The sequence below is a fragment of the Calliphora vicina genome, chromosome 3, assembly GCF_958450345.1.
Source record: "Calliphora vicina chromosome 3, idCalVici1.1, whole genome shotgun sequence".
Taxonomy (NCBI): Eukaryota; Metazoa; Arthropoda; class Insecta; order Diptera; family Calliphoridae; genus Calliphora; species Calliphora vicina.
Window position 1 is genome coordinate 9,761,670 of NC_088782.1, and position 576,716 is coordinate 10,338,385.

The window sequence follows — 576,716 nt, forward strand, 5'->3', positions numbered from 1 at the left end:
GGGCACATGAAATTTTTGATTTTTGCAGCCTTACTTGTTCTACGAGCGCCACTGTGCGACATAAATGAAAATCAATAACAAATTTATTTTTAACAAAAACAAAAATTTGTCGGGCATTTTCGTATGTTTTTGTTCAGGTACTTCGGCTAATTTTTCATTTAACCTTCGCTTTACCAAAGGTTTTTTATGTACATGGTTTACCAATACCCACCCGGGTGACACTACACTTCTATAAATATATGCGACGAACGAAATTTTAAAAAATTTAAAAAACCTTATAAAAAGTTTAAAATGGTTCTATTAAATTCTATAGAACTCTAGAATTTGTTCAGTGAGTACATATTTCATTTAAATCGAAACAAAATTAAAAAAAATATTAAACCAATAAAATCGATGTGGTCACCCGGGTGGGTATTGGTAAAGCGAAGGTTAACTTGTATCTTCATTCACAAAATAATTATCTTTTATTTGTATTTAATTCCTTGTATCTAGTATTATTTTTATTTTTTTAAAACATTAATGTGTTTAATATTTTCACCACGACTGTTAAAGCCAACAGCGCGCTGCAGCGCCTTTTTATCACACAGTGTTAAGTTTTGACACTAAATATAGAATAAAAGCTTTCCTACACAAAAGCTTTTATATACACAAACTTATTAAAACGTTACTTTTTTATTCATTCAAAACTCTACAAGTACATACTATTAATTTTTAAATTCATTTCAACTAAATTTTTTGTATAATTATTAAAATTTATTACTTTATTTTAAATAAATTACTCTTTACAAAATAATTAAATGAATGAATGAATGACACAGAAATTTACAATTAATTATCAATAAAATTTACTATTTAAATAACAAAAGAATTAACATTAATTTATAAATACAAAAACAATTTAAATTAAGAAAAAAAAACAAATCAAAACATAAATCAATCCATCAATCAATCTTTAGGCAAATTACTATCACTTTTCCCCCGACTGTAGGGTCTTGAACTGCCCAACATTCTCTCCAACAAACTCTGTTTCGATTTACGTTTCGAGGCTATAACTTCCTTGCACAAATCATTAAATACTTCGGCCACCTGGTCCACATGATCTGCCGCCGAGACCTCACTAAATTTACAATCAAAATCTTTGGATAAGATTTCTCCCTCATCTCGACTGACTTGACGTAAATGCACCATATCCACTTTATTGGCCACCAGTTGCACGGGTGTATCAGACTGCAGATCTGATTTGGCACGACGTATATAATTAAAGCTACCGCGGTCTGTTATGGAATAGACGAGTAACAGGCCATCAGCCCATTGTATCAGTTCACCGGCATTGGGAAATTCATCTTCTGCCTGTGTGTGTGAGTTATGACATCATCATCCATCCACGTTAAAGAGAGAGAGAGGAAGACATGAAAATAAAATAGAAAAATTAAAGAAATTATTAAAGTGAATGAAGGTTGCACTAATTTAAATGTTTTGTTAGTATAATGTTTTTTGTTGTTTTCTACATATTCCCCATTTGTTGTTAGTGATTTTTTGGTTTTGTTAGCAGGAGTAAGCTGGCATTAGAAATGAAAGTAAAATCTTGTGCAAACATGCGATGACACCATGTAGTTTATTTGTTTGTCCTTTTTATTCTACTTGTTTAATTTTGCAGGCGCGTCATTGTTGTTTTTATATGGTTTTCGAGGACTTTTCCTCTGCTCTGTGTGTTTTTTTCTCGCTGCCATTTACTGTGACCCAGTTTTGAAAACAAAAAACCATAAATGATGATGCGCGTTGCCACACCATTAAAACCATCTTTAGTAAAATGACATTTTGACACATGATAGAATAAGTATTTAGTTAGAAAATGGGCAGACTAATTAAAACAAAGAGATGGTTGGAGTTTTAGTACAATACGAATGATAGAAAATACATTTGGTGTGAAGAAGAAGGAGATTGTAATTAATCCAGAAAGATGATTAGACTGAAATAAATAGTAACAACTTGTAAGTACATAGATAGTAAGTAGTAAGAGTCATTTCAAACAAGCGAAATTCTTAATAAAATTCAGCTAAGGAATTAATAATTTAAATGGAAACATTACTATTGCAAATTAAATTACTTTTAAGAAAATGCTTTTATAAATTTTAGTTTTCTATTAAATTCAACTTTCCGAAACCGACAGATAATTGGCAGACATACATGCATATATAATTGAATAATACATCGGGCGTGCTTTTTTAAATGTTGCTATTGTTTATATATCTGTCAGCAGATTGAATGCATAAATAAATGGCTGAGATATATTGAAACCAGATGAAAAAAAATTTCCAAATTGTTTCACGAAAATATCGCTTTTCACCCAAAAAATCGATGTTTCACAAAACTAAAACAATGATTTATCAAAATATTTGATGATTTCGAAAGCTCTTAATTCTGTAGACAATTTTAGTTCTCATCTGAACTGAATAAAATAACAGGTCCAGAGAGTTATAGAAAAAAATCAAATAATCTAGAAGAGTTATATATATAAAGAGTCTTCCAAAAGGAACTCCCGAACTTTGAAAGTTTTTAGCGGTCATATTGTTGAAGCTAAATCTGTCTAATTGGCAGTCATTTCTTCAGTTTGTTTTGCCAAATGATAAAATTGTTTAATAATTTATCGTTAATTTCTGTCAAATTTATATCCATACCAATCCACATGAGCTCCATGAGTTTCCAATGCATCCCGTAAAAGTCACAGTTTGGTGTGATGTCATCGGTCCATATTTGTTTAAGAACGGCGGGCCCTATAGGTAGATGATTACCAACTTCTTTTGGTCCGAATAGGATGATATGGAAACCAAAGACGCGTCGTCACCACGTACCACACAGCTCATGCCACTTTGGGCACGTGAATGTGATGTGAACTGGCCATCGAGATCATGCGGTTTGTCTCCGTTAGACTTTTTCTTAAGTCACAGGTCTATATGAATAAACCACAAAACCATAGCGGCCCTGAAAGCCAACATAACAGCCTGATTTATGCGCACAGTGGGGCTGAATCAAAATTTTTTGGAAATAAATCTGGCATTTCAAAACGGCTCATCCGATCGGGATAAAATTTGACACTAACGTAGCCAAGGAGTATTCGAGTTTAAATTATTAAAATGGGCCCTAAAAATGGTCCAGGGGCGGTGCTATGGGGGCTCAAATTAGGATACCTTTGACATGTAAAATTTTTAAACACGTGAACATTTTTTACCCCTCCGATTTCAAAGTCTTTTATATTTTTGGAAAGCGCTCGTCCAGGTCTTGAAAAAACATGATGCATATGCTATTTATCTCTTTTAATTTCCGAGTTATATGCATTTCAAAATTGCAATTTTAAAATTTTGCCATACCTTAGTCTGCTTTTTTAAAAATATATACTTTTGGACCGAATGGACTTGAATTTTTTTTTGTTGGTTAGACAACTAAATTACAAATAACATACAATATCAATTAAAATAAACAATTTTCAATTTAAATATTCAAAAAATTTTTGATTTTTGCTGTTTTTTGGACGAAAAGGTGACTTAAATATTTTTTTTTTAATAAACTTTCTGTAGGAACATATAACAATTTTTCTATAAGCTATATTTACGAAGAACATTTTGGTATAAAAAACATGTCCTATTTTTCGAGTATGTCGCCTCTACGCCCTTCGGAATATGACCTATATTTTTATCAAAATTTCAACTTTGGGAAAGCAGTTTTAGAAACCTTGATGTGTTCCTTATTTATTCCCAAAGTTATTTCCCAGCCCAGAAGGAAATGTGGACCCCATGGGCAAAATTGTAAAAAAATACCATTTTTGGGATTTTCGATCCAATTTTTAGGAATTCCTTTGACCTTTTGACAAGTTTTTTTTCATTTTGTTAATTTGAATGACAATTTTAAAAACCGTTGAAAATTACATTTATTCCGAATTATACTTTTTTTGTTTAGAGAAGTTAATTTTTGGTCTTACAAAAATAATTTCAAGTCAATATCTCAAATAGATTCAAAAATATGCCACTTTAAAACTCCGTCCATCAAAAATATTGCACTTTTTCATACTAAAAAATTTGTGACTGAGTCAGAACCAATGACTTGTGTTAAATAAAATATTAAGAAAATTTATACAAATGGCTGAGAACGATTCAAGCCAATATCGCATTCTCTGTTCCAAAGTGAAGCTTATCCGTGCGAGAGTGTTTTGCATCGATCGAAACAAAAAGTAGTTGGACCTGACAAGGTCTGGACTATAAAGCGAGTGAGGAAAAGCTTCCCAACCACTTTATTCTAAATACTTTTTAAAAGGTATTGCGTTGTCGTGATGGAATATTAAGGTTTCATGCCTGGCCACATATTCTGCGAATTTATCGGCCAATTCTAGCTTCAAACTAATCAATTGCATTCGGTACAAGTGCAATGTGATGGTCTGGCCAGATTTCAGCAGCCCTTTTGCTCCCACCAAATACAGAGCATTACCTAAGCGCTATGGATATTTGGCTTTGGTGTCGATGGTTGACAGGGCTTCTCTCTTCGGGTTAAAATTCAGTGAAAAAATTATTTAGCATTCAAGCACTATTTCGGACATGCAAAATCGTGTTTCAAGATCTCTCAGCTCAACTCGTGTAATATTGATAATCCCTGCTTCTGGATGAATCCTGCTCCATGCAAATGTTTTGAAATTGCAGCTTGAGAAAAGCTCTACAACATATAAGAATCCTAATTAATTTCAACAACTTCCTGCACTTAACAACCACCTGTTTAATATTGTTTAAGCACTACCAATAAGTTTATGCATTTTAAGTCTATAATTAAAATGTAATTTAGTAATAATTCTTTTATTGCCGCCATTTGCTTAAACCTTCAACGCTGATGACCCTAATAATACAAAATAAATTCCCACTACTTCATTTATTTGTAGCTCTCTTCAGTTATCCCCATTTTCCTATAAAATTAATAGTTTTGTATGCTTTGAATTAAATAAATAGTTATTGTAGTTGCCAACGTTACCAAAACTAATAATGTTGGAATATGTAGTATTTAAGTTAAAACATAGAAAGAGTTTTGTACTCGTTCGTTAACTTACCTTGGGACATGTGTCTAGTATTTCAAATAACACTGGCTCCCCATCGACCAAGGCTTCATGTTTATATCGATTTTCTGGAATGGTTTTTAGTTATTATATTAAAATAATATTGAAATGGATAATGAATGGAAAAAATGTGGAAAACAAAAACTTTTGCATACATACACGCAGTAAAAAAACACAATTTAATAAAGCAAACTAATGCAATCATGCGAACTAAAAATAAGCGCAAAATGTAGGAGTTTTGCCTTTTTTTATTACATACTTACATATATTTTACAAACAAAAAACAACATTTTATGGTTAAGGCAGAAAAAATTAATACAGTGGCACACAAAATTTATGGCACCAATTAAATTTGTTTAGAGTGCTAATATTGAGTCAGATTTTTGAATAAGTACCGAACTAGTGATTTTACCCATCATTTAGGGTGGGAGCTAGTTACTTCAATAGCCACGTGACTAATCATTTTAACACGGGCATGTCCTAGACAGGGGGTCTATTGTCTCTTTTTGATTACAATGGGACTGTCTAATAGCTGGTCCAAAGTAGGCAACGCATTGGATTCACATACTGTACGCAGAGAAAAAAACATGGTTGTGGTAACCATAAACTAAGAGCAACATATTATGATCAGATTTATGCTTGTAGTCCAAAACATATTATGATCATTACTGGTATCATTAAATATCATAATATGTTCTGAAATAATCATATTATGATACAAATCAATCATAATATGACCCAAAGTAATGATATTTATGACCCAATTAAATCATATTATGATCCAAAGTAATCATATTATTATTAAAATTTATTTTTATAAATACAAAATTTAAAATATTATTGATAAATTCACTGAAATATATATTGATAAATTCACTGAAATTTATTGTTATTCGCTCTAGAAAAGTTAAAGATAATATACAAATAAAACTATAGAGCGAATGGGAATTATAGACACTCAAAATTTACTTGTAAAAATAACACAGCTTAGACAAACACCAGCACTCACAAATGGTGGGAAAAAAGACTGTTAAAAGTAAACATATTTTGTTTGCATCTTAAACATATTATGACTACATAATATAATTGGGGTATTCACACGGTCTACTATTTGGTCATATTGTCATAATGTCCTAAATTTGTGTTTCAAACAAAAAAGTTCTAAACTAATATGACTATTTGAACTATGTTTATTGTTTTGTCATAAAATAATACTTTTTTTGTTTAAAACACAACAAAAACTATTATAATATATTAGGACATTATGACAATATGACTAATAGCAGACCGTGTGAATACCCCAAATATGTTTACCTATTTATCATTATTTAGTTGTTGTAAATATATTATGTTTACATCTTAAACATATTATGACTACGCGTATAGAAACTTAACATTTAATGGTTGTACATAACATAATATGTTTACCTATTTATCATTACTTAGTTGTCCAAACCATTCGGTGAATCATATTCATATTTATAACATTTAATGGTTACATCAACTAAAATATTGTTTAAAAATTAAAACAACAATTATATGTTTACGACAACAATATATTGTTACAACGAACATAGTATATTTGTCGTAACCATGTCGAACCATGTTTTTTCTCTGCGTGTGGTTACATAGCGTCAGTTACCTTGCTAGCTTTGTAATTGGTTACTTGCTCAGCTACTTGACTAGTTATTTTAACACATGCATGTCCTATGCAGGGGATCAATTGACCCTTTTGATTACATTGTGACTATCTGATAGCTGATCGAAAGTAGTCAACGCTTCTGGTGGGTAAAATAAAGTGCAGTACAAAAAAAGTTACCAGATACTTAAGCAAAAACAAAAATAAACTGTATGAGAATTATACCAACACAATTCGTATAAAACCAGTTTGTACGAATTACTCACAAAACGTTTAAAATGACTACACTCCAGATTACTTAGAGACACTTAAGTGTCAATTGTCTTCACGCTAGATTACTTGGGATGTATAAAGTACCCAATTGTCTTCTCTCTGAACTAAAAAGTGCACACAAGTGTCAAATGACCAAAATATATAAATTGGAGTCCGCCAAGTGATAAGACATTTGTGACAATTACTGTCTTTAAGGGATACATTGACTAATTGCTTAACTGCTGGGTTATGTTAACGGCAACATACCTGGGTATGTTTTGCATTTTCAAAATGCTGTATCTCTGAATTGGATATTCGGATCGACTTGAAATTTCTTGATATCCTAGCTTAGGATAGGATCACCCGTTTGGAAGATAAAGCACATTTACAAAGTTGCACCCTTACGTCAACAGCATACATACCTGGGTATCCATAGTAAAACGCATGCAAATATAATGATAAAATTGAAAAGTATAGTATTTTTTTCAACGTTTTTGCCCACTTTACTCCTCATTTTTGATAACAGCGGGACCAAATATATCCCGATTTTCTCCATTTTTCTTTTGTTGGACTAACAACAAACGTATATGTCAAACCAAAAAAGAGTTATTTAAAAATCGTGACTGATTTCTAACCGGCCAATTTTATTTTGAGGTAAAAAAATATACCAGGTTATTGTTTGAATAAAAAAAAATACGTTGGAATAAAAAAAAACAAAAGACAAGTAAGTGCACATTCATATTTATCACAATAAGTAAATTGTTTGTCTCTTTACACATAATTACCATTATATACATACATTTAATATACCCCGCCTAAAGGCAGCCTTGCCGGTTAGAGGGTTAAAAAAACTTAAAAAGGCGATTTTTCGCTTTTTTTTTGGGAAAAAAGTACTTTTTTTATTTTTAAGTTATCTAAAAAATTTCAAAAAAGATGTATTAAGAATTTATACTTTTTGAAAAGCTAACTTTACATTAAATATTTGAAATTAAAATAAATTTAAAAATTGTTGATACGGAGGGGACCAGGTCCATTCAAATAACGCCTATTTCTTATGTAAAATTTAACTTTAGGGCAAAAATTCTCAAATCCCGTAGTCGATATCAAAATAAAGTAACCTATTTTAGATGGCCAAATATGTTCTTAATTGTTTTGTAAAAGCTTCCAATAACCCCGCTCCTCGTGTGGATATTATAGCAAAAAACTAAAAAATTCCATTTTTGGAATTTTTCAAAACTTTTTTGGGAATTACGGAATTCCTGATTATGAATTTCAAAATTTGTTTTTATTTTTCTATATCTAATAGAAAAGTCTATAGAACTGTAAAATTTCATTAGAAACTATTAATAAATAAAAAATTAATTTTAATTTAAAAAATGTGTATCTTTGCAAAAACTCAATAAAAAGCATTTTTTGACATACGTACACAACCACTTTTTTTTCAAAAAACAATGACTAAATGAAAGGAGTAAAACTGGTTATCATAAAATTGTTGAACCTTTTGTCTATTTCTAAGAAATTAAAAAAAAATAATACAGATATTCCAACAAACGAGTTAGATATAAGCATTTTTATGCTAACGGCATTTCATTCACCATACAAAACGTATGAACATACCCAGGTATGTTGCTGTTGACGTGCGTAAAGCTGTTCTGCTGTTGACATAAAGGTTAATAATTTTGAAATCTTTACATTATTTTCTCATCCACTGTACACAAGCAAGGACATTTTTCATGTTTCAAACCCCCTAATTTAAGCCAATTCATGTTTTAGTTCAAAAAAAAACAAAAAAGCGTGAAGCAAACATATTCAAAATCCCACATTCACAGTGATTAGGCTTTTTATATAAAAAATAAAAAAAATCATAAATAAAAAACCAGCAAATTAATTATTCATAAAAGGATAAAAGGACATCCATCCTTAAGTAAACAGTAAACTAAATATATTTTATTCATAAAATATAAATAACAATTTAGTAATTCTGAACTCACCTGTTTGATGATCATATTCACCTATATAACGTTTGGTTAAAAAACGTACAATAAGGGCTGAAAGTAAAAGAAATACGTAATTGTTAAATTCGTTTTAAAATGTAAAAGTTAAAAGCAGAAGTTTTAGTTAAAACCTTTAATATGTATTCGTTAAAAAAGTTTTATTTTTTCAAACGCAAAGAAACAATAACAGTTAAGTTATTTTCTTGTATGTTATGTTAGTTTTCTATTAGAAAAAAAAATGAGGTCAAATTGTTGGGTTTAAAAGTGTAACTAACTAGTTTATATTTACAATATAGACATTTTGCTATACAGTTTCAAATGCTAGCAATAGAGGTCGACATATGAGCACCCTTGTCTTTGAGAAGAAATACTTTTACAGAAATTAAATTATTGTCCCTTATTTTATGATGATAATTATGAATAAATATTGTTACATTTATAATCATGAGCACAAATACTCCATTCCATGGTCATGTTAAAAATAATTATTGTATGATTGAGCTGCAATCATAATATGTTTGGGTCATAATATGGTCTCATCAGATATCAAAGTTTCACATAACAATATTATGGTTGAAGTGGAATTATAATATGGTTGCATACAATAAAAATTATGGTTATGTTCATTTTTTTGAGGCCAAGAACGAATCAAGCCAATTTCAGATACCCTGTTGCAAAGGGAAGCGTATTCCAGAGAGAGCGTTCTGCATTGATCGAAACAAACAGCAGTCGGACGGAGCAAGGTCTGGACTCTAAAGCGGGTGAGGCAAAACTTCCCAACCACTTTATTCTAAATAGTTTTTAACAGGGATTGCAACATGTGTCGGAGTGTTGTCATGATAGAATATTATGGTTTCATGTCTGGCTGCATATTCTCGGTATTTTTCAGCCAATTCCAACTTCAGAGGAATCAGTTGCTTTCGGTACAGGTTCGCTGCTCCCACCAAATACACAGAATTACCTTACCGCTGTGGATATTTGGCTTCGGTGTCGATTCGGCTGGTTGGCCGGGCTTCACATACGATCTCTTACGCTACTGGTTATCGCAATTATTCGGTGCAAAAATGATTTTCTTTTATAGCGTTCAAACATCATTTCGGACATGAAAAATCGTCTTTCGAAGTCACTCGTCTTCGATTCGTATGGTATCTTATTTCCCTGCTTTTGGATGAATCCTGCTGCTCGCAAACAGTTTGAAATTGCTCTTTGGATAGTTTCCAATGATTTGGCAAATCTCTTGTTCAGTTTGCAAACAATCTATATGGAGTAAAGCTGGCTTAGGCGATCTTTGTCAAAATCACCACTTTTGAACCTTTGAAAGCTTTTTTAAAGCAAATGGGTTCAGGGGTCAAAATGTTTTTGATTTGGTTAACACTTGCAGTAAATAATATTTGATAAGTATTAACCAATAAACACATGAATAATGACTGACATTTCATCATAGATCCCATTGTCAGCCTATCATTTGACGTTCGCCAAACCAATCAGATACACAAATCATGGCGTTGGATCTTCAGACGCCCATTTCCGGCATTAAGTAACGTTATGTTAAAAGAAGTCGGTAAGCCGACAATTATTGACTCCGCAATACACTTTCCGGAAACACCTTACAGCCCTGGTACCAAATAGAGCCCAATGGTAGAATATCTTGCCATATCGTTTAGAGATGCCCGGTATTTTAGGACCAAATTGATCAAACAGCAAGTTTGCAGATATTTTCAACGTTGAAATCACAGGCTGAAGAACACATTATTAATCGAGTCCTTAGTATCGACTTGGGATCATCAGTGAAGATCAGAAATGTAAATATTGTTCCCTAAAGCTTGCTACATTCGCGATGGATATCTTAATCCCCTGCTGGAGACAGGTTCGGCTGTGTAGTAGGCAATGTTGTTCGGGAGTTTACGAGTAACGAGTCTAACTCATAGCCATAGCATCGTCATAACGAGGTCAATGTGGCAAAAAGGGATGTATTTAACCCTCTAACCGGCCAATTTTATTTCGAGGTAAAATAATATACCAGGTTATTTGTTTGAAAAAAAAAAAATACGTTGGAATAAAAACAAACAAAAGACAAGTGCACGTTCTTGTTTATCACAATAAGTAAATTGTTTGTCTCTTTACACATATTTACCGTTATAACGGGAAAAATAACCAAATAAAGCAGCATTACACACATTTAACATACCCGCCTAAAGGCAGCCTTGCCGGTTAGAGGGTTAAATAAACCCGTCAAGTACAACGTATGATTAATTGAAGAGCGCGCTTTTTTCTGGACTTTTTTGGGAAAAACATACAAAATATGGCCATTTTTTCATGTTCCAACTTTGGATGCGTGTTATTTTTATTGTTTTCGAAATTTTATAGCAAATTAGATAATATTTTAAAAAATAATTTCGAACCTTCGTATTCCCGCCATATCTAAAAAACCAAAAAATGATCGAGCAGAATTAAAAAAAATAAATTAATAAACCTAAATATCTCTTGAACTGAAAGAGATAACTTACATATATTTACATATGTTTTGTAGATCTCCTTATGGACTATTTACATTTTAAATTTCAGCTCATTCGGATCATACTTGGATTTTTGGAGATATTTATAAAAAATGTGAGATCCGATATGGCGTGTAATTTTGCTAATTAAGCGTAAAGGGCTCTATTTACATCTTTTGTGTCTTTTGTGACCCCCAATGAAATTTTACGGCAAAAAATTTCGTAGAATATTTTAATGTCCTTTAATGTCCTTTTTGAAAGGACTTTTTTCGATTTTCTCAAAAAACGGGTCAAATTGACCCCTAAAGAGAGGAGATAGGGGGTTAAGATATTCCACAAAATTGATCCCCATAAAATTCCACAATATAACTCTGACCATAAGAATTCTCTTAGATATTAACTTACAACATTTTTTGCAGTTAGTATAAAGCTATCTTCGATGAAAAAATTAAAAATTTTACACACTGTAAAAAAAATTCAGACCAGCTGTACTATAAGTTTATTCTACAAAAATGATAGGAATTATAGGGTCGCTAGTCTGATAGACAAGTTACCGGTTGGTTACTTCGTAAGGCAACATACCGTAAGGTAGTTCCGTGCGTTGACTACTTTGGACCTGCTATCAGACTGTCTCTTTGTAATGTATATACATAGTTTCAATTGATTCCTTCTACAACATGCACATGAATTACTAGTTGGGGACTGGGCCTTAGAATTTCATAAGGAGCATTAATATAGACAATTAGTTTATGGTGCCTTTGATAAATATGTCTAAGTGTTACAAACGAAAGAACTAATTTATATATAACCCCATAAACTACAACAGGTAGGTACTGGTGCATGGCATAACAAAATAATGCACATTTCAATTAACTAACCAAAGCTGTTTATGTAGCTGCACGTTTGTTACCAGGCAAGGAGGCTATTAAACTCTCAACAACAAAGTATGTGTAACACAATGTGGCTTTCCACCACCCCCACCTTCATTTGAGCCATATAAATACATTTTGAAGTTGGTCCTTTACACCCGGCATCTATGTAGCCACACCGGCCGATTCATTTAATGCACAGGCACACAATGTCCTGTAACACCATGTCATGCACCTTAATGTTGCGTGTTTTTAATAAAGTAAGGCTGACTGAAGGACTGAATGTGTTCGTTGTCTATAAAAGTTTTTTATTTAAAAAAAAAAGTGGTCAAATCAGCATGTTAAGGGTTGAAATGAACCGTTAATAAAACACGAAATGGCTTAGAAAATTGTAGTTATTGGTATGCAGTTTATTAACATTATTTGTGTTTGTGTCAGATTGTAAAATAAAGTTTGTTTAACAGCCCTAAATTCTCGTACAAAGTATTAAACAAATGTGGTAATAAGAAAAAGGAAATGGCTCAAAAAAAGAAACTACAATATTTCACCTGATTTTGAAGTTTCTATTACAATAGCAAAAGAGAAATCTTTATCAGAAAGTACATATTAAGATACTTGTAATATTTTGCTATTAAGGAAAGATATTTAAAGAAAATCATTTTTAATTTTTGTCTATTAAAACTTTTAGTTAAGTGATACTAGCTATCGGCAGATTTACTACAGGGTATTTGAAATTCGTCTAAAATTTAAGTGACATTAATTCGTTACTTTTTGTTTCTTCTAAAAATTCATTACATTGTATTTAATTTCTTTAAATTGTTTGCAAATTTAAAACAAGACCGTGCTACTTGCAACCACATGCAACTATTTATGTCATTGTTGATTTTTAATTCCTTTGGCTGTGAATTTATTTTTTATTTTTGTAAAACCGACACTTAACATAACATTGTATGTAATTCCTTTATAATTGTGATTTTAATTTGTTGGCGCTTTAGTGGGGACTTAAAGGGTGCCCGAAAGAATTAACGAAAGTGTTAACTGTCAAACAAACTGTCATACTGCGCTCACTTTTTGACATTTATAATCAGTATAGTCTGGCAAATCATCATGAATAGATTGACGCTTGAACAACTCTACCAAATTTACTTTGAAAATCACTCGTCGATTCGCGGGTTTATTAATGAACAAAATTGCCGCATATAATGTGAGACTCCATTACATCCAGATAAATGGTGGCATCTTCGGACCTTTTTTCTTCAAAAATGAAGCCGAAACTCGCGATACTGTCAATCATGATCAATGATTTGTTTTCCTATAAAGAGAGAGGCTAACAATCCTATATGGTTAACTACTATCTTGTGAAATATTCAGAGTCCAGCGACCGGCAGTATGGCTTTCGTGGAGTACGCTCTATGGCAGACTTGCTAGCCTTCCTATCGGAAAAATGGTGTCCTTCCATTCACCGTTTTGGCGAAAGTAATGTTGATACGTTGTATCAAAATGTATTGTCGATAATAAGTAACTTCTCTCGATTTATATCTAGCTATACCATTTGATTTGAGATTGAATCTCATTAAATGACTCCAAGATCAATTCGGGATACCGCACGGCTGCTTTCTTTCTCCTTCTCTATTTCTTATCTTTCTAAACGACCTTCTACGTTAAACTTCCAATCTCATCTATTCTTTTGCAGATGACAGCAACATTTGCCATTCATATTCATTTAAGTATAGACCAAGCCTGCCGGAAATTGGGGTATGAATGTTACGCTTTACCAATTTCATGCAACAATCTCTGAAAGGGGTTGTGCGAATGGAGTCGACATTAATACACGTAAGACTCAATGTTGTATTTTAACACACAAACGCACAACATATCATGATTCATCTTTTTTTATGGGTGAGTATTCAGTGCGATGTCCCATGGCCAAACCACATTTTTCAAGCATCGAAGGAAGCATTTAAGAGCCTTGGTTTTCTAAAACGATGTAGGAAATACTTCACTCCATCTCTCATGTATGGGCCGGTACTTCGAAGTCTATTTTGCAGTTACTCGACCGCGTACAGGAGAGGGCTCTATTGACTCACTGGTACATAGTCGCAATTTGGATTGTGTTTCACAATTCTACCGATACTATTGTACAATGGAAAGTGCTCTGTAGAAATTAGGCAATGGCTCATCAATTCGAGGTAGATCGCATAACACACTACAGGGAAAATTCGTTCTTTAGCCGTACAGTTCGTATGTGGAATAAGCTGCAGTCTTTCCTATCACTTTCAATATAGGACAATTCAAATGAAATGTCCACAAATACTACATTATGGTGTAAACAAGTAAGAGAGCTATATTCGGCTGTGCCGAATCTTATATACCCTTCACCAAATTATACTTTAAAATACATTTTTATACCCTTCACCTTCGTGAGAAGGGTATATATAAGTTTGTCATTCCGTTTGTAATTTCTACATTTTTCATTTCCGACCCTATAAAGTATATATATTCTGGATCCTTATAGATAGCGGAGTCGATTAAGCCATGTCCGTCTGTCTGTCTGTCTGTCTGTCTGTCTGTCCGTCTGTCTGTCTGTCTGTCTGTCTGTCTGTCTGTCTGTCTGTCTGTTGAAATCAGTTTTCTGAAGACCCCAGATATCTTCGGGATCCAAATCTTCAATAATTCTGTCAGACATGCTTTCGAGAATTTTGCTATTTAAAATCAGCAAAATCGGTCCACAAATGGCTGAAATATGAGGAAAAAACCAAGACAACCTCTATTTTTGACCTATTTTTTACCTATATCTGGATTACTAAGACATTAATAGACAATATGGATATCTAATGATAGATATTTCAAAAACATTTGCAACGACGTATATAAGACCATAGTAAGTTGGACCTACAATGGGTCAAAATCGGGAAAAAAATTTTGAACCCGAATTTTTTAAAAAAAAAAAAAAATTTTAAAAACAAAAAAAAAATTTAAAAAAAAAAATTTTAAAATTTTAAAAAAAAAAATTTTTTAAAATTTAAAAAAAAAATTTTTTAAAATTTAAAAAAAAAATTTTTTTTTAAAATTTAAAAAAAAAATTTTTTTAAATTTAAAAAAAAAAATTTAAAATAACAATCGAAAAAATTTTTTTTCCAAAAAATTCAAAAAACAACTGGAAAAAAAATTTAATTTTGTTTACCTAAAAATATTTAAAATTTTCAAGTATAATTTGGTGAAGGGTATATAAGATTCGGCACAGCCGAATATAGCACTCTCACTTGTTTTAAATATTTTTAGGTAAACAAAATTTAATTTTTTTAATTGATTTTCAAATTTTTTTTTTTGAAATTGTTTTTTAAAAAAGGTTTTTTCCAAATTTTTTTAAAACTTTTTTTTAAATTTTTTTTTTTAGTTTTTAAATTTTTTTTTGGGAAAAAAATGTATGACAAAAAAAATTTTTGATGAAAAAAAATTCGGGTTAAAAAATATTTTTCCCGATTTTGACACATTGTAGGTCCAACTATAGCCTTATCTACATCGTTGCAATGGACTTTGAAATATCTATCATTAGATATCAATATTGTCTATATTAATGACTTAGTAATCCAGATATAGATCAAAAATTGAGGTTGTCCTGGTTTTTTGCTCATATCTCCGTTATTTATGGACCGATTTTGGTGATTTTAAATAGCAAACTTCTCGAAAGCATGTCTGACAGAATTATTGAAGATTTGGATCCCGAAGATATCTGGGGTCTTCAGAAAATTGATTTCAACAGACGGACAGACAGACGGACATGGCTTAATCGACTCCGCTATCTATAAGGATCCAGAATATATATACTTTATAGGGTCGGAAATGAAAAATGTAGAAATTACAAATGGAATGACAAACTTATATATACCCTTCTCACGAAGGTGAAGGGTATAACAACAAAGCTTTGTTTACTTGGAAAATGTCGAATTTTGTACCAACAAAGCGTCATATGCGGGAAGATCTTTTTTGCACTTCTTTGAAAAAAAGTGCCGCTGAAACATACCGAATGCTCACCGAAGCTTATGGTGAATGTGTTCCACCAGTTTTAACGTGCGAGAGTTAGTTTGTTCGGTTCAGAAGTGGTGATTTTTGACACGACAGACAAAGGTCGCCCAGGTCAGCCAAAAATGTTTGAAGACCAAGAATTGGAGGCATTACTCTATGATGATTGTTTTCATACTCAACAAGATCTTGCAAGATCATTGGTAGCTACATAAGCAGCAATTTTTTGCGAGCAGATTCATCCAAAAGCAGGGAAATTGGGTACCATACGAATTGATGCTGAACGACCTTGAAAGACGATTTTGCATGTCCGAAATTATGCTAAAACGCTATCATTACTTGTGATGAATAATGGATCCTTTATAAATAAACCGAAGCGTAAAAGGTACATACTACTTTTTACGCTTCGGGTTACAGAGCATTACCTTCCGTATGTGAAGCACGGCCAACCAGCCGAATCGACACCAAAGCCAAATATCCATGGCGCTAAGGTAATGCTCTGTATTTGATGGGAGAAAAAGGGTTATATCTATTATTAACTACTGAAACCAGACCATCACAAGGAACCTGTACCGAACGTGACTGTTTAGTAAACTGTAAAGAAATTTGAAAATTTTACATTTTTACTTAGAATTTTGTTTAAAAATAATCACTATTTTCCAAGATTGCCTGAAGTAGGGTTTAAGTTTATATCGATTTAACTGTTTGCGGTTTAGTGGTCACTTTACTAACCACCTTTTCTATGGTCTTTAAAACATAGTTTGTTGGCATCTATTTGCATTTGGCAAAACTTTGCCGTCAGGGTGCTCAGGTTAGATAAATATATTAATTTGAAAATATTGTAAACCTCAGTTTTTTCTAAGAAACTTTCATATATTCAATAAAAAATGCATAGAGTGTTTATTGTTCATCGAATTCAGTGTTATTATGCCATTTCATATTTTCAAACAAATTTATATGCTACGAAAATTTGTATTATAATTGGTGGTGGTTTATAAACTAACCACCTCATTCCACAAAAGCCTTGGAATGGGGTTTTTTTTAAGTTTTGATTTATTTTTTTAAATAACCTAACCTTGTTTAAAGTAAAAATGTAACCTATTCTGTTTCATCCGAAAACTTTATCCCCTACATTTTACACAAACTTAAGGACAAATTTTGCTTAGCCTTCCCCTGTACTGGCCAAGTGTATCCAAACAAATAAATGTATTGTATGTAAATAAAAATTGTGCAAAGAAAAACACACGGACAGCAAAATACATATTTTGGTCTGGTTTAAAAACAAAAAACAAAATTTCATGTATTAAACAATTTTCTCGTTGGCTTTTCTGTAAACATTGAATTGAAATATAAATTAAGAAAAACAACTAAAAACAACAATACTAACAAACTACAGCGGCGCTGGTGTTATTTTATGACGTTGCTGTTGCTGCTGATGATGACTTTAATTATCAACATGAACATTATCTCCATCAACATCATTTCGATCGCCATTCCTTGAGATCGCAAAATATGTATGTATATGAATATTTGATTTGCCGGATTTAAACGACTGTTTTTAATTGAATAAGAAATATTTTTTAAATCGATTTAAATATTTAAAAATTATGAGCTGTTAGAGATTTAAACAGGAATGTTGTGTATGGCGCTTTTTTAAAACTGAATTAATAATGTTGATCACCAAGGTATTTGTTTATAAGGGGTATTCTGAGCTTTATATGAGAATATGTTAAAACTAATTGAATTATAAAGGTGCCATACGAATCATATTTAAACTGTAAGTTTTAATTATCCAATTTACTCTTGTCTTAACAACGAAACCTGTTTTTATTTAACAGTGTAAAAATAAATGTTTTTTGCTGGTTGTCTTGGGTCCATAACTTTTCTTCTACTGAACCGATTTAATTGGTTTTCAATACCACAGTACTTAGCACAATCATAAATATCATAGAAGAATCTAAAGAATTTTGGTTATGTATTTTAAGCCAGAGCGTGATTTACACCAATCACAGACACTTATTTAATATATAGAATATTGAGGTATTTAATGTTTTTAATGTTAATTTATACAGTGTGTAATTTGTTGAGTAATTTTGATTTACTCTCTGAAGCAAAGTTGTAGCTGTTGTCATAAAGAATAAAAATTGTGAACATATAAAATCAAAAAAACTTAATCTTCAAGATCAAAATCGCAAAAAACTTTAAAAAATTCGATTTTTTATTCGTTTTCCCCTGTTCAGGTTCATAGTTAGCAAACCGTTCAAAATTCAAGGAAACAATCAACTACAAAAATGTATCTAAGATCTCAATAAAGAACTTTCTAGAACATATCAACTTGCTAGGAATGATTCTTAACACCGTTTAGGTGGGTCAATATAAGTTAGTAAGAAAATACTAATGGAATTAAGTGTTTTGGGCCATAAACTATTAAATTATTATAAACTAAAGCATACTTTTAGGCAGTTTTTAAATTATTTCGAATTTATTTTGAATTCCTTTAGTTTTCCTTACCTACCTAAACGGTGTTTAGAATCATATGCATATGTTCTAGAAAGTTGTTTATTGAGATCTTAGGTACATATTTGTAGATGATTGTTTCCTTGAAATTTGAACGGTTTGCTACCTATGGACCTGAACAGGGGAAAAAAGATAAAAAAAAATCTATTTTTTTTAAAGTTTTTTTTTGCGATTTTGATCTTGAAGATAAGGTTTTTTTGATTTTACATGTTCACAATTTTTGTTCTTTATGAAAAGGGCTACATCTTTGCCGCAGAGAGTAAATCCAAATTTCAAACTATTTGCAAGATATGAGCCTGAGAAAATGATCACTTTTTTGCAAACATGACACCGAGGCCCCAAATCTTTGGGGGCCCATAAAAAAGTGCATGACTTTGGACAAAACTGGGAGTCTTTTTTTTGGTCTTTTTTTTCAAAATACCTAACGTACATATATGGTTATTTTGTTTGGATTTTTATTGAATTTCACCCGGCAGTGATTACCCTTTATTAAACAAATTCCATCTAAAGGTGGGTGGTTGCTTTTAATATTTTCAACAAAGATTTGTCAAGAAATTCAAATCACTATAAATATTAATAAATGAATTTTTCTTGTGTAAGAATTTTGATAAAATAAACATTAAGAAAAGAAAGAGCCCAAGAATGAAATAATAAAACAGCAAAAAATATTAATTTTATGAGATCATTAAAAACACATGCTTTTCACCAGCAAAATAATGCCAATCAAAAAGTAATAAATAGAGGTGGAGGAGGAGAGGATTAGAAGATAAAAATACCTACCACTTTTGCCAACACTAGGAGCCCCAACTACCGCAATTTTTAATTCGGTTAAAGTGGATTTTTTACGTCGTATACCGCGGGTAGTCATGGTGAGTCAAAATAGACACAAATATTTTATTTATTTATTTTAGTTCTAGTTGTTATTGTGTATTTGGAACGTTGAAGAAAAAAATATATGCAAAATATTTTAGTTAAAAATCTATTTATTTATTTTTATGGGTTTTTCTTGTTTTCCCAATGATTAACTGCTCAGAAACACGCACTTTCTGGAGGTAAAAATCCAATAATACAAAGCAAATAAAACACACGTTTTAGAAATCAAGCAAAACTATTTTCAAATTCTTTTTCTTTGTTTAATTATTAAGAATGTAAAGGTTTTTTGGCAATTTATCTATAATTTAGCAAATTTTTTCAATATTTTTTTTTTTTTTTTTAAATTCAAAATTCACTGTTTTTTTATAAAAAATAAATCAAATTTCTTAGATTTTTAAGCACTTTCCTGATGATTGAGTAAAAATAACACTTTTAAAAATAAATGCTCAAATGTAAAACAACTTGAGAAAAATTTCACAATTTATTTTTTTATATATGTTTTTGTTTTAAATTGTTTTGTTTTTTTTTGGTTTCAGACAAAAAATTTCAATGTCAAAATATTGTCTAAAAAATCATTCTGAAACAAGAAACAATTTTCTCATTACTTCTATATATAATTTCACTTAAAATTACTTTTTTTTTTGAAAATCAATTTTTCAAACAAAATTTTTTTTTCAAAATATTTTTAATATTCCAAATATTTAAATATTTTTTAATGAGTTTATTGTGCTTTGAGTTTTGAAAAATATTTACACTAAATTCCATGTATTTTTTATATTTTCTTTTTTTTTATTTGTTCTTTAGCAAAACAGTGTTTTGCCTGCTTTAACGCTAAATTTTGTACTAAATGTGATCGGGTGGAATTGTTTTTTTTTAGTTCAATTTCAAACAAAACTCAAATTCTTTATCTTCTAGATACAACGAAATTTTTGAAAAATAACATTTTCTTTCGTGTGTTGTTTTCTTTTTCTTGTTTTCTGTTTGAATAAATAAAATGTCTTAAAAATAGATTTTAATTTAAGAGAATTTTAAATATTCTTTTGCTACTAGACTTGATTAAAAGAAAATTTTAATCTTTTTGAAAAATGAAAAAAAAAGTTTCGAAATATTTTTATAATTAATTAATGATAGCCATAATTTGCATAATAAATTAAAAAACTAATGGCCAGAAATAAAAATATACAAATTTTGACTATTTCTCTTAATAAATATTTATGGTAAAATGTTTTGTTTTTTTAGCTAAAACACTTGTTTATATTTTTATGTAGACAAAAAAAATACTGCCAGATTTTAGAAATTAAAGAATCTCGTGCATTTTAAGTTGGTGGCCAAATAAGTATAAATCAACAAAACTACTGCTGCGATCGCTACAAAACTTCCAATATTAATAGATCATATCGTCACCTTACGTGCAAACTGACATAACTACACAAAAATTCCAAATCCATTTTTTTATTGATTATTGTTCGTTTTATCGAACTAAATGTTCATGTAAAATATTTATTAGTGTTCATAAAAAACAGACTTTTTAAAAAAACAGAGAATATAAAATATCCAATAGCTTTAAAATTTGTAGTTTTTAGTTAATAGTTAATAACTATAACAAAAATAGCCAAGTCCATTTCATTTTGTAAAAATTTCAAAATTTCAAAAAATGGAATTGATTATATACTAAATATATACTTGTTATACCCTACACCACCATAGTGGGGAGGGTTTGTGCAGATGTTTTTAACGCCCAAATTTATTAGTCTAACACCCACCTTAAAGTATACCGATCGACTTTCTGAGTCGATTAAACGATGTCCGTCCGTCCGTCTGGTCGGCTGGCTGTCCATGTAAACCTTGTGCGCAGAGTACAGGTCGCAATTTTGAAGATATTTCGATGAAATTTAGTACATATTATTTTTTCGGCTCAAGGACCAAGCCCATTGAAACTGGCTGAAATCGCTCCACTATTTCACATAGCCCCCATACAAATGTCCTGCCGAAATTGGACTTTATCGGTCATAAATGTTTAATTTATATATGTATCTCCACAAATTCCGCTCCAAATAAGTTTTATATACACAAAATTCGTGTCACCAAATTTTGTTACGATCGGTCCATAATTAGTCATAGCTCCCATATAGACCCGCTTCCGAAAATCACTTTAACGTGCATAAATCGCTTAAAAATGTTGGTAAATACACAAAATTCAACATAGTTAACTTTAATATAGACATAAATCACACGACATAATTTCATGGTGATCGGTCCGTAATTGGTCATAGCCCCCATATAAGGCCCACTTCCGAAAATCACTCAAAAATATAAATTATGTTTTTGCTGTTTTACTTAGTATATGGTCGAGCTTGACCGATCATACTTTCTTATTTGTTTTTATTATTGCTTTATTCATAAAATTTCAACCAAAAAGTGTAAATCATAAATGTTTTAATTAATTTAATTAGCTCTTATTAGTGATTTTTGAGTGGTTTTCAAAAATGAATATTTGGTGGGATATATGAGTGATTATAGAATATTGTTCTTTTTCCTATAGGAGCTCTTCTTAGTGATTAGTGATTTTAGATTTTTCATATAAAAATCGATATTTGGTGGGAAATATGAGTGATCACAGATTATTGGCCTTTTTCTTCTAGGAGCTCTTATTAACGATATATGAGTGATTTTAGATTTTTCATATAAAAATCGATATTTGGTGGGAAATATGAGTGATCACAGATTATTGTCTTTTTTCATCTAGGAGCTCTTATTAGTGATTTATAAGCAATTTTAGATTTTTATATAAAAATCGATATTTGGTGGGAATATGAGTGATCACAGATTATTGTCCTTTTTCATCTAGGATCTCTTATTAGTGATTTATGAGTGATTTTAGATTTTTCATATAAAAATCGATATTTGGTGGGAAATATGAGTGATCACAGATTATTGTCTTTTTTCATCTAGGAGCTCTTATTAGTGATTTATGAGTGATTTTACATTTTTCATATAAAAATCGATATTTGGTGGGAAATATGAGTGATCACAGATTATTGTACTTTTTTGCCTAGAAGCTCTTATTAGTGATTTATGAGTGATTTTAGATTTTTCATATAAAAATCGATATTTGGTGGGAAATATGAGTGATCACAGATTATTGTCCTTTTTCTTCTAGGGCCTCTTATTAACAATATATGAGTGATTTTAGATTTTTCATATAAAAATCGATATTTGGAGTGATCACAGATTATTTTCCTTTTTTGTCTAGGAGCTGTTATTAGTGATTTATAAGCAATTTTAGATTTTTCATATAAAAATCGATATATGGTGGGAAATATGAGTGATCACTGATCACTGTACTTTTTCGTCTATGACCTCTTATTAGTGATTTATGAGTGATTTTAGATTTTTCATATAAAAATCGATATTTGGTGGAACATATGAGTGATCACGGATTATAGTCCTTTTTCATCTAGGAGCTCTTATCAGTGATTTTAGATTTTTCATATAAAAATCGATATTTGGTGTAAAATATGAGTGATCACAGATTATTGTCCTTTTTCTTCTAGGACCTCTTATTAACGATATATGAGTGATTTTAGATTTTTCATATAAAAATCGATATTTGGTGGGAAAAAGTGAGTGATCACAGATTATTGTCCTTTTTGTTCTAGGAGCTCTTATTAGTGATTTTAGATTTTTATATAAAAATCGATATTTGGTGGGAAATATGAGTGATCACAGATTATTGTCCTTTTTTGTCTGAATCCGCTATAAGAAAAAAACCAGACTAAATTTGTTCATACTTATGTGGCTAACAAAATTAATAAAAAAAAACCCAAAAATTCAGTTTTTATCGTAATGTCAAGAAATTTTGTATCAGATAGAGGTGAGAATTTTTACATTTCAAAAAAGCCATATTCAGCTTTCTCATGGAATGAGGAATTCAAAATTGCCATGTGAGAGTTGTATCTCTCGCACTTTCAATCTCCGAACGGGCAACACCATATCGTGATTTTTTTTCAATTGATTTGGGTGTATTGACCTCACGAACGTGCGCCATCTGACAGATGGCTGTAGGGAGTAGCAAAATGCCCCTTGCAGTCAAGAGGCGGGAAATTAAAAAAGTCATGGACTTATTGACCTGCCTCGTATATCAGATTATAAGCCACCCATTACAAAACTGTTTCTAAGTTATATAGATGGTATAACTCATCAGTTTTAGAGAAATAACAGGTTAACAAAATTAAAAAAGAAATCAGATTTGTTACACAATCCTTTATTTCAGAAATTTCTCTGGTGAATTAAATAGATGCCAACTCCGAAAATGCTTTCCATTCTGCTATTATAGCTTGTTTAAAACATTTGGCATCTTCTTCAAACTAGTGAGATTAATTTAAAAATTCCGCAAAACATTTGCCAATTTGCAGGGCAAGAAATTATTTCGTTTATTCTTTTATATCCAGTGTATTTGAAAATATTTGCTAAGTATTTATAGAGAAAATTTGAAAATAGTGTTTCACGTGTTGTTTGATTTAAAAGAAAATTTCTCTTAAATTTCAAAACTAATTCTCTTAATTATAAGTGGATTGTAGTAATATTTATTTATGAATTTCATTTCATGTTTTTATTACCTGATTTTTTTAATAGGTTTTCTTAAGAGTGTAATAAATTTTAATTTGATTTTTATTTTTTCTTCTGGTGGCTAAATATTATTGTTGAGGTTGTAGTACAACATTTTTTCTAAAAGTACCTTGTACCCCCTATAAACATACCAACATAAATTTAGGTGTTTATTTCCGAATATTAACAAAATATGTACTTTAAGGTAATTTTACAGTGTTTTACAACCGCTATTTAAAAAATGAGTGGTATATTGATTTTGTCATTCCGTGTGTAACATATCCAAATATTGGTCGTAGAATCAAAAAGTATATAGATTCTAAGACGATCTGGCTATGTCCGTCCGTCTGTCTTTCTTTTGAAAACACGATAGGTGCCAAACGAAAGAAGCTAGCTAGAATAGCTGAAATGAATTAACAAATTTTCCAATCTTTAATAATTTCCTTACTATTAATCACTATGAATTAATGAAAATAGTTTAAAACTAAGTACATACATCGATCTTCCCAACCATATGTAACACTTTTACTTATTTTACGATCATTTTTATCTTTCATAAATAATTTATAAACAAATTGTTCTAGTTCTATGATGAAATCGTGTGAATGATATAAAACTGATTGTTTATTTTCCTACTCTTTGATTTTTGTTTCAATATTTTTTTTTATTTTTGGTGTTTTCGAAATAATAAAAAACACTTAAGGTAGGTTGGAATTTAAATAAAGGCAGATGGCAATGAAAATTGATTTGAGTTCAACCAAAAATTTGTGTATTTGTGTACAAGTAATTGGATTGGCTCGTGTTTAGATACGTTTTACGTCGGAACGGACAAATATATATTTTGAATGTTTAAATAGAAACAAATGCTGTTATTTATATTTAAGTTTTATACAAGAATCGGATACAGTGAGTGACAAAATAATGAAAATTTTGGAAAATTTATGAACTCTTCAAATAAAAGATTGGCTACCGTTACCCCTAAAGTAATTTAACCGAAATAACTGCAATTATCTTAACGCTAATATCATTACCTCAAAATAACGTTATTCTGTAAATAATTGCCCAATTCACAATTGTTGTCGTAGCGTTGTATGTCATAAATATTTTTCAAACAAATTTTTCGAAACAAAAACATAACATTAATATAAAAATTACGACATACAACGATACAACGCTACGACACCAATTGTGAATTGGGCAAATATAAATTTTGAAATTACAAATTTTCATTTCAATAATTAAATTTATTCAAATCTACAGAATTTAAAATATAACACTGCACAGAGAATACAGATTCGTGATAGCAACCGAATTTGTTGCCAATCGAATGATTCGGTTGTACACATAGAATTTTTCGGTTATATCAACAGAAAAACAGTTGACAAAGAAGAATTTCGATTAAAGCAACCAAACTTTTGTTACCCCTTTTAAAATTCTATAGACACAACTGTAAAATTCGGTCACTAAGGTAGAATCATTCGATTGGCAACAAATTCGGTTGCTATCACGAATCTGTTTTCTCTGTGTGTGTGTATTTTTTTGAGTCGTGGAAATATAACCTTATACGGACATCACTACGTCATAAAAGACCAAAACAAAAAAGACCCATGTCTCCCAGCTTTGCCTAAAGTCATGCACTTTTTTTATGGGCCACCAAATATTTGGGGCCTCGGTGTCATTTTTGCAAAAAAGTTATTATTTTCTCCGGCTCATATCTTGCAAACAGTTGGGAATTTTGATTTACTCTCTGAGGCAAAGTTATAGCACAGAACAAAAATTGTGAACATATAAAATCAAAAAACTATCAATTTGAATTTAACGATTTGAACACTGGTTTCCACATTCAGCAGCTTTTGTATACATTGTCATAAGTAAATATTAAACTGACAAAGCTGTTATCATGAACATTAAGGCTGCCGAAAATCTGCAAGGGAAACCTTCTAGTTTTGTCCGTTAGATAATTCATGTAGCTTCTAGAATGTGGCACTGTGAGTATAAATAGGTGTAGCAAGTTGAAGTTAGTTCTGTTAGAGTAAACATCAACTGCATTACCAGAATATTTCTTGTATATTATAAAGTGTGTAATTTAAATTGTTGTATAAGTTTGCATAAGTAAAGAGTTGTTACAAATTTTAAACTACAACTTAAACTGCTTCCATTTACAATAAAAAAAGAATACGGTTTATTTAAAGGAAGTAAACCACCGTTTTGAAAAGGTAAAAACTTATTAATATATTAAGATTATTTCATTTAAAAAATTACATCACAAAAAACCCATATATTACAGAAATTTAATGCTATATTGTTGCTAATATCTAAAATAAATACACTCTAATATTATTTATAGTTTCAGCAATGTGCCAATTTATTTATATACGTTTACCAATAATAAATCCCAGCTAATGAGTGTATTTGCGCCATAATTATGGATTTATTGTAAAAGAAAAATAATTTTCACACAAAACGAAAAATACAACCCAGACATCCCGCCAGCCAGCCAAACACTCCACCCTCCCCAAATCTGTTTAATTTAAAGAAATTTTTAAATATTTATGGTTAAACCATATTGGCTAAACATCACATTTATCAATATGATCAATGTAACGAAAATATTTAGTTAAATAAACAGTGCTGTTGCAGCAGCACAACAAAATATTATCAATGAATTCAATAATAAACCGGATATGAAAAATTACTACATATTTACAAAATTACACTACTACACTTAAAGTATGCAAAAAATCAAGGGGAAAATTTCAAGCAGTCTGTAAGAAATAAACACAAATTTTTTGAAATATTAAATTTAACACTTTCATTAGTAATACGACCGACGATGAGTATTGAATAATTTTCAAGATTTCGTTTAAATTCAGTAATGTAAACAAACGATTTGTTAAACAAATCGTTTCAAAACGAAACAAACAAAAATGATATTGAAATTTCTTAAAAAAAAACAAACAAACGAACATGAATATTAATTGTAGTTTGTTTATAATTTATTGCTGTTGAATGTGTTTAAAGCAGGGGTAGGCATCTATAGCTACTAGTGTCGAAGGCTATTTGCTAAATTCGAGGTATTCAGAAATAATCATTTAATTCAAACTATTGGTCGGTACGAAGGCAGAATTCACTGTGTTCATATTGAACTCTTTTTTGAAAGTATTTTTTATCGTTCGTGTTGTATAAAACGCAAATTAATGTCCGTGTTCCTTGGCTATGTCTGATTGGTTTCTACACCTTATCTTATATTTAGACAAGCCAAAAAGTATGCAACAGAAATTCTAAATGTAAAAAAGCATAACAAATTTTTAAATTTATCATAGTACCTTTATGAAATAAAGTACCTTTATGGAATAAAGTACCTTTATGGAATAAAGTACCTTTAAGAAATAAAGTACCTTTATGGAATAAAGTACCTTTATGGAATAAAGTACCTTTATGAAATAAAGTACCTTTATGAAATGAAGTACCTTTATGGAATAAAGTACCTTTATGGAATAAAGTACCTTTATGGAATAAAGTACCTTTATGGAATAAAGTACCTTTATGGAATAAAGTACCTTTATGGAATAAAGTACCTTTATGAAATAAAGTACCTTTATGGAATAAAGTACCTTTATGGAATAAAGTACCTTTATGAAATAAAGTACCTTTATGAAATGAAGTACCTTTATGGAATAAAGTACCTTTATGGAATAAAGTACCTTTATGGAATAAAGTACCTTTATGGAATAAAGTACCTTTATGGAATAAAGTACCTTCATGGAATAAAGTACCTTTATGGAATAAAGTACCTTTATGGAATAAAGTACCTTTATGGAATAAAGTACCTTTATGGAATAAAGTACCTTTATGGAATAAAGTACCTTTATGGAATAAAGTACCTTTATGGAATAAAGTACCTTTATGGAATAAAGTACCTTTATGGAATAAAGTACCTTTATGGAATAAAGTACCTTTATGGAATAAAGTACCTTTATGGAATAAAGTACTTTTATGGTATAAAGTACCTTCATGGAATAAAGTACCTTTATGGAATAAAGTACCTTTATGGAATAAAGTACCTTTATGGAATAAAGTACCTTTATGGAATAAAGTACCTTTATGGAATAAAGTACTTTTATGGTATAAAGTACCTTCATGGAATAAAGTACCTTTATGGAATAAAGTACCTTTATGGAATAAAGTACCTTTATGGAATAAAGTACCTTTATGGAATAAAGTACTTTTATGGTATAAAGTACCTTCATGGAATAAAGTACCTTTATGGAATAAAGTACCTTTATGGAATAAAGTACCTTTATGGAATAAAGTACCTTTATGGAATAAAGTACTTTTATGGTATAAAGTACCTTCATGGAATAAAGTACCTTTATGGAATAAAGTACCTTTATGGAATAAAGTACCTTTATGAAATAAAGTACCTTTATGGAATAAAGTACCTTTATGGAATAAAGTACCTTTATGAAATAAAGTACCTTTATGAAATAAAGTACCTTTATGGAATAAAGTACCTTTATGGAATAAAGTACCTTTATGGAATAAAGTACCTTTATGGAATAAAGAACCTTTATGGAATAAAGTACCTTTATGAAATAAAGTACTTTTATGAAATAAAGTACCTTTATGAAATAAAGTACCTTTATGAAATAAAGTACCTTTATGAAATAAAGTACCTTTATGGAATAAAGTACCTTTATGAAATAAAGTACTTTTATGAAATAAAGTACCTTTATGAAATAAAGTACCTTTATGGAATAAAGTACCTTTATGAAATAAAGTACTTTTATGAAATAAAGTACCTTTATGAAATAAAGTACCTTTATGAAATAAAGTACCTTTATGGAATAAAGTACCATTATGGAATAAAATACCTTTATGGAATAAAGTACCTTTATGAAAACTGTTTATGAATAAGGGGGTAAATATGTAATATTGGACTCTGAGTTTAGCTTAAAGTTACATATTTTAAATTTGTCTGCATTTAAAGCCAAAACCACCACATAACTAATAAGAAATATTTGGATATTAATTAAAGTTTGTCGATGTTTTAAACAAAAAGAACTTTATAACTCGTATCTATATGTTTGCAGCTGTAAAATCCCTCTGCCACATAATTTCCATGTGTTTGATTGTTTAAAATAAAAGACAGACAACAAACGGCCAAAACAAAGCAATGCACAGTGGCGCCATTTGAGATTTATCGTTGCAAAAATCATAACTTTGAAACCAAATAAGATAATTATAAAATGTAAAAGGCATATGATAGCTAATTGATCAAACTATGAAATTAAAGCTTGGAAAGGGTTTTACGCTTTTTAGGTGCCTACTTATGGGTTAGCAAAGTTGAAATTTGTGGAAAAATTAATTTTGGGGGTAGTAAAATTTTATGATTTAAAATTATTCCAGAAATATTTAAAAATTTGTGTGTTTTATTTATTATTAAATTTTTTCTAAAATATTCCAGAAAAGATTTAAAAAAAAATAATTTATTGTGAAATATTGCGGTTATTACTATGTCATAAATTGCCCAAAAGTGCATGCAACACATTTTTGGGACCATGTCTTTTTTCAAAATTTTACCTCTTGAAAATATGGAATATATAGAAATTTATGGTTTTTATTTTCCATATTTTCTTAATAAATAATTCTATCAACAGAATCAAAAAGAGTGACGATCCGTTACTTAGTTTTTGAGATACTGTATTTGAGAGCGGACCAAATTACCTAAAAATTATATATTTTTGAACACTGAAAATCAGTCATCTTTGAAGGACTATATCTTCTTAACCAAAAATCATATCATATTCCTGTAAAATAGGTTTAATCAATATTTTTTAGAGCCACATGCAATTTTTGATTTTTGACACCTCACTTGTTCTACAGGCGCCACTGTGCAACGCAGACATTTATTTAAAATAAACGGACAAAACTGCAGACAGATAGAGAGAGAGAAAAAGAACAAGCTGCAAAAGTTTATATGTACAAAATAAATACTCGCATATAATTTGAATGTAAATGAAAACAATTGTCTACATTCAGGCGTATGTATATTTACATACAGTTTATGTAGAGTGGTGTGTGAAAGGGTCTTGCAGATGTAAATAAACATTGTTGTTTTTGTTTACAGATGATGAAGTTGTTATTGTTTTCAATGATGCACAAACTTACACAGAAGCAAGTAAATAATACAGTAGTACTGCGAAATAAAAGTAAGTAAATAAATAAATATAACTTCTAAGCTAAATAACAACTTCCAAAGAAGAGAAAAAGAAGTAGATGCATAAATTTAAGAAGATTTGAGTCTTTCCAAAGAAGAGCTAGCTACCTTTTTAATGGATTTTTAACAGCAATTCCAATTGAAATATCAATAGAAGAGTAAAAGTTTATATTGAAGATATACAATTTGAAACAGTATGGCAAATTTGGAATTACAATGTTACCACAAAGATAGAAACTAAACATACATATTTTGAAACATTACTTCAAGTTTTGCTCTGATCAATTAACCACTTTTTATGGATTTCATGTTTATAATTTCCTCCCACCGTACATCGGTCATAGACATGATAAACTTTTGTTCAAAATTTTGTTGCATAGAAAATTTCACACTCTCCTTTATTTTTGTTTGGGTTAAAAATGTCCAACTTCCGCTTTTGTTCGGTATTACATATGTATGTACATATAAATACAATGCAAATGCGTTAACGGTGAAAGTTTGAGTGAAAGTCTATAAAAATATAAAAACATAAGAGAATGAGGGCTTAAAATATTCCCCCAATGGGGGGGTTGAATTCTATAGAAACATTATAAATCAGGTGCAAGTTGGGTGCACATAAAATATCATCAACCATTTCCCTTTTCCTTAAGGTCTTACATCAAATGTGCTTGTATTAAACGTATTCAAATTGAGGGTTGAAATACGAAATTATGCGTGAGTTGTACAATTAATAGGATTTCAAAGAACGTATATGTATGTAGTTTTTTCTACAATTACAACTGCGTAGACATTTTATTATGGAAATGAAAGAAAATAAGCCTAGCATGATTTATAAATATGTAGGGAAAAAGAATTGTTAGACATGTTTAACAAGAACTCTTATCTATGAATTTGCGTACGCCTGGCTGGTAACAATGTAATTTGAATTTTTGGCGTGTTTTTTGATTGTAGACATTTTTTTAATTAAGCCAGTACTGAAATAAAGCAACTGATGTTGGATTATAAGGAAAGTGGTAAGAGGAGAAGTTAAGCGGTCATACAATTGTAAACAATAGATCAAATATTATTTAAAACAAGTCAAGCTGTTTAAAGCCAGCAGGATGTATTTAAAATTGTCTGCTGTTTGTTAGCTAATATTTTAATGAGGTAAGAGATTTATTTGATTGGTAATGTGGTAGTAGTAATGATTCGATGGAAAAATTATATTATTTTATAGCGTTCAAGCAGCATTTCGGACACGCAAAATCGTGTTTCAGGGTCTCTCGGCTTCAATTAGTATTGTTACGAAATTGTACTTGAATTCAAATATAACGATTTTAAGGGCTGATTTAAAAGTAGCATAATGCTTATAAATAACAGTGCTGTAATAGCAAACTGTAACATATCTGTGGGCATTATTAAATAAAAGCTTTCAGTTGATTTGATCGTAAGTTGGCAACGCTGTATTCGAATATTCAGTTAAAGAATATTGTAGAAAGTACACCACAGATGGCGTATGTATTAGTAAGATCTAGAATATTCGAATTTTGACAGTTAAAGAACATTCTGGAGTGCAGATGGCAGTGTTATAAATAGTGGCAGAGGTTGCAGTCGTGAGTTTTATCAGAGAAGCTATTTGAATAAACATCAACTGAGTGCCTTAAAGTGTGCTATATTTTTCAAGTGAATTCGTATACATTATAAAGTGTCTGAATTTCTGAGAATTTATAAACGTGTATAAAAAAAACATTGAGTGACTATTTAATTCTGTTGTTGTACATTTTAAATAAAGCACCTTTATGAAATAAAGTACCTTTATGAAATAAAGTACCTTTATGAAATAAAGTACCTTTATGAAATAAAGTACCTTTATGAAATAAAGTACCTTTATGAAATAAAGTACCTTTATGAAATAAAGTACCTTTATGAAATAAAGTACCTTTATGAAATAAAGTACCTTTATGAAATAAAGTACCTTTATGAAATAAAGTACCTTTATGAAATAATGTACCTTTTTTAAATAAAGTGCCTTTTTTAAATAAAGTTCCTTTTTCAAATAAAGTGCCTTTTTTAAATAAAGTACCTTTATATACATATTAATGGACTATGAAAATTTATTGACAGATAGAAGAACTAATTGTGATTAATAGAGTAAGAAATTGTTCTAAAAATGTGAAATCGTTTTGACAATTTATAAAAATATATGAATAAATCTTGTTCAATATAACAAATTTTACAGTTAAAAATCCGTTATACCGAGGTGTGTACATATTTAAAAATCATTTAAAATTTGTTGAATTCTTTTAAAAATATTTAAATAATAAACTTAACCCCTAAATGCTGCAATACATATTGTTTATTGCAATTGTCATCATCAAGAATTTCTGTAGTTCAATACAAACAAATTCACCAAAATGTCTGTTCAACAAATTCAAGTGTCTTAACAAAGTTGGCGCGTTTTTCTTAATATGCGTGTGTTAAGCTTTAAACAGTATGGTGAAGAGAGCTACCGACAGTGGTGAGTTTTATGTTACAGTTATAAAGTTAAACCAAAGATGGCGCCGCGGAAACAGAAAATAGAGGTAAACTTAAACACACACACTCTTGCACCTTCACACTAATTCACCCAAAAGAAACAAAAACACAGCCATACAGTGTTTGAAGCCAATCGTTTAGAAATGAATTCAGTTGAATTTTGAATGTGGCGTATGACGGACGTACGAATTTGAATAATAAAACAAAAACAAACGATTAAAATTAATATTTAAATTTAAAAAAAAAGTAGAAAATAAAACGCGTGTTGGTTCTAACAAAATCAGAATCTAAAGCAAAAAGGTGAATAGTGTTGAAAATCTATGAAACAAATTATAAAAAAATCAAATCATAAAAAACAAAAATTTATTGTTATGAATTTTGAAAAGAAACGAAATCATATTAATGTGCTAGTAAATATTTTGTAAATTTTGCCATTTAAAATTATGATTTATGTATTTAAAAGAAATTCGGTAAAGAGTTAAAAGAAAAATGTGTACCAACGTTTTCTAAATGAAATAGTTTTGCAATTGTACTATTTTTGTCGTTTTAAAATTTAAACAAGAAACGCAGAATAAACTTACACACACAAGTGGGCAATTTAGTTTTATTTTTTTGTGTTTTTCATGAAAACCGAAAGTGAAATAAAGAAAATTTATTGTGGTGGCCTTCAAATTTTTAGAGTGAAGCAAATAAAAATAAAGATTTCAAAACATCCACCACCAACGACAAAATACAAACCAATAAAACTACAAACTTAAATTACAAAATTCCCAAGAAAAGAAGAATTTAAAAAGCCAAACAACAACATTTAACAGGAAAAAAGAATTTGAAATATGATATTAAGAGGCAAGCAAAAGCAACACATGTTGCATGCAAAAATAAAAGGATATTTTTAAAATGACTTTATAAAGAAATAAAAAAACTAAGTCATTCATAAATTTTAAAAATAACAATAATAAAAAAGGGTTAAGTATACTTAAGTCATTATTAGGTTGAATAAAATAAAACCGTTAATTTGAAATCTATTTACAAATTATCAAATATTGTTTTTTTATTTTTATTACTGTACAATTTACAAAACTGTGCCAAATTTTCTTTAATAAAATAATGACTCATTCCATTTGTAAACACCAAAACACAAAAATAAAGAAACAAACAAACATTTTAAGGCACTAGTTTTTTCTTAAAATGCGTGTGTAGTTGCTGCATTTCTCACTCTTTTACTTGCAGCATGTTGTCATCACAATTTTAATTTAAAAATAAGTTTTTTTTAAGTGTTTCTCTCAAAACGAAATATATTTGTGGCAGCGACTCTTTGTCTTCGCCAAAAGGACCCTGTATTCAGGCGAAACAATATGAAGTCATGCATTTTATTTGCACATTCATTCTCTTACTTTAAAAATCTGTTGCTTTATTTTTATTACATCATTTTTTGAAAACTGCATTATTCTTCTTTTTTTGTACTTTTGACAGCTACAAGAACAACTTCCTTTAAACTAAAATAAAAACATTGATTTTTTTCTGCCGTTTTTTTCACTCTTTCTCGAAAAACATATTAATAAAGGGTGAGATCATAAAAAAGAATTGATGAAATCATAACTGGGTTAGACTATATATAAAAACAAATGGAGAAAGAGAAATAAATATAAAACCAAGTAATTAAATTGGCCACTAACATTATTTAATTGATAACAAGGTCATAAATGAGTTGACTTCATTTTAATAATGAAACAAATTTTTAAAAATAATTTTTAACATCTAAAGTAATAAAAACCTGTATTTAAATAATTAAAGTACAATACTTTCGGAATAAAGTACCTTTTGAAATAAAGTACCTTTTTAAATAAAGTACCTTTTTAAATAAAGTACCTTTTTAAATAAAGTACCTTTTTAAATAAAGTACCTTTTTAAATAAAGTAACTTTTGAAATAAAGTACCTTTTGAAATAAAGTACCTTTTGAAATAAAGTACCTTTTGAAATAAAGTACCTTTTAAAATAAAGTACCTTTTGAAATAAAGTACCTTTTGAAATAAAGTACCTTTTGAAATAAAGTACCTTTTGAAATAAAGTACCTTTTGAAATAAAGTACCTTTTGAAATAAAGTACCTTTTGAAATAAAGTACCTTTTGAAATAAAGTACCTTTTTAAATAAGGTACCTTTTTAAATAAAGTACCCTTTTAAATAAAGTACCTTTTTAAATAAAGTACCTTTTGAAATAAAGTACCTTTAGAAATAAAGTACCTATATGTAATAAAGTACCTTTTTAAATAAAGTACCTTTTGAAATAAAGTAACTTTTGATATAAAGTACCTTTTGAAATAAAGTACCTTTTTAAATAAAGTAACTATTGAAATAAAGTACCTTTTGAAATAAAGTACCTTTTGAAATAAAGTACCTTTTGAAATAAAGTACCTTTTGAAATAAAGTACCTTTTGAAATAAAGTACCTTTTGAAATAAAGTACCTTTTGAAATAAAGTACCTTTTGAAATAAAGTACCTTTTGAAATAAAGTACCTTTTGAAATAAAGTACCTTTTGAAATAAAGTACCTTTTGAAATAAAGTACCTTTTGAAATAAAGTACCTTTTGAAATAAAGTACCTTTTGAAATAAAGTACCTTTTGAAATAAAGTACCTTTTGAAATAAAGTACCTTTTGAAATAAAGTACCTTTTGAAATAAAGTACCTTTTGAAATAAAGTACCTTTTGAAATAAAGTACCTTTTGAAATAAAGTACCTTTTGAAATAAAGTACCTTTTGAAATAAAGTACCTTTTGAAATAAAGTACCTTTTGAAATAAAGTACCTTTTGAAATAAAGTACCTTTTGAAATAAAGTACCTTTTGAAATAAAGTACCTTTTGAAATAAAACCTTTTGAAATAAAGTACCTTTTGAAATAAAGTACCTTTTGAAATAAAACCTTTTGAAATAAAGTACCTTTTTAAATAAAGTACCTTTTTAAATAAAGTACCCTTTTAAATAAAGTACCTTTTTAAATAAAGTACCTTTTGAAATAAAGTACCTTTAGAAATAAAGTACCTTTTGAAATAAAGTACCTTTAGAAATAAAGTTCCTTTTGAAATAAAGTACTTTTTGAAATAAAGTACCTTTTGAAATAAAGTACCTTTTGAAATAAAGTACCTTTTGAAATAAAGTACCTTTTGAAATAAAGTACCTTTTGAAATAAAGTACCTTTTGAAATAAAGTACCTTTTGAAATAAAGTACCTTTTGAAATAAAGTACCTTTTGAAATAAAGTACCTTTTGAAATAAAGTACCTTTTGAAATAAAGTACCTTTTGAAATAAAGTACCTTTAGAAATAAAGTACCTTTTGAAATAAAGTACTTTTTGAAATAAAGTACCTTTTGAAATAAAGTACCTTTTGAAATAAAGTACCTTTTGAAATAAAGTACCTTTTGAAATAAAGTACCTTTTGAAATAAAGTACCTTTTGAAATAAAGTACCTTTTGAAATAAAGTACCTTTTGAAATAAAGTACCTTTTGAAATAAAGTACCTTTTGAAATAAAGTACCTTTTGAAATAAAGTTCCTTTTGAAATAAAACCTTTTGAAATAAAGTACCTTTTGAAATAAAGTACCTTTTGAAATAAAGTACCTTTTGAAATAAAGTACCTTTTGAAATAAAGTACCTTTTGAAATAAAGTACCTTTTGAAATAAAGTACCTTTTGAAATAAAGTACCTTTTGAAATAAAGTACCTTTTGAAATAAAGTACCTTTTGAAATAAAGTACCTTTTGAAATAAAGTACCTTTTGAAATAAAGTACCTTTTGAAATAAAGTACCTTTTGAAATAAAGTACCTTTTGAAATAAAGTACCTTTTGAAATAAAGTACCTTTTGAAATAAAGTACCTTTTGAAATAAAGTACCTTTTGAAATAAAGTACCTTTTGAAATAAAGTACCTTTTGAAATAAAGTACCTTTTGAAATAAAGTACCTTTTGAAATAAAGTACCTTTTGAAATAAAGTACTTTTTGAAATAAAGTACCTTTTGAAATAAAGTACCTTTTGAAATAAAGTACCTTTTGAAATAAAGTACCTTTTTAAATAAAGTACCTTTTGAAATAAAGTACCTTTTGAAATAAAGTACCTTTTGAAATAAAGTACCTTTTGAAATAAAGTACCTTTTGAAATAAAGTACCTTTTGAAATAAAGTACCTTTTGAAATAAAGTACCTTTTGAAATAAAGTACCTTTTGAAATAAAGTACCTTTTGAAATAAAGTACCTTTTGAAATAAAGTACCTTTTGAAATAAAGTACCTTTTGAAATAAAGTACCTTTTGAAATAAAGTACCTTTTGAAATAAAGTACCTTTTGAAATAAAGTACCTTTTGAAATAAAGTACCTTTTGAAATAAAGTACCTTTTGAAATAAAGTACCTTTTGAAATAAAGTACCTTTTGAAATAAAGTACCTTTTGAAATAAAGTACCTTTTGAAATAAAGTACCTTTTGAAATAAAGTACCTTTTTAAATAAAGTACCTTTTTAAATAAAGTACCCTTTTAAATAAAGTACCTTTTTAAATAAAGTACCTTTTGAAATAAAGTACCTTTAGAAATAAAGTACCTATATGTAATAAAGTACCTTTTGAAATAAAGTTCCTTTTGAAATAAAGTACCTTTTGAAATAAAGTACCTTTTGAAATAAAGTACCTTTTGAAATAAAGTACCTTTTGAAATAAAGTACCTTTTGAAATAGAGTACCTTTTGAAATAAAGTACCTTTTTAAATAAAGTACCTTTTGAAATAAAGTACCTTTTGAAATAAAGTACCTTTTGAAATAAAGTACCTTTTGAAATAAAGTACCTTTTGAAATAAAGTACCTTTTGAAATAGAGTACCTTTTGAAATAAAGTACCTTTTTAAATAAAGTTCCTTTTGAAATAAAACCTTTTGAAATAAAGTACCTTTTGAAATAAAGTACCTTTTGAAATAAAGTACCTTTTGAAATAAAGTACCTTTTGAAATAAAGTACCTTTTGAAATAAAGTACCTTTTTAAATAAAGTACCTTTTGAAATAAAGTAACTTTTGATATAAAGTACCTTTTGAAATAAAGTACCTTTTGAAATAAAGTACCTTTTGAAATAAAGTACCTTTTTAAATAAAGTACCCTTTGAAGAGCTCATTATAAAAAATTACATTTTGAAAAAGTACATTTAGTACCTTTTCAATTGTATGCCGACCCTCTATAATAATTGCTATTTTCTTTTAAAACTCATAAACCTAAATTTCGAAATATATAATCCCCCACTGTAAAAAACGAAATCCATTTAAAATGGGTTAAATGTTCGACAAGATATAAATCGTTCAACAAAATTAACCAAACCATTAAAATTAAAAAAAAACACACACTTTCATTCAAATTACCAGAGTTCAAATGTAAAAGAATTTTATAGAAATCAGCAGGAACACATGAATTTGAACTCATCAAACATTTTATCTAAATTATGATGTTGTAATACTAAGAGTGTGCGGTAAATTTATTAAAAAAACACACCTCTTAATATAAAAAACCATACAAAAACTCAAACACAAAAGTATGTAAAAATACTCGTACACCAGAAGCACTTCAAAACCATGTGTGTGCTGTAAGAAAAATTATAGTAATTTCCCCCCTGCCCTTTTAAGACTTGAAAATTTAAAGAAAATTTTCAATTCCAAAAAAAGTGAGAAACCCAAGTATTGAAAAGTTTTAAAAATAAATCAACATGTACGAAATCTAAACATTCTAATTAAATTTTTTGAAATAGATACAAAGTTTTTTTTTTTAAAAAGTGTTTTTTTTTTGTTTATTTTTGACTTGAATGAGTGTTTGTGTTAAGCATGCAGTCAGTCAATTTGTCTGACACACATACAAATGGGTTGGAATGAAGTATGGGGAAATACAAGATTTTGGAAAATGAAAATAATGCAAATGCAATTTGATAAATTTTAATGTAGAATTTAGAAAATTTTTTAGAAAAATTCCTCCCAGTATTACTTAGTATTGAAAATATTTAATTTATTCCAACTTAATATTTTTTTAACAGCAATACTTCTGTGAGTCTTAGACAGTGAGTGCTCACAGATGCACCTTTTGGGGCACCACAACTGGGTGCTCACCAACCACTCTATAAAACTGTCTTTGATTTACGTGCGTAAATTTTTAAATTTTCAATTTGTTTTTCTTTAAAATTCTTTATAGTTTATGTGTCTTTTTGTTAATTTGCATCTTCTGTAAACAAACAACAACTTTGTCTAATAAATTGTTTATTTGTTTGTTTTTTGGTTTTTATAGTTGTAAGTTTGTTTTATGTTGGCCATTTAAAAATGGCAATAGCAATTTAAATATTCGCAATAAAACGAACACACCCGCATGACCTAATCAGTGATTAAATAAACGCACATAATAAAAAAAATAGTTTTCTAATTCGTACATTTTACTTTTGCAAAATATAACCTTTTGTCTAGATGATTTAATGCAAACTGTATTGTCTTCATATTAAAAAATAAAACTGTATTTTGCAAATTAATTAAATTAAAAACGAATTGAATTGAACTACATTATTTTTTGTTAAAATTTGTACTGTAAATTTGCATAATGGAGTTTTTTTAATATTTCCACAATTAAATTAAAATTTTCATTAGTTTTGGTACTAAAATAAAAGTACATTTTTGTTTAAAAATCTATATTTTTTATTTAGATTCAAAATAGATTAAATTTAATTTTGTTTAAATAATCAATCTTTATAACTTTTGGTACTAAAATAAAAGTACTCATAAAAGTACCTTTTGTACAAACATAAATACAAACGAAAGTTAGTTTTTAGGTACTAAATTTTTAATACTAATGTATAATTTTTTTTTTATAGAATTATAAATAAACTTGAGTACTAAAATATGTCTTATTTTTGGAATGTTTATTTGTGACATTCTTTCGACCTTTTCGATAATTGAGGAGTCGCAGAACAAAAGGTACTTTTTCGATTTTTTTTTTACAAATTGATTTTTTGGTATTTTTATAATATTTGGGTTGAATTCTTCTAGAAAAAATCAATTTCACAAAATTTTAAAATTTTCAAAAAAGTACCTTTTGTTCTGCGGCTCCTCAATTGGTATTATATATCTCAAATATTATTTCGTACTAATTTTAAGTTTCTTAGCATTTTGCCTTTAGTGTTTGCTATTGTGTCCAATTTAACTGAAATTATGTTAATTTAACTACTTTTTCTTTTAAATTTTTACCATTGAATATTTAAAAAAAATATTACATATTCTTTAATAAAGCTTTTTGGTAACATTTTTAGAAAAGTACTTTTTTGAGTAAAAGTACCTTTTGAAATAAAGTACCTTTTGAAATAAAGTACCTTTTTAAATAAAGTACCTTTTGAAATAAACTACCTTTTGAAATAAAGTACCTTTTGAAATAAAGTACCTTTTGAAATAAAGTACATTTTTAAATAAAGTACCTTTTGAAATAAAGTACCTTTTGAAATAAAGTACCTTTTGAAATAAAGTACCTTTTGAAATAAAGTACCTTTTGAAATAAAGTACCTTCTGAAATAAAGTACCTTTTGGAATAAAGTACCTTTTGAAATAAACTACCTTTTGAAATAAAGTACCTTTTGAAATAAAGTACCTTTTGAAATAAAGTACCTTTTTAAATAAAGTACCTTTTGAAATAAACTACCTTTTGAAATAAAGTACCTTTTGAAATAAAGTACCTTTTGAAATAAAGTACCTTTTGAAATAAAGTACCTTTTTAAATAAAGTACCTTTTGAAATAAAGTACCTTTTGAAATAAAGTACCTTTTGAAATAAAGTACCTTTTGAAATAAAGTACATTTTTAAATAAAGTACCTTTTTAAATAAAGTACCTTTTTAAATAAAGTACCTTTTGAAATAAAGTACCTTTTGAAATAAAGTACCTTTTGAAATAAAGTACCTTTTGAAATAAAGTACCTTTTGAAATAAAGTACCTTTTGAAATAAAGTACCTTTTGAAATAAAGTACCTTTTGAAATAAAGTACCTTTTGGAATAAAGTACCTTTTGAAATAAAGTACCTTTTGAAATAAAGTACCTTCTGAAATAAAGTACCTTTTGAAATAAAGTACCTTTTTAAATAAAGTACCTTTTTAAATAAAGTACCTTTTTAAATAAAGTACCTTTTTAAATAAAGTACCTTTTTAAATAAAGTACCTTTTGAAATAAAATACTTTTGAATCGTTTGATCTTAAATATTCTATAAAATATAAAAGTACCAATTTTAAAATGTATGATTAAGTACGATTTTTTTAAAAAAGTAATTATTTCTGAAAATTTTTACTATTTGGAATTATTGCTTATTTGATTCAAATATTTTAATAATAAAATTTTTCCTACATATTTTTAAAAAGGTACTTTTTTGAGGAAAATTGGAATTTTTTTGTTTGCAAGCAGATTTAAGTACATTTTCGGAATTTTTGGTACTTGAAAAAGTACTTTTTCGTCATTTAGTACTTTTCATAAAAAAGTACTATTTTTACTAACATTTGATCTTAAATATTCTATAAAAATATCATGTTTTTTATTATTTTTGTATAAAAGTACTCTTTCTCTATAGTTTTCAAATCTAAAATTTATTCCTAAAATAAGGTCTTGCTTTTAAGAATTTTAGTACTTTTAAAAAAAAATACTTTTTGACAAAAATAAAAATCGATTTTAAATAATTAATTTTTTTATAATTTCAAATTGGTACTAAGCTTTAAGTACATATATTTAGTACCATATTTTTAAATTAATTTAAAAAAAGTACTTTTTTCTGAAAATTCTTACTTCAAATATTTTAAAATTTTTTTGAGGAAAAGTGTTTTTTTTTTGTGTGCAAATTTTTTCCGAATTTTTGCTACTAAAAAAGTACTTTTTCGTCATTTGGTACTTTTCCTAAAAAGTACTTTTTTTTACAAAAATATCACTTTTCTTACAAGTTTAACTTTTGAAACATTTGATCTTAAAAATTCTATAAAAATAGCATGTTCTTTATTATTTTAGTATAAAAGTACTAATTTCTAAAAAGAGTACTTTTTTCAAAAATTCTTTCTTTATAGGCTTGTTAATATTTTAACTTATTTATTTTTCAAATCTAAAACATATTCCTAAAATAAGCTCTTGATATTTGGTATTATTTAAAAAAAATACTTTTTGACTAAAATGAAAACCGATTTTTAATAATTAATTTCTATAACTTCAAATTAGTACTACAATTTTTTAAATTCATTTAAAAAAGTACTTTTTTCTCCCAATTCTTAATATTTGGAATTACTAGTTTTTTGGTTCAAATATTGTAAAAATAAAATTTTTCCTAAAATTTAGATTTCATGTTAAGACCTTTTTAAAAGTGGTAGTACAAAATTACCACTTTTAAAAAGGTACTTTTTTGTTACGTATCTGTAATAATAAATTTTCAGAATTTTTGCTACTAAAAAAAGTACTTTTCGTCATATACTACTTTTCCTAAAAAAGTAAAATTTTTTACTTTTCCTAAAAAAGTCTATTTTTTGGGTAAAAGTACTAATTTCCAAAAAAATACCTTTTTCAAAAATTTACAGATTTTTCCTAAAAATTTGGATTTCATATTTATTAAGTCATTTTGTACTACTAAAAAGGTACTTTTTGTACTTTTAAGTCTATGTAAATTTATGTTTTATTTTTAAATAATTAATTTTCATAATTTCTGATACTAAAATATTAGTACGTTTTTCTTATTTAGTACTATTTAACAGGATTTTACTGTGTCTTAAATTTTTAAAAAATTTCATATTGAATATTTCAAAAGTAAAACATTTTCTTCAGCTAGCAAATAGATTTTAAGTTTATTTAACCTTTTTGGTACCATTTTGAAAAAGTACTTTTTTGTGAACATTTAGTGATTTTTCTTTTCTTGCTATAAATACATACCACTTTGCTATTTTATACTATTGTATTCAAATGAAAAAATTTATTTTACTTTATAAACATTAGTTAGAGTCCTTAAATAATTATAGCCAGTATTAATACTTGTAAGAAAAATTTAAATTTTCTGTTTAAATATCTTTCGTATGAATTTTAAAAAAGTACTTTTTTGAAAAACTTTTTTTTTGATCTCATATGTATCAAATATGCAAAATGTTATTTCATTATATTTTTATTGCCATTTTTAAGTAAAAGTACTTTTATAAAAAAGTACCTTTTAAGAAAAAATCATTGTTAAACAATATTATCTTATGCTCTTGAAACAGTTATAATTAATAGCTAAAAATTGCACTAAAAAGTACTACTTTCCTGTTTTAATTATGTACTTAGTACTATTTTACCCCGAAAATTACTTTTATAAAAAAGTACCTTTTTCGAAAAATTCACAAGTTTTCATTGTTAAACTATGTATCTTATGTTTTATTTTTAATATTAAATTTTCATTACATTTAGTACTAAAAAAAATAGTACTATTTCACTAGTTTTATTTCAATAATATACATATTCTACTGACAAATGTGTCCGGTTTTGAGAGGTGTCCGCTATTGAGAGAAGAAAATAATTCCGAAGAATTTTTTTGGGACTGAAAAAAGTGTCCGTTTATGAGACGTGTCCGCTTTAGAGAGATGTCCGCAAAGAGAGAGTACACTGTATCAAGTTTCTGTACACGTTTTAAAAAAAGTACTTTTTGTGAAAACTAGGAATTTTGAGCTTAAAAAAAATTAATGATTTTCTAACAAATTGTATATTTCTTGAATTTTTTTTTCTAAAAAATTGTATAAAATCGTTTGATAGATTTCACTTTTTGAAAACATTTGCTCCATCCTATAAATTATGCATACAATGCATGTCCTTATTCATATAAACTAATTTACATTCATTAAAAATTGCATTTCAACTTTAACTTTTCCAACAAATGACTTTAAGGGAATTTCCTTAAGGGCACTTAAAGAAATTCCCTGGGTGGATAACATAAAAAAATGATTTTAAGAGGTAAACATTAAATACCGGAAGTTTACCGGGTGTATTTTTTCATTATTTTCTTAAGGGTATCATCCCACCACCACTTAACAATATGACAAAAAACACCCTTAGCTGGATGAAGTTAAATAAAACTTAAGCGTAATAATTTATGGGATAAAGGAGCGTCAAATACTAAACAACAAAAGCCGGTAAAGGGACAAACAAACCAACCCCTGTAAAGAACAAATAATAGAAATTAAAGCTAGTTTTGTGTTGAAGTATTTGAAAAATAGCTTTAAGTTGAAAACATTCCTATAAACTTTACTGATGTTAATATAAATTTGTTTTTTTTTCTACCTTCTAATTTATGAACCTAAAAAAACTAATTTAGTTTTTTTTAAGCAAAAAGAATAAGATTAATAAAAAAAAGCTAAAACCAAAATTTAGCCAACACTCAACGAACCATAATTATGAGTGAGTGTAGCATGTCAGTAGCGGCAAAACTACATGGTTGGTTGATTGTTTGGATTGGATTGTATGGTGGCAGGGTATGACATCATTCGCGTCATCAACCATCCATTCTATAGACGACTGACACCTCCAACATTATTACGACAAAAACGCCAAATTCAAAACAACCAGCAAGCGACCAACCAACCAACAACATTTATTATTATTTATATTTTTGTTGTCTTTAACAATAACAAATTTATAAAAAAAAACCAAACCAAACAACAAAACATCTACTATGAGACATTAATAATAAAATATACCTACATATAGAAGAAAACAAATCACAACCAAAAACACATTAAATAAAAATATATACATACATACATTTGTATAAAAAAATTTAAAAAAGAAAAAACTGGCAAAACTGCCAACACATAAACGTACAAAAAAACCATCTTATAAGAACCGTCATTGTGTCTTTATGCCAGTAGTACGCTCGCTACCAACACTCTGTCAGACATCCATTCGTACACACTTTAACAAAGTCATTTCTAATCGCTTGTATTTGAAAGCCAAAAAAAAATACAACTAAAAACTATTTTTATTTAACAAAAATATAAAAGAACAGACAGAATATTTATAAGAAATTAAATTAAATTAGGAAAAAGACGAGACAAGAATGTACCAAAAAAACACAGAAAAATAAAGCAGACTACAAAAAACACAAATAGTGTAGCATACTTATTTACAAACTAAGCCAGGTTTTCAAGGTCTAGGCAGAAAACACAAAAAATTAATTTTGTTTTGAAATTTATTTCCCTATTTATCTCAATAATTTAACTGTAAAAGACTCGTTTGATAACACAGTGTTTAAATATGTTTAAATTCTTGGTTCTATGTCCATGATACAAAACTGAAAAGAAACTATTAGAAGAAAGAAATTATCATATAAACAATTTTATTTAAGCTTCATTATTACAATATTTCCTTGTGGATTCTCACTCAAATTAAAAAAGTACCATTCGAAAATTAAATAAAAAGAGCCACAAATTCCTCTTTGAGGTTTCTCATTAACTCAGGACCTTATGTATCTAATTTAGGTTCACTAATACAGAATACAAATTGGTCCCATCTACTATTCTTCACTCTTGTGTTTAAAATTAAAAACTGTTGGTCAGGTTTGTGAGACTGGGACAAACAAAGTTTAAAATTTATTAAAAATGTACTCAATACAATGCATATTTCCATGTTTATATTTTTTTGGAACTGAACTCCCCCAAAATGTACTTAAATAAAGAACCTTTTGAAAAAGTACTATTTAAATAAAGTACCTTTTAAAAAGTACTATTTAAATAAAGTATCTTTTGAAAAAGTAATATTTAAATAAAGTACCTTTAGAAAAAGTACTATTTAAATAAAGAACCTTTTGAAAAAGTATGTTTTGAAAAAGTACTGTTTAAATAAAGTACCTTTTGAAAAAATACTATTTAAATAATGTACCTTTTGAAAAAGTGCTATTTAAATAAAGTACCTTAAGAAAAAGTACTATTTAAATAAAGTACCTTTTGAAAAAGTACTATTTAAATAAAGTACCTTTTGAAAAAGTACTATTTAAATAAAGTACCTTTTGAAAAAGTACTATTTTAATAAAGTACCTTTTGAAAAAGTACTATTTAAATAAAGTACCTTTTGAAAAAGTACTATTTAAATAAAGTACCTTTTGAAAAAGTACTATTTAAATAAAGTACCTTTTGAAAAAGTACTATTTAAATAAAGTACCTTTTGAAAAAGTACTATTTAAATAAAGTACCTTTTGAAAAAGTACTATTTAAATAAAGTACCTTCTGAAAAAGTACTATTTAAATAAAGTACTTTTTGAAAAAGTACTATTTAAATAAAGTACTTTTTGAAAAAGTACTGTTTAAATAAAGTACCTTTTGAAAAAGTACTATTTAAATAAAGTACCTTTTGAAATAGTACTATTTAAATAAAGTACCTTTTGAAAAGGTACTATTTAAATAAAGTATCTTTTGAAAATGTACTATTTAAATAAAGTATCTTTTGAAAATGTACTATTTAAATAAAGTACCTTTTGAAAAAGTACTATGTATTTAAATAAAGTACCTTTAAATAGTACCTGTATTTAAAGTACTGTTTAAATAAAGTACCTTTTGAAAAAGTACTACTTAAATAAAGTACCTTTTGAAAAAGTACTATTTAAATAAAGTACCTTTTGAAAAGGTACTATTTAAATAAAGTACCTTCTGAAAAAGTACTATTTAAATAAAGTACGTTTTGAAAAAGTACTATGTATTTAAATTAAGAACCTTTTGAAAAAGTACTATTTAAATAAAGTACCTTTTGAAAAAGTACTATTTAAATAAAGTACCTTTTGAAAAAGTACTATTTAAATAAAGTACCTTTTGAAAAAGTACTATTTAAATAAAGTACCTTTTGAAAAAGTACTATTTAAATAAAGTACCTTTTGAAAAAGTACTATTTAAATAAAGTACCTTCTGAAAAAGTACTATTTAAATAAAGTACTTTTTGAAAAAGTACTATTTAAATAAAGTACTTTTTGAAAAAGTACTGTTTAAATAAAGTACCTTTTGAAAAAGTACTATTTAAATAAAGTACCTTTTGAAATAGTACTATTTAAATAAAGTACCTTTTGAAAAGGTACTATTTAAATAAAGTATCTTTTGAAAATGTACTATTTAAATAAAGTATCTTTTGAAAATGTACTATTTAAATAAAGTACCTTTTGAAAAAGTACTATGTATTTAAATAAAGTACCTTTAAATAGTACCTGTATTTAAAGTACTGTTTAAATAAAGTACCTTTTGAAAAAGTACTACTTAAATAAAGTACCTTTTGAAAAAGTACTATTTAAATAAAGTACCTTTTGAAAAGGTACTATTTAAATAAAGTACCTTCTGAAAAAGTACTATTTAAATAAAGTACCTTTTGAAAAAGTACTATGTATTTAAATTAAGAACCTTTTGAAAAATACTATTTAAATAAAGTACCTTTTGAAAAAGTTCTGTTTAAATAAAGTACCCTTTGAAAGAGTACTACTGAAATAAAATCCCTTTTGAAAAAGTACTATTTAAATAAAGTACATTTTAAAAAAATAAATTTTAAATAAAGTACATACCTTTCAAAAAAGCACTATTTAAATAAAGTACTTTTTAAAACTGAAGTACTGTATTGAAATAAAATTTATTTTGAAAAAGTACTTTTTAAATAAAGTACTTTTTCAAAAAGTACTTTTTAAATAAAGTTCATTTTGAAAAAGTTCTGTTTAAATAAAGTACCTTTTGAAAAAGTACTATTTAAATAAAGTAGAATTTAAATAAAGTATATTTTGAAAAAGTACCTTTTGAAAAAGTACTATTTAAATAAAGTACCTTTTGAACAAACAATATTTAAATGAAATACCTATTAAACCGTTTTTTTTAAATAAGATACATTTGAAATAAAGTACCTTTTGAAAAAGTACTTTTTAAATAATTGAAAAGAAAGTCCTAAAAAACCTTTAAACAACTTTAATCTTCCCTAAAATGATTTCCCTTAAGAACTTCATTAACATTTCATTTCAAACCCAATCTATTATCCCATTCATTCTCCTCGTAGTTCAGTCAAATTTATTACAAACTTCACATACAAAACACTTTCCCTAAACTACTTTATCTTCTTTGTTAAGCCATTTACTACAAAGTTTCTTAAAATCTTTTGTTGAATAAATATTGAATTATTTCTGTTTATTGTTGAAAACACATCTTTATGACAAATCCTTGCCAACTTTATATTTTATTAAGACTTTGTAGAAATCTCCAGACACTCTTTAGATTCATAAGATTGTGTATGTTTTGAATAAGTAACTAATAAACTTTATCCTTCAACTATATATTCATACTTTCTCAGTTTCTCCTCACCCAGAAAACTGCGTCAGATTGTCTCAATTTTATTTAGAAGAATTGGTTTCCCCATAAAATTTGTTTTTATTTTTAGTGTGTCAGCAATGTTAGAATTATCTATTATTGTATTGAAAACTAGGACAAATGTGTTTATATATTTAGCAAGGAGAAAAAAACAAATTGTGGTAAAATTTTCTGAGTCACTCACTCACTGCGAGTGAACTTTAACCGACAATAAACAGTAGTTTTTTGTCTTGATAGAAGGCAATAAAACAGCGAATATATGTAGGTCACTGGGAAGACAGTGTACAATTAAGACGCAATAAATTTTATTTGTATGAGATCAATAAATTTTGCATTGGTATACGATTTAATAGTGGATGTGTTGTGGAAATGGTGAGGGGTTTTATTTAAACATATAGATTTTTTAAAGAAATAGAGTTTTTTTTATATATTATATTAAAATTATCGGAAAATTAAGAACTGATTAGACAGTTCTGTAACATGGGGTCTCTAATCAAAAATATTATTAAAACTTACAGCAAAGTGTTTAAAATCTTTAAAGTATTTTATTATTCCTTCATTTCCTGTGGCTTTTATACGGTAGATAATTTATTACGACGCAGTATTTTAAAATCTGTTGCGGATTTTCTTTAGCAAAATAAATAGCCATTAATTAACTTTAAGCTCCAGTTATTATTATTTGTTAAACATTTGTTGACCACCCTAAACAGCATTTATTAAAGCAAACAAAATCTGTATAAATAATCGCCCTACCTGAAACCCTATATCTCTCATTCTCCCCAAATTTAAATAATATAAAACAAAACAAACAACAATAATCTCACAACATCAACAACAAAAGGTTCTTAAACAATGATGTCATACTTGAGAGGCCAATATCTTTTGGTTTTCACAAACTTAAATACAATCCTTCAAATACAAATATTGTGTGTGAATGTATTTGTCTGTATTATAATGAATGACACTACAACAATCCGGTTCAGCTTCAATTTTGTTGTTTTTCCCCATTTTGGCAGCCATCGACGGACGACCACAACAACTCCTTACAACCAGTCATGGTTCACAATACCAAAGACCGATATCTATTTAATGCCTTAAACAGCCTTTGGCCTTAATAATTCCTTATTTGTGGCCTGTTTAGAAACTATTTGTTTGTTTTTCTCTGCTTCTCTTTGGAGCTGTAGTTTTCAAGTTTAAGTTCAAAATCACTAAAGAACAATGAAGACTAACAACAACAAAAAAACAAGAAATGTATTTGGTTGTACATTTCTGGTCTCATAATCTTTGAAAGACAAAATAAAACAGATATATAGACAGCGGGACGGACAAACAGATAGACAGCCAAATCCATGTTTGTTGAGTGTGGAGAAAAAGAGCCTCCAATTCCGCTTGTTTGGCAAATAATACCAGTAACAGCCACAACAATAAAAAAAACAGCATCATTTCAAATACACAACAACACTAACAAAAACTGGTTAAATCCATATTAGACATTTAAGGAAATACTTGTCTTGTATTCTCGTGCCAGATATGCGTAATGAAAATACTTTTGAAATAAAGTACCTTTTGAAAAACGTACGTTTTAAAAAAGTGCCTTTTGAAACAAAGTTCCGTTTGAAATAAAGTACCCTTTGAAAAAATACTTTTGAAATAAAGTACATTTTGAAAAAGTACTTTTGAAATAAAGTACCTTTTGGAAAACTACTTCTGAAATAATGTACCTTTTGAAAATTACTTTAAATAAAGACCTTTTGAAAAGTACTTTAAATAAAGTACCTTTTGAAAAGTACTTTAAATAAAGTACCTTTTGAAAAGTACTTTAAATAAAGTACCTTTTGAAAAGTACTTTAAATAAAGTACCTTTTGAAAAAGTACTTTTTTAAATGAAGTGCCTTTTGAAAAAGTACTTTTTAAATAAAATAACTTTTGAAAAAGTACTTCTGAAATAAAGTACCTTTTGAAAAGTACTTTAAATAAAGTACCTTTTGAAAAGTACTTTAAATAAAGTACCTTTTGAAAAGTACTTTAAATAAAGTACCTTTTGAAAAGTACTTTAAATAAAGTACCTTTTGAAAAGTACTTTAAATAAAGTACCTTTTGAAAAGTACTTTAAATAAAGTACCTTTTGAAAAGTACTTTAAATAAAGTACCATTTGAAAAGTACTTTAAATAAAGTACCTTTTGAAAAAGTACTTTTTTCAATGAAGTACCTTTTGAAAAAGTACTTTTTAAATAAAATAACTTTTGAAAAAGTACTTCTGAAATAAAGTACCTTTTGAAAAGTACTTTAAATAAAGTACCTTTTGAAAAGTACTTTAAATAAAGTACCTTTTGAAAAAGTACTTTTTAAATGAAGTACCTTTTGAAAAAGTACTTTTTAAATAAAATAACTTTTGAAAAAGTATTTTTTAAATAAAATAACTTTTGAAAAAGTACTTTTTAAATAAAGTACATTTTGAAGAAGTACATTTTGAAAAAGTACCTTTTTAAATAAAGTACCTTTTTAAATAAAGTACCTTTTTAAATAAAGTACCTTTTTAAATAAAGTACCTTTTTAAATAAAGTACCTTTTTAAATAAAGTACCTTTTTAAATAAAGTACCTTTTTAAATAAAGTACCTTTTTAAATAAAATACCTTTTTAAATAAAGTACCTTTTTAAATAAAGTACCTTTTTAAATAAAGTACCTTTTTAAATAAAGTACCTTTTTAAATAAAGTACCTTTTTAAATAAAGTACCTTTTTAAATAAAGTACCTTTTTAAATAAAGTACCTTTTTAAATAAAGTACCTTTTTAAATAAAGTACCTTTTTAAATAAAGTACCTTTTTAAATAAAGTACCTTTTTAAATAAAGTACCTTTTTAAATAAAGTACCTTTTTAAATAAAGTACCTTTTTAAATAAAGTACCTTTTTAAATAAAGTACCTTTTTAAATAAAGTACCTTTTTAAATAAAGTACCTTTTTAAATAAAGTACATTTTTAAATAAATTACCTTTTGAAATAAATAAAGTGCCTTTTTAAATATAGTGCGTTTTGAAAATGTATTTTTTAAATAAAGTAGTTTTTAAATGAGATACTTTCTGTACTTTCCTAAAAAAGTACCATTTCAGAAAGTACTTTTTGTAACTAAAGTACTTTGTCACAAACTAAAGTACATTTTCAAAAAGTATTTTGTACCATTTCAAAAAGTACTTTTTGTATAAATTATATTTTCAGGTATTTTAGCTCTTTCAATTGTACCCAACAAAAAAGTACCAACATTGTCGTACTCGCAATCGTGCATACATCTTAAGAGGAAAAAGAACACGATGACAACTGTTTTTGTTATTTTGTTTTCAATAATAATGATGATCATCATCATGATCACAATGCTGACGATGACGACAAAAGTTAATAATGTTGAGGTTTTTGATGTGTGATTTGAGCAAAAAAAAAATAAGTTACAATAAAATAACTATGTATGTAATGAAATAAAAACAATTGTAATGTTTTTTCCAAACATTTAATTATTTCTATAGCTCTTGGCATTCATGTTGACTATGACAATGAAGTTTTAGATTTATTAATGAGCTGTCTGCCATCCAGATCTTTCAAAAAAAAAACATTAACGTTTTTCTTTATTTATTTCCTATTTTTCAGGAAACCAGTTTATTTTGCAGTCATTTAATTGAGGCAAATAATTATTTACAAGAAATTAATAGAGAGAGATTGTTTTTTAAAGAATTTTTATTGTAGGCTGGAAAATTATGTAAATACTAATACATGGAACTCTGGTTTTAGAATGTTAAATTAAAGTTGGTTTAAATTTGCTTCAGGTTTTATTTAGAGCTTAGAAATATTAACTATTTCATGTTAAAATAGAGTCTTTAGAGACTTTTAATTTGAGGTTAGGTGCAATTTTAAGAAATATGTTTAAGTCTCCCAAAACATAGCTGGCAATTTAAGTTTGTTTTCTATTTGTTTATTTGAAATTAATTCAATATTATTGTATTTCAAACCTAATGGGTTTTATCTACCACTCAAAATCTCTATTATTTATGGCATCTAAATACTTAAAATTAAACGATTTTTTAATTATTTTCTATACAAAAAATATGAATCAAGTTGTTTATTATTTAAAAAATAACAAAATAAATAAATAAATTTTGTTTTGTTGTGTATTGTTAATTTAATTAAATTTTATACATTTCATTGTTATAGTTTTGGTTTTGCTTTAATGTTTAAATAGTTTTTTAATTTAATTAACGTTTTTCTCATTTTAATCTCAAGGGGGTTTGAGGTTTTTTTCTCTTAAATTTTATAATAGAAACAAATTTAACAGATGTTTAAGCAAAAATAAAATAAAACAGATACGAATATTTGAAATTATCTGTTTCGAAATTGATAAGAGTTCACAAAAACAAAGTTCTAACTTTTGTTTTGGCAATGCATGAATTTTTTTTGAAATGTTAATGAATTTGAAAATCGTTTTTTTAAAAATTCTCTAAATTTCTGTTCTCATAGCAACAATTCAGATACTCAGTCAGACTAAGCTGTCATTTTGGTAATAATGCAGACCCTATTCAAGAAAACTCGTATCTCGTATTTTAAATAGTAAATAACTTAACTAACCCAATAAGCCCCGAAAATTCAAGCACTTGAATATTTTGTTGGAATTTGACTTGAATGCAAATGTAATTATGTTTTAAACTTCAAAAATATTTGAAAAATTAAATATTTTATGGCTTGAATTTATTTTTCCTTTTTACTGGAGAATGCTACTGAAATAAAGTGTAATAGAACTGAAATTCAATTGCTTGACTATAATTCAAGGCTTGAATTCCTTTCTTTGCTTTCAACTTGAATTCCAGTAAAAATGCTCATTCAAAATTCTTAAATTCATCTTTCTAATAATCCTCAAATATTTAAACTTTTATTAACCAAAATCTTTAAATGCTAATTTTCATTTACATTTAAATGAAACCTGTAAAATCTCAGAAATTTAATATTTCATTTGTTGTTTTTCCATAAAAATTCTTTATTTTTATAGTTTTAAATATAAAAATACTGGACAAACAAGTTTTAACTAATTTTAGAAAGATTTCATTATAAGTATTAGCAAAAAAGCTCGTTACTAAACTCAAAATAGCTATAATTATGATGTCATTAACAAAAGCCGGCTTTTGTAAAATAAATATATAAAAATTATACAATATGAAACAATAATAATGACAACAACAAATAACTAACCTGTCCCATTGATATTTCATAAACAATTTATGTTAATTTTACATTAAAAAAATAAAACAAAAACTATTAAATAAATGAAAATCATTGGAAACAAGTGGAAAACAAGCCAGTAGTAGACAACACAATAACAACAGCAATTATATCATGTAAATATTCACTGTTAAGTGCAATTGCAACTGCCACAGCAGCAACAAAACGAATCGAACCAACTGTTGGCATGTGGTAGAATTATGACTGTTTGTAGTTTTATTGAATTAAGGTTTGGTTGAACTGCAAGAGCTCTACTGCTTAGAATTGAGATGATATCCGCATTACGAACTAGTTCGGGGTATTAGTTCAGGACACCTGTTTTTCTTCCTAAACATCTGTAGTATAGATCCTGTCTCATGATCTATAGTACTGATCATGAGACTTGATCAGTGATATGGATCATATCTCAATTGCTATTACTTAAATTAAAGCTACATGTTATCTCAATTATATAAAATTTAATAAGACGATGAATTGAAATTTACATGGTTCCTTTCAAAGTCTATCGCTTTTTAATAGATTTTAAGAAATTATGGTCCTTCATTCATCTAAACAATTTTTATAATTTTCCTCTAATACAAATTTCTTTACATTCAAAATGTCATTGCGACAATTAGCTTAGGTTATTGTGTAGGGTATAAAAACAAATTGAGTTAAAAATATATATTTTTTTTATTATAAATTAAACAAATTGTTTTAGATAGACAGAGGGAAAATGTGCAAAAAATAAACATAAAATATTAAAATGCTTATGACCTTCAATATCAGACATAAGTCCACCAATATTGTCGATTTAGTTATAAAAAAGAAAATTCACATAAATTATGGGAAAAAATATGCCAAAAGTAAACACAAATTTAATAAAATAATGTAATTGTGTCGCAAAACAGACTTCTGCAATAGCAAAACACGGTAAAATCGGATGAGGGTTTATCATGTTTTATAGAATTTTCAAAATTTCCCTTACATAAAAAATATCCCTCAAAGTAAAATTTTATTTAAAATTAAATTTTTACATCTTTTATTATATTTAAAGCTAGATTTATTTGCTTAATGAAAATTTTAGAGAATTTTCGAAATTTCCCTTTCCGCAGATATTTTTATTGAAGGGAAATTTTTCCTATCAAGAAATATTGTAAATTTTTATTATGCTTAAGCTAGTTTTATTTTCAAAAGAAAAATTTTATAGAATTTTCAAAATTTCCCTTACCTAAAAAAATATCCCTCAAAGGGAAATTTTATTTAAAATTAAATTTTTACAGCTTTTATTATATTTATAGCTGGATTTATTTGCTTAATGGAAATTTTAGAGAATTTTCAAAATTTCCCTTACATAAAAAAATATCCCTCAAAGGGAAATTTTATTTAAAATTAAATTTTTACAGCTTTTAATATATTTATAGCTGGATTTATTTGCTTAATGGAAATTTTAAAGAATTTTAAAAATTTCCCTTACCTAAAAAAATATCCCTCCAAGGGAAATTTTATTTAAAACTAAAATTGTATAGCTTTTATTATATTTAAAGCTAGATTTATTTCTTTAATGGAAATTTTAGAGAATTTTCAAAATTTCCCTTACATAAAAAAATATCCCTCAAAGGGAAATTTTAATTAAAACTAAATTTGTATAGCTTTTATTATATTTAAAGCTAGATTTATTTCTTTAATGGAAATTTTAGAGAATTTTCAAAATTTCCCTTACATAAAAAAATATCCCTCAAGGGAAATTTTATTTAAAATTAAATTTTTACAACTTTTATTATATTTAATGATGGATTTATTTGCTTAATGGAATTTTTAGAGAATTTTCCAAATTTCCCTTACACGCAGTCATTTCCTTTTAAGGGAAATTTTTTTCTAACAAGAAATTTTGTAAATTTTTGTTATGTTTAAGCTAATTTTAGTTGTTAAAGGAAAATTTTAGTGAATTTTAAAAATTTTCCTTACTTCAAAAAAATCCCTCAAAGGGAAATTTTATTTAAAATTAAATTTTTACAGGTTTTATTATATTTAAAGCTCATTTATTTGCTTAATAGAAATTTTAGGAAATTTTCAAATTTTCCTTAAAGGAAATTATTTCTGACGAGAAATTTAATATATTTAAAGCTAATTTTAATTGTTAAAGAAAAGTTTCATCGAATTTTCAAAAATCCCCTTACATTTTCCAAATTTTTCTTATATAAAAAAATATTCCTCAAATTTTATTAACAAATTTAATTTTTACAGTTTTTATTACATTTAAAGCAAAATTTATTTGCTTAATGGAAATTTTTGAGAATTTTCAAAATTTCCCTATATGCACACACTTATTTTAGGGAAATTTTATTTGAAATTAAATTTCTTTAGCTTTTATTATATTTAAAGGTTTTATTTTCTTAACGAAAATTTCAAAATTTCCTTTAAATGAAAAAATTTCCCTATGAGAAAATGGTAAATTTTATTTTAAAGTTTTAATTGCTTAATTCAAATTTTAAAGAACTTACAAAATCTTCCTTAAAGAGGAACATTATTTTAAAAGGAAAATTTTGCATTATTTTTATTAAAGTTTTGATTTTAAAATATGAAATTTTGATAATAATTTTAATATTTTTTTATTGATTTAATTTAATATTTTTATATAAAGTTTTGTTTCATTTATAAACAAATTTATTTAAAATTTTGTATAAAAATTCTTTGAATTTTTAATAAATATTGAAATAATGCTTTAAATAAATGAAGGACAAATTTGTTCAATTTATAATAAGAAATGTGTGTGTCGAAATATTTCCCATTTGTTATTTTGTATTAAAGAAATATTTATCTGTTCATTCATTTAAACTCTTAATTAAAGCAAATTTCACACAGCCAATTGGAAAAACTTAATTAATACAAAGATTAGATCTTACTGACGGAATAATGATGATCATGATGATCATTATTATTATCTAACTCAGCACATCTTAATAATTAAAACAATTTGAGTTTTTTTTTAAAGCAGCAATTGTTTAGTTATTTGTAAAACTAAATATTTCTAAACATATTTTAGCAATTTACAAGCATGTGGACAGAAATTGAGCAATTAATTAAAATGCAATTAACAATAAATTGTTAATTCCAAAAGCATTTTGTTAATGCTTAGTTTTAATTGTTTTTTCTCTACTCGTTAAAAGTTATTTACAGTTTCCAAAAATGGTTAAACTATTGAATGAATTGAATGAATCGTACTAGTAGTGTTGTGTTTAAGTGTTTGAGGAATGTGCTAAAATATTTGTTTTAATTTTGTTTGTTTTTATTATTAATTTTAAATGCTTTTTTTTTGGTGGTTACGAATAATAATTATTTTCTAGCTTTATGGCAAACAAAGTAATTAAATTAGACCTTTTTTGTTTGCAGCACGTAATGAAAGTACCAAAACCAAAAGAAGTAATCAAAACATATAAAATAACAATTGAGGGCGGCTTAAAACTTTTGATTTTCATTAAAATTTAATTAAAATTTTGAGCATAATCAAAAATATTGTATTATTCAGGGTATATATAAGGTGAAGTCAATAACGTTTTTATTATTTTTAAAATGATTTATAGTCTTTCCCAAAGGTTGGTCTAAACAAGCAGCTACAAGATTTGTTATGTCCAAATTATGTATAAATGTGTTTAAGACACATTTATAAAGGATTTAAATGAAAGTGCAGATTTCTAATTTTTCCAAATATTTACATAATTAATCATTTGCCAAATTTGCGAAATTGTCTTTGAATTAGAAAGTTTCAAAAATATGCAAACAAAAATGATTAAATAAAAAATGGTCCTCCCAATTTTTTAAAAAAAAACTTACATTTTAGCAATATGAAAGGAAAAGTCAGAGGTCTAAAATAATTTTTTTTATGGACCCACAGTAATGTCAAATTATTTATTATTTGCTTTATTTTTCATAATAAATCTACAGCCTCATCATTTATATTTTTGAACACACATTTCGTTTCTTTTTCTCTCAATTAAATTGCCAAATAAAAATCTAGTTGCGTTGTTAATTTTCTCTTAGATTTTGTGTATTTATTTTGGATATTTTCTTTAGTTTCCATTCAAAACGTCAAATGGCTAATTATGTTTCTTTTTAAAAAGACTCGTTTATGTCAAGAATAAAAAAGAATTTTAAGTTTATTTTAAGCAAAAATATTTTGAAAATAAAGACTTTCAAAAGAAATGATGACGACGACGAGTGCTAGTGGCGACCCACAGGCGAAATCACCAGTGGGTGCTGCTGAAAATAAATCTAAAGTCATAAATTTTATTATTTTTGTTTTTGGAACATTTTTTAATTTAAAAATAAAATAGTTTCGAATTAGTTTTTTTTTATACAAAATTGTGCAAAATATAACATTGTTTATGTTGAGTTTAATTGTATGAAATACGTTTAGAAAAATATGTTTGGTATATAAAAACAAATTAACAATAATTAATAAGTCATATTTTAATTGGTCAATTCACAAGGTCTCTTATCATGTCATATTGTTATAATGTTCTAATATTTCACAATGGTTTAAAATTGTTATTGTTGCTATTCAAGCAAAAAATGTCCTAAACTATTACTACTCTGTAAGCTATGTTTATTGTGCTGTCGTATCCAACCAGCAGAGACCTGTGCCGAACCCCTACTAGTCGCATACGCCGAGCCGTCAAGTCGCTGATAATATTCGGGAGCCGACACCAAGAATTGCAGTCAAAAAGTTCTAGTCTCGAAAAATTAAGCAAAACCGCCATACCATTTTTCACAAGCCTCCGCCGCCGATAAAAGTGCTCGACACAGGTCTCTGATAATCAGCTGTTTTTGTTTACAATTATTTTTTGAACAAAATTTTTATTTGTTTTCGTAAAAGTGGTTGCAGAATAATATTTAATGGACGCTATAGAAAATAATTATTATTTTAGTTTTCTCACTTGGCATTGTAACAGAAAATGTTTGTAATTGTTTTATTTTGTATCGGTCTTTTATATCAGCTGATTTAGATTTGAAATAGCACACTTAGTTATGAGGGGTTGTTCACAACAATCGTATTTTTTCATGTTATTATTTTAGTACTTCTGAAATTAGGACACCTTGTGAATTAGCTTAATAATAAAGTAATTTAGTAGTTTTTTTTTGGGAAGATTTTCAGTGACTTGGACTAAGTAGAAATTGAAGACAAAGGGATTTCAAATAAAATATATTTTCTTTAAACCAGATTTAATAGTTTATTTACAAAGTTCTGATTATTGTTGAACATATTAGTAATTTATTAAAATTTGTTTAAGACTCTGCTATTCTCTCATTTAAATATACACATTCTCTCTGAGTTTTCCATATCTTAAAACAACATATTGTTACGAAATTGTACTTGAATTCAAATGTAACGATTTTAACAGCTGATTTAAAAGTAGCTTAATGCTTTCAAATAGCAAACTGTAACATATCTATGGGCATTATTAACATTGAATAAAAGCTTTCAGTTGACCATTGATCGTAAGTTGGCAACGCTGTTTGCTGCGACCGTATATTCGAATTCGAATATTCAGTTAAAGAACATTGTAGGAAGTACACCACAGATGGCGTATGTATTAAAAACCTCTAGACAGTTAAAGAGAAATCTAGAGTGCAGATGGCAGTGTTATAAATAGTGGCAGAGGTTGCAGTCGTTAGTGAGTTTATCAGAGACGCTATTCGATTAAACATCAACTGAGTGCCTTAAAGTGTGCTGTATTTATACCCTACACCACCATAGTGGGGAGGGTATTATGTTTGTAACGCCCAAAAATATTAGTCTAACACCCACCTTAAAGTATACCGATCGACTTAGAATCACTTTCTGAGTCGATTAAACGATGTCCATCCGTCCGTCTGGTTGGCTGTCCATGTAAACCTTGTGCGCAGAGTACAGGTTGCAATTTTGATGATATTTCGATGAAATTTGGTACATATTATTTTTTCGGCTCAAGGACCAAGCCTATTGAAACTGGCTGAAATCGGTCCATTATTTCACCTAGCCGCCATACAAAGTCCCCTCGAAATTGGACTTTATCGGTCATAAATGTTTAATTTATATAAGAATCTACACAAATTTCGCTCCAAATAAGTTTTATATATACAAAATTCATGTCACCAAATTTTGTTACGATCGGTACATAATTATTCATAGCTCCCATATAGACCCGCTTCCGAAAATCACTTTAACGTGCATAAATTGCTTAAAAATGTTGATATACACACAAAATTCAACATAGTTAACTTTAATATAGACATAAATCACACGACCTAATTTCATGGTGATCGGTCCGTAATTGGTCATAGCCCCCATATAAGGCCCACTTCCGAAAATCACTCACGAATATAAATTATTGAAATTTTAAAAGAAAAATATTTTTACTCATTTACTTGGTGTAGGGTATTATATGGTCGGGCTTGACCGACCATACTTTCTTACTTGTTTTCAAGTGAATTCGTGTACATTATAAAGTGTCTGTATTTCTAAGAATTTATAAACGTGTATAAAACAAACATTGAGTTACTATTTAATTCTGTTGTTGTACATTTTTAAATAAATAAAGAGTTGTTACAATTTTTAAACTACTAAAAGGCTTTTATTTGCAATCAAAAGTAACCGGTATATTTAAAGGAAATAAACCAGCGTTTTGAAAAGGTTAAAACGTAACAATATCTTAAATACATAGTTCTAACAAATTCATGAAATGTCTTTAAGTTTGACCAAAGTTCTCATTAAAAATTAATATTTCATCAGTTATACTGACAAATTCATTAAATGAATCGTTTATTTCAAAAACCAGTCAAGCAACAGAAAATCTAAAATTTAGTTATTGGGCGATTACTGTTTTGTAAAGGTAAACGCATCGTTTAATGCAAGAAAAATATATATTGCCCCTCTATTATGATGAAGCAAGCAGTGTTTAGTGCAAAAATATGACAAGTGACAGCGGTTGACTGGTTTCAGCCTATGTAATATAAAGTCCTAATCTATTTCTTTGTAGGTCTCCATAAATGTGAAAAAATAAAAGACTTACAAGCTGTAAAACCCTACTTGGTTGGATATGAAGAGTTTTATGTTAATATTTTTCAATAGCCTACAACTGAAGCAAAATGCTCTGCAGAACGAGTGTATGATGACGATCTTAAACTCTTTATGAAACTCTTCGTGATGGTTGTTTCTCTCAGAAACCAGACAAGTGCCAAAAAAAATATTTTATTTTCACATATTTTTTAACCCGAATTTGTTTTTTCACCAAAAGACTTTTTTCGCTAAATATTAAAAAAAAATTTAAAAAAAGCAATTCGAAAAATTTTTTTAAAAAAAATAAAAAAAAACAACTTTGGAAAAAAATTTTTGTTTACCTAAAAATATTTCAAATTTATTTTTTTTAAGTATAATTTGGATAGGAAAAGAAAAAATTTTGTAAAAGTAATTTTGAGGTTGCTGAGAAGTTTTCTTTGATTTACCCAATATCAATAATTTGTTGCTTGACTGGTTTTTGAAATAAACAAAATGAAAAAAAATATTATTATTCAAAGTTTTAATAAATTAATTCTGAATTTCGTAAACGTGTACTAATATATCAGATTTTATGTCAGTTATTACCAAACAACTTCTAAGTAATGCATATAACATGAGGCAACCATTGAAAAGTTAGTTGTTCAGTTTTTGCTAGGTATTATTCAATGATTTAATAATGTATTTTAAATCACTCTAATAACAAGTCGTTAATCTATCTCCTCTCCCTCAAAAGGCCTTCAATAGCTTAAATTTAATTTATTAAATTATATTTTTTCTAATCTCAAATATGACTTCATATAATTAATCATCTGGCTATAATTAAATTATTTTAACTGTAAAAATGTCATGTATACAATAACAACAAATATTGTATTATTACTAATCAAGACATGAATTTATTTGTTATTTGTATTTTTTTGTCACAACCATGATGCCGTTTTATTATTAAAAACTATGTGCAATGTTTCATTTACAAACAATCTGTAATAACAATAAAACAAATTATTAATAAAAAAAAAGTAACAAATAATCACGTACAATTCGACAATCTGCAATTGGAAGTAGTCATCGGTGCAGGCAGCCAGGCATCCAACCAGCCAGCCGTTGAAATGGAAACAAATGAAATGTTTTGGGAAATTTGTTTTAATAAAAAAGCAAAATTTCAAAGAATGTAATATCGTAATAAATTAATAGAATAAAAATACTTCAAACTTGAGCAACTTTAATTTCAGAACCTTATTCGTCTGCTATAAGTTTTAATTTTAAATTTTGATAATTTTGTGGCTTTTTCTCTTTTGCCAGATCATAAATGTCAAAAAATAAGCTTAGTATGACAGTTCATTTGACAGTTAAAACTTTCATTAGTTCTTTATTTACCCTTTATTTACTTTGTTTTTGATATTAACTGAAATTGCTTTTTTTACAGACTTTATCCTTTCAAATTACTGTATTCAGATGAGGCATCTATGAATATTGTTTAAATGCATAATAAACAAAGTGAGAACAAATATTTATTAAATACATTTTTTTGGGTAAACAAATGTTTATATTTGTTAAACATATTCACACGTTATGTGTCAAGGAATTGGGGAAAATCATAAACATTTGTTTGTTTAAGAAAAAATCTATACAAAAAATACTTTTAAAAATATTTATTTAATTTCAAATTAAAAGAAAACAATTAATAATTGTTTAATTTAGAAAGCAACATTTAAAAATCAGGCAATAAATTATGATATGATTATGACATCATATTGGATGGGAAATAATAGGTGAGTTCCCCAATAAATGCCACTCAAGGCATTTTGTTGTGGTATATATATTCTGGATCGTTATAGATGTATGTTGAAATCAACTTTCCGTAGCCCCCAAATAACATACAAACATGATTGAAACATCAATATATCGGGAATTCTCCCAGCTCTGTTGCTATTTAAAATCGAGAAAATCGGAACACAAATGACTGAGATATAAGGAAAAACCGGGACAACCACGATTTTTGGCTTATTATAGCCTTCACCTTCGTGAGAAGAGTATATATAAGTTTGTCATTCCGTTTGTAATTTCTACATTTTTCATTTCCGACCCTATAAAGTATATATATTCTGGATCCTTATAGATAGCGTAGTCGATTAAGCCATGCCCGTCTGTCTGTCTGTCCGTCTGTCTGTTGAAATCAATTTTCTGAAGACCCCAGATATCTTCGGGATCCAAATCTTCAATAATTCTGTCAGACATGCTTTCGAGAATTTTGCTATTTAAAATCAGCAAAATCGGTCCACAAATGGCTGAGATATGAGGAAAAAACCAAGACAACCTCGATTTTTGACCTATATCTGGATTACTAAGGCATTAATATAGACAATATGGATATCTAATGATAGATATTTCAAAGACATTTGCAACGTATATAAGACCATAGTAAGTTGGACCTACAATGGGTCAAAATCGGAAAAAAAAATTTTAACCCGAATTTTTTTTTAAAAAAACAAAAAAAAAAATTTTTTAAAAAAAAAATATTTAAAATTTTAAGGTATAATTTGGTGAAGGGTATATAAGATTCGGCACAGCCGAATATAGCACTCTTACTTGTTTTTTATCTATATCTCGATTACTAAGTCATTAATATAGACAAATCGGGAAAAATATTTTTAAACCCGAATTTTTTTTTCACCAACAAATTTTCTTTGTCATAAATTTCTTTTTCACTAATAAATTTAAAAAAAAACAAGTAAGGAAGTATGATCGGTCAAGCCCGACCATATAATACCCTACACTAAGTAAAAGAGCAAAAACATTTTTCTTTTAAAATTTCAATAATTTATATTTTTGAGTGATTTTCGGAAGTGGGCCTTATATGGGGGCTATGACCAATTATGTACCGATCACCATGAAATTAGGTCGTGTGATTTATGTCTATATTAAAGTTAAGTATGTTGAATTTTGTGTGTATACCAACATTTTTAAGCGATTTATGCGCGTTAAAGTGATTTTCGGAAGCGGGTCTATATGGGAGCTATGACTAATTATGGACCGATCGTAACAAAATTTGGTGGCATGAATTTTGTGTATATAAAATTTATTTGGAGCGAAATTTGTGGAGATACATGTATAAATTAAACATTTATGACCGATAAAGTCCAATTTCGGGAGGACATTTGTATGGGGGCTAGGTGAAATAGTGGACCGATTTCAGCCAGTTTCAATAGGCTTGGTCCTTGAGCCGAAAAAATAATATGTACCAAATTTCATCGAAATATCTTCAAAATTGCGACCTGTACTCTGCGCACAAGGTTTACATGGACAGCCAGCCAGCCGACCAGACGGACGGACGGACATCGTTTAATCGATTCAGAAAGTGATTCTAAGTCGATCGGTATACTTTTAGGTGGGTGTTAGACTAATATTTTTGGGCGTTACAAACATCTGCACAAACGCATTATACCCTCCCCACTATGGTGGTGTAGGGTATAATTAGATAACAATTTTGAAATTTTGTTTACCTAAAAATATTTAAAATTTGTATATTAAAGTATAATTTGGTAAAGGGCATATAAGATTCGGCACAGCCAAATATAGCTCTCTTACTTGTTTTTAAAACACTTCAGCTCACTGTGAAAATATTTCTATACACATTTTTGAAAAACAAAGACAATTTATAGGTAAAATTCCTCATATTCAGGTGAAGTGATTAACAAAATAACACTCTTAAACAACACTTGTTTGAAACATCAATCATTAATACAAGGTAATGCAAAGGGTAATGACTAAAGGCACTAGGTAATGAAGTCAAAATGTATTCTATTTATTATTTTTTATTTTTCTAAAAAAAGTTTAGCCTCTAAACTTAAAAAAACATTAAACTGTTCAATACTTTTATTAAACAAAATTTAAATATTTTCAGTGCCAACTTGTAAATATAAAATTTATGTATTTTTTTTTTCTGGAGCCGATCGCTATAACATTTGCTACAATGTGTGTGTGGGTATCTATCTGATTATAATTAATGTTGAGTTAAATTTTAATCTAAATGAAACAAAAACAACAAAAACAGAAATACGTATAAAAAAGTAGAACAAAAATTAGAACAAAGTGCAATTTAAAGGCGCTCTCTACAGTTTAATGAGTTGTCATTTTTCAAAAAATTAAAAAAAAAAAAACAACAACAACAACAAATAACAATAATTTGAATTCATTGCTATTTGAAAAAAGTGTGGCCAGATTTATTTACAATGGAAATAAATAAATTTGGAAATGTGAGTGAATAACTTTAATAAATCAATAAAATATTTTTAAAAATATTCTTAAACTAGTTATGAATAAGGTTACTTAATGATCGTTTATTTCAAAAACCAGTCAAGCAACAAAATATCCGAAATTGAGTTATTGGGCGATAACGATTTTATAAATGTAATAGCATCGTTTAATGCAAACAAATTAAATACTGTCCCTCTATTATGATGAAGCAAAGCCGAGAAATCCGTGTTTATTGCAAAAAGAAGTCAAGTGACAGCTCTTAAATGGCCCTAATGATGTTAAACTTTTTAAAAAATTCATTTGTCATTTTAGTTTTTAAGTGTTTTATAAAATTAGAATATTTCGTATGAAATTTACAAAAGTGATGGTTGTTTTTGTTAGAAACCAGTTAAGTGCAAAAAAAAGTTTTATGTTTATCAAACAGTTACGCAAATAAATAACTTTCATAGGGAAAAATATGAATTTTGTAAAAGTAGGAAGTTTTATTTGGTTTATTCAAAATCAATAATTTGTTGTTTGACTGGTTTTTGCAATAAACGATTGAATTGTGATCAAGTGAAAAATTTTTTCTTGCAATATAAGATTTTTATGTACATTTATTAAGATATTTTTAAATCTGATTATGAATAAGCCATAAATCTTTCATTACTAAAACATTTAACAGTTTCAAATCAAACAAAAATATAATACAATTTGATTATAAAGCAAACAAATTTACTAATTACACAGGTCAACAGCAAAAAAGGCTTGACTAACCATTATATAGATTTAATGCATCATTTTGAAAATTTTTAAGTAAAATTATAAATTTTGTTAGACATTTCTCCATATAATTAATGATAACTCAAAAAGGGTTAGTCCAATGTCATTAAAATAAACTTAGAAAAGTTGAGATTTTTATAACGTTTAACCCTCTAATGCTTAAGCATGTCTCAAGGCACTCATCGCAAAATGCCAATAAATGCAAATATAACTGATATTTCATTTCAAAAACTTTGAAAGCTTATTCAAAGTTCTGAAATGCAAAATCAGGTATATTTGCTTTTATTGGCATTTTTGCGAATGAGTGCCTTGGGTATGCTTGGGCATTAACCCTCTAATTCGTTTATATATTGCGTGTAAATTTTACATGTGTTTTGTTATTGTAACAAAAACAAAACACATGTAAAATTTACACTCAAAGTAAACGCTTGTAATTCACTTAACTACGAATAAATTCGAAAGTAATCCATAGATTTTTATGATCTATATCTCATTTTGTTGCTATTACATGTGGCTTTGCAATAAAGCAATAAATCCAAACAATTTCTGCCGTTTTCTAATTTTCATGATTTTTTTGAAATAAAAAAATTTGCTATTTTCATGTAAAAAAAAGTTTAGCTTCAATTTTTTATTATAACTCTGAAACTACTGAGCCGATTAAATCGCAATATATATGTGAAAATTTGTACATAGCATGGGGAAAATGTTTCCAAACTTAAATCAATCGAATGAAGAACATTAACTACTCAATTTTATGTATATCAAAAAAAAAAAACTAAAATTTTATGAAAATGAGCGAATTCACTTAATTGTGAATAAATTCGAAAAGAATCCATAGATTTTTATGATCTATATCTCATTTTGTTGCTATTACATGTGACTTCGCAATAAAGTAATAAATCTAAACAATTTCTGGCGTTTTCGATTTTTCATGATTTTTTTAAAATAAAAAAATTTGCTATTTTCATGTAAAAAAAAAAGTTTTGCTTCAATTTGTTATTATAACTCCGAAACTAATGAGCCGATTAAATCACAATATATATGTGAAAAATTGTACATAGCATGGGGAAAATGTTTCCAATCGAATGAAGAACATTAACTACTCAATTTTCTGTATGTCAAACAAAAAACTAAAATTTTGTGAAAATGAACGAATTCACTTAATTGTGAATAAATTCGAAAAGAATCAATAGATTTTTATGATCGATATTTCATTTTGTTGCTATTATATGTGGCCTTTCTAAAAATAATAAATTTTAACAATCTCTGCCGTTTTTGATTTTTTTTAAATAAAAAAATTTGCTATTTTCATGTAAAAAAAAAGTTTTGCTTCAATTTGTTATTATAACTCCGAAACTACTGAGCCGATTAAAATGTAATATATTAACGGATTAAAGGCTATATAATTTTCAATTATTTAAAGTTTACTTTAATAATATCAGACTTGAAATTTTTTTTTTAAAAAATCTCTCATTATAGTTTAAAATTTGACCATATTTGTTACACTGGAACCCCAATACTTAAAAATTGTGTAGTGGTTTAAAAATTCTCTAAAATTTGTTCGATTTTGTTGCCATGTGTTATTAAATAAAATCCAAAATCATTAAAATTTTCTAAACATTTGAATTATTTGTACATGATTTTTAACACCTGTTTGGTGATTTTGCAAACATTTCGCACATATTTAATTAATTTGGTTGCTATATTTAGAATGCAAAAAGAAGCCGCAGCAAAATGTTTTCAAAAATTATTTATTAAAATTAATATTTGATGTTCTCAAAATTATTTCACGAGTTTCTTAAATTAATTATTATTAGATTTAGTAATATAAAACCTCTCTAAAGTATGCAGTACAAATTTAGATATTTTATTTGCAAATAAATAAGAACAGGCAGGGATATGTGGGTTGGAGAAACTTGAAGAACTAACATTAGTAAATGCTACCGGGCGAAGCCGGGGCGATCAACTAGTTTATAATAATTGAAAGAGTTCATTGAGTAAGTAATTAAGCAACTTGGCAGAATTAAATGCCTTTTCTGCCACGCTATAGGCTTTATCAGCAATATTCAGTTGTTCAAATTAAAGAAGTAAAGCAAAACTTCCCGCATATGACGCTTTGTTCGCACACAATTCGACATGTACAGAGAACCTCAAAAGTGAGTAAACACCAGTGAATTTTTTGATTTTTTTAAGATCATGAAAATCATTATAGTACGACTTTAATAAATTTTTTTTTCAGAACCGAATCTATTATTCTGCCCGATCTCCAACAAACCTAAACTTTTAAATTTTAATCGATTGATAGATTTTAGGATTTTCATTATCTTAAAAAAAATCAAATATTTTGTGGTGTTTACTCATTTTTGAGTCTTTCTCTACATCTTGATTAAGTATATTCCCTTTAATTACCATTAGGGGGACTATTTCCCCCTTTTTTAAACCTCGATCTGGCAGTTCCATTAATCATTAAGTTTGTTTTACAGTAATTAGATTTAAATTTATTTGCTCTGCCCAAGCTGGGGTTCCATGTCTATATGTCTCTGTGGTTGTTATTGTTTAAAATTAATGTGATTTAATTATAGTGATGATAATAAATATTTCTATTTTACTTATACTTGTCATAAAAAAAGACATTTATTACAAAAATGTGTGTGTTTTCTTGACTCTATGAATCGGCAGTTGACTACAAATTATAAGTATTTCTAATGTAATTGTAGAAGATTTTAAGATTACAACACCTTTGCAGAGGCATAAGAAAATTTGCTAGAAAAAACAATTTGTTTTTCTTTGACCTAAGCTTAGCAGCGATATTCTTTTTCTCAAGTTAAATATCTACTACAAAGTAATTGTTTTTCAACACTTTGTATTGTTAATCATTTGACATACATTAGAGCAAGTCAATATTGGCAACACAAGAAGTCACACCATTTCGTTAAGTAAAACGTTTGTAATTAGTGGGGATTTGTTGGCGGTAAAGCGGTTCCCAAACTTTCGAAATTTTCCAAAAATAATGATCGTAAAATACAGATTTTGTTAACTTCAACTTAAAAAACTTGATATTAAGAGCGAACATATTTTCAAAAGTATTCAAATATATTTTGAGTAGTATTTTGGGAATCCCTGGCCAGTTTTCCGCTATTCTGTATACATATTAATATTTATGCTTAAATTACATGTAACAAACTACTTTAGTTCATTGTCTCATGCGTTAATTAAATGACACGCACACCCGGGCAAAACATAAATTATTTCCCTTTTAGAAGTGGGAGGCGAGTAGGATGAGACTCTCCCCCCTTCGACTTTGATCTAAAGCGTTACTAAAGAAAACAATACAACACATTTATGCCATAAATTAATTGAATACTAGAAAAAAAGTATGTATCAAAACAACGAAGGGGGATCTAGAGGCTAGTGCAACTTGCATAATGTTTTATAAAAAAGAAATAAAATAATACGCATACTAGGATCTAATGAACTTTATTAATTAATCGGTGCAAGGAAATCGGGTCAATGTTGTTTGTTGCTGTTATTCAATATTCATTCATTCAATCATTTTCAATTCTAGTACATACTAAGTAGTTTTCAATGTAATAAACAACTAAAGTTTAAATTTCACAGACAACCAAAGGCGTTGTAATTGAGTAATTTCAAGACATTGCAATTGTGATGCGGCCGGCATTATACCAATCAAGGGAATTGATTACAGAAGGTGATTTTTTTCACAGCTGATTTAGAATTTTAGTTCGCTTAGAAAAATATAGGGGACATTTTTGTGTACATATTGCTGTATTTAGGTGCTAGTCAGATTTATACTAACTAAACAAATACATAATTTAAGGCAGCCAAAATAAAACAAAGTTATTAGTATAAAATGAAGTTTTTAGTACAAAACCACGTTTTTAGTACAAAACCACGTTTTTAGTATAAAACCACGTTTTTAGTATAAAACGACGTTTTTAGTATGAAACTACGTTTTTAGTATGAAACTACGTTTTTAGTATAAAACAACGTTTTTAGTATAAAACTACGTTTTTAGTATAAAACTAAGTTTTTAGTATAAAATTACGTTTTTAGTATAAAACGACTTTTTAGTTTAAAACAACGTTTTTAGTTTAAAACGACGTTTTTAGTATAAAACGACGTTTTTAGTATAAAACTACGTTTTTATTATAAACTACGTTTTTATTATAAAACTACGTTTTTATTATAAAACTACGTTTTTAGTACAAAACGACGTTTTTGGTATAAAATTACGTTTTTAGTATAAAACGACGTTTTTGGAATAAAATTACGTTTTTAGTATAAAACTACGTTTTTAGTATAAAATTAAGTTTTTGGTATAAAACGATGTTTTTGGTATAAAACGACGTTTTCAGTATAAAACTACGTTTCCAGCATAACAATATGTTTTTAGTATAAAAATACGTTTTTAGTATAAAAATACGTTTTTAGTATAAACATACGTTTTTAGTATAAAAATACGTTTTTAGTATAAAAATACGTTTTAGTATAAAAATACGTTTTTAGTATAAAAATACGTTTTTAGTATAAAAATACGTTTTTAGTATAAAAATACGTTTTTAGTATAAAAATACGTTTTTAGTATAAAAATACGTTTTTAGTATAAAAATACGTTTTTAGTAAAAAACGACGTTTCTAATACAAAACGACGTTTTTAGTATAAAAATACGTTTTTAGTATAAAACCAAGTTTTTAGTATAAAACTACGTTTTTAGTATAAAACCAAGTTTTTAGTATAAAACTACGTTTTTAGTATAAAACTACGTTTTTAGTATAAAACTACGTTTTTAGTATAAAACTACGTTTTTAGTATAAAACTACGTTTTTAGTATAAAACTACGTTTTTAGTATAAAACTACGTTTTTAGTATAAAACTACGTTTTTAGTATAAAACGTTTTTAGTATAAAACGACGTTTTTAGTATAAAACGACGTTTTTAGTATAAAACGACGTTTTTAGTATAAAACGACGTTTTTAGTATAAAACGACGTTTTTAGTATAAAACGACGTTTTTAGTATAAAACGACGTTTTTAGTATAAAACGACGTGTTTAGTATAAAACGACGTGTTTAGTATAAAATTACGTTTTTAGTATAAAACGACGTGTTTAGTATAAAACCACGTTTTTAGTATAAAACCACGTTTTTAGTATAAAAATTTGTATTTAAATTTCGTTTTGTAAATTAAAAAATATTTTACTGGGGCTTAAAATATAATTGGATGACGGAATTCTTATTATGACCCGAAAAAACAATCTCTGACATTTACTTTTTCAAGAAAATCCAGTTTTCAATCACTTTTTCATTGTTACCAGTAACGCGCGAGTAATGTTGGTTTCCAAGTCTTGAATCGTAGCTGTCTTATTAACGAAGACTTTTGACTTGACATTGCCCCAAACAAATCCATAGGTGTAATATCATACGATCTAGGTGGCCAGTTGACAGGTCCAGAAAGCGAAATTAGCGATGCTCGAAGTGCACAAAAAACATTTCTTACCGAATGCCGATTTTGGAATTGTGTTTTTCCATGAAGAATTGTCAAACAATTAATAAAAATAAGATGACAGTATGATACCACTTACGCGTGATCTGTGACCTTTGACCTTCAATAACTCGGGTAGCTATCAAGGCGATTTAGAGTATGCTTATTTACATTCCACTATATTCAATTCCACAAAAAACCCTATTTTAACAGGACTATATATGTTTGTGTGTGTAAATCAATGTCACTTTCAAAATACGAAACCGAAATAAATGATTTTTACCCAAAATATTTTTTATTGTCCTAAGTATTGTGGGATTGAAAGTCTTCAAAATTAGTTAAGTAGAAAAAAAGTAATGAAGCAAAAAATAAGACTACCACGAACATTTTTTTTTATTATTTTTCTTATTATTTGTTTTCAACATTTTTTAATAATCAACTTATTATTTAGCTTTTTTTACAAGTATTCTAAGCATCTTCAAAGTGGGCCGAGATCTAGTTTCTGAGATATAATATGATATTGAAAATTTAATTTATATTTATTCTTTCGAATCATTGTGACTCCATTGTCTAAACAGTACTTTTAAATTTTATCAGAATAACCTAATATTTTCTGCCAACTTCAACATAATGATATTCCTCAAACTAAATGATCTCAATCTCTCAACTACATACTAGAAACTAATAACAATAATCTATGTAAATAAATAATAAATTTATGAAAAATACTTGAACAAATATTTGCTAAGCTCTATTTAAAAAAAAAAAAACTATGAACTTTGAAAACTAAATTAACTTAATAATAAATATATTCTCACAGCAAATGTTGGCAACGAACGAACAACTTGATTAAAATACGAATAAAAATAAATTGATAACTATAGTACTAGAAGAAGCATAAACAAATTAACCGGTTTTAAATATTCGTAAACAAATCAATGAGGAGATAAATGACATCACTAATGATGTCATTTACCATCAAACAACAATTATAATGTATTCATAACTACAACAACAACAACGAACAAGCCATTACAATAACCATATACAACAAAGAGTACAAAAAGTATAAAGTTTTTGTTGTTGAAATTAAACAGAGCAGATCATCGCAAAAGAGCACAACAAATAAAAAACCAATTACGCATTAAAAACGCGTTTTTTATTAAAAGAAGAATAAAATAAAAACAAGAAACAGATTTTAAATAGCAAAAACGCCCATTTAACAAATCTTGAAACATTTTTATACTCTAAAGTTGTAAAAGATGATTGTGGAGTTTTTTTTTTTGTTCCTAGATACAAAGATAGCAAGATCACATCTTGTTTGTATTAAATAAATTCAATAGTTCTTTTTTAGTTTTTAATGGAAAAGAATAGCGTTAAAGCTGTATAAAGCTAGAATAGTGTTTTTCTGTTTAAAATTGAAAGTGATACTTACGTTCAATAGTATTTATTCTCTTTTACACATGAAATGCTTAAGGAAAAATAATATCACAACAGTTTAATAGTGTGAAGCTGTTTTGTTGAGATGATAAATTTGATCATGTCGTACAATGTCAGTGGCTTAAGAAGTGTTATTGTAAACGCTACCTTAAGGTTGAGGGTAATATTAGTTGATGCAGGAATGTGATCTTCAAGTAGACTTAATCATCATAGATCACATGACAGATCACCATAGATCACATGACAGATCATCATAGTGACATATATTGCTGAACTTGAACTGAAATAGAACTGAACTAGAACTGAACTAGAACAGAACTAGAACTGAACTAGAACTGAACTAGAACTAGAACTGAACTAGAACTGAACTAGAACTGAACTAGAACTGAACTAGAACTGAACTAGAACTGAACTAGAACTGAACTAGAACTGAACTAGAACTGAACTAGAACTGAACTAGAACTGAACTAGAACTGAACTAGAACTGAACTAGAACTGAACTAGAACTGAACTAGAACTGAACTAGAACTGAACTAGAACTGAACTAGAACTGAACTAGAACTAGGACTGAACTAGAACTGAACTAGAACTGAACTAGAACTGAACTAGAACTGAACTAGAACTGAACTAGAACTGAACTAGAACTGAACTAGAACTGAACTAGAACTGAACTAGAACTGAACTAGAACTGAACTAGAACTGAACTAGAACTGAACTAGAACTGAACTAGAACTGAACTAGAACTGAACTAGAACTGAACTAGAACTGAACTAGAACTGAACTAGAACTGAACTGAACTAGAACTGAACTAGAACTGAACTAGAACTGAACTAGAACTGAACTAGAACTGAACTAGAACTGAACTAGAACTGAACTAGAACTGAACTAGAACTGAACTAGAACTGAACTAGAACTGAACTAGAACTGAACTAGAACTGAACTAGAACTGAACTAGAACTGAACTAGAACTGAACTAGAACTGAACTAGAACTGAACTAGAACTGAACTAGAACTGAACTAGAACTGAACTAGAACTGAACTAGAACTGAACTAGAACTGAACTAGAACTGAACTAGAACTGAACTAGAACTGAACTAGAACTGAACTAGAACTGAACTAGAACTGAACTAGAACTGAACTAGAACTGAACTAGAACTGAACTAGAACTGAACTAGAACTGAACTAGAACTGAACTAGAACTGAACTAGAACTGAACTAGAACTGAACTAGAACTGAACTAGAACTGAACTAGAACTGAACTAGAACTGAACTAGAACTGAACTAGAACTGAACTAGAACTGAACTAGAACTGAACTAGAACTGAACTAGAACTGAACTAGAACTGAACTAGAACTGAACTAGAACTGAACTAGAACTGAACTAGAACTGAACTAGAACTGAACTAGAACTGAACTAGAACTGAACTAGAACTGAACTAGAACTGAACTAGAACTGAACTAGAACTGAACTAGAACTGAACTAGAACTGAACTAGAACTGAACTAGAACTGAACTAGAACTGAACTAGAACTGAACTAGAACTGAACTAGAACTGAACTAGAACTGAACTAGAACTGAACTAGAACTGAACTAGAACTGAACTAGAACTGAACTAGAACTGAACTAGAACTGAACTAGAACTGAACTAGAACTGAACTAGAACTGAACTAGAACGGAACTGAGTGCACAAAAGTGAGATCTATTAAAAATTTAGCTTTAAAAATGTTGTTACTTTTAATATAGCAAGACGGATTTTATTGAGAAGTAAAATTAATTTTTGAATAAACAATTATGTTTCATAAAAGAGTATTTTGTACTCAATTATCAGAGACAAGTGATGTCCTTGCTAAAAGTAAGATCAACTGAAGCAGGGCATTTTTTCCAGTATCCCTTAATTCTGAATCTTATTTCTACTGAATATTGTAAATGTTCATTTAAAAAATTGAGTAATTAAAATTTTAATTTTAAAAGTCGAAATTTATTTGAAATTCAACATAATTTTTGCATAAACAATTTATTTTCAATAAAAAATTATCTTTTAGTTTATTTTAATATCCAAAATAGCGCATCAGTTTGCCATTATCCCTCAAACTCTAACTCTCGTATCTGTGATTTTATTAAGGCCTCCATTTACAATTGCATTCAACATTGTAGAAACTGAAGTGTGTGGGTTGCAATTTATTGCAACAATAAAAGCCACAATAATTGTATTAAAGTACATTAAAATTTGTATTCGTGCAATTGTTGATGTTTCGCTTTTTGATAGGGGAGTAAAAGAGAGTAAGAGTAGGTGTCAATTTAGTTGTCTGGATTTTTAAATGATGATTAAATTGTCAACTAGTGATGTTATAAAATTGTCTCCTAGAGCTAGAGTATTAGAAAAGTAATGGTGTTTATAATTTAAAATTAAGAAAAAATTGGAAATATGAGATTTATGAACAAATCATTTAAAGTTTTTAGAATTCAAAATTATTAGAAAATGTAGTTATTTTAAACCTATTAAAAATTGTAAAAAAAAGTTTTCAAAATATTTTATATATGAGTAATTGAATCGATTATTTCAAAAACCAGTCAAGCAACAAAAAATACAAAATGGAGTTAATGGGTGATTACTGTTTTGTAAAGGGAAATTCATGGTGTAATACAAACAAATTAAATATTGCCACCCTATTATGTGGCAAACCCGATAAATCCGTGTTTAGTGCAGAAATAAGTCAAGTGACATCGCTTGCCTAGTTTATATTTATGTAATACTAGGCCCTAATCAATTTTGTTTCATAAATTTTGTAGGTCTCAATAAATGTGAAAAAAATTAAATGATTTACAAGCTCTAAAACCCTACTTGGTTGGATATGAAGAGTTTTATTGGAATATTTTATAATGGCCTACAACGAAAGCTGAATGTACTTTAGAACGAGTGTATGCTGATGAATAGTTACTTCGGAACTAAAATGTGTATTTAAATATGACATTAAACTCTTTAAAGAGATTATTTGTCTTTTTACATTTGAAGTTCCTAATTAAATTTGAATATGTCGTATGAAATTTACAATATTGATGGTTGTTTTTTTTCAGAAACCAGTCAAGAGACAACTTTAAATTATAAGTTTTATGTTTATTAAACTGTCTAGCTTACATAGAAAAAATTATGATTTTTTTAAAAGTAATTTTTAGGTTTCTAGGATGTTTTCTTTGATTTACTCAAAATTAATAATATGTTGCTTAACTGGTTTTTGAAATAAACGATTCAATTTAAAACAATATTAATTTGTCCGATCATAGTCAAATATTAACAAGTTTCTTAAGATTTCATGTACTTGCAGATTTTCTCTATTGTAATTTATTTTACAGTTTTTTTTTATAGCAAACCTCAGTATGAATACCCTTAATATTTCACCCAAAGTTAATCCGCTAATTTCGCCTTTTTCTACTTTTTAGAAAAGGCGTATTTTGAATATTGAAGTTGTATCAATTATTAGGTGCCGATCGACAATTTCAAAACAAAAATCTGATATAAAAAAAAAGTTGAAAACAAATCGTAATTTAAATACGTTTAACATTTGTATTCAAGGTGAGCAAGTTTTGTTTATTTTACAAAACAGCACAAAGGTAAATTCAAACAGAGAGAGGCTACCCATAGTCGAGCATGTTGAACACGTTGGTGTAACGTTTCTAATAATGAATTGTGATGTTGTTGGGCATGATTTGGATTCGGTTAGATTTTGCATTTGGAAAAAGTTTTTTGTTTTGGAATAAAATAAAAACAAATTGTATGAATGAAATTGTTTGCCAACCATATGTTTGTTGTATGTATATATGTATGTATTTTTTTTTTCTCTAATTTCAAATTATTAAGCATGCGTAACGTATTTCAATACCTTTAGGTTTTTTTAATTAACGTTTTAAATACTCATCAAACTGACAAACTGACTGAAACAAACTTTTTTTTATAATCTCAAAAACAAACCCATAGAATTAATATTTTTCTGTTTAATCACTACGCCAACAACAACAACAAAATGATCGCAGACAGTGTGAGTCTGCGATCATTTTGTTGTTGTTGTTGGCGTAGTGATTAAACAGAAAAATATTAATTCTATGGGTTTGTTTTTGAGATTATAAAAAAAAGTTTGTTTAATTGAAAATCATAAAGTGGAACTTTTTTTTTAGGAAATTTCTTAATTAAATGAAAACATGAAGAAATTTATTTATAAAATCTATAAAATATTTAAACTATGATCATAGATTAATACAAATAGATCGGAAACTCTCTTTTTAAACACCTAACTCAATTGTCAAAAACCTAAGGGGATGAGAATGTATTTAAAAAAAACATGTGAAAACAAAAACAACTCTCATACATGTGATAATTTTAAGAAATTTTTTGTTTGATTATTTTTTCAAGTTTCCGATCTATTATTAAAATTTTCTATTCAAATTTTTAACGATATTATTCAGATCTTAATCAGTGGTCGGCATAAGAAGAATATGGAACTCTAATTATACCCTACACCACCATAGTGGGGAGGGTATTATGCGTTTGTGCAGATGTTTGTAACGCCCAAAAATATTAGTCTAACACCCACCTTAAAATATACCGATCAACTTAGAATCACTTTCTGAGTCGATTAAACGATGTCCGCCCGTCCGTCCGTCCGTCTGGTCGGCTGGCTGGCTGGCTGTCCATGTAAACCTTGTGCACAGAGTACAGGTCGCAATTTTGAAGATATTTCGATGAAATTTGGTACATATCATTTTTTCGGCTCAAGGACCAAGCCTATTGAAACTGGCTGAAATCGGTTCTTTATTTCACCTAGCCCCCATACAAATGTCCTCCCGAAATTGGACTTTATCTGTCAAAAATGTTTAATTTATATATGTATCTCCACAAATTCCGCTCCAAATAAGTTTTGTATACACAAAATTCATGTCACCAAATTTTGTTACGATCGGTCCATAATTAGTCATAGCTCCCATATAGACCCGCTTCCGAAAATCACTTTAACCTTTATAAATCGCTTAAAAATGTTGGTATACACACAAAATTCGACATAGTTAACTTTAATATAGACATAAATCACACGACCTAATTTCATGGTGATCGGTCCATAATTGGTCATAGCTCCTATATAAGGCCCACTTGCGAAAATCACTCAAAACTATAAATTATTGAAATTTTAAAAGAAAAATGTTTTTGCTCTTTTAGTTAGTGTAGGGTATTATATGGTCGGGCTTGACCGACCATACTTCCTACTTGTTTTAATTGTATTCTGACCAGTTATTTACTGTGATTTTCTTTTGATGTTTCTTATGAACTTTGTTGTCATTTGTATTGTTTAAAGATAAACTAACTGATCATGTTCATTCCCCGGTGCCATGAATGCCGATCATTGACTTAAATACATTTTGATTTATAACATTATTTAGCTAGAAAAATAATTTGTAAACAATATAACAATATTAATTATTTTTGGCCTTTTTTGCCAATAAAAATTTATTTAAACAATAAAAGTTCAAGAAAATGTAATTGTAATATTTAAAATAAAACATGAGTAATGTGTGTGTTTAAAAACGAGAAATAAACAATAAATAATTTGTTACAATTTAACCCTGAATTTATTTAAAATAGAAAAACATATTTAAATGAACTTTGAGTATAACAACAATTTAATTTTAATAAAGTTTTATTAAATAATAAAACTCTAAAATGACATCATACAAAAACCTTTGAAAACTTTATTATAAAATTTAATATTTATTGTTTTCTCCCCTTTTTTTATTTCCAGATTCAAATCAACACCTTTAATTTCTTTTATTGAGCACGAAAACTAACCTGAATTCTAATCCTCACGATTGTATTGTACCACCCACCCGGAGCTTTAAAAGCTCTTACGAATTGTTGTTGTTGTTGTACCAGAAACTCCACCTATTTTAAGTAGTTTATTTTAAATTAGTTGTTTAAGGAGAATCCTAAAATCACAACATCTAAACTGACTCCAAATCTACTGCAAAATGGGAGCCTTTTCCAGAAAGCCTAGAGTCAATAAGACTCTAATATCACTGAAAGTGGTAGCCTTCTTTGTACTGAGTGGTAAGTATTTTAACTAAAATTATTAAAATTTAATAAAAATTAAGCATTAGCTACTTTTCGAACCCAAAGTAATGCAAGTGGTGGTTAGTTTTTCATAACATAAACAGATATGAGCAATCTGCAGTTAAGTGGTTAGTGTCAAAATCATTACATGTAAACAGATGGGTAACTAGTTCCTAGTATGAAACGAATCTGTCAATTCGGAACTAGTTCTTTGTTAGTATAGAAATTCCAGTTCCTATTGCAGCTATTTTTTTTTTAAATTTCCAATTGTTACATATTCTTAATTTATTCGACAACACGGTTTAAAATTCAAGCACTTGAACATTTTGTTGGAATTTTACTTGATTGCAAATGTAATTATGTTTTAAATTATTTGAAGAAATTCAATATTTTCAAATAATAAACATAAGAATGAATGAAAGCAGTTGTATTAGTCTTTAATTCAATTACCTGACTATATTTCAAGGCTTGAATTACACATGCTTTCAACTTGAATTCCAGTAAAAATGCTTATTGGGAACAGAGCTCTGAATTGATAATACGAGTCTCATTGTATTACTGCAATTTGTTAGAAAAGGGTCAACGCTACAGTCAGATTAAAAGCTTATTTTTAGTATCTGAAAATTAATAATAGTTTGAGGCAGAACTCCACCATAACTTGTTTAAAATAAGTTCAGATTAGAGGGCTATACAAGGGCTGTAAAGTATTACAAATTGGCCTGCTGTTTTATTTCAATTCATCGAGTTTTTAATCTGTTACTTGGAAAAGAATTGTATCCTTGTAGAGATCAAAATTTTAAGTTTAATATATGGTAAACTATTCTTTTTTCAAGCTTAAAATTCAATGATATTCAGATAATCTCATTAGAGTTGTATTTCAGAAGTATTTTAAGAATCGAAATATGGAGTAAACAAGGTACTCCGTTTCTTTTTGTTGTACATTCATTTACAGTTGGACGTCTGCAATCTTTGGATAGTATATTGTTCAAAAGATCACTGAAATGTTTGCTTCTATATGTTATTTTCCTTTATAACAATGCATCAGCGATCGTGCCCCAATTTGTTTTAAAATGCAATGATATTCGGTTGATCTCAGTAGAGTTGTTTTTCAATATTCTTTAAAGAATCGAAATATGGAGTAAACAAGGTACTGCGTTTCTTTCTGTTGTACATTAATTTACAGTTGGATGTCTACGATCTTTGGATAGTATATTTTCCTTTACAGCAATGCATCAGCGATCCTGCCTCAATTTGTTTTAAAATGCAATGATATTCGGTTGATCGCAGTAGAGTTTTTTTTCAATATTTTTGAAGAATAGAAATATGGAGTAAACAAAGTAGTCCGTTTCTTTTTGCTCTATATTACAGTGGAATATCAACGGTGTTGAGATTTAATATTGATCGGCAGATCACTGAGAGGTTTGCCTCTATATGTTATTTTCCTTTACAACAATGCATCAGCGATCGTGCCTTTTTTTAAATTCAATAATATTCGGTTGATCTCAATAGAGTTGTTTTTCAATATTCTTTGATGAATTGAAATATGGAGTAAACAAGGTACTCCGTTTCTTTCTGCTTTACATTAATTTACAGTTGGCAGATCACTAAGAGGATTGCCTATTTTCCTTTATATCAATGTATCAGCGATCGTGCCTTGATTTTTTTTTTTAAATTCATTGATATTTGGTTGATCGCAGTAGAGTTGTTTTTCAACAAGGTACTCCGTTTCTTTTTGCGGTACATTAGATTGCAGTGGAATGTCAGCGAACTTTGAATTGAACATTTATCGGCAGATCGCCGAGAGGTTTGCCTCTATATGTTATTTTCCTTTACAACAATGAATCAGCGATCGTGCCTCAATTTGTTTTGAAATTCAATGATACTCGGTTGATCTAGAGTTGTTTTTCAATATTCTTTGAAGAATCGAAATATGGAGTAAACAAAGTAGTCCGTTTCATAAATTTACAGTGGAATGTCAGCGATCTTTGGATTGAACATTGATTGGCAGATCACTGAGAGATTTGCCTCTATATGTTATTTTCCTTTAAATCATCGTGCGATCGTGCCTCTATTTTTTAAAAATTCAATGATATTCGGTTGATCTCAGTAGTGTTGTTTTTCAATATTCTTCGAAGAATTGAAATATGGAGTAAACAAGGTACTCCGTTTCTCTTTGCTGTATATTAATTTACAGTGGAATGTCAGCGATCTTTGGATTGAATAAAAAAAAAAAAAAAATCGTGCCCCTATTTGTTTTCAAATTAAATGATATTCGGTTGATCTCAGTAGAGTTGTTTTTCAATATTCTTTGAAGAATTGAAATAACGAGTAAAACAAATGGCTCAGTCTCATTTTCCCGTTGGATATCGACGATCTTTGAAATACATAATACTCGCATGATCACTGAAGTGGTTTGCCTGTATTTGCTTTCTCCTTTACAACAATATATCAGACATCGGCGATCGCTGGATAAAATGAGATTGATCACTGCTAGATCATGCTTCTATTTCTTTTAAAAGGACACTTTCAGTAGAGAATTGTTTCTTTAAATAATCGAAAAATTAAGTAAAACAATCTACGATCTCTAGATTGAATGATAATAGAATGGTCATTGTTAGATCGTGTTGAATGGAAAGTGGAGCATATATTTTCTCTTCGACCTTGATTAACTTAGAAAATTGGTACCAAAAATGTAGATGGTTGTGAGATCAAAGTCAACTATTTTAAAATTTAGTGAAACTGGATTATTTTCTTTTTAAAATGATTTAATTTGTCTAGAATCTGTTTTCATCGAGGCTTTCTAAATGGATTTGGAATTTTTATATCCCTGATAGTTGGAGCGTTCGGCGATCATAGTGAACTATTAGCAAGTTGCTTAAGTTTTCATTTACTTAGAGATTTTCACTTTCTACCATTTTTTAATTCATCCAGAGTAGCTTATTCTCGAGAATTTCAATATCGATTAGGAATTATTGTAATGGTTAGTTTTGATTTGTTTGTTTTATACAGAAATGAATTTCTTCTTTTATAATTCTCAGTACTTATAGTTTTCTCTTTAATTCACATTTCCTTTCAGGTATCTCCGCCTTGCATATACTCAACAATCGCATGCCCTCAGTGTTGGGTTTAAATTTCGATGAATATCGCAACATAACCATTATTGCCTCGTTCGTATCCATTTTGGGTCCCCTCATAGCCGGTCCTTTGGCAGATCGTTTTGCCGCCAAAAATCCAAACAACTTCGGCAAGACACTCAGAATATTAACCGCTATATTCCTGCTAATAACCGCTATTATTTATGCCTGTTTGTTTGCGGTGCCCGAGGTGAAACGCGGAGAAGCACATCAGCCGTTAGTTAGTTTCGGTTGTGATGCCAAAGGAGCCGTTATATTCCAGCAACGTTGCTCGGAAGACAATCAATGTCATCACTGGAAGTCCAAGGTAGGCAGTGTTAATCTAACCAGATGTACATACACCTGTCAAGATCCCACACAATATGAAAATATGTATACACCTTGGTTGGAGAGTATACCCACACCCTCACCCTCCACCGAACATAGCTCCGAATTTGATTATGAAGATGAATCGGTGGCTGCGGTAACAGAGAGTTTAAGAACACGCAGAAATGCCCAACATGTTGAGCAGTCATCTGAATTGGGTGCCGCAGAAGTAATGAGTTCTGAAGTGTTGTCCAGACAGAAGAGAGCTTTCAAATCGGCCCCCAATAAGGTATATGTAGAGCCGCCACACTTGTGTATGACCGAACTTAATGAGGAGGGTGAAAGTGTGGTGAAACACTGTCATGTTTATACCGATGATACCAGCAGTATTTTGGTGCACACCGTCATGAAGGCCGCTACCAATGTAGAGAATGATACACATTCTGCCGAATGGTGTAATTATCCTTTGGGTAAGTTGAGTCTTTGTTTTTGTGAAAGAAGATTTTATTTATTTTGCTTTGATTTTTAGATGGTTTCCAATGTCAGATACCATTGCAACAGGCTAACTACATGATCCAACTGAAGAATAACAGCGACTGCAAGCCCATGATTGAATGCCAGGTTATTGATCCTTATGGCAGCAAAGGCAGCGTTTTGGCCGATAGTGAATGCGTGAAGATCGAAGGTGATTTGGACGCCACTTTGGCTGGTTACACTGCCATACGCATATTGGGCGACATCTTCGCTTTAGCCTGTTTGACATTGCTGAATACCGCCATTGTGATTGCCGTCCGTGAGACTTCCGAGGGTAGAGGAGAAGTTTGCCGTCAATATGCCTGGGGTGCTGTGGGTTATGTGATCCTCTTCAGTTCCTTGGACTTGTTCTTCTTCAAAGAAGCTGCTGGCATGACTGTAGCTTTAGTTTTAGTTATAGTCTGCTTTGTAGTGGGTGCTTTAGTGCTGTTGTTTTCTTCCCAAATGCCTTTGAGTCCACCCGAATGGTGGTGGCATACCAAGACCGGCATGTTGGTCTTTCCCATGTCCGCCATTAGGAAATATAGTCCAGAGATTTTTGTTTTAACATTGGTGGCCATTTTGTTTGGCACTTTCTGGGGCAGTATACACAGCTATTTGTACTGGAGCTTTTTGGGAGAATATGTTGCCTATTTCGAGGGCTTGCTTTTGATTTTGGTGTTGTTCTTTAATGTCGATAAGTTTATAGAATATTGCGGTCATTCGAATATTTTCATTGGCGGCTTTGCCATGTTCATCATACGTTTCACTGCTTTGGCCAGCAAGGACACCAATTGGTTGACCAATATTATGGAGATTTTTGAGCCTGTGATTTTGGGCATTGTCTGGATTACCATTATTTTGTATATGCGTCATGCCATGCCACGTAAATTCACCGCCACTGGCCAGGCTTTGGCTGTTATTGCCTTCTTTGCTTTGGGCAAAGGTTTTGGTGCTTTAATTGGTTTGGTGCACGACGACAAAAAGGGCATACACACCGATGATGATCTCATTAAGTACGAATGGCTATCGGTGACTGCCTGCATTATTGCCTTGATCTATTTCGTGATCTATAATCTAATATTGGCTCCACGTTGTGCCGCCAAACCTGTCCATCTAGATGATTTAATGTCCGGCTCAGCCTCCCAAACATTTGCCAGTGGTGCTGGCGGTACCGGGGGTAATGGCAGCGCAGGCGCCGCCCTTAATGGTAACGGTGCTGGACCCACTAACGGCAATGCCAACAGTTATTCACCCTTAAGAGTGTATCACAACGAAAGAGGAAAGAAGGGTCAATTTAGGTATTAAATTTTGTTTTTAGTTACATACATAAATATTTTTTTTATTTACACTAACTAAAGGATGATGTTTTTTTTTCTAACTATTATTTTGTTTAATTTAATAAATACAATAATAAAAAAAGATTATATTAAGCTTAATAAAATGACAAAATTAAATAAAATAAAAATAAAAATAAAAACAGAGAACAAATTTATCTATTATATAAAAGAAAGAAAAAAAACAAAGCTAAATTATTGATTTGAAAAGGAATTTTAAATATTCGAAGAAAACTAAAATTATGAATTTAGTAAAGAAAATTTAAAGAAATTTGTATTCAAATTTAAATTTTTAAGACGGGATTTTCAACTTTAGGTCAACAGTGAATGAAAATACTTGAAAATATTGTTTAAAACTGAGAAAAAGTTTATGTCTGTTAATTAAATATTGATGAAAGTGCTGCAGTTTAAAAGAGCAAGAGATATCAGATGAAATAAAATCTTCAAAAAGGTACAAGGATCGAGGCGGTTAAAAGGAATGCTGATCTAACGATTTAGTTTACAGACAGAGATTTGCATTAAAGTTAAGATTGAAGTAAATGTTCATAGTCTCTCATATTTCGCATTTTTAGAGTCTGCCATTAAAGAAACGAAAATCGATCTAGAGATCACCTTGGATAAATGATCATTTGGAAAAAAAAATTGGTATATATTTTTACAGGCAAAACTAATTTTTAATTTTGACCCCTACACTGGAAATTGGAGTAAACTCAGCAATAACGATCGATAATAAAGGAATTTCAAAATATGTTTGGTTTTTAATAAAATATGACCATAAATACAATTTTTATAACGATTTAAGTCCGTCATACTTTAATTTCCGCTACCTATACTTGGTGTTAATATGGTCTCCAATAATTTGACTAGAGAAAGAAAATTCCTTTCCTTTAGAAAGGAAATTTGATCTAGTTTCCAAAATTATTTAATAATTTACCACCGTATTAAAAAAAAAATTTAAATTTAAACAATTGGGGTATTCACACGGTCTACTATTTGGTCATATTGTCATAATGTCCTAATCAGAGTATGAAAACAAACAAAACATTTCGAAAACGTTTGCAAAATGTACAAAACAAATCAAAATTTGTATATTGTATTGTACATGAACAAAAACAAAACAAAAACTTTTCAAGTGACAAAGAGAGAAAACGAAACGATTAGCTTTTCACTCATCTACATTATTTAATTTACCGTTACGATCGTACATTTGAGTACAAAACAGATAGAGAAACGTATTTTTTATTCGTTTTGTTTTTTTTGTACTGTGTTCTCTGTTATAATGAGTAAATCAATTACCAAATGTTTGTTAAACGTTTTTTATCAGAATATTTCAATATTGTTCTTACTCTTTTCTTTTCTAGCTGCGTACGTTTATATTAATGTACAGTTTGCGCTCATGAGCAAAAACAATACAAAACAAAATGGGACAATCATTCGCATTGTTTATGTTTGGTTTTTGTTTTACTCACTGCAAAGAACAAAACAAAACGATAGCAAACGTTTCGATTTGTTTATTTCCGTACTCTGGTCCTAATATATTACGATAGTTTAATCAAATTTTTGTTGTTTAAAACTCACCAACAACTATTATAATATATTAGGACATTATGACAATATGACTAATAGCAGACCGTGTGAATACCCGAAATGTTTTAAAGCTAAATTTCCATACAAAATTTGATTTTAAAACGTTGTTTAAATTTAAAATTTGTTTATGAATACGACCTTTAATATTTACATATGTAAATTTAAAAAGTTATTATAAATTTTTCTTCAAAAAGTTTTTTTTTTGAAAATTTTACTTGAATTTCACTTCAAATATTTTCTTGTCAATTAAAGATTTTGTCCGAAATTGTATATATGGGAGATTTCATGTCAAGTGAAATCGATGTCTTACGATCGGGATGAAATTTGCAGCAACGTAGTTATATTGGATAGTAATTTTCAACAAAATCGTTCGAGAACTCTCTGAGTTAGAGGCGTAAAAATTTGACATTTTGGCCAAGCAGGTGTTTATTCTCATCCATGTAACTTATTACCTATTGTTCTTAGCAAAATGTATCCCAAATAGTTTAGATAGTCTGCTTTTACACACAGCAAGTTTACTTGAAGCAAGTCTCTTCGATTCCCTTTTAAACTTGCTCGACTGTTTACACACAGCAAGTCTGTGTTGAATTTTGTATGTCAAAACCTATTAGACGCCATAGTGAAAATGAGAAAACAAAAGAGAATTGAAGAGACTTGCCAGCAAGGTTGCCAACTCTTTAGCTCTGAAAATGGCTATATTTTGAATTAAAAATGGCTAGAAATGGCTAAAACCCAAAAATAACTGAATACAAATTCATAAATATTACATTTCTTGCCTCAATTACCACGAAGTCTGGTTATGTATTACTGACAGTTTTCAAAAATAATTTTTGCCGACTTCGTGTTAATGGGATTTAGCAGATTAACCCCCATTTTCTCAATTAATAGAATTTTTGTATGAGAACTGTCAGGATGTCGTCACGATAAAAAATAATCAGAGATTGAGAAAATGGGGATAAATATTGTAATATCAATAATTTTTTATTCCTTTTTGATAAATTAAACAAATTTCTGGGCACTTACATTCAAAATTGGATCCATTGAGGAAATGCAAAATTGATTTTTGAATATGCCTGATGTGTTTGCTTTGGAAACAATTTCGAAGCCTGTTTTCAAAAAACCAATAATATTCTCATCAAATCTTTGTCATTTGATAAAAAATACTGTTTTATTTTTAAAAAATTCCAAAAATGTTCAAGAAAAGTATAAAATAAAAAAGGCTAAGACAAAATAAAATGGCTAGATCTTCCGGCTAGATAAAATCTAGCCATTTTTTTATGGCTAAATGAAAATAAAATCGCTAGATCTAGCCGGAAAATGGCTAAATTGGCAACCTTGCTTGCCAGTACAAGCAAGTGTGTACCGCTCTTCTTTCTTCTTGCCTCTCTCTCCTATAAACTCTAGACTTGCGCAAGAAAACTTGCCCTGTGTAAAAGCAGACATAGCTATTTCTTTAATATTTGAAGAAAAAAAATTTTTGAATTTTTTTCCCGAAATCAAAAACTTTTTTTATTTTTTCTTCTCAAAAGAAAGTTTAGATATTTTTCTTGAAGACCTTTTTGGTCGCTTAGTGGGATGCGAGATGAATTTCTATCAAAATAAATGTTTTGTAACTCAAAATATGCAATTTTTTTACTATTTTTTTGCCAAATCAAAAACTTGACTTTTTTTTCAAAATTTTTTTTTTTGCCGAAAAGAAAACTTAGGTCCATTCCTTTAAGAAGATTTTGGTCGCTTAGTGGGATGCGAGTTGAATATCTATCAAAATAAATGTTTTGTAACTCAAGACATTTGAATTTTTCCTTTATAGCAGCCAATATTGTACTTAAATCCATGCTGCTTGCTGTTGCACTGGTATAAACTTCAACTTCTTCTTTATTTTCAAATTAGTAAGTTCCTGCTATCCGCAACTCCAACTTATACAATTCTCTCTTGAGTTGTTCTACTTTAAGCTCTTCAAACTTCATGCTTATTATTTTGCAATTCTACTTCTGATACCAATTGTTAAGTTTTTACCTTTTAAAAACTTTGCAAAAAAAAGCAGTTTAAATTAAAATTGTACCAACTCTTTGTTCATTTAAATTTATACAACAAAAGTTTAAATATTCTCTCTGTGTTTAACAATGGCAATGCAGTTGATGTTAATTCTAACCAGCACTTATGATCAACTAACTACTGGCTGGAACCGCTGCCACTATTTTTACACACCGCCATCTTCCAGCAGTTTCATGAACTATCTTAACGGACAAAAGTAGAATGTTCTATTTCTAGAGCTTTTAGCAAGCAAGCAGTCGTTACAGACCGTTAAATTCAAATCCTAAATAAAAGCTAATGTAAGTCGGGCCTACAATGGGTCAAAATCGGGAAAAATATTTTTAAACCAAATTTTTTTCACCTAAAAAAATTTTTTGTTATAAAATATTTTTCAATAAAAAATTAAAAAAATACTTTTTTTTTAACAATTTAAAAGTTGATTTAAAGATTTGAATACTGTTTTTAATAATTTTCATTATTTTCTCTAAAAAAACGTCTGTTTTACTAAATTGTTTACTAAATTCATCATTTGGGTTTTTATTTAAAAGAAAACTTAACCTCACTCACTTTAAAAGTTTAATATTATTTTCGAATAGGAAATTTCATGTTCCTGCTGACTTTAATACCAGCTTTAATATAAAATATCTAAACAAGAGCCTCTTCTTCATACAATTTGTTAAATTTCAGCAGCTCAACAACTCCTGGATGTCTATAGTACTGTAGAAACTAAGAAAGTTTCGTATCATTTGAACAGAATAAAGTACTGTTGAAAATATTATAGTTTTCTTTCACATTATTTCAGTACTATTGACTTGGTACTGCTGACATTTATTCTAATAAGGAAGGGGGTTTCATAACCCCTCGTCCTTACAAGCCATCAATTTGTTTACTCATTGGACAATTTTTTTGTTCACACATGAATTTGTCTAGTGTGGACAGGAACATAATACTGACAAGAAGTGTCCAAACGCGACAAGAAATCATTTATATAAAATCAGTAGAAAAAGTCAGTAGGGAGATAAAATTTCACATTTCTTTTGAATTTTTTATAAAAAACTGCCATTTTTTAAAATATTTTTTTTGGAACATTTGAATAAAAACTGAAAATATTAATAATATTTTATAATTTGCTTTAAAACTTAAAATATATATCATTATTTATATATATTTTGTATTGTTATTTTTTAAACACAAATGAAATATTTTTTAAAACAATAATAAGTATTTAAAAAAATTAAACACTTTAAATACATAGTAAGATAAAGAAAACTTAATTCTTTTTTATTTAATTTATGTATATCAATTGTAATTAATTTGCTTTTGATTTATTATCTGAAAAAAATCCCCTCCCCAATTTTAATAAATAAGCTAAGAAAACAGAAACCGAAAAAGTAATCATCTATTTGTGTTCAAATAGTCTGCCATTTTTTTTTATTATTTTTTCAGTTTCAATTCTTTTTTTTTCAAATATTTTTGTAATTTTTAATTAAATCTTAAGCTAAACAAAATAACTACTTTTTTAAGAATAAAACATTTTAAGATAAAACTAAATCTGGAAACTATTTTTGTATACAAAATTATTTTAAACAAAATATATAAAAACTATAAAAGCAGTATAATTTAAAAGAAAAACCAAATCAAATTTGAAAATTTGCCACTAAAACTCAAAAACAATCTGCTATATGTGTGTTTCATAAACTTAAAAGTAAATATACTATATACAAAATACAAGAAATATAATAATTGTTAAGCTCATTTTAAAATGAAATAAATTCAAAATAAATCTACACAAAAAATTGTAAACAAATTAGAGTTTCTTTAAAAATAAATTTCAATATATACAATTATATTCATAAAAAAGTGTCACTATTACAAGGTTGGAATTAGAGCTTCGAATGAATTAATTAAATTTTGAGCCATTTCCAGCCATCATTCAGTTTTGCTTTTAATCATTTACAAAATGTATTGCAACAAAATTGACTCAAACTTTATTGGAATAGATTTAAATTGAAGAAATATTTAATAATTCAGTGCATTTTTAAAGCAATTTGTAATGGAATTGAATTTATGAAAATTTCAATGATTCAATAAGGAATTAATTCAATTAAGAATGACTTCTCAAAGGAATATGTTCAATAAATTTGAATTACAAAAGAATTAAGCCTACGAATTAATTCATAATCACCCCTATCGACAATAACATGTGAAATTTTGTTCCCATGAAATATTCATTTCCCTCGAAGGGAAAATTGCTATCGGGAATATCACGATGAACTTTACATTCACAATAGTTGATTTTGTTTGTAACAGCTGTTTGTTTACAAAATTCCATCTAAAAATTTCACAACAAGGGGAATTTTTTCACGTGAATAAAGTTGATGAACGAAAAAAGGAAAAGGGAAAATATTTCATGTGAAATATTTATTCGAGATAGGGGTGAATGAATTCATTAACGGAATGGTTAAAATTAAATTTATTTCGATTTCGAATAAATTCTTTCAAACCTTTAAACAATAAATTTTAAAAAATCTAACAGGTAAGTCCAATTTTATTTATAAAAGCAAACCAAATATCACTGTTACAAGGTTGTTTTCTTAAACTTTTTAATAATTTATACATTATTTCATAAATCGTAACAATTTGCTGCTAATTAAGTTTGTTTGTATTTGATGTCATACAGGTTCATTGAAATTTTGGCCAGAGATCAATTGATTTCAATTAAAGCAACCAAACAACTGTCAACTTCAACTGTTTATAAATTGAAATCTTTTTCTCTATGATAAACAATTCAACTATTTTCAATTTCCATTGACATTTTATGTAGCCAGTTGAAGTGTTTGATTTTTGACACTTGGGGAATTAATCAAAACAAGTCATTTAAATAATCATTAATCAATTGCAATTCGTATGACTTTGTTACTGTTAGGAAAGTAAATGAAACACGTAGCAAGTGTTTGAATATTTACAATATCCGATTTGCATGTATTCATTAAAAAAAAATTCATTTAATTCAATACTTTTTTAATTCTATCTACAATATTTACATGTTATTTGTGCAGTAGGTACATAAATATTTAGTGAAGAAGAAAAGTTTCATTGCCATAATAAATTATTATTTACACGTTTTCTTTAGCTTCTTTTTCGTTATTATCATTTCATCGACATTTGTTTTTAAACTAAAATGGTCATGGTTTTAATGTTAGGAAGTTGAAATGTTAATTTGTTAATAAATGTATGTAGCTTTAATTTAGTTGTGTGGTTTTGAACAACTTCATAATTGTTGTAAAGGTCAATCAATGTTGTAAAAGAATGAAGAACTATTTAAACTTCCGTAAGTTTTCTTTAAATAGTGTTACAAGGTGTATAAAGAATTTTATAAAAGAAAAATAATAATAATTGAATTCCTATTATGCCGCTACCTGACAATTCCAGTATATAATGGGAATTTCAAATCTAAGAATTTGTTGTCTTTGGACTATACTAGGTGCTATACAAAACGAGTGTAATGCTTGCTGTCTTTTATATAAAAAACTAGTTGATCGCCCCGGCTTCGCCCGGTAGCATTTACTAATGTTAGTTTTTCAAGTTTTTCCAACCTACGCGCACTACCCGTTCTTATTTACTTGCAAATAAAATATCTAAATTTGTACTGCATACTTTAGGGAGCTTTTTTTATTACAGTTGACTGCACTCACAAAAAAAGAATTTCCGAGTTTTACCCGGAATTTTTAAATTTTTTTTCTTTCAAACCATCTCCTGAAAATTTCGAATCGAATAAAAAAAAATCAGCCAAATCGCTCCAGCCGTTCTCACGTGATGACATTACATACATGAACCATTTCATGTTTATATATATAGATTAGTTGAATAAGAAAACGACAGTTATTACTGTAGATTTATTTCAAAATCAATTCAAATCAAATGAGTTGGAAATGAATTGCTAATTCTTTTTTCTAATTCATTTGAATTAATTCAAAATCAATTGAATTCAAATGAACTGGAAATGAATTGCAATTCACAAACCCATATGAATTAGAAACCTGCAATTCATTCTACAAATTCATTTGATTTAACTAACTCAAATTTCATTCAATTATTTTTTTTTTGTGTGAAAAGAATTAATGAAAACTTTGCTAATTTAGCGCATGAATAATTCGCGAATTAATTCAAAAACAAGTAAGAAAGCTATATTCGGCTATGCCAAATCTTATATACCCTTTACCAAATTATACTTCAAAATAAAAATTTCAAATATTTTTAGGTAAACAAAATTTATTTTTTTTCCAAAGTTTTTTTTTAATTTTTTTGAAAAAAAAATGTTGTTTTTTAATATTTAGCGAAAAAAATATTTGGTGAAAAAAAATTCGGGTTAAAAAATATTTCCGATTTTCACCCATTGTAGGTCCAACTTACTATGGTCTTATATACGTCGTTGCAAAGGTCTTTGAAATATCTATCATTAGATATCCATATTGTCTTTATTAATGACTTAGTAATCCAGATATAGGTCAAAATCCAGTAATCCAGATATAGGTTTTTCCTCATATCTCAGCGATTTGTGGACCGATTTTCTCGATTTTAAATAGCAACCGAGCCGGAAGAGTTCCGGAGATATTGATGTATGAATCGTCATTATAAGTTATTTGGAGGCTTCGGAAAGTTGATTTAAAGAGAAAGACATACGGACATGGCTTAATCGACTCCGCTATCTATAAGGATCCAGAATATATATACTTTATAGGGTCGAAAAATTATATTGTGGAAATTACATCGCAGAAATTATTGGTTTTGAAATTAAAATTGTTAAATTAAAATCAAATAGTTAAACTGTAAAAAAGAATTTTTTTGCATTAAACATATTTTTCCATAAATTTCTTTTTCAACAAAAATCTTTTCCCAACAGAAATAATCTTAAAATATACTTTGATGAGGGTTTTGTTCTACTTAAATTCTGTAAATTTGGTTAATACTGGAACAGTGAAGGTATTAACATTAATTCAAATGTAGTTTCGCTATTCTCGAGACTTATTTTCTTCAGAAAAAACTTTCGGTTGATACAGAAGTTGAGGATCTCAGACTCGGGACGTTCAGGATCGTAAATACAATTATTAGTGGGAAACGGAATTAAATTGTCCCTGGTATTACCTACAGAGCACTTTTTTGACTTCTTATTAGTCTGTAGAAAAATCATGACATTTTGTTAATAGTTCATCATATGATTTAATTATTTGAGACGGGTGAATGAAAAATTTGTATACCAAATAAAGGAAATTAGGTCTACTTTTCAAACATGTATAAATAATTGCAACATTCTAATTTATTAAAGGAATTTAAAATCTAGAGTAGAACTAGAGGCACAACTGAATGTAAAATATATTAAAAATATTTACTGTCTCACAAATTTTACCCCCTGTCTATACTTGACAAATATTTATTATAACAATTAATGACGTTTGTTGTCAAGACAAAGTTGTCTGAGCAAAAGCACTAACAATTTTGTCATAACCCCCTGTCTATACTTGACAAATATTCATCATAACAATAAATGACATTTGTTGTCAAGACAAAATTGTCTAAGCAAAAACACTAACAATTTTATCATAACGAAGCAATAATACTAATAAATGGAGACTATACCGATAATTCTTTATCTAGACAACCACTTTGAAGTTTATCATGATAAAAATTTGTCAGGTATAGACAGGGGATAGCGAATCAATATTACTAATAAATGGAGACTATATGTGTGTTCGCGTACTTTCCAGTAAAAACTATCCAGTAACTTTATTTTAGAGAGTAAAAATATATTACTCTCAATCTGAAAAATAACCAAAAAAAGTACGTGAGCAACAATTTGTAAAAATAAGTTGTATTTTATTATAAATCAATTTAAAACGTTTGTTTTGTGTTATTTTACTTCTTTTCTTTGCAAAACTTGTAAATTGTATTAATTTTCAACTTTTTAGTTTTGTTTGCATTTTTTTGTTTTGTAACAATTTTGTCATGGCGAAGCAATGATACAAATAATTGATAATATTTTATCTTGACAACCATTTTGACGTTTATCATGATACAAATGTATCAGATATAGACAGGGGATAACGAAGCAATAATACTAATAAATGGAGACTATACCTACCTGACTCCCTCCCTATACCTGATAAATTTTTATAATGAGACGAGAAAAAATTATCACCCCCTGTCTATACTTGACAAATATTTATCATAACAATTAATGACATTTGTTGTCAAGACAAAGTTGTCTGAGCAAAAGCACTAATAATTATGTCACAACTAAGCAATAATACTAATAAATGCAGACTACAATGAACCTTTCAAGACTGGTATCTATTTTGAAATCGAAACGGTTTGATACCCAAAATGGTTGAAATCAATTTATTACTTGTTTTTCGTGTATTGTTCAATTTCCTTAATTTTCAATAAATTTGTATACCTATACATATTTGCTGTCTAAATTATTTTAAATTACTTGTTGGAAACATATTTGAAATCGATTTAAATCAGTGATGTTCATCCCATACAACAATTGTTTAAAAAATTTAAACACATTTTTTACGCTCTTTTAAAGAGCGTAATAAATGTCTCATTTTTTCAGAAATTCAATAAGCATTGTTGTTGGTTGGTTTTTGGATGAAGCATAGCAAACACACGCGTTTCAAATACAATTGAACACAAAAAAACAAAGTTAAAAATAAATAAAAAATTTGAGAGTATTTCGGCCGTATAATGTATATTCTTTCATTTCCTTAAAATTTAAATTATATTCATTTAATAAATTGGTTTTATTTGACAAAAATTCTAAATTTAAACTTTGTTCATTTTGTTATTATTTTAAGTGTTTGACATTATGTTTGCTGGGTAGCTCTCTCACCAAATATCTTCATTTTTATTTTTGAACATCACTGATTTAAATGCATTACACCATTCACATAACTAAACTATTGACTTTAAGTATTTTATAAAAGGAAATTTATTTTTTATTTATTTTATTCATTCAAGTAATACAAAGCCTTCAAGGCCAAAATTACATATTACTTAGCAATAATACCTAAGTTCAGTTAAATTCAGTTATTTATTAGATAATTGTTTGATTCGGAATTGTTTGATTCGTACATAAACATACATATTTATAAACGATAGCTATGTTCATTTAAAAACAATTTATATTTCAACATAAATCAAATGTGTATATTAGGGTGGGTAAATTTTTTTCACTGAAAATTCTTTGAAACTTACCCCAAGAAACCATAGGTCTAAAATCAAATACTATCTTGCGCATTTCGTCTTTTTTCCAATGATTTTTATTGAATACATACTTTTTTATGTATTTAAAACCAAATAAAATGTTTGTTAATGGGTGACTAACTATTAAAGGAGCATTCAAAGAGTTTAACGTTCTCATTTCTTAGTAAACCAAACTCTTATTTAATAGTAATCACCCTTTAATAAACATTTTACATATTTGGTTTTAAATACATAAAAAATTATGTATTCAAAAAAACAGAAAAATCATTGGAAAAAAGACGAAATGCGCAAGATAGTATTCGATTTTAGGCCTATGGTTTCTTGGGGAAAGTTTCATACAATTTGACCCAGCCTAAAGGGTTTTCTCTAATATACAGGTTTTGTTATTAGCATTTTAAAAGATATTCCAAAAAATAATTTTCCATTCAAACTTCCTTAGATTCTATTGGAAACATGAAAAATCGAAATAACTCCTTTCTACATTAAACCCTACTATCTGACCTCTAAATTAAAGAATACATAAAAAATCAATTGCTTGTTTTTTGCAGTTAGTACACACATATATATATTTATAAACTTAAATTAACAAAAAGTACTACGAGTATAAATAAAACTAATTACTCGCATTAAACATGTACGTTCATGTTCATAAAGCGAGCTGAACACAATCTAAACTTCGTCTTCATTTAACAGCATATTGGGAATGCCATCAGTAATGGGGAATAGGCGTCCAGTTTCGGGACATTCCAAATGGCCTTCCAAAACATCTACCTCCAACAAGAGATGATGCAGCTTTTGCAAGAGTTCCTCAGTGACAGCAATATTGGTAGGATGTTCAGAAGGTATGTCATCGGCCAAATCCACCTTAAAAAAAACAAAGATACACATTAAATTACAAATAAATTCTTATTAAAGTTGTTACAAACTAACCATTTGAGCAGCTGAATACAGGGTAGGCCAATCCAATTTGGGTATGAGTCTTTCAATGAATGTAGCATTATATTCAGCCTCTATGCATTCCGTTTTGGAAATCTGGGAAAAAATTATTATTTTAATTTTCTTATAAATGTAAAATATTTATAATACTTACAGTTAATTTTAAGGGAAATCCAACTTTAACACCTTTAATGGCTTTAGAGGTAAGGAAATTATAGGTACTTAGTTTCATTTTTATTGAATAAAATGTAAAATTCAAAAAATTGGAAAATTTTATGCGTATTTTCTGTCAAGCACGTTGTAGCGCAAAGTATACTATGCGATTGTAGTGTAGAGAAAATTGTAAACAATTATGTGAACAGTTGCTTAAAAATAGTAGTAAACAATGATTGATAGTGTAGCAACGCCTTTAAAGTGTAAATAAAAAAGTACTGTAGAAATAAAATAGCAAATTGTTAATTAAATGTTATTAGTTATAAATTTAACAATTTATCATATTAAGGTAGATTATGACGTAATTTGGAGGATACTAGTTTAATTATTTAAAGCATTAAGGATTTTTAAGAGAAATTTATAAAAATAATTTATCCTATCATCCAGCTGATAATGCAGTACAATTCCTGTAGAGAGATAAAAAATACCAGTATTTTATGGCATTTAACAAAATTGCAGCTACTAATGATTTCTATCAAGGCGTATTTAACAAGGTGACAGCAGTGGCGAATTGAAATAAATACAGGCGAATTCACTTATTTTTATATATAGAGCAAGGTGCATTTAATAAGGTGCCATCGGCAGCACAGCTGATTATAGAAATAGCACGCACAAATGTCAAACTACATATATAAAAAATATCCGCCCGTACGCCCGTATGTCAAACTCTATATATAAAAAATAAGTGAATTCGCCTGTATTTATTTCAATTCGCCACTGCTGTCACCTTGTTAAATACGCCTTGATATAGAGTTTGACATACGGGCGAATATTTTTTATATATGAAGTTTGACATTTGTGCGTGCTATTTCTATAATCAGCTGTGCTGCCGGTGGCACCTTATTAAATGCACCTTGATTTCTATTGTATTTCTTCAAGGCGAATTCATATATGAATTCGCCTTGTATTTCTTTATTCAATTTATTATAATTTTTCATTCATTTCAAGGCGAAGGTGGTGGTAGTTCTACAAAAACAACAAATGGTCTTAACAATGTCAAAAAACAAAAATTAAAAAATATGTATTAAAACTAAATATAGTGTAGATAATTGAATAGTGAGGGTTTTACTTATTTATGCAAAATATAAATATTTTGTTAATTAGCTTTGAATATATAGATATTGAAGTATAAAAACAAGCTTTGACAGATGTTAGAACCAAACAAGCGAAAAAAGAGTAAACAGCTGATTGAATATTCGCCTTGATTCATTTCTTATTTAGCAATAGTTTATTTTTTTATTTTAGCGCTTTTCCATAATGTAGACAACTCTGCGCACTGACAGCCTTTTGACGTTTTTAGTTAATTTTGTTGTTGTTGTACAATTTGGGAGTATTAATAAAAAATTTCTTATTTTGTTAAGCAATCTGTTTTTAATTTAAAGAAAATACTTGCAAATACTACATAACTATAAATAGATTTTAGTGTTTTTATTAAATTATAATATAATAACATAATTATTTATCAAAATAAAGTTTTTTATCCTTAAAAATATAAAGAAAAATGGAGGATATTTTCCATTGGTGTCGCGAAGGCAATTCCATACAAGTCCGTTTATGGCTTGATGAAGTGGAGCATGATATGAATTTGGGGTAAATTAGTGAAACAACAGCTTTAATAAATTATTAAAATCGTTAGAAATTAAAAATATTTGTTATTAAAAGTGATTTGAAACAGTAATAAAATCTTTGGTGTTAAATGACGTCATTGTCTGTATATTTATGAAAATTTGATTAGTAAATGAATTTTTTAATAGAAATTTTATATGTATTTGAATACAAAAACAACAAGAACACCTACTTTTTTTTCTGCTAATAAGATGAATATGATGTTATGTTTTTTTGAGCAACAGCCATCAAGAGAGCATGAAGTGATTCAATGTGAAAGAGAGTAATGTAAACAAACGGAAAGAGTTGCCGAGTGTTTTGAAAAATTTCGAATAAAAATTAAAATTTACAAAATATTCAAATTTCAAAAATTTGATATTAATAAAGAAATGATTTACTTTCTATTTGCAGTGATGATCATGGTTTCAGTCCTTTACATTGGTGTGCCAAAGAGGGTCACAGCAAATTGGTGGAAACCTTATTACAAAGAGGAGCTCGTGTCAATGCCACCAATATGGGTGATGATATACCTCTACACTTGGCAGCAGCCCATGGTCATCGTGATGTAGTACAAATGGTAATTTGATATTAAATTCAAATAATTTGCTCAAATTAAAACAAATTTCCATATTTTTTTCTTGCCTCCAGCTGCTCAAAGAACGTTCTGATGTTAATGCCGTCAATGAGCATGGTAATACTCCCCTGCATTATGCCTGTTTCTGGGGTTACGATATGATCTGTGAGGATTTGGTAAATGCCGGAGCCTCTGTAACCATAGCCAACAAAGACGATGACACACCCTTGGACAAGGCTAAGCCGGGTTTGGCCAAACGTTTGCAAGACTTGGCGGAACGTAATGGCCAGGAAATGAAAAAGATTAGTTTCAAAGAACAAAGTTGGCTGGGCTTTAAGACCCGTTCGCGTGATGCTACTTTATCCCGATTCAAGGGCATCAGTATGGGTGATTTGGATTTGCATACGAAATTGTCGGTAACACCATCGGGCGAGACATGGCGTGGCAGATGGCAAAAGAATGATGTTATTGCGAAGATTTTATTGGTTAGACAATGTACTTCGCGGATATCAAGAGATTTTAATGAAGAGTTTCCCAAATTGCGTATCTTTTCACACCCCAATATATTGCCGATTATAGGAGCGAGTAATTCACCGCCAAATTTGGTGGTGATAAGTCAGGTGAGTGGGAAATTGAAAAAGGCAACATTTTATTGAAAATTTTAAGGAATTTCTTTTGAAAAAAAAGGATTTCAAATGATTGTTTACATCAAAATTAGTGTGAATTTAAATTAAGGCAGTTTTCACTAAAAATTTAAGTTTTCTTAAAAAAAAAAAAAAATTTCAAAAGTTCAAGTTCAAAAATTCAAAAATTTTACAATATTTTAAAGGGAAACTAAAAATAACAATTTCCTTTAATTTCGAAAGTTTGAATTTATGTTCGGAAATTTCAAATACTCCCAAAATAATATTTTTTAATGAAATGTAAGTAATCAAAACTTGTTGACCAATTTTTAATGCTATTTTTATCTCAAAAATTCGAATTTTCAAAAATTCTGGTTTGGAAAATTCGAAATTAGTCAAAATAAACAATATTTTAAATAAAACCAAAATACTGAATTTTTGATTAAAATTCAAAATACTGAATTTTTGATTAAAATTCAAAATACTGAATTTTTGATTAAAATTCAAAATACTGAATTTTTGATTAAAATTCAAAATATGTACTGAATTTATTCAAAATTCGAAATATTGATTTTTTTTCAAAATTCAAAAAACTGAATTTTTAGTCAAAATTCAACACACTGAAAATTTGATTAAAATTCAAATTAGTGAATTTTTAGTAAATTTATGGAAAAAATTCAAAATACATACTGAATTTTTGTTGAGAAATTAAAAAAACTGAATTTTTGTTGAAAAATACTGAGTTTTGGCGAAAATTCAGGAAACTAAGTTTTTGGTGAAAATTCGAGTTTTTAGTGAAAAACGGAATTTTTAGTGAAAAATAAAAACTGAATTAATTTTTGGTTAAAATTCAAAATACTGAATTTTTAATTAAAATTCAAAATACTGAATTTTTGTGAAAATTCAGAAAAATGAATTTTTAGTCCAAATTCAACACACTGAACTTTGGTCAAAATTCAAAATACTGAATTTTTGAAAAAATTCAAAATACTGAATTTTTGTTGAGAAATTAAAAAAACTGGATTTTTGTTGAAAAATACTGAGTTTTGGTGAAAATTGCAGTTTTTAGTGGAAAATTTAATTTTAGGTGAAAAATAAATAAAACTGAATTTTGTTGAAAATTTAAAATACTGATTTTTTGGTCAAAATTCAAAATACTCAAATAAATGAGTATTTGGCATAAAGTAAAAAAAAATAGATTTATAATAAGATTTCTATAAAAATTGTTTGAAACAAGTTAAGACGGCCTCCTTTCCAAATAATCATTAAATGAATTTATTTATTTATTATCTTCAAATTAAAGTTCATGCCCCGAGGATCTTTATTCAATTTACTGCATGGAGCCACCGGCGTAGTGGTGGACACTTCACAGGCAGTACGTTTTGCTTTGGATATAGCTAGAGGTATGGCTTATTTGCATTCTTTGGAAAGAATTATACCCACTTATCATCTTAACAGTCATCATGTCATGGTAATTTATTGAATTAAAAACAATTTACAGTATTTATTAATTAACTATTCTATTTCCAAAAGATCGATGAAGACTTAACCGCCCGCATTAATATGGGCGATGCGAAATTCTCCTTCCAAGAAAAGGGACGCATTTATCAACCCGCCTGGATGTCACCCGAGGCTTTACAACGTAAACCCACCGATCGCAATTGGGAGGCCAGCGATATGTGGAGTTTTGCTGTCTTACTGTGGGAGTTAACCACCCGTGAAATACCATTTGCCGAATGGTCACCCATGGAGTGTGGCATGAAAATAGCTTTAGAGGGTTTAAGGGTAAAGATACCACCGGGTACCTCACCCCATATGGTGAAATTAATCAATATTTGCATGAATGAAGATCCCGGTAAAAGACCCAAATTCGATATGGTCGTGCCTATATTAGAAAAAATGAAGCGTTAATTTTGTATTTGTTTTCTTTAATACTCGAAACTAATTTAAACACTTTTCTTCCTCCTCTTAATCCACTTTGTTGTCAAAAATCTGCCAAAATATTGTTAAAGTGCCTTAAAGGATTTTTTTTTTATTTTAAAAAAGTTAATTAAATGTTTGTAAATGTAGAAATTTCAAAGAAAAATAAACTAACTTTAGTTTTAGTTTAGGTGCTCGATTTATGAGTTTTTTGTTTGTGTACTAATGCCAGCGAGTTTTTTAAAACTATAAATTAAGAATTTTTTGTGGTGAAATCCTTTAATTACAAAATGTATTTTTTATATATTATTTATACTTTTACTACTACTACTACTTCAACTATACAATTTTTAAAATGTTTATTAAACCGTATTTAATAAATAAAACAAAACGAATTTTATATTTATATACATACATACATACATACATACATACATATTTTGTATAACAAAATAATTATTAAAAATAATAATAACCAAAGCCTTAAACAAATGTTGCTGTTTAAATATGCCGGTCACGTGAGTATAGGCCAACAATCCATTATTCTTTCATTTAAACATTAAATTAATTCCCTAGGAGCTTAGAAAAAACACTTCCTGTTAGTATTGTTTGCTATTTCCCAGTCTCTTTTTGTTTTCCTTTTCACCCTACTTTTTCTCTTTCTTTTTTCTGTCTCTATTATTATTTAATGTTGTGTGAATTAAGCTTTCTTTCGTATGTTTTGTTGTCAAAAAGTGTGTGTTTGTAGGTGAATTTGTGTTAAGGGTTTGTTTGTTAGTTGGTGTTTTAGCGCTTTGTTGGAAAATGAGCACAATGTCCCTGACCTACTTTGTCCCAGTGAGAGTTGGGGTAGTAAAAGAAACTCAACAACAACAATATTAATACAAAATAGTTGTTATAAGAGTATTGTAGTGCTGGGAAAAAGGGTGTGCGAATATTTAAAGAGTTGTTTAATGATACAGAGAGTGCGAGATTTTGAGTAGCAAGGATTTTGTAGAGAAAGGAGAAATGAATGCAAAGGACAATAAAAATATAAGAAAATAAACAAAATATTTCATATACTAACTGATATTCATGGAGAGATGCTTAATTTCCAAATCAGTAGAAAGGAAATCTTACAGTTTATGACTTTTTTTAGCAGATTGTAGATTTTACAGTAACATAATGTTGTCGTTATATCCTGATTTTATTTTATCAAAACGAAATCGTATACGATTTTAATTGCTTGCTTATGCGGTTAAAAATTTCAAAAGAAGAAATGGTTTGTGAGTCTTTTGAAGGGCTGATTATAAGCTGTTTGAACAAGTATTTGGTATTATTTATTCTGGATCCTTATAGATAGTTAAATAAGCCATGTCCGTCTGTCTGTCGGTTGAAATCAAATTTCTGAAGACCCCAGATATCGTCGGGATCCAAATTTTCAATAATTCTGTCAGATATGCTTTCGAGAAGTTTTCTATTTAAAATCAGCAAAATCGGTCCATAAATGGCTGAGATATGAGGAATAAACCAGGACAACCTCGACTTTTGACCTATATCTGGATTACTAAGTCATTAATATAGACAATATGGGTATCTAATGATAGATATTTCAAAGACTTTTGCAACAACGTATATAAGACCATAGTAAGTTGGACCTACAATGGGTCAAAATCGAAAAAAATATTTTTAAACCCGATTTTTTTTTTCAAAAATTTAAAAAACTAAAATTTTTGTTTAAAATTTAAAAAATTTTAAAATTAAAAAAAAAATATTTAAAAAAAAAATTTTTCCAAAAAATGAAAAAACAACTTTGGAAAAAAAAATAAATTTTGTTTACCTAAAAATATTTAAAATTTATATTTTGAAGTATAATTTGGTGAAGGGTATATAAGATTCGGCACAGCCGAATAAAGCTCTCTTACTTGTTTACTTACTGAATTTGAATAGATAAAATGGGAAAAGGGATTAAACTCCCGCGGATTTTTTATTGATGATCCAGGACAACCTAGATTTTTTACGTATTTTTTATCTATATCTACCAAGTCATTAATATAGACAATATGGGATATCTAACTGCAACAGCGTATATAAGGCCATACATAGTAAGTTGGAGCTAAAATGGGTCAAAATCGGGAAACAAATTTTTAACCCGATTTTTTTTCACCAAAAAATTTTTTTTAAAAAATTTTTAAAAATAAATTAATTACTATCGCTTTATTTCCAAAATAAAATGTTTCTAAACCACCACAGTCAAGCATTTACAAACAGAGCCTATATCAACGGAAAGATTTTAACCAGAGCAGACAGTTTGACAGCTCTAACTTAGGTTTGATGCTCAGTTAAACCTAGATTATAAATTAAATCAGCAATCACCCGTATTATGTATGTCGTTGTCGACGTCGGCATCACTTTGTAGTCGTTGTCACTTCGAGTCGACATCGACATCAACTCGACGCTAAATTGGTATTTACTAACAATGTTGTGTTCAAGGCGAATCTATAGAAGGTGACGACAGAAGAACAGCTGATTATTTTTTTTATTCAGTTGTTTAGACAAGTGAACTGTCAATTCACTTGTGTTTGTTGTGGCGAAAAATACAACAAACCCAAAAGCAAAAACAACCACAGGCAACTTTGACAGTTCACTTATCTTTTTACAAAAACAAAGTACCTGTTGTTTTTGTATATGTTGTATTTGTTGTAGTTCTGTCGTCACCTTCTATAAATTCGCCTTGGTTGTGTTGATGTCGAATCGTTATCGATAATCTAAAAGAAATGAGTATCATCCCTATGCATTTCGTGACAGCTGTTGAATTTTATTTATTATTCTTATAAAAAATGCCTTTTTCTATTGGATTCCAGTGAAACAAAGAAATCCTTAAGCTTCAATGTAATGAAAATAAGCTATGATTTGAATATTTCGAACACCGGCTTCGCTAGTAAATATTTCATATGCAGCCGGCACTCGGCCGGGCGAAATAATTTTTTACACTATGGTAGTACGTGGCAGGACAAACTTATTTTATTTTGTTTACAATAGATAATTCCGCTAATAGCAACATTTTTAAGTGATTTGAAAAGTGTCAATAGAATTGATTTAAGCCGGAGTTCATCCCTACCATGTTTAAAATTAATTGAAATAAAAAAATAAATAAAAAAAATAATTAAAAGAATAATAAAAATAAATTGCAGCTCTAAGTTCTGCCATTACGGTTTCAAATTGCTTCCCATTGTTGATTTTATATTTTTAATTTTAATTTTTGTATCAGTTTTTTTGTATTTGACAACGTCAAATTTCGTGTCGACAGAAAATACTCGTTTTCAGTCAATGTCGACTTTAACGCGCCTTAGAAAATTGCAAATTGCTGTCAATTGTTATCGATATTGACTTCGCAAATACAATTTTAGTGCCGTCGACGTGACTTAATGTCGACAACGACATACATAATAGGGGTGAATAAGTGAAAAATTTTAATTTTTATTTAAGCTAGGTTTAAACGAAGAAAGTAGATAAAGATTGTCTTAATATTTTGTAATATTAGTGGCCGGTTAATTTACCTAAAGATCAGAGATTTAAAGGGGTACTTGAAACATATTTATAATACAATGAGTGTAAATATAAATTTCATTGGAATTAGGTGAAATTTATTAATTTAATTAGAAGCTATTCTTCAATATTATAATAAATCATTGTTGGATGAAAGAAACAGGTTGCATTTTATCTTTAATCTAGTACGAAACTGTTAATATTAACTTACCTTAATTATATTTAGACTCCATATTGTTTTCTCGTATATATTATCGAACTTTTAGTTATAAAGAAATTATTTCAATATTTTAGAACAGCACTTTTTTTTATACAAAACAGGCCATAGTGTAATAAATACACTTTTTACAATTGATTTTTTAAAATTTTTTTCACTTAATTTTTAATATTTTTTTTTTTTATTAATTTAAGCATATTTTCTTTATTTGACATTAAGAAAACAAACAAACACACACTAGGATACTCGGACACAGCTAGGAATGGACCAACGAACGACCGACTTATGAGGATACTAACGAACGGCGATAAAACTCTATTTTCTTAATATTTTATACCTAATCATATTATACTCAATACAAATTTAGAAATTCAAAACTTTATTAAACATTTTTACAATTTTCAACATTATTTATACAATTATTGTCATTTCATTAAAATTTTAACACAATTTACTAAAAATTTCCTTTAACCACTCGCGCACACGATTCAATATAAAGAGAAACTAAAGAAAAACACCAATAAATGCAATAACTAAATCCGAGAGAAAAAGAGACAACACTATATAATTATAATAAGTGCATAAAAAAGCTTTTTTATACAATAACAAGACAAATAAAAAGCTGAAAATAGCTAACTACTCTAAGCTTTTAAACTAAAACGGAGGGAAACGGATAACGACACAAAAGGAAATGAACAAATAACTTTCGTTAAGTGAAAAACTTTATATAGATTTAGATTTTGGCAAATTTAACAATAATTTTTGTTAAATAAATGTTAGAATTGAATTAATTAATGGTTTTTCTTCACATTTAATTTATTTATACATTTCTTCACAACCGTTTAACCGTTTTTATAAAACACCGAAATGACCAGTCACTTGCGCACGTCTGACTGCATCAAATTTTCTTTAAAGACTAATGAGAAAATATAACGAAGAGATTTAAAAGAAGCTTTTTTAAGAAACCAAGAGTTACCATGACTGTATTGTAAGGAATGTATTAAAAGGAATTCTCGCTTTTAGCTAAGTGATTATTGTATTAAAATTTATTTTATAAATATAATTGAAGTGAAAAAACATGTTCTATAAAATATTAGCATGACTTAATAACACTAAATCGAGCTGCATCGGCTCTGAAATTTTGATGATGCATTTACAAGAAAAAAAAAACCGGATGTTTTTCAGTTTTTGCAAAATATGGAGTCTTAAATATTTGCTTTCACATGTTTGTTATTATAAAAATACCCAGAAAAATATGTATTTTCTACAACTAGTTCTAGAATGCATATAGCCAGTTCTCGTTTTAGAATCGTTCTTTAATTATTTGTGTTTGAAATTGTCAGCCTCGGAACAGTTCTAGAACTAGTTCTTTTATCAGTGATTTTCGTGTGTTAGTTGCGCTTGGAACTGGGTTCAACAAGCTAATGAGGAATTTTTATTTTTCCATTGATTTATCTTTGAATTGGTACCAGAAGACTTAAATTTACCGAAAATATGCTTTATAGATTTCTTAACATGAAAAAAAGTGGAAATAAATCAGTAATTTAGCCCGATTTTAATAAAATTTCTCATGGCTTTAGAGGAGGTGTTGCTTAGTTTATGTTTTGAATTTGGACTTTAAACACTATGGGGTGGTCCTCAAGACTCCAAAATGGGTATCTCGGGTATCTGAAAAATTATACTAAAGTTTTGTTCTCGATCCGATTTGAAAGAGTTTTATATATGTAGAATATACCTGAAGAGACCTACAAATTTAACTTTGTTATTGAGAATTCCAAAATTCCCCAAAAAAATTTCTAAAATCCCAAAAATAGGATTATTTACATTTTTGTTTCTATTGACGGTAACAAGGTCCGGTCTATAAATTCCCTTTGCAAAATATTGGGGGATACAAAACTGTTGTCAGTTTTTTAAAGAAAGCTATCCTATTAGAAAATATTTGGCCTAAAGTTGAAATTTACATAAAAAATAGGTCTAATCGGAAGGCCCTGCACCACGCAGTGATAACAATTTTTCAAAATTTTTTTTTAAGTATATTTTTCTGTTCCTGGGTATTTATATTAAAAGAAAATAATAAATAAAAAGTTTCCGAGTCTCTGAAAAAATATTTTTTTTTATAAAAGCTATTTCTACTACTATTTTATAAAAATAGTAGTATTTCTACTACTATTTCACAAAAAATTAGTATTTATACTACTACTATTTTATAAAAAAAGTAATTTTCCAACTACTATTTTTAAAAAAGTAGTATTTCTATAACTATTTTATAAAAAGCCATATTTCTATTACTATTTCATAAAAAATTAATATATCTACTACTATTTTAAAAAAGTAGTATGTATTTATAAAAAAAAGTAGAATTTCAACTACAATTTTATATAAAAAAGTAGTATTTCTACTATTATTTTATAAAAAAAGTAGTACATATTTCTACTAGGTACTATTTTATAAAAAAAAGTATTATTTCTAATACTTTATTAAAAATGTAGTATTTCCTACTTTTTTAAAAAGTAGTATTTGGAATACTATTTTATAAAAAAGTAGTATTTCTACTACTATTTTATAAAAAAGTAGTATTTCTACTACTATTTTATAAAAAAAGTAGTATTTCTACTACTATTTTATAAAAAAGTAGTATTTCTAATACTATTTTGTAAAAAAGTAGTATTTTTACTACTATTTTATAAAAAAAAGTATTTCTACTACTATTTTAAAAATGTAGTATTTCTACTACTTTTTTAAAAAGTAGTATTTGTACTGCTATTTAATAAAAAATGTATTTCTACTACTATTTTCTAAAAAAAGTTGTATTTCTACTACTATTTTATAAAGCAAGTATTTTTTCTTCTACTATTTGAAAAAAAGTGGTATTTCTACTACTTTTTTATAAAAAAGTAGTATTTTTTTTATAAAAAAAATAGTATTTCTACTTTTATTTTAAAAAGTAGTATTTATACTATGTATTTTTTTAAACTAATTTTAAAAATGTAAGGTTAAATCTTGTACTTTTTTTTAAATATATCTGAGAGAACTTAAAAAGAATTAGATCAATACCATTTACAATTTAGCTGTACCTAGAGTCTAGTTCCTAGACCAAATAATTTCCAAAAAATATATATATTTAATGACCCACATCGAATGAAATTATTAATGAACATTTGATCACAGTCCTATAAGTCTAATCCTATCACCTCCTGGTTATCAAAGTTCAAAATTTGTAAACTGCTTATAAACTGTGGTCTAAAACTATTTTTTTATTTATTCAAAATTAACACTTTAAAGTCTTAACTAAAATAAATCCGTATAAAAACTTTTACTTTTTTATGTTTTGTAATGTATTTTATACATTATATTTTACATACATCTTTTTTATGTGTTATTTAATTAATTGTATTTGCTTTCGCATTGAAATAATATTTATTATTCTCATTTACTTAATTAATTATAATCACTATTTCAGTTACCATTAAATAACCATGGCAATCCTATTGTCCTTTTAACTCAACTTTTATTCGTTCATTATGTTTTCTCTTTAGTGTCTTTAGAAAATTTGTGACAGTGAGAAGTGCGCGAGTGGCTGGCCACTTCGGTGCCTTATAAAATCGGTTAAACGGTTGCGAAGAAATATAAAAATGTCATTAACTTGAAGAATAAGTGTTAATTAATTAAATTCGTACATTTGTTTATTAGGAAATATTGTGTAAATGTGTTAAATTAGCAAACAACTAAATTAATATGTAGTTTTCAACTTAACGAAAGTTAGTTGTTCATTTCCTTTTGTTTCGTCCATTGTTTCCCACCAGTTTTTAATAATAAAAGTTTTCGTTAAGTTAATAAGAGCTTTAAGTTATTAAAACAGCTTAAGCGTATTAGAAAACTAGGTATGTATAAAACATATAATAAAAGTTTGGAGTTTAAAATCAAAGCTTTTGATATTTAAATTTATCTAAACCAAGATAAGTTGTACATATTGCTCAAGTAGTTTAAGGATTTAATATACTATCTATTAGTAGTACAAACAATTATGTTATTAAATAGTGAATAATTATTTGTAAATTATTCATGATAAATTTTTAAATTTATAATTATTTAGAGAGCTTTGATTTAATTAATTTAAATTGAGCTTAATTCAGTAAATTCTTAATTCGGGCTTAATAAGTGTAATCCATAAATCCCAGCAAATAGAATTTATTCATCGTTGAATTAATTAATAATAGAATTCATTCATCCTTTATTTGATTAAATTTTTGTTATAATTCAACTCAAATACAAATTGAATTAAAATATTTTTTATCATTCAGTTTTCTTTTGCTTCAATCACTTACAAAATGAATTGAAAAATTTGAGTTAAGCAATTGATTTGAATTGAAGACAAATTTAATCATTCCATACACTTTTTAAAGCTATTTTGTAATGGATTTGAATTCAAGAAAATTTTAATGATTCATTAAGGAATTAATTCTATAAATAATGAATTCTCAAAAAAATTAATTTAATATGTTTGAAGTACTAAAGAATTAAGCCAATGAATTTATTAACGGAATGTTAAGAGATAAAATTTAATTTAAAAATGGAACTAAAATGAAATCTTTCTAACCTTTGACTATTAATAAGTGTTTAACATTGTAATAGTTTCTTTTCAGTTAAATGGTTCGCTTTGGTTTTGATTTTTTCTTTAAATTAAAATGCATTTATTTAGTTTTAAAACTGAACGAAAGTTTGTTTGTCATTTCCTTTTGTTATGGTATCCGTTTCCAGCTACTTTATTGTTTTTATAAAAGCTAAAGCTTTTGCTCTTACTTTTGTAAGTAAAAGAAAAACTTGTTGACTCTTTTCACAATCTGTCTCTCTTAGTAGTAGTTCTCTTTGTTGTGTTAAATACTCCTTAAAATGCGCAATGGATTTAGTTTTTATTTTTAATATGTTTTAAAAAAAATATTTCATAAATTAATTGAAAAGACGAAAGAAATTTAAATTATTTAATAATAATGTTTGTTACATTTAATGATTTTGTAAGAAATAATTTAGGTATATAAATAACTGTTTTAACAATTAAGAATCAAAGAAATATTAAATAAATTATTAAAAAAAATATATATTTTGTTCCCATGATACAATAATTGTAGAAGGTAGAATCACTAGGGAGAGTTTTCAATATTTAGCACTATAACGTCAAATTTTGATTTTGATTTTTTTCAAATTTTTTTATATTTTCTTTTGTTTGACGTTACAAGAATTTATTTTCTATTGAGTGTACCTTATATTGTTGTGTCATGTTTTGTTCCTAAACAATTTAAAAATTTCATTGAAATGTAAAATATTAATGATAAACCTTTTTAGTTATTGGGAGTATGACTTAAAAATGCGGATATTTTTAAAATTTTTAGCTTTTATAAATTTATTTAAAGTATTGGCCATTGTTAGCTATAAACTTTTCCCATCTTTCTGGCAACATATGTATTCCGCGCCAAAACAACTGCTCATCTTTTGAGGCCAAGAACGAATCTAGCCAATTTCCCAGGGAGAGCGTTCTACTTCGATCGAAACAAATACTAGTCGCTCGGGGACTATAAGGCGGCTTTCTAAATAGTTTTTAACAGGTATTACATGGCCTAGCGTTGTGATGATGGAATATTGCGGTTTCATGTCTTTCCGCATATTCTGGGCGTTTTTCTTCCAATGCTCGTTTCATACGAATCAGTTGCGTTCAGATTTCATCAGCTCATAATAGATAGGACCATTTTGGTGCCACCAATTACAGAGCATTACCTTAGCGCCATGGATATTTTAATTTGGTTTCGATTCGGCTGGTTGTCCGGGCTTCACATACGATCTCTTACGCTTCGAGTTATCGCAAGTAATGATTAGGTGCTAAAATGATTTTAATTTATACCGTTCAACCATCATTTCGGACATGCAAAATCATATTTCAAGATCTCTCGGCTTCAATTTGTATGGTATACAATTTCCCTGCTTTTGCATAAATCCTGCTGCTCGCAAACGTTTTAAAATTACAAAATTTTTTGGCTGGTCTGGTCGCTTTTTGTCTTCCGTGTTAAAATCACCACTTCTGAATTGCACAAACCGAAGGAACACATTCATCATAAGCTTTGGTGAGCAATCCTTGTGTTTCAGCGGCACTTTTTTCGAATTAAAGAAGCCAAGCAAAACTTGAAGCTTTGTTGGCACAAAATTTTACATTTTCGAAGCAAAAAAAACTTTGTTGTTTACACTATAATTTTCAATAACTTAGGGAGAATAAATGACAGATATAAGGTTGTTTTTTTCATTTTTTGTAAAATAAAATTTTTCGAATTGTTTTTTTCATTTTTTTTTTAAATTTTAAAAAAAAAATTTTTTAATTAAAATTTTTTTTTTCAATTGAAAAAAAATTCGGGTTAAAATTCCGATTTTGACCCATTGTAGGTCCAATATGGTCTTATATACGTCGTTGCAAAGATCTTTCAAATATCTATCATTAGATATCCATATTGTCTATATTATTGACTTAGTAATCCAGATATAGGTAAAAAATCGAGGTTGTCCTGGTTTTTTCCCTATATCTCAGCCATTTGTGGACCGATTTTCTCAATTTTAAATAGCAACCGAGCCGGAATAATTCCGCAGACATTGATGCATGAATCGTGTATGTAAGTTATTTGGCGCTTCGGATAGTTGATTTCAAAAGACAGACGGACCCTATAAAGTATATATATTCTGGATCCTTATAGATAGCGGAGTCGATTAAGCCATGTCCGTCTGTCTGTCCGTCCGTCGTGTTGAAATCAATTTTCTGAAGACCCCAGATATCTTCGGGATCCAAATCTTCAATAATTCTGTCAGACATGCTTTCGAGAAGTTTGCTATTTAAAATCAGCAAAATCGGTCCATAAATAACGGAGATATGAGCAAAAAACCGGGACAACCTCGATTTTTGACCTATTTTTATCTATATCTAGATTACTAAGTCATTAATATAGACAATATGGATATCTAATGATAGATATTTCAAAGTCCATTGCAACGATGTAGATAAGGCTATAGTAAGTTGGACCTACAATCGGGAAAAATATTTTTGGACCGAATTTTTTTTTCATCAAAAATTTTTTTTTGTCATAAATTTTTTTTCCAAAAAAAAAAAAATTTTAAAAAATTTTAAGAAAAATTAAAAAACAAAAAAAAAATTTTGAAAAACAATTTAAAAAAAAATTAAATTTTGTTTACCTAAAAATATTTAAAAAAATTTATTTTAAAGTATAATTTGGTGAAGGGTATATAAGATTCGACACAGCCGAATTAGCTCTCTTACTTGTTTTTTCTTTCATTTTTTAAAAAAAATCAATCAAATAAATTTCCTTCTAAACTTTGTAATAACATTTCTTAATACATAATTCCAAAATAAGTACATTTATTTTACATAGTTTATTTTTTTAACCAGGATTTATTTAAAAAATCCATCAAATAAACAAATATCCTTTTAACATCAAAATATATTTCAAAATAACGTTTCTTAAACATTTCACTAGCTTTAATATGAGTAAAACTATCTCAATTTCTACTCTCTTACTATTTAAATTCTCATATAAACATAAATAAAAGTTCTCTGTTTACAATTTGTCCTGCATTTCCTGCCGACACATGTTTGTTTGAGTGTTAAAAAAAGTGTTTGTTTATTTTGCCACACGCATTTGCACTTACACTCATAGAAAATATTGTGTACCGTTATTTATAACTGTTATGAATGTTTGAATTCTCCTACTCTCCAACTCTCTTAGAATTTGTTGTTGGTAAAACTTGCAGTAGTGCAGCAGTAGTGTTAGCTTTTTCGTATTGTAGTGTTATTTTTTGTTGTTGCTGTTGTTGTTGTTAAATAACGGTTTGGGGATGATGTTTTTCTACTTTTTGTTTTGTTTGGATATTAGTGGCCCAATAAAAAATTAAAGAAAGACAGCAAACTAAAAAAAAAAACACAACAAAGTTACATACTCACACAAATCAAATTGTACTTAGTTGTCAAAAATTTTATAAAAATGCACATTTTCATAAACTAAAGCGGATGGTCAGAATAAAGTTTTTTAAAAAAAAACTAAATAAAAGTGAAACAAAAATAAACTAAATATATATAAATACATATGTATTACTAAACTATAAATAAAACATTATAAAAAGTATTAAATTTAAAAATTACTTTTAAATAATTCATAAACGTAAAAAGTGCATTTATTTAACTAAAAAAGAAAACCATACCCGTATGTGTTAATTGTGAAATGTTTAAGGATTTGTTTTATAAAATATAAATTGTGTTGTTGTTTTATTTAGCATTTTATAACAAAAGTTCCGGTTTTGTTAAATTATTGTGGAAATATCAATATTTCCTTTAGTTTTTGTTGAAAAAAATTTATGAAAAATCCTTTAAATGTTAATTTCTACCATGTTTTGGTGTCTTCTTCTCATTTTAACCCAATAAAAAAAGCTGCATTTCGATGCTTTTTCTACACTCACACACACACTTTTTTTTATTATTTTACTCTTCCCTTTTGAAATTTGCCTCCTCTATCTCTTCGTTGGTAGAAAATAAACAGAAATTAAGGAAGACCCGGCTACACAGAAGCAAACATCAACAACAAATTTATGCACTCACAAACAGAAACACACGCACATGCACTCATACACACCCAAATGTGCAAATAATAAACCTAGTTGAGTGTTGAAGGATACTGCCAGATTATTAATGTGATTTGTTGGAGGAAATGGGAATTTGGAAAGGATATTTAAACATTTTTAGACCACTACAATTATTGGATCTAAAGATTGTCCACCCAGCTGTATCAAACGAAAGTTTGATGCAGCTGGGTGAATTTTAAATATCTCAAACTCTTTGGTATTATGAGAAACAAATATTTCTATGTGGATTGAGACGAGATACAAAGTATTTATGATGTCCAAGTAAACCTTTGGAATCAATTTCGATATCTTTTAATATTGAGTTGATCTCTCATTTTGAGCATAGTATTTGATATGAAATTGAATAGAGTACTAATATTCTATGCATAGACTTCGAGCACCAGAGATTCTCAGACACACTATTATATTTACCTGTTCCCCTAATGGAACCATATAATTTATCCTTGAGAAGCTCAGTAAGAATGCACTTTTTCATTTTAAAATAAGAACACGTATTTTTTGAGATAGTTGTGATTTTTGTATTGGATTTGACGGATAAAAGATCCGTTAAATGGCTCCCACGGCACCTTAATAATTCCCTTAAGAATTAAAACTTTCAATTTAATTCATTCGTAAGACCGAAATTTTCTGCTGTGGCTTGAGTTGTGTTAAAAAAAAATCGTTATTTCTGACGTAATGCTTCTTTGCAAACCGAAAAATCTATAGAATCATTCAATTACAATCAATTTGGCCATCGAAACGATTCTTAATATTCTAACTTTGCCGACAAACATTTCCCGAAAATTTCCAAAAAATATACCAGGAAATTCCAGGACTTTTTCACGGAGATGTGGCTGTATCTTACGGATGACGCGTTGGATTTTGGATTTGAGCTCAGGAATTGTTTCTGGTTTATTCGGGGTTTCACAAAAACCCAAAGAAAAAATCGAACGGCGTTAAATCGAAAGATTTTGGCGGCCAGTTGGCATCAGCATTTCTTGACATAATTTGTTCTGGAAATCGTTGCTGCAATAAACCGATTGTTGCATGCGCGGTGTGGCAGGCGGCGCCATCTTGCTGGAACCAGATTCTTGCCGTACAGTTGATTCCACAATAACTCCGTTATCATGTTCCTGTAATGAATGACGTTCACATTCACTGCAATTTCGTCCTCATATTCAAAAAAGAAAGGCTCAATCACAGCTCCTGAACAAAATCAGCACCAGACAGTTTCTCGTTGTGGGTGCATTTGTATCTGAAGGATTGCATGACGATTTTCTGAGTCTCAAATTCGAACATTTTGTGTATTCACGAAACCATTCAAATGAAAATGCGAAAATTTCGAAAAATTGGCATTGACTTCACTTTGCTCCATTACCCATTGAACGAATTGCAGGCACTTTCCATAGTCTGCTGGTTTGAGCTCCTGGGTAAGCTGAATTTTGTACACATGAAGGTGTCAAAATTCGCTGCATAGTGCTTCGTGAAATTTGAAGTTGTTGAGAACGATGCCGAATATATGTTTTTGGGTTTTCGGCGACACTCTCGTTTACAGCAGTAATGGTTTCAAGAGAACTACCGGTACGTTGACGTACAGGAGTAAGACTCCATAACCGATTCAGGTTCTTCTATTTTTTTGACCACAATTCCAATGGTTGACCTATTTTACAATATTTAATCTGGGAGTTCTGCAAGATCACGTCCAAGAAATTGTGCTACTTCTACTGGGTGGGTCCATAAATCCATTGGACATAGTGAAGTTGGGTTGGATGGAGAGTTAAATATATGGAGGGTGTCATGGGGACCCTGACCACATGCTGGGCATAAGATGAGCACTGCACGGTCTATGCGGGACCAGAAGGTATTAAGCCTGATGTTCCATCCTGATCTTAGTTGTGCCAGAATGAATATTTTTTTACGCGGCAGAATCTTCTCGGCGTCTGTTATCGGTGGTCGGGGAATCCAAGTACGCGGAATGGATGGCGTCTCTATGAATGTCGTTCAAAGCTGTCACATACGAGCTGCGATCAAATGGATTCCGCACATACCTCTCCACTTTTTTTCTAAGGTCCTGTATGAAATGACTCGTGGGAGATTCCAACCGTGTGATGTTAAAGTTTGAATGACTCCTCCGGTGACATCCCAGAAGGAACTGTTGCATCAGTATGACGTTATATTCCCTAGTAGAACTTTAGTTTCCTGGTGAATGTGGTGTTCGGAGCTAAGTTGAAGGCAGCCTGTGATGGTTCTTAAAGCTGCATTTTGACAGCTTTGAATATTTCTCCACTGAATATCACCTAACGAAGGCGACCACACTAGAGCATCATAGTTTACCACTGACCGGCCAAACGTCTTGTAGATTGCTAGCAAGGTTTCTTTGTACATAACCCAAGTGCCGGCTAGTGTCTTGAGAACCTTGTTCCTATTTCGCAATTTATGCGTGATTGCAGTGGCGTGTGCTGAGGAGGTTAAAAGGCTATCAAAAGTGACACCCAAGATTTTTGTATCGTCCATGATGCCTAAGTTGAGTTTTACCTCCCTTTTCTAGGTGGTGAAGAGTGTTGCCGATGACTTCGTTGACGATAACTGCAGGTTATGCGCAGTGAAGAAATTGTGGATATTGTTGAGATAACCATTTACCACCATACCGCAATGCTCATCACATAGTTACCTAACTCCAAGATAGTGCTGTCGTTCGCATAGGTGCTTACCTCCACATTCTGTGTGGGCTGTGGGTGTTTAGAGAGGTAGAAATTAAACAGGAGCTGCAACAGGACCCCAAGGGACTCCTTGTTTAACTCTACGGGGTTTTAACGACTTCCAGCTACTCAGATAGTTTACTATCCATATATTCGTATTGCTGGGCAATGTGGATACAATAAATTCTATTGTTTAGTTTAAAAATTTAAGAAATTTTACTGCATATGTTCAATATGTAAAGCAATATTACAATAGTTAGTTTCGAAAGATACATTTTTCAAATCAGATTGTATACAAACAAATTTAAACCACTATTATTGTTATTTGTAGCTCTTAATATGAATATCCTTAAAAATTTAAGTATTAGGCAACTTAATAATTCCCTTAAGACTTAAAACTTTCAATTTAATTCATTAGTAAGACCGAAATTCGTTATTTCTGACGTAATGCTTCTTTGCCAACTGACTGTCTGTTGCTAGAACCGAAAAATCGATAGAATCATTCAATTACAATCAATTTGGCCATCAAAACGATTCTGAATGAATAATTTAACGACAAACATTTCCCGAAAATTTCTAAAAAATATTCCAGGGAATTCCAGGATAAATTTTCCCGAGTAGGAATCCTACTCTCCACTCTATACGTTATCGATTTAACGTATAGTTTTACTGAGTAAATAAAGGTTAAACAATTTTTGAGTTTTCGAAAACCCAATTTTTGGATGTAAATATTAGGGTGGCCCTTAATAAACGAAAGTTGGATTTTGGCCATTCTCACCCCCCAGTTTGGTGAACATTAGTAAAAAAATCATCCTGAAAAAATTTTAGGTAAATCGGTTGGGGTTAAGACGTGCCGCAAGCCCTCTGAAGTTTTGAGATGCATTTACAAGGGGAAAAAATTCATTTTTTTTTCAGTTTTTGTAAAAATTTTGCCATTAAAAAATTACTTTTGTAATTCAATTTAAAAGAATCGAAATGTGTACGTAATTGTCGTTCTAATGAGACATAAAAAACAGAAATCGGTTAAAAAATTTTAAAGTTATTAAAAATTCGCCAGGCCATTAACGTGTCTCAGGCCACTAGAACAAGAAATGTTGGAACAAAATTAACATATTTTGAGAAATATTAAAATAAAAGCTCATTTTTACTTAAAATATGTCCATATTTACTTGTATATGAGTTTTTGTCTTCGTAGGATACCGTTAACCTATTCTTAGGTATGAACAAAAAAAATTAATTTTTTTAACGGCAGTTTCAAAACTCCATTTTCAAATTTTTAAAAATTTTGTTAAACAAATTTCAGAATTTTTTGATCATCTCATTGGGATTTATTAAGAGTATAATAGGGAATTAAATCGTGAAAAAATTATGAAAATATCTCTTATAGTTTTTCCGTACCTGCGATTTAAATTTTGAAATTTTCGAGAAAAACCAATTATTTGGCAATTTTTAGGCCAATGAGCTCTATTTTCTTACTCTTATGAATTTTAAGCAAAACCCTTAAATCGTGAAGGTCAAAGGTCAAATTTTTCAATATTTGGAATTTCTCTTGGAAAGATTTTGAAATGTTCGAAATGTTGTATATTTTTGGGCCGATTTTGATGAAATTTAACAAAAATATAACACAAAGCCTAGTATTTACAAAAGCAGCAGACAAATTAAAATTAACCCTATATAGCACTTGGTGTTAAAATGACCCCAAACTTCTAAAACCATAAAAAATTATGATTTTAAAAGTTTGGTGTCATTTTAACCCCAAGTGCCATTAAGCGTTAATTTCCATTCTTGTGCTGTTATTATAAACCCTAGAGTTTATGTTATATTTTTGTTAAATTTCATCAAAATCGGCCCAAAAATATACAACATTTCGATCATTTCGAAATCTTTCCAAGAGAAATTCCAAATATTGAAAAATTTTACCTTTGACCTTCACGATTTAAGGGTTAACGTCTTCCGATTTTAGTAGAAGTTTCAGAGTATATTTTGAATTATCTGGACTATAATATTCTGAATAGGTTTTACTTAAAATTCATAAGAGTAAGGAAATAGAGCTCATTGGCCTAAAAATTGCCAAATAATTGGTTTTTCTCGAAAATTTCAAAATTTAAATCGCAGGTACGGAAAAACTATAAGAGATATTTTCATAATTTTTTCACATTTTTATTCCCTATTATACTCTTGATAAATCCCAATGAGATGATCAAAAAATTCTGAAATTTGTTTAACAAAATTTTTAAAAATTTGAAAATGGAGTTTTGAAACTGCCGTTAAAAAAATTAAATTTTTTTGTTCATACCTAAGAATAGGTTAACGGTATCCTACGAAGACAAAAACTCATATACAAGTAAATATGGACATATTTTAAGTAAAAATGAGCTTTTATTTTAATATTTCTCAAAATATGTTAATTTTGTTCCTACATTTCATGTTCTAGTGGCCTGAGACACGTTAATGGCCTGGCGAATTTTTAATAACTTTAACATTTTTTGACCGATTTCTGTTTTTTATGTCTCATTAGAACGACAATTACGTACACATTTCGATTCTTTTAAATTAAATTACAAAAGTAATTTTTTAATGGCAAAATTTTTACAAAAACTGAAAAAAATGCATTTTTTCCCCTTGTAAATGCATCTCAAAACTTCAGAGGGCTTGCGGCACGTCTTAACCCCAACCGATTTACCTAAAATTTTTTCAGGATGATTTTTTTGCTAATGTTCACCAAACTGGAGGGTGAGAATGGCCAAAATCCAACTTTCGTTTATTAAGGGCCACCCTAGTAAATATCAATGATCGCATATTGAGCATCGTTTCTAATTTGACACGTATTTACTGATTTAAAGACAATTAAAGATTTTATGTGTTATTCATATAAAAAATAGATTTTTGAATCATAGATTGATCTCCTTTTCTTGATCTGACGAATATTTTCCGAGATATTGAGGATTAAATTTTTGGAAGGACATATGAGTCTCAAAGATTGGTTTCCTCGGATAAATTTGACGCATATTTACTGACTAGATGACTATTGACCATTTTTCCAGTTTTTATGCTGGAGTTCGCTGGTGAAAAAAGTCACCATGCATAAGAAATTTCTAACTAGGTTGTTGATAACTATTAAACTTCTGTACATATTTAAGTAAAATCCTGCACTTAAAATTAATCTGGCCACTTGACATTTTAAGTTGCAGCAGGCATTTTAACACACGACGACGACGACAGCCGGCCAACGAAAAATAGAGTAGAGTAGGCCAAACGCAATTCAAACTTAAAACGAAAAAAATACAAGAGGATGAACACCAACAAAAACATGAAAACAAACAGTAACGCAAAAAAATAAACACAGCTTTGTACTCGCACTCACACTCACACTAGTGCAGACAAAGAGTAAAAATATATTTTGCAAATAATCCAACGAAAAACTGAGTAAAAGAATCGAAAAAAGGAAAACAAAAAAAAAAAATAAAAAAAACAATAACAAAAAAGAAAAAGTGGTGCATTTAGTAGGGAAAAAAGCTTTTCGGTATGCAATTCATCCATGTACATGGTAAAACACCAACAAAATGCGGTCATATTAAAGTTTTAACACAAAAAGTGTAAAAAAAAGTAATAAGAAATGAAAGAAAATTAAACCGGGTGGACATATAAAGAAACCATTTTATTCTCAATAAAAACTTTCCAAAATAAAAAAGGATTTCTAAAGAAATCATTAATGCATTACTTTTGATAAAAAATAAATAAATAACACCGGAAACGGAATATAAATAGTTACTTTTTGTGCAAAAAAATTTAATAAAAATAAAAGTGCTGAAAAGTGTGTCGTGAAATTTCTTTGAAAAGAAATCTGCGTTTATTGTTTAAGTGTTTTTAGGCGTTCTTGTTAAACAAAATTGTTTAAATGTATTTAAGACGTTTTAATGTGTTACGGCCAGCCCCAATGAGGGCCGGCGCTCCATGGAGTATCCAACTACATCTGTACTAAGCGATACATATGAAAACTGTCAAAGGTGAGAAAATAGATTTTACTTAAGTTAACACCCTTTAATCGTTCCAAAATGTATTTCCGGTTGCTTTAAGTCAATTAAGGAAATGCTCATTTATACCATTTTATGATTTACTGAGTAATAATTCCATCGATTTCTGGATGGAATAAAAGTGATCCGTTTCTTGATTTGAGGCATATTTGCTGAGAAAATTACGATTTTTGGGGATGTTCATATAAAAAAGTAGATCCTTGTTAGAAAATAGTGATCAGAGATTGAGCTTATATTATTGATTTGTCGTATATTAATGATTACAGATTTTTTTTAATTTGTAATATTGGGTATGACTTAAAAATGCGCCATTTACAATAGATGTCGTATCTTTTGAACTCAGTTTACTTACACTGTGTGTAATTTTTTGGGTCATGGAAATATAAGCATATACGGACACCACTACGTGATAAAAGGCCAAAGAAAAGGAACCATGTCTCCATTTTTGCAAAAAAAAAGTGATAGACTAGTCTATAGTGTGCTGGACTATTAATCTAAGGGTTGCGGGTTCGATTCCCGTCAGAGACTCTGGGTGTATCTGCATACAAGCAAAACGCTTCGCAGTTTGTTTTTTTTTTAAAAAGCTTATATTTTGCAAACAGTTCCGAATTTTGAATTACTCGCTGAGGCAAAGTTGTAGCCCTTGTCATAAAGAACAAAAATAAAATCAAAAACTTCATCTTCAAGATCAAAATCGCAAAAAACTTTAAAAACTTCGAAATAATTTTTTTTAAGCTGCCTAAAAGTATGCTTTAGTTTATAATAATTTAATAGTTTATGGCCTAAAACACTTAAATCTTTAGTTTTTACTTACATTGACCTACCTAAACGGTATTAAGAATCATTCCTAGGATGTTCATATCTTCTAGAAAGTTGTTTATTGAGATCATAGGTATATTTTTGTACTTGATTGTTTCCTTGAATTTTGAACGGTTTGCTACCTATGGACCTGAACAGGGAAAAAAAGGTAAAAAATCAAATTTTTTAAAGTTTTTTGCGATGTTGATCTTGAAGACGAAGTTTTTTGGATTTTATATGTTTACAATTTTTGTTCTTTATGACAAGGGCTACAAGTTTGCCTCAGAGAGTAAATCAAAATTCCGAACTGTTTGCAAGATATGAGCCTGAAAAAATTACACCGAGGTCCCAAATCTATGGGGACCCATAAAAAAAAGTGCATGACTTTGGGCAAAAATGGGAGACACTGGCCTTTTTTGTTTTGGTCTTTTCATATGTCAGGGTACATATCTGTTATTTATTCTCACTTAGTTATTGAAAATTATAGTGTAAACAACAAGGTTTTTTTGCTTCGAAAATATCGAACCAACAAAACGTCACATGCGGGAAGTTTTGCTTTACATCTTTAATTTGAAAAAATGACACCGATTCCTCACCGAAGCTTATGGTGAATTGGTTTTCAAATATCGGTTTCAAAGTGCGGGAGAAATCGGTTTCAAAGTGCCGTTCAGAAATGGTTATTTAACACGGAACACAAAGATCGCTCAGACCAGCCCAAAATGTTTGAAGACCAAGAATTCAAGGCATATCTCCATGAAGATTGTTGTCAACAAGAGCTAGCAATATCATAGGGAGCTTCTCAAAGCAGCAATTTTTAAACCGTTTGCCATTCAAATGGAAATGTGCTTCACCGGAGAAGATGTATTTTTTTCGAAAAATTTACATTGACTTCACTTTGCTCCATTACCCATTGAACGAATTGCCGGCGCTTTACATGTTCTGTTGGTTTAAGCTCCTGAGTGAGCTGAATTTTGTAGCATTAAGGTGTCTAAATTCCCTTCGTGAAATTTGAAGTTGTTGCGAACGATGCCGAATTGATGTTTTCGGGTTTTTGGTGACAGCAGCAATGTTATCAAGAGACCGACCTGTACGTTGATGCACAGGAGTAAAACTCCATAATCGACCCAGTTTCCTCTAATCTATTGACCACTATTCCAATGTATGACACAATCCAATTACTGGGAAGTACTCAAGCAACAATTTCAAAACGTTTGAGAGCAGAAGGTTTCTGGGAAATTGGGTACCATACGAATTGAATCCGAGAGACCTTGAATGACCGAAATTATGCTTAAACGCTATAAAAATTATCATGTTTGAACTTGCGATGAAAAATGGATCCATTACAATAACCCGAAGCGTAAGAGATCGTATGTAAAGGCCGGTCAACCAACCGAATCGACATTAAAGCCAAATATCCATGGCGCTAAGGTAATGCTCTGTATTTGGTGGGAGCAAAAGGGTCCTATATTTTATATGGAACCTGTCTCTAACGCAATTGATTTGTTTGAAGCCCAGACATGAAACCGTAATATACCATCATAACAACACTCGGCCACATGTTGCAATATCTGTTAAAACAATTTAGAAAGAAGTGGTTGGAAAGTTTTGCCTTACTCGCTTTATAGTACAGACCCTACCCTGTCCGACTTATATTTGTTTCGATCGATGCAGAACACTCACTCTGCGATACGCTTCACTTTGGAACAAAGTATCATATATTGGCTTGATTCGTTCTTGTCCTCAAAAGATGAGCTGTCCTTTTGGCTCGGAATCCACATGATGCCAGAAAGATGGGAAAATGTCATAGCTAACAATAGCCAATACTTTGAATAAATTTATATTGTCCAAAATGTTTTAGAATAAAAGCTAAAAATTTAAAAAATCCCGCATTTTTAAGTAATAGTTATTCATATGTTTGGAATCTGTAAACATCTGACAACTTGATATTAAAAAAATCAAAATTTTCAAAATTTAAATTTACGTGAAATTCGTATAACCAATAGTTTTCTCTACAGCCAAGGCTGTTTTTCATTCCTAGCAATGAAATACCAATAAATATGTTTTCATTTTTAAAATACTCGTATTCCAACAATGTTTTTTTCCTAATCCTTAATCCTAATTAAAATTCTTTTGTTATTTACACTATTTTATATTCCAAACAATTCTTTCTCTGGTTCTTTATCATTTTCAGAGCACATTTGAATACAACAAGTAGAGGAGCAGCGGCTTGTTATTCGAAGGCAACATATTTCAATTTTGATTTAAAGCCACAACAACAGCAACAACAATATAAAGAATTGTGTGATTTTACAACATTGTCAGCATCAGCATCTTTGGCAACAACACCTACGCCTGCCACTACAACAATTTTAACAACAATAGCAGCTGCAGCAGCTTCAAGTGCCGCTGCCGCTACAGCAAACAGAATATCATCACCATCATTGTCGTCACCATCATCATCATCTTCGACATCATCGTCATCATCATCAACAACATCATCATCAGCGTCAGCAGCATCGCTGCCATCATTAACACCACCCACACCCATAAGTCCTTCCTCCGAAACATCACACAGTCCAGATGGGCATGCCTCATCAGTAAGTTCAACAGCATCATCCAGTGATAATACAACATCAGGTAAGTGTAAGGAAGTGAAGGAAAGTAAAGCAAGCAATGAGAAATGTATTTATTCCCCAAAGCTTGAAGGTAGAAAAATCCAAAAATAAAAAAAACTTGCAATAAATTTTCGTATTCGTCGTTCTTCTATGTAGATCATGACCCAGGAAATTGTTGAATTATATGAATTGTACATTATTGGACAAGACAGGCATGTTGTATGTCATTGTCTTGTGCGAAATGCGTCTTAACAGCCATTTTATTGTGTTGGTTGGTTGGTCTTTTGGGAGCAGTGTGATGCTGATTAAATGGTAGGAGATGGAAATATTTGAAATGTTTCTAGTAGGTATTAAATGCCAATATTAGGTACTTGAATTTATTTAATGTTTAAGTATAGTTAAGGAAAGCAAAGAAGTGAATCTTCTTGTTGTTTTAGTACTTAACTTTCTTTAGCTATGAAATGGTTTTATTATAGATAGGGCACTAAGGTTTAAGTTTTAAATATAAGAATTAAGTAAACTAAAGATTAATTGAATAATATCATAGTTTGTCGACAGAATAATTTTAGGGTCTATGAACGCCTCACTTAAATAAACACACAAAATAAGCAGACTAGAAAATCTTCGTCTTCTGTGATCTTTTGGACTCTCCGATATCTATCGCTCTTCCCCTCTCAGGAAGCGGGAATTGCAGACCAAGTGAGCATAGGATATCTTAAGCAGAAAATCACCAATTTTACAAATATGGATAAGTGACATGGCTTGAAAACTTTGTAATTTATAGATTGGCAACGATGAACGATGCAAATTATGTTAAACTCCTAGTCGCTAGCATTACCAAAATTATGTTCCTTTTCAATTGCAAATGTAATTCAGGGCTTTGTAGTACTCACCGTTAGGTCGTTATTCTGGCCTTCAATTGATCGAATCCTGCTGGTAGGTGTTTCAGGCGCTTCGGGAAAATATCCTACAAATATTTCCGTCCGTGGTACCTCATCTTCCGATACAACCTTTAGCACAACTTCCTTCCAAGGTTCCAGTGTGGCAACATGTTCCTTGATCTATTATGCTGCATCGTTGTCCTTGCAGTTAAAAATAAGCCAGCCAGTGCAGCCAGAAAATTGTGTTTAGAGCCCTTTTTCAGCTCCACAATTTTGTCCTGGACTGCTAGTTGTATATCAGCCCATATTGTCCTCGGATAGTCTGATGGGAATACCTCCAGCCTTACAATTTTAGCCGCATCCCTGTACGAAGATAGAGGAGTTTTAAACGTGTCTATGCTTTTGGTACGAGGTATACCAGTAGCAGTTGGACTAGCTACTCCTTTTGGGGGATTCAGTTTTTCAGGAGTTGATCCGTTTGAGCTACTTCTTTCCTGGCGATTTAAAAGGTCATGGAATTCATTTCGAACTTCTTTCATTAGTTTTAGGCATATTTTTCTTGCCTCACTCTATAAAGAGGTTTAAAAGTGCTGTGGTTTTATAGAACCCTTTGTCAGCTCCACAATTATGTCTAGGTCTGCTGCTTGTAATGCTTTAGCTTGTCATCAGACTATATTTTCCTATTTAAGTCTGATGGAATTACCCCCAGACGAACAGGTTGAGCCACATCCCTGTACGAGGGTAGAGGAGATTTAAACGTGTCTATGCTTTTCATAGAAGGTATAATGTCTGCAGTTGTACCAGCTACTCATTTTGGGGGATTCGGTTTTTCAGGAGTTGTTTCGTCTGACCTACTTCTTTTATTTGGATTTAAAAGGTCACGCTCGCTTCGAACTTCTTCCACTGAATTGCCCCATTTAGCTTTAGACGTTTTCGTGCTGCCCCACATAATTTTGGTCTATCGTTCACAAGTTTTGTCTGTTGCACCGTGACACCAGACAGATGTAGAGGTTTGCATGTTAGGCGTTGATTCCAGTAACGCTGGAATCATCCGTTGAGATGGATACCCCAGTTGATTCTTGAAAAGAGTCCCCCAATACCATATCATCGATTATCGAGTTAGGATCATGATATCCTTCACAAGTCTTGTCTGGTGCATCGTGACACTAGACGGATATAGAGGTTTGCATGTTAGGCGTTGATTCCAGTAACGCTTCTTCTTTTTCAGTTGGGATGGATACCCCAGTTGATTCGGGACAAGAGTCCCCCAATACCAAGGTATCATCCATTTCTTTGATTATACAGTTAGGATCATGAGATCCTTCAACAAGTTCAGTTAGGTCTATAGCGACAATACCCTTGTCCGGAGGCCACCGTTAGGAAACACATTAACGTAGTGCCATTCATTCCGGAATTACGGGCTTTTAATGAGCGTCCGCTATAGATCCGCCATATTCTGCTTTAAAAAGACACCTCGTGTAGGGTGTGGCTCTACACCGCGCATGGACAGTCATTGTATACCAAAGAGGATTGCGCATTATCAACAGATTAGATATGTTGCGCTTTCCGGAACCTACAGTGAAAACTGCTTGACACTCTAAGTAAATAACTATTAACTGTTGAGGATACTGCACCAGTTCTAATCTTTACAAGAATGGATCCTGCACGCTTTGAAAGTTGCCTCTCAATATTTGAGAGTGCAAGGGTTGTTGCATATGTAGCCATTAATGGGTTCAGTAGCTGCTAAATATTAGATGGAAAAATGTCTACGCATTCGCTAAAGACAATCGACGGTTGGTGGTATAACGTTCTGTATATTTTTGCGATGGCGATGAAGGTCCATGTGAATGTGTCGTGGAAGGGGATCCAGCATCAGAATCTGATAGTAGTCCTGAAATGCATCGGGACCGACCTGACCGATAACTTCTAGTTCTTCTCATGTAAGTGATCCAAGTTCCTTATCTTGACACAATCGGTTGCGATACAGAGTGCTTTGTTTAAGACCATCTATAGACCTTGCCATTAGGCGTTTCGCTGATGAATAAGTTCCACATTTTTAAGAGCGACCAATTGTCTTGTATGGTTCCGTATGATAGCGAGACGTCTGTCTTTAACCAATATTACGAGAACAGTTTTTACTTCCGTAAGATATTTACACCTGATGAGAATATACTGCAAAATCTGCATGCGATACTATAGAAATTTCTTGGGAAGGTGCAGGAACTTGGCAGCATAAATATTGAAGAGTACTGATAAAAGTAGTCCTCTTTAGTAGTACACTTTTTATCTTCTAATACTGAATTCAACAAACCTTTATCAGCTATAGAGGAACTTCTTGGAGAGGTTGAGGAGCTTGGAGACCTAAATATTGAACAGCAATTGTTGCACTACAATTTTTACTGAGTAATAATGAATTCAATAAACCTTTGTCAGCTATAGTGCATTAACAATATAGAGTTTGACATTTTTGGAAAGAATGGAGTTCTGTTTCAAATGTGTTTGGTACGGTCTATGCAATCTATGAAATTTTCTCTAGATCTGGTTTTGAAAAGAGTGGGTACAGGGCTTTGGCAAACTTGTTAAAATGTACTTTTCCATTGTATCGAAAGGTAAGAGGAAATTCTGTTGCATAAGTGATAAAACAATGTACAAGGTGGCGCAAAAGTAATCCTCCTATCAGAAAATGCTATAAATTTTGCGATTGACCCCTAATGTCAGTTCTGTTTTGACATTTGTGTAGAAAACACATGCGAAATACACGTTAATAAACAATGTTACGCTACACTGCTCCAGAACGCGGAATATTGCTGACTATTTATTTGACCAATAATCGGTCGGTGACTTTGGCACAACGTGAATTTCGTCGCAGATTTCCTGGCCGTCCAACGCGTATGTAAATAAGCAAAATTTACGCTTCTGGGGCACTGAAAATCCGCGTGTAACCCACGAAGAGCCATTACACCCGCTCAAAGTCACTATATGGTGTGCTGTTTTCGCTGGAGGAGTCATCGGACCTTTTTTCTTCGAAGACGTCGCGGGCCAAACGGTTACTGTAAATGGTGAGCGCTACAGAGCAATGATCAACGAGTTCTTTTTGCCGCAGCTTGATGAATTGGGATTGGAAAACATGTGGTTCCAACAGGACGGTGCAACGGCACACACTGCACGTGCCACAACCGATATGCATTTCCTGGGCGCCTAATCTCCCGTTTTGGCGATTTGCACTGGCTAGCAAGATCGCCTGATTTGACCGCTCCAGACTTCTTTTTGTGGGGCTTTTTGAAGTCGCGGGTTTATGTCTACAAGCCTCAGACTCTTGCAGCTCTTAAAGACAATATCCGTCAAGAATGTGAGGACCTATCGCCGGAAGTTTTGGCCAAAGTGATCAAAAATGCCATAAAATGGGCTCAAATGACAATCAACTGTGGCGGCGGCCATTTACATGACATCATATTCTCGACTTGATGTAAAAAATACTAAAATACCAAATAAAAATAATCCACAAGAAGAATCAAAGTTTTTAATTTTTTTTTTAATTACAGCCAAAAGACATCGGAAAATTACTTTTGCGCCACCTTGTATAGCTTTGTTGTTTGTATGTATGCCGATTACTATTAAACGTGGCACCACATATAACCAGAATTGCTGGCAATTATAAAGTTGACTTTTACGCCTACTTCATTAAATGGGAGTGGTTAATACATAATAAATTAATATTTATGACATTATGACCCATTTTCTCAATCACTGGTTATTTTTTATCGTGACGATATACTGACAGTTCTCATATAAAAATAATATTAATTGGAAGTACATATATCGTTACGAAAAACGATAACCAGAGAAAATGGGACTAAATGTTGCGTACTTTCATGTCAAGTTAACCATAAGTTTCTATTCCTTAATTATCTACAAATAAATAACATATTTTAAGGCATTTACTATTCAAATAATCAAAAGTATGCTAATAATATTTCATTATTTAACAATTCAATGCATTCCTAAATGTATGCTAAGCATTACAACATTTCCCATTAAGCATATTTGCATAACATAGCAAATATTTGCATTAAAATCTCTTATGATAAAAGCCCATATTTCTTAATTTAATCACATGACTACTTATTAAATTATTTTGTGCATTTCAGCAAATTAAATTCAATTAAAAGGAAAAACTATTTGCTTAATTTTCAAAACAAAATGAAACGAAACGAAAAAAAGAAAACAATTTGTTGTAATTTCCTAAGATTTGTTGTGTGTGATTATGAAAGTGCTTTGTTTGACTAATAAATAGACAATTTTCTATAATTTTCATTTATTCTATTACAAACAACATTGTTGTCGTTAATATTGTTATGGCAGCCTTAAATGTTGCTGCTGTTGTTGTTGTAGTTCTTGTTGTTGTTGCTGTTGATATTAAATATAATTGTTTACAACACATTTCACTATCAACACTATGTCTATGTCAAGTAATATTTTTTACTTTTTATTTTATTTTTTTTTCTCAAATACACTCAGGCTAAAGTATAAGAAGGCATTTATTTGTATTTGTATTTGCATTAGTATTTGTTTAAAAGTGTTTCTATGTATAAGTGTGTGTGTGTATGCAATACAAACGCATTTAAGTTGTTTGCCCATGACGTTGCTGAAACGAGTCATTGAACTTAAAAAAAATATTGCAGTTTTTTTTCATTCTTTTTTTCAAGAAACTAGGCGAGAATCTTTAAAGAGACGAGTACGTTCATTGGCACTTATTGTAACGGTGTTGGGCTTTTTTTTTCTTCTGGCAGTCGAAGAGGAGAAGAGATGATTGCATTGATCTTTTGAAAGTGTTTTGTTGGATTAGGCTGTGTATAGGAAAAAGGGACTTTTTTCTGGGGAAGCAGAAAGTGTACTTTTTTCAATATTTCAATAGTTTGATGTTTTTTGTGTATAGTACTTAAATGTCAGGAAAAATATTCCAAATCAGTTGTGATTTTTACATCTGCGCTCATATGAAAACATACTGATACTCTCTGATAATTGTCAGGAAGACAAAATCAACAGATTCGCCTCTTAAGCTCTTAAAAATGTTGTTCGTCATAGCTGCCATATAAGACAATCTTCCACAAAATCATTCACGAAAAAAAGAAATGATTGAAATTGTCGGGCTTGACCGACTATACTTTCTTACTTGTTTTGATTTAGCTTAGTTAGTTAGCCGTTCAACGATAATAAATTGTTTCTCTAGGCACTCAGATGCTCTATTCTCCTAATGATGATATTCTTTGGCCTGTAACCACCAATATCTTCTAAATCATCGTAGAATTGACGACCCGACTTAGTTCTGTGACGTTGCAGCTCCAGCAATGACAGACAATATGATCTTCCCCTTCTAAATCCTCTTTGTGCCCACACGTCCTATAATAATCCAGAGTGTTGTCCCTTCTGCCTGCCATATTTCTAACAGGTCAATGACCCCTAATAATACCTTAATACTACTTCTATCTAGGTTCATATATCAGTCTGGTGCCTGCTATATTTAGTTTAGGTCTTAGGGCTCTTAAGACTCTACTGTCTTATCTATTTATCCAGGATTGGTTAGTCCTCAGAAGGATTTTCTCCACAATCTTACCTCGTAGTTTTCTTACTGCCATATATCAACTTGTAGTTGACTATGTGAACCTCCAGACCCTTTCAAGCCGCCTGATTATTAACACAGAAAGTGATCTTATTAGCCCAAATGACATATTCCAATACTCCACAGCTTTCATACCTAAAGGATATCCGCTTGAAAGACACTACATTTATTCGGAAGTCTAAAAGATCTCCTAGTATCTGTCTCTACTATATATACATCAGATCCTTTACCAACTTCGATCGTCAGTAAATACCGCATAACCATCGTACAGTCTCTCGTATCTCTTCCATACATCTGTAGCGAGTGTCTTACCGTAGTTGATTTAGTTATTATGTAGTTCGAATCATTATTATGTCCTGTGGTTCCTATAAGGAACAAATGGTCACCACAAACTGATTCCATTCAATTCTGTTAGACGATTTATGCTTGATTACTCTCCAGCTTACAACCACTCTGAGTCATCGCGCATTCAAGTTGATGGGTGCAATGGACGGCCTCTTCTTCGCGTGTTACCATCGCCATTTTAGATTGAGTATTTCAATCTAGATTGGCCGCTGATTTGTTTGATATTGTTGCAGGCCAGAATATCCGAAGATTTCTTCGCAAGCATCGGTTGGCAAATACCTGTACAGCATTTATGTCACGTGGCAGCGCATTCCACGTCTCGCTGACATATAGGAGCACGGATTCGACACAGTTGTTGATCAACTTTATTTTGGTGTTGAAAGAGATGACGATTGATTTCCATATTGGATGCCGAATGCTTAATTGGATTTTGATATTCGGTATTCCACATCATTACTAGAGCCGCCAGTGTTTGTAATGATGCTACCAAGGTAACAAAAAGATGTTGCATCATCCAGGTCGACGTTGCGTATTTTGAAGCTTGGCGGTGTTTATTTTTTGACCAGCTTTTGCTGCTTTGATCTCTAGAGTCTTGAGTTTTGATACCATATCTCTGTGGATATGTACAGAAAGCAGATGTCGTCCGCATAATCAAGGCATTTAAGGCGTTCATTCCTTTGCACAATGCTGAACGCATCCTTGCCTGACTCCTGTTAGTACTTCGAATCATCGAGGATCCCAAATTCGTAAAAGAATTTTTGTATGGCCCGTTTCTCTTAGAATCAACAGAGTCGACTTGTAAGTTCTAATTAAAACTAGTGTTGCCATTCCCATTACATGCCCCTCAATGGATAGTAAGTGTTTGGCTCCGGCAATGCCAAGTTAGATACATCCTTGAAGGTGTCAGTTCTGATTGCCGCCTATCGTTCAGTTTCAATTCAGTACGTTCGACTATAACCCCTAATTACTCCTTTCATTGGGACTAATTATATCTAAACCAGTCAATTTTTTTTCATAGTGGATGACCCCTACTTATGCAAATTATTGTGTTGGAACTAGGAAAATAGGTAATGGGAAGTAGGAAAGAGGAGTAGTATTTGTGGACATTCGATTTGAACTTACCTACATTGAAAGAGAACTTCAAAGGGATGTGTTCTTGATGAAAAGCGTGTATTACGTAAAAATCTGCTGGTATCAGGAAGAAGTTTCCATTATAGTACCGATAGAACAGTGAAACGCAACCCACATTGCGTCAGTGCTCCAGCGAATCAATATAGTTGGATACCCTACTGTCACCAATAACCACCTTCGCTCACTCCTGTACGCGGTCGAGAAGCTCCAAAATACACTTTGAAGCTCCTGCCCATACATGGGAGTTGTAGTCCATTTTCGGTCGGATATAGATGGTGTAAATAGTGAGGAGATCAGATGGAGTGAAGTAATTCAGAAAATCGAGACACTGGAATGCTTCTTTCGACACTTGCAAAATGTGTTTAGAACAGCGGACATCACATTGTAGTCTCATGTCCAGAACATCAAGGGCGTCTGATTCTACAATATTTACAGTACCCATAAATACAGATGACGCGATATGTTCTGTCGTTCGTTTATGGGTCAACATGCAACACTGAGTCTTGTGAGCGTTGAAAGCGACCCTATTCGCACGACCCCATTCAGCGATTGTCAAAAGGTCCCGATTCAGGGAATGATTCATTTGCCAGTCTGTATAATACTACATCCGTTTGGGATTGTGAAGGACATCCGTATCTTAAATTCCACAATGTAGTTATAATCTTTTTGATATTATATACTTCTTCCTTATATTTCGATAGCTTTACAAAACTACGAAAAGTCCTACAGCCCAATTATGAATAAAAAATTCCGCGGGAGTTTTTTCCCATTGAATTTGAATAGGAAAAATGAGAAAAGGGAAAAAACTCCCGGGGAATTTTTATTCATAATTGGGCTGATAATCTTTTAATTATATCTTAGTTTCCCATATGAATTTATTATTCACGGTCATTATATTAATTTGGTAGAGATATAGTAAACGCTGTAAGCCGGATCTAAAGAACTCCAAAAAAGGGAATGTAAGAAATCTTTTGAAATTTTAGCGATTTGCGATCATCATTACGCTCATTATTTCAATTTGAGAGAGACTTCGAAGAATTAGAATTTAAGCAATCTTATGGAATTTTAGCGATTTGCGATCCCGTTCTAATAATATTCATAGATTTGTTAAGATCACTATATATAGTCGTTTATAAATTCCCAAGTATTATCTTAAATGACATAAAACAAATTTTCTTTTTACCAACAAGTGACAGTTGTTCCCAAGTAACCACAACAAAATTCCCTTAAAGCGTAAATGCGACAGCTACGAAAAATCCCCCTTGATCGTTTGTTGATTTAGCAACAACTCTATTTACTCACTACTCTACAACAACTATAACAACAGCCAACAAAACTATACACGATTACTATTACACAATCTTAAATACTCCGGCCTCCACAAAATAAATACAAGGAAAATATCACAACAAACACAATATCAGCAGCAACAGCAAAAGAAAATCAACAACAATAATAACAAAAAAGAAAGAAAAATTAACAACAACAACAACAGCAGCAGAAAAAAACTACAAATAAACCAATGCACTCTACTTGAACAGTTTTCTTCCTGGTTCAAAGATAGTTGTAGATGTTGTTATTGTTTGTTTTCATACCACATTAAAAAACGAATCAACTGATAGATGCCACACGTTGCTAGCTGTTATTGTTGTTGTTGTTGCAACTATTTGTTATTGTAGCTGTGTTGTTGTTGTTGTTTTTATTGTTGTTGTACAATGTTACTCATAGACAGACATGCATTTGAAAATTTATCATTGCAGCAAAGACATTCTGCCAGGCGGGCAGGCAGTCAGGCCGACAGGCAGCCTGGCAAGAAATAAAGAAAGAAAAGACACTGAAGCTAAGGCAGGCAGGCAATCAGTTATAGATTGTAAGTAGTTTCTTCTGTATGAAGACGACGTCGACAATACTGCTGATGATGATGTTGGAACATTAAGTAGGTGGAGGAGAGGTTGGGTGTAATGAGCAGTACATATTTTGTGGTGGTAGTAGTTGATAGTTTTATAATAGTAGTAGGCGAATTGTGGTTTGGCATTTCTTGGTTTTGGTTTTTTTTCTTCTTTTCTGTTTTTCATAACATAAATAAGTACTTCTTTCGCTTTCGTACTTAGTATAATTGTCAGAGTTTTGAAAAATTTAATTGATTTAGAAAGAAATTTCGAATAGATCCAAGTAATTACTTCCAATCGGTGCTCTCTACAATAATTAACATCTCCTGACAAAACTATTCAATTAAGTAACATTTGATTTGAGCTTAGGAACTGCACGGACTTGAACCGAAATGAACAAAGGAGTGAGAACTTCGTCACACTATATTGTCCACATATACGATGTCGATTACTTTCTTTGCCCATATTTCCCAAAAGCAGAACCAAAAACAATGGTTCCAGTCATAGCAACTGTTATGGATTGTTATCTAGAATCCGTTCTATCGACCTCAGACTTCTTTTAATGATGATACAACAGTCAAATCTTAACAAAACTACAATACTTTGCATTGCCATCTGTCATTCCAAATCATGCAGTTGAAGTGCAATGTTCTGAGAAATAAGATTGTGGAGATCTGATATTGTATGCATTTTATTATATGTATTGTTACGAAATTGTACTTGAATTCAAATATAACGATTTTAACGGCTGATTTAAAAGTAGCCTAATGCTTTCAAATAACAGTGCTGTAATAGCAAACTGTAACATATCTGTTGGCATTATTAACATTGAATAAAAGCTTTCAGTTGACCATTGATCGTAAGTTGGCAACGCTGTTTGCTGCGACCGTATATTCGAATTCGAATATTCAGTTAAAGAACATTGTAGAAAGTACACCACAGATGGCGTATGTATTAGAAACCTCTAGAAAGTTAAAGAGAAATCTAGAGTGCAGATGGCAGTGTTATAAATAGTGGCAGAGTTTGCAGTCGTTAGTGAGTTTATCAGAGACGCTATTCGAATAAACATGAAATGAGTGCCTTAAAGTGTGCTGTATTTTCAAGTGAATTCGTGTACATTATAAAGTGTGTCTGTATTTTTGCGAATTTATTAACGTGTATAAAAAAAAACACTAAGTGACTATTTAATTCTGTTGTTGTACATTTAAAATAAATAAAGAGTTGTTACAATTTTTAAACTACTAAACTCAAAAGTATCCGGTTTATTTAAAGGAAATAAACCAACGTTTTGAAAAGGTTAAAACGTAACAGTATTTCAATTTTCCTACATTTGAAGTGAAAAGAAAGACTTCTGCTGGTAGATTATTTCACATACGGACGGTACGGCTAAAGAACAAACTTAACTGCAGTGTGTTGTGCGATCCACTGTCCAATCGACTACTCCTTTTGCCAACTTTCCTTCTCCAATTTATCCCCTTTCCAAAGAAAGTAACATAAGCATTAATTTCCTGAGGTCAGATGGAGTGATGTATTTCATACGCCGCTTTAAAAAACCAATGTTCTTGAATGCTTCTTTCAACACTTGAAAAATGTGTTTAGTCCAGTGGACATCATATGCAGAACAACAAAATGATTCCTTCTGATTCCTTACACCATCCATGGAAACAGATGAAGTAACAAGATCTGTGGTGCGTTTGTGTGTTATTACAAAATGACACATACTCTTAGTCCTATTAAAGAAACTCGGTCCAGTAAGACTGGAATTTATCACACATCTCCTTGAACTCTTGATTCGTTAAATAGTTATTCCTGATATTTTTAAAAGTTTGAAAATTTTTTTTTGCTTCGAAAATATTGAATTTTGTACCAAAACAGCGTAATATGCGAAAAACGCCTAGAATATGCGGCCAGACATGAAACCCTAATATTCCATCGTGTCAATGTTCGGCATTAGGTTGCAATACCTGTTAAAAACTATTTAGAAAAAGTGGTTTATAATCCGAACCATGCCCCGTCAGACTACTATTTATTTCGCTCTCTCTGGTATAAAAATTAAGAAATATTGCCGAATGCAATTTTTTTTTAAATTTTTGTAAAAATTTTGCGATTAAAAAATTACTTTTGAAATTTAATTTGGAAGAATAGAAATGTGTACGTAATTCTCGTTCTAATCTATATATATAAAAGATAAACGTGACTGACTGATTCATCATCGCACAGCCCAAATGGCTAAAGCTAGAAACTTGAAATTCGGGAAATGGGTTCCTTTTATAACATGCAGATCCACTAAGATCTGTCGGTCGTTAAGGGGGACAAATGGGGCAAAAACGGGTAAAACCTGTACCTCTATATCTCCAAAACAAATAAACATAGAAGTAATATTTTAAATGCGTCCGCCTTTTATCAAAAAAAGAGCCGACAGGTGTCTGATACTTTTTTGAAATTCGAAATTCAAGTGGCCATATGGGGTAAAAAAAGTCCCCGTAGAACCCTCTGTTAACATGTATATCTCCTACATAAATAAACATAGAAATACTATATTAAATACATCTGGCTCAGATCAATAAAGACTAGAAATATTTTTGGTACTTTCTTGAAATTCGAATTCCTAAGGCCTAAAAATTGTATTCTTTTTTGGTACTTTTTTATCAAAATGTATTTTCTCAATAAAGAATCCATGAACTATTATTTTTAAATAGTACGTATTACTGAAATTAATAAGTACTTTTTTAAAATTATTTCTTCACGGGGGACAAAAAAGGGCCCAAAAAAATAGGTAAAACAGGATATTCCAATAAGCGTTTAATCAAGATAAGGAGCTCGATCTGTGGTCACTCATATTTCGATTTGTTATATAAAAACTCAAAATATCTAAATTCGCTAATAGTTTGGCCAATAAGCGTTGAATCAAGAAAAGGAGCTGTGATCACTCATACTTCTGACAAAAAATCGATTTTTTATATAAAAACTCACAATATCTAAAATCGCTAATAACTTGGCCAATAAGCGATTAATCAAGAAAAAGAGTTCGATCTGTGATCACTCATTTTTCAGACCAAAATGCGATTTTTTCGATTGGTTTTTGACAACAAACTTAGGTTCTTTGTCTCTCAGTAGCGCTTCTATATATATTTTATTCTATGTCCATAAGCGTAGCTAGGCTATTCTTCTGGGGTGGGCAAGTGCCCTTCCAAATAGTAAAAATAAACAATTTTTTTTATAAAAAAAAAATAATTTTTTATTAAAACAAAACTAAAATATCACAAAAATTCAGTTTGCTAACATAACTACTTCATTTTTAATATTTAAAACTGCTAATTTATTTTATAAAATATTTTTATATATTTAACTTCCAATAATCAACTGAAGGAATAGAATCCGGCAAATCCAGATTTTAACTTTTACCTAATGTTGATTATATATAAAAATCTTCAAGAAAACTTTTAATTACAGCGTAATTTTTAATTACTGACTTACAATTTTCATATCTACAACTCCATCTAGTTGTGCAAAGGCTGTTTATTTTATACTGTTTAATTTGAAGAGCTTGGCTTAGGCTTTTTAAATCATTATTATTTTCTGGTTTCGAAAAGTGAATGAATAAAGTCTCTATGCTAAGAATGTTTGCGCTGAGCCTGTCGGATAAACAATGAACCAAAATGGCTTGCGGATTTGACTCCTTTATTTTAGCTTGTAAAAAACAAACATTACATGTGCTCCGTTGTACGATTGGCATTGGAATATTTTTTAACTTTTTGGGTTCCAAAAACCCCATGATTAATGTTCTAGGGCACAGGAATCTCATAACGGAACAATCTACAAATCCAAAAAAATCTTTCTGCGACTTTCCAAATTTTTATCTGGGGTGGACAGATGCGAGTCTGGGGTGGTTTTGCCCACCCCAGCAACCCCCTATCTACGCCAATGTCTATGTCCTATGTATATGAATAAAAATAATCATTCAATAATACGTTTTTTTTTCTTTTTAACTATTTTTACCCTTTTCAAACCGCTTCTCACAAATTCAGTAATAGAACACAAGCATTTTTTTAACTTGGACAGGACAACGTCTGTCGGGTCAGCTAGTGAGATATAAAAGACAAAAATTGGTTAAAAAATGTTAAAATTGTTAAAAATTCCCAAGGCCATTAATGTGTCTAAAAGAAAAAATATAGGTACAAAATTAACATATTTCAATAAATACTAAAATAAACCGTTAACCTATTCGCAGGTATGACCAAAAAAATTAAATTTTTTTCCGGCAGTTTCAAAACTCCATTTTTTAAAAATTTTGTTACCCAAATTTCAGAATTCTTTGATGTTCACATTGGGATTTATTGAGAATATAATAGGGAATAAAATTGTTCAATATTTGGAATTTCTAATGGAATGCTAGGGAAATGTTATATATTTTTGGGTCGATTTTATCAGTATTTATAATAATAAGCACTAAAGCACTAAATAAAAGCACTTGGGGTTAAAATTACACTCAACTTTTAATATCAATAGTGCTTATCAAAATACATCCCAAAACTTCAGAGGGCATGCGGCACGGCACGTCTTAACCCCAACCGATTTACCTAAAATTTTTTCAGGATGATTTTTTTTTACCAAAATTCATCATAAATACTCAGTTCATTATAAAGAGATTTGTTATTCAAATATGTTTACAAACTTACTAAACCGAGTCTAAAACAACCTAAAATTATGAACTCAGCAACAGGTGTATCAACCTAAACTGTCTTCCCCAGTTACCAAACATCTACAAACTTTTGGTTAATGTAATGTGTTGTGTGGATGTTGGCGATCTCGTTGCAAAACTGGAATATTCTCTACTAATAATAATTTGTTTGGGGTTCACTCTTTGTTTTAGTTCTACTTATAACGAATTAACTCCTTTACATCACTTAATGATAATAAATATCGTTTGTAGTATTTCGTTATTATGTCTATCTATTTATCTATTACGCTGTTTTTTCCAACTTTCAAGATTTATAGAGTGTGTACTGTTTATTTGTACAATTTCCTTCTTTCGAAAGCAAATAAGTAAAAAAAAAAACAGAAAAGAAAAATTGCGTGGCTTTTCTTTTCATTTGCCATGATCATTGACTTTTGCTAAATTGCATTTCTTGCAATATTTACAACATGCACTCAGAGATATTGAACATATTATGTAGATATGTATTAAATAATAAATTTTAAAATTAAATTTAAAAAATAACGGTTTCTTTTATTTTTGTTATAAACAATGTTTCGAAATATGTATAAAAATTCTTTTCCCCAACCTTCATTCGATCTTGATCTTTAAAGTATTTTAGCAAAAATGTTTGTATTTTGAGTTTTTTTGCTTTTATTATTATTGTTGTGACATTATCTAGCAAATGTCAAAGTACTTTTTATTTTCATTTCGCAAAGGAAACTCTTCCTGTTATTTTTTGTCTCACTCTCAGTTTGTTTCAGTTTCAGTTCAATTTATTATTGTTGTTATCTAATTTGTGTATGTGTTTGTGTGTGTGTGTGGATTCTCAAGAATTTGTTTACTCAAGTTGTGTTTTATTACTGTACGAGTCGTATGCCTCCTCATTGTAACCCACTGCTAGTAACGGTTCTCACACACACTAAGAAGATATTTATTTTGCGAAAAAGAGTACTTTAGCTTTATACTATTAAATAATATATATGGGGTGTTCCATAAATAGAATGATTAAATTATTTACATGGTTGAAAAGTAAGTCTGTAATGGTATCAAAATGCTATAAACTAGTGAAATACCATTGAAACTTGATGTACCAATTGATGGGTTAATATTGCTTCGACAAGCCTTCTTTGGAATTTGAAGACATTGTCATGTTTGGCTTAAGATTGCCAGCTCTTTGACATTTCAATATCATGCATACTTGCCGTTTTATTGAGAATGATTCTCAGCTGATTAAACTTTCTCATGGAAACACCCATATGATTGTTATTTAGTTCTGTGCCGTTGATCTTGTAACTTGAAGATAGATAGTTTGTTTTGTTTTCTTTTTTATGTTGTTGTTTTTGCAAAAAAAAAGTTGTGCTTTTTGTTGTTGTAGTTTCTCTTACTTGAAAAGAAATTGAAAATAGTTACAACAACATTAAGTAAACTGTAAGTACAAATACATACCAACAAACACACATACGAGTAACAATGACACATGAGCTCTATTCGATTCTTTTAATAATGAAAAAATAACTAAAATAAAATAAAAATTCTTGCCAGAAAAGAACAGCAGATTTTCAGAATCGTACAAACACACGCACACCTTCAATGAAAACTTCTCCAAACGAGAGTCTTGTCTAGTATTGCTCTTTTTTGCTCCACGGTGTGTGTGTGCCTGTATGTTTTTCCTGCTTCGAAATAATTTTCACAACAATATTTTCTTTTCCACACAAATAAAACATTAGAAGTGAGTTTTCTTTTCAACAAATTTTGTCATGGCTGTTGTTGCAGTTGCAGTTGTTGTTTTCCGTATTTTCTTTTTCTATCGTTTGAAATTTTTTTAGTTGCAGCTATTGCTACATGCAGCTAATGTTGTTGTTATTGTTGTTTTTGATTTTTAGTTGCAACATTCTCGACTTGAGTTTTTACTTTCGTGCTAAAAAGTAAGAAGAATTGCAAATGGATTAGAAAAATATTATATGGGAACGGCATATAGACAACAGCAAAAACAACAGCGTCAAAAAGAATTGCAACTACAATTGTGATAGAATAGAGTGTAGAGTATAGAATCTGATGCCCATGACCACAACTTGCAATTGCACCATTTCCTTTAAAATAATTTTAACAGATTATAAAATAATGTGACTGTGAATTGAAAAGCAAGAGAAAACTGATTAGGAATACTTCCATGGGTATTCGATTCGACATAGATCAACAGAAAATCAATTGATAAACATGAATTACGATATATGTAGCTCCATCTAAGAATATCTGTAATTAGGACAATAATTTCGGTTGTCACAAAGAATCTAATCGATACAATATTCCAAGAGAAGATTATAGCAATTTTGAATGATGGAAGAAACATTATCCCAATTCACCAAAATTTAGTTTCAGTGAACATCATGTTAACATTCAATCGTTTAACTGGCGAGATTCGAAAATCTTTTAATTACTAGACCCTTATCTGTCGAATCTATTATTCAGATTACAATATAAAGGCAGGTGTTCCACAGGGAAGTTTTCTTGGATATATGGCGTATCTTTTGAAGGGTACATATTTGTCCTTTATTTTCACTTAGCTATTGAACATTATAATGTAAACAACAAAGTTTTTTTTTCTTCGAAAATGTCGAATTTTGTAGCAACAAAGCTGACCCTGGAAGTTTTGCTTTATTTCTTTAATATGAAAAAAGTGGCGCTGAAGCATACCGATTGCTCACCAAAGCTTATGGTAAATGTGTTCCATCAGTTTCAACGTACGAGATATGGTTTATGGGGTTCAGAAGTGGTGATTTTGACATGGAAGAGCAGATCGCCAGCCAAAAAAGTTTGAAGGCCAAGAATTGTAGGCAAAACTCCATGAAGATTGTTGTCAAACTCAACAAGAGCTTATAAAATCATTGGGAACTACTCAAACAGCAATTTCAAAAAGTTTGTGAGCAGCTGGATTCATCCAAAAGCAGGGAAATTGGGTACCATAACAATTGAAGCTGAGAGACCTTGAAAGCAATTTAGCATGACCGAGCTGATGCTTGAACGCTATAAAAGAAAATCTATTACGATAACCCGAAGCGTAAGAGACCATATGTGAAGCCTTTCCAACCAGCCGAATCGACACCAAAACCAAATATCCATGGAGCTAAGGTAATTCTCTGTATCTGGTGGGAGCACAAGAGTCCTGTCTATTATGAGCAGCTGAAATCTGACAAGACCATCGCAGGGAACATGTACCGAACGCAACTGATTCATTTGAAGTGAGCATTGAACGAAAAACGCCCAGAATATGCGGCCAGACATGAAACCGTAATATTCCATCATGACAACGCTAGGCCACATGTTGTGGCCCACTTCATTCTAAATACTTTTTTTTTGATTTTTAGTTCATTCTAAAAAGTATTTAGAATGAAGTGGTTGAGAAGTTTTGCCTCTCCCGCTTTATAAACCTGACCTTGCCCGTCCTATACTATTTATTTCGATCGATCAGCACGCTCTCTCTGGGATACGCTTCACTTTGGAAAAGAGTATCCGATATTGGCTTGATTCGTTCTTGGCCTCAAAAGATAAGTAGTTCTATCGGTTAGGAACCCATATGTTGCATTTGGTCACGAGCGATAAATGAATTATTTCTACATTTTCTGATGGTCACCGAAAACCCTCTCGTAGCTTCTAGGATACTGGAAAATTACCTCATACGTGGTTAATCAGCGATCAAAATATTAGAGATTATTTGGAGTCATCCTGTATAAAACCGATTGAAAACCAATTTGGATGTGTGGAATTCAATTATGGAGAATAGCCAATTTAAAATTTCTTGGAAGTGCCATTGGTTAAGGAAGAGTTCAAGAAAGTAGGTGTTTTACGATTGATGGAGGATAAATTGTACTTGAATGTATGATATAGAATGTAAAAAGTTTCCCATAAGTAAAATTAGAAAGTGTACTGTAAATATCTATTCAGAAACTTTATCTATTATTATGCTTGATCATTGAAAAATGGCAACTTGATTTAACTCTCGCGTTGGCAATAATATGCTTTCCGATTGCCTCTCAAAGATGTAGGTTCGATCTTTGAGATTCCGGAAATTTCGATTAATATTTGGCGGGTAAGAAGCAGCAAGTCACTGGACATTAACAGTATGATTGAAGATATTTCTAAAAGTATTTGCAAGGCCATTCCGGATTACGTACAGATAATGTGTTTATGTTGCATTCCAGTACTTGGAAATGTGATAGAGGGAAAGTTCCAACAAAGATTTGAGTGCGAGTTTGGCTTTTCGAAATATAGGGACAATCATTCACGGCTGCGACAGATTGTTGGAGATTGTGGAAGCAGAATGTTTGTACTAAAAGAACATACAGGCAGTACTTGGAATATGAATAAATCATTCTTGTTGGGCATATTGGTACCCAGTGGAGATCTGTTGCACTCACATCCATTACGGGCTGGATGCAGAAGTCCTGAAGTCCAGAAGTCCTGAAAACACCATCTTCATAAGGAAACGATGGGAATCCAATCCCATGATTACACATCAGTTCCTTCCGGAATGTTATCGCAGTTAAACTCTTCCCTAGGCTTATCAGAAAGAACCAGATACAATGAGAGATGAGGCAAACAAAGTGATTGAAGATATTGGTCGATTAGTAGAAACCGAATAAACACTGCCCTGGAAAACAAGGGTAATTCTGACACAACTATGATCTGGAAGGAGCAATGTCTACTGGTCTCCCATAGACCATCGTCTATTCTCAACAGGTACCCCATTACCTTTTTGACTATTCAACAAACTACATCCCCCTTCGTCCTGATGATCTATGGACTCATCCAGTGTAAATGGTTCAACATCTTGACCTTGAACATCAGTTCCTTCTGGAATGTTATCGGAGATTAACTTAGAAGGAACCTGATTCGATAAGGCAAACACTGCGATTACAGGTTACTGCATGGATATTGTACTTGAAGGTCGATTAGCACCTATTGCAGTATCCGAATGAACACGTCCATGGAAAACAAGGGCAGTTCGTCTACAACTAAGCGAGTATCCTTTCCATATTTGGGGAATTTACGAATGCATTTATCTTCCTTTCATGGAGATGTGTGGTTAGAAAGTGATTAGCCGGAAGTTGGTTCATTGGGGGAACTATTTCCACTGAATTTCTTATATACAGCAATTTGTGGTTGTCCACAGAGTTGGAACCTCATTGTGCCCTCTCTTGGGGATGTGTAGTTAGAAGAGATCTGCGAAAAAATATGTATTAAAACAGTGCTGGATACCGCAGCTCACAATAATATTGGAAGTAATCAAACTGTAAATGAAATAGCAAGAACCAAAGCGTTGCCTAGGTATTATTGTAAGACAAACTGATCTAAGATATTTGAAAATTCGGCTACTTTCCTTCATTTATAATCTCAATGCTTATTCGTACCACGAATCAAGGGAACTTATAAAACCTCTCTGAAAGCATCGAAGGAAGGACTTTCATAATCAAGTTTGACTTTCTGTTTCTTATCTAGTTAAAGAAAAAAGTAGGTAATCACTGTTAAGACGGACTAGCAGTTATGAAGGAAAAATAACGTATAAATTTATAAGAGACACAATCAGGAAAGCATTGATTTTGGGAGGGATTTATTAGGAAGGAGAAGGAGACTTAGCTGATGGAGGGAACTTTATCACTCATCGGAGTTAAGGTGCTGATATTTTGTTACAGTTACTACTGCTATTTTGTTTCCTTGTTCCTTTTGTCTGTGATGCCTGTTGTGTTGTTACTATTCTCAGTGATCCGTGAGGTGAGGTTGATTGTGTTGCTAGCTGTCTTCATGGAATTTTGTGAGTCAATTATTTGAAGACATTCTTGTGCTTCAGAGCTTTCGATGTCCGTGACCTTTAGGTAACCTCTGTGGCGCTATGATGTTTTAAATATTCAATAATCCAGTTTCTATAGTAAATTGTATATAAAGTTCGGTCTGTGTCTCTGCTGTGTCTCTGCTGTACCTATATGTTTAATTGAATATAATTTATTAAAAATCAATTAGTAGTAGTAAGTAGTTGTTACTTTCACCAAGCAATGGTGTAATAGATATTGTTGTCTATGTGTTGGCGTCGTTTTTTAGAATTACATTCGAAAGCAGCAGCAGTAAAAGCAAGCAGTAATACTCTAGCAGCAACAACAACAACTACTACAGCAACAATAATAACAACAACAACGACTAGAAAGAATGAAAGAAAGAAAAAAGCCATCCCAGAATAGGCCTCAACTCGCTTTTTAGTTTGCTCTTGTACTTTTAAAAAACATTTGCGAGTTCTAATAGAGTTAGAGCCATTGGTTGGTTGGCAGGGAGTTGGGAGTTCTTCCTCTTCTTTCATATACCATACATTCTGCTAAATGTTCTTCTTATACACGCTTCAAAGGTTCTTTTGCCAAACGATCGGGATATTTACGTGAATATTGACTATGAAGCGCTTTACGTGAAAATGTGTGATTTTTTTTTATTTCATTAAACGCGATCGCAATTGAATAATTTGAAGACAAAAAAAAAAAAATAAAATAAAATACAAACAAACCTAAATAATTAATAAGTGATCATTAAATTATTAGGCAAATTAAATGAAATATGAATAAATAAATTAATATAAAAAAAAAATTAATTAATTTTATAGATGAACGAGTTTGTGTGTTTTGTATTAAAGAAAAAATTATAACAAAAAAAAAAAAAGAAAATGAAAAATATATCAAATCCCTTCTACAATCACACCCTTCAGCGTCCACGTTCTATGTGCGGTTGTGTGTCTTATCTCCATTCAGTGGTGGTGGTGTTGTTGTTTTTGTTGCTTCAAGTTGAAATTTGTTGCACCATTTAACTGAAGAGCAAACAAATATGCAAAAGAAAAAAATATTAATTACGGAAGTGTATTTAATTTAGAAATTAATTATTGCAATAAATATTATTATTAAAATATAATAAATAACAAAAGAGATGTATCATAATAATTGCCTACAAAGTTTGAATAAAACAAGAAACATCCTTATTATCCCCATTTACCTGACACTCCTGCAAAGCTTTATCAAAACCTCTGCCCCAAACACCCTCCCTCCGCTCATTTAACACAACAGGATTAAGGAATTAAAGAATAAAAACCAATGTGATCAACAATATGGATTAACGTGTTGAAAAAGAAAGAGAAAATTTATTAGAAATTAAGAGGAAAAGAAAATTTGAAGTGATTAAACAATTTTGCTATTAAATTGATTGAATAATAGGAAATAACATATTTAACCCTAAAATGCTCTTTTCAATTAAATAATTTTATAAATTTGAGCATTATGAAAATATATGAGCTGATGAAAAGTTTTGAAATCTAAAAAATAATTTTAAAAATTTTAGTTTTGACAAAAAAATTTTAAATTTGAAATTGTTAAAAAATTTTGAAAATTATTTGTATCTAAAATTGATTTGTATTATTACAATTTAAATATTGAATAGAATTTTTAAAGAAAATATTGAAATATATAAAAAAGAAATTTTAAAAAAAATTATTTCAAAACTTTAAAAAATTTTGAATACTTTCAACAAAATACTTTAAATTTTTACACAATATTAATTTTTTTTTCAAATTTCAAAATTGTTTTTTTTTTCAAATTTCAAACAAATTTTATTTAACAAAATATTGTAATATTTTTTTAAATTTTTAAAAATAAAATTTTAGAAAATTTTTAAAAAATAATAAAATTCGAAATTAAAAAAATAATTTTTAAACAATTTTGAAATCTAAATAAAATTGTTCATAAATTCATAAAATAAATATTAACAAAATTAAATTTTAAATATTGAAGTAAATTTTTTAAAAAAATTTCAAAATTGTTTTTTTTGAAAATTAAAAACAAATTTTATTTAACAAATCATTGTAATAATATTTTTAGATTTTTAAAAATAATATTTTTTTAACAAAAAACTCTTGGAATTTTGAAAAATTTTTAAAAAATAATAATTTCGAAATTAAAAAAATAATTTTTAAAAAATTTTGAAATCTAAATAAAATTGTAAAATAAATATCAAAAAAAAAATAAATTTTAAATATTGAAGTAAATATTACAAAAAAAGTTTTGAAAATTCCAAAAAAAATCTATAAATTTCTAAATACATAAAGTAATTTTTTTTTTAAATCTTTGGAATTTTGAAAAAATCAAGTATTTGAGTATTTAAATTTGAACAATATTTTTCAATTAAAAAGTATTTGTTTGAAATAACAAATTTTGAAAAATTTAAAATTTAAAAAAGTTTTGAAAATTCCAAAAAAAAAATTTTTGAAATTTATAATTTTTTTTTAGTTTCAAAATCTTTTAAATGTTAATATAATTTTAAATTTTTTTCAAATATCAATTTTATTTAAATATTAACAACAAAAAATTTTAAATTTTTAAAAATATTTTTTTTCAAAATAATGTATAAAATAATAAACTACAAAGTTGTTTTTAAATTAAAAAAAAAAATTAATTTTAATAAAATTGAATTTTGAAAAAAATATGTATTTGAGTATTTAAATTTGAACAATATTTTTCAATTAAAAAGTATTTGTTTGAAATAACAAATTTTTATAAAAAAAAGTTTCAAAAAAAAAATTTTGAAATTTATAATTTTTTTTCTTGTAGTTTCAAAATCTATTAAATGTTAATATAATTTTAAATTTTTTTCAAATATCAATTTTATTTAAATATTAACAACAAAAAATTTAAAATTTTTAAAAATAATATTTTTTTTAAAATAATGTATAAAATAATAATTTCCAAAGTTTTTTTAAATTAAAAAAAAATTGAATTTTAATAAAATTGTTAAAAAATTCATAAAAATAAATGTTGAACATTTTTATCAAATTATAATTTTATTTATTAAAGTGAATTTTTAAAAAAACAATAATTTTAAAATAAAAATTGAGTATTTTTGTTAATTTTGAAACTAAAAAATTTTGAAAATTATAGAAGTTTTAAAAATTTAAAAAAAATTTTAAAATTTTTGTTAAAATTAATTATTTTGGTATTAAAATTTGAACAATATTTTTCAATTAAAAAGTATTTGTTTGAAATAACAAATTTTTATAAAAAAAAAGTTTCGAAAATTCAAAAAAAAATTTTGAAATTTATAATTTTTTTTCTTGTAGTTTCAAAATCTATTAAATGTTAATATAATTTTAAATTTTTTTCAAATATCAATTTTATTTAAATATTAACACAAAAAATTTAAAATTTTTAAAAATAATATTTTTTTTTAAAATAATGTATAAAATAATAATTTCCAAAGTTTTTTTAAATTAAAAAAAAATTGAATTTTAATAAAATTGTTAAAAAATTAATTTTTAACATTTTTAACAAATTATAATTTTATTTATTAAAGTGAATTTTTAAAAAAACAATAATTTTAAAATAAAAATTGAGTATTTTTGTTAATTTTGAAACTAAAAAATTTTGAAAATTATAGAAGTTTTAAAAATTTAAAAAATTTTAGAAATTTTTGTTAAAATCTTTTAAATTTTAACATATTTCAAAATTCCGTTTAAAATTTCCAAAAATTTTTTTAATAATAATTTTTTTAAATTATTTTGAAAGTAAATTTTAATTAGGCTTAAATTTGTATTTTTTTGTAGTTTTGATAACTTTAAAAAAATAATACTTTCGAATTCTTTTAAGGATTTAAAATAAATTAATTTTTAAAAAATTTCGAAAATTTTAAAATTTAATCAAAATTTTTCCATGAAAAAATAGTTAGTTTTGAAAATCTTTAAGATTGAAATTCTATAAATTTTATCTTTTAAATTTTAACATAATTTTTTTTATAATATTTTAACAAATTATTAAAATTTATACATATTTTTTTATTTCAAAAGAATTTAAATTTTGTTTGAGTTTTGAAAAATTTCCACCAATTCAAAATAATTGTAAATTTGAAAAATACTTAGTCGCATTTTTTTATGCATGAAAAATAATTTATATTTGAATTAAATTTTATAAATATTTGAACTTTTAATTTTACTAATAATTTTGAAAATTTCATTTGAAAAATTTCAACCAAATTTTGAAAAAAAAATTGAAATCAAAATTATTTTAAATTTAAAAAATACTAGTTTCTAATTTTTTCTATGAATGAAAAAAAAATCACGAACTATTAATAAAATTTGTTTTAAAAAAATATTCAAAATTTAATGTTTTTAGATTTATATTTCAATTAAATTTTATAAATATGAAAATTTTATTTTGATTTGTATTTTTTAAATTGAAACAATATTGTTTTCAATATAAAATTTTTAAATTTTTTAATAAAATTATTATTATTTTTTTAATTCTAACTAATTTTAAAACTTTGTTTATAAAAACAGTTTGAAAATTAGTAATAACATTTACTTAAATATTTAAATCGATATTTTGGAATCAATAGTTTGAACACTTTAAGAAGTTGAAGTGAATCATGATTTCATAGAAATTTGCAGACAGTTTTCTTCAGACATAAAATTTTAAGGTATTGACAAATGCTTGAAAACTTTTTTATGGAAGTTATAAATAGGAATTGTCAAAAGTCATCTTTAAAATTCCAATCTGTAGTAGTTTTCAATAAATACTGCTATTTTTTTTGGATTTGTTTACATCTGTTTAAAATTTTATGATTTTTGTGATGAAACTTTTGAATTACACATTCATTTAGTCATTTATAGTCTTCAGAATATAGATTTCAACATACAGACGGACATCGTTAAATCGATCCCGAATATATTTATGTTGGTTTATAAGTTTTGATTTTTTATGTGTGAATAACAACATAAAATTTGAGAGTATTTCTAAAACCTATTGCTGATCACATTTAACTCTTGAATACCAAACAAAACTTGTAAATATTATATTATTTTTATACTCTAACTACACTTAAACATACCCTAAACCGCATTACCCAAATCCTTATCCAAAACTATGCCCCATAAATGGGAGTTACAACCTTAAATGGTTAGGTATATTCTATTACAACAAGTACAGCAATTATACAATAATACATCAAACGAATAAGGAACTAACTAACTAAACAAATATAAAATCATAATCGAATCAACTCAAAACAACTACTAAAAGCCCCCCTCCCAAAAAATAAAAAATAAAATACATTTGAGTTCGACTTGTGTAAAATAGTTTGGCCATAAAATAAACAAAAATGTCTACCCCAAAGACGATGGCTCTGGAGTTGATTGAACCATGGATGTATTCAACTTAGATTTGGATCAAGCTCAAATCGGTTCCAGTCTGGTGGAAAGTAGCAGTGCCAATAATACAATACAACGTAATTTACATACAGCAACCGGCCCGACCGGTAACGGTGCCAACGACAATCATCTACACACAGTCGATGAAGACGACGACGAAGTCTTACCCGAAGTTAGTTTTGATGCAAATAGTGTTTTTAATTTACATTTTTTCGATACGCCCGAAGATTCCTCTACCCAGGGAGGTTTTAGCGATCAGGGTTCGGTAGAGTCTGAAACGGAGGCTTATCTGGAATCACCCATACTTGCTACAACTGGTCTGCAGCAGCAGTTGTCACAGCAGCAAAACCAGCAACAGCATCAGCATCAGCGACAATCACACACTTTGTCCAGCGAGTGTCAAAAGTTTTATCAGTCATCCACGGCGATTAGTTTAAATCAAAGAACTGTTAATCAAAGCAACAATACAAATAATACGTTGAATTCTAGTGTAGCTGCGGCAAGTTTTCCTCAATTTGGCAATGGTGGAGGTTCGCTATACGCCACTAACAATATCCACAACTTTACACAATCGAATTCATCGTCATCCGGCTGTTCTTCAACCTCTTCAATCGCCAGCAATAGTAGCAGCATTTGCGGCAGTAGTTCTAGCCTCAACGCAAACAACAACAACAGCAGCAGCAACAACAACAACAACGGATCAATATCCGGAAATAATCGAATTATTGGATCATCAGCAATATCCTCATCCTCGACTGGCTCAGCAGCAGCTGCAACAGCATCATCTTCCTCAACTACAGCAGCCAATTCAGCCTCAGCCTCAACGTCATCAACATCATTGGGTACTGAGCATTTTATTGGAAACCTCAATCATACAACAACAACACAATCATCAACCGTTTCATCCTCAATAGCTTCATTGGCCAATGTTAAATTACCCTCAGGTAGGATTTACAAATGGTAAAGGGTTGCTATTAAAGGAATTTTAAGTTTAAGAAAAAGAGCTTTAATAGAGCTTTAAAAGTTATAAAAAATAACGTTTGTAAACCCATCTCAAAAATGTCACGGAAACCACTCTTCGTCGCAAACTACCCTGCAAACCTTGCTTTTGTTGCAAATCTAGCATTTCCCCTAATAATTTACATTGGAGCTTTTCCTCTTAAGCTTTATTAAAACTATTTTGAATGAAAAAACCTCCATGTCGTTTTCTATTTATAGAGCAAATCGTATCCAACAATTTCCATTCACATATTTCCATTTGTTTGCTTTTAAATTTTATGTTTTTTTTTTGTTTCTTCTGGTCGAAATTTAATTTATTTCTACGAATCTGTTATTATTATTTTACCACCAAAGAAAGAATTTCTGTATCATTAAAATCCATAAAAACAGCAATTTTTCTTTTTTTGTAGTTGTTTTTTCCGTGATCTTCAAAAAGAATTTGTTTTTTCATTCTGTTTCTACTTTTTACAATCGTTAGTTTAACTTCAAAATGAGATACTTCAACTTATTTATGACTTTCAAACTTAAAACAGCCACATGAAATGAAACGTGCTGCAACGAAAAGACATTAAACAAGTAAGAGTATAGTCGGCAATTATGAATTTTATTTAAGCTACACCAAAGATAATGAAAATTTTACTCTCTTGATGGTCGTACTTTAGATGTCAGATGCTTTTGTGTAAAAAAGCTTTCTGAATTCTAATCTGAGGCGCTCATGATTTGTCTTTTTACTGATTCGTAAATGTGAATCGGAGATTTGTGAATATGAATCGGAGAAATTTCCTTACTATGACTATTCTGTAAGAGTACTGATTTTGTCCTGCTGACATTTGATCAAATATCTGAGAAAATAAATAAGCAGTGGCATTAGGTTTTACATAACAGTTAAAAAATAGAAGAAAATTAAATGTCGATGGCTGTGGAGTTCATTGAACCGTACATCCATGGTTTAATTTTAATTTAGATTACAATAACAGTACAAAAATGGAAATTAACCCTTAAGAGCACTTGGTGTCAAAATGACCCTGAACTTTTAAAATCACGAAAAACTGTATTTTTGACCCCAAGTGCTCTTAAGCGTTAATTTCCATTTTTGTACTGTTATTGTAAATACTAGACTTCTTGTTATATTTTTCTTAAGTTTCATCAAAATCGGCCAAAAAATATATAACATTTCGATATCTTTCCATTAGAATTTCCAAATATTGAACATTATTACCTTTGACCTTCACGGTTTAAGGGTTAACGTTTTTCGATTTTACGAAAATTTTCAGACTATATTAAAAATTACCTGGACTATTATATTCTGAACAGTTTTTACATAAAATTTATAACAGTAAGGAAATTGGGCTCATTCGCCAAAATATGGCTGAATAATTAGATTTTCTCGAAAATTTCCAAATTTAAATCGAAGGTACGGAAAAACTATTAGAGGTATTGACATACTTTTTTCACATTTTTATTCCGTATTATGTTGTCAATAAATCCCCATGTGATGATCAAAAAATTCTGAAATTTGTTTAACAAAATTTTTAAAAATTTGAAATTGGAGATTTGAAACTGCCGTTAAAAAAAATATTTTTTTTTTGCTATACCTGCGAATAGGTTAACTGTATCCTATGAAGACAAAAACTCATATACAAGTAAATATGGATATATTTTAAGTAAGAATAAACTTTTATTTTAATATTTATCAAAATATGTTAATTTTGTTCCTACATTTCTTGTTGTAGTGGCCTGAGACACGTTAATTGCCTGGCGATTGTTTTAATAACTTTAACATTTTTTAACCAATTTTTGTCATTTATATCTTATTAGAACGTCAATTACGTACACATTTCGATTCTTTTAAATTAAATTGCAAAAGTAATTACTTAATAGCAAAATTTTTTAAAAAACTTAAAAAAATGCATTTTTTCCCCTTTTAAATGCACCTCAAAACTAAATCGAAAGTCGGTGGCACGGGTTGCCCTTCATAGAACAAGCTAAAAAAATGTTTGGTGGTATTTTAGGTCATTATGAAAGTTTTCAGCGGGTACCGTTTCAACATTTCAAAAAATTTAATTCTAAGTGACACTCTATTGTACATGTTTACTGCAACCATATCAATATTTTCTACAAGATTTTTAACAATATTATGGTCACTGTAGTTATTATATGATTGCGGTAACCATAATATGTTAAAGTTATGATTGTAGCATTCAAATATGTATATGATTGTAGTAAATAATTATATGTTTGTGACAACCATTTTATGATGAAGATTGTTCCTCTCAGCTTATAATCTGATTAGGTTCTGATCACATGTTAAAATGATTCATCATTAACATGATTGCCATAAACATATATTTATTTACTACAATCACATCGATGAAGACGACGACGAAGTCTTACAAGAATTTAGTTTTGTTACAAATTTTAATTTCAATTTACTCAGAGGAGTTTTAGCGATCAGGGTTCAGTGCAGTCTGATTCTGAGGCATATTTTCTATCACCCAGAAACTTAAAATTTCATAAAACTTAAACTAGATATAGAAGTACTTTTATTTTGAAAATGTTTTTATACCCTTCAACTTCGTGAGAAGGGTATATATAAGTTTGTCATTCCGTTTGTAATTTCTACATTTTTCATTTCCGACCCTATAAAGTATATATATTCTGGATCCTTATAGATAGCGGAGTCGATTAAGCCATGTCCGTCTGTCTGTATGTCTGTCTGTTCGTCTGTCCGTCTGTCTGTTGAAATGAATTTTCTGAAGACCCCAGATATCTTCGGGATCCAAATCTTCATTAATTCTGTCAGACATGCTTTCGAGAAGTTTGCTATTTAAAATCAGCAAAATCGGTCCACAAATGGCTGAGACATGAGGAAAAAACCAGGACAACCTCGATTTTTGACCTATTTTTTACCTGTATCTGGATTACTAAGACATTAACATAGACAATATGGATATCTAATGATAGATATTTCGAAGACATTTGCAACGACGTATATCATAGTAAGTTGGACCTACAATGGGTCAAAATCGGAAAAAAAATTTGAACCCGAATTTTTTTTTTCAAAAAAAAAATTGAAAAAACCCCAAAAAAAAATTAAAATTTAAAATAACAATTAGAAATTTTTTTTTCCAAAAAATTAAAAAAACAACTGGAAAAAAAATAAATTTAGTTTTTTCATAATTCTGTGTGTACACTTAGTGCATTTAGTTTTGCTGTAGCGTGCCCAAACAATAACAGTTGAAGTTGTAAACAAGCTTTTACTTCCTCGTTGTTAATTTTGTTGCATCAACAGCAACGTAGTGAATGAGCGCGCGAGTGGGTGGCTGGTTGGTGGGTTTTTTTTGTCAGTTTTGCAAATTGTTGCTGTTGTTTTTGTTGTGGTTTTTTGTTTATTTTTTTCGTCCATTTGAATCAAATCAAGTTTATTCAACTCGATTTATAGTTTTATTGTAGTTGTTGGTTGCACTGTGTGGCTTTTTTTCTTCATTCTCGTCGTACTCTTGTAAAACACGTTGCCAATTCATTAGATGGTGGGTAATTTTAGTTTGGGGTGGCCAGGTGAATTTTAAAATATGCCACCCTTTACTAAAAAAATTAATGCAGAATTATAGGAACATTTTTTAAAAATAATAAAATAGTTTTAAGAAAAAAAATTTAGATACAATTCTAAAAATTACAATAACTGGGTCAGTCTGTTATAATCTGTTCAGCTCTGATTTGACACCCTTTATTCCATTTTTTGACATCTGAACAAAATTTAAATTTAACTATTTCCAAATGTGGAAAATACACCAGTGCAATACGAAATTTGTGAAATAGACAAGGTTTTCTGAGTTGCACTAGGATTTTGATTGGTTGTTCAAAAGTTAAACTCAAAAAGTTTATTAAAAATTTAGAGACTTAAGATTTTATGTTTGTAAAATATTAAATCTTTATAATTTACAGTTTCTAAATGACAAGTTATCAAAGTCAAAATGGCGTTTTAACTTTTATCTAATTTAAAACAAGTAAGAAAGAATGGTCGGTCAAGCCCGACCATATAATACCCTACACTAAGTAAAAGAGCAAAAACATTTTTCTTTTAAAATTTCAAAAATTTATATTTTTGAGTGATTTTCGGAAGTGGGCCGAATGACCAATTATGGACCGATCACCATGAAATTAGGTCGTGTGATTTATGTCTTAATGAAAGTTATTTCTGTTGAATTTTGAGTATATACCAACATTTTTAGGAGATTTATGCACGTTTAAGTGATTTTCGGAAGCGAATCTATATGGGAGCTATGACTAATTATGGACCGATCGTAACAAAATTTGGTGACATGAATTTTGTATATATAAAACTTATTTGGAGCGGAATTTGTGGAGATACATATATAAATTAAACATTTATGAACGATAAAGTCCAATTTCGGAAGGACATTTGTATGGGGGCTAGGTGAAATAATGGACCGATTTCAGCCAGTTTCAATAGGCTTGGTCCTTGAGCCGAAAAAATAATATGTACCAAATTTCATCGAAATATCTTCAAAATTGCGACCTGTACTCTGCGCACAAGGTTTACGCCAGACCGACGGACGGGCGGACATCGTTTAATCGACTCAGAAAGTGATTCTAAGTCGATTGGTATACTTTGAGGTGGGTGTTAGACCAATATTTTTGGGCGTTACAAACATCTGCACAAACGCATTATACCCTGCCCACTATGGTGGTGTAGGGTATAAAAAACAGCAACCATAAACTTTAATTATAATATGATGCTGTTCGATTATAAATGCTTTATATTATAATACAATTTTATAATTTGTATTTCTTTAAATCTTCAAGATCTGGTCACTCTACAATTTTCATTTGATTGCTTATCGTTACGTCTCCAGCAAATTTCCCATGTGATCTCACCTTTTCAAACTTTTCTTTATCTCTCTCTCTCTGTCTCTCTCCATTTCACTGTCTTCTTTTCACGATTGTTTTATAATATAAACCGTTTTCCTCTATAGTTTTGTCTCCACTAGGTTTTCTTTTCATTTTTCTTTAGGAGTTTTCCATTTCGTTGCAATTGATTACATAACAATTCACAAACAGAGTTGAACATCATCATCGTCGTCATCAACAACAGTTGTCTGTTTGTATGTTGGCTGGTTGCTTGGTTGGTATGTGAAGTAGAAAGGTGCGCATGCGCAATGTTGTTGCTCGTGTTCGTGCTGCAGCAAGCCAGTCGTCAGTCCGCCAACTTTTTGGCAGCACAGCACACGTTTAAACCAATGCTTTTGTTTTTCCATTTTCATACTTTTCCTTATTTATCAGTTTGTGGTTGTTGCTGTTGCTGTTAGTTTTTCGTTTTCTACAATATTTTTTCAGATTTTCTTTTATTTGTTACAACATTTTAATGCAGTTATTTAATGTTTTGTTTGTTGCACACTAACGATTGTCTATGTTGAACATAATATTTCCTCATGCTCCTATCAAATAGACGTGTGGTAAGTAAATATGAGTGTGTGTGTGATTGCAATTGCAATTGCATTTACACCAAAAATATTGTTGTTGCTCTTGCTTGCTGCAAGTTATTCATTCGCCTGCAATTTACTTTTGCTGGTCTATTACTCACTCAGCTCAGCTCAGTTTTTTTTGCTCAGTCACTTTTTGTTTTTGTTGTGTTGCAGTTAGTTACTGTTGTTGTTGTTAGATTTCGTTGCTGGTATTTCGATTATGTAAATTGCTGATATTCGTTGTTGCATTAAATTTTTGTGTACAGCTACATGTTTACATAGATGTACGCGTGTGTGTGTGTATGTTTGTAGTTGTATGTTGCATGCAACGGGTGTTTTTTTTATAGAGGCGTATAACCTTAAATTTAAATAAAACAGAGAAAAACGTTTTTAATAGGAAATCATATTATTTTATTTCAATTTAATGCTCTCCGCCCCTATAAAAAAACACCCTTTATTTTCTAGTCATACACACAGGGTGTTACACATCATGAAAATGTGGAAAATGTTTAATAAATACAAAGAAAAACCAAAACTTAATTACAATTGCTGTTAAATTGAAGGAAGGCGTTATAAATATAATTGAAAAGGCATAAAAACCTTTTGTAAACAATACAAAGCAAAACAAACGTGACTTTTAGGTTAAATGTTAAAATTTGCAAATTATTGTGACACAAAAGGTGTGTGTTTTAGCTGTGAGCCATTATGTTTTATAGGACATTTTATTATTTACAAACAGATGTTGCAACTTCCTTAGGAAAACATTTAAACCCAAGACCACCCTAAAAGTATGAATTTCAATTGAAACATGATAAGACCACCTACAAACAAAAGTTATGAACATTTTCTAACAGCTTTAAATTTCTATTTATTATGATTATTACAAATCTCAGATAGAATCGTTGTTATCTTAATAAATAAAGAGGGTATTAGATAGGGTTATTAGTTATACCCTACACCACCATAGTGGGCAGGGTATAATGCGTTTGTGCAGATGTTTGTAACGCCCAAAAATATTAGTCTAACACCCACCTTAAAGTATACCGATCGACTTAGAATCACTTTCTGAGTCCATTCAACGATGTCCGTCCGTCTGGCTGGCTGGTTGTCTGTCCATGTAAACCTTGTGCGCAAAGTACAGGTCGCAATTTTGAAGATATTTCGATAAAATTTGGTGCATATAATTTTATCGGACCAAGGACGGAGCCTATTGAAATTTATTCACCATTATTTCACCTAGCCCCCATACAATGTCCTCCCGAAATTGGACTTTATCGGTCATAAATGTTTAATTTATATATGTATCTCCACAAATTCCGCTCCAAATAAGTTTTATATATACAAAATTCATGTGACCAAATTTTGTTAAGATCGGTCCATAATTAGTCATAGCTCCCATATAGACCCTCTTCCAAAAATCACTTTCACGAGCATCAATCTCTTAAAACTGTTGGCAAACACACAAAATTCAACATAAATAACTTTCGTATAGACATAAATCACACCTAATTTCATGGTGATCGGTCCATAATTGGTCATAGCTCCCATATAAGACCCACTTCCGAAAATCACTCACGAATATAAATTATTGATATTTTAAAGGAAAAATGTATTTGCTCATTTAATCAGTGTAGGGTATTATATGGTCGGGCTTGACCGAGTATATGAGTTTTTGTCTTCGTAGGATACCATAAACCTATTCGCAGGTATGACCAAAAAAAATTTAATTTTTTTAACGGCATTTTCAAAACTCATTTTCAAATTTTAAAAAATTTTATTAAACAAATTTCATAATTTTTTGATCATCACACAGGGATTTATTAAGAATATAATAGGGAATAAAAATATGCATAAAAGATGTCCATACCTCCTACAGTTTTTCCGTACCTGCGACTTAAATTTTGCGATTTTCGGGAAAAACTAATTTTTTGGCCATATTTTGGCGAATGATACCAATTTCCTTACTGTTACGAATTTTAAGTTGAACCTATACAGAATATTAAAGGTCAGATAATTTTAAATATACTCTGAACGTTTTACTAAAACCGGGCAACTTTAACACTTAAATCGTGAAGGTCAAAGGTAAAATTTTGCAATATTTGGAATTTCTAAATGAATTATAGACAAATATTAAATATTTTTGTGCCGATTTTAATGAAAGTTGCGAAAAAAATATACCTTGAGGTCTTAGATTTCCAATAACAGTGCAAAAATTGAAATTAACCCTTAAGAGAGCTTTGGATGCAAATGACCCTCAACTTATAAAATCACGAAAAACACAGTCAAATCATTAACTTTTGCGATATGTTTTAAATATGTGTAGCGGATAATTGCGGAAATGTCCCAAAAGAGAATCACCCAAAAACACGTTAAAATTTTGCCTAAACTTCCACGTTATGAAAATTAATTTTTGACTCGTGAAATTGGGTCAATATTTTGTCACATTCTGACATTAAAATTTAATAAAAAACAAGTAAGGAAGTATGGTCGATCAAGCCCGACCATATAATACCCTACTCTAAATAAAAGAGCAAAAACATTTTTCTTTTAAAATTTCAATAATTTATATTCGTGAATGATTTTCGGAAGTGGGCCTTATATGGGGGCTATGACCACTTATGGATCACCATGAAATTAGGTCGTGTGATTTATGTCTATATTAAAGTTAACTATGTTGAATTTTGTGTGTTTACCAACATTTTTAAGCGATTTATGCTCGTTAAAGTGATTTTCGGAAGCGGGTCTATATGGGAGCTATGACTAATTATGGACCGATCGTAACAAAATTTGGTGACATGAATTTTGTGTATATAGAACTTATTTGGAGCGGAATTTGTGGAGATACATATATAAATTAAACATTTATGACCGATAAAGTCCTATTTCGGGAGGACATTTGTATGGGGGCTAGGTGAAATAGTGGACCGATTTCAGTCAGTTTCAATAAGCTTGGTCCTTGAGCTGAAAAAATAATATGTACCAAACTTCATCGAAATATCTTCAAAATTGCGACCTGTACTCTGCGCACAAGGTTTACATGGACAGCCAGCCAGCCAGCCGACCAGACGGACGGACTGACGGACATCGTTTAACCGACTCAGAAAGTGATTCTAAGTCGATCGGTAGACTTTAAGGTGGGTATTAGACTAATATTTTTGGGCGTTACACACATCTGCACAAACGCATTATACCCTCCCCACTATGGTGGTGTAGGGTATAATTATGATATGAAGTTAATCTATTTGGTGGATGAGGAATCCAATATAAATAGTAATTTATTTATCTAAAATCGACTAATTAAATAATTAATGTGTGTTTAATTTAGGAAATAAGTTTGTAAAACAACTTATAATTTAATAATATTTGTATATATATGGGGCATTTCATGTCAAGTGAACCAACTTTTGAAATCGATGTCTTCCGATCGGGATGAAATTTGCACCAAGGTTAGATCTATTGGATAGTAACTCAGACACAATTTTTCAACAACATCGGTCGAGAACTCTCTGAGTTATAGGGGGTAAAATTTTGACAATTTGGTCAAACAGGGGTTTTTTCTTATCCATGTAACTTATTACCTATTGTTCTTAGCAAAATGTGTCCCAAATAGTATAGATAGCTATTTCTTCGATCTTTCGAAAAAAAATATTTAAAAAAAAAAATAAAAAATTTTTAATATTTTTTTTCCGAAATCAAAAACTTTTTTGACTTTTTTTTAAAATGGGTCCTTTTTTTTTTTTTTTTTTCTTAAAATAAAGTTTAGATATTTTCCTTGAACACCTACTTGGTCGCTTAGTGGGATGCGAGTGGGATATCTATCAAAATAAATGTTTTAACACAAAAATTGTATGTCTTGAGTTACAAAACATTTATTTTGATATATATCCCACTCGCATCCCACTAAGCGATCAAAACCATCTTAAAGGAATAGGCCTAAGCTTTCTTTATAGCAAAAAAAAAAATTACAAAAAGGGCCCATTTTAAAAAAAAGTCAAAAAAAGTTTTTGATTTTGCCAAAAAATCAAAAATTGTATATCTTGAGTTACAAAATATTTATTTTGATAGATATCCCACTCGTATCCCACTAAGGGACCTAAAATATCTTAAAGGAATGGACCTAAGCTTTCTTTTGACTAAAAAAAAATTTTAAAAAAGGGCCCATTTTGAAAAAAAATTCGAATTTGCAAAAAAAAAGTCAATAATTGAATGTCTTGAGTTACAACATTTTTATTTTAATAGATATCCTACTCACATCTTCCTAAGTGACAAAATAGGTCTTAAAGGAAAAGACCTAAGCTTTCTTTTGAGCAAAAAAAAATTTTTAAAAAAAAGTCCCATATTGGAAAAAAATTTCGATTTTGCAAAAAAAAATTAAAAAATTGTTACAAAATATTTATTTTGATAGATATCCCACTCGCATCCCACTAAGGGACTAAAAATATCTTAAAGGAATGGACCTAGGCTTTCTTTTGAGCAAAAAAAAAAAATAAAAAAGGGCCCATATTGGAAAAAAATTTTGATTTTGCAAAAAAAAATTAAAAAATTGTATGTCTTGCGTTACAAAATATTTATTTTGATAGATATCCCACTCGCATCCCACTAAGGGACTAAAAATATCTTAAAGGAATGGACCTAAGCTTTCTTTTGACTACAAAAAAAATTTTAAAAAAAGGGCCCATTTGGAAAAAAAATCGTATTTGCAAAAAAAAAAGTCAAAAATTGTAAGTCTTGAGTTAAAAAATATTTATTTTGATAGATATCCCACTCGCATCCCACTAAGCGACCAAAAGGGTCTTCAAGGATAATATCTAAGCTTTTGTTTGACCTAAAAAAAAAGATTAAAAAAGGGTCCATTTTGAAAAAAAAGTCAACAAAGTTTTTGATTTTGCAAAAAAAGTCAAAAATTTTATGTTTTGAGTTACAAAATATTTATTTTGATAGATATCCCACTCGCATCCCACTAAGCGACCAAGTAGGTGTTCAAGGAAAATATCTAAACTTTATTTTAAGAAAAAAAAAAAAAAAAAAAAGGACCCATTTTAAAAAAAAGTCAAAAAAGTTTTTGATTTCGGAAAAAAAATATTAAAAATTTTTTATTTTTTTTTTAAATATTTTTTTTCGAAAGATCGAAGAAATAGCTATCTATACTATTTGGGACACATTTTGCTAAGAACAATAGGTAATAAGTTACATGGATAAGAAAAAACCCCTGTTTGACCAAATTGTCAAAATTTTACCCCCTATAACTCAGAGAGTTCTCGACCGATGTTGTTGAAAAATAGTGTCTGAGTTACTATCCAATAGAGCTAACCTTGGTGCAAATTTCATCCCGATCGGAAGACATCGATTTCAAAAGTTGGTTCACTTGACATGAAATGCCCCATATGTATGTATACTTATGAATATTATGTGTCTGTACTTAATTTTTACTAGCTAGTATCCGCTTCCAAATGTCTATACTTTTGATATCCGTATCACAGAAACTAAAAATATTTTACCATAAATTATTCCTCAAAAGAAAAAAGCGAAAGCAACTATATTTTAAATTTTAAAATCTCCTTAGTAGACTATTATCAAACGATCGTATATTTTCGCAGTTATCGATGGAAAATTGATGAAAGTCAATAAATTAAGCGGGGTTTTTTGTTGTTGTTGTTGCGCTGTTTTCCACATCTATTGTAATAAATATGTACTTACATACAACAAAGTATTGTTTGCTATTGTGTTGTTCATTGGTGGTTTTATACGATTTTTATATGGTTGGTGTCTTTTTGTTATTTTTTGCAAAACTACACACATCTATTATTAAAGGTAATATTGTAAGTAAGTACTTTTGTGTTGCCATTAATAGGTGAACGGGGGGTACGGTCGGCTCGGTTGAGTTAAAATAACTTTAGTAACTTCATTTTTAATGCAATGTTTCCTTGTACCAACAATCAAATAAAAGGTTTTTTTTCTTTGTGTTGCTATTGTTGTTGTCGTTGTTGCTATTGGTGCTTGCATAGAGTGCCTTAATAACACTTTGCTACAAAATCGAAAAACATTTTAGATCAATTACACCCAAATCAATTGATTTGATATTTGATGTACATTTAGATCCTTATGTGGGGAGTACCATAGCCTAACGATTTCGTATATAAAAAGGGAAAAATTTGTTAACTTTTGTTCTAAGTATAAAAATCTTTGATTTTAAATCTGGAAAAGAACTCACAAAATAATTACGTATCATCAAAAACCCGGGTTTGGCTAGTTCATAACACTATGCCACAAATGGCAGGGGAAAGTTACCAGGAAAAGTCATCCAATTGTTCAATTAAAAGTACCTGACCCCATACATTTATTTGCGGTCTTTACTTTCTTGCGTGATTATGCGCCTTCGTGTTCGAAGTCTGTGGAAACTGTTCGAAGTCTTAGGAAACTCCCATTCTTCCTCATCCTCATTGTCGGGATCGTACGACTTTTGCGATCACCAACAAATTTCAGCCATCAGCGAGTCCAGCCTTTTACCTTTATATCGTATTTGCAAGGCGTTAGATAGGATGTGGCATGGTGCGCTTTTATCAAAACTTTGTGCTTTTGGTGTTGATAATAACTTCTAGCTTTCTTAGAGATCGCACTATAGATAAGAGTTGTTGTAGATGGGATCTCATCAAACGAGTTCAAGATCAACTCAGGGGTAAAGCAAGACTCCGTTCCTACCGTTAACCTATTTGCAGTTATGACCGAAAAAATAAAATTTTTTAACGTCTGTTTCAAAACTCCATTTTCAAATTTTTAAAAATTTTGTTAAACAAATTTCAGAATTTTCTGATCATCTCATTGGGATTTATTAAGAATATAATAGCGAATAAAAATATGTAAAAATTATGAAAATATCTCCTATAGTTTTTCTGTACCTGCGATTTAAATTTTGCAACTTTCGAGAAAACAAATTTTTTTGTCTAGTATTTATAAAATTTAAAAAATAAAAATAACTATATGCATGGATAGCAATCTTTGTAATCACAATAAATCATTATTTGAATTGTTGGATTTTAACCTATGGTCAATACAAACTAAATTTTACGCAAGAAAAAATATAAATTTTGAATTTTGTTTAGCTTAAACTTAAAATATTTCAGAATTTCCAAAACTGAATAACTGGGCGAGTGTTTATTTATTGTAGCACATTGTATGTATGAATATATTTTTTGTGTAGACTTTTGTATTTAAAATATAGAACAGTATGTAACAAAAGTGTAACTTTATAATTTTATAAAACTCAGTAATAATCAAGCTGTGTTCGTCCTTATGTCTGTTTCAACGCTGTCCAAATTGTCTAAAATTTTCAGTGCTGTAACCTAATATCACAATATTCTAACCAGCTCTTCTCAGGATTCCAAAAACGAATCTGGTCACACAATATTCCTATATGTTTATACTAGCTGACCTGGTGAGCTTCGCCACCCCAATTAGAAGAATGAAATAGTACTATCAAGTCGCACTTTGTGAATCTATTTGTAAATGTCTAATTTCATATTTCTCCATTCTCCATTATTATAGAAAATGCAAAATGTGTTCCTCATTTTAAATTTTTAGGTTTATTATTATAATTCACTATTAAATTCGCATTCACTAAATCATAACCCGTCAAGTTTGAATTTTAGATTTGTATATCATTTCCTATATTATCAACTAATTTTGTTTCTATAATACTTAATATTTAATAAATTATCACAAAACCGAAACCGATCGGTTTTTAATTTTTTAAAACCGAAAACGCGGTTTTGAAATTCTTCGATTTTTTGGAAACTCTAGGTCCATTATTATAGGAAATTCAAAAAAGTACCATTAGAATATATAAAAAGTACCAAAAATCCCCCACTTGTGGTTTCCCACTCACTCGGGTCCATATAAGCTTAATTTGATGGCTTTAGGTTCATTGGTGAAGAAATTACAAAAAGTACCATTCGAATAAAGAAAAAGTACCAAAAAGTCTCCCCCTAGACTTCTCACTCACTTAGGACCATATATGTTGATTGTTGATTCCCACTCACTCTGGTCCATTGCTATAGAAAATTAAAAAAAGTACCATTAGAATAAACAAAAACTTAGGGCCATATTCGCTTAATTTCATATTTCTAGGTCCATTATATTATAGAAAATTCAAAAAGTACCATTAAAATTCAAAAAGAATATAGAAAAAGTACCACAAAGCACCCACTTGTAGTTGCCCACCCACTCGGGTCCATATAACCTTTATTTCATGTTTCTATGTTCATTGGTGAAGAAATTACAAAAAGTACCAAAAAGTCTCCCCCTAGACTTCTCACTCACTTAGGACCATATATGTTTAATTTCGTGTTTCTAAGTCCATTGTTATAGAAAATTCAAAAAAGTACCATTAGAATATAGAAAAAGAACCAAAAAGCAGCCACTTGTGGATTCCCACTCACTCTGGTCCATTGCTATAGGAAATTAAAAAAGTACCATTAGAATAAACAAAAACTTAGGGCCATATTCGCTTAATTTCATATTTCTAGGTCCATTATATTATAGAAAATTCAAAAAGTACCATTAGAATATAGAAAAAGTACCAAAAAGCACCCACTTGTAGTTTCCCACTCACTCGGTTCCATGTAAGCTTTATTTCATGTTTCTAAAGTACCAATTGAATAAAGAAAAAGTACCACAAAGTCTCCCCCTAGAATTCTCACTTAGGACCATATATGCTTAATTTCATGTTCTAAGTTCATTGTTATAGAAAATTCAAAAAAGTATCATTAGAAGAACAAAAAAGTACCTATAGTTCATTTCACACATTAGGGTACCTAAATATTATACCCTATTCCTAACACTAACTTCACTCAGATACATATCAGCTAACTTTAATGTCGATAAGTGAAATAATTTAAAATATTAAAAAAAGTACCATTAGGAGAAAAGTACCAATTACCCTTTTCTGCCTTGAAACAATCAGGTTCGAACTTTAAAAATATTCCATTTTGCCAAAATTGTTTATGCTACAGTCATGTCTGAAAATATTAAAATCTGTGTTAATGTGCCCAAGAATAAATATGTTTTAAAAAAAGTACCAAACTGTTTACCCGGATTTGGCCCAATATACACCTTTGTACTCGAGTTCCAAATAACAACCTGTTAGTTAATTTTTGTATGAATCCAGGAACTAACGTTAAAAAAATTATCAAAATTGGCTTAATAATTTCAAATATAATGTATTTTCCCGATTTTATCACCTTTTTGGTACCTTTTTTATCCCCATTGAGGTGGTACAATTTCATTCAAATAAATTTCTGTAACGTGGTGAGAGCTCATAATAAAATATTCGTATGTCTATGTCAAATTATAGAAAAACATATTTTATGAAAAAGTACCAAAAATAAACACAATTTTTATCCCTTAAGGGTTCGAATTTCCAAAAAGTACCAAACTTATATTTTTTATTTTTTGATAAGTATAGAACACGATTTAAAATTTGATTCTATGTTTATTGGTTTAAAAGATACATAGGGTGCCAAAAAAGTACCAAAATACAGTTTTTACCCGTTTTCTCCCCTAAAAGTTTCGAATTTCGAAAAAGTACGAAACACCTGTCAGCTTATTTTTTGAATGGAGTAACATGCAATTTTAAGTTTTTTTGTATCTTTATTAGTTTTTAAGATATAAGGTTACCGAATTTACCCGTTTTTACCCTTTTTTACCCCCTAAACGTTCGAATTTCCAAAAATCCCTTCTTATCGGATCGTTTTGGGGAGGGAGGAACCCACAGTTAAAATTTCATGATTCTAGCTTCAGTCGTTTGGGCTGTGCGATGATGAATCAGTCAGTCAGTCAGTCAGTCAGTCAGTCAGTAACGTTACTCTTTTATATATATAGATCTGAAGAACACCGATTACTCACCAAAGCTTATGGTAAATATGTTCCAACGGATTCAATGTTCGAGTGATGTTGTGCGCTTCAGAAGTGGTGATTTTGACACGGAAGATCAAGAATTGTAGGAATTAATCCATGAAAATTGTTGTAAAACTCAATAAGAGCTTGCAAAATCATTGGAAGCTACTCATTCACTAATTTCAAAACTTTTGCGAGCATCAAGATTCATCCAAAAACCGAAAAATTGGGTACCATACGAATTGTAGCCGACGATTTTGCATGTCCGAAATGATGCTTGAAAAAACATAATTTTCGAAGCCCGGCCAACCAGCAGAATCATCACCAAAGCCAAATATCCATGGCGCTAAGGTAATGCTGGTATTTGGTGGGAGCAAAAGGGTCCTATCTATTATGAGCTGCTGAAATCTGACCAGACCGTCACAGGGAACCTGTACAGAACACAACTAAAGCGAACATTGGCGAAAAATACCCAGAGTATGCGGACAGACATGAATCAGTAATATTCCACCAAGACAACGCTCAGCTACATGTTGCAATACCTGTTAAAAAGTATTTCGAATGAAGTGGTTGGGAAGTTTAGCCTCACCCGCTTTATAGTCCAGACCGTACATCGTCCCACTACTATTTGTGTCGATCGATGCAAAACGCTCTCTCTGGGATAGAAAGATGGGAAAAGGTCATAGCTAACCATGGCAAATACTTTGAATTTAAGTCATACACCCACTGACTTCAAACCAGTATTCTTCAAAATTTCGCTGTCTTAACCCTTTAATGCATATTATTGCCAATTATCTACATTCCAGTTCCACTTAATTTTAGACGATACTAATTCAGATTACTTGATACTAATTCAGATTCTAATTTTGAAAAATCAAATGGAGTACGAAAAGTTTCTGCTAAAGAAATTCTAAATCAAACTAAAGCTAAAGGAAATATACACAGAAAAAAGAAATTCATAATTCGAATGAATTTTGTAATAAATATTATTAATCGAACTTGACTTTTTTTTCCCAAACTTTTTTCATTCAGAATAAGAATATTATAAATTGTTCATGACGGATATTTTTGCTTTTTTTGCATAAATTTAATAATATTTTATAATAAATTGCATTATAATTGCATTATCTAATGAATTAATTCAAAACTATTTGCATAATAGCCATATATTGCCTAATATTTTAAGATGAATCAACAATATCAGAAAATTAAAAACAACATAATAAAAAACATAATAAAATATAAATAAACATTAAGCATATCATCCCCTTAAAAAAATTTAATCATTTTCGCGCATATTGGCTCATTTTGTAGCTGAAAATCATAAAAATAAATAAAAAAATTTTCAAGGAAAATTTCAAACATTTTTCAACAACATACAAATATAAATGAAATTGAAATTATATTTTTCAAGCTTTCTAGACTTAATTTGAAAACACAAAATATTAACAAAATCTTAATATTTAAGAAATAATTTATAAATGTTATGAATTGAAATCAATGAAATCAAATCATAACATTTATGTTGAAACTTTTTTCTGTGTAATAAATAAAAATCAACTAAATATTTGATACTTTATAGAAAAAAAAAGTAAAATTCACGAATTTAAGGGTTAAGCGCAAGTTTTTCCTTTTTTTCATTATCTACTGCGCTACATGGATTCTACATGGACTCACTTTTAATAGCCAAAGTTTGTTTAAACAGACATTTCCTCTAAATCGTATATTATTTTTAAAAGTTTCAATGTTTCTTAAAATCTGTAATAAAAATATTTTGAAAGCTTAACATTAGCTGTGGATATTGGAAAGTCTGTACAGATCGGTTTACACATGAAAGTGTTACAATTCCTTATCATACTTTTGTCGATCACTGTATTTATTTCTATACATAGGTACTCGTACACTTCTATTTGCACTTTGAATGCATTTTAAAATGTATTGCTAGGTTTTTTTGTTGTCTCTTATATTTCTTTCTAATGTTTCTATTGTAAGTATCTGCATATTAAGTGATGTTGTTGCAGTTGTTGTTGTTAGTATAGCTTTGACGGTTAAGTGTAGATGCCTTGATGAAGATAAAACCCAATAAAGGAAGTTTTTAATAGAGACCGTATGTAAGTACCATGGGCTGCCTCTCTCTAGCACTGGGTATATATTTGTATTAGGAATAAAAAATGACAATAGAAGTAAGCAAAGCAAAAAAATCACAAGTAATAAAATTACAGCGGTGCATTGAACGTTAAAATACACTGAAAGTACATCTTAATAAATAATAAGAGAATTTTGAACAGTGTATTAGTACATTGATTGGATAGTGCTTGTATTTATCGGGGTGGTAAAAAGTTTATAACTTATTTACATAAAATGTTATTTAAAATGTTAATAATTTTTCTCTAAGTGTTTTGTCTATTAAATGCTATGTAAATGTAAGTAAATTTTGTTGCTGTATCTTTTTATTTATTCCATTGTCTATTGACATTATGGACGTATGTATGTTTGCCTGTAGTTGTGTCATTTGCAACAATTGCATTTGTTGTTATTTTTGCTGTTTTTCAATTGATTTTGTTTCATTGTATTGCTGTACTTTTAACGGACTGCCAGGAGTCCTAATAATGAAATCAATAAACCGATTATTGATTTGAATAAATAACAAACATTTGAAATTTTAATTTTATTTTTTTGTTTTCAAAACTAATGTAACCCTGTCTCCTTGTTTTTGGAATATTTAGTTGTTGTTTTGATTTTTTGTTTTAAGATCGTTGAGGGTCTTAAGTGAATTGAGTAACAGTGACAATTTGCATCGAAAATTTGTAAAGGGGGAATTTCATATTTGTATGTTATAGCTAGAAAAGCAAGAACTAAAATAAAAACACAGTAAACTAAATTAATTATATTCCTGGAGGAAAGGGAACTAACACAGAACTAGTTCCGATATTATAACTGATATATCGACCTGTCCTAATTCTAACACTTTTATGTGGAAGCAAACTATCAAATTAATATGGGTTTAACTTATGAGAAGAAATAGACATTTTCTAGACACTGATCACACCAATGCGATCATTTTATTTTATGATATTATTTACCACTTTTGAAAGCACTTTTAAATTGTTTTAATCAATATCGTGGTTATTTTTCCAGTCCATCTTTTAGTGTTTCTTTACTAGTCCAATCGTGTTCTTCTACTATTCGTACTTTTAGTGAAATCGTGGTTCTTTTAATAGTCCAATCGTGGTTCTTCAACTAGTCAAATCGTGGTTCTTTTACTAGTCCAATCGTGGTTCTTTTACTAGTCCAATCATGGTTCTTTTACTAGTCCAATCATGGTTCTTTTACTAGTCCAATCATGGTTCTTTTACTAGTCCAATAGTGGTTCTTTTACTAGTACAATCGTGGTTCTTTTACTAGTCCAATCGTGGTTATTTTACTAGTCGAATCGTGGTTCTTTTACTAGTGCAAACGTGGTTCTTTTACTAGTCTAATCATGGTTCTTTTACTAGTCCAATAGTGGTTCATTTACTAGTCCAAACGTGGTTCTTTTACTAGTTCAATCATGGTTCTTTTACTAGTACAATCGTGGTTCTTTTACTAGTCCAATCGTGGTTCTTTTACTAGTCCAATCGTGGATCTTTTACTAGTCCAATTGTGGTTCTTTTACTAGTCCAATCGTGGTTCTTTTACTAGTCCAATCGTGGTTCTTTTACTAGTCCAATCGTGGTTCTTTTACTAGTCCAATCGTGGTTATTTGACTAGTCCAATCGTGGTTCTTTTACTAGTCCAATCGTGGTTCTTTTACTAGTCCAATCGTGGTTCTTTTACTAGTCCAATTGTGGTTCTTTTACTAGTCCAATCGTGGTTCTTTTACTAGTTCAATCATGGTTCTTTTACTAGTACAATCGTGGTTCTTTTACTAGTCCAATCGTGGATCTTTTACTAGTCCAATTGTGGTTCTTTTACTAGTCCAATCGTGGTTCTTTTACTAGTCCAATCGTGGTTCTTTTACTAGTACAATCGTGGTTCTTTTACTAGTCCAATTGTGGTTCTTTTACTAGTCCAATCGTGGTTCTTTTACTAGTTCAATCATGGTTCTTTTACTAGTCCAATCGTGGATCTTTTACTAGTCCAATTGTGGTTCTTTTACTAGTCCAATCGTGGTTCTTTTACTAGTCCAATCGTGGTTCTTTTACTAGTACAATCGTGGTTCTTTTACTAGTCCAATCGTGGTTCTTTTACTAGTCCAATCGTGGTTCTTTTACTAGTCCAATCGTGGTTCTTTTACTAGTCCAATCGTGGTTCTTTTACTAGTCCAATTGTGGTTCTTTTACTAGTCCAATCGTGGTTCTTTTACTAGTTCAATCATGGTTCTTTTACTAGTACAATCGTGGTTCTTTTACTAGTCCAATCGTGGTTCTTTTACTAGTTCAATCGTTGTTATTTTACTAGTCCAATCGTGGGTCTTTTACTAGTTCAATCGTTGTTATTTTACTAGTCCAATCGTTGGTCTTTTACTAGTCTAATCATGGTTCCTTAACTAGACCAGCTTCTATATTATTCAAGGATATTTTAGTAGTGCAATCGTGGTTCTTTTAGTATTCCAATCATCGTTCCTTATCTAGTCCAGCTTCTACATTATTCAAGGCTCTTTGAGTATTCCAATCGTGGTTTTGTTACTAGTCCATCTTTGACATTATTCAGAGGTATTTTCATAGTTAAATCGTGGTTCCTTTACTTGTCCAACTTTGACATTATTCATAGTTTTTTCATAGCTAAATCATCATTCCTTTACTAGTGCAACTTTTACATTATTCAGAAGTCTTTTCATAGTTAAATCGTATTTTCTTTATTAGTCTAACTTTGACATTAGTCAGAGGTCTTTTCATAGTTAAATCGTGGTTCCTTTACTAGCCCTACTTTGAAATTATTCAGAGGTCTTTTCATAGTTAAATCGTGATTTAACTACATTTATATTTATAGAAAAATATTTGACGAATTCAACAAATTCCCCGATGATCTCTTATTTGATAAAGTAGATAATTTTTTTGTGTTTTTCATCAACTTACAAAATAATTTGAAATCGATGCATATTTTGTCAACTTTGATCCACTATAGATCTCTCTTTTTCTAAATTATCCATCTTATCACTCTATATTAAATATATAACAGCTACCCCTACTGTCTACTGTTCCATAACTGAGCTCTTCTGCTCTTGCCCTACTCTACGTATGATTAATAATAATTTGTTCTATAAAATATTAACTTTCCCTTTTGTTTTCTCTCCTTATTTTCACTTTTTTTCTAGAACATCAACAGACACATCAAACCCATCAACAACAATCATCACAACAGCAGCAACTACAGCAGCAACAACAACAATCTCAGCAGCAGCAGCAACCAACTCCACAACAGCAGCAGCAGCAACAACAGCAACAATCATCGTCACAACAATTTGCCATTGCGGATTCCAATTCGAACAGTGCAGTGGCAAAATCATTTGTTCCATGTAAAGTTTGTGGTGACAAAGCATCCGGTTATCATTACGGTGTAACATCCTGTGAGGGTTGTAAGGTTCGTGGTAAATGAGATTTTCGGACAGATTAACATTTGTCATCTTTACTTTATTTTTTTTTTATACTTTAGACAATATTTTACATATTTATCTGAACATTTTCCTTTTTATGTGCAATTTTCTAGGGTTTCTTTCGCCGCAGCATACAGAAACAAATTGAATATCGTTGCTTGAGAGACGGAAAGTGTCTGGTAATACGTTTGAATCGTAATCGCTGTCAATATTGTCGTTTTAAGAAATGTCTATCAGCTGGTATGAGTCGAGACTGTAAGTACTGAATTAAATAATAAATTACGACTTATTTTGAGTTATTAAAAAATAAATCAATTGAAATAACTACCAATTTATGATTTTAGTTTATGTTTGAGTTCTAAGAACTTGAATGTTTTCAAATCTTCTAAATTTAAACAAATCTGATAAATTGGTGGCTATAAAAGATACCACAATTTATTTTAGAGATTATATGACGATATTTCATCCACATGATAATAATTTCGGTTACAAGTTTTATTTATAAGAAACTTTCATAATGTAAAAAGTATTTGGACCAACTGGTTTCGACTCTATCCGCCGGAGTTTTTACTAATTAAATCAATTCTGAACAGATTTTTCAAACATTTTAAAAGATAAATATGGAAAATAAACTGCAGACATAGTTTATATCAGCAGATAAATATTTATATAAAACTAGTTGATCGCCCTGGCTTCGCCCGGTAGCATTTACTAATGTTAGTTCTTCAAGTTTCTCCAACCCACATACACCTGCCTGTTCTTATTTATTTGCAAATAAAATATCTAAATTTGTTGCATACTTTAGGGAGCTTTTTTATTACAGTTGACTGGACTCACAAAAAAAAAGAATTTCCGAGTTTTACCCGGAATTTTTGAATATTTTTTCTTTACAAACCATCTCCTGGAAATTTCGAATCGAATAAAAGAAAAATCAGCCAAATCGCTCCAGCCGTTCTCACGTGATGACATTACGTACATGGACCATTTAATTTTTACATATATAGAAGAAGATATATTGAGGATTTTTGTAAAAATGTATTCCCAGTTAAAATATTGCGCTAAAAATGCTTATTTTATTAAAAGATATGGTTTACGTGGTAGTTCACTACGTGCGAACAATCAAGTAGAGTCGAAGGGACCCCGTTTTGATGATTAAAAGATATAGTCCCATATATATATATTTGAATATATCTAAATATATTTAGCAAATCAAATCGTTAAAAAATGTCTGCCATGATAAAATGTTAAAAAATTGGGAAAAATGGACGTATTTTAAAATTTTCAATCAGCCCTAGACGTAGGGTGTATATTAGGGTGGCCCTTAATAAACGAAAGTTGGATTTTGGCCAGTTTGGTGAACATTAGTAAAAAAAATCATTCTGAAAAAATTTTAGGTAAATCTGTTGGGGTTAAGACGTGCCGCAAGCCCTCTGAAGTTTTGAGATGCATTTACAAGGGAAACAAATTAAATTTGATCAGTTTTTGTAAAAATGTTGCCATTAAAAAATTACTTTTGCAATTTAATTTAAAAGAATAGAAATGTTTACGTAATTGTCGTTCTAATGAGACATACAAAATATAAATTGTTCAAAAAATGTTAAAGTTATTAAAAATTCCCCAGGCCATTAACGTGTCTCAGACCACTAGAACAAGAAATGTAGGAACAAAATTAACATATTTTGAGAAATATTAAAATAAAAGCTCATTTTTACTTAAATATATCCATATTTACTTGTATATGAGTTTTTGTCTTAGTAGGAAACCGTTAACCTATTCGCAGGTATGACCAAAAAAAAATATTTTTTTAACGGCAGTTTCAAAACTTCATTTTAAAATTTTTAAAAATTTTGTTAAACTAATTTCAGAATTTTTTGATCATCTCATTGGAATTTATTTAGAATATAATAGGAAATAAAAATGTAAAAAAATAATGAAAATATCTCTTATAGTTTTTCCGTACCAGCGATTTAAATTTTGAATTTTTCTAGAAAAACCAATTATTTGGCCACTTATTGGCGAATGAGCTGTATTTCCTTACTGTTATGAATTATAAGTAAAACTTGTTCAGAATATTTGAATTCCTCTATATCAATTATTATTTTCTCAATTTGTGTTTTCTTAATACTGTTACGCTTTTACCTTTTAAAAACGGTAGTTACAATTTTAAGTTAAAATTGAGAAAATCAAAATTTATATTGAGAGAAAACAAATTGAAATTTAATAAGTAAGAGTGTTATATAATACTGACAACGATTTTTTTGTACAAAATTTTATCGATTCCACTATTATATAGACATTTATGTATCATAGAGCCATGTGACACTCAGCCATATGAGATCCACAATCTCTCGCACTTTCAATCTCTGATCGGCCAACATCATATCGTGATTTTTATACCTTACACCACCTTAGTGGGGAGGGTATAATGCATTTGTGCAGATGTTTGTAACGCCCAAAAATATTAGTCTAACACCCACCTTAAATTATACCGATCGACTTAGAATCACTTTCTGGCTGTCCATTTAAACCTTGTTCGCAATTTTGATGATATTTCGATATAATTTGGTACATATAATTCAAGGTCGAAGTCTATTGAAATTGGCTGAAATCGGTCCATTATTTCACCTAGCCCCCATACAAATGTCCTCCCGAAATTGGACTTTATCGGTCATATCTACACATATTTCGCTCCAAATAAGTTTTATATATACGAAATTCATGTCACCAAATTTTATTATGATCGCTTCATAATTAGCCATAGCTCCCATATAAGACCCGCTTCCGAAAATCATTTTAACCTTCGCTTTACCAAAGGTTTTTTATGTACATGGTTTACCAATACCCACCCGGGTGACACTACACTTTTATAAATATATGCGACGAATGAAATTTTAAAAAATTTAAAAAACCTTATAAAAAGTTTAAAATGTTTCTATTAAATTCTATAGAACCTTAAAATTTGTTCAGTGAGTATAAATTTCATTTAAATCGAAACAAAATTAAAAAAAATATTAAACCAATAAAAACGATGTGGTCACCCGGGTGGGTATTGGAAGGTTAAAGTGCATAAATATTTTAAAAATTTTGGTATACACACAAAGTTCATGATAAATAACTTTCATATAGACACGACCTAATTTCATGATGATTGGTCCGAATATAAATTATTGATATTTTAAAAGAAAAATTATTTGGCTAATTTACATAGTGTAGGGTATTATATGGTCAGGCTGGACTGAGAGAACTCAACTTCCGACATCTTCCGTACTTGTACGGCCACAACAAAATTCAGTAAACCCCTTTTTACCATTGAAATGGATGGTGCAAAGTTCTCAAGTCACGATGTAATCTGCTATCGATGGCTGTCAAACACAAACTAAATTCAAATTTTGACAGGAGTCAACTGACAGATGCCTGCTGACAGGAGAAGTATTACCATCTCAGTTAAGAGCGGACTTAATAACCCAATCTCGTATTATCTCTAAAATTGGCAAAACGTTTTGAAAAATATAAGGCCCTAATTTTGTAAATCACGTCACAAAGTGATATTTATATTGAAAGCAAAAACAAAATTTCAATAATTTTAAAAATTTGTTTTTGTTTTATATACAAAATTTTCAAATTATGAAAGGCACATCACGCTTAAATTTTGGTGCGTTTGTTCTGTTAAGAATTTGTATATAAAACAAAAACAAATTTTTAAAATTTTTGAAATTTTGTTTTTGCTTTCAATATAAATATCACTTTGTGACGTGATTTACAAAATTAGGGCCTACAGTTTTTTGGATGTTGTCCTACCATTATAAAACTGTAGTTCTTCTTGATCGATTCTGTACATTTTGAATATCAAATATTTCTGATTAACAACGAAAAATTCATTCACTTATGTCCTTCCCTGTAGGCCCTACAGGAACAGACGGACGGACATTACTAGATAGGACAGACATTGCTTAGAATTTCAAGGACCCAGAATATATATATACTTGTGTGAGTCTGCAATGAATATTTTGATGTGTTACAAACGGGGTGACAAAATCAATATACCTTTTCGGCGTTGGGTAAAAATATTCAAAAAAATATTAGGAATTACAAATCGAATTTAATCTAGAGACAAATCAAATTGTAATTCTTCCAATGAATTTCTTAATTTAAATATGTATTTTCTCAATATTAATTTGCTTTTGTGAATTATTAATTTTGATTTTCCGAAAGCTTAGGTCACCTTCGTGAGAAGGGTATATATAAGTTTGTCATTCCGTTTGTAATGTCCAAAATATAATTTTCCAACCCTATAAAGTATATATATTCTGGATGCTTATAGATAGCGGAGTCGATTAAGCCATGTCCGTCTGTCTGTCTGTTGAAATCAATATTCTGAAGACCCCAGATATCTTCGCGATCCAAATCTTCAATAATTCTGTCAGACATGCTTTCAAGAAGTTTCCTATCTAAAATCAGCAAAATCGGTCCACAAATGGCTGAGAAATGAGGCAAAAAAACCTGGACAACCTCGATTTTTTTACCTATTTTTGACCTATATCTGGATTACTAAATCATTAATATAGACAATATGGATATCTAATGATAGATATTTCAAACACCTTTGCAATGACGTATATAAGACCATATTGGACCTACAATGGGTAAAAATCGGAAAAAATATTTTTTAACCGGAATTTTTTTTTCACCAAAAAATTTTTTTTTTTAAAATTGAATAAATTTAAAATAACAATTCAAAAAATTTTTTTTTTACAAAGAATAAAAAAACAACTTTGGAAAAAAACAAATTTTTGTTTACCTAAAAATATTTAAAATTTGTATTTTGAAGTATAATTTGGTGAAGGGTTTAAGATTCGGCACAGCCGAATATAGCTCCTCTTGTTATATTTAGATTCAATATATTTATGAAAGAAAACTCAATCGTAGCAAAAGTACACGAAGTAATTATTACAAAGATCCTTATTGACACAAAAGGGCAAATAATTACCTCGCGTTTACTGAGTTCCTATTTCAGTGTTTATGATTAAATTTAAATTAAATATATGGGGGATTTCATGTCAAATGAACCAACTTTTAAAATCGATGTCTTCCGATGAAATTTGCATCAAAGTTAGACATATTTTTCAACAAGATCGGTCAAGAACTCTCTGAGTTAGAGGGGGTCAAAATTTGACATTTTGGCCAAACAGGTTTTTTTTCTCATCCATGCAACTTATTACCAATTGTTCCTATCAAAATGTGTCCCAAATAGTTTAGATAGCTATTTCTTCAATCTTTCGAAAAAAAAATTAAAAAAAATAAAAAAAAATTTAGAAATTTTTTCCGAAATCTAAATTTTTTTTTACTTTTTTTTTTTCAAAATGGGCCCTTTTTTAATTTTTTTTTTTGCTCAAAAGAATGCTTAGGTATATAAACAAATATGTATTTGAGCTACATATTTCTCACAGTCAGTCATAGTTTTGTCTAACTAATAACAACCCACAACTGTTGCTAAATTAAAAAAAATTATTTTGAAACACAAAATCCAAATACAAAACTATATCACTTTAAATTAATGCAACAACCAAACAAATATTAAATCATATTCAAATTAAATATTCTCATACCTATGGATGGCCACACATTAATAAGATTAACTAACATTACACGAAGTCCACCTTTAACTTTAATTGATCTGATTGATTTGTCCATCATTTGTGTTGTGATGTGGAAAACCCTGATGACCATGTTTTCTATGGCAATTACAATACTATTTTGCAAAACCCTGGTAAAATTCTTATAAATCTAAACTGTGGCAATTTAATTACAACTACAAAATAAAACGAAACGAAACAATCAAATCAAATGCTTAGATTTACATATAGATTTGCAACAGCAACAACTAAAACTACTTTACTATAAACATTATACTTAAGTTAACATGGCCACAATACAATAGTTAAATAAATGTCTTGCAACATGTAGTAACTTTGATTTAATTTTTTTCTGTAATTTGTTGCTGTTTTCATTCGTCATTCACACTGAATTGGAAACAAAAAAAAAAAAACAAAATTGCAAACGTTCTTGTTTGGCTTTACAAAATTTGTTTTGTTTAGAGTGTTTTTGTTGTTGTTGTTCTTGTTGGTGCAGCTTAGTTTTCGTAATTGCTGCTGTTGTTGTTTTATACATTTGACGCATGGTGACCTACTTATCACAAAAACTTTACAATTTGGTAGTAATTTTACAACAAACAATTTACCAACCAACAACCACCATCCGAGTTAAGCGTTAGGTGATTTAAAAGAATTGAATCGTGTGTTTTTATTACTTCTGTCCAAATAAAATGGGTCGAATTGTTAGTTTTGAGGATAAAAGGCTACCAAATTTCCATAATTTAGCGGAGGACAAATCTACAGTTCAAATTGCGTGTCTCTAAACGTAAAGAAACAATTGGGGTATTCACACGGTCTACTATTTGGTCATATTGTCATAATGTCCTAATATATTATGATAGTTTAATCAAATTTTTGTTGTGTTTCAAACAAAAAAGTTCTAAACTAATAAGACTATTTGAACTATGTTTATGGTTTTGTCATAAAATAATACTTTTTTTTTTGTTTAAAACACAACAACAACTACTATTATATATTAGGACATTATGACAATATGACTAATAGCAGACCGTGTGAATACCCTCAATATATTATTTCTAATGCGTAACATCATATAATAGTATAATATGAATCATATTATATGATTCTACATAAGTATAATTTAAACCTTTGTTATAAATACTAATTTGTTTATGTTTATCAATCACGATTATACAATAATAGTAGCACAACCATACTAAGATTGTGTCCAACCATATTATGATTACACCTCAACCATAATATGGTTATGTAAAAACATGGTATCTTATATTATCATATTACAATATTGTTATTCCAACCATATTATGTTTCCGATCTGTCTTAATATGATTATGTTTAAACCTATTACATATTATTTGTGACATATGAGGAAATCATTTTGGGAAATGGTAATGACTTTTTATACCCTACACCACCATAGTGGGGAGGGTATTATGCGTTTGTGCAGATGTTTGTAACGCCCAAAAATATTAGTCTAACACCCACCTTAAAGTATACCAATCGACTTAGAATCACTTTCTGAGTCGATTAAGCGATGTCCGTCCGTCCGTCTGGTCGGCTGGCTGGCTGTCCATGTAAACCTTGTGCGCAGAGTACAGGTCGCAATTTTGAAGATATTTCGATCAAATTTGGTACATATTATTTTTTCGGCCCAAGGACCAAGCCTATTGAAACTGGCTGAAGTCCATTATTTCACCTATCCCCCATACAAATGTCCTTCCGAAATTGAACTTCATCGGTCATAAATGTTTAATTTATAAATGTATTTCCACAAATTGCGCTCCAAATAAGTTTTATATATACAAAATTCATGTCACCAAATTTTGTTACGATCGGTCCATAATTAGTCATAGCTCCCATATAGACCCGCTTCCGAAAATCACTTTAACGTGCATAAATCGCTAGTTACCTTTAATATAGATATAAATCACACGACCTAATTTCATGGTGATCGGTCCATAATTGGTCATAGCTCCCATATTAGGCCCACTTCCGAAAATCACGCAAAAATATAAACTATTGAAATTTTAAAAGAAAAATGTTTTTGCTCTTTTACTTAGTGTAGGGTATTATATGGTCGTGCTTGACCGACCATACTTTCTTACTTGTTTTTACTTATAATAGATGCATCTAACTACCATAAGTAACCACATTGAATGTTAAGGATGCCTAATATAAAACCACTTTACGTCATCTTTCGTGAACCTTCTACAATGATCTTAACGGAAAACTACTATATTTGAATTCTAAAGCTTTCGAAGTTAATGTTCGCAGCTTAAATATTCAAACAATTCTAACAACCGCATGCTATCAACATTGTTGATAAGTAGAAGCTTGTACTGATGGAAATGTTTAAAAACACTATCGCTAGTGCAAATTCGTAACAGTATGTTCTTTTTTAAACAATAATATTTTGACTAAATATTTTGAATTTAAAATTTTGACATTTTGGCCTAACAGGTGTTTCTTTATAGAAAAATTATACTGCGCTCAAAAGTATGCTAACAAAATTATGTACCGATCCACAGAGGTTTAAAAACTTTTTTTTTGGAAATAATTCGGTATCTCGGGAACTACTGGATATATTATTACGAAATTTCCCAGGTTGGAGCTGATGTGTTTTCGAGTTGACTTACGTTTGTTCAGCTTTCTAGCGCTAATGGGGGCCAGTGCGTGACCCCTCAAAGTTGGTCACCTAGGGTCTCAAATTTTTAAAAATACTTTAATACCTTAAAAAATAATCCATTTATGATCCAAATCAGCTTAAAATATAAATAGTCCTTGAGAAGATCTTCAAAAAATACCTATACTTGTGATGGATATCTAATAGTTGAAGATATATTTAGGTTAATTGATTTATTATACCCTTCACCTTCGTGAGAAGGGTATATATAAGTTTGTCATTCCGTTTGTAATTTCTACATTTTCCATTTCTGACCCAATAAAGTATATATAATCTGGATCCTTATAGATAGCGGAGTCGATTAAACCATGTCCGTCTGTCTGTCTGTTGAAATCAATTTTCTGAAGATCCCAGATATCTTCGGGATCCAAATCTTCAATAATTCTGTCAGATATGCTTTCGAGAAGTTTTCTATTTAAAATCAGCAAAATCGGTCCATAAATAACGGAGATATGAGCAAAAAACCGGGACAACCTCGATTTTTGACCCATTTTTGATCTATATCTGGATTACTAAGTCATTAATATAGACAATATGGATATCTAATGATAGATATTTCAAAGTCCATTGCAACGATGTAGATAAGGCTATAGTAAGTTGGACCTACAATGGGTCAAAATCTGGAATAATATTTTTTTACCCGAATTTTTTTTCATCCAAAAATTTTTTTTGTCATACATTTTTTTTCCAAAAAAAAATTTGAAAACTAAAAAAAAAAATTTTTTTTAAAAAATTTGGAAAAACCTTTGGTTAAAAAAAATTAAAAAACAATTAAAAAAAAAAAAAATTTTAAAAACAATTAAAAAAAAAAAATTTGTTTACCTAAAATATTTAAAACAAATTATTTTAAAGTATAATTTGGTGAAGGGTATATAAGATTCGGCACAGCCGAATTATCTCTTATAACTTAGGAGATAATCGCATTTGAATATTAAATTATCAACATTTTTACCCACCCTACTCCAGTTTTTTGATAACAGCGGGTCCAAATATATCCCGATTTTCTCCATTTTTCTTTTATTGTACTAACAACAAATGTATATGGCAAACAAACAAAAGAATTATTTAAAAATCGTTACTGACTTCAAAGTTATATGCATTTGAATTTAAATATTTAAAAAAATGCGATTTTTCGCTAGTTTTTTGGACAAAAAAATACTTTTTTTCTCTTTAAGTTATCTAAAAAATTTCTAAGAAGTTGTATAAACAATTTATACTTTTTGAAAAGCTAACTTTACATTAAATATTTTAAAAGAAAACAACTTTGAAAATTATTGATATTTAGGGGACTAGGTCAAACCAAAACACCTATTTTTTTATCTGAAATTCAACTTTAGGGCAAAATATAGTAAACGATTTTAGATGGCCCAATATGTTTTTAAATATTTTGTAAAGGATTCCGATAACCCTGACCCTGGTATAGATATTATAGCCAAAAACCAAAAAAAACATTTTTGGGATTTTTAAACACTTCGTTGGGAATCGCGGGATTCCTGACTACAAATTTCAAAATTTGTTTTTAGTTTTCTATTTTCAATGGCAAAATCTATATAACTGTAAAATTTTATTAAAAAATATTCATAAATAAAAATTTAATTTCAATTGAAAATGTTATATTTTTCAAAAAATGGTTTTAAAATCGGAACACAGCCAAAGAAATAAGAGCGCTTTAAAAAATGAACATACCCGAGGTGTCCTACTTTGGGGATCCTTGGCAGCGCATTCAAATTTTTTGTTTTCAAATTTTTCTTTGCGCATTTTAAATTTCATTCAAATCGGACTTAAATTTCATTCATATCGGACTTAGAAGTTACAGATTTATTTCCCTCTTTTTTTCATACCACTGTGTGTCCGTTCGTTCGTCCGTTTGACTGTCCATCAAATTTTGTACACTGACGAAGCCCCCATATAAATGACCTCCCGAAATAGGACTTTATCGGTCATAAATGTTTAATTTACATTCTAATAAGTTCGTTAGTCATAGCTTCCATGTAAGGGTGAGCTTCACAAAATCTCTTTAACAAGCATAAATCTTTTAAAAATTTTGGTATCCACATAAAATTCAACGATAGGTTTCATATATACATAAATCACACGACCTACAATAATTAGTAATCTATAATAACTTCCGAAAATCATTCACGAAAATATATTATTGAAATTTTTTTTTTTAAAAATAGCTTTTTACATTTACCCTACTTTCTAATTTGTTTTTGTTTGTTTTAGTAGATCTGTATGAACATAAGACTGGATAACTATGATCTTTTAGAATCTACATCATAAATTCATCGAAAATTGTCATAGTATAAAGTAATTAAGATTCAAAATGTTCCCAGTCATATTGTCAAGCTCCTGTCAATGTTCAGTTATTGTTATCGGAGAATAAATTCTTTTAGAAAATTCCCAATGAAAAAAAAATCCAAGTAAATCTGCCAAATATTTGTGGTTGTGTTAGTTTATAACAACACCAATACCACTGCAATAACATACAAACACATACAAGAATACATACATACATACGTGAATAAATAAATAAAGCTGCAACATGGTATTTGTAGTTTCTGTTTCTATGTTTCTGAAATTTTCTATTGTTTTCCAGCAACAGAAGAGTACAAAGTACGAATGCGAATTTATTTTTTTGGCTAGATTTTCCATCATGTTTTTTCACAGTGTGAGTGTTTGTTAGTTTGTATTTCTATAATAATATTTTACGAATGTCTTTAAGCTGAATTTTGTGGTAATTTTACGATTTTTTTCGTTTTTGCAGTTGCAGTTGTTTCATTTTGAGGTTAAGTAATAAGAAACTCTGTTTCAAAGATTTTGTAATGTAAGTATTTCAATTTGAAAACTTAAATTTTTTTTTATTAGACAGTCATTCTCTGTTTGTGTGTTTGGTTTTTTTTGCTGTTTGACTCTGGGTAAATTGTTGATTTTTAAAGAAATAAAACTTGCCACTCACTTGCTTGCCACACTTACAATGTTATATTGTTGCTATTATGTTCAGATTTTAGTGTGTTGCCTTACATTGCATTGATGAATTCCTTTTTCCAATTTGATTGACATTTAGCTCAGTTGTTGCAATTTTCTATGGTTCGCAAGTTATTGATTACATGTTTCCAACATTTTTCGAATTGTTGGCTAAAATTTTTTAAAATCATATAATTATGTGTGCTTTTTGTTGTAGTTGTTGCTGCTGTATTCAGATAGATTTGTTTTGTTTTTGTGAGATTATGGAAATATGCAGTTTAAAAAGTTTAAATATTTGAATTTTTGTTGAAGGAAGTGGGTAATTTGTTGGTTTTTGGAGGAGATTGTAAGAGATTTGAATAAAGTGTTTTAAATATTTAATTTTATGAATTTTTTCGAAAGTATTGAAAATATATATTTATGTATTTATAAACAAACATGATCAAATAAGGTATTCTTTAGCAATACATTCAAAAAAAAATTCTACTATTCAATTCAATATGTTATTATAACTCCGAAACTACTGATCCGATTGAAACGCAAATTTGATTTCAAAATTTAAAATTTGTTCATTATATATTAATGCTCATAACGTAAACAATAAATAGAAAAAAATAAAATAAAAAAATAACACATTCTTATGTTAAAAACGATGTCAAATCTAAAAGACTAAATAAAATATGCGACATTCAAATAGAATCAATCAGTCTTAAAATGATTAAAAATAAAAAATCATCATAAGAATTCGTTGTTTTCTTAATATTTTGTTGCATATTATTTCTAATTATTTCTAATAACAGCATCAAATCTTTTGGGGATTGAATTTAACAAACTTTCGCATGTAGATCGGGAAATTGCATACCATATTTCCTGAATTTTCTGCCAAAGTTCTTCCTTGTTTTTAAATTTTTCAGGTCCGAGTTTGTCTTTTACTATTTTCCATAGGATTTATGTCTGTTTATTGAGACGGCCATTCCATAACATGAATTTTGTTATATAAAAACCATTTTTTGGCAAGACCTGACGTGTCCTTTGGGTCATTATCTTGCTGGAAGAGCCATTTTAAGGGCATATTCCATTCTGCATGTGGCTTTATAACATTCTCCAAAATATTTACATACAAGTGCTTATCCATATTTTCTTTAATCCAATAAATTGGACCCACGCAATACCAAGAAAAGCATCCCCATATAATAATATTTCCCCAAACATGTTTAAACGTTTTTGGTTTTTGCCATTTTTTGGACGTCTAACTAGGGTTTTTAATTTCCCGACCTTTTTTTGATTCCCGGGAATCGGGAATTTTTTTCTACATTCCCGGGTACCCGGCAATTCCCGAAATATATAATGATACTGTAAATTAGGAATATTATAGGCAAATTTCATATAAAATCTTAGTGTTTTAATTATTAAATATCAGAGCTTCGAATTAATTAATAAAATTTGAGTTTAATTCACTAATATCTTAATCCGTAATTAAAGAATGTCAGCCATTCATTCCATAAATCCATTTCTAATATTGAATTTTTTAGATTCATTCCAAAGCCTTTGTTTAAACTGAATTATTTTTAAAGTTAATTAATAACAGAATTTATTCAAACTTTGAATGATTAAATTTTTGGTAAATCGAATCATTTACAAAATTAATTGAAAAAATTGTCTTAAGCCTTTCTATTCTAGATTTGAATTGAAGAAAAATTTAATCATTTAATAAATTTTTGAAGCTATTTTGTTATGGATTTGAAAAAGAAATTTAAAGAAATTAGAATGATTCAATAAGAAATAAATTCTATAAATAATGAATTCTCTTTTTAAATTTTCATACGAAGAACCCCAAATAAATAATAATAATAAGCGGTCTATTATTGCCAAGATATAAGCAAAAAACTGAAAAAACTTTTCACTGTTTTTTGGTGAAAAAAATATAGTTCTAACTTGTTTTCTATGTATTTTCGTCAGTTTTTAATTCCCGGGATTCCCGACTAAAAATCCCGGGAATCGGGTAGTGAAAAATTGGCAAAATTCCCGGGAAATTTGTACCGGGAATTCCCGGGATAAAAACCCTACGTCTAACCCATGTCTTATCATCACTATCAATTAAATTAATGGTCGTTTCGTCCGTCCACAACACATTTTGCCACTTTTTTATATTTTCTGTCCCACGCCAATCCTTATGATTGCTGCTGGTTTTAAATGAAATATTGGTAGTGATTCTATTGTAATGTCCGTCACTGTATATCAAACAAAAAACTAAAATTTTGAGAATTCACTTAATTGTGTATAAATTCGAAAAGAATCAATCGATTTTTATGATCGATATTTAATTTTGTTGCTATTGTATGTGGTTTTACAATAAAGAAATAAACCTGAACGATTTCTGCCATTTTCAATTTTTTATGAGTTTTTCAAAACAAAAAATTTATATTTTTTGCTTCAATTTGTTATTATAACTACGAAACTACTGAGCCGTTTAAAACGCAATATATAAACAGATTAAAGGTTATGTAAATCTTAACTTTTCCAAGTTTATTTTAATAATATCGAACTAACCCTTTTTGAGTTATCATAAATTATGTGGAGAAACATCTAAAGAAATTCACAATTTTAGATAGTCCTAGAGATAGTCTACAAAAAAAATGCTTATATTTGTAGGTTATCTCTTTTAGTTCAAAACATATTTAAGCTTAATTATACCCTACACCACCATAGTGGGGAGAGTATTATGCGTTTGTGCAGATGTTTGTAACGCCCAAAAATATTAGTCTAACACCCACCTTAAAGTATACCGATCGACTTAGAATCACTTTCTGAGTCGATTAAACGATGTCCGTCCGTCCGTCTGGTCGGCTGGCTGGCCGTACATGTAAACCTTGTGCGCAGAGTACAGGTCGCAGTTTTGAAGATATTTCGATGAAATTTGATACATATTATTTTTTCGGCTCAAGGACCAAGCCTATTGAAAGTGGCTGAAATCGGTCCATTATTTCACCTAGCCCCCATACAAATGTCCTCCCAAAATTGGACTTTATCGGTCATAAATGTTTAATTTATATATGTATCTCCACAAATTCCGCTCCAAATAATTTTTATACACACAAAATTCATGTTACCAAATTTTGTTACGATCGGTCCATAATTAGTCATAGCTCCTATATAGGCCCGCTTCCGAAAATCACTTTAACGAGCATAAATCGCTTAAAAATGTTGGTAAACACACAAAATTCAACATAGTTAACTTTAATATAGACATAGATCACACGACCTATTTTCATGGTAATCGGTTCATAATTAGTCATAGCTCCCATATAAGGTCCACTTCCGAAAATCACTCAAAAATATAAATTATTGATATTTTAACAGAAATATTGTTTTGCTCTTTTACTTAGTGTAGGGTATTATATGGTCGGGCTTGACCGACCATACTTTCTTACTTGTCTTTTTTTAAATTTTGCTCCATCTATTTGTCGTATTTTATATATGATGAGCCTACGGAAGGTAGCATTTTTTTTTTATATATAAAAAAAAAAATTTTTTGTTTTTTTTTTAAATTTTTTTTGGTGAAAAAAAAATTGGGTTAAAAAATATTTTTTCCGATTTTGACCCATTGTAGGTCCAACTTAATATGGTCTTATATACGTCGTTGCAAAGGTCTTTATTGTTGTCTATATTAATGACTTAGTAATCCAGATATAGGTCAAAAATAGGTCAAAAATCGAGGTTGTGCTGTTTTTTTCCTCACATCTCAGCCATTTGTGGACCGATTTTGCTGATTTTAAATAGGAAACTTTTCGAAAGCATGTCTGACAGAATTATTGAAGATTTGGATCCCGAAGATATCTGGGGTCTTCAGAAAATCGATTTCAACAGACAGACAGTCGGACATGGCTTAATCGACTCCGCTATCTATAAGCATCCATAATATATATACTTTATAGGGTCGAAAAAGTATATTGTGGTAATTACTAACGGAATTACAAACTTCTACATATATACCTTCTCACGAAGGTGAAGGGTATAAAAATATGAAGCATTTAATGAGAGACCCTTTATTATTTACTGTCAAGTTACAGTGGGTAATACATTGGGAAAAGCATTGTAACTATATTTGGTATTTTTTAATGAACTCAGTTCTTTCCTTTTTCCAAAAACCAAAATAATATAGAAAATTATTATATGTATTGCAATTTTTCAAATAATTCCAAAACATTATTCCCTCAAGATCATTTCCAACTGGGACAACATGTCCCTCGTCTTCTAGTCCAGTCTATTCAAGTGACATTTTATGCAAATTGTAGGTATTAAACTACAAACAAAATCACAACATCCACAGCAACAAAGAGCATAAATAGTTTTTGCAAAAAAAAACTTACAGGAGGATCAATGACCGTCTAAGCAATAACAATAATAACAAACAGCAACAATACTACAAATAATAAAAACAGAAAATGAAACTATACTGTGGTTATAAATGAGCAACGTTTCGTTTTAGCGTCTGCTAAGTGAATGCAACAAGTATTTACAGAATAAAACGCTGTGTACTACTATTGCACTGCGGCGATTAATGCAACATGCACAAACTCATACATAAATATGTATCTACTACAGAGGAGATGTTGTACGTATTCACATTCACACACTCAAACATATTCGCATGTCGATGACACTTAATCAATTATTCTTCTAGACAAACAAACTAAGAACGCAGCAACTTACAAAAAATAAATAAAACTTTTACACAAAAAAACTAAAAAAAAAAACAAAAACTAAATATGATTCAATCCAAGTTTACACACAAATGACGATGACAATCAAACACAATTTATTTATAAAGAGACATTCAGCGTCTACAGTGTGCAGCAAAACAGCAGGTTGCTAATAATTGAAGTTTAAATAAGGATTTTGAAGAAATAACTGAAGCAACTAGAACCACAGCGAGAATATTGATATATCCGGATATGCCAAATCTAATGAACCCATTTGTTGGACGATTTTCTCAATTTTAAATAGCAAAAGAACCAGGACTATTAGGGTGGCCCTTTCTCACCCCCACAAGTGTCATTAAGGGTTAATTTCCATTTTTGTTCTATTATTATAAATTTTAGACTTCATGTTATATTTCTCTTAAGTTTCATCAAAATCGACCCAAAAATAAATAACATTCCGCTATCTTTAAATTATAAATTACAAATATTGAAAAATTTTACCTTTGACCTTCACGACTTAAGGTTTAAAGTTTTCCAATTTTAATAAAACTTTCAGAGTCTATTTAGAATTACTTGGGCTATAATATTCTGAATAGCTTTTACTTAAAATTCATAACAGTAATGAAATACAGCACATTCGCAAAAAATGGCCATATAATTGGTTTTTCTCGAAAATTTCAAAATTTAAATCGCAGGTACGGAAAAACTATAAGAGATATTTTCATAATTTTATTATATTTTTATTCCCTATTATACTCTTAATACATCCCAATGAGATGATGAAAAAATTCTGAAATTTGTTTAACAAAATTTTTAAAAATTTGAAAATGGAGTTTTGAAACTGCCGTTAAAAAATTTAATTTTTTTGTTCATACCTAAGAATAGGCTAACGGTATCCTATGAAGACAAAAACTCATATACAAGTAAATACGGACATATTTTAAGTAAAAATGAGCTTTTATTTTAATATTTATCAAAATATGTTAATTTTGTTCCCACATTTCTTGTTGTAGTGGCCTGAGACACGTTAATGGCCTGGCGAATTTTTAATAACTTTAACATTTTTTGACCGATTTCTGTTTTTTATGTCTCATTAGAACGACAATTATGTACACATTTCGATTCTTTTAAATTAAATTACAAAAGTAATTTTTTAATGGCAAAATTTTTACAAAAACTGAAAAAATGCATTTTTTCCCCTTGTAAATGCATCTCAAAACTTCAGAGGGCTTGCGGCACGTCTTAACCCCAACCGATTTAACTAACATTTTTTCAGGATAATTTTTTTACTAAAGTTCACCAAACTGGGGGGTGAGAATGGCCAAAATCCAACTTTCGTTTATTAAGGGCCACCCTAAGGACTATAGCCAAACAATTTTAAAAAATTTTAAGATTTTTTTGGCCCATATTTTGAGAGCATATGGATTTGTTCCTAGTACTTAATGATCTTCCGAACTTACATATATCGAATTGTCTGTTATTTCTTCAGTTTGTTTTGCCAAAGTAGCCTAGATTTAGTGGCGGATCTTATTTCAATATTTTAATCCAACGCATTTTGCTGCCCACTGTATGTGTAGTTTTTTTTTTTGTTAAAGTACATAAATAAAAGTATTCATGTGCATAAAAGTACTTATTCATGTGTCTGTAATTATGTGTACAAATAAATATTATTATTTTATTAAGTAAACCATGGGATCAAATACATAGTTAATGCATATTAATCATTGCAAATAAAATAAACAAAAGATTTTCTTATGAAACACAACAAAAATTAAAAAAATTAAAAAAAAACTACAAAACTAAATATAAACAATTGTGGTAAAAACTACTTATAGTTGTATTTATAAAAAAAAAAACAATATTATATTATTTATATTGAGACATCAAGGCAGCTAGTAGTTGCTGTGTGGGTTTTGCAAACAGTTCAAAAACCTTGATAAAATCTAGCAAATAGAATTCTAGACAAACAAGTCATGGAGTAAGAAAACAAATTTAGGACCTTTTAAAAGCTAATGTAATCTACAATAAATGGCCAATTATTATTAAAAAACAGAGTCTAACAACTCCACCAAAATAATTTTTGTTTCTAAGATGGTTTATCTTAGCTGACACTTATTGACAAGGAATGTTACAAAAATTAGTAAGTCCGTAACTAACCTCTGAAGAATTTAAGGTATTGGATCCAGGGTATTCAATTAATCGAGTTTCTGGTTTAATCGAGCAAATAATTAGTCGGAGTTTCGATTTAATCGGTTAATAATCGGTTAATTTTAAATTATTCGATTAACCGAATAAATTTCGATTTAAATTTTAAACTGAATATAAAACCACGAATTAATAAAACACTTATTTAGGTAATTTATTAATAAAAAGAACAAAAACATAAAAATAAGCAAAACATAACAATTCAACCAAAAAATAAATAATATTTTTCAGTTTTAAAAAAACTCTCTCGCTGATTGTAGATGTTGAAGATACCTAAAGTAAGGCATGATAAAGAATATCCAATATCCCAGTTATTTTTTTTTGTTTTTTCAAGCATATAAAATACTCCATTATACTATTGGAGTCCTTTTTGGATTGTTTTTAGATTTTGAATACTTATAATAAATTCGATAAGTTCTGATAAGAGACTCGTTTCAGTAGTATCCCCAGTTTCGTCTATTATCGTGTTTTCATCCGAGAAATACATGTAAATTAAATATTTCAGTTGTAATACTCACTAAACATGTTTCTTGGATGATCGAAAAATTATGTAATTTTACTTTGATTGATTTAAAACGGAGAAATAAATACAAAAAATATGTTAATGTACAAAAAAAAAAAGAAATTTCGGTTAATCGCCACAAATTAATCGTTTTATTTGTTATTTGAAAATCGGCAATTTTGAATTATTCGAACAGTTAACCTACGAAAATTAATCGGTTAACCGATTAACGGCTAATCGATTGAATAGCCTAATTGTATCTGAACTTTGGAAATGGCTTTATATTTTTCACTGACACTTTTCCATTAAATTTAACTATATTTTACTTTAATTGTAATTTCTTGAATGGGAAATATTTAGAAAGACCAGTTTGAATGAACAATTTTAAAAACTCTATACATATTTGGATTTAGCAAATAAAAATATGTAATTTTTTGCAATTTGCTAATAAAAAAATGTTGCAGCAACATGTTGCTAAGAAAAATGATGTAGCAACATGTTGCTAAGAAAAATTATGTAGCAACATGTTGCTAAGAAAAATTATGTAGCAATATGTTGCTAAGAAAAATGTTGCAAAGAAAATTGTTGCAGAAACAAATGTTTTAGCAACATGTTCATAAAAAAAATTATTTAGCAACATGTTGATAAGAAAAATGTTAGTTCAACATGTTGATAAGAAAAATGTTGCAGCAACATGTTGATAAGAACAATTTTAGTGCAACATGTTGGTAAGAAAAATGTTTCAAAAACATGTTGATAAGAAAAATGTTTCGGCAACATGTTGATAAGAAAAATGTTGCAGCAACATGTTGATAAGAAAAATGTTGCAGCAACATGTTGATAAGAAAAATGTTTCGGCAACATGTTGATAAGAAAAATGTTTCAGCAACATGTTGATAAGAACAATGTTAGAGCAACATGTTGATAAGAAAAATGTTGCAGGAACATGTTGATAAGAAAAATGTTGCAGCAACATGTTGATAAGAATAATGTTTCAGCAACATGTTGATAAGAAAAATGTTGCAGCACCGTTGCACTATTGCCACGAATGTGCTAAATTTTAATAATACACTCAGGTCTCGTTTTATGCGATAGATGCGTTCCAAAAAAATCGCATCAATTGAATTCGCATAAAACGATACTCTTCAGCTTCATATAAAAACTAATGATTCGTTCCAAAATTCTGAAAAACCGCATAAATTAAAATTTATATTAAAAAAAAAGCAAAATCGCATAAAAAAATTCAACAAAACTATATTTATTTCATTTACTTAAACAGTAAAAACAAAAACCCTCTAAAAAAAATAAACAAAAATATAATATTAATTCATTAATCACAGAAAAAACAGAAAATGTTCCAAAAATTAAGCTAAAACATTTTTTAAGGAAATTCTGTAAATATTTATGATCAATCTGAATGACTGAATAATTGTCGGCATCGTTTAGGAATTGGTTCAACATCACTTTCATCACTAGATGATATAATCATATTGTCATCATATTGTAAAATATCATTTTCATAACTAGAATTAAAAAAAACATCTAAAATTTTCAAATCTGTTAAAATTCCAAAAAAATCGTTAATTTAAAAACCGCATAAATTTTAATCCGAATAAAACGAGACCTGAGTGTATGTCGTTCGTTAGCTTAGTGTGCAAACGTGCTAAGTCCCATTTCACAAATTTTACAGGAGACACAAAAAACGATTTAAAATCCTTGGTTTTAAATATTTTTGAAATCTGTCACTACAGTTTTATAGCATTTTTGGCATGATTTATAGTGATAAATAATCACAGTTTAGAAGAAGTCGCTTTTTTATCGCTTAAAGTCTCTATTTTGACTAAAGTTGATCTCAAAAGGCTTGATATCAGGACTTAGAACATTTACATACTAAGCTAACAATATAATGAAGATTTTATTTTAAATATCCTTCATATCAATAAATTTACTAAAGACCTAATGAACAAAAGGCTACATTATCCATGGATTTTTTCCATATTGTGACATAAGAAATCTTCACTTGGCTTTAACCTCTAATATGCCAAACTCAGGCTGAGAAACGTGACATGTTTCTTTGACATTACAAATGTGCAGCTATTTTTAGTTTCACTGAATTTAACATACATATACGAACAATTATATTAAGTACCCAGCAGTTCTAGGAGACCGTACCTAACTAGTGATTTTACATATCATTTAGTTATTATATTTAGTTATTTTTTTAACATGTGTATGTCCCATGAAGGGGTTCAACTGACCTTTTTTGACCCCTCAGTTGCATTACTAGCTACCTAACTGGTTACTTGATCAGCTACAATCTAATTCACCTCAAATAGTCTGTTAAAAAGACATCTCATAGCAGTCCAAAAACCGATTACTTGTAAACAAACCTTCCTCTACAAAGGATACCTGGACTACTTGCTTAACTGCTGGGTAGTATACAACATAAAGATGGTACAAATATTTCTACATTTCTTAATTCCTTGGAAAATAATAACAATAACCTTGAAACCCACATGGTGTCCTTGAAAAAGTCAGCTAGAAAAAAATGTGTTCTTTAAAGAATTAGAATTATATTACACAAACATTTCCTATTGATTTTCATGCTTTTTTGTAGTTGTAGTTGTAGCTCTCCACTCATGTCTTCAATTACAATTGCACGTTTTCCTTGAATTAAAATCCTTGACAACTAAACAATAATAAAGAGACTTTTTAGTGATAGAGGGAGAGGGAGAGAGAGAGAGAGCACGATGCATTACAAGGAAAATCTATGGGAATTTAACAAACAAGGTTTTTACTAATAATTTAACGATTAAATTACAAATTGATTCTTAAAAAAATTAAAAAGGAAATATTGTTAAAGTCCAATTATGTTAGTGATACTTTTTTAGAGTGGTTTTATTTCACTGGTTTTATTTTACTGAAAAAGTTTTTGGAAAAAATAATAATTAGGTATAATTTTTGGTTTTAAAGGGCAGTTGATTATTTTATAAATTTATAATATTTTTTTGTAATTTTTATTCTTTAACTATTGCTAAACTTTTATTTATTTGTTTGATTTTGTTATGGTTTTTATTTTGTTTACTTTTCCCTGAAGTTAGCGTGAAATCATTTTGTTATTTTTTTTTGTCTACGTCACTTTATTTTATTGCGGATTCTTATCGCACGACTTAATAACATTTTAATCTTTATCTCAATATTTATATTGAATACTTAACTCACTCAAAGGTTAATGGACTTAGTGAGGAGGGGGAGTTTTGCTTACTTATGCAGCTGGTGATGATGATGATGATGACTGACGATGAATTATGTTGTTGTATGCAATTCTAGACAACTTACAGTGGCTGTGAGTCATTTGAATTTGATTTATAATTAATTAAATAGAAATTATGCAATACTCTAAATGAATATATAACTTCTAAATTAATAAACTGTTTTTATATAAGTTTGTCATTCCGTTTGTAATTTCTGCATTTTTCATTTGCGACCCCACAAATTATATATATTCAGGATCGTTATAGATAGCGGAGTCGATATACTATGTCCGTCTGTCCGTCTGTGTGTTGAAATCAACTTTCCGAAGCCCCCAAATAACTTACATACACGATTCATACATCAATATGAATATCCAATGACAGATATTTCAAAGACTTTTGCAACGATGTATGTATATAAGACCATTGTAAGTTGGACATACAATGGGTCAAAATCGGAAAAAATATTTTTTAACCCGATTTTTTTTTTCACAAAGAAATTTTTTCTATAAATATTAAAAAAAAAAAATTTTAAATTCTAAATAAAAAATTAAAAAAAAAAATTTTAAAAACAATTTCGAAAAACCACTTCATTCTAAAGAGTTTTTAACAGGTATGTGGCCGAGCGTTGTCATGATGGAATATTCCTGGTTTTCGCTCACTTCAAACGAATTATTTGCTTTCGGTACAGGTTCCCTATGATGGTCTGGTCAGATTTCAGCAGCTCATAATAGATAAGAACAATTTGCTACCACCAAATACAGAGCATTACCTTAGCGCCATTGACATTTGGCTTTGGTGTCGATTCGACTGGTTGGTCAAGCTTCACGTACGATCTCTTACGTTTCAGGTTATCGTAATGGATCCATTTTTCATCGCAAGTAATGTTTCGGTGCTAAAATGATTTTCTTTTATAGCTTTAACGCAGCATTTCAGACATACAAAATCGTTTTTCATGTTTGCGTCCGTCTGGCTGGCCATGTAAACCTTGTGCGCAAAGTACAGGTCGGAATTTTTAAGATATTTGGACAAAATTTGATATATATAAGCCCAAGCATGAAGCCTATTGAAACTGGCTGAAATCGGTCCATTATTTCACATAGCCTCCATACAAAGGTCCTCCCGAATTTGGACTTTATCGGTCATAAATGTTTAATTTATATATGTATCTACACAATTTCTATTCCAAATAAGTATTATATATACGAAATTCATGTCACCAAATTTTATTATGATCGGTCCATAATTGGTCATTGCTTCCATATAAGACCCGCTTCCGAAAATCACTCACAAATATAAATTATTGAAATTTTAAAAGAAAAACAAGTAAGAAAGTATGGTCGGTCAAGCCCGACCATATAATACCCTACACTATGTAAAAGAGCAAAAACATTTTTCTTTAAAATTTCAATAATTTATATTTTGAGTGATTTTCGGAAGTGGACCTTATATGGGGGCTATGACCAATTATGGACCGATCACCATGAAATTAGGTAGTGTGATTTATTTCTATATGAAAGTTTACTATTCTGAATTTTGTGAGTATACCAAAATTTTTAAGCTATTTATGCACGTTAAAGTGATTTTCGGAAGCGGGTCTATATGGGAGTTATAACTAATTATGGACCGATCGTAACAAAATTTGGTGACATGAATTTTGTATATATAAAACTTATTTGGAGCGCAATTTGTGGAGATACATTTATAAATTAAACATTTATGACCGATAAAGTCCATTTTCGGAAGGACATTTGGTTGGGGGCTATGTGAAATAATGGACCGATTTCAGCCAGTTTCAATAGGCTTCGTCCTTGGGAAGAAAAAATAATATGTATCAAATGTGATCGAAATATCTTCAAAATTGCGACCTGTACTCTGCGCCCAAGGTTTACATGGACAGCCAGACAGACTAATATTTTTGGGCGTTACAAACATCTGCACAAACGCATTATACCCTCCCCACTATGGTGGTGTAGGGTATAATGATTTTGCTCATTTACATAGTGTAGGGTATTATATGGTCTGAAGAATTTTTTCGATTTTTGTTTAGTTTGTCAATTCCTTTTGTAATTTCAACAAGTTTCTCTTTTATATCCTGGATTTTTATTTTTTATGAAAAAAATGTTTTCCACCAAAAGTTAAGTGTATATAAAATTCGACAATGCCCAATATATCATCACTCAAATTTGTTTTGTTTTCAATTTATTTAAAATATTAATAAATAAAATAGTATATATTTTTTGCTGCCCCACTGTGTCTCAATATTATGTGTGGTACTTGGAAGAGGCAAAAGATTCCTAATAAGCGGCAAAAGAAAACATTAAACAAAAAGACCAGAAACAATAAGAAGAATTAAAGACTCAATTTGATGCAGGAGATAAGAAAACTGTTAACGAAGCTTTTTCTTTTCAACGCTTTAATTTTTATTATTTTTTTTGTATTTTTTCATAATGTATGTATTTTATTACGAAATATTATCAAGACCCGGAAGATATTTTACATGCTCAAATACTTACACACATAAACAAATTTACTACATAAACACACTGCAGCTTCGAAAACAAATGAAAAATTTAATATCAAGAAGAAACTAAAAGCGAAATCAGCAAAACTTATTAAAGCAAACACCCAGTGCAAAAGAAAGACGGCCGACAGACAGTCAGACAATTAGACAGATATACGGCCTGAAAGAGCAGGAGATAGAGAGAGAGAGACTGACATAAAAGCCCCAAATGCCTTCAAATAACAAGTTTAATCCGTTAACAAAAAAACGGCAGCAACAGCAACAATAATCAAAAAAGTTTTATTCCACTTCCTTCTTTCTCAGGCTAATCAAATAAAGGTGTGTTTGTGGCAGGCACAAACACAAACCCACAGATACATACTTTCACACATGTGCAAGTTGCTGTAAGTGAAGTGTTTTTGGGTACATAGTCTTTTGTACTTCTTGTACAACTGTTGCATGCAACCAGCAACAACAACAACAACACTTTCGCTTTGAACTCAACATTTAACCAGCAGACAGACGACGACTCTTTCACTCATTTTTTTTTTCATTTGTATGCTTTTTGAATTCGTTTGGAAATCCTCTTGCAAAGAGCAAAGAGTTAAACTCCCAACTTGCTTTGAGGCTAAATGCAATTGCAATAAACAATGTTGCTGCTATAGTGGTTGTAAGTGTATGTATGTATTTGGCAAAGGAAGAAAAACCCATAATAACCAAGAGGAATTATGCCGTTAGTAGTTAGCGGCTACAAAACAAAAATTCCTACAAATAACACGAAAAAAAAACTGTTTACAGACACGCAAATCCATCAAAAGAGCAGCCAGCAACACCAGCATTAACCAGTTACAACAAACTGCTGCTGCAGCAGCAGCTGCAACAACAACAACTAAAACATAAACCTGAAAAGATGCAAACATAACAAAAAACACACTGTGAAGAAAGAAAAAGAAATTTTCAAACACGAAACCCAGCCAGTCAACAACATGTTTAGTAGTAAGTAACATTGCAGAGTGGCATGCAACATAATTATGAATAGCATGCAGCACTAGCACCAGCCATTTTTTGCACAAGGAAGAAACAAAATTTATATTTTTTAAATGATTTAATGAAAGCACAGTGGCGTCTCCTAGGAAGAGGCCTTAATTAAGGACTTTTTTATTTTAAAATAAAAAAAATTAAAATAGAGAAATAGGCCAGCAGAAAACGTTTGCTTTGCTGATTTGGTAGCAATTGACAGCATCGTTTTTGCTTCCCACAATATCTAGGTAAAAATTCAGTAAAGGGAAGAACTGCTTACTACTTTCCTGGAAGCACTAAGGCAGAGTCTTTATGCGAGGAAACACAAAGAAAAATCATGTACCATTTCAATACAATATCGGGGTTTTAGTCCATCCCAAAAATGTAAAAGTGCTGTCGATACCACTAAAATTTTACATGATTTTTGTTCATGATTACCCGCAGTGCTTATAGGGAGTTGTTGTAGACAGTTCTTCGATATACTTAACTGCATTTTTCCACCATTTGTGTTAGCTAAATATTGTGAGAAGCTATCAGGAAGCTAAATAAATGCTACAGTTTCCAAATTCAAACAAGTAAGAAAGTAAGGTCGGCCAAGCCCGACCATATAATACCCTACACTAAGTAAAAGAGCAAAAACATTTTTCTTTTAAAATTTCAATAATTTATATTTTTGAGTGATTTTCGGAAGTGGTCCTTATATGGGAGCTATAACCAATTATGAACCGATCACCATGAAAATAGGTCGTGTGATTTATGTCTATATTATTTATATTTATGTTGAATTTTGTGTGTAAACCTACATTTTTAAGCGATTTATGCACGTTAAAGTGATTTTCGGAAGCGGGTCTATATGGGAGCTATGACTAATTATGGACCAATCGTAACAAAATTTGGTGACATGAATTTTGTATATATAAAACTTATATGGAGCGCAATTTGTGGAGAGACATATATAAATTAAACATTTATGACCGATAAAGTCTAATTTCGGAAGGACATTTGTATGGGGGCTAGGTGAAATAATGGATCGATTTCAGCCAGTTTCAATAGGCTTGGTCCTTGGGCCAAATTGATCGAAATATCTTCAAAATTACGACATGTACTCTGCGGACAAGGTTTACATGGACAGTCAGCCAGCCGTCCAGCCAGCCAGACGGACGGAAATCGTTTAATCGACTCAGAAAGTGATTCTAAGTCGATCGGTATACTTTAAGGTGGGTGTTACACTAATATTTTTGGGCGTTACAAACATCTGCACAAACGCATAATACCCTCCCCACTATGGTGGTGTAGGGTCTAATAAAACTCAGAGTCTGACAAATATTCCGGACAAAAAAATAAAAATCAGAAAATAATATAATTGTTATGGTCCCTGGTATTAATTCCTAAATTAATTACTAATTGGCAATTTTGAAAGTTAGAGAACCGACCTATTTATGAGGAACACAATAAATCATTATGTGAAAATGTGAAAATTTTACTTTTTAGAAAACCGGTTTTTAGAAAACCTGATAACCGATATTGAAAGGAATAATTTTTGGAAACGTATCTAAATACATATGTATCATCAGTATAATTTGTATGAATCATTAGAGACCCTTTTTCCATTTCTCTTTTTCCAAACTCTGCCCTTGATCAGCAGCTAATTAACACCATAATGATGAGGTTCAAAGAACAACAAACATAATTCAATTATTTTTTTTCTTTACTTGCCACAGACGATCTTTTACTTTGTGCTTTTCTACACTCGCATTTTTCCAGCTCCCACCACTCTTTGCTACTCCATACAAACAACTACTCACTCTTCTCTGGCAGCACTAACTATTGCAATAAAGTAGATTCCTTATAATTTGTAGTTGTTGTTGCTATTATTGTTATTGTTGTTGTTGCTGGTATTTTATACAAACTAAAGTAGTAATGAACGATAGAAATCGTTGACCTTTTCCTTTATTTTATTATTGGTGTTGTAGTTGTTGTTGTTGTTTTTCTATAAACTTTACATCATTCCTTTTGTATGCATGTGTGTGAGAGAGTATGTGAAATGGGAGCATGTAGGTGTGTGTGTGTGTTTGAAGTAAGAAGAAAAAATAAACCAAAATGCAATGACTTTTAAGTGCATTTAACTGCTAGACCAACAAATTGCGGAGTGTATGTGTGATGATGTACTGCTTGTGTTTGTAAAAGAATTTGTGTGTTTTTTTTGTGTTGTTGCTTATAAAGGGAGTTGAATGCATTCAAATAGAACTTTGGCTCATTCTTCATATTCTTCCTCATAATAATTTCTCATGATTATGAATGATGCACAATGGGCTCGGCTAGTAGAAACCATAACAAATTTGCAACTAAGCAGATATTGTTAGGCTTGTAGACAATACTATAAAAGCTATGTATATGGCCCTATCATTCTGTAATTTGCAACATCTATATTAATTGCAATTCACAATTCACAAACATAGCCACTGTGCTTTGATGAAGTTGTTGGCATATTGATGATGATGATGTAGTCGATTTTTTGAAGAAAAGTTCAAAAAACATTAACATCACCTACCGAGAAGTGATTTTTGTTGTAGTTTTATTTGGTTTATTTTTTAACATCTCATTTATTTTTATTCATAATTTCTGTCTTTTTTTATTTTTATTAATTTACATGTTCACACACATGTGCCCAAGCAACACACATACTCAAACACATAGCCCTTAAATAACCCAGTAGTTTTATAAGTAGTCAATGTATCGCTTATAGCAAAGAATATAAAGTATAAAGAATGTGCATTTTAACATAATTTGGAATATTTTTCAAAAATATTTCATGATGCGGGGGGAAAGATAGAAGGAAAGGATAGAGAAACAATGAGCGTAAGAATTCGTGGCTCTCATCGTTCGTACTTCTGTATATTTGTGAATACTTTAGTATGCGTGTGTGTATATGCATTGATAATTTTCGTTGCTTGATCAAATATTTATTTCTTTTTGTAAACTTAGTCTGTCGTCAGCTTTTAACAAAGAAGGGTGATAGCGGATGTTTTAAACTTTTGTGAACGCAGATGAATTATATACATATGTATATTTTTTTTAATGCATTTTTATGTATGAAATTTTTTGTCTTACTATTAGCTTCATTAATATATTTATTAAATATAAGTATTTATACAATATTTGTATTATTTTGTAATAAAAATTTATACAAAATATTTCGCAATGGATGCGAATAAAAAAAAAAAAAATTCTTTGCCATCAGGCGTAAAATGTTGCATAAAAACATGCCAAAAATCTAAACGACAATTTAAAGGTTTAAAAATGTTTAAATTTCCTTCTTCAGACAGGATGCTAGGACAAATTTGGCGGGAGAAATGTCGAATTCCTGAGAAGGATTTCGATAAAAATCTTTACATATGCGATAATCATTTTTCGAGTACATATGTTGGGAGAAAAAAATTAAAGGCGGATGCCATTCCAACTGAAAACATGGACGCAAATGACGAGGAATCGGAAGATCTTACCTTAGAGTTTCGTTTTTCCCCAAAAAATGTAGAATGTAAAAGTGTTGAAGCCCCCTTTTGCACAAATTGCGAAAAACAAATGCAACTAGTAAATCAGTATAGAAAAAAATATTCCAATCTCCTAAAAAAATACCAAAAAAGTAGAGAAATTTTAAAATCGAAGAGACGCACTAAATGTGTAAGAAAGTTTAGTCGTAAAAATGAAGAAAAGTCTCTTAGAAAATCGATTGATAGTTTAAAAAATATTGGCGTAGAAAGCAAAACCTTTTGTAAGCTTCTGTTGACCTCTCGGCCAAAGGAATATTCTGAAGAAGTTAAATATTTAGCCCAGAATATATTTTACAAATCCCAATCCACATATTTTTTTTTAAGGGATAAATTAAATTTACGTCTGCCACATGTTTCCACCTTAAATCGGTGGGCACCAATTAAATTCCTTCAACCAGGATTAAAAAATAATGCTTTTGAATCCGTTAAGCAAAAATGCGCCCAGTTGGATGACAGAGATGCGAAGCATATGGTCTTAATAATGGATGAGATGAGCATTAGAAAAGAGTTGAGGTATAATGCAAGTCTGGATTTAGTAGATGGGTTCGAAACCCTAGCATTTGAAAGAACCAATAGAATTGGCACCCATGTCTGTGTTTTTATGATTAAGTCCATTTTTTCTAATTTTACGATAATTTTAAATTATTTCATTTCCCAAAACGGTTTATCTGCAGATACATTAAGTGAAATCGTAAAGGAAAATATTAAGATTTTGGAAAGCATTGGTATAAAAATTTGTGTCCTAGTATGCGATCAAGGCTCAACAAACCGAAAATGTTTTTCCAACCTTAATGTATCTGTGGATAAACCGTTTTTTGAAATAAATTGTCAAAAAATTTTTTGTATGTATGATTTCCCCCACCTGGTTAAGTCTTTGCGGAATGGGTGGTTAAAATGTGACTTAAAAACACCGGATGGAACTGTAAGCTTCCAAGTAATTAAAGAACTGTATGAAATGGAAGAAAATGCAAAAACTAAAATGTGCCCAAAGTTGACAAGGCAACACATTTGTCCTAATACTTTTGAAAAAATGCGAGTTAAATTTGCAACACAAATTTTTAGCAAAACTGTTACCGCTGCCATTAAAACTATATGCGAAACTACAAAATTTAAGAAGAGTTCCGCAGAATTGGCATTGTCTACAGCACAGTTTGTGGAAAAAATCGACAAAATTTTCGATTGTCTTAATAGTGGCTCTCTTTACGGTGATAACTGTTATAGATCTGCAATTCAGCTAAACAGTGAAGCACATAAATTTATAATTTTTTTTTTAGAATATTTAGAAAAGGTGGAATTTGTGGACCAAAAGAAGCGTGTTTTCTTTTTAAATGGGATGAAGCTCACCCTTAATTCAGTTCTTATGTTAATTAATGAAATTTTAAAGGAAGGGAGTGATGTATACTTCTTGATGACAAAATCACTGAATCAAGACAAATTGGAAAACACGTTTTCTGTATTGCGCCAAAAAGGGGGAAACAATAACAACCCATCCGTAGCCGAAGTAAATAATATTTTGGCAAAAATTATGGCGATTAAAATAGTTCAGTCAAGCTCTTCTAGCAACTGTGAGCCTGTACAGGACGAGATAATGCAAGTTGATGCTGACTTTGAACCAGATTTATCTATTAAACATAAAGAACCAAGTTGCAATAAAATTGACGATGTTGATGTTGATTTTGACAGCCACATATATGCAAATTGTTTTTTGGAAGATGTTTTCGATAATTCTGCTTCTATAAATTTCGAACTTGTTTCGATGAGATACTTTGTTGGATATGTAGCATTTAAAGTCATTCCAAAATTACAATGTGAAAAATGTAGTGGTGAATTGAGAAAGATGGATGAAGTTGTAACAGCTCCAAGCGAGCTTTTTATATACTTTAAAAATTATCAATCGCTAACGGATTTTGGAAATTTAGTTGCTCCATCAGATAAATTAATGGATGTAAGCAAAAAACACATTTTAATATTTCATAAAATCTTTAAAGCTGAACCCCAAAAAATTGGTATAAAATCCTTTATTATTGAGTCATGTAAACGTTTGACCCCAGAGTGGTTTGCCGACGCTTGTTTTGAACACAAAATAAAAGTATTGGACTTTCTACTATTAGTACTTCTCCGAAAGCATTGCTCTTGGTTTATAGAAAAAGGAAATTCCAAAAAAAGAAAAATACAAATTTTATCAAACGAATAATTATATTTAATTTATTAAAAAATAATAACTATAAAATACTGTTTAATGCTTAAGAATAAAAAGTGAAAAATAACTTAAATTTTTCGTATTTAAAAAATGATTTTATTTATTCTTAATAAAACAGAAACAAAAAAGTTACTTTTTAATTTTAGAATAAATACACAAAAAAAGATGTTCAAGATAAAAAAATTTTCAAAAACAACTTGAAAAAAACTCTAAAACAACCTTTAAAAAAAATTATAAAAACATTTTTTAAAAAAAAAAAAATATATATAAATTGCTCATTAATGAAATATTTTTCTTTTGGGATAATCCATGTCAAAACTATTTTATTACAAAAATACATATATATATATAATTAAAAAATATTAATTTTCATTAAACAAAGAAGTTGTGAATTTTTTGTAAATAATAAAACGCTCTTTTAATTACTAAAATTTTTATTTCTTAAAACACAAATAATAATTAAAAAAAAAAGAAAAAAAACAAACTTAAAAATGAAAACATTTCTAAAATAATTTTTTTTCATTTTTTATAAAAAAAATCTCTATCAAAACTATGTTTTAAAAAAAATGAATTTTTTTTATTTACTTTAATTTTTTTAAAAACTCCATTTTTTTTCTAAAAACACAAATAATAATTAATTAAAAAAAAACAAACTTAAAAATGAATATACAGTACGGGCTCGATTTGCGCAACCGAAAGGAAATCGGGCTGGTTGCAATCTTCAAAATGTTGCAATAACCGACCACCAAATATAGTACTATTTTGATATATTTTTACCAAAAACATGCACTTTTCTTGATGATTAAGTAATCAATTATTTTAATTAAAAAGAAAAAGTTCAAATAATACAATAAAATTAATAAATAACTCAAAAAAATATTTGATATCAAATTTAAGGCAAAATTTCATAAAATAATAAACAAAGTCAAAATTAAAATTTCCCAGTATTCAGTATAAAAATTTTATATTTAAAGAAAAAAGGGAATAAAATGAAAAGAGAACAAAAAATAAGTTCTAAATAATGTTTTATTTGAAATAAAAAAATTAAAGTTGCACTTATCACGACTTTTTTTTTGAAAAAAGTTGCAGTTATAAAGACTGTAATGTTAAAAAATAGGCTGTTGCGCTAATCGGTCAGTTGCAATAATAGGTAGTTGCACAAATCGAGCCCGTACTGTATTTCTAAAATAATTTTTTTTTATTTTTTATAAAAAAAATCTCTATCAAAACTATGTTTAAAAAAAAATGAATTTTTTTATTTACTTTAATTTTTTTAAAAACTCCATTTTTTTACTTTAATAAGCCTTTATGTGTTTTGAACACTTTTTTAAAAAAAGGATTGTTGATAAATAAACAATTTTTCAAAGATTTCCATTGAAGCAGAAAATTTTCTATTAAAATAAAAAAATTATCAAAAATTGTTCTATTAAAGAAGAAAATTTTTCAACAATTTTCTATTAAAATAATGAATTTATCAAAAAAAATATATAAAATAGAACATTTTCTATTAAAATAAAAAATTATCAAAAATTTTCCATTTAAGAAAATAGAAAATTTATCAAAAAGTTTCCATTAAAATGGAAAATTTATCAAAAATGTTCTTTTAAAATAATGAATTATCAAAAAAATTCTTTAAATAGAAAATTTATCAAAAAATTTCCATTTAAATAAAAAATTCATCAAAAAGTTTGCATTAAAATGAACATTTTTTAAAATAAAAAATTTATCAAAAATTTTCTATTAAAATAAAAAATTATTAAAAATTTTTCATTTAAATAGAAAATTCATCAAAAACTTTCCATTAAATGGAAAATTAAAGTAGAAAATTTATCAAAAATTTTGCATCAAAAAGAAAATTTCCATTAAAAAAGAAAATTTTTCAAAAATTTTCTATTAAAATTTATCAAAACTTTTCCATTAAAATATAAAATTTATCAAAAATTGTTAAAATATAAAATTGATCAATAATTTTACATTTAAGTAAATAGAAAATTCATCAATAATTTACCATTAAAATTGAAAATTTATCAAAAAATTTATACCTATTACAATAAAAAAGTATCAAAAAATTTTCAATTAAAAAGGGAAATTTCTCAAAAATTTTCTATTAAAATAGAAAAATTATCAAAAAAGTAAAATAATAAAAAAGAATTTGTCAAAGATTTTTTATTAAAATGGATAATTTATAGATCTTTTTAATTAAAATTGTTTAAAAGTTAAAATAATGAAATTAAAAATTTATCAAAAATTTTCTAATAAAATGTAGAATGTATGTGTCTATAGTTTTTACAGAAAATTTTCGAAAAATTTATTTTTTTATAGAACAGTTTTTTTTATTTAAAGAATATTAATATTTTTAAATTGTTGTTCAAAGTTCTTTTAGACAGAAATACAAATTTTTCAAATACTAAAAGAAGTTATTTTTTTCAGCAACCAAAATGATCAAAGAATATACACATACAAATATACTGACATAAACAAATACGTACGATGAGAGCCACACATTGTTACGCTCATTGTTTTGGCTTCTTTTCCTTCTGTCTTCCCTCCCGCCAGGAGAATTGTTTTTAAAAATATTCATATAACATACATAATCGTACAAACGTACGATGAGGCAACACATTGTTACGCTCTTTGTTTGTGTTTATTTTCCTTCTGTCTTCCCCCCCTAATCAAGAAATGATTTTTAAAAAAGATTTTGGTGAGAGCGTCGTAATGGTCGTAAAGTTAAAACCGGCCATAAGAAATTTTACTTCTACATAATGCGCATTCTTTATATCCATATTCTTTGCTTATAGACAATAACTTTCACTGACTGCAATTTATATATTTTTGATCATTTGCTCTATATAGTGCAGAGAGAAGTCAATTAGTTACTTCTCACATCCCAGGTAATGTAATATGAAGTCTATTGTCACTTAAGTATCTCTATGTAATCTAAAGTGTAGTCACTTCAAATGTTTATTTTGTACAGCACTTTAGAAAGTAGTTATTGTACTCACGAGAAGTATTATATTAGAGAGTTGCCGGAGGAAGGTTTGGAGTGTCTTTTAAACTGACTATTTGAGGTTAATTAACGCGTGTTCAAAAAACATTAACAAGTTTGGTAGCTAACAAGTAATAGAGCTATATTCAGATGTGCCGAATCTTATATACCCTACACCAAATTATACTTTAAAATTAGAGTATCCAAAATCGAAAACTGGTCAACCGGTTTTTTCATCTTTGTAAACTCGATCGGTTTCGGTTTCCTTTAACATTTCGGTTTTTTGAAAAATCGGTTTTTGTAAGGTTTTAATGTAAAACTCGGAAATTTTTATTTTTTGATTCCAGTCAACTGTAATAAAAAAGCTCCCTAAAGTATGCAGTACAAATTTTGATACTTTATTTGCAAATAAATAAGAACAGACAGGTGGTGTAGGTGGGTTGGAGAAACTTGAAGAACTAACATGAAATGGTCCATGTATGTAATGGCATCACGTGAGAGCGATTTGGCTGATTTTTTTATTCAATTCGAAATTTTCAGGAGATGGTTTGTAAAGAAAAAGAATTCCGGGTAAAACTCGGAAATTCTTTTTTGAGTCCAGTCAACTGTAATAAAAAAGCTCCGTAAAGTATGCAGTACAAATTTAGATATTTTATTTGCAAATAAATAAGAACAGGCAGTTGTATGTGGGTTGGAGAAACTTGAAGAGCTAACATTAGTAAATGCTACCGGGCGAAGCCGGGCCGGTCAACTAGTATTGAATACAAATTTAATGTAAAACGGTTAACCGGTTTTTTTAAAGATAAAAACCGTAACCGGATAATCGTTTTTTTTAAAAGATAAAAATCAAAACCGGTTTTTTCAAAAACACACCTTTTCGGTTAAACCGGTAACCGTTTTTTTAATTTTGCCGGTTTTTTGGACACTCTATTTAAAATACAAATTTTAAATATTTTAATTTTTTTTCCAATTTTGTTAGTGAAAAAAAATTATGACAAAAACATTTTTGGTAAAAAAAAATTTGGGTAAAAAAATATTTTTCTCCGATTTTTACCCATTACTATAGCCTTATATACATCGTTGCAAAGGACTTCAATATTGTTTATATTAATGACTTAGTAATCCAGATATAAGTTATTTGGGGGCTACGGAAAGTTGATTACAACACTTACAGACGGACATGGATATATCGACTTCGCTATCTATAACGATCCAGAATATATATACGTTGCGGGGTCGCGAATGAAAAATGTAGAAATTACAAACGGAATATATATCCTTGCGACTCCTTGTGAAGGGTATAATATGTAATCGGTCTTTGAATCCGACTACTGACTACTTCGGACCAGCTATTAGACAGTCTGTTTGTAATCTATATTAGAACAAGCACTTGTTACATAACTATTAATGTAATAAGTTTTTAACCTAAATGATAGGTAAAATCACTAGTTCGGCACAGTCAGCCAGAACTGTTGGGAATTTTAATTTTTGCTCGATTGTATGCATTTCTATATGCGTATTTGTGATTGCATGTGTGATTTTTATTTTCTTTCGTTTTATTCATTATGATTTCATTGACTCCTTAGTTAAAAATGTTTGCCTTTAAACTTTGTTGTAAAAATTGTGTAAAACCAGGGGGAACGCGGAAATTATCTTTAACCGTAATTGCGGTTTTTGTGATAGCCACTCTCTCTGTCTGTCTTTCTCTCTCCCTTTTCTCTTATTGCAAAATATTGTTTTCAACATAAAGTGTATTTTAGCAGAAATTTTGTTTTCCTTAACATTTTGGGAAGAAGTGGCAAAACCAGCAGTTCTGGAAATTAAAAAAAAAAAAAAAAGAAATTATGTTTCATATAAAGAAAAACATACTGTTATATCGGTATATATTTAAGATAGCTCTTCTGAATATAAGCCCTTGATATACCTCTTTTTTAGAAAGTATTGGTATTCTGACAAATTTTCCTAGGATTAAAATGTTTAATATTCATGTCCGGAATTTATAGCACCGATTTTTTAATTAAAATTTATGCAGGAATACTTCCCCCCTAAATATATTGTAATTGCTGCTATAATAAATGCTTTGCAATTGTTTGCTGTAGCAAATGTTACTGCTGCTACTGCAACAATTATTAATAAGAAGTATTTGCAACAATTTCAATTCCAAATGGGCATTGGACTTTTGATTAAGTCTCAGCTTACGTTATTATTGCGCTAACTAATGTTACAGTAATGTTGAAAAAATTACATAATAAAGATTTTTATTTAATTAGAGATTTTTGATAATTATTCGAAATTTATATTTTATAATTTGAAAGTAAATTTAATTTGGCTCAATTGTCTTAATTACTTTACAAAAGTATTCTTAGAATTATCACAGAGTAATGATAATAACAGAAGTTGAGCTAAATTAAATTTAGTTTCAGATTTGTAATTAATAAATTTTATAATGCCTCAAATTATTTAGCCTAAATAATTGTAATGTGAAATATTAATAGACGAGTAGAAAAACCAAATTGTTACATCATTAAATCCGCTATAGTTCTGCTTCGGTTGCTTTTTAAATTCGGAAGAAACGGCCCACAAATGTCTGACTACTACTTGACTACATATTTGGTCAATTCACAAGGTCTCTTATCAGTCATATTGTCATAATGTCCTAATATTTCACAACTCGGCTGCTCGACTTAACCGACTCGTTGGCGTTCGGCGCAGGTTTCTGCTGGTTGGAGTAGTATTATTTTAGGACATTTTTTTCTTGAAAAGCAATAAAAACCATTAAGAAATATTAAGACATTATGACAATATGACTGATAAGAGACCTTGTGAATTGACCAATTATTTATCTATAACTGGATTACTAAGTCCATAATATAGACAATATGGATATCTAATGATAGATATTTCAAATACCATTGCAACGACGTATATAACCTCATTGTAATTTGGACCTACAATGGATCAAAATCGGGAAAAATATTTTTTAACTTGTCCGTCTGTATGTTGACTTACTTAATTCATACATCAATATATTCGCTATAGACCCGGTTGGGTTGCTATTTAAAATCGAGAAAATTGGCCCAAAAATAAGGAAAAAATCAGGACAACCTCGATTTTTGATCTATATCTGGATTACCATGATAGATATTTCAAATACCATATAAACGACTTTATATATAACGCAATAGTAAGTCGGACCTAAAATGGGTCATAATCGGGAAAAATATTTTTTAGCCCGAATTTTTTTTTCAACAAAAATTTTTTTTTCAATAAAAAATTTTTTTGTCATGATATTTTTTTCACAAAAAAATATTTTTCAAAATTAATTTTGAAAAAAATGTCATAAATTTTTTTTTAAAAAATTAAAAAATTTTTATTTAATAGAAATTAAAAAAAAAATAATTTAGTTTACTTAAAAATATTTAATATTTTTATTTTAAACTATAATTTGGTGAAGGGTATATAAGATTCGGCTCAGCCGAAAATGGATGTCTTTTGTTTTTTCGAAAGATGATTTTTGAAAATTATTTCGGTCATATGGCCACCGCTGCTGTTCTTGTCGTAGCGCATTCCGGACTTCCAATTTTGTGCGACTTTTTTGATCAATCGTGGCCTCAAAGGCGTCAAATCGCACGACCCGATCAATGTCATCCATATTTTCAAACACAAAATCATTGATCATGGTGCGGTAACGATCTCCATTGACCCTCACGCGATCGCCGGCTTCATTTTTAAAGAAATAACGAATTTTACAAACAATTTTTATTGAGTATTTCATTTCCTCCACTGCTATAATTCTTAGCACAACTACTCCTTATAAAATTTACATTGCAGACTCGTTACACTTGATTGATTTGTAACGCTTAAACACTTTTTGGTACGAAATTACTCTTATTGGACTCGCGTAATGATAACTTACTACAAAAGTACGAATTAAACTGTATGTATGTACGTATTTGTCTTTCGTTCATTTGCATACTGAATCAAGTTGTTTTTAAATATGTACATTAATACAAATGTAAATATATTTAAAATAAACTCTCAGTCTTTGACTTCTTGATTACTTTCAAATTGGACTTACTCCGTCGTAAGTATTTGTCATGATTACGACGACAATTGTCGGCGAGTCAGTCATTTGAACGTTTTGGGGACATGCAATTGAACAACAAACAAAACAAAAAAAAAAACTTGGGGGAGAGTCAGTGTTTTTGGTCAAATCATTTGCATACAACTTAAGGGGGAGTTACGTTCGTACGTAATCAGGAAGTTATCCAGACAATAATCACTTACTAAGAATTTACATTCGCACTCGCAAAAAACAAACATAATTTGTTGATTTAAGTTGGCGTTTTATTTTTGTCATTCTTAAATAATGCTGCTGTAAACTTGTTGTTACTGTCGTAAAATTTGCTGTTGAAAAACGCTCAAAAATTAAATAAATAAATTTGAGTGCACATTTGCATTCACCTTAACCTTCACAGTCAAATGTTCTTTACAACAAAAACAAACAAAACAAAAAGAAAACAAATTTCTTCCCCAACAACAAAAAAAACAAGATTATTGCATTAATCAAAACAGTCTTGTTAACTTGCATAAAACCATGTAATTTAGCTGCAATCAAAAAAAATAAAAACCAGCATCATCCTCTATTCTTTGGTGTCATTGAACCTCCTGCAGTGACTGACTGTTTACTTGTCAAATTATGTTTAATTTAAAAAAAAAAACATTTTGTTTTCTAAAATTATCCTCAGTTATTTTGTATTGTTTATTGGTTCTATTAAATATTATTATCCAAAAGCGTAAAGATTATTTGTTTTTAATAACAAGTTTAATGAACTCGTTGTAAATTGCGTTGGAAACAAAAAAAACTCACAATGTATTTTTAAAATTAATGACAGTTTTCGACGTGTGAGCCCAAAATTTGCCATTTAAATTTTAATCGCGATTATTCGAATGTTCCCGGCTGCCTTAAAATTTGGTTGAATGTTTTCTATGTGTGTGTTTATTTTATTATTGTTATTTTTAAGACAAATCACTTATACAATTTATAACAATTTCGTATTGTACAATAATCAATTTTTTATTTCTGTGGACATGTACGCAGAGGACCAACTGATTAGATTTTAATCTTAAAAGATGTAGTAATATTTCATGTGTTTTATTGGCTATCTTCCGGAAAGTAAATTTTTTTCTTCAAATTAATGAAAATTTTTAATTTTTTCAAATTTTTTAAGTTTGAAATTGGAAAATGTAACAAAATTGGTCACATATATTTATGCATGATATAGATATTATTTTAACAGCATTAAAATTTTGTACGAACATAAATTCGAATTTTCCATTATTTCAATTAAAATATTTTATGAAAACTTAGCTTTCAGAAAGTACTTAAAAAGAAAAAAATTTCTTTTTTCCCAATAAATTAGCGAAAAATCGGCTTTTTAAATTTTTTTAAATTAAAATGCATATAACTTTGGACTTAGGCATTATTATTAAACACTTCTTTTTCTATTTGACACATACATATGTTGTTAGTCTAATGAAGGAAAACTGGAGAAAATCGGAAAATATTTTAATACGCTGTTATCAAAAAATGGTTAAAACTGTTGAAAATTTAATTTTCAAATGCGAATATCTTCTAAGCTATAAGAGGTAATTGAGGTATTTGAAATCGGAACGCAAACGAAGAAATAGGATCATTTTAAAAATGTAACATATCCGAGGTGTCCTACTTTGAGGACCCTTGGTGGCGCCCCTGGTGGGCCCATGAGGTCCACATTCAGAACTTAAACTCAACAACACTTCTTATTTGCGCATGTGAAATTTCATTCAAACCAAACTAATCATTTAGAAGTTGCAGATTTATTTCCCTCTTTTTTTTCTATACCACTATGTGTCGCTTACGATAAAATTCGTTTACTGTAAAATGAAAACATTGACTTACGATAAAATCTTACCCCCTATAATTTTGAAGTTATTAACAATTTTGATATTCTGAGAACGCTAAAACATCAGTCGGTCCATACAATTTTAATTTCTGCAATAAAACAAAAATTTTAAAAATGTCGCTTACGATAATTTGGCGCTAAGGGCTCGAGCATTGTCAGAGTGCATTATTGTAATGAAATAATATTAATTTCAAATTCATTCGTAGCTGGAAAAGGCCGAAATTTGACATTCATGCATACACATATACATACCTTTTTTATAACATAGTGGAAGAATTACTACTTTATTTTATCAAATAGTAGTAGAAATACTACCTTTTTTAAAATAGTAGTAAAAATACTACTTTTTCTAAATAGTAGTATTTCTACTAATTTTTTTTTTAATATTGTAGTAGAAATAGTACTTTTTAAAATAGTAGTAGAAATATTACTTTTTTATAAAATATAGTAAAAAAAATTATTCCTTTTTTAAAATAGTACTTTTCTAGTAGTAGATATACTACTTTTTTATAAAATAGTAGTAGAAATACTACTTTTTTATCAAGTAGTAGTAGAAATACTACTTTTTTTATTAATTAGTAGTAGAAACACTACTACTTTTTTTAAAAAATAGTGGTAGAAATACTACTTTTCTATAAAATAAAAAATACTACTATTTTAAAATAGTAGTAAAAATACTACTTTTTTAAAATAGTAGTAGAAATACTACTTTCTTTATGAAATAGTAGTAGAAATACTACTTTTTTATGAAATAGTAGTAGATAAACTACTTTTTTATGAAATAGTAGTAGAAATACTACTTTTTTTACAAAATAGTAGTAGAAATACTAATTTTTTTTAAATAGTAGTAGAAATACTACTAATTTTTTTTAAATAGTAGTAGAAATACTACGTTTTTATAAAATAGTAGTAAAAATACTACTTTTTTAAAATAGTAGTAAAAATACTCCTGTTTTAAAATAGTAGTAAAAATACTACTTTTTTAAAATAGTAGTAGAAATACTTCTTTTTTATAAAATAGTAGTAGAAATACTACCTTTTTAAATAGTACTAAAAATAATACTTTTTTATAAAATAGTAGTAGAAATACTACTTTTTTAAAAAATATTAGTAGAAATACTACTTTTTTATAAAATAGTAGTAGAAATACTCCTTTTTTATAAAATAGTAGTAGAAATACTACTTTTTTACAAAATATTAGTAGAAATACTACTTTTTTAAAATAGTAGTAGAAATACTACTTTTTTATAAAATAGTAGTAGAAATACTCCTTTTTTTATAAAATAGTAGTAGAAATACTACTTTTTTATAAGATAGTAATAGAAATACTACCTTTTTTACAAAATAGTAGTAGAAATACTACTTTTTTCTTAAATAGTAGTAGAAATACTACTTTTTTCTTAAATAGTAGTAAAAATACTGCTTTTTTTTAAATAGTAGTAGAAATACTACTTTTGTTACAAAAAAGTAGTTGAAATACTACTTTCTTTATGAAATAGTAGTAGAAATACTACTTTTTTATGAAATAGTAGTAGATAAACTACTTTTTTATGAAATAGTAGCAGAAATACTACTTTTTTATAAAATAGTAGTAGAAATACTACTTTTTTATAAAATAGTAGTAGAAAAACTACTTTTTTATAAAATAGTAGTAGAAATACTACTTTTGTTACAAAATAGTAGTAGAAATACTACTTTCTTTATGAAATAGTAGTAGAAATACTACTTTTTTATGAAATAGTAGTAGATAAACTACTTTTTTATGAAATAGTAGTAGAAATACTACTTTTTTTACAAAATAGTAGTAGAAATACTACGTTTTTACAAAATAGTAGTAAAAACAAGACTTCACATTTCATTATTGGCATGACAGATACATACATACCAATATTATTTAGCAGAGAAATTTATTATTTTCATTTGATACCGAAATATTTAACCTCTACAACGATTTAATCAACCCGCCTCTCCCCTGCAAGACCAACACAAAACCACTTCCTTTTCCCTTGTGATGACCATTACACCTCTGCTCTTGTCATGTTCCAACAATTTGTCACTTTAATCAAAGCCATACATTTGGCAGAAGATTTTCTATGTCACTTTTCTTTTATTGGCCCCAAAAAAGCAAAAAAGAAAAACACACATACACACAAAAGAGGAAACACGGAAATAAGAAATCGAGATAGAGCTTTTTGTTTTAAACATTGGATGTGGACATGCCCAAAAACTAATGTCATGTATTCCAGGCAGCAGCAGCAAAAACAAAGAATTGTAGAAGAGGGAGAGAGATAGAGCGAGTTACCTACTCGTGCATACACTAAAAAGTTATATAATTTCAAATGATACTTGGCCTGCCTGCCTGCCTGCCTCCTCGGTTGACATTTATGGAATAGGCAAACGTTAATACAAATCTATATGAATATGTACAATATAAAACCGATTGTTGTAAAACTCCTTTGGAGCATAAATGCTACATAGCAAACACTTACACTCACTCACAATTGTTATATACAAATGGACAGCCTGCCTGCCTGCCTGCCTGGCTGTTAGTTACTTGTGTTTGTAGTTTGAACATTTATTTGTACAATTGTTTATTGATGTGAGTGTGTGTTTAAATATTTAAACTTTTTAGCATTTTTTTAGTGTTTTTGTTGTTTTTACTAGTAGTATTACAGCGAGTGCTTTCTAAAAAGTTGTTTTAAATCTGGGCTATGAAGTTTTAAAATGGGTTTGAGAGTTTCATAATGCAATGGACTGCTGCTGAAATTTAAGCCATGTTAGGGATTTCATATACTTGATTAACACATTTTGATTATTAACGTTTTTATGAGAGAATAATTTAGAGGATATTGGCTAACTACAGTCGAGATAAAGAATCATTGAAAATATTAAGTTTACCCTGGTGATGGGTGAATTAAATGGATCGGATTTAGCTGGCAATAATGTTACGAACCAAGGAACCAAGAAGCAGTCAGTCTGTCGATGCTCTAAATTATATGGTATTGTTTCAATTCTGCAACTTCTGAAACTTTATCCGAGATAGTGTAACGAAATGATTTATTAGCCTTAACCAGAATACAAATCTCCATAAGTGAGCAAATTCCGACACAATAAACATTCCATTCTCTAGCATACGAAATTCAAATGAAGGTTTCTGGTTCTGGGAAATAACAACAACTTGATCCTCATATTGGTACTGATTGACCTTTTCCTCAAACTCTACCTATCACAAATAAAGATGGGGTATATCTCAGCCTAATAGATTGACGGGTATTTTGTCATGGGGATAAGCCTATTCAAGGCATATTCCAGTAGAGTACATCATTGCAGGAAAAGGTTTACGTTGATTCTAATTTTTATAAGGCGTACATTTTTAATCCCGTTCTTAAATTTTCATTGTTTTGAGAAAATTCATTAAAAACTTCAAAAATAAAAATGACAGACTTCAGTCAGATCTCTAAACATAAGTCGTAATCCTCATAGCAACCTGAAAACCCTTTAATTCACAAATATTATTGCAACTTGTTGGAAAATTCCAATGTCAATTTAAAGAATCCCAAAATGCGATATTTGAATTCTAGAGTATGTACGTATATAAATGCTTTATCAATTGCTCCATCATCCAACATATTTTTCCAATTCGGACCGCTATAGGAGCAGCGGTTTCGAAAACTAAATGAATAGAACATGGAAGATTTCATCTTTATTGGATTTCTTCTTATTGGGTTTTAAAATTATTTATCATACTATTGAATACTCATGGCGAAGTGCATTAAATACCATTATATGAATTGCTTGCACATTATTTTAACATAATTTTCTGAAGATTCTGCGGAATAGTCTTGAATATTAATACTTTTAGAAAAACAAGAGCTCTACATAAATTAGTATTCAGGAATTAGAATCTTAGATAATTAGAATCTTAGATAATCTTTCTGAGAATGTTGGTGAGATTCCAAAAACATCAAATCAGTTCCATGGATTGCCACTCTTCCGAACCAACCAGATTCTCTGATGAATGACTTGATGTAACTAAGATTTATCCTCAACAATTCATCCAAGGACGAGAGATAGGGAGCACCAAATATATGCTCTTTCATAGTGTCCATTTGCCGGACAATGACAGAATACATAACACACTGTATCCTCCTCTTCCTCATTATGATAATTTCTACATTAGTCATTGAATACCTTACGGAACTCATATTACGGTTACCCCAGAATATGTCCCTATCTCCTTCCGAATCACCCAGCATTCTTTTGTTATCCTAGATGTCGAGAAGAAACTCGTTATTCCATCAACGGAATCTTTATTATCAGTAAATACACAAATATTCTTTGGAAGGATATGGTGTTTTATCACATATCCTTCTATGAAGAATTCATTAAACATTGTTCTTGGTATACAGTTGCAGACATTCCTATGTATAGCTTCATAGTATTCCAAGATATTGAAGTACCCAGAGTCTTTACCAGATCATGATCCTTCACGATTCTTTAACCTCACCACAGAATTGAGAGCCACCACCAGCAACCAGTTTAACATGGTAAACATGGTAAAACAGTGCTTTCGCTCCCGCTAATATACACAAACCATTGAAGTAATCTTCTATAAAGAATCCACCATCAATCCTATTCAACCTATTGGATCATCCATCAGTTTACGCCCTCTTGTCAACTCCACGGTTAGAGTCCGCTAATCCACATATCCCTAATCAAGATAAGTGTGGGATTGCATATCAAAGAAAGGTCTCGGTATGCAGAAGTAAACATTACTACTTAGCATTTTCGTAATATTCCAAAATCTTGATGGACCCAGAGTCCTTACCAGCATACAACCGTTAAGCGTTTAGCCTTAACCCAGAGTTGAGAGGCAATTGATTTGCCATCAAGTCCAAACGGAACCAGTTTAATATGGTAAACATTGTTATCGATGGAGTGGATCTTACCACTTCTGGATTCGTATTCGAATATGTAGTTTCCAAACTCAAAACATCGAAGTCGTTGTGAGACTGTTGCTAGAAACGTTACGAATAAATTACATTATCATTCCTACAAACTTCAATTGACTCAAGAATTAAAGGCAACTAAGCATGATCAGCAAATAGAATTCAATGATTATCGAATTCGGATCAGTCGGTGCTGAAAAGTTAACAAAATCATATTCAGCGGTCTTTCTTGCATTGACGAACTCTTAGGATCCCGATAAACTAAGAGTGATTGTTTTCTAACGTTTATTGATTGAATTTAGATCATAGCTCAAATCAAAAATACTTAACATTAAGTTAAAAATTCCGTTTAATGTCATTTGAGTGTCTAAATTTTATCAGATCAGATGCTCTTCAGGACTCTTCTGTAAAGATTTTTTTATATTATTTGATCAAAAAATACACTGCAGAATAAAGCATATCAGCTGTTAACCTAGGTAGTTTAAAGAAATTATTGTAGATTTGCCGACCAATTTACCGTTTTGTTTGGAGCTACTCTCCTAGATCTTGAACTTTTTTCTGTATCAACCGAAATTTATGCAAATCGATTGTCTCAATCTTATTGATCGAATTTTCCAGTTGTGTTTGACACATTTTTGAATGGGGTGAAACCAATTTGACTGTTTCAAAGGTAATTTATCTTTAATAACAGAATTTATCCTTTGATTGGGTGTATCACTTAAAAGTGCGGAATATTTTGAAATTTTTTGCCTTTACTTTGAAACATTTGTAAAATATAAATTTATTCAAAGTATTTGTCGTTGTTAGCTATGACCTTTTCCCATCTTTGTGGCAACATATGGATTCCTAGCCAAAAGAACTGCATATCTTTTGAGGTAACGAACGAATCAAGCCAATTCCAGATACTCTGTTCCAAAGTGGAGCGTATTCCAGAGAGAAAGTACTGCATCGATCGCAACAAATAATGGTGGGAAGGGGCACATTCTGGACTATAAAGCGGATGAGACAAAACTTCCCAACCACATAATTCCAAACACTCTTTAACAGGTATTGTAACATGTTGCCCATCATTGCCATCAAGGCGAATTCATACAACGTGGTGTCAGTTCTACAAAAGCAACGATTGGTCTTAACATATGTCAAAAAACCAAAATGAAAAATTAAACAAATGAGTATTTAATCTTAATATAGTGTAGATAATTGAATAGTGAGGGCTTTACTTATTTATGTAAACAATAAATATTTTGCTAATAAGCTTAGAATATGTAGATATTTATATATAAAAACAAGCTTTGACAGTTGTTAGAACCAAAAAGCGAAAAAAAAAATTATCAGCTGTTTCACTGACTCCACCTTGTATAAATTCGCCTTGATTGCCATGATGGAATATTACGGTTTCATGTCTGGCGCGTAATGCTAGCTTCAAACCAATCAGTTGGGTTCGGTACAGGTTCCCTGTAATGTTCTGGTCAGATTTCAGCAGCTCATAATAGATAAGACCCCTTATACACCAAATACAGAGAATTACCTCAGCGCCATGTATATTTGGCTTTGGTGTCGATTCGGCTGGTTGGTCGGGCTTTACGTATGATATCATGCGCTTCGGGTTATCGTAATGGATCCAATCGGGTTATCGTAATGGCTTCAATTCGTATGGTACCCAATTTCCCTGCTTTTGGATGATCTTGCTTGACAACAATCTTCATGGTCTTCAAACTTTTATGGCTGGCCTGGGCACGTTGAACGATGATAACCTTCATAACCTCAAAATTCCCTAAATTAGGTAATTTTAATTTTATTTGAAATGGATTCTTCTTGAATATAACATTTATTTTGTACAGTGAGGCCTCGATTATCCGTGATTCGATTAACTGGCAAAATAAATTAAACGGGAAAGAAAATTTAAATATTTTTGGATCGATTTAATTTTTTTGCATCTATTTCCCGGGATTATAAGCAGAATTTTTTGGATTATCTTTGAACAATGTGAATAAAACGAAATAGGGGAATTCCCTCTATTGCATACGATGATTCGGAAGCATAAGTAGATTTTGGTGTTTATGAATGGTTCCGGAAGGAAAGGAACTTCAATTTCTGGATTAACAGCGAAGAAAAGGCTAAAATATTTCGCTCAAAATTAAATAAAAAAGCGACAATGTATTCACAAACTTATATAGCTGCTATAATTTTCGTGGAAAAATTAAATGAATTCATATCAATGAAAAAACTCACCAATGAGATAATGGAAATTAAACATACATTTTTTGAAATAGTTTACCTGAGAGCAGATTGCCTTAATGCTGAAAACGAAAGTTTGTCCACCAAATTGGACGATATTGATCCAACTGATGGATCAGGGTGCAATATAAAGCCGTAAATGTCATTATCGAAAAACTATATGTATTAAAAAACTACTTAAAATTGGGAAAATTGATTATCCAGAATATTCCCGGTCCTGACCATTACGGATAATCGAGGTCTCACTGTATTTGAATACGATATTCTACGATACGAAAAGCTTTCGATTAGCAGTTATACGAAAGCACTTCTCAGCCTGCTCTCGTTTACAACATCTTCCTCTTTGTTTTATTTTTTATCTTTCAGGTTTTTCTTTTCCTTTATGCAATTTCTTTTTCTTGTTATTTTTGTCTTCTTCCTGCTTTTTGCATAATTTGCTGTGCTGCTGCTGCTGCTTCTGATGTTGTTGTTGTAATTTGTAGTTTTTGTTGTTGCTGTTACTCTGCACGTGCCATTTTTAGTTGGAGGAAACAAAAAGAAACAACAACTCGTTAAAAAAAATATAAAAAAATATTGCCTCTCTGTTTTTGTTAATTTTCTTAAATTCTATTGTAATTTTCATACTCTTGTGAAGCGTTAGTATAGGTGGGGAGATTTATTATTATATTTACACTCTTTTTTCTTTGCTAGCTAAAAACCAAAGCCCATTTAGGGGGGAGAGCGCTCTCTGGGTTGCTCTCGTAAATGGGAGCATTTTTTGGGGGGGACACACAGTTAGGTGCATTATTTTTTGTTTATGTTATGATTTGTATTCTCTCGTTACATGGCTGTGCCAAAGTGTATGTGTGTTTCACACACATTTTCTTTGATTTTACTTTCGTTGTATCTTCGTAAGAGAGCATTTAGTTGGGTATTTTACAGATTTCTCTATATGTTTGCGATTGTGTGTGAGCTTTAAATATTTGTTTGTTGTGTATCTGCAAACGATTTTGTCGGCTTTCGCAGTTAACGTTTGCCATTCATTGAAAACGGCCGCAACGGTTAAAAAAAAATAAAATATTTATTCAATTTTGAATTGAAAATTACAAAATTTCTTCAACACATTTTTTCTTTAGCAACAATTTTTTTTTTTTGTAATTTTACTAAAACATACGAAAAAGTAATAAATTTATGAAAAATATTATACAAATTTTAGCTTATGCAAAATAAATAAATTGTAAATAACTGATTTTTTAAATTAATTTTATATATTTTTTTTGAAAAGTAACGACGTATTTGAATTAGTGTTTTTTTTTCTCAAATAAAGTGTTTTTTTATATAATTTTTGGCTCTTTTATGGAGTTTAATAAGAATTTTGAATTTTAAATAAAAATACAAAATTGAAAAAAACTGCTAACAAATAAAAGAAACAGCAGAATTACAAAAATAAATTATAAAAAAAAAGTTATACAAAAAAAAGTGAAGTTGAATGGACTCCACTGAATGCTGATTTGCATCCAACTCATCCATTCTCGCATACAATTCTAAAATAAATACAACAGCAGCAGCAACAGCAACAAAAAAGCAAGTGTAAAAGTATTAAAAATATATACAAAAAAGCAAAATAAATAAATAAAATAAAATTTGTATAAATTGAAACAATCGCACACACTCACTCACTGCCAAACAGCGAGTGCGTTTTTTCCCCCAAACCAAAATAAATTGAAAATAAAAAGATATTTAAGCTTAAAAAGTAATAAAAATAATAATAAAATAAAAATAAGGCTGCATAAACCAAAAAAAAATAACAAATTATATTATAAAAAGCAAAAAATAAAGGTTTTTGACGTGTTGTGCATTTTAAAAATACATTATTTTCAAACTTCAATACAATACAAAATTTTCATCGACCTAAAGTGACAAATTCAGCTCCTTTAAAGCCAGCCATCACAATAGTATTACAATTCTCCCCTTGATCCCTGCTAAAACTTTATTCTAAAACGTGGCAAGTAACTAACACCAGCTAGAGGCATCAACATCAACATCACTATCACCATCAACAGGATTTAAATTCCTCTATTTAAGTTTTGGAGTCTTTTTTCAACGTTTTTCTACATCTTCAACATTTTAATGGTAAATTGTAAGCAAATTTTCTTTTATATTGTATTTTGTTCTTGCAATTTTTTTTTTTTTTTTGAGTTTATTTTGCAAATCTAATTTTAAGTCTTTATTATTGTGCAATGAAATCCGCATCTCAGCACTAGTATTAGCAGTAATGCTAATTTAGTGATTTATAGAAATCATTTAAATTTATTTGAGATCCCTTTTTTATTTTTATATTAATTTACAAAAGTTATTCGGTCATAAAGTAAACTTTAATTTAACTTTTTCTTTTTTTCCTTTTTTATATCAAAACTTTTTGGTTTGGTTGAGGTTGATTTCCCACTTATACTAACAGTTTTCATACAAAAATTATTTAATTTTCAAGTTAGTAAATTACTAAACCTCTTAGAAATGGGGCTAAATCCTTTATAACTAATTTTAGGTTTTTTAAAAGTTTAGATTTCCATTTACTTTAAAATAGTTGGCATCACTCCTTTATTATAGCACTAGTTACAACAACAACTGTTGCTTTTTTAGAACAAACATAGGCATGTCATTACATGCCTGTTCTTTTCTTCTTCATACCTCTCAATTTAGTTTTTGTTGCTGCTGCTACTTTTGCTGCTGCTGCTGCTACTTCTTCTTCGTGCTTTGTCAATCTAAATGCTCTACTTAACTAACTAAGCATAACACACAGTGAGCAAAAAAAATAAAAAAAAAAAATTCAGAACAAAAAAACTACAAATAAACATAAAAAGCAACAACAAAATACCTTCATTTATACTCTAGCAGGTTTTTTGTTGTTGTTGTTGTTGCCGTATTCTTTCTAAAAATCTAAACTTTTACATCCTTCTTCTTCGTTGGTCGTTATAGGCTCTGCTGCTCTCACTTCTTACAAACAAACAAAAATTACTTTAACTTCAGGGGAAGGATAACATACTGGATATTCATGTTTTAAATTCTCAAAATAAATCCATTAAATATTGAATGCCAGACTAAGAGAGAGATCGGATCCTTCCAGTTCCTATTCGAGAGTTTTATATGCAGACATGACACATTTTCCTGACAACCGCACAAGTGTCCATTTTGCTCCATCTTTTCTCTGGCTTTCGCAGATAGTGTCTGAATATTTCGGTTTTAATAAATAGTCTCTAGCAGTATTGCGAAACATAAAGCGGATTCCTCTCTAACTGTCGACAAAAATTCCAGTACTCCCACAAATATTCCTTTCACGTAGACCTTTTGCGTGCATCCCAAAACATCAATATCTTCAGCTGAAAGACACTAGTGTCTTAAGATTTCCCTTTAAATAGTACCAAACAGCATTGCGATAGATACTACATCTGAGACATTTAAATAGGATAGTTCTATAACTGTTTTCAGTAGTCCTACGAATTTTCCTTTCGCATAGAACTTTGCATGTCTCCCAGAACATGAATATCTCCACCTGAAAGACACTAGCATTATCTGAAAGACTTGTTGAGTACTTTAATCTTAGTTCAACACCAGATCCCACGTCATAGTTTATATCCATTTATCATTTAACCCCCCCCCCATTTCCGCCTAGAAGGAATAAGAACTTTGAATGTCTTATCAAGAGGCTTTATCTTGACACAGTTTTGATTCAGGAGAGTGGGAAGTCAATGGTTCAATAAATGCCCGAATTTTTTAATTCCCAGGCTCTCAACAGGCATCTGTCAGTTGATTCCTATCCAAATTTGAACAAGATGAAACAAGTTTGAGTTTGACAGCCATTGATAGCAGACTACCTCGTGATTTGAGGAGAAATTGAAAAAAATGTGAATTTCGTAGCTCATTAAGCATTATTTTTTGCCGAAAAAACAATCACTCAAACCAAAGCTATGCTTTATAAACCGTACAAGCACGGAAGAGGCCGAACGTTCTGGAAGCCTAGTTGAGGTCTGTACACCCAAAACAATTGAAACAAATTACGATATGGTGTTGGCCGATCGAAGATTGAAATTGCGAGAGATTGTGGCAGCCATAGGCATCTCAGTGGTTTAAATTTTGAATGATCACTTGGGTAAGAGAAAGCTTTCCGCAAGAAGGCTGCTGTCATCACACACATGTGCAGTATCCATGGTAAAAATACATGAATTAGGCAACGAAGTGCTCCCTGTTCCTCCCTATTCAACGGATTTAGCCCCGAGTGACTATTTATTGTTTCCAAACCTGAAGCAATGTCTCGGCGGAAAGAGATTTGACTCCAACGATGAAATCATCTCACAAAAAATACCTATTTTGATGACATCGAGTTTTTGGAAGGAAATTGGATAGAGCATAGAGCTCGAAGGAGACTATGTTGAAAAAAAAGTTATTTTGTTATCCAAAAACCTGTGTTTCAGAAGATTACATTCTAAATCTACAGTATCCAAATACAAATCATCTTCCCAGACTAAAGGAGTTAGGTGCAATATAGTGTTCTACAGAGCATCTGAAAGACTTGTGTGAAATGCATCTGTGAAGATCTCTGTATTTTGTACATTGAATCCTCAACGTATTTCCATCATGTTGCGGACAACCAGAAGATAGATTCCTAAGTCAATATTGGATATATTTTAGTGAACATCCACTTAAACAGCTGAAGGCTCAAGTCCCTAACTTCTTGCGACAGGTATACATATTAAGTAACTGTAGCGCTCTTAACCCAGTGTTTTATCTTCAAAATGCGAAGCGTTTTGCTTGTCTGCAGATACATCGAAAGTCACTGGCGGGAATCGAACCCGTAACACCCACATTGATAGTCCAGCATACTATCATCTAGTGTACAGGGACATAATAATTTTTAGTCCTGAATAATACCTAGATATTTCGCAGTATCTGATAGGGAAAGTAGCCACAATCCCGTATTCATGGTAGTCTGAAGTTTGGTTTTTATGGGAAACAAACCAGTTCTGTTTGATTAAAGTCCAAGTTCACCTCAATTGCTAAACAGTTTTAAAGCATTGGTCATGATTTTGCTAGTAATACCCAGAAACATTCTTAGAATCATACACAATCAATAGGCTTAATTTTGTTGTTTAAATCAACATGAATTGACTTTACAGCAATCAAGAGAACACCACATTGGGGTGTTCCACATAAAACTTGTTATGATCCCCCGCTTAAAGTGATAACCATCGATTACAACAAGATCAAAACCTATTTTCCATAAATACCTAGATCTTTCAGAGCCCTGGAGGCTTTCTTCTATATCTAGAAATATTTTTTTAATTCAAGTGATCTTTCAATGTTCCTTTCAAAGCTGTCTCCATTAATCGGCCTTTATGTAGTCATGAGAGACAGTTCCGGAGTCGCGAGGAGCTACTCCAAGGTTTTTAACTTATTGCTGCATCAGTGGCAAACAATCCTTAGAAACAGGAAGTATTTGTGGAAAATTTCAGCCAGCTATCTCCATTCGTTTGGGCCATATCGTGTTTTTAACAGACATACAGATGGACGGACATAGCTAGAGCATCTTAGAATCTTATGAGGACCCAGAATATATAAATTAATGTGGGTCTGCGACAAATATTTTGATGTATTACCATCTTTTTTTCGTTGCTCTTATATTGAAAACTCCGTCACTGCCATGATATTATTTTGATATTTTCTTGCAGTCATAACACAACTTCAAGTTTACACCTCAGGAGACATTATGCATTTTTTTTATAGGAACACTCTTTATTGAAAGAAATCCATATTTGGAAAGAAGATTCCAACGTTCTATTTCATCAGAAGCAATTTTTGAAGAACAAATACATAATAAAACGCTAGAGTACAATTATTTAGGGGAATATTGTGTATGAATTTCTGGGTGCAACATCTTAGGTCTGCTTTTTCCATCCAAATAGAGGGAAGATTCGAAAGTGGGTCAATAACTCCGAGACTTTTTGATTTTCCTGGCTCTTAACTGAAAGAGCAACACTGCTCCTGTTAAAAGGCATGTGTCAGTTGATTTATGAACAAGTTGCGTTATTTAGTTTGTGTTTGACAGCCATTGATAGCAGACCAAATCGTGACTTGAGGAGAAATTGGAAAAAAAGTGAATTTCGTGTGCTCACTAAGCTTTTTTTTTGAGGAAAAAAACCATCACTCAAATAAGAAAATAAGCTTGATAAATATTACGGGAACACCATCAATTTCAATGGTAAAAAAAGTGGTTTACTGAATTCCGAACGTTTTGGATGACTAGTGTAGGTCATCTTAACTCAGCCACGCTTTTTTTAAAATAAAAACAATTGCATTTTTACTTTAATCAAGGTTAGCTTATTATAAAAAGTAAGAAAAAATTAATCAAAACATGAAAAAACCCACCCATTCCAAGGTTTTTTGTGGAGTGAAGTGGTTAGTTTACTAACCACCGTGGCGGTTGGCATTAAAAATAAATATGATAAACATTTTTGTTTCGTATAAATTTTTTTGAAATCGAATATTTATACCCTACACCATCTTAGTGGGGAGGGTATAATGCGTTTGTGCAGATGTTTGCAACGCCCAAAAATACTAGTCTAACACCCACCTTAAAGTATACCAATCGACTTAGAATCACTTTCGGAGGCGATTAAACGATGTCCGTCCGTCTGGCTGGCTGGTCGGCTGGCTGTCCATGTAAACCTTGTGCGCAGAGTTCAGGTAGCAATTTTGAAGATATTTCTATCAAATTTGGTACATATTATTGGCCCAAGGATCAAGCCTATTGAAACTGGCTGAAATCGGTCCATTATTTCACCTAGCCCCCATACTAATGTCCTTCCGAAATTGGACTTTATCGATCATAAATGTTTAATTTATATATGTATCCCCACAAATTCCGCTCCAAATAAGTTTTATATATACAAAATCCATGTCACCAAATTTTGTTACGATCGGTCTATAATTAGTCATAGCTCCCATATAGATCCGCTTTCGAAAATCACTTTAACGTGCATAAATCCTATAAAAATGTTGGTATACACATAAAATTCAACATATATAACTTTAATATAGAGGTGAATCACACGACCTAATTTCATGGTGATCGGCTCATAAATGGTCATAGCTCCCATATAATGACCACTTCCGAAAATCACTCAAAAATATAAATTATTGAAATTTTAAAAGAAAAATGTTTTTGCTCTTTTACTTAGTGTAGGGTATTATATGGTCGGGTTTGACCGACCATACTTTCTTACTTGTTTTGACTAAATTTTCTGACAAAACAACCGAAATATCAAAGTAATACTGAATTCGATGACCAATAAACACTCTGTTCTCTTTTTTATTGAATGAGTGAAAGTCTCTTAAAAACAGATTTTTACAATATTTTCAAATTAATATATTTATCTAACTAGAGCACCCTGACTGCAAAGTTTTGCAAAAAATCATAAACGAGGACTTTAAAAAATATAATTGTTTAGCAAAATGGCAATAGATGCCAATAAACTATATTTTAAAGACTATAGAAAATGTGGTTAGTAAACTAACCACCAATCCGCAAAGAGTTAAACAATTAAAAAAAAATCACAATATGGTGTTGTGCGAAAGGAGATTGACTCAGTGGTTTCAATTTTGAATGATCACTTGGGTATGAGAAAGCTTTCCGCTTTCCGCCCTATTTCCGGATTTAGCACCGAGTGACTATTTCTTGTTAACAAACCTGAAGAAATGTTTCGGCGGAAAGAGATTTGACTGCAACGATGAAATCATCTTCTAAAAACTGACTATTTTGATGATCTCGCCAAATCTTAACTAGTCTTTTAGCTAGACAATGATGTGCTTTGAAAAGCAATTGGCCTTTGATACGAATCCATGTAGGAAACTTACAATTTATTTAGAGGAATTTGTTGCAGTTTGAACTAAAAGCATTTTAATAAGCTATAAACAATTAATGCTTTTCTGATGATGTAGCTACATACATATGTATTTAGCACTGGTTGTTATTTTACAAAGTTTAACACTAGTTTTAACTGCCAGTTTACCATCAGTTGGTTGACTTGTGCTTAATACTTGTTACTATAATTTCAAATTGTGCGCTTGCATTGAGGTTACTTTCCCTTTGTTAATTCTTAATATTGCTGATGTAGTTGTTGCTGTCGTTGTTGTTCTTCTTTCTTTGCCAACATACTTCTACTTACTTTATTATTGCTGCTGCTGCTGCTGTTGTTGTGATTATTGTCGGTTTTTACATGTATGAATGTCTGCCTGTAGTATTTGTATGCATGTTTGTAGGTTCGTTGCACCCTACAACAAAATTTCATCGCTATTTACTGCTGCTTTTGCTTCTGCTGTTGATATTATGTTATTGTTGTTTTTGTTACTGTCGCTTGTTGTTTCTTCATGTTTTTTTTTTCGTGTGTTTGTTATTTTTGTGCTTTTTTTTTGTTGCTCTTACTTTATTCAATTTTGTTTTTATATTCATGTAAAAAGGAACCAGTTTTTATTTCTTACAAAAAATTAAAAAAAAAACACGAGAAGTAGAAGCAAAAAAAATTAAAACAACTCTGAAAAAAATTCTCGCTTTCTTTGTAAAAGCAGCATCCTCATCAGCAGCAACAACAAGAATACAATGCAGCAGTAATAACAACCAGAGCATCATCATCATCATTAGAAGCAACAACAGCATCATGATGCTCATCGTCAACCTCCTTGTTGTCGTCAGTTTTAGTTTTAGTTTCAGCATAATCATCTCATATTGAAATCTTGTAGTTCCTGTTACTCGACAATATATTGTAGTTGCTGCTGCTGATGATGATGATGTTGCTTGCTGGCTGGCTGGCTGGCTGTTTGGTTGGCTCGTTTTTAATACATGATGCACTATTCATCTCAGCATTAGGAGTGCATTAGAGAGTTTATAAGGAAGTCATGCAACATTTTTTGCTGCCATCTATGATGCAGTTTCAGTTCTTTTTTTTCTAAATGTATATTTTTGTTTTCGCTGTGTGTTAGAAAAATATTTAACACAAAAAAAGGTTAAAAAACTTTTAAGGTTGTTACCATTTAAGTTGCTGGCTTCTTTTTTTGTTTGTATGTTTTGCAATTGTTGTTATTGTTGTGGTAGTTAGTTATTGCTGCTGCTACTTTTTTTAAAGTTGTTTTTGTATTTCTGTTTGCGCTGAGCACGTAAATGTCTAAAATACGTGTTTAGGTAGTTAAAAATCGAACTTACACTTAAAAATTGGATGTTTTTCAAATAAAATAAAAACTAAATTGTAGGTACGTACTTTAAATTAATTTGAGTAAGAGGTTTAAACAAGTATATTACTGTGGGGTGGTCCTTAAGCCAGCTACATTTACACACTGTTGGAAATATAGTGAAAATAATCTAAGATGTAGGCTGAAGAAAATTCGCAAGAATTGGATTGTTTTTGAACCAGTATACAGTGGAAATGGCTACAGTCATAGTTAATTTTCAGTTTCGGATTTGGATTTCAAACAACAAGGGGGAAAAGGACCCAAAGTGGGTTACCTCGGTTATAAAAAAGTTAAAAATTATGTAAGCTCTTTGTTCTCGAATGGAATCTATTAGAAAATATCTACAAAAATATCAGTACAGCTATGTATTATCTGTTATAGACAGGCGCGGATCCAGGTCAACCATTTGGGGTTGACGAAACGAAAATTTCTTTTGGAATGAAACCACTTTCAATTTTCAAAGTGTAATTAATAGTTCTTTGTAATTATTTATTTTTCTTAGTTTTGCCTAATTTATTTGACACGTAAAAAACATAAGGTAGACATGTTATATATCAATGGATAGAGGATTTTGTCTACTTTTCAAAAATGTATATAACTTTTGACAATTAAAAAATTCATGGAATACTTTTTTGAAAAATATGACAAAAAATGCTTTTTATTGAATTTTACATAGATAAAAATTTTTCAAATTGAAATAAAAATTATATTTATGAATTTTTTTTAATGAAATTTCACAGTTATGTAGATTTTTCTATTTAAAATGGAAAAATAAAAACAAATTTTGAAATGTGTTATCAAGTATCCCGCAATTCCCAAAAAAATCTTGAAAAATCCCAAAAATGGGATTTTTTCGTTTTTTGGCTATAATATCCATAATAGGAGCGGGGTTATTGGAACCCTTTACAAAATAATTAAGAACTTATTGGGCCATCTAAAATAGGTTACTATATTTTGATATCGAGTATGCGATTTGAGAATTTTTGCCCTAAAGTTGAATTTTACATAAAAAATAGGCATTTTTGGAATGGACCTGATCCCGTCGGTATCAAAAATTATAAATGTTATTTTCATTTAAAATATTTGGCGTAATGTTAGCTTTTCAAAAAGTACAAATTCGTTATACATCCTCTTAGAAATTTTTTAGATAACTTAAAAAGAATAAAAGTACTTTTTTTTTATTTTTTTATATTCAAATGCATGTAACTTTGGACTCAGTCATGATTTGATATATAGATCTATTGTTAATCCTATAAATGAAAAATGGATAAAATCGGAGAATATTTGGAACCGCGGTCACCAAAAAACTGGTTTAGGGTGGGTAAAAATGTTGAAAATTAAATTTTCCAATGCGAATATCTCCTAAGCTATACGAGATAATTGATAGGTTTTATGTAGTGCTCGACGAGGAGATTCTGTATGTGTAATTTTTTTTAAATCGGAACACAAACGAAGAATTAGGATCATTTTAAAAATTGAACATACCCGAGGTGTCCTACTTTGGGAACCCCTGGCCCAGGTCCTGGTGAGCTCATGAGGTCCAAATTCGACTTCACTTCCTCTTTGCGAATGTGAAATTTCATTCAAATCGGCGTAAGGGTTTAGAAGTTACAGATTTATTTCCCTCTTTTTTTATTCTCATACCACTGCGCGGTGTCAAATTAAAATCAGAAATACAGAATTATTAAATATTTTTGGAATTAATAAATTACACGGAATTTACAAAAAGTTAAAAAAAATGCATTTTCCCCTTGTAAATGTACCTGGCAGTAATTTAATAACAAAATTCATTCAGACATTTAATGATTACATTTTTGTTAATTCAAATTTATTTAAAATTATTATGATACCTTAAACAGACATATTTTTAAGAGCTTTCAAATCTAAAAAAAAAGTATTTTCTACTACAATATTTAATGAAAATATCAGTTTGTTTATGTAGTACAGGCAAATCCCGGTATAACGAATCTCACTTTAACGAAAATCCGATTTAACGCACGGTCAAATTAGTTACATTGACTACCTTATATAACGAACGTTTCAAAAATTGTATGCTCGATATAACGAATGATGAGAAAAAACAAACAAAATCAAACAAACGACCACATTTTTAAAATTGACAACCTTATATATCGAATATTTCGAAAATTGTACGCTCAATATAACGAACAGAAAGTATAAATAACAAAAGTAGTAAAGAATGTGAAAATAAGAAAATAAGTCGTTACATTACCGTTTTCAATGGTTACTCTCTTTATTAATAGGTGCTGCCATTTTTTCTATAGTTGTTTTAATTGCTTGTTTTCACAATATCGAATGAAAGATTTCGTTCGCATTCTAAGCGAAAGAAAACTGATTCACATAAACATGTAGTTAGGGAATCCAAAATCAGCATTCTTTCGCTTAGAATGGGAACGAAATATTTCATTCGATATTGTGAAACAGGCTATAATTCACGTGAATTAAGTATGGGAAACCGTAGAAGAATTTCATTGAAAGAAAAACTAAAAATTTGGATGAATAAATGAAATATGGAATAACAAAATTATCAACATTTATTTTGAAGAAAATAAAAACAAACATTTTATCGTGACTAAGTGTTTCCTGTAAATTATGTTTACATAAATTAAGTGGAATCTGGAATCTTCAAAATCTGTTATTTTAAATGTTTGTCCCTGAGTTTAATTTTCTGCAGGTTGAATCATTTTCAGAATCGAAATCCCTTACAGTGAAGGCTTTATTAATCATGGATAATGCAACAAGCCATCCTCCAGAAGAAAAATTAGTAAAAACTACTAAAAATATACCAATTTGGACGATATTCATGCCTCCTAATGTGACACCGCTCATCCAACCTAGGGATCAAAACGACATACGTTTTGTTAAATTCCAATATAGAAAAAGTTGTCGAAAATTAATAAAAAAAAACATCTCGATATAACGAATTTTTCAATTTAACGAATGGGCCTGACAACATATCGTTCGTTATACCGAGATTTGCCTGTAGTTTAAATTTACTAATTTATTGAAATTTCTTTACAATAGATGCCTCTATTGCGGGGGCGAGTTGAGACCCCTTTTTAATTTTCTCATGAGTTTACACGAAAATGTTGATATTATCTCTGATTTCTATTGTTCTTTAATTTGATTCATTATCACATGTATGGTTTATTTCTTTTTATACTTAATTCATTAATGATCTCATATCATTAATTTAATGTCGCCACTTTCTTTTCCCACAACTATTTTCTCTGCCTAGAACTAAATCTACAATTTAAGAAATACTACAAAATATTTTGTTTTCCAAAACCACTCAATTAATATTTAAGATTGTTGTTCAAAAAAAATGAAAAAAAAAAATAAATCCATTAGTATGATTAATGTGGAAATTTGAACTAGAAAATCTTGCAAAATTCATTAAATTTAAACATTTTGCAATCACACTCGTACAACAAATAAATAATTATTTTAGTGAATTGCTAAATTTAGTAGTTTTATTCGGTTGCACCCCCTCTCAGGCGCCCACTTCTAAATCGAAAATGTAAACTTAAATCTGACTTCATCTGTAGCTGTGCTTGGTTTTGGCTGATTAGAATCAAAAATTAGTTGTACATTTTCCATGTAGAGTCGTCCGTCAGTCATTGTTGGTTGAGTCACCGAGTATTAGCTAGCCATCATCATCATCATCATCATATACTAACTAACGCAATTTCACGAAATCTAAATTACAATTGTTTAAGAAGTTTTTGTTTCTGTTTTAGCTGCTTCTCTGTTTTTCATTGTCTTCTTTATAGTAATTTTAGATAGATTTTGTTGTTGTTGAGTTTTTTGTTTCTGCTTTATCTTTTTGTGTGTTAAACTATAGTATTTTTTTTATTTTTTTTTTCATAATATTTTCTAAAATTTGTTTTTATTTTTTCTATTTTGGTGTGTGTTTTTTTGATTGTTTTTTTTCGCAAATAAAGCCAAGCGAAGCCTTGAACTCGCTGCTCATAGTTTATTGGCCGTTTTACTACAAATACCGTTGTTTTAATTTTTTTCTCTCTCTCTAGTTTTTAGCGGTTTTTCGACATGGTTTCACCATTTTTTTATTTTCATTATTTATTTAAGCTTTTAGTGATTGTTATTATTATATTTTATTTTTTTTTGGTTTGTTTTTTTCTACTTTATTTTTGTTTTTTTGTTATCAAAACTATAATAAATTATAGGTGAAATATTTGTTATAACTTCACCCCTGTTGTCTGTCTGCTCTTTTGGCCTTGTTTCAACTTTTCAGAAAGAAAGCTTTGTTAGCAGTTTTAGTTATTTGTGTTTTTTCCTATTTAGGTTTTTTTTATAATAAAAAAAGACTAGAACTTTGAAAACAAATTTTAATTAGAGGAGAATGTTTATCTATTTAAATTTATTAGCAAATATTCAAAATATTTATTTAATATTGGGTGTATGACTTTTATTTTGAAGTAATTGTACAATATAAATTTGTTCAAAGTATTGACCATTGTTACCTCTGACCTTTTCCCATTTTTCTGGCAACATATGGGCAATTCCATATCATCGTACGTGACATTTGTACGCCTATAGAGTGGAATAGATTTTGCAAAAATAAGAGTATCTGAAAAATGATTTGGTCTTTATGTTTCATTCATAGGGTACTATATTTTAAAATAATAAAAAGTTCTTTCGAAATATTGTTGTCCAAAATATTGAGCGAAATAAGGGTATCGTACGTGACATAAAACGGAACTCATTTTTAGTTACATGTAGAAATATGCGAAAATATTCGAATCGTGAGAGGCGTTATGTTTTCTTTTAATTTCTTACACAAAACGAAATATTTTTCCTTTACAATCCGTCATATTTAAATAAAAACAATCTTTGGATGATTTTGTAGTAAATAAAATTTAATATCGTACGTGACATACCGTACGTGACAGATTTTTCTCTTATAATAAAACAATATATCTTCTGTAAATATATGTATACAAAAACTAAAAAAATTAATAGAAAATATACATTCTGTTTCAATAAACAATTTGACAATAGCAAATAAACAATTAGAGTCAAATTCATTTCATACTACCAGCTAATCGGCAGCCTAGTTTTCGCCACAATTTTAGCCTAAAAAATACATAAAACATTAAAAAATTAAATATAATCAGTATAAACTATTATTTTTGCCTTTAAAATGTTGTATTATGATCTAAATACTTTCACATAGTAACATTTTATTCCAGTCGTGGTAGCGATTCTCGTGGAATTGCCCATATGGATTCCGAGCCAAAAGAATTGCTCATCTTTTGAGGCAAGGACGAGTCAAGCCAATTTCGGATACTCTGTTCCAAAGTGAAGCGTTTTCCAGAGAGAGCACCACAGCGACCCTCAAAATCAACATCGATCAAATTCAGCCTGACTTATGAGCCAGAGTCATGGAAAATTTCATATTTCGGATGCGCGAAGCCATTGCGATGTTATATTCCATACATAATGGCATCGATAGACCTTTCAAACGATTAAAAAATATTGATGATATCTCACAAACACTTGGTTTTATTTAAATTAAAAGATAGGAAGCGCTTAATGACATACCCTTTAAGTCTTTGATTCTATTACTTATTTACAAAATGGTTACTTTTAAGTTTCATTTAAAGCCTCATTTAAAGCCTCTAGTGGCAAATTAATTAGGGAAAACTTAACAACTCGCTGAGAATTTACCTAACATAGAAATTCATAAAAAAGTATGTTGCCTACATTTTTATGAATGTAAATAACAGTGCTAGGTTAATTCTAAGCGAGTTGTTAAGTTTTCCCTAATTTATTGGACACGTAAAAAACATCAGGTAGACATGTTATATATCAATGAATAGAGGATTTTGTCTACTTTTCAAAAATGTATATAACTTTTAACAATTAAAAAAATCATGGAATACTTTTTTTAAAAATATAACAAAAAATGCTTTTTATTGAGTTTTTGCATAGATACATATTTTTCAAATTGAAATTAAATTTTTATTTATGAAAAATTTTTAATGAAATTACACAGCTATGTAGATTTTTCTATTTAAAATGGAAAAATAAAAACGAATTTTTAAATTTGTTATCAAGTATTCCGCAATTTTCAAAAAAGTCTTGAAAAATCCCAAAAATGGAATTTTTTTGTTTTTTGTCTATAATATCGATACCAGGGGCGGGGTTATCGGAACCCTTTACAAGCTAATTAAGAACATATTGGGCCATCTAAAATAGGTTACTATATTTTGATATCGACTATGCGATTTGAGAATTTTTGCCCTAAAATTGAATTTTACATAAAAAATAGGAGTTTTTTGAATGGTTGTGGTCCCCTCGGTATCAAAAATTATAAATGTTTTTTTCATTTAAAATATTTTATGTAAAGTTAGCTTTTCAAATAGTACAAATTCATTATACATCCTCTTAGATGACTTAAAAAGAATAAAAGTACTTTTTTCCCAAAAAAAAATAGCGAAAAATCCCCTTTTTAAAATTTTTTTAAATTCAAATGCATGTAACTTTGAATTTAGTTATTATTTTTAAACAGTTATTTCTTTATTTGATATATACATCTGTTGTTAATCCTACAAAAGAAAAATGGAGAAAATCGGGAAATATTTGGAACCGCGGTCATCAAAATAATGGAGTAGGGTGGGTAAAAATGTTGAAAATTTAATTTTTAAATGCGAATATCTCCTAAGCTATAAGAGATAATTGATAGCTACTTGTAGTGCTCGGCAAGAAGATTCTATATGTGTAATTTTTTTGAAATCGGAACACAAACGAAGAAATAGGATCATTTATAAAATTGAACATACCCGAGATGTCCTACTTTGGGGACCCCTGGCCCAGCTCCTGGTGGGCTCACTTCCTCTTTGCGAATGTGAAATTTCATTCAAATCGGACTAAGGGTTTAGAAGTTACAGATTTATTTCCATATTTTTTTTTTTATCATACCACTGTGCAGCGTTAGGCTTGAAGGACCATAATATTAGTGTTCTCTCTCTCTCATGCACTTTACTCATAATTTTTATTAATTCTTTAGAATTAGCAGACACAAACGTTAGGCAGAACTGTAATTTCTATAAAAATTTACAGTTCTGTTTGGTTTTTAAATTGCATCTACATATATACTTTAATTATTTCTTCAACCTCTCCTTAAGAATATCAAAATTTTAGTTTCTTTCTTTTCTTTTGAAATTAACATATTTATTTCCATAATTGTAGGTGACCGTTTTAATTTCAAAACAATTCAAAACAAACAATTATATATTCTTTTGAACTTTATTACTTATAAACAAATGAAATGAAAGAAGATATTTAATAAATATTTGTTTTATTGCGGCATATTATTGGCAAATAATACTTTATAGTCTTTATTACACCAAATATTTGTTGATAAGAAAAAATTAATTTAATTTGAACATACAGGCAGACAGTTAGGCAAACAGATAGATGACAACTAAATAAATGACAAATTATGGATTGAATTGTTAAATATAAATAAATATACGTATGAAAATAAAATGTTTTTAAAGTTAAATTTCTTATCTAAGTTGAGTAACTTAAAAGCAAAGGCTCGAAAGAAATAATACTTAGTTCCATTATCGAAATCAAAATAAATTTTATCTCTTCACCTTTCCGTTAATGAATTCATTTTACGGATTAATTCATAGGCTTAATTCCTTTGTACTTCAAATGTATTGAATTCAGTCCTTTGAGAATTCATGCTTTATATAATAAATTCCTTAGATTTTCTTGAATTCAAATCCATTACATCTATTGAATTTTTAATTTTTCTTCAATTCAAATTCATTCCAAAAGAAGGCTTTAAACGATTAATTTTCAAATCATTTAGGTAATGCTTTAAAGCAAAACAAAAACTGTATGAAGAAAAATTATTTTAATTTAATATGTATTACATTTGAGTTAACAAATTTGAGTTAACATTACGTTTTGAATTAATTCCATTATGAAGTAATTCGACGATGAATTATCTTCAAATATAAGCCTTTGAATTTGAAGTTTAGATGTTGGGAATGGGTTTATGGAATGAATATCTGACATTTTTTAATTTCGAATGACCTTTTCCCATCTTTCTAACAAAATATGGATTCCGAGCCGAAAGAACTGCTCATCTTTTGAGGATAAGAACGAATCAAGTCAATTGCGGATACTCTGTTCCAAAGTGAAGCGTATACCAGAAAGAACGTTCTGCATACATCTGGACTATAAAGCGGGTGTAAACGTCCCAACTACTTCATTATAAATAGCAATGAAACATGTGGCCGAGTGTTGTCATGATGGGATAAGTATTACAGTTTAATGTCTTTCCGTATATTCTGGGCGTTTTCGGCAATTCGGGTTATCGTAATGAATATAATTTTCATCACTAGTAATGATTCGGTGCAATGATGATTTTCTTTGAACTTTAGCGTTCAAGCATCACTTCGGACATGATGTCTTTCGGCTTCAATTCGTATGGTACCCAATTTCCCAGCTTTTAGATCAGGGAAGCGCAAAAAGAGAAATTGTAGTTTGTGTGCATGTATGGGTTAAAAATAAAAAATTCGCAACAACATCAAGCAACAGAATGAAATATTTGTATTATTACGCTCTATTGTTTGCAACTAAATGAGTTATTTGTATTTTTTACGCTATTGCTGTGTGTTTTGTTTACTTTTGGGTTGTGTACGTGTAAATTCACGAAAATGTTCGTAATCTCAACAATATGAACGCCTACCAATGTTTTAGATGAATCCTGCTTTTCGCAAATGTGAAATTGTTGCTTGAGTAGCTCCCAATGATTTTGCAAGCTCATATTGAGTTTTGCAACAATCTACATTTAGCAAGGCCTGCAATTCTTGGACTTACAACTTTTTTGGTTGGCCTGGGCGATCTTTGGCTTCCGTTATTGTAATGGATCGATTTTCATCACAAGTAAAAATTCGGTACAAAAATGATTTTCTGTGGTATTTTATGGTCTCTCGTCTTAAATTCGCTTTTAGATGAATCCTGTTGCTCGTAAAAGTTTTGAAATTGTTGCTTGAGAAGCTTCCAATGATTTTGCAAGCTCTTGTTGCGTCTTATAACAATCTTCATGAAGTAATGCTTCCAATTCATGGTTTTCAAACTTTTTTGCCTGACCTGGGCGATCTTTGTCTTCCATGTCAAAATCACCACTGCTGGACCGCCTCAACCATCTCTCGCACATGAAAACCGATGCAGTCATTCACCATAAGCTTTGGTGAGCAATCGTTGTGTTTCAGCGGCAATTTTTTTTTTTCAAATTAAAGACGTAAAGCAAAACTTCCCGGATATGACGCTGTGTTGGTACAAAATTCGAAATGTTTTTAAGCAAAAAAACGTTGTTGTTTAGACTAATGTTCAATAACTAAGTGAGAATAAATTACAGATATGTACCCTTCAAAATGACATATAAGTTATTAAAGATACAAACCGCGTTCAAAAAATACGTCATCTGTTGTAAATCCCATATTTTAAAGTCATACACCCAATAACAAATATTTAATCATTCAATGTTTGAATATATTCTGTTGGACATTCTGTTGAATAAATTTTATTTAAATAAAAACCTTTGAAAACGATTTATGGAATGAATATCTCGCATTTTTTAATCCCGAATTAAGTTAATTAAGCTCGAATTAAATTAATTAATCCGAAGCTCTGCTTTAAAGTAATGAGGCGTTGAGTGTTTTGAATTCATTAACTAATTCAGAAAAACTGCTCAGTTTCAGAGTCAAAAGAAATATATTGTTACGAAATTGTACTTGAATTCAAATATAACGATTTTAACGGCTGATTTAAAAGTAGCCTAATGCTTTCAAATAACAGTGCTGTAATAGCAAACTGTAACATATCTGTGGGCATTATTAACATTGAATAAAAGCTTTCAGTTGACCATTGATCGTAAGTAAGGCAACGCTGTTTGCTGCGACCGTATATTCGAATTCGAATATTCAATATTCAGTTAAAGAACATTGTAGAAAGTACACCACAGATGGCGTATGTATTAGAAAGCTATAGACAGTTAAAGTTGCCATCTGCAATCTAGAGTGCAGATGGCAGTGTTATAAATAGTGGCAGAGGTTGCAGTCGTTAGTGGAGTTTATCAGAGACGCTATTTGAATAAACATCAACTGAGTGCCTTAAAGTGTGCTGTGTTTTTCAAGTGAATTCGTATACATTATAAAGTGTGTCTGTATTTCTGCGAATTTATAAACGTGTATAAAAAACATTGAGTGACTGTTTAATTCTGTTGTTGTACATTTTAAATAAATAAAGAGTTGTTACAATTTTTAAACTACTAAACGGCTTTTATTTGCAATAAAAAGTATCCGGTTTATTTAAAGGAAATAAACCAACGTTTTGAAAAGGTTAAAACGTAACAATATATTAAGTCATAGGAGAAAATTAAGGGTTTAAGAAAGTGGATCACGAAACCAGCCTATTTAAATATAGGATGAGCTAAAGGTTATTAAGTTTGGTCATGAGATCTATGGTATTATTAGCAAAAAACTGAATTTATATTAATGTTATAAATCTAAGTTAAACACCAATTAATTAGTTTAAAAAACTTGTATTTTTAATTCACCGTTAAATCATTAAATTTATATAAAATCTCTTTTAAACAACCGCTATTTAACCTAAAAAAATAACCAAAAATATAAAGCTGTATGCATTTACAAGCCATCTTTTCTACAATTTAAATAATATGTAGTGTAATAATAAGTAAAACTAAACTAAAACCAAAACAATTTTAGCTATATTTTTTTTCTCAAAATAATTTGCGTTTAAAAACACCTTGCGAAATCACATTGTATGTAGTCGTATCTATAGAATACAAAATATTTTCTGAGTAAATAAACGTAAACATTTTGAAATGTTTATGAATGAACCAAGAAAATAAAGTAAATATTTTGGCTAAAATCAAATGCTTATTATACTTCCTTAATAAAGCGTTATACTTTTAGGAATGTAGAAACATAGATACATACATAGATACGTTTGTATTTATTATATATTTAGCTACAAATGTATCTGTGTTTTTGTTCCAATTCTAATCAATTCTAGTTGTATTTTTTTGGCCATTTTATATCTATCACTCGATATTGACTAAAATTTATGGCCAATTTGTTTATTTTTTTTGAAATTTTGCAAATACTTTGGTTTTTGGGGTTTTAGAAACTATTGTGAAACTATTTCATTTGATTAAATATTTTTAAAATTGAGTTCATTAGACCCACAAAAAGAATGAAGGTGGTGGTAAATACAAATACACCAGCAACAACTCCCTTGAATAGATATATACCTATTTACAGTAGCTCCTCCAATCAAATATGTTGTAGTATATTTATCTGTTAGTAGGTATGTCTGTATTTGTATCTGTATCTCTGTAACTGAGTGTGTGTATATTGATTTTGTTTGTTGATTTTATTTAAATTTTTGCGCATAAATTTTGCATTTTATTTCAAAAAATCATTTAGTGATTTACAGTTTTTGTTTTGCGTTTTTTCTCTCTGTTTTTTCTACTATTAACATGCTTTTAAATTGTTGTTGTTGTTACTGCTATTTGTTTTTATAGTTTTTGTTGCTATTTTACTTGTAAACCACCCACGTTTAGATACACCTGCCATGGAACGTGAAGGCAATTATTTTAGTTGTTGTTGATTTAATTCTTTGTTGTAGTAGTTGTTTCAATTATTGTTTTTTATTGTTATTGTAGTGGTTGCTGTTGTTGTTGTCACAATCATCATACACATACATGTACATAGCACGTTAAAAAGTCAAGTATCACGGAATACTGATGAATTTGGTACAGAGTTAGAACAGAATTGGAAATAAATGGTTTCTTTAAAAGGGAAAAAGTGAGAATAATTTATTGGAAAAACTAAATTTTTAAAAAAATATGTATATTGGGTGTATGACTTAAAAATGTGGGATTTTTTTTTAAAATGTTAAGCTTTTAGTTTGAAACATTTGTGCAATATAAATTTATTCAATGTATTGGTCATTGTTAACTATTATCTTTTCCCATATTTCTGGCAACATATGGATATCGAGTCAAAAGAACTGTTCATATTTTGAGGACAAGAACGAATCAAGCCAATATCGGATACTCTGTTGAAAAGTGAAGCATATCCCAGAGAGAGTACTTTTATTAAAATATTCTTAGTCAAAATGTATTTGAAATATGTATTAACTTTATTGAAAATATAAAGGATTTTTCAAATTGAATCGTTTATTTCAAAAACCAGTCAAGCAACAAAATATCCAAAATTTAGTTATCGGAAAGGTAATTGCAGCTTTAATGCAACAAAAAAAATTAATACTGCCCTCAATTATGTTGAAGCAAAGCCCAGAAATTCGAGTTTAGTGCAGAAAGAAGTCAAGTAACAGCTCTTGATTGGTTTCTGCCTATACTACTGCCTAATACTAGACCCTAATCTATTTATTTTCATAAATGTTGTAGGTCTTAATAATTGTGAAAAAAAATAAAAGATTTGCAAGCTCTAAAGCCCTACTTGGTTGAATATGAAGAGTTTTATGGGAATATTTTTCAATAGCATACAACGGCAGCAGAATGCTCTATAGAACGAGTATATGATGAAGAATAGTTACATATTTCAGAACAAATATGTATTTAAGAATATGATGTTAAACTCCATAAAAAGTTCATTTGTCATACTTTTGAAGTTCGTAATAAAATTAGAATATTTCGTATGATGGTGGTTTGTTTCAGAAACCAGTCAAGTGCAAAGTTTATATATTTTTATAAATATATTTTATAATAGATAAAAAATTAATCCACTTTCATAGGAAAAAATATTAAATATTATTTACTCAAAATCAATAATTTGTTGCTTGACTGGTTTTTGAAATAAACGATTCAATTATGTAAAGTTGTACTTTTTTGTAAAGTTGTACTTTTTTGTAAAGTTGTACTTTTTTGTAAAGTTACTTTTACAAAAACAGCATTTATTTTGAAAAATAAGTACTTTTTGATAAGGCACTTTTATGAGAATAAATACTTTTTATGAAATACGTACTTTTTTCAAGGTACTTTATGGAAATAATTACTATTTATGGAAATAAGTACTTTTTTGTAATGTAATTCTTTATAAGGATCTTTTATGAAAATAAGTACTTTTTTGATACTATATTTTTATGAAAATAATTACTTTATTAAAACGTACTTTTTTAAAGGAACTTTTATGGAAATAAGTACTTTATTAAAATGTACTTTTTGATAAGGCGCTTTTAATGAAATACGTACTTTTTAAAAGGTACTTTTGTGGAGATAGGTACTTTATTTATGGAAATAAGTACTTTTTTGTTAAGGTACTTATATTGAAATAAATACATTTTAAAAATTTACTTTAATAAGAACAAATACTTTGTCATAAAGCAAATAAGTACTGAAATAAGTATTTTTTTAAAAGCTACTTTTATGTAAATAAGTACTTTCTTAAAAGGTACTTTTTATGTAAATAAGTACTTTTTTGATAATGTACTTTTATGGAAATAATTAATTTTTTAACATGTACTTTTTGGCAGTTTTATGAAGGTACTTTTATGGAAATAAATACTTCTTTAGAGAGAAACTTTTATGGTAATAAGTACTTTTATGAAAATGAGTACATTTTTAAAATGTACTTTTATAAAAATAAGTACTTTTTGATAGGGCACTATTATGAAAATATTTACTTTTAATGAAATAAGTATTTTAATGAAAAGTACTTTTATGGAAATAAGTACTTTTTAGTAAATAGCTACCGGGTGAAGCTAGTTTTTAATAAAAATGCCAAAAACAAGTGAAACAAGAAAGACAACTATCATATGCACCCTTCATTAAATTATACTTTTAAATATTTTTAGGTAAACAAAATTTAAAAAAAAAATTTTAAATTTCATTTAAAAATTTTTATTTTTTTTTTAAATTTTTTGTGAAAAAATTTTATGGCAAGTTTTTTTTTTAAATTTATTAATGAAAAAAATTTTAGAATTTATTAATGTAAAACTGTATGATAAAAATTGGGTTAAAAAATAATTTTCCCGATTTTCACCCATTGTAGACTTACTATGGCGTTATATACGTCGTTTCAAGGGCTCGATGAAGAGTTTTTCCCTTTCGACTTATGGCGTCTTATTTTCTGACATAAAATTTTGCCTATATATTTTGTACCATTTATTAAAGATTTCCCTTATAATGTGTTGCATTTTTAACGATCACAATGGAACATAAATCATTACCATTTATGCTATTTTCTTTTATGTAGCTTCTAAATATTATAAAACTATACTTTTTGCATTAATTTTAACACTTTTAATCAAAAAATACAAAAACAACATCATTAACACAAACGAACTTCAAAAACAATAACCAGAAAAGCTATTTAAAAAGTGGTTGGTGCATTTGTAACGCTTTGATAAAATTGAGGGTGAAACATGTAGCATATATTCAGGGTTTTAGGGCAATTTTATTTGAAAAGAACATGTTATACGCTTACCAAACTACATTTTTTCAGAAAATAACACAAAGAAGGGTAAAAGGCAGAATAAAAGCATCATGTATGCCAGAAAAGAAAACATCATTAGATTTAAACTGTTTAGTTATGACAAAACAATAAACACAGCATGAAAGTAGAGTTGGGCATAATCGTTCTTTTTACTGATTGGTTGTTTTTGTTCAGAACAAATAAATGAACAAGTTCGTTCTTTTTGTTCAGTTGTTCACTTCTATTCTGTGGTGTTTGACTGAACTAAGTGAATTGAATTGCTATCTTAATATTGCAGTGAACAAAACGAACAAAACGAATTGAACTTGTTCGTTCATGAACAACCCAACTCTACATGAAAGGTCTTATTATTTTAGGACTTTTTTCTTTGAAGCAGAACAACAATTTTTTAAAGCTATTGTAAAACTTTAGTGCTTTATGGTAATATGACTTGATAGCACAGCATGTGAATACCCCAATTGTTTAAAAAAAAAGTATCGTTTACTTTTATATTAAAAATTAAACGATACTTTCATATAAAGGCCAAAAGTACTTTATTATTGAAAATGCAAAGGTACTTAAATTACTTTTTTGTTAAAGATTTAAGTAATTTATATTAAAGTTTAAAAGTTAATTTTTTTGTAAGAAAAGAAATATTTTTATCAAGACAATTAAAAAAGTAGCTTATAAGTTTAAATTAAGTATTATTAACACATTTTTATAGAAAACAATCTTTAAAATATCTCTAGTAATATTATATATACAAAACTCTCACTCTTTAATACACAGACTCTCTCCAATTTACTTTGAGTTTTGTATGCTGCTACTCTTTCTCTCTATATCTCTCTTAATAATTTTGATTCGACAAACTTGGTAAATATTTAGGTTTTTTTTAATTTTATGTTTTTTAATTAATTTTTGTTGGGCTTGTTATTGTTTTAGTCTTCAACTCGATATAGTTTATTTATTTGTTTAACATGCGTGTAAACAAATACAGTTTTGTATGAGTATCGGCATCGGCATCGGTATCTGTAGCTGGGAACGTGCATGTATTTATGATTTTCTCATTTACTATGCGAGAGAGTAGTATGTTTATGTTTATACAACGGTTTTATCATACATTGACCTCAAAACTTTTAGTTTGTTTGTTGTTTTATTGCTAAACAAAAACAAAGCAAGCTTTTTTGTTTTTATAAGGCAAACATAAACTTAGCGAACGACCTTCAACTGCAATATAAAGTTTGTTGTTACTCGTATGAACGAACACATTTTGGCAAAACTTTTATTTATTTAGCTTCTTGTATTTCATAAGTACAAGATACTTGGATACAAACAAATGAACAAACGAACGGTGTTTGTGAGTGAGTGAGTGTCTGTCTGTCTGAGAGTGTGTGTATCCATTAGATACTTGGTGTATGCGTAGCATTTATTGATAAACTGTCGTAGATACGCAATGAAATAAAAGCAAACATACATTTGTATATTTTTTCATATTAGAATAGCAATTCTCTTCATTTATATTTCACGCACTTCCTCATAAACTTACAGAAACACACAAACTCATACTCTTTTTTTTTTGTACAAACTAACATGTGAATGTATGTTTGAGTAGCATTTTACCACATTTTGCCACATGCGTGTACTAGATACATGATTTTTTCTATATTGTATGTATGTCAAACTTAACTACACAGATACACAAATGTTTATATTCAAATGGTTATCATTGGATACATACAACTTGCTGGTAGTAGTGGGTGTGCGTTTATGTGTTTTTTTGATTTATATCAGGTGCGTCAATATCCATCTCCTCCATTCCAAGTGGTATGAGTAACTTGTACGCATAAATTCATATCACTCATACGCCTCGCAACAAACAAACACACGCACTTTGTTACTCAAACAGACTCAAGCACACGAGTACATTTAACTTTTATGCCCTACAAATCATTTCAAATTTATCTGTTTATTTTAAATATGGCTTTTAGCAACGCTACTTTAACTACTTGCCACACTAGCAGACATTTTGGTGTGGCCAACAATTTGTAACATTAGGAAATCAAGTTAAATCAGAGAGTTTTCAAACAATTCTATAATTTATGGATTTAATTCTTTTTGAATCCTAATATTTTAATTTTTAATCCAGAAACAAATTTGAGGAACCAAAACTTCGGTTTATATCAAGGTAAAAAGAAAACTTTAAAATCTAAGATTCAGGCAACTATTTCTTTTTTTTTCATTAGCAGTTTACAAACTAAAATTTTGAAATAATTTTGGAATTAAGTATTCAATTTGTCGCCTATTGCCAATCATAATTCTCTTACATGTGTATGTTTATTTTCTAATTTTTTTTATGTGTTTATTTACAAGGACACTTTAGTTTAAATGCCAATGAACTTTCTTTTCTATCTCTTTCTATCTAAACACAACAAAAGCAATGTTTTCATATAAATACAAACAAACAAAAACCAACATCTATAAAGACAAAATCAAAATATATAGTGCAAAAATATATTTATATTCTAATCCAAAATAAGTGTACATGTCATTCATTATGTAATTGATAGAATAAAATAGATACAAAATTTATATATTGTAGATACAAGTATTTTATACTAAATGTACTAAATATTTATTTAACCCACTCACACTTCTTCCCATCAGAGATGTAGAATAAATAAAAATTAATTTATATATTTTTTACATGGAAAGAATTTTAGTTTAATACTAGTTTTTTTTTTCATTATTTATTTATTTTTTATTATTTAGCTAAATGTGTTAATTGACTTAAACAAATTCAAATGCACACACGTCCAACAAATATAAAAAAATAAATAACTTAGTCTAAATATAAGTATTTTAGCTCGTTAGCTAACTTCTCAATTGGTTATGAAAAAAAGGGTTCAATAAACTTTCTTGAATGTGGAAAAGATAAGGACTGAGTTGGGTGTAATTGATATAATTATAAATAAAGCAGGTGTCTTCATGTTTTTAAAAACCATAATTCCGTAATACGAGTATTTAAAATGGAACCAAGCGGTTATGAAAGGTACTTTTAAAAAATAGTAACTTACTGCTTTTAAAGAACTCTTTTAAAAAGTACCAAATTGGTTTAAAAAGAAAATAACATTTATAATTGAAAAACTACTTTAAACTATTATAAAAAGTACTTTTTTAAAAAAAGTACCAAATTTGTTTAAAAATAAAATAACATTTATAATTGAAAAACTACTATAAAAAAAAACTATTGTAAAAAGTACTTTTATAAAAAGTACTTTTTTGAAAAAAGTACCAAATTGGTTTAGAAATAAAATAACATTTGTAATTAAAAAACTAGTTTAAATATAACATGTACAAAATGGTACCAAACTGTAAAAAGAACTTTTTTGAAAATAGTACCAAATTGGTTTAATAATCAAACAACATTTATAATTGAAAAACTACTTTAAACTATTAGAAAAAGTACTTTTATAAAAAGTACTTTTTTGAAAAATGTACCAAATTGGTTAAAAGTAAAATAACATTTGTAAATGAAAAACTTTTTTTAAATATGAAATGTACAAAATGATACCAAACTGTTATAAAATGTAATTTTTTGAAAAAGGTGCCAAATTTTCATAATAGTTCCTTTTTTGAAATTAGATTTTTAGTAAAAACATTTTCAAATATGTTTTTTAAAAAAAAGTAACAAAAATGTAAAAAAAGTACTTTCAAATCTTATTTAAATTTGATTAAAGATAAAGAACTTTTTTAATTTTGCATTTATAATTAAAGAATTGTACCGAAATGTTATAAAATATATGTGCTTTTAAAAAAGTACCAAATTTGCATAAAACGTAATCAGGCCTGTCACACATTTTGTTCGGAATAATTTCTATTCCGTAGTTTGTATTCCGATCGATTTCATTTTAGGTTCTTCAGATTCCGTGCAATTTATTAATTCCAAAAATATTTAATAATTCTGTATTTCTGATTTTAATTTGTTAGCGTTTTTTTTATATTAAAACAAAACTGAAGTTTTTGATACAGAAATTGATTAAAAATTTTATAAAAACAAATAATTACAATGAAATATCAATTGCACTTTGAAAACTGAAAGTGGTTTCATTCCGAAAGAAATTTTCGTTTTACTTTTTCTGAAGAAGCTAAATACGGAATTAATTCCACTTTCGATCGGAATGGAATTCTGTGACATATTTTAAATAATATTTTAAAATAAAATTTTTAATTGAAACACTATTTAAACGGTAAAAAGTACTTTTTTTAAAAAAGTACGAAATTTGTGTAAAAAGTACTTTATTTTTTTAAATTTACATTTTTTCAGGCTTATTTTTAATTATAAAGTCGTAATGAAAAAAGTACATTATAAATTTTGTACTTTTTTCCAAAAAAAACTACCATTCATAAAAGTTTGGTACTTTTGTAAATTTCATATTTAAAAAAATATTGATTTTAGCAAAAAAAAAAGTACTTTTTACAGAAATTTCGTACTTTTTTAAAAAATTATCCATCTGTTATGAGCTGGTGATTCGTTTGAAGGGAGCGTTGGTCGAAAAACTCCCAGAATATGCAGTCAGACATAAAACCGTAATATTCCAGCCTGACAACGCTCGGGCACACGTTGCAATAGCTGTTAAAAAATATTTCGAATGAAGTGGTTGGGAAGTTTTGCCTCACACGCTTAATAGTCCAGACCATGCACCGTCCCACTATAATTTGTTTCGATCGATGTAGAACGCTCTCTCTGGGATACTCTTCATTTTGGAACAGAGTATCCGAAATTAGCGTGATTCATCGTTGGCCTCAAAAGTAGGCCTGAGTAGTTCTTTTGTCTTGGTAGGCCATAGCTAACAAAGGCCAATACTTTGAATAAATTTATATTGAACAAATGTTTAAAAATAAAAGCTAAAAATTTGAAAACAATCCCCCTCTTTTAAGTCATATACCCAAGATTTACATTGACAAAATATAAAACTTTAGTAAATATAATAATTTTTAGCTACTCTTAATTTAATCTTCACTTCTTCATAATATTTATGTATATAATTTCCTTAATTTAATTGAAATTCCAAGAACATGAATTTAATGTAAAATTATTGTCATCTATCTATGTACATCTAGTCCTTTAACCGTAACAGCAAATCGCATTAATTAATGGCTCAATTATTGTGTCCTCATTTCCGCGCAGGCCATGTTCTATAAATTTTTTTATTATCTAATTTTATTTTATTATTTCTGTTTTTTTTTTCCATAACTATTACGATGGATATTAAATTATCTTGACATCTCTTTTGTAGTTGTTGTTTGTTTAAAATAAGTTGAGATATAATGAAATTATGACAGCACCTTTATATTGTTTTCAAATGCGACCTCCAGTCAAATGTCGTTAACATTACATTACAAAAATGAAACATACAGACAGACATTCATTCATAGATAGATATCTATAAACATATACATACAACCAGTGACATAGCTACTAATATATATAATTTATAGGAGGTTGGCATGAAAAGTGATTTTAGTGGCAAAATATTTAAGTTTTTGAATGGATTTTGGCTAAATTTCTAAAGAACTTTTATGATTTAGCCTGCTACTTTGCAACATTTACAACAGAAATGGAAACCACAAAACCTACTTACCTACAATCCAACATACATAGATTCAACTTCTATTAAACAAAGAAAACATTTACACACACAGATCTTCTATACATACATAGATACAATTATGTACAACTACACTTTCAGACAAACAAACAAACATAGATATGAAATACAAATAGAACAACAAATACAACATACTAAATTCATTTATTACAACAAACAGAACAGAACGAATTGCAAACTTAATAAATAAATAAAGCGAATGAAAAACCAACAAAACACATAAATAATATTTAAGAAAAATAATAAATAAAACAACAACAACAACAATAGTAAAACCGACAGCAATTACAATAAAAAAAGGCCTTTGAAAATAGAAAAACCATGAAAAACCTCTTCTTTAGAGGAGGGCATTTTTTACATTTTAATACTGACAGCCAGGCTGCCAGCCAGAATATCAAAACTTTGAGTATTTTGCTTCAATTGGCCTCTAAGACTATATTGGCCTGTCAATCTGTCAGAATTACTAGCTGCTTGCTTTTCTGTTTGCTATTCTGGCAATTGAAAATGGGTGTGATGGTCTAAATCTCATTTAGATGTAGATAGTTATGGAATGTTTTGTTAGTGATACAAAATGTGAAGTAGTTTTTTTAAGGTTTAAATAATAAAGCCAGGGATTAATGTGTGACTTTTTGACTTCAATATATAAAACCATCTGGTTATTGTATATGATTCGAATTATCAGCACTCACCACAGATTGGATCCTCAAAGTGCTCTAGATAAAACTTTTTTGGAAAGTACCAAATCTTTATATAAAGCCTTTTTTATACTCACCATCAACAAAACTGGGGGGTATACTGACTTTGTCATTCCGTTGGTAACATATCGAAATATTGGTCGTAGAACAAAAAATATTATAAATCCTGGGTCCTTTTAAAACGACTAGCTATGTCCGTCTGTCTGTTGAAAACACGATATGTCCCAAATGAAAGGAGCTAAATACTGTCTGTTGAAAATGGGCAGTATCTAGGATTCTCTCTAGCCCCCCAGAATGCTGTTTGAGCATCCATAAATATGTTGATTATTCTCCAATCCTGATACTATTTTGCACTAATTAATACATACTCCGAAAGTATACTGTAAAAAATTACGAAAATCAGAAAACATTTGTCCCTAGTTACATTACAAGGTCCCCCTTCAAATTTATAAGAAACTAGCTGATCGCCCCAGCTTCGCCCGGTAGCATTTACTAATGTGTGTTCATCAAGTTTCACCAACCCACGCACACCAGCCTGTTCTTATTTATTTGCAAATAAAATATCTAAATTTGTAATGCATACTTTAGGGAGCTTTTTACTACAGTTGACTGGACTAACAAAAAAAAATAATTTCCGATTTTTACCCGGAATTTTTTTCTTTACAAACCATCTCCTGAAAATTTCGAATCAAATAAAACAAAAATCAGCCAAATCGCTTCAGCCGTTCTCACGTGATGACATTACATACATGGACCATATATATATAGAAGTACATTTTTGAAAAAAGTACCAAAAAGTGTAATTATAAAAATGTACCAAATTGTTATGAAATGTGCCATATTTTATATACTTTTATAAATTTAATTTATATTAAAAATTAAATTTAGTACTTTTTTTAAAAAAGTACCAAATTTTCATATTATATTTGTTTTCTAATATTTAATTTAAAAAAGTATCTACATTTTCGGAAAAAGGTACCAAATTTGTAAAGCTAGTTTTTAAAGTTATATTTTTTAATTAGAATACTTCAAAAAATAAGAAAATTCAAATAGTACTCATGCTTTATGATAGGTACTTTTTCAATTAAAGCACAACATTGTTATACATATTTCTTAAATTTATATTTATTATTAAAATCTGTTTTCAAATATGAAATTAAAAAAAGTACCAAATGTTTGGTCCTTTTTTTTCAAAATTCGATTTTTTGAAAAAAAAGTACTAAATAAGATAACAAGTACTTTTTAAAATTTACAAATGTAAAGAAAATAACTTTTTTATATGTGAAATACAAAAAAAGGACCAAACTGTTGAATGGTACTTTTTCGAAAAAAGTACTTTTAAATGTGAGATTTAAGAAAGTGCCAAATTTTTCTAAAGGTACTTTTTTCATATGTGAAATTCAAAAAAAAGTACCAAAAATTGGATACTTTTTTGGAAAATATACAATTCAACAGCTATGTTTTCCAAAAAACTACTCAATTTTAGCAAAAGTACTTTTATAAACTGTTTTGTAAACAGTTTAAGATGAGATTTAAAAAAAGTACTTTTTCGAAAAAAGTACTAAATTTGCATAACATGTACTTTTTAAAATTTGAAAATGTAAATTAAAAAATGTTTTCATATGTGAAATTTAAAAAAGTGCCAAACTGTTAAATGGTACTTTTTCGAAAAAATACCAAATTTTTGCAAAAAGTACTTTTATAATTTACATTTGTAAATAAACAAGACTGTTTAAATATGAGATTAATAAAATTCTGAATTTTTGAAAATTTTACTTTTTCGAAAAAGTACTAAATTTGCAAAGCAAGTACTTTTTAAAATTTACAAATTTAAATTAAAAGCTTTTTCATGTGTGAAATTTAAAAAAGTACCCAACTGTCGAATGGTACATTTTCGAAAAAAGTACCAAATTTTTTTCAAAAAATACTTCTTAAAATTTACATTTATAATTTTAAATATGAAATTTATTGAAATAAAACAAAAATGTTTAAATATGAGATTTTAAAAATTACCGAATTTTTCAAAAAGGAACTTTTTCGAAAAAAGTACCAAATTTGCATAAAAAAATAATTTTTAAATGTAAATAAAAATCACTACTTTTTAGAATTTCCATTGCAATTGAAATACTTTTTAAATATAAAATTAAAAAAATCTACGAAAATGTTGTGAGTTGTACTTTTTTTGAAAAAAGTACTTCTTAAAATTTGCATTTATAATTTTAAATATGAAATTTATTGAAATTTTCGAAAAAATACCAAATTTTGTATATAAAGTTTTATGTTTGCAATTAAACACTTTTATAAATGTGAAATTTAGAAAAACAAAAAAAATAACTCTTTATAGCTGAATAAACTACAAAGGGCAAAGGTCAAATGTTCAAATATTCAAGATTTTTCCAAGTCTTGAGTTTATAGAACAGATTTTATTCTGTTTGAAAAGAAACCTTGTTAGAAATATTAACTGTGGTAATATTTTTTAACAGAAATAGGGTGAAATTCAGCAACCGAGGTCAAAGTTCAAATTTTAAATATTTATATAAAATATACATATTTACATGATAATCGAGGAAATTTTTAAAAATTTGTATGTAATTTGATTCTGAAATGTAATTCAATCTGTTACAATCAATATTGAAAAACAATATAAATTAATAAATAAAAATCTTGTATAAAAAACAGGAAAACACATTTCAACAAAGGTCAAAGTTCAAATTATAAATACTTGAGCTATTTTTCAATATTGAAATGATGTAATAAGAAATGTAATTCAATATTGAGTACATTCTATCACAATCAATTGACAAAACAATTGCAATTACTTAGTAAATATCTGGTTTAAAATCATGAAAAAACCGATTTGTCAAATAAATTTTCTGGAATAATATTTTTATCATAAAATATTAATATTATTTAATGGTTTAAGAATTTCCTTCCAATATACAACCCCCCTCCACCCAAAAGCGGATGGCATCACTTGTCATCTTTAGTTAATGAATTTGAAAATTGTTTAATGGAACTCATTAAAATTCAAATTTTCAATTTGAAATGCAGCACAATATTGGCCAACTCGGGGCCGGTTGATGCATGGGCACATGTTTAATACACATGCACTTTTAAATGCATCCAAAGTACGTATACGTACGAGAGTGCATTTTGCCATTTAGTTGGGCATGAGTATGAGTAAGAGTAGGAGAGCGAGTGCAAATGTGAGTTGGAACACGTATGCGAATGAATGATTGAATGAATGTAAGTTAAACTTAGAACATTGTGCTAAAAATCATGAAGGTAACAGCTAAAAACAACAACAACAAAAACATTACAAGCAACTTAAACAAAAGTAACAACAGCAACTACTACTACAACTAAAATAAGCAGGGCAAAGATTTTCATGCAAATGTATGTTTGTAGCTAGTAACCCAAAAACAATTTCGAACAATTAATTTTCCGAATCAGATAAATTCCAACTAAATTACATCGATTTATTATTGCATATTTTGCTTTTAAGAATATTGTCACGGTTTTACCTTTTAAAAGCGGTAGTTTATTTCTTTAAATTGCAAATAAAAGCTACCACTAATTTAAAATTTTAAACAGCTCTTTATTTAATTTAAATTTACACAACAATTTAAATAGTCACTCTCTTTTAATAGCGTCTAAAATACACTAACTCTCTGCAACTTGCTGTTACTATTTATATACACAGTGCCATCTTCTAGTAGTTTCATGAATTATCTAACGGACAAAACATCAATATGGTATATCTAGAGCTTTTATCAGCATTAATGTTAATGTTAGCTACTTTATTTATTTTAAAAAATACTTTTTTTTTAGTTCTAGCTCATAATTCTTTATTAATGCTTATTTTTGGTAATATTAAACATTTTATAGTGAATTCATTTCTGTTTTTAATGTATATTTCTTCATATTTTTTATCATATTTTTCGATTTATAGTGCATGTTTTACGTATATATCTAGTACATGAAAATCTCAGCCCTGCTAATAAGTAATACTACTTACTCATCATCATTTGCAGTGGCATGTTTGACTGTTATTGATTTAAAGCAGCAATAAAACAAGCAACTGCAACAACTACAACAACGACGCAATTAATTTATTTATGTGATCATTAAATGATGAGTGAGGATGAAGCTGATGAGGGTTTGTTACAAGTAGAGAGAGAGACAGAAGTTGTTTGATAGATTCCATTCAGGGATGGAAAATTAAAATATTTGTCGATATCAAAATAATATTCAAATAGTTATTTTTTGCAACCTTAGAGTACTAAAAATTTCAATTTATTTTCACAAGCATTAGCGTAGTTTTGTGCAGCTTCTATGGAAAATATTGTTGTATTGAAGATTTTCGATAGGAAAGACTGTTATACACAAGATTTTCTATAGAAAATACTCTTATCTATGAAAAATAATATTATGCATAAGATTTTCTATAGAAAATACTGTTATACTGATGATTTTCTATAGCAAATACTGTTATACACAAGATTTTCTATAGAAAATTCTGTTATACACAATATTTTCTAAAGAAAATACGATTATAAACCAGATTTTCTATATAAAATAGTTATGTTATACACAAGATTTTTTGTAGAAAATTGTGTTATACACAAGAATTTTTATAGAAAATACTGCGATTTTCTATAGAAAATTTTGTGTATAACAGTATTTTATATAGAAAATCTTGTGTATAACAGTATTTTATACAGAAAATCTGGTTTATAACCGTATTTTCTTTAGAAAATATTGTGTTTAACAGAATTTTCTTATACAGAATACTCTTATACTGCCGATTTTCTACAGAAAATACTGTTATACATAATATTTTCTATAGAAAATACTGTTTTAAAATCGATTTTCTAAGAAAATATAACAGTAGATTTTCTATAGAAAATACACAAGATATTCTATATAAAGTAGTGTTATACCCCCGATTTTCTATAGAAAATACTGTTACACACAAGAATTTCTATAGAAAATACTGTTATACACAAGATTTTCTAAAGAAAATACTGTTATACACAAGATTTTCTAAAGAAAATACTGTTATACACAAGATTTTCTAAAGAAAATACTGTTATACACAAGATTTTCTAAAGAAAATACTGTTATACACAAGATTTTCTAAAGAAAATACTGTTATACACAAGATTTTCTAAAGAAAATACTGTTATACACAAGATTTTCTAAAGAAAATACTGTTATACACAAGATTTTCTAAAGAAAATACTGTTATACACAAGATTTTCTAAAGAAAATACAGTTATACACAAGATTTTCTAAAGAAAATACAGTTATACACAAGATTTTCTAAAGAAAATACTGTTATACACAAGATTTTCTAAAGAAAATACTGTTATACACAAGATTTTCTATAGAAAATACTGTTATACACTAGATTTTCTATAGAAAATATTGTTATACACTAGATTTTCTATAGAAAATATTGTTATACACAAGATTTTCTAAAGAAAACACTGTTATACACAAGATTTTCTAAAGAAAACACTGTTATACACAAGATTTTCTAAAGAAAATACTGTTATACACCCGATTTTCTATAGAAAATACTGTTATACACACGATTTTCTATAGAAAATACTGTTATACACCCGATTTTCTATAGAAAATACTGTTATACACCCGATTTTCTAAAGAAAATACTGTTATACACGCGATTTTCTATAGAAAATACTGTTATACACTAGATTTTCTATAGAAAATATTGTTATACACTAGATTTTCTATAGAAAATATTGTTATACACTAGATTTTCTATAGAAAATATTGTTATACACTAGATTTTCTATAGAAAATATTGTTATACACTAGATTTTCTATAGAAAATATTGTTATACACTAGATTTTCTATAGAAAATATTGTTATACACAAGATTTTCTAAAGAAAACACTGTTATACACAAGATTTTCTAAAGAAAACACTGTTATACACAAGATTTTCTAAAGAAAATACTGTTATACACCCGATTTTCTATAGAAATAACTGTTATACACATGAGTTTCAACGGATAAGAGTTAGCATTGGCAGAAAATCGTTCTGAGTCCATAAGATATTTTTTTTTAATTTAGTCTTTATGCATAAAATACTAAATGGTTTGAAAGAGTATCAAAAAAAAGTGCCATCTTATCAACTTTGCCATCCCGGATTCCATTGCATTTGCTATGAATGATAATGATGGCTGTGGATGATGATGATGATGACGACGTTTATTTAATTCAATAATAAAGACGCACAAGTAATAGATGACTAATATTGTTGGTTTTGCTGCTTCACTGCTGCTGCTACTGATTGAGTATGAAGATGTGTTTTTTTTTATATTTACGGTTATTAAATTGTTTGAAAATTCTTTTCTATTTTATTTTTTATTATTGTTCTTTCATAATCAAGATTAGTTTTTAAAACAGCAGCAAGATTTATTACAAAGTTGTTGGAAGAGTATTGTAGTTTGTTACCTCGAAACATTTATACTTGAAAGTTTTGAAAAATTCGAAAAAAAAAATTGTACTGTGGTCTTATTTTTTTATATTCTTACTTTATGTTTTTGCATAATTATTTAATATGCAAGAGAAACTAAACCCGATCTGTTGAAAATTGCATGAAGGCATCATAAATAAATAAATTTTGTTGAAATTTGTTTTTATTAAAAAAAAAATGTTAGATTTTTCAAGAAACTTTATTGAAGAGGTCAAAGGTGAATTTTTTTAAAATTTAATATATTTAATAGTATTGGTTAGAAATTCAGACAAAAATTTTATATCTTGAGTTACGAAACATTTATTTTGATATATATCCCACTCGCAATCCAAACTTCTTAAAGGAATTGTCCAAAAACTTCTTAAAGAAATGGACCTAAGCTTTCTTTTGAATAAAAAAAAATTAAAAAAGGCCCATTTTGGAAAAAAAATTTCGATTTTGCAAGATAAAAAGTCTTGAGTTACTAAATATTTATGTTGATATATATCCAACTCGCATCACATTAAGCGAACAAAAAGTTTTTCAAGGAAACGAACTAAACTTTCTTTTGAGCAAAAAAAAAAATGAAAAAAAAACGTCAACAAAGTTTTTGATTTTGCAAAAAATGTCAAAAATTGTATGTTTTGAGCTACAAATCATTTATGTTGATAGATATCCAACTCGCATCCCACTAAGTGACCAAATAGGTCTTCAAGAAAAAGATCTAACCTTTCTTTTGAGGAAAAAATGGCCCATTTAAAAAAAATTAAAAAAAAAATTTTGGAACATAGGTAATAAGTTACATTGATGAGAAAAAACACATGTTTAGCCAAAATGTCTTATTTTGACCCCCTCTAACTCAGAGAGTTCTCCACCGATTTCATTCAGATCGGAAGACACCGATTTCAAAATTTGGTTCACTTGACATGAAACTTGTTAGAAATATAAACTAAACTGATATTTTAATCTATATTAGCCATTTGTGATAGAATTCAGCATTAAAGGTTAAAGGTCAAATATTGAGATTACTTTTAAATAAACAAAATATGGCCTGAAATATTATTTTAATGAGAATTAATAACCTTAAATCCATTTGGGATCAAAATGTACTAATATTTTTTAAACACTTCAGAACACTGTATTAAAGAAATATGTAAGTATTTGCATCTGAGTTTTTCATAAAATTGCAAAAATGTTGTACTTTATAATGTCTTAGGTTTTTTTAATACTTTTCTTCAATATAAGAAAAGTAGCAAGTCAAAAATTCCGCAGGGAGATGATTTTTATAATATCATGCATTCAAATTTCAGTTTCCACATAAAATCCATACAAATGCCATACAATAGTGACGGACAATACAATAGAATCACTACATATGAATTCGATTAAAGCGGTAAAACCAAAGAATAACAAGAAGGGAAGGCTCTCTCTTTTTCTACAACAACAACCTCTCTCTTCTTCTGACATACAAGTAGTATGTGAATTCAACACACTTGAGAGAGAGATTTATCTTCAAAACTTTTTATTGAAAATTGCGATAAAATTGCAATTCTAACACACACTTTCACAAACACACACAAATTTTTAATTTTTTTCTACACATTTAAATCATTAAATTAACCGAAACATGCATATTTTGCACAAACGAAAAATATATTTTTTTATTTTTTTTGACATTAAGTTTTTTGGTGTTGAAATTAAAACTGAAAAAAAAACACATTTGTAAAATTTCGTATTGAAAATTAATAAAAAAATCAAATATGTTTAATTTTTGCATAAATTATTGAATAAAAAGATGAAAAATCTATTTATAAAACCTTTCCAGATCAAATATAAAATAAATAATTTGAGAATTGTTCGAATTTTTAAATTTAATTGTATTAAAATTTTTTTATAATTTTTAAGGTCGCTTTTTTACAACTATGTGTGTTTGAGGAGTGTGGTGAAAGTGGTTTTTTCACCAATACATATAAACAATATATCACTAATACATTCATATAATTACGTTTTTTTTGACAACCGACTTATGTTTTTTTTGACAGCGTTTCACTTCTTGTTATTATTCTTTGCGGTAAAACTACAAAATTTGATTTCAAAATTTAAAATTTGTTCATAACGTAAACAATAATTAGAAAAAAATAAAATAAAAAAATAACACATTCTTATGTTAAAAACGATGTCAAATCTAAAAGACTAAATAAAATATGCGACATTCAAATAGAATCAATCAGTCTTAAAATGATTAAAAATAAAAAATCATCATAAGAATTCGTTGTTTTCTTAATATTTTGTTGCATATCAATTATTTCTAATAACAGCATCTAATCTTTTGGGGATTGAATTTAACAAACTTTCGCATGTAGATCGGGAAATTGCATACAATATTTCCTGAATTTTCTGCCAAAGTTCTGCCTTGTTTTTCAATTTTTCATGTCCGAGTTTGTCTTTTACTATTTTCCATAGGATTTAAGTCTGTTTATGGAGACGGCCAATCCATAACATGAATATTGTTATATAAAAACCATTGTTTGGCAAGACCTGACGTGTCCTTTGGGTCATTATCTTGCTGGAAGAGCCATTTTAAGGGCATATTCCATTCTGCATGTGGCTTTATAACAATCTCCAAAATATTTACATACAAGTGCTTATCCATATTTTCTTTAATCCAATAAATTGGACCAACGCAATACCAAGAAAAGCATCCCCATATAATAATATTTCCCCAACCATGTTTAAACGTTTTTGGTTTTTGCCATTTTTTGGACGTCTAACCCATGTCTTATCATCAATACCAATTAAATTAATGGTCGTTCCGTCCGTCCACAACACATTTTGCCACTTTTTTATATTTTCTGGCCCACGCCAATCCTTATGATTGCTCCTGGTTTTAAATGAAATATTGGTAGTGATTCTATTGTAATGTCCGTTACTGTATGTACAATTATGTATTAAAATGAGTGTGTTAGTGGACCATAACAATAACTTCAAATCAGGCAACATATAAAACCAACAGCAGCAACAATCAAAATAACTTACATAAGTAAAGAATATTAACATTAACACAGCAAACACTTTTTTTTTTAAAAAAAATCATACAAATTTGTAACATACGTTAAATTCATATAAAATACATACATATGTTCGTAAGACTGTATGAATATAAATGTAGGTTTCTCAACTGTTTACATGTACACACCTATACACAAACAAATACCAACAAACAGAAACACACATACACTCACAACACAGCCACCAAAACAAACAAAACCAAAAAAAATATACAAAAATCTAGGTCAATATTGTAATAAAAATTCAACAATGAATGAATGGATTGGATGGAATGGTTGGTTGATGGTACGTTTGTTTGTTGGTTGGTTTCAGTTGCTTAAGTTTCAGAATAGAGTCCAACAACAGCAACATCACCAACATCTGTAGAAGTGGCAGCAGCAGCAGCATTAACACCAACAACATACCCATGAACGAACAGCAACAATTCGATAGTAACTTGGTTTTGTTGTCTTTTTTTGTGTAACAATCATTTACTTAAACTTTAATGTTGTGTTTGTGTGTGTATCTGTGTTAAAGAACCCAAAAAAATACAAACACACGCGTTCTTATTTATTTATAACAACAACTCAACTCAATTCATTTCAACACACACCCAAAAAAGTTTAAGAATTTTGTGGTCTTTTTTTGTTTGTTTGTTTTATTTTTGGGTTCATACCCTACTTTTATTTGCCAAGAAAAATAAATAAGAATTTAAGGATCTTAGAAGAAGTCAGAAATGTTAAATTATTGTTTGTCCTTAAGAAGACGGTTCAAGTGGTGATATCCTGTTTTATAGAAAGTGATTGGTTTGGCAGCAATTATGTAACGTCCTCTATTATCATTGTCTATAATTGCCAGGATTGTAAAGAATCTATAATTATGATTATAATTATATTAAAAAAAGGTTTAACATATCAAATAAAAATGTTTTAAAATAATACAATCATTATTCATACATATCGACCGCTTACAGCCAAAATGTATTAACCAACAATATGTATATTAAAATGTATTATATTTCTTTAATGAAAATCCCGCCCGTATATCTACATTGTATTAAAATATGCAAACAATCACCTAAATTGCTGCTACTGTAATGATATTTGTTATGTAATTCAGATTTTTTCGCTGTTAGGACTCAATATTTACATATGTATACATATTTGGTTGATTCACAGGGTCTCCTATCATGTCATAATGTTCTAATATTTCACAATAGTTTGAAAACGTTGTTATTGCCTTTCAACCTTTAAGAGCACATGGGGTCAAAATATCTGTGTTTTTCGTGATTTTAAAAGTTGAGGGTAGGGTTTTCATCCCGGGAATTCCCGGTACAAATTTCCTGGGAATTTTACCAATTTTTCACTGACAACGCTGCTGAAGTTAAAAATTGACGAAAATACATAGAAAATAATTTAGAACTCTATTTTTTTCACCAAAAAAACAGTGAAAAGTTTTTTACAGTTTTTTGCTTATATCTCGGCAATAATAGACCGCTTATTTTATTTTTTTTGGGGATTTTCGTATGAAAATTTAAAAAGTGAATTCATTATTTATAGAATTTATTTCTTATTTCTTTAAATTTCTTTTTCAAATCCATAACAAAACAGCTTCAAAAATTTATTAAATGATTAAATTTTTCTTCAATTCAAATCTAGTACAAAAAGGCTTAAGAAAATTTTTTCAATTAATTTTGTAAACACTGAAAAAACTATTTCTTAAACCGTTTCAATTCAAATATTTGTCACATATTGAACTGGTTTCAATTATTTCATAATTAAATCAAGTATTCATTTGCTCAAAAATAAAATTTCTTGATATTTTCTATTGAATTTTGAGTTTTGAATTTGATTATTTTGACAATTGAATATACAATTTTCGTTATTGGTTGAATTTCAAATACAAAAATTATTGAATAGATAATTTTCGTAATTGAAAACACATTTTTGTTATTTTTTGTGTTTCAATTACGAAAATTATCTATTCAATAATTTTTGTATTTGAAATTCAACCAATAACGAAAATTGTATATTCAATTGTCAAAATAATCAAATTCAAAACTCAAAATTCAATAGAAAATATCAAGAAATTTTGTTTTTGAGCAAATGAATACTTGATTTAATTATGAAATAATTGAAACCAGTTCAATATGGGATAAATATTTGAATTGAAATATAATTTTTTTGAATTGAATTAACAAAAAAAAAATTAATTGATTTAACAAAAATTTAATCATTCAATGTTTGAATAAATTCTGTTATTAATTAACTTTAAAATTAATTAAATTAAATATTAGGAATGGATATATGGAATGAAAGGCTAACATTCTTTAATTGCGGATTAAGATTTTAGTGAATTAATCTCAAATTTTATTAATTAATTAGAAGCTCTGATATTTAATAATTATAACAAAATTTGTATATGCAATTTGGCTATAATATTCCTAATTTACAGTATCATTATATATTTCGGGAATAGCCGGGTACCCGGGAATGTAGGAAAAAATTTCCCGATTCCCGGGAATTAAAAAAGGTCGGGAAATTAAAAACCCTACTAGTATCTTATATTTTTCAGAAAGTATAAGACGAACATGGCCACTATTTGATTATTTCTTTGGTGTCATAGAGGTTAGTGGGGTCACATTTGTTGTCCCTATTCTCAGCTACAACTAACTTTTGGACATAATTTTTCCATCTTTTATTTAAGCAATTATATGAACCAAGATTTTTTCATTTGTCCTCTTCTAGGACGGGTTTTAGCTTGAAGATTAAATTAAGTTTAATCTATGAATGTGGTTTTCGGGTCGTTGATTATTTTGTTTTATTTGCTAGTTTAAGCGTCCAATACAGGTTGGCTAATTTGTATAGAAATATTGTATAGGATAAAAATGGATCATTCCAGTGTTAAGGAAGATTTAAGAGACTTGAAAATAAATTATTCAAATAGATTTTTTGTTTTAATTTGATTTTTCGGAATTTTGCTGTTTTGATAATATAATTGGATATTTTCTGACTTTGTTTATGGAAATACAACGAAGTTTAAACTAGAAACCAAAACATTAAAATGGATTAACGCTAGCTTAGAGTTATTTCTAGATGAACTAATCTGATTATTAATTCACATTTGATCTTCAAGTCAAAAACCAGGCCTTAGTGTAAAATTTTAAACATCACGAAATAATTTTGATCTTGTTGAAATGAATCCATTATAAAACTTACGGGTCGATTCAGATGCGTTGCCAGAGGGCATCCACAAATTTCTGGTTGCCAATTTGACAAGAGAAATGATAGCTGACAGTTGCCATTTGTAATACCATTTAGACAACTGACAACGCTGCAGAAGTTCGGCTGCCATCCATAATCGACCCATTAATAAACAGTGATCTGAATGAAATTTTTGTAAAATGTATCTTAAAATTTAAAAACTGAAAAAAATTACACTCAAAAAGTATTGGGGTCATTTTGGTACCAATTATTTTAGAGGCTAATTCTACCCTTCCATTATTAAATTTAGCAAATAAAAACACAATATTTTCTAATAATTTAACCTTTTAAAAAATTTTAAATTTTCCCATCTTTATCTTTGACCTGTGTGTTGAATGGGTTAAAGTTCAGCGATTTTTGTGAAATTTTCCATGTGTATTGTTTCTGAAGCATATAATTCTATAAATATATTATTAATTCCAAACAACAGTAAAGATATTTAAGAAAACCAATAATTTCATAACCCAACTTTTAAAATAACAGAAAAGGAACAAAAAAAATTTAAATATTCATAGCTTATTTTCAAGTCGTTGTTATAGCTTTAAATTTATTTTAAGTATTTACATATTTATGTACTAATATATAGAACAAAAATATGTAAAAGTATGTATAACTGCGAATAAGTATATACCAGTACAATGTATGTATGTATAACTATGTAAGTTTGAAGAGTATATAAAATGTTTCCCTATATAAATATAAAAATGCTGGGGTTATTTGGGAAGCTGGAAACAAAAAGGAACAAAAAAAAAACTCAACATTTTTATAAACCAACTGACATAAATTGTACTTTTTTGTACGAGTTATATTTATGTAGAAATGTATGTAAAATGATACATTTGATAATATGTTTAGAAATACATATGTATATATATTTATGCATATCCAGCAGTTCTAGGAGACTGTCCAGAACTAGTGATTTTATCTATCATTTAAGGTGGGAACTAGTTACATAACCAGCTACCTGACTAGTTATTTTATCATGTGCTTGTCCTAAGCAGCGGGTCAATCTTTTTTTGATTACCATGAGACGGTCTGGTAGCTGGTCCAAAGTAGTCAATGCATTGGATTCACATACCGGTTACATAGAGTCAGTTACCTTACTAGCTACCTAATTGGTTACTTGATCAGCTACATAAAGAGTTGCTTTAACATGTACGGATGCTAATTGACACAAACCGATTGATTGTCAACAAACCTTCCTCCGACAACTCTCCAATAATTTATTTCTTGTGGGTAAAATAACTACTTTCTAAACTGCAGTACACAATAAACATTTAAAGTGACTACACTCTAGATTACTTAGAGACACTTAAGTGGCAATTAACTTCACACTAGATTACCTGGAATGTATAAAGTAACCAATTGACTTCTCTCTGTACTACAAACAGCACATACATGTCAAATGATCCAAAATATATAAATTGGAATCAGCCAAGTGGTCAGACATAAGTAACAATTACTGTCTATAAGGGCTACAATGACTTCATGCTTAACTGCTGGGTAAAATCTTTTTTTCTTCTCTACTATGTATTAATAAATATTTTTATTACATTTTGGTGTTGTTGATGTTGTTGCTATTGTTAAGAATTTTAGGTCACAGATTTTTTTTTCTTCCATTTTTGTACATTTTTGGTTTAGTTTAAAACAATCCCATTTCGGTCTAACGTCAGCTTGTTTTGTTATTTTGAATAGATATGTTAAAAAAAAACAATGACATTTTTGGGGAAAGGAATATGAAATGAAATTTAGAGTTGAATGAATTGTTTAAAATTTGAAATGACATAATGTTTAGTTTATTTATATTTTGATTTTAGAATAGAATGGTCAAAACATCATGAAACATCATTGTTAGAAATAGAGATTTTATTGTTTAAAGCTCAAGTTGTAGTAGATGTAAATTTTTTTATATAGAAAGTGTTTGATTGTTTTAACAAAAGTTGCTGGGGTAATAGAGATCATAATATTCTTTTGTAAAAGGGGAATTTTTGTTAAACGTTTTAGGTGTGACAATCGATCAAAATTTTAATTGGGTTAATTGTTTTGAAAGGCAATGATTTATTGGGGTTATAAAAAAAGGGTGTTTGGTGACTTCAAATGTATTACATGAACTTTGTTTAGAAGTTGAAATATTGGAATATTTACAAATTTAAAACTATTCATATTAACCTTCGCTTTACCAAAGGTTTTTTATGTACATGGTTTACCAATACCCACCTGGGTGACACTACACTTCTATAAATATATGCGACGAACGAAATTTTAAAAAATTGAAAAAACTTTATAAAAAGTTTAAAATGGTTCTATTAAATTCTATAGAACTCTAGAATTTGTTCAGTGAGTACAAATTTCATTTAAATCGAAACAAAATTAAAAAAAATATTAAACCAATAAAATCGATGTGGTCACCCGGGTGGGTATTGGTAAAGCGAAGGTTAAACATATTGGCCCATAATCATAGTCAGAAATAAAGTATATTTTAAGAGAAATAAAGTCGTCTTTACTTAAAAGTGGACTTTAGGTCTACCATAGACAAGATAAAATATACTTTTGAAGTTAAAGTCGACTGTAAATATAAAACCAGCTGAAGCTGTTTTTAACTCATTTAACAACAGCATCAGCTGTTCTTCAAAACAGTTCAACAAAAAGTCAAAAATGTTTATATTACAAGATATTGACAGAGATTATGCAATTATTGAATAGTTATCAATAAAATTAGAACCAAAATATCCTAATTATGATATTAATCTTATTTTTTCCATTTTTCCACCACAATTTGCTTTTTTTCTTTAGATTTCGCTGTTACTTTTATTGTTTACCTTTTTTGTTGTTTTTTTTTTTAATTTTCTATGTCAGCTGTTCAGCGGTGCCACTTGCCTATATTTTTTGTATATTGTATGAAAACATTTTCTACATTTGAGGTGGCACCCAGTTAAAGTCGGTTCAATTTAAAACACACTTTAATTTTGACTATAGTTGCAAAATAATTAAAAGCAGGTTTTTATTTTAAAGTTGTTTCTATAAAGAACCGACTTTAGCGTTGACTATGATTATGGGCCATTATTAATACAAAATATAATAAAAATATTTTCAAATTTTGAAAGTTAATATTATTTAAAAAAGTACTTTTCAGATTTTTGGTAATTTCAAACACAATACACAATAGTTTTCTTAGCACTCAACATTTATTAGTTTTACTATTAATTTCTAACAGTAAATGTGAAATTGTGCAGCTTTTTAATTTGATATTAAATGAAAAAAGTACCGAAAATAGTACTTTTGCTAAAATTAATGAAGTTGTTACATATTTGCTTAATTTTAAGTACAACTACTTTTTGGTACTAAAATTTTAACTTTCAAGAAAAGTACCAAAAAATAATACTTTTCAATTTTCTTTTAATACAAAATAAATATTTTAGTTTTATATTACAAATTAACTCGAAAATACATATTTTTTAAAAAGTACTTATCAGGATTTTGGTACTTTTCTTGACTTTCAACATTTATTTACTTTTGTATTAAATTTAAACTTAAATTGTAAAATTGATAAACTTTTTAATTTGGTATCAAAGTTAAACATGAAATAGTACTTTTTAAATTTTAAGCTTTAAAATAATATTTTATACAAATTATGTTTTAAATACAAATTTAATTTCAAATACTAAATTAAACTTTTAAAAAAGTACCAGAAAATAGTACTTTTAATTTGTTTTAATACAAAATCCATCTTAATGACTTATATTACTGCTTATTTGACTTGAAAATGCAATTTTTTTGCAAAAGTACCTTCAAATAGTACTTTTTAGATTTATGGTACTTTTAGTAATTTTTTTAATCCTTCCATATTTTGGTTCTTACAAATAGTACTTTTTAGATTTTTGGTACTTTAAGTGATATTTGTAACACTTACCTTTATTCGTTCGTGAAAATTGTTGGTACTAAAGTTAAAATATTTGAAAAGTACTAAAAAATTGTACTTTTAAATTTGAGGAGCCTCAGAACAAAAGGTACTTTTTTGAAAATTTTGGGAAATTGATTTTTTCCAGAAGATTTCAATCCAAATATTATAAAAATACCAAAAAATATTAAAAAATTTGTAAAAAAAATCGAAAAATTACCTTTTGTTCTGCGGCTCCTCATTTGTTTTAATATTTTGGTTTAATTTAACTTGAAAATAATGCTTATATTTATTTAAAAAGGTAACATATTATAGTACTTGTTAGACTTTGGTACTTTTAGAACTTTGATACCAATAGTTAAAAAAGTTTATTTCCTTAAAAATGAAGGTTGTATATATATTTTTGGTTAATTTAAGGTATAAAAACTTTTTGGTACTAAACTTAAAATTCAAAAAGGTATTAAAAAATAGTACTTTTATATTTTTTTATTTACAAAATTTAAATTTTGTATAGCTTTACTATTTACAGTTGTAAAAAGTATATTTTTAAAAAAAGTACCATCAAATAGTACTTTTCTGTTTTAGCCCCATTTTCGCAATCTCTGGTTATTTTTGGTATCAATTTATTTTAATACAAAATCAATATTTTGGTTTTGTATTATAGTTTGGTTGGAAATGCATATTTAAAAATATTTTCTAACAAACAGTACTTTTCAAATTGTTGGTATTTTTAGTGAATTTCGTGATAATAAACTTTCATTCGGTTCTGACTAAGAAGTAACTTTTTCGTTTGGTACCAAAAGTACTTTTCTAATTTTAAGCTTGAAATATAGATTTTCTTAAAAATGAAAACTTTTTGGTGCTAAAATTCAAATTTTCCAATAAGTACTAAAAAATAGTATTTTTAAATTTTTTAATCTAAAAATCTAAATTTTGTATAGCTTAACTATTTACATTTGAAAAAGTATAATTTTTTTTAAAAAGTACCAACAAATAGTATTTTTCAGATTCTTGGTAATATATTACTTGAGACTCTCAATATTTATCCGCAAATGTTATAATTGTATCTTTTGGTACCAAATTAAAAGTTATCACAAATAGTGCTTTTGAAATTTTAAGCTAAAATCAATACTTTCTTAAAAATTTAACTCTACACATATTTTTGAATAATTTAAGTTACAAAAACTTTTTGGTTATAAAATTTAAATTTTCAAAAAAGTATTAAAAAATAGCTTTATTATTTACATTTAAAAAAGTAGGTATATTTTTAAAAAAAAGTACCATCAAAGAGTACCTTTCAGATACTTTTCTTGAGACTCAATATATATTAGTTTTAGCCACATTTTCTTAATCTCTGAATATTTTTTATCGTGACGAATACTGAAAGTTCTCATACAATAATTAAGGTGACCATATGTTGAGAAAATGAGATTTGGTTGTAGTTTTAGTCGGCAAATGTTAAAATTTTAACTCTTGGTACCAAATTAAAAAGTTCCATAAAATAGTAGCTTTGAACTTTTATGCTAAAATCAAAATTTTTCTTAAAAATTAAATTCTATACATTTGGTTTTTGTTAATTTGAAGTATGTACAAAATTTTTATTTAAAAAAAACGTACCAAAAAATAGTACTTTTCAATATTTTCATTGACACTCAATATTTATTAGTTTTAGTATTAATTTTTGTCTGTAAATGTAAAATTGTAAACTTTTTTATTTGGTACCATAAGTTAAAAAGTACCATTTAATAACACCTTTGAAATTTAAAGCTAAAATTCAGTATTTCCTTAAAAAATAAGTTGTACACATATTTTTGCTTAATTAAAGGTACAGAAACTTTTTGATACTAAAATTAAAATTTTCAAAAAAGTACCAAAAATAGTTGGTATTTTGCTATTTTAACATTTGAACAAAAGTATTTAAAAAAAAGTAGGTACTTTTTCTAAATTTTGTTACACAATATTTTACACTCAATATTTATTAGTTTAAGTAATCATTTTTGCCTGTAAATGTAAAATTATGATACTTTTTTTATTTGGTACCTTAAGTTAAAAAGTACCATTTAATAATATTTTTTTTAATTTTAAGCCAAAAATCTGTATTTCCTTCAAAAATAAGTTGTACATATATTTTTGATTAATTTTAGGTACGGAAATAGTTTGCTACTAAAATCAAAGTTATCAAAAAAAGTACCAAAAAAAAGTACTTTTCAAAAAATATTTTTAAAAAGTATGTACTTAAAAAGGTATTTTTTTTTAAATTTTTGTCAGTTATTTTTTCCTGGCTATTTATAATTATTTCTCTTGAAAGTTAGATTTTATGCAATTTTTCAAGTTGGTAACAAAACTCAAATATTGTTCCTTTAAAATAAATTTAAACATTTTGTATTCACTTAGTATTTCTGGCTGAAGTTAATGATTTATATGAATTAAAAAATACAAATTAACATTCACAAATTCCTTTGTTTTTGTGTGTCTGACTAATAACAGTGATTTTTGGCACTTTTTACAATTTGTTCTCAAAACTTTGTCATGCCTCCTTGCCGATGTCCTTATTACCGTCGCCGCGCCAACATTAAAATAAAGAGTTCATTAGCTCCACACTTGGATTTAAAATTTGTTTGTGTTCTTTTTTATGTCTTGAATTTTGATACGAGCAAGTATTTTTATTTTTATTTGTTTTTTTTTTTTTTCTGCAATTTCGTTGAATCATACTCATACAATTATTATTGTATTGAATAAAAGTTGAGTTGCATGTCTTTATTTATTTGTTTGTAAACGACGACGACGACGAACGACTAAATACAAATAGTCATTCATTCAGTCCGTCACTTAGTCAAACTAACTGACGCTCTGAGTTTTGGATGTTGAAATGTAAGCAAATGACTAAGTACTACCAAGTAAGTAAGTAGATACTACTAAAAGTACTGGCTGTGTATCAGAGAGTCTTTGGTCTAATGGAAAAGTAACCAGCAACTAACTGAAGAAAAAAGTGCATGTTGTAAGTCAAAAAAAATGTTTACAAAACTTTTTTTGTCCATTCGAAGGACAACAGACAAACACAAACACACGCTCCAGCTCACAAAGCAATAGAAGGACAGAGACAATCAATGGTCACTGGAGGAACGTTGCTGAGACTGCTGCAATGAATGTCTCAAGTAGTCAGGCAGACAGACAGACGGTTACTTTTTTTTTTAGATATTTATGTTTGTTTTACCCTCCTCAGCTCATTCGCATTCGAAAACAACTCCTACTGCTTGCTGCTGGTACGTTTTAGTACAATACGTTTTTTAGCTTTTACATCAAACAAAACTGCAAAAAGAAAAATATATGTATGTACGAATGTTTGTCGGTATGGATTTTTATACCCTTCAGCTTCGTGAGAAGGGTATATATAAGTTTGTCATTCCGTTTGTAATTTCTACATTTTCCATTTCCGACCCTATAAAGTATATATATTCTGGATCCTTATAGATAGCGGAGTCGATTAAGCCATGTCCGTCTGTCTGTCTGTCTGTCTGTATGTCTGTTGAAATCAATTTTCTGAAGGCCCCAGATATCTCCGGGATCCAAATCTTCAACAATTCTGTCAGACATACTTTCGGGAATTTTGCTATTTAAAATCAGCAAAATCCGTCCATAAATAACGGAGATATGAGCAAAAATCCGAGACAACCTCTGAAAATTTCATCAAAAAACACAATGTATTGCATGCTTTGACAAAAAAACAACAAATCGTATGTTTGAATGTGCATGCTTTGCGTATTTTGTTTTTTTTTGTGTTTTGTTTCTTTTGGCGTTGTTGTTGTTTTTTATACAACTAAACTTTTGTTTGGTTGTGTGTTGGTTTTTTTGACAAAAAATCAACAAATCGTATGTTTGAATGTGCATGCTTTGCGTATTTTGTTTCTTTTGGCGTTGTTGTTGTTTTTTATACAATTAAACGTATGTTTGGATGTGTGTTGGTTTCATTGCCTTGCGTATTTTGTTTTTGTTTTTTCTTTTGGTGTTTTGTTTCGTTTGGCGTTGTTGTTGTTTTTTGTGTTCTTGATAAATTTAGGATGCTGTACGCTGAAAGTGGGCAATGTACATACATATATACTAATTATAAAAAATAATAATGCATCCACAACAAAGGTGAAGGGTATATAAGATTCGGCATAGCCGAATATAGCACTCTTACTTGTTTGTTTTGCATTTGCCAACAATTTATTGTATTGCAAATTTAGCTGGCGATGTTTTTGTATACATTTTTATGATTTTAAGCGAGTCGTACGAAGAAGGCCCTGCTCTGCAGCTAATTCTGCTGCCGCCTCTATTATTGTTATTGTTGATTTTTTTTTTTTATTTTATTAATTTTTTTTTAATGCTCAGCTTTTGATTTCTGTGTAAATGTTGTTCTTCGAGTTCATTTGAACAGTGTAAAGTATTCATTAAATGATCACTAGCTGTGTGTATGTTGTTGTTGTTTTTTGCTGCTGCTGTTATTGTTATTATTGTTGTTGTTGTTGTTGTATTAGGTCATTGATCGCCAACACAATTTAATGCGATGAGACGACAACGACAATGACGACGTCAATGTGCGTTGAGGAGGTTGACGACAATGTTGCTGGATATATTTATTCATTTATTTATGTATGGTGGATGCAAATTAGTGTTACCAGACTAATAAATTGTAAATGTTGTTGTTGTAATTTTCATTTTTAAAAACTTTTGTTTAACGGACAATTTACAACAATTAAAAATTAAGTTCTGCACATATATTTGCTTAATTTAAGGTACTAAAACTGGTTGGTACTAAAATTAAAATGTACTGCAAAAAAGTACTTTTAACATTTCTTATCATAAAATTCAAATTTGTTGCTGATTTTACTGCTATTTGAAAAATAAAGTACCATGAACAATTTTAGGTACCAAAATTTTATTTTTTTAGAATTACCAGAATTTTTAATTTAGTTAATATAAAATCAAAATTTCGATATTACATTACTATTTAACTTGAAAATGCATATTTTAAAAAAAGTACCCTCAAATAGTACTTTTCAGATTTTTGGTAATTTTAGTAACTTTTGTGACAATCAATATTAATTGATTTTGAGTATTAATTTCCAACTTTAAATGAAAAACTGTGAAACTTCTGAATTTGGTACCAAAAGTTAAAAAGTATCTTAAAATAGTATGTATGTACTTTTAAAATTTTGAGCTTAAAATCAATATTAACATAAAAAAATAGTACCTTTTCAATATTTTTATTGCAAAACCTATTTATATTTGAAAAATCTTTTTTTTTTTAAAAGTACCATACAATTTTAAAATTTTTTATTAGTTTTAGTATTAATTTTGGCCTGTAATTGTACAATTGTTAAACTTTTTTATTTGGTACCTTAAGTTAAAAAAGTACCGTTTAATAATACTTTTGAAATTTTAAGCTAAAAATCAGTATTTCCTTAAAAAATAAGTGGTTACATATTTTTGCTTAATTTTATGTACGAAAATAGTTTTGTACTAAAATTAAAATTTTCAAAAAGGTACTAAAAAATATTACTTTTATTTTGTTTAATTTAAAAATCGAAATTTTGTGTGGCTTTATTATTTAATTTTTACACCTATTTTTAAGTACAGAAAATGTGTGGCACTAACTCGAAAATTTCCTTTAAAATAGTACTTCTATATTTTTTTTATTACAAAAATAACTATTTACTATTTAAATTTCAAAATATTCACTTTTTAAAAAAATACCTAAAATTTAACTTTTAAATATTTTGATACAAAGTTCTTTTTTGAAATTTGGAACATTAATGTGTTTTTTACAAAGTAATTTGTTTACTTAAAATGTAAAATTATGAAAATTTTTAATTTGGTTCCAAAAGCTTAAAAGTACTTTTAGAATTTTTGGGTCAAAACCTACTATTTCAAGTTAATTTGAAGTTTAAATTTTTTTATTTTTGATAATAAAAACACATTTTTTGAAAAATACTGTTACGAAATTGTACTTGAATTCAAATATAACGATTTTAACGGCTGATTTAAAGTTGCATAATGCTTTCAAATAACAGTGCTGAAATAGCAAACTGTAACATATCTGTGGGCATTATTAACATTGAATAAAAGCTTTCAGTGGACCATTGATCGTAAGTTGGCAACGTTGTTTGCTGCGACCGTATATTCGAATTCGAATATTCAGTTAAAGAACATTGTAGAAAGTACACCACAGATGGCGTATGTATTAGAAAGCTCTAGACAGTTAAAGAGCAATCTAGAGTGCAGATGGCAGTGTTATAAATATTGGCAGAGATTGTAATCGTTAGTGAGTTTATCAGAGACGCTTTTCGAACAAACATAAACTGAGTGCTGTGTTTTTCAAGTGAATTCGTGTACATTATAAAGTGTGCCTGTATTTCTGCGAATTTATAAACGTGTATAAAAACCATTGAATGACTATTTAATTCTGTTGTTGAACATTTTTAATAAATAAAGAGTTGTTACAATTTTTAAACTACTAAACGGCTTTTATTTGCAATCAAAAGTATCCGGTATATTGAAAGGAAATAAACAAACGTTTTGAAAAGGTTAAAACGTAACAATACTTTTATATTTTTTGTTTCAAAATCAAAATTTTGTTGTTAATTTAAATCTGAAAATGGAATTTTTTATGATTTTACATGTGAAATTGAGCTCAGTTTTAAGTCGGTACCAAATTTTAAAAGTACCATAAAATAGCACTTTTAGAATTTTTTTCTAAAAAAAAGTACATAGATTTTGAAACGGAAGACAATAATCGCGCAGACCACCCAAAAAAGTTTGAAGACCAAGAATTGGAGGCATTACTCCAATATGAAGATTATTGTAAAACTCAATAAGATCTTACAAACTAATTGGAAGCCACTTAAGCAACAATTTAAAAACGTTTGCAAGCAGCAGCATTCATCCAAAAGCTGGGAAATTGGGTACAATACGAATTGAAGCCGAGAGACCTTGAAAGACGATTATGCATGTCCGTAATGATAAAGATAAAATATAAAAGAAAATCATTTTTGCACCGAATAATTACTTGCAATGAAAAATGGATCCATTAAGATAATCCGAAGCGCAAAAGGATCGTATATGAAGCCTGGCCAACCAGTCGAATCGATACCAACACCAAATATTTATGGCGCTAACGTAATGTATTGGTGGGAGTTTTGCTCCCTATTATGAGTTGCTGAAATCTGGCAAAAAATTGGAAAAAATTCCGCATTTTTAAGTTATACACCCAATAATAAAATTTGTATACCAATTTCAGTTAGTTTGAATTACAAAAATGTTTCGTACTAAAATTCAAATTTTACGAATAAGTAATCTAAATTTACTACTTAAAAGTAATATAAAAATATTACTTTTTCAAAAAATATAGTTTTAAAATTTTGTATGCAATTTAAAATTGTTTGAACATAAAATAATTTAATACAGAGTAATTCTCTTATACATACTAAAATAAAGTTCTTTAAAAATTTATGAAAAAAAACTAAAATTTGTTCCTTAAATTCACTAATTAAATTTGGGAATACATCTCTAATAAAGTACTATAAATTGGTACTTTACGTTTATTACTTTACGCAAAAATGTTTCATTATCAGAGACAACTACCCAAACATAAAGTGACATAGAAAATTCAAGATATGTACTCAACACAATTTTAATAGGAAATAGTAAATCGACTCATTAATATATTCTAGAATTGTATTTGTCTGTTTAGTATTCTACCAAACGTATTAATTTAATTTTGGATATTTTGTATTCAGCACAAAATTTGTATTAATATTATCTTGGGTTATCAGTATAAAAACAAAAAGTACCATAAAATGTAAAGCCCTTTTAAGTTTTATTTTCCATCTGAATAAATCAAAACATACACATTTGATTTTTCCAAAAAAAAAAAACAATAAATTTAGTACCCAACTGATCATTTCAAATATCTCTTGCCTTTTGGCCAATAATATAAAATATATTTTCTCATCAGTTTTTTTTTTTTTTTGGGTTCTGAACCATGAAATCCTGTCCCCCCCCCCTCTTGCTGCAATTTTCTCAACTCCACAGTTTTCGTTCTCAAATTATTAAATACTTTATAATGAACTTTACTTTTCATTTCTTTCTTTTATTTTTGGTTTTCGCTTTTTATTGCGGCTGCATTACCAAGCCATACAATAATAAAAAATTTCAGACAAGAACACAACAACAACAACAACAACAACGACAGCAGCAACAAAACATTACAAATTGATCGTTTATACTCCAACGACCCTTTTCTTTCTTATAATTCACGTTCATATTGTTTTCGGAGGAAGAGAAAAAAACTGGGGAACAAAAAAAAAAGTTCAGCAACATTAAAATCATCACCATTATAAAGATGATGATTATTGCAGCGGTAGCACCACCACTAACGCTGCAGCAGTTTGAAAGAATGCTATCAAGAAATGTGAAAAAAAAACATTTAATCGGAGCAAGCAAAAAAATTCACAAAAACGGTGTTTGTGGTAAAAAATATCAGGAAAAAAGAAAAACATATCAAGAAAACAAGAGTAAAAAATAATTTTTAAATTTTTATTAAAAACTAGTTAGCATTTACTAATGTTAATTCGTCAAGTTTCTCCAACCCTGCCTGTTCTTATTTATTTGCAAATAAAATATCTAAATTTGTACTGCATACTTTAGGGGCTTTTTTATTAGAGTTGTGTGGACTCAAAAAAGCCGGTTTTAGCCGTAATTTTATATTTTTTTTTTTTACAAGTCATCTCCTGAAAATTTCGAATCGAATAAAAAAAAAACAGCCAAATCGCTCCAGCCGTTCTCACGTGATGACATTACATACATGGACCATTTCATTTTTATATATATAGATCCATGGTAAGCGTTCATATTTTTCAGGTTACGATGATTTTCGTCAAACAACCCGAATGTGAACAAAAGAGCGTAATAGAGCGTAAAAATACACACAATTCATTCAGTTTCTTGATGTTGTTGTGGATATTTTATTTTTTACCCAAAAGAGCACACAAATTAAATGCCTCTTTTTGCCTACCAATGATATAGATTAAATTTAAATTCTGATATTACTGTATTAAAAAAAAAAACTTTTTAACTCTTAATTGTATTGGGTGTATGACTTAAAAATGCAAGATTTTTTCAAATGCTTAGCTTTCATTTTGAATCATTTGTACAATATAAATTTATTCAAAGTTTTAGCTATGACCTTTTCCCATGTTTCTGGCAACATATGGATTTCGAGCCAAAAGAACTGCTCATCTTTTGAAAGCAAGAACGAATCAAACCAATTTCGGATACTCTGTTCTGAAGTGAAGAGTATCCCAGAGAGAGCGTTCTACATCGATCGAAACAATTAGTAGTTGGACGGGCCAAGGTCTGGACTATAAAGTGGTTGAGGCAGACAAAACTTTCCAACCACTTCATTCCAAATAGTTTTAACAGGTATTGCAACATGTGGCCGAGCGTTGCCATGATCGAATATTACGCTTTCATATCTGGCCGCATATTCTGGGCGTTTTTCGGCCAATGTTCGATTCAACCGATTCTATTCGATAATGTTCCCAGTGATGGTCTAGTCAGATTTCAGCATGGTCTATTGTTTCCACCAAATACAGAGAATTACTTTAGCGCCATGGATATTTGACTTTGGTGTTGGCTGGGTTCGGCTGGTTGGCCGGGCTTCGTATACTATCTCTTACGCTTCGGGTTATTTCAATGGATCCATTTTTCATCGCAAACTAATGATTCGGTGCAAAAATTAAGGTCTCTCGGCTTCAATTCGTATGGTACCCAATTTCTCTGTTTTGGGCTGAATCCTGTTACTCGCAATCATTTTGAAACGGCTGATAGAGTAATTTTCAATGATTTTCCAATTCTTGATCCTCAAACTTTTTAAGCTGGCATTGGCGATCTTTGTCTTACGTGTCAAAATCACCACTTCTGAACCCTACAAACCATCTCTCGCACTTTGAAACCGATGGAACATATTCCCGCAATTCATATTTAATCAAAACTGAGAAAGCACTCTTTTAATTCACTGATTTCCAATGAATGTGCGAGAGTGTGTATCAGTGCACAAACTTACTTACCCATCGTCGTCGTCGTCGTAGTAGCAATAGCAACATAATAACATTTACACGTTCTTAAATGTCAATGCACTTGTTTTATTTAGCTGCTGGTGCAGCTACAGCAACAGCAACAACAAGAAGTCTCATACACGTTGGTTGAGTACAAATGAGTAGTTTTGCTGCTTCATCAATCCTTTTCTTAATTTCTTTTCAGTCTTCATACACAAAGTTTTTTGTTTGTTTTTATTTTATTTTTTTTTTTAATTGCGAAACAAGAAAAAAAACCAGCAGCAGCAACAACAAAAAACAAAAAAGTTTATTAAGAATGTGAATACAAACAACAACAAATAAAGCTTAAACTCTGGTTACTGCCAGCAACTGATTGTCGTTGTTGCTGCTGATGTTCTTTTTTGAATACAAATTCACGCGTGTAAGTGAATGTGTCTGTTGCAGTAATAAATTGCACCGAATGTGACCCCACCACACTTCTCCCTGGCATCTTCTAAAACACCCTAGCAGTTCTGGGAAACTGTCTCGAACTAGTGATTTTACCTAACGGGTTACAATTAGTTACATAACTAGCTACATGACTAGTTGTCCCAAGCTGGAGGTCAATTCACCCTTTTGATTACAATGATATGGTCTGATAGCTAGTCCAAAGAACGCAATGCACTGGATTTCCATACCGGTTTCATAGAATGAGTTACCTTACTATCTACCTAACTGGTTACTTGAACAGCCACATAACATCCTGGGATGTATAAAGTAAACAATTCAATTCAATCTACTCAAGTGACCCAAAATATATAAATTGGAGTTAAATAACCGATTGCTTGTCAACAAACCTTCCTCCGAAAACTCTCTAATAGATTACATCTGGTGGTTAAAATAACTACTTTCTAAAGTGCAGTACAATAAATAATTGTTTAAAGTGATTACACTGTAGGTTACTTAGAGACACTATAGTGGCAATTGACTTTATGCTAGGTTAAGCAAAAAGAAATTAAACTGTATGAGAATTATATCAACACAAGTTGTATAAAACCAGTTTGTACAAAAAAGTGGAGTACAAAATAAAAATTTTAAGTGGCTACTCTCCAGATTACTTAGAGACACTTGAGTGACAATTGGGGATGTATAAAGTAACGAACTGACTTCACATGTCAAATCATCCAAAATATATAAATTAGAATTAGTCAAGTGGCTATAAGGGATACCATTGACTACTTGTAAAACTACTGGAACTCTTACTGACTTACACAGTAGACTGCGTGTGTGTATATTTTTCATCATTTATGACAAATTAATGATGCACTTTTGCTCCTTGTACTTGTTTGTGTACTCCATGTCTGTGATGGGGAGCAGTTTGTTTTTCGTTTTTTTGTATTTTTTTGTTTTTCCATTTAATCAGTCGTTATCAATTCGTATTCATTGAACAGATGTTCCATGCGTTTGGAACAACTTTTTTTGCTTAATAAGAGAAAGTGTTTAATTGGAAACTGTCAAATGAATTTGGATTTTAAATTCAATTCCAAAATTAATTGAGAGAGTTTATTAAGCTACTTATGTGAAGCAGGATTAAATTGAGGAGTCCAAATTTAATATTTGGTGGTTTTTAGTTTTCCAGAATTTTCTTTGTTATAGGTTTAGTTCCATATAACCTTAATTCGTTGAAAAATGGCATTCTACGTTTATTATTGTTCAAAACCACTCACAGTGGGGGTCATATACAAAACAAATAATAAATTAGTTAATTACTAGTTTGAATTTAAACCAATAAAGCGTCATATGCTCACCGATTGCTCACCAAGACTTATGGTAAATGTGTTTCAGTTTCAAAGTGCGAGAGATGGTTTGTGCGATTCAGAAATGGTGATTTTGACACAGAAGTCAATGATCGCCCCGGCCAGCCAAAAGAGTTTGAAGACAAAGAATTGGAGGCATTACTCCATGAAGATTGTTGTAAAAGTCAACAAGAACTTTCGAAATCATTAGGAGCTACTCAAGCAGCAATTTCAAAACGTTTGCAAGCAGCAGGATTCATCCAAAAGCAGGGAAATTTGGTACCATACGAATTGAAGACGAAACACCTTGAAAAACGATTTTGCATGTCCGAAATTAAGCTTCAACGCTGTAAAAGAAAATTATTTTTGCACCGAATCATTACTTGCGATAGAAAATTGATCCTTTACGACATTGGTAGGCGTTCATATTGTTGAGATTACGAACATTTTCGTGTATTTACACGTACACAACCCGAAAGTAAACAATACACACAGCAAGAACGTAAAAATACAAATAACTCATTTAGTTGCAAACAATAGAGCGTAAAAATACAAATATTTCATTCTGTAGCTTGATGTTGTTGCGAATTTTTTATTTTTAACCCATACATGCACACAAACTACAATTTCTCTTTTTGCGCTTCCCTGCTTTACGATAACCAGAAGCGTTAGAGATTGTATGTGAAGCCCGGCCAACCACCCGAATCGACACCAAAGTCAAATATCCATGGCGCTAAGGTAATTCTATGTATTTGGTGGGAGCAAAAGGGTCCTACCTGTTATGAACTGCTGAAACCTGAGCAGACCATCACAGGCATTTTGTAACGAACGCAACTGATTCGTTTAAGACGACCATTTACCAAAATATTCCATCATGTCTCGACAACAAATTGTAATAACTGTGAAAAAGGATGTAGAATGAAGTGGTTGAGAAGTTTTGCCTCACCCACTTTATAGTCTAAATCGTGTCGCGTCCGACTACTATTTGTTTTGATCCATGAAGATCGCTCTCTCTGGGATACGCTTCACTTTGGAACATAGTGTCCAATATTGGCTTAATTCACGCTTGGCCTCAAAATATGAGCAATTCTTTTGGCTCGGAATCCATATATTGCCAGAATGATGGGAAAAGTTCATAGCAATGGCAAATACTATGAAAAAAAATCACGCATTTGTAAGATTTTTTTTCCAAAAAGTCTTCATATTATTTCTCTTATAGAAACAAAATTTATTTAGTCTTGTATATATTTTGTATATTTTTCTGAAAGAAAACTTAACGTAAATGCATGTAGGGGAACATCCCTATCCAAACATGGCAATTTTTGATCAACATTTTCAGATTTATCTAAAAATTTCTAAAAATGCAAAGCTTACAAAAAAAAGGTATTCCTTTTGGATGATTAATAAGATATCACACTGTAAATAACGGCAGAGCGGCCTCTTTTATGAAAATAATAACTCTTTACAACATTTTTCCCGGTTTTAGGAATTTCGGTATTTAAGTGCAGAAAATAACAAAAGTTATCAATCCACTACTTAATATTTGTTCGAATTTTACACTAATTCGAATTTAAAGTTTTTCTTCACGAACAATTACTAAATCAGGTTATTCCGAAAATTTATCGGAAACATTTTTTCTTTTAATTTAAATATTAAGCTTCTAGTCCTAAGATTTTCAAATGATACCAAGTAGAAGGAACATATTGTGTTCCATTTTTATACCCTACACCACCATAGTGGGGAGGGTATAATGCGTTTGTGCAGACCAAAAATATTGGTCTAACACCCACCTTAAAGTATACCGATCGACTTAGAATCACTTTCTGAGTCGATTAAACGATGTCCGTCCGTCCGTCTGGCTGGTTGGCTGGTTGTCCATGTAAACCTTGTGCGAGAGCACAGGTCGCAATTTTGAAGATATTGCGATCAAATTTGGTACATATGATTTTTTCGGCCCAAGGACCAAGCCTATTGAAACTGGCAGAAATCCGTCCATTATTTCACCTAGCCCCCATACAAATGTCTTCTCGAAATTGGACTTTATCGGCCATAACTGTTTAATTTATATATGTATCTACAGAAATTTCGCTCCAAATAAGTTTCATTTATACAAAATTCATGTCACCAAATTTTGTTACGATCGGTCCATAATTAGTCATAGCTCCCATATAAACCCGCTTCCGAAAATCACTTTAATGTGCATAAATCTCTTAAAAATGTTGGTATGTACACAAAATTCATCATAAATAACTTTCATATAGACATAAATCAAACAACCTAATTTCTAGGCGATCGGTGCATAATTGGTCATAGCTCCCATATAAGGCCCACTTCCGAAAATCACTCGAAAATATAAATTATTAAAATTTTAAAAGAAAAATGTTTTTGCTCATTTACTTGATGTAGGGTATTATATGGTCGGGCTTGACCGACCATACTTTCTTACTTGTTTAAAAATGTATTAGGTTCTTATTATACCCTTCAGCTTCGTGAGAAGGGTATATATAAGTTTGTCATTCCGTTTGGGATCCAAATCTTCAATAATTCTGTCAGACATGCTTTCGAGAATTTTGCTATTTAAAATCAGCAAAATCGGTCCACAAATGGCTGAGATATGAGGAAAAAACCAAGAAAACCTCGATTTTTGACCAATTTTTTACCTATATCTGGATTACTAAGACATTAATATAGACAATATGGATATCTAATGATAGATATTTCAAAGACATTTGCAACGACGTATATAAGACCATATTAAGTTGGACCTACAATGGGTCAAAATCGGGAAAAAAAAATTTTAACCCGAATTTTTTTTTTTAAAAAAAAATTTAAAAAACCAAAAAAAAATTTTTAAAATTTAAAAAAAAAAATTTTAAATTTAAAAAAAAAAAAAAATTTAATTTAAAAAAAAAAATAAATTTAAAATAAATTTTTTTCCAAAAAATTAAAAAAAACAACTAAAAAAAATTTAATTTTGTTTACCTAAAAATATTTAAAATTTTGAAGTATAATTTGGTGAAGGGTATATAAGATTCGGCACAGCCGAATATAGCACTCTTACTTGTTTTTTAATTAGAAATGTTTGTATGCAAAACATTCAAAAAAACTGAGTGATTTTCATACAAAACTTTTAAAATTGTTTTCCTTTCTTGTTTCTGAATCAGGCCCTTAATCATTTTTGTTTACTTCTACTAAAGTCCAACAATTTCTTTAACAAATTAAATAATTTTAATCAATATAAAGCAACATTTAAGCTACAAGTGATTTAGCATCATTTTTAATTAAACCTTATCGGTCTCAAAAACAAACGATTTTCGAGTTAAAGAATATAAAACCCAAAATTATTAAAGACCTGCCTTAATCTCAGCAGTACTGCAAAAATATTCCTTGTTATGCTCATATAGCAAATGAAAATAAAATAAATTCTATAATCAAAGTAAGTAAAGAAAAATTGCCAAAAATAAATTTCCATTTATACAAGTTTTAACAAAAAGCTGCTGTACCAAAGAAGAAAAAGAAGTTTTTTGAGGGCACAAAGTAAAAACTACTTATTATATATTGAGTTCAACCAAAGTTCCCATTATCACCATTATATGAATGAAAATCCCTAAAACTCAAAAAAAAAATATATCAATAATATCTTGTGGTTTTAAATTGAATATTTAATAAATGTACTGGTACTAAAAACTATTTCTCGAACGGTACATTGACCCCACACTATGAACTATACTTAAATTCACATAATCTTTCCTTTATTATTATCATTTTTTTTTTCAGCTTCTACTTCGTCTCTCTCATATAATTAGAACTCAATTACAGAACACTTTGTAGTACCAACTACAAACTACTACTACTATCATACAGATACCACAACTACTTACACATTCATTCATTCACTCACTCATTCTCATAGATACAATGAATGAATATGCTTTAGTTTGGTTTAAGTTTTTTTTATATTTTTTTTTTGTTTTTCTTTATTCATTTTATATATATTTTTTATTTTTTTTTCATTCAGAGGAATTGTGTCAAACAACCACAAATTTAAACCATCACCACCGCACAAGAATGACCTGGTTTTCCGAAAATTAAAATAGACATGTAGAATGTATGTAGACACAGATACTCACACTCAAACAGAGATACATACATGCCAACATACTACTCTGCTCATTGCATTTACGAGTTTGTACCACAAACAAGTTAAAAAAGTTGGTAGTTGGCTGTTTAAAGCTCCAAGACGACTTTAATGCACCCAACAAACATTTGCTGGCATTTTATGACAAACAAAACTTTTTGCAAAAACGAAACATTTTTAAATAAAAACAATAAAACAACGAAAACCGCCCAAAACCGAAAAGTTTTAATATAAACAAGTAAGAGAGATATATTCGGCTGTGCCGAATTTTATATAGCCTTCACCAAATTATACTTCAAAATACAAATTTTAAATATTTTTAGATAAACAAACATTTTTTTTTTCCAAAGTTGTTTTTTTTAATTTTTTGGAAAAATTTTTATTTTGAATTTTTAAAATTTTTGGTTTTCGAAATTTTTCAAATTTTTGGTTTTCGAAGTTTTATAAATTTTTTTTTAAATTTAAAAATTTTTTTTGTTTTTCAAATTTTTTTTTGGTGGAAAAAATTCGAGTTTAAAAATATTTTTTCCGATTTTAACCCATTGTAGGTCCAACTTACTTATGGTCTTATATACGTCGTTGCAAAGGTCTTGAAATATCTATCATTAGATATCCATATTGTCTATATTAATGACTTAGTAATCCAGATATATGTCAAAAATCGAGGTTGTCCTGGTTTTTTCCATATATCAGCCATTTGTGGACCGATTTTGCTGATTTTAAATAGGAAACTTCTCGAAAGCATGTCTGACAGAATTATAAAAGATTTGGATACCGAAGATATCTAAGGGTCTTCAGAAAATTGATTTCAACAAACAGACAGACTCCGCTATCTATAAGGATCCAGAATATATATACTTTAAAGGGTCGGACAATTATATTGTGGAAATTACAAACGGAATGACAAATTTACGAAGGTGAAGGCTATAAAAAGGAAAACAAGAAAAATGTTAATCAAATTTTACTTTAAATTTGAACCTGATTTATTTAAGTGATTTTCAGAAGAGGATTTTATATGGGGTATTTGACAAATATAAACCGATCAAGGAAAAATATAGTCTTATGATTTCGTGATATAATTTAATATGATTTTGAAAACTGAATAAATAATTCATTATTTTGAATTTTTGTTATTGACCTAAATCCAGAGCTTAGAATTAATTAATGCACTTTATGCTTAATTCAAAATTAAAACTTTCAGCAAATACCTTCCATAAATCTATTCAGAACAAAGCAAATTCTTTTGAATAAAATTAATTCATAATGCAATTAATTCATAACAAAATTCATTCAATATTTACATGGTTAAATTTGTATTAATTCAAATCTACATATCGCACTGGTTCCTCTACAGATAGTCAACTGTAGTGGAATATTACGGTTTCATATCTGCAGCATATTCTGCGGCCATAATAGATAAGACCCTTTTTCACCCACCAAATACATAGTATTACCTTAGCGCTATGGATATTTGGCCTTGGTGCCGATTCGGTTAGTTGGCCAGGTTTCACATACGATCTCTTACGCTTTGGGTTATTGAAATGGATCCATTTTTTATTGCAAGTAATGATTCGTTGCAAAAATTATTTTCTTTTATAGCGTTCAATAAACATTTCAGACATACAAAATCGTCTTTCAAGGTCTCTCAGCTTCAATTCCCAGCTTTTAGATGACTCCTGCTGCTTGCAAACGTTTTGAAATTGCTGCTTGAGTAGCTCCCAATAATTTTGCAAGCTCTTGTTGAGTTTCACAACAATCTTCTTCCAATTCTTTGTCTTCAAACTCTTTTGGCTGGCCGGGGCGATCTTTGTCTTCCGTGTCAAAATCACCACTTCTGAACCGCACAAATAACCTCTCTTACGTTGATACCGATGAAACACATTCACCATAGGATATAGTGAACAATCGGTGTGCATCAGCTGCACTTTTTGTAAACCCTTCACCTTCTTGAGAAGGGTATATAAGTTTGTCATTCCGTTCGTAATTTCTACATTTTTCATTTCCGACCCAATAAAGTATATATATTCTGGATCCTTATAGATAGCGAAGTCGATTAAGCCATGTCCGTCTATCAGTCTGTTGAAATCAATTTTCTGAAGACCCCAGATATCTTCGGGATCCAAATCTTCAATAATTCTGTCAGACATGCTTTCGAGAAGTTTGCTATTTAAAATCAGCTAAATCGGTCCACAAATGGCTGAGATATGAGGAAAAAACCAGGACGTCGCGACGTATTTAAGACCGTAGTAGGTTGGGGAAAAAATATTTTTTAACCCGAATTTTTTTTTTCACCAAAAAATTAAAAAACAAAAAAACTTTTTTTAAAATTTAAAAAAAAAATTTAAAAATTAAAAAACTGCAAATAAAATAAATTTTGTTTATGTAAAAATATTTAAAATTTTTATTGTGAAGTATAAATTGGTGAAGGGTATATAAGATTCCGTACCGCCGAATATAGCTTTCTTACTTGTTTCAAATTAAAGAAGTAAAGCAAAACTTTCCGCATGTGACGCTTTGTTGGCACAAAATTCGACATTTTCGAAGCAAACAAACACTACAATATTCTATAATTAAGTGAAAATAATTGACAGATATGTACATATGTACCCTTCAAAATGACATATAAGTTATTAAAAACAAAAACTGCATTGAAAAGTTACACCATCTATTGTAAATCCCTCATTTTGAAGTCGTACACCCAATATTAAATTATTTTTTAATGGATATGAATGAAATAAAAGTTGAATGATTCAATAATGAATTATCTAAGTAATGAATTTAATTCCTTTTTTGAAATCAAATTAAATATTATCTCTTAAACATTCCGTTAATGAATTCATTATGAATTGTTTCATAGACTTAATTCTGTTATGAATAAACGATTATTTAAATAAGTTAAAGAATGAAGTTAAAGAATTAGATGTTGAGATTGCATTTATGAAATCAATGGCTGACAATTTTAAATTATAATTAATTCGAAGCTCTATATGAAATACTTTGAAATTAAGCCAATGAATTTATTCGTAATGAATTTTTTTTAATGAAATTTTTAAAAGTAAAATTTAAATGATTCAATAAGGAATTAGTTCTAAAAAGAATGAAGGAATATGTTCAATACATTTGAAGTGCAAATATATTTGAAATTAATGAATTTTTTTAATGAAATGGTTAAGAGTGAAATTTAATTTGAAAGATTGTTATTGAACTGTAACAAATCATTTGAAAATTCTCAACCGGAAACCTACTTATTAACAAAGATAAAAATCATTTTATATCTTTAACTTATAATCAACCTTATTAATTCAAATTTATATTTGAAAAAAATCTTTTTCCATTTATAGCCTAAAATAAATTTCCGGCTATAAACCATGTTTTTTCAGCCAGATAAAACTAATAAAAGCAAAAAAAAAAGCTTTTAAATTTTATTAAGCTAATTAAAATTTTCAACACTTCCTATTAGATGTATTTAAAGTATTTAATTAAAAATACATTTACATTTTTATTAACGGTAAAAGTTCATTAAATTTCATTAAAACTAACACAAATTTGTCTCAAAATATTTTCATAATCTAGCATGACCATCTTTTCATTTATAGTTTGTTTGGTGTTGTGCTTGCTGTCTTTGCTCTCTGTTTATTTATTTTGTTTGTTTTGCTCTAATACAAAATAGTTATTTCTTAAAAAAAATAGAAAAAATACAAAAATTATCTGATCCACTACATTTGCTATTAAGTAATTTTATTTGCATACATTTTATGAAATACATAAATTCACAAACAGAAAATTACTAAAATAAATTAAAATCACAGTGTAAATAAAACCATAAAGACACCACCTATCTGTGTTATGATTTTCAAACGAAAACAAAAGAGTGGCCATATTAAGGGGAAATAGAAAATAATATTAGGAATAAAACATATTGCTCTCAGGCAGTCTTTATTTAAAAATTTAAAATTGTATATATGTATCTCCTATATATCGAGGGCCTATATTCAAAACCTTCTATCTTTGATTTTACGAAAATGAATTTTTGATGCCAAAATGTTCAGTAAAACAGCCCTCATATATGGTGTAAATTTTATAACAAACATGTTTTTTTTTTGCTGTTTTATTTGCATTTTTGATATTTCTCTATCTTTTCAAAAACAATTATTTTTAAATATTTTTTTGAAATAATTTCTTGAATTACAAAAGCAAAATAAAAACATTTTTTCTATAATTTTTTGTTTAATATTGTATTATTAGACGCTATCTTAAATAAATCACGTTAAAAACTGACATATGGCATAAATGAAATCTAAATAATTTATTATTATTAAAGTGCAAAACCCTCTATCTGATCATTTCGATCCCTGAACCGATTATCTATATCTGGTAGAAACAATAGGCAATTTTTTATTTTGAAATTCCAAGTGGGTGTGGCACCTCTCATACAGAACAATAATTGTGGAAGTCTTCAAACTTTGTTCGAACTCTTATCATTTTACAAAGTTTGGCTGAAAATCATTTCGATTTTGGCTTTCAGTTTGTAGCATATTGGAATTTTTTTCGCAGACCCACAAAAGTGCTTTTAAATTTCTAAGATGATCCGCCTGGGATTGACTAAGGGGGATAACATTTGTCTCAAATATTAGTTTTTGGTCAGAAATATTTGTTATTGAAAATGAGCAAAATCGGTCAAGTTAAACTAGAGTTATGGACAACAATTAAGAGAGCTATATTCGGCTGTGCCGAATATTATACTTCAAAATAAAAATTTTAAATATTTTTAGGTAAACAAAATTTATTTTTTTGCAGTTTTTTAACATTTTTAAAATAAATAATTTCGAATTGTTTTTTTTAAATTTTAAAATTTTTTTTTAATTTTTAGCGAAAAAAAAATCGGGTTAAAATATATTTTTTAATATTTAAAAAAAAATTTCGACGGTTTTTTTTTAAATTTAAAATTTTTTTTGTTTTTTCATTTTTTTAATATTTAGCAAAAAAAAACATTTGGTGAAAAAAAAATCGGGTTAAAAAATTTTTGTTTTTAAATTTAAAAATTTTTTTTTTTAAATTTAAAATTATTTTTTTTAAATTTATAATTTTTTTTTTTGTTTTTTAAATTTTTATTTAATATTTATTTAGCGAAAAAAAACTTTTGGTAAAAAAAAAAATCGGGTTAAAAAATATTTTTAATATTTAGAAAAAAAAAAAAATTTCGAATGGTAGGTCCAACTTACTATGGTTGTATATACGTCATTGCAAAGGTCTTTGAAATATCTATCATTAGATATCCATATTGTCTATATTAATGACTTAGTAATCCAGATATAGGTCAATAATAGGTCAAAAATCGAGGTTGTCCTGGTTTTTTCATCATATCTCAGCCATTTGTGGACCGATTTTGCTGATTAAATAGCAAACTTCTCGAAAACATGTCCTGCGTCATTCAGTTTGACAGCCATTGATAGGAGAAATTGGAAAAAAAGTGAATTTCGTCTGATCATTGAGCATATTTTTTGAGGAAAAAAAAAGCATCACGGAACGGAAGCAGGGAAGATGACGAACGTTCTGGAAGCCCAGTTGATATCGTGTTGGCCGATCGTAGAAATTTCAGTTTTTATACAACCACAAATTATCTATAAATCCCCAAAATCTGGCCATACTCTTGTATAGCTCCATAAGACACTTTAGAGTAGAAAAAAATTTAAAATAAATAAAAGCAGAACACAAACAAACCAACCAACAAAAGTAGTTAGTGATAGTTGTAGTTTAATGTTTGGTAGTGGAATATGAATATGAATAAGCAAATGCTGCCGCTAACCACGGCGACCACCACTTTACTATGAATGTTCGTATTCTCCTCTACTCTAATGGTTTTACAAAAGCTCCACAGTATATTCATACACATACATATTTATTTATGTATCTATGTGTGGTTAGATGTACCTACAAACACAGTTATGTTTGGTATTTGTTTACACTCAAATAAAAATCTAACAGCAGCTAACAGCAACAACAAAAACAACAACATCACCCAAATATTCAGGTCATTCCTCCCGCTTCGATGGTTTGTTCATATTATAAAAAAAATAATAAAAATTTGAAAATAAAAACACCAACCAAAACTGACACCGTCTAAATGTATGACTAACCGTCGGATACTTAATAATTTTTCTCTCTGTTTAGCTTTTGTTGTTCTGATGTAGTTAATCTAAATAAATTTGAACAGAGCTGGAAAAGAATTGTAACCACTCTTTATTTATTTAAATTAAAAAATTTAAATAGTACATACACTTACATATATTAAACACTTTTAAAACACACTGGTAATACAGTTGATCTAACAGCGCCTATGATAAACTGACCAACTGCATCTTGCTGTTACTATTTACATTGCATCTTCTAGTAGATTCATGAATTACCTATCTAACGGACAAAACTAGAATGTTCTATTTCTAGAGTTATCAACATTGTTGATAAGTAGTAGATTCGAGTACTGGAAATGTCTATAAACATGATGAATGTTACAAGTAGCCGTTACAGACGCACAGTAGAACAAATGAGGTTGCAAAAATCAAAAATTCTTTGTGTCCCTAAAAAATATTGAATAAACCAATTTTACAGTAAATTGTTTAACGATTTGAAATATGCTACTCTTACTTATTACAATCAGATTTTTGGTTCAGAAGATACAGCTCTTCAAAGTTGACATATTTTCAGTATTCAAAAAACGGGCCATTTTTAGGTAATTTGGTCCGCTTCAGATACAATATGTCGAAAACTATATAACTATTTTTGATTCTGTCGATAGGTCAATCGATATTTACCAACTATACATTTTTTCAATATTTCTCAACTTTGATGGAAAATAAAAAACTATCAATTTCAATATTTGCCATATTTTCAAAATAAGTTCTTTGATTACTCCTTTACATAATGCAAACATTTCCAGCTGCCCGTCCTTGCCCCATTTTTTGCTAGAGGTAAAATTTTGAAAAAAGACATGGTTCCAAAAGTGACATATAACCGTGAAAAACAAAAAAAAATGTTTCTCTTTTCTGGAATAATTTTAAATCATAAAAGCTTTTAAAAAGAAACATAAAAAATCAAAAATTTAAAATATATTTTATTTTACTTCCCATAAAATTGATTTTTCCACAAATTTCAACTTTGCTAACCAATAAGTAGGCACCTGAAAGGCATAGAACCATTTTCATGCACTCATTTCATAGGCTGATCAATTATCTATAATATGCCTTTTAAATTTTTTGATTATCTCATTTGGTTCAAAATGATTTTTGCAACGAAAAAACTCAAATGGCAGCACTGTGAGACGTAACGATATTTTTGGTGAAACTAAAAAAATTCCTGATAAAAAAAAATTGTTGGGTATCACTTATTTTTTATAACTGCTACACATCGACGATGCATTGAAGTTTTTCCTTTGAAAAACTTTGCCATTCCCTTATAACCGCCTCCGATAAATCTTCCTTCCTGGTGTAATTTTGGGTCCTTATTTTACGATCTACAATTTCCCATAGATTTTCTATGGGATTGAGATCTGGCGATTGGGCCACTTCAAAACACGTACCTCGTTGGATTGTAACCAAATTAGGGGCATATTTTCCCTAGCGTATGGATACATAACATCGTTTAATATGGTTCTGTTACCTATACCTGTCATGGTATCTTTTATAATATGAATTGGACCCATACCTTGCCCTGAAAAACATCCCCATACCATAATATTGCCACCGCCAAACTTTACAGTCTTATTTGTGTACTTTGGATCTAATCTTGTTCCCTTTGGTCGTCTTACATATTTTCTCCCACCACTGCCTCTTAAATTGTATTTGGATTCGTCGGAAAAGAGGACAGTATTCCATTTCTGTATCGACCAGTTTAAATGATCCCTGGCAAATTGTAGACGAGCAGAACGGTTCTTTTTAGAAATTAGTGGTTTTTTCACAGGACGATAGCAACCAAGCCTCATTTGCCCTGCGACTAACTGTTCGGGTACTTATTTCTAATTTTAGGCTATTAACAACCTCTCTAGGAGTTATTTTTGGGAATTTCTTGAACTCTCTCGCTATTAAATTGTCTAGGAGTAGTCTTACGAGGTCTTCCACCTAAATGTTGAGTTTTTACAGAACCGGTCTCCCGAAATTTCTTTATTATTTTTTAAATTGTTGTGTTATTTATTGAATATTTTCACAGATACTTTTTTGTTTTAAACCAGCTTTAAAATCGTTAATTATTTTATTTTTTAAGTCTTCACAAATCTTAACTTTAGCCATTTTCGTTAACTTTGAAAAAAAGCAATTATGCCAAAAACTTAGAAAAAGAAATTGTGAAAAATTACCAGAATTTAAAAATAAAATAAAATAACTGTAAACAGGATGCTTTTTACATCGTACTTTTAAATATTATTTTCGTTTTACACTTCTTTCTTGCAGAAGTTTAAACGTTTCCATTGTTTTGTCAGTAGCGAAATAGTGAATATTTTTTATTTTGTTCCCAGTTAATTTATATAAATAAAACTATAAAAGTAAAATACTAAAAAAAAAAATTTATTTTAAAAAAATATTTTAAATTTTGGGCTACATATGGAATATTTGAAAAAGTTTCCATTTTTTTGACAACCACTGTATATTCGCGTAACTCTAAAACTGTTTAGCTTATTGAATAAACTAAAAAAACGGAAATTGTGCAATACAATTACCTTTAAGTAAGACTGTAATTTTTTTTAAAAAATATAAAAATTTTGAAATTTATGTTTTTTAAAAGGGCATCAAAAATTGGAAAATGCAGCTACGCTATTAATTTTTCCTAGATAAAAATCTATTAACAACCCCCTAATAACATTTTTTCCAATATTTTTTCAAAAAGTCTTCTATAAGTTTTTTAATTCTTAAAAATTGTATACATTTTTGAAAAGAAGACAAAATTTCCTATACAATGATATATAATGTTGTCACAAACATATACATACTTATTTACTGTAACCATATATATGGTTTATACAATCATGTTAATCGTAAATTAATCATATTATGGTTACCACAATCATGTTAATAGTTACTAGGACTATAACATTGTTAAAAAACTTGTAACAATATTGAAATGGTTACAGTAAACATGCACAACAATATTTTTTCTCTTCTTGTACCTATTCAAAACTGCAGGCAAGCAATTTTCAATTTATATAGCTATTTTGTACTTAATATTACAGTGAAACTAGTTACTATTCTAATGAGAAGTATGCACTCTGCTTAAATGCTAATATTATATGAATTCATTACTTTACTTTCCTGGCGCCTATAAAAGTACACAGCTATTCTGTTTTTATTTCATTTTTTTTTTTGTTGTTGTTCATAAGTATTATTTAAAACCTAAATCTATTTAAGCTGCTTTATGAGGAAAATATTATGAGAAGCAAAAAAAAAAAACTAAACAAAAAAATTAGAGGAACAAAAAAAAAAAAAGAACTACAACTAAAGTGAAGAGTAGTTTATTAAACAAATTTAGCACACTTTTTAGCGCCATGTACGTACGTACGATACGAGCTAGAATTACTACGCTAAAATCCAAAATACACATTCACAAAAAGTTTGTTTGTGGACTTGGAACGAAACGAGGAAGAAGATGGAAAATTATTATAAAAAAACTGGGGAGATTAAATTAGAACATTCAGTCAAACACTCGTGTTTTTCATTTACTTACTTAGGTTTTTTTTTTTGTTCACAGTTTTTGTAACTCGGGGCAAAGTTATTTGTTGTTGGTTTATGCAGCATGTTGAACGTATGTACGTTCATACGTACTTGTTGTACTTATGCTAAAAATCATAGTTTGGTATTTGTGTCATACAATCTGTTTTGAAATCTAAGCAGTTTAATTTTTTTTTCAGTTTTTCATTTTTTTCTTTTTTTTTTGGAGATTATACTTTGATTTAAATTAGAAGGGGGAGATTTTGTTTGTGCTGTGTTGTATAAAAGATGACACGTTTTAGCAGATTACTAGTTGATTTATAGCTTAACTTTAGGGGCATAATAGTGGGTCCTTGTAGAAGTAAAAAGTCTAAATCAACAAATCTAACTGGATGTGTTATTAAATATTTATGAATAATTATTTGGAATTTTGTAAGCTCAAGTGAGAAATTTTATTGCTGAAACTTAATCTTATGCTACAATTGGCACTACTTACCCAACAACTTATTTAGAAGGCCTTAAATATGCGATAAAACAACTTTTATAAGCGTGTTATTATTGCAAAGGGTTTAATGGACAGCCTGTGCCTTACCATTAACTGGTGAAATAGGTAGTGAATGGTGAATGCGTGTGTTTGCTACATACATTAACAAACACCTGTTTATTTTCAGTACTGAAATTTAATGTTTTTATGGGGAACCATCAGTGGCAATTTTGTCATTCCGTTTGTAATTTCCACATTTTTCATTTGCGACATCATAAAGTATAAATATTGTGGATCGTTATAAATAGCGGTGTCGATATTCCGAGGACAATATACCGCTATCCATTAACCGTTTTGAATCGGTAATCAAGCTTTATGAGAAGTAAACTATTTATTTGATTTTTAATGTAGATAGCGAACTATCGATTTAGCTGCCGAATGGTAATGTATTGACCGAATTAGCAACGAAGCCTGGGCAAAGTTTTTATCTCTTTAGATCTGCCATGTGTTTACTAAAAATCTTTTTTCTCGTTATAGCTGTAAAATACAAGTTATGATTTTTTTTTAAATATCTTAATTGTATGCTAAATATTTAAATTTATTTTTTTTTTTTTAAAAACACATGTAGCATCTAACTATTTTGTTGTAATCTCAAGCAAAATTTCAAGATTTCTCTTTCTATTCATTCTTAAACTTTGCTCTAATTTGTTTAAATATAATTTACATAAACCTTATTTATTATACTTCCTTAATAGGTTTTCAAAAATGTTTGCATAAATTCCTATTCTTTATTTATATTTAATAATAGATTTTGAAAGACGTACATTGACATCTGCCTTACACTGTTTCCACAAAAAGAAATAGACAACAAATGAAGTCTTATTTAACAGCCATTTATATACAATTTCAAAAGAAACAAGTAAGAGAGCTATATTTGGATGTGCCGAATTTTATACAGTGAGGCCTCGATTATCCGTGATTCGATTATCCGGCAACATCAATTATCCGTGAAAGAAAAAGAAACAAATTTTGGATCGATTTCAACTTGTTTGCATCGATTAACCATAATTACCTCAATTATCCGGGATTATAAGCAACATTTTTTTCGATTATTTTTGAACAACAAACACAATGTGAATAAAACGAAAAAGAGGAATTCCCAAGAGGAAGAACCAAAAGTTCTGGATGAAAACGCTAAAATATTCCACTCAAAAATTAAACAAAAAAGCGACATGGAATTCACAAACTTCAGCTGATTATATAGCTGCCACAATTCATATCAATAGAATAGAAAAACTCAGCAATGAACGATGTATACAATTTTCCAAACCGAATTTGACGTCTTTAATCCAACCGATGGATCAGAGTGCAATATGGAGCTTTAAATGTCATCGGAAAACTATAGTGCAAAAACTATTCACATCAATCAATAGATAAGAATTTACGAAAGCGTTTAACATCAAGAAAGCACTGTTGTCAATTAATAATGCTTGGAATGCTGTTACTTCTGCAGTTTTGAAAAATGCGTAGAATAACTTACTCTGCCCAGAAAATGAAATGCTGTTGGCATATGTCCGAAATTTAATAAAATCCTTATATTATTTAGACATGTACATAAAATCCTTTAAAAAATTACTCAAAATTGGTACTCAATTAACCGTGAAAATTGATTATCCAGAATGCTTCCGGTCCCGACTAATACGGATAATCGAGGTCCCACTGTATACCCTTTACCAAATTATATTTCAAAATAAAATTCTATATATATAAAAATTAAATGGTCCATGTATGTAATGACATCACGTGAGAACGGCTGCAGCGATTTGGCCGATTTTTTTTATTCGATTCGAAATTTTCAGGAGATGGTTTGTAAAGAAAAAAAAATCAAAAATTCCGGGTAAAACTCAGCAATTTTTTTTGAGTTCAGTCAACTGTAATAAAAAAAGAACCCTAAAGTATGCAATACAAATTTGGACATTATATTTGCAAATAAATAAGAACAGGCAGGTGTATGTGGGTTGGAACAGGAAGGTGTATGCTGGGGCGGTCCACTATTTTTAAATATTTTTAGGTAAACAACAATTTTTTTCAAAGTTGTTTTTTCATTTTTTGGAAAAAAATTGTTTTTGTTTTTTTAAATTTTAAAATTTTTTTTTTAAATTTTTTTTTTAATATTTAGCGAAAATAAAACTATTTAGCGAAATAAAAGTTAAAAACTATTTTTTTTCGATTTTGACCCATTGTAGGACCAACTTTGAAATATCTATCATTAGATATCCATATTGTCTATATTAATGACTTAGTAATCCAGATATAGGTCAAAAATATCAGCTATTTGTGGACCGATTTTCTCGATTTTAAATAGCAACCGAGCCGGAAGAATTCCGGAGATATTGCTGTATGAATCGTGTATGTAAGTTATTTGGGGGCTTCGGAAAGTTGATTTCAACAGACAGACAGAAGGACATGGCTTAAACGACTCCGCTATCTATAAGGATCCAGATATATATAAATTATAATGTCGGAAAATTATATTGTGGAAATTACAAACGGAATGACAAACTTATTGTATATACATTTCTCACGAAGGTTGAAAAGTTTAACAAAAACATTTAATTAAGACTAAGCTAACCGATTTTAAAACAATCTAACCTTCAATATTTCCACATAGTGTGGATAATTCTCAAGGCAAAACATTGCGAAACCTAACTAACTAATTTCAGTTAAGATTTATATTCTTAGGCAACATCGGAAACAGTTTACAGCTTAATATTCATATAATAGCAAATGCTATAAGGCATTTTTTGTTCATACTTAATACGCGGCATCAAACGTCCCTCTTTAAAGTTTGAATCAATATTATTGGCAAATAACAATGGGCCAGAAGAACAACATCAGCAGCGATTACTAAATAAATAAATTTATTGTTTTCCACCAACACTTTATAGATGCTGTTCTTTGGTGTTGCTAGAATATGTACTGCTGCTAACAATAGCTAACAATAGTAGTCGTAGTAGTAGGTCAGTTCAAAATTTGCATATTTATGTTTTTTTTCTTGTTTTGGTTTTTTTGTTTAAACCAGCAAAAATAAATAGAATAAAGCTAACAAACTCATAATATTATTTTCTTATATTGAAAGTAGTTTGAACAAATATTTTTTTTTATGTAAATTTCAAAATTTAAGAGAAATAAAAAGAAATAGTATGTATAGTAATATTTGCCTTGATAGTATTTCTAAAGATTGTTATTAAATTTAAACAGCCATTTAATACTACATATTTACTATTATCTATTTAGTCAGTTGCATTTGTGCTTTTTTTATTGCAAATTGTATTTTACACAAGATTGAGTTTTATTGAAATTTAAATTAATTCCGCTGTATGAATTTTTTACATTTATTTTCTAATACTTTCATTTATTCCGTCCCTGTGCTGATTTACATCTTCTGGTGGCATTTTTAATAAAATAAAACTTATAACGAGTTGATTTAATAAGATGTTCTCTATCATATAGCACGTCTATGGTCACGTTTATTTAAAAAAAAATGATTTGTCACGCTTGGAAATAGGCAACAATAACTAATAGAAGTAGTAAGTAATAGAGTAAAAAGATTTTAAAATAAAAATAAATATTGAAAAGAAAACTGGAAATTGTAAATACATATTCCTTTGGTAGTTATTTATAATAATCTTATTTTAATAAAGATGAACAACCTTTATTAAGAGACTTCATTTCAAAATTTAATGGTTTTTATAATGTTACGCGCTTCGCTCATTTTATGGTGAGGCACATTCCGGATGAATGGGTATGTCCAAAAACAAAATTGTAGAATTTGGGACGATACCAATTCAGATCAGATCCAAGAGCGTCCAATGTATCCCAAAACAGAATTTTGAGAGTCACTGATCCATCATTCAGCGTAAATGAGAGCGCTATAGATCGATGATTACGAAACTTTTTGTGACTTGAATTGGTTTGTATGGACACCAACTACATTTGGTTAAATCAGGATGACTTTACTTGCCACATGGAATGTTGGACATTCTGCACGAGCAATTTGAGGGCATGGTCAGCTCACGTGGAGGTGATTTGAATTGGCCGCCGTGATCGTTAGACTTTTTCTTGTGGGTTTTTTAAGTCGCACGTCTAAGTATGTGCATAAGACACAGCGACCGCCCTCAAAGCCACATAACCCATGCCATCGGTCAAATTCAGAAATTTGGAAAATTTGTAAATTTCTGATGCGCGCCACCAGCCAAGCAGTGGAGAATATTTACACGATGTTATATTCCATACATAATGGCATCGATAGGCCTTTCACACGAATTAAACATTTCGATGATATCTCAAACACACTTTGTTTTAATTAAATTTAAAGTTGAAAGACCTTTTATTTCAAAGGTGGAATATATTTTAACTTTAAAAAGAATGTCCCGAAATTTACCCAAGATTATAATTAAACAGAAAACACAATTGACTTTAAATAACCCTATACAAATAAATCCAATTGTGTACAATCACACGATCTAGAGGAAAATGGGAGAGTACAAGATCAGGAAATGTCTCATGCAGTAATTGAATTGTTTCTCGGACTGTCTTGTTGAATTCTCTTGACACCTTGTGGATGCATTTGTTATTCTCTTAACCACGATTGCGGCAATTTTGACGATTAACAAAATATGAATATGCTTTGGCTCGAACTGATGCAGTCAAACTTTGAATATTTTTGAAATGCTCCATTTTTACTAACCCTAAACAGTCATCCGTCAGACTGTTTTTATACCCTTCACCATGAGTGGAAAGACTGTCATTCCGTATGAAATTTCTACATATTTCATTTGCGACCTCAGAAATTATATATATTCTGGATCGTTATAGATATCGGAGTCCGCTATAGAACCGGTTCGCTTGCTATTTAAAATCGAGAAAATCGGCCCACAAATAGCTGAGATATAATGAAAAAAACCACGACAACCTCGGAAGCCCACAAATGACTTACATACACGATTCATACAGTAATATCTCCGGAATTCTTCCGGCTCGGTTGCTATTTAAAATCGAGAAAATCGGTCCACAAATAGCTGAGATATAATGAAAAACCTCGATTTTTGACTTATTTTTGATCTATATCTAGATTACTAAGTCATTAATACATATATACAATATGGATATAAGGCCATAGTAAGTTGGACCAACAATAGGTCAAAATCGGGAAAAATATTTTTTAACCCAATTTTTTTTTTGTTCATTAAAAAAATTTTTTTGTCATAATTTTTTTATATAATAAATTAAAAAAAAATTTTTGAAAAAAAATTCAAAATCAATTTTTTTTAAATTAAAAAAAAACATTTAAAAAAAAAATTGAGAAATTTTTTTTTAAATTTTGTTTGCCTAAAAATATTTAAATTTTTTATTTTAAAATATAATTTTGTGAAGGTTATATAAGATTGCTTGCTCTCTTACTTGTTTTTTTTTATTTATGCTGGCAAATTCAATTCATTACTATTAAAAATACAACAAATTCTTCCTGATTAGAGTTGCATTTTATTGGAATTTAAATAATTTTTAGTTTATTTTAGGATTTATTTCAAATTTATAATTCCCTTGATAGCTATTGCATATAAAGATTATTCTTTGCTTATTTCTCATCAAATGTAGCGCCGGATATTTCTTATGATTCATATCCGCATGAGATCTTTATAAATAAAAACTCTTTGCATAAATTTTGAAGTTTTTACTTTATTACTTTAGTCTAGTTTTTCGGAAAGCAGCTTGATTAAAACAAATGAATTGATAAATTGATTTAAAATTCCATTTATTTACTTTAATTTTTTTGCTCAAGCAGTTCTTATCTTGTTAAGTTTTCATTTAGGCCAAATGAATAGTTTTTTTCTGTTTCAGTTTCATCTCCTTAATAGTAGTACTACAGTTAATAAGAGTTATTATTAGTTACATATAAGGTGGGTAACAAAGCAATAAGAAGCCATGAGCCAAATGTTATTAATACTGTGTTAAAGAATAAATAAAATTCCAAAATATACGATGACGGAACACTTTTAAAGGATTATTACGTCATATTGAATCTGTCACTTAATTATATCACTCATAATCACTAAAACTACACGCAGAGAAAAAATATAATTGGGCATGGTTACTGTAACCATTTATATAGTGTTACAAGATTTTTAACTATATTATAGTCACAGTAACTATTTACATGATTGTAGTAACCATAATATGGTTAATTTATGATTCACATGATTGTATCAACCATATATGTGGTTACAGTAAACAAATATATGTTAGGTCACAGAAGCCGTTATCAGTAAAAACAGAATGTGTCCATGCGAATGACTTGTAAATAAGCAGATAATGAATAAAACCTTATTTGATTACTTCTAAGTAATGCACACGGTATGCACTAGTCACTAAATTGAATGCTATACCGTAATTGCAAGTTCCTATAAGCAACTTTTTTACTTTACCTTACCACAGTAGGGTACTTTTCTATTTGTCATGATGTCTACTCCACATTTTCACATTCTCCACTTTCCTAGTTTACGTTTATTTTTTTTTTTCTCTCTTGCATTTCTTTCAGTTATCAGACATAATGAAAAGTAGGCTATTGAATTTCACTGGATTGTTTCGAATGTTTTTTGCTGCTTTAGTATTTTTTCTTTTTTATTTCTTTCACTACAAACTACTTTACAATTGCAGCGCTTACTGTTTGTCTGTATGAGCGACTGTTGCTGCTGCTGCAGCAGTTGTTTCATGTAATCATCAACAACATGTGTTTGCCGGTTGAACAGTAAAAAAAAAACTCTGTTTTTATTAATTTTTTACACTTGTCGCTGCAGTAACGTCAATCAAATTTAAATAGAGATTTAAAATGATGATTTTGAACAAATGTGTTAAGATGTTGACAGATTAGTTGAGAGTACTTTAATTACTTTTTGAGTTGGCATTCATTAAGAAAGAAAGGTACAACTGATGATACATTTAGTAAAACTTAAAATTTGAATCACACAATCTAGGGCTCCAATTTTAATCACTGAAATAAAAATGTACGCGAACATTCATCATATAAATGGTTGTCACAAACATATACTTGTTTACTGTAACCATATATATGGTTGATACAATCATGTGAATCGTAAATTAATCATATTATGATTAGCACAATCATGTAAATAGTTACTGTGACTATAATATTGTGAAAAAAACTTGTAACACTATTTAAATGGTTACAGTAACCATGAACAACTATATTTTTTCTCTGCGTGTATCGAGCACCAGTAACAGCCATTGCTTAAACCAGCCTAAATTTGCTGAAATATGATCCAAAGAAGCTTCCAGCCTAAAATCCGCACCAAACTGTGATACGTTGTGGATGCATTAGTTTTCGACAATATGTAAATATGTGGGTTTTCTGAACCCCAAACTAGGCTTCGTAAGCATGGAAACCCAGAACTTCAATGAGCATAAGCTGTAGAGATCTTCTTCAAATTTGATGTTCTGACTTCGAAATGATTTTTTTCAACTTTTACAAAAACTCTCAATCACCGCTTCGATATTGATATTTAAACGGCTTGGTTTTTGAACGACCCAGTCCCTGGGTTATTAAATTAATCTCTTCACAGTTGACACAGATAAATCAACCATCAATTCACGACCTTATGTGCTACGATAATTTCGAACTGTGAAATCGCATTGTTCTCTCGTGCAATGCTCCATTATTACTAAAACAAAACTACCATTTCAAATGGATCGAATAACGCGAATAATGTTGAACTACAAGGCTTCAATGAGAGGTGACAATTGGCACGATCTTGACAGGTCCATTTCTCGAAATCAAGTTATCGGCAAATTTTTATTTCAATAAATATATGGTTACGATCGCCGTATGGTAGGTACGTAGAGCCATCCTGTTGAAACCAAATTTCGCCCGGATCAATATTATCCATATTTTCAAACCAAAAATTATTGATTATGGTACGGTAATGATCTCCATTGATCGTAACGCGAGCTCCGGCTTCATTTTTGAAGAAATAAGGTCTGTTTATGCCTCCAAGCGGTGTATTTTTATGGATGTAATGGAGTCTGTTGTGTATTGGTAGCACTCCATATGTGGCCCAAAATGAGCCTTCATCACTGAACACAATTTTGCGATAAAACAATTGTCTATAATTTACGCCAATAGATGACTGATTTTCAAAATAAATTTGGATAATTTGGATAATTGATTTGCAAGAGTATACTGATCATGAATATCAAAAGTGAGCGCAGTATGACAGTTCGTTTGACAGTTAAACCTTTAGTAAGTTCTATCGGGCTTAAAAAATAACAATGGTAATTTCAAGCATAATTATGAAATTAATTAAAATCAAAATTAAAAAAATTTGTACAAACATTTTAACATTTGTATTAAGTATTTATGAGAATATCCCAAAAATATTCGAGTTTTTAAACAAATTTATGTATGTATTATTAAAAGGCTTTAAGTATTTTCTCTTTATGTCTTTTTCAGAATTTAAAATCGATTAAGAAATGAGTGCTTTAGGTATTGTTAAGTTTTTGGAAATGTTAGCCTTTTTTCATTTTCTGAAATCGATCAAACAGTTACAACTTTTAGAATCATAAAGTTTCTGGGAAAAAATGTTGCCCTTTTTCTGTCCCCTTTTTACAAAATTTTACTTTTAGTACTACACTGGTTATCTAATGCAGATATATTAGATGTCAACTTAAAGTAATTTAAAATATATTTCATATCTTTTTCAGAATTTAAAATCTATTAAGAAGTGGCTACTTTTGAATTCGTTATATTTTTAGATAAAATTTTTGCCCTTTTTCTGCCCTTTAATGCTATTGCTATAATGCATATAAATGTGGTGCCAACTTACATTACGAAAAAAATAAATACCAAAAAAAAAAGACCCATGTCTCTCAGTTTTCCCAAAGTAATTTTTGCAAAAAAGTGATCATTTTCTCAGGCTCATATCCTGCAAATAGTTCGGAATTGAAGCAAAGTTAAGCCCCTAAAGATAATGAACAAAATTGTTTTTCTGACCCTTTTTTACAAAATCTTACTTTTAGTACTTTACTGGTTATCTAAAGCAGATAAATTTTATGTCAACTTAAAGTAATTTAAAAAATCTTTCATATCTTTTTCAGAATTTAAAATCGATTAAGAAGTGGCTACTTTAGAATTCGTTATATTTTTATATAAAAATTTTGCCTTTTGTCTGCCCCTTTTTCTACTATAATGCTGATAAATTTGGTGCCAACTTAAAAGTATTTAAGAAATCTGTCCAATAATATGTAAATACTTTTGGAAATACGTCAATATTTTGTGAGATTTGGTGGAATCAATGATCATCTACTTTCAATACCAAACAAACCTAATCAGAGTATTTGTGAAAAATTTCAGCCAGTGTATTCAACAGACTGACGGACATAAATCTTTTTAGAATCTTATGATATGCTACAAACGGAATAACAAACTCAATACACCTCAAATCATTTTTGAATAGAGGGTATACAAAAATTTTAAACTCATTCCATAAAAACATTCCCAACAAAACAAATTATTTAGCATCAATTAAAGACTTTTCTTATATTTGTTGAATTAATTCATAATAAAATTCATTCAACCTTTGAATGATTAAGTTTTAGCTAATTCAAATGCAATCCAAATTTAATGAAAATTATTTTTCTTCCATTAATTTGTTTTTGTTTTGAATCATTTACAAAACGAATGCCAATTTGTATAGATTTGAATTGAAAAAAAATTTAGTCAATCGATAAATAATAATTTTTAAAACAATTTTCTAATGGATTTAAAGAAAATGGATTGGATGTAATGGATTTGTATTAAATAATGATTCAATTTGGAACTAATTCTATGAAGAATGAGTTTTAAATCGAATTAGTTCAGTATATTTGAAGGAATATCAAACAGCAGTGCTCCTCAAACTGTGACATATCCGTGGGCATTATTAACATTGAATAAAAGCTTTGAGTTGATCATTGAATGCTGAATGTTTGCTGCTACTTCGAATATACGAGCTTTGACAGTTAAAGAGAAATCTAGAGTGCAGATGCCAGTGTTATAAATAGTGTCAGAGGTTGCAGTCGTGAGTGAGTTTATCAGAGACGCTATTCGAATAAACATCAACTGAGTGCCTTAAAGTGTGATGTATTTTCCAGTGAATTCGTGTGTCTGTATTTCTGCGAATTTATAAACGTGTATAAAAAAACACTAAGCGACTATTTAATTCTATTGTTGTACATTTTAAATAAATAAATAAAGAGTTGTTACAATTTTTAAACTACTAAACGGTTTTTATTTGCAATCAAAAGTATCCGGTTTATTTAAAGGAAATAAACCAACGTTTTGAAAAGGTTAAAAAGTAGCAATACTAAGGAATTAAGCCTATAAATGAATTCATATGAATTCTTGAATGCGATCGATCTTTAAGAGATAAAATTGAATTTGTTTTTGAAAATTTAATTAAGAACTGAAAAAAATAATTTCCAGTTTCCTCGCGTTTCCTCAAATATAGTGGATTATAGAAAAATATTCGTTTTGAAATTTCAATAAAATCGTTAAACGATTGAGAAGTGTAGTTTTTCTTAAAAACAGCATGTTTCTGCTATAATTTGTCTTACTTTCAAGCTCAGCAGAAGTTGGTCGTCAGTAAGTCCATCCAACCATCCATCCATCCGTCTGCCCGTCCGTCCGCCTGACGGTTGTTTTTATTATTCTCGTCTTTTACTTACACTTTGCGAAAGCGAATGAATGGTGTTTTGATGGCGAAGCGATGTTGGTTGGTGGTGATGATGATGAAGATGACGACGACAACGATGTGAACTGTTGGTTGTTTTGGTTTGATTTAGGCTGCTTCGTTTCGTAAATTTTTGTATGACTGACTGGCTGGCTGGCATCATGATTGGAGATGATGGTGGTGTGGTGTGGTGGTATTGTGGTCTGGTATGTTTGAATACGGCGTTTTTTTTACACAAATCAATTGAGAATACTGGGTCAATGTCCCAAACTGATAACAAACAAAAAATAAAAGACGAAAATAAAAAAAAATGTACAAACGATTTGCAAGTCTGAAAGAAACATTTTTTATTTTTATTAGTTTTCCAAAAATTCAATTTAAATCTTTTTGTATTTCTGTATCTGTAAAATCGTTCACAGAAAATAATAAAACATCATGCATAATTGTTCTTTTTGTTTTCAAATCCTTTATTTAAGAAAAAACAAAATATTAATTATTGGCCATTGCACTTTGCTGGGGGGAAATTAACTTAAATGAAAATTAATTTCTTAAGCTATTAATACTCGAACTCATCATCATACTTGTAGAGAATACATACGTCCAATATTTGTGATGGACGCACGCAAAAATATTTACAAAATATTTTGTCTTTGTTTAAAGTGTAACGGAAAAAATAATTTTGAAATAAATTCATTAAAATTCTATTATTTATAGGATGTATGTAGTATGAAATTGTTTGGTTTGGGGTTTTTTCCCCACCCTTTCTTGCTACCACCGCCCAACGGACTGTCTTTCTTTATATTATACACCTAGACAGTTGAATTTTATGGGGAATGACAGGCGGACAAGTGGATGTATTGACGACAGACAGCTCGATGTTTAAGTTGTTCGTTCTATAGAATAAAACGTCTCATTTTCAGCTAAATTGGCTCGTCGAGCATGAAGATTTCACTTTTTCTTCATTTTTTTTTTTTGCAAAAATAAAGAAATACTGTCAACGTTTGAAATTTTTAACACAATTTTTGTATTTATTGTGGTTTTTTGTAGTTATTTATTTGTCTATATGTATACACAAAAAATTTAAAAAAAAATTTAAAAAAAATGCAAAAATGTCTCATCTTTTGTGTGTGGGAATTTTTGCCTCAAATTTTTTTCCTTCAATGCATTTTAATATTTTTTTTGGTAATTTGACTGTCTATTATACGAGTATTGTAATTGCATTTTAAAATTTTATTAAAATTGAAAGCTTCATTCTGTTGGCAAATTTATAATTTATGTTGAATTTTTTCATTAATTTTTTGTTAATAAATTGAAAATTTTACTCAGAATGAAGGATTAAGTGTAAACAATCGTCTAGAGGATTTGGGTTTAATTTATGGCAGGCAGTATATTCAAACAATAGCAATATTTTATAAATTTATTTTTACAATAATAAAGTACCTAGTAGATATCCATTTATTAATAATTGAGTCCGTCTTGATTTCTGTATTACATTCGGCCTAAGGACGAAGCCTATTAAATCAGTTAAAAATCAGTCAATTGTTTCACATAGCTCCCATGTAAATGTCCTCAATAAATATTATTTCTCGGTCATAAATGTTTGATTTATTGGATGTATGACTTAAAAATGCGGAATTGTTTCAAATGCTTAGCTCTTATTTTGAAACAATATAAATTTATTCAAAGTATTGGCCATTGTTAGCTACGACCTTTTCCTATCGTTCTGGCAACATATGGATTCCGAGCCAAAAGGAATGTTCATCTTTTGAGGCCAAGAACGAATCTAGCCAGTATCGAATACTCTGTTTCAAAGTGAAGCGTATACCAGAGAGAGCGTTCTAGATACATCGAAACAAATAGTAGTAGGAGGACAGAGCACGGTCTGGACTATAAAGCGGGTGAGGCAAAACTTCCCAACCACTTTATTCTAAATAGTTTTTAACATGTATTGCAACATGGGGTCGAGCGTTGAATTCTTACGGATTCTGAGCGTTTTTCAGCCAAACGAATCAGTTGCTCATAATAGATCCCTTTTGCTCCCACCAAATACAGATAATTACTTTTGCGCCATATTTATTTGGGCTTCACATACGATCTCTTACGCTTCCGGTTATCGTAATGGATCCATTTTTCATCGCAAGTAATGATTCGTTGTAAAAAGTATTTTCTTTTATAGCGTTCAAGCAGCATTTCGGACATGCAAAATCGTCTTTAAAGGTCTCTCGGCTTCAATTCGTATGGTACCCAATTTACCTGCCTTTGGATGAATCATGCTGCTCGAAAACGTTTCGAAATTGTTGCTTAGACCCCATCCATACTGTGAAACATTTGAGTTTGTTGATGAAAGGGGAAAGAGGAATGGACAAATGTACTCTGCACAGACAACAACTAGATAGGTAACTGAGAGCCAAAAACCTAAGTCTGCTGTCAAAAACCTAATTCATGAGAATGTATTGCATGTATTTTGTTATTGTATGTGTGAAATGAGAGTAATGTTTCCATATATATTACTCTCTCCTTCCGTTCTATGTGTTTATTCTATGGTACTCTGTTTCATGTACATGAAGTTTTTGTTGAGCATGTCATTCGTACAGAAATGTCAAAAACTTCCCGCATATGACGCTTTGTTGGTACAAAATTCGAAATTTTCGAACAAAAAAAAACTTTGTTGTTTACACTATAATGTTCAATAACTAAGTGAGAACAAATTACAGATATGTACACTTCAAAATTATCAACATTTATATTTCTGGAGAATTCTAATTGTGGACAATATTGTTGACCGCCGGATTAGCAGCAGTTAACATAACTGTGGACATTATTAACATATCTGTAGAACATACAACATTGAATAAAAGCTTTCAGTTGATTATTGTAGAAATAGAACTTTCATGAAGCTGCTGGAAGGAAGCTGTGTTTAAATAGTGGCAGCAGTGGCAGTCCGTGTTTAGTTTATGATAGACGCTGTTAGAAGTAACATCAACTGCATTTCCAGTGTATTCTGGAAATGCTGTATAATATAATTGTGTGTATTTAAATTGTTGTTGTGTACATTTGAATAAATAAAGAGTTGTTACAATTTTAAACTACTTATTTTATTTGCATTCAAAAGTATCCGGTTTATTTAAAGGAAATAAACCACCGTTTTTAAAAGGTACCTAAAAATATTTAATTTTTGTGACCTATGTCTTTCCATATCTCACAATATTTAAACGTCTATCTATTAAAGTAAAACCTTAAAACAATGTTTGGAATTTCTCTCTATAATTTCAATATAAATACATTTATTGATCCCGAACTTAATGAATCATATCACTGTCATTGCTTAAACAATTTCAAATTATTACTTAAAGATATGAAAGCAAAGGTGATTTCAATCGAAAAAATTACTTCTTAATTCAATTATCAAAATAAAAAATACGTAGCTCTTAACCGTTCCATTTAGCAATTAATTCCTAGGCATAATTGCTTAGTAATTTAAACATTTTGAATCAATCATGTTTTTAAATCTCCTTATTTTTGTAAATTTCTTAAATCTAATAAATCTACTTTTACAATTTTTAAAAAAATGTATCTACTCCTTAAAATTGCAACAAACAAATCTAATCCTCTCTTTCTCTATCCTTCTCTTTCCAGCTGTGCGTTATGGTCGCGTACCAAAACGTTCACGTGAGCTGAATGGCGGCACGCCATCATCCACAGAGGATCCAAACGCTGTTGTTGTTGTAAATTCGTGTGATTTACGGCGTGTCAGCACACCGGGAACACCGAACACACCACAAACTCCACAAATGTGTTCCATAGCATCATCACCATCCGAATTGAGCGGCTGCAATGCCACCACCAACAATAACAACTCAAACAGTTCGGGTCTCGTCGGGCCCAACAACGGTGGCGGCGTAGGCGTTGGTGTTGGCATGGTTGTCGGCAATCTGAATGCCCAGCAATTACAAACGGCCCATCATGAGGGTCATCATGCATTGAATGAGGCCATGATGGCGGGCACCGGTACCGAGCTGTCCGTTTACGATGTCATTATGTGCGTTTCTCAGGCCCATCGCATGAATTGCGCCTACACAGAAGAACAGACCAGAGATTTAATGCGTCGTCCCTTAAATGTACCGCCCAATGGTGTAAGTAGTTTTGGGTAGCTTTGGCTTTAAGTAATTAATCAATTTGGTTTGTGTGTGGGTTTGTTTCTTTTTTGCTTTGAATCGAGAGTGATTAATTGAATTGTAATACTTTTTTTTATTCATTTATTTTAATTTTTTACAATACTTTTTTAAAATTTCTCTTAATAATTTTCTATTGTATTTTGTTGTTTAGTTAATTTCATCGGTGGCGGAGAGTATGGAATTTCAAAAAATTTGGCTTTGGCAACAGTATGCAGCACGTGTGACACCCAATGTTCAGCGTATTGTAGAGTTTGCTAAACGTTTACCTGGCTTCTGTGATTTTACCCAAGATGATCAACTGATACTCATTAAAATGGGCTTCTTCGAGACATGGCTAACCCATGTGGCCCGCATGATAACCGATTCAACATTAACCTTCGATGATGGTACATATTTGACTAGACAACATTTAGAGATCATATATGATGTAAGTGTGGTTTTAAAAATAATCATTTGTTTCTTCTAAAAAACAGTTTTTTTCATAAGAAACTCTTTTTCAAAAAAAGCTTTTTTGAATTTTTTTTAAAAAAAAAACCTTTTTACTAACCCTACACACAGAAAACAGATTGGTTGGAAAACAGTTGCAATTATTAAAATTTAATAATAATAACTAAAATTTTATTTCAATTATCAACAATTTAGAAATGCAACTAATAATCTGTATTTTTAATATATAAAACATAATTGGGATGGAATAATAAATTCTACAATAGAAAATTTAGTTATATAAACCAATTCATGTATTTTTGAAATTTATTTGAAAATGTTGAAAATGACTACAGAATTAAATTTTGTATATAAAGACTCAGTACTAAATATTGGTTGTTGAAATAATTAATTTTGTATAACAATTGAACAATTCATTTATAATTATAGTTTTTCTATTAATTCGGGGTTCTCAACCGAAAATTGGGTATAGAAATGTTTGACATTTTCTAGATAAATAAAAAATATTAAATATAATATTCGTAAAATTTTAAATAAATTTAAGAAACAAATATTATATCAGTCTATAATTGAAACTGAGGGTCCCAAAAGTTCGCTGAAAATAGAGTCTTTTGCTCAATTATATTTCCCAAATTAAGTTCAGTTGCTGATAGTTATTAAATATGTATATGGAAATGACCTTCAAAGCCGTTTTTTATATAAAAATAAGTACAAATCTACATATTTCCATTAAGGAGATGCTACGTTCTGAAATGCAATTGTCTAACTTGTTGACGAGCGTCACGACGGTAAGAAAATTGTTACTTAAAGATATTTGCAATAATACTTTTTTACTGTTAAAAATTCTGTGCAGATGAACTGCAGTCAACTTTTCCAATTCTGGACCTCTGAGGTACTTCGCTGGCAGAGTTAAATTATACAATGATATATTGAAATGTAGAAGAATATAAGAAAGTGGTCTATTTTCAAAAAACAAAATAAATTTTTCGCAAAGGTCTGTTGTGTCTTCTGGGCTATAATATGTATTGAAACTGCTGCAAATGGTTCCTCCAACAATCGCCAGAAGAAGGATAACATCCAGTAACTAACATATGTACATATATCACAATACACTAATTATGTTTCGAAACTATTTATTGTATTTTTACTAATTTATCTTTCCTTTGAAATAAATTACATACATATGTATGTATGTAGAAATAACAAAAAATGTCAAATTATTTTAAATGTATGAATTCACAATAGTTACTAAATGCTATCGAATTGTTTTGGAATTCAGTTACGAGTACCATATAAATTCAGTAATTTCAACCAAATTATACGATAGTACATGCAACCGACAAAATTCGATTGGCGACAAATTCGGTTGTGAGTACGAATCTGTTTTTTCTGTGTAGGTCTTCACGTAGCAATTTTTATTGCTACACACAAGCAATAACGTCGGCAGAACAACAGCACAGCGATTGCTTATTGCTTTACCCCCTGTATATACCTGATACATTTTTATCATGATAAACGTCAAAATCGTTGTCATGATAAAAAATTATCCAGTATAGTCTCCATTTATTAGTATTATTGCTTCGTTATGACAAAATTGTTAGTGCTTTTGCACAGACAACTTTGTCAGGGGGTTAGGTGGAGAAAACGTTCGTCACAAATATAAAATTTTCAACGCGAGAAGTTCTATGAAAAACTGATGTGTATTTTGCGTATATTTTGTGTTGAATGATTTTTTTCACTAATTTCTTTGGTTTTTTACTTTTGGTACTTAAATAAATTAAATATGTATGAATAATCGCACTGAATCATAGAAAGAAGAAATTTTACATTAATTGCTAAGCTTATTGCTTAGCAATAATTGCTCAATCAATCAGTAAAGCAATCATTGCGCAATAGATTCCTACATATGGCAATTTGCGGTCTACACTCGCAAATTTTATTGACGAAATCAAATTTGACAATTGCAGCAATAAATATTGCTACGTGGAGACCTAGGGTAAAATGTTTTTTTCGCTTAAAAATGTGATTTTACAAAAACTAATTTTCACTATTTTAATCAGAAAAGCTTTTTCCATAAAATAGCGTTTTCAACAAACCCTGTTTTCATAAAAAAATCAAAAAATTATTTGGGGGATTCAAACGGTCTCCTATTAGGTCGTATTGTCATAATGTCGTAAAATATTTTTTTAGTTTAAACAAATTCTTGTTGTGCTGCAAACAAAATTAAATATTTAATTTTTCCACATAAAAGCTTTTTCACCAACTTTTTATTTTACTAAAAAGTTTTACTAAAAAAGTAAATTTGAAACTTAAATAGTTTAAGTTTTAAGCAACCTTGTTTTAGAATTTATGAAGAGTGAAAAGCTCTTAAGCGTAAAAACGATCCATGTGCTCCTCTTAAACATATGGAGGCTTAAAATTTTAATATTTTTTATTTTAATTTTAATTAATACAAATTTCCCCCTTTTACTCTCATTGCAGACTGACTTTGTGGTTTCATTATTTAATTTTGCAAATACTATCAACGTTTATGGTCTCAGCGATACAGAGATTGGTCTCTTCTCCGCCATGGTCTTGCTGGCCTCCGACAGGCCCGGCATTTCCGAAGCCAAAATGATAGCACGAACAAGAGAACGCATAACCGAAGCCTTAAGAGTACAAATCGTACGTTCGCGTAATGGCACCACACAAGCCCTACAACTAATGCCAGCTCTGGAAGCTAAGATACCAGAACTAAGATCGTTGGGTCTCAAACACAGTGCCCACTGTAATTGGTTGCGTTTGACCAAACCAAGATTGCCACCATTATTTGCCGAACTCTTCGACATTCCCATGGATGATGAAGCGTAAATTTTGGACTAAAATTAAAGTGTTTTTTATGAAACAAAATGGCGGCTTGTTTTTTCCGTTAAAAACAAAACAAAAAAAGATAAGACTACTAAAGCAAATATGCAAAAAACAAACACATAAAATAAAATAAATAAATAAAATACAAAATAATTATAATTAATAGAAAAAACAAAAACAAAACAAAAACTTAGAGCAGAAATATAGAACAATAGAAGAATTTAGGACTCAAGAGTCCTAAAACTTCTAAAGGCAATTTAAGAGATTTTTCCCTTTTTTTCATTTAATAATTAAGTTTACTACTTAAACAAATATATTTTTATTTAAAAAAACCAACAAAAAATTAATGAGAATTAAAAAGGGAACATTAATTTAAACAAAAAAACAGAAATGAACAAAAGTAATTTACATCACATTTTTTTATTTAAATTTATTAATTATTGTTTTTAACCATACAAAAATACAAAACAAACTGCAAAACACAACAACAAAATATATTATATCATCATTGTATAATTTTAAAATAAAATAAACTCTAACAAAAAACAAATCATAAAAATATAAAGTATTTTAGCTTAAATATTAAACAAAATAAAATGCCAACTGGCATTAAAAACACACACTAAGAAAAATTTACAAAATATATTAAAAATATTTAACAAAAAAAACAAAAACACTAAAGAATTATAAAATTTATTAAATAAATCAACAAGTTCTTTAAACATTTCTAAAATGTTATAAAAAAAAACAAAAACAAACAAACTATCATTTAACACATTAAAACAAAACAGAAATATTTGAAACAAAAAATACAAAATTCAATTCATCACATTATTCATTATTAATTATTATTTTTATTGTATTTTAAATTGTATTTTCCTTTATTATTTTCTTTAATTATCTTTCTTTTTTAATAATGTTATTGCAATATATTTTAAATACTTATTTAAACCCTATAAAACAATATATTAAATGTTTTTTATTATTATGATTATGATTATCATTAATTTTAATACTATTATTAAATATTTGTATGTTTTTTTTTATATAAAATAATAATTATTTTATTTGAAAAAATTTTCTTTTTTTCTGCATTCATTATGTTAATTTGAAATTCTTTTTTTTTAAATACTAAGTTTAAGTGAAATTTATAGTTTATTTAGAATTTCTTTTGCAAACAAAAACTAATTTTAATTTTTATCATAATTTTGATTTTGAAATTTGCAACCCACATACATGCATCAACAAGAAAAAGAAAAAACAAAACAAAAAACGAAAATATACACATGTAATTTGTAAATAAAATTTTTAATGTTTAATTTTTTTGAAGAAAATATAAAAAATATGCTTTTTATTTGTTTAGTTTTTGAGTTTTTTTTTTTAAACAGGTCTATATTTTTAAAAAAAAATATTATTTTAAATATTTCGTGTCATTCCATTTGTAATTTCTTTATATTTCAGTAGCGATCCCATAATGTATCCAGAATAACTATATGGATCGTTATAGATAGTCTGTGTGTTGAAATCAACTTTCCGAAGCGAACTAATAACTTAAATACATGATTGTTACATCAATATATCAGCTATAGTTCAGGTTCTGTTGTTATTTAAATTCGGGAAAATCGGCCCACAAATGGCTGAGATATAAACAAAACTCCACGACTACTACGATTATTTACCAATTTTTGTTCTATATTTGGATTACTAAAGGTAGGGTCGGTCACACATGGCTAATATTTGCTCACAAAAGCGTAACCAATTTTTTTAGCACAAATTTGTTTGACGTGTTTACTCTTACAAGTGTTTTGTAAGATCAAACAGCATCAAATAAAATAAAACTAAATGTTTTATTTTGAATCATCCTAATTAAAATAAGTTTTTACAATAAATAAAGGAATTCAAAGGTATTTTATTTAGTGGTTACGTCTTTTTCGTACCTTATGTCAATAACGTATACAATATGGATAGTATGGAAATTATATAAATATCAAAGACCTTTCTAATGACGTGTACCTTGCCATGAAATTTCGTACGGTCAATAAGTAACATTGAGAAAATTAAAAAAATATTTTTTTTTTTAAATTTTTTTGTAACTTTTTATTTTTCTGTAACTCTTGAATATTTCAATAAAATATCACACAGTCACTGCTGAAATTTCAATAGACAGCAAGGTGTGTGAGTCTCCAATATATATTTGTAAATAGGTCAAACAGATATCATTGAATACTTGTCATAATATACTTATAAGACTGTGGAACAATATTAAATAACGAGCTGTTGATTTAGTTTATTAAAAATGTTCAACTTTTTTAAAACAACTTAAATATATTAAAAATAAATACTTAACCTAAAATTAAATTAAAGAATTTGAATTCAGTATTTTGATGGTATCTTCTCATATTGAAATTAATATTTTGTTGCTTCTCATTATTGGCAATAACCTCTGCACAACGTTTTTCCATCGATTTCACCAGATTTTGGCATTTCTTCTTCGAAATTAAGTTCCAGATTTGCTGAATAGCCATACAAAGGTATTTGGGATACTCCCTTATATCTGTCCATAAATTATCGATTGGATTTAGATCTGGGGACTGGGCTGGCCATTAAATCACTTTTTTTTAACATACTTGTCTAGGTAGCATTAATTCTTGGAGGATATTGACATAAACTGTCTTATCCATGATTGTTTTGATCCAATATATGGGTCCTACTCCATAGTACAAAGAACATTTCACCACTATTCAGCTGGCTATTCCAAATGAATCCTAGCAAACTCCAAATTCTTTGCAACATTCTTAATAAATGGATTGCAATTTTTTGCCTTTGTCTGCACTTAAATACCGAAATTCCTAAAACGGAGAAAATATGTTTCAAAAATTTACTTTTTTTATAAAATTCATTCGGGAAAAATCTGAATTTTTGTAAATACAAATCAACTCAAAAATACCTCAGCACTGACTATGTGAAATTTCATTAAAATATTGAATTATTTCCGAAATAAAAAATGAACAACAGTGCAGCTGGCCAAACAATATTGTAGTTGCATGTCAATTGGCCGCCTCGTTCTTATGATTTAACGCCGCTGTACTATTATCTCTAATACCATTGTTTCCAATAGGCCGGGTTTATGTGAACCAACCAAAGATGAAATTGCTCTGAAAGATGGCATTGGCTCAGCATTGAAGAATAAGCAAAGCATCCCATTGAAATCTATTTCAAATATGATTTAGACAATTTTCATAAATTTTTTTTTAGAAAATATTTAGTGAACAAAACTTGTGCAAAAGAAAAATAGGTCAAAAATGAGGTTGGCCGAGCAACCGAACCAGAAATATTGCTGATTTGGAAAGTTGATTTCAGACAGACTGATAAGGGGTTTGGTTTGTACTCGCCTATAGCTGCTGGTTAGAGAGAGAGAGAGAGTGTTCGTGTTTGGTTTTAACTGATAAGTGTGAGGATCGCCAAACGCTTAAAAGGACAGACTTTCAGCACTTTTTCTGTGTTTTATATCTGTACTTGACCCGTCGATATATGTCAGCAGACTGCCAAAGTAATACAATGACGACAGATTTTCCAGGGGCCGAATTATCGCCTTCGATATCGGGTAAAATCGATCGTAATTTTCTTATTTGAGATTACGGCATTCGATATCGAGCATGAAATTTAGTACATTTTCTTATAATTACGATATCGAAATTATTCTTCGATACGATAGTTCATTCGATCACGAGTGCGGTAATTCGGCCCCAGGATCTGGTTATTAATGCAAATAGCAGAGTTATTTGTGGTATTTACCCTCATAACTTTGCTCTGTTTATTTTAAAGCCGACTTTGGTTGCTTCAGCTAGAACGGCGTTGAGTTTGTTATGAGGAGAGAACACAACCTTGTCTAACACCAGCTTTGACACATCCGCCGTAGAGAACTCGGCAACTGACATTTGTACAAAGAGCATTTCAAATTTTTCTCGGTGTCCCTTTGAAAAGATTGAATGAATTTTTGACAATTTAAAATTCTGAATTAAGATTTTAGAATTCAACTTAAATTTAATAAATCAATGTGAAGCTCTGAATTAATTTGAAATGGATTGGTTTATAAATCAAATTTAATTCGAAATATACAATTCATTTGAGAATGTTATAATAGAAGTTATACAATTTGAAGTAAAACCGGAAAAATCGTATGGCGTCTTATATGTCTTGTCTTTTTTTTTGAAGATATAACAGTTTTTTTTCCAAAACGACTTCAACAATTATTTGAAATATTTGAGTATTAGGAACCTGTTTTTGTAAAACAGCAAAAAAGTGAGTATTCTTTCCATTACGTTTTATTATTCTGTTACATTAATTTATTTTCTATATGTAAGACCTGTTTTTTAATATTTATCATTAAATTTTTACTTTACATGACTCTACACAAACATAAAAATTCAGCTTCCATCCATTAAAAAGGGCTTTTCAAAATCATTTTCAAACTTACAGCCTTCCATTATCAATGTACCACAACACAAACATGAAAACAATTCATAAATATTTATGTTTTCTTAGAAACAAAAATATATCTTAGATATTAAAAAATATTTGTTAAATCAATAATTTTTTTTTATATATTTAAATACATAAACATTTAAGTAGAGATATGAAAAAATGCAATCCAAGTTATCTAAGTTTTTAGACGGAAAATTAAAAAAAAATGAAAACTTTGTTAATATACCTAAGTTTATTATGGATTTAAAAAAAAATTAGGAAAACAAATAGATTATAGAAAAAAATTATATAAAAACTGGGGTAAATTTGAAAAAAAACATGAAATTTCAAATAAAAGCACATCAAAAAAAACTTAATAAATATTTCCGCCATTTTTAGACAGAAAAGTGTTAAAATGGCGAGAATGTTTAAAGAAAAGTATCTCGTAAATACAAGTATCGAAGGACCAAATCCAAACTTGGAATACTATTTAGAATTAGTGTATAAAGACTAATTTGAACTGCTTCCAAAATGAGTGAAGTTTTTTTCTAAATTTACCCCAGTTTTTTTATTTAACTTATTGTACAATCAATTGTGTTGCATTCATTGAATTAATTGGTGCTAACATTTATTATGTATATTCGTAAATTGAATTGAAACAAAACACACTAAAATTTATTAAGTTCAAACATTGAATTCAATTCAAAATTAGCAAAAATTAAATTTATTGAAAACAATTAAATTTACATACATACTAAATACAGTTAGGTTTTTAATTGATTTAATTTAAATGTTGTGTATAGTTTTGATTTTAATTTAAAGTTTTATTAAATTTTATGGTTTTTAATAAAATTTAGAAACAAAATTTAGTCTAAAAACATTAACTAAATAAGGAAAATAAAATAATTATAAACAAATTTTGAAGTAATATTTATAATAAAATTAAATAGATGTCTTAGATCAAATTAAAAAAAAAAATACTAACCAACCATTTTTATGAGGAATGGCTTTAAGTTAAATGAAAGTGGACTAAAAGATCAGAGGATATCAATTAATTATATTAAAAGCATTTTAAAGACTTTTTAATTAAGATAGAATTAATTATTTTTAATCACAAGACAAAATTGTTCAGAATCTGATTCGTAATGAATTGCAAATATAGCCAATTTGCAATAGATTTTAATTGAAGACACATTTAATGATTCAATACATTCTTAAAGCTGTTGAATTTGAATTAAAGAAAACTTGAATAATTCAATAAGGAAATTATTCTATAAATACTAAACTCTCAAAGAAATGAGTTAAATACGGTTTAGATACTAATGAATTAAGCCTATGAATTAATTGTTAATAAATTATTTACTGGAGTGGTTAAGGCATACAATTTAATTTTAATTTGAAAATTTAATCTTGAATTAATTCTTTCGAACTGATTGCACACAAAGCTTTGAATTACACTGTGTTTTTAAGTCATGGAAATATAACCATATACGGACACCAGTACGTGATAAAAGACCAAAAAAAAGACCCGTTTAATTTTTGAAAAAAGTAATAATTTTCTGAGGCTCATATCTTGCAAACCGTGGGGAATTTTGATTTACTCTCTGAAGCAAAGTTGTAGCCCTTGTTATAAGGAACAAATCTTGAAGATCAAAATCGCAAAAAACTTAAAAAATCGATTTTTACCTTTTTTCCCTGTTCAGGTCCATAGGTTGCAAACCGTTCAAAACTCAAAGAAACAATCAATTACAAAAATGTACCTAAGATCTCAATAATTAACTTTCTAGAACATATGAACTTCCTAGGAATGATTCTTAACACCGTTTAGGTAGGTCAATATAAGTTAGTAAGAAAAACCTAAAGGAATTAAGTGTTTTGGGCCATAAACTGATTAATTATTATAAACTAAAGCATACTTTTAGGCAGCTTAAAAAAATGTATTTCAAATTTTTTTAAGTTTTTTGCGATTTTGATCTTGAAGATGAAATATTTTTGTTGCACTGTATTAATTAATTCATCAAAAGCAGAATACACTGATATCTTAATTCAGAATTAATAAATTCTGCAATTTATTCTCTAAAACCATACAAACAAAAAATAATTCTTTAGCTTCATTCATAGGCTTTTTAACTATAATTTCTTCAACATTTGAATGTTTAAATTTTTGTTAATTCAAATCTAATCCAAATTGAATGAAAATATTGTTTCTTCATTCAATTTGAGGAATAAATACTCAAAGCAATTATTTCAATACGTTTGAATTGCTTTATGAAATGGTTAATTGATCAAATTTGATTTTGTAAATAGAATTTAGAATTAATTCTTTCAAAACTTTGATTCCATATTTGTTGGCTTTATGAAAACAAACCAAAACAAACGATTGCGCAATTTTCAAAGGATTAATCATTTTCCAAGATGGAGACAAATTTTAAATCTTGTTTTCGTAAACAAGCTTTTAACATTCAAACTGTACGACGGATTAGGTTTTTAAAGTCGAATATAGTGTGTCTTGAAAAATGTATCATCTAAAATTATGTTTTAAACTTTCTAGTTGTTTTAGCCTACTCAAAGTCCACTTTCATTTGCCATTAATATCATTTGTATCCTTTATATAACGACTCAAAATTTTTAATTTCAATATTTTAACCTCAAAGTTTTTGTTACGCACAAATTCATTCAAAATTTATAACTTTCCCAAATGAAGCAATGCGTGGGTGAGTCCTGCTTTTAAAGGGAGTAGAAATGTTTGTATAAGTAGTCATAAAGTTGACTTCCAATATGACCTTTCAACTGCTTCCATTTAAAACAAATTAACATTTCTATACATTTATCTAAGTGTTACCAAACAAAATAAAATTATTTGAAAATATACACCCCTGACATGTCAATGTCAAACTCAAGCAAACTCAGTCAGCCCAATTATGAATAAAAATTCCCCGGGAGTTTTTCCCCTTTTCTCATTTTTCCAATTCAAATTCAATGGGAAAGAACTCCCGGGGAACAAACTTCCGCGAAATTTTTTATTCATAATTGGGCTGGGTAAGTTGTGAGCAGTAGTAATATATTGTAATATCCAAATACCGACATTTCTTTAAATATAGTGGAAATTCAGGGGTGTTCCATACCAGAGAATTTAAAATTTGGTTACAAATTTGGAATTTATACGATACGATTTAAGGACCGCTCACTGCAATCCTTTTACTCATTTAAATCAATATCAAATTATGTGTAATGTCAAATTTGTCATACATTGTACATAAAAAGCTTAAGGGGTTAGGATTTAGTATCACAAACATAAAATTCAAAAATGAATACATCATAAATGATACTGAAATCTAATCCAAAATCCGTGTGTCAAATAATTTCATTATTATTATTAATAATTTTATCAATTTAAATAAATAAAACAAAAACAAAGAAATCAAGGCAAATATTAGTTTGTAGTTTACCCAAAATGATGAAAAAAAAGAAAAATAAAAACCCAATCAACACAAATTTTTTCATATTCAATTTTTTATAAAAATTAAACCTAAAAAAAATATACAATTAATAAAAAAAAATACTATAAAATTAAAGAAAAACCAAAAAAAAAAATCTAACAAAATAAATAAAATTTTTAATAATTATTCTTAAACTAAAACATAGATTTAATTATAATAAAACAAAAAGTAGTATGAAAGTAAAATTTACATTTAAAACAAAAAAATCTATATTAATATTAAAAATAAAATAAAAAAACAAATCAGTTTTCCTATTCAGAAATGTGCTCGCTGTTAATGAAATAAAAAAATATAATAAATATTAAACAATATAATAATAGTTTATAAACAAAATACATAAATTATAAACAAACTTATAACAACTGTGTCTAAATATTTTAATTATTTTTATTGTATCATTTCTTTTCTCTTTTTCAAACACGAAAAAAGAAAACAACTCGCTTTTGTCTCAAAAAATAAAAATAAACTTTCAAATTAGTAACAAATTTATAAAAGAAAATTAAAAAAATAAACCAAAAAAAAAACTATATAAATTTGTTGGTTTTTCATCATCAATATCATAAAATAAAGTAAAAAAAAGAATTACATTTTTAAAACGTGTAAAAGCATTACAAAAAAAAGTGGAATAAATAAAATTATAAATCAAGTGATAATCCTAACATTAAAAAAAATAATGATATTTTTAATGGAATTTCAATTGGAAAGGTAAGAAAAGTATAGTACAACCCTGTAAAATGACAGGAAGATGATAAATAATAGTCTTACCCTTTTTGCTCATTCTGCAGATGTCGTGATAAGGCTTTACCCTATGATGACCAAAAAAGTGTTTAAAAACTAAACGAATTGCTCGATTTTAATTACATTTTCCTTGGCTATAGAAGAAGTGCAGTTGAGTTTAAATTTTGAACTTTAAAGACCATGCGAAAGGAGTCTCAAGGCCCAAAGTGTGGATCCACTGATATATGAAAACGATGGCTAATTTTTGTTATCTATCCGATTTTAGATATTTTAATATACATACAAAATAGGAATTTATATCTCATCGATAACAATACAAGTTTATTTATCATCCTGGTGATACATTTCTATTGGAACATTTAAACTAAATATCAGGATATTTAAAGCCAACGATATATGTATATATTTCTTAAGTTTACTTTACTGTAAGTTCGAATAGTTATTTTTTTAAAGATTCTTATCATTGAAAACAAATTTAACATCAATTATCCTTTATTGAATCATATAAATAGGAATGACATTCTGTATACATTACAAAAAACGTACTACATGTACATACATATATTTTATTATTAATTTTTTGGTTAAATTTCACTGGGTCTGTGTATATAAAAATCTCTGAGTAGTTTAGTCATCTCTGGGCTGTGGATAGAATTGTGTTAAAGTCTCTGCTATAGCTTTAGCCAATTCAGGACTGGCAGCGGCCAAGACACGGCGAGACATCATATCGAATGGACCACCGGCAGGATCAATAACCACACCACCAGCCTCACGCACTATTAAATCGCCGGCACACACATCCCAGGCGTGTATGCTAAATTCATAGTTGGCATCGGCAGCACCCAACGCCACCATAGACATGTTAAGGGCAGCAGAACCAAGAACACGTAAGCTGTAAAACCAAAAGTAAGGAAATTATAAAACATATGGAAATTTGTTTAATATCTACATACCCATGAGCTTTAGCCGCCATTTTAGAAAAGTTTTCCTTTACCACTTCCATTTTCTCCGGATCTCTGGTGGTGCCAAATTCACTGGTTATTAGGGACTTTGACAAATCTTTTTGGCCACTAACTTTAATGGGCTTATCATTGTAAAATGCTCCCTGGCCACGGCGGGCAGTGAAACGTTGTTGCAACAAGGGATTGTAGACTACAGCTAATTCGGTGACTTTGTTTACTACCAAACCCACCGATATACAGGAGTGTGGGAAGGCATGCACAAAGTTCATGGTGCCATCTACTGGATCAATAATCCAGGTGGGTGAATCAGTTAGTTTTTTGGGGGCACCTTCAGCGCTGCTCTCTTCTTCGCCTATGAATCTGAAATATGAAAATATAAAGAAAGAAAAGTTTAACAATTTGGCAAATTGTAATGAATTCTATTATTAATTGAGTTTTTGTAGAGACATAAGAATTTCGAATTTTCGAGGGATTTATTATATTGATATAAATTGATACCTATTACTAAAATTTGTAGTCCAGCAAGTGATTGTCTGAAAAATATTGTATTAGTGCTGAATATTTTTAGAAAATTTTCCATCCGTTGTGGAATCTATAACAAATTTTCCATTTGCAATAGATTTCAGCAGACATTTTTATGTTTACAATTAATTTCTGGAAGTTTTATATAATTTGCATACAATTGCAAACTATTTTATCTCAAAAAAAATTAATTAAAACATTCCACAATCTTGTTAATAATGTAAACAAGTAAAAAAAAATCAAATAGTTAAGTACTATTCTAAACTCATTTGTATGCCCACAATGAAAACGATTGATAATTTTCTTTTCAATAACAAAAAATAAAGAAGAAAAAATTAAATAAATAATGAGCTCATACTTGTGATCTGGAAACTGCTCTCGTATGCCCTTCATTAACAGCTGTTCAACTTCCTTGTCCGTCTCGGTGACCAAATCAATGTCTCCCTGTTTGCAAACGAACTCCTGGCGGGTCTCATTTCTGTGAGCAATTATCTACCAAAGAAAAAATCAATATTTTAATTAATAAAAACATATAATTATGAAACTATTTTGCAACTAGCTCTTACCGCACCGGCTTTGTTTACCAAATCGGTAATCACCTCAAAGCACTTGTCCAAGTTTACGCTGGAGTCAACCATTTTTGCTAAGGTTCTATAAAAAACTAAACTCTTCAAAGAGTTTTTATTAAATAAATGTTCGACAAATATAAACAGTTTGATTATTTTATTAATATTAAGTACTTGATTGTTGTATCGTTTCTTTAACAATTCAACACACACAATTTCTAATCTAATTAAATTAGCGAAATGTATACAAAAATATTCCACTTGTCAAAAGTTAACAACAAAAACAAAACACACTAATGCCATATGTTTAACTAAAATCGCTTAAACCATATGGCAGCTCTAGCAAAATATCTCATTAATACGCAGCAGTCATTCTCAAAGTTTGAAGTTTTATTAAATGAGTTTATTTTAAGAGAGTACAAACAAGTGGTTGTGTGAGAAAATTAGTGCTAATAAAATGATTAAAAAATAAGGTTAAAACTTTACGATATTTAATAAAAAATATAACAATCTATTGTTTAACAAATAGGCTATGGAATTATTAAAAAATATTAAGTGAAAGTATGAAATTAATTGGAAAAATGTATGTATAAACTAGAGTGAAAATCATAATTTTTTCTTGGGTCTGTCAACCAAATTGTGAAAAATGGCGGTACTTTTTTTTAAGCTTAGTTTACCAGTTATTTCCAAACTATTATTTAATGCTGTTATCCTCAAACTGTATATCACAGTTTAATAACGTTTATGTATTTTGAATTCAAATTAAAAAAAACAATTAGTGATAATTAAATACCAATGATTTCAAAACTTTAACTATTTATGTGAGATTTAAACTGTTTTGTCATCCGTTTTCCGGTGTTTAAGGGACATTTGTATTATAATTTAAAAATAACTGTGTGATAATAATGACTGTTAAATTGTAAAATAAAATATAAACAAATTTAAATCAAATATTGAAATTAGTTAAACGCGATAAGGATAAATATTATTTAAATATAAAGAATAAAAAAAATAAAAACTAATTAGAAGGACTGCAGTTACTGTATCCTTGATTTGCGAAAAGATTTAAATGGAACGTAAAAATGTTTAATTGGAAATGTTTGAACATAAATTTAAGAAATTAAAATATAATATCGATAAATGCTAAAATTATAAAGTGATAAAATATGAATACCTACATAAAAAAGTAATTAAATTTATTATTCATTAAATAAAAAAAAATATAAAAAGCAGATCAAAATGTTTTATAATAAATTAATAATATGTAATAAATAAAGCAAAAATTATAAGCCCCATTTTCAGAATCTGTTTATTGTGTCAAGATTTTTTAAATATATACTCTGCTTTTTGTACACTAAGGGCCATTATTACAACTTGCCGTTATAGTTAAAGGTAACTTTAAGCAATAGAAAAAGGTACCCTTAAAGGTAACTTTAACTATAACGGTAATTTGTAATAATAATACAATAGTGTACAAAAAGCAGAGTATATATTTAAAAAATCTTGACACAAATTAAAATTTGTTTGTACCGTATTAATGGCTTAAACTTTTGGTTCTCTACCCTACACGGATGTTGCAGCTCAAAATATTCTCTTGAATTTCTTTAATAAAACAGCTTGGTAAGTGAACAACTCTTTATACTTAAGAAATTTTTCATTTAAAAATTTTCGAAATTCATATCTCGAAAACAAAAGTTCAATGCTAAAATTAGCAAAAACAATTTCATCATTTCCTTTTAATTTTTTATTATTTTATTATATTTATTAACTTTCAATATATTTTATAATTTCAACAATAATACATACATTTATTTATTTATATACTCATATATTTATTTAGCCTTTTTTCATTGTAATTCTTTTTATTCGTACATTAAAACCATAAATTTGTTTAAGCCTTTTAAGTTTTCTATTCTATTAAAAGTGATTCTTTTGGTTTTTCCACATTTATTTTAATTAATTTAATCAAGTAATAATTACTTACATACATTTACGTTAAAATAAAAACTTAAAATTTATATAATCATACAATTAATACGTACTTCAAATATAATAATGATATGTATTCGTTGCTGGAAGTCTTAATTTATTTCAATTTTGCTTTTCTTGAGCCAATACTAAATTGTATAATCAAAATAATACAATACTAAATAAAAGCAAATTTTTTGTTAAATACTTGTATGGTTGAGTACAAAAAAAAAATTAGTTAAGTAATGATATGTTTTGTTATAAATTAGTTTTTAAGCTTTTTTTTAAATATTAATTTGTTTTGTTTTAATATTTATTTAAATCACTTTTTCAGCATTATATAGTTATTATTTTAATATATATTCCTGCACCTACCTGTGGTTGTAACATTTCCCAGCATACTTTAGTTGATTATTTGAGTAACAAAATGAGTTCTCTTTTTTATACACATTTTTTAAACATTAATTTGTTTATAGTTTTTGTTCATAAACAAAAATAATCAGAACGTAATCCTTGAATCCTTATGACCTAGACATCACTTTATAACAAGGTTGGCGACCGTTAACTATAAAAAACTTTTTCAACTCGACTATTGTTACCGAAATAACTGCAATTATCGTTACCGTTAAGCCAAATTGTTGGGTGTATGACTTTTTGTTTATACTAACTTATATGTCATTTTGAAGAGTACAAATAAATCTGCCATTTATTCTAACTCAGTTATTGAACATTATAGTGTAAACAACAACGTGTTTTTTCCTTCAAAAATGTGGAATTTAGTGCCAACAAAGCGTCATATGCGGGAAGTTTTGCTTTACTTCTTTAATTTGAAAAAAGTGCCATTGAAGCACACCCGTGAATGTGTTGCATCGGTTTCAAAGTGGGAGAAATGGTTTGTGCCTTTCAGAAGTGGCGATTTTGACAGATTATACGGCCAGATATGAAACCATAATATTTCATCATGACAACGCACGGTCACATGTTGCAATACCTGTTAAAAAGTATTTAGAATGAAGTAGTTGGTAAGTTCTGCATCACCCGCTTTATAGTCCAGACCTTGCTCTGACCGGCTACTATTTGTTTAGATCGATTCAGAACGCCCTCTCTGGGATACTCTTAACTTTGGAACAGAGTATCCGATATTGGCTTGATTCGTTATTGTCCTCAAAAGATGAGGAGTTCTTTTGGCTCGGAAACCATATGTTGTAGAAAAGATGGGAAATGGTCATAGGTCAACAATGGCCAATACTTTGAGTAAATTTATATTCAAAATTAAAGCTAAAAATTTCAAAAAATCCCGAATTTTTAAGTTATACAACCAATATTTGGTTGAAAAATCTTTTTTTTTGAAAATTAGGATAGATAGACATCGTTACAACAACTCTTCTATTACCAAGTCAAGCAATGGAAACCGAGATTGAGAGCGTCATATTTAAAACTGAGGGTTGGTTTGATGAAACATAATATTAGAGGTCATATAAAAAAAGTTGTTACTCTTTTCAATCAAGAGACTTCATTCCATGAAATTATCGAATATTTGTTATTCTCCTTACTATTTCTGATTACTCAATTAGTTAATTTTGAAGATATGATAATTCCAGTTTATTTCTCCTTCGAGGAAAATAATCTAATAGTTTCATTTTAGTTGAATTTTCAATAATCGGTTCATGTGAGTAAATCACTGAGAAAAATTTCAATTAATTAAATATTAGAACTGTTTTTGTAATTCGTATAATATCTGTTGAGTGAGAGTATATTTACTTTTTGTTAATGTCATAACAATACGGTTTTTGTATTATCTAATTGATCCTGTAAAAATATAGATGATCATAAACATAAACACTGGTCTCAATAAGTTTAGTACCTACTTGGCTTAAAATTATTTTTCATAACGTCTTTAAAATGCCTTGAAAAGTGTAAGATTACCCCACTACAATTCAAAATTGTTTTACTTAAAGTTCGTTCTTAAAAATTGTTGTACTATTTTAAAGATTCCTTAAATCTTACTAAATGTGTTGTTTAGTCCTAATAAAATAAACAAAATCACTTAAACTATAGCACAGCATTTATATGTAAAAAGTATGATGTAAAACTGTGATTATCCTATACTACATTAATGCAAAGTGAAATCAATTTCAAAATAAATGGAAATACTGACCCAAACTATAAAATACTTCACAAAGTGGTAGAGAGGAGCTATAGTATGCAAATATGAAAATTATATACCCTTCACTAAATTATTCTTTAAAATAAACTTGTTTGTTGAAATCAACTTTCCCTAGCCCCCAAATAACTTACATACATGATTCATACATCAATATATCAGGAATTCTTCCAGCTATATTCAAAATCGACAAAATCGGCCGACAAATGGCTGAGATGTAAGGGAAAAAACCGGGACAACCTCGATTTTTGGCCTATTTTTTTATCTATATCTGGATTACTATATATCAACGATGTATGGGTCAAAATCGGGAAAAATATTGTTTAACCCGAATTTCTTTTTCATTAAACAAATTTTTTTGTTATAAATTCTTATTTCAAAAAATTATTTAAAAATAAATTTGAACAAACCTTTTTTCAAAAAAAATTAAAAAACAATTTTGAAAAAATAATTAAATTTTGTTTACCTAAAACTATTTTAAAGTATAATTTGGTGAAGGGTATATAAGATTTGGCACAGCCCAATATATCTCTCTTCTTATACCCTTCACCTACGTGAGAAGGGTATACATATATAAGTTTGTCATTCCGTTTTTAATTTCCACAATATAATTTTCCGACCCTATAAAGTATGTATATTCTGGATCCTTATAGGTAGCGGAGTCGATTAAGCCATGTCCGTCTGTCTGTTTGTCTGTTGAAATCAACTTTCCGAAGCCCCCAAATAACTCACATACACGATTCATACATCAATATCTCCGGAATTCTTCCGGCTCGGTTGCTATTTAAAATCGGGCCACAAATGGCTGAGACATAAGGAAAAAAACAGGACAACCTCGATTTTCGATTAATATAGACAATATGGATATCTAATGATAGATATTTCGAAGATCTTTGCAACGACGTAATAAGAGCATAGTAAGTTGGACCTAAAATCTAAAAATATTTGTTAACCCGAATTTTTTTTCACAAAATTTTTTTTTTTGCTAAATATTTAAAAAGATTTAAAAAAAAACATAAAAAAAATTTTAAAATTAAAAAAAAAACAATTCGAAATTTTTTTTTCCACAAAATTAAAAAAATCTTGTTTACCTAAATATATTTAAAATTTTTATTTTGAAATATAATTTGGTGAAGGGTATATAAGATTCGGCACAGCCGAATATAGCTCTCTTACATGTTTTAATTCACTTTGTATTTAACCAGTAAAATTGTAGATCACAACTTATTACCATTTATTTTACAATTGAGCCCACTAATCAGTATTTTTGCACTATCGAATCGAAATGTCAAAAGTAGTGTAGATTAATTTGTTCAATTTACTAAAAGTACAAAAAACAAGTGCCAGTGCAATAGAAACGAAATAAACAAAACAACAATTTCATAAAAAATACTTTAAAAGTTTTAAAACGGAACTGAATCGCAACACCTACTAATAAATTGCAAACAAATTAACAACAACAAGAACTAATTTATGTTTTGGTATTTTTTTGTATTTTTTTTAATAGAATATAGTTTTAAGATTTTATTAATATTTAAAATCATTTTTATTTTGTGTACTTATGACTTAACATTAAGATAAAAAATATATAAAAAATATTCAAATTTTTATTATATTTTAAATAAAAAAAATTGTAACAAATTACTTGGTAATAAACTAATAAACCAGAACGCAAAATGAAATTTAATCACATTTAACGAAAATGAAAAGAAAAACTAACTAATAAAACAATAACTACTTGGCTAAAAGCAAATTACATGCATCTACAAGATACAAGTTACAAATTACAAATTACATTAAATAATCATTTACAAACATATAAACTATTGGTACACAGACTCGGTCTAAACGAAAAAAATATAAAATTATTTTATTTAATAAATAAAATCACAAAATAATAATATGTAATAAGAATAGTTAAAAAAGATTATTGAGAATGTGCAATGTATATAATTTGTATATGTATAAAGTACTAGAGTTTTTGGATCTGGTTGGGATTTTGGGTATGTGTTTTTTGTGTGTGTGCGGTTCTTAAACATTTAACATAAATTTTTAAGGAAAATTATTTACTTAAATTAAAACTTAAACAACTAAAATGAATCATAGAGATTTACAGAGAACTAATAGAAAAAGAAGAATAATAATAAGAAAAACTCCCATACAGAGTTGCAGTTTTTTATGCTTAAAAGTTTTCAATTATTTTGTTTTTTACTTATTTTGTGGTTGTGGCCTTTAACTGCTGCAGCTTGTTTTGTGTGTGTGTATATATTGTAATATATATATTTTATGATATCCTTAAGCCTCTGGTTGGTTGTTTTCTATATATTGTTGGTTGGTTTTCTGGAATGCATGGAGACTTAAGCAAACTTACTTGGCTTCTTGAGGACGGTTGGCAAACAATTGTTCGACAATACTTTCATCAGCCAAGGTGGACGTATCACCCACATTACGATCATTCACTGCCACTTTACGCAACACACGACGCATTATCTTGCCCGAACGAGTTTTGGGCAAACCGGGAGCATGTTGCACCACATCGGGCATAGCGAAAGGACCAATACGTTCACGCACCAACTTTTTCAACTCCGAAATCAATTTAGCATCAAACTTCTCATTTTCATTGGTGGTAATGAAACAATACAGACATTGTCCCTTCACCGCATGAGGTCTGGCCACTACGGCCGACTCTGAAACACGGGGATGTTCTGTTAGCACTGATTCTACTTCGGCTGTGGACATAAGATGTCCCGATACATTTAACATATCATCAACACGTCCGGTAATCCATAAATAGCCATCAGCATCACGACGAGCACCATCGCCGGTACAATAAAAGCCAGGGAATTTCGAGAAATAGGTTTCTTCATATCGTTCATGATTATTGAACAGGGTGCGCATCATGCCCGGCCAAGGTTGAGAGAATACCAAATAGCCTTCGCCTTCACCTTTAATCTCAATACCACTTTCATCCAGCAATATTGGTTTAACGCCAAAGAAGGGGAATGACTACAATATAAATAACAAATAACATTAATTTATTGCAAAACTATGATTTATTTCCAGTGTACTTACTGCTGATCCAGGTTTCATTGGTGTACAACCCGGTAAGGGGGTTATAACATGGCCACCAGTTTCAGTTTGCCAGAAAGTATCCACAATGGAACATCTTTCTTTGCCAACATAACGGTAATACCATAGCCAGGCCTCGGGATTAATGGGTTCACCAACACTGCCCAAAACTCTGCAATAAAAATAATGAGATATTTAGTAATTGTTTTAAAAATGGTTTTAAATGAGTTTTGTTATACAAACATTCAAAAATTTGTAACAAGTTGACCTTACAAAAGACTTAATCATCATAAGGATGTGATCTAAGAATTATACACGCCACATATCATACCAACTTTTCCTAAGTTAAGCTTCTAGCTATCTGTACGAATTTGTGTGTATTTTTGGGACTGTGACATTGGTCTCACAGAAAGCGCAACTAAACACTATATGTCAATTGTAATGGAGTAGTCTGGTTCCGTCTGCGGGAATAATCTCTCTGATCTAAAGTAAACCTAAATTAAAAACCCATGACTCTAAAAGGTGATATTCAAAAGAGGACCTCGCCAAAATCGGATGTCATGGAATGGAATAGATCCAGCATCCTTAACTTCCAGAGAGAAGTAAACTGAAAATCTCTCTAATCTGGATCAAACCTAAATTAAAAACCCATGACTATAAAAGTGATTTTCAAGAGAGGAGCTTTCCAATATCGGAGATCATTAAATGCACTAGATCCAGCATCCTTAACTTCCACAGAGAAGTAGCAGACAAGTCAGTCAATTAAGTAATGAACAAGACCATAACGTCACTACGTTTAAACCTGGATCTAGCACGATCGCCAGTTCTAGTAGCAATCAAAGTCTAAATACATTAGAATAGGATGGGAATAATTGATGAATGTAGACTGTTGTCAATAGTAAGAAAATGGATTAGTAGAGAAATATAGAAGGCTGTTTCGCAGTGATATTTAATCATTTGTATGCTAAAGCCAAGTTTCAGGAAGAGACCTCAAGTATAAGTACCAAGTCTGAAGCCATTGTGATCACGACATGGAATATGACTCTATTGAAAGTATCTCGTGGAGCAAACATCTGAAACTCATTACTCAAATGCGGAATATTCAAGCAAGACCTTGTCAAAACGGATCATGTCAATCGCAATAGGTTGACGATTTCTTCACTATTTAAGGTCAGTGGATACACGACATCCAGCTTCCTTACTTCCAGAGTGAAGTAAAGTGAGTAGATTAAGATTGGGAATTCAAGTCAACGACCGAACTAGACCTGGACGTTCATGTTCCTACAGTAAACCTAAACAGAACACGATCACCTAGCAAACATCCATTGATGTTTACATTGGCTCCATTGGCACATCATAGGAGTAATAAACAATGTGGTTAAATATACAATTGTTTTGTGTTTTTCACTATTTATGACTAATGCTAACATAAACCTGTAAATCTAAATTGTATATAACTAGATGTTATATTAAAAAAAGTGCCTTATAAAATTGTTATTGCGAACTTACTTCAAATGCTGTAATTTATGCTTCAAAACTGGACCATCGCCGAATTTCATGAGAGCTCTTATAGCCGTAGGGGCAGTATAGAATTGTGTAACCTTATACTTGTCAATAACCGACCAATAACGATCATTATCAGGATAGAATGGAGTGCCTTCGAACTAAAAAAAAATAAACAAATGAAAATTAGAACTTAAATATTATTTGAATATTAAAATATCTCCCCACTTACAATAACTGACGAAGCACCATTGGCCAAAGGACCATACACCACATAGGTGTGACCAGTAATCCAGCCAACATCGGCAGTACACCAGTAAATATCACCAGGCTTGTAATCGAATACAATTTTAAATGTGGTGGCAGCATACAACAAATAACCGCCGGTAGTGTGCAAAACACCCTTGGGTTTACCAGTCGAACCGCTGGTGTATAACATAAACAAGGGATCCTCAGCATCCATCCATTCGGGATAGCAAGCGGGTTCCTTATCTTCCATTTCTTCGTGCCACCAGAAATCACGAATATCGGTCCAGGGTATATCCTCCTCGACGTGATTCTCCTGACAGGCGGTAACTCTCTTCAAATGCGAAACAACTATACATTTCTCTACGGTATGGCCCATTTCTTCGGCCTTCTCTAAAGCTATATCACACAAAGCTTTCAGGTACAAAGGTTTCTCACCACGCCAAGCGCCATCAGCAGTAATCAGGATTTTTGCCTTACAATCGAACATACGTTCGGCCAAGGAGTCGGATGAGAAACCGGCAAAAACAATGGAATGTACAGCACCAATACGGGCACAAGCCAACATGGCAATGGGTAGCTCCAATATCATGGGCATATAAATGGAAACACGATCACCCTTTTTGACGCCATGATCCTTTAAAACATTGGCGAAACGGCAAACTTCCTCCAACAGTTTGCGGTAGGTAAGACCTCTGGAATAGTCATCTGGATGATTGCCTTCCCTGCAAGCAAAAAATTAAGATGAACACAATTTATTTGCTGCCACTAATTAAGTAATAACTAATTAAGCAAATTTAAACAACCTGTATCTGTAGCATTCTGTATCATTGTATTTAAGTAGGTTTCTTTTTTTAAGTAGATACTTAAACTGCTAATTATCATACAACTAGAACACCCAAGTTTACTTGACAACAATTATAAAGTTGTTGCCAGCAAACAAAACACAAAAAAGACAATGAATAGAAAATAATACACCATAAAATAAACTTTTTTCAATTAATTTACATGCATATTTATGCATTTTATAATAGAACAATGGCCCAATGTTTTTAAATGTAAACTAAAACCTCTCATACAAATACTACCAGCAAACACTGCCACTCGCCTTTAACTAGGGATGCCAAACGGGACTGGGTTTTACAAATCCCGGGATTCGGGATTTTAGAAATGCAAATCCCGGGATCCCGGGATTTTTCGGGACCCCGGGATTTTTCGGGATCCCGGGATTTTTCGGGATTTCGGGATTTTTCGGGACTTCGGGATTTTAGTTAAACGTCAAAAACATCAAATTCAACAATAAAAACTATTATTTCATTAATATATTTAAGTAGAAACATAACAAATCAAAAACTAATGCGTTAAATTAAAATAAAATGGTCCATGATTTCCCCTAGCTCCATACAATTGTCCCCCGGAGTACTATTTGAGCAGTCATAAATATCTTGATTATGCGACAATCCTTATAAAATTTTGCACAAAATAAGTTGTAAGTACTCTGAAATTATACTGTAAAGTACTGCGGAAATCGGGCTACATTTGCCCCTAGTCCCCTTTAGAAAATAACTTGAACATAAATTTCGTAAAAGTGTAAATTGTGTAAAAGCCTGTTAATGCAAGGGAGACGTGCTGCTATCCAATTCAAATGAAAAAATCTGGCTGCGTTTGGATTTGAAGCGAGATTAGTATTATAAAAATATGCTGAAATTTAGCTTTCTAAGTATTTTGGGTGCTTCAAAAATCTTCCTAAAATTTCAAAAATCTCATAATATTTCGGGATTTGTTAATCCCGAAAAATCCCGGGATTCTTTTTCACAAATCCCGGGATTCGGGAAATCCCGATCCCGAAAAATCCCGGGATTTTCGGGATCGGGATTTCGGGATTGGCATCCCTACCTTTAACAAATCCATATAATTGTGTAGATTTAAATTCTGTTTTTTTTTGTAAACATTTTAAATTCAGCAAAAAACCCTGTTTGTTCTACCCTACACAGAACTGGAACTATTGCTGTTTATTCAAATAAAAAACGGAAATTATTAGGATACCATTTGAAATCGTACATAAAGTAATAGCCAAACTAAAGACTAATTTGGGATCCTTGAGTACCGCTATCATTAGGTCCCTTTTTAATCCCTTTCTTTATATTAGTTCTAGGGTGTTTGAACACAGTATTGACCGACTTAATATCTTAATTGTTTATTTAGCTGTTACACATTTATTCTAGATCATTAACGTAATTGTAAACTTATAAATATTATAGCAAATAAAATTCGTGACTTGCAGACAGCTGGATTTTGTTAAATAATATTCAATGCAATTCCAAACGTTCCATTTTTAGGGGTTAAACACATTGATTGTTGTGAAATGCAATTTAAATTGTATTTTCTCACTTTTTTAAATAACAAAATCAAGATATTGTTTGTAACAAAAGCGGAAGCTAACTTTAACCTTAGGTTTGTTTGCATTACAATAACTTTTTAAATTTAAACAAAAGAATGAAAGTTAACTCGTGTTCTATTTAGTGAAAGTAATTAATTTGTCTGAGAGCCTAATAATCGAAATTGGAATAATGCAATGTCATTTTTAAATGTGTTTACACTTTTAGCAATTAACATTTCTTTTTTTTGGATTTGGATTTAAAAATACACACCAACCTTTGGAAATGTAAAAAAAGTAATTGCCATCGATTCCAGTGAACCTGCCAAAAAGTTAGCAGTTTGTTCAGTTTTTTTTTTTTTTTTTAATTTCAGACATATTATTTTCTAAAGATAAGAAAGAAACTTTGAGATTTGTTCACGTCATTTTTAAAACGTAGATTTTGTTTACTTATTAAAGTCCATAACAGAATCAGTATATTTCAATGTCAAGGGTTTCTCTTGTAATGTTTAAATATAATCAAATGCATTTTCTAGAAGTCTCTCGAGATTTAAGTGTAAATTGAACATTTTGTAAGCATCGTAATAAAAAGGAAACTGTTACGGAACTAGTTACTTGATTGCTCACTCCGGGATAAGGACTTGTTCTAATTGTAAGGATGAAACTTATAGAAAATAATTTATTTACCATATTAGTTTCCACTTAAACTATATTGTGGTGTCTAATAGACATACTGTAGATCATTGGTAGGCGTTCATATTGTTGAGATTACGAACATTTTCGTGAATTTACACGTACACAACCCGAAAGTAATCAAAACACACAGCAAGAGCGTAAAAAATGCAAATAACTCATTTAGTTGCAAACAATAGAGCGCAATAATACAAATATTTCATTCTGTTGCTTGATGTTGTGCGGATTTTTTATTTTTAACCCATACATGCACACAAACTACAATTTCTCTTTTTGCGCTTCCCTGCTGTAGATTTATTATAACAGAGAAAATGACCAACAAAAGCTCTTTAAATTCGATAAGAAAAGAAATGACTTGTATTTTGATTCCGGTACACAATGAGAAATGCAGTATATAATTCTTGAATAGGAACCGGAAGGAGATTTCGAGGCTAACAGCAGTGTTAACGGGTCATTGAGCGATCGTTAGCATACTTGTTCTTCCCTTCAACAGTTAATGGCGCAGAAAGGAAGAAAGCATTTTCTACCACCTTTTTGAATCTACACAGAATTCTAAACGTGCATATACAAATATCAAAGACAATGTAACATTATTGGATACTTGAATGCCGAAGGTTAGATCCAGTACTCTTTTCACTAGCATCTGGACTTGTTATAGTTCCACCGATCTTATTGTCTTGTCGAAATTGAATTATACTGGGAATTATATTGCAGAGATGGCGTATCTTCTTAACGCGGTTTTTGTTTTCAATAACTTATATGTCATTTTGAAGGGTACATATCAGTCATTTATTCTTACTTATTTATTGAAAATTATAATGTAAACAACGCAGTTTTTATTTTTGCTTCAAAAATGTCGAATTTTATACCAACAAAGCGTGATATGCAGGAAGATTTGTTTTACTTCTTTAATTTAAAAAAAAGTGCATCGATTTCTTACTAAAGCTTATGGTGAATGTGTTTCATCGGTTTCAACGTGCGAGAGATGGTTTGTGCGGTTCAGAAGTGGTGATTTTAACACGAAAGACAAAGGCAAGCCAAAAAAAAGTTAGAAGACCAAGAGTAGGAGGCATTACTCCATGAAGATTGTTGTCAAACTCAACAAGAGTTTGCTAAATCATTGGGAGCTACTCAAGCAGCAGCGAAATTGGGTTCCATACGAATTGAAGCTGAGCGACTTTGAAAGACGATTTTGTATGTCTGATATGCTGTTTGAATGCTATAAAAGAAAATAATTTTTGCACCGAATCATTACTTGCGATGAAAAATGGATCCATTTCGATAACACGAAACGTAAGAGATCGTATGTAAGGCCTGACCAACCAGACGAATCGAAACTAAAGCCAAATATCCATGGAACTAAGGTATTTGGTGGGAACAAAAGCGTCCTATCTGGATCCGCTGATTTTATGAGCTGCACCAAATGCAACTGATTCGTTGGAAGCGAGCAGTGAATGAAAAATGACCAGAATATGCGGCCAGACATGAAACCGTAACTCGAACTCGGCGACATTATGCATTATCTGCTTTATATTCCAGACCGTGCCCGTCCGACTACTATTTGTTTCGATCGATGCAGAACGCTGTCTCTGGGATACGATGCACTTAGGAACAGAGTATTCGACATTGTCTTGATTCGTTCTTGGTCTCAAAAGATTACCAGTTCTTTTGAAGCATCCATATGTTTCCAGAAAAATGGGTAAGGGTTATAGCTAACAATGGCCAATACTTTGAATAAATTTATTTGTACAAATGTTGCAAAATAACAGTTAAAAACTTGAAATAATCCCGCTCTTTTAAGTCATATGCTCAGGATAATTGCACGATTATACATTAGCAGATTTTGAAGGGTTAAGCACCTTAACCTGTTTCCAGATTATCGAAATGTTAGAGGACTGTTTGAAAAAGAGCTTTTCTCTTCTGAAAGACTGTGTTTCTCCTTTAGGGTAACTATAGTAGTGTTCGCGAACTTGATAATTTGTAATAATTTGTACAAATTATCACTGGAAGTTACGGGATTCCCTTCGTGTACTTTTAAAAACTTGTAACGAGAGAGCAAGAGAGTGTAAAAAGTGACAGTTCGTAGGTAGAGAACATGATATTTTTTACTGGACATTTTTTGTCCAGTAAAAAATATAAACATAAAAAAACGTTTAAAACATATGGTTGCTAATGTAAACAAAACTAAAATGTTGAAAATGTATACTATTTACAAGTTTTGTAAAGAAAAGAAATAAAAAAACACAAAACAACTAATTTTTACTAATTGTTGTTCGCGTACTTTTTTTTTTGGTTATTTCTCAGATTGAGAGTAATTTATTTTTACTCTATAAATTAAAGTTACTGGATATTTTTTACTGGAAAATACGCGAACACACCTTATGTCACCAACTTTTATTCTAAATTTCAGATTATGTCAACTGTTCGTTAATATATATGAAATTCATTATTATGACATATAAATTGAATAATACAATTCAATAAATATGGAAAAGATTTTCATTAGACACACTTTTCCCGCATATTTCTGAATATTTATATTGTAATTTACATTCATTATACGTAATTTACAGCAAATACGTCATTAAAAAGTTTTTAGGAATAAAGTGCGTATTTTGTTCTAATTAAAATCAAATCAAAATGTTATTTAATTTGAAAGCTATAATTTCTTACATATGTATGCTCTTGAAACCCTTGGAAATGTATAATAAATAAATATAAATGAAATATTGTTGGATACAGTGCTGCTACATGTTTACAGTGATATTCTCAAATAAGCGGATCCAGTTCACCCATTTGGGAATGAAAAATAGATTTAATTTTTTTTTTAAATTTTGTTTTTGGGAGAGGAATTTCCTTTTTTCACCCCCCGGATCCGTGCCTTAATACTGTCTCAGTAAAATATTTCGTATGATATAATCGGGTATTCTCTTGTATTGTATTTTAAATTTATATAAATATTAATACATTTGTTTCGTAAAGAAAATATTGACAAAGTGCAAAACTTTGACAAACTGTAGGAGACAATAATTAATTTACCAAATCCATTCAAGATCAAGCAATATTAATGACATGAATTTGCTTTTAAAAACGTTAAACAATTCACAACTTACTTAAATCTAATTTTTTTGTCTATCTTTTTAAATCCAACGGGGTTTAGATATTTTTGTCAGTTCTTATCATAGCTTCCCCCATTCAACAATCCTTAGTTATGGGAATCACAATTACGTAGAGAACACACAATGGCCCCATCTACACTCTTAATTGAAAATAATGCGAAAGATAAAGAGCGTGAAATGATGAGTGTTTTTTTTGGCAAAAAAAAATCTATTCTGTCATGCAAATACGAATTCATTCGTAAAGTTATCTACACGTGTCGTTCGTATCTGTGAAATACGCATGTACAGTGATGTTCAAAATGTAAACACAGGTTAAATGTAATGGTAATAATGAAGAGATACCAAGAGGAATATTAATTAGTTAATAAACAAAACTTAGAAAAAAGACAAGCCCACTTTTTGGCAAAGAAGAAGAGCAACACATTTTTATATAAGAAGCTTTAATAGAAACTTTCAATATCAGTTTATTCAGAATAACGGGCGATTTTAATCTATAAATTTTGGAATTAAAAAGTAAAATGCATCATAATTTTCATTTCATGTTTAACCAGAAACATTATACATTTTATTGTTTATTTTTTACAATATATGATGTAGGGTGTCCACGGTCAAATATGCTACTATGTTTTGGTATTTGGAATTCCACAAAGCCTACAAAAATTCCAGACTTTTGATGAATTAATACATTTTGCTAATTCAAACACCAATTCAAACAAAATAAAATTGTTTATTTTTAAAACTGTTTTCTTCTGATTGACCTGCTATTTAAAATAGTGTGCACAAGTATTGTAGCACTTGAAAATAATACATATATTTAAATTTATACATTTCAATTCATACAAAACAAATGTATACAAATCTTCAACTTGTTAAAGAAAAAAAAAATTCCATTCAAGAGTTCTTAAAAACAAAACCAATATGTTTTCCAAATTTTTGTTTAACTAAAACACAATAAAAAGTGGAATAAAAATAAAATATTAAAATTTGAAAGAAATAAACATATGTAAACTGAACTGGAACAGAATGCGCAAAATAAAAATTTTAAAAAGAGACTGATCATACACTTTCATAAAATGCTAATAAAGGTTATCACATCATTTTTGTATAAACAAATCGTAAACCAATTTACTTCACGTGCATGTCTAGGGAGAGATAAAAATTGCACTGAAATGAAAAACAGCAAAATTACAAGTAAAAAGTGGCTGATAAACAACAGCAAATGGATGTTGCATCAACTCAGATGTCGACCATTTTGCCTTAATTGGTAAAATCATTAGATAAAAGTGTGACATTACAAGGAAATTTAGGACTTCAAAGTGAAACGCATCAATTTCCGAAAAGAGCGGACAGAAAAATGTGACTTTTGGATTGAAATAAGGTTATGACATTGTATAGATGACATTTCAAAGTGCTATTCTCATTGGGAAATATACCAAAATTGTTTTTTTACGGAGAAAGTTAAAAGATCACAATGGATCCTATTGTTCTCCGAGTGGAAGTGTATTTCTTATAGTACACACCCCTTCATGTTACATATCTGAATGACTTCAGATTGCTCTGGGATCATACTCCGCCTCATTGATTGAGTTGGAGTATGATCGTCATTTAGACAGATTGGTCTTAACTGGTCTTAGATACCACCATATCGGTTTGAGTATATTTTTTTTACTTGCATTATGAAACCTCGTAACATTGGTCTCGTGAGGGTCTTTTCATTTTAGAGGAGGAATATTTGCTCTGTTAGAATTTTTTTGGAGTTCATTAATGAACTCAACCTGTTATGCTGAACCAAAGGACTGCATAAAAGGCCTTTCGAGTAGCTTTGAGCATCTTCAATGTAATCTAATTTACACGAAAAGTACTCTGTGGATTATTTTTCGGTCATTTGTCCCAACTCTGCCATATAGTAATAATTTTCTCGATTTAAATAGCAATATAGACCAATTCAGGATCATACACGACATTGATGTATTATTTATATTCTTAAGTTATTTGGGGACTTCAGAAAGTTGATTTCATCAGACGATATCTCTGTATCGACTTCGATATCTATAAGGATCATGATGGAGCAGAAGTTAGAAATAAAAAAAGTCCGCCACGTGATTGATGACAGAAACGAGATTTTAAATTGAGAGCTTTAAATATCGAAATGTGAGAAAACTTTAAAAAAAGTTTTGGTTAGTTTTCGATTAGGCAGAAGAATATTGATATTGTGACCGAATGTTCTCACGTAAATTACTAAAAAGTAAGATAATTATTTTGTTATTATTCGACTAGTTCTAAGTAATGCAGACGGTATGAAGTAGTCATTGAAAAGTATTTTATTCAGTAATTGCAAGTCATTGTCAAGGTTTTGCACCCTTTGGTAGGCGTTCATATTGTTCAGGTTACGAAGATTTTATTAAATTTACACATGTAAAACCCGAATGTAAACAATAGAGCGTAATAGAGCTTAAAAATACAAATATTTCATTCAGTTGCTTGATGTTGTTGCGGATATTTTATTCATTCACACAAATGAAATGCCTCTATTTGCCTACCAATGATTTAAACCATTGTTAACCAAACTCTCACAACAATAGATTTGCTTCGTATTCTTGTGTAACGATATGTGTACACTGAACCAAATTTCTTATGAAATATCCTTCACTGGCAACACTTGTAAAATAACTCATGTTCGTTTTTTAATTTCGGTTTCACATGTATAAGAAACTCACACATAAGGTGCCCGCGGGCGTACTGCTGGAGACCAATGATTTAAACAATGGCTCTTAAAATAGAGATCATACAAACATTGACATCCACATTAGTGTGCGTTCTCTATGCGACTCAGAGAACTATTTTAAATAATTTAACAAATCGAATCACTAATACAAATAACTCAAATAACAAGTAGGACTGTTTTATTCGACTGTGACAAATCTTGTATCAATTATGGACTGATCTTCAAAAAAGTTGGTAAAAAGATTTAGGTTCATTTCATCACGATATTTATTATAAGACAATTATGAATGATCAGGTCATTTTCTAATGGGGGACCTTGTATGGAAACTAGGGACAAATGTTGCCCGATTTTCGCCATACTTTACAGTATAATTTTATTTGGGACCTATCATGATTTCAACAGACAGACGGATAGACGGACATAGCTAAAGCTTAATAAAATATCATAAAGACCCACAATATATGTATATTATTTTGTGGGTCTTTGATGAATATTTCGATGGAGGGTATAAAATGTAGTGACTAAGCAGCACCAGTTAGTTTTCTTTGTTTTGTCCAATACTGTCTGCATACTAGAGTGCTCCAAAAAAATAAAATTGCGAATTTTGACCGTCCCCCCCTCTAGAATTGTTCTATGTATTGTAGAAACACATTGTGTAAAATATTACGATGATAGGATAACGTTAACTGGTGGCGCAACGACGCTGAAGTTTTGAGGTGCATTTACAAGGGGAAAATATGCAATTTTTTCAGTTTTTGTAAAAATTTTGCCATTAAGTAATGACTTTTACAATTTAATTTAAAAGAATCAAAATGTACACGTAATTGTCGTTATAATAAGATATAAAAGACAAAAATTGGTGAAAAAATGTTAAAGTTATTAAAAAATCGCCAGGCCATTAACGTGTCTCAGGCCACTAGAACAAGAAATTTATGAACAAAATTAACATATTTTGAGAAATATTAAAATAAAAGCTTATTTTTACTTAAAATATATCCATATTTACTTGTATATGAGTTTTTGTCCTCGTAGGATACCGTTAACCTATTCGCAGGTATGACCAAAAAAATTAAATTTTTTTAACGGCAGTTTCAAAACTCTAATTTCAAATTTTTAAAAATTTTGTTAAACAAATTTCAGAATTTTTTGATCATCACATGGGGATTTATTGACAACATAATAGGGAATAAAAATGTGAAAAAAGTATGTCTATACCTCCTATAGTTTTTCCGTACCTGCGATATAAATTTTGCGATTTTCGAGAAAAACTAATTTTTTGGCCATATTTTGGGGAATGACCAGAATTTCCTTACTGTAACGATTTTTATGTAAAAGCTATTCAGAATAATATAGTCCAGGTAATTTTAAATATAGTCTGAAAGTTTTACTAAAATCGGAAAACTTTAACCCTTAAATCGTGAAGGTCAAAGGTCAATTTTTTCAATATTTGGAATTTCTCATGGAAAGATAGCGAAATATTATATATTTTTGGGCCGATTTTGATGAAACTTAAGAAAAATATAAAATGAAGTCTAGTATTCACAATAACAGTACAAAAATGGAAATTAACCCTTAATAGCACTTGGGGTCCAAATGACCCTCAACTTTTAAAATCACGAAAAACACATTCATTTTGACCCCAAGTACTCTTAAGGGTTAATTTCCATTTTTGTACTGTTATTGTGAATACTAGACTTCATTTTATATTTTTCTTAAGTTTCATCAAAATCGGCCCAAAAATATATAATATTTCGCTATCTTTCCATGAGAAATTCCAAATATTGAAAAAATTGACCTTTGACCTTCACGATTTAAGGGTTAAAGTTTTCCGATTTTAGTAAAACTTTCAGACTATATTTAAAATTACCTGGACTATATTATTCTGAATAGCTTTTACATAAAAATCGTTACAGTAAGGAAATTCTGGTCATTCCCCAAAATATGGCCAAAAAATTTGTTTTTCTCGAAAATCGCAAAATTTATATCGCAGGTACGGAAAAACTATAGGAGGTATAGACATACTTTTTTCACATTTTTATTCCCTATTATGTTGTCAATAAATCCCCATGTGATGATCAAAAAATTCTGAAATTTGTTTAACAAAATTTTTAAAAATTTGAAATTGGAGTTTTGAAACTGCCGTTAAAAAAATTTAATTTTTTTGGTCATACCTGCGAATAGGTTAACGGTATCCTACGAGGACAAAACTCATATACAAGTAAATATGGATATATTTTAAGTAAAAATAAGCTTTTATTTTAATATTTCTCAAAATATGTTAATTTTGTTCATAAATTTCTTGTTCTAGTGGCCTGAGACACGTTAATGGCCTGGCGATTTTTTAATAACTTTAAAATTTTTTCACCAATTTTTGTCTTTTATATCTTATTAGAACGACAATTATATGTACATTTCAATTATTTTAAATTAAATTGTAAAAGTCATTATTTAATGGCAAAATTTTTACAAAAACTGAAAAAATTGCATATTTTCCCCTTGTAAATGCACCTCAAAACTTCAGCGTCGTTGCGCCACCAGTTAACGTTATCCTATCATCCTAATATTTTACACAACGTGTTTCTACAATACATAGAATAATTCTAGAGGGGGGGACGGCCTGTACCTAGAAAGTTTTTTTCGTCCATACAATCTTGGAGCACTCTACTGCATACAGACAATTTCTAATAAATTCTTTCTTTTGCTTTTAGATCATAAAGTTATTTCTAACTATAGCAAACAAAAATAACTAATAACATCATAGGTAAATGTTTACAACTTAAGTAATAAGCACATAAGACGAACATCTATTTACCCATGATAAGATAAATTTAAAAAAGCTCATTATTATACCTATTATTCGAATAATTTTTCCCAAATAAATTAATATAAAACGAAAACAATTTAAATTTTTTTTTTAATGTTTAAACATTTTATTAATTTACCTATATTTAAATTTAATAAACTAGTCATTTAGTAGTAGATAGTGATTTAAAAAATCACATTAAAATAATATTCATATTTAAAATAGAATAAAATTATCAAATTATAAATGATTGGCAAAAAATTTACGTATACTACATTGATATTTATACATATGTACACTCATATACATACATATGAATCTATCTACCTTTAATTTAGTGTTGTTTTTTTTTCCACTATTCGAGAGTCACGCGATCAATTTTGCCAATGGCCTGATAACAACACGACCAATTAGAGAGTAGAGTTGGTCTGCATAAATCTAACATACGATATTAAACAGCTGTTTTTTCTTTCCTGACAATGCTGCTGCTGCTGACAGCTACATAACAACAATATAAATAAACCAAGAGCTACAGCAAAAACAAAAGATTCTCTTCTCAAAACAAAACACTTGAAATATGCAAAATAAAACAACTACAGCAGCAACAAATTAAGATGTTAAACATTAAAACAGTGATATACACAATTATTCGTACTTTTATAATCTTTTAAAATGTCTGAGGTTAATTGTTGGAAAAACACTAACAATTGCTACCGGCTTTTTAGCTATGGTGTGAGTAATCTACATAAGTGCGGCTATAACTAAATTAGAAATAAATAAAATTAGCAAAAAAAAAAATAAACTTTCCTATACTCACTTTTAAAAAAAAAAAATCTACAGATAACATGAATAAATACTCACATGTTATGGCCCCACTTCAGAACCAAGGGTCTCCCTTCTATTGTTGATCGCGCTCTTTTTCTCTTTTAGCAACAATCACCACAAAAACAAATCGAAACATATGATACGATCATGTTTTCTTTTCTACAGATATATTGTAGATTTATACGATGGTTGTTTATGTATATTTGGTTTATTTTTAGCATTTCTTAGGCGCACACGACTTGTTAACTGTTAAATTTTTCCTTAACAGTTTGGAATTTTTCCCTCACGCTATAAACGACAAGTATCTGTTGATAGCGATAAAAATCTTTAATTGATATTTTTGACAAGGCTTTTGAAATTGTGCTGGCTCATAAATATTGGAATTTTATATTGAAAATAATAATAATAATAATTTGCGTTTGTTTTGTATTGAAAATTAATATTGTACTTTCAAGATTCAATTGTATTTTTCAATATCATTCAATTGATTTTTGACAATTAAGGAAATCTTATTTAAGCTACTTAAGTTTTCCAATACTTTATAATGGTTTTAGATTAACGTAATTTCTTGGAAATTTTTAAATAATCATTTCTTTATAATATACAAATAAAAACTCTGCGGAAAAATTGTTTCACGAAATTTAAGTGGAATATTTTTTTGGTAAATATTTGTTTAGGGAATAATTTATAATTTTTTGGAAAATGTTTGATGCCAAGGGCGTCATCAACAATCTTTATTTTCAAGGTCTATTGTAAATATCATCTATTTAACTTGCTATTATTGGGAATTAGAATATGGGAAGCCAAATTCGTATATATTTTCTTTCATACATGTATTAATAGATTTAAACGAAGGATGTATGAAAAAAGAGCAAAATATGCCTTAAGGTATGCAATATATGCCTCAAATTATGCAATAAACAATAGTTTAAAGCAGTGATGTTCATCCCATACAACAATTGTTTAAAAAATGTACACACATTTGTTATGCTCTTTTAAAGAGCGTAACAAGTGTCATTTTTTACAGAAATTCATTAAGCATTGTTGTTGGTTGGTTTTTGGATGAAGCATAGCAAACAGACGCGTTTCAATTACAATTGAACACAAAAACGACAAAGTTAAAAATAAATAAACAATTTGAGAGAATTTAGGCCGTATAACGTATATTCTTTCATTTCCTTAAAATGTACATATATTACATTCATTTAATAAATTGGTTATATCTGGCAAAAATTCTAAATCTAACATTCTTTGTTCTTATTTTAAGTGTTTGACATTATGTTTGCAGGGTAGCTCTCTCACCAATACATCCTCATTTTTATTTTTGAACATCACTGGTTTAAAGTGGTAAAATGGGCTGGGAAGTAAAATATGCCCTACAGAGTAAAATATTCTTGAAGCTCAGCAAAAAGAGCAACATTTTCCTTAAAAAAAGAAAAAAAAAAGCTCTTAAAAAATATGCAATTCGTTTTAAATACGTACATAGATAGTAAAATATCCTTGAAACTATGCAAACAATTTAACACTTCGTTATTATTCAATAATTCTATTATATAGAAACAAAATTGTTTTCAAAATCAATCTATTTATTCAATTCACTTCTTGAGATTTTTCTACTTAGTAATAAAATGTTGATTGAAAAGGTGATTTTTTTGTTTGTTTCTAAGGTTCAAAAATCATTCCATTCACTGAAATCACACGATGAGATTAAATATATTGATAATTTTAAATAATTTTTTATTTAAATTTATACTAACACGTATTAAAAGGTCATTAAAATGATACATATGTATATAGAGGGCAGCACTTGTATACATTTTCTATACTGAGTGTGTGCGTTAGAAAAGTATGATGTAAAGTAAATAATATTAATTCAAATTGCTCTACATAAGAGAAGCTTATCAGCATCAGATGATGAATAGATAGAAGTAAATATTCCCTGAATGCATCTTAGTTGTTCAATAGTCAGAAATAATAATAATAATAATGGATGGTAGCTTTAACAAACTTACCAATAATAATTCGTAAAGTTTTGAATGATAAATTATTTGAAACTGCGTAAAATGTATGACAAATGAAAGAAATTTTAACAACTATCCAGGAAGTTGTTAAAAAGCCCTAGAAAATAGACATTTCTTACTTGATTTAAAGTATGTTTTGGATTTTTAAATCAAATTCGTTGAAATTATTTAAAAAAAAAAAATCAATTGCGAAGCGTTTTTCTTGTCTGCAGAATCACCCAGACTCTTGGACAGGAATCGAACACGCAACCCTTGGATTGATAGTCCAGCACACTATTATCTAGTCTATCGGGGCACCCAAATTTGATCAACAATGCCACATCGAGTACCTTTACGCTTGAACAATGTTAGGAAATATTGCAAACCTTTCCAAAGTGAGTCAGAGTTGCCGAAGCTGTGATATCATCGAAAAGCCATGTTAATGTTAACTGTAACCATTTCAAAATTTTTACAAGTTTTTGAACAATATTATGGTCACTGCAATTATTTATATGATTGTGGTAACCATAATATGGTAAAGTTATGATTAACCATAATATGGTAATGTTACTATTTATTTAGTGGTATATTTAACTTACACCACTTTTGCTACATTACTTTGTTATATTATGCTCTGTACAAAATATAATTTCAGATCCATCTGATTTTGAATACCAATTGTAATGTAAAGACTGTATGTAACACCAGAACAGCAACCAAAGCAAATTGTGGGTTACACCACTTTTGCCCTGATGGCCTCATATATAAATATATGAAGTGCCTTACATTCCGTTTGTGATTTCCACAATATCATTTTCCGACCCTATAAAGTATATATATTCTGGATCCTTATATATAGCGGAGACGATTAAGCCATGTCCGTCTGTCTGTTAAAATCAATTTTCTGAAGACCCCATATATCTTCGGGATCTAAATCGTCAATAATTCTGTCAGACATGCTTTCGAGAAGTTTCCTAAAATCGGTCCACAAATGGCTGAGATATGAGGAAAAAACCAGGACAACCTCGATTGTTTACCTATTTTTGACTTATATCTTACTTACTAGTCATTAATATAGACAATATGGATATATAATGATAGATATTTCAAAGACCTTTGCAACAACTTACATAAGACCATAGTAAGTTGGGCCTACAATGGGTCAAAATCGGAAAAAATAATTTTTAACTCGAATTTTTTTTCACTATTTTTCAAAATTTAAAAAAAAAATTAAAATAATTCGAATTTTTTTTTTTCAAAAAATTAAAAAAAAACAACTTTGGAAACAAATTAATTTTGTTTACCTAAAAATATTTAAAATTTTGTATTTTGAAGTAAAATTTGGTGAAGGGTATATAAGATTCTTACTTGTTTTTTTTTTAAATTTCTGATTTCTTAAACAAAATTTTCTTTCTCCAAATGCTACTGTTTATCTTTTCAAACACTGAGTTCTCATCCAAAACAAAACAGGCGTTTGTCTTAGATAATACTTAATCGCATGACTGGCATAATAATTTTTGTATGATGTATGATTTTAATTATAAACAAACTTTTATTACTCTAAAAAGTATTTAATCTTATAACTTAAACAATAGCAACAGCTAAAAATCATATGTTATTTTCATTTAATAATAGAGTAAAATGATTATTATCATAAATCTTTAATTTTTGCCAATTCAACATTTTTAAAAGATAACAATATTTAAAAAAATAAAAAATTCCTACAACAACCATTAAACAAAATCAGACCATTAAGTTATACAATCTCAAGCAAGAAAAAAATCACTTCAAAGGAATATTATCAGCAAAAATGCTACATAAACATTTTTAACACGCCCTCGTATATTTGCTCAGACGCGCTGAATTGGAAGTCAAGTGTCCAATATTTGTGTTTTTTTTTTTTTTTGAATTTATCATTTTAAGAGATTATGGAGGTAAAACGTACTCGTGTTTTGGAGTGTATCGAAAGAAAAAAACCGCAACAACATAGAAACAATAGTAAATTCATAACAAATCATATTGAATTGAAACCGAGAAGTAGCTAAACGGGCAATAAATTCGTAAATTTTTGGCAGTATGTTTACAAAACAAAAATAGTTAGATACAAAAATTGGTAGCAGCTAAACAGATAACAAAAATTATTCACACTACAGCTAAAATCAAATAATAAAATGATCTATAAACCCAGCTAACTTGTATCAGTAAGTAGAAAGTATGATAAACAATATATTGCTACATTTATCATATCATATGTTGTAGCTGGAAGCTGATATGGTTCGTTCCATTTCAATTTCATTAGCACTTGGCGAAATTTTTAATCAAAACAAACTGAAGTGCGTTTAGCTGCTAATTTGTTACACAATTATTTATTTTTGGTTTTCATCAAAAAACAGGCAGCGCCATAACAAATTGTTATTATGAACAAGTGTGTGAGTTCTCCATAATAATTAATAATTGATATAAAACATTCATTCATTTGTTTATTTTGATTTTATATTTAAACGAGTATATACTTAAAATTATATAAATCAAACAAATATCAATAATATTTTAATTAATTTTACAAATTTATACAATTACAAACGAATTAACAATACAGCTTTAGGCAGATTTTAAAATATTATACAAATTGCGTACCTTGACCATTTTCAATTTTTAATCATATTCTTTGTCCAACTACGTCATTTTTTTAGACTTAAATTCTACTTTTATTGTCCAACTTTCTTTGATAATGATTTTTGTTTTTGGTTTTCTTTTCGAATATCTGTCTATTTATTTATCAAATAATAAAACTAATAAAACACATTGAGTCAGATTTGTTTTGGCTATGGCTGTGAAATTATTAATCATTTAGCAATAGAGTAATTTTTCAATAATTATTAGAAAATATTTTTCCTAAAAAATACACGTATGTTTAAGTAATTGAATCATGACCAAAAATAACAAAGATTTTGTAACTTCTCAGATTTAAAGTGAATTTCTTTTTTATAAGTAATCAAAATGATGCAATTGATTACCTTATGGTTTACTTATAGAGTATTTAGTAGTCTATCTTAGTTTGCATTTGTTAATATTAGATCTTGCAAACATTTTTCCAAATCTTGCAATTTATTTTAAGTATTTGAATTTCAATTTGTAATGATGACTTTTTTGTCATAATTTTGTTTTGCGATAAGCATTATTATTTTAATCTTTTAAGACCTTTCACTTTTATAAATCTCAAAGCTAAAATTTTAAATTTTGAAAATCGATACATATAATTAAAATGTTTACTTTTAATGTTAAAACGCAATATTTTCTTTATCAAATTTATAAATAACGCTATATATTTTTTAATAAGTACTATTTACGAAAAAGTACCTTTTCAAATAAAAGTTTTTTTCTTTCGTTTTAGTACCAACAAAATCGCCATATTTTAAAAATCGCTATTTACAAAGAATATTAAAAAAAAGTATTTTTTTGAAAAAAAGTACCTTTTCAAATAAAAGTGTATTTGTTCAAAATACAAAAATCGCCAGATTTTATAAAAAGTACTATTTAGGAAAAATAATAAAAAAAATTATTTTTCTGAAAAAGTACCTTTTCAAATATTGTTAAAAATATTTCATTAAAATTTATGTATTTATTGGGTGTATGACTTAACAATGCGGGATTTTTGTTTTTAATAACTTATAAATATGTCATTTTGAAGGGCAAATATCTGTCCTTAGTTATTGAATATTATAGTGCAAACAGCAAAGTTTTTTGCTTCGAAAATGTCGAATTTTTTTTGGCCAACAAAGCGTCATATGCAGAAAGTTTTACTTTACTTCTTAAGTTTGAAAAAAAGTGCCGCTGAAGCACACCGATTGCTCAACAAAGCTTATGGTGAATGTATTTCATCGGTTTCAACGTTCGAGGGATGGTTTGTGCGGTTTAAAAAGTGGTGATTTTTGCACGGAAGACAAAGATCACCCAGGCCAGCCAATAAAGTTGGAAGACCAAGAATTGCAGGCATTACTCCATGAAGATTGCTGTAAAACTCAACAAGATTTTTCAAAATCATTGGAAGCTGTTCAAGCAACAATTTCATGCTGCAGCATTGATCCAAAAGCAGGGAAATTGGGTACCATACGAATTGAAGTCGGAAGATGAAGAGAGATAAACGCTTGAACGCTATGAAGGAAAATCAGTTTTGCACTGAATGATAACCCGAAGTGTAAGAGATCGTATGTGAAGCGCGACCAACCAGCCGAATCGACACCAAAGTCAAATATCCATGAAGTTAAGGGAATGCTCCATATTTGGTGGGAGCAAAACGGTCATATCCATTAAAAGCTGCTAAAATCTGATCCATAAGCTAGCGAAATTGGTTACCATACGAATCGAAGCCGAGATATCTTGAATATACCAACTTACTATAGCCTTATCCACATCGTTGCAATGGACTTTGAAATATCTATCACTAGATATCCATATTGTCTATATTAATGACATAGTAATCCAGATATAGATCAAAAATAGGTCAAAAATCGAGGTGTCCCGGTTTTTTGCTCATATCTCCGTTATTTATGGACCGATTTTGCTGATTTTAAATAGCAAACTTCTCGAAAGCATGTCTGACAGAATTATTGAAGATTTGGATCCCGAAGATATCTGGGGTCTTCAGAAAATTGAGACAGACAGACAGACGGACATGGCTTAATCGACTCCGCTATCTATAAGGATCCAGAATATATATACTTTATAGGATCGAAAATGAAAAATGTAGAAATTACAAACGGAATGACAAACTTATATATACCCTTCTCACGAAGGTGAAGGTTATAAAAATATTTAATTAAAGAACTATTTATTAAAAAATTATTTTAAAATAAAAATGACGTATTTATGACGTATTTCGCTACCCCTACCCTAGTAAAATTAAAAAAGTCTGAATGGAAATACGAAAATAACACATACAAAATTTGAGAATCACTCAATTACAGTTCACTTGATACTCGAAAATAACTAATTTTGTATAGGGGATACCACTCCACTGCTCTGATTCCACCCATTTTTAAACCTTTTATGTAAATATCAAGCTTCACTTTAACTTTCCTTTATAAGGGAAAGGTCATTCCTACTAAGCCGATCATGCTTAGCTAAACTTCGAACAGGGATCAGGAATAAATTCGTTTTTAGCTAACCTTCTTAGAATGGTAATAAATTGATTGCTACAGAATTTAAATTCTTTTTAGAATTATAATTCTCCAGATATTCAAAATAAATTATTTACTTTGCGCCATAAGAAATTAATTCGCTAAAAGTTTAAACACTTTTACAATTATAGTTCTACAGTTATTCGAATTAATTATATACTTTGTATAGGGTGTGTCACGCCCACTTTTCCAATCCCGAACAATTTCAGCGAAACTATGCAAATTTATAAAAGAGCCATTTAGACTATGTTTGAAGAATCTTGCAATTATAGTTCACAAAATATTTAGAAATAACTACTTTGTATGGGAGGCGACTTACCAGTTTTTCCAACCCGTACCCAACCAGTTCTGCACATATTATAAAATAACTATTTACTTATCTACAATTACATATTTACCCCCAATATGCATAAACAGTTTTTTAAATTTGTCAAAGGTTTATAAAACTAATTTTGAATGGAAATTTTGTTTTATAAACCTTTGATAAATTTAAAAATTGTTTATGCATGTGGGAGTTAGGAAATAAAAAAAAACTTCAAAATATATTTATTAAAGCGAATTTAAATTACTAAAGTCTTCTTCTTTGTTTTCTATAACAACTCTCACTTAAAACTGAGCGAAATCAATACTGTTTAATTGTTTCTCTTATTTATTTACAACAACAAATTGGACAAACACGCCTTGCTTTGTTTACTTTTTAGCTTAAGGTTCACATGTACACGTTTTTGCATATGTGTTAGTAACATCTTTAAACGCTTATAACTCCTAAAAAACTAAACCGATTTCAATAAAATATATATTCTGCACTTCTGTGAATAAATCCCTTTAAAATGGAATATTTCTTGCCCAAATTCAATGTATAATGTGAGCGTAAAAGGGGTCTAAAGAAATCGACTTGCCTATTAATATTATGATGATCTACCAAATTTAGTATGCAGATATTTAAAAAAAAGTACTTTTCTTAGAATTTATTTCAAACTTGATTTAAAAAATATTTTATTCATCAATACAATATGTAAAGGATTTAAAAAGCTAGTTTTTTATTTAAATACTTAAAAATTTAATGTAAAATTGTACCTGTCTTTTTGGTGCTAATGGTAACAAAGAAAAGTACTTTTTTTAAAGCTTTGTTTCATTAAAAATCGACTGATTTCCTTATAAACAAAGACCTTAAAGAAAGTAAGAAATTTGTTTATTATTTATAAATACTAGCACAAGGTTCAAAATAATACATACGTACATTCCATACAATTATTTAAGTACTAAATATTCCAACGAATAAAGCCAGGCAATGGTTTAACAGAATTGGCGCATTTGTAAATAAATTTATTCTGAATTTGTGGTTATTTGCATAAATATTTGGTTTTGAAAAACCTTTAAAATATTAAATAATATTTTATTTGTTTATTTGTTTAATAGTACACATTCTTTGATTTTTTTCATTATTATTTGTTTAAAAAATATATTTATGTAACAAAATCTTTAAAAAAAAATTATTCCATTTGAACTTTAGACAAACAAAATTATTGCACAATTACAGTCTGTCTAAAATTATTTATTTTATTTAATTCCACAGGCCAATAGCCAAAGCATGTATGCATAAATAAATCAATAAATATAAAAATATACAAATTTGAATTTATTTTTAATTTTTTTGATGCTCTTAATCTTTCAAAAGCCAGTTAGACATAATAGCAAATATGTAGTAGACAGAAAATATTCAAAGTCATGGTCATTATTATTTGGTTTGTTTTCAAGATTTTAAACTTCTAAAATGCACTGAAACTGGTTTGGTTTTGAAATAAATGTCTGAAAACTTATAGTTAGTAGATACAAAACATTGACATCATGACCTGCTATGGTTTTTTAATTTGTATATTAACATAATATAATAATTATATTTTTATTTATTATTTAATACTAATTCATTTAAACACTTCCTTATATTGTTTCATTATTTTCGGTTTCGCTTTTTCCGCTCTTTTAATTAATTATTTGTATGTACTTTCTTTATTATTTCTTTTTTACTTTTTTCTACATTCGAGTACAAATCTATATAAATATTCCATTGGAATCGAGTCAATGTTCTTTTAAATATATATAATTAAAATACATTTATTTGTTTGTCCAAAAAAAAAAAAACACAAAAAATTATAAAAGTAAATCTTTGTTTTTTGGTTCCTGTTTTTTTTTGGATTTTTATCTATTATATTTTTTATATTATGTTTTGTTCTGAAATGTTCAATATTTTGCCAGTGCGCATGACTTAAGAGACCCTTAAAAATATCCTTTACTTTCTAATACACAACCTTGCCCACTATTAAATGTATTTATTTTGGGGGATTTTTGTGTTATTTACTTCAAAATTGAGTAGGGTATTCTAAGCTTGTTGGATGGTTTGTAACTTAGACAAAATGTTTGTTCGCAGTGGAAAATTTTAGGTCATATTTAGGGAATGACAAAATTAGCAGGTTTTCAAACTGTCTATATCCAAAAGTCAGCTATACAAAGTATTTTGAAGTTGCTAATGTGTGATAATTATTATTTAATTCACGTCATTTTGTTATTTTTAGAAGAGTGTTTATATCATTATAATTGAGAATAAATACAAAAAATATCGGGATATTATTGAGGTCCTGGGCATTTTGGCTACTGAATTCTGCAAAATGGCCCCATAGTACTAAATATTATCTGAATCAACAAAATGTACAAATATGGCAATGAATACGTTTTTAGTTACTTCTGGTTGGATTAATAAAAAATGTATTAGAGAATCATAGACTTGAAAAAATAAGTTTGCATCTCCCTATTAGAACAGAAAGCAACTAACAGAATGTCAAAGTGAACCAACTCGAGAATGCAGAAGAATTTTGAAATACAGAAATAAAACAAGTAAGAGAGCTATATTCGGCTGTGCCGAATCACCAAATTATACTTAAAAATAAAAATTTTAAATATTTTTAGGTAAACAAAATTTAAATTTTTTTCCAGTTGTTTTTTCGAAATTGTTTTTTAAAATTTTTTTTTTAATTTTAAAAAAATTTTTTTTTAAATATTTTGTGAAAAAAAATTTTGGTGAAAAAAAAATTCGAGTTAAAAATATTTTTTCCGATTTTGACCCATTGTAGGTCCAACTTACTATGGTCTTATATACGTCGTTGCACAGGTCTTTGAAATATCTATCATTAGATATCCATATTGTCTATATTAATGATTTAGTAATCCAGATATGGGTCAAAAATCGAGGTTGTCCTGGTTTTTTCCTTATATCTCATTTGTGGACCGATTTTCTCGATTTTAAATAGCAACCGAGCCGGAAGAATCGGAGATATTGATGTATTATTCGTGTATGTAAGTTATTTGGGGGCTTCAGAAAGTTGATTTCAACACACACACGGACAGACGGACATGGCTATATCGACTCCGCTATCTATAACGATTCAGAATATATATACTTTGTGGGGTCGCAAATGAAAAATGTAGAAATTACAAACGGAATGACAAACTTATATATACCCTTGCCACTCATGATGAAGGGTGGTATAAAAATACTTTTACAAAATTTTTATTGTTAGAATAAATCTTTTTATGAGTTTTTATAAAAAGTACTTGTTTGAAACTATATTTTTATGTTTTTTTAAATATAAACAAAAATATTTTATTAACTGTAAAAATATTTTCAAATGTCTTTGAATAGTACATAAAAAAGTACTTTTCAGTAATTTCCAAAAATTTAAAGAAAGTACTTTTTATTAATTTATAATTTAGTACTCATTTTATTCTCATAAAATAAGATTAGTTGAGGGAGGAGCCGCAGAACAAAAGGTACGTTTTCGAATTTTTTTTTCAAATTGATTTTTTTGTATTTTGATAATATTTGGGTTGAAATCTTCTAGAAAAAAATCAATTTCCCAGAATTTTTAAATTTTCAAAAAAGTAACTTTTGTTCTGCAGCTCCTCAATTAATAAATTTGTTTAGAATATCGTGTTATATTCTTAGCAAATTAAAAATTTTAACTACATAAAGGTAGATTTGTTTAAAAACTATTTTTTTTTTAAATAGTACCTTTGCATAACATACTTTCAGTTAATTTTTGGTTTCTTAGTACTCAGTACTTTTTTTGTACAATATAACTCTTAAAAAAGGTCTATTAATTTCAGTAAAAACTTGTTCTTAAAATAGATTAATTAATTAAATAATTATATTTTACAATTTAAGAAAATCTTTTAAGAAAAAAAAGTTCTTTTTGGTTTTATCAAAATATTAATATAATTGTTATTATAGAAAAGTTTGTAAATGTCATAAAAAGTACATAGAAATAGCTCATTGTTCTAATAATTTAGATTCTCCAGAAATGTTTATTAAAAAAAAATACAATTTTCTATTTTTGTACAAGTACTGAATTACAAAGTATTGTTAAACAAATTTATGAAAATTAAATTAAAAAGTACTTTTTCAAAATAATACCATAATAGTAAAAATAAATTCATAAACTTTTGGTTCTCAATTAAAAACTCTTTAATAAAAATTATAATTAAAAATAAATATACTTAAAAAATAATAAAAAAGTACTTTTTAAAAAAATATTATCTTTTTTTCTTTAATACAAATGATAATTAAAATAGTACTTTTTAAAAAAAGTAATTTTTAATAAAATATTAGTCGCTTAAAAGTCTGTAAATTTATGTGAAAACTTGTAAATGTTTATTAAAATTACTTTCTCGAAATAGTACCAATTAAAAAAGGTACTTCCACAAAAATATGTGGTATTCCAAAATAATTTGTGAAAAGAAGTTTGAATAAAGAGCCACTTTTCCAAAAAAAAGTACTTTTTTAAAAAAGTCACTTTTGCAAAAAAGTACTTTTTAAAAATGTACTTTCAGAAAGTTGGAGTCTTTAAAAATGTCTCCTTAACAGTAAATGTTTATTAAAAAAGTACTTTTTAAAAGTTCCTGAATAAAGTGACACATTTCCAAAAAGGTACTTATTCATAATTAAAGTACATATTCTTAAAAAGTACTTTTTTAAATATTAAAATTGTTTTCCAATAAATGAATAGTAGTTGCTACTGAATGATTTGTAAATGAGTGACATATTTCCAAAAAGGTACTTTTTCATAATAAAAGTACATATTTATTCCTAAAAAGACTTTTTTATTATTAAATTTGTTTCCAATAAATAAATAGTAGTTGCTATAGAAATATTTGTAAATGTTTGTGAAAAGTATATAAAAAGTACTTTTTCGAAATAGTACCAATTAAAAAAAGGTATTTCCACAAAAATGTGCGATATTCCAAAAGAATTTGTTAAGACAAATTTTAATAAAGTGACACATTTCTAAAAAGGTACTTTTTTCATAATTAAAGTATATATTCTTAAAAAGTACTTTTTTAAAAAGTATTTGATTGTTAGAAATAATTTTGTTTAAGAGTTTTTATAAAAAGTACTTTTATGGAGAAACTATATTTTTTTCAATTAGTACTTTTTAAAAAGGTATTGTACTTTTTTAATATTAATTTTGTTTCTAATAAATGAATAGTAGTTACTACAGAACTACAGAATGAATAGTAGTTACTACAGTAAATGTTTATGAAAAGTACTTTTTCGAAATAGTACCAATTAAAAAACGTGTGACATTTCAAATGAATTTGTTAAGCCATGTTCGAATAAAGTTACACTTTTCCAAAAAAGTACTTTTTTAAATGTGCCACTTTTCCAAAACAGTACTTTTCTAAAATTGTACTTTCACAAAGTTTGTAATAGTCTTTACAAATGTCTACTTAACAATAAATGTTTATTTTCTCTAGTATCATTTGTTATTTTTTTATACAACAAAAAATTATTTGAAACGTGTGGAATTTTTTACGAAATTTCTATACGTTTTATATAATTTTCTTATCTAGTTAAACTAAAGGACCTCGTTTAAACTTTTTATTTGAATAAAAATTACTTTACAATATTGTTTAAAAATAAACTTAAAAAATAAATTTTTTCAGAGCCCAATAAACCAGAAAACGATATGATAGCAAACCCGAATTATTCTTATTATACCCTTCACCTTCGTGAGAAGGGTATATATAAGTTTGTCATTCCGTTTGTAATTTCTACATTTTTCATTTCCGACCCTATAAAGTATATATATTCTGGATCCTTATAGATAGCGGAGTCGATTAAGCCATGTCCGTCTATCTGTCTGTTGAAATCAATTTTCTGAAGCAGATATCTTCGGGATCCAAATCTTCAATAATTCTGTCAGACATGCTTTCGAGAATTTTGCTATTTAAAATCAGCAAAATCGGTCCACAAATGGCTGAGATATGAGGAAAAAACCAAGACAACCTCGATTTTTGACCTATTTTTGAGCTACATATATCTGGATTACTAAGACATTAATATAGACAATATGGATATCTAATGATAGATATTTCAAAGACATTTGCAACGACGTATATAAGACCATAGTAAGATGGACCTACAATGGGTCAAAATCGGAAAAAAAATTTTATCCTGAATTTTTTTTTTTTCACAAAAAAAAAATTTAAAAAACAAAAAAAAAACTTTAAAATTTAAAAAAAAAAAATTTAAAAAAATATTTAAAAAAAATCGAAAAAAAATTTTTTCCAAAAAATTAAAAAAACAACTGGAAAAAAAATTAAATTTTGTTTACCTAAAAATATTTAAAATTTTGAAGTATAATTTGGTGAAGGGTATATAAGATTCGGCATAGCCGAATATAGCACTCTTACTTGTTTTTTTATTAAAAACTCTTTAAAAAAATTCAGTCCCTATCTGAATCAGTAACTTAATTTTTAATTTGTGTCCTGCTCTGATAGTGTTTTTCCAAATTGCTTTTTTACTAATAAAACACCAAATGTTTAGTAATATTTTTTTGAGCCAAAATACCTTTTAAATTTAATTAGGTATTTTTTTAATATTCTTAATCCAGCCAGTTGTAAAAAAAAACTTTAATTAAAATCAACACAAATTTGGAAAATAAATCTTAAAAAATTATACTTAATTCTTTGACATTTATCTGTAAGTTGTTTAGGTAAAACTATACATTTTGCTGTTTTATCAGAATAACTCTAAGACTGATTAATAGCGATATTAAAAATAGACCAACACTCTACATCCAGTATTGGTCTATTCTGAAGCTTTTCTGACAAAATGTAAAGATGTCGTTTTCCAATATTGATAACTTTTATTATTCCCTCCAATTCCAAAGCATGGACGAACAGTAATTGTATTGCCCTAAAAACCAACCAAAATATTTCTAGATTTTATACAAATTGTTCTATAAAGGATATATGTACATAAAAATCATAATATTTGGATATGGTATGAAAACCTTTGGATTTATATTTAACACTAAGACTAAAATGTCTTTTCTAATTGGTAAATTGTTAATTAAAAATAAAAAAAATACATTTTGAGTATAACTAAGAAGGCACCGTTAAGGCAAGCTTTGTTAAACTACATTTATATTATTTTGAGTTTAACTTAGCCGCAGCTTAAGGAAAGTTTAACTATATTTTTAAAAACAAGGATTTAAAGTTTCAAAATATGAATTATTTAATAGATTTCATAATTTTGTTTGAATTTATTGAAATAATTTTTATAGTTTGAAATAAATTTCGATTGTCCTTGAGATTTTGTCTTCCCAATTATGCCTATCAAATAGGGTATTTAAAAGTCGCCTCTAATGGCAATTGCTCTATTTCTGTATTGTCAACTGACAATAAAACATTTCAAGGAACATGTGTTTTTTGTTGTTGTTGTGCTTGTTAAGGGTTTAACCAAAAAACAAACAAAAAAACTGCATACTACGTATTTACACTCTATACTAAACGTAAACTTGTACATTTGATTTCGTAACACAAGTTCTTTTTTGAGTCTTCTTTTTTATACACAAGTTTCTTACAAGCGACAAGAGCAGTAAAAAAATCAATAACACTTAAAGCAGCAAGCATGTCCTTTTCAGCAGAGTACATTAGAAAAACACAGAATAGAACTACATACGTCATTGAAATACAAAATACTATAAAAAGTAAATTAAATCCAAAAAAGAAGAAAGAAAAACTTACCAATAATAGGCTATAGTATCTCCTAAACCATTACGAATATTGCGATCTAATAGATTGTAGCAGATATTTGTGGAGGCTCCTTCCATCCATTTAATGGAAATGGGTCCTTTCGTAATATCAAAGTTGTATTGTAGAAATTTCTTTGGTTCGGCTGGTGTTTCCCAGTGGAATTGTTTGGCCACACGAGACCAGAATTCTTCGGGATTATCCAAAGACTCCTCATAGAACTTTTTATACTCTTCCATGCTGGATATGTAAGCATTTTGGCTAATGGCCGGATGTGGATTGTAAATCGATTTTTCCGAAGGCATTTTTTGTTTTTCTATAACTTGTATTTTTTCAATAATTTGGCTGTTTATTAAAAAGATTCCTTAAATGGATTTTTTTTTTGTATAATAAATTTAAATGTTCATAACAAAACGTTTGCTTTTGTTAATGATTTTTTAAATTGTTTTTTTTCTACTAAATTAAATTTTGGTTTCTAACGTTTTTTAACTGTATTTATTAATTCTTTTTAGCTATGAATTATTTTAGAACGTCTCAACCCACTGAATAACTCTCACATACTAAATGTCTCTGTTTGCACAAAATGTTTATACCTCAACTTTCAACGCAATTCAAAAATCAAATCAATTTCTTATGGTGTGTTATATTATTTCACTGTATTTAATGTTTTTGCTGAGTTACTCAAAACGTATCTACATATTTGTAGAGCTTCGTTTTAATGTAGATACAATGATTTTTGTTTTTTAAAAAAAAAGCTTAAAGATACGTCCACGTAAAATCAGATAAGAATACAGCTCAATTTGCTGCAGAATTATTTATAACCAATATAAGAGTATAATTTTGCAAAAGCATAAAACAAAAAACAAAATAATTCAATGTCAAGAGTAGATACTAAGAGTATGTATTTCATAGAATTAAGAGAAATATGTTCTCTACACCCTACTTATTAATAAATAGTATGTAAAATTTTCCAACTCTTAAGTATTTATGTTGTTATTTGTAATTGTATATTAGACATGTCATTCTAATTTTAAATCCTTTTAACAAAACATTACGAAAATATTTGCCAACAAAAAAGAATTAGCATTAAAAACACATGTAATGTGCAAATATTAAAATGAATCATTTTTAAAATGGGCTTTCTACAGTATAAGAAAAGTTAATCTAGTTTAGCTAAATGTCATTAAATCGCTTAAACGATTAAAAGAGGATATTTTTGAACCTCCGTCCATCTGTCTGTTGAAATAAACTTTTCGAAGCCCCCAAACAACTTACAAACATGATTGGTAACATCAATATATTCTATTTAAAATCGGCCTACAAATGGCTGAGTTATAAACAGAGTATCCAAAACCGAAACCGAAAACCGGTCAACCGGTTTTAATGAAATATATTTTCTAAAGCTCATTCAAACATATTTATGAAAAACTTTGATACCATTTTTAAAAATATTGATTTATTTTATTGAAAATTATGCCTTTGACAATATTTCATAAAATATATAAAATAACTGCATAAATTTAGAGCCTTAAGAATTAAAAAATGCTAAATTTCGGAAGATTTAGTATTCAATTCTTAACACATTTCCTATTAGCGTCCACAAACAGAAATAAATTTAATATAAACCGGTTAACCGTTTTTTTTTTTGAAGACAAAAGCCGAATCCGTTTAACGGTTTTTTTTTTAAAGACAATAATCAAAACCGGTTTTTTCAAAAACACGCTTTTTCGGTTAAACCGGAAACCGAGTTTTCAAATTTGCCGGTTTTTTTGGACACTCTAGTTATAAACAAAACAAGTAAAAGAGCTATATTCGGTTGTGCTGAATATTATATTCCCTTCACCAAATTATACTTTAAAATAACAATTTTAAATATTTATATAAAAACTAAATTTTCCAAAAATTTTTTTAAAAAATTAAAAAAAAAATTTTGTTTTTTTAATTTTTTTAAAAAATGTGTGTTTAATTTATTAGTGAAATTTTTTTTTTAAAATTTATATTTTATTTTTTTAAAATTTTTTTTTTTAATTTTTAGAAATTTTTTGTAATTTTTTTTTTTTGCAATTTATTAGTGAACAATTTTGCAAAGATCTTTGAAATATCTGTCATTAGATATCCATATTGTGTATATTAATGACTTAGTAATCCAGATATAGATCAAAAATAGGTTAAAAATCGATGTTGATGTATGAATCATGTATGTATGTAAGTTGTTAGGGGCCTATGAAAGGTTGATTTCAGATATAGACTGACAGATTGACAGATTAAATTTGTAAAAAGTTTTTTTTTTATATTTGCGAAGTAATTAAGTACCACTTTATTCAGAAAACCAACATTTTTAAGAGATTTATGCTCGTTAAAATGATTTTGGAAGCTGGACTTGAAGTTTGTAGCCCGGTATCTCGCCATCGCAACTATGGAAAGCCTTGATTTAATTAATTCTGAATATTTATCATAAATAATACAAGGAAGAAAAAACTCTTGATTGACTTTTAATTTTTCGGTGGAAATGCCCATATACCCTTGCCACTCATGGTGAAGGGTAAAAAACTACGACTACATCGATTTGTTTAACATATTTTTGTATATATCCCGTTTAATACCTTTCCAACGACGTTTTCGCACCGACAATGGGTCAATTTTGGGGAAAATGCTTTACTGGAAATGCAATCAAATAAAAGACATTTCCGATATATTCAACGGCATAGATATTCGGATCCCCAATGGACCAATTTCATGACTAATAGTTTTTTCATTTAAAAATTTGTTATTTTTTGCCCAAGTTTTTTGTCAAAATTACCGAAAACAAGTGTAATCAAATTTAATACAGTATTTACCATCTTGAATGTTAAGCCAAAATTTGGTTGTTTTCCTAAAACGGGTTAAACGATATAAACAAATGTAGGAAATGCTTCCGAAATTCAGTCAATCCGTAAAATCATGAATTCCTAGTGATTCTTTTTTTTCCCCAAAAATCAAATTCAGACTTTTCAAAACAACTTGATAATACATACATATGTCTAGAATAATCACTCAAATCGGTAAATAAATGACTAAAGGTAGGGTCACACATGACAAATATTTGACGAAAAAGACGTAACCACTAAACAAAATACATTTGAATTCTTATAATTATTTCAAAAACTTATTTTACTTAGGATTATTCAAAACAAACAATTTAGTTTTATTTTATTTGATGCTGTTTGATCTTACAAAACACTTGTAAGAGTAAACACGTCAAACAAATTGGTGCTCAAAAAAGTGGTTACGCTTTTTTGAGCAAATATTTGCCATGTGTGACCCTACCTTTAGATATAAATATACACAAAAAATACAACTACATTTTCCAAGAAATAAAAAAAAATTGTTTTTATAGTTCGAATCGTTTGGTTCTACAACAATTTTTAAATTGTTGCGGTTTGCAGATCTAGAGAAAATATAACATTTTTAATATTCAACGAATGTGATATATGTATGTATGTATATTTGTCCCTCTTTCCAAACCACAATCATTTGACATTTTCTTTTGTTTGTTTTCTATTGCCATATTACTGAAACCAGCTGATTCATATCTATATAATTTGTAGTTTGTTTGTTAGTTAGTTTTGGACCTAAACTTCATGCAAACAACTTTAACTGAATTTTGAACCAGTTTTTGCAGCCCGAATTGGCAGAAATTTGGGGCTCATAGATATCTGATGACAATGTAATATTATGCTCGAAAAATCAAAATAAAATTAAAAAATGTTAAGTTATGTTCAAAAAAAATTTTAAAACTGTTAAAATAATCACTTGATTATGCGTAAACCTGATGACAATGCAGTATTATGTTCGAAAATTCAATTTTTTTTAAGCTGTTAAAATAATGTCGAAATCATGAGGATTCTAAAAAAATACTTTTTGCTTTATATGAGGCCAATTTCTTACATTTTCCAAATTCGAACTTAAAAATTAAAAATAAAAAATTTTTTTCATTAATTTTATTATTATAATTATATGCTTTTCAGAATATGTTCGAAAATTCGAATTTAAATTCAAAATATCCAAGAAGCTCTAAAAACCATTTTTAAAAAAGCTTTAATTTAAATGCTCCAAAAAGAAGGAAATAAACATTCATTTAAATCAAACTATTTATTACTTTATAAAATTTATATGATATAAAAGCTTGTTGCGACAAGTCCAGCATCAGCAAATATCTCGCCAAGCTTTTATATAATATAAATTCTAAAATGTAACAAAAAGTTTATGGGTCGATTATGGATGGCAACCGAACTTCAGTTGCGTTGTCAGTTGCCTAAATGGTATTACGGATGGAAACTGACAGCTATCTTTTCTGTTGCTAAATTGGCAACCAGAAATTTGTAGTTGCCCTCTGGCAACGCAACTGAAGTTCGGTTGCCATCCATAATTTCAAATGAGTCTTAAATCAATAAATTCCGACATCCGCTTCATAAAATACAAATATTTAAAGATACCTAAATCGCTAGCTTTCGCACAGGAAATATAATCGAGAGGATTTAAATCGCACATTGACCTTGGAGGCCAATTGACAGGTGGATTTCTCGAAGTCAAGTCAATCTTGATGGTGATATGAATATTAATCTACATACATACATCGTACAAACATTTTTAAAAATTGATCATTTATTGATGTGTTTATGATAAAATATTATTGTAATATTATAACTGAAAATGTTCAAAAATTTAAATAAATTTCGACACGAATACAAATAATTGGTTTTCTGTAAGATTTGAAATAATTGGTTTTCTGCAAGAATTGATACCATTATTTTCAATATTTAAAAAAAGTATTGCATACTTTAAGGCTTAAAGAAAAAACAATAATAATTTTATAAATTGTAAAAAAGATTTAACCCTATTTTCTAAATGTCTCATTATTTTTATAGTAATGAATACTGACTAAGTATTTTTATAATAAAGGTACGTTTACAGGCAATATATAGCAACGATTTACATTTAGATTTAAAATCAGACATTGAAAATAAGGGCTAAATTTACAAAAAAAATGCTGGCTTTTATTTTCTCTAGCTGATAGTTTACATAATAGGTGTGTTCGCGTACTTTCCAGTAAAAAATATCCAGTAACTTTATTTTAGAGAGTAAAAATAAATTACTCTCAATCTGAAAAGTAACAAAAAAAAGTACGCGAACAACAATTTGTAAAAATAAGTTGTATTTTATTATAAATTAAATTCAAACGTTTGTTTTGGGCTATTTTACTTCTTTTCTTTGCAAAACTTGTAAATTTTATTAATTTTCAACTTAAACGTTTTTTATATTGATATTTTTTACTGGACAAAAAATGTTCAGTCACTTTTAACACTCTCTTGCTCTCTTGTTACAAGTTTTTAAAAGTAAACGAACGGAATCCCGTAACATCCAGTGATAATTTGTACAAATTATCAAGTATGCGAACACAACTAATGTCTGAATATGCGAATCAATTATTTTAATCTTTTGTTTGTATGAATAACCCTGAACTTTACCTTAAAACTAAAAGTAAAGAAATAAAATCAAACCAACAATTTCATTCAAAAATAAAAAAACTATTTTATAAAATTTGTATAAAAACATTTAGATTAGAAAGCGTCACATAATTTAACAATGCTAAAATCAAAGTTTTTTATATTTCTTCCATAGTTTCAGCCTAGAACAACTATTATTTTAATATTTCCTGCTCGAAATATTTGCGATTTTCTGTGCCTATATAAATTTTTAGTTAACTAAACGAGAATTATAAATAAATTAAATCATTTTTTTTTCTTTTCATATAAATGTACTATATTTCTTCATAAAGTATTTTATAATTTATATGTTTGTATATTAAAAATAAATTGTGTTATATTAAATAAAGGCAAAACAGTATTAATATTCTTATATAATGTAATTCTATACTCATTGAGCACATTAGAGGGGTAGAGTAGAGTAACTGGGTTTCTTTTTGAACTTTAAAAGCAACTTGTGAAAATGAGTTTATAAAAAATGTTTTAAAAAATAAAAACACAACATAATAAACTAACTAATGATCAGCATTTTTAAGAAATTCATTATATTGATCTTCAGTCATCAGTTTATCCAATTCGGAGGTGTTTGAAAGTTTGATTTTGAAAAGCCAGCCTGAAGAAAGAGAGTAAGAGAGAAAACATGAAATTTATGTGTTAAATAGTGAAAACAAGAAATAAATTTTACCTTCATCATAGCAGTTGGTATTGATCAAGGATGGTGTTTCTTCTACGGCGGCATTTTTGTCTGTTACTTCTCCACTGACGGGGGAGTACACTTCACTGGCTGCTTTGACACTTTCCAAGGCACCACATTCATCGTGTTGCTTAAGCACTGTGCCGGGATCGGGTAATTGGGCAAATACTACATCACCTAAAGCCTCTTGGGCATAAGTGGAAATGCCTACAGTGCCGGAAGTACCCTCAAAAGATACCCATTCGTGTTTTTCGGTAAAACGGCGTTCTAGAAAATAAAATTGGGATTTTTTTAATTACTACTTGGCAACTCTATTATTTCATACAGTTTAAGAATCATTGCTTAAACAGCTGTTCATTTTGCGGTATTTTTTGTTGTTATTGCTTGTTTTGTCTGCACTTATTGCGTAAATTAGGAATTTAGAATTTTATGTTTTTTCCTTTAAATTTGTCTTACCTGCATTGTAAATTGTTGATAAACTTAATTGTCTGAAACTTTGCAAAGTTTTAGGGGCTTGTTTCAATAAGCCTGATGTTTGTTGCAAAACACGAGCGAATTTAATAACTGAAACCATTTTGTAACTTATTTCAAGATATTTTTAATTTTATTAAATTAATATGCCACTTTTAACGCACTCTCCGGTCTACGTTTAAAACACAAATGATGATTTGTTCTAGCAGCCAGCTACGGGGTAGTCGCTTTTTTATTGTTTAAGGGTCTGTTATCAAATGATTTTTTATAATACGAATTTGTGTTGATCTTAAAGCGTCTGGGGTTATCGGGGAAAATTGAAACATGCGGTAATTCAAGTCAAAGTTGTTTGAAAATTGTTTAATTTTTAGCTTTTTTACTTTTAAAAAGAAAATAAGTTGAATAATTTTAGTTTACAGTGGGTATTTGTTAGGTTACCAAATGTCAAAAACATATGGCATTGTTTTACTTGTTGTTGTTATGTTTGAAGTTTTTTAAGATAAATGTCATTTGTGTAAATAATGTGTGGTAAAGCTTTCGGATAAAACAAACTGCTGATAAATATGGTTGGCAACATGAATATGGAAAATTTTCTCGTTAATTTAAAAATAAAAAATATTTACACATTGTAACCCCCATATTCACAAAAATGTTGAAATTTAAACAATGTTTTAAAGCTAAATTACCATACAAAATTTTATTTTAAAACGTTGTTTAAATTTAAAAATTGTTTATGACTAACTACGGCCTTTAGTTTTGTTTTAAATGTTATTTATTATTATACATATCGCACTAGTTCCTTTAAACAGCGTCAACTCAAAATTTTAGAAGCAAAAAACTATTTTTTTTCTCAATACATTACAATGAAACAACTGTACGGATACACCTGTATTTTTACAGTGTGTAGATATGACCACTTCACATCGATTTCTTGCAAAAAGTGAAAATTTAAAAATTTGGAGTTGACGCTCTTTAGAGGAACCAGTGCGATATATCGATGGCTTAATATAAAAAAGGCGTAACTCGTTTTTTTGTTACTTTACAGGAGAAGGAAAAAGCTTAATCCATACATTTTTAGACACAAACAAAAAGTTTTAATGCAATTTTTAATAAGAAGAGACATTACATTTTATTTCTCATTTAAAATTTATTTTTTTTATTTTAATGAAGTTATTTAATATAACCCTTTTTTCATTGATAAGCCATCGATATATACACTGCGCTACAGCAAAAAATATTTGCTCAGTGACTAGAGTTCCATATTTAACGGACTTTTTCCTTTCCCGGAAAATCTGTTCATTCTCTGTAATTTTTCATATTAAATACTTTTGAATAAGTATTAAAAGAATTATCAAAATCGTAAATTTAATCAGCCAAATTTTAATAAAATCTATTGTCAATTAACCCTTTCGGGACGGAGTTTTATTTTGAGAACCAAAATATAAATACATATATGGTAGAAATTTTAGCATATTCTAAAAGATGTGGAAAAAATATTATGTTCAGCATACTCAGAAATCCTGATATAGTCCTTTTATCGTGGGACATATCGACCCCTTTGCGCGAAATTATCGTATGTCACAAATACAAAATTTTACAGGAGAGCTTTATTATTACATTTTTTTGCTTTGGCTGGTATCATTAATACCAAATTAAAAATGCTATACAAAAACCGATTTAGTAAATTAAATTTCACATACGTTAAAATTAACCTAAGTAGTAATATTTCCATAAATATAGCGAAAATAGGTATAATATTTTACTATGTAAAAATGTAACATACGATAATTTCGCGCAAAGGGTTCGATATAATCCCAATAAGCATTTTGCGTTCTTGGTGGGTGATTCGAAATTGAAAAGTGAATAAAACATCAGAATATTATTAAATTTAGACACATTTATTTGCTTAATAATTGATAGATACGATATATGATTTATATGTAATTTTTTTGAAATCGGAATCCCAACGAAGAAATAGTATCGTTTTAAAAATTTAACATACCCGTGGTGACCTACTTTGGGATCTCCTGGCCGCACACCTGGTGGGTCAATGAGGTCCAAACTCAAAACTTGAACTCGACAAGACTTCGTCTTTTTAAATTTCCATAAAATTGGTTTAGAAGTTACAGACTTTTTTTTCTATATCACTGTGCGACCGTCTTCCAAACTGCTCAAATTTCAACAATGTTTTGAAATTCATTGTCAAGCTGCATGAGTACGCTGTCATGTACCGTTATGTTTTCATTCAAATATTATAATGAACTCTTAAACATGGTTTAGGGGTTATTTAGATAACAAGTTGCGTTGTTTAAAAATTGCTGGGACGTATTATCCCAGTAGACCCGAAAGGGTTAAGACGCCCAACTAAGTTAAATATTGGAAAAAGTTAATTAGTTTCGAAAGAAGACTTTTCCAATATATAGTCTGATTCATTTCTTTAAGAACTTTAAATTAAAATTTGTAAATTTTTCTAACAAGAAAAAACCAAATTTATTGCAATTCGAATTGAAAGCCTAATTCAGACACACGAAATGAAAACAACTTTCAAATTTTTGTATGAGAACACTCAAAACTTATTTAAAAACTGAGTGTTCTCCATACAAAAATTTTTTTCCGATCTGGTCTGAACCTCAATTTTATTTCGAAATTTCTGAATTTCAATTTGATTCAGAAACAGGAAAGGAAAACAATTTTAAAATTTTTATATGAAAAACACTCAAAAATTATTTAAAAACTGAGTGATTTTCATAAATTTTAAATTTACAATAGAAAAACAAATTGTATACTATATATCTCTACTGCAATCTCCTGTAGTTGTTCAGGACTTCCTTAATTAATTTTCCTAGACATGAAAGCATCTGCACACCTACATCAGGGAGATTCTGGTCATAGGCCAAATTTTTTCATTTAGACTTTCTCAAATTCATTCAAAATTTTCGCAATTTCAATTTGAAATTATCATTTTCAATATCGATTCAAATTGAAATTTTCAATTTTATTTGTATTTTTCTCAGTTTCGTATTGGAACCATAGAGAATAGACAGAGCGGAAACTCTCCTGTCAAAGACCCAACTCAGTTGTCAGAAACCTAAGTGGTGAGAATGTATTAGTAGAAAAAACTATGTGAAAACAAAAACAACACTCGTATGTGCGATGATTTTGAGTAATTTTTTGTTCGAATTTTATTTCTAGTTTCCGCTCTAAGTGTATTACTCTATGCTCTCAATTCCAATTGGAATTGTCTCAATTTGAACTAGAAATTCTCAATTTTATTTAAAATTTTCTCAATTTTATTTGGATTTCTCTCAATTTCAATTTTAATTTTCTCAATTTTATGGAATTTTTCAATTTCAATAAAATATTTTGTAGTATCGAAAAAAAAATATATAATTGAATCATTCGATTTTCAGAAAATCACAACGAATCTTTGTTTTATATGTGCAAAAATAAAACTGTAATTTTAGGAAGAAAACTTATAAAGAAATTCAGGAAATTTGTAAAATATAAAAACCCGGAAATATGTGTGACATTGCGTACTTAATTGCCGCAGTTATTTCTCAATCAAATTCCTAAATAGGTATGAAAAAGAAATTTAAAACAAATCTATTAATAAATGACTGCGTTAAGTGTACGAAGTCATACAAAACCTCGTTTTTGGAGAATTTTCCAAATTTTAAAAATTCTATAAAGATAGAGTTTTTTTTTAAACTGGCAAGAATATATTAGTATTTTTATTATTTTGTAGTCCAGTGTTTTTATTTCAGTTGCATAAAGTATTTTAAAAACTGAACAGTATAAAAATTTTAAAATATTTTCTTTTCAAATATCTAATGAGTATTCGGAACAATTGACCACCATTTACACCGACAGTAAACACAAAGGTAACCAAAGTATCCTTCCTGATTTAACCTGAACTACAGTCTCAAAGTAATTCCACTTTAAAACAATATTTTAATTTGCAAAACCTTTATCACACTCCAACTGTTTTCAAATCTTATTTGTGAAAAACAAATAATCACTTTACAATATTTACATAAATAAACATATTTTTGTTTTATTAATCTATTTTAAACGAACATTAACTATTCAATAATAAAATATTATTCAATAATAAATACATTTTCTATAAGTAAAAATAATAAAGTATTGTAGTTTGTTTTTACAAAATAAATTTTAGATTTTCTGAAAATAAAATGCTTAGGAAACGATCGATCTCGTTATCACTTTCGTATAAAATCAAGTAATTAAAAATTAAAAAAATAACATGATGCATGCAAAAACTCTCTGCTGGGGTCCAAAACATGGCTATGGCTTGGAATACAAATAATCTTCTTTCAGCGCTGAGTGTTATCGCTGTCTAGTGACACAAAATCATCGCTTCAATAATTTATACAGTGTTTAACAATTTTCTGTTTTTATTTTTTGTTTATAAGCAACAATAAAATTAAAAAAAAAAATTAAAAAAAAAAAATAATTTTGTTTTAAATAAAAAAAAAGAATTATACACTTAGAAGAAAGAATTCACTGTGGGACACTTATTGATATCTTTGATTACGATTGGGATTTAGTGCGGCCCTTTGCATGGGTGGTGTGTAATCGGGTGCTGGGAAAGCGGCCACTACAATGGGTGAGGTGGGCTGTTGTTGTGTTTGTTCGGGCATAACGGACTCGGGCCTGGAACGGGGTGGATATTGTTGGAAATTATCTATATTACGGAAACGTCTTTCCTGCAATGAAACATCCGTTGAGAGGCGGGCAGCACGAGCAATTATATCACGATTGATAACGTTAATATTATCCATGGTGCGATTGTCGGGCTCAAAGCCCTCATTGGCAAAGACTGTAGACATGATACTGGGTCTGTAAAGAGAATTAAATTGTTATTAGTTGAAAGATAACAATTTTCTTATTAAATATTTCATTTACTTCTGATCTTCTTCCTGATAGGCATTAATTGGTGGTCTAGTGGCAAGTATATCATCGGATTCCTTGCGTGGCATGAATAGATTGTTCTAGAAATGGAAAAAAGAATTATTTATTTTTTCTAATTTTCTTTTCAGAATTTTAATATAAAGTTTCAATAAATGTTTGTTTAAGTGTAATTTCCTTTAAATCATCCGTTGATCCGTTGCTCTGTATTAAAGTGTGGTCCATAGCCATTTTCAAAATGATAATTCAAAATGTTTAATATAATTTTGTTCACGTTTTAATGATCAAAGGTTAAAAGTCTCTCTTAAAGTCTAAATATCATTGTTGAGGATTTTTAGCATCACATGTTGAAGAGAATTTATAAATTTGAATTTTATTTTTTATAAAATATCTATTTTGGTTTATTTTGTCAAATAATACATGTTATTGTTTTATTACGAATCAATAAATGACCTTTAAATGTAATGAAATAATGACTTCCTGCGATTTTGTTAGGACCACAAATAAAAGGAATTTTCAAGTAAGTTCAAAAAGGTCTTGCATCAAATTTATTTATATAAATATGTCAGACATATACACCTATACTGTTACTGACGACAATTTGATCTTCGCTCTGATTGTCAACTCAGGGACAGCTCTGTCAACCGTAAGTTTTTTCCCCTGGGAAGAATTTCGACAACAACCGTTATTGAATTTAGAGTTATTTTTTTTGTTCGTAATGAATCAGTTTCTTCATTCTAAATTCGTTGAGAAACTTAAAATCAGTTTATATTCAATGAATTAGTAAACGAGATATAGGCAAAACTGGGTTAAAATCGCTAGCTCGATTTTCATGATTTTAAATAGCAACCGAATCAGAACTATACCTTATATATTGTTTTTTTAACCTTTTCAAAACGTTGGTCCGCTTTAAATAAACCGGATACTTTTGATTGCAAATACAAGCCGTTTAGTAGTTTAAAAATTGTAACAACTCTTTATTTATTTAAAATGTACAACAACAGAATTAAATAGTCACTCAATGTTTTTTTTATACACGTTTATAAATTCGCTCAGTGGATGTTTCTTCAAATAGCGTCTCTGATAAACTCACTAAAGACTCACTGCACTCTAAATTGCTCTTTAACTGTCTAGAGCTTTCTAATACATACGCCATCTGTGGTGTATTTCTACAATGTTCTTTAACTGAATATTCGAATTCGAATATACGGTCGCAGTAAACAGCGTTGCCATACTTACAATCAATGGTCAACTGAAAGCTTTTATTCAATGTTAATAATGCCCACAGATATGTTACAGTTTTCTATTACAACACTGCTATTTGAAAGCATTATGCTACTTTTAAATCAGCCGTTAAAATCGTTATATTTGAATTCAAGTACAATTTCGTAACAATATTAATGAATATTTTAAATATGTATGCACCAAAAAATAAAATAAGCAAAGCAAAAATGCTCTAAAAATGGGAAAATATGCACACAAATATGCGGAACAAAGAATGAATATGCACTGGAAAAATCAAAAATAATTTTATTGTGTGTATGAATCGTCATATGCGGGAAATTTTGCTTTACTTCTTTAATTTGAAACAAGTAAGAGAGCTATATTTGGCTGTGCCGAATCTTATTTACCCTTCCCCAATTTATACTTCAAAATAAAAATTTTAAATATATTTAGGTAAACAAATTTTTTTTCCAAAGTTGGTTTTTTCATTTTTTGGAAAAATTATTATTTCGAATTGTTTTTTAAATTTAAAAAATTTTTTTTTTGTTTTTTAATTTTTTTTTATATTTAGCGAAAAAAAACTTTTGGTGAAAAAAAATTCGGGTTAAAAAATATTTTTTCCGATTTTGACTCATTGTCCAACTTACTATGGTCTTATATACGTCATTGCAAAGGACTTTGAAATATCTATCATTATTATCAGAAATATCTACAGACGGACATGACTTAATCGACTTCGCAATCTATAAGGATCCCGAATATATATACTTTATAGGGTCGGAAAATTATATTGTGGAAATTACAAACGGAATGACCTTCACGAAGGTGAAGCGTATAATTATAATTACTTTTTGAGATAATTGGTGTTTTGTAATGTATGCCTTGAGGCACTCTTGCGGGTTAGAGGGTTACATTGGCTTTAAGTTATTCGTTGAAGTTATTTTAAAGTGAGTCAAAATAATATTTTTATATTATTTTAAAATCAGAAATTCGATTGGCTAAAATAAAATAATTTTTAAAACTCATAATGAGACTGCAATTTGTGATAGTTTTTTTTACGAATTTTGATGAGACCCTCATTATTTATGGACCCTAATTTATGGGGTGGCTTCAACTTTAGCAAATCATATAATAAAGGCTACATATTAGTTCATGTACATAAATACATATTTGGGGAATTCAAACTGTCTGCTATTAGGTCATATTGTCATAATGTCCTAATATATTAGCTATGTTCAATAACTAAAAGTTGTTACTAGTTAGTAACAATTGTTACTGGAAAAGCGTTCATTAACTCAAAAAACTTGCAAGTAGAGAAAAATTCAAGAGCGTATAAATTTTAGAGAGTGCTACAAGTTCTAGTTTGAACTCGTAATAGTTAGAAGCCTGTAACTACGTTTATACGTAGCCTATTCGCAAATAAAAATTATTTGCAATTAACTAACTCACTGTTTATATGTCACATTGGTTACGGAAAATTCTTGTTTTTATGAGATGCCGGATGGTAAAATTTAATTATTTGGTAGCTCTTTTATTGAATAAAATATGATACATTTTTTATTTTTTTAAATGTAAAAATTATAGAATCAAAAATTCTTGCCCGTCTTGCAATCCAAGTAATTCAAAAATGCAATGAAATATTTAAAAAACGTCTTAATAAACTAAAAGCGTTAAAACATATGGCAATGCTTAAAATCTTATTTGCAAATAGTGTCGTTAATCAGGAATTGTTTTCGTGAGTTAGCTATTCGCAAATAAAAAATTAATTCACTGTTTATGCGGCATTTTTTTCTAATTGCAATATTTTTATTTGCGAATAAGCCGTGCGTATAAACGTAGCTTGTTTTTATACTTCAATATCTACATATTCTAATTGAAGAAAATGTGAGTATTTATACATTTTAAAAGGAATAAAATATGAAAATTGTGTGTATAAAACAATTGTTACTGGAAAAGCGTTCATTTACTTTTTACTATTTTTGAGATTTTAAGAGAGTAATTTTGTAAATTTTGATTTTATTCTCTCGTTGCAAGTATTTACTGGGAAAGTAAATGAACAGACCTATTATAAACAAATTGTTGTTGTGCTTCAAACAAAAAAGTGTTTTTTATGACAAAACAATAAAAAGTCTTATTAGTTTAGAACTTTTTTGTTTGAAACACAACATAAATTTATTTAAACTATCATAATATATTAGGACATTATGACAATATGACCTAATAGCAGACCGTTTGAATCTCCCAATAGTGTATAAATAAGACGCCAATAATTATTATTTTGAAACAAAAAAACTAATTATATAAATAGATTTTAATTTAGATTTCATTAATTTGGATTTTAATCATTATGACTTTGACCATATACATACATTTTAAACCTCGAGCAGTAAATGCGTTGAAATACTAGAGTACATAGTACCCTCTTATCAATTCAACACCCGCCAATGAAAAAAAAAACAAAATTAACAACAAAAAAAAAATATTAATAAAATAAAATATTCCTAAAATATTTTATTGATATTAACTGATTAATGGGCACTGAAACATCGTGGTAGTAATACATACAACAATTCTTATCACAAATTAACCAGCCAGTCCAACTTACGTACAATATATTCCAAATATTTATTCGAAACGAAACAATAGAATTTTAAGTATGAAAGTGAATAAAATAGAAAAAAAGTACCATAAGCTAAATTAATCATCGCATAATATTTTTTTTTTTAAATTTTTGTCATTGAATAGATAAAATATTTAAAAAAAAAAGTTAAAAACAAAAGAAATAAATAAAGACAATTTTTAAATTCAAGTGGTTGGTAAATATTTATGAATTATTATATGACCTAACCAAATTCCATTACAATGTTTCACCTATTATATCCGGAAGACAATTTTATGCATGTTCATAAAAACTAACCCAATTATATTAGGTTTATAGAGTCAATATTATGAAATAAGTAGTTTGAAAATCATATTTCTTTTTATCTATTTAGCTGCAGAGCTGTAAATGAATCATTCTTTTTTGATTTTAATTCATTATGAATTAGCTAAATTTTGAATTAATTCATTGAATTGAAAAAATGAATTGAATGAAATTTGAATCAATTCAAACGAATTAGGCAGAAATGAATTTCAATTCATTTTCAATTCAAATGAATTTGTAAAAATGAGTTGCAATTCATTTACAATTCATTTGAATTGAATTGATTTTGAATTAATTCAAATGAATTAGAAAAAAGAATTAGCAATTCAAATGAATGATTCAAAAATGAGTTGCAATCAATCAAATTCAAGAGCAGATCTCTAGGGGGAATGAAAGATTTCTCCTACCAAAATGAAAATATCCAGTACAAAAATTGAAAAGCCTTGTCCTGTATACGCGCCTGATCAATGAAAACATGGTGTTTGGAGTTTATTTCTTCAAGAAGAACTGATTTTTATTTTGAAATACACTGAACGACAAAACATATTTAATATTCAAGAAGCAATTAATAATTTTTGAAATTTTGTGACCCACGACCACCCAACAACAAACTTTTTGCTAATATTTATATTATATTTATTTCAAAAAAATAAAACTATCTTCCAAAAATAATCAAAAATCAGGAAAAATAACAATGTATGTAGTTCAAAACACAATTGAGTTTCATAAATAAGGCTAATTAGATTTAATTAGAATGCATCATTCACCTTAAACAACAATAGCTTTTCAAAATTATCATCTGAAAGAAATCCACGTTTAGGAATGTTTAGAATAGAGGCGTACGAAAATAATCTTTCAACACCAGCTGACGATGGTAACGGCGCATTATATTTAAAGGAAGACTTTTTAACCGTCGATTAATTATACTGCATACTTAATGACATTGAAAAATCTGCTAAATATGCTGCGAATTTCGCGTCGGAGTTGGAAATGAATTGCTAATTTTTTTTCTAATTCGTTTGAATTAATTCAAAATCAATTCAATTCAAATGAATTGTAAATGAATTGAATTAATTCAAAATCAATTCAATTCATTTGAATTGGAAACGAATTGCAATTCATTTTTACCAAATTCATTTGAATTAATTCAAAATCAATTCAATTCATTTGAATTGGAAACGAATTGCAATTCATTTTTACCAAATTCATTTGAATTGACTCAAATTTCATTCAATTCATTTTTTTTGTGTGAATGATTCGCGAATTAATTCAAAAATGAGTGATTCATTTACAGCTCTGTTTAGCTGGTATAATCAATTAATTTGAGGTATAATTAAAATTTTGAATGCATAACTGTATAGACCCACATTAAAGCATTTAATATTGGGGTTTAACGAACAACTAGATAAGGTATATCTAGTTTTAATGGTTATGAAATACCAAAAATACAATTCAGATTGTATATGGAATAACATTCGCTCTCAAAATTTAAATATTTGGGGGATTCAAACGGTCTGCTATTATAAGTCCTATTGTCATAATGTCCTAATATATTATGATAGTATATCCTAATATATCACGAATCGGCGGCTCGTTATGCGTTCGGTGCAGGTCTCTGCAGGTTGGTTACGATAACACAATGAACATAGCATACAGAGTAGTATTATTTTAGGACCCATTTTGACATTTTCATTTGTTTGTTTTCTATGGCCATATTACTGGAACCAGCTGATTCATATCTGTGTAATCTGTGGTGTCATAGTTAACTCTCCTAAAATTATTTGTTTACAAATTTTCATTTTGTTCATAAATTCCTCAAATATTTATGCTATCAACTTATAGCTCAACTATTTAATATAAATAAATGATATCATTAACCAAAAACAAAGTAATGATGTCACTAGTTCGTTCCATTGCTGTCAACAATTTAACTAAATCCTCCATAAATATATCATAAAAATTCGTACTTACCGCTCCACTGTTATCATGACCAATATAAATGGCACGCATGGCCAAATAAATCATAAAACTAACATTGATAATCCACAAAACAAAGCCCTTAAACGATAAGATCAACATGGACATTGAAGCCACCATGCCGGCCAATAATTGGGCAGCATCCGGGTTAATAACACCAACATTGACGCTGCTTAAATTGTAATCGTAGGCCTTGCGATTAAAGCGGCCATAGTCAATGCCGAAAATAATGCCCAAAGACAAATCCATGGCACAAATGCAGAATGTCACCAGAGTCCAGGTCCATAAAACGCCACTAACCACTCTAGGTTGATCTTGTTTGAGATCTGTAATAGTAATAACATAAAATATAATAATAATAATAAGCAAAGAACTACAATATTAATTGAAACACTTACAAGTCATTATGAGTACCGAAGCCAACAGCCAACATACGGCCACCGCCAAATATACACTGTCCCATATGACAATATCTTGAGGATTTAATACAGTCTTAACTTCTCTCAGCATTTCGCTGTTGTAGGGGGGTATGGTATCGGCACAAGTTCCCATAAAGTACAGATCTAGAAATACCACACGAAACAGACTGCCATAGTTAAAGGTGCCCTCAATGCTTATGATGCAGCTGTATGACAAAATTCCGGTTAATGTTAAAGCGATCCATATTAATGACTGGACCTGTAGGTAAGAAAAATGTATTGTCGATATTATGTATTTGTAATGAACCACAGAAAAACAAGTCAGAGTGTTATGCCGAATCTTATACGAAAGTATACTTCAAGATAATCATTAAAAACAAAACAATTTTGTTGAAAAATAAATTTTTGTTAATTTTTTGGTTTTAGGAAAATTCGGGTTAAAAAATATGCTCGGTCCGAATTTTTCCAATTTTAAATAGCAAAGTCAATGTCGTATACTATATTCTAAAATGAAGCGTATCCCAGAGAAAGAGAGTTATGCATCGATCGAAACAAATAGTAGTCGGAAAGGGCAAGGTCTGGACTATAAAGCGGATGAGACAAAACTTCCCAACCACTTTATTCTAAATAGTTTTTAACAGGTATTGCAACATGTGGCCTAGCGTTGTCATGATGGAATATTACGGTTTCATGTCTGGCGAATCAGTTGCGTTCGGTACAGGTTTCATGTGATGGTCTGGCCAGATTTCAGCAGCTCACCAAGATTGCTGGAAGATTTTGCTACTACCAAATACAGAGGCATGGATCTTTGGCATTATTGTCGATTCGGCTGGATGGCCGGGCTTCGCGTATGATCTCGTACGCTTCGGGTTATCGTAATGGATCCATTTTTCATCGCAAGTAATAATTCAGTACAAAAAATGATTTTCTTTTGGAACCTTTAAACATCATATCGGACATGCAAAATCGTCTTTCAAGGTCTCTCGTCTTCAATTCCTGAATCCTGCTGGTCGCAAACGTTTTGAAATTGTTGCTTGAGTAGCTCCAAATGATTATGCAAGCTCTTGTTGAGTTTTTCAACAAACTTCATGGAGTAATGCCTCCAATCCTTGGTTTTCAAACTTTTTTGGCTGGCCTGGACAATCATGGTCTTCCGTGTCAATGTCACAAGTTCTGAACCGAACAAACCATTTCTGGCACGTTGAAACCGATGGAACACATTCACTATAAGTTTTGTGAGCAATCGTAAAGCAAAACTTCCCGCATATAACACTATAATGTTCAATAACTACTCACTGTATGTACGTGAGAATAAATAACAGATATGCACCCTTCCAAATTACATATATGTATGTTACTACAGACAGAAACCGCGTTCAAAAGATACGCCATCTATTGTTAATCCCGCATTTTAAGTCATAAACCCAATATATTGTGAGAAAGGTAATGTAAAAACTCATCATTTGGTATTAAGGTCTAGTAAAACTACTACAAGACAAAATGTTTTAATAGGAAGGGAGTTTAAGAAATTTTGAAACACGAACTGTTAGCAGCAAGGCAAATGAGGCTGCTCTTGGTTGCTATCAAACTAAGAAGAAACATCTTATTTGTATTGCTGCTTGTATACAATTTATCGAAGAATATTTAAACTGGTTGAAACAGAAATATAATACTTCTTTTTTCCGGATTACTCCAACTACAACATTTATATGACGGTCGAAAGGAATAGGATTGGTCTCCCCAAGTACACAAATAAGACAGTCAAGTTTGACGGTGGCAATATTATGGTGTGGTGCTGTTTTTCAGGGCAAGGTATGAATCCAATTCATTCTTTGACATTAAATAGAGACATATCCATTTGAATATCCATACGCTGAGGGAAATGTGCCACTAGTTTGGAGATTCTAGCACTACAATGATCCCAAACACACCTCAAGATTTTAACCTCGGTTAAAATCCAATGATGTACGTGTTTCCAAGTGCCAAGGCAAATCGCTTGATCTCAATCCCATAGAAAAGCTATGGGATTATACCACGAGTGCCCCGATAGACTAGACGCTAGAGTGCTGGACTATCAATCTGTGGGTTGCGTGTTCGATTCCTGCAAGAAACTCTGGGTGTGTCTGCAGACAAGCAAAACGCTTCGCAGTTTGTCTTTTTCTTTTTTTTTAAAACAAAAAAAAAAAGATTTTGTTATATAGTGAATTCGCCTTAATATGCTTAAATTTATCCCAGCTGTCATCTTGTTAAAGTCGACTTGGTTCCAACGCAAAATATTTCCGACTTCTCCGATAAGTCAAAATGTTACTAATCGCCTAATCCCGTTGATAAAAAAAATCGAAAATACTTCTAATATACCAATCAATCAATGCTGAACTCTAGAAACAGTAAGTTGAAAATTGAGTCCTTGAAACTTTGGAAGAAAGAAACAGAACCTTGTAAGATAACTTCACTTGGAGAACTGCGCTACTGACAAAAGTCTAAACTATGTAAACTACTGATCCGGTTTGAAAAGGCACACTGATATTCAATATCTCGGAAATAATTGCCTCTTTTCACATTTATAACAAAAACGGATAGCCCGGTGGCCGACATTCGATCAGTTTTAAATGCTTTTTACTACTTTTATGGAAAGAGTTTTGAAACAATTTTTATATTGTGCAAATCTTGAGAAATGAACCTTTTAAACCATATATGTTTCATCAATATTGGTGGACAATAATATACTTAAAAGTGTACCACACAAAAACGTGTGGCCTATTTATATATAAGATTTTATGATTTAATTCTCAGAAAATGTCACTCCTAATATTGTTGTAAAACAATATTCTGAAAGCTTTTATCGACATATTTATGATTGTTCAAACATTATTCCGGGGGGATATTTGTATGGGGGCTAGGTGAAATCGTGGATTAATATACCCCATTTCCAATACCAAACAAACCTGGGTATATAAAAATGATAAGAAAATCTGTATTCATTTCAAACAATAAAAAATAGTAAAAAAACCCAATGGGTAGCCAGCCAATCCCCTCTAAAAAGTAGTTCATTAAAATTTAATTTGTAGTTTACCCAAAAAAAATATCTATATTACAAGTCATTAATTTCCTTATAAGTCCATAATATACCCAATTTCTTTGAATTGGTTAAAAGATTTTAGTCATGCTTTTTTCCTATATACTAGTAAGTAATTGAATAAGTGGGTGAATCACAGTGATTGAACGTTTTTAGCTTTTAACAAATAGAATGCTTAACGATTAAATTGTTTTCTTTGCATTCTTTCAATTGTAGAGTATTATTTCATTGTATTTTAATCAATACTATGTATAAGATAACATAGATAAGATTCCTAACATAGATGATAATTATTAACAAACAAATTTACAACTTACCAAACCAAAACCGCCCGCCCAAAAACACCAGTTACGAAGACAATTGAAATTTTTAACATAACCCGCAGGATTATAACCAAAACCGCCGTTATTCATATTGCTAACGGTAGCTCACTTTAAAACTTAGTTTAATTAAAGTTTAACAATAAAACAGGGTTTAATTTAATAACCCTGAGAAAACAAATTAGCACTATTTTTTCACTTTTTGTTGTTGTTGTAATGTAATGAATGTTTCAATAGTTTTTTTTTATATTCCGTATATTTTTTAAACTATATACATTTACAAAATGTCACGCTTTACTAAATCCAAATAATAACTGTTAACATTGACGAGTTTATTTAAATTTCTTTCAATTAATTCACTCACATTAACCGGCCAAATGCTTTTGCTTTGAAAAGCTAAAAAGAATTTTCGTTGGGAAAGTTTACGAAATCAATTTTTTTTGTTGTTCTAACCGTTTGCTACTCTCCCGGAGCTCTATCGTAGTCGTACTGATTAAATTAAAGTTGGTTTTTTCAATAATATTCAAAAAATAAAAACAAAAATTCTAACAAAATTTGCTCTAGTTTACACACCTGTTAACAAAACTCTTTGAAAATTTTGTTTGTACTCACAGCTTTTTGCCAAAAAAAACGAATAACGTTCTCTCGAAAACAGAAATTGTATGAAATAAAATTGATAAAATATTGGTTAAAAAATACTTTGATAATTTATGGAACCTTCTTATCAAACAAAACCCATATAATTTTGATAACCACCTTTATAGGTAGGGAGAGACGTAGAGATATTTTGTCGTTTTGTTTGTAACATATTGAATTACAGATCGCAGTCTGTATTACACATCAAGGACCATAATATAAAAAGACATCTCATAAACAGTCCAATAAAAGATTGCTTGTAAACAATCCTTCCTCCAGCAACTCTCCAATATATTACTTTTGGTGAGTTTAAAGTGACTAAAGACTAAGTTACTTAGAGAGACTTAAGTGACAATTATTTAGATTACATGGGATATAAAGTAACCAATTCACTTCTCTTTGCTCTACAAAGGGCACATACAGTGTCAAATGAACCAAAATATATAAATTGGAGTCAGCCAAGTGATCAGACATTAGTGACAATTACTGTCTATAAGGTATACATGACTACTTCCTTAACTGCTGGAATAAAATCCTCATTTGAGTTTAACTAATAGATCAAACAATATATTAAACTTTTGCTATTGGTTTCCCCTTCACCAACTTTATCAGTCTAATCAGTTTTTCATATGACATTGTTGTTGTCTATTTTTTTTTCAAAATAATTTTTTTTTTTCAAATTAACGAGACTGTTGTATATTTATCAAATCACCTGCCCGAGAGACAGTGTAATTTACGCTGAAATTTATTTTTATTAATGATAAAGAGAATATGGAATGCTTTAAAAATCTGCCTTTTGTTAATGAAATTTCAGAAAAAAAATGTGTCAATTGTTTTTATTGCTGTTACTATTTGATACTATGGGTAAAAAAGAATATCTTATCTTTTGCTTGTTTTCTAAAATAAACTTTATTTATAGTATTATTGGTATTACAGTTGCCCGTTATGGTACATACATCCATTTGTGCATTATTTTATAACGATAAATATGAGGAAAATCAAAAATGTTGGAGAATTGTATTTCTTTTGCGTTTCGAAATTAAAAAAATCACAGAAAATAAAACTGTGAATCCGAATTCTTTGTTTACTAATCTATCACTTCCTAAAGTTATGGTCATTAAAAATTAATTTAAATTTTAAAATATGTTTTTTTCATTAATTTGATAAGTATTCTAACCGTTTCTAACTTACAGATTAAATCCAATATAAATTGGAGTTACTAGATTTTGAAAATTTGTATAGTCTAGAAATATTTATGGTTTTGAATTTACCGACTTTTAAAAATTTTCAGTTTTTTTTAGATCGCATTAGTAAAATAAAATTTTGACAATAGAATTTAAAATAAGTATGTTCGCGTACTTTCCAGTAAAAATTATCCAGTAACTTTAATTTAGAGCGTAAAACTACATTTACTCTCAATCTAAAGAAATATCCAAAAAAGTACGCGAACAACAATTTGTAAAAATAAGTTGTATTATATTATAAATCAATTTAACCTTCGCTTTACCAATGGTTTTTTATGTTCATGGTTTACCAATACCCACCCGGGTGACACTACTCTTCTATAAATATATGCGACGAACGAAATTTTAAAAAATTGAAAAAACCTTATAAAAAGGCCGCACAGTAGTATAGAAAAAATATAGAGGGAAATAAATCTCTAACTTCTAAACGCTTAGTCCAATTTGACAAAGAGTAGGCCTTGTTCAAGTTTTGAGTTTGGAGCCCATGGACCCAGCTGGGGCGTGGCTAGAGGATCCCAAAGTAGGTCACTTTGGGATCCCCTCCTTTGGATTCCGATTTCAAAAAAATTACTTATAAAGAATCTCCTAGTCAAGCACTATAAAAAACCTCATCGTATCTATCAATTTTCTCTTATAGCTTAGGAGATATTCGTATTTGAAAATTAAATTTTCAAAATTTTTACCCACCTTGCTCTAGTTTTTTGATATCAGAGGATCCAAATATTTCTCGACTTTCTCTATTTGTATATTATTAGACGAATATGTCAGTAGAGCGTACTGGTTTTCACTTGGTATCGACAAGTGTATAAAGATGATATGCTCTGACTGCAACATCGCCTTGAGTTACGATTGCTTTGGACCATTCCTCAAATTAAATCCCTAATTACATTTAAAAAATGCTATAAATAAGCAAATACATGTGTACTTTCATCTAAATTTAATAATATTCTAATGTTTTATTCATTTTTTAATTTCGAATCATCCATCAAAAACACTGATTGGGATTAGATGTCCCACGCAAAATGCTTATTCAGCGTCTATGATACACTGACTACAACCTCTGCCACTGTTTATACACAGCGCCATCTTCCTTCCAGTAGCTTCATGCTTCCTTCTATTTCTACAATGATCAACTTAAAGCTTTTATTCAATGTGGTATGTTCCTCAGATATTTTTATAATGCTAGGTATACACGTTACGATAAGTCGTACGATAAATCGTATAAGTATGAAATTAGTAAAGTGTATCATGTTGTCGTACCAACGAAGTATGAAAATCAAAAATTTTTGATTTTTGTGATATTTGTATTACTTGTCATTTTTTTCAAAGGAAATAGTACGATTTGTAGTAACGTCTATCACAAAATCGTACTTCAACTCATACTACGATTAGTACGAAAAATAGTATCGTGTATACCCAGCATAATGTCCACAGTTATGTTAACTGCTTTTAATCGGCCGGTAAACAAAAAATTGTGCACAATTAGAAGTCTCCAGAAATAGAAATGTTGAGAAACATGATGCAACTTAAAACCAGCCGTTAGAAACCGTTATATTTGAGTACTTTAGGAAATTTTGATATACAGAAAAAATGATTTTAGCGAAGCCGGTGTTCGATACACCCCAGAGTTTGAAAACCATTCGCCAGGCCGAAGGATGTTAATACAATAAAATATTAATATTAACAGAAAACAAATTATGAAAATATTAACTGTTGCTGGGATATGTATTTTCTATAGAAACATTATTTTCCATAAACAATTTTGTGTATTTTCTATAGAAATTTTTGGGTTTAACAGTATATATTTTCTTTGAAGATTTTGTTATAACATTATTTTCCATAGAACATTTTGGGTATAACTGTATTAGGCACAGAACATTTTGTGTTTAAAAGAATTTTCTATTAAACATTTTGTTTATAACAGTATATTCTATAAACATTTTATAATATTTTCTAAAAATTAAATTTTTGTTTATTTCTATTGGAAAACCGTTTATACTGTAAACATTTTTAATGAACAAAGGTATAATTAAAACTACTTGTGAATTTCACAAACCCTGCCTTTGGTGTTACCATCTCATAGTGAGTGTCTGTGTTGTAAGAAGCAGCGCACAAATTTATGTTTTGATACGATTTTGTTGTGATTTTGTTCTCTCATTTAATACATATAATTTTTAGTGTACATATGCTAATATTTTTAGAAAAACCTAATTAAATAAAACGTACACCTGTAAATTGCGAGAAGTAAGTGTTCTTAACAGAAAGTAAATCAAAATCGTTTAAAGAAATGCACAAAAAACCTTATAAATCCGGCGACAACATGACCATGTTGAGTAAGAAACTTTCATGGCTGCTAAGACATGGAGCTGTTCAAGAAGGTCTGCCTATACAAAGCAATGGTTTCATAAATGTTGCGGATATACTGCAACATCCTAAATATAAGAATTGTTTCAGTTTGAATGTTTTACAAAAGTTGGTAGAAGATGATGGGAAACAACGTTACACTATGAGACTGAATGCGGAAATGGGAGGTTATGAAATCCGTGCAAATCAAGGTCACACTTTGAAGGAGGTAGAGGAAGATAAATGTCTTAAACAGATTTTATTAGCGGAAGAGGTGCCTTTAGCAGTGCATGGCACCTACTTAAGACATTGGTCGACTATAAAGCGTGAAGGTTTAAGAAGAATGTCTAGAAATCATGTGCATTTTGCTACCTCAGATGCTAGAGCCGATAACATCAGTGGTTTTCGTAGTGATTGTCAGGTGTTGATATATTTAAATGTAAAAAGTGCTTTGGATTCAGGACTACTTAAACTCTATCGCTCCGATAATAATGTTATACTGTGCAGTGGTCTGCAGGATGGCTCTATACCGCCAAAATATTTCGATAAAGTTATTGAACGCCGCACTGGGAAATTGCTGGTTTTTTAATTTATTACTTATTAATTTGATCAATAAAACTTTAGTCATATTGATATTTCTTAACAACTTTCAATATCGGTTTACTTTTTCCCCCCCCTAACATACAGAACTAGTCCTGATGGTTAACGACAAGGATACGAAAGCAATCAATTCGAAATGTAGTGTTTGTGATGAAAAATTTAACAACATTCAAGAGTGTCTCAAACATGAACTTATGAAACACAGTATACATAAGAAAAAACATCCACAAAATCGTGTTCAAAAACGGCTCAATGCTACCGCTAAATTTTTAAATGCTGACGAAAAGATCACACAACGCTCCCAGTTAAAAAACGAGTTGAAAAAGTGCAAAAATGGTGAAGAATTGCAAGCGATTTTTGAGTTGTTCTGCATGAAAACCGACAGTTTGGGTTTGATATTCACGCGCATACAGACGTGCATGGAAAGAGAGCTGAGACCCGCGGGTATTGTGAGAATTTATCCGTTTGGTTCAATAGCAAGTGGTTTGGCTTTAAGAGGTAAGTGTAAATAGAATTATGTTTTATGGGCTGCCCAAAAGTAGACTTTAGAAAATTTTGCAGAAATTGAGTGTAGCAACGTGTTGCCAGAGTTGTTTAAATCATAATTGATTTTATTTTTTTGAAAAATAATCATTTTGCTATTTGCAAAATACAGTGGTTGACAATAAGATATTTTTGTACCTTTCACCATGAGTGGTAATGGTATAGTTTGTCTTTGCATTTGTAATTTCTACATTTTTCATTTGCGACTCCACAAAGTATATATATTCTGCATCGTTATAGATATCGGAGTCTATATAGACATGTCCGTCTGACCGTCTGTATGTTGAAATCAACTTTCCGTATCCCCCAAATTACATTCATACATGATTCATACATCAAAATATGGACCCGGTTCAGCCTAAAAATAGTTGAGATAAATTAGGAAAAAACCAGAAAGACCTCGATTTTTGGCCTATTTTTGATATATATATGGAATACTAAGTCCATAATATTTTTTTTTGCGGGTCAAGATGGGAAAATGCGTTACGCATCTAACGAGATCGTCAAGCTCGTCGTATGCCGGACTCATTTGCTACCGGCTAAAAACCCACCTCGTGCCATCATCGGGGGATTGTACCACCTCGGAACCGTTTCCACATTACTTCGAGGTGGCCCCCTATATGGTAATTAACCATTTCAATACTTTGTACCCGCGTCCGGGCTCCGCTTTTCACGCCACTGCGTCTATGTCCACTTTCTTTTCACGGAGGACATGTTCTGCAAAACTCTTTACTGCATTCCAGCAACTTTCATCGTTTAACATTTTTTGTATGATGTTTGTGACTGCTATGGCACCGACCGCTTCTTCGAGCCTTCTACGGCGGTCGGCCATAATATAGACAATATAAATATCTAATGATAGATATTTCAGAGACCTTAGCAACCATGTATTTGGTCCTACAATGGGTCAAAATCGGGAAAAAATATTTTTAATCCGAATCTTTTTTTAATAATAAATTTTTTTAAAAAAATGAAAAATATTTAAATAAAATAATTTTTTTGGTTTTTAAACTTTGTTATCTAAAAATATAATTTGATGAAGGGTATATAAAATTCGGCACCACCACAATATAGCTCTCTTGTTATACCGTTCACATTCGTGATAAGTTTGTCATTCCGTTTAAAAATTCAAAAAAAAAAAATTAAAAAATTTAAAATAACAATTCGAAAAAAAAAATTTCAAAAATTAAAAAAAACTGGAAAAAAATAAATTTTGTTTACCGAAAAATATTTCAAATTTTTATTTTAAAGTATACTTTGGTGAAGGGTATATAAGATTCGGAACAACCGAATATATATATATACTCTTGTATTTATTTAGGCTTTCTTTCTCTGCAAGTTTTCTAAATACCTCTTGTCTTTTTTTTCCATTCTGCCCCCAAGACTGCGATATCGATATATATTTGGACGCCTCCGGCATACACGTTTCGCCTGTACACAAAAACTATAAGGAAAAGAAAGAAGATGCCAACTACCAGCAACGTTTAGCTTTCAATCGCATTAATAATCTCTTGCATCGCAGTCCACATTTCACCGATGTATTTGGCATACGTGGAGCTAGAGTGCCCATAATAAAGTGTAAACATAAAGATACTGGCTTCAGTATCGACATAAACGTTTCATGCCCCAGCAGCCGAGAAAATACACAATTCATATATGAGTTGGTCCGAAGTGATTTCAGAATACACCAACTAATGTTGTTTCTAAAATTATGGGCTAAAAACACACAAATCGTTGGTAGAGACAATATGACCAGCTACTGTTTAATAACCATGGTTATATTCTACTTGCAACAACCATTGTTCAGTGAAAAGCAAACGAAAGGAGACTCGGACTTGCGTATTCTGAAATCGATTAAGGAATTGCAAGAGAATTGTCAGTTTCATATGGTTCAAGGCATTAATTATGCCTATAATTTAAGTCACAAAGAAAACAAGCCAAAAATATCCCCAACCGTCACCACCTGGGATCTAATAAGAGAATTTTTTAATTTCTATAAAAATTTCGATTTCGAAAATCACGTGATCTCTCCCTACTATGGCAAATCAGTGGAAAAGACAAATTTAACGCCCGCTATATGCGATGAGTACTATAAACAATTGCGTACCATAACACAGTATTTGGAGGGTGAGCAGGCCAATGACTTACAAATCGATCGTTGTATGTGTGTGCAGGATGCCTTTTGTCTCAATCAAAATACCGCAAAAAATATACTACCTCATAATAAGCAATATATAATGTTATGTCTAAAGAACGCCCACAAAATATGTGAAAATCCCAAAAAACTAAAGTTGGGCGAACTGTATGAACAGCTCTTATTTGAGACCATCAAAGTAACGGACAATATCAAAGAAACAAAAGAAGAAAACAAAACGGAGTTAAAGACGAACTTAAAATTAACATTAATCACAAATCCCTTGAATACTGCAGCTAATAATAATAATAATAATGAAGGCAAATTGATATATACTCTTATACCATCTAAAGCGGATATACGCTCACTATTTTCCCATTATCCGGACATTAAGGGCGGTGAGACCATTTTGCGCCGCTGGTGTCAACAATACATTGAGGCTATTGAAACCATTATGACCAAATTGTATCGCATGGACATGCAAAAACATATAACAGCTCAACAAAAACAACAGAAGCTGGAGCAAGATGACAAAGAGCTAAATCAAGCTTGGCTTATTTCCTGCTCAATTGATTTGTGGACCAATCGTTGTTTTCAAAAAAACATACAAACCTCATTTATGTCCTATCAATTGGAACAAACCGAACGTTTGCATAATCTCAGAAGACAAGATCCCAAATTTTCAGTTACATTTAATAGTATTTTAAAAGTCAACACATTAGCCAATTACAAGGGCATCGATATACAATTGGATGTGACAGATGGTGCTAAAATTTCCAGTCTAAATAAAAAGAGTCCTTTGCGCAAGTTTTTCAATGTTTTCAAGAATACTTTACAAAGTTGCAATTTCAAAGAGACTTTGGCTATTAATACCACAATTGCTAAAGATGTTAATGAAACTATAAAACCATCATCACCTGAGGATGCAACGTCTGCAGAGGAAGTAAAAGCCGAAAATGCTGATAATTCGTAAGAGATAAAAATTAAAACTACTGTAATATTTATTTTAAAACAGTGTTTTTGTTTTGCAATTAAATTTTACTTTATAATTAAAAGTATTTGTACATTTAAAACAATTTCATTTAATGGTATTATTTAGTATATAAAATTGTATGTATGTATGTATCTTACTATAACGGGATTTAGTCAAGTACCATTTCAACATCAGTTAAATTTTGTTCTCAATAAAATTGGAAACATTTTGCTATACTCGTAATGCTCAGAGGAAAATAATGAATGGGAGATTTCCCTTAGTAACCAAAATTACACAGGACAGCATGATCTATGTTAGAGCAGTAATCATTAAGCCTTTTGTTTTATATCAGTCAGTCCTGTTCTGTAGCAGGTCTCCGTATATACTATAAGCTGTAGGCGAACTCGAAGTATGTACTATCATGTGGTAACCTGCGACCGTGGTATTGATGGCGTCTCTTTTTATATCGTTTGAAGCTGTCGCATACGAACATCGATGTATTGGTATTTGCACCTACCTGCGAATGTTATCCTCGAATACTCGAAGATCCTTCCTGACATTCCTCGGTATAAAAAAAAATCCACTGTGATGCTGAAAAGTACCTAAAAAATTACCTTTCACGGTCTTTGGTAAGTTAACATAATAAAACTATAAACTTTTTATTTATTACAAAAATTTAACATTTTTATTATCATATTATTTAGTTTATCTTAAGTAAAAATACGAAAATAAAGCTATTTGAGTATTAAGTATTTAAATATTTATAAGCGATAAATTAGAAATATTCTATATATGTAAGTATAATGGTATTATTATTATATTGTATTAAAATAAACTAATTTATTTGAACTAATTTTTATTTTACATACAAATATATACAAGTAGAGCATATGAAAAATGTAGCTAAGAAACAATTGCGGTATTCAAGGAGATCTTGGCTTAGAAAAAAAGCAGAAGAGCTATTCTATTTCTAATGAAATTTATTTTTAATTTGTGCTAATGTACTCTTTTACTTTACTTACCAGGCCAAGTACATTGTGAATGCCGCTAATATTTTACATGAATTAATAGATTATTAACACTTTTTTATGCGTAAACTAAAGATTAAAAATAATTAATCTGAAAATCGACTCAAAAGCAGATATTTCACAAGAAATGTATTAATTCAAATAATTTTTCACCAGCATTTTTTCCCAAAACGTTTTGTTTGCCCAAAATAAAATTTACTAAAAAAATAAGTCTGAATTTTTTTTAAATTATTTATTTTCGAAATAATTAAAAAAGCTTTTCATACAATAAAATAAATTAAATTTATTTGAATTTTTTATTCATTTTCAATGCCAAATTTTACAAATGTGTTTTTTTCAGTTTTAATTTAAAAAAAAGTAAAAAATAGACAAATGACAGTTTTCAAAAAAGTACCGTATGGTTATTGTGACGTACTCCGACCACATTTCAATGGCTGTGGTTTGCATAGCGAGAAAAAAAATATAATTTTCAATAGGCAACGAGTGTGATATATAATTGTCCCTCTTTCTAAACCACAACCATTTTATTTTGTTTATTCTCTATTGCCATATTCTAAAAACCAGATTCTAAAAAGTAAACATTTTCATAAAAATTTACATTTACGAATTCTTCTTGTTTCAGAATTCGTGTCACAGTATTCCATACCGATCGAAAGAGGAATTAATTCCAAATTTTGCTTCTTTAGAAAAAGTTAACGAAAATTTTTCGGAATGAAACCACTTTCAGTTTTCTAAGTGAAATTGTTATTAGTTGTTATTATTAGTTTTTCTTATATTTTTAAATAATTTTGTTACTTGTTTTATTATACAAAACCTTGCCAAATTAAATTTGGAATTTCAGAATTATGAAGAATTTTGGGAATTGACAGAATCAAAGGGAATCTGAAACAAAATGATTCGGAATAATAACTACGGAATTGAAACCATACCGAACGAAATATGTTTCAGGCCTGATATATTAAGATTTTATAAAAAATAACAAAAAATAATAATTTTGTCTGTATTCAATCGGATGACCAGAGGCCGACATTCCTACAACAGCCGGTTCTACGCACCGGAATGACCCGAGTTCACTCGGACAAGGGCTGTCAACTCAGCAAACACTGCTGCTACAACAACAACAACCAGAGGCCGAATTTCTTATTCGAGATGGCACTCGAAATCCATTAAGAAATTTTATAATCGAAATTATTGTTCAATGTTTTAGCTCATTCGATCACGAATATTGTAATTTTATCCCAGTTTTTTTTATAAATTTTAATCTACACAACATTCTTAAGACTGACAATTGGTTTCAAAGACACCTTCGTGAGAAGGGTATATATAAATTTGTCATTCAGTTTGTAATTTCCACAATATAATTTTCCGACCTATAAAGTATATATATTCTGGATCCTTAAAGATAGCGGAGTCGATTAAGCCATGTCCGTCTGTCTGTTGAAATCAACTTTCCGAAGCCCCCAAATAACTTACATACACAATTCATACATCAATATCTACGAAATTCTTCCGGCTCGGTTGCTATTTAAAATCGAGAAAATCGGTCCACAAATGGCTGAGATATAAGGAAATAATCAGGACAAACTCGATTTTTGACCTATTTTTCACCTATATCTGGATTACTAAGCAGAGACCGAAAATAACGGGTTCACTTTCATTTCAATGGTAAATTCTCATTCGCAGCCATTTAAAAATAATTTTTTGTGATATATCACTGAGTGATTTATTCGAGAACATTTTAGGTTTGGGGTTGAGAGAAACAGAAAAGAAACAAACACAAATAATCTGGATGAGTGATTTATAATTTATTTTTTCGTAAAGGTCAGCTTGTGACTTTTATTTGCGAACATGAAAAATAAATCGCAAAAATGCATTTGATGCAAATCAACGCTTAATTATATAAAATTTATCAAAAGATTAATAACAATTTAAAAAAAATTCTCATTTCTGTTATTCAGACTTCATTACTTCATACTTATCATATTATTTTTTATATAATTTGTTAAAAATTACTAATAATATGTTATTGTATGTAAATAAAACAGAAAGTAACAGTTATTAAGAACAAGAACAAATGAATTGTTTATCTCACAACAAACCATCAAAAAACAACAAAAACGAATAAAGGTCATACCAAACCATTTAAATAAAAATCATTTTATAACTGTTATTTGCAGTGATTTATTTTTATCACAAACATATAAATCACAATTTGGGTTTATTGGACGACTAAGTCATTAATATAGACAATATGGATATCTAATGATAGATATTTCAAAGACCTTTGCAACTACGTATATAAAACCATAGTAAGTTGGATCTACAATGGGTAAAAATCGGAAAAAATATTTTTTTTTTGATTTTTAAAAATTTAAAAATCAAAAAAAAAATTTTACATAAAATGAAAAAAAACTTTAGAAAAAAAAATTATTTACCTAAAAATATTTGAAATTTTTATTTTGAAGTATAATTTTACCAAAAATTTTAAAAAAATAATTCGAACATGTTTTTCACCAAAAATTTTACAAATTGAAAAAAAAAATTTAAAAAAAATAATTCGAAAATTGTTTTCCCCAAAAATTAAAAAAACAACTTTGGAAAAAAAAATGTTTTTTGCTTAAAAATATTTAAAATTTTTGTTTTGAAGTATAATTTAGGGAGGGTATATCAGAATCGGCATAGCCGAATATAGCTCTCTTACTTGTTTGGTATAAAAATGATACAGAATGATACAAAAATGGAATATGAAATCATCCATTCGTTTTTGCGATTGATTTCAGTTTTGAAAACTATCGTTTTTCATCACATGCCTGATTTCGCTAAAGTTGAGTGTTGTTCTAAAATTCTAGATCATTAGGTAATGCAATTTATTATAAAATATCAACAAATTTGAGTAAAAAGAGCAAACATTTTCTTCATGTACTATTTTATAATATTTATGAACATGTTCTTATTCTGAATGAAAAATGTTTGGGAAAAAACCATGATACAATAATTGTAGAAGGTAGTATCACTAGGGAGAGTTTTCAATATTTTCGCCTATAACGTCAAACTTTGATTTTGATTTTTTTTTCTCATATTTTCTTTTGTTTGACATTACAAGAATTGTATAATTGAGAATTTATTTTCTACTGAATATACCTTATATTGTTGGGTCATGGGAAAAAACTATTTTTATTAAAAAATTAATTCCAATTATGAATTTCTTGTGTCTGTGTATGTAATTTATTTCAACTATAATAAAATGAATTTATTTTTAATTGGATTGGATAGGTAGGGAATAAAGAAGACAAATAATTTATTTAATAAATAAATTATTTGGGTAATAAATACAATTGGGGGATACAAACGGTCTGGTATTAAGTCATATTGTCATAACGTCCTAATATATTATGATAGTTTAAACAAATTGTAGTTGTGATTCAAACAGAAAAAGTGTTGTTTTATGACAATAGAATAAACATAGTTCAAAAAGTCTTATTAGTTTAGAACTTTTTTTTGTTTGAAACACAATAAAAATTTGTTTAAACTATCATTAGGACGTTATGACTATATGACCTAATACAAGACCGTTAGAATAACCCAAATATAAATGGGGAAATATATTAAAATAATATAAAAAGTATTTCTATTATTTATTTTATTCACAACTTAAAGCTATGAAAAAACAATACTTTTTTTTTTGTAAATAATAAAAAATATTAATTTTAATCTAAAATAAAATAATTACAATTATTCGAGTTTTTTACAAGTTTTATGCCAAGGGCGTAATTTTGAGATTAATTTTCTTATTCGAAATAAAATTATTAATATAATGCCGACAATTGCCAGTTGAAAAATTCTCCTAAATCATACATATATAATACAAATATAATAATATTTCTTCTGGTTGTTTGAAAAACCCTAGGCCAGCAGGTTTTTACAATTTAAATTTTAATACATACTTAAAATCAGAAAAATCTTAATTTAAAACTTCACTATATAGAGAGACTCGTAGATTTTAATGGGTTTGTAAATCAGTTTTTTTTTCTTTCTAAAACGAAACTATTACTCCTTTTAAATATACAATATGTTGTCTTGACCTCAGCGTTTTACACTTCCAAAGGCACTACAGAAGTAGCAAACAAAAGTTTTCCATTGAAGAAATCCTTGAAAACTTAAGTTCTCAATATTGTTTTGGGACGAAAACTGCCTAAACGAGTTTTTGTGCTCAGTCTGTGCGATGAGGAGGAGGAGGTATTAGCTAATTTTACAACTACTTTATGTACGACCGGTGATTTATGCTAGAAAATTTTCTTACGACACGAACAATACTTTTTAGCTCCACCATCGGAAACACAATCCGAATCTGAGCTATAGGTATTAAGACGGCTTATTTCGCCCGTAACTTTAAGATAATTCTCCAATGGATCATAAATGGCGGTGGCCTCAAAAAGACCCTTATTGGGTTTTGTATAGAAAGTGACGCGATAAATATTAATGGTGGTAGTACTTTTACCATCATCATTCAGTTGCAGCTGGGTGGTGCGATAGGCGCTCTCCACACTGTCGTAAGACAAGGGAACACACAGTTTGGCCAGTGATCGATTGTGAAAGTTGGCAACATAATCATTGATATAATCAATGAGCAGATGTGTCAAATTGACAACAGTTTTGGAATTCTTGTAAATACTTTCGTACAACAAACAAGTGCACCAATGCGGCTCTATGGCAGCATCTAGGCAGGAACGGTTTTGTGGTACTGGCTCCAATAAAGACTGGCATTTGGGACAGGCATCGGCATTGCTTAAAAGGCTGTCATTTTTTACCCTGCCCGTTAATCGCAAAATATGTTTCAAAGTCATGTGCGTGTCATAGGGATTCGTTAAACGATTCTTATTAACATTTAAGGCATTAACAAAACTGGGATAATTCTGCTTAAGATTGGGCGGCAACCATAAGAACACAAACGGTAATCTTTCCTCCAAATGACCCGAATAGGTTTTCCGTATGGGTCCAAAACGCATGCCATGATCACTAAAAAACACCACTATAGTATTCTCCAATGTACCCATCTGTTTGAACTTCTTTAAATACTCCATTACATGCTCATCCATGGCCGAACAATCGCTGATGTCGTTGTGACTAAATGTATTGGCCCAAAACAAACCGAAATAGGCATCATTTTTATATCTCTTGGCCAATTCGACAGCATAGTCAAAAACAAAATCGGCCGAATGTTTATAGCCCAAACAATCGATTAAGCTGGATTTCAATTTTGTCTCCAAATGTTTCTCGGCCCCCAGTAGGAAGGGTCTTAAATAATAATCGACGGGTGGTTGTGTAAAGCCCACTTTTAAATAATTAAACGTATTAATGCTGGCCTCATCTTCGGCATAGGCTGTTACATAGCCATGATCACGAAATGTTTTCCATATAAATTCACAATTATCCAAAGCATTTAGTTTGTAGGGTGAACATTTATCCATTACAGCGGTGCGGTTCATACCTGTTAGGACGGCCATTAAATTGGGGAATGTATTGTCGTCAATCTGAAATTCGAAATAAAGAGAAAATAGGATATAGTAAAGATTGTTGCTAAATCGGGCCTCTAGACTATGCTTGACCTTTTCTTTTTACTTTACTATATAGAAAATCTTGTTCGTTTACCTTATTAAATCCACTCATTTCAAACCACTCATTATCATACAAATACTGGGCTGTTTTTGGCATGGCTCTCACCAGATTCACTCTCGATATACTGTCTATGCCCAGCATTAAGACACTGGGCGCTTTCTCTTTCCGCTTCAATTTAGCATCATATTTCTTCCATGTGTCCAAACGTTGACGGATTTCTGTACGCTCTGGCATTAAAGGATAACCATTGATGTACACCTGGCGATTATTGGCACGACAGCGAACCAATATATTCTCAATTGTAGGAGCTAAAGATGTTTTATCAATAAAACTCATGCACTCGGAAAGGCTAAATGGAAAAAAAATGGAAAAAGGTAAGAACATAAGCCAGAGAAGAAGAAACAATTTAAAAAGCAATGATAATAAAAATTAATAATGGAATAAAATTAAAAACCTTACCTTACCTAACATCTCTGTCGACTTTCTCTGCCGTGCCATTGCGCACTATCGACTGATAGCAGCAATCCAGTTTGCCCGTTTTACTATACGCCGCTACCACTTCCTGATCCACAGAAAGTGTATAACGTTTCGTTGCCTTGCTGAATTCCACACGAGTCAAAGGTGGCACCAGCTTGCAGGGTTTATATTTTTCGCGACGAAAATTTTTCATAACCTCCGGCAAGTAGGGATCTAGATTGGGCATTTTGCAATATTCACTCCAAACTAAATAACCTGCGGGAGGTGGTGCAGGCAAAGTGTTATTAAACAGTTCCGGAGGCGTGGCAGAGGAGGAGGAGTTAGAATAAAATTCAGAAGATAAAGATATAGAAGAAGTGTTAACAGTTTGTTTTTCATTTAATCGTTTAGTTTTCAATAATTTCTTAAGATTTTCATCATCACTTTGATGCGATGCGGCAGCATCATCAGTATTTTGTGCTTTTGTGGTGCTTAATTTGGGTGTTAAAGTTGTAGCATGTTGCTTTTTAAGCTGAGTGGTAGTAAAACTAGCGTTTTTGCCTTTTAAAAGTGATGTTAAATTTTTGAAAACTTTTTTTTTTTTGCGTGAATTTTGTTTAGTAATTTTTTGAATACTCAGGCAAACAAACATCAATACAAATGATAGATAATAATAAAATACATATGTGGCAGGGCAATACAAAGACAAAAACAACATCATACAAGGATACATAAAAAAAAGAATAAAGTATAAAAGAAAAATCAGTTTACTTAAATAAATAGAATAGAGAGTAAGCTAAATTAAACTTGGTGAAGATGATGTAGAGATGAAAATTTAGATTTTGAATAGAAAAACGGAATCTGAAGGGATTTTATGTTAATATAGGAGAGTTCTATGTTGCGACAACTCAAACGAGTTTCTATGCATAGCTATGCTAACTTAAACCCATTGTAGTGCTACTTATGTCATAAAGAATATTTGCTGCTGTTCATGTCTTCAACTGCAGTAGCATGTGTTGAATTTTTGTGCAATAATTCTCAATTACAACCAAACGCGCTGTAAATAGCTAAATATTCGAGTTAAATTAATTTGTTTATTAAGTCCCGGTCCACACTGTGAAACATTTGCTGCAAAACATTTGAGTTTGTTGATGAAAGCGGAAAGAGGAATGAAAAAGAGAACTTTGTTTCATGTACATGAAGTTTTTGTTGAGTATGTCATCCACATTTATTCGTTCGTATTCGTACTGTACAGAAATGTCAAAAACTGAAAAGCAAAAACTTCACTGTGGACACGAATGCAGTTTCAAAAGAGAATTTAAAAATGTTTTGCGGCAAATGTTTCACAGTGTGGACCGGGACTAAAGAAGTCTGATTGCTATATTCGACTCTACAGGATCTTATATATCCTCCTTATAACCCAAACAATCCATTAAACTGGATTCCAACTGTTTCTCGGCTACCAGAAAACTTTTTAAACCCGGCATTTGAGCACATAAGGAGTTTTATTATGGGTTAATCCATTGCTTTACAATCACTCATTATGACTACAGATATTGACCCGAAATATACATCATTACAATATCTCTAGCACCTAACCTAAGGCAAGAGCAAGCAGGATTTAGAGCTAGAAGTTCATGCGTTGATAGCGTTGAGCAATCAGTAGAGTATACACATGATTCATTGATTTCTAAAAAGTCTTCGACCTGGGGTACACTGGAATGTAAAGCAGTACCGGCGAAAGTGATCAATCTGGTCAAAAATCTGTACAATGGAGCTTCATGGTACACTTGAAGACTCAAACACTCCCATATCGAGATGAAGTTTTGTATGAGCGAGTGTGCATTTAAATCAGGTCTTAGGATAAACAGTGCAAAAACCAACATATTGTTACGAAATTGTATTTGAATTCAAATATAACGGTTTCTAACAGCTGGTTTCAAGTTGCATTATGTTTCTCAACATTTATATTTCTGGAGACTTCTAATTGTGGACAATGTTGTCTAACATCTTTGGATATTATTGAAATGGCAGTGGAACATTACAATATTGAATAAAAGTTTTGATATGATAATTGTACAAATAGAACTTTCTAGAAGCATCGTCAGATGGTGCTGGAAACATCAGGATGGTAATGCAGTGTATATAAGGTGAGAACAAACGGTCAGTTTAATTTGAAGCATTTTTAAGTAAAGATAAAGTAATTGCCTTACAATGTGCTGTATAAGTTGTGTATTATAAACGTGTATTTATTATTTTTTTCTGCTACTTGGGGAGTATTATTACCAGCAATGGTGGAGCATCGTTTGGAATGCTGAATAAAGTTTGGCGTTCATGCATTCATTTCTAAGCGCACCAAACTCAAAATATTTGACGCTAGTGTAAAATCCGTTGTTCTGTATGGGTGCGAAACATGCCTCGCTGCCACTAAGGAAATAAATGCACTCCATGTGTTCATAAACCGGTGTCTGAGGCAAATCTTACGCGTATTCTGGCTCAACATTTTATCCAACGCCACAGTAAGGGCAACAACAGATTAACTGCCTACAAAACCCGAAATTCGACGTTGAGGAAGCCCCCAGACAATATCACTTGAACAGCACCACTTTAGAAAAATTATTTCCAGCAATGGTTGATCAAGTGATGATATAAAATTCCGCTTCACAATAGATAGAGGATGCTGAACAAAGTTTGGCGGACTATATTAATTTCTAAGCTCACCAAACTCAAAATATTTGACTCTAGTGTAAAATTCGTTGTTCTGTATCGGTGAGGAACATGGAACGCTGCCACTAAGGAAATGAATGCACTTCAAATATTTTGGCCCTTTATCCAACTCCACATTGAGAGCAAAAACAAATCAAACGGTGCTTGACTGGAACCCAAGGTAGCTGAAGAAACTGAAGACCTGCTAATACATGGAGGAGACTGATTGAAACAGAGGGATTAGCTACAAGGCGTACATGGCGTGAAATGAAAGCTTTAGCATTAGATAAACCCAATTTTATCTTATTTTTTAGGCCCCATGTTCCACCTAGGAACTATGGGAATTAAATCGACGGCATAGTCAGAAACAAAATCGTCCAAATGTTTATGGATTAAGCTAAATTTAAATTTGGATATTATTCTACTTTCAAATTTAATTGAGTTGTATTCAGTTCTAGGAGATTGTCCCGAACTAGTGATTTTACCTATCATTTAGGGTGACAACTAATTACATAACTAGCTACGTGACTAGTTATTGTAACACTTGCATGTCCTAAGCAGGGGACCAATTGACACTTTTGGAATACAATGGGGCTGGTCACATGGAGTAATTTTCTTGATCAGCTACATAACTAGTTATTTTAACGTGTACGGTTGCTAATTGACCTTAAATAGTCAGTTAAAACGACTTCTCATAAACAGTACAATAGCCGATTGCTTGTAAAAAATCTTCCACAGATAATTCTCCAATAGATTACATCTGGTAGGTAAAGTAACTAGTTTCTAAAAAGCTGTACAAAATAAAAGTTTAATGTGACTACACTCTAGGTTACTTAGAGACACTAAAGAGACAATTAACTTCACGCTAGATTACATGGGATGTATAATGTAACCAATTGACTTCTCTCTGCACTATAAAGAGCGCGTACGTGTCAACTGACTACCGTCTATAAGGAATATATTGACGGCTTGCTTAACTGCTACACAGAGAAAACAGATTCGTAATAGCAACCGAATTTGTTGAGAATCGAATGATTCTGCCTTAGTGACTGAATTTCACAGTTGTGGCTATACAATTTTAGAAGTGGTAACAAAAGTTTGGTTGCTTCAACCGAAATTCTTCTTTATCCACTGATTATCTGTAGCTAGAACCGTTCGATTGGCAACAAATTCGGTTGCTATTACGAATCTGTTTTCTCTGTGTAGGGTATGTTATGTCGAGTATGACTAGACAATGTTTAGTTAGAAACTTCACACTTAGGAGATATTTAGATGGCAAGTTTACTTTTCGGTTTGTTTTTTCATTGGTTTATAATTGCCAATGCAGTTATATACATATATATTTGACAATAATTAATTGCATACAAAATGTCTATGTAATAAAATAGACAAACGTATAAAAACCCTCAATTTGTCACGTAATTTAAACATTTAAAGAATCCGCTACATTAATTAATACAGACAAATTTAAATTACACGAACACCCTTTATCAGATTCAATATCTAAATTGTTTTTCTATTTTTAATCAATGACATGCAACTTAAAATTTATCAAAATAAAGGCAAACAAAACATTAAATGCAGTTAAAATTAAAATTTAAAAACAATTTTACGTCAAACAAGCAAATGGAAAGATTTCATGCAAACTGAATATTCCCGCTCTGTTCAGATCACACCCACTACATTCATATGTACATACATACCTTTCATGCCCGGTACATGCGAGTGTAAATTGCTTATAAAATATAAACTGTCATCTTCGCCGCCATCGACATCACGATTTATGGTTAAATTAACTAAAAATATTAACAAAAATATTGCTATCAGGTAGATGAGGGGTTTACGTTTCCACAAATAACGCATTTTAAAGGGGTTGGTCCTACTAAAGGACACACGTCGCTCCTGCACCACATTGCGATTAATGTCCTCGCACAGTTTAGTGCGTTTTTTCTTTTTGTTGTTACTATTATTGTTGTTCTTGTGGGGTGCCGTGCTATCGGAAGTATCGGCTTTTGTTGTGGCATTATCCAATAGAAGTGTTAAATCATCATCTGAATCCGTCATGTTGTCGACATGGTATTTAGTTATATATTTTTAAATTGATTGTTATTGATATTTGTTTAGTTTTTTACTGCAAATATTAGAAAGAAATACAAATTGTTAAATATACATATGTATGTATGTATTTATGTATGTAAATTTAAGCAGTAAACTTGTTTTTGCTTCTTCGGAAACAAACGTTACATAAATATTTTTTTTTTATGAAATTAATATTTTCATTTTTGATTATCAAAAATATGTATCTCATTTAACGAAAATAAAAACAAATTGTTTAAACAAGTAGTATCTACATGTTGTTAATACAAAAGATTTCAAATAGTTTCCATATTGATGGGCGTTGTTTTTTATGATCATGATTTTGGAACAAATTATCTTGTGTATACAATATATTTTTTGGTACTAAATGTTTAAACAAATCAAAAAAAATAAAAAATCATCTAACAATAAAATAAAAAAAAACTAGTTGATGCTAAACTATTGAGTTGGGGATAAACTTTTATTACTGTTATTAAAGATTTTGTATTTTCTCTCAACCATCTGATTTGAGACACTACTCAGCAGTTCTAGCAGACAGTCCCGAACTAGTGATTTTACCCATCATTTAAGGTAGGAACTACTTACTTCAATAGCTACGTGACTAGTTATTTTAACACGCGCATATCTTAAGCAGGGATTAATTGGCCCTTTTTTATTACAATAAGACTGTCCGATAGCTGGTCCTAAGTATTGAACTCATTGGATTCATATACTGGTTACATAGGGTCAATTACTTTACTAGCTACCTAACTGTTCACTTGATCAGCTACATAACTAGTTATTTTAACATGTACGGCTGCTAATTGATCACAAATAGTCATCTAAAAGACCTATAATAGACAGTAAAATAAACCTTCCTTCAAAAACTCTCCAATAGATTGCTTCTGGTGGATAAAATAACTACTTTCAAAAGTCCAGTACAAAATAAACGTGACTAAGAGACACTAAAGTGACTAACAGACTTCACGCTAAATAAAAAAAACTGTATGAGAATTATATCAACACATTTTGTATAAAACCAGTTTGTACGAATTACTCACAAAACGTTTAAAGTGACTACACTCTAGATTATTTAGAGACACTTAAATGGCAACTATCTTCACACCAGATTACCTGGGATGTATAAAGTAACCAATTGTTGAAATGACCCAAAATATATATTGGAGTCAGCCAAGTGATAAGACATTAGTGACAATTACTGTTCCTGCACTCAGAGAAATAATATAGTTGCATATCGATGGCTTAATATAGAAAGGTCGTATCTCAACTTTTAGTTACTTTACAGGAGAAGGAAAAAACTCAATAACAAGGCGTATTAATCAGGTGAGAGCGTCTTGGCAACAAAGACAATATTTCTTATTTGGCAAGAGATTGAAAATGTAAACAAATATGTATAAACAAGTAAGAGAGCTATATTCGGCTGTGCCGAATCTTATATACCCTTCACCAAATTATACTTTAAAATAATTTTTTTTAAATATTTTTAGGTAAACAAACTTTAATTTTTTTTTTGAAATTGTTTTTTAATTTTTTTTTGAAAAAAGTTTTTTCCAAATTTTTTAAAAAAATTATTTTAAAATTTTTTTTGTTTAGTTTTTAAATTTTTTTTTTTTGGAAAAAAATGTATGACAAAAAAAATTTTTTGATGAAAAAAAAATTCGGGTTAATAAATATTTTTCCCGATTTTAACCCATTGTAGGTCCAACTTACTATAGCATTATCTACATCGTTGCAATGGACTTTGGAATATCTATCATTAGATATCCATATTGTCTATATTAATGACTTAGTAATCCAGATATAGATCAAAAATAGGTAAAAAATCGAGGTTGTTCCGGTTTTTTCCTCACTTCTCGAAAGTATGTCTGACAGAATTATTGAAGATTTGGATCCCGAAGATATCTGGGTCTTCAGAAAATTGATTTCAACAAACAGACGGACAGACAGACGGACAGACATGGCTTAATCGACTCCGCTATCTATAAGGATCCAGAATATATATACTTTATAGGGTCGGAAATGAAAAATGTAGAAATTACAAACGGAATGACAAACTTATATATACCCTTCTCACGAAGGTGAAGGGTATAATTAGAATTTTTTTTTTTTAAATTTTAAAAAACTATTTTGAATTTTTTTTTTTTTTAAATTTTAAAAAACTATTTTGAATTTTTTTTTTAAATTTTGTATACCTAAAAATATGAATATATTTCGATAAAATGTGGTACATACACTTTTTTAGGCCCAAGGACGAAGCCTATTGAAACTAGATGAATTCAGTATAATATTTCCTCTAGCTCTCATACAAAAATACTTTATACTATGGAAATCATGTCACCTAATTTCATGCCGATCGGTCTTTAATAAGTCATAGCAAGCATAAATCTCTTGAAAATGTTGGTATACACATAAAATTCAACGCAAATAACTTTCATGCCGGTCGGTCTTTAATAAGTCATAGTTCCCAAATACGTCCCTCTTCCGAAAATAAATTATTGAAATTTTAAAAGAAAAATATTTGACTGACTATTTTTTCTTACTGTACTTTTTATAGAGACTTAGAACTTTTTCTTGTGATAAATTGGACTAAGCGCTTTTGCTCATCACTACAAAACAACAACAAAATGCGAGATAACTCCAATTTTTTTCTTTGTAATCAATGTATTTTTACTTAGTGTACATTACTGCATTAAAATCTCAATTTCTAAAAAAGTGGACTTAGAGCCTTTGCATGTTAAGCCAGCGATATGATTACTTTGGATCATAACATGATTTCATTGGATCATGATATGATTTAATTGGGTCATAAATATGATTACTTGGGGCATATTATGATTGATTTGTATCATAATTTGATTATTTCAGAACATATTATGATATTTAATGATACTAATAATGATTATAATATGTTTTGGACTACAAGCATAAATCTGATCATAATATGTTGCTCTTTGTTTATGGTTACCACAACAATGTTTTTTCTCTGCGTGTATATACTAAAATGAGCGGTCATTAAAATGAAGTATTAAGCACAAGTCTAGTATTTTGATGATAACGGTAATTGAAATTATTTCACCAACGGTATTTTAGAGGCAACGGTAGGTGAGCTGCAAGGGCTATTGTCATTAATTAATATTGGTTTTTAACTTTCTCGCATACCTAATAATTTTTGTTTATTTTGTAATCTTGTCTTTTTTTTATTCGAGTATTGCATAAAAACAGCATAATATGTCTTTTATTTAAAAGTTGTTATAACATAAAAATAAAAATAATATTTGTATACTTCTGCTGTGCCTATTATTTTTTTAAAGAAATATAATACATTAAAATGAGTAACAAGAAATCAGAAACTGTAACAGAATTTTAAAAGTAACTGTAATTGAATTGAAAAAAAAAACAAGTAAGAGAGCTATATTCGGCTGTGCCGAATCTTATATACCCTTCACCAAATTATACTTTAAAATAAAATTTTTAAATATTTTTAGGTAAACAAAATTTAAATTTTTTTTCCAGTTGTTTTTCGAAATTGTTTTATAAATTTTATAATTTTTTTTTTAATTTAAAAAAAAAAAATATTTTAGTTTTTCAATTTTTTTTTTAATATTTAGTGAAAAAAAATTTTGGTGAAAAAAAAAATTCGTGTTAAAAAATATTTTTTCCGATTTTGAACCATTGTAGGTCCAACTTACTATGGTCTTATATACGTCGTTGCAAATGTCTTTGAAATATCTATCATTAGATATCCATATTGTCTATATTAATGATTTAGTAATCCAGATATGGGTCAAAAATCGAGTTTGTCCTGGTTTTTTCCTTATATCTCAGCCATTTGTGGACCGATTTTCTCGATTTTAAATAGCAACCGAGCCGGAAGAATTTCGGAGATATTGATGTATCATTCGTGTATGTAAGTTATTTGGGGGCTTCAGAAAGTTGATTTCAACACACAGACGGACATGGCTATATCGACTCCGCTATCTATAACGATTCAGAATATATATACTTTGTGGGGTCGCAAATGAAAAATGTAGAAATTACAAACGGAATGACAAACTTGCCACTCATGGTGAATGGTGTAAAAATTGGGAAAAATGTATAATATTTTAAGTATTGTACTTTGATAGTCGCTTTTTAGGTCAAAATGTATATGTTTATCACAGCAATATGGAAATTCTATGCCCAATATATTGCCTAGATGAAAAATCCTATTCCTAAATTTTCTATAAAAATTCGATCCATAGAGAAACATAGAGCGGAAACTAGAAAAAGAACTCACATAGTTTTTTTTCTACTAATACATTCTCACCACTTAGGTTTCTGACAACTGACTTAGGTCTTTGACAGGAGAGTTTCATCAATTGGATCATAGTTTAGTTAATTTTGCATTGCTTTGTAGTTTTATCTTTGGTTTTCCGTTTTTGAAATATAAGTATGAATTAAACTGCCTTTAGATGAATGGATTTATTTGTTTAAAAAAAGGCGATAATTGAATGCAAATAAACTTTTTTTTAAATAGTAGAGCGGGTGTAATAACACATTTTTTCATTTACAACAAATATTTATTATCAACAAAGGAAACTCAAGTTTTCATAATACATACATTGTTTTGTTGTTTATTTTTATACCCACCATCAAAAAAAATGGGGATATATTGATTTTATCATTTCTTTTGTAACATATCAAAATATTTGTCACAGACTCACAAAAGCATATATATATTCTGAGTCCACATAAGATTCTAAGGCGATCTAGCGATGTCCGAGGAGCAAATCGATGCCTTAATATAACAAGTAAGAGTGCTATATTCGGCTGTGCCGAATCTTATATACCCTTCACCAAATTATACTTCAAAATTTTAAATATTTTTAGGTAAACAAAATTTAATTTTTTTCCAGTTGTTTTTTTAATTTTTTGGAATAAATTTTTTTTTTGTTTTTCTATTTTTTTTTTGAAAAAAATCGAGGTTGTCTTGGTTTTTTCCTCATATCTCAGCCATTTGTGGACCGATTTTGCTGATTTTAATAGCAAAATTCTCGAAAGCATGTCTGACAGAATTATTGACGATTTGGATCCCGAAGATATCTGGGGTCTTCAGAAAATTGATTTCAACAGACAGGCAGACGGACAGACAGACGGACATACGAACATACAATCGACTCCGCTATCTATAAGGATCCAGAATATATATACTTTATAGGGTCGGAAATGAAAAATGTAGAAATTACAAACGGAATGACAAACTTATATATACCCTTCTCACGAAGGTGAAGGGTATAAAAAGAACGTAACTCGTGTTTTTTGTAAGTCCAGATTTTCGTTTATTTCGATAAGTTTTCCGATCATATATCGGAGCATTCATAAATACGTATGTTGATTATGCGGCAAACCTGATTTAGTTTTGCACATATTATTTCTAAGTACTCTGAAATTATACTGTCAAGTATGGCGCAAATCGGGCAACATTTATGACCCCCCCCCATATAAGGTCCAAATCAGAAAATGACTTGAACATAATTCATAATTGTCTTATAATAATCAAGATTGTGATGAAATTGGTCATAAACAAGTTTTATATAAACCTAACTCTTTCTAACAACATTTGTGAGGATCGATCCATAATTACAAACCCCTCCCCCCCATATAACCCCTATATCAGAAAAATATTTTATTGTCACATATTGATGGTGGGTATGCAAGATTCGGTACAGCTGGTTTAAATTTAGTTTAATTTTATTTAATTGATTTATTTAGATCACTTAAATTTGTTGTTGTTGAACCACACTTTTAATAGAAACTAATTTAATTAAAATTATTTCATTTTTTTTGACACTTGGCACACCAGCATTTATTTATTAGCACCTAATAAACCTTGAGTTTAAATTGAAATTTTACCTTTTGGGGATATTTTTTTTTCGTTTTAATACAACTGTCCCATTTTTACAGCCAAATAATAATTATCTAAGCATTAAGGTACATTCATGATCAAGACATTATTCATATTTTTCTTTGTAATTACATGTAGCTAATTTAATTTTTCTGCTTATTTTGTAAATATTATTACGTTTTTTTGTTTTTTTTTTTTTTGCTTCTATTAATTAAATCTAATACACGTTGTTTGTTATACAAACTAAATTCCGTTCAATGAAAATAACCACAATTTGTTGCTTGAAGCTCATAATTATAACTGAAATGTGCAGACTCAATTCAAAATCATCGAAAACTCACTCACTGACTGAATTGCTACACGAAAGAAAAACAAAAGTTATGGGAAATTTGTTTTTTTTTCTAGCTGAATTGAAATGTTTTTATTTTAAATTAAATTTTAAAACACAAAAATGAGAATTTCGCAAACAAATGCGAAAAATGTAAAAGAGAAAAAAACTTTATTATACCGTTGAAGAGTAAAGCGTATGTAGCGTTTTTTGAGCATAAATAGCAAGATCAGCAATCCTCAGAGTATTAAAATTATACATATTAATGTAGTTCTGTGGTGCAAATGGCCTATATATAATACTGTTATAAACACAATTTTATATAGGAAATGTTCTAGACAACAAAAGCTGCTTTACTGACAACAAAAAAAGTTTATACACAAAATTTTTAATAAAAAATATTTACAAATATTTCGACAGAAAAAACTTTTATGCAAAAATTGCTTAAATTTAAAAATTGATATGAAATATTCTAAATAAAGCTGGGTTTCCGCATACACCTTAATCGGCGCCGATAACGAAAACTGAAACTGAAAAACGATGGTGTTCGTCACCGTCTCGTTTCTGAATTGTTTTCGTTTCAGTTGGGTGCGTTGCGACATAAAACAGAAACGAAATTATTTTTTAAGTTGTCATTTGGAAATTAAATAGAATTTCATTATTTTGGACAAAATCTATTATTTTTTCCTCTTCCAATAAAGAAAATTTATTTTTTTTTTATTCATTTTGATTTTCTTTAAATTTGAAATAAAAAAATAATTAAATGACAGGTTTTTCGTTATTGATCGGTGCCGTTTCGTTCCCAATTTTTGTTGCCGATTTCTGAAACGAACTTTTTTTCGGTGCAAATGTATGGAATTTCCTTTTCGGTGCCGATTACGGTGTATGCGGAAACGTAGCTTAACTTAATTAAATACTACACTCATTTTTAAAATAAAACTATATAAACAATACTTTCAAAATTCCTCAAATACAAAAAACTAATCGGTTCCAAAATTTTGGGAAATTGAAAATATCAATCTCAGTTTTATTGAAATTAATACTACATCTTAATTAAAAGACCAAAATATGTACCTTAATGACAAAAAGTAATGGGTACCAAAATTGGTAGAAATTAAAAATAACCAGTTTTAAATAATATTCGACAATATTTTTCTCTATTTAAAGTAAAACTACATAAACAACTCTTTCAAAATTTCTCGAATACAATAAAGATTCGGTACTAAATTTTTCAGAAATTTAAAGTAACCATCTCAGTGTTAATTAAAATAAAAATATATAAATAATTTAACGAAAGTAAAACTACATAAACAATTGTTTCAAAATTCCTCAAATACAAAAAAGTAATCGGTGCCAAATTTTTACGAAATTAAAAAAAAACCCATTTCATTTTTATGAATATGAATAATACAGTTTAATTAAGAGAAAATTATATAAATAGTTTAAGAAAGTAACATAAGAACAAAAAGTAATCGGTACCAAAATTATTAGAAATTAAAATAACCAATTTTAGATATTATTAAAAAATAATTTACTAAATTTAAAGTAAAACTACATAAACAATTCTTTCAAAATTCCTCAAACACTAAAAAGTAATTGGTACTAAAATTTGCAAAAATTGAAAATAACCATCTCAGTTTTATCAAAATGATTAAAATAAAATTATCAACAACAGTTAAACATAAATCCAAAAACACAATACCAAAAATAATCAGTAACGAAATTGTTAGAAATTATTGAGTGTATGACTTATAAATGCGGCATTCACAGCAGATGGCGTATCTTTTGAACGCTGTTTTCGTTTTTAATAACTCATATATTATTTTGAAGGGTACACATTTGTCATTATACCCTTCACCTTCGTGAGAAGGGTATATATAAGTTTGTCATTCCGTTTGTAATTTCTACATTTTTCATTTCCGACCCTATAAAGTATATATATTCTGGATCCTTATAGATAGCGGAGTCGATTAAGCCATGTCCGTCTGTCTGTCTGTCCGTCTGTTGAAATCAATTTTCTGAAGACCCCAGATATCTTCGGGATCCAAATCTTCAATAATTCTGTCAGACATGCTATTTAAAATCAGCAAAATCGGTCCACAAATGGCTGAGATATGAGGAAAAAACCAAGACATCATCGATTTTTGACCTATATCTGGATTACTAAGACATTAATATAGACAATATGGATATCTAATGATAGATATTTCAAAGACATTTGCAACGACGTATATAAGACCATAGTAAGATGAACCTACAATGGGTCAAAATCGGAAAAAAAATTTTAACCCGAATTTTTTTTTTCACAAAAAAAAATTGAAAAACCAAAAAAAAAAATTTTTAAATTTAAAAAAACAACTGGAAAAAAAATTAAATTTTTTTTACTTAAAAATATTTAAAATTTTGAAGTATAATTTGGTGAAGGGTATATAAGATTCGGCACAGCCGAATATAGCACTCTTACTTGTTTATCCTCAATTAGTTACTGACCATTATTTTTATTCGAAAATGTTAAATTGTGTGCCAACAAAGCGTCAAATGCGGGAAGTTTTGCTTTACTTCTTTAATTTGAAAAAAAAAGTGCCGCTGAAGCACACCGATTACTCAACAAAGCTTATGGTGAATGTCTTCCATCGGTTTCAACGTTCGAGAGATCGCTTGTGCGGTTCACAAGTGGTGATTTTGACACAGAGGGCAAATATCGACCAGACCAGCCAAACAAATTTTAAGACCAAGTATTTGAGGCATTACTCCATGAAGAGTGTTGTAAAACTCAACAAGAGCTACTCAAGCAGCAGGATTCATCAAAAAGCAGGGAATTTGGGTACAATACGAATTGAAGCTGAGAGACCTTGAAAGATTTGAAGTCTGAAATGCTGCTTGAACGCTATAAAAAAAATTGTATGCATCCAATCATTACTTGCGATGAAAAATGGATCCATTACGATAACCCGAAGCGTAAGAGATCATATGTGAAGCCCTGCTAACTAGCCGAATCGACAACAAAGCCAAATATCCAAGGCGTTAAGATAATGCTCGGTATTTGGTGGGAACAAAAGGCTCCTATCTGAAATCTGGCCAGACCTTCACAGGCCACCTGTACCGAACGCAACTGATTCGTTTGAAGCGAGCATTAGGCGAAAAATGCCCATAATATGCGGCCAGACATGAAACCGTAATATTCCATCATGTCAATGCTCGGCCACTAATACAATACCTGTAAAAAGTATTTAGAATGAAGTGGTTGAGAAGTTTGCGGTACAAAAATTTAAAAAAAATTAAAACTAAACAACTTTAAATACTATTAGATCTCCTAGCCCCCGTACTACCTCTAGCTAATCGACTAGTCTTAATCTTAAAAAATTTTCTTAATTTTGTTGGTTATCCAAAACCAGTTGACATCACTTTCATTGCTTTTGCAATGAAAACGAGAGTTTGTTTTTGCGAGAAAAAAAAGACAAATGAAAAATAAAAAAAAACTAAAAAAGATACTCAATGCTTTTAGATTGAGTAATAATTTTTATTTAAATTTATTTATTTTTTGTATGAGAAAACAAAAACATAAAAACTTGAATGCTAGATCACAGAGATGGGCATTTGTGTGGGTTGCAGTGATTAAATGTTTCTTTGTATATTATGAACCACAACATATGACATGATAGCCGTAAACTGCTGGCACAGTTTTCTTTATACAATTAAACAGATTTCTATTGAAAACTCCCAGCTCTGTTTTAAACATATCACAGCAAAATAATTTTGTATTGAAAATGTAATTATACCTTTGTAGGCATTCCGTCAATAAAAAATACAGATTATATACATATGTATGTATGTATGCATGTATTTTAAATAATTTGAAACAAATTTAAAAAATTTTCATTGTCCAATATTCAAAGGAACTCAGTTTATTTAAGAATGATCCATCAATAAATATTTAGCTGGGATGTACTTTCAATAGCACATGGCTGGCTATCTATGCTGAGAACATTTCACTATCATAGAGATCTTTTCTGTTCTTGCTCTCAATTTTTATGGGCAACTATTTTATTTATTTAGTTTTTGTTATTATTGTGTTTCTTAATGCTTATTTTAAGAGTGTATTCAGTAGGGTATTCGAATTGTTCGAATAATTCGAATAAGAGATTTTAACTTGTTCGAATAATTCCATCACACGTTTAAAATTAATCGAATTATTCGAATAATTAAATTTTTTTAAAAAAAAGTAAAGAATGAAGTTTTGATGTCGGTTTTTTAATATTTTATTGTTAAAGAAAAACAAAAAATAACGTTAAAGTTAACAGTTCAAGTATTGATAATGTTAAAAAACATTCGAAAACAAAGTCCATCATTAAATTTTCAACAGAAATATTCTCAGATCAGATTAACTCCCGAACAATCTACAAAACAATTGACAAGCAAACCCATTAGTTTCCGTTTTGGAGCTATGCTTTAAAAAACTTGGGCTAGTTGGACATGATCCTGAATTCAAATACAATATAAACGTATTAAGAACTTTTTTATGTCGTTCATTAATTCACTATTTCTAAATTATTTATAACAAATTGTATTATATATCAAGCTCTATCAACGTTGGCGAATCTTTGCTTAATAAAGTGATCTTGGGGAATTAAACAATAAAGGGAATCTGTCCAAAGTTTGATATCATTGCCAGTGAACGTGGCTTATTTGAAGTCAGGCAGTGCATGATTGATGCATTTACAAATACGCAAAAATTTTATTACCATGTTAGACAAAGATGTTCAACGATGGTCAAAATCATGTAAAAGACGAACTCCATGCTTTTCTTGCAACAAAACTTTAGTTTGCAATATTTGTGTTTATCATTCGATTTATTAAATATTTTGCAACACTTACGTACGCGGTTAATAACATCACTTATTTACATATATTTTAAGATCATGGTCTTCATCTATTTCAATGTAATCATTAAAAATGTCATCTTCAATGTCACTTTCGACGACCCTTTCAAAATCACATTCTACATCACATTCAACTCCACTTTAATCTAAGTTAATATTTTGATTATTAATTGAGACTCTTGTAATACTTCGCCAGCTAAATAACAAATCTTTTATTCTGTACCTTTTATTTTCATTGGTTCAAGTCCTAAGTTAAAAATTTTGAAAGATTTGTTTTTTTTATTGTAATTTCTTGCAGTAATATTTATATATTTATAGAAGGAGCTATTGGAACACTCATCTACAGTGATCGAAAGTCCCTTTGTCTTTAGTTATTTGTCGAATTTCAGAAACAATACAATTTTTGTGAGTCATTATTACTTATTTAAATTTGAAATTATGAAAAATTTTAATTAATTTAATAAATTTAAATATACAGTGAGCCTCAAAAATGAGTATACACCAAAAATTATTAGATTTTTTTTAAGGTCACGAAAATCATTATAGTCCGACTTAAATCTTTTTTTTCACAACCGAATCTATTTTTCAGCCCATTCTCCAACAAACCGAAACTTTTAAATTTTAATCTATAGATAAATTTTAAGATTTTTATTATCTAAAAAAAATCAAATAATTTTTGGTGTATACTCACTTTTGAGGCTCACTGTATATGAACATTTATTCGTTATATTCGATTATTCTACATAAAATTATTCGAATTATTCGTTATTCGAAAATGGCCATTTTTAAATTGTTCGAATAATTATTCGTAAGAAATTATTCGATTAATCGAATGATCATTAGTCGAATGAATACCCTAGTATTCTGGTTCTTTATTAAATAATTAATTGCATAAAACTGTCATATACAACTTTTAATAGAAAAATATTTATGAGTGTATGACCACTTTGCTTTAATTTATGCAAACTGCATACAAATTTGTTTAAAACTTATAATGTCAGATTGAACGAAGGTTGCAATATGAGTAGAACAAAAATCTATGCTTATTAGCTGACTTAATGCAATTGCATATGAATGCATAATAATGTACTTACAAACTTGATAACCTGCAGCATTTGAGGCTAGTTTCCAATAATATAATAAGAGTGATTACCCTCCCACCTACTTGCAAGACTTTTAAAGGATGTATTTAACATGCGCATGTCCACAAGAGCAACGTTGGCTACCGTTACCAAAATAGCGATTACCTTAATTCTATGAATAATTTTGAATTATTGGGTGTATGACTTAAAAATGCGGGATTTTTGAGGCAAAACCTCCCAACCACTTCATTCTAAATACTTTTTAACAGGTATTGTATTAGTGGCAGAGCGTTGACATGATGGAATATTACGATTTCATGTCTGGCCGCATATTGTGGATATTTTTCGCCTAATGCTCGCTTCAAATGAATCAGTTGCGTTCGGTACAGGTGGCCTGTGAAGGTCTGGCCAGATTTCAGATAGGAGCCTTTTGATCCCGCCAAATACAGAGCATTACCTTAGCGCTATGGATATTTGGCTTTGGTGTCGATTTGGCTGGTTGGCCGGGCTATAATCTTCAATAACTAAGTGAGAATAAATGACAGATAAGTACCCTTCAAAATGATATACATATAAGTTATTAAAAACAAAAACCGCATTCAAAAGATACAACATCTCTTGTGAATCCCGCATTTTTATGTTTACACCCAATATAAATAATATTGAATTAAAAACAATAAACATTTCATTTCCATCTGCATAACTTTATGCTAAATAATAAAGTCTATTCTAACTGGTGTAAAGTTAACAATTGTTAACCTTAAAACTGCTGGGTACTTAACGGTTTAATGTTGTAGAGATTACTTTAAATGTTGCTAACTTGGAAAGTGGCTAGTTTTGTAGGAAAAGAAGTTAAGTACAAGATAACTGCAATAATTAAAACACGATTAAACTAGGGTTACTACTAGCGTTTTAATATATGCCAATAACAGTTTAAGATACTCTAAATCTGACATCAGCTATGTAATGTTAGAATTCAAGGAATTGAATTTAGATAAAAATCGCTCTTAAATCCCATAAATTTTTAAGCGTTCAATATTTATGTTTTTTGATGTGGAATAACTTTAAAATAGTGGGCCAATCAAATAGCTGCTATTTTTGCTGTTAAACCGTCATCCCGACTAGCTAGTAACTTCTTCCTACATAAATGTCCAGAAAATTTGACAAAAAATTATGTGAAAGAAATGGTATTGCGTAGAAGGCGCTCTACGGGAGATTTGCTAACCTTCCACTCCGAAAAATGGTGTCGTTCCATTCACCGTTTTAGTAAAAATAAAGTGGTGGCTCTTGATATTTCTAAGGCGTTCGATAGGGTGCGGCATAGTGCGCTTTTATTAGAACTTATTGCTTTTAGTGTCGTTAATAACTTCACTCGATTTATATCGAGCTTTCTCAGAGATCACTCTATACGAGTTGTTATAGATGAAATCTCATCAAACGAGTTCAAGATCAATTCTGGGGTACCGCAAGGCTCCGTCCTTTCTCCTACTCTATTTCTTATCTTTCTTTCTCTACGTTAAACTACCAACCCTATATATTCTTTTGCAGATGACAGCAACATTTGACATTCATGTTCATTTAATTACAGACCAAACCTGTCGGAGACTGGGGAAATAACAAAACCGAACAAAACTTATTTAATATTTTATGTTAACACACAGATGCACAACAGATCATGTTGCTCCATCTGTTTTTATGGATGGTGTAAATATTAAAGAATCAGAAGCTCTTGATGTTTCGAAAGAAGCATTTAAGTAAGTGCCTTAGTTTTCTAAAACGGTGTAGGAAATACTTCACTCCATCTGATCCTCTTACTATTTACACCACTTACATCTGACCCAAAATGAAATACAAATCTCATGTGTGTATCGGTTCTTCGAATCTCTATTGACTCACTGGAACATAGTCGCAATGTTGGTTGTGTTTCACTGTTCTTGCGATATTACAATGGTATGTGCTCTGCTGAAATTAGAGAACTTGTTCCCGAAATCCGTAGCTTTTTACGCAACACATGTTCTTCGGTAAGAGCTCATCAATTCGTTGTCGACTGGAGAGTGGGTCGCACAACACATTACAGGGAAAATTCGTACTTGTCCGTATGTGGAATAAGCTTTCTTCTGTCACTTCAAATTAGGAAAATTCAAATCAAATGTTTACAAACACTACTCCCTCAATCCTCCCTGCCATAACCCATTTTCCTAATTCCAACACAATGCTTTGCATAAGTAGGGGCCATCCCCAGTGTGCTGGTCCAAGCAAGTCATTTGTTGTGTCAGAAAACATTGATTGTGCAAGAACTGATAGCAATAATTCAAAGCCAGAAGCTTAATCGCAATTTCACAAATGCTAAAAGTCGCCAAAATTGAGCATAAGTTTAATGATCATGAAGATAATAATGTAAAATACATTGTTTGAACATTTGGATAGTGCAAATATATAGATTTGTGTGATCTATATATGGGCATTTCCACCGAAAAGACCACCCAGACCAAAAAATTAATCAATTCAAATCATATTTCGCTCCAAATAAGTTTTATATATACGGAAGTCATGTGGAAGTCATTTTATGATGATCGGTACATAATTAGTCATAGCTCCCAAAGTCCCGCTTCCGAAAATCAATTTATCGAGCATAATTCTCTTAAAAATTTTGGTATCCACATAAAATTCAACAGAAATAAGTTTCATATGGACATAAAGTAAGCGACCTAATTTCATGGCGATTGGTCATAGCTCCCATTAACGCCAACTTCCGAAAATCTTTTAGGAAAATAAATTATTTAAATTAAAAATAAAATTACTCAGTGTAGGGTATTATATGGCCATACTTGACCGACCATACTTTCTTACTTTTTCTTTTTATACCCTTCACCATGAGTGGCAAGGGTATACATATATAAGTTTGTCATTCCGTTTGTAATTTCCACATTTTTCATTTGCGACCCCATAAAGTATATATATTCTGGATCGTTATAGATAGCGGAATCGATATAGCCATGTCCGTCTGTCCGTCTGTGTGTTGAAATCAACTTTCCGAAGCCCCCAAATAACTTACATACACGATTCATACATCAATATCTCCGAAATTCGTCCGGCCCGGTCGCTATTTAAAATCGAGAAAATCGGTCCACAAATGGCTGAGATATAAGGAAAAAACTAGGACAACCTAATGATAGATATTTCAAAGACCTTTGCAACGACGTATATAAGACCATAGTAAGTTGGACATAATGGGTCAAAATCGGAAAAAAATATTTTTTAACCCGAATTTTTTTTTCATCCAAAATTTTTTTTTTTCATAAATTCTTTTTCCAAAAAAATTAATTAAAGAAATTTAAAAAAATTTTTTTAAAAAAAATTAAAAAAACAATTTGGAAAAAAAAATTGAAAACATTAAAAAAATATTGATTTTGTTTAAATAAAAATATTTAAAAAAAAAAAATATTTTTAAGTATAATTTGGTGAAGGGTATATAAGATTCGGCACAGCTCTCTTACTAGCTCTCTTACTTGTTCTAATTTAATTAGCCAAAAAATATATCAAATGCAAATTTAAGGAACGTCACGTCAGATACTAACGTTACGCAGTCGCATAGGGTCAATTGTTACAATACTTTGTCTGATAAAAAAAAAACTTTTTAACATTTCGTCGTACAAATGTCACGTCACGCAATGTAAATGACCATATTATTATCTATTCACCAAAATCAATCGCATTTTAATATTAGGTCTATAAAATTTAATAATAAAATTAAATTTTTTTTAATTATAAATTCTATAATTTTTTAACATTTTTATTTCTTTTCAAGTTTAATTTAACCGCTTGATTTATTCATCTCCTTTTATTTCTTTAAAAGCAAACGATGCCCATTGATGATTTCACTTATCATTTAAACACACAACAAAATGTCCTTGAGTCATACTAAAGAGTCCTTTTTTCAAATAGTTAATAGCAGCCACTTAATAGCACTAAATATTTAAAAAAGTCCTTTACAAGTAACAAAAACATCATATCACTTTTTCACATAAACGGCCTATATGTATCCAAACGTTGTGGTTAGCGTAAAAGTATAATTAAAACAAAAAATCAATAAATGCAAGTGTATGCAAAAATAAACGAAATACATATGTGATGTATGCACTTAATATCCTTACAGAGAGGACTATATATATATTTCGATTCACACTTGGCATATTTGCAAAAGAATAGGCGTTTTTGTTTCTAAAAACCATTAACTTTGTTCTAAATATTACACTCACTTTTCCACTAAAATGTTGTTTATATTTAAAAGATTTTCTTTAAACAATAGTTTTTTTTGCCAAGATATATGTAGATAGATAGATATTACAATAGTTTTGTTTTTGCAAGGATTAACAAAAAGGAAAAATAATAAAAATTAATTTTTATTTTGTACGAAAGACAACAACTAGCAACCACCGTTTAGCGAATATTTAACAACTGAATGAACTTTGCTGGCCGTGTTTAACCAACAAGGGCTGTTAAACAAATAAAGTGATGCCAAGTATTTAAATGAGAGAGACAGCGAGAGCGTATTTGAAGAGCGCAAAGATAAAGAGTAAATGTGCAAAAAGGATAATAACAAAACAGTTTCATCTCAGACAATTGCGCCCTTTCTTTGTTTATATTGCATCCTCCCTTTTGGTCACCCGGTAAATTTTGTTTATTTATGTTTTTTTCTTCTTCGTTTTTGTTTTTATCACATGTGTCAGCCAGCCAGCATATTTCAACAGCTGTGTACGTTTTCATAACAGCATGAATGAATGAACAGAATATGTTAAGTTAGACAAAGGATGTTGAGTATGTGTTGCTGTTACAAAAACTATACATACACGTACGTACATATGTATGTATATTATGCAAGATTCTTATTTTGTTGAAATGTATATGTACTTATTTCCTAAAGTCCTAGCAGAAAAAATTGCCAGCAAAAATAAACTGTATGGGACAAATTATCAATTTATATTCCTGCAAAAGTTGCCCGCATTCTAATGAATTTGAAATTTTAAATTAAAATTAAAAACAGTAAAGTTTTTCAAATATGAAAAGAATTATACAAAATTGTTGGTTGTCCACTAAAAGTGGCATTTGACTGGATTCGTAGTTAGTCGGTGAAAATTCAATAATGAGGTACGACTTAGTTAAACTTGGAAAAAGTGTGTAAATATTGGGTGCATGTCTTAAAAATGCGGGATTTTTTTTTAATTTTTAGCAGTTATTTTGAAACATTTGTACAATATTGTTACGGCAGAGGTACCGAAGTTGCATTAGCGATTTGAATTTAACGACCAGTAACGATTGCCTGCAACATTCATCATGTTTATAAACATGTCCATCAGTAGAAGCTTCTACTTATCAGCAATGTTAATAGCACGCAGTTATTAGCATTATTTATAAGTATGGCAACACTAAATGTTTAAACTGCTAACATTAACATTGAAAGCTCTAGAATTTGTTTTTGTCCGTTAGGGTACTGCTACACGTTCAATATATATTGTGATATTTGGATCGCGATCCATCAATACTGCATGCTACACGTTCAATAAATATCGCGATACTGCATCGCGGTCAATATATATTGAACGTGTAGCAGTGCCCTTAAGAACAATCATGATGCTACTCGAAAGAAGATGGCGCTGTGTATAAATTGTGTCAGAGCTTGCAGTCGTTAGTGAGTTTATCATAGACGCTGTTAGAATTAACATCAACTGTCTTGTACATTATAAAGTGTATGTTTATATGTTATCTGTATGTATTTCTGTGAATCATGAATGAAATAAACAAGATGGCGCCATCGCTCTCTTAAAAAAATTCTCTTAAGCTCAGTGACGTCAACATTGACCTAAACTGATGTGATTTATAATGGAAAAGTCAATAATTATGTTTAAAAGTTATTTAAGTTTAATAAAATAAAATGTATTTTAGGTTTTATGTTATTAGACATATTTTACTTTATTAATTTTCAATATTTTTGCTATATTTTAGTTCACGATTTTGATTTTTTATTATTATCAGGGCAACCAAAATTATGCAATATCATATTTTTTGCTGTGCGTCGTATAAACATATGAGTTAGTATTTAAACGTTTCAGACAATTTTAAGAATTTTGGCATCGATTTGTTAGCGCATATTTTTGCATATTTTGCTCTTTACTGCATATTTTGCGTTTTATAGCATATTTTTGGATATTTAACTCATAACTGCATATTTTTGTTGGATATTTTATTTTTCATTATTTTATTTTCCTTATATAATTTTATTGTTTGTATTGTATTGTATTTTTTCATTTCTATATTTTACTATTTTGTTAAGGTCCAATGATAATTGGCCTAAGTTACTTAAAGAAAAAATAGAGTACCCGTAATCGCTTATATTCACAGAGTTTTCGTTGATTTAAGGGGATGAGAAAGGAAGAAACATATTAAATGTCACGGTATTTTGAGTCCCAGTGATAAAACTTGAACAAAAAGTTTTTTTAATTGCCGCAGTCTTAAATCATTCCACTATTGTAAGGCTCTTTTATAATTCTATTTAAATTTTAGAAGCCGAATTCAGATGTTAATCTAGATACATGATGAATGCTCCAAAATCCTTTGCAATTTTTTACCAAAAAATTACACGCTATTCACAGAGTTTTTGAAACATTATTCAAATGATAAAAAAGCTTTTAAAGCTTCATATAGAATAGAAACATTTGGAGAAACTTATTGGGTACATCCTCAGTAGGGATCCTATAAACATTGGGACACACGGATTGAGAATGTAAAATATTATGCCACCAATTACTAAAAAAAAGTTTGAAGTATTAAGCAGTTTAAAAGATGAGACAAATCAATTGATTATGATTGTCTAAGAAACTCGGAAATCTAAAACAAAGATTTAGTTAAAAAAATTTTGAACTTAAGTAAACACATAGTAATTTATTTCTAAATATAATAAAATGAATTGAATATAACTATTTTCATGTAGTGCACAAATTCCCTTAAATCGATATTTAATCCTATAATAACCAATTTTAATTTATGAGCTCAATATTTTATTTACTTCATATACATATATTTTTTTAATGAAATTTTGAAATCAAACAATAACCAACTATTTTTAAGTGCATATTTTTTTTTATTTTAAGAGCATATTTTTCGTTTTTAAGTGCATATTTTATGCGCATAAAACACTTTTTTTAGAGCATATTTTTGGTTGCCCTGATTATTATCTTATATATAAATATGCCACATGTTTTTTTTGTGGTACACTTTTAAGTATGTTATTCTCCACCAATATTAATGAAACATATATGGTTTAAAAGGTTATTTTCTCTACATTTGCGATCCTAGTTATTATTATTATTGGAATTTTTGACTTCACACCACATTTTAATTTTTAATTAATTTTTTTATTTATTTTTTTACTATTTGTTTTGAAATTTCATATAAAAAGTAAGTATTTTACATTCAAAACATAAGAAAAGGGTCACTGTTGACGTCACGAAAAAAGAGTAAAAGAGTACACTAAAATAACGGAATTGTCGATGGCGCAATCTTGTTTATTTCATTCATGTCTGTGAATTATAAACGTGTATGAAAACACTCAGTATATTTGAACTGTTGAGTAAATTTGAATAAATAAAGAGTTGTTACAATTTGAAACAATTTGTTTTTATTTGCAATCAAAAGTATCCGGTTTATTTAAAGGAAATAAACCAACGTTTTAAAAAGGTTAAAACGTAACAATACGATATGTTTAAGGAACAATAACGTAATTATAAAATATGAACCAAAATATTATTGGTGAGACCAAATTAATATTGAAATAAAATCATGTCTCTTTGACTTGGAAGATAAAGAACAATCATGTTAATTAATATATTGTGATCATCGTTTGCACTACAATAAATTTCTTGATGATCGTTCAAAAAGAAAGCATTGATACTGTGCGGATATGGATGCTTCTGTCTATAAGATCATGAAGTGCTATAAGATAACAATTGAATTACAAATTTTTTGTCAAAAAGAAACGACATTAATAATTTATTTGAGATAATGTTGTTTAGAGAAATAATGATGAATTTGTTTCATTAATAAATTGATGAAAGCTATTTTATTTGCAATAATAAATGTGTCTATTAAATTTTACGTTTCTATAATTTGTTTATATTCTTATCTTTATTTTTTAAAGACAAAGTTTGAACTTTCATTAATGCTCATGTGACCAATAAGCAAGGAATTTCATGTTATCAGGCAAACATTTTCAATGCCAAACACATACCCAATAAATATTTGCTCTGGACTAAAAGTTGAAAGCAAGTTTGAAGTCATACTTTAATCCAATGTGAAGCAGTGAATAGCCTATTGCTCTTAAAGCTAAGTTTAAAAAAAAATATTTGATAAAATTCACATTTTCTTTAGAAAAATATTTTATTTTGTTTATTTTTCAAAAAATTTTCCTTAATATTCTAGAATATACATTTTTAAATTCTTTTTAAAAAATTGTTTTTTTTTTGTTTTGTTTGTTTACTTTATCGGCCACTTTTCAACATGCAAGTGGCTTTAAAATATATATATAGAGAGAGAGCAAAAAGGAGAAATAAAGACTTATAAATAAAATGAAATGAAAAATAAATAGGTTAAATGATGAAATATAAAATTGTTTATGCAGTTGCAACACTAACACTTTTTTCCATAAATTCAATTGTCAAACATCGCTAGATCAAAGGTTTGCGCCACAATTCATTTATAACATAGAAAGTAGCCTTTAAAAAACGTTATTAATAAAAATGAATTATAAACGAAACCTTTGCTAGCAAGGAGACAATTTTTTTGTATTTTTTAAGAGAAAATGTTCATTAAATAAAATTGTGTAGTGCTAAAAATAAATAATAAAATGAGTGTATGGGGGGGGTGGTTTCTAATGAAAAGATGTAGAATAAATAAACCTATAACTAGAAAAATGTTTTAAAAGGAGCAAATTTATAAGATAAGTCAATCATAATCAGGGGAAAGACAGTAATAAACAGTCTACCACAAAGGCATGGGACGATGTCTGGCCAAAAATTCGGATACATTGATGGCAGGTCTATCCAGGGTAACGGCAGGGCATCCTAAAAGAACAAAATACCACTATTAAGACATCATTTTTTTAAATATTTAGTTAAGAAACTTACTACACACTGAACAGGTTTGCTCATCAGTACCATCACCACAACCATCACGTCCCGAGCACACTATGGCCGTTGAACGACATCTGCCATTGCTACATCTGTGTGGACAATAGGCATTGCTATCAATATTCTTATTCATCAAACCACCAGCGGTTAAAAGTTGTAAAAAGAAATTGGGCATTGAACGCGAGCCACACAAATGTGGTGGTTCATCACTGCCATCACGGCACGATATAATGGCATTACAGTATTCATATTCCGGCAAACATTCACCACTCTTGCAGCGGAAAGTGTGTGGAGGACAGGAGTCTTCTGACTTCAACACATTACAGCCAATTTCGTCTTCACCATGTGGACACTGTCTGCGACCATCACACAGAGCCGCCCTGGAGATACAACGTCCACTTTGACCACACTGGAAGGCTTCACTGGGACAGGTTTGATTGAGACGAGCATTGAAAGTACACTCTTCATCGGAAGCATCATTACAGTCAGAGCGGCCATCACAAACAAAGAACCATGATATGCAAACACCACTGGAGCGACACTGTAGGAAGAAAATTAAAAATTAGTTTATAATAGCCAAAAAATAAAAAATTGTAAACAAAATTTTTTGTTGAAAAGGGTTTCAAGAAGGATTAGTTCCTTTCAAACAGTTTTCCAGAAAGATTGAGGATGATACTTCGGATAAAGGAAGCTTTTCAATTCTAGAAAATAATCCTATAATTAATCAAATAATATTGAATAGTAAAACCGAACTTCCAGTATGAATTTGACCTGACCCAACCAATACAGGGAAATATGACTAATTCAGGTGACTAACAATAGGTACCTTAATTGTTTACATAATGGACCAATCAGATTCTCTAATCAATGAGTAGATATGTCTGATTCAGATACGACACTCCTTCCAAGCATGAGAGGAAAGAGACGCTAAATATATACTTCTTTATGCAGACATAGAGAGAGTGAGACACCGTCTCTTTCTCATTATTACAGCTTCTATAATAGTCGTTGAATCGTAGACCCAGTTTCTATGATACAATGGAAATGTAAGAAAATTGATTCTTCCAACATCAGATACCAGTCAAATCGATCTTTCAATAACACAAGTGGTTTTATAGGAACGTGCTCCTAGCTTAAACAGTTTCTTTTGGATGAACGTGTTACAGTTTTCAAGAGAAATGCCTAATTGTCTATCATCGCACACCCACCCAATTCCCCAAATGTCTCGATATCTTATTCAGAGACACCAGAAATCCTCCGATTAACCTAGATGCGGAAATGTCACAATGAATTAACATCACCATTAACCCTAACATCTCGGTATGCAATAGCAAACATTTCTATATACAGTTTCATTGTTTTCCAAGATCTAGGAGATCCCAGAGTTCTTACCAGACCATGAACATCCAGCTTAAGATATTTGGGTTCTAACATCAGTAATAAGAAATTATTCTCAACAAAACTCTAAATGCAGATAACATTATCTTGAATTATCCTTCTCTAATGTAACCATTTATTTCTTTGACTAAAATTCTATCAAATAGTTTCGTTTACCCTACAAAAACAATTGCATTTTAAAAAAAACTTACTTGGAATGTACCAGGAGCACAGCCAGTTCTCTCAGCACCACATTGAGCCGACGAAGCATCGTTTTGGACATGAGCGGAGTAAGAATTAGCGGCGCAATCACAAACACCACGAGCACTACAAACCGTATTAGGATCGGCCAATTGACATTGTTTATCGTTGGAGCAGGAAAGACTCAAAGAGACAGCTTCCAAACTCAATTCAACACGTTTACGAATTTCTATAATAAAAGAACAAACAAAAATCTCATTAATTTATATTAAAAGACAATTTCCTTGCAATCACTCATTACCTGTGGTGGGCTTTGTAGTCAGTAGACTTTCCATAATGGGAGCATCAATAGAAGGTTCGGCTGTCACTTCATCATTAGCATTCAAGGACATTAAAGGTCTTAGGGTGGTTGCTATGGGAGCTGCCGGTTCCATAAGGGTAACACGACTGGCCAAATTCAACATAGTTTGTGTAGTCAACTCCTCCATAACTGCTGCTGAGGTAGTGCTTTCAGCTTGCTCGTTATTCTCTTCCAACTTCAAGTCATTGGGTGTGGTAGTTGTGGTTTCTACCACCAAATTGTCGGCCTCAAATTGTTGTGGCTCATAATCGACCGAGGTATCGAAGGGCAGATCTAAGGGAGATAAGGTATGGTGTTCTTCAGTCTTTTCGATTTCATTGTCTTGTACAGGGGATTTCTCATCATCACCCGAAGCTTCTTCTTGTTCAACAGACTCCTGTTGTTGGCTAGTAATGGGCAGTTGTTGTACGGGTTGCATTTCTTGCATGTCAGGATAGAATGTAATAAGTTTATCTTCAGGATCAATGGGTGCTTCAGTCGAATCCTGAGTTGGCAATTGTTGTGACATAACCGATTCTTCAGAGATGTTAGTGTCCTCGGCTAAAAGGTCGGCTACATCACTTTCATGCATATTTTGTAGATGATCATTGTAATTGGAGTCGCCGGAATATTCGGGTTGTAGGGTAACATCTTCCTTCATTAGGTTATTCAAAATATCACTAATCGATTCACTTTCTTTGAATTCCTCGTTATCAGGTCTAACTAAATCAGGCATTATTTGATCTTGAGTAAAGTAGCCATTTTCTGGCATATTGTCATAGACATTTTCCTCACTCTCAGTATGTTCACCTTGTGGTACCTCATTGTCCTCAATGCTGTCTTGATTGGCAGCAGCATCTTGATTTTCAGTTTCCACAAGTTGTTGTGTTTCTTGAGGCTCATTTTCAGCCTCTTCATTGTCGTCAATTCTGTCAGCTAATACAGGAGTTTGTTGCTCGTTGTCTTGATTTGTTTCAGATGGCACATATTCAGTTTCAATTGATTCGGTAAAGTGTGAAATTTCTTCATTACTGGTCATTGGTTCGACTTCAGCATTATTTATATCTGCTGATTCTGCAACATGTTCAGATTCTACACTTTCATGTTTCAATTGTAGCTCTTCTTCGCTTATCTCTGTCGATTGTTCTACCTCCATTTCCATTTTATGATAATCTTCTTGATTATCTTCATTATCGGACTGTTGTTGTTTAACAGATTCATTATCTTCTAAATTTTGAAAAGCCTCCTCTGCTGTCTCCATGGAGTCTTCAGCAATTTCAGTCTGTTCATTGCCATGTTCCAAGGTATCTGTATTAACATTATCATGTTCCTGATTATCTTCTGTGGATAATGTTGTTGATTCTACCGAAGCTTCTTCATTTTCCATTAGAGTTTCCTGATATTGAGTTGTATGATCCTCTTCAAAATGTTCAAAATGTTCAACATTTTCAATTACTTCATTTTCATGATTCACTTCCTGTTGTTCATTATTTTGTGGAATTTCTGCAAGAGTTTCTTCATTTTCATTTAAAGTGTGTTGATTTTCTTGTTCTAGAGATGCGTTGTCTTCTTCATGTTCCATGTGGGGAATTTTGTCATGGCTTTCTTTTACATCTTCTTCTTTATGATCATCAGCCTGATCAATTTCATTATTAATGGGTTTTAAATCTTCCAAAGAGGATTCAGTAAAAGTTTCATGTTCTTGTGGTTCTTCATTATCTTCCTGAACCGCCGCGAATTCTTGCTGGGGTTTTTTATCTTCTTCAGCGATTTGAGTTGCTGTCTCAGTTTCCAAATACTGAGGCTGTTCTGTAATTTGTTCATGATCCATAGGCTGCTCTTCCTCGCTTTCAATAACTTGTTGAGATTCATTAGGTAAAATTTCTTCTAAAATAGTTTGTTCTTCTGCGATTTGATCTTGAGCTTCTGCAATGTTGGCCTCAGTTATGGCTTGTTCTTCAAAATGTTCCTCATCTAATATGATTGGTTCATGATGTTCCTCTTCGGTTGCTTCAGCAGGTTGATGTTGTTCAATATCATTAACATCTTGATTAATTTGGTCAGTTTCTATGGGCTGTTCGGTTGAAATTTCATTTTGTTTATCTTCATGTTGATTTTCGAAATCTTCAAACACTTGATGATCGGAGTCTTCAGCATCGCCATCAGTGTGGTTTTCTACTTCAGGCATTTTTTCTGTGGTTTCTTGCAACATTTCTTCTTGCTGTTCTGCGCTAGTGTCAGCTATTTGGCCCGCAGTATTGTTTTCATCAATTTGTTGGCTTTCAAGTTTCTCTTCCTCATTGTCTACGATCTGCTGTTCATCAATGACAATAGTCTCATCAGCAACAGCAGAAGCAGCCTCATGTTGTTGTTCTTCTTCTTTTTCTTGACTATTGTTTAAATCGATTTCTGCTTCTGCTACATTTTTAACTTCTTCCTCAAGTACAGCCGTTTGTGTGGTAATAACTTCATCATTGGCCAACATCACAGCTTCAGGCTGTTGTTGTTGTGTGGTTGCTTCATTTTCATTTTGAACACTTTCATTTTCCTCTACAACTTCATCGGTTTGATCATGATGAATTTCATTTGTTATTGATTGTAAATTTAATGATTCATTTAAACTTTCTTCTTGACTGTCTTGTTGTTGCTGTTGTTTGGGTGGTATGTTGTTGATTTCATTATTATCAGGGATTATGTGATCCAGTTGTGCAATATGATCTTGTTCAGCGTTATGATTTTCTTGTTCAACAAAGTGTTGTTCTACAGAATCTTCTTCATGATGTTCTTTATGTTCATCATGTTGTTCGACGGCTTGTTGTTCTTCATCCTCATTATGTTCCTTAACTTCATCATGGTCTTCATCGGATTGTTGGTCAACATTGTGCTCTGGTTGAAGTTCATGATTTTGTTCTAGCTCAGTTTCTAGCTCTTGTTCAGCTTCTTGATGATGTACTTGTTCAGATTCTGGCTCTTGATTTTCTTCATGTTGCTCCTGTTCTGTTTCATGAACATCTTTTTCTGGCTCCGGTTGTTCCTGATGATCTACAGGCTCTTGTTCCTTCTCTGTTTCATGAACCTCCTCTGTCTCTTTCTCATATGCTGAATCATGTTTATCAACATGATCTTGTTCTGACTCTTGAACTTGTTCTTGTACTTTTTCTGGCTCTTGTTCATATGCTGATTCTTGATGTTCTACATGTTCCTCTTCAGTCTCATGAACTTGCTCATGATTTTCTGCATGATCTTGTTCTATTTCCGACTCCTGAACTTCCTCTGGCTCCTTCTCCGGTTGCTCATGTTTATCTTCATACTCTTGTTCCTGTTTGGGATCATGTTCTTTCTCTGGTTCTTGTTCGTAAGATAATTCATTTTCTTCATGATCTTGTTCCTGTTCGAGCTTGTTGTGGACTTGTTCATGTTCTTTTTCTGGCTCTTGTACATATTCCGATTCATGACTTTCCACATGTTCCTGTTCAGACTCATGCACTTGCTGTGGTTGTTGCTCATTTTCAGGTTCAATATGCTCCACATGCTCTTGCTCCTGTTCTACTTCATTGTGTTGTTCAAGATCTTGTTGTGGTTCTTCTACTGGCTCAGGAATTTCTAGATGTACTTGCTCTGGCTCATGAACTTCTTGCTCTGGCTCATGAACTTGTTCCTGTACTTTCTGTTGATCTTGCTCATATTCTGATTCGTGTTTTTCTTCATGCTCTTGTTCCTCATGAACTTGATCTGGTTCATTTTCATGAATTGGTTTTTCTTGTTCTGGCTCAGGAATTTCTACATGGGCTTGTTCAGGCTCATGATCTTGTTCATGTTCTTGTTGAGAATCTTCCACATTTTCTGACTCATGCTTTACTTCATCTTGTTCTGTCTCATGTTCTTCCTGATGCTCTTGTTCTTGCTCATGACTAACTATTTGTTGTTCTTCCTGCTCATGTTCTGGCTCTTGTTCATGTTTTTCTGGAACTTCTGGTTCTTGTTCATGCTTTTCAACTTGCTCTTCTTCCAGTTCGTGCTCAAGTTTTTCCTCATGCTCTTTCTCTAGGTCTTCACCATTATGTTCTTGTTCCAAATGATCTTCCTGCTCTTGTTGGGCAGCCTCATAATCAAAATTCATGGTATTATCCACCACATCGCCATATTCTTCATTATGTTCTTCTTCATGCATGGCTGTCTCTGGCATATGTTCTACAGCATGCTCTTGGGTTTGTGACTGTGTGTGATCTTCTTCTTCCTCGATTTTATATGGATAGTCATCAGTAACATTGGGAACATCAAGGGTATCAGCATTTTCTGTGACCTCGTTTTGTTCTTCAGCTTGAGCTGGAGTTAAAGTTTCATGTTGTGTAGCAGTTTCTCCTTGCAATTCAAAGGGAGTTTTTGAAGTTGGCTGCACAATATCTTTATCATCTTCCCATTCTTGTTCTTCTACCGAAACATTCGAGTTTTCTTCTTGCTCCTCTTGAGGTTGTTGTTTAACGGGATCAGCTAGAACTGGTGTAACAGCTGGCTGTTCTTCTATTATGGGATCAGCTAAAATTTGTTGCTGGGGAGCTACAATTTCTGGTTCTTGCACATTATAAACAGGAGCTTCAGTTTCCTTAATGGGGGCTTGTGTAGTGGTAGTGGAAGTAGTAGTTGTTGTAGTCTGGGGTACTGGAGGCTGGGCTTCCTCAATTGTACTGTCTACACACAAACCAGCCTTAAGTTTGGCAGGAGCGGTACATTGGCAACGGCCGAAAAGATTGGGGATTAAGAAATCACAATGGGTGCGAGTATTGAACATTTGACAATGGGCATGACTGTAACAGACAGAACCAGGTGGAGCAGCTGCAAGTAAACAAAAAGAAAACACACACACAGATGGCAATCAGTATAAATTGAAAAAGTTCTTTCAGAATAGCAAAAGAAAAATCTTAAATATTTTAAAACATTTGAAAAACTCTACTTTTAATAAATATTTGTTTGTATTTAGTCAATTTTGTTGAAGCCCTATTTGGTTTTATCACTGTTTATAAGAAAATTCCCAAGCATCTTTCACATGCTACGTTGTTACTATCCACACCTGATTTTTTTCCTACATTTTATTTTGGTTTTAGTTTTTGTTTATGTTGTTGCATTGTACTTTTAGGAAACTAAACTTTGGTTGACACACTTTTTTTTCTTATTTTTTTGCTAGAGATTTTTGCCAAGAAGCAACAAGAAGAAACCTGCACAAAGCCATCAATAACATGATCAAGCATGATACATCACAATATACTTGCAATACCTATTTGCCGCTCAACCTGTTTCCACTGGTTTACCAACTTAGTCAGTCGTTGCCACAGTAGAAGTAGAAGAAGTGGTATAGAGTGGAAGTACTAGTACGTAGTCGTATGTGGTAGTTGGTTGGTTGGTTGGTTGTACGAGTGGTAGTTAAAGTCATGCTAGTTGTTGTAAATAGTTATTTAGTTAGTAGAGTTGTTCCCGTTGCATTTTTCTGCAAACATAGTGCAACATTGCTTTGGCATCCATCGTCAACTTGTGTTGTAGCCACAGACGCCAATATCTACCGTTTTGTAGTTGATGTTGTTTCTTAAACAGCAACAAACATATATTTTCTTTTTTCTTTCTTTTTTATTTCTTACTTTTGGGCAGGCTATCTCTGGCTCATGCTGCCAGCAGCATCACGATCATGATCATCATAATGGGTCTCAGCGTCATAATTATCATTAGCCAAGAGGCAGAGCTCTGACTGAGGAAGTCAATGGCTTTCATGCGCTAACATTTGCAGACATTCAAGTGCCGTTGCGCTAAAAATTTACTCGCGCGGTTTTCATTTTAAACTCTTTATTTTAACTCTATTCAATTTTAATAAATAAAATATTTTCCGGTGCTACATACGAATTTATTTGCCGCTGTTTAGTCTGCTATTTCTATTTCTCTATCTCTCTCTCTCTCTCTCTCTCTGTGTTAAATTTCTTTATTATGGCCAGCAACATTGCATTGGATTCAAGCAACATATTGCATTGGTATTGATTTAATAGTTTAATCATAACTTTGATAGTTATTTTGTAGTATAATAATAATGACGATCCTCATCATAATGGTCATCACGTGAAATATAAAACAAATAAACAGAGAACATAAAAAACGCCTTACAATTGCTGCCAGTACGAGTGCAAAAAAAGAAACCTGTTTCACATTTAAGCAACGTTTGTCACATGTATCATTCAATAAATTCGATAGCGATAAAATGGAACGAATTTCAAAGAAATGCAACATAGTTAACTTGCTGCAACCTCTTGCTGTATGCTTGTATGCAACATTAAGACACAAATTATGGCCAGCAAAACGGAAAACAAAATTCTACGCATTTTTTTCCGAAGTAAAAATGTTTTAAACGATCACAGAGAGAGCAGGAAAAAAATGAACAGAAAAATAAAACTAGTTTCCTTTTTAAGTGGTAAATTGACTGACTTACTGATTGATTGATCTTGTTTGTCATTTTGTCATTGAAACTTACGCGCTAAACGATGTGACATCATCAAGGATTAACCTAATTTGTGATTAAGGCAGGCATTTCCTTGATGAACATTTTGTTTTAGAACTAAAACATATTTTAGTTAGTATTGGTTGTATGGATAAATTAAAGATTTTAGATAAAAACCAGTATTTTTACATAATCTAATATAAATTGTAATGTGCAAAATATAAGGGGGTTTTTGGTAAAGGATAGTCTCTGATAACCAGGTTGTTTTTATTCAATCACTGATGTCAAATCATCACGACATAGTTTATTATCTCCCAAAACAGGGCAAGGCTGCTTTTGAGGTACTTGGATTGAAGTTCGGAGTCACCTCGCTGCTATTAAACTTGCATCCTTTGTTAGAGGATGCCTTGTGGACGCATTCAGAGGTTTCCCCAAATATCTTGATGTTTGATCGTTCGTTAAGCTCATTTTTGATGCGGATTTCGATGGCAGTTAGCATAAATGGACCGATTCCCTCAAAGTCAACATAACCCAGGCCATCGATCACATTCAGCAATATGTGATTGATGAATAATACAGAACCATTTTTATTGCCGCAAACTGATGAATCTAGATAAAAGGATATATGGTTCCAAGAACACGGCGCAACTGCAAGTCCCATGATTTTCTCCATGCTTCTCTTGTTCCTAACATGTAAGTGCTCTTGTTCCTATTCTGGTCCATGAAATTATTGATGCTGTTCCCCATTTCCTATATTTTGTTTTGACTCCTAAGTTGTTTATGTTATTTTTCTGGCTCTTCTTCGTATGATGAGTCATTATTTTCTACATGTTCCTGTTCAGACTAAGTGGTTATGTACTAGCTACATGATTTTCCTTATAATCTTGTTCTTGCTCCTATCCTGATTCATGATTTCCTGACCTCATTATGTTGTTCATTTACTTGCTGTGGCTGTGGATTTTTAACAAGATCTTTATATTGCTCTGGCTTTTAAAACTTCATGCTCTTGAACTTGAATTGATAGTTCTTGTTCTGACTCATGAACTTTTTCATGTTCTTCTTGAGGACCTTCCCCATTTGCTGACTTATGTTTTACTACTTGTTCTGGCTTATATACTTGATCTTTTTTTTTTGGACCAGCACTCAGGGAAAGCAATGTGTTGGAACTAGGAAAATAGGTTATAGGAGGGAGGATAGAGGGAGTTCTGGCTCTTTTTCCTGCTTTTCAACTTGCTATTGTTCAAGTATTTTTTCATAATGTTGCTCCAGTTCATCACTACCAAAATATATCTTCATAATCAAAATTCATGGTATTATCCACCACATCCCATGTTCTTTTTGATGTTCTTCTTCTTTTGCGGACTCATGCTTTACTTCTTTTTGTCCTGCCTCATGTTCTTCCTGATGTCCTTGTCCTTTCTCATGACTAGCAATTTGCTCTTGTTCTTTTGGAAATTCTGGCTCTTGTTCTAATTCGTGGTCCAATTTTTGCTCATGCTCTTGCTCTAGTTATTCAACACCATGTTTTCGATCTAAATTATCTTACATCTCTTGTTGGTCAGTTTCATAACGTAATGGGTCGATTATGGATGGCAATCGAACTTATGTTGCGTTGTCAGTTGCCTAAATGGTATTACAGATGGCAACTGGCAGCATCATTTTCTGTTGCCAAATGGCAACCAGAAATTTGTGGTTGCCCTCCGGCAACGCAACTGAAGTTCGGTTGCCATCCATAATCGACATATAAATTCATGGTATTATCCATCATATCCGGATTACTTCGGTGGAGACACCGGGCCGAGCTACTGGCGATCAAACATCTGCAGGAAGATATTTGGGGAAACCTCTGAATACGTCCAGATGGCATCCTCTAACAAAGGTAGCAAGTTTAATAGCAGCGAGGTGACTCCGAACTTCAATCCAAGTACCTCAAAAGCTGCCTCGCCCTGTTTTGGGAGCTGTTAGCATGAAAACTCCGACTACAGCAAACCCAGTGCAGATTGTGAGCAAAGTACCTGCGAACCAGATTTCGGGTACCCAAGATGTACCTCTCAAGAAACCCATCAGGCACGTGACAACAGACGGCGAGCCTCCGAGAAAGTTATTGCCCGGATAGGTAAAAAGTCTTGTCCGTGCTGTCATCGATAGGAGCGATTCCGATTTCTCCATATCTCACACAAACTGCGATATGATGGACAGAAAGCTGATAGGATTGTTCTGGCGAGTTCTCATGGGACCCGGGATCCCCCTCATTGTATTGATGTCGCATGGTTTCGTTTTCGGGTGAAGCTCATAGCCTGTTCAAACGAAGGATCTGCCCTGCTTCTCAAACAGACTGTTGCTCTGTTGGACGGTCTTTGGGAAGGAGCTAGACTGGAAATGATATCTGTTGTTGAGATACCACGCCGGCCTAGGTCTGACATCGCGACAGATTATTAGATGGTTGCCAGGGTCTCCGAATCCGCATGTCTTTACAGAAGGATCACGGTCATCATGAACCAGAAATCCTTAGCTCTTCTTCGGGAAAGGTCTACTACTTCTTCGAGTCGATCTTTCTTTGGGTTTGCCGAGGCGACGATAAGGACAAACCTGTTCAGGATGGCAATGAACCAATCCCCGGAGACATGTCCTGCAATAAGACTTCAAGTTCAATTGCTCATTTTCCTCTGAGCACCATAGAACACGAAGAACTCGGTAATGAAATTAACTTCAGTGACTCAAGTTAATTTCACATTCGTATTTTGTAGTAAACTTTGTTTACATATGAACTAGCTTATCCCACCAACAATACATTTCATTGAATTCATCAAATAATATTTAAAACTGACTGAAACTAATCAAAACATATAATTTTACAAAATGGGTCTCTTATCAATGTATTCTTTGAAATTATTTATTATTTATTACAGCTTAATGAATCGTATTACATTAAATTTAAGTATTAATTAGTAAAAATCCTTTTCAAATTGTGCAATGGCAAATAATATTGTCTCAATGCTATTTAAACAATTTACAAATGAACTAACTAACAAACTTAATAAATAAATTGTATCTGTATTAAGCAATTTAAAACCCAATACCTGTTTTAAGAAGCAAATTGAACATTTTCTTTATAAAAAGCTGCTACTAATTAGGAAAAAATTCAATTTAAATTGAGCAATTGCCAAGAAAAATAGCAATAGCTAATTATGCATCATGTTTTCTATACTATAGCAGTTGGTATGCTTAAATATGCTGAATTGATTTGCTATACTTAGCGTACACTATGCACATATGTTGAAGTATTCATTACCAATTGCAGCAAATTCATTATTTCCAGGAACTCTATAATGTAACAGCCACCCATAATTTGAGTTTTGTAGCAAGACATATTAAGAAATAAAAATCACACGCATGTTGTTAATGTTAGAGTACGTATATATTAGCAGCTGGTGCTGCTGCTGTTGCTGCTTCTGCTGCTTCTGCTATTTATGTGATTGCTAATATAGCGAATATGTTTGTTGCTGTTTGAAGTGGCATTCAAAGTACATAATAGAGTAAAGTTTTTCTTTTACAGTGTTTAGAGGTTTTATACTCTAGTTAGGAATTTTCCATTGAAATGTTAGTTGTTACTGTGTTCTGTTGTGTTGTGTTGTAAAACTCCTGGGAAGCTAAGCATGTTGCAGTTGCAAGAAAAACTAGTTACATGTTATCAGCAGCCCATGATCAACAGCAGCAGAGAATATCATGACTACACCCAGGGCCAGCTAAAGGGGAGGTGTGTTTAGAAATTATAGGAAGTCTTTTGCTTTTGTAGTATAAAATATATATCTATTTTTTTATTTATTTATTTTTTTGAGAGAGCCAGATGTAGGTCAAGTCATAAAATATGAAAATGAAAAAAAAATAAATATGAACTGCAACGAAAAACTTTTCTTTGACAATAATGAAAATTCCTATAGATAGTATAAGTAGTAAGTAGCTCTTGGAAATAAAAAAGAAAGAAAACTAGTATAATGTGTAAATGTGTAAATATTCATAAAACTTTTGCTTTTTTTCCAAAGCTGGCCAAAGCCATTAGTAATTATGATTGAAGCAACATGAAAATTACATACATATTAATGATCTACTAGCAATATCACCAGAGCACAATGGGTTAGAATTAAAATATTTTGAAAATAAATCTTACGATTTAAAATGGCTGTGGCGAGAGATATGAAATGCCATCATTATTCTTTATTTTGTAAAAAATAATTGACATGAAAATTGGGAAATTTTTTAATTTTCATATTTTTTTGGCCCAAATACCATAATTACTCTTTATTTTCTAGAAAATAAGTTTCTTAAAGAACTTATAATGTTTTTATATTGTTACGAAATTGTACTTGAATTCAAATATAACGATTTTAAGGGCTGATTTAAAAGTAGCATAATGCTTTCAAATAACAGTGCTGTAATAGCAAACTGTAACATATCTGTGGGCATTATTAAATAAAAGCTTTCAGCTGATTTGTTCGTAAGTTGGCAACGCTGTATTCGAATTCGAATATTCAGTTAAAGAACATTGTAGAAAGTACACCACAGATGGCGTATGTATTAGTAAGATCTAGAATATTCGAATTTTGACGGTTAAAGAACAATCTGGAGTGCAGATGGCAGTGTTATAAATAGTGGCAGAGGTTGCAGTCGTGAGTGAGTTTATCAGAGACGCTTTTCGAATAAACATCAACTGAGTGCCTTAAAGTGTGTTGTGTTTTTCAATAAATTCGTGTACATTATAAATTGTGTCTGTATTTCTGAGAATTTATAAACGTGTATAAAAAACATTGAGTGGCTATTTAATTCTGTGGTTGTTGTACATTTTGAATAAATAAAGAGTTGTTACAATTTTTAAACTACTAAACCGCTTTTATTTGCAATCAAAAGTATCCGGTATATTTAAGGGAAATAAACCAACGTTTTGAAAAGGTTAAAACGTAACAATATGTGGATTACTTGGATATTGAAATACCATAATTACTCTTTATTTTCTAGAAAATAAGTTTCTTAAAAAACTTATAATGTTTTTATATTTTTCTCAAAGCTATATCTGTATACTTAATTTTTCAATAGAAATGCCTACAATTTGTTAAAAGGATTTTCTTTTTTTCGAATGTAAACTGTGTTATATAAAACTTATTAATTCAGTCATGATAGCCCAAATCCCAAATGCTGGGACTCCGAAACGGGCAACAGTTTTAGGTACTATAATTTATTAAAAATTAACCATGTTAGTCGGTTACCGGTCCCGGGAAAATGAAGAAAATTATAATTTATGATTTTTTGTCGGTTTTTTTAACACATTGACTGCCACGTCGGACACATATGTGTGACACTGCACTATGCGGTTTACGCCACGTCGGACACATATGTCCGAAACGACTTTTACTCTCTAGAGACATGTCAGACAATAGTTCTGGATTTTAAGAATTTTTTCGATGTTGTCTGGAAGTTCCTCATCAAAACTGTAATCTTCACATTCTTCATCACTTTCTGAACTTGTACTGAGTATTTTTTCTAACTCAGTATCCCATAAAAAAATCCTTTTCGCCATTTCGTAAGACCCTCTTATTTATAAAAAAAAAATCTGTTTCTAAGCAGTAAATATTACTGACAGTAGCCTAAATTCCAATATTGACGTTTTCGAAGCGATTACGCAAAGAAAATGCTGATTACGCAAAGAATTTGCTGAAAGTGCCTTGGCAGTCAATGTGTTAAATTTCATTGCAATTTGTTAACGAACGAATCTTTTATCAAATATTATATACATGACAATATTTTGTGTATTCACAAGGTATCCTATCATGTCATATTGTAACAAGGTTTTATTTTCAAGCCGGATTTAAGCAAAAAACTATCTGTGATTATTAAAACATAAAACAATTTCGTGAGACATTTTAAACTCAATATTTGGGAGGAAGACCTCGTAAACTACTCGAATACGAAATAATTTAATAGCAAGAAAAATTACTCTCCTGGAGGTATCAATAATCTAAAATTGGAAATAAGTTCTCGAACTGTAATATGATCTTGGTAGCTATCTCTAAAAAAAACCGTAGAACATTTTAACTGATAGAGACAAAAATGGAATACAGTTCTCTTTTGGGATTAATATAAATACTATTTATGAGGGCCGAAGGAATAAAGACTGGACTTTAAGTACACAAATAAGACATTCAATTATGGTGTGGGACTGTTTTATGCCTGGAATCGGATTAACGAGGACGGGTCAATAAGTCCGTGACATTTTAAATGAAGCACAGGTTTTTGGATAAAAATTAATTTTATTTTTCAACATAGCCTCCTTTGAGCTCTATATACATTAGCCAACGATTCACCAAATTTTGTAACCCTTTCAAAAAATAAGATTTGCCATTTCTTTAGGTTTGGAAACAAGAAATAGTCAGTCGGTGCTAAATCCGGTGAATATAGCGGAAGGAAGGAATTCGTAGCCTAATTCATGGACTTTTGCAATGTTTTACTTCTTGTTCTGGCTTATGTTCTTTTTCTTAGTTCAATTCTTGTTCTTGTTCGTGTTTTTCTACATCTTCTGGGTCTTGTTACTGCTTTTGAATTTGATATTGTTGCTATTCATGTTGTTGCTCTAGATCATCACTATCATGTTCTTGTTCCAAATGATCTCTTCATAATCAAAATTCATGATATTATCCACCACATTGCATGTTCTTTTTGGAGGTTATTCCTCTTTTGCTGGCTCATGCTTTACTTCTTCTTGTTCTGCCGCATATTCTTCCTGATGCTCTTGTCCTTGCTCATGACTAACAATTTGCTGTTGTTCATGTTCTTTTGGAAATTCTGGTTCTTGTTCCAATTCGTTCTCAAATTTTTGTTCCAGTTCTTCACCACCATGTTCCATGATCCAAATGATCTTACAGCTCTTGTTAGTTAGCTTTATAATCTAAATTCGTGGAATTATCCACCATATCGTCATATTCTTCATCCGGTTCCTCATAATGCATCGATGTTTTTCTGCATGCTCTTGTTTTCATCGTTAAAGTCAAATATCTTTCCGCCGAACCATATATTCAGGTTTGAAAACATGAAATAGTCACTCGGAAATTCGTAGCCTAATTCATGGACTTTTGCAATGGAAACTGCATGTATATGCACTATTGAGTTTGTGGTCGAATGGGAGCACACGCGAATATCCATGCGATCATTTAAAATTAAAACCACTGAGCCATGTGAGACGCCTATCGCTTCCACAATATCTCGCACATTTGTCTTGATGCTAAAATTGGCAAGCATTTGAAAAGTTTACATGACTGAGATGCCCTATGTTTAGACTCTTGAGGGGTCTGTAAGGTCTAACATCAATACTAGAGTGTCCTAAAAATCAACAAATTTAAAAACCCGGTATTGTGTTTTGGAATAAACCGGTTTTGATTATTGTCTTTAAAAAAAAAACTGTTAAAAGGTTTCGGGTTTTGTCTTAAAAAAAACCGGTTAACCGGTTTATATTTTTATTTGTGGATGCTAATTAGAAATGTGTTAAGAATTGTATACTAAATCTTCGGAAATTTATGCAATTATTTTATTTTTAAAAATAGTATCAACGTTTTTCATAAATATGTTTGAATGAGCTTTAGAATATATATTTCATTGAAATCGGTTAACCGTCTTACAAAAACCGGTTTATCAAAAAACCGAAAAGTTTAAAAACCCGAAACCGGTGAAGTTTACAAAGATGAAAAAACCGGTTGACCGGTTTTCGGTTTTGAATACTCTAATCCATACATAATTCAAATACTACTCTGCTTCGCCCATGAGAAACTGCATGACCAGCAGAACAGCCAGTTAGAAATGTCCAACTTATTTCCAAAATATTGTAATTCCGAGCCACTGTACAGTGGTAAAAATGTCTTAGACTTGGAGTATTATTCTTTTTGTTATAGTTTTTATTATTTATATTTGTATTTGTATATTTATTATGACTTATGTCAGGTGTGTTGTATTATAGCTTAGAGTTGGTTGGTATGTGTATCATTTAACATTTTATTATTACTTCTTCTAATGCCTTGAGTTTGTATTAGTTTATATTAGTTTTGTTTTTTATTTTATCACCAACTAACTCATTTACTCATAAATGCACTTTCCAATGTGCCATGACTTAATGGCATACTTTTTCCTTAACTTTGTTTATTCAGTTTTTTTTTCTTCATTTTTTTTTTTATAAAAATATATTATTTATTTACCAGTTTGTTGTTTGTGGCTGGTGTTTTTCTTTGAGTGGTGAAGACAAAAAAAAATGAAATAAACATTTTCACACTGTTACTTTCATTAAAAACATTTATGATTTTATTTTCTAATCTTGTCATGTTAATATTATACGTTTCTTTTCTATGCACAGATATTTAAAAAATACTGGTTTATTTCAAGAACCGGTAAACTGTGGTTTAAACAAAAAAATGTAACATTTTAAATTAAAAAATATTTAAATTGCAATTAAAGTGACACCTTAAAAAGCAAGCAGCTTTTAAAGCAGGTTGTAAAGCTTAAAAACTAAGAAAGTAGCCATCAACAGAGCCAACAAAAATGTAAAAGGGTTTACAAGTCATGGGAAGGTAAATTTAAGAAACACCTGTCTAACAATTTCCTTTATAATCTGTATAAAATCATAAAAATATATTTACCAATTAAGCTTTTTTGTTGTTATTTATTTCAATACAAGACACAAACTCTTGTTCTTTAGATGTTAATCATTTAGAAAACCAAGAGGAAACTAAATTAAAACTGTTTAATTGCCCTGCAAAGCCAATTCAAGCCATAAACAGGACCCATCTTTACAGTTTTCAGCTTTAATTTAATTGAATTTGATTTTCTTTCTTTCTCTAATTCTTTACTCAAAGTGAAAGGTTGGTGGTTGTTCCTTCTTAAAATCTAACATTTCTTATTTTTCCTATTTTCTATTGCTACTTTTTAATGATTGTGTTTAAAAATAGCAAAAAAAAAAACACAAAAACTTTTCACATTTCCAAAATGACTGTAAAAATATATGACTTTTTCTTGTGTATTGTTGCTGACTGGCTGGCTGGCTGTCGTATTGTATTCTATATGAACATGTTGTTTGTTGTCTGGTGAAAGCCATTCACGCAAAAGATTTTACTGTTTTAAATGAGGTTTCAAACCAAAACCAACAAAAAAAATTGGTATTTAAAAAAATATATACAAAAAACCATATAATCTTTTGTCCAAGGAAGAGAATAAAAAAAAACCTTTCCAAAAATACAAAAAAAAAAATAAAGAAAATTTTTCGAAATTAGAAATTACTTGTATTTAAAAGATTAACTTTCATTTAGAAAAGCACATTATGCCTGCTAAAGTTATGAAAAATCAAATAAATTTAAGCCCTATTTAAAGCAATACATTAATTTCAATATTGATTTTCAAAATGTAACTAGTGCTTAATATTGAAATTAGATAAAATTGTATGCCTGTTATAATAAACTGTGACAATTTTTTTTAACAATATAAAAAAGTTTGAATTTTTTTTCAAAAATGTTGGTTACAGTTTTTATATAATGGTATGTTTCAAATTGCTATTATTTGAATAGATAATTTTTCTGAATAATATTTAATATCTTTTACTTAAGTTGATGGTCAAGTGCCAAAGTTGTGGCACTTTTTCGAAGTAGGAATATTCAAAAGTTGTGTATGCCAGAGTTACGACCTTCTACTAAGGCATCTGTGGCGTCCGTCGTCAAAACTGGAAAACTCCATGCCAATTAGAACAGCCAGTTAATTTAAAAGTATTGTGATTCTGACCCACTGTGCAGTGGTAAAATATCTTAGACTTGGAGTATTATCCATTTTGTTATATTTTTTATTCTAGTTTAAATGTCTCAATTTTGCATAAAATTAATTATTCTGAATAAAATCAACTTAATGAATAAAATCACTTAAATTGATGGTCAAATGTTACAGTTGTGATACTTTTTCTGTGTAAGAATATTTAAAAATGTTTCATGTCTCAGATACCCTATTTTGAGACGTCTGGTTTCTAATTGCTGTCAAAAGCTAAACTCTACTCTATGCATATATGAAATTTGATATTAATCAGAACAGCCAGTTAGAAATGGCAGATTTATTTCCAAAACATTTTAATTCAGTCCCACTGTGCAGTGGTAAAAAGTGTTAGATTAGGAATATTTCACTTTGGATGCAAAATTAACTATAAAATTTTGTTTAAAATTATTATTATCTGAAAATGTTAAAAGTTGTAGCACAAAAACTTTATGACAGTTGACTGTTTAGGTAAAGTAATGAAAGTTCAAGCTATATCAACCTAAGAATGAAGCAAATTTAAAATTGCCCCATTTGGGATTCAGAGAACTCGCAAAATTGTTTTTAAATTTTTTGGAAAAAATTTTTTGAAATTGTTTCCTATTTAAATTTAAATTTTTTTTTAAATTTTAAAAACTTTTTTTTTGTTTTTTATTTTTTTTTTAATATTAGCGAAAAAAAATTTTTGGTGAAAAAAATTCGGGTTAAAAATATTTTTTCCGATTTTGACTCATTGTAGGTCCTACTTACTATGGTCTTATATACGTCATTGCAAAGGTCTTTGAAATATCTATCATTAGATATCCACATTGTCATGGTGTTTTTGGAACCCAAAAAGTTAAAAAATATTCCAATGCCAATCTTACAACGGAGCACATGTAATGTTTGGTTTTTACAAGCTAAAATAAAGGAGTAAAATCCGCAAGCCATTTTGGTTCATTGTTTATCCGACAGGCTAAACTTAGTTATTGTGGATTCGTGTTCACACATATCATCAGCGCAAACATTCTTATCATAGAGGCATTAAGCTACATACACACGGTTGTCAGATTGTCAGGAACATGCTCAGAAAATGGCTAACACAACCATGAGAACTTATGTTGAAACATATGGGTGTTAACCATTAATTGAACATTTTCTGACAATATTGTAAGCATATGACAACCGTGTATACGTAGCTTTATGCATTACTATTAGTTCTGCTAGTTGCGAAAGAAGTTTCTCAGCTATGCGTAGAATAAAACTATTACGTAGTGCAATGCTTCAGGAAAGATTTTCAAAATATAGCAGTTTCTTTTCAATTCATTTCTTTATTTATAAAATTATTTGAACAAATTTGTTAGTGATAGAAAGGAAATATTGGTGCCGTTTTATAAAAATATTTTATAAAATAAATTAGCAGTTTTAAACATTGAAAATGAAGTAGTTATGTTAGCAAACTGAATTTTTGTGATATTTTAGTTTTGTTTTAATAAAAAATTATTTTTTTTTATAAAAAAAAATGTTTATTTTTTACTATTTGGGAAGGGCACTTGCCCACCCCACAATAAAAGTCTAGCTACGCTTATGCTTATATCTCAGCCATTTGTGGACCAATTTTCTCGATTTTAAATAGCAACCGAGCCGGAAGAATTTCGGAGATATTGATGTATGAATCGTGTGTAAGGTATTTGGGGGCTTCGGAAAGTTGATTTCAACAGACAGACGGACATGGCTTAATTGACAAAAGAAGCCAAACATTTGTGACATCAGGCACGATAAACACTGAAATATATATTACGGAGAGTCTACAAAAAGGGCTTTTACCTTCCATAGAACAGCACAGAGTGCCTTCATATTTCTAGCCCGATTTGGCATCATTCCACTATGGAAAAAACGCCCTTGAGTGGTATTCAAACAATAATGTCAATTTTGTACCATTGGAGGCGAATCCACTCAACTGTCCAGAACTTCGGCCTGTAGAAAGGCTCTTATAAAAATAGAATTAAAGATCTCAGGACATATCCGATTTTATGCGTAAGTGATCACCTCGACCAAAAAGGTAACAGAAGCAACTATAAAATCTTTAATGGGAGGATTTCCGGAAAAAGTGGATAAATTTATAAATACCGAGGAATATACCAATAATTTAATGTATATGGAATTTGTACAATATTTGAATAAATTTACGTGTTTTTGAGAATTTTTATATTGAACGGTTTAAGTTTTATTTAAATTTAATAAGTATAAGTTTTTTCTAGCTCACTCTTTATGTTTAATCAGAACTTGAATTAAAAATAATTTTACAAACACGACTAGAAAAAAAATATTAATTTGAAGATTTTTTAAAAGTTATCAGATTCAGAAAAATTACATATACGTGATTTGGTCCACATCAAAGTTTGTCTGAAATCAAGTGTTTAATTAAATGATTTCTCATTAGAGTTGTTCACGGGAATTCCCGGGACATGAAATCCCGAGAATTCCGCAAAATTTTCAATCCCAAAATCCCGGGAATTATTTTCCTTGGTATTAAGTGATTTTTTTGAACTTGATTTTCTCTAAGTGAAGCTTAAAGCTTCAAAACAAATGCAGAAGATTCATACCAGAAAAAATATTCAACCCAAATAGACCAATAACAAGTTCATTATTCAAAATATTCCAAAAACTCATAAATGTTCATGGCTGTCACAGAATTCTATCCGATCGAAATGTTTTTTTTAGTATTTTGCTTTTTCACAAAAATTTTTGGAATAAAACCACCTTCCGTGGAATTGAATTTTGCTTAATATTATTGGTTTATCATCAAGTTTTAATTAACATCTTTACTTAATTTTTGATTTAATAAGAAAAACAATGCAATTCAAAATTAAAAATAATAAAATATTTATTTTTTGCGAATTAACAGAAATAATTGGAATCTAACGAATGTAGAACAAAATCTAATGGAAATTGCAGCCATTGCGATAAAAATGACAAATGGTGAGAAGTTTGTATATAACCAAAATTAGAAATCGTGTCTTTATATAACATTTTTATTAGATTTTTTTATTTGTATCCAATTACATTTTAAAACCAAAGAAATTTTTTAGATTTTTAACGAAGTCTAAATTCTTAAAATTGAGTAATTTGTTCTAGGCGGGAATTCTCGGTATCCCGGGAAATTTCAAAATGAATCCCGATTTCCAGGAAAATGAAGAATTGCTGGAAAAGAAAAACTTTATTTCTCTAATTTGCTACAAATTATCTGGAAAATAGTTAATGCTACACTGTAGTGTGTCTACGCTTACTTGCTTATTGTGTCTTCGCTAAATGTCTACGAAAATAAAATGGCGTTTGTCAATATGCTAAATTCACAAGTCATCAACAACAGGAGGAATTTGACAATAGCTTTTGGCAATTAGCGCGTTAAATTTATTTTGCAAATTGGAAAAACAACTAGAAATATTTCAGCATAATTTCATTAAATGTGAAAATGTTCTCAAAATGGAAATAAGAATATGAGTAGCCCTGATATAAATTTCGTTTCCAATCTCTATATTAAAAAAAAAAACATAATTTAGGTTCATATTCAGTTATTAAACTAATTTTTAGGAATGCACTGAACAAATAGCAGGCAGAAGTTTATTTTCCGGTTATTTGCTGTCAGTAAATAGTAAACGTGATCAATTAAAATTTGGTACTTTTTACACCAGCTTTGTAACTTTGGGGTAGAGGATGACTAAAATTTTAACTTACATATTGCATGTTTAAAGAATATATGTATAATCACACCCAAGAGATTTATACTTGGTGTATGAGAAAAATATGTCTTCTATCTTCTGTTGTAAGCGTTCAAATTATTATATGCCACTACTAATTGTTATGATATGTTTGATATTGTTTTTCAATAAGCCTCTCCCCCCTCTCTATCTAAATTGTTGCTCCAACAACCCATAATTACCAACAAACTTGTCAAATTATATACCCACTTCTTAATAAAATATAAATAAAATTTGAAAAAAAATAAAAGAATGAAAATTAATCTTAATAAAATTGATAGATTGTTTGTTTAAGTGATTAACGTGTTTTGAATGGCGCCTAAAAGTAACAAGGCGTTCGTTCGTATGCTCTTTTCAACTTGAAACGCCCCAGCAGTCAGGCATTCAAGTGAAATGCCGGCAACTGCAGCAGTCAGTCCGTCAGTCAGTCAAGTGCAGTGGAGTTGCCTGCATTTTGTTTATTTTAATCTATAAATTTCCTGTGGTAGCCGGCCACATTTTTGTTATTTCATAAACGACACACGAAACTCGATCAAGCTATCGATCAATTCATTTGCAGCATAGATAGCAGACAAAAAAAAAGCCTTAACAAAAAATTATAATAATAATACAAAAAAGGCACCACCATTGATTAAGCCGGGCCGGTTGTTTGTTAAATAAAGGTGTGATTATAAAAAAGTGTTCATTGATATAGATTCAAAGATACTTTAGGTATATAGATAGATAGATAGATAGATGATAATGCTGTTGATGAGGAGGATGATGGTGATCATGTTTTGTTGATAATTCAGATGTTGTTGTTGCAGTTAATGCTAATGATGTTGTTGCCTTTAGGTGATTGTTTGTTCAAGAACTTGTTAAAGAAAATACAAAACAACAAAAGAGCCACCACCATCTTCATTGAGGCTTTCGTGTTCATAGCTAAAGTTGAAGTTGACGTTTTTTTTTCACTCGTCATTTTTAGTTTTATTACAATTTTCTATTTTTCTTTTATGTTTAATGAATTTTTTCTTGGAAATTAACCAATTACCATGATAATTAGTTGTTTGTGACTGTTCTCACATGTGAAAGCCACAACTTGAACAGAACAGAAAAAAGGAGTTTGAAGATTTTTAAGTTTGATAAAAGCCCGGCTACAGATGTATGTAGCTGGGATTTTTTTTGTTTAAGTTTTCTTTTCTATTTTTTGTGAACAATGCAATTAAGCTGCTTGGTTTTTTTTTTTTTTTTGTTACAGGCAGCTGTTGCTTGATGTTTTCATTCACAGCAGCTCACATCATCACATCATGATTTGGGAAAATAAATTTAATGCCAGACCATAGTGAATTTGTAATGCACTATTTTGGTTGTTGGGTTTTTTTTAGAGTTAATGAAAATTTTAAGGAATATTTAATTTAATTAGATTTAAGACTTTTTAATTTTTTTTACAAAAATTTGCAAATGGGAGTAGAGGAGAAATTTTGTAATTTCAGAAGAGTTTTTTAGGTTACTTAAATTATAATAATTTGAATACATAGACATTTATTCAAGAGATTTTTCACAAATAGACGATTTTACTTGCATCTCAATATAATAAATTCAGACATGAAGAGACTCGGACACCCAGAGAAAAACTGAAATCAAATTTTACAGATATAGATGCATCATACGTATTTGGAAGTTATCTGTAAAATTTAATTTAATCCAACTTAAGGCCAGACAGATTGCGAACATTTTGAAATCTGTTCGTCTACTTTATATGGATTTCTTGACTTCATAGAGAGGGATCTTTACAAAACATGAAACATCAATAGAGTTAAAGTTATAATGAGTTTTCACTTCCTTAATTTGGGGTTAAAAACCAGTGAGAAATGTGCTTTATAATTCCCCATCATCAAACAACTTCAGACTTTTATTTGTGTTGTGTCTTCGCTTACTTGCTCATTATGTCTTAGCTAAATATCTTCGATAAAAATGGCAAATTTCATTGCATATTGAACAGAAGTACCACTGATGTCTTGTTTAACAAAATGAATAAGCAGAACTTTACAATTATGCATCGCTTTACAAAACAAAATGTGTGTGGTGTTGCATTTGTCAATTAACTTATTTAAAGACAGTCAACAATTTGGTCAACATTTGCTTTGTTTCTTTAGATTTGTTTATAGAATTGGTGTGGAACTGCACTATTAAGCTTTCATTTCAATATTTGTGGAAATTTCAAATTATTTTTATATTTAACTTACAAAATTAAATTTAACTTTTTGGCTTGACTTTTTTCCATTGTTAGTGAATAACTTTTGTATTATGCCCACAAAAAGTCGTAGTTAGATTGGCAGCTCATTAAATGCAGTTCAGAAATACTCCTCTAAATACTCCTCCTCTCCTTAGTGTATGTGTAAAACAAGCTCGAGTCTAAATTATAAAGCCCACATTAATTATATTCATGTAAAATATTTATTATTGTCCTAGGCAGTTCGGTATTGTAAATTATTGAAATCGGTTCAATAGAAAAAAATTTTTGTTTTTTAAAAATTTTTAAAAAGATGTAAAGACATATGCAAACATAATTTAAAACTTTATTTTAAATTTTTTTCCAAATTTTTTTTAATATTTAAAAAAATTTAAATTTATAGTGGAAAAAAACTTATGAAAAAAAAGGTTTTTGGTGAAAAAAAAAATTGGGTTAAAAAATATGTTTCCCGATTTTTACCCATTGTTGGTCCAACTTACATAGCCTTATATACATCTTTGCAATATACTTTGAAATATCTATCATTAGATATCCATATTGTATATTATTAATGACTTAGTAATCCAGATATAGATACAAAATTGGCCAAAAATCCAGGTATTCCCGATTTTTTCCTTATATATCAGCCATTTGTGGGCCGATTTTCTCGGTTTTAAATAGCAACCGAGATGGAAGAATTCCCGATATACTGATGCAATAATCATTATTTGGGGGCTAAGAAAAGTTAATTTCAACATATAGGCGGACATGACTATATCGACTTCGCTATCTTTAACTATCCAGAATATACAGTGAGCCTCAAAAGTGAATAAACACCAAAAATTATTTGATTTTTTCTTAAGATCATGAAAATCCTAAAATCTATCCACCGATTAAAATTTAACAGTTTCGGTTTGATGGAGATTGAGTTGAATAATAGATTCGGTTCTGAAAAAAAAGAAGATTTAAGTAGGAATATATTGATTTTTATGATCTTAAAAAAATCAAAAAATTCACTGGTGTATACTCACTTCTGAGGTATATGGGGTCGCAAATGAATAATGTAGAAATTACAAACAGAATGACAAACTTATATATACCCTTGCCACTCATGGTGAAGGGTATAAATACATTTATACCCACACAGTTCATTTGGGATAACACCATAGACAGGTATTATATTAACCGACATTGAATAAGTGCACTTAGGTTAGTTCAGCGACTTGTTCACTTAGGACAATATATGAGACAGGTCTTGTATTAACCGAAATTAAATACGTCCACTTAGGTAAGTTCAGAGACCTGTCACAAAGTGTCAAAAAAATGTCAATTAACCTAACCTTCCTAGGACATCCCCATGTTAAAGTGACAGGTCCCCTTCATACAAAGTGTTAGAACTGGAACCGGTCCCTACCACTTTGAGACTGTCACGTGATAAGTTTGGTGTTAGTTTCCTTTCCCCTTAGGGTATAATTAGATTTCCAACTCTTTATTAAATAATTACTAACACTGACAAATATTCCACTACGATATCACAAAGTATATGGATGATTGTTGTATGGGTAAATCATGCCAGAGTTCAAATTATAAAACCGAATTTAATAAAATTCACGTAGGAGATTTATTATTGTCCTAGGCAGTTTGGTATTGAAAATCAGCAAAATTGGTGCATTAGAAAAAAAGTTATAAACCAAAATATTGTCTGATATTTTCGTTTGAGTTTTTAATGAAAAACTATTTTCAATACTTGTTAAAAACTATTTAGAATGAAGTGGTTGGGAAGTTTTACTTCACACGCTTTAAAGTCCAGACCGTGCCCCATCCGACTACTATTTGTTTCGATCGATGCTAGGGCCCGGTTTTTAATAACCGGTTATAACTGGTTTTTTTGGTTAAGTCGGTTTCGGTTTTTTTGAAAAGCTCACATTTCGAATATCGAAGAAATAGGGTTTTTCTCCTCGAATAACCGGTTTTTTCTAAAAGTGTGTTTTTATGAGTTTTAGTGTATTAAAAACTTTAAAAAAAATATTCAAAATCCAAAAAACTTTAAAAAAATACTCCAACTATTTTAGAAGACTTTTTATATTTAGAAAAATGTCACAAGCGTTTTGGAAAGCTTGAAAACTTACTCAATGCTTTGTTAACTACATATGTATACATCCTACAAGTACACTGAGTGAATGGTCATTTTCAATGTTTAGCTATTTAAAAACAAAGGAAACAATTCGATATACTCCAAAGCACTTAAACTGTGTTTTATTCCTATGAGATTGTTTTAACCTTCATAAGGTCTTCAAATATTTGACGTTAATGATCTTCGGATCAAATTTAACCCGAATAGAAAATATATTTTTTTCCATTTTTTTTAAAACCTAATGTAGTTAGTTGTTGACTTTTGAAATTAAATAAAAGTCATAAAATATCAACCACTCACTTTTAGAAAAAATTAAATTTTAATATCAAAAAGGAGTCGAATTTGACCCGAAGACATTGTGAACGTTAAAAGAAGTAATCAAAATTAGAATTAAAAAGTATTTAAGCGTTTTAAAAAGGCTTAGTTTTTGTAATTAGAATATAGGTACATTCTTTATCATAAGTATAAGATCTTTAGTATAAAATAAAACTTATTTTCTTCAGACTACAAGTAGCAGTAGCAACGAAAAAACACAAGTAGTCTAGTTAAAAAATTAATAAAAACTCGGAGTCAATAATTACTACTACTACTGCTACCTTCACATTTTGGTAGCAGTAGTTGTAGTAGTACTAATAAAAGAAAAATTTAAAAGTAGCAGAGTAATTTGTTTTCTATTGCTACCTTAAAAAAGAAAAAATTTTGATGTAGCAGTCATTAGTTTTTTATTAATTCTGCTACTTTTAAAATTTAGTAGTAATAGAAGTAGCAGTTGAGGTAGTAGAAGAAGTAGCTGTTGAAGTAGCAGCTAAGTAGCAGTTGAGGTAGCAATAAAATAAGTCAAAAATAAAAATCTTCAGCCAAAAAAGTATATTATGTGTTGTTGTTGTGAATGTATATTTCTGTAAGTTGGTCGTGTTGTAAGCAAAAGTCCGGCTTTTTTGTTATACACACAGAAAACACGATCTTTCTGTTAGCAACACGAACATCTGAGACGAATAAAAACGAATAATTCTTTCAAACTCTCTCAAAACAAAAACAACACACAGTGTTTAATTCTGGCAATTTTGGTGTTATGATTGAAGATTTTATTTTTTGACTACTTTTATTGCTACCTTAACTGCTGCATCAACTGCTACTTTACTGCTACCTTAAAAATTAAAACTCAATATAGAGCAGTAGCAATGATTTTTTATGCTACTACTCCATTTACAATTCATGTTTTATTACTACTGCTCTGTTAAGAGTTTTATATTTTGAAGGTAGCAGTAGTTTTAAAAAAACAAGAAAACGAAAAAAGCTACTACTACCGCTACATACACTTTTTTGAAGCAGTAGTTGTAGCAACAGTTAAAAATTTGTTAGTTATCGTAGCTTTTTAAACACTGATTTTCTTATTTCTAGGCGATTTAATATTTTGCCAAAAAACCGAAACCGAAACCGGTTTATATTAAATTGCAATTTTTCGAAGAAACCGAAAACCGGTTTCTAAAATATGTCGAAGAATCGATCTCCCTAATCGATGCAGATCGTTCTCTCTGAGATACGCTTCACCTTAGAACAGAGTATCTGATATTGGTTTGATTTGTTCTTGGCCTTTAAAGATGAGCAGTTATTTTGGCTCGGAATCCATATGTAGCCAGAAAGATGGGAAAAGGTCATAGCTAAACAATGGCCAATACTTAAAATATATTTATATTGTACAAATGTTACAAAATAAAAGTTAAAAATCATGAAGTTTTAAGTCATACACCCAATAATATAATATGTTTGCCTATTTATCATTGTTGTTTGAAAAATAATAATGAAAATAATGTTTCAGTGAACCATATCCAAATATTTAATTGCAATGAACATACAAATGTTTACAGTAACTAAAATAACAATTATTTGTGAAGGACAACAATATATTGTTACAAAGAACACAGTAACCATGCCGAACCATATTTTTCTCTGTGTGTAGCCAAATATACTTTATTTTTTACCAAAAAGTTACTAACTTTTTTTTGAATATACATATTTCCTTTTTATTAAAAACACTTAAATTAGTTTGTTACTTTTTTCCCAATTGGCCATTAGATATATCATTTTATTTCATAAAATAAATTTGACTTAAAAAGTAAAGTGTTTAAAACACCATTTGTTTAGTAGCTCAAGTTATAAATTAATAAAATTTCTTACAGTTTTTAACTGTTTTACAACAAATAATAAATAAATACATACATAAAATATAAATTCTAAAATATCCTGTGATAATCTTCTCACAAGATCTCTAAAAGAAAAAAAAATCAACTGGATTTCTTAATTGCAACTTCATCATCATAATCTTTTTCCTCCTTAACATCTTCTACGACTGCCTGACGAAGCTAAGCCTTAAGCTTTACTTTTTTTTCATTTTTATTTTAGTTGTATTTTTTAGTAAATTCTGCGTACTTACGTCCAAGACATGTGTGTTTGCGGAATTGTAGGAAACCTTCTACACAACGGCAGGCACCATCCAGACAACTGCTGTTGGACACTTTCATGGTACACTGTTCGTTGAGTGTACAATCACCACCCAGAAGTTGAGCTGCAAATTGAAAATGAGAAAAGCACACATGTTTTATTTTTCATGATATTCATTCATTCATTAATTATGCGAAATAAATATTTAAAGATCAGCTACAACTACAAAACAAACACGGAAACCTGTCATAAAAGTGTTAAAAAATTATATATTTCTTTTTTAGTTTCTTTTTTTTTTTTTGTAAGAATGCATCTTTAGAAAAAAGAGATTTCTAAAGATTACTAAAGAATTTTGTTTTATAAAAATAGAAAACTTGCTTAGGAAAATATTCAAGTCAATGAAAAAGTTACTTACATGACAGACATGTTGTTGTATTATATTGTACATAATAAGGTGCACATTCACAATAGCCCTGTGCCGAACATGATGAACCCTTAATGAAATCTGTACAATCCATATCGTGTTGACATTTCGCACCCAGTGTTGAACCTAACACATCTGTTGTGTGTAATGTTATAATTAACACTATCTGCAATTTAAAGTAAATGTGGAAAAGAAAGAAATATATAAATTAGTTTAGCAAATAAATAACGTTTACCAAATGCTGTTAAATAGAAAGAATTGAATGCTTAAGCCTAAATATGTAAATTAGTTGTTACATTAATTTAAATAAAAAAAAAACTCTTTTCTTTTAAATTCTGGGAAACAGCTACAAAAGACTTTTGAATTTTTAATTTTTTAACTTAGTGTGACATTTTAAAGTGTTATTTATGGTTTTGTGGCTCAAGACTTTTGATTTTTCCTACATTTTATTTTAGTTGTTGAGTCACTAAAAAGAGTTGGTGTATTTCGAGTCATTTGTATGCAGTAAAGAGATTAAATTAAATTTTGGTGAATGGGGTTGTATAAAAGTTTGTCGTTGCATGTGTAATACTTAATGATTTAGTAAGTATATATTCCTGGTACTGAATGAAATTCTAAGTCCGAGAGCTTGTGTGTGTAAATCACGCTCCTGTCCAAATTACTAACTAGAGATTAATGAAATTCACCAGGTATGTTTACCACTGCCCTAGGTTTTATGGTTTTGAAAATCAGCAATATTGGTTAAGTAGCAACAAAATTATGAATCAAAATGTAAGACAATCTCGAAAAAAAAAACATTTCAGGAAACAAGTTTTAATAGTGATAAATATTGTTACGAAATTGTACTTGAATTCAAATATAACGATTTCAATAACAGTGCTGTAATAGCAAACTGTAACATATCTGTGGGCATTATTAAATAAAAGCTTTCAGTTGACCATTGATCGTAAGTTGGCAACGCTGTTTGAATTCGAATATTCAGTTAAGGAACATTGTAGAAAGTACACCACAGATGGCGTATGATCTAGAATATTCGAACTTTGACAGTTAAAGAGCAATATGGAGTGCAGATGACAGTGTTATAAATAGTGGCAGAGGTTGCAGTCGTCAGTGATTTTATCAGAGACGCTTTTCGAATAAACATCAACTGAGGGCCTTAAAGTGTGTTGTGTTTTTCAAGTAAATTCGTGTACATTATAAATTGTGTCTGTATTTCTGAGAATTTATAAACGTGTATAAAAAACATTGAGTGGCTATTTATTTCTGTGGTTGTTTTACATTTTCAATAAATAAAGAGTTGTTACAATTTTTAAACTACTAAACGGTTTTTATTTACAATCAAAAGTATCCGGTTTATTTAAAGGAAATAAACTAGCGTTTTGAAAAGGTTAAAACGTAACAATATGTTTGCTATAAAGGACAATGCATCAAGCTATAAGAAATGTTATTTTCTAACATTTCATGTTCTGATATTTTGTGATGATTCAAACAAGGTACTGTGCATTGCTATGCCAACTTAATGCAAAAGGTAGCCCCAATAGACTAGATGATAGTGTGCAGGACCAATCTGGGGGTTGCGGGTTTGATTCCCGCCAATGATTGCTTATAACATCTAATCTAATTCACTTGTTTTATTTTCCAGAAATTTTAATATTCTATAACAGATTGTAAATGAGAATAATTTAAATAACCTGTCAAATATTCAAAATAAGCTGTCTTAAAATAATATTGGCAAACTTTAGAACTATTATCTAATGCTATAACAAGATTTATACAGTTTTATTTTATTACCTTTAAAAAATTTATTAAAATTTAGTTGGACGAGAGAATTTAGGTCATTAGCTAAATTATTGTTATTGAGGTGAGAGATGTATTGGAATATATTTTGTTAATTTGCTAACCCCCAATAACACGAAGTCTGGTTATGTGTTAACTAATAGTTATACTGCCAGTTTTGATACAAAAATAATTTTAACCGACAGTATAACTGTTAGTTAACGCATAACCAGGCTTCGTGTTAATGAGGGTTAGAAAATTAACAAAATATATTCCAATACATCTCTCACCTCAATAACAATAATTTAGCTAATGACCTAAATTCTCTCGTCCAACTAAATTTTAATAATGATTTTGTTTACTGAACCGCAAAATAATAAGAAATAAAATTAGCCAGGAACAAACAGACAATACATATTTTTAATTGCAAAAATCATAAAAGACTTTCAATAAATCACTAAAAAATTGTCAATAAAAAAAAAATAAACCAACAAATTGAACATAAAACTTAAAAAAATAAAGAAAAATATCATAAAGTAAGTGAAAAAGACCTGAAGAAAAACAGTTAGTTAGTTGGACAGACAGACAGATACTATAAATAAATAAAAAGCAAAACAAGATCCATGCTATTGAATTTGAACAATTTGACGAGTGTCAAGTACTATTAGCCTTCTTTAAACTACTTTCCCAAAAACACACAGCCACAGACATTAAAAAGTGGTAACCGTGGTTAAGTAAAAAAAATAACAAAAAATAAAAAAAGAAGGTATCATTGAGTATCATGATTCAAATAAAATAAGCAGCGATATTAAAAAAAAGTTTAAGTTAAACATTTCTTATGTGGACAGAAAGAAATGTGTAATGATTTTTTTTGGGAAAAACAGTGGGTTTTTAGAAAATTCAAAGCCAAAACAAAAGTTGTTAGTCTTTCATGGGGTAATTAAAGGCATTTTTGCCATTTATGAAGAACTAGTCATAGCATTGGTCCTTCGGAACGAAGAACGGTTTCAATTGTATCACTTTATATGGAGGGGATCTGTCAGTTTTATATGGTGTTGACTTAGTAGAGGGAAATGATTAGAGACATCATTTAGATACTTTATAATATGAAAAACATAAACAAATATTCATCTAAGATCCTTTAGTATAAACTCTTAAGAAATTCTAAGCCGATTTAGCTTTGTTTTTATTTATGTGTGTGTAAAACACAACCACGTCCAAAATTCTAAATAGTACTTAATGAGATTCACTTAGAACGTCAATCATGGCCCTAAGCTGTTTGGTATTGAAAATCAGCAAAATCGGCTGAGTATTTAACAAGTTATGAAGCAAAATCTAAAACAATATCAAAATATTAAATTTTTTAAAGAAAACTATTTTAAACAATGTTTTTGTTGTTGTAATATGTATAATCAATCAAATTGTTGTAGTTGTAATTGTTGTATTTTTGTTGCACAATTTAGCAAAAGCAACAATTTCATACATAGAATTTGAGTGTGCTGGTATGTGTAAGAAGAGAGACAACCCATCCCAGCGGCGAAAAGAAGTAGTAAGCAGGCCATCTGGAAGGCCTGATAGCAGGCCTGTTGTTGAAATTTGTTAAATAAATTTTGTCTTTGATTAAGCCTAAACTATGTTAAAAATTGCCCGGCCTAAGCGATCTTCTATTTATTTTAATTTTTTTAATAAAAACTTGAATAATTTAAAAAAATTCACACAACGCACAACTGCTTTGTCAAAGAATTTATGCAAAACTGCTTTAAATTTACTATTTTTTTCTTTTCACTTTTTGCATTTTTTGTATTTGTTGTTTTGTCTTTGGAATGTGATTTTTTTTAACGGTATTTTGAGCTTGTACTACGTTTGTAGCAACAGAAAGAAGGGAACAGGTAGGCCTTCCATAAGGTTTTTCTGAGAGGCATATTTTTGAATTTAATTGAGATATTGACTTGAAATTTGTTTGTAAGACCAAAATTAACTTATCTAAACAAAACAATATAGCTCGGAATTAATGCGGATCAAATTGTTCCTATTATTTGCAATCCTATTAAAATTTTGATATAAATTTTCGTTTTAGAAACTCAATGAATATGTAATAAAATCTTTATTTATTAACGAAACTCAATCAAATTTTTAACGTTTTTTTATGTTTGTCATTCTAATTAACAAAGTGTAAAAAAACTTGTCAAAAGGTCAAAGGCAATTCCTAAAAATTGGAGCGAAAATCGCAAAAATGGTATTTTTTACAATATTTTTTACATTTCCTTCGGGGCTGGGCGATACTTTGGCGATAAATAGAAAAAAACACATCAAGGTTTCCAAAGCTGCTTTTTGTTTTCTGATCCCAGCTTTGGGATTTTAGAACATGTGGCCCAAAGTTGAATTTTTGATAAAAAAAATAGGTCAAATTCCCAAGGGCGTTGGGGCGACATATTCTAAGAATAGGACATGTTATTTATACTAAAATGTTCTCCGTAAAGATATCTTTCAGAGAAACATAAAATTATTATATGTTCTTAAGGAAGGTTTTTTTTAATTAAAAAAATGTTAACCCTTTTATGCATATTGTTGCCAATTGTCTACATTCCAGTTCCACTTAATTTTAGACGAATATAAGCTTATACTAATTCAGATTCTAATTCAGAAAAATCAAATGAAGTACAAAAAGTTTTAGCTAACGAAATTCTAAATCAAACTAAAGCTAAATGAAATATAATAAATAAAAATCAACTTAATATTTGATACTTTATAGAAAAATAAAAGTAAAAATCAAGGCGTATTAACAAGGTGAGTGCATAAAATCAGCTGTTTCTTAATTCGCTGTGGTTTTATGTACACTATATGTCAAACTTTGTTTATGTTTACATTTGTTATTGTAAATAACATAGTAATATTTTAATTCGCCTTGATTTTGACATTTACCATACATTTTAACAAAAACAAATTGCCTGTTGTTTTTGCATGGTTGTATTTGTTGCCGGGACGCATTCACCTTGTTAATACGCCTTGGTAAAAATCATGCATTTAAGGGTTAAGTCACCTTTTCGCCCAAAAATTTCAATTTAAATATTTTTTTTGAATATTTAAATTGAAAATCGTTTAATTTTGGATCCATAATTGATACTGCTCTGAAATCTTTTGTATGTTATTCGTAATTTAGTTGTCTAACTAATAAAAAAAATCGTGTCCACTCGGTCCAAAAGTACGACCCATATTTTTAAAAAAGCGGACCAAGGTATGGCAAAATTTTAAAATGTCAATTTTGAAATGCCTATAACTAGAAAAGTATAAGAGATAAATAGCACGCGCGAGCATGTTTTTTCAAGAACTAGCCGAGCGCTTCCAAAAATATAAAAAATAACAAAAAAATTGCACGTGTTTAAAAATTTTACATGTCGAAGGTATCCTACTTTGAGCGCCGCCCCTGCATCATTTGTATGGCCCATTTAAATATCTTAAACTCGAATACTCCTTGGCTATGCCCACGTTAAATATTATACCGTTTAGAAATGCCAGATTTATTTCCAAAAAAATTTTGATTCTGCCCAACTGTGCACCCACCCGTACATGTTAAAATAACTAGTTATATAGCTAATCATGTAACCAGTTAGGTAGCAGCTAATAAGGAACAGCCTCTATGTAACCGGTATGCGAATCCAATTCGTTAACTACTTTGGAACGGCTATCAGACAGTCTCATTGTAATCCAAAAGGGACAATTGACCCCCTGCTTAGGACATACACGTGTTAAAATAACTAGCCACGCTGCTAGTTATGTAACTAGTTGTCACCCTAAATGATTCGAAAAGAATCCATCGATTTTTATGATCGATATTTCATTTTGTTGCTATTATATGTGGCTTTGTGATAAAAAATAAACCTGAAGAATTTCTGCCGTTTTCAATTTTTCATGAGTTTTTTAAAACAAAAAAATGGCTATTTTCATGTAAAAAATATGTTTTTTGCTTCAATTTGTTATTCTATCTCCGAAACTACTAAGCCGATTGAAAAGCAATATATAAACGGATTAAAGGTTATGCAAATCTCATTTCTAAGTTTATTTTAATAACATCGGATTAACCGTTTTTGAATTATCATTAATTATGATGTGAAATATCTAACAAAATTTATAATTTTGAAAAATTTTACCATTTTTGTATTTAGGTAGCCATGATGTGGCAAATCTATATAATGGTTAGTCAAGCCTTTTTGTAGATCTGTGTAATCATTGTATCTTCAACCATACTACTAAGTGGGAGCACGCAAATGTGAACGACTTTTCAGTACTATTGACAAGCTGCTGACATTTGACTCTAAATATGAAAAATTAAACTGAAATTATTGCAAATGTCTGCAGGTTTTTATAGGAGCCTTAAACAAATAGGAAATTTATTATAAGTACTTTCCTACACTCCCAGAATTTTTCATAATCTTTAATAAATGTCAGCCGAACTAATCGAAAAACTCTCGACACTCTCTTGAAACGGATTATGTGTTTCCTATTCCCTGATAAACAATTGGTCAATTCACAAGGTCTCCTATCAGTCATATTGTCATAATGTTCTAATATTTCACTACTCGGCGGCTCGGCTTAACCGACTCTTAGGAGTTCGGCGCTGGTTTCTACACAATAAACATACAGAGTAGTATTATTTTAGGACATTTTTTGCTTGAAAGACGATAACAACATTTTCAAATATTAGGACATTATGACATGAATTGACCAAATAAGTCTCCCAATTATTTTTACTTAATTTTCCCTCTCCCAACCCACTGTTTGTAAAAACTCCACTTGCTCTACAACACTTAGCCACCAAAAAACAGCAGCAGCAGTAAATTCCCCAAACCCAACCATAAAAATAAAACAAAATAAAACTATTTGACACTATTAAAGCTGTTGTAGTTTTTTGGTGGCTATTTTTATCGCTTTTTTATTTGTTAAACTTGGTAATTTATCTTCAAGTTTAAGTTTTTGAATGTACTTCATTTTCGTTTCTTTTTAAAGACATTTTATTACTATTTTTTTCCACAAAAAAAAACAGACAAATTAAACATGTTATAAAGAAGAAAATAACAAATAAATAAAAAAGAATTCATGGGTGTAAAGGAAAAACTGAACAAGTAATAAAAAGACGATTTGTAACAAAAATGTGATAAAAAAAAGACTCCAAGATTTTTTTAATGTTTAGATTTCAGTGGCCAATATTCAGGTCTTTTTTGACAAAATGCTCATTCATTACTTTTTCTCCCATTTTTACCAAACAATCCATCTGTCCAATCTCTATTTAATGTAAATGTTGCTACTGTGTGATCACGTCTGTACGTATTGAATAGTAACGTATCGATCGCTGTTTGATGGTAAGTTTAAACTTTCGTGTCTTCTCATTAGTTGCCATTTAATTCGCCTTAATTGCTCTGGTGTGTTTGCTGGTTTGTTTTTTTCTTTATTTCTTTCTTTGAATTTTTTTGTATCTATAAATATGCTGTGCTTTTTTTAAATTTTTGAATCGTAAACATTAAAATTAGGTTTAGTTTAGAAAGCAATTGCAATTGCCAGGTTTTTTTTATTTATCTCTTTTACTTCTTCTAAATATAAATAAATAAATACTTTTGTAAAGTGTTGTCATTAAAATTTTAGAAAGATATTCTGTTGGTCTATTAAATATCTTCAGAAATTCAATACAATTTTATGGATTTAGGTTCCATAAAATCATTTAGCTTCTTAAAATAACTGTAGTATAAGTAATTGTCATTATTTCTTTTTAAAATAGAATGTGTATTGAAATTTGATTGAAAGTTTTTTTTTTAATTTTTTTTTTGCTTAAAAATGTAATAAAAAATTAGTTGTAAAAACGTATGGCATACTTATAGATAGACCCATATAAAAAAAGAGAAATTTGAAAAGGAAATGGATTTTTTTATTGATTAAATAAATTAATTTTTGTGAGAAAAAATCTTGTTTTGTCTTGTTTTTATTAGTGGTCATAAAAATGTAAATGCCAAGATTTCATAAATTTCTTTTTTAAATGCATATTTTCTAAAAATAGTTTTAAAGAATGTCAATTATATTATGTTTAATATAAAGATTAAGTTTAGATTAGGGAAGTGCGATCGATTAATTAATTAGTCAAACATCCTGTTTAATTAAATTTCTGAATAAACCATATTTTAATTATTTACATACATATATTTATGATTTATTCAATTTGTGTATGAATTACTTGATTGATTAATAAGAAATCAGTGTAATTTAAATTTAATATGTTTATAACCATCATCAAAAGAGATAGGGGGTATATTGATTTGGTCATTTCATTTCGTTTGTAACATATCGAAATATTGGTCATAGAACGAAAAAGTATAAATATTTGGGTCCTGAAAATATTCTAAGATAGGGCCCAAACGAAAGCAGCTAGCTGGCTGAAATTTTCCACAAATACTATCTGTTGAGTTTGACAATGAAAACGGGCAATATCAGTCCTTGATTTCATCTATCCCGCATACAAATGGAACCTTCCCCCCTGAAAATGATTCGTAAAGGGGCGAGATCTTCTGAGGCGTGAAAAATCTCTACACAAAGTTCTTAATGCTCCTCGGGGCAGTAAAAGCTTTTGGTCTTTTCGTTAAAAGAATAAAGGACAATACTAGTTCATCAATTCCTACTCTCTTAAGGGATGGCCAATCATTCACTGACCTGGTTGATAAAATTAACCTTTTGACTGAATTATTTGCAAATAATTCGAAATAACCAGAAAGCAATCAACCACTAGCCGACTTTGAAAGATTATCAGTTTCTATTCCGAATAAATTCTTTCGGACTCGCGCAGTTAAAAAGGTTTTGGCGGATCTCAACATAAACAAGTCTCCTGGAGCTGCACTGATCTTGAAACAGTGTTCTTCGACTTTGGCTCATCCATTAGCTATCCTTTTTAGCACTTTATAACGTGTTGGAAGGTTCTAACGCCAATCCCTTAAAAGGGACAGGCTAACAACCCTGAAAATTATGGATGGCCCAATAGCAATTTGTTCTGCACTTTCCAAGAGAGTTAAATATTCAGAGTCCAACAATTTACTCAGCGACCGGCAGTATGGCTTTCGTATGTATGTTGGAAGGTTGTAACGCAAATTCCTAAAAAGGGAGAAGCTAACAATCCTGAAAATTATGGCCCAATAGCAATTTGTTTTGTACTTTCCAAGAGTAGATGCTTTCGTAGAGGACTCTCTACGAGAGACTTGCTAGCCTTCCTCTCGAAAAAATGGTGTCGTTCCATTCACCTTTTTGGAGAAACTAAAATGGTGGCTCTAGATATTTGTAAGGCGTTCGATAGGGTGTGGTACACGCAGAGAAAAAATATAATTGGGCATGGTTACTGTAACCATTTAAATAGTGTTACAAGATTTTTAACAATATTATAGTCACAGTAACTATTTACATGATTGTGGTAACCATAATATGGTTAATTTATGATTCACATGATTGTATCAACCATATATATGGTTGCAGTAAACAAATATATGTTTGTGGCAACCATATTTATGATGAATAATTTTATCATAATATGTTGTTCTCAGATTATGATAAGCATAATATGATAAGTCCTTCATCATATTAATGGTTGTCACAAACATATATTTGTTTACTGTAACCATATATATGGTTGATACAATCATGTGAATCGTAAATTAACCATATTATGGTTACCACAATCATGTAAATGGTTACTGTGACTATAATATAGTTAAAAAACTTGTAACAATATTGAAATGGTTACAGTAACCATGCCCAACTATATTTTTTTTCTGCGTGTATGGTGCTCTTTTATCAAAACTTATTGCTTTTGGTGTCGGTAATAACTTCTCTATACGAGTTGTAATTGATGGAATATCATTCAACGAGTTCAATATCAATTCAGGATTACCGCAAGGCTCCGTTATTTTTCCTTCTCTATTTCCTATCTTTCTAATCTACCATCTATGTCAAACGTCCAATCCTATCTATTCTTTATGGCAACATTTGCCATTCATATTCATTCAATTATATACCAAGCTTGTCGGAGATTGGGACAATAAGGCAAAACATGAATGTTACGCTTAACCAAGATCTTTTGAAAATCTCTGAATGGGGTTGTATGAATAGAGTCGATGCACAACATATCATGTTGCTCCATCTCTTTTTATGGATAAAACACATTTATCAAGTATCAAAAGAAGCATTGGTTTTCTCAAAACGTTGTAGGAAATACTTCACTCCATCTGATCTCCTTTGAACTCTCTGTGTGGGCCGGTGCTTCGAAGTCTATTTTGGAGTTAATCGACCACGTACAGGAGAGAGCGAATGTCCTTATTGGTGACAGCTCTATTGACTCACTGGAACATCGTCGCAATGTTGGTTGTGTTTCACTGTTCTTGCGACATTACAATGGTATATGCTCTGCTGAAATTAGAGAACTTGTTCCCGAAACCCGTAGTTTTTTGTGCAATACACATTCTTTAGCAAGGGCTCATCAATTCATCGTCTACTGGACAGTGGATCCCACAACACATTACAAGGAAAATTCGTTCTTTAGAATAAGCTTTCTGCTGAATAGGAAAATTCAAATTCCAATAAACACTACTCCCTCTATCCTCTCTCCCATAACCTACAGTGAGCCTCAAAAGTGAGTATACACAAAAAAATATTTGTTTTTTTAAGATAATGAAATTTATTCCTAAAATTTATTCATCGATTAAAATTTTAATGTTTTGGTTTGTTGGAGATTGAGTTGAATAATAGATTCGGTTGTGAAAAAAAAGATTTAATTCGGACTATAATGATTTCCAAAAAAATCAAAAAATTCGTGGGTGTTTACTCACTTTTGAGCCTGTGTGTATATTCCTAGTTCCAACATAATGTATTGCATGAGTAGGGATCATCCCTTGGGTGTTAGTCAAAGAAGAGAAAAAAGTACTCTTAAATTATGTAAAATATGGCGAAAATCGGACAACATTTGTTCCTTTGTTCATTCGACAACCGACTTTGGTTTTCAGCTATTAGTTGCCAGTCTGGTTGTCATCAATGAAGATAAACTTCATACACTATTCTGAAATACTGGTAGATTTTGAGACAGTTTTTTTTAACAAATTCATTGACTGAATTACAGACTAAACATTGAACTTAGTGTCAGAGAATAATTGAAATAAAACTTTCAAAATTTTACTGATCGTAAGGCCTTTATTCCAGTTACTGCTAAATTGTTTTACCTAAATTTTCATAAGATTTTAAAAGCAATTACGCCTTTTTGTTACTTAAGAACTTTCTAAAACCTTTCACAATATATTCTGCATATAACAACGGTAAAAATAATAATTTGAACTGTATTCGAATTAACAAATCTATTCAATTCCATTGTAAGCATACATAATTATGTATATGATGCCACATTGTTGCTAATTCGAATTTAAGTTTTTTTTGTTTAGTTATTTCAATTACTTATTTGTATTCTTATACTCGTTCTTTTAATTACAATGTATAACACACATGTTATTACAAAAAAGCGGCAACAATAGTTAAAATATTTAAAGCCCTGATGCATAAGAAAAAGTCAACCGCCCAAAACATAAACTTCTTGAATTTAATTTTCGGTTCTGTTGCTAAAGTTAAAGACGACCAACATGTAGCAATGAGATGGTTGGTGAGCAGAAGCTCTATAATTAAAATTAAAATTTAAAAAAAAAATAAACAGCAACGAACAGACTTATACATACATATGTCTTATTTGTGTATTTATTAGAATTTTTTTTTTGCTTCTTAAATTAAGCAAAATAAGCAATACCTTACAGTGGTTCTGAGGTTTTGTTGGTTTCATTTTAATAAGAGTTTAATGACCCACCCAGCGTCTTTCGTAATAAAGCAGCTGCTTAAAAGCCTGCCGTTTCATGCCACATATTTCGGTATAATTTAAAAGAAATTTGCTTAGAAGATTTGCCAGTAAATCATTATTATGATTAATTTTTTTATCAAAAGCCTGAAAATTTATATTTAACATTTATAGATTCTAATATGTTGTGATTAGAAATTAATTTCAGCTTAGAATTTTTTGTTGAATTTTAGCACATTTTTGTAGGAAGTTATTTTTTTTTTTTAATTTTCTCACCTGCATGTGAAATTTTCATCCTAAAGAAATTTGTTTTTTTTTAGAAAGTTTTGCTTATTGATTGCCATTTTAATTGATTATTTTTATTAAGAAATTTTCTTTTTTATGTTTATTGTTAAATTTTTAGGTCAGTTATCATAAAACTATTCTGGAATTTTTTGCAAAATGTCTAGAGATTTTTTTATTTAATAAAAAAAATAGTTCGTTTTATGGCGAAGTCAAGCTGAGTTGTTAATTGTTCATTGCGGGGTTTTCTTTAATGATTTCATTGATGATTTATTTAATACTTTTAATGTTTAATATTTGTGTTTACATAAAATTTGTAAAGAAGTTGTGAATATTTGGAATATGTTTATAGGTTTATTACGGGCAATGCTTCCAATTAATTAATTCAATTATAGCTTTATTCACTGAACTCTTAATTGAGAACACCATACAAAACACAAATCATTTTGCTTCATTCAAAGGCTTTATTTGAATAGAATTCATTCATTGTGGAATAATTTACTAATAAAATTCATTAAATCTTTGAATGATTACATTTTTGTTAATTCAAATGTAATCCAAATTGAACTAATATATGTATGTTTTCTTCATTCAATTTATTCAAAATTGTCTAATGCTTTTTATACCCATCATCCATGATACAATAATTGTAGAAGGTAGAATCATTAGGGAGAGTTTTCAATATAACTATAACGCCAAACTTTGATTTTAATTTTTTTTTCATATTTTTTCATATTTTTTCTTATTTTTTCATATTTTATTTTGTTTGACGTTACTAGAATTGTATAATAGAGAATTTATTTTCTACTGAGTGCACCATATATTTTTTTGTCATGCTCATCATCAAAAAAGACGGGGGGTATATTGATTTTCTCATTTCGTTTGTAACTCATCAAAATATTTGTCGCAGACCCATAGTAGTATACAGTATATATTCTAGGTCCTTATAAAATGCTAAGACGATCTAGCTATGTCCGTCCGTCTGTCTGTCTGCCTGTTAAAAAACGATATGGCCCACACGAAAGGAGCTAGCTAGCTGAAATTTTCCACAAATGTTGATATGGTTTGTTTGGAATTGGAAATGAGAAATATCGGTCCATGATTTCATCTAGACCCCATACAAATGTCTTCCGGAATACTGTTCGAGCAGTCCTCAATATTGCTACAAAATTGTACTTGAATTCAAATATAACGATTTTAACGGCTGATTTAAAGTAGCATAATGCTTTCAAATAGCAGTGCCCAAACTTAAACATATCTGTGGGCATTATTAACATTGAATAAAAGCTTTCAGTTGACCATTGATCGTAAGTATGGCAACGGTGTTTGCTGCGACCGTATATTCGAATTCGAATATTCAGTTAAAGCACATTGTAGAAAGTACACCATAGATGGCGTATGTATTAGAAAGCTCTAGAATATACGAGCTTTGACAGTTAAAGAGAAATCTAGAGTGCAGATGGCAGTGTTATAAATAGTGACAGAGGTTGCAGTCGTTAGTGAGTTTATCAGAGACGCTATTTGAAGAAACATCAACTGAGTGCCTTAAAGTGTACTGTATTTTAAAGTGAATTCGTGTACATTATAAAGTGTGTCTGTATTTCTGCTAATTTATAAACGTGAAAAAATAACCTTGAGTGACTATTTAATTCTGTGGTTGCTGTACATTTTAAATAAATAATGAGTTGTCATAATTTTTAAACTACTAAACGGCTTTTATTTGCAATCAAAAGTATCCGGTATATTTAAGGGAAATAAACCAACGTTTTGAAAAGGTTAAAACGTAACAATATGTGGATTACTTGGATATTGAAATTGGATATAAACTAGTTTTGTGAGGATCGGTACATAATTGACCCTACCCCCATATAACTCCTATATCAGAAAAATTGGCATATATACCCGCATATTGATTGATGGTGGGTAACAGGATTCGGCACAGACAAAATCAAAAATTATTTTAGCAGATAGCTTAACATAATGTTAAAAAATTACCAGACTTCATGAAAATGGATCTTACTCCATACATCACATGGAAATCCAGACCACTTTGTACAATACAAATTTATTCAAAGTATTCGCCATTGTAAGCTAGGACCTTTTCCCATCTTTCTGGCAACATATCGATTCAGGGCCAAAAGAACTGGTCATCTTTTGATGCCAAAAACGAATCAAGCCAATATCGAATACTTTGTTCCAAAGTGAAGCGTATCCCAGAGAGAGCATTCGGCATTGGTCGAAACAAATAGTAGTCGAATGGAGCAAGGTCTGGACTATAATGCGGGTGAGGCAAAATTTCCCAACCACTTCTTTCTAAATACTTTTTAACAGATGTTGCAACATGTGGCCTAGCGTTGTCATGATGGAATATTATGGTTTCATGTCCGATCGCATATTCGGGACTCTTTTCGGCCAATGCTCGCTTTAAAGAAATCAGTTGCATTCGGTAAATGTTCTCAGTGATGGGCTGACCAGATTTCCACAGCTCACAATAGATATGACCCTTTTGATCCCACCAAATACAGAGCCTTACCTTAGCGCCATGGATATTTGGCTTTGGTGTCGATTCGGCTAGTAGGCCGGGATTCACGATCTCTTATGGTAATGGATCCATCGAATTTGTTCATCTCTATTAATGATTCGGTGCAAAACTGAATTTCTTTTATAGCAAAGGTCTATCAGCTTTAATTCGTATGGTACCTAATTTCCCAGCTTCTGGATGAATCCTGCTGCTTGCAAACGTTTTGAAATTGCTGAGAAATGCCTCCAATTCTTGGTCTTCAAACTTTTTTGGCTGGTCTGGGCGATATTTGTCTACCGTGTCAAAATCATTACTTCTGAACCGCACAAAACATCTCTCGCTTTCCCACATATGACGATTCGTTTGGTAATAAATTCTACATTTTCGAAGCCAAAAAAAAACTTTGTAGTTTAAATGACAGATATGTATCCAAAAAAAGGTAGTTTGATTTTCTTTTATATCAAGATATAATACGCTATTGATGTCAGATGTAAATGTTTTTATTTAAACATCTTTAGATAAATGAAATTCTAAAACTATTTTTAATAGAAATAATTTTTTTCAGCATTTATTTTTTATGAAAATTTTGACCAGAAATGACTTGAAATTTCAAATAAAATGTGAGTTTGGCCAAACAGGTATTTGTCTCATCCATGTAACTTTTTACCTATTGCTCTTAGCAAAATGTGTCCCAAATAGTTTAGATACATAGCTATTAATTCAATATTTAGAAAATAAAAAATTATTGTCATTCTTTTTCGACTTTTTTTTTCAAAATGGTCCCATTTTTCAAAATAAAGCATAGTTCTTTTCCCTTAAGAACTTTTTGGCCGCTTAGTTTTGAACTTTTTTTGAGAAAAAAGGGCCCATTTTGAAAAAAAAAAAGTTTTCGATTTTGAAAAAAAAAAATTAAAAAATTTGTTTTTGAAAGATCAAAGAAATACCTATCTAAACTATTTGGGACACATTTTTCTTAGAACAATAGCTAATAAGTTACATGGATGAGAAAAAACCCCAGTTTGGCCAAAATGTCAAATTTTGACTCCTCTAACTCAGACAGTTCTTGACCGTTCTTGTGTCTGAATTACTATCCAATTGGACTAAACTTGGTGCAAATTTCATGACGATCGGAAGACATCAATTTCAAAATTGGTTCTAAACGTTACCAGATTTTGCTCAGTTTTATAGCATTTGATTTTTAGAAAATGGAAAACAATATTTGATATTTATATTTACACTATTTTATTTGAAAAATACTGTAAAATTCTAGGTTATGGTTTAATTCAACTCTAGTACTTTGACATTAAATGCAACAAGTTTTAGATAGAGACAATTTTCTTCATTTCAAACTTGAGTGGATAATTTTTTAGAGATTTATTTAAATTTTTCTTTCCTCATAAATATTTTAACCTGTTAATTTGTTAAAATCATAAAAAATACTTTTCATGCAATTAAAAACACTTTACATTTTCTTACTATAGATACAATATTTAACAAAAACTCAAATATTTTTGCCATATCATTTGCAAAATACCTTTTCATTTCTTTCTTTTAAAGAAAAAATAAAACTGCAAGTCATAATTTGTTTAACAATTAAACTATAGTTAAACCAAGAAAGAGAAAAGAATTTTTTAACAAAAACACCATTAAATTGTTACAATTTAAGCTTGTCACAACCCACAAAACCAAACAAAAAATTTTAAATTAAAAAAAATAATGTTACAAACAATTCATTTAAAAATTAATTGAAATAAATTGAAAGCAGGAAAATACTTAATAAAGAATGAATGAGAGAAATAAATAAATAAAAGAAAGAATGAAAGATAAATTTAAACAACACTTACCGCTAAGTAGAATTTAACCGTTAAAAAATGATGTGTGGGTTGTTGCTGGTGATGCCTTTGTCGCATGTGTTTCAATATATTGTACTCCATGACGCTGTTATTGTTGTTATTGTTGCTGTGTTGTTTGTTTGTTTATTTAGATTTAGGGTAAAAACAAAAATTATGCACGCTCAAACATGCATAGAAACCCTCTTAAATACACACACTCACTCACTCAAACACGTAATTCTATACGCTTTTCAAAAACTTTTTAACTAAAAGAAAGATTAAAGAAAAAAAATACAAATAAAAAATAATGTTTATTAAACAAAAGAACATTTAAAGTTTTTTATTTCCAGATAAAAAAGATTATTATTTCATTTTTAACCAAAAAAAAAACACAAATAAAGTGTTGCAAAAATTATGTTAAGTAGCAATATTATTTAGCAAAAAAAAAAAAGAAACACAAACATATGTATGATGAAAGAAATGTTAAGATTTATGTTACCAACTTTAATTTATTTATTTTCAGATTGTTCTTTCTGCTCCGCTGTGCCAACCACAAAACAAAAGCTTTAAGTCACATACGTGATTTATGACTGACGACAAAACGAAATAAAGTCATTTATTTTATTCTCAATTACTGTGACATGTGCGGATAATTTGTTTTCTTTATCATTAGAATACAAATTTGGTAGTTTTGCCTGAAATCTATGTCACCTTTTTACATTTACCGAAATTAAGGGGGAGGCAGAGTGTTCAAAAATTTAGATCAGTGGGTTAGAAAAACTCAAAAAAAATATTAATTATATACATATCATTAGTTTAGTGTGTAAACATGCCAAGTTCTTTTTTTTATAAATTAATCATTCTAAAAATTTAGCTTTGAAATATTTAAAATTTTCAAAAAATCCCCTAATAATTTGTTAAAATCATAAATACTTTATTTTCTGACTTCTTAATGAATAATTTGTTAAGGAAATATTGCTTAATTTTAATTATCTAAGGAGTGAGATCGAAAAATTCTTAACATACATATATGTTTATAAAAAAGAAACCACTAAACTTACAGCTTTAATTTTTTTTTTATTTGATTGAAATTATTATTACAATTTACAAAAAAAATTATTTTTATAGTTTTAATCACTAGTGATGAAATTTTGAACCTTTTTCGGAAACCCTTCCATTAACGTTTTTATAGTGCTTTCTGTCACTTTGCTCGAACATGTAGTCCATCTCCGTTTAAAATCTACCACACTTTTGGACACCTTTTTTGTACTCTTCAATTCTCTTTTAACAAGAGCCCAATATCTCTCCACTGGCCTTAGCTCCGGGCAGTTTGGAGGATTTGCCTCTCTTGGTACAAATACCACATTATTGTTCTTGTACCACTCAAGGGCTTGTTTGCCATAGTGACAGGATGCCAAGTCAGGCCAAAAATAAGTGGACACATTATGAAGTCTTATGAATGGAAGCAGCCTTTTTTGTAAACATTCCTTGATGTAAATTTCGGTATTTATAGAGCCCGTTGTAACAAATGAGTGGCTTCTTTTGCCGCAACTGCATATTGCTTGCCATACCAAGAACTTTCTGGGAAATTTTGTCTGCTTTTGGGTCCTAAACTTTTCTTCAACATTCCCTCGAGCATCAGTTTTTGGCCTCTAAATTTTTAGTAGCGTTCCTGTCAGGAACTTTTTGAGCCTTGTATGTTTTTAAACCTGCATTAGCTTTAACTTTTCGTACCAAATAGTCCGAGCACTGAGCTAACCGGGCTGCTTTCCTACCGGATGTGTTGGGAGCTCTTTTGAAAATGCGTTCTATTTTTTTGGCTTTAGAAACATCATGTGGACCATTCCTTCTACCTGAACCAGGTTTTCTATCAACTGACAAGTTCTCCCGGTACTGTTTAATAACATTGGAAACAGTTTGACGGCAGACCTTTGTATGCTTGGCCAACTTTTTGTAAGACCAAGTTGGGTTTTGTTGAAAATATTTAATAATTTCAGTACGCACTTTTTTCTGGTCACTCATTTTAATCAGATTAACAAAAAAATTAATATAATTGACATTACACATAATAACTGACATGTTTTTCAAAGGTAACTTGATCAAAAAAAAATTCAAATAATACTTGGGTTAAAAAATGTAATGAAAAACGTGTGTTAAGAATTTTTCGATCTCACTCCTTATTATCATCTCTTCTACTGATATCAAAAACGTTGCTTCATTGCCAAGTTTTTTGAAGCCCCATAGAAATTACAAAAGTGTTAACTGTCAACTGCGCTCACCTTTTGACATTTATAATCAGCAGGGAAACCAAAATATGCAAATGCATGTTTTTTCTGGTGAGTCTAATGAGCACATGGATAAGATATTTACACGTTTCAGAACTATTTAAGAATTTTGGCATCGATTTGTTAGTGCATATTTTTGCATATTTTACCCTTAAATACATATTTTTGCATATATTTGTTTTAAGAGCATATTTATGTCATATTTTCATTTTTAGAGCATATTTTACTGTTTAATAGCATATTTTGACTTTATCAAAAACAAATTTTGTCTTACTTATTTTTCGCTGTTGTGTTACAGGTTTTTACTTCCTTTGTTTAAAATTCAAAATTGAAAAATAGAGGCTTTTCACCAAAAAAAAATTAAAAAACAGAAATTTTTTTTTTTAAATTTAAAATAACAATTCGAAAAATTTGTTTATCCAAAAAATGAAAAAACTGAAAAAAAATGTTTTGTATTTAAATTTTTTCTTTTGAAGTATAATTTGGTGAAGGGTATATAAGAATATAGCTCTCTTACTTGTTTTAATATAAAATAAGCACTATTTTAATAATAGCTCCATCTAAATATCAAATTTTAGTTCTAATTCAAACTTAACCGTTCTAAGTGTTAAAGAAATATTGTCTTTTAAATTTGCTCCTGTAACATCAGTTGATGTCGAAAGAACATTTTCTATGTATAAAAATGTTTTCAGATCCAATAGACAACGATTTTTATTTGAAAATTTAAGTAAATTTTTTTGGTTAAAAATTATGTAAAAGTTTGTTTTTTTAAGAGCATATTTTTTAAATTTCAAGAGCATATTTTAAAGTTTTTACTGCATATATAAAGCGCCTAAAACGCTTTTTTTAGAGCATATTTCCGGTTTCCCTGATAATCAGTATTACTTTGGAAATCTGTCATCGATTCGCACAACTTAAACAAAAGTCGTCTGTTTTATCGCAAAATTGTGTTCAGCGATGAGTCTAATTTTTGACTTAACTGGTATGATTTAAAAATGGGATTTACAATAAATGACATATCTGGCATTTATTCTCACTTAGTTGTTGAACATTATCGTTTAAAAAATCAACAAAGCGTCATATGCAGGAAGTTTTGCTTTACTTCTTTAATTTAAAAAAAAGTGCCGCTGAAACATACTAATTGCTCACTGAAGTTTATGGTGAATGTGTTTCATAGGTTTCAACGTGTGAGAGATGGTTTGTGCGTTCAGGAGTAGTGATTTTAACACGGAATACAAAGATCCCCTAGGCCAGCCAAAAAAAATGTAAAGACTAAGAATTGGTGGCATTTCTCCGTGAGGATTAATGTCAAAATCTACAAGAGCTTGCAACATCATAGGCAGCTACTCAACCAGCAATTGAGCAGCAGAATTCATTGGGTACCATGCGAATTGAAGCTGAGAGACCTTGAAAAACGATTTGGTATGTCAGAAATGCTGCTTCAACGCTTTGAAAGAAAATAATTTTTACACCGAATCATTACTTGCGATGAAAAATAAATTCATTACGATAACCCTAAGCGTAAGAGATCGTATGTGAAGCCCGACCAACCAGCCGAATCGACACCAAAGCCAAATATCCATGGAGAAGGTAATGCTCTGTATTTGGTGGAACCAAAAGGGTTCTATCTATTATTAGCTGCTGAAATCTGGCCAGAACATCACAGGGAACGTGTACCGAACGCAATTGAATTGTTTGAAGAGAGCAGTTGCCGAAAAATTCCCAGAATATGCGGCCAGACATGAAACCGTAATATTCCACCATGACAACGCTCGATCACATGTTGTAATAGCTTTTAAAAATTTTGATGTTTTGCCTCACCCGCTTTAGAACCTAGACCTTACTCTGGCCGACTAATATTTGTTTCGATCGATGAAGATCGCTCTCTGTGGGATATGCTTCACTTTGTAATAGAGTATCCGATGTTGGCCGAATAGACATGGCACTAAACTAATGGTCTGTATTTGGTCGAACCAAAAAGGCCCTATCAATTATGATCTGCTGAAATCAGGCCATACCACCATAGGGAACCTGTACCGAACACATATGATTCATTTGAAGCTAGCATTTGCCGAAAAACGCCTAGAATATGCGTCCAGACATAAATTCGTAATATTTCACCATGACAACGTTCGGCCACATGTTGTGATACCTGTTAAAAAGTATTTAGAATGATGTGGCTGGGATGTTTTGCCTCGCCAGCCTTATAGTCGACACCTGCTCCGCCAGACTACTATTTGTTTCGATCGTTGCAGAATGCTCTCTCTGGGATATGCTTCACTTTGGAAAAGGATATTCACTAGATTCGTTCTTGGCCTCAAAAGATGAGCAGTTATTTGGTCGCGCAAACCATATGTTGCCAGTAAGATGGAAAAAGGTCATAGCTAACAATGGCCAACACTAAATAAATTTATATTGTACAAGTAATTCAAAATAAAAGCTAAAAATTAAAAAAAAATCCGTAATATTTAAGTCATACACTCAATATTATTTCTAAAGTTTCCCTAAAAACAATTCCTCATTTGCCTTATTTTGCCGATATTTGGCAGAATGTAAGGAGAAAACAAGAAGATATTTGTATAGAAGAAAAATTCAAATATAATATTAAGTAGCATCATAAAATTTCTATTAAAAATTTTCATTTAATACTCGGCAGAATTCTAATTAAACACAAGAAAAATTCTAACATATCTGTTGCTATATGAAACATTTCTTTCAACACTAACATACCTCCCCATCCTTTTGAAAATTTCCCATAAAATTCTCTTAAAAAATATACATATGTATTTACATAAACTCTCTCCCCAGTTCTAAACTCTAAACTTAATAGCTGAAGTAGAAAAATCAGCAGGTGCATTTGTTAATTTTAATGTTTGTTTTTATATATTTTCAACAAAAACCGTTAGAGCTACAAAATGTTTAAATTTTATGAGTTTCAAATAATTAAACACAAAGATAAAGCAACAGTTACAGCCAAAAAAAAATGCAATATTTTAATGATGTTTACTTTTACAAGAAAATCAAAATTGAGGGTTTGTTGGAACATTATCACATCTTTATAATTATTTAACTTATGTTAAGTTAAACACATAAAAAATGCAGTTTTATTATTATTTTAATACAACTACATAATAGTTTATCTATTAGAATAGTATATCAATTCCTGCCCATAAATAATTATCTTTGTTAAATCATGTTTATTATGAACAAAACAGGACCCCTGGGGTTTCTTTGTTTCTTTTGGTAAATTGAATTAAATGTTTGCAAATTTACAGCTTTAATATTGTAGAAATATTTTAGCATAAATTCATTAATAACCGTATGCTATTAATTTGATTAGTAATTATGTTATTAAGTGAATAAAAACATTTTAAAAATATTATATACGGGTTGAATTCACATTGATTAATATTGTGGACAGTGTTTTAAAGGGGAATAAAAGAAATTTTTATAAGAAAATCATTTGAAACTTGGTCTTATGCTGAATCATTCAAAAACGGGTAGAAAAGGCCAATTCAATGAAAAACTTTGATACCTTTTACCCCCAGTAACACGAAGTCTGGTTATGTACTAACTAATAGTTAAACTGACAGTTTTCATACAAAAATATTTTAAACCGACAGTATAACTATTAGTTAGGCCATAACCAGACTTCGTGTTAATGGGGGTTAGAAACATTAATTTTATCCACAGATTTAATTAATATTTTTAAAATAAATGCGTATAAAATAAACTACCTTTCACTTAAATTGTTTGTCAAATATCAAAGATGTGGTATGATCTAAAATGCAAACTAACTTATGACTCTCATTGATTAATTTAAAAATGCCCTATCACCTAATCATCAAATACACACCTGTGACATACAAATGCATTCTGAATGCATTCCAATATGTAAAATCATATTACATACGTCCCACATTTAATATTGAATAAATCATTAGGCTAATAAATAAAATCAACACCAACCAAAATATTTAATTTCCATATAAATTACAATTTAAACCACTGTTCAAGCAAACATCAAAAGAAATTACTAACGATAGCAAAGCCAAAAAAAAAAATATAATTCAAGAATAGAAAATAATTCAACGTACAGAGAGAGGAAGTATTAAATAAACGCACTGATACTCGTACTGGTAACCAGCCATTAAACAAAAATATATTTTAAAATAAAAACAAAAAGCTGTTACACTTAAATCGATCAGTTGTAGTTGGGAGGAGGAGATCGCACATACACACTGCCCTGCAGTTTTTATAGAGACAATGTTGCATTTTATAGATGTTTTAATTAATAGATTAAATAACATTATCATTATTACCAAACTGTCTCCTTGTAGTGTAGATTGTGGGTCAGTTTAAGTAAACATACTTGACTATTTTTCGCTTTTATTTCAGGGATCGTAAATAACGATTATCCAGAAAATTTGAAATCAAAAAATCTCTATGTTAGAGTCAACGGAGACTTATACTGTTATATACCAATTGATTCGTATTGACGTGCTCTTTCAGAATCTAACTCCACAGTTAACAGTTATTTTTCAACGTAAAAATAAAAGTTTGCATGAAACCATCAAAAAAGGCGTTTTAAATAGCCGTCATAAAAAAAACTCATTTGAGGACTTTTATTTTTTCCGTCATAAAATAAAAGTCTTTTGAGGAGTTTTATTTTTCCCGTCAAAAAATAAAACTCTTTTGGTTTATTTTCTACTTTTTTCAGTATCTTTCTTTATTGAGTCTATCTGATATCATGTTTGTAGTTGATTTTTTTTTACAAATTATAATGATCTGATCAGAGGCAAGCTTTAGGTGTCAATTTACATAAAATGAGTTTTATTTTCTGACGGAAAAAATAAAACTCTTCAAATGACTTTTATTTTATGATGGAAAAAATAAAAGTCCTCAAATGAGTTTTTCTTCTGACGGAAAAAATAAAAGTCCTCAAATGAGTTTTTTTATACGGCTATTTAAAATTCTTTTTTTAAAAGTTTCATGCGAACTTTTATTTTAAAGTTGAAAAATAACTATTTTAGATGGATTTTTATTTTTAAAGTCACAAAATAACTTTATAAAATAACTTTTTTGATATCCCTTATAACCCTTACGGTCCCTGTTTTATTTTGAATTACTATCATTTGAAGATGCTTAACTTAAAATCGACTGCTTTAGAATAAAATTAGCTATCATTCAGTTAAATTTATTGTGAGATTTCAAAATTGATGAAAATGTTTAAACAATTTTCAATTTGGCGTTAATAAGTTTTAAAGTTTTGTTTGAAATTACACTAATTTGAATTCAATTCAACAAATTCAACACAGCTGGGGGCGAGTCTTTTGAATAAGGTTTTTGTCTTTAATAACTTATTTGTCATTTTGAATGATACATATCTGTCATTTATTCTCACTTAGTTATTGAACATTATAGTGCAAACAACAACAAGTTTTTTTTTGCTTCGAAAATTTCGAATTTTATACCAACAAAGCGTCATATGCTGGAAGTTTTGCTTTACTTCTTTAGTTTGAAAAAATTGCAGCTGCAGCACACCGATTGCTCACCAAAGCTTATGGTGAATGTGTTCCACCGGTTTTATCGTGCGATAGATGGTATGTTTGCTTTAGAAATGGTGATTTTGACACGGAAGACAAAGATCGCCTAGGCCAGCCAAAAAATGTTTAAGAATTGAAGGTTTTACTCCATGAAGATTGTTGTCAAACTCAACAACAGCTTGCAAAATTATTGGGAGCTACTCAATCAGCAATTTCAAAACGTTTACGAGCAGCATGATTCATCCAAAAGCAGGGATATTACGATAACTCGAAGCGTAAGAGATCGTATGTGAAGCCCGGCCAACCAGTTGAATCGAAACCAAAGCCAAATATCCATGGCGTTAAGGTAATGGTCCGTATTTGGTGGGACCAAAAGGGTCTTATATATTATGAATCTGACAAGACCATAATAGGAAAGCTGTATTGAAAGCAACTGATTCATTTGAATATGCTTAACTTCAGCACAGAGTATCTAAAATTGTCTGGATTCGTTCTTAGCCTTAGAAGATAAGTAGGTAGTTCTTTTAACTGGGAATCCACTTGTTGCCAGAAAGATGGGAAAGGTCATAGCTAAACAATGGCCAATACTTTAAATAAATTTATATTGTACACATGTTTCAAAATAAAAGCTAAACGTTTGAAAAAATTACCCATTTTTAAGTTATACATCCCTACGTCTTATGAAAACCATTCATATTGTAAATAAAATAAATGATAAATCACCTAAATTGATAGCAAATTTAAATTTTCTTGAAATTGAAATTTTAAAAATTTTTTCAATTTATTTACATTTAAACATTTAAAAACTTTTATTTAAATAAATTAAGCTACATACATATATTTCACTTAAATTTATTATCAAGTTTCAAAGTAATGGTATTTTTCCTAAGTAGGGTAATTTCTAAATTGTTCAACTATAGAGACATTAAATTTGTTTGAAATGACTATTATTTTTATAATTATTTTAAAATCAGACTTATTCTCAATGAAATAAATTATATTTCACTGAAATTGATTGTCAAACATCAAAATTGTAGTACCTAAAGAAATTAAATGTTTGTTTTTATTTAAATTTTTAAATTTAGTCAGCATTTAATTTAAAAATTTTATTTGAAAAGACTATCATTTGAATGTGAGCTTTGAGAGTTAGATTTGTTTTAAATAAAACAAGCCATATATAACTTAAATAGATTTCTTAATTTAAAAGTTGTGGTACTTTTCCTAAGTAGTTAAATTTAAACTTTTTTGATTTTTTTCTAAATTTTTCATTTATAATGTCATTTAATTAAAAATTTTTGTTGGCAATGGCTATAATTTGAATAGGTTTTTTAAAAGCCGGACTTATACTAAATAAAATTAATTATATTTAATTCTAAATTGATTATTAAAATTTCAAAATTGTTGTACTTTAACTAAGTAGCATATTCAAATTTTTAATTTTTATTTTATTTTAACTTTGTAACATTTTATTTACAAATTTTGTTTGAAAATATCATAATTTTAATATTTGATATGAAAGCCAGACTTATTTTGAATAACTCAAGTTATATTTCACTTAAATTTTTAATAAATTTCAAAGTTATGGTACATTTTCTAATTAGAGAAATAAAATTTGTTTTAAATTGTTTCTAAATTTTTCAACTTGGTTTGTATTTATTTAAAAATTTAGTTTGAATTGGCTATAATTTTAATATCTCAATTGAAAGTAAAACTTAATGAGAATAAAATAAGCTAACCCTGACTTATATTGATTATTAGATGTCAAACTGTATGACCTTTTCATTAATTAGGAAACTGACGTATAAGTGGGCAGATTTTTCTTTATTTTTTAAAAATTTTACTATTTTTTTCCAAGAAACTTGTAACTCTCTATAGCAGAGATTTAAGTGCTATGAAAAATCTGTTGTTTACCAGAACTCTTGGGCTTTCTAAACATTCTCATGCTATTTTTAGATTTTAGTATAGAAAAAAATACTTTTAACACCGTGCAGAATATTAAATAGTTGAAAAATTTAAAAATTAAAAAAACGTAGTAAGCGAATGATTGCTGGACTAAACTGGTATGAAGTGAATGAATTAAACTTTAAAGTGAGTTTGTAAAACATTCGAAAACAACGGTGTTTGTCTTACGCTTTATGAATGTGTAAATATGTATTAAACAACACAAGCAGCAGCAGCAGCAGAAACAGCCGCATTCATGGCTCTATAAAAAGAAGAGACTGCAATACATAATTTAAGCTGCTTTTTTTTTTTTTTTTGTTATCAATTTCTGTTTTTCCTCATCTTCCTTTTAAAGCAAAAAAAAGAGAAAAAACAAGCATTTCTACATATTTATTGTTTCAGTTGTTTTTTTTTGGTTTTGTTGCACTGTCTATTCAATTTGTACTTTGTTGTATTTGTTTGATATTGTTGCTGGGTCTTTCGGTCGGTGGGTCGTCATTGCTGCAACTTTTTTTCTCTCCTTTTTGTAAGCAACCAGCAACAATAACAAAAATAGAAAAAATATTCAAACAGACTTGCTGTATATATTTTCACGTGTTTGTGTGTCTGTTGGTTATTTTTGTTGCATTTTAACTTGGTTTTTTTTTTAAATGATGTTAAAAGTTATGACTTGTTATTGTCATAAAACTTTAGCTCTTTATGTCTGTCTGTCTCTGTGTATTTCTGTATGTATGTCTATCTTTATGCTAAAGTCTTTTGAAAAATGTATTAATAGTTTTCCATTTTAAACATTTTATGATTGATTGACATTTATGTGTGTGTCCTTGAAATGTTATGCAGCAACAATTTAACATCAGGATAGATGTCTGCTAGGGCAGGGATATGGAAATTGAATTTTTGTCTTGGTTTTTTGTAATTAAAAAATATAATTTTTTAGACACAATTTAAGAATCGCATTTATAGAATGAATGCTTAAAATTAAATCAAAATAAGTCATCATTTTCATCAGCATTTACCAAATATATGAGTTTTTATCTTTTTACTGCATCAGCCAACCAGTTGTTGGTTTGATGCCAGTGAATGGCTGTGAAAAAACAAAAGACTTAAAACATAAACTTCATTATCAAACAAATTGGAAATTGATAAAATCAAAAGACTTAAGTAACAACCGGGAGTAATAGTTACGCCATTTTTTATTTATTCAACCCCTAAAACGAAAGACTTAACAAACAAACTTAGGCTAAATGTAAATTGTGGCAAAAAATACCTAAAAAAAAATTAAGAATAACAAGAATTGAAACTGACTAAATCAGAGACTTTTTCAGAATAAAATTCTTATGAAATTGATTATAAACAAATTAAAAGTAAAATTAATTGAAAGTAGTGGAACATAAATATTGCAATTAGCCAAACAAATTATGCTAAAGCTCAAAAAAAGATCCTACTTAGTTAAAGTAGCACAACTTTGAAATTTAATAATCAATTTGAGTTAAATATAACTAATTTTATTTAGAATAAGCCTGACTTAAAGAAAATGTTTAAATTAAATGGCTCCATAGTTAAACAATTTAGAAAATAAACTAAATTTTAAATTTGCCTTCTTAGAAAAAGTACCCACAACCTTTAAATTAACAAATCTATTTAAGTCATATATGACTTATTTTATTCAAAACAAATCTGGCTCTCAAAACTCGCTTTCAAATAAAGTTTTTAAATTAAATGCCACCAAAATTTAAAACTTTAATAAAAATCAAAAATTTGTATTGCCTTACTTATTAAAAGTATTACAACTTTGATGTCTGACAATCAATTTAAGTGAAATATAACTTATTTCATTTAGAATAAGTCAGTGCAAAAAAAATTATTCAAATAATAGCTATTTCAAACTAAATTAAATTAAGTGCCTGTATAATTGAAAAATTTTGAAATTACCCTACAAGGAAAAGCACCATTACTTTGAAACTTAATAATCAATTTAAGTGAAATATAGTTTATTTTATTCATGATAAATGAGATTTCAAAAGACATATTTAAATGATAATCACTTAAAACTAAATTTTTAACTAAATTTTAAAAAATTTAATTTTCATTAATTTTGAAAAGTACCAAAACTTTAAAATTTTTCTATCAATTTAGGTGAGTTATAACTAGGGTTTTTAATTTCCCGACCTTTTTTGATTCCCGGGAATCGGGAAAATTTTTTCTACATTACCGGGTACCCGGCCATTCTCCAAATATATAATTAGGAATATTATAGCAAAATTTCATATTAAAAATTAGTGCTATAATTATTAAATATCAGAGCTTCGAATTAATTAATAAAATTTGAGCTTAATTCACTAAAATCTTAATCCGTAATTAAAGAATGTCAGCCTTTCATTCCATAAATCCATTCACAATATTGATTTTTTTAGATTCATTTCAAAGCCTTTTTTAAACTGAATTAATTTTAAAATTAATTAATAACAGCATTTCTTTAAAAGTTGAATGATTAAATTTTTGTTAAATCAAATCATTTACAAAATTAATTGAAAAAATTGTTTAAGCCTTTTTGTACTAGATTTGAATTGAAGAAAAATTTAATGATTTAATAAATTTGTGAAGCTATTTTATCATGGATTTGAAGAAGAAATTTAAAGAAATTAGAATGATTCAATAAGACATAAATTCACTTTTTAAATTTTCATACGAAAAATAAGCAGTCTATTATTGCCGAGATATAAGCAAAAAACTGTAAAAAAATGTTTAATCTTTTTTGGTGAAAAAAATAGAGTTCTAAATTGTTTTCTATGTATTTTCGTCAGTTTTTAATTTCCGGGATTCCCGACTAAAAATCCCGGGAATCGGGTAGTGAAAAATTGGTAAAATTCCCGGGAAATTTTTACCGGGAATTCCCGGGATAAAAACCCTAGTTATAACTAATTTTATTAACAATAAGGCTGGTGTTCATAAAACGTATGGGTGTATAACTTAAAAATGCAATATTTTTCAAATGTTTAGCTTTTATATTGAAACATTTGTATAATATAAATTTATTCAAAGTATTGGCTGTTGTCAGGTTTTCCCATCTATCTGGATGGGATTCCGAGCCAAAAGAACTGCTCATATTTTGAGGCCAAAAACGAATCAAGCCAATTCCAGAGAGAGCGTTCTGCTTCGATCGAAACAAATAGTAGTCGGACGCAGAAGGTGGGTGAGGCAAAATTTCCCAAACACTTATTTTTAAATAGTTTTTAACAGTTATTGTAACATGTGGCCAAGCGTTGTCATGATGGAATATTACGGTGTCATGTCTGGCCGCATATTCTGGGCGTTATCGTGATATTTTCAAACGAATCAGTTGATGTCGGTACAGGTTCCCTGTAATGGTCTGGCCAGATTTAAGCAGCTCATAATAGATAGGACATTTCTGGTCCTACTGATCTCTTCTGGTGTTGTTTCGGCTGATCTCTTACGGTTTTCATTCCATGTAATGTTTAATCGTCTTTCATGGTCTCTTAGCTTCAATTCGTATGGTACCCAAATTCCCACAATTTTTAAATTTTTCAATTTTGGCTACATTTAATTTACAAATTACGTTTAAAAATGCCATAATTTTAATACGGATTTATTCTGAAAAAAAATTTATTTTTAAATTTTTTTCTAAAATTTTTAACTTTGGCGACAATTAACTTTAAAAAATTATATAAAATTGCTATATTTTGAATACGTTTTTTAAAATCCACATCTGTTGTAAATAAAATATGCTTTCTCTCACATAAATTTATTGCTAAATTTCAAACGGTCCCAATAAGCAGTTTTACTGGAATTCAAGTTGAAAGCATATGTAATTCAAGCCTTGAATTACAGTTGTATTACATTTTATTTCAATAGCATTCTCCAGTAAAAAAAGAAAAACATAAATTCAAGCCATATGGTTTTTGCTTGAAAAATATTTAATTTTTTAAGTTTAAAACCTAAAATTTCAACAAAATGTTCAAGTACTTGAATTTGGTGTTTATTGGGATATTTTTTTATAAGTAGCGAAATTATACTTTTAGAATTATTTTTCTAAATCTCTCAACTTTGGCGGTAAAGTTTTTTTTAATGTGTAGAACAAAATTTAAATTTTCTTAATTAGGAAAAGTACCACAATTTTTAAATTTGAACATATTTTTCAGAATAATTCAGTTTTTTAAAAAAAAGTAATCAAATTAAATTTAATAAAAAATAAGAAATTTGTATTTTTCCAATTAAAAAATGTACAACATCTATGAAATTTGTTAACCAATTTAAGTTATAAAAAATTTTTTAAATATTAAATAAAATTAAAAAAAATTTTATCAAATTTGTGTCAAACGTGCATCATATTTTCTTTGCTATGGATCATTCCAAGAAAATTTGCCGAAGAAACCATATCTCAATAATTAATTTTGAGCCCCGGATTTTTCAAAATAATTTGGTACCAAAAAAATTTAAGAATCCAGACAAAAGAACATCTAGCCAAATGTGTATGTGGGGATTTTATTTTTAGTACCGCCAAATGGTCTTCACTATTTTGTTTTTAGATTTTGATGCTCTGTTTTTTGGGGAAAATGTACGAATACTTGACTTTCTCATAATGAAATCCGGGGGCTCGAAATTAATTTTTTAGCTATGGTTTCTTCGGTAAAGTTTCTTGGAATAACTCATATTTAGAACAAGAATAGCGATGCATCTTTGTAGATTTTTCGGCCACCTACAATTTTATATATTTTCGAAAAAAAAAATCATTTTTAGAATATTTGTATTTCCTAAGTAATCCGACATAATTTTTTATCTTGAATTATCAAGATAAAAAATAAATAAATAAACCTTTAGTATATAGAACAAAAATAACAAAATTGTTAGACCGAAAACAAATAGGGAAAAGTAATTAATAAATTTAGTAAAGATAAGAAAAATGTCACTCAAACTTCGAGATTGTTGTTTATCTTTGAATAAAAACCCGGACAAAGGCCCAGCATAGTTTAGGGTTAAACTACATTAAAGCTAGATAAATAAAATAATTAAAAATATATGTATCTTTCCCTATCAAGAAGGCATATCAAAAATATAGCTAATTGTAAAATTAACACTTCTTAAATTTCTTTCAGCATAATTATTAAAATCTAAAATGTTAAGTCATTTATACAGCAAGCTAAATGTGAATGTTTTTTAATTTATAAATATTTGTTAGCAATAGTTAAATTATACAAATCCTTGTTTTTCTTTTAAAATATTAAATGATTGATTTTAAATATTTGAAACACTTTTGTCCTGATTTCTTTTAATGTTTTTTTTTTACAATAATCCAATGTTATTATTAATCCTTGTTAAATTTGTTTAGATTTTTGTTTTAAATTTTTTGAAATAACATAATTTTGCCACTCGTATTCATATTTCTTTAGAATTACTATATACTTTTCTTATAATTATTATTGTATATTAAATGATTATTAACAAACTTTATTACATTTTATCTGTTAGGTTTCTTCTAACCACTGCAAATGGCCACACTTTTGTAATTGATTTTGAAATTTTTGTTTTAAAAATCACTTATTTATTTTGTTATTTATTTAAACAATTTGTTCAAATTCCCTTAGGAATTATTTACATTAAATGCACAGAAAATTAATATAAGTTTTGAAAGAAAATTTAAAAAAAAATAACTTGAAACTCCGAACGTATTGGTGAATTGGTTAGTTTTGCTTAAATTTTTTCTTGTATATTTTATATTTATATTTTTTTGCCACCAAAACACGTCTGCACGAAACGATGGTCAGCTACTAACTGAAGAGATGCAGACCCACAACGGACTTAAGAACATCAGTTAAAAGCCACGGTCATGGTTACAAATACCAAATTGCCACAAAGTCAACAGCAGATATTTCAGAGCAGCGACAAGAGCAGCAGCAGCAACTACAGCACAAAAGCATTAGTGACAGCAGCTTGTAGTTATATTTACTACAAACTAAGACAATAACGATGAAGACGACCGACCAAGACCGAGACCAAGACAAACTCAAATACAACCATAAATGTTGTTAACGAACTTGTGGCTGCTGCTTTTTTTATTGCTTGTTTTTTTTCCATTTGGTTTTTAAAAAAACAAACAAATATAAAGCATCGGTAACCACAAAAGGCAAAGAGTCAAATACACAGATACTTATTTTACTTCCACAACTACTTACTACTCACACTCTTTAGTCACTCACTACATGCTCTGTCTTCTGCAAAGCTCTCACTCACCGTTTTTAAGTGGGGATGAAAAGGTTGCGTTGCTTGCTGCTGCTGGTACATTTGTGCTTTTCGTATTTTTGGTACAATACAATTGCGAAAAAAGTGTAATGTAAGATCAAAGTCAAGGTTTTTGTACAGTGTTTGCAAAATTACATCAAATCCGAGATGATAAAGCTAGGTAGGATCAGTCTTTTGTTTCTAAATTTGACTATTTTACAAAAATTTATTGAATGCTTCATGGTTTTTGGTAGCAATAAAAACAGTTTAATGACAGATCGTTTTAAACATATATTTATTAGCTTATTATTGTTTTGATGCACCCACCATTTTTATACAAATTGAGTTAGGAGTGGAGGTGGTGTAATTCTATAAAGAATTCTAAGCAACCATAAGTCAAAACTGGATTTTGACCTTGTGCCGGTGAAGCACACCAATTGCTTACCGAAGCTTATGGTGAATGTGTTTCAACGGTTTCAATGTGCGAGAGGTGGTATGTGTGGTTCAGAAGTCGTAATTTTAATACGAAAGACAAAGACCGCCCAGGCCAGCCAAAAGGATTGTTGTCAAAATCAACAAGAGTTTGCAAAATCGTTGGAGTTACTCAATCTGCAATTTCAAAAGCAGGAAAATTGAAGCTGAGAGACCTTAAAAGACGATTTTGTATGAAATGCTGCTTGAATCCTATTATTTTTGCAGCTACTCATTAATTGGCCAGACATGAAACCGTATTCCACAAGTGGCTGAGACAATATGGATATCCAATAATTGATATTTCAAAGACCTTTGTAACGGCGCACAGTGGTTTAGAAATTTTTTGGAAATAATTCGGTATCTTGGGAATTTTTGGTTATGTAGTTACGAAATTTCACATGGTTTGAGTTGAGGTGTTTTCAAGTTGATTTACGTTTGTTCAGCTTCCTAGCGATAATGGGGGCCAGTGCGTAGCCCCTCAAATTTTGTCACCCGGGTCTCAACTTTTTAAAAAAAAATCGCCAAAAATCCATTTATGATCCGAATGAGCTGAAACGCCTACAAGTGTAGGTTATCTCTATTAGTTGAAGAGATATTCAGGTTTATTGATTTATTTTTTTTTAATTTTGATAGATTTTTTTTATTGTTTTTTAGATATGGCGGGACTACGGAAATTTTGACAAATTTGTACGTTTTTTCATATAATGCGTACAAAATGTAACTATGATGGATGCGTATAACTTTTTATAGGGAACCGATAACTGTTAGGAAGTTTTTTATTTTATTTCGAATTTTATCACCAATATAGCTGATATTTTAAAAATAAATTTAAACCCTCCGTTGACCCGCCATATCTAAAAAACCGTAAAAAGATCGAGCAAAATTAAAAAAATATATATCAATAAACTTGAATATCTCTTCAACTAATAGAGATAACCACTTGTAAGCGTAGATATGCTCAAGGACTATTTATATTCAAAATTTCAGCTCATTTGAGACCCGAGGTTACCAACTTTGAGGGGCTAAGCACTGGCCCCCATTATCGCTAGGAAGCTGAACAAAGATACCGACTTATTTAAAAAAAAAATGTTTCTAAACCACTGCGCGGCATATATAAGGCCAAAGTAAGTCGGAAATTCAATGTGGCAAAATCGGGAAAAATATTTTTTAAACCGATTTTTTTTACAAAAAAAAACATAATTTCGGACTTTCAAAATCGTTTTTCAAGGTCTATCAGCTTGAATTCGTATGGTACCCAATTTCCTTCCTTTTGGATGACTCCTGCTGCTTGCAAACGTTTTGAAATTAGTGATTGAGTAGCTCTAAATGATTTTGCAAGCTCTTGTTGAGTTTGACAATAAACTTCATGGAGTAAAGCCACCTGGCGATCTTTGTCTTCCGTATAAGATCACCACTCCTGAACCGCACAAACCATTACTCGCACGTTGAAACCTATGGAACACATTCACCATAAGCTTCGGTGAGCAATCGGTGTGCTTCAGCGGCACCCTTTTACCAATTAAAGAGAAAAGCAAAACTTCCCGCATATAATGCTTTGTTGGTACAAATTGTCGCATTCGCATCCCTGGCAGGCAGCTGTCGTCGTCGTCGTGTATTTTAATATTTAGTAGTGGCCGGCTTTCAAATAACCTCGTCTCACAAAAACAAAGTCACTGCCAAAGACGATCTTCATAAAAGCTAATAATAAAACGAACGAAAATCCTATAATACATTACTGCTAAATAAGTACTCGTACTTACTACTGCATACTTACAAACACACACAAATATATACAGACAGACAAGAAGTGTATGTAGTATGAGCAGACATAGTATGGGAGTCATACATTTGCTGTACGAGTATCAAGAGTATGCAGCATGTTTTATTTCTCTAAATAAATGACTTTTTAAACATCATTACATTAGACTCGGAACATCATTCAACAACATAATAATGACGTAAATACTAATGAAGTTTAATTTATACTCGTACTCATCTTATTATTAAGTAGGCTACTAGTCAAAGTTTGCAGACTTTGTTTTACATCAAAGCCCGCTTAAGAGAGGCAGCAGAATATGTTTTATTAATTGTTGCTGTTATGGCTGTTTAAGCTAAACTCCTTAGCAAAGAGCATCATATCATGATAATCATCATCATCTTTATCTTCATAAACATTGTTTGTTTAACAGTTTCAAAATAAAAATAAAAAAAAATCATTGCATTTTATTCCATTAGATTATTTGACTGTTTTTTTTTGCACAAGTGTACATACCAAAGAGTAGTTTGAAATTTTCAACATTTTTCAGTTTTTTTTTTACATGTTATCCATAAATGGGAAAATGTGTATTTTTGTTGTAATTTTCTATTAATCTGTGATGAATTGTTGTCAACTGACAGCATTTTCTTTTGGTAGTCGGTTTTCCGTTTTATTAATTTCCTTAAATTATTATGGCGTTTCTTAGTTTTGGACATGATCGTTTTGTCTAATCCACAATTCATGAAAGTTTCGTTTTTTTTTCTTCTTTGCAACAAAAAAGTGACAATGACACAAAATTGGTTCTAATGACAGTTTGTTTGATTTTTTATTTTTTTTTGCTCAACAAAACTTTCTCCATACTTAAGGAGAGACAAACAATGTTGACTTTTTAAATTCTTAAGTTCCTAAATGGTTTAGAGATTAAAAAAAGTGTTACAAATTTAAGATTAACAATGTGTACAGGTGTTTAGGAAGTTTACTTCGCTTACTAATAGTTTTCTATGTTTAAGGATATTTTTAAATCTCAGAATGTTGCAGCAACATGTTTATAGAAAAAAATGTTTATGGAAAAACAAATTTGAAACAATATGTTTATGAAAGATATTTTTTAGCTACATATTTAGAGAAACAAAATTTGCAGCAACATGTTTATGGAAAAAAATCAGCTACATACTACTGGAAACAAAATTTGCAGCAACATGTTTATAAAAATAATAATTCCAGCAACATTTGTCTAATAGAAAAATGTTATAGCAACATGTTGATACATATTTATGGAAACATAATTTGCAGCATCATGTTTATAAAAAAAAATTCCAGCAACATTTTGATTATTGAAAAAATGTTTCAGCCACATTTGTCTATAGGAAAAATGTTGCAGCAGCATATTTATAAATAAAATGTTGCAGCAGCGTGTTTATAAATAAAATGTTGCAGCTACATGTTTATAAAAGAAATATTGCAGCAACATGTTTATAAGAAAAATGTTGAAGAACATGTTTTTAAGAAAAATGTTGAAGCAACATGTTTTTAAGAAAAATGTTGAAGCAACATGTTTTTAAGAAAAATTTTGAAGCAACATGACTTTAAGGAAAAAGTTGCAGCAACATGTTTATAAAGGAAATATTGCAGCAACATGTTTATAAGAAAAATGTTGAAGCAACATGTTTATAAAAAAAATGTTGAAGCAACATGTTTATAAGAAAAATGTTGAAGCAACATGTTCTTAGAAAAATGTTGAAGCAACATGTTTATAAGAAAAATGTTGAAGCAACACGTTTTTAAGCAAAATGTTGCAGCAACATATTTTTAAGAAAAATGTTGCAGCAACATGCTTATAAAAACTGAAGCATCAAAATCTTTATAAGAAAAATGTTGCACCAAAATCTTTTTTGGAAAAACATATTCATAGAAAAATAATTTTGTAGCAACATATTTATTCCAAAAAAACTGGCAACAACATGTTTATAAACAAAAATATTCCAGAAATATTTTGGTTGAAAAAAATACTGCAGCAACATTAATGCAAAAATGTTGCAGCAACATGTTTATAAGAAAAATGTTTCAGAACATGTTTGTAGGAAAAGTGTTGCAGAAACAAGTTTATAAAAAAAATAGTACATCAACATGTATATGACCAAAACAAATTTGTAGCATGTTTATGAAAAGTATATTTCAGAAACATTTTTCTTGAAAAAAATACTGCAGCAACATGTTTATAACAAAAAAGATGTATCAAAAAATTTATAGAAAAAAACCTGCAGCAACAATGTTTATAAAAAAATGTTGCACGAACATTTTACAAGCAAAACAAGTCTACAAATATGCAATTTTTATTTCACTAAAATTGTTTTAAATATTAAACTATCAAAACAAGCATCTAACTATTAAAAACCCCCAGCAGTTTTAACACAAAAATAAACCCAGATTCAGAAAAAATAATATAAGAAATGCGTTAATGATTAAAATGATTGTAAATATTATTAGAAAAACAAACCAAAAGAATGTCCGTTAAAGCTAAGAATGTCAGCAGGCAGCAAAAGCAAAACACTTTTCAAATATTTGAAAATTAATAATAAAAAAAATAAATAAACAAATAAATGAAAAGAAAAGAAAAAATCTTTTAGTGTTAATCAAATATGTAAACAGCATTTAATGTGACAATAAATACATGCTGACATAGACGGACGCACAGATACTCACTTAGACAGACAGACAGACGGACAACTACATCTATTTACCTACAAGAAGATGCGGACGAGTATTCAATTATTCAAAACTGAAAGAAAAATCAACAGGCATAAGAACACACACAGATACATTCATATGTGTAAGTTTGTATGTATTAGTTAAATATTAACTAAAAAATTAATGTAGGCGTTTGTTGGCCTGTTGATGATCATGATGATCATGTTATGCTTGCTGTCCATGTCTGTTGTGCATCTCTGTACCCAGTAAGTATCTGTGTAATGTTGAGGTCAGAAAACTTTATCTTCTTGTCGTTTTATTATTCTGTTGCTTCTTTTTCATGTTTTTTTTTTTTTTGTTCACTTAAAATCTCCAAGAAGGGCTTTAAAAAATGCTAAAATTTTATTTGAAAATAATAAAAGTTGGGAGGCAAAATAACGAAAACAAAATAAAAACACAAATCATAAAGATGATGATGATGACGAGGAGTTGTAGTACATACATACATATGTATGTATGGAATTGTTATTGTTGGCTTGAGCAAATGCATCATGAATAGAAGCAGAGCTGAATGCACATGTTAAACAAAATAAATACATACATCAAGAGAAAAGAACATTTTTTGAAAAAGACCAGAATAAAGGAAAACTGCACATTTTCAAAGTGTTATATTTAGTAAAGCCGATTATGGAGTTACCCTAAATTGTAGAAGTTATACAAATTTTAATTTCGAAATAAGCAGACGAAATAAAAAATAATATTTGAACTAAATTTCGACTTATAATAAATTCATAGATTAATTGAATCTATAATTGTTGCATAATTATATTTGGCAAGAAGTTTAAGTTCTAAAACATGCATATTTCATAATGAAATTTAAAAACAGGAAAAATTTTTGTATATTTATTAATAAATCATTTGATCCCTTAGTGCTAGCCAGAGTCATTGCTAATTATTTTATAATAAAGAAAAATGTCAACAAATACTACCTACATATTTTATTTGTATCAAACAATATAATCCAATTAGAATACCTAACGATTGTAATAGAAATAAAAGAATTACTAGAAAAATACTAACCTAAAAGCAGAACTTTAAATAGTGTTTTAATTTTGTACTTATATGTTAAATAATAAGAAAGTTTTAAACATTTTATATATGTATACAAATATTTCAATAATTTATATCGAACTAAATTATATTGACAAATATCTTTAATGATAAAGCCCGAAACTGTTTTTTTAAGACCGAAACCAGACTAATATTCAGCCAAACCTAAACTTTTGAAAATTTCTATTAATTTCCCCAAAAAAATATAAGTTTATAGCATGTATCAGAATGCTTAGACATTTTACAATAAAATATAAAATTTTTGTATTCTATATTAATTATATTCAAAACATGTTCCTCCTTTACAATTTTACAATCTATGTTTTTTCTTTATAAAAGTTCCGGTATTCGACATAATTTTTACCGATTTTAGACCAATTTTTGGTCTAATCCAAAACTGAATATTCGCTTGGACTCCAAAAATTACTAATGATCAGACTATGCCACTTCCGAAAACCGCTTTTATTCTTTTATACAATTTAAAAAAAAATTCTTGAAACTACATTTTTATAGAAAAAAATTTCAGCAGCATGTTTATAGAAAAATCTTAAATCACCATGTTGTTAATAAAAGAAAAGATGCAGCAACATGTTCATAAAGAAAAGTTGACAAAAAATATTACGGCAAACTGTTCCAGCAACATGTTTTTGAAGAAAAGTATAGCTGCAACATGCTTTTAGATAAAAATGTAGCTGTAATATATTTATGAAGAAAAATGTTGCAGAAACATGTTTTTTGATAGAAAGTGTTGCAGAAACATGTTTTTTGATAGAAAGTGTTGCGGCAATATTTTTATAGAGAACAATGTTTCAGCAAACGAAATTACTAATTTTGTATATCTCAACAACTAGAGGCTTTATTTTCGTCAATGTGCTATATCATTCAAAAGTTTATTCGATAAAAAAATAATCTTACCTTTGTTCTAGCAATTTACATAGAAACCAATTTTAGATCGTCTTAGTGTTGTAAGGACATTTGCAATATGTTTAAAGAAACAAATGTTGTAGCAACATATTAACAGAGAAAATTTTTTGGCAGCATGTTAATAGAGAAACCTGTTGAAGCAACATGTTTAAAATACAAAATGTGCAATCAACATGTTGACAACCAAATTTCTGGTGTTTATAGAGAAAAATATTGCATCATTATTATAGATAAACATTTTGCAGCAACATGTTAATAGTGAAAATGTTGCAGCAAGATGTTTATAAACAAAAATGTTGCAACCACATGTCTAGACAAAAATGTTGCAACTACTTGTGTAAACAAAAATGTTGAAGCACATATAGAAAAAATTTTGCAGCAACATGTTTATAATAGAAATAATGCAGCAACATGTTTATAGAAAAAATGTTGCAGCAACATGTCTATTGTAAAAGGGTTGCAGCAACCTGTTTATAGTAAAAATTTTGAAGTACCATGCTTGTAAAGAAATATGTTGCAGCAACATGTTTATAGTAAAAATGATGCAGCACATGTGTAGACAAAAATGTTGGAACTACTTGTGTAAACAAAAATGTTGAAGCAACAAGTTTATAGAAAAAATTTTGCAGCAACATGTTCATAATAGAAATAATGCTGCAACAGCTTATTGTAAAAATGTTGCAGCAACATGCTTATTGTAAAAATGTTGCAGCAACATGCTTATTGTAAAAATGTTGCAGCAACATGCTTATTGTAAAAATGTTGCAGCAACATGTTTATAGAAAAAATTTTGCAGCAACATGTTTATAGAAAAAATTTTGCAGCAACATGTTTATAATTAAAATGTTGCAGCAACAGTTTATAATTAAAATATTGCAGCAACATGTTTATAAAAAAAAATTCCCAGCAACATATTTATAGAAATGATGTTGCAATCTATATTTTTAAACAAATTCATCTGCAACATGTTTATAGACACAATGTTTAAGTTTTGTAGAAAATATGCAACATGAGCCACAAAGAATCCCTGCTTTACAGTATCTGGAATTCACTATTTTAAAATAGCAAAATGTTTAAACATGAAGTAACGACGGATTTGTATATTTTTTATTTTTTTATTTTTGTTCTTACGTTTTTAGTAAATATAACTAGACATTAAGTACAACAAACATATTGCTAACGATGACTGTGTATCTAGCAGAACAAGTACGTATGAGTATCTAAAAGAATGTTTGTTTGTGTGTTTGTATGTATGGGTGGAGGTATGGAAAAGTATCTATGAAGACGATATGTTTAAGTTACTGGGTACTGCGAGTAAGAAAGAATATTTATTGTATAATGTGGTTGTTGCGGTTGACTATTATTGTTGTTCTTGGTGTATTTGTTCTTGTTGTTGTAGTGGACAAGTGGATATTTAACAAAAGAACCGTTAGGTATTGCCAAGGCAGATGAATATTGTTAAAACAAAACAAAAAATAAATAAAATGAAAAAACAAAAAATATTTAATACAAATACTTACATATGTAGGTATATTGAAGCAAACTAAGATAAGATACGATGACGATACATTGTATGTAATAAAGGGTGTTTTGTTAAGAGATCATGGAGTTAGGGATTATTGATAATTTCAATGATAAATTCAATATACTGTTACTATAATAAGCATTATAATCCTTAAGATAAACAATAAATGAATTATTTCACATTTCTCCAATATTTAACCCAACATTTGATTAATAATCCAACAAAAACTGTTAATTCATTTAGCAACAAAAGAACCCAAAACGCAAACAAAATATAAAAATCTTGTAAATTCTTTTTATTATAATTGCAACCATTATTTGTGTTGACCCATTTGTTGAGAGAGCAAAAAAAAAAAGAAACAAGGAAAAAGATTTATATTCCATATTATATTACGAACAAACTTACAACTTACACTCCTCTGTGTGGCTGAACATTAAAAAGGAAAAAATATTGTTGATCATTATCACAAGGAGAAATTGTAACTTTCTCTTAAACGTAATCAAAACCATGCAACAGAATAAGAATTTTTAAACACGCAACAAATAAAACTTAAAAAAAGAAAGAAATGATCTCCTACCAACATTCAACAGAAATTGCATAGGATGCCACAAAATAAATTTTATCAACATTAAAAAAATACACACATTTATACGTTGCTCATTCACACACCTTTTTACTGGCTGTTTATACGAGTATGTTTCCGCCAGAATCCGAAAAAATATTGTTTAAACTTTAAAATAAAAATGTAAAAAGGTTTCAAAGCAACATGTACCAGGGGTATTATATGGGAGTAGTTAGTTGTATATGTGGTTGCATGAGTACAAAACCTCTGCCACAACATACACTGACTCACTCACTCACTACCTTATACGAGTAGTCAGTGGAAAGGTACACATACCTTCCACCAGCCACCACACCACCTTTCTTTTATGGGAACATGTTTAACCAACATGAAATATAGTTTATATTTCGTATTGGTTTGTTCGTTTGCTAGTTGTTATTGTTGTTGTTTTTATTTTGGTATAGTTGATTGACCTATGGGCAGATCTAACCCAATTTAAAAGAAGGCTGTAAAAGCCGTAAATATGTATGGAGCATGTACAAGTGGCGAAAGGCGAAATTAAAAATTTTGAACGAAATTCAAAATACAACTGCTTTATTTTGTATTATTTTTCTTTTTTTGGGTAGTTGCCATTTTTTTTTGTTTTAAGCTTGAAATGTTTTTTAGTATTTTTTTGGGGAAATTTGGTCCAGCAAAATATAAAATTTTAACTTGTGTCGTTTATAATTTCCTGGCAAATTTTACATGTATGTTTATTAGGGCGAATGTTGTTGTTAGGAAAAAACTTATTGCAACTCATTATTTTACAGATATGCCAAAAAGAACAAATTATTGCTTCAAATCGTTTATAAGTAAAAATGTTGCAGCAACACATTAGTATAAAAAATGTAGCTTTAAATTGTTTAGAAATAAATGTTGCAGCATCATGTTCATAGAAAAAATGTAGCAGCAACATGTTTAAAAGAATGACTCAGATACATATTTATAGAAAAAATGTGCAGCAACATGTTTATTGAAGTAAATGGCACAGCAACAAGTTTACAAATAAAAATGTTGCAGCATCATTTTTATATAAGAATTTTTGCAAAAACATGTCTATAGAAAAACTGTTGGAGCAACAAGTTTATAGAAAAAAAGATGCAGTAACATAATTATACGAAAAAAAATAGCTGCAACATGTTTATAGTAGAAATATTGTGAAGCTAAATGTTTCAGATTCATATTTATAGAAAAAATGTTTATTGAAATAAATGACACAGTAACATGTTTACAGAAAAAATATTGCTGCAACAAGATTATAGAAATACTGTTCCAGCTACATATTCATCAAAAATGTTGCAGCAACATGTATGTATGCTAAAGTAAACTTTCAGCTAAATGTTTATAGAAACAAATTTATAGAATAAAATAAATAAATTTGGTAGCTCCATGTTTGTAACCAAAAGATTACAGCAACATGTTTATAAAAAAAAATGTTGCAGCAAATAAAAGAAAGAATAACCCTGCAAAATGTTTGTAAAACAAATATTGCAGCTTCATATTTATAACAATTAAGAGAGCTATATTCGGCTGTGCAGAATCTTATATAGCCTTCACGAAATTATATTTCAAAATAAAAATTTTAAATATTTGTAGGTAAACAAAATTTATTTTTTTTTGCAGTTTTTTAATTTCTTGGAAAAAAAAAATTTCGAATTGTTTTTTAAATTTTAAAATTTTTTTTTTTGGTTTTTTCAATTTTGTTTAATATTTAGCGACAAAAAGTTTTGGTGAAAAAAAAATCGGGTTAAAAAATATTTTTTCCGATTTTGACTCATTGGGGTTTTATATACATCATTGCAAAAGTCTTTGAAATATCTATCATTAGATATCCATATTGTCGATATTAATGACTTGTAATCCAGATATAGATCAAAAATAGGTCAAAAATCGATGTTGTCCAGCAACATGTTTATAAAAAAAGTTGCAGAAACTGTTTAATTAAAACAAGTTGCTGAAACATGTTTACCAAAAAATGTTGTAACGACATGTTTATAGACAATGTTTCTTGAGTGCTTCGAAAAGAAACTAAATTTTTATTGGGATGTTTATTGGTTTTATATTTAAAAGCATGAAATTTTAATTTCGTCTAAACTGTGTTAATATCTCCGAAACTATTCAGAATCTTTAAAATTGATATTAATATATGGATGTTGATATCTTCTTAACCAAATCGAACAAATCATTTCCGGATTATGTTAAAATATGCACCCTAATGCACACATACTTAACAGTTTGTATTATTTTGTCAGTTTTCTTAACTTGGTTAAAAATGCCTCTTGCATTTGACTTTGATACAAGGTCAGTAGCAGCAAAACCAAAAATACAAAATAAAATGTGAACAAAACAAAAAAAAAAACTATGGCGAAAGTCGCCACAAATCTGCAGGCATCATCAAGGGAATCTCTCACATACAACAATTGTGTGAGGAAATACACATAAATGAAACGATGAAGTTTCGCAAAAGATGCAATAATGCTGTTGTCGCCGCTGACTTGAACTTGTTCACTTTAATAAAGATTTCAAAATTTATTACATTTAATTTTCAAAAACAAAAAAACGTTCTTTATCATGAGAATATTGTTATGTTGTTCTTAATTCAATTGCAGCTGCATAATTTTTAAAGATGTTTTCATTTTGGTTTCAATGATGGTTCGGATGGATGGTTGGTTTGTTTGGTTTCCTTTTTTTTTTGCAATTCAAAAACATTAACAACATAATGATTTGTGCCATTATTATAATGATGATGATGATTATTGTATTATTTTGAAATTTTTATTGTTGTTGTCATTTAGCATTAGTGTAAGAGGAGTATTTACTTTGTTGTCGGTCTGTCCAACATAACTTTTCTATGTGAAATGTAAGTAGTAGAATGCAAATAAAATTAACTTTATTTTTTTATTTTACGAGTACCAACATTTACATATGTTTTGTTGTACTCAAACACACATTTATTATCTATTTGTCTACGACTGAATGGGTAAGTGAGGTATTTTCGTTTTTTTTGTTTCTTTTTTATATATTTATTTCATTATTACTTGTTCAAATGTGACTCCGTTTCATCTTCTTATTTGCACTTTCATTTCAACCAAATAAAACACAAAACAGCCATAATGGAAATTAACGAAAGTTTGAACTTTGGCTTAAACAAATGAGCCAGTGAATGAACTAACTGACTGACTGAATGAATGAATAAGGCAGCAACTAATGCAGCACAAAGCCATTGAAATTTAAATTAGATTCAGAGGCGTTACAATATCAGAAAGTACAAATAGAAGTTGTTACAACTATTACATTAACCGACACATTAGGAATACAACTTCTTTAGAAGATTTGAATATAAGTGTATTAACAAATTTATTTAAAAATTGTTACTGTTGAGTCAAAACAGAAAAAAAATGTAGCAGCAACATGTTTAGATCAAAAAATATTGCAGTTACATGTTTTTATCCAAAAAATGTTCCAGCAAATGTTTGCAGAAACAATTATGCAGCAACATTTTTATAAAAAATATGTTGCAGCTACAAGTTTTTAGAAAAAATGTTACAGCAACATTGTTTATAGAAAATATGTTGCAGAAACATTGTCAATTGAAAATACATATGTTGCAGCAGCATTGTTTATAGATAAAAAAGATTGCAACATGTTTATAGAAAAAAATTTTCAGATACATGTTTATAGAAAAAAAATGTTGCAGCAACATGTTTATAGAAAAAAAATGTTGCAGCAACATGTTTATAGAAACAAATGTTGCAGCAACATGTTTATAGAAACAAATGTTGCAGCAACATGTTTATAGAAACAAATGTTTCAGAAACATGTTTACAGAAAAAAATGTTGCAGCAACATGTTTATAAAAAAAATGTTACAGCAACATGTTTATTGAAAAAATGTTGCTGCAACATGTTTATAGAAAAAATGTTGCTGCAACATGTTTATAGAAAAAATGTTGCTGCAAAATGTTTATAGAAAAATATTTAAGCTACATGTTGCTAGAGCTCAGCCACATGTTGCTAGAGTTCAGCAACATGTTGCTAGAGTTCAGCTACATGTTGCTAGAGTTCAGCTACATGTTGCTAGAGTTCAGCTACATGTTGCTAGAGTTCAGCTACATGTTGCTAGAGTTAGCAACATGTTGTTAGAGTTCAGCAACATGTTGCCAAAGTTCAGCAACATGTTGCTAGAGTTCAGCTACATGTTGCTAGAGTTCAGCTACATGTTGCTAGAGTTCAGCTACATGTTGCTAAAGTTCAGCTACATGTTGCTAGAGTTCAGCTACATGTTGCTAGAGTTCAGCTACATGTTGCTAGAGTTCAGCTACATGTTGCTAGAGTTCAGCTACATGTTGCTAGAGTTCAGCAACATGTTGCTACATATTTACATATTTTTAAATATGTAAATTAAAAAGTTTTTCTCTGTTTTTAAATTCTAACTAAACACACTTGCTTTACCACATCAATGAAAATCTCTTAATTATCTTGAATATTTTTCTTTTTGTTTAACAAGTTGTCCCTCCAAGAAAAACCTGCCCAGATTGCAGAATTTTTTATTCTTATCCTATCATTTGATCTACATAACAACGGAATATGCTTTGCAACTAAAGTAGTTTTTAAATTTAAGAAAAAAATTAAAAAAAAAAAACTAAAATGTTTCTTGCCAACGCCTCTGTAAAAGACAAAGATACATAAATGTTAATTATTTGCCTGTAACCAGCAAACATATTTATTGTTTGTTATGTGTGACATGATAATACAGCAAAATAAAATAAACAAAAACGTAGCGGCACGTGTAACAAATTCATAATCACTCCTTTTCCATATGAATACATAGATATGTACTCCAGTAAACTCCCTTTCCCATACTCCTCACTCTCTAAAGCAATGTTTGCTGCTTTTCCATACAAACCTAAAACTTCAAACAATTACAAATACGAGTATGAACTTGTAGAAATTTGTAACGAGTACGACTATGAGTTTATTTCACTGCTTTCTTTTCTGCATTCTTTGTCCATTGTTTTCCTTAAACATCTCAAAACCAACAATTATTTAAATATTTTGGCCCCAACTCCACCTTTAAATAAATTTTAAAATATCTGAAACAAACACATAAAATCCAATTCCAATTTCTTTTAATCAAATTTGATAAATGTTAGAAAATAATCTTTAATGTTTTGGCTCAATTTGTTAAGTTTATTGAAAGTACATTTATTTATATTTATTTTATTTAAATAAACAATGTTTAATGTTTTTCGTATAAATTTTTTAAACATAAAAATGCGTTTAAAGCTTTTAATTTTTTTTTTATTTCGTATTGAGTTTATGTCGGCTTTATCTTTGCAAATAATAATTTTCAGCCTTATTATCATGTACATCATCATTCTCATCAACGCTGTCAACTTTTATTGAATTTAATAAAGAAAATTACTGTTGCTTTCATTTAAAATCCCATAAACAATTGCCAAAAAAAAAAATAAACGAAATAGTCTGCCTACCCGTAAAAGTAAGGAATTAAAATGAAATCTTAAACAGTTGACTTTATTTAGGTTGTGGTGAACTGAAAAGTGCGGTTTTTGTAATTTTGGAAACATTAATTTAATATTTTCAAAATCAGGGGATCTCAAGAGTAAGAGCTCGCTTCATGTCCTCGCTGACTCATTTCATTAAAGGTATGTACATATAATTTATAATTGTTTTACAAAATTAAGAAGTCAAGATTTCTTTTTTGCCACACAATTTCTAGTTGAAATTGAGAAAATCAAAATTGGGAAAATCAAAATAATATCGAAAAATACAAATTGAAATCAAGTAATTCAAACAAATATTGAGAAAATTTAAATTGTAATTAAGAAAAGAAAGTCAGTATTTACTAGAAAAACAAATTGAAATTCAGAAATCCCATTAACATTGAGAAAGTACCGGTTGATATTCATTTTAAATTAGGTAATATTGAAAAAAAATATTTGAAATTAAGAAATAGAAATTAATATTAAGTATAAATTGTGATATAAGTTTGTCATTCCGTTTTTAATTTCTGTATTTTCCATTGTCTCGGTAAGAGTGCACTTTTTTAAATTGAGAGTACTTTTTTTGTGAAAAAAGTACTTTTTTCTTTTTAAGTTATCGGAATAAATTTCTAAGGGATGTATACTTTTTGAAAAGCTAATTTTTCATAAAATATTTTAAATAAAAAACAAGTAAGAAGTAAAAGAACAAAAACATTTTTCTTTTAAATGTTCAATAATTTATATTTTTGAGTGATTTTCGGAAGTGGGCCTTATATGGGAGCTATGACCAATTATGGACCGATCACCTTGAAATTAGGTCGTGTGATTTATTTCTGTTGAATTTTGTGTATATACCAAAATTTATAGGAGATTTATGCACGTTTAAGTGATTTTCGGAAGCGAATCTATATGGGAGCTATGACTAATTATGGACCGATCATAACAAAATTTGGTGACATGAATTTTGTATATATGAAACTTATTTGAATTTGTGTAGATACATATATAAATTAAACATTTATGACCGATAAAGTCCAATTTCGAGAAGACATTTGTATGGGGGCTAGGTGAAATAATGGACCGATTTCAGCCAGTTTTAATATGCATGATCCTTGGGCCAAAAAAATTATATGTACCAATTTTGATCGAAATATCTTCAACATTTCGACCTGTACTCTGCGCATAAGGTTTACATGGACAGCCAGCCAACCAGTCAGGCGGACGGACGGACGAACATCGTTTAGTCGACTTAGAAGCTGATTCTAAGTCGATCGGTATACTTTAAGGTGGGTGTTAGACCAATATTTTTGGGCGTTACAAACATCGGCACAAACGCATTATGCACTCCCCTCTATGTTGATACCGAAAGGGACCAGGTCCATAGGGCAAAAATTCTCAAATCGCATATTCGATATCAAAATATACTAAACGATTTTAGATGGCCCAATATGTTTTTAATTATTTTGTAAAGAATTCCGATAACCCCGACCCTGGTATGGATTTTATACCCAAAAAACTACAAATTCCCAATTTTTGGGATTTTTCAACACTTTTTTGGGAATTGCGGGATTCACGATAACAAATTTAAAAATTGGTATTTATTTTCCCATTATCACTAGAAAAATCTATATAACTGTAAAATTTAATTAAAAAATATTCATAAATAAAAATTTAATTTCAATTTGAAAATTTTGTATCTTTGCTAAAACTCAATAAAAACCATTTTTTGTCATATTTTTGAAAAATAAACAAATAGCTTGAACCATAGAGAACATAGTGCGGAAACTCAAAAAAAAAATACTCAAAAAAGTTACACATACGAGTGTTGTTTTTGTTTACACATAGTTTTTTTACTAATACATTACCACCACTTAAGTTTTTGACAACTGAGTTAGGTCTTTGACATGAGAGTTTCCGCTCTATGTGTTTTCTCTATGGCTTGAACGTTATGATGTCATTATATTATATGACATCATAACATTTTTAATTCTATGTATAAATTAATTTCAAAATAATCAAAAAAAAACCTTCTCCTGTAAAATTTGTGTTTTGTCGCTTACGATAATTTGACGCTAAGGGCTCCATATTATTAATAATATTTCTTACAGTTACAAACGAAATACCTTATTTTATATAACCAATGTACTTCACTTAAAGTTTATGGGATTGTAATTGTACAAGTAATTTAAGTTGTGAAATTTTATTTAAATGAAATTGCTACTTCTCAAAATTTCACACATTTATTTAGTATTTTTTTTTTTTTATTATAAAACTACAAAAACGTAAAAGAGTTTAATGAAACCTTTATGGGACAATTTATTATAAAATTAATATTAAATAATAAACGCAGGAAGTGTTAATATAATTTCTTTCGCTAAATAATTTAAATGTGAACAATGTCTACACAATCAATAAAAACATTTTTTGAGGGTAAATGAACTTTGCATAGTTTCACTTAGATTTTAAGAGAACTAACTTTCTTATACTTAAACCACATATTGAATTATTTGAGATGTAAATTTGCTCTAGATTTTATTTAAAAATTCAAATATTTTAATATTATTTTTGCAGAAGAAACAATTCTACACCTGTTTTCTTTAGTTAAATATTTCAAATACCTGAATGGCTGCATAAATTGCCACTCTCTTTATTAATGAATTATATTATTCTTAATACGTCTTTGTTAAGAAAACTTACCTTCTTAAATCTATAAAGATTTCTAGCTATCATTCACTTCTTTTAGTCATTCCAGTCTTAGGTTTTTTAAATATAGTGTTTGAAATTTTAATTGTTATACTTTCAAAACGCATGCGCACACATACAAATTAGCTGGCTGCTGTTACAATCTTATTCAAATACACGCACTTTACTCACCAACAAAATTCAATGATTTAAAAAAAATATACCAGATAAAAGAGAAAAAAAATAAAATAAATAAAGAGTCCAACAAGTGCCAAACTATTACATATTTCATCAAAATTCATTGTACATTCCGTACAATGAATTACCGACCAGCTACGTAGCCAGCCACACTCCCCATGCCATCATAACATCAGGCCTCTTATTCTATTATTTCTTCTACTTCTTTGCCTTCATTCCGTATGATGATGCACTTGGTTTCCAGTCGTCATCAATGTGAACTTTTAAATGAATGATGTGGATTTCTGTTGCTGTTTTTCTTTCAATTTCTGTTTTCTATTACACGGTATAAGAACAGGTACGAAATCAAATAATTTTAAAAGCTTCTTTTGCACTTAGAGAAATCAGTTTCGTAAAAATATACTTTTCTCACTCAACTCAACAAGAGCTTGCAAAATCATTGGGAGCTACTCAAGCTACGGCCAGTAGGATTGATACAAAAACAGGGAAATTGGATACCATACGAATTGAAGCAGAGTGACCTTGAAACACGATTTTGCATGTCGCATTATTAAAGAAAAACATTACTTGCGATGAAGAAAGATAACCCGAAGCGTAAGATATTGTATGTGAAACCCTACCAACCAGCTGTATCGACACCAAAGCCAAATATCCATGGCGCGAAGGTAAGTATCTGTAGTTGATCGGAGCAAAAGGGTCCTATCTATTATGAGCTGTTGCAATCTGACCAGACCATCACAGAGAACCTGTATCGAATGCATCGGATTCGTTAGAAGCGACCATTGGCCGAAAAATGCCGAGAATATGGGCCCAGACATGAAACCGCTGGCGAACGTTGTCATGAGCTCGGCCACATATTGCAATACATGTTAAAAAGTATTTAGAATGAAGTGGTTGGAAGTTTTGCCTCATCCGCTTTATAGTCCAGACCGTGCCCTGTCCGACTACTATTTGTTTCGATCGAGGCAGTAAGCTCTCTCTTGGATACACTTGGGAAAAGATTATCCGATATAGGCCTCAAAAGATGCGCAGTTCCTTTGGCTCGGAATCCATATATTGCCAGAAAGATGGGAAAAGGTCTTACAAATGTTTCAAAATAAAACAGAATGTCAAAAACCGAAATCGATATTTTATATAAGATTGTCGTTCCGTTTGTATTTTTCACAATATAATTTTCCGACCCTATAAAGTATATATATTCTGGATCCTTATAGATAGCGAAGTCGATTAAGCTCTGTCTGTCCGTCTGTCCGCCTGTCTGTTGAAATCAACTTACATACACGATTCATACATCAATATCTCCGGAATTCGGTCCACAAATGGCTGAGATATAAGGAAAAAACTAGGACAACCTCGATTTTTTACCTATATCTGGATTACTATACTAGATTACTGGATTACTAGTCATTAATATAGACAATATGGATATCTAATGATAGATAAAGACTTTTGCAACGACGTATATAGGACCATAGTAAGTTGGATCTACAATGGGTCAAAATCGGAAAAAATATTTTTTAACCCAAATTCTTTTTTCACTAAATATTAAAAAGAAATTGAAAAAATCAAAAAAAAAATTTTAAAATTTAAAAAAAAAAATTCGAAAAAAATTTTTTTCCTTAAAATGAAAAAAAATAACTTTGGAAAAAAAATAAGTTTTGTTTACTTAAAAATATTTAAAATTTTTATTTTGAATTATAATTTGGTGAAGGGTATATAAGATAAGATTGGCGGCATGGTGTAGTGGTTAAAGTGCTTGCCTACAAAACCAAGCACCCCGGTTCGATCCCTGGCAGATGACGAAAAATTTAAATCATGGTTTTCGAGTTTTTAAAATTAACCTCCCTCTAAACAATCCATCCAAGAAGACCCCTGACCACTCCTCCACCTGGAAAAGAGGATACCATCATGGAACAGGTCAGTCAGCCCGCCACCCCCTGGGAGAAAAAAAAGGTAGGAATCAAAGATCAGCAAGGTTCCCCACCACTACACCAAATACACAGAGGGCGTTGTTTCTATGCAACGACATATGGCAGCACCATTACCCTAGACCAGCTACAGCAGACCAATCATCTACTTAGCTGGAACAACAACCGATTAACGAAACTGACAGAAGGCAATAATAACAATCGATTGAATCCTTATGGCAACATCATACATGTATCCGAGGACCCGCTACAGCAGACCAAGCATCTACTTAGCTGGAACAACTGATACAAACAATAACAATGGATCTAATGGCAAAATCGTACATGGAAACGCACGATACTCCAATAATTAGGACAGTGTAATCTACATGGGAAATACGCGAAAAACAACTGCAACAATTCGTAGAAGATGGAGATGCTTTGTGGAAGCCAAATGCCCCCAAGTGGGGTAATGGAGAAAAAAAAATATAAGATAAGATAGCTCTCAATCTTCTTTATAAATGCAGTTTTGTAAGTTTAACCGAAAACGTATCTTCTTCCCAAAGACGAAGTTTATTGAAACTGGTAAAAGTCCGCCCAATATTTCACCTAGCCCCCATGCAAGTATCCTCCGAAATACAGCTTAATCGATAATAAATGCCCATATCCACACACATTTTTCCACAAATAAGTTGTCTATACAAATAAAGCAGACCTAAAAATGTTGACCGGATCGATTCATAATTGACCATAGTTCCCATTCCGAAAATTACTTTAATGAACATGAAACTTTTAAAAATGTTGGTATCCTCAAGACAAATATTTTTAATATAGAAGGAAATCACGCTACCAAATTTCATTGCGATCAGTCCACAATTGCTCATAGCTCCCATACAAGGCCCACTTCCGAAAATCAGTTTAGCGAGCATAAATCTCTTATACAAATGAAATTTAACAGAAAGAGATTTCTAATAGAAATAAATTACTTGACCGAATTGGATGACGATCGGTCAATCAAAACAAATCAAAGTATACGCACGAACCAGATTCGTTAAATTTTGATTCGTTTTAAAACGTCCATACAGTTTAGTTTAGGGCTAGTATGCAGATAGCCACGATTCCTCGCCAGCTAAAATCTTTTGAGAGGTTTTGAATTATATTTTTTTAACCAAATGTTACAGCAATGTAATTTTTGTTCCCTAGTAGCTATGTGTGCTTACCACTGCTGTAAACGGATTCCGGATTTTATTATTAAAATTAGCAAAGCCAGTGTCGGATTTGACTTGCTTAAATAAAAATTGTAAACTACAATAAATATTATTTAATCGTTTATTTACACACGTATAAGCATGAGTATTTACAACTATTAGGAAATTATGAAATCAGTTTAAATGAGTTTAGTGGTCATTATAATAGTTTAACACACATACGTTTTCTTAAAAAGCCATACTTATGTCAAATACATGTGTTCAAAAGTACCTCAACAACATTCATTAATTGATGAAGACAAAAAAAAAAACAAATAACCTGAGCCATAAATACATTTTAAAGAAGAAAGTCTTTCTTTTAAGGTTTTAATGATACATACTTGAACTCGAACAGCGGTGATTTCGTAATAATAAGTAGATTTGTTGTTTGTTTTTGTTTCATTTTTGCATAATTTTGATTTATGATGTAAATTTCATTGATGTTTTACTCGTATTATGTAGGAACATTTTAATGTAATTATTTCGGATAGAAGAAAAGTTTTAGGTCAGTTATCTATCATGAATTCCAGCGGACTTTAGCAAACAAATTGACCTCGGTTCTTCCGATTTTGATCATATTCGGTAAACACATGCTCTTTAGAGTCATTTTCAATTTCGTAAAACTCACGATTTTATTCGCGATTTTAATTATTGAAAAAATTAAACAAACTTAAGTACAATTAGTTTATCTTTACAGAAACGTATCTTTTAAAGCTGATGCCGGATTTTATTGATATAAGATTCATTTGAATGGTAATTATTGGCTATAAAAATGCATTCATGATCCAAATTCAATTTTCAGATGCCCATTTGGAAATGTTCTCCACATAAAATTTTAAATTGTATCAAAAAATCTCTGAAAGTGTTAAATTTACTGAGCATCCAAAGGGAAGTCTTACTAATATATATTTTTTTTTATATTTAACACAAAAAACATGATTAATTAGAAAAAATTACGAATTTTAATATTGGCGGTATAACTCAAAAATACGGAATTTACAATAGACCCAATAAGCACCAAAGTTCTAAAAATTCAAGCACTTGAACATTTTGTTGGAATTTGTCTTGAATGCAAATGTAATTATGTTTTTAACTTGAAAAATATTTGGAAAAATTAAATATTTTTGAAGCCAAAAAAATATAGCTTGAATTTATGTTTCCTTTTTACTGGATAATGCTATTGAATTAAAGTGAAATACAACTGTAATTCAATTGCTTGACTATAATTCAAGGCTTGAATGACACTTGCTTTCAACTTGAATTCCAGTAAAAATGCTTATTGTTTTTTGTTTTAAATTATCTATATTTCATTGAATTTCAAGTGCAAACAACAGTTTGTTTTTACTTTCAAAATGTCGAATTTCGTGCCAACAAAGCGTCATATGTGGGAAGTTTTGCTTTACTTCTTTAATTTGAAATAAACGTGCCGCTGAAGCACATCTATTGCTCACCGAAGCATATGATGAATGTATTACATCGGTTTCAATGTGCGAGAGATGGTTTGTGCGGTTCAGAAGTGATGATTTTGACACGGAAGAAAAAGATCGCCCAGGCCAGCCAAAAAAGTTTGAAGACCTTGTGGAGTCATTATTTCATGAAATTTGATGTAAAACTCGACAAGAGCTTGAAAAATCATTGGGAGCTACTCATGCAGTGTTCAAAACTCAAAACGTTTGAGAGCAGCAGGGAAATTGGGTACCATACGAATTGAAGCTGAGAGACCTTGCAAAACTAATTTTGCATGTCCCAACTGATGCTTGAACGCTATAATAGAATATTATGTTTGCACCTAATCATTATTTGCGATGAAAAATGGATCCATTACGATAACCCGAAGCGTAAGAGATCGTATGTGAAGTCCGGCCAACCAGACGAATCTACACCAAAGCCAAATATCCATTGCGCTGAGGTAATTGTCTATATTTGGTGGGAGCAAAAGGGTCCTATCTATTATGAGCTGCTGAAATCTGACCATACCGCCCAGACCTGTACCAAACGCCCAGACCGTAATATTTCATCATAGAATGAAGTGGTAAGGAAGTTTTACCTCACCCGCTTTATAGTCCAGACCGTACCCTGTCCGACTACTATTTGTTTCGATCGATGTAGAATGCTTTTTCTGTAATACGCTTCACTTTGGAACAGAGTATCCGAAATTGACTTGATTCGTTCTTGGCATCAAAATATGAGCAGTTCTTTTAGCTCGGAATCCAGAAAGATGGGAAAAAGTCATAGCTAACAATGGCTAAAAAATTCCGCATTTTTAAGTCTTACACTCAATAGAACGACAAAAACCGAATCCGGTTTTTTCCGGAAAACAGTTTTTTTTGAGACGTTAATGCCCATATTTAGTCCTACTAAATGTATGTGCAAATATCATTTGTCTCAGACAACTCCTTGTGTTTTTGTATTTGTATTGCTATATTTTTATACCCTACACCACCATAGTGGAGAGGGTATATTGGGTTAGTGCTGATGTTTGTAAGTATACCAATCTGCTCAGGATCACTTTCTGAGCCAATTAAGCAATATCCGCCCGTCCATGTAAACCTTGTAATCAAACTACAGGTCGCAACTTCAAAGATAATTCGACAAGGACGAAGCCTATTGAATTGGGTTACAATTCGGTCCACGATTGACCTATCTGAAAATAGTTAAGCTCTCATAAATATCTTAGATGTATAGATATCCAAACCAATGTCAGCTAAAATCTGGAGAAAATCGGGAAATATTTGGACCCGCTGTTATTAAAAAAACTGGAGTAGGATGGGTAAAAATGTTGAAATTTTAATTTTCAAATGCGAATAGCTACGAGGTTTTTTGTGACGAGGAGATTCTATATGCTCGACGAGGAGATTCTATATGTGTAATGATTTTGAAATCGGAACACAGCCGAAGAAATAGGATCGTTTTAAAAATTGAACATACCCGAGGTGTCCTACTTTGGGGAACCCTGACCGCACCTCTGATGTGCCCATGCGGTCAAAATTCAAAACTTAAACTCGACAACACTTCTTCTTTACGCATGCCACTGTGCGCCACCGAAATAATCACCCCCATTCTTTATGTGGGTTCCGTTGAGAAAATCAGCAGAATTAATACTGGCGTATTAAAGCCAAACTAAGTTAATAGTTGACTACAAGATATATTAATTATAAGATAGTGTTATCAGAACAGCTGGTCGTTTTTTGCTACTATGTTCATTTTTCGCCGTGGTGTAGAATAAGTGTCAAACTTTGTTTACATTTTGTAAATGTCAAATTTTGGTTTCATTTTGTATATGTGATTAAAGTGAAATTGTGTGATTACGGTATATTTTTGAGTTTTTAATCTTTAAAAGTTTAAAAATAATATTAAGAATGCGGTACTGTAAAACATTTTGAAACATTTTGCTTTGTTTGTTTGCTTTCGAGGCATTCTGAAAACGTTATTTAAAGGCACAGTTTTGCTGTTAAATTCGTTTATCTTTTAAAACCATTAATAATACTAAACGAAATTAGTTTTATTTTTAAAAACATCAAATTAAATTACAAACAGATTCAAATTTATAAACATTTTTTGTTTGACAAAAATTCGCTTTGATTTATTTGTCAGCTGTTTTTGACATTTTTCCCTGACAGCCAATTCGCCTTCAAGTGCAGGCACAATGTCAAACTACATATAAAAACAAGTAAGAGTGCTATATTCGGCTGTGCCGAATCTTATATACCCTTCACCAAATTATACTTCAAAATTTTAAATATTTTTAGGTAAACAAAATTTCATTTTTTTTCCAGTTTTTTTTTTCATTTTTTGGAAAAAAATTTAAAATTTTTTTTTTGTGAAAAAAAAAAATTCGGATTAAAAATTTTTTTTTCCCATTTTGATCCAGAATATATATACTTTATAGGGTCGGAAATGAAAAATGTAGAAATTACAAACGGAATGACAAACTTTTATATACCCTTCTCACGAAGGTGAAGGGTATAAAAATATAACCAATTCGCTCGGTATTCTGAATTCGCCGATGACACTACCTTATAAAATTAATATACCTTGGTTGACTACATAAAAAGAAATTGATTTTCTCTCCGTGTAGCAATCTGGCAAACGCATTTCTGTATTACTGTTTGTAAACGCGTGTTGCATGTGATCGAATCGAGAGTGTGTGTCTTAATTTTCATACAAATTGTACGTCGCGACGCATGTTATAGATTTTTGCTGTTGTTGTTGTTCTTGTTGCTGTTTTCACTTGTGTCTTGATTATGACGATTTGTAAAGCATTTCCCGTTTAAATGTTGTTTCTTTTATTTCATTTTATTTATTTAATTGTTTTGTTTCATTATTTTAACTATTTTGTTGGATTTTTCTTGGCATTTTTGTGGGTTTTATTTGATTCATGTTGTTTATGGATGATTACCACTAACATATGTATGTTGCTCATGTTGTTGTTTTGTTGCTGTTGACCCATACGTCTTGTGTTGTTTGTTGTGGTTGTTGGTTGTTGGTATTACGTACGTACGTATGTACTTACATACCTATGAATGTACGAGTTTAGTACATTCATACATGTGCACTTTTGCGCGTTTTCACTTTTTATTAATTCATCAAAGTTGGTTGGTTGTAAGCTGAACAACAGCAACAACAACAACATCACTATAGGTATAAGAGTGAAATGCTTTGTTTTTTTTTGGAACTTATCCATCAAATATAATTCACTTGCTGTCGGTAGTGGTTGTTGTTTATTTACTTACAATTCACACAATCGAACCTCATCTGCATGTATGATTGAAGAAACAAATTCAAATTCAAATTAAATTTTGTTGTTTTCTTTATTTATTTATTTAAATTGCTGTAATAATTTGTTTATGCCACAAAATAATTGGTTTAATCATCATTAAACTGACGGATACATAGCAAATTGATTTGCTTCATTTACATTTTTTTTGTTGTTTAAACTGGACAACGGTTTTATATATTTCTACCGACTGATCAAGTTTGAAGTTATTTGATTTTAGAAATTTATAATAGAAAAACAATTCAAATTGTTTACATTTTTCCTGAAATGTTGATAAGAATAAGATTTTAGTGTACAAAGCGGGTATTTTTATAATTTTAGGGTGAAATCATATGATAATAGTTGAAGAAATAGTAATATGTTTCGAGGGAAGGGATTTAATACAGAACTAGTCACGTGACTGATCCCTTAGGGTTAGGAATATGTTCTATTTACAATTGAACTGATGTTAGGGAACTTGTTTTGATTCTGATATTGGCAGATTCTGAAAAAAATCTCATACTATGTTAGAAATACATTAAACACTAACTTATATTCCTCGTAAATTTTGTTTTAAAACGATAATAATAATAATTGTAGTAGTTAGTATATAAATTATATAGAGTGTGTTTATTTAAGCCAGATAGAATTTACATAATGGTTAGCTGCCCAACGATCTGTCATCAATACTACGCTTACTTTTTGACATTTATGATCAGTACACTCTGGCAAATCATCATGAATAGATTGACGCTTGAACAACGCTACCAAATTATCAAAATTTTCTTTGAAAATCAGTCTGCAACTTATAAACGACTGTTTTATCAGAAAATTTCGTTCAGCCATGAGTCAAATTTTTGGCTTAAGGGGTTTGTTAATAAACACAATTGCCGCATATAGAGTGAGATCCAACAGACCCTACAGTTTCCATTACATCCATACACACTGGTGGCATCATCGGACCGAATTTCTTCAAAAATGAAGCCAGAGCTCGTGTTACGTTCAATCTAGATCGTTAACGCAGAACGATCAATGATTTTTATACCCTACACCACCATAGTGGGGAGGGTATTATGCGTTTGTGCAGATGTGTGTAACGCCCAAAAATATTGGTCTAACACCCACCTTAAAGTATACCGATCGACTTAGAATCACTTTCAAACCTTGCAAACCTTGTACGCAGAGTACAGGTCGCAATTTTGAAGATATTTCGATAAACTTTGGTACATATAATTTTTTCGGCTCAAGGACGAAGCCTATTGAAACTGGCTGAAATCGGTCCATTATTTCACCTAGCCCCCATACAAATGTCCTCTCGAAATTGGACTTTATCGGTCATAATTGTTTAATTTATATATGTATCTACACAAATTTCGTTCCAAATAAGTTTTATATATACAAAATTCATGTCACCAAATTTTGTTACGATCGGTCCATAATTAGTCATAGCTCCCATATAGACCCGCTTCCGAAAATCACTTTAATGTGCTTAAATCATTTAAAAATTTTGGTATATACACAAAATTCAACATAAATAACTTTCATATAGACATAAATCACACGACCTAATTTTATGGTGATCGGTCCATAATTGTTCATAGCTCCCATATAAGACCCACTTCCGAAAATCACTCAAAAATACAAATTATTGAAATTTTAAAAGAAACATGTTTTTGCTCCTTTACTTAGTGTAGGGTATTATGTGGTCGGGCTTGACCGACCATACTTTCTTAATTGTTTTGTTTGAAAATATGGATGACATTGATCCGGGCGAGATGTGGTTGCAACAGGACCCGGCCTCCAAGTGCGTACGATTTAATTATTTCCTGTGGGGCCACGTGAAGTCCCGGTTTATGCTGATAAACCAGCAACAATTGACACTTTGGAGGCCAACATAGTTCGTGTTATTCGTGACATACGGCCAGCAATGCTCAAAAAAGTGCCCCAAAATTTAATGTTCAGCAAGCGCTTCATCAAGAACATCCACGGTGGCCATATGCCCGAAATCATTCTCAAATGCTAATGCCATGTATTGGTCTTTCGAAAACTTTACATTTTTACATTTCAAGTTGTATTGGGCTTAAAAAACACCCTTTATAAAGATAATGGATACCTAACGTGTAATATTTAATGTTAATAATGTTTAGTACATAAACTTTCACGCGTGATTTGCGGTTGTAAAATACCACACAAAAAAATTTCGTTTTTTAAACTCATAAAAAAACAAAACTAATAAAATGACTTAAACTGTAGCATTATTACACACATGCAAACTAATCTCATATGCCAGCAAGTTCATATTTAATTAACTTTTTTTTAATGATTATCTACCTCTACAAAGAGAAACAAATTGTTTTTTATTTCTTTAACTTCAGTGGAATTTGTTTTAACTATTTTAAACTAGTAATAGGACATTTATAAATAGAATGAATAAATAATCGTAGAGGGAACGAAATTGAAACAGAACTAGTTACGTAACTGATTCCGATGCTACAGGTGGGGTGTCTTAAATAACAATGCTGTAATATCTTGGGACATTATCTTACACCAAATGGATGCTATATCAAATTTATAAATGTTGTTACATCCATTGACATAATGATACGATTACGCTTCTAACATTTAATGTGAAATGGACCTATAAACACTATAAAATTTAGTGTATAAATTGACACCAGCAAGTGTACATCAATACATTTACACGAATTTGACATCAAGCTTTTTGCCAGTGTATGGTTTATCTATAAGAGTTTCAGAATTCGACCAAAAATCGAATTAATATGAAACGGATGTTTGGAAAGCATATAAAGGTATTATATGTATGTATATGTTTTATCACTCTTTGTAGGACTTCGATTTCTCCAGATTAAACATTTTAAATGTCCTAATTTAAAGATCATTCTTTAAAAGTTTGTGCTGAATTCGTTCAGAATATTTTCTATAACAGGCCTCTTTAAATGCTTACTTCTACTGTCATTTTATTAAGTTTTCCTTTTCAGGCCTTTTAATGTGTGTCCATTCTATTAGGCATTAATTTCTTCCTTCTAATAGCCATGAGTAAGATTACTGAACCCTGTGTCCTTGTGTCTGCAAAAAAGTCCTCTTTACAGCATCTTTTCCCTAATGAAAAAACACATTCCCATTCACATATAATAATACGATGAGATTTATTTTCTGCTGCTGTTCAAAAGTCATGTGGACAATCGAGCCAGTCTTATGAACCCAAAACCAAACAACAATTCATATGACTGTATGAATATTTCTATAAGATGATCAAATGCAACGAATCATAGAGTTGACTGTACGGATTTATGATACTAGCCAATTTAAAAAGAATTGCCGCGCCATATAAATTGTGATCAGTTTACAAAAATAGCTATATTTACTATTTCTGACTCCAGAATGTTGGATTGACATATAAGATGTCTCGTAATTATTGGGCATATGACTTAAAGTTTTAAACATTTGTACAATATAAATTTATCTTATTTTCCCATCTTCCAGCCAACATATGGATTCCGAGCCGATGGAACTGCTCATCTTTTGAGGCCAAAAACGAATCAAGCTAATATAGGATATTCTATTCTAAAGTGAAGCGTAAGAGTGATCGTTATGCATCAATCGAAACAAATTGCTGCTTGAGTAGCTCCCAATAATTTTGTAAACTTTTGTTGAGCTTGACAACAATCTTCATGGAGTAATGCATTCAATTCTTGGTCTTCAATGTTTTTCGACTATCCTGGGCGATCATTGTCTTCCGTGTCAAAATCACCACTTCTGAACCGCACACACCATCTCTCGCACGTTGAAACCGATGAAATACATTTACCATAAGCTGTATCCATGTACTTACCACAACTTAAGCATCGGTTGTAGCAATAGAAAGTCAGTTAAAGATGATTTTCATTTGAAACAACCAAATTGTTGCCAGTCCATATACAATTTTGCAATCACAACTGGAGAATTTACTCGTGAATATTAAATCATTCCACTGACATCAACTTCGGTTGCCACAACAAATCTATTTTCTATATTATAAGACTTTATGACTCGCCGCCTATTAAAACATAGAAATAACTATCCAGCAATTCTACACTTACTACTTAATTAGCTAATGTATCCCTTTTAGACAGTAATTTTCACTAGCGACTAATTACCTCCTCCTAGGACACAAACATATTAAAATAACTAATCGCTAGCTAATTCTGTAACAGGTGGTGACCCTAAAAAAGAGCAAACTTTTTTTCTGGAAAGGATATAGGCTTAAGACTTCTTTCTATATGGAGCAATACAAAATCCAAACTAATGGACTTCATTAAAACGAGTACACAAAATATTGAAGTGCGGAATTGAATATAGAAAGATGAAGAATGAGTCAACTACATACATATCTATACAAACATATAACTACATGTAAGATCACCCAACCCATAGTGTATAAATATGTATTTAAAAATTATTCCTAGTTAACTATGAATTGCACTTGCTTGCCACAGCTGTGTTGCAGTGTGGTGTGGTGTGTACAGCGTAAATAGCAGACAGCCATACAATGCGGTAGATATGTAGGTTCATGTACATAGTTACAGAGCGGCAGCATTAGTTTAAGCCGGAGATGATTTATAGTGCGTTCTTTTATTTTGACAATAAACAAAGGAAAAGAGGTGAAGTTTATGACCACGCAAGTTGTAAGTAGTAAAATGTTGTAAATTCTTTTTTAGACTTAGTTTGTAGTTGGATATTTTTTTTTCTTTTTATTTTGCTCATTTTGCCTGGCTGGCAGTTGCAACATGCCAATACTATTTTCCCAGTAACCAATTGTAACTGCAATTCTACTGTGTGTAACTATTATTTATTTTTGTTGTTATTGTTGATGCTGATGCTGCTTTTCCATAACCACCAAATGGAATGATGGTAGGAATATTGCACTTGTCAATACGTTTGTAACACTCGAGCAAAATAAATGTTTGGAATTCTCTGTTTGTGTTTTTGATGCACAACCTACAATTTTATTCCCTTTCGAGCATATTAACCAGTTGTGCTCACATTCGTGTTGTGAGGCCGACTTCGGCCTCTGGTGGCTAGATTGCCGATCACTGCGGTAAAGTAGTTCACTGATTGGTTTATTTGTCTATTGAGATCATAATAGAGCCTTAATAAGAAAATCTAGAAAGAGTACATTTTTAATAAATAATATTGGCAAAATTTAAGGCTTAAGTGTTTGGAAACCCTAAATCATTTTGACCATTGTATCTAAATTGTTCTTATAAGAAGACTCTATAAATGTGTCAAGTTATGTTTTCAGCAATTTTCATCAGATCCTCGCTTTTTCAATTCCCAACCGATCAAATTTCTCCTCTCGTTTTAAAATACTCTGCTGCTGGGTATCCAAAATTCGACCCAACCCCATGTCATACTTCAACCTTACTTGTTTTGGTTTGAATTTGAGAAATGCATATACTAATAATAACAATAATAACGAAGAAAATGTAAAGGAGAAGAATGAATGAGAAATAGTCAAGAATAAAATGAAAAAAAATAACTAAATAAATACACACATAGACTCAGTGTAAGAAAAACAATTGGCATCGACACGCTAACCAAACCAAAAATGAAAAAAGCTTGAAAAAAAGTTTTTGCAAAAATTCAACAAAAAAAAAAAGAGTCAAACATGCAAAGTCCACATTTACCGGATAAAGTTGCTAAAGTTGGTTAAATGACTTGACTGCATTCATGTGACATTAACTGTCATTGAAACAAATGAAGCTAAAGTAGAAAGAGAAAATGCATTCTTTTCAGCCTTCCCCACATACATACGTTCAACATTCAATAATATATAGATACTTAGACACACACTCAACCACACATACCGATCTACCATACATGTACAATTCTCAATTTTTAGTTTAAACAACAAAAAAAAGAATGCACACACAAAATTGTACTACTATTTCATTTAGTCCAGGACGGCATAAATCGGTGACAATTTTACCTTTTTTAGTACAATTCAAACCAATTTTACTTTTCAAGTTCACAATGAAGATATACATATTTTATTCAATAAATTTTATGTAAATTTGGTTAAAATTATTTCAATAACCTTTAACGAACACAAACTGACTAATTTCAAACTGACAGGTCCTTTCATATAAAGTGTTATAACTAAAACTGGTCGTTACTTACCTTGGTTTAAAGGGGCTATCCATCTATACGGATGGGTTCAAAATGAGGATAGAGTGGGCGGAGGTGTCTACATTCCTGAATTTGGGATAAGAATGTTCTTCAGACTCCCAAATGGATGTAGTGCTCTTCAGGCCCAGGTAGCGGCCATTAGGAGAGTGGCCAACTGGCTCAGATATTACAGGATATATGCTAAGAATATTCGTATATATAATGACTGTAAAGCTGCATTCAAATTGCTGATAGGTGTTTATATAACATCAAGTATAGTCCAGGAATTTCGGGCATCCTTGAATGAGATGGCGAAACATTCAATAGTTGTACTTACTTGGGTATGTGGACACAGGGATAATGAATTGTATTGCTGATAACTTGGCGGGAAGAGGAGCCTCGACGTGTAGTTAAACAATGGATACTATGAACTTGCCCACACAAGGTGTGGTAATGAATCCACTTGTGCTATTACGAGAATTATATGGCCTGCGTTGGACAGTAAAAGCACGTAGCATCTACTTGGTTTACAATCAAATAAGACTTAGCAATATGGTGGCGATGATTGCACTTCCGGTACCCAAGACTTGGCCTGCCTCACCATGACTTCTACAGAAGCTGTCAAAATGAGGAGGAGGAAGAGATCATCTTACACTTCTTTTGTAATTATCCGGCAATGGGTGATCTGCTTTTCAGGGTTTTAGGGAAACGAACCTTTAGCAACCTCTCCGAATTATCTGAGAAGGAATTAAGGTGTATATATGCCTTTATTAGGAGAAGGAAGACCGGGCATGCAAATGTAACCTCATAGTGGACCCGTATCTGTCGCATGATGGTTTGTACTCTTTGAATTCTTCTCTCCTATAACTTGTATTTATAATTTCTCTTATTAACTCTACTCTTACTTAACTTATCAGATGAGGTGTGCTACTGCAGAGAAGGAACTTCTAGGGATACATTCGTAATTGAATGTATCCCTTGATTAAACAGAAAAACAGATTGACTTAAGTTGTACCATACAATAGCGAATTGGGAATCAATATTCATATGTTAGGAGAATGTGTTCACGAAGGCTCTCCAGCGATTTCGATCGATTCGATCTAAATCCACTCTGTTTATTCCTAAGAGATTTTTCAAAAGTTGGCGACATTCGGTTTAAGATGATCATTGTCATAACCTTCTGGATGGTGTTCAACAGAGTTATGCCTCTCCAGTTCCTACATTTGGTTAGATCACACTTTATACCTCCTTCTTTCCATTCGATAGGAAATCTGCATCATATCCACGCTTCTTTGACATGTGGTCATATATATGTTATGAGGCCAGGGAATGTCTTCAAGAACTCGGGTGGTATATTGACCAGCAGCTTTATTGTTACTGAGCTTAGCAGTTCTTTTTACTACTCTATTCATTCCGAAGAGATTTTTCAAAGGATGGCGAAATTCGGTCTAAGATGATCATTGTGATAAACTTCTGGATGGTGTTCAACAGAGTTATTCCTCACCAGTTCCTACATTCGGTTAGGTCACCCTTTTTGTGTAGTGTTATTATTACTCCTTCTTTCCATTCGATAGGTAATCTGCATGCATTGCTTCAAGAACTTTTGTGGTATATTGACCAGCAGCTTTATTGTTCTTGAGCATAGCAGCTTCTTCGATAGTCGGTGGTGCTGTGTAGATGCCACTTTATGGATATCTTCTGATTTGTCGCTGAGAAGGTTGACTGTATGAGTCTGTTGCCAGAAGTGGAGGCTCGAAGAAATCTTTCCATCGTCCTAGCTGATTTTCGATGTTTGTGAGGATGTTGCCATCTCTGACACACATATTTGTTGTGGTAGCGAGTTGGGATCCGCTTAACTGTTTTGATGGATTTGAAGGTCTCTCGTGTATTGCCATGGGCAGCTGCATATTCGCCCGATTTAGCTATATTTTTCTGATGATATATTTTTCAGTGCGAATGCGATCATGATTCAAGTATAAAACATGATTCGTGTTACCGCTAAAGATAAAATGGTGACCAGAGACAGTACAAAACTCTACACTACCTTTCCATCTAATCTCACATAGTCCTAGGAAGTCAAGCAGTTATCTAACCATTTCATTGCATACTTGCGCCAAGCGCTATGATTCTTATAGCATCTGATAACGTTCCATTCCTTATTATTTGTGTCGTTTCGTTGATAAAGTGTTTTTTCTGCTTCGACTTATCAGGCCTCTGGTGATGCTGGAGAAACACATTTATTTTATTCGGGAAAGAGTAGCTCCGTTGCCTGATACCATCCTCTTTTCTCCGGGCTTGGGTCCGGCAGGTTAACGCCAGGCAGAGTTATACTTTAGTTACCTTCTCCCAAATATTCTACAATTTAATATTTCAATAGGTTTAACTTTGTCCAATTTTGATCAAATTGTCGGCATATAATGGTTTTATGATTGCCAGTAATTGATCTAATTCTTTAAAATTTCTTTCAAATTGCATTGTCAATCCATGATTGAATTCGGACACCACCAGTATATTTATGTACCACAACAGATATTGAACGATGTTCCTCGTACTGAAAGGTGCGATCACCAGCATTTTATTCCGAAAACCAGCAAAACAATCCTATTCTTTATTTGTGATTCTTTATTACGAAAAATCGAAAATACTTGATCGACCTGCTTAGAATTATGATTGATTAACACAGCAGATTTTGAAGTATAAATCGGAAGATGGCTGCTATTAAATTTACGAAGTTATTATTATAATATATTGCTTTAAATTTCTTATTCAGTTGGATGATAGCTCATAAAATGGTTCAACGAATTGTTTATAACTTTAAATACAAACCACTAGTACATTTAATACCAAAAAGTACCCAAATTGGTTGGTACTATTTACAATTTCTATTATAACTCCCAGCACCAACCCATCCGGCCAGTACCAATAGATGTTGTTAAAAACGTTTGTTAGAAAAGTCTTTAAGTCATTTGGCACAAATGGAAGTACAAACACATACACAAGCCGACAAAAATATGTCTTAAAATAAGAGGAAAGAGAGACAAAGCAACAAAAAGACACACACAAAAATTAAGCCGCAATAACATGGCATGGCATATGATGTCAATACCGATAAGTGGCTCACAAACACCAACTGTTGCTGGCTGAATGGCTGGCTGGCTGCAGCAACATTCTTTAAGAAATACTTTTATGCCTCCGTGTTTGAGTATCAGTGTTTGGCGTTCAACTTGTGACTAGAATCTATTTAATCTAGGGGAAATTAAGGAGGAGGCAACTTATTAAAATGGGGCTAAATAAATATTTGGGAAAAATGTTAAACGCAAAGTATATACACATTGTTTTCTTCATTAATTTTATAACTTGAATGTCATTGGCATCTTGTGTTTAATTATAAGTTTGTTTAATTTGTTGTTTATTTAGGTTTTAAAGCATTTTTTAATGGTTTAGTTTCTTTTAAAACAAAGAAGAGTTTAGGTGTATGAAGTTAAATTCGAATTTAACTAGCACAGACGAAAACCATATTTTTGAACATTGAAAATATTTTAATTTTGAAAAAGTCATTTTTAGGTTGACCTTCTGGAGAAGAATTTGGACAAATTTCGAATTGCACACGTGACAGTGTCTTTTTTTTCAAATTCCAAAATTATTACAGATATTCGCCTTATACAGTCGCATTTAGGGCGCTTTGGAATACCCTACCTTCATTCCATATTTGTCCAAATTCTTCCTCAGAATTTCATCCTAAAAGTTATTTTTTCTAAATTGTGTTTAACAATTGTCATTTTTAATAACTTATATGTATGTCATTTTAAAGGATACACTTAGTTATTGAACATTATATTGTAAACAACAAAGTTATTATACCCTACACCACCATAGCGGGGAGGGTATAATGCGTTTGTGTTGATGTTTGTAACGCCCAAAAATATTAATCTTACACCCACCTTAAAGTATACCGATCGACTTTCTGAGTCGATTAAACGATGTCCGTCCGTCCGTCTGGCTGGTTGTGTGTCCATGTAAACCTTGTGCGCAAAGTACAGGTCGCAATTTTGAAGATATTTCGATAAAATTTTGTACATGTATAATTCTTTTCGCCCAATGACCAAGCCTATTGAATCTGGCTGAAATCTGGCCATTATTTCACCTAGCCCCCATACAAATGTCCTTCCGAAATTGGACTTTATCGGTCGTAAATGTTTAATTTATATATGTATCTACACAAATTTCGCTCCAAATAACTTTTATATACACGAAATTCATGTCACCAAATTTTGTTACGATCAGTCCATAATTAGTCATAGCTCCCGTATAGACCCGCTTCCGAAAATCACTTTAACGCGCATAAAGCTCTTAAAAATGTTGGTATATACACAAAATTCAACATAAATAACTTTCATATAGACATAAATCACACGACCTAATTTCATGGTGATTGGTCCATAATTTGTCTTTGCTCCCATATAAGGCGCACTTCCAAAAATCAGTCACGAATATAAATTATTGATATTTTAAAAGAAAAATGTTTTTGCTCTTTTACTTAGTGTAGGGTATTGTATGGTCGGGATTGACCAACAATACTTTCTTACTTGTTTTTGCTTAGAAAATGTCGAATTTTGTACCAACAAAGCATCAAATGCGGGTAGTTGTACTATACTTCTTTAATTAGAAATAAAAGTGCCACGAGAGATGGTTTGTGCGGTTCAGAAGTGCTGATTTTTACACGGATGACAAAGATTGTTCAAAAAGTTTGAAGACCGAGAATTTGAGGTATTACTCCATAAAGATTGTTGTCAAACTCAACAAGAGCTTGCAAAATCATTGGGTACTACTCAAGCAGCAACCTCAAAATTTTAGCAAGCAGCAGGATTCATCCAAAAGCAGGAAAATTGGGTAGCATATGAACTGAAGCCGAGAGATCTTGATAGACAATGTTGCATGTTCAAAATGATGCTTGAACGCTATAAAAGAAAACTAATTTTGCACCGAATCATTACTTGCGAAGGAAAAAGGATCCATTACGATAATCCGAAGCGTAAGAGATCGCATGTAAAGCCCGTCCAACCAGCCGAATCAACACCAAAGCCAAATATCCATGGCGCTATTGTAATACATTGTATTTGGTGGGAGAAAAGGGTCGTATCTATTATAAGCTGCTGAAATCTGGCCAGACAATTACAGGGAACATGTACCGAACGCAATTGATTCGTTTGAAGCGCGCATTGTCTTAAAAATGACCAGAATATGCGACCAGACATGAAACCGTAATATTCCATCATAACAACGCACAGTGCACAGTGGGAGATCTAAAAAAAAGTGGAAATAAATCTGTAACTTCTAAACGAATTGCCCGATTTTAATAAAATTTCCCGTGGCTATAGAGGAGGTGTTAATAAGTTTTAGTTTTTAATTTGGGCTTAAAACACTAAGGGGCCGAGCCACAATGCCCCAAAGTGGGGCACCTCGGGTATATCAAAAATTAAAAATGATGCCAAATTTTATATATAAGGAATCTACTAGACGATATCTACAAAAAACATTGCTTTTGCCATATATTATCTCTTATAGTTTACGAGTTATTCGCATTTAAAAAGTAAAATTTTATTTACCAACCTTGGTCTGGTTTTTTGCTAATAACGGATCCAATTCTTTCCCGATTTTCTTGAAATATAATTTTTTGAATTAACAAGACAATTAAATATTAATAATAGTATGAAAAAATTGTTTAAAAACATCTACTGAATCAAAAGTTATGTGCATTCAAACTTAAAAAAAATAAAAAAGTTTTTTCGCAATTTTTTTCGAAAAAGGTACTTACATTAATTTTAAATTGTACAGAAAATAAGAAAAAGATAAATAGTGTATTTATATTTGTCTGAAAGACAACATTTCGGGAAATATTATAAAAGCAAAATTATATAAAATTTCGTATTATTACGTGGTCCAGACCTTCCGAAGTAGACCTATTTTTTATATAAATTTCAACTTTAGAGAACATTTTCTCAAATCGCATAGCTGCTTTCAAAAAATTAAGACCTGTTTTGTATGTCCCAATATGTTCTTCAATATTGGGCAAAGGGATTTCATAGCCCCGAGCTTGGTGCCTTCAATAAATCTAAAAAATCCCAATTTTGGGATTTTTGGAAAGTTTTTTGGGAATTGTGGGATTGTCATTAACAATTCACAAATATCTTTTTCACTTTTGGATTTGGATCGAAAGTTTCTATATAAGTGTAAAATTTCATTAAAAACGATTCATAAACAAAACTTTTATTGCATTTTAAAAATTAAAATTTTCCAAAAAAAAACAGCTATAATATTTTATTCCCATATTTTTGAAAAAAGTCTTCTATAATTTTTTTAATTCTTAAAAATGTTGTACATTTTTGAAAAGAGGACATAATTTCCTACACGTTGATATATAATATGTATATCTTTTCTTTTCCCGTAGCATAATTGCAACACTCGGACACATGTTGCAATATCTGTTAAAATGTATTTAGATTAAAATGGTTGGGAAGTTTTACTTCACCTGCTTTATAGTCCACACGGTGCCCAGTCCGACTACTATTTGTTTTGATCGATGCAGATCGCTCTCTATGGGATACTCTTCACTTGGGAACAGAATATCCGATATGGATTAGCAGTTATTTTGCCTCGGAATCCATATGTTGCCAGAAAGATGGGAAAAGGTCACAGCTAACAAATACTTTAAATAAATTTATATTGTACAAATGTTTCAAAATAAAAGCTTAAAATTTTAAAAAATAAAAGAAAATGTCTGGAACTTCTTTTTATTTAAATTATTTCAATTACATTGTTCAGGCGTATTTTTGTATTCAATTATCGAGACTGTTAAGTGATTAACAGTGCTCTGTTGACTGTAGCATGATTAATGTTAAAACATTCGATTTTTGCATGTGCTAGTTAAATAGGACTTTATCACTTTAAATTCATTTAAATTTGAAATTAAAAATTAAATTTTTCAAGCTTTGAGATCTTTATTTTGAGGAAATTATTATACAAATTGCATTTTAGCCCAATGACCATTAGCGCTACATAAATACTCTCCCATTTAAATGCGTACATGTTTACATATAAAAATGTTAAGAAATTTTTATGACAAAAACTCTTAAAACATTTCCAAAACATGATATGATAAATGCAGTTGAAAAGACCTCCCCCAGACATATTATAATTAGATTAGATCCTAACAGAGCTGGGAGTGTTAAAGCAGTTGGTAATAAAACAAAAACTAACATATTTTAATCACAACTAACAAACAACTGACTGACTGACAGATGTTCATATTATTAATAAAATAATAATAAAAATTCTTTCCTCGTTTTTCGCAGGCTTTGCCTAACAGCAAGCATCTTGCAACAAAATCTAAGCCGGTACCATAATGCACTATTTAGAGAGACGTATTGTTTATTTCTGAGTGCCTAAAGCAAGTGAAATGATTTTAAAGTTGTTCAGCTAAAAAATAAAAACATTTCATTGCACGAGTATGTTATAAAAATGTACTAAAAAACGGCCTTAGGCTTAGATCTTTCATAAATTGAAAAAGCCAACATAGACACACACACACGCGCGGAATTCAATGTGAACTTTTCTGTTGCATATACTGTGGTTGTGGCTGTGGCGCTTTTATAATAGAGAAGAAGTAGTAGTAGTAGAAAAAAAGCCCACAAGATCATAACAATCAGGCAGGCAGAGAGACAAACAGTCAAATAGACATATAGACATACATACGTCGTAATTAAGTCGCTAGTTGGCCAAAAGAAAACAGCACAAGTCTAAGTACACATGCCACTTAGCAGTACGACTAACTACGACTGCACAAGTGCATATGTGTTGCAACTTATTTGAATATACCTTGCAGTTCGTGGAGCTAGTTCCGCATTAACGAACCCCAAGTTTTGGATGTTTTTACCAACTTCCTGCTACTATTTATATACACAGTGTCATCTTCTAGTAGTTTCATGAATTATCTAACGGACAAAACTAGAATGTTATATTTCTAGAGCTAATAAACAATGTTAATAACAGTTTTGAGCACTGGAAATGTTTTAAGCAGTCGTTACAAACCGTTAAATTCAAATTGATAGTGCAATTTCGTAGCAACACATTAATCATTAAAACTAAATACAATACTTTAAAACATATCTCAAAAGTAACTAACCTAACTAATTCCACATTGACAAATGCTACATTTAGAACTACCTGGCATTTTAACTGCTTGCTCATATGAATGTATGTATGTGTATACTTGCTGTTTTATTGTTGAGCGTTAGAGCTTTTGCTAGCTAGCTATCTAGCTGACTGGCTGGCTGACTAGTCTGACTTGGCTCACTTTCCACCTTAAGGAACGCCCGAAAAAGTGCACAAATGTGCACAACATTTCTTTTGAAATCACATTCATTTTTCTCATTAACGATTTGCAGAAGTCGACTGTTTCTTTTTTTTATGGTGAAAACATGCCTTTAAAACCAACAATTCTAAGATCTTTGTATGTTTGTATCTAAATATCTAGAGTTATACTCGTATCTATGTGGTGTGTTTTTCAGCAAAAGATGTTTGTTTGAGAAAGGATAGATTAGACGGAAAGATACCAAAAATTGTTTGGTTTTATTATTTGTGTAACTATTTGTAGATTTATAGTGCGCAGTAATTGAGTAAGGGAAACTATTTTTACTTTTTTACCTTTATAAATTATTGGTTTATTTCATTTCATTTATATTGCAAAAGGAAGCGCCAAGTAGTTTAAAAATTGTAACATCTCCTTATTCTAATTTACACAATACTTGTAATAAGGTTTGATGTTAACTCAAGCACTGCTTACGATATATATATTCTGACAAATTCCAGCATGTTCTAGCAGAGACACTTCTAGAAAGATAATGCACTGCAACAATGTTGATAACACTGTTTTATCAACATTGTTTATAAGTAGAAGTAGTATCCACATATCAACTATATATTGAAACCTGCCGTTAAAATCCTTTATAATCAAATTAATGAATGAAATTTCGAAACAATATTTTAATTAAAAGATAAATTATTCGCACTTTTTATTTTATATAATTTGAAAGTAAATTTTAATTAGGCTTAAGTTCATTTTTTTATTATAATTTGCCAATTGTCTAAAAATTTTAATATTCAGTGATATTCCTTGAACTATTACAAATAAATTATAATAAAAACAAGTAAGAGAGCTATATTCGGTGCCGAATCTTATATACCCTTCAGCAAATTATACTTCAAAATACAATTTTTTAAATATTTTTAGGTAAACAAATTTTTTTTCCAAAGTTGTTTTTTTAATTTTTTGGAAAAAAACGGTTTTCGAATTGTTTTTTTTATGTGCTGTTTTTCTATAGCGAGTGGACATTTTGAGAGGACGTTTTACATGTATTTTATATGTACGTTACACATGTTAAATTTCCAATCAAAGTACTCGTTCGCTATAGAAAAACAGCACATTAAATTTTAAAATTTTTTTTAATATTTAGCGAGAAAAAGACTTGGTGAAAAAAAATTCGGTTTAAAAAACATTCTTTCCGATTTTGTACCATTGTAGGTCCAACTTACTATGGTATTAATACGTCGTTACAAAGGTCTTTGAAATATCTATCATTAGATATCCATATTTTCTATATTAGTGACTTTAGTAATCCAGATATAGGTAAAAAATCGAGATTTTCCTGGTTTTTTCCTTATAACTCAGCCATTTGAGCCGGAAGAATTCTGGAGATATTGATGTATGAATCGTGTATGTAAGTTATTTGGGGGCTTCGGCAAGTTGATTTCAACAGACAGACAGACAGACGGACATGGCTTAATCGACTAATATTTCACCAAATATTGGGTGTATCACTTAAAAATTAGGGATTTTTTAAAATTTTATTTTGAAACATTTGTACAATATAAATTTAATGAAAGTATTAGTCATTGTTAGCTATGACATTTTCACATCTTTCTGGCAACATATGGATTTCGAGCCAAAAGAACTGCTCATATTTTGATCCATAGTGAAGCGTATCCCAAAGAGAGCGATCTGCATCGATCGAATCAAATAGTAGTCAGACGGGGCAAGGTCGACTTCAAAACGGGTGAGGCAAAACTTCCCAACCACTTCATTATAAATAGATTTTAACAGATATTGCAACATGTGGCCGAGTGTTGTCATGATGGAATATTACGGTTTTATGTCTGGCCGCATATTCTGGGCGTTTTTCGGCCAATGTTCGCTTCAAATGAATCAGTTGCATTCGGTACAGGTTTCCTGTGATGGTCTGGTCAGATTTCAACAGCTGATAATAGATAGGACCCTTTTACTTCCACCAAATACAGATAATTACCTTAGCGCCATGTATATTTGGCTTTGGTGTCGATTCGACTGGTTTTCCATCGCAAATAATGATTCGGTACAAAAATGATTTTCTTTGATTGCGTTCAAGCATCATTCCGGATATGCAAAATCGTCTTTCAAGGTGTGGCGGCTTCAATTCATATGGTACCCAATTTGCCTCCTTTTTGATGAATCCTGCTGCTGGCAAACATTTTGAAATGGCTGCTTGAGTAGCTCCCATTGATTTTGCAAGCTCTTGTTGAGTTTGACAACAATCTTCAGGGAGTAATGTCTCCTATTCTTTGTCTTCAAACAGTTTTGGCTGGCGATTTTTACTTCCGTGTAAAAATCCCCACTTATGAACCGCACCAACCATCTCTCGCACGTTCATACTGATGGAACACTTTCATCATAAGCTTTGGTGAACTTGAGCCGCACTTTTCAGAAGTAAAGCAAACCTCCCAGCATATGACGCTTTGTTGGTATAAAATTCGAAATTTTTTATAATGTTCAATAACTAAGTGAGAATATATGACAGATATGTACCCTTCAAAATGACACATAAGTTATTGAAAACAAAAACCGCGTTCATACGATACGCCATATATTACAAATCCCGCATTTTTAAGTCATACACCCAATATTATACACAGAGAAAACAGATTCGTGATAGCAACCGAATTTGTTGCCAATCGAATAATTCTACCTTAGAGACCGAATTTTACAGTTGTGGCTACACAATTTTAGAAGGGGTAACAAAAGTTTGGTTGCTTCAACCGAAATTCCTCTTTATCAACTGACTTTCTCTTGATAGAGCCGAAAAATTCGATGTTTCATTCGATTCGGTTCCTACTACGAATCTGTTTTCTCTGTGTAGATTTTTCTTTGTTCTATGGATTGAAAACTGTCATGTCCTAACAATGAAAAACAAGTTTATTGAAATTAAAAAAACTCCATACAAAAACCTCCATTACCAAGTAATGAGTTGAAGTGTAAGGAACTGGTAAATAAGTAGTTATATAACAGGAAATAAGTCATTATTCGACCACTAGTAGTTTCCAATACGCTTTTTTATGCTGTAAAATTTCACTGGGGATGGAAAAGAACTTTCTACTGATACTTTCTCAATTAATCAGTATAAAGGAATATTGAAAAATTAATTTTGTTCCTTAAGAACCAACCATATTCAAATAATTCATACTGTATTTAAGTAAATATCTAAATGCATATTGATGTTACTGATGATAATGATAATAATCATAAAAATAATAACTGCAGAAAGATGATGTGCAGTTACAAAACACTCGAGAGCTACTACTACTACAACTGACTGACTGACAAGATACAAATGCAACAACTAACTATAGAAACAAATCCGCAGTGCAGATAATTCAGTTAGTCGTTCGTCAGTCCGTCATGAATTGCATAAAATGTGTAAATCATTTTTTAAAACTTTTATTTATTTATTTATTATTTTATTTCAACATTTGTTCTGTAAATTAAAAGTAAAAGAAATATTCGTGTTTTTTCACAGTGGCTTGTAACAGCCACGCCTTCAATTCCAAAAAGTTGTTAAAGTTTAAAAGGTTTTTGTGAGTGTGTGTTTTTCTTCCAACAAGTCCGTCTGAATGTCTGTCTGTCCGTCTGTCTGTCTTACCGCCTATCTGTTCTAAAAGTTAGATTTTAAACATTTCTTTTTTACGTAATTTTTATTAAAAAGTTTTGTCTGGTTGCAAGTCTGTCGGCCGCAAAAAATATGATGTTTGAATATTTTTTTGTTAATTTTCTTTTAATGTTTTATGTCTGTAAATATTAAAAGCAAATAAAAAAACGTAGTATTTCTAAATTTTCGTTTACAAGTGAGGAATTGAATTTGCTTTGAGGTTTGTGTGCATTTTTGTTAATAAGTTTGGAATTGTTAAATATTGGATTCTTAAGTTGTAGTAAGTTTTTCTTAAAATATTGTTAAATTTCTTAATAAAAATATTCATCCTTTGAGCCGCTCGCCTCAAAGATATTGGAATCATACGTGGCAAAAGAGGATGGCATTAATATCGCAACTGTGGCTTAAGATGTCAACAAAATGACGGATCAACGCCCACCAGTAGACGTTTGGACTTGCGAAATGCAGGATGCACTTGCTGCAGAACATCAATCGCGAATAAAAAAACTAAACTACAGCTCTCTCAAACCCCAACTACGTAAAGTTAAATTTTCGGTGGGAATTCATCATAAGACATTCGGATAAGAAGTGAATTTCTGTTGATTTTTTTTTTAATTTTGTAGGCCCGACTTCATTCTAACTATACAACCCACCTAAATACAACTCAATTTAGAAACATGTCCATTATATAGATTATTCATGAAACTACTAGAAGATGGCACTGTGTATATAAATAGTAACATCAGTTTGCAGAGAGTCAGCCGAATATAAAACTCTCTCTCATTTTATTTATAATTACAATTAAACAAACATTCCTTTTTTAACTAAATCCTTTTTTTATTGCCCAAATCAGCACATTTTTACGATTGATTTTATAGTTTTAAATCCTAAACTTTAAGTCATTGCTGCTAAAAACTAGTTAGTTAAAACGTTAGATAGTTAAATAATCATACATTCAGGCAATCAATCAAGCAGTCAACATCTTAACATTTCAATCATCTAAAGATTTTAAGAATAAATAAATAAACAAATACCACAAAAACCAAAATTAAATTTAAAAAACCAGCAGCCATAATAGCAACATGTAGCAACAACTTTAAATTAAATAAATATTCTTGCAAAATTGAAGTGCAACCGCTAGGGTTGCCAATTTATTAAGCCAAGACTTATTGCTGAGAAAAAACAAATAAAAACCAAAAGCCGTTAATTAGACATTAAAAACAAATCTCAAGAATTTCCGCATTCATAAATCTAAAGAAACAATCTTCTATTCTTTTGTGTCTAGCAGAGTTTTAAAAGAAATTTACTTTTCATAGTAACAAATATTTGAAAATCATTTTGTTTCACTTCATGCAAATAACTTTAAAAAAAACGAAAAAGTAACCGTTAATTTGTATTTTACATTAACAAACAAAAAACACAGAAAATACTCGTATGATTATCTTGGCTAAAATTTAAGATTTTACTTTCTTTTGTCTAGATTTACAATTCCTACATCCGCGCATTTAACTCTTCTCACTACCTACATTATGAGCATTTTAAACATCATCTGGATTACACAGCATTATTTAGCTGGTTTTTTTTTTCTAATACTTTTCACTATAAAAATAGTTAGAAAAAAATAATAGTTTTCATTGTGGTCCACCACATGACAGCTGTGCTAAATTGTTATTATTTCACTTTTTTTTTTTTGCAACACCAATACATTTATTTCCAGCTGAAGGAGAATTAAAATATTTCACATAATTTAATCGAATAAATATGTATTTTAAATGGATTTCTTTAACCCAATAAACATTTTTAAGGCTTTAATAAAAAGCTTTGTATAATTGAGGACATTCCATTGGCCTTTAAAGTTATCGAAATATTTGCAAATAATTTTGACAGTTTTATTACTGAAAGTTTGATTGACAATTTGATTGCAAACTGTTTGAAACTTATTAAGCTTAACACATAAGTAGGCTCCTATAATTCTCTACAAATGTCATTATATGATTATATTAGGGAGGCTCCATTTATATGGATACAAAAAAATTTATAAATTGCAAATTAAACATGAACAGAATATTTTTTTATATTTTTTCTAATTTGTTTCCATTGTTTTTACTTCGCCATATTGTGGCGGCATGGTGTAATGGTTAAAGTTCTTGCCTACAAAACCAAGCACCCCAGGTTCGATTCCTGGCAGAGGACTAAAAAATTTAAATCAAGGTTTTCGAGTTCTTAAAATTAACCTCCCTCTAAACAATCCATCTAAGAAGCCCCCACTTGGAAAAGAGGATAACATCATGGAAAAGGTCAGGCAGCGAAAAAAAAGGTAGCAATCAAAAATCAGCAAGGTTCTCCACCACTACACCAAATACACAGAGAGCGTTGTTTCTAGGCAGACAGATGGCAGCCCCATTATCCTAGACCAGCTACAGCAGACCAATCATCTACTTAGCTTGAACAACATCCGATTAACGAAACTGAAACAAGGCAATAATAACAATAGATTGGATCCGTATGGCCACATCAAACATGTATCCGAAGACCCGCTACATCAGACCAAATCATCTACTTAGCTGGCTTTGGAGCGAAGCCAGGCACATTTTTTAAATCATTAAAAATTCCATGATAAGGCAAGGATTGTGAGTCTCCTGAATGTTAGGTACATGAGGATCAACATTTTCAAGAATAAATTTATCTGATCAGTTTTCTGAAGAACATAAAAACGTGAAATTTCCTGATGTAGAGATTTTTCGGAAAATAAAATTTAAAATTCGAAGTTGTGTAGAATTTCAGCGAATTAAGATATCGTAATCAAATTTGCAACTTTGATAGATCGAAAGATCTTTTAATCAATGTAATGATTACTTTTCCCATGGCCATAGAAAAGTTTTAGTTGAATTTATGTTTTGGCAGAGTCTCAAGGCCCCAAAGTGGGGTACCTCGGGTATATGAATCCGTTTAATATTATTATTATACTCTGTTCCAAAGTGAAGCGTATCCCAGAAAGAGGGTTCTGCATCGATCGAAACAAATAATATTCGGATGGAGCAAGGTCACGACTATAAAGCGGATGAGACAAAACTTCCCAACCACTTTATTCTAAATAGTTTTTAACAAGTATTACATAATGTGGCCGAGCGCTGTCATGATGGTTTCATGTCTGATTCAAACGAATCAGTTGCGTTCGCTACAGGTTCCTTGGGATGGTCTGGTCAGATTTCAGCTGTTCATAATAGATATGACCCTTTTGCTCCCACAAAATACAGATAATTACCTTAGCGACACGGATATTTCGCTTTGGTGTCGATTCGGCTGCTTGGTCGGGCTTCACATACGATCTCTTACGCTTCGAGTTATCGTAATGAATCCATTTGTCATTGCAAAAATTATTTTCTTTTAAAGCGTTCATACAAAATCGTCTATCAAGCTCTCGGCTTCAATTCGAAATGGTACCCAATTTCCCTCCATTTGGATGAATCCTGCCGATCACAAACGTTTTAAAATTTCTGCTTGATTGTCTCCCTATGATTTTGCAAGCTCTTGTTGAGTTTGACAACAATTTTCACGGAGTAATGCCTCCAATTCATGATCTTCAAACTTGTTTGGCTGACCTGGATCAAAACCACTACTCCTGAACCGAACAAACCGTCTCTCGTACGTTGAAACTGATGGAACACATTCACCATAAGACTTGGTGAGCAATCGGTGTGCTTCAGCGTCATTTTTTTCAAATTAAAGAAGAAAAGCAAAACTTCCCGTTACTGGTACATACATAATTCGACATGAGAATAAATGAGAAATATGTACCCTTCAAAATTACATATAAGTTATTGAAAACACAGAAATATTTTCTAAAGCAAAAACACTTATGGTGGTGGAGGGTATAAAAAATTGTCAAATTTTTACCACAATTGGATAAGTTAAGTGTGTTTCAAATAATTAATACACATTTAAAGCAGTGGCCGAATTACCGTATTCGTGAACGAATGAGCTATCGTATAGAAAAATGATTTCGATATCGAAATTATAATAAAATTTACTAAATTTATTGCTCGATATCGAATGCCGTAATCTCAAATAAGAAAATTACGATCAGTTTTACTCGATATCGAATGCGGTAATTCGGCCTCAGGATATTTGTTATCGTTTACGATCGGTCAACTAATCATATTTACCAAGATTAGAGCGATTTTAATCACTCAAATATGTATGTATTCTCTCATGTATATATTTTTAAGACTTCGGAGTTACTAACTCAACAAAAGATATTCAGTAGCTGAAATTACTTTCCAAGAGAAAACACTATTAGAGAAATAAATTTTTAAAAATATTTTCAATTAATGCAAGTCATCATCAGTTTTACACATCAATTTAAAAATCATTAGGAGTTTTTCATAAATTGTACAGTGGGTTATGCAACATCACCATAGTGTTAAAATAAAAACAAGTAAGAGTGTTACATTCGGCTGTGCCGAATCATATCGACCCACCACCATAATCTGACATTAAAATATTTTTCTGATATAGGGCTCAATTATTTACCGATCCTCACAAAAGTTGGTAAAAAGATTTTGATTCAAATAAAACTTGTTAAAGACCAATTTCAACACGATATTAATTATTATACGACAATTATAAATGTTCAAGTAATTTTCTGAGGGGGACCTTGTATGGGGACTTGGGACAAATGTTGCCCGATTTTCGCCATACTTTACAGTATAATTTCAGAGTACTTAGAACTATTTTGTGCAACATTTTATCAGGATTGCCGTATAATCAACATATTTATTATTGCTCAGACAGTATTGCGGGGGACATTTTTGGTGAAATCATGGACCTATATTGCAGAGAGTATTTGTGGGCCGAATCGTGTCTTCAACAGACGGACGGACATAGTTAGATCGTCTTAGAATCGTATGAGGACCCATAATCTATTTACTAATGTGGATATGTGATAAATATTTTCATGTGTAACAAACGTAACATCAAAATCAATATACCCCCCATATTTTTTGATGATGAGTATAAAATCAGTAATTATTCCCCCACAAAAGAAACGCTAAGCACGTGTATGTAAAACGAAAACTTTGCCAAACAATTAATTAATATTTTGCTTTTGTGTGCAATTTTAAAAACATTTTACAAAATATTTTAAGAAAGCTATATTTAGTAACACTAACTTCTTTTCCAAATTTTATTATTTAATATTAATTGAAAGTGTTATAATTAAATTTTGTTGTATTTAATCTAGCACACGTATTTGAGATCTTCTGTTGTATCTAAAGTTATTAACATTTTCTGTGAGATAGTAATTTTTTATTTTATGTTTAAAAATGTTTTGTGTTATGATAATTGTTTAAATCTTTGTACATCTTTTTTTATAAATTCCCGTTTTATTATGAAAAAAACTTTCTCTCACACGTTTAGCTGTTATAAAAAGTACATTTCTTCTTTATTCCTCCAAAAACTAAAAAAGAAACAAAAAAACTATTTAATGGTCATTATAATATTTATAATTGATTTTGCACATTAATAACTTCCTATTACAAGATCACATGAGTCGTATGTTAAATGAATTCAATATAAATTTTACAAATAACACAGAAAAAAATCAATTACTTTTCTGTAGATTGTTTGGCAGAAATTAGTTCTGCCTCGAGATCTAAGCGATTAAACAAAAGCAATTGATGACCAACAGTTTTGAGATGAATGTGGAAATTGGAAAGGAAGTAACTAACCATTATGATATTATAAACTAGGGTATTTAATATTTTTATTAAATATATGAATAAGTATTTTAAATAGGAAAAATAAAGGTTTAAGAGATTTTGCTGAATCCTGCTGCGAAATAACAATGATTGTTTTAAACTTTATAAAATTGATTGAAACAAAATAAGCATTTATTTAGTAATTTCTAATGTTATTTTATTATCAATTTATTGATATATTCTTATAAAGTTTTCTTTATAGAACATTTTGGGTATAATAAATAGTAATAGAAATGTTTCTGTTTAACATTATTTTTATACCCGTCACCTTCGTAATTTCCACAATATAATTTTCCGACCCTATAAAGTATATATATTCTGGATCCTTATAGATGGCAAAGTCGATTAATCCATGTCCGTCTGTCTGTCTGTTGAAATCAACTTTCCGAAGTCCCCAAATAACATACATACACGATTCATACATCAATATCTCCGGAATTCTGCTATTTAAATCGAGAAAATCGGTCCACAAATGGCTGAGATATAAGGAAAAAACCGGGACAACCTCGATTTTTGCCCTATTTTTGTTCTATATCTGGACAACTAATTCATTAATATAGACAATATGGATACCTAATGATAGATATTTCAAAGACCTTTGCAACGACCATATAATACCATAGTAAGTTGGACCTACAATAGGACAAAATCGGAAAAAATATTTTTTAACCCGAATTTTATTTCACCAATTTTTTTTTCGCTAAATATTAAAAAAAAAAATCAATTAGAAAATTTTTTTTTCCAATGGACAATTCTGTGTATAAAAGACACTATTTTGTATATAATAGTTGTCTCTATACATTTTCTATGGAAAATATGTACTGTTAAACACAACATTTTCCGTAGAGAAAACTGTTATACACAAAATATGTTGTATAGAATAAGCTGTGATATACAAAATGTTCTATAAAAAAAAACCGATATACACAAAATATTTCATACAGAAACTCTTATACTTACACATCATTTTCTAAAGATAAAACTCTAAATTATGTATAATAAACAGTTACACATAAAATATTCTATAAAAAAATACGGTTATACACATAATTTTTGATTGAAATTTTATTTTTCTATATAGAAAAACTGTTAGAAAACACTGTTATACAAAAAATGTTGTATAGAATAAACTGATATACACAAAATATTCTATAAAAAAATGTTTTACACAAAATTTTCTATAGAGAAAACTGTTATACACAAAATTTTCTATAGAGAAAACTGTTATACACAAAATTTTCTATAGAGAAAACTGTTATACACAACATTTTCTATAGAGAAAACTGTTATACACAAAATTTTCTGTAGAGAAAACTGTTATACACAAAATTTTCTATAGAGAAAACTGTTATACACAAAATTTTCTATAGAGAAAACTGTTATACACAAAATTTTCTATAGAGAAAACTGTTATACACAAAATTTTCTATAGAGAAAACTGTTATACACAAAATTTTCTATAGAGAAAACTGTTATACACAAAATTTTCTATAGAGAAAACTGTTATACACAAAATTTTCTATAGAGAAAACTGTTATACACAAAATTTTCTATAGAGAAAACTGTTATACACAAAATTTTCTATAGAGAAAACTGTTATACACAAAATTTTCTATAGAGAAAACTGTTATACACAAAATTTTCTATAGAGAAAACTGTTATACACAAAATTTTCTATAGAGAAAACTGTTATACACAAAATTTTCTATAGAGAAAACTGTTATACACAAAATTTTCTATAGAGAAAACTGTTATACACAAAATTTTCTATAGAGAAAACTGTTATACACAAAATTTTCTATAGAAAATACTGTTATACACAAAATTTTCTATGGAAAATACTGTTATACACAAAATTTTCTATGGAAAATACTGTTATACACAAAATTTTCTATGGAAAATACTGTTATACACAAAATTTTCTATAGAAAATACTGTTATACACAAAATTTTCTATAGAAAATACTGTTATACACAAAATTTTCTATAGAAAATACTGTTATACACAAAATTTTCTATAGAAAATACTGTTATACACACAATTTTCTATAGAAAATACTGTTATACACAAAATTTTCTATAGAAAATACTGTTATACACAAAATTTTCTATAGAAAATACTGTTATACACAAAATTTTCTATAGAAAATACTGTTATACACAAAATTTTCTATAGAAAATACTGTTATACACAAAATTTTCTATAGAAAATACTGTTATACACAAAATTTTCTATAGAAAATACTGTTATACACAAAATTTTCTATAGAAAATACTGTTATACACAAAATTTTCTATAGAAAATACTGTTATACACAAAATTTTCTATAGAAAATACTGTTATACACAAAATTTTCTATAGAAAATACTGTTATACACAAAATTTTCTATAGAAAATACTGTTATACACAAAATTTTCTATAGAAAATACTGTTATACACAAAATTTTCTATAGAAAATACTGTTATACACAAAATTTTCTATAGAAAATACTGTTATACACAAAATAATTGTTATATAAAATTTTTAACTGGAAAAAAACTGTTATACAAAAAATGTTCTATAAAAAAAATTATATATTGAAAATATTCTTATAAGAGAATGTTCATTAAAAATATCAAAATAAAATGTTATATAAAAATTTTCTATAGAAAAAACTGTTATACGCAAAATTTTTTATATATAAATAAGTTTTACACAAAATGATCTATGGAAAACACTGTATTTCTGTAGAAAAAAACTGTTAGAAAACTCAGTTTTTCTATAGACAAAATTTTGTCTCATATGCGTTAAGTTTTGCTTTACTTCTTTAATTTGAAAAAGCACACCGATTACTCAACAAACCTTATAGTGAACACATTCCAAGAAGTGAAGGCATTACTCCATGAAGATTGGTGTCAAACTCAACAAGAGCTTGCAAAATGATTGGGAGCAATTGCAGCAGAGACCTTGAAATACGATTTTCTATGTCCGAAATATTGTTTGATGCACCGAATCATTCCTTGCGATAAAAAATTTATATATTACCATAACCCTATGCGTAAGAGATTGTACGTGAAGCCCGCCAACCAGCCGAATCGACACCAAAGCCAAATATCCATGGCGCTAAGGTAATCCTATGTATTTAGATAGAGCAAAAGGGTGCTATCTATTATGAGCTGCTGAAATCTGGCAAGACCATCACATGGAACCTGTACCGAACATTTGTCGAAAAAAGGTCCAGAATATGCGGTCAGACATGAAACCGTAATATTCCATCATGACAACGCTCGGCCACATGTTGCAATACCTATTAAAAACTATTTAGAATGAAGTGGTTGGCAAGTTTTGCTTCACCCGTTTTGTAGTTCAGACTTTGCCCAGTCCGAATACTATTTGTTTCGATCGATACAGAACGCACTCTCTTCGATATTGGCTTGATTTGGCTCGGAATCCATATTTTACCAGAAAGATGGGAAAAGGTTATAGATAAATAACAATGGCCAAATGTTTCAAAATAAAAGCAAAAAAATTAAAAAAATGGCATTTTTAAATCATACATCAAATTGAAATGTTCTTTAGCAATATTTTTGAATATATTTGAAAAAAAAGACAAACTGTGTTCCTCTACTAAATATTTGCTTAATTTGAATATAAAATTTTTAATTCATTTAAAACAAAGTGACAGTTTTTTTTTTGTATGGCGGTGAAAGGTAGTTGTTTTATTTTTAATAGAGTTGTTATGAAATTTTAATATGGCTCTTAAAATAGTTTCTTTGTATAATTACCACACAAATTGAAACTATTTAAAATTCAGTTACACTTTAAATTTATTAAAGATACGAGTGCAAACTTGTCGTAATGTTTATTCAATATTTAGTTAAACAAAAAACGAAAATATAAGAAATACTAATAGAGGTAATAACAATGATAATAAATACACACATAATGATATAAATGACGGATACAAATTACTAAAATACATTTTGGCAGGCAGAAACAGGTAGGCTGGTAGTAATTTTTTATATATTTTGGCCCAAGTTCAACAAAACATCCATAAACAACATCTTGCATTTTAACCAAAAAAAAAAAACACTTGTTTTTTTGTTTATAACAAACACAATTTAAATACATATTTCAAAGTCTTAAAAAAAAACAATAAAAAAAATAAATGTATTGAAATGTTCAAAATGAAAACGAAAGCTAAACAGAAAAATATTATAAATAATTATAATTTGTTAGTAAATAAAATCAGCTAAGAGTTCAACTAAATGCGTGAAATGTTTTAAAAAATACACAAAAATTCCTGCCCTGCATTGTAAAATAAATTTAGTTTTCAATACGTTACACTTATGTTTCTTTCAATACCAAAACGTGTGTAGTATTTTCAGTTTGCCGCAAATTGAAGCCAAATCATTTAATCAAACATATGGCTAGCTAGAAGAAAGATCATTAAAATTCCGGTATTTAAACGAAAATCAAAAAAACAAACTTAAATAAACTAAACTAAATGCAGTAATGAAATATGTATGTAATTAATTCATTTTAATTTAAATGAATTTAAACGATTGCGAAATTGTTGTTAAACTTTTTTCTTCAACTGCAACAGAAAAGGGCAGTCAAGGCAGATTTTGGCAGTTCGATGCCATCATCATTTTGTGGTGGCATTATTCGATAGCCATTCATTTCGATTTTGTTTTTTTGGTTTCACATTTTTTTTTCTTTTTTTCAGCCTGTTTAGCATAACAATCGTGTTTGAAAAGTTTTTGTTTGGTTTGTTTGTCGAGATAATAGACAAACACCGACCAGAAAAAAAAATAAAGTCAAAGAAATGGAAAAAATTGCTATTTGTTTATGTACATGGAATAGAAGCGACTAAGATCTACCCACAACTTGACTCAGCTTTCACATTCACATATTGATCATACAAGTAAGTAGGCAAGCATTTGTGCTCAAACATACATATGTGGAGTTTCATGTAGTTTCACAGATCAAGAGGGCAGTTTTAATATTGTTCACCTACTAGAGTTTTGAATTCTTATAATCAAGGGCTTCTTTTTAACAATGTCCTCTTGATTCCGAAGCCCGAACTGAGAAGGGTATACATTTTTTTCCAAATTATTTTTTAATTTATGAGTGGAAACAATTTATGACAAAAAAACTATTTTTACCGATTCTGACCCATTCTAGGTCCAACTTACATAGCCTTATATACATCGTTGCAATGGACTTTGAAATATCTATCATTAGATATTCATATTGTCTATATTAATGAATTAGTGATCCAGATATAGATAAACAAGTAAGAGAGCTATATAAAAAGATTTTTTCCTATTGATTTTTAAATTGTTTTTTGTTTAATATTTAGCGAAAAAAACTTTTGGAGAAAAAAAAATTCTAGTTAAAAAATATTTTTTCCGATTTTGACCTATTGTAGGTCCAACTAACTATGGTCTTATATACGTCGTTGCAAAGATCTTTGAAGTATTTATCATTAGATATCCATATTGTCTATGGGGGCTTCGAAAATTTGATTTTAACAGACAGACAGACGGAAATGGCTTAATAATCGACTGACTCCGCTATCTATAAGGATTCAGAATATATATACTTTATAGGGTCGGAAAATTATATTGTGGAAATTACAAACGGAATGATAAACTTATATATACCCTTCTCACAAAGATGAAGGGTATAAAAATAGACAAAAATCGAGGTTGTCCCGGTTTTTTCCTTATATCTCAGCCATATGTGGGCCGAGCTGGGTCAATAGCGCATATATTTATGAATTAATCATGTATGTAAGTTATTTGGGGGCTACGGACATGGCTTCATCGCTTGAGCTATCTATAACGATCCAGAAGATATATACTGTGCAAGCTCGGTATTCGCGACTAATTAAAAACCAAAATTCAGTTTTCGCGATAACAGAACCCTAAAATGCATTGAAAAATTTTACGTAATTTTTAAAATTAGAATTATTTCTGTGGACTTTGGACAAAACATCTTAAGTCGAGATAAGAAAATATCACTTTTCAAAACGCTCCGTTTACACCAATCAGCTTCTTCTTACGAATATTAGTTTCTGAGATATCATAAAAAAAAAATCAACTTATTTGGAGTTGTTGTTGATTTGTTTTTGCCAAAACAACATAATTCGCAAAAACTGTTGAATTTATCGATAATTATTTTATTATTTATCCTTTGTATAATTATTTGAGACAAATAATAAAGTTCTTCAAGGACAAATAATAAAATATTGATCGATAAATTCAACAGTTTTTGCGCTCTCCTGAAAAATTTGAAAATTCGTCGTAAGTTGTTTTGTCAAAAGTTCACAGATTTTTTATTTACATTTTAAAAATCTTTAAAGAAATTGGAGATTTTCAGTTTCTTTTTTGGCAAATTATATTTTAAAATAGCAGCTGAATTACGTAGTTCATATAGTGCTTTTGTCGGCTTATCATTTTTCAAAGGCCATTGTATTCATATGTTTATCTATGTTATACAATCTTCCACCGTAATTTTGTTTTCTGAATGACCACTATCGTACAAATCCTCCAATTCCGTATCTGATAATACCATTTGCTCCTCATTACTTTACACGTGAAATTCTTCATGAATCCAGTTGTTTATGTCAGCATTCATGAACAGATTTTCCTCTTCACTCCATTCAGTACTGAATTCAAGCAAGGCGTTCCAGGATTTTCGGTTATGGGACACTGATATTTTATCCCAGGATGTAGCTAGAATCTGAACTGTATTTTTGAGATTGAAGTTTTTTAGTTCCCTTCTCGACAAGTTGTTTTTTATAATTTAATTTGACCAAGTTGATATCGTTTTGATCAATAAGCGCAGTGCAATTGGGTTGTAGATTCATTGCTATAATTAAACCGGCAGACCTCTTGAAGCCAAAAATTCTCGGACCTAAAAAATGTTTCTTTATGAACAACTTTCTTTTACTAAGTGGTGAAAATTAACTAACGTGAGGAACAAATTCGTGATGGAACCAGTCCTTGAATATAAATGATGACATCCAGGCGTTATTACTGGAGTTGTATATTATAGGACTATTGAAAAAACATTTAAAGGCGCGTGGGTTTTTCGATTTTCCAATAATTTCAGTTTGTCTGTTCCATTCACAGAGCAAAAAAGTTATTCGCTCTTTACATATTGTTTTTCCGGGAGCCGTTTTCTCATTACATGTGACAAGAGTATGATTTGGAAGCATCCTATAATATAAACCGGATTCGTTGCAGTTTGGTGAAGAGTCGACGCATGCTCATCAACGTAAACCTTAAACTCCTTCACAAATGGATCAACAAGATGAGGTTTCGAATACAATTTCTTGAACATTTCCCATATTAAGAGACACGAATAAGTTTAAAAAATTGAAGATCAAAATTATCCAATAAGGTTGATATACCAAATAACGGGGATTTCCCTTTTTTGGTTATAGACATTCACCCCTATATCAGCAATAACATGTGAAATTTTGTTCCCATGAAATATCCATTTTCCTCGAAGGGAAAATTGCTATCGTGATATTCCCATGAACTTTTCATTCACAATAGTTAATTTTGTTCTTAACAGCTGTTTATTGTTTACAAAATTCCATCTAAAAATTTCACAACAAGGGGAATTTTTTCACGTGAACAAAGTTGAAGAACGAAAAAAGGAAAAGGGTGATAGTAATCAAATTAAAAAAAAAACAAGTAAGAGAGCTATAAACGGCTGTGCCGAATCTTATATACCCTTCACCAAATTATACTTTAAAATACATTTTTTTAAATATTTTTAGGTAAACAAAATTTATTTATTTTTTAATCGTTTTTTAATTTTTTTTCCAAATTTTTTTTTTTAGTTTTTAAAATTTTTTTTTTTGGAAAAAAATTAATGACAAACAAAATTTTTTGATGAAAAAAAATTCGAGTTAGAAAACATTTTTCCCGATTTTGACCCATTGTAGGTCCAACTTACTATAGCCTTATCTACATCGTTGCAATGGACTTTGAAATATCTATCATTAGATATTCATATTGTCTATATTAATGAATTAGTGATCCAGATATAGATAAAAAAATAGGTCAAAAATCGAGGTTGTCCCGCTTTGTTGCTCATATCTCCGTTATTTATGGACCGATTTTGCTGATTTAAATAGCAAACTTCTCGAAAGCATGTCTGACAGAATTATTGAAGATTTGGATCCCGAAGATATCTGGGGTCTTCAGAAAATTGATTTCAACAGACAGACGGACAGACAGACAGACGGACATGGCTTAATCAACTCCGCTATCTATAAGGATCCGGAATATATATACTTTATAGGGTCGGAAATGAAAAATGTAGAAATTACAAACGGAATGACAAACTTATATATACCCTTCTCACGAAGGTGAAGGGTATAAAAAAGATAAAAGTCGCGAAAATAGAACCCGTTTTTCGTAAACTGACGCGATTATAGAACCTGCAATGTTAAAAATTAAGCCGTTGAGATAATCGGGTTGCCGCGATAATAGGTAGTCGCGAATACCGAACTTGCATTGTACTTTGTTCGGTCTCAAATGAAAAATGTAGAAATTACAAACGGAATGACAAACTTATATGTATATACCCTTCTAATGCAGCAATTCTGTTTTGTTGGTGTCTTATATTGTAGTTTTTCTCGATCACCAAAAATTTTACATAATTTTTCGATCATTAGTTTATGATCTTTATAGTAAAGCTTTCTATTCATATCTAAGATCCTCAAATTGATAATTTGATCTAACGTTGTTAAAAATGGTATAATTCATTTAAATACATTAAATACATTACTAAAATGATGCAACCTAAACAGTTAGAGTAACTTACTTATGAAACTCCCCGCATAATGTTCCTACTTAAATCTATCTCATGGATTCAATATACTTTGTACGAGCATAGATTGTCCAAAAACGCATTTCTTTATTTCCAATATTGCTCTGACTACATTTGGGAAAAAGACACTAACCATGGATCCTATCAGCTTAGCCAGCCGGCCAGAAGCTCTTCTACCACTGTGTGCCACCGCCAGCTACCACCACCACCAACCACTACCTCCAACAACCATCATTGACTGCATTTGATCGTAAATGGCACAATTGCATTATTATGTGCGAAAGCATCTATCATGTGGTAAATAAAATAAAATATTGAGCTTATTGGCAGGTACACTGGTAGGTAGGTAGGTAGGTAGAGTGCGGTGGTGTGCATCGTTGGTTGTTGGTTAGTACTTATTGTATTCCTATGGCAGACGGACCGAGAGACAGTCAGACAGCCAAACATTCAATGCCAATGAAAATACCACCTACATACTTGTGATGTTTGTTTGTGGCAGTTGTATTGTTGTTGTGCGACTTCAAGTATCTTCCTGCTGACATTCATTTGAAAATATTTGATAGAGTCTAACAACTTGTATCCGCATTTTGGTTAGAAACGAAATGCAGACACAGCAACAGCAACAATAACAATGGCAAATAAAAGAAATTGAAAAATAAAACATGTAGAATTGCATGACTTTGTTAGTGCCACCAATAAACACAATTGTAATTGTAATTACAATTATAATCAATGGCATTATAAACGCCCTTTTTATGGCATGTCAAGTTTTATGATCACGAAATTTTATAGTTTGGTTTTTCTTTTAGTCTGCGAAACATTTTTAAAATACTTAGTTTTGAAAGAGATGAAGTGAAAATTCTATGATTTATAAATAAGCCACACTGTTGGCTGATTTTGAAGGTCTTTCTTTTCGTTTTGAAATAATTGGGGAAGTTTCGGGAAAATCATTCATATAGAGTCAAAGACCACCCAAGATAAAAATGTAGATAATGATCTGGTCTACACTCGTCTTTAATTATTAGCAAACGGATTCCCTTTTCCAGAACCAGTTCCCCACTTCAGTAATTTTGTGAGATCCAAGTAGAGGTTCTTGCACAACCTACACTTGGGTTTCACAGAGAAGTCTCTTTTGAGATTTTCTAGATATTTATTAATTGATTCAAGCGTCCGATATTCCAACAGCTTTTTGGAATTGGGAGAATCTATACAACTGCCACTCTCTTCGAACTCTTCTTCACTCAAGAACATTTCGACACCTTCAAAATAAACAATATAATTTATAAATTCTAGAGATCGAAGTGAAAGACAGATTTCCCCAAATCAAATTGAAACTAAAATATTGCAAAAAAAAATAACTAAAAGTGCTGTGGGAATGTCGGTAGCATGTGAGCAGAGTGAGATCGATATTTTCTGGAAATGCAGCTGGCTCTAAAATCCCAAAATTGCCTTTATGCCTTTTAGCTCCATATGCAAATTATATTTGAGAGTGGTATACAATCCAGAAGACATTTCGACTTAACCACTTTGCAACCTGCAAGACTCTCAATGTGAATATCAAAGGACGACTCTAGATTGAATTTCCGTATGATGTAGATTGTGATGCAGTTTTTATTTTTAGGTTCTTCAAAGGTCTGCTTCCTTTGAAATCTTCTTTACCACAGAACTGTCTTGTATCTTTGAAATATGTTTTTTAATGGACGAAGCTTGTAATAGAGGTTTCGACGAGATAAAGTAAATGCAAGTGATGCAATCCAAGGAGATGATTTCGTTGGCTCAATGGTGAGATAAATGCTTCGGCTTTTGGTCTTCTTTACCACAGAACTGTCTTGTATCTTTGAAATATGTTTTTTAATGGACGAAGCCGAGGCGTTTATCTCGTCGAATCCTCTATTACAGGATTCGACGAGATAAACGCCTCGGCTCTCGGTCGACTAACTTGTTATTATAAAGTAAATGCAATCCAAGAAGATGAATTCATTGGCTCTATAGTGAGATAAATGCTTCGACTTTTGGTCGGCTAACGATTAATTACGGGTAACGGATGCAATTCTTCTGATCTCATCGGCAAACTACGACTTATTGGCTAATACTAGTTAACGAGTTCAATCCGAGGAGATAAATGCTTCGGTTCTCGTTCCGATAACTACGGATTATAACTACCGTACAAGTACGAAGTAAGAACTATGGCCTTGTCTGCTTATATTTTATTACCCGGGAGCAAAGTATAAGTAGATCTGGACTTCGATTCTATCCTCTACTTTGTTCATGTTTTCCTTAGATGTTGGAACTGAGAACCTGCTATACACAACGAATTCAAGGAGATGAATTCGTTGGCTCTATTAGGAGATAAATGCTTCGGCTTTTGGTCGCCTAACGACTAATTATGGGTAACGGATGCAATTCAATTCAAAATTCAAACAATCATCGGCTAACTACGACTTATTGGCTAATACTAGTTAACGAGTTCAATCCGAGGAGATAAATGCTTCGGTTCTCGTTCCGATAACTACGGATTTTAACTACCGTATAAGTACGAAGTATGAACTATGGCCTCGTCTACTTATTCCTTTTATACCCGGGAGCAAAGTATAAGTAGATCGGGACTTCGATTCTATCCTCTACTTTGTTCATGTTTTTCTTAGATGTTGGAACTGAGAACCTGCTATACACATGGTTATCACTGATCGACGAATGTAGATCGAATACTCTTACAATATTTACAGCTATGGCGTAAATATCCGCATGGAAAACGGTGTAGTTATCGGTCAGTCTGGGAGATACTCGTAGATCAAGAATATAATCCGAAAATAGGATTAGAACCCACAACATGTTGCAAGACTGTCCAAGTGGATATCAATGGTCGACGACTCAATATTGAATTCGCGCATACAAAGATATGGCGTTAATGTTTGTAGATATGGGATAGTCTGAGTGATACCCGAAGGTCAAGATCATAATCTGATGATAGGATTGGCATCCACAAGAGTTCAAAAAATTCATGTATTTCGGGAAACAGGAAAATCTTAAACACTACGTACACATCCTATTTTCCTGGAGTAATCAGCTGGAGATCAAAAACTTCATGTACTTCGTGATGCAGGGAGTAATTTGCTGATTATTATAAACATAAATTAAGCTATGGCGTAAATGTCCGCATGGAAAAAGGTGTAGATATCGGGCAGGATTAGAACCCACAACATGTTGTAACTGAGAACCTGTAAGACTACCCACATGGATATCAATGGTCGACGACTCTTTATTGAATTCACGACACATTTTCGCAAACAAAGCTATGGCGTAAATGTTCTAAGATATAGGACATTCTGAGTGATACCCGAAGATCAAGAACATAATCCGAAGATAGGATTGGCATCCACAAGTGTTCAAAAGCAGAGGGAGACCAAAAACTTGATGTACTTCGTGAAACTGAAGTAGAGATTCTACGTACACGTCCTATGGAGTAATTTGCCCAATAATTATAGATATACATACCATAACCAACATAACTCCAATGTAAAATAGCAGAGCATTTCATAATGACCCAGAGAACATAAATTTAAAGAATTTTTGTAGTTAACAAATTGAACAATGAACACAAATTATTGCCATTATGATGAAACTTAATAACATTTCATCAAAACACACCATGACAAAATAAAATTTAGATAAAATAGAGTTAGAAATGAAAGAAAAACCCCGAAACCAAAAACCAACCACAACAATAAAATACCTACTTATATTTGTAAATTTCTTTTCATTTCATTACCTATTATTTTATACTTCTACAGTAAACGCGATTAGTGCAATATCAGACCGTATTATTGGATTCCAATCTAAATAGTTTGAAAATGTTGCTTTTATTTGTATTCTAAAGATTTCTATTAAACAAAAAAAAAACAACAATGAATAAAAGTAAAAATCAAATCAAATGAAAAGAGAAGAAAACGTTATTTGCTCCACATATCAACATGATCGTCATCATCATTATCATTGTCAGTGTAACCAGCGCATCCACATCAATAGATTTACCACGAGTACATTGTGGTACTTGCCGTATGGCAGGTTAAACTGGCAGCCAGACATTATTTGAAGTTTTTGACGTTTTAAAACGTTTAGCTTTCAGTTGGTTCGTTTGTTCTTTTATTTTATGATGGACTATTAAAAACAGATATTCATTTATTTACTATGAGTATCGTAGTGCTATCGTTCGATATTTGTTTTTTACATGTTTCTTTAATTTTATTTTTATTGGTTTTAAGTTTTTGTGTGGTAGCAAAAGTTAAGCTTATCAGGTGTAACTGCTATTAAGCACTTCTCTCACTGCCTGCCATCTGCGACCGTTCAAACACGCATAGTCAATCATTGGTTTGTCCACTATCATCATTTGGTGTTGGTGTCTGAATGAAAGTAAATTAGAAAATTATTGAAATTAAATTATATTCGTACTACTAAATGCTATACGGGATTAGGAAACTTATTATGAAGGTTTAATTGATTTTTTGGTTAGAAAATAGATCAAGGGAAGTATGTGTCTAAATAAAGAAAGTTAAAGCTCCTAAACAAATGCAGAAGATTCATACAACAAAAAGATTTAACCCAAATAAATCAATAACCAGTTCATTATTTCAATTATTCCAAAAACTCGTGAATGTTCAGGGCTGTCACAGAATTCTAGTTATTCGGATCGAAGGTGAAATTATTTTAGTATTTAGCTTTTTCATTGGAGTTTTTATTTGTATCCTATTACATTTTAAAACCAAAGACATTTTTCCACATTCGATCGCATTCACATTGCTACTGAGGCCTTCACGTTCCGGAACCCATTTGAACTCGTTATGATGATGCCGGGTTAGGTTGATCGAATCCCCACCAAAAGCCAAAAGCTATTGGTTCTTTACCATGCCAAAATAAGGCCAGAGCATTCTAGATATTCTACAAGCGGCTATAGTAGACTTGAATGCCTAATCATCGATCATATTCCTTATTCTTACCAAAGGGATTCGAATGTCACCGATTTATTCACGTACTAACTACTAAAGCAGTTGTTAGGACAATGAGGAGCATAAATCGGTACAACAATTTCTCTACAAGAGAGTATAATGAAGATACACATATTTCCCGAAATATGTCCAATCATAGTGCCCAGTTATAATGCCATTAAAAAGCATGATCAAATCTGTACCAAAAACTAAAAGCTATTGGTTCTTTACAATGCCAAAATAAGGCCAGAGCATTCTAGATATTCTACAAGCGGCAATCGTAGACTTGAAAGCCTATTCATGAATCATATTCCTTATCCCAACCAAAGGGATTCGAATGTCACTACATGCCACAGATTCGTCTAAGAACGAACCGTTTCTTCCACATTCGTTCGCATTCACATTGCCACAGATGCCTTAATGTCCCGGAACCTATTTGAACTCGATATCATGATGTCCCTGACTTGTTATTGAATGACAACGTCGATTGCTCCAGGACTGTTCAGGCACATATCAATTGTCGAAGACTCCATATTAAATTTTCATAACATTTTCGCAACCGAATAGTAAAGAGTGCACATATTGGGAACTCTGAGAGATACTTCAGTTTAAATTCCGGAACCAGAGCCCATTTACTTCTTTGAATCATCACATTGCATAAGTGTAGATTTTGCCGAAGGACTGAGTTTACAGCACAGTCTTCTCTGGTCAGTAATTTCGTCTTAAGAGTTCTGCAAAATTCATTCCCCTCTTGGGAGCATATAGCTTCCACAAAGCATCTCCATCTTACTCGATTTGTTGCAGTTGTTTTCACGTCTTCCCATGTAAGATTGCAATGTTCTATTTCTTAGAGTATCGTACGTCTCCATGTTTTCTTTGGCCGACCACGGGTTCTTGAGGATTTCACTCTAGCGCCATCCTTGTTATATTGTCAGTATTCTTTCTGATATTATGGCCGATCCACCTCCATTTCTTACGTTTATTTTGCGTTGTATGGGTTCCTCGTTGATAAGGTGCCAGAGATCCATGTTACTCATGTTGTCAGACCAGAATATTCTGCATATGATTCTGAGGCAATTGTTGATGAGCTTTTGCGTGATGGTGTTCGATACTAACCAAGTTTTACATCCGTGCAACAGAGTAGACTTTACACATGCGTTGAATATTTTAAACTTGGTTCGTCTGGATATTTGTATGTTTCTCCATACTGGTTGTAATCTTCCGAATGCCGCTCTCGCTGTATTGAATCTGTTATTTACGTCTGTTTCAGCGCCGCCAATCGTTGACACTGTTTTGCCTAGATGAGGAAAACCATTTAAAACTCAAATCGTGAACTGGTGGAACACCATTTGAAACTTATATCGTTAATCTGGTGGAGTACCATTCAAAACTCAAAGCATCAACTGGTGGAGTACCATTATCACAACAAAGTTTAAGCATTCCTTTATGAAGATATAGGTCGACTAGGGACAAACTTAAATCGGCGTGGGACATCTTGGCAGAGATCTTGTGATTCCGCCAACTAACTTTAAATTCCAAAAAAAAATTATTTCCCAAAGGTTGCCACAACAAATCTGTTCTCTGTGTGTAATAAATACAAGAATAGCCCCTGATTTTCTCAAACTATGTATGTATTATGTCAAATAGTATTAGAAATAAAAGTAGCACGGAAATGCAAAAATAGTAGGTCTGTTATTTCACTCTCTCTTTCTTTTGTGTATCTCTTTATATGTTTTTTTTTTTCAAACTTCTTTCAAACTGTTGGTCAAATGATACACACTCTCCGACTGACCAACAAATCCATGTGTATGCTAGAATTGTAGCCAAAAAAACAAATAAACCGACAACGAAAAATAATGTCTAAAAATAAACGAAAGCATTAATATTGTTTATTGAAAGAAAGTCCAAATCAGTTAAGTTCCTCCGTAAGTAATTCGTTACATTTCTTTTTCATTTGATTTGATTTTGTTTTATTTTTTTTTTATTTTCATACTAATCACACACATACCATTTTAATATGTGTGTTTTTTTTAAATCGAGTTCACTTTCGTTGAACTTGCAATCGATCTCTGAATGATGATCGTGTTTATTAACATGATAATGATCATCCCATCATCATGTATAGTTTATAATAAATTGTTTTGTTTTTTTTTTATTTTTCAACAAAAATATTTGTTAATAATTTTCTGTGTGTTTAGTTTCTTTTCTTTTTTGGTTTAATTCATAATCATCATCAGCATCATTTATTGTTATTTATGTAAATTCGAATTTATCATTCGCTTAATAAAAATGCCAATTTTGTTTCTTTTTCATTTCAGCTAAAACATAAAAAAATTTGTAAGTCGATGAACAATAAAATTCTTTAGTCATTTTTTTTACTTTTATTTTAAATTTTTAATCTCGAATATCTAATATTATTATGAATGAATTCATTAAAATTTGTGTGAATTCATGCTGGATAATGGTAAGAGACTTGAAAATAAGTGTTATTGGACATTTCTACGAATTAAAAAAAAATATTCAAATTAACGGTGCTTTACAGCAGACACTCACGAGTTGAAAATCAATCTTTATGGTTTAATTTATTTGACAGACTTTTTTGTAAACATGAATTGGGAATTTATTAAATTTCAAATTTGTGTTTTTAAGAAGCATAAGAATTGAACATTGAAAAACATATCTTTTTGATGAACTCTATGTTGATGCTATTTCTACGTTCACATTGAAAATATTGATTGTATAACATTTTAATTAAAATGGAAAGCTTGCAAATTCTTAACCGTTATGTCGGAAATTTTAAGAATGCATTGGAAATTATATAGCTAAAATTTGGTATAAAATATGAGTGATCACAGATTGCGCTTGCTTTCCCTAAAATCGCAGTATTTACAAAGATATTAATGATTTTAGATATTTTAGTTTTTTGTACTAAAAATCGGTTTTTTGGTATAAAATATGAGTGATCACAGATTGAGCTTGTTTTCCCTAAAATCGCAGTATTTACAAAGATATTAATGATTTTAGATATTTTAGTTTTTTGTACTAAAAATCGGTTTTTTGGTATAAAATATGAGTGATCACAGATTGAGCTTGTTTTCCCTAAAATCGCCGTATTTACAAAGATATTTGACTTTTTTTATACTAAAAATCGAATTTTAGTATAAAATATGAGTGATCACAGATTGAGCTTGTTTTCCCTAAAATCGCCGTATTTACAAAGATATTAATGATTTTAGATATTTTACTTTTTTATACTAAAAATCGCATTTTAGTATAAAATATGAGTGATCACAGATTGAGCTTGTTTTCCCTAAAATCGCAGTATTTACAAAGATATTAACGATTTAAGATATTTTACTTTTTTATACTAAAAATCGAATTTTGGTATAAAATATGAGTGATCACAGATTGAGCTTCTTTTCCCTAAAATCGCAGTATTTACAAAGATATTAACGATTTAAGATATTTGACTCTTTTTATACTAAAAATCTAATTTTAGTATAAAATATGAGTGATCACAGATTGAGCTTGTTTTCCCTAAAATCGATGTATTTACAAAGATATTAACGATTTAAGATATTTTACTTTTTTATACTAAAAATCCAATTTTGGTATAAAATATGAGTGATCACATATTGAGCTTGTTTTCCCTTAAATCGCAGTATTTACAAAGATATTAACGATTTAAGATATTTTAGTTTTTTATACTAAAAATCGGATTTTAGTATAAAATATGAGTGATCACAGATTGAGCTTGTTTTCCCTAAAATCGCTGTATTTACAAAGATATTAACGATTTAAGATATTTTAGTTTTTTATACTAAAAATCGAATTTTGGTATAAAATATGAGTGATCACAGATTGAGCTTGTTTTCCCTAAAATCGCAGTATTTACAAAGATATTAACGATTTAAGATATTTTACATTTTTATACTAAAAATCGCATTTTAGTATAAAATATGAGTGATCACAGATTGAGCTTGTTTTCCCTAAAATCGCAGTATTTACAAAGATATTAACGATTTAAGATATTTTACTTTTTTATACTAAAAATCGCATTTTAGTATAAAATATGAGTGATCACAGATTGAGCTTGTTTTCCCTAAAATCGCAGTATTTACAAAGATATTAACGATTTAAGATATTTCCGTTTTTTATGCTAAAAATCTAATTTTAGTATAAAATATGAGTGATCACAGATTGAGCTTGTTTTCCCTAAAATCGCAGTATTTACAAAGATATTTGACTTTTTTTATACTAAAAATCGAATTTTAGTATAAAATATGAGTGATCACAGATTGAGCTTGTTTTCCCTAAAATCGCCGTATTTACAAAGATATTAATGATTTTAGATATTTTACTTTTTTATACTAAAAATCGCATTTTAGTATAAAATATGAGTGATCACAGATTGAGCTTCTTTTCCCTAAAATCGCAGTATTTACAAAGATATTAACGATTTAAGATATTTGACTCTTTTTATACTAAAAATCTAATTTTAGTATAAAATATGAGTGATCACAGATTGAGCTTGTTTTCCCTAAAATCGATGTATTTACAAAGATATTAACGATTTAAGATATTTTACTTTTTTATACTAAAAATCCAATTTTGGTATAAAATATGAGTGATCACATATTGAGCTTGTTTTCCCTTAAATCGCAGTATTTACAAAGATATTAACGATTTAAGATATTTTAGTTTTTTATACTAAAAATCGGATTTTAGTATAAAATATGAGTGATCACAGATTGAGCTTGTTTTCCCTAAAATCGCTGTATTTACAAAGATATTAACGATTTAAGATATTTTAGTTTTTTATACTAAAAATCGAATTTTGGTATAAAATATGAGTGATCACAGATTGAGCTTGTTTTCCCTAAAATCGCAGTATTTACAAAGATATTAACGATTTAAGATATTTTACATTTTTATACTAAAAATCGCATTTTAGTATAAAATATGAGTGATCACAGATTGAGCTTGTTTTCCCTAAAATCGCAGTATTTACAAAGATATTAACGATTTAAGATATTTTACTTTTTTATACTAAAAATCGCATTTTAGTATAAAATATGAGTGATCACAGATTGAGCTTGTTTTCCCTAAAATCGCAGTATTTACAAAGATATTAACGATTTAAGATATTTCCGTTTTTTATGCTAAAAATCTAATTTTAGTATAAAATATGAGTGATCACAGATTGAGCTTGTTTTCCCTAAAATCGCAGTATTTACAAAGATATTAACGATTTAAGATATTTTACATTTTTATACTAAAAATCGCATTTTAGTATAAAATATGAGTGATCACAGATTGAGCTTGTTTTCCCTAAAATCGCCGTATTTACAAAGATATTTGACTTTTTTTATACTAAAAATCGAATTTTAGTATAAAATATGAGTGATCACAGATTGAGCTTGTTTTCCCTAAAATCGCCGTATTTACAAAGATATTAATGATTTTAGATATTTTACTTTTTTATACTAAAAATCGCATTTTAGTATAAAATATGAGTGATCACAGATTGAGCTTGTTTTCCCTAAAATCGCAGTATTTACAAAGATATTAACGATTTAAGATATTTTACTTTTTTATACTAAAAATCGAATTTTGGTATAAAATATGAGTGATCACAGATTGAGCTTGTTTTCCCTAAAATCGCAGTATTTACAAAGATATTAACGATTTAAGATATTTGACTCTTTTTATACTAAAAATCTAATTTTAGTATAAAATATGAGTGATCACAGATTGAGCTTGTTTTCCCTAAAATCGATGTATTTACAAAGATATTAACGATTTAAGATATTTTACTTTTTTATACTAAAAATCGAATTTTAGTATAAAATATGAGTGATCACAGATTGAGCTTGTTTTCCCTAAAATCGCAGTATTTACAAAGATATTTGACTTTTTTTATACTAAAAATCGAATTTTAGTATAAAATATGAGTGATCACAGATTGAGCTTGTTTTCCCTAAAATCGCAGTATTTACAAAGATATTAACGATTTAAGATATTTTACTTTTTTATACTAAAAATCGCATTTTAGTATAAAATATGAGTGATCACAGATTGAGCTTGTTTTCCCTAAAATCGCAGTATTTACAAAGATATTAACGATTTAAGATATTTCCGTTTTTTATGCTAAAAATCAAATTTTAGTATAAAATATGAGTGATCACAGATTGAGCTTGTTTTCCCTAAAATCGCAGTATTTACAAAGATATTAACGATTTAAGATATTTTACATTTTTATACTAAAAATCGCATTTTAGTATAAAATATGAGTGATCACAGATTGAGCTTGTTTTCCCTAAAATCGCAGTATTTACAAAGATATTAACGATTTAAGATATCGATTTTTGGTATAAAACATGAGTGATCACAGATTGAACGTGTTTTCCCAAAAATCGCAGTATTTACAAAGATATTAATGATTTTAGATATTATTGTTTTTTATGCTAAAAATCAATTTTTGGTATAAAATATAAGTGATCACAGATTGAGCTTGTTTTCCCTAAAATCGCGGTATTTACAAAGATATTAACGATTTTAGATATTTTAGTTTTTTGTACTAAAAATCGGTTTTTGGTATAAAATATGAGTGATCACAAATTGAGCTTGTTTTCCCTAAAATCGCGGTATTTACAAAGATATTTGACATTTTTTATACTAAAAATCGAATTTTAGTATAAAATATGAGTGATCACAGATTGAGCTTGTTTTCCCTAAAATCGCCGTATTTACAAAGATATTAACAATTTAAGATATTTGCATTTTTTTATACTAAACATCGAATTTTAGTATAAAATATGAGTGATCACAAATTGAGCTTGTTTTCCCTAAAATCGCGGTATTTACAAAGATATTTGACTTTTTTTATACTAAAAATCGAATTTTAGTATAAAATATGAGTGATCACAGATTGAGCTTGTTTTCCCTAAAATCGCCGTATTTACAAAGATATTAATGATTTTAGATATTTTACTTTTTTATACTAAAAATCAATTTTTGGTATAAAATATGAGTGATCACAGATTGAGCTTGTTTTCCCTTAAATCGCAGTATTTACAAAGATATTAACGATTTTAGATATTTAAATTTTTTATGCTAAAAATCGATTTTTGGTATAAAATATGTGTGATCACAGATTGAGCTTGTTTTCCCTAAAATCGCAGTATTTACAAAGATATTAACTATTTAAGATATTTGCATTTTTTTATACTAAAAATCGAATTTTAGTATAAAATATGAGTGATCACAGATTGAGCTTGTTTTCCCTGAAATCGCAGTATTTACAAAGATATTAACGATTTAAGATATTTTACTTTTTTATACTAAAAATTTTAGTATAAAATATGAGTGATCACAAATTGAGCTTGTTTTCCCTAAAATCGCGGTATTTACAAAGATATTTGACTTTTTTTATACTAAAAATCGAATTTTAGTATAAAATATGAGTGATCACAGATTGAGCTTGTTTTCCCTAAAATCGCCGTATTTACAAAGATATTAATGATTTTAGATATTTTACTTTTTTATACTAAAAATCAATTTTTGGTATAAAATATGAGTGATCACAGATTGAGCTTGTTTTCCCTTAAATCGCAGTATTTACAAAGATATTAACGATTTTAGATATTTAAATTTTTTATGCTAAAAATCGATTTTTGGTATAAAATATGTGTGATCACAGATTGAGCTTGTTTTCCCTAAAATCGCAGTATTTACAAAGATATTAACTATTTAAGATATTTGCATTTTTTTATACTAAAAATCGAATTTTAGTATAAAATATGAGTGATCACAGATTGAGCTTGTTTTCCCTGAAATCGCAGTATTTACAAAGATATTAACGATTTAAGATATTTTACTTTTTTATACTAAAAATTTTAGTATAAAATATGAGTGATCACAGATTGAGCTTGTTTTCCCTAAAATCGCGGTATTTACAAAGATATTAACGATTTAAGATATTTGCATTTTTTTTACAAAACATCGAATTTTAATATAAAATATGAGTGATTACAGATTGAGCTTGTTTTCCCTTAAATCGCAGTATTTACAAAGATATTAACGATTTAAGATATTTTACATTTTTATACTAAAAATCGAATTTTTGGTATAAAATATGAGTGATCACAGATTGAGCTTGTTTTCCCTAAAATCGCAGTATTTACAAAGATATTAACGATTTAAGATATTTTACATTTTTATACTAAAAATCGCATTTTAGTATAAAATATGAGTGATCACAGATTGAGCTTGTTTTCCCTAAAATCGCAGTATTTACAAAGATATTAACGATTTAAGATATTTTACATTTTTATACTAAAAATCGCATTTTAGTATAAAATATGAGTGATCACAGATTGAGCTTGTTTTCCCTAAAATCGCAGTATTTACAAAGATATTAACGATTTAAGATATTTTACATTTTTATACTAAAAATCGCATTTTAGTATAAAATATGAGTGATCACAGATTGAGCTTGTTTTCCCTTAAATCGCAGTATTTACAAAGATATTAATGATTTTAGATATTTTACTTTTTTATACTAAAAATCGCATTTTAGTATAAAATATGAGTGATCACAGATTGAGCTTGTTTTCCCTAAAATCGCAGTATTTACAAAGATATTAACGATTTAAGATATTTCCGTTTTTTATGCTAAAAATCTAATTTTAGTATAAAATATGAGTGATCACAGATTGAGCTTGTTTTCCCTAAAATCGCAGTATTTACAAAGATATTAACGATTTAAGATATTTTACATTTTTATACTAAAAATCGCATTTTAGTATAAAATATGAGTGATCACAGATTGAGCTTGTTTTCCCTAAAATCGCCGTATTTACAAAGATATTTGACTTTTTTTATACTAAAAATCGAATTTTAGTATAAAATATGAGTGATCACAGATTGAGCTTGTTTTCCCTAAAATCGCCGTATTTACAAAGATATTAATGATTTTAGATATTTTACTTTTTTATACTAAAAATCGCATTTTAGTATAAAATATGAGTGATCACAGATTGAGCTTGTTTTCCCTTAAATCGCAGTATTTACAAAGATATTAACGATTTTAGATATTTAAATTTTTTATGCTAAAAATCGATTTTTGGTATAAAATATGTGTGATCACAGATTGAGCTTGTTTTCCCTAAAATCGCAGTATTTACAAAGATATTAACTATTTAAGATATTTGCATTTTTTTATACTAAAAATCGAATTTTAGTATAAAATATGAGTGATCACAGATTGAGCTTGTTTTCCCTGAAATCGCAGTATTTACAAAGATATTAACGATTTAAGATATTTTACTTTTTTATACTAAAAATTTTAGTATAAAATATGAGTGATCACAGATTGAGCTTGTTTTCCCTAAAATCGCGGTATTTACAAAGATATTAACGATTTAAGATATTTGCATTTTTTTTACAAAACATCGAATTTTAATATAAAATATGAGTGATTACAGATTGAGCTTGTTTTCCCTTAAATCGCAGTATTTACAAAGATATTAACGATTTAAGATATTTTACATTTTTATACTAAAAATCGAATTTTTGGTATAAAATATGAGTGATCACAGATTGAGCTTGTTTTCCCTAAAATCGCAGTATTTACAAAGATATTAACGATTTAAGATATTTTACATTTTTATACTAAAAATCGCATTTTAGTATAAAATATGAGTGATCACAGATTGAGCTTGTTTTCCCTAAAATCGCAGTATTTACAAAGATATTAACGATTTAAGATATTTTACATTTTTATACTAAAAATCGCATTTTAGTATAAAATATGAGTGATCACAGATTGAGCTTGTTTTCCCTAAAATCGCAGTATTTACAAAGATATTAACGATTTAAGATATTTTACTTTTTTATACTAAAAATCGCATTTTAGTATAAAATATGTGTGATCACAGATTAAGCTTGTTTTCCCTAAAATCGCAGTATTTACAAAGATATTAACGATTTAAGATATTTGACTTTTTTTATACTAAAAAGCGATTTTTTCTATAAAATATGATTTCGCTTTCATCGAATTAACAAACACATAATTAATTAATGCAAAAGAAACGTCTCTATAATCTTTCTCACATTATTTTAAATAAATCTTAGCGGTTTATGTTTTTTGTGTCTAAATTAATTAAATAACGACAATAAATTTGCATTCGGTCAGTTAGTTTAATTTTTTGTTTTTATTCTACTTTTCATTTCTATTCTCTAAGCAGCACTTTGTTTTTGTTGTGTTGTAATGAAATCGAAAATAAAATAAAATATTTATATGTATTAAGTTCCCCCATTATCGGTGATTTTGTTTTTATTATTGCCACCAATTTAAGTTTATTGTGATTTATCTTGTGCCAATTTGTTTTCATAAACAAACCACACACTGGGTTTTTGTGCGCTCTTCTTTTGTTTTATTTTACTTCTTTCTTTCTCTTGGATTTACTGTTATTATTTTTATTCGAAAATGGGTTAAACAGCAATTTGTTCTTTTTCTATAAATTCAAATGGCGGCATTTTTTATTTGTACGATTTTTTGCTTAAATGTAATAATGATTGATAGAGTTTTTGAAAGTTGTTTTTTTTCTAATTAAATTTCAAAAACATTAATATTTTTTGGGTGTAAATTCGTATGTAGGAATTATTGTTACCTTAAGAGTAACAAAGTCATATTATTGTTTAAAAGTGAATTGGTGGTAGGTATTTGAATAAGTATTTTGTATTGACATATTGTTATTTAATTTCTTATTTACATATGTATTTATACATGTTTAACTGTCAAAATCCATTAATAATTTGTCATAAAACCCATCAACTTATGTGAAATTTTTTTGCAAGAATAAAAGATTTCTAAAGAATATTAACTAGAGAGAAGATTTATTAACATATTAATGGATGAAACGTTTTATTAAAATATCCATTTTTTATGAAAGGAATTTAAAAAGTGAATTTTATAACAATATGGATCAGTGTTTGGTTTTTATTGATCATGATATTTGTATCACTCAGAAAGAAACTATTTATTGATGCCAAAAGTGAAAATGCCCTTTCCCTTTCACTTTGCAAAAACACAGGAAATGTTAATTTCATAATACGTTTATTATTTATTTATTAATAAATATTAAATAATAACTGAATTGCCTAGTTATATCATAAGTTCTGGACAAATATATTGTAAGAATTTTACCGATCATACACGCGTCATCTTTACAGTTTTTGATAAGTTTTTGGCTTGTGTTATTTACAATCATGGAATGTGGAGAAACCCGTATTGTAATTGTTAATCTTCAAGATATGGCATAGCAACAGGCAACATTTTTCGAACGTTGCTGCCGCTAGGGGTTACACGTAATATTGTGCATAGAGCTGTTAATTTTTTATAAATACTCTTGGAGTGGTTGTCCGTCCTAGAGCTAATAAAGCTGTGGCGAACCAAGTTCCAACAAATTCATTCCGAAAGCAGAAAATAATGCCGCGGAAATGAATACATCAAAGAATTCCGTTTACAAATGAGAAAATGTTCACAGTGGAAGAGTGTTTCAACAAACAAAATGATACAGTCTATGCTATGTAATTTTGACAATCATCGGAGTGGTTCCTAGAGTGCTCCCTGCTTCTGTGATGGTATCAATTTTTGGGAAAAGTAATAACATAAGTAATTGGAGAAGGATGTGAATCCACTAAACAACAAATTATTTAAAAATTAACCATGGTCCTTTCAGCAGCACTATATAAAAACAAGACAAACTTTGTTTAAAAAAATGCCAAATTTTGTCTTGTGCCCGTATGTGAATGTTTACATTATAAATTGTAGTCTGTTATACAGAGCATGATCTACATTACTCATCATCCAAATTTGGAATCCATAAATCCTTATGCTAGAAGTGGAGAAGTGGTAATGTGGTATACCTATTTTTTATTTGACTATAATTTTTAGAATCAAACAGTTTTCAGCTGGTGTTCTACTACAAGTGTTAGGTTTACATCCATGAAAGTAAAAAAGTCTTTTAAGTTCAAGTTTCAGAGAAATTTGGGAAAAAGAGAAAAAGCCCATAAACAAGCCATTGAAAAAATTGGCAGGTAATGTGGTATACCATGTTCTTTTAATATTGTATGCTAAACAACTTAACCGATGCATAGTATTTTAATTTGTAAATGAATTGCGTTTTATTTAAATCATCTTCAATGGATTCGGTTAAAGTTGGCGGTTGACCAATCTTACCAGAAGCTCCACAATACATTATTCGCTTCGTAGGAGTCATTGAATGACTGATGCGAAAAAAATTACCATTTGTTGTTTCTAATAGCTCAGATAGCATTCTTAAAATCTTCCGCTGCCTATTTTCATACTTCACATTTCTTTGACATATTATTTGCTTGAAATTCTTCAGCTATACAACATTAGGTTATTGAAATTATTATAAAATTAAACATATGCACTAAATATGCTATATTGTTACATATGTTCTTCAATAGCAAAATAATCCCATTTGACTTTAAAATTAAATTAATGACGTTTAAAACACGTGATTTTAGAAAAAAATTAATTTTTAACAGATCACAAAAAAAGTCTACCACAAGATAATGCTGATTTTTTACAACTGACTTTCCATTACCTACAAAAATGAAGTACACTCACCCAATGTGAATTTTCTGAGATCATAAAACTCTTAAGCTTGGTACCGCTACTCCTATGCTCTTAGTTTTAGAGAAAAGCTGCCATACCACATTACCCGAACTTACTCTACTATAGACGCTTGGCTTCTCAGAATTCGGTAGTGCTGAAAGACAAACGGTGCACATTTTGAATAACCACCCTCTTCTCATATAATCCCATTTATGCAACAAATAATATGAATATACCGAAGTCGATAAAATCAAACAAGTCTGCTTAGTAAAGGCACCAACCAACTACATTAAACTGTGTTATCATTAGCAAATTCAGAAACCACCTAACTTATTTAACAACCAACCAACCACTGCATACTTTTAGGATAACATATTTCAAATGACCTTGAAATGTAGCATCGGCCATTAATGACCGTTAATATACACAGTGGCGACTTTTCGTAAAAGTCCAATTGGCAGCAACTTTGTGAACAAACAGCATTTTTGAGTTAGTCAATTTAGCGATTTTGAAACGGTGGAAAAATTGTTTGTTTTAGCTATAAGCGGGAAGATTCGTAACGGTTAAAAAAGGTAACGTTAATTTGAATTCAAAAATAATAATAGAAAAAATATGTTTTTGATCATATTTTTACATGCACTTATTTTACATTTACACATATTTAACTTTTTCACTTTCCAAACATAAACACAAATTTTGCAAGTTAAATATGACTCAAGGTGAAATTAGTTATTATAAGATGAAGTCAGTTCTACAACAAATATACAATATTTAGAAAAACAACGTCCAATTTGTTTTTGTTTATGTGGTTTGAGCCGTCAAAGTTTGCCTCTTGTTTTTGTTACTTTTACCGTTGTTGTAGCATTTACCGGAACAAACACAAATTATCTTTGACAGCCAAACATCTAAAAATTAAAGAAAAAAATAATAAACAGCGGTGCTATCGACACCACCTTACAATAAATTCACCTTGCCTTGATCCCCACTAAATACAAATCTATTTTAATTCCATTGGGATTTCAAAGCTCTCTCTCAAACAACAATATGCAAATGACAATAAAATCGGCACAGCTTTATTTAATTTGCTTATTCTCTGAGAAGCGGAGTACGCATTTAAAATTTAAATCCGCTTGTTTGTTGTCAGCGTTGCCATTTAAGTGCTTGACTTACTTATCCCTTTTCAGTAACCTAAAAGTTGCATTTATATCAGTTAGGCCAAGGCGAATTCATACAAGGTGGTGGTAGTTCTACAAAAACAACAAATGGTCTTAACAAATGTCAAAAAACAGAAATTAAAAATTAAATAAATATGTATTAAAACTAAATATAGTGTAGATAATTGAATAGTTAGGGCTTTACTTATTTATGCAAAATATAAATATTTTGTTAATTTGCTTAGAATATATAGATATTGAAGTATAATAACAAGCTTTGACAGATGTTAGAACCAAACAAGCGAAAAAAGAGTAATCAGCTGATTGACTGACTCCACCTTGTATAAATTCGCCTTGAGTTAGGCGTTTCACATTGAAGAATTTTTTAATTTAATTTTGTTAAAACGATGAACTTATTTCTATCTTATTGTTGCGGAATTGCTTTATCGATTTGAATTTAACGGTCTGTAACGCCTGATTCCAACATTATCATTCTACTTATCAACAATGTTGATAACACACTGTTATTAACATAGTTTATAAGTATAACAACATTAACTGTTAAAGCTGCTAACATTAATATTAAAGCTGATAAAAGATGTATAAATAGAACATTCTAGTTTTGTCCTAGAAGACAGATATATATGCCTCTTTAAGTACTACATTATGTTCTCCATGTTTCGCAGAATCCTCCGGTATGTTGATATCAGGCAACATAGCGCAGCTAGCCATAATGCCTGTGGGATATCGTCGTTCAATGTGCAGAAGTTTGATTCGTCAATTTGTTCATCTAACGAAAAAAATTCCTTAAGTCGAGAAGGTAGACATTACAGAGCGATAATTCTGTTCTCCGAGTCTGAGCTTCAAGCTTTTGGTCTCTACCATTGAGATCAAGAGTTGTTGCTGGTGATGACAGCACATGGAAGAGTACCTCTGGTGCATAGAACCAGCTGTCATGGGAATGAGATAGGCTTGTTGTTGAAGGTCTATCTCATGGTGTAATGATATACAAGGTGACATTAATCAAACAGCTGATTATTTTTTTGCTCGAGTTTGTTTACAACTTCAATCTTGTCAAAATTTTTTTTTGCTGTAGTTTGTATACATTATGTCAGTTGTTTTTGACACTATAAAAGTTATTTGTTTTTGTATTGTTGTATTTGTTGCCGTAACGCATACACCTTATAATCATTACGCCATGGTCTATCTAAATAAGAATAAACTCTTTGTGATTTCTGCTTACTATCAAAACTAAAATAAAATAACAAAAATAAATATTCCAGAAGTGTGTTAGAGAAATGTTTGTTGCGGTCACCTCATCGAATTAATAAACCAATGATTATGTAGTAGTGGCTAATAACAATAACAAAGTTTATTATTTATTTGTTGTTGTTATAATTTGTTGTATTTGTATTATAATATTATGTTTTTGTTTTTGCTTATTTTCTTTTATACACATTTTCTCCTAACAAGTTCTTAAAAAAAAGTTTTTCTCATAACTAAAAACCAAACAAGTTGTGTCGTGTCAGTCAGTCTTCTATCGTGCGTCGTTGGGAGTGGTTGTATTGGAATTTTTTAAGATTTTTATTTAAACCCAGTGAAGAAACTTAATTTGTTTGATTAAGGTGAGTTTTGGCTTCTAATAAAAAAATAAATAATTTAATAATACTATAAAGTCATCCCATTAATAAATAGTCATAAATATTTATATTAAATGTGCTTTAAATAAAACCTATTTTAATATTGAATTAATGGAAAACTTTCCCCTGTCAAGAAAATAAATGAAACACACAAACTTTGTTGCATATTCATTTTTATGCAATTTTTTTTTTTTGCAAAAAATTAAAGAGAAAGATAAAGTGCAAAGAGCAATTAATTACTAGTGTTGCCAGCAAGAATATTGTAAATTAAATATTTCATGATTTTTTTATACGTAAAAAACCATTATGAATTATTACAAATTTAAAAATTTACTGTAGCTATAATGGGGATTTGCGAGACAGACAGGACAATTATACAAAGTATCTGGAACAATTCGTTGAGATAAACAGTTGACAATAGTATAGTACACAAACCGGCTCTTAATTGTGTCAGTCGTTATGTGGTTTTTGGTGTTGTTGTGTGTTTTGCAACAACAAATACTTGTTAATTTTAAAGCTGAAATATGTATCTAAAAAAGTGGAGAGCAAAAAAATAATCAGCTGGGCTGTTGACACCTCCTTATATAAATTCGTGTTGTGAATGCGCTTTTTTGCCATTTTGTTGTCTGGCTTATTTACATTTTAATTAAATTATTTTTTTTAATACATATTAAAACTTCAAAAATTCAATTAGGTACAAAGGTTGTGTTTGCTAAATATTAATTAAACATACATATTTTAATTTATGCTTTTATTTTCAAAATATGTAGCTCAAATATATGCAGTTTGCATACACATGCATACATTTTGAAATAATTATCTATTTTTTAGTTAAAAAATTATTTGTATAAATATTCGCATACTCGTTATTAATTCGCTTATAACCCAAATTAAATTTTGTTGAAATTTTTTTTATTATTATTCACTTATCTACTTCATTTTTAATTCTGAATATAAAGTCCAATTTTATTGCAAGTGTTTAAAGTACATACCCACGTAGGTATACAAATTAAAATTGATGTTTATAAAATGTTTAAACAAGTTCAAATCATTGCAGTAAATTAAATTGACTCCTAAAGAATAAAATAACCAAATTCAAACATTTTCAAACTTCATCCAATGTTACAATAAATAGTTTTTTAATAGGTATATAATATAGATTTGTTCAGATTCTCAAACAGCGAAGTGGATTTAACTTTTCATATTAAGTTGTATTGAAATTGTACCTATTGTAATGTGAGAGTCAGAGGAGGGGGGCTTTTTCATACATCTGTGATTCTAATAAAATCTTGTTAATTAAAATAGTGTAAATTGAGACGAGCGATAAGGTTTAAATATTAAAATCAATTAACAAACAATTTTGCTTTTGTAACAATTACACCGATTCCTCTTAAACATTTGGAATGTAATTTATTGTTTGTATTAATCAATGCCTTTTTTATTAGAGTTCAACCAATAACAAAAATTTTATATTCAATTATCACATTGAATACTCAAAATTTGAACAAAATTTTTAAATGATTTTGGTTTTTGAGAACTAATTGAAAAAAACCAAAATTCGATTTCAATTTCGAAAATCACATTTTCAATTACATATTTTATTTATTAAAATCCAACCAATGACGAAAATTGTAGATTCAATTACTAAATTTGCTTGATGTTCTTGACAAATAATCAATAACGAGTATAATTATCCAAATGTTTGATTGTGATGACAAGATCAATTACTGATTTAATTAAAACGTAAAAAGCAATAAAACGCACTTTAATCAAATTTAATAAACGAGTAACTGATTCCCGAATTTTTTAAGAAATATTTATTAAAATCTGCTACAAAAATAAAACAACACTGATCTTCATTTCAAAAATTTAAAAATCAATGTCTAATTTCTAAGATATTTGAGAGAAATATAAACCTATACTAACAACAAACATAACGCGCAATTACAAAGTCGACAAATTAAAAGCTTCTTTCACCACTTTTCCATCTACAATCTATCCCCTTTCCAAAGAAAGTAACACAATTAATATATGTATAGGCATTAATTGCCTGAGAGTTAAGATAATTTTCATTAAAAATAGTCAGCCAATTTTATAGTTTTTAAATTATCTATGAAGACATAAGAAGTTATTAATTTTTGCTTGAATAATCGCTTTACGCTGTGAAATACATTACCGACTAAAAGTGCTGAATGTAATTTGGCAAGGAAACTTGTAACTTCTGAAGTGGTTGCTCAATACATATCTGTAGACTTTTGACAAAACAACTTAAGTGTAATTGTAAAACTTTTCAGGAGTGCTCAAAAACTGTTGAATTGATCGATAATTATTTTATTATTTGACTTTGAATAACTTTATTATTTGTCTCAAAGAATTATGCAAAAATCACTAAATTCTTTAAAGTCAAATAATAAAATAATTATCGATCAATTCAACAGTTTTTGAGAACTCCTGAAAAATTTTAAAATTACACTTAAGTTGTTTTGTCATAAGTCCACAGATATATTTAAAACAGACAATATTTTTTCGAAAACTAAATTATTTTTGTATGAACAATTTTTTGCAAGACCTACCGAAAATAAATTAGTATTGTTTACTTTCACAAGCAAAAATATAAATGAAGAGCCGCAGAACAAAAAGGTACTTTTTTTGAAAATTGAAAAATTTTCGGAAATTGATTGTTTCTAGAAGTTTTCAACCCAAATATTATAAAAATATAAAAAAATCAATTTGTAAAAAAATTCGTAAAAATTACCTTTTGTTCTGCGGCTCCTCAAATAAAAGTGAATTTAAAAGGTAATTCTAGCAAACGATTTTTCAAAATTGTGTCTTGCGATTTTCATTGATTCACATTTTCCGCATTTTCTAAAAAGTAAAGAAATTTTCTCAATTAGCATGTGCAAAAATCAACAGTTTAATTTACATATTGCGTCATAAAAATAACAACAATATGATTTTATTTATTTTTAAATAAAATATAAATAAGTACTATACATTTTTAAAACTGATATCAGTATTCAAATGGAATTACTTGCGTGTGACACTTTTGATTAATGGAATATTAAATGATAGCAGTCACTTTGATAATGTTTTTGAATATACATATATGTTTATTCCTTTGGCAATTTCAACTTGTGGTTATTCGTAATTAAAGTTATTCCCCATAGAATGTTAAATTTATTTAAATTAATAGCTTTGTATTTTGAAGTTTATACTTTGAAATCCTGTTTTTATTATGGAAAATAGCATAGCAATACGATTTTAGCACTAATAACCAAACGTGTCGCTAGTGCAACATAAACTTTTAACCTCTTGTAGTATGCGCAGTTGACATGGGCCATATTTGACTCGGGTTGTAGGGAATTACTAATTGTATTCCGATGAAATGACTAGTAGAAGTTCTAACAATAAGGAGACAGAAGAGGTAGTTGGTTTGTTCGATTACTGGCTAGTTTTTATTAGCTTTGGAAATTTGCAATACAAAAAGTAAACAAAATATTGAAAAATAGTAAAAACAAAGATCGGAAACTCTACTGTCAAATGCCTAACTCAGTTGTGAATATAAAAACTACATATGTACCTATATGAAAACAAAAGCAACAATCGTAGGTGTAATTTTTTTAATTATTTTTTTTTTATTTGATTTTTTTTTTAAAGCGGATCTACTATGTATATTTCTCTATGAGTAAAAATACACTATTTTTGACGGGAATTGAGAAAATTCCACCTGAAATTGAAGAAAATTCTCAAAGAATTTCAGATTTAAATTAGAAATTGAGAAAATTCCAAATGAATAATTGAGAATTATAATTTAAAATTCGGAAGATTCCTATTGAAATTGAGAAAATTTCAAATTAAATTGAGAACAATTCAAAATAATTAAGAAAATTGCAAATAATCGGGGTTGTCATAGAATCCAATTATTGTCGGAGTCGGTTTAGAAAACTACAGAAAAAGTACATTGGTCTCGTGAAATCGAATGTTATCGGTTTTTACCTACTTCCCAAGACGAGGTAAAAGATTTAGGAAGGTTTAAGAAATATTATTTTTGTAGTTTTTAGTTAAAATTCTTTCAAATAATATTTCCATTTCTACTAAAAAATGGTGTGATGTGATTTCTCATTATTTATCTTTTGCTCCCTTATTAATAATTTATGTACACAAATCCACACGAAAATAAAAATCGTACCATATTATTATTATCTTGAAACTTTCCGTACATTTTGAGTTCCTCTCTTCTGATTTTGTCATTCTTTCATTTTTGCAAACGAAGATGACTTGGCACAAGCCCCAAAAATACATACATATGTACATCTACATAAATATTTATCAGTTCTGCTCCCACTATCAACAGTCTGTGCAATTTTTAGATTAACAAAACATTTTTTGTAAACAAATAGAAAGTAGATTTTTTTTTATAAGCTATTCTGGACAACAACAAAAAAGTAAACGATAAACTGGCGTGATGTTATGAGAAAATAGAAAATAAAACAGAGAGGAAAAAGTAAACAAAAGAGTAATACATATTGTTGATTATTAAATAAAAAAGAGCCAAAACTTTTAAAACTACCGGTTTGCTAAAGAAATATTTTGGTAAATTTAAATAAATTTTAGTATTAACATTTCTTAAACAGTGTTTTTATTAAAAGAATTTTAAAAGTTCATTATACATATACTTTTAAGAGAGCTCTTAGTTATTTAAGAGAAAAAGTAGAAAACAAATTAAAAGCTTAGCATAAATGACAGACCAGCCCCATATGTTTTCTGAAATTTGTTTTGTTTTATTATTTTATAGGTAGTTGCTTTACTAGCCGGCCATTTGTTGTTGATTTAGTAGCTGCCGGTTCAGATTAATCTCTTTTATCAAATCTAGCATTCGTGTTTGCTTTATTTTCTAATAATTTTACAATATTTTTATTTGTTTTGTGAAATCTTATCAATAAATAATTGTGTTATCAGGGTGTGTGATTCTATTTTGTTCGCACAACTTGTTTTGTAGTAGAATTCCGCTCCCGTTGTTTTTATTTTCATCCATTTAGTTGTGTGTACGTTGCATAACCTTAAATACGGCCACAGAACGGGAGTAAAGTACAATTTTTTTAAAATATTCTGTTTTAAAGTTGCTATCAGTCGTGTTTTCATTTTGAAGCCAAAAAGTATTGCCAGCAGCATAAAACAAACTTTTTAATTTCAGTATAAACGAATTAAAGAGTAAAATATTTGCAAAATGTTCTCGTTACGTTTAGCAACTCGTTGTATGACTTCTGCCGGTCCAACTCTTTTCAGAAATAATACAATTAACAGAACGATAATTTACGCTGGGGTAAGCCTGTTTTTCAATATGTATTATTAGTTAAACTTAAAAAAATATAATGCTGCAACATTTGTGTATTAACTTAAAGTTAGAAATAACTATAGTTCTTAATTTTAAGCAATTTATACCTATTAAGATTTTAGAAATTTGGTGCAGCTTTTAAAGTTCAAATAAACCTTTTAAAAACTCATTTTTTAATAGAAATCATATTAAAAATTGATTTCATTGTAAGTTAAAATTTCTAACTTCATCAGTTATTAAAAGCCTTAAATTATTATACATTCTCAATAGTTATTAGGTACCTACTTACTTTATTAATAAATATTTTTCATTGGAACACTTCATGTGTTTTTGCAATAGGTATCTAATCTAATAAGAATATAACAACACTTGAAATCCAAAAAAAAAAAACTTTGTCGACAAATAACTTTGATACATAGGTACACAAATACTTTATTCAAATATAAAATCTCCTAGCATTAGATTTCTGATTTCAATATTCTTATCTCCTCAAACGAACTACAAAATTGCATCAAACTGTGCATGTCGAAATTTAATTCAATCATCAATTTTTATTTTTTCATCATTCTCGCACTCATTATCAGAAACCAAAAAAAAAAAAAATCAAACAAAATTCAACCTTCCACCCATTTGTGTTTGTTTTCAAAAATATCTTCTATATTAAACAACAAAAATTAAATCCATTTTCAGATGGCAACTAAAATTAAAGCTGGTCCCGTTGTTGATATTTTGGGCGATGAAATGACCCGCATCATTTGGTCATCCATTAAGGATAAATTGATTTTACCCTTCTTGGACATTGAGTTGCACACATACGATTTGGGCATGGAACATCGTGACAAGACCGAAGATCAAGTCACCATTGATTGTGCCGAAGCCATCAAGAAATACAATGTTGGTATTAAGTGTGCCACCATCACTCCCGATGAGAAGCGCGTCGAAGAATTCAAATTGCAAAAGATGTGGAAGAGTCCCAACGGTACTATTCGTAACATTCTCGGTGGTACTGTATTCCGTGAAGCTATTACTTGCAAAAACATTCCCCGTTTGGTCAGTGGCTGGGAGAAGCCCATTGTTATTGGTCGTCACGCCCATGCTGATCAATACAAGGCTACCGACTTTGTTGTTCCTGGTGCTGGTACCTTGACCATGACTTTTGTTCCTGCTGATGGTAGTGCTGAAATCAAACACGAAGTCCATCAATACAAGGGTGCTGGTGTTGCCATGGGTATGTTCAATACCGATGCCTCCATTATTGACTTTGCCCACGCCTCCTTGAAATATTCCCTCGCCCGCAAAATGCCCTTGTACTTGAGTACCAAGAACACCATTCTCAAGAAATACGATGGTCGCTTCAAGGATATCTTTGAAGAAATCTACCAAAAGGAATACAAGAAGGACTACGAGGCCGCTGGCATCTGGTATGAACATCGTTTAATCGACGATATGGTTGCCTATGCCATGAAATCTGAGGGTGGCTTCGTTTGGGCATGCAAAAACTACGACGGTGATGTACAATCCGATTCCGTTGCCCAGGGTTATGGCTCTTTGGGTCTCATGACTTCTGTCTTAATCTGCCCCGATGGCAAAACTGTAGAATCCGAAGCCGCTCACGGCACCGTTACCCGCCATTACCGCATGTACCAACAGGGCAAGGAAACCTCCACCAACCCCATTGCCTCCATCTTCGCCTGGACCCGTGGTTTGTTGCACCGTGCCAAGCTCGACAACAATACTGAACTTAAGAAATTCGCCGAAACTTTGGAAAAGGTCTGTGTCGATACCATTGAAGCTGGTTCCATGACCAAGGATTTGGCTATCTGCATTAAGGGCATGAACAATGTACAACGTAGCGACTACATGGAAACCTTTGAATTCATGGATAAATTGGCTGAAAACTTGAAGAAGGCTATGGCTTGACTATCTACTCAAGAGGATAAGAAGTCTCATCTCTAGATTAGTTATTTCTAGTGGATTCATATTTAATATGTATTTTTGTATGTTTATTTTTAAAGATCGCATCTTTTGCATTTTATGTTTTATTTTATTTTATACATCATAGATAACAAACAACACCATATTGGCGTTTAAGAAACGTTACAATAATAAAGAAATTCATTTTTGTACTTTCAATTATAAAAGACAAAATATCAAGGTTTTTTTTTACTAAATATGTACATAAGATTAAAAAGTGAGCTAAAATTCTCAAATTAAAGAACGTTTCTGGGAAATCATAGATAATTTCGTGTTTAAAAATCTCTATGGTTTAAAGTAATGATGTTCAGGAAAAAATTAATTATCGCCATTTTCTCTAATATTCCTCTAGTATAGATTAATTGCAATTTTAAGTTTTTCGTGAACAATTTTAAATTTTTTATCATTTAATAGATTTCGTCTTCCTGTAGATAATAGCTTAGATTTCTATGGAAAACCTAGATTCTACTGTGCAAAAAAGCTTCAGCACCATATTTTGCATGTCTTTATAATGCTTTTTTTAATCAGATATGCAACTGCTGATGAAATAATATTGTTAGGTTCAAACCTCCTTAAACACATCATCTGTAATATTTCTAGCCCAAACAACAGGACCGTCTCCTTCAAAAATACTTTATCTGGCATTAAACGAGTCATCACTACCTCGTAAGAAATAATCGGCTTGACAATCATCCTAGAGATCCATGTGACCTAACCACAGACTCAATCCCCAGGTTCTACCAACAAAACATACTTCGTCCGATTACACAACCATTCATTGAAAATAATCCTAAATAAAGTAATCACAATCTTCAGCATAGACGCGGTTGTTTACATTTGTTCTGATAGGTCTGAGCCCACAAATATGTAAAGTACAGTTTCTCCTGATTCAAAGGTATTTTCAAGAATGACTTCAGTAATCAATTTTCAAATTGGTGTGTGCGATTTACAATGTGTCGATTATGGAGGGCAGAGGGCAACCACAAATTTCTAGTTCCCAATTTGGCAATATAAATGATAGCTGTCAGTTGTCATCTCTAATATCATTTAGGCAAAACTGACAACGCAACTGAAGTTCAGTTGCCATCCATAATCGACCCATAAGCCAATGCAATTGTTAAACACTGAATTTACCGATCGATTCCCTACCGCTGTCAATCAACAACAATGATAATTATTAATTTACTAATAACTATTATTTATTACAGCGCCCTCCGCCGGCATTGAAATGCCGCCGAAGTACAAATAGCTTTGAATAATCCGCATACTTACCACCAGAAGCGATGGTTTTGTACTAATAACAAACATAACGATAAATTACAGAGTTATCAAACAAAACCTTTCCTTCTCCAATCTCTCCCCTTCCCAAAGAAAGTAACAAAATTAATATATAAGGTATTAATTGCCTGAGTGTTAAATATGGAAAATACCAAACCCTTTCCAAGGTTTAAAGATGAACTAAAGGAGTGGGTGATACACGAACACATCAGATACTGGCATTACTCTACAGTTGGCAGGACAACCAATATCCATTGGCGAACCCGAAACAAAAGATATTATAAACCTAAATAGACCAACACTCAGAAAACTAATAAATATTTTAACTGGACAGAAAGAGTTGAAGGATCATCTATCCGACAACACGGTCAGCAGAACGTGTGAGGTAACGAACGAAACATTTGAACATTACATCTACCACAGTCCTGGATACCATGCCAAACCTGGAACATCTTAGGAATTCAAATTGGAAAGCACTTGAAATTACATTGAAGAAACTAGGTTCATAACCTAGCTGACCACATTTTATAGGGTTTCGAAAAACAGGTGAGAACACTTGTATATCCGATATGGGTATAAGGCATTAAACGGCCCCTCTACTCAACCTAACCTAAGTGAATTCCTCGAAAATCAAACATTCGCCCCTTTCGGCAATAACATGTGAAATTTGTTTACCGTGAACAAAGTTGATGAACGAAAATGGGAGAAGGGAACATATTTCATGTGAAATATTGATTCGCGATAGGGGTGATTATGTATTAATAATCCGATAGTCAATCCTCACCTAATACCCTCCAATTCGTTAATTATTTGGCTTCTAGTGTCTCTTCAGAAAATTTGTTCTTATTCAGTAGTCTTTTCTTCTTCACACTAGATAGAAATTTCCAAATAACTTATCTTTTAATTTTTACCTCATTCTCCACGTCGATTTTAATTATGTTCTTTGCTTCACAGATAATTTGTATGTAGATATGAAGGAATTTGTGCAAATAGTAAGCACTTACTTCGATCAAGTCCATTCAAATTCCATTTGTTTTCATCCAAAAATAGGGACTTCAGTAAAAAATTATTCATTTACGAAAAAAAATGGCACTCCAGTTATAGTCGATTCCAATTCCTAGCCAAATTCGAATTTGATTTGGTGTCTGGCTAGAAGGTGTGGAAATGCATTTAGATCTCTGGAAGCTAGTGATGGCTCAATGGCTTGTATTACTAATATTGAAAAACGGACTGGATTCCAAGATAGTATATTTTTATATACATATGTGATCACAGATTGTCACCTCTTCCCATTAAACTTAAAATTAAATTAACATCAAATATGTATACATATTTGTCCTATCGATTCAGTCGTTTAACTTTGTAGGTATTTATAGTTAGTTTTGTAATAATCCTTTCAAACATGAGTGTTTAAATGTAGAGTTCCATTGATCTAGTGAATTCTCGCTGTTTAATCTTGTATTGTACACTTTTCTAGTATTTTACATTCTTAAATGTGGCATTTCAAACAAATCATGTGTAGGGGAATTAATACAAATGTTATTTATACATTCTTGCACCATGTATTTTGTATTTTCAATATCACGTTTTCAATATACTTTTAAATTGATTCGTTAGAATAGTATGTCAAAGTATTTCAAAATCGTTATTTCGTGTTCTTCAATTCTTGACAAGCGCTGCGTGGCAATGCACCAAACAACAATAATTAAAACCAATTTCAAGGTTATAAAATGAACATTTGAAAAAGAAAAAAAGCCGCCATCAATTAATTTGGCCACATAACAGCAACCCCCAGTTTTGCAGGTACATACGAGTATTTAAAAGGTCTTTAACCCAAGTGTCAACATAAAAGTGTTGATTTTACATTAGCACTGCGAACTAAATACTTGTCAAAACGACAAGTGGCTAGAGTATTATATTAGCAAACTCTCCTTTTGAATATATTGTTCTTTCCGAATAGTTTAAAGAATGTGGACACACTTAGAGCTGCTAGTCAAATGTAGTGCGAACACACAACGCGTACCAGGTAAATAACGAAGGAATTATTCAACAGTGCACAATAACAGACATTTTTGAGGTTTCTTATATTTTTAGTTTTTATGTTTATTTTTGAATTTGCTGTTTAAAATATTGGCTTTATTTAATTTTGTTCTTAAATTGCTTGCAGTCGAGACGTACCTAACGAGGAGACAACATGTTAAAAAATAAAAGTGAAGTGATTTAAAACAGTTAATTATTATAATCATATTTTAAATTACCCTACCTACTACCACTCTACATAAACTACGTACTACATAAGTAATTTTTTAGTTTTGTTATTAATCCCTGGAACGGACGGATATGTTTTCGCTATCCTTTGAAGGACTACCCAATATCGTTATCGTTCGTAATTGTGTTATCGTGAAATTAACGTTTCTATTGTGTTTATTCAATTCTTTCGTAACGCCATATCCCCCCAATACCTATCGCGACTTGGATATTTGCAATCACTGGAATGGTCGACGTCATTTCCTGGAACTGGGCGAACGTGGAGATTTACATGCTCGTAATGTAACAACTTCAGCATTTCGTGTACGAAATGTAAAATTGTATTTTTCAAGACACAAATCTAATTAAACAAAACTTAACAAACAAATTATTGATTGATTTTATAGACTACACTTTTTGCGCCGTCCTCTACAAATGGAAATTCGTTGAAAAATCGTTCGGCTCTGGATTATTGGTATCAGTGTAACCTTGAATTGGTTACGTGTGCAGAATGTGTTATACGCATAACATTCACTTACGCCAATTTCTCAAAGAATTGCGAACGTATGGGCAACACGCCACTGGGCAAGTCACTAAAGTGTCCCTGTGAGCACATGCAGTTCTCGGAACCACCCTATGATAGCTCAATATCGGGACAGGAGTTTTGTGGTGATGGAAAAGTATTTCGTAGTAAAACACGTACATTGTTGTTGAAATTTTTCTATCGAGCCACCAATAGTCATGTTTTCTCATTGCAATACTTTTCGGAACGTAAGATAATAACTAACAAATATAACAGATTTGAGACCGCCAAAAAAATAAATAAATAATTGAGATTGATGAAATATTGCCGAAATGCCTAAAGCTCAATACCGTTATCGTTTCTAACTGTGTAAAATTAATGTTTGTTTGGTGTTTTTAAATCCTTTCTTACCTATCGCAACTTGAATATTTGCAGTCATTGTTAAAGGAAATCAATAAATTCTAGAAGAGTGAGAGTGTTATATTTAGTATTCGAGATTGATTCCATCAATGTATTCGTGTTTTTGTGAACCGATTTTGCTGATTTCAATACCAAAGTTCTCGAACGTATATCTGAAAATCGTAGAATCGTAGCTGCCTTATCAACGAAAACTTTTGACTTCACATAACTCCAAAGAAAATATCAAGAGTTGTGATATCACACGATCTAGGCTGTCAATCGACAGGTTCATTTCTCAATAAAACCATTGTTTAGCACGTTGTGTGTATCGTAGCACCGTCAGTTATCACGATGCATTAACGCTCGCCATTGGCATTTATATTCTGTCCGTCCTAATTAAATAAACCACAACATATAGTTAAATTTCGTGGATGTAGCTGTAGTTTCAAGAGCCTTTTCGGTTGCTCAGCAGCCTAAATGAGGAAATGTGACTCGGCACTTAACAAAATTCGCCTTGAAAACATCAGATCTTCAAGAGCTGTTGTAGAGCCCATTTACTGATATTAAAGCCTAAATTCAAGTCAGACGGCATCAGTTCATGAACGATTTGGATTTGCTTAAAAGCATAAAATTCTCCAAATTGTTCCATAAGAGAGGAAAATATCGTCGCATCTATTGGTTACGGTCTTTAACCCAAACTCAACAATATTCTCCTCACTACGGGCTGGATGTGATCTTGTTTATGGATCATATTAAGTACGAATACGAGCTCAAGTCAAGTTAAAAATTCTTGAAACAAGTGCATTTTAAAATTAATTCAATCTCGTCAAATCTAAAATAAACCAAAGGATCGAAACAATTAAATGTTCAAAATAAAATGAACTTTTAACCATTCCATGAATTAATTCGCCTTGTTTTCATTCCTATGTGAATTCATTCTTTAAGATTCAATTCATTATGACAATATGACATTATGACGGATAAGAAACCTTGTGAATTGACCAAATGTATTACAAAAAGGCTTATTTGTTTCAATTAATTTTGTAAATGCTTTAAAACAAAACGAATTTAATGAAGTAAACATACATATTTCAAACCAATTGGGATTAGATTTAAGATAACAAAAATGTAATCACTAAAATACTGAATGAATTCTGTTATGAATTAATTTCATTATGAATTGATTTAACAATATATGAATTCTATTATAATTTAAAACTATGAATGAAGCTAAATAATTCGATTTTGGGAATGAATTGCTGACATTTTTCAATTCTGATTTAAGATTTTAGTGAATTAAGCTTAGATAAACTCACATAAAGTGATTAGGCTCGTTTCGTACTTGATATGATCTAAAAATAAGATTAATTTAATAATGGCAGATCCTTAATACTCTTGTTTTTTGTATTTCGGAAGATATATTCCAAGAACAAGTAAGTTTTGAGATCAGTTTGATCCCCAATAAGGCTTAACCAGATCTACAAAATAATTTTGCGATAGATGGATCCTTTCTTGAATCAGTAATGTACCTACGGTACTTTTGAGCTGATCTTATGGGACTTATGAGTATTTCGCAATGTCACAAGCTAAAATATCAGAAATGTTGATTTATATTCAAGTGATTCAGATTAGTGAAGAAGATTATTTTAAAGTATTCTTTTTTTTAAATAATCTTTGGGTGTTTTATTTAAAATATCTCAAAATTTAAGTTTTGAATAAAAACATAAAAATTATATTAAGTTTGAAATCTATTGACAGACCGCACATGAATAAGTCCCTACGCCATTTCAATATCTCTACAATCTTAAATGATCTAAATCTGTATTATTTGTTATATGTATGTAATTTATTACTAGAATTTCTTGTATCAAATCTAACATATTCCCAAATAATCTTTAGGCAATGTAAAAATTGTTAGCGGTTCACCTTATAAAAGTTCTAGTAGCGATGGGACACCACAAATCATATCGACACCGTATTTCCCCATGTCATATCCGCGAGATTATGGCACAGAACAAATTCTAACCTGTGAAGCTGATAACTGTAATGTAAGATTAGATTTTACCGACTTTCAGTTGGGTCAAACGTCAACGTTGGAAATCTTCGATTCGAATGGTCAAATGGTGGATTCATATAACGGCGAACATTTTCGCCCTCCGATTATAATCAGTACCGGAAAGTCACTATTATTGCAATTCCGTGGTAATGGAGTTACAGGCAGTGGTTTTCGGGCAGAGGTTACATTTGTGTCACCGAAACAAAGAGAAGAACGTCTTATGCCTTACACAGGTGGGTAAATGTAATAATGGATTCTTTGGAAACATATTTTATACTGCGTATTGTGTCAATTGTGCATTTCTGGGAGTTTAGATTGTGGTGGCTTGGTTTCGGGTCCCGGCGGTGCTATAACTATGATGAATATGATTGAGAATGCTACCGATGTGCGCTTTTTTGATTGTATTTGGATTATTAAGCCCGGCAATAACTATATGATGATGAAGACTCACATATCGCTGAGAATTGAAGAATTTCACAGCATGGCTTCCCATTCGGATCTCACCATTAGACAGGGTACAACATCCGATGCGTTAGAGATCGAAAATGTTGTATGGCCTAATAATGGCGTAAGTAAAGAGACCCATGTCGTACCCATACTAACTGGCTACTATATACGTTTAAGAGGAGTCTTTGGCATGTCTTCCAAACTGGCCATAGTCTATAGTGTTTTCAACTATTTAAGTAAGTCCCGTATGTCTATTGTGCTTTTGGTAGTAACGTTTACTTATTTGCTTGCTGTTCATATTTAGATTGTTACATTGGTTCAGAGTTTCTATGTGGCAATAATCATTGTATTTCGATACGTTTGCATTGCGATGGTTTCGATCATTGTGGTGATGGTACTGATGAACCGGATTCATGTGAAGATGATTGGGCCAACTTACAAAATGATCGTAGATGGTATTCCCATAAACCGAACTATTATTTTCCCAAAATAGAACAATATCCAGACCTTAAAACAGCTACTGGCATCTTTATTATCTCCACTTTGGGTATATTTGCTGTACTGTCTGGCTGGATGGTCATTCTATATCGCATGGGTGTAAGAGCTCGCCATCAGAGAGAACTGCAGAATCATTTGCAAACCATAAGTGAACTATTGGGTTAGTATTTTGTTTAGTGTCCTTCCAGCATATGATTTTATTGCTCAAGATGTTTGCTATACAGATCGTCAAGAAGAAATTACTACTCCCGACGAACCTCCCAGCTATGAGGCTCCTCCCGATTATGAAGAAGTCATTAAAATTGGCATGGAACATGAAATGCGTGAGCCCCGCGACAGACATCGTAAACATCATAGGCGCCATCGAGATTGCAGTCGTGCCTCCAGTAATGTTACGGTTTCCTCAACGGTTCCCATTCACAATTGCAGCGATAGGCCTTCAACTTCTGCGGCAGCAGCTTCCACATTGGCTGCCGAGGGAATTCCAGCAGCGTCTGTTTATTTAGCTGATATTGAGGCTACTGTTTGCCAAGAACTGAGTCAGCATGTCATTAGAGCTACTCAAAATTGTGGTAAGTTGGAAAGATAGTACGAAAGTGGACTTTTAAAAGCAGTGAAATCTAAATCTTAAATTTCAATTTTTATTTTTACTGAGTTCAGAGCTGCAAATGAATCAATAATCTTTTTAATTAATTCGTGAATCATTCATGCACTGAATTAGCAAATTTTGATTTAATTATTTTCACACAAAAAAAAGCAATTCAAATGAATTGCAATTCGTTTCTAATTCAAATGAATTTGGCAAAGTGAATTACAATTAATTTCCAATTGATTTCAAAATCAATTCAATTCAAACGAATTGGAAATGAATTGCCATTCATTTTACAGATTCATTTGAATTGAAAACGAATTGCAACTCATTTTACAGATTCATTTAAATTGAAAACGAATTGCAACTCAGTTTTACAAATTCATTTGAATTGGAAATGAATCTGCCTAATTCGTTTGAATTGATTCAAATTTCATTCAATTCATTTTTGTTGTGAAAAGAATTAATTAAAAATTAGGCTAATTCGTAACGAATTAAAATCAAAAAAGAATGATTCATTTACAGCTGTGACTGAGATAGATGTGAACATTTTCTATTTTTCATATTTATTTGTTTATGCTTTAGAATTAGTTTCTAAGCCAATATTCAGAGTGGTAAATCAATATGATAATAACATTACCTACTTTCATTTATTCATATTCTGAAGATTAATCAAGATTCTGTGTTTAACAGATCTGTTCTACTTTCTTTTATATTGTCCTTTAGGATATTTCAATTAATCATAAGCCCCAGTTTCACGAGTGTAGTTATTTCTTAGCTGTCTGGTAAATTTATTTTTATGTGAAAAT

At 29.7% G+C, this 576,716-nt stretch overlaps 16 protein-coding genes across 18 annotated transcripts in view; 8 read left to right on the forward strand and 8 right to left on the reverse strand.

Moving 5' to 3' along the window:
- Positions 1-862: 862 nt before the first annotated feature.
- Positions 863-20,155, reverse strand: LOC135954544 (ras-related and estrogen-regulated growth inhibitor). Its single transcript, XM_065504732.1, has 4 exons — positions 19,662-20,155; positions 8,975-9,031; positions 5,087-5,160; positions 863-1,350 (listed from the first exon to the last, which is right to left on the reverse strand). Exons 1-4 carry the CDS (start codon positions 19,747-19,749, stop codon positions 946-948), a joined length of 624 nt encoding a protein of 207 aa, XP_065360804.1. The 5' UTR covers positions 19,750-20,155; the 3' UTR covers positions 863-945.
- Positions 20,156-33,255: 13,100 nt separating this feature from the next.
- SP1173 lies at positions 33,256-84,187 on the forward strand. The gene is made up of 4 exons (XM_065503965.1): positions 33,256-33,396; positions 78,467-78,771; positions 81,851-82,684; positions 82,744-84,187. The coding sequence occupies exons 2-4, from the start codon at positions 78,693-78,695 to the stop codon at positions 84,033-84,035; spliced, it is 2,205 nt and encodes a 734-aa protein (XP_065360037.1). The 5' UTR covers positions 33,256-33,396; positions 78,467-78,692; the 3' UTR covers positions 84,036-84,187.
- An 11,299-nt stretch (positions 84,188-95,486) lies between these two features.
- Trmt112 (tRNA methyltransferase subunit 11-2) lies at positions 95,487-96,197 on the reverse strand. Its single transcript, XM_065505441.1, has 3 exons — positions 96,042-96,197; positions 95,882-95,983; positions 95,487-95,815 (listed from the first exon to the last, which is right to left on the reverse strand). Exons 1-3 carry the CDS (start codon positions 96,117-96,119, stop codon positions 95,621-95,623), a joined length of 375 nt encoding a protein of 124 aa, XP_065361513.1. The 5' UTR covers positions 96,120-96,197; the 3' UTR covers positions 95,487-95,620.
- Positions 96,198-97,487: 1,290 nt separating this feature from the next.
- Positions 97,488-101,314, forward strand: Ilk (integrin linked kinase). The gene is made up of 5 exons (XM_065504997.1): positions 97,488-97,690; positions 98,117-98,282; positions 98,354-98,899; positions 100,206-100,373; positions 100,436-101,314. Exons 1-5 carry the CDS (start codon positions 97,602-97,604, stop codon positions 100,811-100,813), a joined length of 1,347 nt encoding a protein of 448 aa, XP_065361069.1. The 5' UTR covers positions 97,488-97,601; the 3' UTR covers positions 100,814-101,314.
- Positions 101,315-119,884: 18,570 nt separating this feature from the next.
- On the forward strand, positions 119,885-196,461 carry LOC135954030 (ecdysone-induced protein 78C-like). Its single transcript, XM_065504076.1, has 6 exons — positions 119,885-119,937; positions 122,954-123,399; positions 170,833-171,098; positions 171,225-171,366; positions 182,027-182,043; positions 196,360-196,461. The coding sequence occupies exons 1-6, from the start codon at positions 119,885-119,887 to the stop codon at positions 196,459-196,461; spliced, it is 1,026 nt and encodes a 341-aa protein (XP_065360148.1).
- On the forward strand, positions 191,259-310,387 carry Eip78C (Ecdysone-induced protein 78C). Of its 2 annotated transcripts, XM_065504043.1 has the most exons (5): positions 191,259-191,268; positions 220,466-220,569; positions 305,903-306,399; positions 306,593-306,868; positions 309,370-310,387. In XM_065504043.1, exons 2-5 carry the CDS (start codon positions 220,560-220,562, stop codon positions 309,736-309,738), a joined length of 1,152 nt encoding a protein of 383 aa, XP_065360115.1. In that variant the 5' UTR covers positions 191,259-191,268; positions 220,466-220,559; the 3' UTR covers positions 309,739-310,387. The 2 variants fall into 2 exon arrangements, with proteins under 2 accessions (XP_065360115.1, XP_065360116.1); XM_065504044.1 differs by lacking the exon at positions 191,259-191,268 and having other exon boundaries at positions 220,426-220,562.
- Positions 310,388-318,911: 8,524 nt separating this feature from the next.
- Positions 318,912-320,697, reverse strand: LOC135953666 (inositol monophosphatase 1-like). The gene is made up of 4 exons (XM_065503633.1): positions 320,488-320,697; positions 320,280-320,413; positions 319,391-319,759; positions 318,912-319,329 (listed from the first exon to the last, which is right to left on the reverse strand). The coding sequence occupies exons 1-4, from the start codon at positions 320,557-320,559 to the stop codon at positions 319,065-319,067; spliced, it is 840 nt and encodes a 279-aa protein (XP_065359705.1). The 5' UTR covers positions 320,560-320,697; the 3' UTR covers positions 318,912-319,064.
- Positions 320,698-326,089: 5,392 nt separating this feature from the next.
- On the reverse strand, positions 326,090-357,813 carry AcCoAS (acetyl coenzyme A synthase). The gene is made up of 5 exons (XM_065503423.1): positions 357,245-357,813; positions 329,424-330,162; positions 329,198-329,352; positions 327,692-327,860; positions 326,090-327,625 (listed from the first exon to the last, which is right to left on the reverse strand). The coding sequence occupies exons 1-5, from the start codon at positions 357,553-357,555 to the stop codon at positions 326,987-326,989; spliced, it is 2,013 nt and encodes a 670-aa protein (XP_065359495.1). The 5' UTR covers positions 357,556-357,813; the 3' UTR covers positions 326,090-326,986.
- Positions 357,814-363,205: 5,392 nt separating this feature from the next.
- ppl (pumpless) lies at positions 363,206-364,242 on the reverse strand. The gene is made up of 3 exons (XM_065503554.1): positions 363,926-364,242; positions 363,461-363,736; positions 363,206-363,388 (listed from the first exon to the last, which is right to left on the reverse strand). Exons 1-3 carry the CDS (start codon positions 364,041-364,043, stop codon positions 363,291-363,293), a joined length of 492 nt encoding a protein of 163 aa, XP_065359626.1. The 5' UTR covers positions 364,044-364,242; the 3' UTR covers positions 363,206-363,290.
- A 3,713-nt stretch (positions 364,243-367,955) lies between these two features.
- Positions 367,956-379,294, reverse strand: LOC135955089 (uncharacterized). The gene is made up of 5 exons (XM_065505386.1): positions 378,806-379,294; positions 375,392-375,671; positions 374,988-375,319; positions 368,867-368,952; positions 367,956-368,800 (listed from the first exon to the last, which is right to left on the reverse strand). The coding sequence occupies exons 1-5, from the start codon at positions 378,899-378,901 to the stop codon at positions 368,476-368,478; spliced, it is 1,119 nt and encodes a 372-aa protein (XP_065361458.1). The 5' UTR covers positions 378,902-379,294; the 3' UTR covers positions 367,956-368,475.
- A 3,517-nt stretch (positions 379,295-382,811) lies between these two features.
- On the forward strand, positions 382,812-387,384 carry mkg-p (monkey king protein). The gene is made up of 3 exons (XM_065505290.1): positions 382,812-382,932; positions 383,719-384,129; positions 385,558-387,384. Exons 2-3 carry the CDS (start codon positions 383,730-383,732, stop codon positions 387,279-387,281), a joined length of 2,124 nt encoding a protein of 707 aa, XP_065361362.1. The 5' UTR covers positions 382,812-382,932; positions 383,719-383,729; the 3' UTR covers positions 387,282-387,384.
- Positions 382,862-383,684, forward strand: Tpt (tRNA 2'-phosphotransferase). Its single transcript, XM_065505291.1, has one exon. The coding sequence runs from the start codon at positions 382,976-382,978 to the stop codon at positions 383,618-383,620; it is 645 nt and encodes a 214-aa protein (XP_065361363.1). The 5' UTR covers positions 382,862-382,975; the 3' UTR covers positions 383,621-383,684.
- A 4,668-nt stretch (positions 387,385-392,052) lies between the features above and the next one.
- Positions 392,053-399,188, reverse strand: LOC135954578 (uncharacterized). Its single transcript, XM_065504769.1, has 4 exons — positions 398,791-399,188; positions 394,390-394,657; positions 393,959-394,274; positions 392,053-393,840 (listed from the first exon to the last, which is right to left on the reverse strand). The coding sequence occupies exons 1-4, from the start codon at positions 399,149-399,151 to the stop codon at positions 392,593-392,595; spliced, it is 2,193 nt and encodes a 730-aa protein (XP_065360841.1). The 5' UTR covers positions 399,152-399,188; the 3' UTR covers positions 392,053-392,592.
- Positions 399,189-420,288: 21,100 nt separating this feature from the next.
- Positions 420,289-466,099, reverse strand: ImpE1 (Ecdysone-inducible gene E1). Its single transcript, XM_065504081.1, has 7 exons — positions 465,987-466,099; positions 449,699-449,873; positions 449,276-449,407; positions 422,420-427,291; positions 422,130-422,347; positions 420,538-421,081; positions 420,289-420,474 (listed from the first exon to the last, which is right to left on the reverse strand). Exons 1-7 carry the CDS (start codon positions 466,074-466,076, stop codon positions 420,392-420,394), a joined length of 6,114 nt encoding a protein of 2,037 aa, XP_065360153.1. The 5' UTR covers positions 466,077-466,099; the 3' UTR covers positions 420,289-420,391.
- A 94,306-nt stretch (positions 466,100-560,405) lies between these two features.
- Idh (isocitrate dehydrogenase [NADP] cytoplasmic) lies at positions 560,406-568,044 on the forward strand. 2 transcript variants are annotated; one of them, XM_065506243.1, is made up of 2 exons: positions 560,406-560,546; positions 566,587-568,044. In XM_065506243.1, the coding sequence occupies exon 2, from the start codon at positions 566,587-566,589 to the stop codon at positions 567,814-567,816; it is 1,230 nt and encodes a 409-aa protein (XP_065362315.1). In that variant the 5' UTR covers positions 560,406-560,546; the 3' UTR covers positions 567,817-568,044. The 2 variants fall into 2 exon arrangements, with proteins under 2 accessions (XP_065362315.1, XP_065362314.1); XM_065506242.1 differs by lacking the exon at positions 560,406-560,546 and adding an exon at positions 565,481-565,884.
- A 3,793-nt stretch (positions 568,045-571,837) lies between these two features.
- Positions 571,838-576,716, forward strand: part of Culd (CUB and LDLa domain) — an 8,347-nt gene continuing 3,468 nt past the window's right edge. The window contains exons 1-5 of the mRNA XM_065504292.1: positions 571,838-572,166; positions 574,217-574,606; positions 574,688-575,056; positions 575,125-575,478; positions 575,543-575,890. Coding sequence (XP_065360364.1) covers positions 571,962-572,166; positions 574,217-574,606; positions 574,688-575,056; positions 575,125-575,478; positions 575,543-575,890 — 1,666 coding nt within the window. The 5' untranslated portion in view covers positions 571,838-571,961. The remainder of the gene's footprint in view (positions 572,167-574,216; positions 574,607-574,687; positions 575,057-575,124; positions 575,479-575,542; positions 575,891-576,716) is intronic.

What these genes read in the sequence shown, in the direction of transcription:
- LOC135954578 (XM_065504769.1), bottom strand. Translation starts at nt 399,151, where the DNA reads ATGACGGATTCAGATGATGATTTAACACTTCTATTGGATAATGCCACA. An exon ending in AAAGTCGACAGAGATGTTAG is followed by an intron (nt 394,275 to 394,389) that starts GTAAGGTAAGGT and finishes TTTTCCATTTAG; the next exon opens with CCTTTCCGAGTGCATGAGTT. An exon ending in AAATGAGTGGATTTAATAAG is followed by an intron (nt 393,841 to 393,958) that starts GTAAACGAACAA and finishes TTCGAATTTCAG; the next exon opens with ATTGACGACAATACATTCCC.
- ppl (XM_065503554.1), bottom strand. Translation starts at nt 364,043, where the DNA reads ATGGTTTCAGTTATTAAATTCGCTCGTGTTTTGCAACAAACATCAGGC. An exon ending in ATCAACAATTTACAATGCAG is followed by an intron (nt 363,737 to 363,925) that starts GTAAGACAAATT and finishes TTTATTTTCTAG; the next exon opens with AACGCCGTTTTACCGAAAAA. An exon ending in TACCAACTGCTATGATGAAG is followed by an intron (nt 363,389 to 363,460) that starts GTAAAATTTATT and finishes CTCTTTCTTCAG; the next exon opens with GCTGGCTTTTCAAAATCAAA.
- Eip78C (XM_065504043.1), top strand. An exon ending in TAAATGTACCGCCCAATGGT is followed by an intron (nt 306,400 to 306,592) that starts GTAAGTAGTTTT and finishes TTTGTTGTTTAG; the next exon opens with TTAATTTCATCGGTGGCGGA. An exon ending in ATTTAGAGATCATATATGAT is followed by an intron (nt 306,869 to 309,369) that starts GTAAGTGTGGTT and finishes CTCTCATTGCAG; the next exon opens with ACTGACTTTGTGGTTTCATT.
- LOC135954030 (XM_065504076.1), top strand. Translation starts at nt 119,885, where the DNA reads ATGGAGTATCCAACTACATCTGTACTAAGCGATACATATGAAAACTGT. An exon ending in ACATATGAAAACTGTCAAAG is followed by an intron (nt 119,938 to 122,953) that starts GTGAGAAAATAG and finishes TATCATTTTCAG; the next exon opens with AGCACATTTGAATACAACAA. An exon ending in CAGTGATAATACAACATCAG is followed by an intron (nt 123,400 to 170,832) that starts GTAAGTGTAAGG and finishes CTTTTTTTCTAG; the next exon opens with AACATCAACAGACACATCAA.
- LOC135953666 (XM_065503633.1), bottom strand. Translation starts at nt 320,559, where the DNA reads ATGGTTGACTCCAGCGTAAACTTGGACAAGTGCTTTGAGGTGATTACC. An exon ending in TGGTAAACAAAGCCGGTGCG is followed by an intron (nt 320,414 to 320,487) that starts GTAAGAGCTAGT and finishes TTTCTTTGGTAG; the next exon opens with ATAATTGCTCACAGAAATGA. An exon ending in ATGGCGGCTAAAGCTCATGG is followed by an intron (nt 319,330 to 319,390) that starts GTATGTAGATAT and finishes TTGGTTTTACAG; the next exon opens with CTTACGTGTTCTTGGTTCTG.
- mkg-p (XM_065505290.1), top strand. Translation starts at nt 383,730, where the DNA reads ATGGTTAACGACAAGGATACGAAAGCAATCAATTCGAAATGTAGTGTT. An exon ending in AAGTGGTTTGGCTTTAAGAG is followed by an intron (nt 384,130 to 385,557) that starts GTAAGTGTAAAT and finishes TCTGCCCCCAAG; the next exon opens with ACTGCGATATCGATATATAT.
- SP1173 (XM_065503965.1), top strand. Translation starts at nt 78,693, where the DNA reads ATGGGAGCCTTTTCCAGAAAGCCTAGAGTCAATAAGACTCTAATATCA. An exon ending in AGCCTTCTTTGTACTGAGTG is followed by an intron (nt 78,772 to 81,850) that starts GTAAGTATTTTA and finishes ATTTCCTTTCAG; the next exon opens with GTATCTCCGCCTTGCATATA. An exon ending in ATGGTGTAATTATCCTTTGG is followed by an intron (nt 82,685 to 82,743) that starts GTAAGTTGAGTC and finishes TTTGATTTTTAG; the next exon opens with ATGGTTTCCAATGTCAGATA.
- ImpE1 (XM_065504081.1), bottom strand. Translation starts at nt 466,076, where the DNA reads ATGGAGTACAATATATTGAAACACATGCGACAAAGGCATCACCAGCAA. An exon ending in GACTACAAAGCCCACCACAG is followed by an intron (nt 422,348 to 422,419) that starts GTAATGAGTGAT and finishes CTTTTATTATAG; the next exon opens with AAATTCGTAAACGTGTTGAA. An exon ending in GCAAACCTGTTCAGTGTGTA is followed by an intron (nt 420,475 to 420,537) that starts GTAAGTTTCTTA and finishes TTGTTCTTTTAG; the next exon opens with GATGCCCTGCCGTTACCCTG.
- Trmt112 (XM_065505441.1), bottom strand. Translation starts at nt 96,119, where the DNA reads ATGAAACTAAGTACCTATAATTTCCTTACCTCTAAAGCCATTAAAGGT. An exon ending in GATTTCCCTTAAAATTAACT is followed by an intron (nt 95,984 to 96,041) that starts GTAAGTATTATA and finishes ATTTTTTCCCAG; the next exon opens with ATTTCCAAAACGGAATGCAT. An exon ending in TGTATTCAGCTGCTCAAATG is followed by an intron (nt 95,816 to 95,881) that starts GTTAGTTTGTAA and finishes GTTTTTTTTAAG; the next exon opens with GTGGATTTGGCCGATGACAT.
- LOC135954544 (XM_065504732.1), bottom strand. Translation starts at nt 19,749, where the DNA reads ATGACTACCCGCGGTATACGACGTAAAAAATCCACTTTAACCGAATTA. An exon ending in TCCTAGTGTTGGCAAAAGTG is followed by an intron (nt 9,032 to 19,661) that starts GTAGGTATTTTT and finishes TTTTACTTTCAG; the next exon opens with CCCTTATTGTACGTTTTTTA. An exon ending in TACTAGACACATGTCCCAAG is followed by an intron (nt 1,351 to 5,086) that starts GTAAGTTAACGA and finishes TCACACACACAG; the next exon opens with GCAGAAGATGAATTTCCCAA.
- AcCoAS (XM_065503423.1), bottom strand. Translation starts at nt 357,555, where the DNA reads ATGCCTTCGGAAAAATCGATTTACAATCCACATCCGGCCATTAGCCAA. An exon ending in CATAAATTACAGCATTTGAA is followed by an intron (nt 327,861 to 329,197) that starts GTAAGTTCGCAA and finishes TTTTTATTGCAG; the next exon opens with AGTTTTGGGCAGTGTTGGTG. An exon ending in CAATGAAACCTGGATCAGCA is followed by an intron (nt 327,626 to 327,691) that starts GTAAGTACACTG and finishes TTTATATTGTAG; the next exon opens with TCATTCCCCTTCTTTGGCGT.
- Ilk (XM_065504997.1), top strand. Translation starts at nt 97,602, where the DNA reads ATGGAGGATATTTTCCATTGGTGTCGCGAAGGCAATTCCATACAAGTC. An exon ending in ATCGTGATGTAGTACAAATG is followed by an intron (nt 98,283 to 98,353) that starts GTAATTTGATAT and finishes TCTTGCCTCCAG; the next exon opens with CTGCTCAAAGAACGTTCTGA. An exon ending in ATTTGGTGGTGATAAGTCAG is followed by an intron (nt 98,900 to 100,205) that starts GTGAGTGGGAAA and finishes TTCAAATTAAAG; the next exon opens with TTCATGCCCCGAGGATCTTT.
- Idh (XM_065506242.1), top strand. Translation starts at nt 565,789, where the DNA reads ATGTTCTCGTTACGTTTAGCAACTCGTTGTATGACTTCTGCCGGTCCA. An exon ending in GAACGATAATTTACGCTGGG is followed by an intron (nt 565,885 to 566,586) that starts GTAAGCCTGTTT and finishes ATCCATTTTCAG; the next exon opens with ATGGCAACTAAAATTAAAGC.
- LOC135955089 (XM_065505386.1), bottom strand. Translation starts at nt 378,901, where the DNA reads ATGAATAACGGCGGTTTTGGTTATAATCCTGCGGGTTATGTTAAAAAT. An exon ending in GGGCGGGCGGTTTTGGTTTG is followed by an intron (nt 375,672 to 378,805) that starts GTAAGTTGTAAA and finishes TCTTACCTACAG; the next exon opens with GTCCAGTCATTAATATGGAT. An exon ending in TTCGGTACTCATAATGACTT is followed by an intron (nt 375,320 to 375,391) that starts GTAAGTGTTTCA and finishes TTACTATTACAG; the next exon opens with ATCTCAAACAAGATCAACCT.
- Tpt (XM_065505291.1), top strand. Translation starts at nt 382,976, where the DNA reads ATGCACAAAAAACCTTATAAATCCGGCGACAACATGACCATGTTGAGT.